The 503,138-nt window shown below is 40.3% G+C and overlaps 22 protein-coding genes across 33 annotated transcripts; 15 read left to right on the top strand and 7 right to left on the bottom strand.

The window, feature by feature from the left end:
• Positions 1 to 4,947: 4,947 nt before the first annotated feature.
• ANKS4B (ankyrin repeat and sterile alpha motif domain containing 4B) lies at positions 4,948 to 9,820 on the top strand (the record flags this gene model as incomplete). The annotated part of the gene is made up of 2 exons (XM_080619889.1): positions 4,948 to 5,207; positions 8,752 to 9,820. The coding sequence occupies exons 1-2, from the start codon at positions 5,044 to 5,046 to the stop codon at positions 9,818 to 9,820; spliced, it is 1,233 nt and encodes a 410-aa protein (XP_080476015.1). The 5' UTR covers positions 4,948 to 5,043.
• Positions 9,821 to 13,843: 4,023 nt separating this feature from the next.
• Positions 13,844 to 23,180, bottom strand: CRYM (crystallin mu; the record flags this gene model as incomplete). The annotated part of the gene is made up of 8 exons (XM_080617904.1): positions 13,844 to 13,908; positions 14,567 to 14,651; positions 15,468 to 15,589; positions 17,868 to 18,051; positions 19,235 to 19,336; positions 21,452 to 21,514; positions 22,569 to 22,719; positions 23,008 to 23,180. The coding sequence occupies 8 exons, from the start codon at positions 23,178 to 23,180 to the stop codon at positions 13,844 to 13,846; spliced, it is 945 nt and encodes a 314-aa protein (XP_080474030.1).
• Positions 23,181 to 23,627: 447 nt separating this feature from the next.
• On the top strand, positions 23,628 to 34,691 carry UQCRC2 (ubiquinol-cytochrome c reductase core protein 2). Of its 2 annotated transcripts, XM_080619876.1 has the most exons (14): positions 23,630 to 23,784; positions 25,309 to 25,401; positions 25,520 to 25,669; positions 26,652 to 26,716; positions 27,700 to 27,756; positions 28,111 to 28,235; positions 28,956 to 29,053; positions 29,375 to 29,432; positions 29,598 to 29,693; positions 30,599 to 30,798; positions 31,073 to 31,153; positions 31,716 to 31,792; positions 33,476 to 33,629; positions 34,482 to 34,691. In XM_080619876.1, exons 1-14 carry the CDS (start codon positions 23,749 to 23,751, stop codon positions 34,563 to 34,565), a joined length of 1,374 nt encoding a protein of 457 aa, XP_080476002.1. In that variant the 5' UTR covers positions 23,630 to 23,748; the 3' UTR covers positions 34,566 to 34,691. The 2 variants fall into 2 exon arrangements, with proteins under 2 accessions (XP_080476003.1, XP_080476002.1); XM_080619877.1 differs by lacking the exons at positions 25,309 to 25,401; positions 25,520 to 25,669 and having other exon boundaries at positions 23,628 to 23,784.
• Positions 34,692 to 45,109: 10,418 nt separating this feature from the next.
• MOSMO (modulator of smoothened) lies at positions 45,110 to 72,482 on the top strand (the record flags this gene model as incomplete). Its single annotated transcript, XM_080617919.1, has 3 exons — positions 45,110 to 45,215; positions 65,391 to 65,603; positions 71,755 to 72,482. The coding sequence occupies 3 exons, from the start codon at positions 45,110 to 45,112 to the stop codon at positions 71,937 to 71,939; spliced, it is 504 nt and encodes a 167-aa protein (XP_080474045.1). The 3' UTR covers positions 71,940 to 72,482.
• Positions 72,483 to 75,965: 3,483 nt separating this feature from the next.
• Positions 75,966 to 103,898, top strand: VWA3A (von Willebrand factor A domain containing 3A; the record flags this gene model as incomplete). The annotated part of the gene is made up of 31 exons (XM_080618132.1): positions 75,966 to 76,737; positions 76,976 to 77,096; positions 77,704 to 77,828; positions 77,906 to 77,980; positions 79,287 to 79,341; positions 80,154 to 80,252; positions 81,073 to 81,179; positions 81,460 to 81,585; positions 82,886 to 82,994; positions 84,206 to 84,271; positions 84,740 to 84,865; positions 86,046 to 86,184; positions 86,274 to 86,377; positions 86,626 to 86,706; positions 88,360 to 88,454; positions 89,449 to 89,568; positions 90,443 to 90,517; positions 91,232 to 91,376; positions 92,331 to 92,529; positions 92,961 to 93,031; positions 94,112 to 94,270; positions 95,860 to 95,950; positions 96,405 to 96,502; positions 96,654 to 96,806; positions 97,405 to 97,513; positions 98,074 to 98,218; positions 98,718 to 98,862; positions 99,867 to 100,018; positions 100,874 to 101,000; positions 101,620 to 101,717; positions 103,844 to 103,898. Exons 1-31 carry the CDS (start codon positions 76,673 to 76,675, stop codon positions 103,896 to 103,898), a joined length of 3,435 nt encoding a protein of 1,144 aa, XP_080474258.1. The 5' UTR covers positions 75,966 to 76,672.
• Positions 103,899 to 114,447: 10,549 nt separating this feature from the next.
• Positions 114,448 to 125,494, top strand: LOC308221714 (putative short-chain dehydrogenase/reductase family 42E member 2; the record flags this gene model as incomplete). The annotated part of the gene is made up of 11 exons (XM_080618901.1): positions 114,448 to 114,678; positions 116,452 to 116,547; positions 117,290 to 117,350; positions 118,629 to 118,747; positions 120,287 to 120,362; positions 121,574 to 121,656; positions 122,156 to 122,293; positions 122,714 to 122,779; positions 123,587 to 123,650; positions 124,015 to 124,088; positions 125,291 to 125,494. The coding sequence occupies 11 exons, from the start codon at positions 114,448 to 114,450 to the stop codon at positions 125,492 to 125,494; spliced, it is 1,212 nt and encodes a 403-aa protein (XP_080475027.1).
• A 4,260-nt stretch (positions 125,495 to 129,754) lies between these two features.
• Positions 129,755 to 139,007, top strand: LOC308221713 (putative short-chain dehydrogenase/reductase family 42E member 2; the record flags this gene model as incomplete). Its single annotated transcript, XM_080618900.1, is given in 13 exon segments — positions 129,755 to 129,797; positions 129,800 to 129,867; positions 129,872 to 130,093; positions 130,612 to 130,707; positions 131,124 to 131,181; positions 131,973 to 132,091; positions 133,054 to 133,129; positions 134,579 to 134,661; positions 135,848 to 135,985; positions 136,589 to 136,654; positions 137,325 to 137,388; positions 138,080 to 138,153; positions 138,759 to 139,007. Coding segments are annotated over 13 exon segments (1,356 nt in total).
• A 12,731-nt stretch (positions 139,008 to 151,738) lies between these two features.
• On the top strand, positions 151,739 to 173,876 carry EEF2K (eukaryotic elongation factor 2 kinase; the record flags this gene model as incomplete). Its single annotated transcript, XM_080617404.1, has 17 exons — positions 151,739 to 151,984; positions 156,024 to 156,124; positions 157,710 to 157,770; positions 158,608 to 158,645; positions 160,923 to 161,094; positions 162,890 to 163,039; positions 164,558 to 164,690; positions 165,558 to 165,685; positions 166,278 to 166,479; positions 166,760 to 166,827; positions 167,558 to 167,635; positions 168,438 to 168,500; positions 169,363 to 169,497; positions 170,704 to 170,892; positions 171,284 to 171,408; positions 172,658 to 172,836; positions 173,455 to 173,876. 17 exons carry the CDS (start codon positions 151,739 to 151,741, stop codon positions 173,562 to 173,564), a joined length of 2,178 nt encoding a protein of 725 aa, XP_080473530.1. The 3' UTR covers positions 173,565 to 173,876.
• Positions 173,877 to 185,471: 11,595 nt separating this feature from the next.
• On the top strand, positions 185,472 to 209,694 carry POLR3E (RNA polymerase III subunit E). The gene is made up of 19 exons (XM_080619384.1): positions 185,472 to 185,626; positions 186,949 to 187,026; positions 188,469 to 188,584; positions 188,911 to 188,993; positions 189,701 to 189,808; positions 190,285 to 190,334; positions 190,633 to 190,752; positions 191,316 to 191,401; positions 192,430 to 192,474; positions 192,559 to 192,650; positions 193,445 to 193,565; positions 195,155 to 195,236; positions 197,631 to 197,690; positions 198,656 to 198,813; positions 199,094 to 199,158; positions 200,726 to 201,219; positions 205,937 to 206,014; positions 206,905 to 207,030; positions 209,129 to 209,694. Exons 2-19 carry the CDS (start codon positions 186,970 to 186,972, stop codon positions 209,183 to 209,185), a joined length of 1,998 nt encoding a protein of 665 aa, XP_080475510.1. The 5' UTR covers positions 185,472 to 185,626; positions 186,949 to 186,969; the 3' UTR covers positions 209,186 to 209,694.
• A 3,247-nt stretch (positions 209,695 to 212,941) lies between these two features.
• Positions 212,942 to 225,216, bottom strand: CDR2 (cerebellar degeneration related protein 2; the record flags this gene model as incomplete). Its single annotated transcript, XM_080618902.1, has 5 exons — positions 212,942 to 213,809; positions 215,032 to 215,196; positions 215,440 to 215,588; positions 219,768 to 219,880; positions 225,138 to 225,216. 5 exons carry the CDS (start codon positions 225,214 to 225,216, stop codon positions 212,942 to 212,944), a joined length of 1,374 nt encoding a protein of 457 aa, XP_080475028.1.
• Positions 225,217 to 229,196: 3,980 nt separating this feature from the next.
• LOC308221168 (transmembrane protein 180-like) lies at positions 229,197 to 249,835 on the top strand (the record flags this gene model as incomplete). The annotated part of the gene is made up of 7 exons (XM_080618131.1): positions 229,197 to 229,349; positions 230,099 to 230,833; positions 233,735 to 233,889; positions 235,197 to 235,280; positions 236,280 to 236,423; positions 243,887 to 244,007; positions 249,686 to 249,835. The coding sequence occupies 7 exons, from the start codon at positions 229,197 to 229,199 to the stop codon at positions 249,833 to 249,835; spliced, it is 1,542 nt and encodes a 513-aa protein (XP_080474257.1).
• A 552-nt stretch (positions 249,836 to 250,387) lies between these two features.
• METTL9 (methyltransferase 9, His-X-His N1(pi)-histidine) lies at positions 250,388 to 269,794 on the top strand (the record flags this gene model as incomplete). Its single annotated transcript, XM_080619875.1, has 5 exons — positions 250,388 to 250,561; positions 254,901 to 255,091; positions 257,438 to 257,647; positions 258,751 to 258,935; positions 269,589 to 269,794. The coding sequence occupies 5 exons, from the start codon at positions 250,388 to 250,390 to the stop codon at positions 269,792 to 269,794; spliced, it is 966 nt and encodes a 321-aa protein (XP_080476001.1).
• Positions 262,498 to 268,764, bottom strand: IGSF6 (immunoglobulin superfamily member 6). The gene is made up of 6 exons (XM_080617398.1): positions 268,682 to 268,764; positions 266,752 to 267,102; positions 265,681 to 265,793; positions 264,485 to 264,541; positions 263,783 to 263,866; positions 262,498 to 262,681 (listed from the first exon to the last, which is right to left on the bottom strand). Exons 1-6 carry the CDS (start codon positions 268,746 to 268,748, stop codon positions 262,643 to 262,645), a joined length of 711 nt encoding a protein of 236 aa, XP_080473524.1. The 5' UTR covers positions 268,749 to 268,764; the 3' UTR covers positions 262,498 to 262,642.
• Positions 269,795 to 275,301: 5,507 nt separating the features above from the next.
• Positions 275,302 to 322,721, top strand: OTOA (otoancorin; the record flags this gene model as incomplete). The annotated part of the gene is made up of 29 exons (XM_080618130.1): positions 275,302 to 275,380; positions 275,667 to 275,695; positions 275,788 to 275,818; positions 275,912 to 275,939; positions 276,849 to 276,936; positions 278,409 to 278,540; positions 279,632 to 279,867; positions 280,087 to 280,190; positions 282,995 to 283,101; positions 286,374 to 286,513; positions 289,013 to 289,136; positions 289,525 to 289,740; positions 290,288 to 290,455; positions 290,767 to 290,907; positions 291,516 to 291,571; positions 291,939 to 292,056; positions 292,551 to 292,624; positions 294,191 to 294,326; positions 295,709 to 295,899; positions 297,634 to 297,727; positions 299,978 to 300,107; positions 303,695 to 303,882; positions 307,669 to 307,824; positions 308,854 to 308,996; positions 309,387 to 309,523; positions 310,524 to 310,621; positions 312,494 to 312,686; positions 321,820 to 321,931; positions 322,463 to 322,721. The coding sequence occupies 29 exons, from the start codon at positions 275,302 to 275,304 to the stop codon at positions 322,719 to 322,721; spliced, it is 3,708 nt and encodes a 1,235-aa protein (XP_080474256.1).
• KDELR2 (KDEL endoplasmic reticulum protein retention receptor 2) lies at positions 322,688 to 337,015 on the top strand. The gene is made up of 5 exons (XM_080617097.1): positions 322,688 to 322,866; positions 329,629 to 329,729; positions 332,670 to 332,828; positions 333,892 to 334,144; positions 334,925 to 337,015. The coding sequence occupies exons 1-5, from the start codon at positions 322,776 to 322,778 to the stop codon at positions 334,957 to 334,959; spliced, it is 639 nt and encodes a 212-aa protein (XP_080473223.1). The 5' UTR covers positions 322,688 to 322,775; the 3' UTR covers positions 334,960 to 337,015.
• Positions 337,016 to 337,041: 26 nt separating this feature from the next.
• Positions 337,042 to 367,116, top strand: DAGLB (diacylglycerol lipase beta). 10 transcript variants are annotated; one of them, XR_013956763.1, is made up of 19 exons: positions 337,045 to 337,301; positions 337,901 to 338,052; positions 340,100 to 340,274; positions 340,915 to 341,176; positions 342,303 to 342,428; positions 343,400 to 343,527; positions 344,449 to 344,575; positions 344,951 to 345,034; positions 345,443 to 345,520; positions 345,916 to 345,996; positions 346,092 to 346,219; positions 346,687 to 346,755; positions 346,854 to 346,926; positions 347,914 to 348,167; positions 349,646 to 349,853; positions 353,001 to 353,059; positions 355,805 to 355,876; positions 359,901 to 362,813; positions 363,475 to 366,882. XR_013956763.1 is itself a non-coding variant. In XM_080617096.1 (16 exons), the coding sequence occupies exons 1-15, from the start codon at positions 337,207 to 337,209 to the stop codon at positions 349,836 to 349,838; spliced, it is 2,025 nt and encodes a 674-aa protein (XP_080473222.1). In that variant the 5' UTR covers positions 337,045 to 337,206; the 3' UTR covers positions 349,839 to 349,853; positions 353,001 to 353,224. The 10 variants fall into 10 exon arrangements, 2 of the variants coding, with proteins under 2 accessions (XP_080473221.1, XP_080473222.1); XR_013956764.1 differs by having other exon boundaries at positions 359,901 to 366,882; XR_013956765.1 differs by lacking the exon at positions 363,475 to 366,882 and having other exon boundaries at positions 362,739 to 362,791.
• Positions 350,349 to 370,043, bottom strand: RAC1 (Rac family small GTPase 1). Its single transcript, XM_080617098.1, has 6 exons — positions 367,610 to 370,043; positions 359,583 to 359,654; positions 358,024 to 358,141; positions 354,086 to 354,148; positions 353,245 to 353,404; positions 350,349 to 353,093 (listed from the first exon to the last, which is right to left on the bottom strand). The coding sequence occupies exons 1-6, from the start codon at positions 367,642 to 367,644 to the stop codon at positions 352,963 to 352,965; spliced, it is 579 nt and encodes a 192-aa protein (XP_080473224.1). The 5' UTR covers positions 367,645 to 370,043; the 3' UTR covers positions 350,349 to 352,962.
• A 7,176-nt stretch (positions 370,044 to 377,219) lies between these two features.
• SMIM10L3 (small integral membrane protein 10 like 3) lies at positions 377,220 to 385,405 on the top strand. The gene is made up of 2 exons (XM_080618899.1): positions 377,220 to 377,467; positions 378,904 to 385,405. Exons 1-2 carry the CDS (start codon positions 377,282 to 377,284, stop codon positions 378,922 to 378,924), a joined length of 207 nt encoding a protein of 68 aa, XP_080475025.1. The 5' UTR covers positions 377,220 to 377,281; the 3' UTR covers positions 378,925 to 385,405.
• Positions 385,406 to 399,624: 14,219 nt separating this feature from the next.
• CYTH3 (cytohesin 3) lies at positions 399,625 to 451,385 on the top strand (the record flags this gene model as incomplete). 2 transcript variants are annotated; one of them, XM_080619481.1, is made up of 13 exons in its annotated part: positions 399,625 to 399,745; positions 428,167 to 428,249; positions 428,801 to 428,865; positions 429,291 to 429,357; positions 433,599 to 433,717; positions 437,403 to 437,483; positions 439,523 to 439,635; positions 441,102 to 441,250; positions 442,043 to 442,154; positions 450,159 to 450,235; positions 450,320 to 450,391; positions 450,539 to 450,693; positions 451,313 to 451,385. In XM_080619481.1, the coding sequence occupies 13 exons, from the start codon at positions 399,715 to 399,717 to the stop codon at positions 451,383 to 451,385; spliced, it is 1,197 nt and encodes a 398-aa protein (XP_080475607.1). The 2 variants fall into 2 exon arrangements, with proteins under 2 accessions (XP_080475607.1, XP_080475608.1); XM_080619482.1 differs by having other exon boundaries at positions 399,715 to 399,760.
• Positions 451,386 to 456,981: 5,596 nt separating this feature from the next.
• On the bottom strand, positions 456,982 to 466,587 carry LOC308221166 (ubiquitin carboxyl-terminal hydrolase 42-like; the record flags this gene model as incomplete). Its single annotated transcript, XM_080618129.1, has 14 exons — positions 456,982 to 458,458; positions 459,127 to 459,215; positions 459,600 to 460,331; positions 461,032 to 461,170; positions 461,631 to 461,731; positions 461,933 to 462,073; positions 462,693 to 462,804; positions 463,452 to 463,534; positions 464,079 to 464,149; positions 464,287 to 464,354; positions 464,515 to 464,617; positions 464,766 to 464,876; positions 465,885 to 466,085; positions 466,542 to 466,587. 14 exons carry the CDS (start codon positions 466,585 to 466,587, stop codon positions 456,982 to 456,984), a joined length of 3,474 nt encoding a protein of 1,157 aa, XP_080474255.1.
• Positions 466,588 to 470,882: 4,295 nt separating this feature from the next.
• LOC308221165 (ubiquitin carboxyl-terminal hydrolase 42-like) lies at positions 470,883 to 480,637 on the bottom strand (the record flags this gene model as incomplete). Its single annotated transcript, XM_080618128.1, has 14 exons — positions 470,883 to 472,359; positions 472,886 to 472,974; positions 473,362 to 474,093; positions 474,794 to 474,932; positions 475,393 to 475,493; positions 475,695 to 475,835; positions 476,455 to 476,566; positions 477,214 to 477,296; positions 477,841 to 477,911; positions 478,049 to 478,116; positions 478,277 to 478,379; positions 478,540 to 478,650; positions 479,873 to 480,073; positions 480,436 to 480,637. The coding sequence occupies 14 exons, from the start codon at positions 480,635 to 480,637 to the stop codon at positions 470,883 to 470,885; spliced, it is 3,630 nt and encodes a 1,209-aa protein (XP_080474254.1).
• Positions 480,638 to 490,766: 10,129 nt separating this feature from the next.
• LOC308221164 (ubiquitin carboxyl-terminal hydrolase 42-like) lies at positions 490,767 to 500,659 on the bottom strand (the record flags this gene model as incomplete). Its single annotated transcript, XM_080618127.1, has 14 exons — positions 490,767 to 492,243; positions 492,912 to 493,000; positions 493,386 to 494,117; positions 494,818 to 494,956; positions 495,416 to 495,516; positions 495,718 to 495,858; positions 496,478 to 496,589; positions 497,237 to 497,319; positions 497,864 to 497,934; positions 498,072 to 498,139; positions 498,300 to 498,402; positions 498,563 to 498,673; positions 499,895 to 500,095; positions 500,458 to 500,659. The coding sequence occupies 14 exons, from the start codon at positions 500,657 to 500,659 to the stop codon at positions 490,767 to 490,769; spliced, it is 3,630 nt and encodes a 1,209-aa protein (XP_080474253.1).
• Positions 500,660 to 503,138: the final 2,479 nt, after the last annotated feature.

Here is a 503,138-nt window from a genome sequence, read left to right as displayed (position 1 = left end):
CTAGTGTAAGTAAATAAAAAGATATACATTCTTTAGGAGCATCTCTTTCACTTTTATCCTTGTGAGAACATGGCAAATGCAGTGTTAAAGCTAGTATGCCAGTGGGGATACCAAGTGTGCACAATGCCGCTCATAGCAATAAGCAGCACTAGCTTGGATCCATAACCACACCAGAGTACACAGCACAAAAAGAAATCACCCTTCTGCTTTTGTCATCAAAAGGATTAGCAGGTGGCTAACCTTTGGCAAGTAATTAACTTCCCAGTGACTTCTGAATTCACAAACATACATCATGTACCTTTTTTCTCTCTTTCTTTACTAAGATTCATTGTTTTCAAAGGCAATGGTTATACAGAAAACTAATGGAACAAAGCCATACACAAGTTTATTGTATCATGTATCTATTATTATTTAGCTTGGGATTAACTAACACAGTAGAGGAAAAAAGTGTTTCAAGTATACATCCTTTAACAAATTCCAAATTCTAAGGCAATCTAATCCAATGTAAAGTTAAATTTACTCGCAATTTCTCTGCCCCTGATTCCCAGCTTCATTAAGTTGATGGGAAAGCTGTAAGTCCCAGGGAGCTTTGGATCATATTCTGAGAGCGTGGCTGACTCTGGGTTGGTCAAATCTCAGTCTTGCATCGCACCAGTGTGATGCTGCTAGCACAGGGGACATCTGTGGAGGCTTAAGCAGCAGCAACACATAGTCCCTGTGCAGAAGGACAGCCTGTCCTCACCTGCTAGAGTTAACTCAGTGTTTTACCAACTCCCAAATGCCCCATAACAGGTTGTGGCTTGTGTAGGTGAAAGGTGACGTTGGGCCAGACAACATTTAACAGTTAAAGCAACACTATTGTGACAGTCACCTCAACTGGGTTAGCCTCCTGGTGCTTTAGCATCTCCTAGTACCAATCTTTGAGTATGTAAGTTTGTTGGATGTAATTCATCAGGGTGTGCTACAGTAATTAGTTGTTGCTTCACTCAACACATCTGAATCCACAGGTTAAGCTACAGAGAAAGCGTGGTCATTCCCACCTCAAATTGTTTAACCTGTAACAATAACTATGTAACAATAACCATGTAACAATAACCTCTATGGCCTGAGTTGTAACATGTGTAACAACTATGGCCTGAATTACAGGTAAACAGGTAATTCGTGCCCTGAAACACACAACTGTCACCATGGCTTGCCTTTTTTTCCCTTCTGCAGCAAAAACCTGCAAGGTTTCCTCTTCCAGTTCTCTGCTTTTCTCTGTTGTTTGATTTTCTAATGTCTGGAAAAAGGGCATTGCCCCAGAGCAGTGCTGAACACCCTCAAGCATCGGGGGTGTTACATACTGTCTCCAAAGAGCATGGATCACCTCAGCATAGATGTACTTTCCTATGGGCTTTGCAGTCCCTGTCCTTCACACACTGGCAGCAGGACAGCATTTGTGACACCAGTTAGCTCAATATGGCTCTCCTTGGGACTGTTTGTACAGCACTGCTGGTGGTATCAGGGGAAAAAGAAAAACCAAACCAACAAAAAGGCTTTAGCAATGCAAAGAGCCCAAGGTTGGGTCAGGGCTTCTATTTTTCAGTAGTCCCAAAACACTCATTGCAAATGTCACTATGATAAAACAGGAAATGTCACTGCTTCTAGTCTTATAGAAACCCCCCAGTCTGCTTTTATGTGCCCAGTATGGCGAGGGATCGAGGTGTGCAGGTGAGAAGAGACAAGGCTTTGGTAGAGTTGGCTTTATTGACTTTCAGTTTTAGTATCTTTCCCTGTTGATTAAACCCTTGCTCCTGAAATGATGTGTGCAGGCAGACTGCAAGGGCTAACCTTGGACTCCTGACTTGGGCACAGATAAACATGAACAATGATTATGTCCGGATGGGTCTCAGGCAGCACTGGTATGGGTCATACTTAACTCCACTGTGGGAATGGGGCTGCTCACAGGACATCCAGCAACAGTGTCCTCAGGCACAGCAGTTTTGCCTCTCTAAGAAGTGAAGAAATAAGCTCTTATTGTTGTTTAGATGTTGTCCTCATCTCTGAATTGTGTAGCCACAATTACCCTGTGTGACTAACTTCATTCTTGTCTAAGCCCATTAGTTCCAGGGATCTCATTAGGCAAGCAAAGACTTACTTGTCTCTTCTCCTATGGCCTTCACCATACCACATTTGGTGCTTATAAAAACTGTAATGAGGAAACGTTGTGCTGGATAATACCTCATGCAAAACAGATGGCACAACATCACTGTTCAGATCGGGCTCTGAATTATCTAGAACAACATAACTAATGATGCTGTAGTCTTTCAATCTAAATAGTTTAACTGGTAATATTTTATTTAAGCTAGTTCTGAAAAAAATAGAGAAATAAGGATACACATAACAAAATCCAATAACAAATCAAATCTGCTAGTTAAAGAATTCATTAGCTTACAACAACACATACTGTCACAACAGAGTTTCTCCTGAGCCTGGTAAGACATTTCAATTGGAAGTGGAATGGTTTTGAAGTTCTTTCCAAACCCCAAAAGAAAAGCTTCATTCTAACTACTCAGGCAATTTAAAAAGTTCACAATTTTGAGCTTTCATCTCAAAACAAAAATCTCCATTCAGGCTGAGAAATTTAGCTCATTTGACATTGCATCACTATTGCATTTTAAATTGAGGTTTTTTGGATGGGCCAAACATGAACAAGTACCAGGAGTTTAGAAACAGATGGAGATTTTGTTTGGTCTTTTCTTTCTTCTTTCTTTATTGTGATGGCCACTTTTGTGACATAAATAATAATAACACTTGCAAAGTGCCAGAACTTCTCTCCAACAGACGTGGGTTTTGCTTTACCTCCTAATTAAAACTTGCCACAACAGTCTCCCACTTAGCATCATACAGATTCTTTCAAAATCAATATTTACAGAGATTTTACGAGATCAACACTGTGTGTGCTGAATTAATGAATAGAAAAGCAAAGGAATGTACTTCTGTAGTAGAAATCAATAATACTGAAAATGAAAAGGACTCTTCTGCCATCAAATCACTTTCATGGGTGTAGCTAACAATGTGAAATACAAGAAATTTATTGTCTCCTTCCTCTCTTTCACTAGGCACTAGTGATATATGCAGTACACACTGTGGTGATCATTTTACACTCTTGAGAGTAAAAAAGCTTATACTACTCAGTAAATGAAATAAAATTTGATGGCATCAAGAAACAGCTAAGTGTACAAACATATACATGTATTAGCTGCCTTTATTCTGCAACAGCTAGTTTTTTCTAGTATCTGTAGATTTAAAACTTGGTGCTGAGCCTGGTTAAATAAAAACATTGAATAAATGACTGCATGTTTATTAGAAAAGTATTAATGGCAGTGCAGGGAACTTGAAAAAGAGCTGAGGGTAAAACTGTCTTCTAATGTGGGGATGGAGATGACCTGGGTGAAGCACAGCCTTTCCTCACTGCCCTGAGACGGCAGGATAGCACTGGAGGTGGTTGCGTCTGTGGATAACATGAAGGAAAAATGGGGCTTTGGTTTACTCCTGCCTAGACTTATTTATTCAAAGGTTCAAACCTTTACAGCATCTAACTGACTCTCCTCGTCCCCATGGAAGAAAAATGTTCGTGCACGTTTTTTCCTGAAGAGTTCTTCAATCCCTCTCTGAGAAAATAATTAAGAAAGAAAGCCCTTTTGGAAAGGTCTCTGGTGTATTGCGTGGGTAGCATTGTGGGAAGTAAATGAGGTGGCACTCCATTCAGTAATTGCACCAGCTCTGGGCAATGAGTTAGTTTGCAATTGCTACTGCTTCTGTAAAGGGGCATAATAAGGGACAAAACCTCACTGCTAATTGCTGAGGTAGGTTCTCCAAGATACAGGTTAATTCAGTTAGTCACAGAAAATAGCTTGACAAAAAGTAACATTCATCTGGCAGCTGTTGTGAATGTGACCAGAATAACAGCTTGCAGCATTTTATTAAGCAGCAGGTAGTCTCTTATTGATTTCTCAGCTATTCTTTTAAAACTGACCTTTTACATGGTTTTCTATTAGTAATTCTTCTGAACCTAAGAATTAGAATTATGGTCTAATTCTATAAGCTTCTACTCACAGAGGTAGCCCTTAATGCCACTGAATCAGGGGATATGATTTCTAAAGCAAATAGTGGTTATATGAGATGGGACCTGGACCTGTATCTTCCTAGGCAAGAACCACAGCGCCCAGGCAGGGGCAGCTGGTGGAGGTCCATCAGGTTCTTGTTTCTTGAATTCCCAGTGCTATCCTGAGGAAATCGTGCACATATTTTTCTATCTAAACTAGAGATTACAATACCTGTTAGATGAATGTATATTTGCCAAATACCTTAAGATCCTCTGACGAAATTCAACTTGTGGTTAAAAGGATCACACTACGCTGTGTTTTTGCCTGCTGTGACTTGCAGACCTGCTGGTGGTTTTATCCCAACACCACCCTGGCCCCGATAGGTCTGTTTCCATCTGCACACCAATCTGTGTTCCCGAAACAGCTTCATGGATGTGCCCGGTTTGGCAGGGAAAAGGCTTGTTTTCAAATGCAGCAAGCCAGTAAATGGCAGGTTACAGAGGACTTCACCAATAGAGGGAACTGCTCATGCGTTTCATCCTATCAAAACTCAGGGATACTTTATTACTTAGAGTGTAACCTGCTCACACTGACATTCATGGCTTTTGAAGGTTGCTTGAAGTTCAAGGTCCTTTTGAAGTTTTCCCAGAACAGTTAGGCAAAGGCACAGAGAAGATGAATTAATTCCCTCTAAGTTTCAGTAGCCAAATATCCAACAAATTGTAAAAAGCAGAGCCACTTTCCAGAAAACGTAAGCATTCACCACACCACCACCTTATTACCTATGCAGAGCTGCAGCTACGTTGCCTGCTAAGATGAACTTTGCCTCCTCATTTCCATCCTCACAGGGACGTCTCAACTTGTAATCATTAATGAACGATCCCTGTAATGGAAGGGTGACTGTACACCCTGGATATAGTTCAGAGCTGCTTTGGGAAACCAGAAGTTACTGAAAATGTCAAGCAGGTATCATAAAGCAGCAGCCGATGGCAATTTGGACCTCTTGAAAGAAGCAACTAGGAAAGACCTCAATACTTCAGATGAGGATGGGATGACACCCACCATTCTGGCAGCATACCATGGATATCTAGAAGCTCTGGAAGTCATATGCCGGAGGGGGTAAGTCAATCAGTCTCCAATGCTTAAAGTTTGTGGTTCAAAAGTATAATGTGTGCCATGTTTCTAATGCCTGATGACCTCAGACCTAAAGGGCTGAAAATCACAGTAGTTCCCTTCAATGCATTGCCAAGAACTGTTTCCCTTAATTCGCAATGCTTTAGCTCCAGAACCTGCAAGCAGGTCTGTACATGCAGTCGGTGAAGCCGCATCAGCGTCAGCAGGACCACCTCGTATATGGAGCCTGCAGGGAGTGGTTGGTAGGAGCAGGGGCCTGGGATCTTGCTTTGCTGTAATGGAGGAGAAGCTGGCCAACAACCTTTGATGATACCGTATCTTTGAAATGGGCTCCATGCAGAAGTGCATTGTTTGAAACATTTTTAGCAAGAAATCTCTCCCATTTGCTTCCAAGGAGCAGGTGGTAGAACCCTGTGAAGATTTAATGCTTTCCAGAGACCAGTCAAAACTAATAGTTTTGAGACAGTAACACCTAAAATTCTTATTTCTCTGCTTTTTACAGTATTAGCAACTACCACAATGCTAAAAATGATAATACTGCCTCAGAAGCTGGGGTAGGATCCTTGTAAAATGAAACAAAACAATTACAAAGAAGAAAGGAAGGTTTTCTACAGGTTTATTTTGTAAAAGTAATATTTCCATTTGGTATCATTTAAATGTACTGCATACTTAAAATGCATTATTGAAAAGGTAATTACCTCCCACCCCTCCATACTCTCTTCCTTGGAGCCTACCTTTTAAGCTGTGATTCTGTAATAAGATCCAATAAAAGAAAATCTGCTCTCATGTAGAGAGACAGTTAATAAAGTGTTACTTCACTGAGATGAAGATTAAGTGGACCTGTATTTTTGATCCTAATAGTTTAAAGAAGAATGGATGGAAAATCTGAATAACTACTCGGATGTATCACTGTTTTATTAAAAATAAGAATTGAAAATATGGAATAAAAATGGTTTTTTTCATAGATTTGCTTTATAGCTCATTGAGCTCAGGTGTGGCTGTAATAACACAATAAAAAAGACCTTTGGACTGAATGGTTACTGCTTTGTCCTCAGGAGAAGCAAAAATAGATTGACATTTTTTCAACTCATATCATTAAAGCAGCTTCACAGAGATATCTGAAGTCGATAAAGGTTTGTCCCGGAACACCTCAAAGACAGACAGCTAAAGAACAATTAACAAAGTAATTTTTGCTTTCAGAATTGGAGAGTGAAATACGTCTTCTACCACATGAGCTGATAGAAGTCACAGTGGACAACACAAAGATCAGAATTTCTGTCACTGTTATTTAATGTATTTCTAGCTCTTTTTCTTGCTAGAAGACAGCTTGGGACAGTGTTGCTCTCAAAATCTTCACACACGCACGCATGCACGCACACACGCACACGTTCACCTCTATTTTAATCCAAGATTTCCTGACACAATCAGCAAGCTGTGCCTGTCAGAGGTATGGCTACAGCCTCACTGGTTTTCCTGAGAGGACCTGAGATTTGGAAGATGTTCAGTCTATTCTGCAGTCAATGTTTTCTTGTGAGAAAGTATTTTAATTATTTTTAACAAATTCATCCTATCCTTGAAGAGGTTTCCTGACAAAGGCACTGAGGTACAGGATGGTTTTCTTTAGAGTGTTTGCAGATTTTAGGACTTTGAAGCTTGCAACATATTCAGCCCTTGGATGATTCAGCAATACTAACAATAACCCCTTTCATCTTGAAATAGTTTATCTTCCCAGGCATCAAGAGATATTTTCTCTGCTGCTTTGCAGGTACATGAATAAAGGCAAGACCAAGTAGCAGATCTGCTCTCTTTTGTGTGAGCCTCTTTCTTGGGAAAGCAGGGAAAATACGAGAATCCAAAGTAAATGTCAAACCTTATCCAAAGTCCCACTGAGCTGGGAACGGGCACTCCAGTTTGACAATTGTCTGAGACTCAAAGGCTGGTAGCCTTCATGGGGAAAAGAGACCACAAACAGCTATGGAGAGACCCAAGGGAGAAGGGATGGCCCAGCACTCCCAAGGCTCAGGATAACACAGCCTGTTTGCTAACATGGGAATTAAGGAATCTGGCATGCTTGGCCGCAGTCAGGCAGCTCTCCAGGGCAGAGCTACAGAAGCAGAACCATGAACACATGGTTCCCACATGTCTAAGTGGAGAAACTTTGATCCTCAGCTGCCACTTCCCTGTAGAAATGCCAGCACTCCCACATCCTGGCATGCTTGGGCTTCCTATTGTTTCTTGATGTGGGCAGCTCTGTGTCTCAGCTCTGCAGGGATGCCTGACCTCTCTTGCCTGTGGCATTTCAGGCTGAAGGATGTTTTCAGATTTGGCCCTTGACAAATATGTTAGTGCTTTTCTTCAGAGATACTCAAAGGCAGAGATCAGTGCCTGAAGGAGATGTGATTGATGGGATGTACAATTTCACTCATAGTTCGGCTGCCATGGAACCAATCTCCAAGACATTGTAATCTTTGAACTCCCAAAAGCAGAAATTCTCCTTGTAAGTTGATCCCTGTCTCTGAAGTTATTAGAAGTTCTGGGCTGCTGTGGCTGCCTTGACCATTGGTCACAAAACGACTCAAGCTTTGTTTTGAATTTTGCTAATGTTGATTATGCCAAATACGTATCAAAAGATTCAAGCCAATTTTTGTCTGCAGGTAGCAGTTCAGTGTGAAGTCAGTGCAAGAGTTAAAAATAAAGCAATATTTCTCACTGGCTCTAAATTTAATTGAAAAGATGTGGTATTTTATTTTCAAATGAGCTTCTGCTTTTCAAACTGCATGAGCAAAAAGCAGCTTAAGGAGAATAAAAGAATTGAAGAAAAACAACAGCATCTATCTGAGCTTAATCTAATAGCAATGGAGACAAATGTGTGATCAGGGCTGTACTCCTAATCATTTACCTATTATCTACCAAAGTAGTTACTCCATAGGCTCATTACATGTGTACCACTGTGGCCAGTGAATAATCTTCCTAATATTGCTCCTCCATTTGATATGTAAAAGGGAAGTGTCACCAAAAAGTCTTTAAAATATTCCACTCAAAAGCTATAGAAACACTTTTGCCATTAATTCCACAAAGTGTAAGTCGAAGCCTGAGCCCATTTTGAGCTGTCAGCAACAAAGCAGTCAGAGCTGCTGCCCCTTGCCTGCACACAGGCATTTGCTGCCCTATTGTAGGTGAGGCAGGTGAGACCAGCAGGGAGCAAAGCAAGCCCTGCCAGTAGCCTGGGATAACATAAAGGAAATACCCTGGCTCTGTTATGGGGAGTTGCACAAGCATTCACACTCAGCCTTAGTGAGCTTGCTTAATTCATAGGCAGGAACTGGAGCTTATGCCATACCCGCAGCTAAACTCAGTGCTTGCATAAGTAGGTGCAGCGCCATTCTCAAGGAAGGAGCTAAGCTGATTCATTTTCATTGGGCTGTAGTACTCACAGCAAAGCAGAGCTAAATGTTTGGTATCTGTTCAATCCCCCTGCAGTGCTATGCTTGGGTACCTCCAGCTCACTCTATGCTGTTTTCCTTCTCAGGGGCGATCCGGACAAATGTGACATCTGGGGGAATACGCCTCTCCACCACGCTGCTTGCAATGGTCACATCCCTTGTGTTTCTTTTTTGATCAACTTTGGTGCCAATATCTTTGCTCTGGACAATGATCTCCGTACCCCCCTGGAGGCAGCTGCCAGCAGAGACCGCAATGAATGTGTCCAAATCCTGGACAAAGCAGCCACCGAGCAGAACATGCTGAATCCAAAGAAGGTCTCCAAACTCAAAGCACAGGCCCAGAGGAACGTGGAGAAGCAAATCAAGGAATGCGAGAAGCGCCAAGAGAAACACCAGCATGAAATGAACAGGAATTACATGAAAGAAAAGGTTGGCACAGTAAACTCTTCCAGAGGGACATATTCCAGAGTAAAGTTGCCCAGTCTCTTTGCTTCAAATACAACAAGTACTTTCTCCAAAAATCTGAAAGATACCTTCAAACTGAAGGCAAAAAAGGTAGATAACAACACAAGAAGCCAGGAAAGCAATGCACAAGAGAATGGTACAGGTACGAGAATGGTGATGCATTTGTTTGATAAGAAAGAAGAGGACGAATTACTGAATGAGTTTGGAGAGAAAAGCTTTTCCGATAATGACAGTGAGCTCTCCATTTTTAAGCGGCCGGGTCTTGGCAAGATTGTGTTCGGAAGGAATTTGGCTGCAGATGTAAATCCTAGAACTGTATCTTCTGAGAAAGAAGACACAAGCTTTAAGATGTCCAGTGAGCTCTTTCAGTTTGAAAATGCTGGAAACGGCAGGGAAGATGATGCTGAAAATAGTGCTGATATCCCTTGGTATGAGGAAGAAGTCATTTGGGATGACGAGGAAGCAGAGGACACGCCCCTTGAGGTATTTCTGGCATCACAGATGCTGGAAGAGTTTCTTCCTGTCTTCATGAGGGAAAAAATTGATTTAGATGCCCTGATGCTATGTTCTGATGAGGATCTACAGAGCATTCAGATGGAACTCGGGCCAAGAAAGAAAGTCCTGAATGCTGTGAATAAAAGAAAACAGGCACTCAAGACCCCTGGAAAGACTGTAGACACTTGCTTATAAACTAAGATACCCACTGCTGTAACACTGATTCATTATCTTTTTCTCTTTCCAAAGAGCATGCAATTCTTTTCAGAAGTCTGCTAAAGCAAAAGGCAGAAAAGTTACCAATTGCTTTAGGAAGTACAGCAAGACAAAGATTTTTCTGTCTGGATAGACGGCTGTGATGAACAGGATATTAATTCAAGCATAATCTGCCAAAAAGAAAGAATGTGAAGATAAAACCCTAAAAGCTACAGATTCAAAGTTTTTCTCCCTGAACTGTTTATGGGGATTGGATTCCTTCTGGTCTGAATAACATAAAACATTAGTGAAGACCAGCCACACTACATTCCTTAGTAAAGCCCTTTCTTTCTTCTCCAAAACCACAATGCAAGGAACATTCTCAAAGCTGAAGAGCTCTGTGTTTTCTCCATTCACTTCTGTTCGATACTTACAAACTGCTTTTACTAGTAGTGATGATATGTTAGAAATAGGATCTGAATCTTGATTAGTGGCTCAAATAACCTCTGAATAAATGTAAATAAGACCAATTTACAGCAAGTTTCATGTTCTTGTCGGTAACATGTTTTGCTATTGTATTGATGCTAATTTAAAAATACATGAAACATCTTGCCAAGAGATATTCAGTCAGAGCTGTATATTCTTGTTTCTTCTTAGACTGGACTGAGTTGCCAGCACCCACCATGTCCTAAATGGTCTCAAGACTGCCATACTTTTAACTACAAGAAGCCGAGATTTTATTTTCAATATTTTTGATCTGTTTTGGTGTATCCTCAGCCTGGTTCCCATAGGGTGCATTTTCCATGTAAAGTCCCAGAAACCAAGATTCTTATCAAACACCATTTTCTGTTGGATGTTGCCAGCCTTAGCCTGAAAACTGCATGTAACTGAGTACACATTCACTCAGCTCATGAAAAGAGAAAGAAAATGAGACTGTGCTTCTATCCCTTGCAGTCTAACTGGAGGCATTCACAGCAGGGTCCTCTTCATCTCTTTCAGGCCTAATCCCTTGGGAAGCCAGCACTATTTGATATGAATTAATTATTCCTATTGAGTTTTATGAATCTAATAAGCTGTTTGCAGCAGCCATGCTATGGCTAAGATGACAGATTTTAGATGCACATGCATTAGCAGGACATTTTCTCTTTAAATCTCTTTTTACAGCTTTCCATTAGTCAGTGACAATCTTTTCCTTAGGGAGTACTGCATTTGCAGACATGAATCCTAGTTAATGATCTATTTTTTCAAGAGTCCTTCTTCCACATCTTCTTGTTACTTTGATTTATATATTGTAATTCATTTGCTTGGCTAGACTTTATACCACATTCTCTCCTCCTTGGATTCCTGTACTTCAGCAGCTTGGTATTTTCTTCTGTTAAGCAGTCACATCACAGTCCTGTTCTGTGCAACCTTAAATAATTGCTGTGCTCAGTGCAGTAACTAAACAAGACAGCGCACCCCCACGCTCTGTGTTATTAACCTGCTGTGTTCTCATTTTGGCTAAGAAACTCCCAAATGTTTAACAAAGCAAGAAGGAACTGATGAATCGTACATATTTGAAGGCATTCGATGAGTGGATTTTGAAGGGTCAAATCCTACCATTCTCAGCCACATAACTGATGTAAAAAAGCAAGGCAGTCTACCACTCCTAACATACAGGGTTGAGACTAGGTCTATACTGCTGCAACGACTTCTCTCTAGTGCAGAACTGAACAAATTTTAAATAACTGGGTTAGATCTATTTATGCAGGAAACGCTTTCAAAATACCTGCTAACCATGCAAGTGCCTGTCACTGAGAGGAGCCAAACGTAGACAAGAGAGAAGGCACCTGCAGTAATTACACCTTGGCGGGGGGGAGGAATCAGGCCCCAAGTATCTCTAAAATGCACCAAAAATCTGCCTCATTGCATACCCTGCAAATCTACCCACTGCTGCCCTTATGTATGTACAGTAACTGCATGGAGCTAGCAAATACCACACATATAGGAATCCCTTGTCCTCTGGAACCACATCTAGAGACTGAAGAAGCAGCCCCAGAGCACCCCACATTTTAGGCAAAGAAATCAACCTGAATATATATACACTTATGAGCAATAATGCTAGCTCTTCTTTGCAGGGTGATCGTGGAAATGGGCCTCTGGCCTAAATCAGCCACATGGAACAATTCAGGGTGGTGGTGGGGAAATGATAAAAAGGAACACTCATGTTTCAGGGAGTTTTCCTCTAATGTGCTTTGCTGTCTTCTAATTTTTTTTTCACCAGCCCCTTTGTGTCTTTTGTAATTTGGAGGTATTTAAATTAGTGAATCCTAGATCTAACTCCTTAGTAACATCTGGATAGTACAGTTTAGTTAGAGAGACTTTTATTCTAGAATGGTTTGGGTCGGAAAGGACTTTAAAGCTCATCCAGTTCCAACTCTTTGCCACAGGCAGGGACACCTTCCACTAGAGCACATTGCTCCAAGCCCTGTCCAACCTGGCCTTGAACACTTGCCACAACTTCTCTAGGCAACCTGTGCCAGAGTCTCACCACCCTCACAGTAAAGAACTTCTTTCTAGTATCTAATCTAAACCTATCCTCTTTCAGTTTAAAGCCATCACCCCTTTTCTGATCACTGATTGCCTTGGTAAACATCCCCTCTCCAGATTTCTTGTCAGTCCCTTTAGGTATTGGAATATTGTTTAAAGATCTTCCTGGAGTCTTCCATCTACAGGCTGAACTCCCTTCAGCCTGCCTTCATATAAGATGTATTCCAGCCCTCTGAGGATCATTGTGGCCCTGTCTAGACTCACTTGATCAGGACAACATCCTTGTTATGTTGGGGGCCTCAGAGCTGGATGCAGGACTGCAGGTGAGGTCTCAGAATCCCCTCCCTCACCCTGCTGGCCATACTCCTTTTGATGCAGCCCAGGACATGGTTGGCATTCTGAGCTGCAAGCACACACAGTCCATATTGACCTTTTCACCAATCAACACCCCCAAGTCCTTCTCCTCAGGGCTGCTCTCCATACCACATGTGCAATCCTATAGCCCAATCCACACCCAAATCATAAGAAAGCACAGTCCTACCAAATTCAAGATTTTCCTTCTTTAAGGACTTAATACTCTGCATTGGACAGACATCAAGAGGAGGGAATGTGCAGCATGGGACAACTACTGCAAAACAGAGTATCACAGTGGAACAGGGCTGTCTCAATTTATTTTGCCCCTTCACATTCAGTGATCATGTTCACTGAGGCAGCAGTCACTGCAACAGTGTGAATGCTTTCTTCCTCATCTTCAAAAAAAAAACCCAACCCAGAAAAGTAATAGACAACAAAATGAAAGTCAAAGAAAACCAGAAGTATCTATTTAATTTTAGCAGAATGAAAGTTACACAATTCTTGAGAATCTAATTTGTAAGAGAAGGAAACATGGAAATTAAGACTATTATTTTTCCCTCAAAAAATTCCAAAGACAGCATTCCAAGCAATTCCCATTGTAGCTGAACCAAATACTCTTCATGAATTCAACCGAAGCCAGGCTCCCAGAACCTCCTGTTGTCAATGAAAGCTGAGAACATTGTGGGTTTTCAAATCCAGGCCTTCGTACTCAGTCAATCTACTTTCTAAAGAGCAGTCAGTAGAAGAGTACGTATTAAACTGGACTTTTTTCCCCAAACACCAAAAGTCTCACTTCAAATACAAATTTTGTTTTACACAAGCACAGAACTGGACAATATTGTCATAATTAGTGAGTGCGAGTTTCCATGCATTTCTTGAATTACGGAACACCAATAACTGTCATTTTTGTCTCAAGCTAGTGAAGTTCTCTATCACCGAATAACAGGCTAAGCCAACACATACATTTTGATCACTTCAGAAATGTAAGAATTAGTCCATTGCTGAAATTTTACCTTGCATTCTTGAATGTTCTAGAAGGGACATATGCAGATAGGGTTGGTGTCTGTCTTGTTAACAAGAGATCTGAGGAAACTAAGTACAAACAATTTTCTTGGCCTCACTGACACTGTAGACTTCTCTCTAGTTACCAGCAGACCATGAGTCATAAACAAATTTTGCTGCTACTGTATCTTCAACCGCCATCCCTGAAAGAGAATTGAAGTCACCTTCAAACAGCTCTTCAGCTGTACAAATAATATAGCTTCAAAAGGGAACAGAAAGACTCAGGAAGTTATCTAATTGGACAAGAATAGGAATCATTCCCCATCCCAAACACCTACAGCAAAGTTTATAGCTATCATGGTATGCTATATGGAGCTAACGTGATAGTATGAATCCAATTTCAGTGTTCATCTTGCAACTTGAGCTTTCAGACATGTCACGCAGTTCAGAGTGTGGTAACCCACTATGACTCCTACTTTTCCCAAACATCAACACCAACCCCACAGTACACTGTCACATTGTCTGTAGGTCAGACAGACTCCATGGGCACAACAATTAAGGACTGGCTTGGAGCTGTATTAACAAATGCTATAGTCATGTGTTCAACAACTATGAAGTAGAAAATGTACTACTTATTGTTTGTTTGCTTTCCAATCATTTTTAATTACATCAGTCCTGCCTGCTAGATAAACAAAGACAGAAATAGAAAGGGAAAATGTAAATCACATTCTAGTTTTTTAGGACAGTGCACTGCCATAGCAGCTTTGAAGATGATCAGCAGCTTTCCCACACATGGAGGCCCTAATAAATAATAGAGCATTGTTCTCTGCCAGACTTGTACACAGAAGGGGTTGTCCTTACCCAGTGATTTAAACACTGTTGTTTTCTCAGGCAGGGCTGGTTTTGTACCCTTCACTACCTCTCCCAGCTCAGCAAAAATCTCTGCCTGTGAAAAGAAATACATATTTATACAAAAGCATACATTCAGAGACAAACTTTTTTTCTCAATCACTTCAAAAGAAGTTCTACTATCCCAGAACAAATTCCTTTCCATGCTGAAGCAGATCAGTATTCAAATAAATACTGAAATTATGCAGAAATCAGGAGAAGAATGGTTTTCAGACAGGAGCAGCTGGCAGACTATCTTCAGCAAGGCTTTTTATTTTTTACAGAAGATAGGTTGTTGCTTATCCAACAAAGCACATGGGATTCCATACACCTTACCATACCTGGACCTCTTATGTTAAACCTCATAAATGGAAGTCATATTTGTTCTACTAAAAGCATTGAAAAAGAAAAATAAAACTCCATTAAACCTAACAGAGTCCCTGCTGCCAAATTTCTGCAGGTCACTAACTGCCTGCTTGGCTTCTGTCATCCATTCTCTAGAGGCCTGATGCAAGTCAGTCACTGACATCTCATGGGAAGAAAGTTACAGATTTTAATACATAGATCTGAAAAATACTGAAAATAAATACCAAACATTGCAGGAAGTGTTGGTCTTTCAAAAATACATTGTTATTGTACACAAAGTCCAATGCTGAACACGTGGCACTTTAATATGGTATCATGTAATGGTTGATACAGAGCTTGCATTGCTTTGGCACAGACATACAGAAGTCTCAACCTGAAACTAGTTTCTCTTTCAGCCTCGAAAGTGTTAACAACTATATCTGATGCTCTAAAGAGTTTCAGTGCAGCACATCATCAGTACCAATTCATTTCAAACACAAGCCAATTGCCAACAAAAAGAAAGTCTTACCCCCGATAATATAACATCTCCTGATTCTGTAAGAGCAGCATCTCTGGAATCCACAAACAGAACAGAATTCTTCATCAGTTCATCGTCCAGTTCTCTCCAGTCTGGTCTGCTTGCTCCAACAGCTAAGACAATAAAACTAATGAACTCAGGAGGAATGTTTAAAACACATTTAAACAACATTCTGTCCAAAAGAAATGTGTGAATTAACAATGGACACTATTGTGGAAATGTAATACAGTCTGATATTAGCACTGGAGACACGCTGATTGATAAAACAACAAGAAAAAATAGGATATGCCTGAGCAACTGGGAAAAAGCCTGGATTTCTCTCAACCTGGTCTCAGCTGTAACGCTGACATATATATGGCCTGTTTCTGTAAGGTGTTAACCCCTTATATTTCCAGTGATACCAACAAAGGATGACATTGTGTCCAACCCTACGAACTACAGCTCATTAAGATGTACAGCATCCTGGATTTTAGCCATGCAGATGCTGCTCCAAGAAAAGCTTGTATTTCCCATAAGCACAGCTAGAACAACTGGAATCAACTGGCCTTCACATTTCAACCTGCTGAGGCATTAAACTGCAACTCTTCAGTAAGCAGAGGTGAGATTCTTTACTGCCACTGTTTCCACCTCTTTTGTACACTGATCAAACTGCTCCTTCCAAATAATGCTGGCCAAGAAGAGAAGGGGAAGCAGCACTGCTTAACCATTCATCACTTCATCATTCCATATCTACACAAAAAAATATGAGGATATGTGTAACCATGCATAGGTATGAAACAAACAAGCCTTTGCTAGCAGCTGTGAAAAATTACACCAGTGATAAGGTGTGACAATTACTCTCTTCTGCTTACAGAGGCCCCTTTAGAATAAACTTTGACCATTTGGTGACAAAAGATAATCTTAAGAGTTATACAAACAACTCTTCTGCAGCCAAATAGTAACCTGTTTCTGCAACTGTTAAATTAACAGATTTCTGTTGCTTTTTATTTTTAAAGAGTTAACTAGCATCTAAAACAGCACCTCTAAAAACATTCAATATCTGATTTGTCAGCAGACTCTGGGTAGTTGAGACACAAGAAAGTAATCTCCCTTTATCTCTAGTACCCTTGTCTTCCATCAGATCATTACCAAGTGATTTTTATAGCCCTTTGATTCCGATTGGGTTTGTTATGTGCCTATACAGAAAAATAAAATTTGAAGAATCCCTTTATTATCCTGAACAGATGAGAACCAAAGTATTGTGCAACAAAGGCTCGCACAAGCAGACAGAGTTCAATGTTACTAATTTGGATTTTTAAACCTGTAATCTTCTATTATTTCCTTCTAACCTTATAAGCAGTACAAATTGAGCAGATTATGGATTTTCACTTATCTGGAGAAACTGAAAACAAATCAAGGAGCTTAAGTTTTTAAATACAGCAAGACAACTAACGACTTCTTGTCTAAAAAATCCAAACCCATCCAGCCATACTGCAGTTAAATGGTTTTTAATAATGTCTGTTATGGAACAATAAATTCCATGTTGCCTGAATGCCTCCTCAAACAGCATAAATGTCACAATAGAGGAAAAAAAAGGAAGCAGAGAAAGGAGAGGGGTCTTTGTGCATGCACTGCCTCAATGACTGTAAAACTTAATGGATTTTGCTTGTACTTCTGGCTTCCTTTTCATGACGTAACACTGACAACACTCAATGACAAAGGACTAAATTGAGTTTGAGAAATTAGTAGGATGCTGCTGGAATGTGGGATGTTGATTTAAATTGTTCCCTCTGACAAGTTTCTTTTGTCTTATTACCATGCTATTTGGAAAGTGCACAGGGTCATCTCAACTAGGCCCACAATTAAAAGAACATGGGCATGTCCAGAGACTCAAAACAAGTGTGACAACATCACTGCAAGGCAGGGAAAAATAAGCCCCCAAACCCTCACGATAATTAGTGGTCAAATGATGAAGTTCTTAACTCAGTTACTGCATCTTTTCAACTCAAGTAAAAAAAAAGTAAATCAGCGTGATCAGCCCCAAAAGGAACAAATAGAGGAGCTTACAAAATTGGTTGAGAAGATGAGTTTCCAGGGAAACATTACAATGAGCAGGAATCACTTTGGAAATAACATGTTTGTATGGATTATTTAAATGGAGAGCAAAGTGAGCATCAAATGACAACAGGGTGTCAAAGATGATGCATCACTAGGGAAAAAAGCATACCCCATGCTCTAGCAAACATCCAGTGCTGGAATACACTGGAATTGTGACTCCAGACAAGCAGGAAAGTGGGCCTGGGAAAAGTGGGCCTTGCTAAAAGGGAAAGTCAAAATGGAAAGCACATTCATTCTGAGAAGCTTTTGAACAGTTCTTGATGCTATCCTTTAGATGATTAGAACATAGCATACCATTGATATGGGCACCTGGTTTTACCCAGTCTCCAAATAAAATTGGTGTTGTTGCCATAGTGACTGTTACAATTACATCAGCCCCAGTAACTGCCTCCTGAGCAGAAGAGCAGACCTGCACTGGACCATTAACTGAATTAGCAAACTTCACCGCCTTCTCTTTGGTGCGATTCCATATTCTGACCTTCAAGGAAAAAAGAAACAAACAGATTAGCTTATAGAACTTCTCCTTGCTGAAACAGAGTATTTTCAGTTGATTGATGCACATATCCTGAAATGGAGTTTTCTTCCCCTTTACTGTTCTCATAGAATCAATTATGTTGGAAAAGACCTTTAAGATCTAGTCCAACTATCAACAGAGCGTTGCATCATACAAGTGACAGTTTCATGTGTGCACCTACATTTGAATGACTGGTCAGTGATGCCAGAATAACAGCTCCTTGTAGAACTGTATTTATAAAATACAAAGATTTCCAATAAATATATTTAGGAAAAACAAAACAAAACAAAGCAAAAACCCACAGAAAGCTTCTCCAGTAGGATTTTATCAAAGACAAGAAGCCATCTGAAACAACTTGGTTTCCAACCATTTCCTTTCTCCCTGCTTTTTTAAAGGCCAACATTTGAGCAAGAAATTTTACAGCTTTTCAGAGTATTCTTGGGTTCTGTAGAAAAAGAATCAAAATACAATTAATACCTTAACTTCTGTTGTGGGTTGACTTTGGTTGGACACCAGGTGCCCACCAAGCTGCTTTATCGTTCCCCACCTCAGCAGGACACCAAGGGGAAGAAAATTAGACAGCAAAACTTGTGGGTCAAGATAAAGGCAGTTTAATAAAGGAAAAGCAAAGGAAATAAAAAGATTTATTTTCTACTTCCCATCAGCAGGCAATGTCCAGCTACTTCATGGGAAGTAAGACTTCAGTGTGCATAGTGGTTGCTTCAGAAGACGAATGTCTGAATAACAAATTCCTTCCTCCCAACCCCCCTTCCCTTTCTCTCAGCTTTTATTGATAAGCAGACACCAAATGGTATGGAATATACATTTGGTCAGTTTGGGTCAGCTGTTCTGGCTCTGTACTCTCCCAACATCTAGCTCCCTACCAGTGTACTGGTAAGGGGGAACGCTGGAGAGACAGCGTTGATGCTGTGCAAGCACTACTCAGCAGTAGCCAAAACACTGGTGTGTTATCAGCACCTGTCTAGCTACCAATACAAAGCAGAGCACTATGAGGGCTGCTACGGGAAAAATAACTCCATCTCAGCCAGACTCAAAAAAACTTCATTGGCTCTACTCTATTTATATAAAGTGCTCCTGAAACATAATAGAGAAAAATAAATGTACCCTGTTAAGATGTGGTCATTACCTCTTTAAATGTGAAGAGTTCTGTGAAAATATCATAATGGCTGTATGCTTGAACACCAGCTCCCAAAATGCACAGCACTTCTGCAAAAGGTGGCATTAACAACTAAACAGCATCAAATACAAAAAAAAAAGTAAGACAATATATTAACAGACATAAAATATATATCAAAATGCCACAGAAGCAGCATCCTTAGTCCTTTTGAAGAAAAAAGTCTGTATGCAAAAGCTAATATTGACTCATATTAACAGAAAACAATATTAAATTACCATTATATATTTTTTTTAGTTTAACTGCAAAATCTATTGTCAATAGCACCAACGTAATCTTGATTTAATTCTGGTTTTGAATTGTCTGACTGCTGAAATTTAGACTTAACATGCAACCGCATGAGCCAATGCTAATTCTGCAGCCTTGGCATGCTCCAGCATTAATACAACGTACTATACCTATCTGACTGATTCAGTGTAAAACCATAGTGCTGGTGTTCTGTGCTGGCTGAAAACAGGGTTTACAATACCAAAAGCTATTAGCACTGAAAGCGGTAGCTGTGCAGGTAAACTGGTCCTGGTAGCCCCACGCTAAACCACCTTTTTCAATTCACTGAAGCCATAAACCATTTCTCAAGCATACTTTGTCATTGCAAGAGCTGTAATATGCATGCACCAAGCATTGTAAAAAGAGAGATGGTTCTGAAGAATGAGTAATACAATTCAGTTCTGTAGCTGGTTTTGGTTTTCTGGTTTAGCTCTTGCCTGTGATTCACCAGTATTTGGCAACAGGGAAGAGAGGGCTGCTGGAGTCCAGCCCTAAGTTACCATTGTGTTTTGTTTACACATTTGCTGTGGCCACTCACTTCTGTATAAAAAGCTTCGGAATTGTCTAGGCTCTCACCCTTTATTCTGCTGCAAATAAATTGAAAAAAAATATCATTGATCCCTTTTTTTTTTTTTTTAATGTTCCTTTCAAAGACTCTAGAGCACTGATTTCAAGGGTTTCTTGCATAAAAACATGGGTCTTTGAGAAGGAAATGCCATAAAAAAGAGAGAACGACAACTATGAGCTAAACTCAAACACTCCTGAAAATCTCCCAAAACAGACAGCAATAAAGGATCTGCTCTTAAAGCTCCTTCAGCAGCCAAGCTCCTTTGAGGCCAGCAGAGCCTTGCCTGTGTTAAAAACTGTCAGAACCGCACAAGTACAGAACAGCCGGAGATGAATGAGGACCTATAACCTCCTGCCCAAGGAATCCATTGTAAATTGTTCTATCCCTTGGTTCAGGGGAAGCTCTCTGGGACAGTTTCTTCAGTTTTATGTCAGTTTGGCTCTACTGCCATGGATAGAGTCACACTGGCATGGATATTGCCACTAAAAAAGTGATGAGATCAGCCTCCATTCTGACACAAAGTAGATGGCTAAAAAACAAGTATTTTTCAGCCCTGGCTCTCTTCATAATGCCTCATCCTTTGAAGTGAAGACTAAAACTCTCGTGAGCAATGCATAGTCACTTGCTCTCACCCCGTATCACCAATCCAAACAAATATAGCTTGAAAAAAGAATTCAAACCCCACTATTTCCAACTGAAATTGAAATTATGTAAAGCAACATACACCTCGCCTGCCTTCAGACACTGAAGTTTCTGACTGTAGTCAGGGATAGCCATCTGGACATCTTCCAGTGACTACAGAGAAAGTGAGAAAGACAGCCACCTCTGGACAAGTCATCCGTCTATCCTGGGCATCACCTATCTTAAGAGTAGCTATACTGCACCCTGGAAATGTGGTCTTTTCCTCTTTCTCCAGGTCAGGTGCAACCCACCTGTCCTAGCCAAACAGCAGGATGCATATACCTAAATAAAACTGAATTTATCAGCACAGCTACACACCTAAAGCCATAAAGGAGCATGTTAAGACAAGCACAAAATCAAGAAAATTACAGAGGAAGACATCTTCATAAATTCCCAGGGAAGTGTGCAGAACAAGCCACAAAAACACAGCTCAGATTCCATCTCCAATCACAGTGTTAAAGCCATACACGACTCAAAACAGAAAACTCCAATTTTAAGTTTTCCTTGAAGGTACATATATTATGATAAATCCAATTTAAGAGCTGTATTTGATGAAAATTCACACACACTGAAAGTCATTTACATCACTCCTTGTAGTTACTTTATATATAACACCATTAAATCTGTCTCAATTTAGCAACTGGAAGACATACCTTGGTAGCAATTGCAGAAACTGCAGCTGTTCGTTTTGCTGTTATGACACTGCCATCCAGCACCTTAAAAAGAAAAAAAAAAAAAAAAAGAGTTCAAGCACACTGAAATGAATACTGAAAATAAGAGTAAATACCAAACATTATCATCCAATTTGTGAATTATGTGATATTACAGGGCACGGATAAAAAACACAGAAGTTGGTAGTTACAATTACAGCAACCAGAAGCCACATAAATTCACATTTAAACCAGGCAGATTCCCTGTCTGTTTCAGTTCTTTCATGTCATTCCACCAGTACAAATGAAGTAAAAACAGGTCACAGCTGAGGCATCCCCAACTCACACAACTCTTGATGCACTGCACTTCCCTGGCCCTCCAATGCAGGGAATAGATCAATAAAACTGCAATACTCTGCAGTCCAGTGAGACTAGTGCAACTGGTTCATAAGCCTGCATTTTCTTGGTCTGCGTAAAGGGATGACAGGGAACCACAGAATTCCTTTAACACGTACCACACGCGGTGGGGCGCTCCTGCCTCAATATGCATTAGTTACTGTGTACAAATGAATTCTAGGACTTAAACTAACACAGTTTTGGAATAAAAGCCCAATACAGTTTTCTTGACCAGTTTTGGTTCTTTAATAATAATTATGACTAAATTGTAATGCAAATGGTCAATAGTCTTAAAAAAAATCTTAAATTATTTAAGCAAAGAAAAAGAAACAAATCAAACTCAATATTATTCCTTGTGATGACAATAACTCCCTTGTGATTTCGACTTCACATGATTCAAGATCAATTCTTTATTCAGTAAGGTTTGGGTTTCTTTCTCCCTTTCAAATGCAAGGAAACTTTTCCTGATCATTCTTCTCTTCCAATCATCCTGTGAGCCATCAGATTCCCTTCAAATCACAGGCAGCAGTAAATACCAGAGTACAGTTCAACAGGTATGAAAGAATAAAGCTTTAGGCTAAATCCTCATTTGGCACAAACCAATTTTCGTTTACAATTAAGGAAAACTCAGGCCAATTTACATCAAGTGCAGCTTCTAAGAATCAGAAGGAAGAACCTACAGGGCATTAACAGAGAAGAACTCAGAAGTATCCGTAAAACTCACAGCTTTTAAAGAACCATTTCTTGGGTCAAACAAGAGGATGGTCGCTTGGTGAGAAGGGACAGAGGAATCTTTCTTGTGCTCATAAAAAGTCACCAACTTGGTTGTCAGAGCATCGTCAGCAGCACTGTAAGCAGGCATGACTCCTAGGAACCTTGGAAGAGATTCACTCGTATTACTTACATACCTACAGACACCGGCGCAATTAACATCGAACCTTCATCTTGCAGTTAATCAGTAACTCGGTACCAATGACCCTTCTTAACGCTTCAAGTTGTTCCACGCCGTCCCTTCCCCCCTGCAAGCCCGGCTCCCCCACTCTCGCTCCGGAAGGGCCGCACGGAACATCCCCCCGCTGTCCTGTCCCACCCCCGGCTCCGCCAGGCCACCCCTCGCAGCGCCCAGTCTGATGCCAGGCAGGTAGCCCCGCAGCCCGCCTCACCCGCCGTGCCGGTGTACCGGCACCACGGTGCGCACGGGCTGCGCGACGCCTCCCGCTGCGCCGGACGAGAAGTTGGCCAAGGCGGCCTCCAGCGCCGGGAGCAGGAGGCTAGCGCGGTGCAGGTGCGTCTCCACCTCCTCGGCGCCGATGAACACAGGCGGAGCAGACCCCATAGCGAACACCGGGTTGACACGACAGGACCACGCTCCGCCGCTATGTACTAGGCGGGGGACCCGCCCCCGCTCCCGGCGGCACCGCCCCGCGCCCTGCCCGCTTCTCCGCGCCGCGCTGCCCTCACGGGCACGGCGGGAATGCCCGCTCAGAACCGCTGAGGGCGGCCCCGCAGTGCGATGCGATGCGCGTCCCCGCCGCGCGCCCCCTGAGGCGCCGCCGGTGTCCACCCCCGGTCAGACACCGCTGCGGGGCAGACAGCTGCTGACACCGCCGCGAAGCGTCCGGCCGCAGCTTGTTTACGGTTCACCACAAAGCGGAGCCATCACGGGGACCCCGAAGGCTGGGACAGCCCCGCTGACCGGGCGGCGGTGGCACTCTGCGCATGCGCAAAAGCCGCGGGAGCCGCGAGGTGTCGCTCTGCCCTCACACCGTGACTGTCGGCGCGAGCAGTAGAGTTTAGGGATTCTTTCGCTAGAAAGTCAAAGCGGCGCAGGGTGTGCCGGGAAGGTCGAGTCCTCCTCCAGGCAGCCATCTTCTCGCCGGGGCTGAGCTGAGGGGCGCGGAAGGATGAAGGGATTCCCGGTGGTCGCGCGTTCCCTCTCGGTGAGGATGACCTGGACACGTTGGGTGTAGCAGGGGAGAGGCATAGCGTCAGTTGACAGCGCTTGCCTGGGTCCCGGCGGCCGTGAGTGGGCCTGACCCCAGACAGCTCCGGGGCGGCGAGCCGGGCGGGCGAGCTGAGGGTCGGCGGGTGAGCGGCTGTGGGGCTGTCAGCGAGGGGCGTAGAGGGGAGGCCAAAGACGGCGGCGAGCCGGATGGGGAGATGGTGGAGTGGGGCGGCAGGGCTGAAGGTCAAACAGGCCGCGGGCCGGGGCCGGGGCGGCCTCCGCGCAGCGCTGTGGCGGGGAGCTGCGGCCGCGGCGGCAGATTTCTTGGGAGCTTCACCCGAGGCCTTTCCCGGGAGCGGCCGGAGAGGCGGGGCTACCTGTGTGGCCAGGGAGAGGGGAGGAGGATCCCTTCTCGCAGCTCGTGGCAAGGTGCCCTTGGCAAGCGGGGCTTTGCAAGTGGCTTGTCCCGTAGCGTGGAAGGGGCAGAGGGCTTGTTCTGCTGCAGAGGATCCCCTGGACCCCGCGGGCAGCTGGAGTATGATTTGTCTCCACTGGAAGCAGGGTGGTGAATGACCTCTGAGTCAGTGTGTTTGCAGGTCAATTCTAGACTCACACTAGTCATTCATAAATAAGTAGGTTTAGTGGTTAAAATTTGTGTTTGGGAAAGAAAGTAATTTTTCCTAGACTCATACATAGACCAGAGTATGTGGCAAAGCGAGCAGAGTTGTGTCATTGGTATCCCAACAACTGACTGCAGTGAGGTGTCTGTCACTCAGGGTTTACTTAGAGATGTATGGGAATTAAGTTGGGTTTTGGTTGTTGTTTGTTTGTTTGTTTTAATGTGAAGAATAATAAATTTGGTGATTTTTTTAATAATCACAAGAAACTTAAGGAAGGACAGAAGGAATAGCATTTCAGATTTGAAATTTAAAGTCTTGTTATTTCTGCTGCCAGCTAGTGAAGGGAAGGCTCTTGCAGTGTGCACTTCCTCAGTTTGAAGGCCTGCTTCTGGTTATTGCTCTGCAGTTTGGGGACTTGCATACACGTACTTTTTGTATGCAGCAGTCAGTGTAGTTCTATTGGCAAGAGAGGTAAGTAATTCTTTAGGAGTCGAACTGCCTACACCTAGTAAGTTGGAAAGTTGTCTCCAAAGTTACATTCTGAGTGTGTGCTGTTTTCTGAGTTAATTGCTACACAGTGGTACTGCAGACTATACAGTATCAGTAGAGATACCCACTGCACAGTAGCAAAGAGAGGGAGGGTGGAAAAGCTTTCTTACAATGCTAATTCTTGAGAATAGCACTGAGGTCCAGGGACCTCATGTAAGTCATTCCCCAGGTTCTAGCAGTGATGTAAAAAAACAACTGTCAGAGGAATTAGAAGGGAATCACTGGTTTTACTCTGGGACTTGAAGTTGTTGATTGTATTTCTACTTCAGAATTAGTTGCTTCTTCAGTATGTAATGGAATGTGCAATGAACTAATTCAGGAAATCCATTTTCTTATGCTTTCTCCTCTAGAAGAGATTTTACTCACTTAAGGTAGCCCCTAAAATTTCAATCTCAAAACCTGCAGAACGAGTGAAATTATCTCGAGAGTCTGAGAATCTTGAGGTCAGTATGAATACTGGTATTTTTTTTCTGTCTCCTTTTTATTTTGTAAAACTCAGAGTCGAGTTGTGACAGTATTTCTAGTGGATAACTAAACCAAATATTTTTCTGTTTAATACAGATCACAAAATTACCAAATGGCTTAGTTATTGCCTCTCTAGAAAACTTTTCTCCAGTTTCAAGAATTGGTGTGTTTATTAAAGCAGGCAGCAGATACGAAACCACTAGTAACTTGGGAACTGCTCACTTGCTTCGTATTGGACCTAATATGGTAGGTGTTTGTTCACTTTGTTATTACGCTGGCAATAAATGAAATGGTGAAAAGTTTATGATGCAAAAGTAAAGGATACAGTAAAATTTAGTGTAAGAGATCTTATAAAGTGGAAAACAATGTACATTGGTTTTTGGTTATCTGGTTCAAGTGCAGGAGAAATGACATTACTTTCTGGAAGACAGGATGTGATGCTTAATTTAGAATTATGCTCTCCAAGTGGCTTCAGTTATACAAGATGCTCTGGAGGAAGATACAATAGGTTCAAAAAAAAGAATTGGTCAAATTCATGGGTAGCAGGTCTTTAAGGAGTTGCTAATAGGAGCAACTCCTGCAGGTACTGCAGGAATACCACTGGGCAGGTTGTGGTATGTTACATTTAAACAGCCTCTTCTGCTGCTGCTGTCAAGTACAGAAAGTTGTGCAAGATATCCTACAGCTTGACCCACTGCAGCCCTTCCCCTTGTTCCTGTTCATCTCAGTTGCTGTCTGGCTGTAGGTGCAGCCAGACTCTGACAATTAATGCTACGCAGCACCACTGACAAGTCTGTGACTGCTGTTGCATGGGTTCAATCCATATAAGCTTCAGGCAGAAAAAAATAGCATCCCAGCTGCTTATTACCCTTCCCAGCTGCTGCCTGAAGTTCCCTCAGACATCTGTCAGTATAATAGCATGTGTAGGTGTTCTTGCCCTGGTTTTGTCAAGTTTATCTAATTCAAGGAATACTAATAAGTGTTCAAGCAAACCTGGATCATTCTAAAATGGGGCTGGGGAGCAAATACGTGACCAAGTAAACTGGGAAATTGGGAGGATGATAGAAATGATTGGGAGTAGGGATGCAGTAAGCTGGCTCAGAATGGCTTCTGTATAAATGAATAAACAGATACTGTTTCAGCATTGCTTGAGCACTGAACAACCTCGGGCAAGTCTGTTCTTAAAATAACTGGAATTCTAAGTTGCCTTTTTTTATTTCTTTAATAGACTACTAAAGGAGTATCTTCTTTCCGGATTACTCGTGGCATTGAAGCTGTTGGGGGCAGCCTGAGGTTTGTAACCACATAGGATCTGTTTTGGTAACATGCAAGCAAGCTACATGATTAAAGGAAACTTAAAACAATAAGCACAACAATACAGAGGCAGATAAGCTCAGTGTGGTAATGCTACTTCATTGGTGAATGTTGACAAAGAACATCTTCTGTCTTTCTTGCTCAGTGAAGGTGCAAAAGTGTACCCATGATTTATATTTTTAAAACACCTTTCAATTAACAAAATATGAATGTTGTGTACCTGGAAGAAACATAATTTGTCCAGAAAGCTTAATGTTCTTTCTGCTTTTTCAGGCTTTGAGATTAAACTTCGTGAAGTCAGTAGATTATTTTTTTTTTCTCCATCTTTTGTGAATAGATACCACTCATCATACTGCAATTCTGGGAACAATTCAGACAGTAGTTGGCTTTCATGATTTGAGAGTTTAAAGCCTAGAAAACAAGCCTAAGAGAAATAAAAGAGGGATCTTGCTGTGCCTGCTTTCTTGCAATGTGTCTTGAAATCATCCAGTAAGATTGTTTTACATAGATTTTGGTTAAACACAATGTTTTATATAACTTGAGGCTCTGACCCTTTATTATATTCCTATATATTCCATATATAGGAATATACGTTCCTATTAGTCACAAATGTGTTGAAGCAAGTGGGGAGTTTTCTGCCCAAAGAGAATAATTTCTAAGTTGCCTTGTTTAATACATACACACATTTGTATTCAAGTTTTGTTATTCAAACTTATTTGTTGTTTTACCTTGAATTAGCATTGTATTTTAAATTCTGATGGTCACAAGACACTTATTATTACTACAATACACAAGACGGGAGTTCTAGTTATGTCTGTTTCTGCTAAGTGTTTATTATCACTCACTTTAAATGGTCATGTCGAGCAGATTTAAGGTTAACTAGATATTGAGGGGAGGAATATGTGTGAAAAAACACTTCTGTATTCTCTGCTGAAATGAGGTTTGTATTTTTTCTCATTTAGCGTGTACTCAACAAGAGAGAAGATGGCTTACTGTATTGAATGCCCACGTGACTACGTGTAGGTATCTAGATGTGCTGTAAATGGCATTGCATGCTTTACAAACTGCTGTGTGGTAGAGACCATTTTACAGGGTAGGAGTAATATGTATTTTCATGTTTGTCTAGTAAATCAAACTATTAATATTAATATTCAGTTTCTGTATCACATTGAGTATATGAATGCTGCAGAACTGAAGTGGAATTTTGGAACTCCCTAGGGTAGTGCTAGTAACTACTCTGGCTCGAGTGATACATTTTGTTGTTAATATGTTGCTTATAGATTAGTTTAACTTGCTTTCAACTTCAAAAGAAATACATGCTACTTCAGTTGTGTTTAATGCCTTTGTAATGCCTTTGTAACTTTTTAATCTAGTGATACAGTTATGGAGTACCTTCTTAATGTCACCACAGCACCAGAGTTCAGACCATGGGAAGTAGCTGACCTTCAGCCACAGTTAAAAGTTGACAAAGCAATTGCCTCTCAGAATCCTCAAGTTGGTAAGTGTACTTTCTGATCTACTACATTGGTTTCAGGGGAGTTTCCTCAGAGTTAAACACTTTTGGAAAAAATAGTTTCCCCTTTTGCTCTGTCATGTGACCATTTAATCTTTCAGCTTTTCCCTATGGATAGGTATGGGTCTTTCTGTTGTTACAGAACCCTTTTTTATAAATGCACAAGTTTTTCTAGCCTGTGCATAGCATTCAGCAAGTAACATGCTGAAGACAGCTTAAACCAGTCCCCACGGCAGCTTCCATGTCACCTTTTTAATTTAATTACAGCTAAAGAATGTGAAAGACATGACTCTTGTTGACAGTATATTTGCAGCAGGTTGTGCTCTGAAAATGATTCTTAGGTATTGCTAACCAGTGCAGAAAAGACATTCTGGAGAAGACCTCCTGAATTTGTATGGTTATCTTGATGGAAAACCAGTGTGGATTTTCATTACACTGAAAATGGATTCCAGCTTTAGGGTTACGAATTTAGGTTTGTGGTTTTGAAAAAAAAACAAAACAAACCTAAACACAAAGCCTCAGCCAAACCAGTGCATTCAGATGAAACTTCCATGTGTATTAGATCATCTAGACCTGCTTTTGCAGATCTTGTGGGTACTTAAAAAGGCCCGCAGCTCTGTTTCAGTGGATTGACATTTCATTCATGATCTTTACTAAAAGTGGCGCTTACATTAATCATCATCATTGAAACATTGTTCCCCTTAGGAGTGCTGGAAAACTTGCATGCTGCAGCCTATAAGAATGCTCTGGCAAACCCCTTATATTGTCCGGACTACAGAGTTGGAAAAATTACTTCTGAGCAGGTAGGATTATTTGTGGTGTTATAAAGCTGTTTCAGTTTGTTTATCAAGGATAGATGATGACACTTGACAAAGTGAACACAGACTATACTTACTATATAAATTTTCTATCTTCTGTGCATAGTAAGGTTGTCAGTGAAATGCAAGTGTTCTTGAATAAGAGGGTTTGTCACTGGAGAATGCTAAAATGCCATTCTATAGACAGCTCCTTTTGGAAACGCTGGAGTTTGCTGCATGAAGAAGTATAAGGGGGGATGTCAGAAACACACTTGCCATTTTTATAATTTATGCAAAATACTCTAAAATATAAATTTACTGTTGCAGCTCCATGATTTCGTACAGAACAATTTCACAAGTGCAAGAATGGCTCTAGTAGGAATAGGTATGTATGTTCTTTAATGGGCATTGCAATTCGTAAGGGAAAACTGCCATGGAAAGTGGAGTTCTCCATAGCAGTAAAAAGTTACAGTACACTTAAAATACTTCTATGTAACTGCTGTAGGTTTTGAATGCAATTACGTTACTTGAAATAACTATTGTGTTGCAGGTGTGAAGCACTCTGAGTTAAAGCAAGTTGCAGAGAACTTTCTAAATATCCGCAGCGGAGCCGGTGTTTCTGGTGCAAAGGCTGTCTATCGAGGGGGTGAGTCTGTGTCTTGTATCTGTTCTGGATGACTCTTTTCTGCTTATTGTAAATGTAATAGTATTCAAAGTTGCAACTGGAAACAATATAGTAGTACTTAATGCTGTACATGGGAAGTGACAGTTCAGACATCTCCCATCTAGCTAAGCAGAGGATTATTCCCTACCATGGGAAGTTCTGGGATAAAACTGAACCCATATTTCCAGTAAAGCTTTACCTATAAGATCATTTATTCCATAAAGTGGGAAACAAACTGGCTTCTGGTTTCTCTTGGCATTTTGGGGAAGATTCCCTGAAGAGTAGATTAAGAGCTGTGTGGAAGTGGTGGCAGGTTTTCTCTCTAGGGAAGATCTATTGAACATTGTAAATCTTTCATAAAAGATAACATAATACTTAACTTTTTCAGAGCAGTATTGTGTACTAGTTAATACCAATACCCAATCTTTACTTGGAGTATCAGGTCACTCTGACCAGATGGGGAAAATATTAAAGTTTTCAACGTTTAATATTTACCTGGAATAACTTCATTTTCTATAAAACAGGATCAATATTGTTATGAACAGAAGACAATGCTTCTTTCCTGGGTATTTGTTATCTGGAGACTCGCTGGGTTTTATTATCTCATACTATGTATGGTTTAGGGTCAGGTTCAAATAAGGCAGAGGAAGGTGCATGGCTTTGTGATTGCAAGAAAATTTTTGAATATTAAGGACTGTTTATAATTACCTATAATTTACTAACAGCTCCTTGCTGTTTTCCTGAGTGGTTATTGCAACTTCACACCCTGCCTTTTCTCTCATGAAATGAACTCCTGGCTAAGAATGTTTCCTTTCAATACCTCTGAATGTATAGTAGTTTCTAACTGAATACTGTATTACTTTTTATTCTGTTGTTGTGTTTTTTAGGAGAAGTCAGAAAACAGAATGGTGAGAGCCTTGTCCATGCTGCTATTGTCACAGAAGGAGCTGCTGTTGGGAGTGCAGAAGCAAACGCGTTCAGTGTTCTTCAGCATGTTTTAGGTGCTGGGCCCCTTATCAAAAGGGGAAGCAATGTTACCAGCAAATTGTGTCAGGGTATTGCTAAAGCGACTACCCGGCCATTTGATGTAAGTTCAAAGGTTTATTGTACTCTGGTGTTATAAGTAAAATGCCTGTTATCCTCTGAGAGTTTACTGGCTCCAGATACAATCATAATTAGTTCAGTCTTGGACAAGTTACAGTATTTCAGAGAAGGACTTCCAGTCTGATCTTTCCTCTGCACAGATGGAGTTTAGTTCCCTGACTTACAGTATTTTAGATCCTGATAGTAATTATTTTTCTATGCTTGATGTTGAGTTGTTCTGATACTTGAAACAGTTGGTGATAATGTTTGTTTTGCAGGCTTCTGCATTTAATGTTAATTACTCTGATTCTGGGCTCTTTGGGATTTATACCATATCCCAGGCTTCAGACACTGGGGAGGTGAGTTGCTGATTAGAATTTAACTATTAGGAACATAATCCTCAAACTGGTTTTCATTTGAGATACAGACTGATTCATCTAAAACACTCAGTTCATCTGGTTTCTTAAATGAGAATGCTGCATGTTCAGTTATAACTTAGCTTTGTAAGCTGGGATTGAGACTTGCTGTCTGGGAAGCACAAATACCTAATACAAATGAGAACTAGTAAAATACCTTGATTGCTGACTGTAATTGCTGACTTACATGTGTAAGCCTAAGTATATCATAAGGAACATGCTGGCTCTTGAAGCTGGTAGGCCTGACTGAACTCTAATGAAGGTGAGACCGTACAAATTAATGTGATGGTGCAGTTTCATTCCGCAGTTGATTTTGTGTCTTGCTTGGGCATCTATTATGTGATTATTATGGTTTTAGTTTTGTTATGAAGCTGTTTAGAATTGAGTTCAGGCAGACAATCCTAACATCATCAGCTGCTCTGAAGTTTATGAGATGTCATGTAATAGAAATAACATGTTGAAATTTAATGCTGGAAGAAGTCTTAACTGATGTATTTTTCCTCAGGTGATTAAAGCTGCTTTGAACCAGGTAAAGGCAGTTGCTCAGGGCAGCGTCACTGATGGTGATGTCACAAGGGCAAAGTAAGTGCATAAAAAGCCCTCTTGTGTGTTGTAAAGAGAAGTTTCTTAACATGTAGCTAATTGTCGAACACTTAAATTATTCTGTACAGCAGAGCTTGCCGTTGTCCTGTAATTATTTCCATGGGGAACTGCTCAATTTTCCTGTGTTAAAACTGAAGCACTGTCAGTAGGTTTTTTTTTCCCAAAGCAGTACTGATCCTCTGCTAGTGGTATTTCCTTATAAAAACTTGGTAGATAAGCGTTAATGGTTTGTGAAAACTGTTTCAGTGTAAGGTATCAGCAAGTATCCACAGATGCTGTCATTTTAATCGTACTCTGTAGTATTAAGATGTATTCAAATTAGATTCCTAAATTGCATTATTTAGGTAATTCCCTTTACAGTTGCACTGCAGCAGTTCCCAAAATAATTACATTAAACAATCTTTTGCCTCTTCAAAGAATAGTAATGATGAGAGTCTGCAAGTGTAAAGCACTGAATTAGCACTTTAGTGTTTGAAATATGTGCCCGTAGGAATATTTGAGATGTGGGGGAAATTACTATTAGAGATGCAGTTAAACCAACAAAGGTCTAGGATTTCTAATTTATAGAGGGCTGTGCACACTAGTTGGGCTTAACATCCAGGTGGTGTTAGACTGCACTGAGCCTTTCGAACTGTAGTTACACAATATGACAATATGGTACAGATTCACTCAAGTAGCAACATTAAGGTATTGCCTATTACACATGCAAAATACTTACAAGACTCCATGTAAAGCCTGCTTACAGGAAACGTATTAACCTAGACATGCTTGGTTGTGCCTTCGTCACTAGTAGCTAAATGGTGAATTCTGGATCTTTATATATGGCAGTATTTGTTTTGTGTGGGGGAATTGTTTTGCTTCGTGGGTTTTTTTGGGTTTGTAACAAAGCTGCCTAGTATTGGGGAGTTACAGTGCTGTGGCTTTCTGGGGGGAAGAGGGGTTCCTTTCTGGAATGGATTCACGTATTTTCTATCTTGCTCTTTTTTCTTTAGTAACAAAAAACAACCAAACAAACAAAAACTAACCCAAAAAACAAACCAAATTCAAGGCCAGCAATATTTGCAGTCTGGCAATCCAGTCTAATCATATTCTATTGGAATGAACCATTTTCAAAGTCATAGAACGACTAGCTTATAAAAATCAGATTTTCATAGGTAGCAGTGAGACTGCATGAAACAGAACAGTGTAAACTTGCTGTCTTTTAACAGAACATGCAACTTTTGCATAAGGAGCCTAACCATTGGCGTCCACTGCTGCTTTGTCACTTCCAACAAAATAGCTCTGCATTGTCTGTTCTTCATAAGAAACTGGAATCCATTTTAAACCTAATTTTTAAACTTGATGGATTAGTTTGTCTGAATCCTGTGGTACCTGCATCAGTTCCTTCAAACAGAAACAAATTCTGAGCTTGAGATCTTCTGACTGCAGGAGGTGGCAGTTGGTGCTGGGGTACCCTGTCATTTTCACACTTGGAGTATTCGTGGTACCTCTTTCCTGAGTATACAGAACCTTTCCATACTTGAAAAGGAAAACCTTCCAAAATGGAGAGGAATCTTGAAAACTTAAAAAGCACCAAAAACTCATTGCACTTACAGGCATGGTAGCTAAAGTAATAACAGGACTTTCGTGTTCACTCATCCTTAATGCTTTATTTGATGGCAGAAATCAGCTGAAAGCCACCTATTTGATGTCAGTGGAGACTGCAGAGGGTTTGCTGAATGAAATAGGCTCGGAGTCTTTGATGTCTGGCACACACACATCGCCATCCGTTGTTGCTCAAAAAATCGACTCTGTAGCCATTGCTGATGTTGTCAATGTAAGTATGTGTAAGCATTACAGATGTTTATTAATCACTGTGTAAGTGGTTTTTATACAAAACCGGTACTTATTTATGTATGTTTATAAACGCACATACACACTATCTTTCAAAAAAGCCAAGGCAACTTATTTACAACTCCCATCTGCCTGTCTTGTTAGGCCTTTACTTACTTTATTAACAGGAGACCCTTTAATCCAATATGCTGCAAAACTAGTGTAGCTGGGAGTGCATGAAATTCTCATCTACTTTATTTGAATTTACCAAAACTGCCAACTAGTATTCAAGAAAAACTTGATGCTAGTTCCACTGCAGACATTTCTATGTCAAAGGTTTTAGGATTCCTGAGTCTAGAATATTTGCTGTGCTTAATAAAACGATTACTCTTTCAGTAATAAACTAATGTAACCACATTGCTATTCCAGTTCACTTTGTTGCTTAACAACTTGAAGCAAACTTCATGCAGAAATCCATCAGAAATTTTAAGAAAACTTGTTTTTTCCACAGTTATCACTATTTTGTGTTGCAGTAGCAACTAGCAGTAGCTTTAGTAGTAAGGAAAGATCCACTGTATCTTGTGGTGTAATAATTATCCTAGGCGTAACTATTTTCTAAGAGTTTATGCCTTTTATATCCAACTGTCATTCTGCCATTCCTGTTTAGATTATAAAGTAAGAAGGAGCTGGAATAGAAACAAGTTTAGGCAGCAAAAAGAAAACTGTTTATTTGATGTACGATGGTAGTGTTGGGATTTGGCTTTTGTTTTAATAATTTGAAGCTGAGGCTGTGAGCAGCAAGATAAACTCTTATAGTGAATATTTCCTTATATCCATCTTTCCGATGTATTTTCAGGCTGCCAAGAAGTTTGTCAGTGGGAAGAAATCGATGGCAGCTAGTGGGGAGTTGGGAAATACTCCTTTTCTTGATGAGCTGTAAAAACAAAGCTGGGATGCAGATTCACAATGGACCTACGATGAGCTCTAAGTCACCTACGCTCTAAATAAATTACTACAAACTTGTTATTTATGCGTTCAGTTATTTCAGCAGATTTCTCTCAAGTAATTGTGGGCTTGCACTTGTCAAATAAAGTGCTGAGTTCATACATTGTGTTGATTTTTTTTCTACTGAAAATGGTATGTAAAATGCTGGTAAGTCTGGCTCTGTACATTGAAGGTAGAACTACAGTGAGCAAATAAGGTGACATTTTAGTCAATGTGAAAAACAGATATATCAAAATGATCGCTGTGATGCAGACAAATACTGTGATTGCCACTAGTTGTCTGTGTATTCTTGTATATTCAGGAAGGGTTTGTGATCAACTGTCTCCACCATCCTTATATCAACAAAATGAAGAAACTTGCCTTCAAAGAAAGATGAATATATTAGACCTTCCTAGAGCTTGCTAAGTGCTACTTGTCAGGGATGATCAGAGGTAGTGTTTCTGAGTGTCTGTTCCACATGTAGTATTGATTGACATCTTTGTGGGGAGGGAAGGCATTGCTAAAATGGCTTTCTATAGCTAATATAGCATTTCAAGTATCTTGGGACATTCAGATTTTTTGAAGGCACATATTAGAAGAAAACCAGAACAATACAACGTCAGAAATTTATATTGGGACAAGTCAGGTTCTGAGGTATTCTGCAACAAAGCAAATTCTTTCAGATAGTATGTATGTGATACAGAAAGGTGGGAGGAAGAGGAACTGGTCTCAAAGTTTTTTGTAGCCCGATATGAAGGAGGTCTAATACCACTAGTACCAAACTCAGGACTGGATGATGCTTCAACATCATTATGAAGAACAGCATCACAAACATGGTCTGTGCCTGCCCCAAGTGTCTGGTCTGTATCAGGTATCTGCCAGATTTTGTACATTGATTGTAACTTAGGAGTGAACTCACAGCAGTATGACTGGGGAGATTTATACTGAGAAATTTACAAGCCTGCATCATCATCATCAGTGCTGGACCCGATGCCATCTTCATCGTAGTCTGTGCTGAAAATACAGAAAACACTGGTGTTACTTCAACATGCAATAATTCCCACAGCCATTTAGTTCACTAATAATGGACTCTTGTTCTAAAGACAAGTTTATTAGTTCTGAAGCTGCTCTAATATCAAACTAATACTATTTTCCATAGTCCTTTGCACGCTATTTCCCTTGCACTCCACAGCTGAGTTGTAATTCGGTCACCAGAAAAGCAAGCTATCCTTTTTCTGCTCCTTCAGAATAGAAATAATTTGATGTATTTAAACATAAGCATACAGGTTTGATCTCTTAGAAAGCCCCTTGCTTCCAAGGAAGCTCCAGCTTCATTTCTGCTGTTCTAGCCCAATTATTCCCTTTAAATACTCAGTTCCTTCCCCTACCTTTTAGGTTTCTTTTCTACTAAAACTTTGTGCCTCAGGAAAACTTGTACCCCATCTACGTTAATCATACTGACCATGAGCCACATTTAGGATTGAGCACAATATATTTTTAGGCAGTGGGTCTCACAAGAAGAGTTTATTTTTTCCTGAAGTTTAATTTCAAAAGTCATACTCATTAGCCACTGTCAGTAGTTAAGACTGATTAAAGAACAGATAAGCTTTTTAGATGGTGGTAGCAAGACCTCCATCTTGGTACCTTCAGCTACTTACAGTTGTCTATATCTTTGGCTATGACAAACTGACATGGCCTCTTGACTTCAGAGGCATTCCTGCCAGCCAGACTTCTGCTTGCTGTGGAGGCAGGAAGGGGCGTATCTAAAAATGCTCATCCTGACCATGTCTCCTCTGTAACTAGAAAAATGAGCTTTTCTTTGGTATATGTTCATTTCAAATCAGAGGTTTCTATTTCAGAAAAAGAAAGTAAATCTTTAACATTTTATACTAAACTGTAAAAGCTATTACACTATTTCTTGTTTCTGGCTGGAATTATAAGCAACATGTGAAATTCTAGTTATGTACAATAGTTATTTCTTACTCTACTGACACCACAGGCAGCTTTACTTCAGGAATTAATTCAACTGCACTTTGCCAGTCTTGGGGTACTTCAATAAAATCTCTGTAAACTCTGATTTGTAGAGTCGTTCCTATAGGAATATTGTGCACAAGTTGCCTAAGCTGTCGCAGGGTCCATCCCAAAATGGTGGCATGTCCAATTTTTATTAGAACATCCCCTGCCATGGAAGAAAACATACAACAATCAGTTTAAGAGACTTTTTCGATTTTTGACTGTTCATATGATAAAATACATAGTCTTAACCACTATACTTTCACATTTTTATTGCATGTGTTAGGCAGTTCTTCACCTGGACGCACTTCTTTTTCTTTCTATTTTAATGAAAATGATTTTAGCTCTGTTAAGAACTAACTGTTGACACCACTAAGGAAAGCTGCAGATTGCTTGTTTACATCAGGATTTTTCTGAGTGAACATGATAAACTTCAGATTGCTTATTCAGTGCTATCTTCCATTTCTGTGGGGTTTGGGGGCCAGATAAAGGTAGAATGGTGAATGCTCCGATCCAGGATCACTACCTGGAACCAGACAGACTCCAGCAAGGTTCAGCTGAGGTTTTACAGCTGCACATGTCACCTTGTGTTTGTCTGGGCCCCTGGAGGCTTCCAGGGTTGGCTCTCCCTGGTGGCTGGTGCCTGTCACTCTGCTGCCAACACATGGGTACATTGCAAGACAATGTCAAGCAGGCCAGAGAGGACATAGGAGGTGCCTGCAAGAGCTAGTGCAGAAGCTGAGCAGTTCAAGCAGAAAGTGGTGGTGATGTTTTTTGTTGGCTGGTTTGTTTCAAGGGATAAGGCTGCAAATAGCATTCTTATTATCTACTGACAGTGGAAAGCATTGAGCTGCAGTTTGGCAAAAAGCAGTACTGCATCCAAGAACAACAGAGTACAGAAGCCCCAACACCTGTATATACCATGGGGTGTAACAAGGTGGGCTTTGAGGGTTTGGGAGAGTTGGAGTTACTGTGTAAACCTGTAATTTTGGAGACTGCAAAAGGCAAGCAGAATCTACCTGCAGCAGACTACAGCTCCATGAGCAGCCTGGCAAAAACGGTTGCACAGCGGAGCAGTATCAGTAAACATGATGCACTGAACTGCAACAGAACAGCATAGGGGATTTAAAAAAGCTGTACAGCTGTCTGCTGCCACATTAGCAGAGCAAGGAGCCTCTCTCCATCTGCTGTTTTCTTTATATACATTTTGGGTTAAAAATGCCTATAGCAAAAAAATTGCAGGCTTTCAAACTGTTTACCTGAACTACTACTATTTTTTCATTCACCTTTTTCCACTGACCACTCCTACTCCATCACCATCACCCCCTCTCTCCACTCTATTTTATCACAAGATACTGGTTCTACTGGGGTGCAAACAAGAAGTTCTAGAACAACTACCAGGGTAGCAGATAACAAAAAAAGCAACAGAAAACATTTTACCAACAGTTTTATGTAAGCTCTCAGCAGCAAACAGGAAGATAAATTACCCAAATTCATGTTTCAAAATGCATAGACATAAATGTACTTATGATTTAAAGTATCTGCAAGACACTCTTGGCTTTGAATAGATTTTTTTAGAATTCATTTTTTTTCTGCCCATCCTGTTCTGATAACACTGCTGTGGTGAGTCAAAGCTGTCTCTGAACTGCAGATGGAGATAATTTTGCTCCTCTGCTCCGGCATCTAGAGTCTGAACCACCCAGCTTTTAAGCTCATCCATCAGTGATTTTGTGATTCATATCCTTCAGTGGTCACTGAAGATTAAGGTGGAGAAAATCTCTTGCACTATGAAGGTATGCTGAGGGAACATGTCCTGAGCAGCCCTGTTTCTTCTTGCTGGCATGGAGAATAGGGTGTGCATATGTACATATGAGTTTGGTAAGTATAACCACAGGATTTTAAGACATTAATGCCTCCCACTACATTTGTTAATTTCTAGTTCCTTCTATTAAAGTCAGCAGAATGGCACCAGCTCTTCCAAGCTAAAAGCAGTTATAAAACTGTTCTTTTAGGTTTCTGTTTGACGTTGTATAGATAACGCTCATCTTAATCAACCGGAAAAAAAGTTAATTAAAGATAAAACCTAATTCACTGCAAGAAAAAATCTTAAGCAATGCATTTGTGTATCGTATTTTTCTCAAGCCCATGCTCTGTACATTGGTATTAATGCCAAAGTAACTGTGTTGCCTGTGGTATCCTTGAGGGATGGAGCTTCTACAAAACACTGTCCTTTCTGCAAAATTTTACAGCTTTGGTCTTAAAGACGAAGGTTTTGTAAGTTCACTCTAAACATGAATTGATCAAATTCAGCTGTTTGCTGGTTTGGGTTTTTTTTGGGTGTGGAATATGCTGAGTTAGATCCAGGTGCTCCATGAAGCATGCTCAAATTGTTTCTTTTGGCTCCAAAACCTAAGATCAGCTACTACAAAGGGACAACTTTTGTTACCAGTCCTTAGGCCCCTTTAAACTGTTCAATACTTCCTGCAGTAAATCAAACACATCACATACTGTAAATAATTTGACTCCTTGTCCTTGTGGGCTTTATTGAAAATGCTTTTGGAGCTTGCCTTTTTCAAACTATTGCAAACAGGACTACTTAGTTTCAGTGACTAATGTTGTGTATGTTTTACTTTATAGATGAAAAAAACCTTAAACAAACCAACAACCAAATCAGTATCATATATACGGTTTTGTATAACATAGAGGTTTTGGATGTTTTAGGGAATAGATAAAAGCTATCGGCTCCTAAGATAATAAAGGTACTTAGTTCAAATCCAAATCCATTCCTGTATTATGTTCAGGATTTTTCCACTGATTTTTATACTGAGATCAAAAATGCAAAGCCTTTTCTAAAATAAGGTTAAGAGCTCCACTCACTGGTTTTTATTTCATCAAACAAGTAGATCTTTCTTCTTCTAATTCTCTCTGAAAGGTGCAAGAAGAAAGAACTGCCCAAATTTTAAAGGCAATGCCGGGAAAATGGTTCTAATTTAAAGACATGCCTTTGCACTGTACAGCAATAAAGTTCTAAATGACCTCATTACACTCAAGTCATAGATTCCTACATTAGAGACAATTTAATATTTAGTAATAACATAGCACACTGACATCCCCAAACTGTAGTTCATGAGTCTAATATAATCAGTCTAGAGACCCATGTAAAGCATTCACGTTTACAGAGCTTTCAATTACAAGCTTAATATAGGTGTCTGATGTTCCACAAAAAACCTTAATAACCAGTAATAGTCTGTTAGTACTGATATGGCACATTTCAGGTTTAAAGCATTTAGCAAATTAACACTTGCATGGATTGTTAGAGCACAGAGATTTATCTATTGCCACTTTGTAACTATTCTGTATATTACAGAGAAATAAAAAGCAAATAATAAGGCAAATTAATTTCAAACCTTTGGGAAGTTTTGTGTTACTTGTAGAGTGAAATTACTTGAACAATAATGCACTGAACAAAGAATGATACTACTCAAGTTTAGCCACTATATAAAGGTAATAGTCGAACTATTTTTTGACAAACCTGATGAATAGAAAGTCTGGTTTTGCTGGAGAAAAGTACACAGGCTTAAATCTTGATCTGATTATGGAACAGTCACCCATATCAGCTATTTTAAGATCACAGGTATTTCCTTACAATGGAATGCTGGCACTGAGCTTTACACGGTTTATGCTAGTTTCTTTTCTCTGTAATTTTAAACTGAGTTTCTTTTGATGTGTGTAAGCATAAATAAATCAGAGACGGGCTCAGAGCAAAAGTGCAGAACATTCTCAATGCTATTAAATTTGAATATCACTGTCTGTTCTTTTTACCTGGTTGTAGCTTTCCATCGTTAGCTGCAGAGCTTTTCTCAACAATGCTTGTTATCTGGAGATACGGCCCATTCTGTATGACTATGAGACCTAATCCATGTTTACCCATCCTAATAGTTGCCTTCAGTACTGCAACCAGTGTGCACCGAAAGATGCTTTCCAGTGATGGCACCTGCCCTTTGAAAAGTGAGAGGAAAATTTTACTGGTTGAAAGTGTGATATAATTCAACAGGTTTAAGGAAGCATTTGAGTAGGTGCTGGACCCAGTTTTAATTGTCAAAACAGTTAAGTCCCTCATCCTTAACTGCTTCTTTAGATAAGCATTGCTACTGAATCACACATTTTACCAAGAGGAAAAGCAATACTGCTGTTATTAAAGTGTTCATTACTAATGGTGATATATTCAGGGAAAGTAGAGAACAGGATACAGGATAACAGAACACAGGAGCTGTCAGCTATTAAAGACTTCAAGAAAAGATTGAATTCCTATAAAAATGGATTTTTCAAATCAATATTTATAAAGGAGATTAATTTCTAAATTTCCAGCAGGCTGGTTCCACACCCTGCTGCTGACATGAGGGAACGGGCTGCACTTGCCATAGTTAGCACCTACAGAAATAAAATACTCTTGAGTGCCTGCTATCCATTAAAACGCAAAGTAATACAATATAAATTACATTTATCCCAGTGTCTCCACCAAGAAATATACTAGGGGTAATAAAGAAACCTCTTCCATCTCTCAAGCCTGTTCTCATTAACAGCCAGGGAGAATTAAGACTGTCACATGAGTGCTTCAGACTCCTAAACCAACCTGTATTCTGTTAAAAATTACTTTCTGTCTCTGCTTTAAGATGTAATCTCTAAATGTAACTTCTGTTGGTAGAGTACCAATAAATTAACTACTTGAGACTGTCTCCAGCAGTCTGAAAACACTTAATGAAAATTCCCACCACTTTACCCTCCTTCTCTAAAATACAGAAACTTAGTCATCTTTCCAATGGCTTTAGTAAAGCTTTGGATCAGGCTGCAAATAGCAACCCAGAATGTCTATAAAAGAATTAAGATGGAAAGTATAGCAATGTGAACATGTCATTTGTCAATTTGGCTGCTGAACTGAAAAACAGAGAAGGAAGCTGGAATGGGTTTATGTTTTTTTTTCCTTTCCAATGAAAAATGCAGGTTTTTTTTTAAATGTTGTTTTAAATTATTTTAAATTTAATTTGGATTAAATACTTAATTTGCATGGTCAAGCAAGAAAAGCAAAGGAAGACTCACCATAGCACACCCTTTAACCTGTTGATAATTCTGACAGGTCAGATATCTGACCCGTGACTTTTTCTCTTGCTCAGGAATTTATGCAAGGTGGAACAGGATCAGTAGAAGTGATTGAAATCTTTCCTGTGGTGTTCTTAGTCACTTTTCAATGTGTGTTTCAATCTATTTCAGCCAGAAAAGGGAACTGAATCCTAGTTTCCTACTTCCAGAGTAAGTACTTAATTCCCAGGCCAATAAACATACACAGATTGTATGAAGTAAGACTATATTGTTTTCTAGCCAAAATTATTCAGCAAATCCCATTAAAATTCATGAGCATTTGTAGGTCACAAATGATCAGCAATGAAATGGCAAACAAAAAATGTTATTATAAATCTAACTTCAGTTATAGATGCCAGAATCCTGATCTTAGGCTGCTTCGTATTACATGACATTATCTTGCTGGACATGAGAGTTTTAAAACCATGAAAACTGTGACAAAACCAAAGCCTACAAAACAATTAGAAGGAATGCTAAAATCCACACTTTTAGCTGAGTCTCTTTGTCTTTTTACTATACCTGATATCAGTCTATATACTGTCCAGGGAAGGTGGATTTTCTCTTTGTTCTGTGCTACAGAAAGTTTAGGTACTTGACAGAACTTACATTACAGTTGCCCTAACGCTCTCCTGATTTTCTCCCAAGTTATCCTCCAATTCTGCAGTTTTGCAGGCAGTACTGTAGGATCTCTCTTCTCATGAAGAAACATCCTTTTCCTCTTGTCACCTGTCTTTAATTCTGTTCCAAATACTTAACCTCAAGAGCAGAAATGCCTCTTGCTACTAAGAAAATTTGGGGCACTGGGGGCTCTGTGAAGAAGATAAAGTGTCTGGTAGCACAACGACTCAAAAAGTTTCAGATACTGAAATGCAGGAGTGGAAGAATAGTGCTGAGGCAGCAGTAGGAAGATGGAAATGAAGAGAGGAAGAAATGACCAAAAGAGATGGAGACTTACTCATAGTTTCATCCCCAGGCTCTTGTGAAGACTGGGTATGTTCCATCAAGTCCTGAGGAAGATCTTTTCCTTTAAAGCCAAAATAGCGCCGGAGTGTCCTAGGTGAGCCTTTTGGAAATATGTTACTGCTCCATGGTGACCTGTGGAGAAGAGTCTACCAGCAGGTGAGGAAGCAACAGTGCCTAGCAACTACTCAGAATGCCAGGGCAGGCAGGTTCCCAGCTCCTCCAGCACCACACAAGCAACACGGGCATAGGGAAGTCTGGCATTGGGCAGAGCATGTGTCTGCATCTAGTCCACTGTTTAAGTCCAAGAGGAGTAATTAGATTTAGGCTGCCTGTCTGTCAATACCACAGTTCTGTCTGAAGCCCCAGAGCTTTCTGGAGAACTTATAGCTGCTGGTGTCCTGCCACACAGCATCCTTAGGCACATACTTATACCCTGATAAAACTGAGAAAGACTAAATCAAATAACTGATCACACAGCCTGCATGGTATGAAGATGATTCTGTCACTATTTCATACTTTCTGTATAACAAAAGCCAATGAAAACCATATTTTCCCTTTCTTTACCCTTTCCACCTCTCCTTCGTTTATTTCTTTCGCTATGAAGCTGAGTTATTTGGAGAGAAACTCATTTTGAGACAGACTTTTCCATAATGCTTGTATTAAAAGCTATTTTAATACCACTTAAAGCCGGTTTATAGGATAGTAGCAGGTGATTCTTAGAAATAACGTATTTTCAAGGCTGCTGTATTGCCACTGTTAGTGCAATATAATTTTTAAGTCTTTTAAATAAAAAAAATCAATTGTCCCATTTATTCCATGCACCAATTGTTCCCTGTTTAAAGGGAATTTCAGCAGGTTTTCATCAAAAGTCTTATTATTTTCTCCACCTTTAAGAAAATCTGTCAAGAATAGGTCATTTCAATAGGACCTAAGTACAGCTCTTGCCCTCCTAATAGTAAGCCCTGCTGATTGCTGTTGAACACTTTACTTTAACAATATGTCCCTTTTGGTTGCATAGCCTTCCATCTACACAAAAGACTTACGTAAATAGTTGAGATAGTTGGCCCCTTGGCTTCTGGAGTGTGATGCTGCTCTGGAAATAAACAAGAGAGTGTTTGCTGTTAGAAGGAAAAAACTATGCAAACGTTAGATATTTTTTTACATTACCTGTAGATGTGAAGCCTGCTAAACTGATTGAGTTCAGCATTCCCATGCCAGAATGACAATGTCAAAGGCACAGAGTTATTGTGGCCAAAATTGGGCTGGTTTCTCACATTTACTGCATAGTTCATTTATTGGCTACAGATTTCCCCATGCTTCAATACATAAATAAATCCATGGACAAGCACGTAACCAAAAATCACCCTATTTGGGTAAGTTTTCTAGCCAAGATTAACTAGGTTTTCTTCCAAGCATACAGCACAGACAGCAATGCAATATAGGGCTGTTGTGGTGCTCCAGAGTTGTGTAAGGCCTGGAGGAACCTCCATGAATCAGGCCTTCCACTTCCCTGGTTTTACAGAAGCAACTCTGAAATTTAAGCCAACGCCCGCTGTTTCAAAGGGACAGCGTCATAGTGACAAGTGAAACAACAAATTTATGATCATTCCTCAACCCTCTATGCAGTGCCCACCAAGTTGCCCATTCTCGAGGGCAGGCCCTCCCGGAGTGCCCTGAGGAGGAGGGCAGGAGGTCTCCTGGCCGGTGCAGGTATAAAGGAGGGATGCCCGTGCGCCTCAGTTGAAAAACACCTTTGGAGACCGGGAAGCGGGTCAACTGCTGGGACCAGATGTGACAAAACGAGGCACCGCCTCAGCGGCTACCGGCCGCCCTCACAACAGACCCGCCCTGAGGCGGTGGCCGCCCCACCCCACCTCACCCACCCCTCCCGGCCCCGCCCCTCCCTCTGCAGCCCCGCGCACAGCGCCCGACGGCAGCGCCCCCTACAGATCTCGCGGGGGCATCATGTCCCGCCCCCTCCCCATGGCCCCGCCCACCTCCGCGCACGGCCACCTGCCCGCCCCCATAGGGCCAGTCCCGTCCCACGCCCCGCCCACCGGGGCAAGCCCCGCCCCGCCGCGCCCCAGGGAATCCCACCGCCCTGTCGAGCGTTCCCCCGCCCCGTTATGGTGGAGGCACCGCCCCCCCCGGGAAGCTCCGCCCCGCCCGGGGTAGAACGCCGGGGACGGTGGGTTTCGCTTCCGGAGTATCCGTCGTCCCCCCCGCCCGGCGGGTTCGCTTCCGGCTCCGTCCGGGGGGCTCGTCCGTGGCGCCGTAGCCGAGGGGAGCGCGGGGCTCATGGAGCCGTGGCTGTGAGGCGCCCCCGGCCCGGGCCCACTGTGGGAGCCGGGCGGAGGCCGGAGCCGGGAGCCGCCGGAGCCGGAGGAGATGGACAAACTGACCATCATCTCAGGATGCCTCTTCCTGGCCGCCGACATCTTCGCCATCGCCAGCCTGGCGAACCCGGACTGGATCAACACCGGCGAATCCGCGGGTGAGCGGGGCCGGCGGCGGGGACCCGCCCGGGGGGCGGCAGGTGGCCGGGGAGGGCTCCGCCGGCAGCCGGGGTGTCGGGGCCGGGCGGGGTGCGGGGCCCGAACCGGCGGCGGGGACCGGGGAGCCTCCTCGTGAGGGGCAGCTCCTCAGGTGGGGCCGAAGGGCCTAGCGCTGCCACGGTGGGGCCGGCGTGACGGAAGCCTGGGGGGCTGGAGCTCCGGAGGGCTCCTGGCTCCGTCCTTAAGGCGAGCTTTCCCGCGATGTGGCCAGGGTCGAGGCCCTGGGTCAGAGCTGGCGGGACCCTCCTGCCCAGTTGGAGCCACCGGTGCCCCGCGCTGCCTACCGGCTGCTGGTCCCAGAGCCGTGTCTCTCAAGGGGTCCTGCACATGCTCCTGAAGCCTCTCCGCTGTCTGTACAGCCTGAGGTCCAGGGCAGCATCCCCGCCTGCGCCTCGGAGGTTCAGTCACCTCGGACAGGGAATGTGGATCAGTGTCTGCACAGTTGTGGCAGGTTTTGACTCTTTCGAACTATACTGATGCTTCTTCCTTTGTTGCAGGGAAGATCTTGCTTTCCTTTGTCTTTTTCTTTTTTTTAGTTCCCCCCAGAATATTTCCTGCATGCTGATTGTTATCAGCTTTTAAGCCTAGATCCTCATGTAGTTTTAGAATGTGACATTGCTTTCTTTTAGAGAAGAAGGATTTGTGTGTCTGTCTTTTTACTAATGATGTACTTGTTTGCATGACCAATTTATTTCAGCCTGTTGATAAGGACCCGCATATTCTGATCAGTGGAGCAGGGAGAGAGAATAGGAAGAGGGCTGCTCTTTCATCTCATGTCCCAGAGAAACCCAAATTTCCATGTCAGGAAAAGAAGCCATCCTTACTACGAACAGATGAAACTATGTTAATCACCTTTTCCCAAACTTACAATTTCCAAGCAAACCACAGGTATAGAATAGAGAAAAGTGCTTTTGGGGTAAAGGCTTCTGTCATACATTCTTGGAGAGGGCTTAAAGAATTTTGTTTGTTTTGTCTTGCATCTTCCATGCCTAGTATTCAGGTGTGTAAGAGGATCAGACTGGTTCAAATGGAGTAATATTTCCTTTATTCTGATGAAGTAGATTACTGGAAATGTCGGCTGTTAGGGACTGATGACTGCTAGGGATTGCTTGATTCCCTTTGACCAGGTTATCCTTATGGTTGTTTGAATTGCTTCTTGTTACCTAGGCTAGAACTTGGCCTTTTATACATGGTCCAGAGGAGAGAAAGAAGTCTCTTTCCTTCCTAAAGTGCAGCATTCAGGAACTCGGGATGACTTTACCATTCCTCCTATAGCTAATTATGATATTTTTCTTGCCTATGGCTGTATAAAACAGTTGGATATTTCCTCTTACAATTCCACCTAGCAGAAGTACTGCAGTAGTGAGATTTTCTTTAGGGGCTTGAAGTCAAATAAAACAATCTTCATTTTAAATATTTAAGTATGACTTTTTTAAGTCCTGCCTCATGTTAACAGATCCTGCAAGGTCTGTGCAATTTGTAAGATGCTGGATTCTTTCTGCCTGTGTCGAGATGAAAGAACAAAAACTATTCTGAGGAAGGTGCTGATGGGAAAAAAAAAAAAAAAGAGGTCTTATGGCAACTAAGCAGAGTCTATTATATTCTTCATTAAAGAAAAACGTTTAGTATCTCTTTATAATGCAAAACTTGTTTTATGAAATATTATACCTGGAAACCATAAATTCTTAGTTACTTGATGGATCATTATTTAAGATTAATCTGCCATTTTGGACCTGTACTCCTTTTAGGGTGCAAATAAGAGTTTTAATTAGGCTGGCAAACATTAAATCTGTGATATTTTGAAGGACTTCACTAGTCAAATAATGTTTTGACAGACCTAAGCATTTTTCTTTGCTCTATTTTGAAGCCAAACAAATTGTTGACTTGGTAAAATCGTAAAGGAGAACTAGCTGTCATCCTTCCTTAATGACTCTCTTGTAGATTTTTATTGGTGTGAGATTTGATGCACTCTGAGATGTCTGGTTGAAAGCAATATAAATGCTATTTATACAAATATAAATTCTAGTATTTAGACCTAAAATGAACCTTTTGCCCAAATTGTAAAGAAAGGAAGTGTGAGGATGCCCATTGAGTCAAGGACTTCCTGTGGCAAATGCTGTAGTATTGAATTATGAGATAAATGCTTTTATGAGTGCCATTCATTACCCAGAGACTGCTGTGGAGAAGTATGGCGCAGAAGGATACAGCCCTCATGGTAAACCCTGTCCCAGCTGCTAGAGAGATTCAGGTGCTCTCAGCAGGCTAATCTGCTTGGACCACATTCAAGCCATCCAACTTCCGTATGTGCCACTAAGAAGTACAGGGTTTTTTGAAGCATCCTGCTCTCAGCTTGCACTATTTGGTGAAAGAAAATGTTTCTTTGCTTTACCTCTGGGTTCTTAAGTTTGTCTCCTGTGGGGATTATTCTAGATTCTCCTTCTACAAGTCAGCCTAATATGAAAGAGAAAAGGGGAGTAATACTGTTTCTCTGCTTGGTTGCTGTCCTCACGGTTCTGAAAGACAGCATGGAACAGCCTGGTCGTCTCAGTATTGCAGCTGTTTGAGAATTGCATAGAGCAGAGGTCTTGGCAAACCTGGGAAGGCAGCACTGCACTGGTTCGTTCAGACCTGTTTACAGCTATTAAGGTTGGGAACCTGGGCTTCAAGGAAAGAAATAAATCTGTTCTGATTTGAATGCTAAACAACATGTACAGCTTACTCCAGAGATAACGATGATTTTCTGCTAAATTGGATAGCAAAATAAATCAGTGGCTTTAATGCTTTTCTGAAAAATCTAGATAGTTTTCAATTTATTTTTTTTAAGGAGCTTATGTTCTGGCGAAATCGATACAGGGGAAGGGCTGATCAGTCTCTGTAAGCTAGCTCTTAAAGATAAGTTTTACAGTTTGAAAAATGTTGGCTATAAAAATTCCTCTCCTCTTCTTATGAGCAAAAGATTACAGCTGAGATCACTGAAGGTTTCAGATGCTTATCTTTTTTAGGCCAGAGGAACTACACATCTGTGGACGTGGGTCCAAGTCTCTATTGGGTGCTTTTTCTTTCTGCAGTTTTGTAAGAATTACTCATTAACTTGGCTTCAGGTAATTGATACATCTTTAAGATGATAAAGGAAAGATGAAAATTAAATTGATTTTTTTCTCTCAGAGAGTTGTCCGTGAGGTTTCTTTATTCGTGTTGTGCAGGTACAGAAGGCGATAACTCCAGTCTGGAAACCAGAGGCTTCTCAGCATTCTTGCACTGACATCTTTTCCTTGTCAAACTGATACTTGATGTGAGAAATAAGGACAGAGTTGCCTTTAATTTAAGCCAATGCCTAAGCTTCCACTGCTTTCAGTAGCAGTGATTTTTGCTCCTGCATCTCTAAGCTTCTTTTGTGATGAACTTTAAAAGCTGATAGTTTTGTCTCTGTATGTTCCTTTTTTGTGTGGGAGGGTCTCTAATGATTTTGATATTTTGTCTTCAATATGAGAGGAGGGGGAATAGAAGTTGCTTTAGCTTCAGCTCTCAGACCTTTTATAGGGAAAAGGGTGTGAGCAGTAAGCACAGTTGAAATTAGACATGTTAAAAGCTGTACATGTAGGGGGGTTGACAATTTGAAATGCTTTTAGGATAGGTCAAATAATTCAAGAGGATAATTTTGTCAAATAAAATCCCCCCTCAGAAAGCTAAGCTTTCACTTTGTTTGTATGACTTAGTCATCCCTTCCTATGTAGCATGATTGTTCATTTGATTCCAATTTAGAGAACAACTTGTACCTTTTTTATAGCAGTCATTAAGCTAATATGGATGTCAGGATTTAAGGCTGCTAAACCCTGATGGGTAACTTCTAAAGCAAGTATTTATCACATCCTCTTATGCTGATACATGCACCAAAACGGGACACACGGTATAATGTTATAGCGAGGCCACTTAGCGTCTGCACACAGTGCTGACTTCGGCAATCCTAGTGTTCAGCAGAGCTTCCAATTTCTTCTCTCATCTGTGACATAAGCATCAAGGTCACTTATGTCAGGAATTATACTTTTAATTTAAACTGCCTTCTGTTCCACGCCATGAAGCAACTGTATGATAGTAAATTGTGAATCTATAACATGTCATTCATTTTAAATTGTCTTTTCTTTTTAACAAATGCTGCCTTTCCGCATATCTTCCAAAGTATTATGTGTAGGTCTTTGTTTTGCATACTCAGTTGCATTTTATGTTTGTGAAGTGTGATTCCAGATTCTGTGTTATCTATAGTTTTACAGAAGAGGAAGCTATACCCAGGAAGCCATCCCTCCTGAAGCAGTTAACTGCCTGCTCCTGTGAAATAAGTTGTCTAGTACTGAGTGGCAAATTACTGTTGTTCAGTGCTATTCTTCTGCGTGTGGTAGTTCTTCCTCAGGAATTTTGCTCCACGGTTCGAATAGGAGCTGTGGCTTTGATGGCATCAGCTTATTGAAGTATCATAAGGTGACAGGACCAAGCAATGATTGCTGGTTCCTGCTGAGCTTGAGACCATATTGCCACAAAAACATTTTTCTGTACTTGGAGCACTGACTATGCAGGGAATAAATCCCCTATACCACATGAAGGTACTTGAATGAACCAGTTTTTCTAAGTAGAATAGATAGAATAGAATAAATAAAGCATAAAAAACTTAAAAGAGAGTGTAAACTTGAGTTCCAGCTAGCATTATTGTTCTAAATGCAGTTGTCTACTCAAAAAGTAGTCGTATGTAAAAATTACTATGGCATATTGCCACTTACTTCTGCCATTTAGGGCTTATGCTGAGAAACTGTTGATGTACAGTGCTCCTCTATGGAGAAATCATGGTATAGAGCAATCTTTTGCTGTCCAGCAAAACAGATAATGTTTAACACTAAACATCGGACTGATAAAATTAGGTTCTGAAACATAATTTTTAGGAGAATACCTTGCTTGTGGTAGATGCCTACAGGTGTGTGAACAAGGAGGGAAAGGTGGTCCATTGCTGATCTGGACCGTGAGGGGATTAGGACCTGTTGTAAGGTGCAGAACCTGCTAACAGTATGTGTGTTTTTGTGTTTCAGAGATGTTGCCAGTGCCTCAAAAACAGCAATACAAAACCTGAGAAAGAACTAGTAAGGACTGACAAAAAAGCTAAACCCCATATAATCTAAATACTCAAAAGAGAGCAGTCTGTCGTAGGTGTGCCTGGACTGGGAGTGTCAGTGCTGTCTTTTAGTAGTTCCATTCCACTTTGTGACTGTTGATGTCTTTTACGTGGGCGTAAAATCTGACAAAGCAAAGTGTTTGAATTGTGCTTGGGTTCTGTCGTTGACCATGCCTTAAGGCACAAGAACAATCAATAGTAAAGGCATTGTTGTCATGAATTAATTTTGTGCTAGCTCAAACACTCAACATTTAAACATATGGAACTATTTTAAGTGTAGGAAGAATCTCATGAAAGAGAGCTGTGTTGGCCTGGTTATTTGAGCCTGCCCAAGCCAAGATGAGAGAGCCATTTGGTTTTGTCCGTAGAGGAACCGATCTTTTACATCTGCTTTTTAACAAAGACAAATTAATACTGCTTCTGTTAGGTGAATGTTTTGGTTTTTCTTTAAGGTGTGTGAAGTTGTAAAACTATTAGTTTGCCTCCTATCAAATCCTGTCAGGTTCCTCATTCTCTTATTACTGTTAAAGAATTACGGAAGAAATACCTGATTATAGAGCACAGATCTGGGAGCCAGTATTTACCTTTCAAATCTAGCATCCAGCACAACTGACTTTGGATGCTGGAAAGTTATTGTGGTAGTACCTCAGTTTCTTCCTCTGTACAATAGAGGTGGTATCTTCGTCACAGAAGCTTCTGTTAGCATTGGCAGCAAAGCTTTAATTTGATTTTTTTTTTTTTTTTTTTTTTTTTTACTTCTTTTTTCTGTCACAGTTTACTGAACAGAGAAAAAAATCTAAGAAAAATGGGTGTTTAATTTGTCTTTTCTGACAGGAGATGTTTTTGCTGAGGTACCTGAGTGTCAGGGATTTGGAATAACTGTTTTTTCTTGAAAGTATTTACAGCAATATGTACAGTTACTATAGAACCAAATTATATTCAGTATGTGCAGATACAGATTTGTTTTCTGCCTATCCTATGCTTTACTCAAGAAGTATGTAGTTGTAAATCTGCTTTATAGACAGTACAAACTGTGGAAAAGGTTGAGACTTCAGCTTTGTGGCTTCAGGAACTGGCTGCATTGTTCTAATAGCGATGAGTTTTTAAATCAAATTAGAGCTAATTTTAAGCATGTATATCACATTTGTTTCCACAATATGATACTGAGATTAACAGAAGAGCGACTTAAATAAATGAATCCTAAAAGTAAGGATTCTGTAGTACGTACTGCAAAACAAAGATTTAAAACTGTCCAAAAAGGAATCCCAGTAATGACCGAGGCTTATTAAAAACATTTGTATCCTTTAGTTTGCAGCCAGCGCTTACATGTGAGCAGCATTATGTAAATTCCATTTGTACTTTTGCCAAAGCAAAAAAGATCAGTAGGTCAAACTTTTAAGCTTGACCTACTTTTTTTTTTTAATAGGTACCTCACAACAGCTCAAATTTTTCCTGCTTGTTTTCTTGCTATTCTTAAAACAAAGTAGAGAGAACGAACTTTTCCCATCTGCCGCAGTAGAGCTGCAAGATGTAGGATTTTCATCTTATGCGGGAGTTTTCAACTTAGTTGTTGAATCCTTTTCCAGCAATGGTTGATACCTGTGTATTTCAGAAGGCAATTGGAGGGACTCATGGCAGAGAAGAAATAGTGACTTCTGAAGAGGTTAAATGCTGCTATTGATTTTAAAATCTAATACATAATTGCATTTGTAATGTGGTGGAACAAATACAATATGGAGGCTGGTTTTATTTCTTGTACAAAGTAATTTGGGGAAATTATAAATGATTATAAATTTATAGTTTATACAATTATAAATTTAAAAGTCCATTTCTTATTACATAATTGTAAGCTCTTTCTGTAATTCACAGTGCTCAAAAATTTAGTGATAGACAAGGTATTTTTTTTATTGGGGGCTATACGCAGGAAAAAATTCTATGGCAATTCTGCAGCAATCCCCTTATGTGTGCTCCAGCTGCTTTGCTCAATCTCACTTTTCTTCCCCAAGCTTCTGACTGATGGAGATACACACAGATCTGAAAAACTGGAGATATGGCCAAGAAGAGGATCTGTGCAGGGTATGTGTCTATTTTAAGGAGAGGGGAAACAAGCTAGAGCATTTGACTGGCAAAGTACTTATATTGGCCTAATTCCACAGGAGTCTATGGAATTAATAGTCATAAGTTATATCCTTTCTCAGGCTGGAGCTCTTGATTTCTTCCTATTATATTTGATTATCTGTTTGATGTATTAACCTGTGGTTTATTTTTTTGTTTTTATTGATTTATTTATTTTAATTTTGTAAATAGAGTTGACTATGAGAGTTTTGTCTCTCTGGTACCTTAGGAAACATAGCTCCTGATTGTGGTGGTTTATCTGTGGGATGAACTAATCCAGTATGAAACACTAGCTGCTAAGAGTTAGAGGTTCAAAATTCCTCAGGGTACATACTAGTTCTCTTTGAGCAAAGCATACTCAGTCTATTACTGGGTCTTTGGTATGAACTAAAATGCTCCCTTATGAAGGCATCAAAAGCCTCTTGGGGATTTACTACAGTATCCGAAGCCGGCATTTCCTATCCACACAACGTAGTGTGATAAGCAACAGTTGGGTGCTACCCAGGAGCTTCATGGTAGCTGCAGTTCTATGCCATAAGTTACAGAGCACTTTGGGATTATTAAGGATGACAGACTCTCAAGGTATAATGATTACTAACACACTTAAATGTTTAAGGATTTGTCCAGTTGAAGGACAGTTCACATTAAGTCTTTAACTTTACCTTGAGCAATTCTTTGTGCAGTTGTTTGGACACTGCATTAGTAGGGCTGACTTGTCTCTGAGCTTGGTACATCCGAGAATTTAGTAATCGGGTAACAGTGTTCATAGGCAGTAAAGTCAAGTAGTTTACTTTTGTAGTGCTCATCACTGAGCTGATGTCCCAGTTTATAGCGTTGCAGTTCTTACTGGATTTCCTGTTCTCTTGCTCACCAATCATTGCCTAAGTTGTTGTTGCCTTATTTCTGCTTCTCTTGCTGTGACTGCTTCCAGTGTAATTTAGTTATAAAGTTCTCTTGCTGTGACTGCAGCATTGTAGTTTAGTTATATTTTAAGGAATAGGTATGGGATCAGAATAAGAGAGAATGGTTTGACTCCGAACTGCTTTGCTGTGAATACTTCAAAAGAGCTGCTTTGAATCTAGATTCTTTCTGCACTTCTCAAATTTGTGCCATATATGCTAATGTTACTAGGATGTCTTGGTGAAACTGCTTGCTTTCTGCAATAAAATCTTTGTATACATCTGAAATGAGATGGATCCTGATTTCTGTGATAGGCAGGGCAAATGTACAAGAGGGAACAGTTCTATTTGTAACTTCATCAGTATGAGCTTAGTGCATGAAACTTACATAGTCTTTGATTGTAATGTCTTTATACCAAAGCAAAGTGAAGGCAATTGACCTTAAAGACAAGGTTTTCATGGACCTCAGGTTTACTAAGGGCTGAATTTTGTATAGAAGGTGACTGGTTTGAGTTGAAAATTTGCTTTAATGTTCAGTCTTTTCTGTACAAAATAGTAATTTCATTAACTGCAGCATTAAGAGATCTCTTTTCTTGAGCACTGACAATGACCAGCAGTATTCCCACAGTCAGTGGAAGTGTCAGCTCCAGAACTACCACAGTGGAATATTCTGATATCTTTTCTTGTAGAGGAGAAAATGCATTGCATCTTCAGTGCCTGTTGATGCGAGGAGCATTGTGAGCATTGCGTGCTGTGGGGGAAGAGAAGTTAAAAGGGTGAAGAAATAATTGTTTTTCTCCTCAGGTTGAATTCCACTCTGAAACTAATCATGCACCTAAATTCATGCATTAATGATGTAGCTCTCCATTGTAGAAACTCATGTGGGAAGAAGCACGTTTCACTTTGGTTTTTTTTTTAAGCCCACACTTAATTCAATTTAAAAACTATGCAACAAGATTGTACAGGAAACCTGAAAAGATTGAATGGCCAAGAATTTCCAGTGTGGTCTCATAAATTCTTTCAGTGGAACATTACTGGGTCACTTGGCAGGTACAAAAGCGCCCTGAAGCTTAATACATGAAAAATGGTGAAGGTGAGAAGTAGTAGTTGCTGTTTTACAATTGGGAGTCTGTTGACTTATGCCCAATGTAATCTGATGTACATGCTCTCTGTAAGAGTATGTTCAGTAAGATGCAGCCAGTTATAAAGACAGAGCATTTCTTGGCTGTTTATATTGAATCTAAAATTAGAGAGCCTCTTGTTTCACAGTGTGAGTATAACAATTGTGTATGTTAACAGATATGCTCTTTGGAGCACTGTATAACATCTGATTGCTTTTTAAGAATAGTCCCACTTGTTCAGAGAGGACTGACCCCTGCTGTTAAGATAAAGTATTTTATTTCAGTGAAGTGCCCATTTAACTGTTCAGGAGTGGTCTGTCTTCTTTTATTCTAGGGGAAAAAAAGAAGTCTCCAGACTCTTACGGTCTATTTTTGTAGATGCTGATTTGTGATAAAGCAGAAAGTGTTATCAGCGCACAGACAGCACCTGTTAATTGCCTAAATAATTCAAGCTTAAATTATGGACGCTTCTAAAACAAGGACTTGCCGTACAAGAAAATAAATCCTGAATATGCTCCCTGCCTTCCCATTCTTCTTTGGTTTTAGTGTTTTGTTGTGATGGGAATAGCAGGCTAATGCCTACATTTTAGAATTATTACTGCAGAAGGTGGTTGGGTTTTTTTTTCCAGTTTGCCTGGAAAGTTTAAGCTGCCTTTTGTACTGGGAGGAGGGGGCTTAAATGTTGTGCTGGCTGTCCCTGAGGACACATTGTATGTAGTTAAGTTATATGTCAGTTGGTCTTTCAGCACTTAAAGCATTACTCCTACAGAATAAATTCTTTGTTGGCTCTGTACCTCATCACTATTTAAAGTGCAGTTTAACCTGTATTTCTGGTTGTTAGAAGCATGTCATACACAGATTTGGCAACAGTTACAAAGTGCCTTTAGGAATAAAAACTAAGGTTAGGTTTTATTCTGACTTGAAATGTTACTCTTGTTGCAATGAAATACATCTTGGGACACTTTAGATGCCATTCTTCAATTGACAAAGATACTTTATAGAATAAAGCAAGTCTAGTAGAGATAGTATCTTTTATATCCCGTTAGTAGGCTTGGGGAAACCTGTGTGTCCAAAGAAGGACCTGCAAGACCAGAAATGTGCTTGATTTTCCAACTATTCCAGTGGTTCTAATAAAAGGTATTACTTCTACCTGTAAACTTCCCCTCTCATGGCTTCATTGCTATAAATACGATCCTGCCATCATTTATGTGATTAAAGAAATTGCCACCAAATTGTTACTACATTTTATTTGCTTTTTGAGCATTTTAATCTTTATTGAGGAAGGTCTGTCATACCTTCTGGCAGTGTGGGCCTAAAATTTGCTCTTAGCAGTGGACCAGGATAAAGTTAGGCTCAGCTTTAAGAAAGCATTATGTGCTTATAAGGTGTATTTAGTTGAGTGTTTGCAGAGCAGACAATCAAAATGTGCAAGTCTGTTTCTAACCATATAAATGCCCAAAGGCATTTAAACACTTCTTTTTTCACCTTACACCACTGGGTGATTCATAAGGCCATGGAGGAGCCAGATCAGTGGGTGTCCTTGGAGCATGTCTGACGCGAGCTGAGATCAGCGCAAAGCTGCAACAGTTACGTCTGACAGAGGAAGATGATCCTCATTCCTCCTGAATTTCATTTGATAAAATGCACAATCTTGAGGGCAGGACTAGAACCTGAATTTTCTCCCTATCTTTGTCGCTAGGCCAGAGAAAATGTTGACACCTATTTTTGTCTCTGTGAATATAGGATATTTTACTTGGTGTGATTTGGGGGTTTGGTGTATCTGTCCTGATCTGCTTGGACATCTTAAGCTTGAAACTGAACTGGCTTGGTGAAATGGTGCAGGAGTTAAAACATGGAGAGCTTTGAAGTCCACTTGTTGCCAGCCTGTGAACAGACCACCTTATAAGACACCCATGTGTAAGATGATCCCCTAAACCACGAGGATCCATAATTTCTGTGTTTTCTGGTTGTGCTGGGTTAGTACCATGTGGCAAACTCTGGTGCTGCCATTACTGACCCAGCCTGGCCACCTCACATCACTGGTTCCTGCAGGTGGTGGCCAGCCTTGAAGAGCCTGTGCATCAACCATAGAACTGTGAAGTCATCAGCAGACCCTTTCTGAGAAGATAGGGTTGTGTGGTGTATTGGATGGAGAGGTATCATTTTACAGCTCTGTCTGAAGCCAAATATAACTCTGTTAAAAAGAACACAAGCTCATCAGATGTTAAATGGCAGAACAGCTGTAGGTGTCATAGCTTCTAGCTTTCAGTTGAACATATGGTATGAAAGTGGTGTAGCTGACTAGAAAACTCACTTTTAAATATTGACACTGCCTTTGATCTTTCAGCTTTTTAGGCAGTGAAATTTGTCAACTTTGAGGAACTGTATTTTGGTTGGGAGAAAATGGAAATAACTGTGGATGTTTTGTTTTTTGGGGTTTTTTTTGGTGTTTTGGGGTTTTTTGGGTTTTGTTTTTTGTTGGATTTTTTTTAGCTAAATAAAACATCAAGTTTTGTTTTGGCTTTTTTTGAAGTTCTCTTTTTCATTTTCCCCCCCAGGCTCTTGCCACTTTAGAAACTGCAAAGATACCAGTCACTGACAACACTATCCTGTTGTGAAAGTGCTTACAGTGTCAGAAAACAAACAGCCAGGAGGATGCAACTTATTCGAGATCCTGTTTACCAACATTTAATTAATGTTGTCTTCTGAAGTAGGAAAGAATACCTTTAGCATAGGCAGATTTCTTGGCTGTGATGCATGAGAACACACAGAGCCTTTGTTATGTCCTCAGGAGAGCTGTTCCTGTGGTGTTGCCTGAGGAGAGATCTTTCAGTGTGTGGTGGTTCAGCTCTTCTAAAAATAATTTAAGAAAAGGGCAAAACAAACCCCAGGCATTCAAAAGCCGCTCCCCAGTACAAAAGCAGCATGGCATTGGAACTCGCATGGTGGAACTCACAAATAAACTTGGATTTTACTGGTCCAAATGCCTGCAATTTAAGCAGTGCTTAAAACTTGTATATCATAATGACTGTCATCTGTAGTAATAAACTTTTCTAATATGTGTAAGTCATAAGGGTCTTTCCCAATAGATGGCCCCTGATTTTTATATTTTTCCTCTTTGGGGGTAGGAGGAGGGAAGGAGAAGTTTGTAGTTTTTGTGGAGGGGGATTTGGTTTGAATTAAACATGATGCAAACACTGAATTGAAAACTTTTGAGACAACTCAGGCACCAGATGGGCAAGGCAGGCTTTTCTGTTCATATACCACAACTCTTTTAACAGTGAGTTTAAGCTTTCAGAATGAGAATTCTTCTGTTTAAAAGCCAGTAAGCTTTGGAGTTTTAAAGAATGCCAAAAATGGTACCTAATAAATTAAATTCTCTGGAAATTAGATTGTTAAATAGCATTCTATTGGTAGGTTCCTCATAGCTAGCATAAGCTGGCTTTTAAGCTAGGGATATTACCTCACCTGTTGTTGTCAATATGAGTATCTTTAAGAAAGATGGTTAGTTCCTGAAACAGAGAATTGCGCTTTATATCTCTAGAGCAAGATGAATGGTCTATTTCAGAGTTGGTTTGAAAGGGAGAGAGCTTTCTGATTTCAGAGAAGGAGATAAATGGAGTAGAAGAGAAATAGCTTATATAATAACATGCTCCGTCTTGCAGTATTGACTTGAATGGCTCTTAAAAGACACATTGCAGATATAGCAAGGACTTTGCAAGTAAATCTAAGTCTTTATTAAAATTGATCTTTTAACATTTTATGAATACTTTTAAGTGTTTGTTTTGTACCATTAAATACCCAGCAGACATATGAATTATCTTGCATCTGGTCTGCTTCGGAGTGAGCAACTCCCAAAGCTTTTCTGTCAGGGTTACAATACCTATTAGATTATTTGAGAGACAAATCAGAGTGAATGCCAAAACCATAAGATCTGGCATACAAAGGATAGGAAAGATAATTTATAATCCTTTTGTTTTGAGCTCCTCTATGTTCTGTGCCTTTGCAGTTAATCCGCTGTTATTCTTTTAAGCCTTTCTCTAGATCATCCTTTAACGTTCATAAATCTTATTTTAGTAAGTCTGAACTTGGTTGCCTTTTAATCTACTAACTGAACAACATACTGGAACATCCGCAGTAAAAGAATCAATATGTCATGCCACATCCTGAATGCTGTACTTGCATGGTAACCTCGAAGTTATTTTAGTGGCATCTAAAGAGCATCTATTCAAACTACCCCCATCCATCACAAAAGAAGTAATTATTTATGCAAGAACAGTAGCAGATATGGTATTCTCATACTTCATTGGAAACTGGCAGTTGATCTTCTTATATTTTGATCCATTTATATACCCTTTATAGTTATTTAGGTATAACCCAGTTTTATATTGTTCTCCAACAATGACCTAAGCAAGAATGTGGAAGAAGGGGTGTTCAACTTAGAGTTTCTTAGCTGCAGTTTATGTGTATATGCTATCTTACAAAATGGTCTGAGGTGACATAATTTGAGGTTATAAACATTTTTAAATTGCTTTACTGGGTCAATGGCTGAAAATTTAGATGAGGACAAATGACTTTTCCATTTAAAATTCTATGAGCTGTGCCAGTTGGCATCACTCAGTGGGACCTTATGTATAGAGAGACCTTATGATTTTAACTATTACAACATGGACCATGCCTTTTGTACTCAAGAGGTCTTCCCCAGCATTATTAATCCTTTTTTCTCCCCAGATTTGCAATGTATCTTTTTCCTCTTCACACCAGAGGTGGTGCATATCCTGCAAAGGCATAGCTTTTTCAGTAACCTTTTGCACTGCTTAGTCTAAACATAACTAATCTCCTCATAAGAGAGGGTTTAGGGCCTGATGTCTGATGGAGTTTTACACTGGAATAAGTAGAATGAACTATATGTAGCCTGAAGTACCTCCTAGGTTGTGGCAGGGAAGGATCAGCAGTGTCAGTTCCTTGGATTTTGGGAAAGGCCGAATGGAGAGTACTCTGTTTCTAAGGAACCAATACCTAGAATATAGAATTAATAGAAATTTTCCCCAAAACAAAATACATATAAGTAAACCTAAAGAAGTCATTCTGTCCTCCCTCTTTGTATAGTAATATCATGTAAAGTGCCCATTGTAGGAAAATAAATTCCATATGTAGGACTGGAAAACATCCCACTTAAACTGCCAAATTCCTTGGATGACTTTGAAAAATTTTCTTCGTAGACATACCTCCTCCTTGTTTGCTGTTACGGGCAGTTGCATTGGACCTATTCTTACCATGCTCTGTTGTTTGTTCCTCTCAGGAATTCCTCGGCTATGCTTCGCTCACTTTGAAAGCGGTCTTCTGTCAGAGAGGCTTGGTTGCAGGCAAGGAGCAGCAGACATGTTAAAGGCAAGGTGGCCGAAATCAACTTGATGGTTATCCTTAACACTGGTACAGGGAATTGGTCTGCCATGACAAAATAACTGCATTCTCTTTAAACCTTTTAAGTCTCTGCTTCGACTGGGTGGCAAACTACAGCAATGCACTGGACAGCTGCAGCCTGTTCTTCCTTAGATAAACCTAGACCTTTTCCCATTCAAGTTTATTAATTTCATAGAACTTAGAAACTTTACAAGAACAACTTGATTTCCTCCTGTCTGTGTCTATGGCCCAACAAGAGCTACAGGGAATCGCTTAACTGAGCTGCCCATGTTTTACATATGTCGTTCTCTGGGATGTGACTGTTACCTAACCAGCAGCAACGAATGTTTTAGTGTGCCCAAATAACACAGCTCCATGTTCTGTGCTCATTACTAAAGCATAAAACTTATCAGTGTCTTTGCCATATTGGTAGTACTCTAAGATATACGTCACCAGCAACTCTGTTAACTGTGCTCTTCACATAGTAAAGATAGTTTAACAAGTCCACAGTACACTAAAGAAAAGGATCTTGTTTGAGCAGAAATTGTCTGGCAGTCACAAGTGGGGTTTCTAGCAGAACCACACCATTTCATCAGGACAGGGAGCGCGAGCAGGCAGGCTGCCTGGAAGCGGTTGGATGTTTTAACTCCTCACTAGGCACATTGGCCTGTAATATTTATTTAATGTTGGTAGTCAGGATTTTGCTAAGGATGTGGTTCATGTATGGAAGGTAAAAGTGAGGAAGCTCTTGTCAAGGAATATGAAGGATTGCAGGGGCATTTAAATGCAAGGAATAACATTTTTCTTTAAAATGAGAGGAAAGAGTAAAGATATTGTCAAGTGGGAACTATATGGGAGGACAGAGGAGGAGCAGGTACCCCAAGCGGTATGAGCAAGAGCAGTTCTGAAGATTTGTGCTTTGGTATGTTCATGCTACAGCATAGCTGTTGAGTTCTGTGACCTTCAAACGTTTGAGCCCCACCTCATTCACTACATCGTTCTTTTACCATATCAGTTGCTTCTTATACTGTGGTAAACTCTTCCTGGCAGTGGCACCTCTCCTGTGTCCATGCTTTATCCTGTGTGTTCCAGCAATGCTGCTTTCCAGCCGTGATCTTGCTGTGCCACTTTTAATAATTCAGAAGTGGTGGAGAGGTGGGAGAGCGAAGGGCTGCAGCAATCTTTGTTTCTCCGTAGTGTGTGATTCCTCCTGGGTGGCTCTGGAGTTACCACAGAAACGGGAGAGGGATGGCACAGCACTATGGGACTCGTGGGTCAGTTGGTGGTGGCGACACTTCGGCACGAAGGGATAATACGAGGGCTTCTCCTTCTCTCGTTTGATGCTGTCTCCCTCTTCCCTCAATGGTTTTGTGAAGCTTAATTGTTAATCAGGTGATGCTCCCAAATATTTGTTAAAGAGACTTTTTTGTTACTGATTCAGGTAAAAATACGCAGTGTCAGAAAATGAGCATTACTGGTGGTCTGGAGGAGCTGGGGTAGCGTAGGAATATGATCATGAAATCTTTCACTGGTATAAACTGGAGTCCTGGTTACAGTCAGACTGTCGCTACTGGAAGGTTGTTTAATGTGTTTGAAATGAACTGGTACTTTGGAAAATAGATCTACTGGAAAAGACTAAGGACCACTTGACTGGCATTTGTTCAGTGCAGCATTCTCTGTTTTGATGAAGGCTGAATCTCATCTCATTACCAGTTTTTAGTAATTAGAATATCTATCCTAATCACCTCTCACACTAGCTATACCGATGTGCATAATACCAGTCTTGAAGCTATGGAGGGAGAGGCATGTAAGAGAAAGGGAGCAGCATCCTGCATCTCAGGTTGTTATAGCTGCCAGTGGCTGTGCAGTACGGGCACTGGGAGGTGGAGGATGGGCAGGCGTGGTTACTCGCTGCACATGGTTTAGGGCTGTATCCATCTTTAAGCTGCCTAATATGCTAGCATTAGCTGTGCTGTTTGCTTTATACCTGTGTTACGGGCTTAGATTTTCAGCTATTATGTTGGAATTGTTCTGAGGGAATGACTAAAAGCCTCTTACCTAGGGATCAGAGTGGAACTTGGTGACTGGCTTGAGATGTACTGTTGGACTTTTCGCTGACTACAGGCAGAAGGAGACTGTTCAGCTTAGTATCTCTGTCCCTCCTTTCAATGATAGGGACAGATATGACTAGACAGGTAATGACTAGAAAAAGGTTAAACAGGATTTTCTGGAAGAAGTTAGTTTGTTGGCAGCTGCCTGGCAACTGTTTGCTTTATTGCTCTGAAATGGGACCAAGACAATAAAACACCGTGTAAACCCACTCTTCTTTTGAATTTTGTAGCAAATAAATACTGGTTTTCCACACCAGAGACTTCTGTTGAAGTCTGCATTCAACAGGAGATTTGTCACTATGGGAGCAGCTATGAGGCTTAATTTCCTTCTGCCCAGTTTATGTACACAAGTGAGGTATCCCTGTCAAGTGAGCCTAAATATGAGCTTTAAATTTATTTACAACCACATAATGAATGTTTTTCTCTCAGTTACGTTTGTGAAACCCTTAGAAATAGTTCACAGAGCTTCTCTTGCTCTCCATTTGCCTCCCTAGATTCTGCAGACTCAGGATTCAAAACCTTGAATGTGGAATAACTACTTCAAATTTGTAATCCACGAAGCAGAGTTCAGAGAAAATACTGAGTATGTGTAGCAAAAGCTTAACCATGAAGTTCAGTATTTTTCCCCCAGAATGGCAGATACTTGAATTTAATTGCTGGTGCTTTAAAACTCTCATTAAAATAGAGTGGAACAACACAATTGGGCACCAGAAGTGATGTTGAGGAACCCTGCCCTGAGTAGTTTCTTGCAACTATCCTTGTGTCTTCAAAAGGGGTGCTACCATGGTATTCACAATTCCGAGATTTGTGTTCTATTCTTTTTCAGTTGTGGGTTTCTTGGGATTTTTTATGTTTTAGAAAATCAGCCTTTGGAGAAGTAGACATTGACAGCAAAAAAATTGCACTGGAAAATAGTAGTTCAAGATGGAGTTATCTTCTGTTTTATCTAAATACGGCACTGCTGGGCTTAGCTTTGGTCCATTCTGGTCCTTTCTGAATCTGACATGTTGAATGTGCTCTTACTAGTTGAAAATGTCTTCAGTATAAACTTCAAATTGCATCTGAAACACAGGTTTGTTGTCTCTTTCTAATACATGCTCATCTATAGCAACTGTTCTTCAGTTTCAGTTAACATACAAAATGGAATGGAGTCCAGCACAGTGGTTCTTAGCACTGTTGCTTTTGCCAAAGTTAAAAATGCACTAAATTATTGCCACTGAATTCAGGAGATGTCTGAACTCAGAAAGCATCTGTTGAGTGTGTGATGTCATTTTTATGAAGTCATTCTCTAGATTAGAATTGCAGCTTAGAAAAAAACCCTGACTTCTATTGCAAGTATAGTAAAATTATCAAATCCCGTTCTTACAGAGTGATTGGGATTAATTTCCCATTCTATGATACTGCAGTGAATAGGCTCTTTATCCCTAAACTACAGGAAACTACTTAGTGTTTTGTATGGGGATCTGCAAAATGCTTGTGTTTCAAGGAGCTTGACTTTTAAGGACACATGTACATCTTCCCTCTGCCCCAGAAGGTGATGTAAAATGCAAACGTGGCAGGCTATGAAAAAGCAACTAAGAAGCTGTTCATGTGAAACTGTGTACTGCACAGGCATGTGAGCTGTGTAGAATTGCTTGTGTAATTCTGGTTCAATTTTGTGTAATCTTGGTGCTGAGCAATGGTGTGATTGCTATATATTTGGAGTAGAAAATGCCAGTTTTGTTGCGTTATAACTGACACTTTTTTAAAGGATTTTACTTCAACTTTTAGCTGAAAAGTAATCTCGGAATCTTTCAGTTGGTAAACACGCAATTAAAAGGATGTATATGATTAGGGCTAAAAATTTGTAATCTAAATAGAGGTTACAGGAATGCTTCAACAGAACTGATTCAGTAATGGTTTTGTTCTTGGTTCTTCTCATCCTCTATGAGTGTATTAGAAGAGCTACATCTAATAAAACATAATATTCTGCCTCCTAACCCAATGACTCTAAGCTCAGAAACTGATTCTGCTGGTACTGATTGCTGAGGTGTAAGCAGACAGGATCTGAACACTTGCAGAAGCTGGCTCCAGGGTGCTAGGGGATGCATGCAAGGACTGGTTACGCTTTTGAGTCTTAGCTTACTTCTTTGTTCCGTGCTCCACACACACCCCCTGCCCCCCCCCAAAAAAAAAAGTTAAAGTAGTATGGTAGTTGTTTCTCCCTCCAAAAGACATGCTATACCTGAGCTTCCAAGTCTTACTGTAATTGTTTCTAAGTTTCCCTCTTTGGATTTTAAACAGGTCAACTAAAATAACATTAACTTATAATAATTTGTGGAGGAATATGTTGACTCTAGTATTATCCACTGTTGGTTTTTTGCTCCTAATTTAGATAAAGGACAATTGTGATTACCTAGCAAAGCTGTTCAGAACAAGGGAAAAAATAAGAAGTATGGGACTTTATGAGATACTGAAAGAAATGGATTTTAATCTTGCATGTTAATTTTGGGTTAAAATTTTCCAAATAAAGATAATATTATTATTAAAGCTTATTAAAAGCTTCTGTATGAGTCTAAAAAGCACTGAATTGGATTTTAAATCTGATATTTTTATTTAATAGAAAATACCTTATTTTATGTAAAACTCTATTGTTCCTGTACCAGCCTCATCCTTTTCCTAGGATCTTTTTGGTAGATCTCTTATGTAGATATCCCAGTTTGTGTGTAGTAACTCGTTAGCTGTCAAAACGATTGACCAGCCTCTTGCATAGAGGGATTCTTGAAGAGTTACTGTAAAGAAAAGGGTTTGGAGTTTTTTTAATGTTCTTAAAATTTTGGCACAAATCAAGTGCAGTTTCTGCTGCAAGACTTTGAGGAGTAAAGCTGTATTTACAGATAAGGGGAAAAGACCTTTGACAGTTAAAGGCATTTTAGGGCTGCAGCTCATTTTGTTAGATGATAAAAGTATTTCATCTTGCAAAGATGAGGGAGTGGTCCTCCATACAACTCTGTTGCCACTTTAGCTGTTATTGGCAGGCTTTATAGGAGAGGAGTGCTTTATCTCTTTGATTACACCTTGATTGCCACTCAAGAACCAGACACAGCTTGCAGCCATCTCGCTTCAACTTGTGCGAGCCTGTGATGAAAGAACATGAAAATAGATGTTTAAAGCATGCCCTCCCCACCATCCTCTGAGTTTGAAAGGCTTACTGAGGTTCATCAGAGAAAAAATCCCTCATTTTTGGAGAATTCTGAGCTTTGGTTTGCAATTGAGCGCCCCTCAGAGAGGATTTTGAAAGTTTACTTGCCTCTCTGCTATGTATTTTCAGGTGCTCTCACAGTTGGCCTTGTGCGACAGTGTCAAACCATCCATGGACGTGACAGGACCTGTATTCCTCCACGGCTGCCTCCTGAGTGGGTCACTACGTTATTTTTCATCATTATGGGAATCATTTCACTAACTGTCACATGTGGTTTGCTGGTGGCTTCCCACTGGCGAAGAGAAGCTACTAAATATGCCCGCTGGATAGCTTTCACTGGAAGTAAGTGACCTCAACCTCACAGTTGACCTGTATACAGGATAAACTGGTGGAGTCTGCAGTAACACTGTAGTATTGTTAAGGAGCACTGCTTAGGGCTGTTACTATACAAACCATTCCTTCTCTTTAAATGTCACATCTGAGGAAAAAATAGTATTCTTCAAAAATCAAGGGGTTTGTGTCTTAAATGGCTGTGATTGAGGGGGAGTAATAGAATGCGGGCCCAAGGTGAGATAAAGAAAGGCCTGATCCTTTTACCTTCCTTGGGCAGTGTATTAACTGACCTAAGAAAATGAGCAGGGATAGAGGAGGTCAGTCCTGAATTGTGCATCTGATAGTCTTTCATTCTTCCCCACTCTCATATATCTAGGGCTTATTCCTAGCAGAGTGGAATGACTAAAGATTCCCTCCCCAAGGAAGAGGCAGCAGTTTGATAGATATGACTTACTGCAGTAAGTCTAAAATCCATCCCTCTTTCAGGTGTCTCATGAATACCTTGTTCAGGGTTGATGCTGGTTCAGTTGTTCATGCTCACAGTAGGTGTTTTATTCAGAGTATCTGCATCCTAATTGGCTATGCAAGAGGATTGCCCACTGCAGAGCATCTGCTGTGCTTCACAGCACTGACACTTTTGCTTCCCTAAGTGACCTGCAGCAGTGCTTTAACTGGAAGGAGGAGTAGCAGTGCTTTACTGCCTCCCTTGATTCTGCTCTGTATGAGCACTAGCATAACTCCTCATAGCTGGGCCTTCTCTAGCAGCCCTATGTTTCTACACAGGGAAACATATCCTATGGCTACTTCAGTGCAAAAGAAAAATACAGTGAGGAAGGGGAATAACTTTCAAACTTCCTTTTCTTGGTGTGTATTACAGGTTTAGCCCAACTGTGAAATAATGTGCCTTAATGGTGGGGATGACTGCATGAAAAAAACTCAAAACCTGAGGGCTTTAAAATTGCCTTGAATTATGACATACCACTAAAGATAGTGTGAATACTAACTAGAAAATGCAAGTTTGTGGTTTCCATAGGCATAAATAACTCTGTGGCATCTGTGACATGTAATGATATCTACTATGAATGAGATTTAACCTTGTTTTGGGGAAGGGAATAATATAAAAAAGCGCTGGGCTTCAAAAAAGGTATTTCACTGAGGCACTTGTACAGTCAAACCCATCCTTCTGACAACTTTGCTACACAGCATATTAAAGTAACAGTGCAGCTCTTGCAGACAATGGAGCTATTGAAATGCTGTATCTGTTGTGATTGACTTCAGTTTATTTTCTGGTGGAAGATGAAAATGGCAGACAAGAGTATTACTGAATATTCCATCCCAAGTTTTCTAGTACCCATTTTTGTATACACATGTTTCATGTATGTCTAATGTATGCAGGGAGGGTTTAAACTCAAAATGTCACATAAAATTAAGATGTTTACAGTAAGCTGAAGTCAAAGCTGTAGAGTAAAATGGGTTTTTGGAGTACTGTACATCAACAGTTAATATCACAATATATTTACGAAGGGTTTTTTTCCTTAATTCAGAGCTTGTATTTTGGGCTTTACATATTTTAATGTTTTAAAATATCTCCAATTGTAACATCCCTGTAACATCTTCAGTTTTCTACAACTGTGATGGTTAGTTCAGCCAAAAAGCCTGGTACTCTAAAGCTGTTTTGGTTTTTTTTCCATAGATCTCTTCAGGCTTGCAACAGATCCATTATTGGAAGACTAAATATAGAAGGACGCTTTTATTTCAGCACTTGCCTTTTTGTTAGAAGATGTTTAATAATGAAACGTACCGATCTGTTCTCTTGCAAGTCAGTTATTCATAATTCTATTAAGATACGATCTCTGCATTGCTGAAATTCTAAAATTCAACATCTTGAGTAGTCAGCTTCAACAAATACAACTGTGACCTCTGTATTCCAGTTAATGACGATGGGAAATACTATTGCTTGACTTGTAAGAGAAGGCACTTAAAAAGACCAAAATGAATGGGAGGAAAAGTTCTGTATTTTTCATTTTTCAAAAAGTTGATGTGACTTCTGTGTTTTATTAGATGGCCACAAAAATTAGTAACCTATTTGTAGATCAGTGTTAGGAAACTGTGTGGAATCTATCTGGAATACTGTGAACAGGTCCCTCCTGTCCCAGCCAGTGCTGTAAGATGAAAACATGTAGAAGGGGGTAGGGAAAACAGTTGTATTACATCTCTTCTGCAAGCAGTTTCAAGACTCACCGGCTTTGCACAGGCTGCTAGCAGAAATTCTTCCCACAGAACTTTCTGAACACAATGTAGGACGTGCTATCCTAGGCAGGTAGGGAAGTCTGCTGGGACTGCCAAAGGCAGCTCTGGGACTGGCAGCTCCATTCCCTTTGAATGCAAGGGGTCTAAAGTAAATCATCTAAAGGCAAAGGAATCCTCTTGCTCAGTCCTTTCCTTGCAACTCTGATAGCAGCAAGGAGAGCCTGGTAAGAGGCTGGAATTCCAGTTCATGCTGGAATTTACATGGCAATGTGTAGTTCATATTTTTCATGGAATTTCTGTTTGTAATCCTGTCATCTTGGGTGACTTCAGATTTTTTTCAACCATGTACTTACAAATATGAATTAGTGCTGAGAGCAGTAGTGTCTGTCTTGGTTAGCTATGGGACAGATGAAGGACAAAGGTTTGATCTGTCAATTCTCTTTCCTGTATACACTTCTAAAGGGAAACATGTGAAAGAGTATTTCCTAGCACAGTGTTTGCATCCTTCCCCAGCTGGGAGATTTTACTGCACAGAAACTTGTCTTTCTGGTTTCTCTGCAAAACAGCTTTGTAGAGAGGAGAGACATTTCCTTCTTCCAGGTAATATTGCATGAGTGACAGAAGCCTTCTAAAGGCTAATGTGAAAGTTTACCTTCAATTTCTGTAGAGTTTTTCAAGAATCACAGTATTCTTTCTGGTGTGTATTGTCACTTTGGGCATAGTTTCATCAAAACTAGCACTGATGTTTGAGTCCTGTTTAGTACCAAATTCATACAATGTAATGGAGATTAGATTCTTTCTTCGTGTTCATTCCTTGGCTGTTGCAGGAATTTACAGAGCTCCCATAAGATCTGTTTACATCTTACACAGATTTTGGTCTCTTACCATCTGCTACAACTAGAAAAGGAGTTAATTCTGTGTTTGCTACCACTGAATGAGATGCTTCTCTGAGATGTGTCAAGGGAGGGGATGCTGGACAGAAAAGTATTTCTACCTTTTTTCGAGCAATTACCATATAGTCTGGTATTCTTTTGCCAGAGGATTTCAGTGTTCATGAGTATGATGGCCTTGGGTTTTGGAATGCAAGTAAAAATGGGGTACAGTAATCACATTTTTAATTAACCACCGCTGTCCTGTAAATGTCTATCCCTGGTGTTCCCCAGTGATAATGTGTTGCTTGAGTTACTAAAGATTTGTGCCAGGTGCTGCTTTCTATGTTACTCATCTCTAAAGAGGCAAGCAGATATTACAATGAGTCCTCTAAAGACTAGACCATAGCTTTTTCCTTCTTTTAATATGCTGTATCTTGGATTTTTGAAGTTGTCGTTGGGTGCTCAAAACAATTTCAAGCTAAAGAATTACAGGAACTAGTTCCTTTTGTGACAGCCACCATCCAGAAGCAGTCTATAAATTATCGTGGTTTGTTACCTAAATATTTTTGTTAATGGAAATTGTAGTCATTAAGTGTCTTTTCTGCAAATTTTCCTACGCAAGGAAGGATTTTAAATCAAAAGCAACTACTCTTGAGGAAGAGGTTCTGTATGGGTTGCTGGGAATGTTGCTGGAAATTCACTGAGTTGGTACTACCAGATATGGAGAGTTATATTTGGGCTACAGCTTGTGTGAGAAATTCCCATCCTCTAGCTTACAAATCTCCTTCTTAAAAAATACACTAAATTAACTGACCACTTCATATATTGGATTTTCTCCTTAGTTTCTTCATTTTTTTTATATTGGATTTTCTCATTATCTGCTGCTTATTAAAATAAATTTATCATTAAGACTTTTCTTAATGACTTGTCAGAACTTTGCCCTAATTCCTTTGCCAGGCTTCCTAATCTGAGAGAGACTTTGATGAATCCATTTTTTATTTGCTATTTCAGTAGACTAAAAATTCAGACCACACTAAGAAAATTGCTTGGACACCCTCATAGCAGAACGTGTGCTGTGAGGATGCACAGTGGAAGAGAAAAGATGGCGGGTTACTTGTATAGTGAACGCGTGAAATATGTGTGCACATCAGCATTCTGCACACACAAGTTATTTTTTGGTCCTGCTGTGAACTGATGGAGAGTTGAGGTGCCTGCACCCTTCTGTCCCCGGACAGAACACAAGGAGACACTGGGCACACACTCCACAGTGCCACTAGCAGACTGCTGACCTGGTGTGCTATGCCCAACACACCTCAAAGAACAGTTGTTTAGTAGAGAGGTTTAAAGATCTGTACTTCAGCCATATCCATGAGTCCATCAGAGCTTTTCCAGCTGTGTGGTTCTTGAATATAATAACAGAGATTTAATCTTGGAAGTGCAGGTTGTTTTCTGAATCCTGAAGCTATTTCCTGTGTTACTGTTCAAATGTTGCAGAAGTTTTGTAAATAACTGGAATGCTTATCAGGGACTGACTGGATGTAATAGGAAGCGTGCTGAGTTACGATAATGTGACTTACCCTCAGAATATTGTTCAGATTGTTACTTATTGTATGTGTGTGGTACTAATTACACATCAACCTCTGTTTTCTGGACCACTCAAGCATGGAGCTCTTCTGTGCTTACACAGATGTGCTCAAGAAACACATACACAAGCTTCCTCTCCTCAGATAGACCAGCTGTTGGTTAAGATACATTTGAAAAAAGGGAAACATTCTTTAAGGATTAGATTGTGTAGTGTGGAATTTCATGGGCCAATAATCATGTAGATTAAAACCTTCCAGATTATTTAATGTTTAATGTCTGGTTGCCAATTCTTTGGTTTTGTTTTAATAGATGGCCTAACGAGGTAGCACTGAGCAAGAGTGTAGTAACTATGCAGTTGCCAGATGTTTTTTGGTTTTGCTCTATTTCTTTCACTTTAACAAATATTCTGCGGTGTTGCTACATTAAAAGCGAGACCGGAGCTCCCTCTCGTGGAACATTTGGGTTTTTCCTTTCCTGGAAGCAAGGAGCAGCTGATGCTCTGGTCGTAGATCATGGTTCATGAAACCGTCCTTTTTTGTTTATGCCCAAGTTCTGCTTGGACACGTTTTGAGTTCAGATTGATCATTCCCAAAACTAGTCTCTTCTATGGAACATGAGTGCTTTTGTCCTCAAAACTGAGGCCTATGCTATGCAAATCATAAGCTTTGAGCATTGAGATACATGGCATAAACTATGCATCTTGGATAAACATGGAGTCCCTTAAAGTTTTTACTATGGGCAGGTAACACTGTAGCTGGATAAAATGGAGCATGTGTGTTTAGTCAGGGAAAGCATTAGTGAAGTTACATTAAAAATATTGGGGCTGCTCCAGCCCATCATTTCCTGGTTTGGAAAGACTAGAGATTTTGTCCTGGTAAGGCCAAAGAGGACAGGTGAGCTCCTGAATCTGTTTTACATACCTTGGAAACAAAAGCAGCTGCAACACTGCTGACTTGCACAGGAACCAGTGTTTAAGGTTGCCAGTGGATTTTACTGTTGCTTGTTTGACTTGTGGGGAAGCTGAAGCAGGGAACAGCATTCCCACTTTGTTCCGTGTCTTAGTGGTGGAGACAAGAAGGGGAAGTAAAGGACAGCATGTGGGTCCCTTACTATCAAACAAAAAGCAGCAATATATGTTACCTGAGGAAAGACTGAAAAAATCAGCATGGAAAAAGTCATGGGCAACCTGATCTAGATGAAGATGGCCCTGCTCATTGCAGGGGGGTTAGACTAGATGACCTTTGGGAGTCCCTTCCAACCCAAACTATTCTATGATTCTATGTTTTAAAAGCAAGATAAAGCCTCAGTCATTTCAAGCAAATTAGGTACTGGAATCAGCTCTTCAGTTTGGTCAGAATGCTTTGCTTGCTTTTCTGGACTGCTCTATGAACAAGTAAATAATTTTACTTTAACACAGCAGTGACCATTTTTTTTCTCTTCTTTTTTCTTTGCAGTGATTCTATTCTGTATGGCAGCCCTAATATTTCCAATAGGATTTTACATCAGTGAAGTTGGAGGTCAACCGTATAAATTACCCAACAACACAGTGGTTGGGTCTTCATATGTACTGTTTGTCTTATCCATTTTCTTTACAATAGTTGGACTTCTATTTGCTGGCAAAGTTTGTTTACCTGGCTGATGAATGTCTGAACTGCGGGACTTTATTTTGGAAAAGAGCAAGACATCAGAATTGCATTCTCAGGAGGATGCCTGGATCAGACTGTCAAACACGTACTGAAAAGAGGAATGCTTTGACTTGTTCTCACTATGCACTTTGGATGAAAAAAAGGAGAGCCTTTCCCATAACCAAATACAGACAACACTGACTAATCTCCTGAGCATATTTTAATGCAGTCAGGTCTGCACTGTGATAGGAACTAGTGAAGAATGCTTTACACTGAGAAGCATAATGCCCCGTGTTACTGTACTGTTCCTGTTTTTAATGTCTAACGATTTGGAAGTCAAAATATTTATGAACTTTGTGGTAGACCAGAGGGTTGCAGAGGAATTCAAGTGAGGCTGGCCTCGCTGTTTAGGAGATTAGTATTTTACATCTTCCTTCTAATGAGCAAAGCCTTTGGCACCAATGTGGATCAATCTTGCATTACTGCACCAAGAAGCCAATAGATCAAAACATGTTCTCTAAATGTATGTAAGAGCAAGAAGACATACATCCCCTGCTCCCCCATAAGCTCTAGGAAAACACTAAGGAACATTTTAGAGGGGGATTTCTTCCTTATATTTATATAAATATATATAAATATATATATATTTTGCTGATGCAGTATACAGTGTGTGTGTGTATGTGTGTGTGTGTGTATATACACATATATGTAATATATGTATATACACACAAATGGTTCCTGGAAAAGAACTCAGAACGCTTTGCTAGCAAAACACTGTGGTGTGCAAAACTAGGACTCAATAGAAAAAAGCCATTTCTCTGAAGGCCACATAGCTGAGAGTCTTCAGTTTACCTCATTCTTTGTAGCAGCCCTTGATTTTAACAGTTTTTGTAATAGGTACAAACGATCCCATGCCTTTTTAGGTGCAATTTTAAGTTAAGCTAAAATTCTTTTTATGGTAATTTATTTGTATATGAGGGAAGAAGGTGAGATCATGTTATACCTTAAAGTTAAAATCCTAATTCTGGGAAACTGACACTATTTAAATTATTAGCAACTGTTGTACAGAGAGTCTCTTTTTCTACTGCATTGTCACATTAGCATTCATACATGTTCAAGCACAGCATTTTACCAGAGGTAAGCATTTCTCTAGCACATGTAAAATGCAATGCTCAAAGTAATGCAAACACTATTCCGCTGAAAGATGAATGAACTTACTGTCACTTAAGTATTAAAATGAGCAATATAATTGTTTAAATAATATATGCCTTGTTTACTGAAGTTATTTTAAATGTGGATTTAAGGGCCACCCAAATTTGGAGTAAATATTCATCACTAAAGGTATTAGTATTTTTCAGCACAAAGATAAACCTTGGAATCCATAGATGTCATAATTCGCTGCTCCATCTAGCCTTGCAGGATGTACAATTTAGTGTCCCAGGAAAGCTGCCCTATTAGTACTGTCTGTATTTTCCAGTTAATACATGGTTTACCTAAGATTCATTATGAAAACAAAAAAATTCTATGTTTCAAGTGCTGTTTCACTGAGCTTATTAGAACTGTGTTACTGAATAGACATTTTCCTAACACATTAGTGAAAGTGTATGGTTGTTGTTAAAATATAATCTGTAGTTTCCAAAGTAATCACTTACCTGATAAGCTTAAGTGTTTGAAAATAAGAGAATTCGCACAATTCTTTTAAACTGTGTGCCATTCACAACCTAGTGGGTCCCTGTCCTCCTCCTCCTCCATCTTGTCCCTCTCTCCCTCCCAAAGGTTATTTGCTGGATTTTTTTCTTTTGATATTTTTTAACAAACTTGTCACTGGAATGGTTTATAAGCAACTTCTTTCCAGTCAGCTCACTCACAGGCAAAAGGGGGTGTTTATGGATCACTAAAGTTTTCTAAAGTGTATTAATGTGTAAATATAGCCAGGTGCCAACTTGGAAGTAATGGCTTAAATATGATTTGGTTCCTAATTTAAGCCTTCATCTGCATGAGCTGCCTGAAGTCCCCAGTGATGTTGATGGAGATACATCCAGCAGCTGAACCCTGTGTTCTGTGTCTAAATTTCTGGTGTTACCACTGCTGTATCCTAAGCTGAAGTATTCACTAAAACTTAGATCAGAAATTATGATTTGGGGGAAAAAAAAAAAACAAACCAACTCTGTCAGAAATAGTTTTAGGAGATTTTTGTTACTGGAACATGGGGAGAGGAGAGTTTCTCAGCTGCTAAGATTCTCCCCCCTCCCCAGCTTTATATTTCAGTTATAGTAACATCATGTATACAGTGGATTTAGGCTTAGATTAAGTGAATCATCGTTTGATTAAAAAAATGTAAACACTTATCTTGGAGCATACCCAGACTGTGGCTGAGTGACTGGAAATATATCTGATCTGCCAATGCTACTGTTATGAATTATTAGATTATAGCAGAGATTTAACAACTAAATTGGTGAAATAAATATTTCACCAGGAGCATCTTAAATCCAGAAACAGATGCAGCCACCTGCATTAAAAAAAACCCCAAACACCTCCACAACCATTATTTGAAGAGACAGCTGTCGACAGTTGCTTTTAATGAGGTCACTAAATACTATATAGTACAGTATTAATTTATAGCAGAAAAAAGTCATATCTTGTAAACTGTATATAAAACACTGTTTTATGGTGCAATCATTTGTCAAACTTATGTCTGTTACTTTTGTTTTAAAGCTGTGTGCATTTTTTCATACCTAAGAGCATCACTGTAAAATCTGCTGAGGACTATTTATAGGTTTTATTTGCACAAGGTTTTGTTTTAAACTACAGGAAGTTCGTATTGAACATGCCTAAACTTCTGTAGACTTTTTCAGTTCATGAAAAGGAAATGTTTCCATGTGAATCTTCTCCAAAGGTAATCCCATATTTGTGTTGAGTGTTTACATAAACTTTTCTGATTCTGCCATTATTTTTCACTTTTAAAGGACAGCTCATTTCATATGTCGCTAGACAGTCTTACTTAATAGTTTGCTTCAAAGTTCCCCCGAAGGTTTAATGTCCCAACATAACGCAATTTATGCACACTTCGTGATGTGTTTAGCTAACAACATGTAAGATTGGAAACTCAAAATACCTTCAGAAGGAAAACTAATTGATTTGTTTGTATAGATCTTATCACTGAGCTCAGCTGAAATCATCGCTTGGAAACTGTTTGTCTCAGACGTGGGGAGATTATGCTTCCCTGACGGCACCAGTCTAACCATTTGACACCATTTTATGTTGTTAATCTTGCTGGTGAGTGATAGCAGTTTTCCAAAGACGCTGGTAGCGTGCAACACCACTGAGCCCCATCCTTTGGCTGAGATAAAGCCGCCGGACTAGGGCTCTCCTGTCAGCCCTGTATTTCAGAGCTGTCGTTTAACCACTTCAGAACACAACCGTAGATGACTGTTCACCCCAACACACAAGAAATGAAAGCTGTCCTTTTAAAATCTTTGTGAAGGATGAAAATAATGAAGGAAATGGTGTCTGCAGGCGGGTTGTCCTGCCTGGGCGGCACGTCGCTCCCTGCCCGAGGCCTGATCGTCTGCATTCCCCTTCCCGGCCTTTACTGAGGATTGTTTTCTAATTGGTTAGAGCATTTTTCAATTAATGATTTCCGAACAAATGTTAATACAAACTGTATAAAATGAACATAATTTTCTTCACTTGTATTTTTGTTATTGAGCAAGTTTATCAAAATAAATTGTCTACGAAAGCGACTGGCCTCGGCTGCTCCGATTGGAACCGGCCTTTCCTCACCCCTCAGGTGTTTCCTCAGCCCCCGCTCCCGCCTACCGCCGCCCTGGGGTGGCAGGAAGCGGCGTCGGCTCCTCCTGCTTGGGGCCGGTCCGTCTCCACCGGCAACGCCGTAACACGCCGAACGCGGACGGCAGCCGGCCCGCTGGGGAGAAAGGGTCGGGTGAGTGCCGGGAGGTGCCTTGACCTGATGAGGCTCAGGAGGCTTGGGGGATCTGTCACTGGCTCGGTGGCCGCCCGTGCTTTCCGGACCTGCCCAAGCAAGGCGGGGGGGAGGAGGGAGGGTGTGTGGGGAATGGGGGAGTCTTTTCCCCCGTGAGGTGAGGAGAGTCTCTGGGGATGGGGAGCCGGTGTAGCTGAGGGGCGCTTCCCCCGTGAGGTGGGGACAGTTTGGAAGGCAGGGGGCTGCTCTGACGCGCTGTGAGCCTGAGGGCACAGGCGGGGTGAGGCGCGGAGCCCAGTGAAGTGAAAAGTGGGGTTTTATCCTAGGTTTTGCTCGGTGTTGGTGCGCCACAACTCGAAGGACAGCTCACTCAAGGCCTCCATCCCCGCATCCCACAGCCCGGGGATGTGCCACAGTCCGGCTGTCTCCGGCTGCCTGCCCCTCACACACCGCCGAGCTCTGGGGTTTGCGTTGGTTAATCTTTTCTTTCAGGTTGAGCCGTGTAGTTAGAATCCTACTTGCTGTGCGTACATAAAATTAACTGCCTAAAATCCCCTAGCAAATAGCTCTTTCAAAGTAGTTCCTAAATGTGTTCTCTGTAGATAGGTAATTGTAATTTCTCTTTGCAGCTGTGTTTTAATTTGCTGTTGTCCCACATGCGACGTAATTATCATATAAGTTGCTGGCAATATTAATACCTTTTTTAATAGTATATACTCCTGAGGATTTAAACTTTCTAATACTTTGAATTTTTTCTTTTTTTTTTTTTTTTTTTTTTTTAACAAGGCTAAGTCCATTTGAATAATGGATACATACATCAAGAAAATGGCACAGTTGTTGGACAGTGATCAGGGTTTGGAAAAAGCTGGGTGAGAATACTGTTACAAAATCATGTTGGGACTTCCTACATAAATACAGAGTAAATAACTAGTTTGTATCAACGATGTACTATGTCCTTGCAAAGCATTTATCATATATCAAATGGAATGTGTAAACAAATGTCAAAGTATAAAACATTTCCTGTAGAAAAAAACTTGTAAAGACTTTATGGCAATACAGGAATATTAGGGGTAATGAAGTAATACAGTAAAATTCATTGTTTTGTAGGTTGCCCAAGAAATCCAGTCTGCAGGGTGTTCATCCACCATGGCATGACTTTACTATGTCACATCCAGGATCAGATAATGGATTGCTGGTCACACATAGCAGCAAGATTCATGATCTGCTGGTAGGAGAGTTTTGTTGCTAAATGGAGCAACTAGTAAACTAACACATACCCAGTATACATACAGAGTGGAGAATAAATGCATTGATAGGCAACTAATATGTTTCCTTACATATATTTGCATATGCACACAGACGGTAGATATAGTCACTGAAGTCATGAAACTACATGCAGAGATGAATCAGTCTGAAAAATCAGGCAAAACAATAAAGGTAGATCAGTTGTTGATACTGGCTTTTTCTTCAGAAGAGGAGAAGACAATATATAGCCCTTTGAACTCTGAGGCAGGTTTTAGAGATACTTGATTTTTTTCTCTGGTAAATCACTGGGGTATTTCTTTTAATTCTTCTACTAAACTGTCCTATTTATTTTCTTTCTTCCTGTCTTCTCCAAACTGAGCCCTCCTTCAGCTTACAATCTGGAGATGTACTGAAAGCTGCTTTTCCTTTGCATCCAGCATCCAAAAGAGTATGCCAGTACTTAAGATTGTGTTGTTCTTAGACATGCACTGCCTACCAGCAACTCTTCTTAGGACATACATTTTTGTCAGGTTTGAGCAGCACATTTCTTTTCTCATATTGCATTTAATTTTTTCTTACTTGATCTGTAGAGAGTACAAATGAACAAAATACAGTCTGAAAAGGTGCAAACCTCTGAAGAATGGCTAAGAAACTACAGTTTAGAATCCTTGCAATTAACATTACAGCATCTGGTAGATAAAGGCAATATTATTTTGTAAGTACAACAGTGCCTTTTCTCTGCTCTGTCATTTTTGTGTGCACCTCTGATGTTAATAATGCATACTGTTCCAGGAATTCAAGAAATGGTGTTGAAGAGATAGGGTTTACAGAAGAGACTGTTACGGATTTTGAGTCCAGACTTTCTGAGTAAGTATCCATCTTGTTTATGATTTTGATGCATAACTGATTCTGTTAACAGTTATCATCACCCATCACCCACAACTACAGGTAGTGCCTTAAAACTTGTTATTTGTGGGAACTTTAGATTATCTCAGCATTAAATCCTTTCTGCTGAGATTTAGGGTAGGTGATAATTCTATGTCATTACAGCTGAGGTTTTACTTTTTTAATGAAGGTGCCAATCAGGCAGGTTTTGAACTGAAGCAGTTAGCTCATTTAAGAAAGTCAGCTAGTGAATGGTTGGGTTTTCACAGGTTAATACTCCATATTTGTGGGTTATGTTTACTGTAACTTGGGTTAGTTTCAAGTCATGGATCTAGTGAGGACAACTGGAAGTTAAAAGTTTTCTAAGTGAATTTCAAATGTATAAAATCAAGGAAACTTAAATTGAGAAAAACATGTAATTAATAGGGTGAATAAGCTGTAGAATAGTCATAAGGTTTTTGCTGGCCTTCACAATATTTGTAAAGACTGTTCTTAGGAGTGCCACTACTTCAGCATACGTGACTGTGTCAAGTCATGAAGGTGCAGAATCTTACAAAGGTCCAACCTCAGTACTTGGGCCCTGAACCATTTAAGCAAACTGTCTGCAGATCTGGTTTAAAAAAGAAGTAGCTTTTGTGTTTTGAAAAAGCAAAACTGTTTTCCCCTTTAAAATGTTGATTTAAACTTTCTGTTAAAATTATAAAAACTATGCATATAAGTTGGTTGAAGTAAAACAATTTTAGAGGGCAGCAAGCATTTCATTTTACCTCAGGTTTTACCTATTTTGAAATGGAAATTGTTGAAAGTTATGCTGCAGTTACTCTGGCACTTCAGTGAGCGTGCTGCCTTTCAACCACAAGGTTCTATTTCATGAGTTTCTTAAGCAATAGTGCAGTTTGTGTTAAATACATCTCCTGACAATAACCTGTGTGTGCTGAACTAAACTCAGTTTTGCCTGAACTTCTGTTGTTCATGCATACACATGGTGAATACCCTTCTCCTGCCTCTGAACAGTATAAGCCAGCACCTGATTAGAAAACGTTCTAGTGTTCTGTTTTTTCAGACAGCCACATATCTAATCAAACAGCTTTAGGAGAGAAGTATTTAAATGGTTACCCTGCAACCACCAGTTGTATGAGAACACTGGAAAGAGTAGTTTTAAATACTGCTTCTCACAGATTTTGCATCTGTGAGAAGAAGGATGTGATGAAGACAAATGGTTGATTGTAACATTGATGTGCAATGCAAGAGATTGCCCTAGCTAAATGTGTGCTATGCCTTTTGTCAGAGTGATTGAACTTTATCAGCAGCGAATTCAGTGGCTGTTGCAGGACAGCAGAAAGGTAACTAACTTTGAAGTATGTTTTCAGAATGGAACTGTATATGGCATTAAAGAATAAATTATTTTTTTAATATTAGTGAAACTTGTCTTCCATAACTTGTATATTTTTGTTATCTACTGTTACACATCATATGCAGTGATACTTACCTTGTCCATTGTTTGTTTTTCTTGATCTTTTACTAGTATGCGGTTTTCTGCTTTCTAGATCTAGTCTTTTTCTTTCTCTTAGAAGTCTTAATCATTAGAACCTCTCGCTGACATTTAAGCTGGAGCAGACAATGCTGAGCTTAACCTCTGAGGGAAGTGGAGCTGTCTTGTAGTCCATTGTGCCCTCTCTTGCACGGCTGGTTAGTTAATCACTTACTGTGCCTAGCAGGGCTGATGCTCAGGAATCAGAAAAGGATATGACTCCCTCTCAAAGGAGAGAGGGATAGAAGCAGCATTCCAAAATCTGACTTCCACAAAGTTGCTTGATTTATCCTGAAGGAGATGCTGTAGACAAAGTTATTTTTTGTCCTTTCAAATAACGAATAGGTTGCTTGGGAAGGAAGAAATACGATTCACTGGTATACTGGTACACTGGTATACTGGTATATATATATAAATGAAGGATAAACTGGGAGCCAGTTTTAGTTCTTCTTCCTAGGCTTTGTCAACTGTGTCATCTTTATGCTAAAACTCTTAATGTGCAAATAAATACCTAATATTTTATTTTAAAATGGTGTTGTACAAAATAAACAGTAAAACTAATAAACAGTAAAATTATTAAGCTATAGATAAGCTTTGTATTTATAATGACTTTTCTCTTTTAAGGTGTTTGGCCTTATAAAAGGAACCAAAGTTGGACTTTTGGTTGATGTGTCTCATATAAGCTGTAGACCTAGACTGCTGGATTTTCAGAAAGATCTTTTTGTAAGTTGTAATAAAGCAGACTTTGGCAATTATACTAGTCAAGCTTTTGTGTAACTGCAAGTCAGGAACTAAGTAGAAAAAAAAACCTGCTTAAATTCATAATATACAGTACATGAAACTTGTCTGTTGTAGGACAGTATGTTTTAAATGTCTTTGAAAGTGTATTCTTTGTTCATGTCTAGATTCAAACTCCAGTATAGACTGTAATAATAATACTTACTAATATTTGGAATTAAACTTGCCAAACAGAAACAGCTGTAAGAGCTGGAACCAAGTTGTACGTAGAGCTGTTTATAGTAAATATGGTTTCTTTATGCCTTATGCTTGTCACAACAAGGCACACTCCACAATTACAGTCAGAACCTTGGTGAGTTAATCACTTTCTCAAGCCCCTGGAGAAGCTTGTACTTTATTGTGCATTTTATTTTTATAAAATTCTCATAATTTGGTTTACTCAGTCTTAATACCTGAACTATTGTTTAGCTCTACCCTTGAATAGGTGTTAAACATTTTTTAGTAATTGCTCTATGGGTGAATAGGCCCATTCTAGATCAATATGTTGTTTCATGTGCTCTTCAGCTGAAGAGAAAAACCTGCTACCAGTTCAACAAATATTCCCTGCCTCTTGCCCCATTAACAAATTTGTGGGATTACCAGAGTATTTGAATTCATATTACTTCTTCCTGGAAGCTTTTCTTTGTGGTACCTGAAAATAGTGCTGTCAGCTATTTTTAGGAAATTACTGTTTTCAGTCTTTTACAAAATAACCCTACTAGAAGCAACATGGATAGTAATGCAAGAACATTTCTTTATTTATTAGTGCTTAATAGATGAGCAGCTATGTTACAAGAAGCAACTGTACTGCCTCTCATTCAGTGCAGAAGTGTCACCTCTATGGGAGAGTCCAAAAAACATCAATGTTCATGTGTAAGTACGTTTCTCTATAAAATAAAAGTTTTCCAAACAGGGTCTCCATTTAATTAGAGCAATCCCTTGTAGGTAATAGTGTTTTTCATCTTGGTCCTGCGGTGATTTTTAAGAAAGAAAAAAAGCAATGAATTTTAAGTGCAGTCAGTGATTTCAAGCTGGTTGTTCATGCATAAAATATCTTAGCAGCTCCTGTGGTTTGTGGTAATCTTCATCATCTATCTTATTTAGCACCTTCATGTTAAGTGTACATGGTCCTTTTTCTGTTTTCCTCCCCCAGGCTACATGAAGTAAGACAGTGGATAAAACAGCTGGAGCCTGGTCGAGGCTGCAATTTACTGAAAGGCTTAAAACATGTCTTTACGATGAAAGAACTCAATTCTCTGGTTCTTATTGTAGGAAGCTGGTAAATTTTTTATCTGTCCTAACAACCGCTTTTAACTTGGATACAGAATTGGTTCAAGAATCTGAACCTGATACAAAAATAAATAGAAAATTTAAGATCCAGGTTTTATGCATAAAGTTTAGTTCGTATCCCTGAACTTCTTTATTCTTCAAATTTTTACTGATTATAAATCTCTTTTTTGGTACAAAGTTACATCTTTTCTTTGCAGATCAGTTATCACACTAATCCACTAGAAGTGTGCTAGCTCTAATTTTACACTAATAAAAGTCCTTCAGCACCATTAAGGATGTCACTGAAAGGGCCCACACTGCTGGGTTAGATCAAATGATGAGCTTGATTTTGCTGTAAAATGGCATTAAGCATTCGAAGGTAGTTTTGAATGTGTTTGTGAGAACACATTCTCTCTGTGATCTCAGTGGTGGTGATGGAAAACTTAAAATATCTGATTTAAATATATGAAAAGAGGCTGAGGTTAGATAAATTATGGACTTAAATTCTGAAGTTCTCCTGTCATGTAAAAATCTGCAGTACTGGAGTCAGGATTACAAGCAAAGGCTACAGTAAGGATTTTGGGAGTGTTACTGTACTCCCTATTTATTATTTGTATTTATTTTAAATGTGCAAAAATGGGATGATGTAACCTTTGGCAAGATTGATATTTAGGGAGATTGAAATTACGTTTACTGAACGCTCAGTGTTCAGTTGAAAGGTTCCAAGTTTTGCTTAGACCTGCTTTGAACAGAAGGCAAAGTTTAGAGTATGTGCACATGAAAACTTCATTAATTTCTATCCCTGGCAAAAGTGTAGCTGGGAGGAAATGATTTTACTAGCCATGATGAACCATGGGTGGCTAAGTTCTGAACACAAAGTAAAGTTTTACTTTCCTTAATGAAGACAATGGGCATCCTTACAGATTGAAGATCTGAGTTGAAAGCTTTTCTATCACAGTTTGTCACAATGGGCAAAACCTAAATTCCCAATTTTTAGCTTCCAGAGCTAGCAAGGAATAACTTGGAACATTTCATCCACAAGCCATTGTGAACTAGAATAGAGCCTTAGTGCTTTTGTTATCCTTCAGGTTTTCAGAACAGAACTAAAACTGTAGTAGTGGTACCTCAGTAATGGTTGAAAGAGGGAGAGGAGGTCAAGCTCTGCTAAAATGACTGGATTACATTCACATGATTTGTTAGTTATTTCCCATTCATTTTCTTCCCTGTCTTCTTCAGTGTGGTCTTTTCCCCCCATTTGATTACTGCCATTGTTAATTTTAATTTTTTTTTTCCTTATTTATTTATATCAGCCCTGATCAGTCTTTGGAAATTCTGTCTGACTATGCTCAGCAGTGTATGCTGGGGAGAAAACTACACCTTCATACCATTACATATGATTGCAGCAGTCCTTCTTCTCTTGTAAGTAATTGTATTAATACTTCTTTGTGTCCTGTCATTTGTTTCGTATTCAGCTGCTGTGTCTTCTCACATAAACTTTTGTGGGCAAGCTAACCTACTCATTAAAGAGTTCTTGATCTAACATTGTATTTGCACACATGAAAAAGTCTGTTTTGGAGTATTTATCATGATTCATACCAAAGCCAGAAGTGGCAACCACGTGGTGTTGACAGGCTTAGCAGCTCAAGGGAAGCAGTTATTTCCAGATAATCATCCTGTGTGTTTCCAGAGAAGACTCTGGGGCTGAGAGCTCTTTTGCAGGTGAAAGCAGAAAGAGGGGACTTCAGGTAGGCAACATTGCAGCAAGGACAAGTGGGTACAGAGAGGGATCATAGGAAAAAGGCTGGAACTTGGGAGTGAGATCATATGAGCATGGCAGTCTCTGGATAGGAATATTTTGGTATGGAATAGCATCAGACCTAGTAGACTTGCTCAAATTATGGTGTTGATCATGAGCAATGGTTTGGATGTTGGCAGTAACTGCCTCAAAGGAAGAGGAGGACAGAAGGATAAGCAGATATTTTTGATTAGCTTCTCCACAGGAACTTGGATTTAGGTGTTGATTGCTTGATTAAGCTCATCCCTAAGGCATGTAGTAACTTCAGTAGAAGGAAGGACATGACTGAAATCCTGGTTTTATAGAGAATCATAGAATAGTTTGGGTTGGAAGGGGCCTTCAAAGGTCATCTAGTCCAACCCCCCTGCAATGAACAGAAGGTTCTTCAGTGAGAAGATTGGATGCAGTAAGGAGATTGCAGTGGTAGATAGTATGAGAGAAGGAGCTGGGAGAGATGAAAAAAGCGGCAAAGTATTTAAGAGGTAATTCTGGGTAGGGGAAGGATAGCCTAGCATTTATACTTGTAGACTTCAGTGATGTGCCTTTGATCTGACTAGCACGAGCCTTCCCTAAAAGGAAGAGAAAGTGACACAAGGTGAATAAGCTTGACCCTTATTTCCTATTTTGTAAATTTTTTACTGAGTTGATTTTTCAGCCATATTAAAATAAGACTGGTAAGAAAACAATGGAAATGTAATTACTTTGGCTTTTTCATTACATATACCTCAAAGCTTCTTTCTTTGTTGCTAATTGAGAATTAAATACCAACACACCACATTATCAAAAGATACTACTGAATCAAAGTAACTGTTTTTCTTCCTATATATATACGTAGGCAGTTCTAAAGAACCTTGCAGAAGCTGTAAGAGGCCGTTATCATTGCTACTCTTCAAAAAGAGAGGTAGGTGACAGCTAGAGAGGCAAAATATTTTTCTCTTTTTGATGGTTCTTCACTTTGAAAGGTAATTTAGTTATAATCTGAGTAGAAGTTTATAGCAAGAACTGGTGCTGAAAGTCTCCATCATGGTAGTGCTAAGGATGTGGTCAATAAACTTGTGGTTAATTCCTTCTGCAACTGAAAATGCTTTCCTAAAAGCACAATAAATTTTGCAGATGTTGTTCACTGACTTAAAGCTGATGAGTAGGGTGAAAGCAGTGGTTTATTGTAGACTGACTCAAAATAATAAAACAATGTCTTGTTTATAACATGATGACTAAATTATCTGTGGTGCATTAGATACATTTACACTCAGTTCTGCGATGCCAGGCAGTCTTGTATAGATGTATGCACATCAAAATAAGAAAGCTGTGTTTGGTTGGTGTTTGAATAGTAGTTAACTTATTTTTCACTTTGTTTTTACATGTACAGAGTCTTGATAGCACTGACTTTCAACTGCTACTTCAGGAATCCCGAAAGGCCAAGGATCTACTCGGGAGCATCAAACAGACTTTCCAAAGAAGAACTGGTGTCTCACTTATTGGTAGAATAGCAGATGTATGTATCTTTCTATTTTCAGATGTACTTCAGATACTTTGAAGTATTTGGGCTAGAAGTTTTTAGTGTTTACTATATGAAAAAAATTATGTGATTAATTGGGTATTTTGGTAAGTGAACTTCGAATATTACATATTGGCCATCCACTGTAAGAGCAAATTAAGGCCCAAACCAGTAAAGAAGACATTTTGCTATACATTCTCTGAAATGCAGCAAATCTTATACATCAACAGAAGTATGATGAAAAGAACATTGTACCATAATCATAATGGAAGTCTAAGAGAGCCACTGGCCTAACTTTTAATCATTTAAATGAAGTTTCAATAGTCGTTTAAATTGGTAAAAAGATACTTCTCCATGATCAAGATGGACAATTACTTGAGTTGCAAAATCATAAGGGCTTGCCTAGATCTATTACTGGTATTGAAGTTAGGAAGCTACAGTCTGCCTGTTACACATCTGTCTCTATGTTGGTCCTAGTTTATCATGAGGATTTGGTGCCATTTGTTCTGTAGCAGTTGTCTTGGTAATGTTTCTATTTTTATGCTCTATTTGATCAGCATACCAGGGGTTGGTTCTTTGTTTGTTTGTCTTTTCTCCAATAATGTAACTTCTAAATACTCTTGATGGAATATGCGTGAGGAAGAAAAAGAAACTCCTGTGACTTTTCTTTTTTTCTATGGGATATTTGGAAATTCTAGTTTTGCTTTGATCTGGTAGAGAGTTGTTTACTCATGTCTGTCTTTTACCTTGTCTTAAGTGGAAATATACATCTCTCTTTTGCCTTATTCTCATCTCTGTACTTTTTAGGGGCCTGGAAGTTTAGGAAGTGGCTAAATCTGCCTATGGTCCCTAAACTTGAAAGCTAAAAATTTGTCAGCACTGCTCCTTTTCATAGTTACTTTTCTTGGAAAAGATGATTTCCTGTATGTTCAGCCATGATCTTTACATTTTCCTGTGGGTTTTTGCATTGTGGCAAGCATAGTGAAGTTAGTGGAACATTGTCCCCCAAACCCATCTTTAGGAGGAGCAGTTATAGCTATTTTCCAAGTGTTCTTATTGAAATCCCAGTACTTTGAAAATAAGTAAAACGTAAGTAAAACGGAGTATTTTGGATTGAGGGTAAAAAAAAAAATAAAATGCTGAAAGTTGCAAGAGTTTTTCTTAAAATCCATTTTAGGTTTCTACAGAATTTACAAGTACAGCACCTTGTAACTTCTTCCCAAAGCCTCCAAAGCATGAAGGACCATTAGTTATTCAAACACCATGCACCCTGGCCGAAACCTCAAAAGAATGGTTAAAGACATATGGATTGAAAGGTAGTGCAGAAAGAAAAGCTTAAAAGGTATGAAACATGAACACAAGGCAGAGCATGTGTTTTACGGCATTTCTTTGTTTCTTGCTATAGCTAAAAAGTTAAACCTTTATCAAGTTCTGGCTCCCAATGCTTTCTCTCCTGTGGAAGAATTTGTACCCATTCTTAGAAAAACAGTGTCATCAACTCTTCATGAGGTATGTAATGAGGACTCTTTCTCATTGTTTTCTTTTTTCTTCCCTTTTTCTTCCTATTGCTACATTTTTTTCTATTTAAAATCAGTACTTTATAAGTCATGAAATTCTACAGGCTTTAAGTGAAATTTGAGTCACTGATTCAGATCAAATACTTATGCATTCTTAAAAATGATTCAGGAAGGAATTCCATGTTAGTGTAGCTTATATAGGCTTCTGTAAACACACAATTGTGTTATTTATCATTCTAGAAAGCAATGATTCAGTTTGAATGGTATGATGGAACTGTGAAAAATATCCATGTTGACCTGCCAGTGTTGTACAACTATCAGGTGAGTTGTCTGTAGTGATGTGGCCTTGTCAGGCCTAGATAATCATCTAGCTAGTTGTGTGCGTTGTGAAATGATGGGGTCCAAATGTAGCAAGTTCTACATGATTGCCAAATGGCATTGTTCTGCAGATGGTCACATTAGAAGTAATGCATCTGAAGTTACTTTTTTTACCAAGAGTAGCATTTTAGCCTTAACAGTGCTCCTACAACACTCTTGCCATGCATTTAGACATGTTTGCTAATGTGAATGTCAAAGACAAGAGATTTCAGCATGTTTTCTGCATAACCAACTGGTTTTTAAGAGTCAAAGCAGAAACTGTTTCTCCTTACTTGATGGAAGGTTGTCACATCTTTGTTTTACTCTGAAGTATCAGTAGAATCTGGGTATTTGTATTTCATGTTTTAGCATATGCTCAAACAGTCTTTATACTTAATGTGAATTCCCAGAATTGTGCCAACATAGTTTTTGAACTGGCTGTACCAGCGTATTATGCTGCTTTGCATTTGCCTTCAGCCCAGTAATTGCCAGAGTTTCTTCAAGAGGGTAGCAAGGCTGCTACTAGAGTTTTGTCAAGCTTGCAGATGAGTTAAGAACACTGTCAGGTGGGAGATGTTAGGATTTTTGGATATTTGCTATGGTGTATTATTATATAGATAATCTTAAAACTACTGGTGCACCAGGACATTTAAACTGGATGGGGTATTGAGGACCTTTGAGGACTTAATTTGCTCTTTTAAGTATAGAAGAAGTAGAGATACATACATACATATGTATAGTATATATGCAGATGACATAATGAAGGCCACTGGAATTCTTACAGACAGTAGCTATTCTTGAAGATTTCCTCATTTGTCAGAATGCAGATGATGAGAGTGTGGCCCAAGTTTAATGAAATAGAAGGTGCTTGTGGATATGTGTAGCCAGGGTGTGTTATATAGTGATCTATTCATTCTTTTTCTTTTCTCACTTCTGTACCACTCCAGTAGCAGCCCTGACAAAGGGCTGTGGGAATGTTTCCAGGTAGGACAAATATTTCTTTAAAATGGAAGAGGGGTGAGAAATCTGTAGAGTTCTATAGTTGGGTCAAAAAGGAGAGTGTAAAATTTAACAAGCTGACATGGAAGCAGCTTCTGGCTCCTTGATCACCATCAGATGCTTGTGTTCTGTGCTCCAAAAGTCTACTATCTTGTAGCTTTATTACTGAATTCAATGTCCTTTTCTAGCTTGATTTGCCCTCATACATAAGCTTCCAAAGGTCATGTTCTGTAGGGTTTGGACAAATTGCCTTAATGTCTTCAAATTGATACTGTGTTAAAGAATGATGTGTTTGAAAATACTGTGTTTATTTTAAATGATGTGTTTAGTTATGAACACTGCCTAAAAATGCTATTGAAGAAATTATAAGCTTGCAAAAAAGACCTTTAGATCCTTTGTTGCTTTTCTATCATTGTATGTTCTTATGGACTGTATTATCTTTGCAAAGAATTAAATGCTTCTGTCAAAATGAATGAAAATCATTTATTTTTTCATTACTATGCTGTCATGTTACATGACATGCTACATGTTATAAGTCAATGCCACATTGCATTTGGTAATAAAAGACTTATTTGAACTTTTTATTTTTATCTTAAATTTTCTGTATTTCATCCGTAGAAACTCCTTGTTAAAATGGTAAGAATCTATGAGAAAAGAATTGACTGGCTATCTGTTGCTAGCAGAAGAATATGGGGAAGTGTTTGTGAAAGGAGGTATCGTACTTTGATAGTCCTTTCTTTGTATATGGTTCTAGTTTGCCAGCCTTTCCTTTATGTGTAAGTCAGCACCAAGGAACACAGGGCAGAAGCCAGTTAAGATGTAAAGACAATGGTTGCAGATATGACCAGTGTAAGCAGTCCACTTCTGAAAACAAATATTGATATTCAGCTTTTGTAATGATCCAGTGAATGTAAAGAATCCAGTGATCATTGGTCAACACAAAATGGCAATTTTCATTTGACAGGTTGAGACTCTCAAGTTTGAGTTATCTAGCAAGTAAGCCCTTGGAGAATGTTCTATCATAAATCACACATGAAGAGAGCCTGTTGGCAAAAGGTAGTGTTTACAGTCAGCTTTTGAAACCCATGGTGTTAGTATTTATGCTAAGAGTTTTTCTGCACTGACAAAGTAGGTAGTTGGTATGCTGGAGCTCATTTTCCAATAAGAACTCATGAGAGTCATCCATGCTTTTCAGGAGTGTTTTGGATATTCCAAGTATAGAGAAGAAAGAAAGAGGACATGTTTAGGGTTCAATAGCCATTATGGCACTACATGTGCTGATACCCTGATTGTTGCATAGCTTAGGAAACATAGAACCATACAATGGTTTGGGTTGGAAGGAACCTTAAAGCTTATTTAGGTCCAGCCCCCTGTCACAGCCTGGAACACCTTCTACTATACCAGGTTGCTCAAAACCCCGTCCAACTTCGCCTTGAACGCTGCCAGGGATGGGGCAGCCACAACTTCTCTGGGCACCCTGTGCCACAGCCTCACCATCCTCAGAATTTTCCATTATTGTTACTATTTTTTTTTAATTCTCACCACATGTTTTGCAGATTTTTTTTCTTTTTAATACAGATTCAGTGCTTATACATTTTGATACATAGCTAAAAGATACTTTCTCTGGCAAGTTAGAGGACAGTGACGTAAGAATGTGTAATTAAGATTTGTTCTTTTTCTTTGATAAATAACATATTTCTTATCTAGGGTAGTTATACTTGTTGATGTATCAGTGACAAACTCCATGTACATCATCCATATCCAACATTCTTTGCGACTGTTACTTGAAGAACAAATGTCAAATAAGGATTGCTTCAATATTATAGCGTAAGCAACTGTTTAAGGTTCTTTTAGAATAATTGTAATACATGGCAATGAAAGAAGTGTGCTGAGAGATTGTAGTTACTAATGGACATATTTTAGATTTTTTAATTGTATTGAACATTTTATGATGAAGAGTCAGTAAGAGTAGCACTGATTTGTCATTACTGGTTAAGTGTATGGATCAGATGTACAGACACCAGATCAGTAATTAAAAATCACTGGTTTGGGTGATGCTCACTGGAACTGATTGTGTCATATGTGTTACAGATTCTTAATCTGCTATATTGTTCATAACAATAGTACTAATTCACATGCTAAGTTTTTATTGGAAGAGGATTTTGGTGTCTCAGGTGCTGTAACTGAGAACACCCTTTACATTTTACAGTAACTGCAATACTTTTTATTATATAATAGTACTAAAATTCCGTACTCAACACTGGGAGTCAGAAACATATGGCATAGTTGCTGAACAGCAGCTGGACAGGTTTATGACTGACAGGTAAAAGGAAGAAACAGCAGCTCATGGAGTTCTAAACCTGGTGGGAGAACAAAGCCCTTACCTCATGAGGGGTACAGGCAGCATCTGAAGGTTGGGGGTTTTTTTTTGTTGCAGTCCTTCTGCTGAGCTTTCACCAGCTCACTTAGGATCCTGTTCTTCAAATAAAAATTTAGTCTGGCCCACTGCCTTGAAAATCTGACAGCCCCTGACTAGTGGATAAACGTGCATAACCGAATGGTTCGAAATAGAAAGTTCGAAATAGAAAGGCAACTTTACATCTGTAATACCCCAAATGAGAGTTTTCTTTTAAAGTGAAGTTCTTTTTGCTTGTTCTAAAACAAAATCTGAAAACTAATTGCTGTTATTTTTCCGTGAAAGATTTGGGAGTGATATTGTGCCTTGGCAGCTGGAACTGGTTCCTTCCCAACTAGAAAACTTACAAAAGGCTTGGAGGTAGGATCAAAGAACTTTCCCATACATCTGAATTAAGTGATCATAGGTATTGTGACACAGGTAGAATCAAGAAAAGGATTTGTGAACAGCTTAGAAAACTGATAGGTTTTCTATACATACTACAAAGATACATTGCTCTGAATTGTTCTACGCTGATTATTCATTATGATTTCTTGTGAAAACAGCATTATAAAGTTTAATATGTCTCAGTGACTTTGTATTCTTTATGTATACAGAATATATGTGTACACAGATAGAGCAGTGTCTGTGTGAGAAATGCACAGGTGACATGATGAATTGAAAACTGATTCAAATTGAACTGGGATGTGAAAGCTAAACTACATTTTTTTCCAACATACACTGGAAACAAATTGCAGGTTGCTTTTTGTGGAGTCAAACCCTCAGTGTTTCATTACGCCTCTGTCATTTCATTTTTATTCCTGTAAATTCTGCTATATTACGATATTTCCACATGAAAATAAGAGAGAATTCTTCCCTCTCTATGCTCCGTGTCTTACCTTACCAATCGAGTTGTCCATGGTGGCAGTACAGAAACTAGAACAAATAATTCGGATCATTCTGTAATCTGGTTTTGCGCTCTGTTAAAAATTTTGTTCTCCAGAGCAGTGGTATTTAAGATTTTTAGTTCTCTTTATCGCTTTAAGCAGAAACAAAAGGTTTTGTTGCTTCATTCTTTGAACATTTGTTTTTTAGGTGGGTGTTAAGCCTGCAGTGCAAAGGGAGCAGAAATCTCATGAGTGCACTGAGGAGAGCTGTGGAAATAGATTTCAAAGACAAGGATAAACACAAATCACAAGGACTTTACCTGCTGACTACTGGAATACCTGATCAGGAAACAGTAAGTATTATCACAGGGTTTGCGACATTTCTGTAAGTTCCCATTTTTTGTTTCTTTTTCTTTTCTAGTCATCATAGCTTATTGGCAAATACTTTTTTACATATCTGAGCTAGCAGAACTGTCAGGATCTTAAACTTCCATTTCTGCAGTTGCTCCCTGAGTGTTGGAGGTAGCAATTCTTAATAATCTGTAAATTATAGCAATTATTAATAATGTGTGAATCATAGAAAATTCAAGAGGTGTTTTTGGGGTTCCCTTCTCACTCCAGTTCTGGCCATCATTTCATTGCAAATTTATGAGTTTAAAAAAAAACAACTTTAATTTTTTTTTTTTTTTTAAATGATATTATTTCCTTATAGCTCATGGAAACAAAGCCACGAATAATTCTACTGTGGAGCTTCATAGTATGCTATGTAAAGCTCCTATTTTTGATAACATTAATCCATTGCTTGGATATATGTTCGTAGTGCGTGTGCTCTGTGGCCTAGAGTTTCTGAACCTATGGAAATCCATCTGCAGTAACTATGTGTAAACAGTAGTGTGTCTCTTGCTTTTGTTACCAAACTTCTGGAAATTCTGGGCAAACCTAAGAAATCATTAAAAGCCTATGTGTATAATAAAAAAACAAAAGATACATACAGAAAGCCAAATGGATAGTTGCATCCCTACTACTTTGCTTCAGTGCATGGGTAACTTGAAGTCCATGGCCTGTGTCTTTGATTTCCATAGGTACCCTGCCTTGGCTGCAGTAGTGCTGTCACTAGTAATAGCGACAGGTTTTGTGTCTATGCATGAATTGAGGAGGCATTCAGCTACTCAGGGTATGTTCATGGACTGAATTGCTCAGGTTGCAAGTTCAGGAGTGAGAGCACATCTCTGTAGGTGGGAGCACATCTGAGGTAGAGGGTCACTACTAATCTGTTAATTTTTTTTCCCTTCTCCTCTGCATTCCAGCACACAATCAGTGCTTATGTGGCTGAGGTTTGCAGAGGTTTTGATTTACAGCTTCATGTCTGTCTGTTCAGTGTAATGGAGGAGGTTGACTCTAATGGGATCATTCCAGCCCGCTATGCTAACCCAACTGAAACTGCAATTGCTTTTAAAGAAATAGTACAGAGAGCCAATGGGAGATTTCATTGGTTTGGAGAAGCAGGTATGTGAAAAGGAAAGTCAGCACATACTTCTTTTTCATTAATTAAATAATATTTATTAATGCCTCCCCCTTACTTTTTTTAGGATGTGGTAGTATTGTACTAGCAGTGGGATATAAACAGGTCCTAGTTTGATGGAAACTTTCAGTTGTGCTGCAGAATATTATAAAAAAGCCTTAATGCAGGAATTTGATTTTTTTTTTTTTACGTTTTAATTCCACTAGATATTTTAGAGATGTGCGTTTAAAATATAGTTGCTCATGTGTTAGGTCCAGACTGCCTGAACCTAACAGGAAAACAAAGGCTTATAGGAAACAAAGGCTTTTTGATTCTTTTCATTGATAATTTGGCATGCTTTACAAATTGATGTATATTTTTAAAAATTATGTATTTTGTACACTTAAAAGCTGATTAGCATATATTTGATTATCAGGTATTTTTGAAAGTGATGATATCACTATTATTGTGTCTGAAATGGAAAAAGCAAACAAGTACTCCCAAAAGGTATGAATTATATATGTCTCTTCAAGTTCTCTGTTTCTTCAGAAAAAAATTCACCAATGTTTGTTCGGCTGACAGTGCAGAAGATTGGACAAAATGAAAATCCTTGTAAGATGGGCAGGAATGCTTGAGAGTGTGAGAATAGTCACCACAGAGTAAATATGGCCTAGAAAGCAGTTGTACAATGGCACTGAAGTGATGGGTGTTGAAGTGGCCATGATTCCCTATCAAATACAAGGAGTTTACAGTTGAAGTGATTCTCCTTTTTGTTGCCAATCCTAAGATGAATTCTTCTCAAATAGAATTGTTCTTTATAACTATAGCTATCTATAAAATATATAAAGATGTATATATATATAATGAAATACGTTAAAAAGTTATATATATTCTATAACAAACATAAAATGTTATGTTCCTGTAAGTCACACTTCAGGGAGGGTTCATTAGTGGCACAATACCTTTGTTCAATTCCAAAACAATTGCTTTCTTAAGTGTACTAGGAGTGTCAAACTAGACCATCTCTCTCTATATTATATGCCTATATATATTATATTTATATCCTATATAAAGCTATCTGAGAAAGTGACTGAGGCAGTGTACCCAGCCTGGCCGTATGGTGGTTGTGTGTTACAAAAGTATGGTTAGAAAGGTATATGCAGTGAGATCTATATCCAGAGGTCTGTGTAGCTTGTTGCATGGAAGTCTGAGTCACAAAAATCTTTTGTTTAAAAAGAAGAATTGGTGGATATTTAATAGAATCTCAAAATATTTTGTTGCCATGTAATAATTGCATATTCTTGGTTCATCATCTTCCCGTTTGTTCTGGTCTTTGGTATGCAAACCATTGCCTTTTCTTTTAGAATGTTTGCTCAGAGCAGGAAGGATTTCCCTCCTGTGTATAAAAGGAACCACAGCACAAAGGGTTTTCTATTCAGTTAGAGGTGTTAAGCATTGCCAGATTAATAAATTTGCTGTGAATTTTATTTTTATTAAAGTAATAAATACAGAATGTCTGGCTTTGAAATGTCATTTACTTATATTTCATGTATATGAATTACTAAATGCTGTGAACTTCCATTTCAGTGTGTATTCCTAGTGGAATCCTTAAAGCAACGTTCAGTAAATCAGTCTGTTAATACATTTATACCAGAAGGAGACCCAAATGTGCTTGCAAAGAAAGAGAAAAGAAGGCCACAGAAGTTGCTATCTCCTAAACCCACAGCCCTCAGTCTGGCTAGAATGGTTTGAAATGGTCCTATTTTTAATATGCTGTGTGTTTTAATTAGAGATCTTACCTGGCTGTCAGATGCTGCTCTTTGTGAAAGAAGCGCTCAGGCTGAAAATTTGCAGGAATTAAAACAGCACTGTGAGAGTACCCCGAATTGACATTGTAATTTGAATTCAAAATGCTACATAAACAAAAAAATACATCTTATTAATTCCCGCTAAATAATTAATTATAGTGGAACAGCATTGCAGTGTCTAAAATTGTCTAAATAATCACTCCTCTGACTTTAAATATTTAGTGTTTAATGAAAACAAAGACAAAGCAGAAATGTGCTTTACTAAATTACATCTATTTTTCAAGTCCTTCTAGAAAGTACTGCATTTTATGATATTCTGCTCATTTCCAGATAAGACAGCTGCAGCTGAGTAGCATATCTTTGGCCACAGAGAGAGCCAGCATGAAAACTAGAAATAGGATTCAGGATGTTTCCTGCCTGCTGTGCTGATTGCCATGGAGTTCCGTTACTGAGTCCTTAGGGATTTTGCTGATGTTTTCCTTGTTAATTTTGGCTGTGCATGCATCTGTTCTGAGTGCGTTTGCATATCTGTAATATATACAAATGGCCAGTGCCAGTGCATACCACTTCAGTATAGAAACTACTAGATAAGAACTTCCTATTACAGAGAATGTAGTTAACTTTTGACCTGGATTTTTCTGGTCTCATTTTTGAAATGGGAATGGCACTTTAAATGTAGGCATGTTCATGTGTCAAAGACCTGGTAGGTAAGCTCAAACAGGTCTTCCATGCTATTTTATCAAGACCAGTCTGTGCTCAATACTTCTTCACAAATGCAGGAGAAAAGTAATCACTGAGAGATGTGACAACGTAGCATAGTTTTACAGGGATTAAACTTGTAGGAAACTGATAGAGGATTGTCTGTAGATGTTTGGGTATATTTATAGTTTGTTATGTTTTATAGTATGTTATGTTGGGAGTTGGAGTAGATGACCTTTGAAGGTCCCTTCCAACCCAAACATTTGTATGATTCTGTTACATATAGTATGTTATAGTATGTTATTTTACATTAGATGTCAGTTACTTGAAGTCTCTGTATCACAGAAAAAGTCTGAACCTAAAAGGGTTAAACAAGTGTTCATGTTGTTTAGCAGACTGCTTATCCCCTAGAGGGTTGATCCTAGAAATTTCCATACCTAGAGGAAATACAAGTGTTGTCAGCACTATATTCCAAATATTCAATAAAACTGTGCAGAAAATACTATATACTTTATTTTATGAAACAGTGCCATTACCATATTAGACTGCCCCTTCAAGTTGCAAAAATGGTCCAGACTCATCTGCCTGGAGATGTTTATCTTTAGTTTTAGGGCAGGAGATTAAATTGGTAAGAGCAATTAGAGTTACTTAACTTAGCAAGATATTACAAAGTAACAGGTCATCATGGCAGGTGCTGACTTGTGGGGAGAGCCAAACAGGAATTAGAGAACAGTGAAGGGTAGTTGTAGTTTTGAGTAATGAAGTTCCAACTGAAACACTTTTTAATTGCCTTTTTAAAAAAATTATTATTACTATATGTGCTTATAGTATATTAAAGACAACCATGATGCAGAGAGAAATGCTTCCAGAAGAGTACAGACATGGCATTCTACTAGTGCCAGAGCAGAAGTTCCACCAGGTCTGTATAGATTAGGAGCTTTTTGTCTTCAATTTGTTTTGGGGTTTGCTTAAAAGACAGCATTAAATTAGGGATTTAATTGAAGTTTTTAGAAACACTTGCAATTGTAAAGCTGGGGATGTGTTGGGGAATTTTGTTTTGTTTTTGTAAAGTCCTTTGAGAACTTGTGGTCAAAGCTGCTCTAATGCTCAAAAAATGAGGATGTAGATGATTATGGAGTATTTGGCTTGGAATTTTTTGCAGGTGACTTTTTAAAAATCAGGGGTTTTTTTTAAGTACTTTGATATATAGAAATTTTGCATTTGTGTTCAAAGGTGGAACTCTGTATGAAATGCTTGTCCGTGGGGCTGGGGTTGGTTGATTGGTTTGTTTTAATCCATAGTCACATGTGACTCAAAGGCCTGTGATTTAAACCTCAGGCTCTCAATATTGCTTGCTTTGTTTTCTTAACTAGGTCCAGTATATCAAAAGTATCCAAAGGTAATGTGCATAGGAAAGTCTGTTCCCTCTGTTACATTGCCAAACAAAGAGGAAATCTGTTCAAGCAGAGAGGTACTTTGCCCCTTACTAATGAAATGCCATTTGAGAATTATCCATATGAATTAATGTGAACACGTTAATTGTGATTCCTTACAATGTATTGTTACTCAATCTGTTCTACTGTTTACTAGCAACCAGTTGCTTCATTTGTTTGTCTTACCAGTGGCTATCCAAGTACAGTATTAAAAAGCTTAAACTGGAGTTGCCCCGACTGCTGTTTGGTCCAGGCTGTACTCACCAACGGAAAACTGTGGCGTCGCTGCACAAGAAAGTGTCAGCAAAATACTGCACAGTCTTCCCTAGCGTGGAAATTGATGTAAGCATTTGCAGACTTCATCTGCCTACATCATTGAGAGGTTTTGTGTTTAAGACAATGCATGTTGATCAGCATTTGTGGCTTGCTAGTGTGATATTCCCTTCACTCTTCCCTGGTCTTTTTTCTGAATCATGTTTCTGTTAGAAAGCTAGAGAAAGTTTCTTGTGGTGAATAAAAGATCATTTAGTATGTTTGAAGTGGAAAATTCATGGAATCTGGAGAATGCATCTCATCTGCTCATACAGTGTGGAAAACAATTTTTGAATTTTAAGTAAAGCTTTTAAAAATTATATATGAGTAAAAACGGGAAAAATGTTGGATCTTGATTGTTTGGGTTTGTGCAATACCTGGGGAGAAGCGCAGAAAATTAAGTCCAGGATACTATTGCTCTATTATGTCTATAAAAATGTCAGAGATAATGCAGCTGGTTCTCCTCTCTAGTCAAATTTTGTTGTTCAGCTCAACTGGTTGAGATGAGAACAAGGCTTTCCTCATTTGGGTAAACCAGTTATTTAGTAGCAACAGAGTCACAGAACTTTTCTTACACTATTTCATAGAAGTGAAGACAAACCCCCCTAAATCTTGATTTTTTTTCCAGGGAGTTGTGAAACATCTGCAGTTCCAACCTAAAGAACTGGAAATCTACACTGAGCAACTGGAGAAAGTGTTGCGGCGATATATAGAAAGAATACAGTGGCTTCTGTCAGGTACTGGTGTGCATCTGGTCGATAAAGCACAGTTGAAACATACATAAAATGTTATTGTCTACTGCTTATCATACAATAAATCTGAATATAAATCTGGACCTCAAATATAAATAAAATTGGTTTTGCATTTCATTGACTTCCAAAAATGTATTTTTATGAATACAAGAACACAAGAGAATTCAGTGTCTATGTAGCTGAAACATTGAGCTTGCTGTGAAATAATTAGGGCTATGATGTAAATTTCTCCTTTTTGTATGTTGTGTTCAGAAACTTAAGGTTCCTGGTGTCAGAAGCTTTGTATCCATGGAATATATACAATAACATCAACAAACAAAATTAGCTTTAAAGTTTCTTTTGCTAAGAATATGCCCTGCTGGTGAAAAGTGTTTTGATCCCTCTGTTGCTTGTTGAACTACCTAGCTGCACACAGATTAGAATTTATTATGTAGAAATATGCCCAGAATAACCACTAAAGACTAAAGATTTTACAGTATGCTCAATAAAATAATATGTTCAATAAAATAAGCCTATGTAATGACAGTTTTGATGTTCTGGCCCAGGAAGCCGAAGATTGTTTGGTACCATTTTAGAAGCAAATGTCTGTATTTTGATTGATACATCTGGTTCCATGGACCCATACTTGCCACATATCATGAAAGAACTTACCTCCCTTATCTGGGAACAGCTGAGAAAAAATAAAGTCAGGTATGATGAACTGCTGATAAAGACTGAAATTTACACTACTTATTATGTCATAAGATTACTTAATAACAAATAATACAGTACTGAAAAAATACAAGTAACTAAGATATGTTGATGCATAATACACATGTGACATGAACTGCTTTTTCTGTTTTTTAACCAACTTTCAGTTCTGAGCTCTTTAAGATTTGAGCCTCATTTGCCCAATGCTGTTCGTCCTTTGGGCTCAGAATACCCATAGATATTCTGTTCATGCAGAGTGAGATATGCTTTCTGACTCTCCTAAAGCTGAAGACTTTAATCTAATATTAGGCTCTTGGGTTTTGTGAGGAAGAGAAGTTGGTTGGGTTTTGTGTTTGGTTTTGTTTTGTTTTTTACTATTGGGTTTTGTTTTGTGTTTGGAATTTTTTTTTGTTTGTTTTATTTATTTCAAAACTGGCTTATCTGAAGTGGCTGATAATATTGATTAGGGTTTAATGTTGTGGGCCATCTTTCTCCTCAGGTTTAACTTGCTGAGATTTGCAGAAAATACAGAGACTTGGAAGGAGTGTCTTGTAGAGGCAACTGATGAAACATGTCACAATGCTGTGCAGTGGGTGTCTACATTCCATGCTCATGGTAATACATGCACCCTTATGGCTTTACAGGTTAGTAAATTGTGTACTACATTTTGAAGAAGACACTGTGTCTTGGTGATATAACATTTTCATCTGACTCGTCACGGTTTGGGAAAGTTATTTAGTCAAAACATACAGCATTTTTACATGCAAAACATGAACAGATCTGGAATCAAGCCACTGTTTCTGTCCTCAAGGCTAGTAGATACTAGAATTCATCACTTATACTGAGTTTAAGAAAAATTTGAAATAACAGTAGTTGCATTAGCATTTGTTTTCAAATACTAGAGAGAGAAAATAGCCCAAAGTGATGCTAATGCACAGCTGTGGCAGGGAGATGCTTGGCTGTGAGCCAAATGGAGATTTTAAAGAAGTGGTGTTTGCTGGAATTGCATGAACATTGAGTACACAATCCTTGAACTTCAGTAACAGGCGAATAAACTTTTCTCCTGTAGAAATTTAGTAGTAGTAATAATTTAAAACAGAGACTGAAATAACTTCAAATTTCATGAAATTTAAATGCTAATAAAAAAAATGTTGCCTTAAATGCATGGTTCTTCTTTCAGACACCTTTGCAGTGAATTTTATGGAATTCATCATGAATCAAATCGAGTAGAACTGTAAGGCATGTCTGTATTAAAAAAATGTCCACAGAGGCAATTAGTGTAGCAGTTTTCAGTAATATAAAAAGGCCAAGTCCCAGTGAGCCTGATTTGCAGACACTGAGCACCTTTAATTCTTACAAAATGTGATGCAAAAACCTTCTGTTAGCAGTTCTCCAAAACCAGTTAATTTGCTTATTTCAAGTTTTTGGTGATGTTCTTCTTAGGAATATGTTGCGTTATGCTACAGATTATCTACTTGTTTATTTTTCAAATTTATATCCTTATTTTTTCATACTAAGTGAAAAGACAACATTCATTTGATTAATGAGTGGTAAATATGAAACAATACTAAATCATTGGAATAGTGTTTTCATTCTTAACTTTTCATATAAATGTACTCATTATTTAAGCTTATTTTCTACTTTTCAGAAGGCTCTCAGTTTCCATGGTATAGAGGCACTATATGTATTGACTGATGGAAAACCAGACACCAGTTACAGTCTGATTTTGACAGAAGTTGAAAGATTGAGAAAGAAACAAGATATTAAAATCCACACCATTTCTTTTCACTGTGCAGACAGGTATGTGATAGTTTGCAAGAACAATAAAAACTTTAGAATTATTAGTTTATTGTCACACTGCTGGGCCACATGCTCAGTTCACTGAACAACAGCATGGTTGTCATTTTTCAAGGCATTAAAGAGGGACGTAGTAGAGTGCTTGATACATACAATTATTGGACCTAAGTTGAAAAAAATCAACTTAAAAGTATTGCAATTATGAATATTTTGAGTTTCTTTATTTGCATATCATGTGATTAACTGGTCAGTGGCCAGTAACTATCTGTTCAGGTTATCTGCTAGTGAGGGAGAAACATGTCACTTCTGACTACAAGTTACTCTTCTGCTGTTTCTTTCCAAAGAAATCTGCTAGTTAATTGTGGGTATTTTAGTGTCCAGTTTTAGGATGGAATCAATCCTTGCAGCTTACTTGAAATTAATGGCTGTATGACTATTTTTGACTTTGCAGTGCTAGTGCTTGGGAGGCAGGACTCTAAAATAATGATGTATAAATGGCAGTACAAGTGTGTGACTCCTTAAGGAGTCTCCTGGCTTTCAGTTTTCTCCCCGTATGTAAAATATGAATTGCCCTTCACCTGCCAGCCTGGCTTCTGGATTTCTTGGTTTACTTTAAATTTTGGTTCCATTACTACACTGAACGTTGTGTCCAAAAGTAGCCTGTTATGACAGCTAAGCAGTGGATATTCCACATTAACAACTGTTAATGAGAAATGATACAGTGGTTTATAGTCATGTCCTCCAAACCACTTGTTTTGATGTAATATTTTTTGAGGAATTCTTAGAAATTCTTCTGCTATTGCTGTTGCTTTCAAAGAAATAATTTTCCTAAGTAACTCCCTTCTTTGTTGTTAACAGAGGAGCTAATGAATTTCTGAAGAAGCTTGCTTCCCAAACAGGAGGGCGCTACCACTGCAGTTTTGGAGATGTGGATGGACAGCTAGCAGCACACAGAATGTTGACAGAGGGGTTTGATGATGAAGATGTATGTTAAATGGATTGGTTTTGTTTGGTTTGATTTTGTTTCATTTCAGCTTAGTTCTTTACTAATAGTCACACTTCATTTAAAAAAGAAAAATCATGAGAAAAATAAATAGACGATTCATAAGATACTTCACATTGAAACTGAAAGGAGACTTCTGAATATCTGGCTTTGCCTCTCTGCCAGCTGCTTTGGCCAGGTGATGAAACCCATGAAAGAATTACACAATGCAGCATAATTTTTGAAAGAGAAGCAAAAAACCCTAATAATAATCTTGCATTTGGACACTGTGGGTTTTAAGTTAGCTTTAGCTTTTACTATGCCTTCTTAGTCTTGCTATCTTGTATTTCATTTATGTAACTGTAAAATCCTTACACAGTTTGTAGCACTTCAGTGCTGCAGAAGGAAACCTCAGGGATTGCCAGAGCAGAAGAATATGTTAGTGAACAGAACCATGTTCAATCCAGAGTTGCTCTACACTCCCCTTTCAAGACCAAGACTTTCTCTGCAAGTAGATAGAAAGAGGGAGATTTACAGTTTAGGCTCAGGTAATTAAGGTGGTAGAAATTGAAAATAATAAATAGGTGCAAATTAAAGTAGAATATTTTAATTCTGTTTTCAGGACCCGGTTTTGCCTTACTTTGAAGGAGATGATTTAAAGACGCTTACTCAAGAAATAGCAAAAGCTAGAGGTTTCTTAAAGCAGGCAAAATCTTTGAGGTGAGTATTAAGAATTTTTCAGTAATTGCTTTTGTATTTCATGAAAGGAAGACAAGAATGTCTGACTTAGTGTCTGATATTTAAAAAGGAATCACTGTTTCCTTCCTTGTGCTGTCAATTTTAGTGGGATTTTTGAGGCTTAGAAATGATACGCAAGCAAGTGGGATTTAGTTTTAAGGTTTTACACAATCAGCTACAATCATAGTAAAGGATCTGATCAGATTCTAATGTGTTAAAGTTCAGGGCTGTTCTTTTCTCAGTTGTTGCTCCATTTCTTATGTCAAAGTGAAATTACGTTAAGTTGTTCCTCTCCTTGCTTAGTTCTCTCATCTGCCAAATCAAGGTGTTTCTCTTTGTATAGATTATTAAAAGAGGAAATTGTCTCTTGTGAATGTGATGTAATGTTCTTTTTAGTACCTTTTCCTTTTTTTTATGACTTCTTACTTAGAAATACAAATTACTTTCATTCTCCAAAATCTTTTGGGGCTCCTTCTATCCCACCTCATCCTGATTTATCTAACTGCATCATCATCTGTTCTCTGTCTGCAAGAACCATATTCTTTGCATGGAATAATGTGAGATCTTTCTTCTATTCTCAGACAATCCCTTCTCAAACCATTTACTTTTCAAGTTACCATCAGTCTCCCTTTCTTTTTGCCCCTAAAGACCTGTAAATTTTCTACTAGCCTTTTTCCTGGGAAGATTCCCTAAATCTTCCACTTCTCTTATATTTCCTGAAGCATCTGACAAATTAATTTTTCTCAGAAAGATCTCATCTTTCAATCTCAGACTTTTTCTGCTTTCCTAAATAATTTGGCTCTATCTTTGTCCTTTCCCTGTTAAGTCTCAAGCCTACCAGAAGAATTTGTTCTGTGTTACAGAATCATAGAATAGTTTGGGTTGGAAAGGACCTTAAGATCATCTAGTTCCAATCCCCCTGACATGGGCAGGGACACTTCACACTAGACCATTTCACCCAAGGTCCCATCCAGCCTGGCCCTGAACATTGCCATGGATGAAGCATTTACCACTTCTCTGGGCAGCCTGTTCCAGTGCCTCACCACCCTCACAGGAAAGAACTTCTTCCTTATAACTAGTCTGAACTTCCCTTGTTTAAGTTTAAACCCATTACCCCTTGTCCTATCACAACAGTCCCTGATGAAGAATCCCTCTCTGGCATCCTTGTTGGCCCCCTTCAGATCCTGGAAGGCTGCTCTGAGGTCTCCACGCAGCCTTCTCTTCTCCGTGCTGTGAACAGCCCCAATTTTCTCAACCTGTCTTCATATGGGAGGTGCTCGAGCCCCCTGATCATCCTCGTGGCCCTCGACTGGACTTGCTCCAACAGTTCCATATCCTTCATATGTTGAGGACACCAGGGCTACACACAGCACTCCAAGTGGGGTCTCACGATAGCAAAGGGGCAGGATCACCTCCTTTGACCTGCTGGTCATGCTTTGTTTGATGCAGCCAAGGATACAGTTGACTTTCCGGGCTGTGAGTGCACAATGTGTCTTCCCCTCTTTCCTTCTTTACTGTAATTTTTAATTCCCGTCTTTCTGCATAGAATAAGAACGTGGTGCCAATACTCCTTAGGTTTGTCTCTCTTTCTTTTCTCTTCCTCATCTTCTCTTCAGCATCCACCCTCAACATGAAGTTTCCTTTTCCCTTTTCTGTTAGCAGTCATATAACAGGTAACAGTACAATGTGATGCCAGGCAGAGGTATGCCAGTGGACTCTAATGGGCTAGTTTCCTGGAAGCAGCATAGCCCTGCTGGCACTGCATGCCATCTGTATCTCAGCAGTCTGAATTAGCTCGGGTTGCCCACCATTCCCTGCTGCTTCTGGTATAATTCAGAGTTAGTTTTGATACCTGCCTAGAACTGGAGTAAAGGACAGTTAAATTGCATGATCTTTCCATTCATTGTTACACTTTCTAACTGCTAATCCAAAACCAGAAAGTACCATTTCAATAGTTATAGCAGGCAAAAAGTTTGAAAATGCAATATATCTCCTTAATGAAAAGATTTTCTGTCACACAAGAACATGGCTGAACAAAGATACGAAGGCACTATATGTCTCTGTGAAAAGCTGCGTAATTCTTTAGATTTTGTTTTTCTTTCAAACAGGTTATTACTTCAAAAATGGAATATAAACCAAAAGGACAATTCTGGCTTTTTTTAAAATGCTCAGGTAAATACCACAAATAGATGATAATTTATGTATTTCAGTAGAAGGTTAATATCTCATAACCCTAATGTAAAATGTATTAATTTCCAGCAGTGACTTTTTGCAAAGTTGAAAATATTTGTAATGATTTTAGCTCTTAGCTGAGGTAGCCCACAGTATAACTTAGTACACAAAGAACAGTTCAAAGGGAACTATATCGTAAAAGTAAGAAGGCAAATGCGTATTTGTAGTTATTAATGGTTTAGCTCTTTCAAAGAGCAAACAGCTAAGCACATGAGAGGGTTAGGACCAGATGTAATGGCTTTAATAACTGTTGTTACATGGGCTGCATGATTTATCAGTTAAATGAACAAGGCTGATTGAAAAAAGCCCCCACAAATAGTAAAGACAGTCTCAGCAAACACAGGACTATTGTTACAAAGCTGTGGGAGAAGCGGCTGGACAAACTAAACCTCTGGCAGAGCCAACTTGCTTTAAAAATTACAGGAAAAGAGATACTGCTGGATGGAAGTACTTTTCTCAGCATTAAGCAAGACAGAAGCATTTGTCACAGAGCAGTTTGGGAGGAAAAAGTAGACATGCAGACAACTACAGAGAGTTGCTCTAGAAAACTTAGACCTGCCAAGATATTCATCAAAGAACTGGGTAAGGCAGATATGTAGTGAGACTGTTTTTTAAATTCTTATTTCTATAGCTGAGGTTTGTATTTTGGTTTATAAACATTGCCCAGTCATTCAAAGAGAAGGGAAAAAAGACCTAGTCAGACCCACTGGTTAAGAATGCTTTCTTCCTGGAGAATGGAATCTGGAGTCTGGTCAGGAATGTGCAGAATTCAGCATATAAAGGCTGTTCACTAAAGAGAGGTGCTTGGAGAGGATACAGGTATATAATACCCTGTAGTAGCAAGAAAGTTGTTAGAGGCATATAGAGACAGAGGCTGCTGTTCCATGGCCATCTCTGTCTTTCAACCTTCCAAGGTAAACTATTGCTTGTAGAGTGTATAGAAAGACATACCTGTAGAATGATTAAATTAAGTATTTCCTTACATGTAAGTAAGGAAAACTGAAAGTTAATCAAGTTAATTTATACTAGTTCTCCATTACCATTTTGCCAAGGGTGATGGTGAGCCTATGCAGTTTATGTAATTTGAATTGTATTTTTAAAGCTATTCATATGCTTGACTTGCAGAATTAAATTTTAGATGAAGAAAAGATGGAAGATGTTTGGAGTGGTACCACTAGCCTGCTTCCTTTCAGAGTGTGCTTAAAGCTTACAGCTTCAAGGAGAAAGAGGGAAGATGTATTCTTTGTTGTCTCAACTTCTGGAAAAAGTTACAGATAAGTGCTGCTGAGTTTGTAGGACTCAAAGTAAATCAAGCCCTGAACACTAAGAGCTTATGTTTAAACATATGTAGAGGGTATTTTTCAATATAACTAATGCAAATTTTAAAAGTGTATGTGTATTTCTAATATAATTAGTAGTTATACAGGGTCACAACTTTTGTTTCTCTTCTATTCTGCTGCATCATACTAATAATTGCTTCAATCAGTTGGTGGTATGGCCAGGATAACTTTTTTGGCAGTTGCTTTGAGACTTCTTTGATGGTGCTCATTATCCCTAACAGATGGGACAGGTGGCTGTGATACTAGAAAGCGAATTCTTTGTGCCAGTTTTGCATCAGAAGTCTAAGAAATAACCTTAGTGCAGAAAAAAGGCTTGGAATGAATGTTCTTGCCAAAGAAGTTTGCTAATAATTATGTCAACACATTGTTCCTTGTGTTGGCAGTAGAGAAAGATTTAGAGTTGGTAACTGAGAAATCATCAGACATGCAAATAAGTAATGTCTTGTTGCTGATAAAGCCTGGTTATGTTTGTATAACCAGACACTGCCAGTCTTCTAAGCAATTTTGTTAGGTTCTTACATGTTTCCTGTCCTAAAAAGATTAAAAATGTTTCCTAGTACCATATAAGAAAATCAAGTTTAAGCTAACTACAGTGATAAAGCGTATATTTTTCTAGTTGATTTATGAATATTGAATATACTTTGGTTTTTTACTGAGAAACTCTGCAATGACAGCTCATTGGTATTTTGTAGATGTTTACTGTTGTCTTTTAGAGGGTTAAGAGTTCATCGCAGGTGTTTAATGTATGTAATATTTAATAAAAATGGATTCAGACTGCAAAATTCAGATACTTGAGCTGAATTTGTTCAGGAGCCATTTGCATATCTGAGTGCCAGCTGATGGGAATGACTGGATATACCTTCATTTGGGAGATATCTTTTCTGTCCTTCCATCTGTTTTGTCTCCATAAGGAATTAAAATTTTTTTACCATAAAAGCCTCTTTTTAGTCTTGTATGCTCTGCAGCAGCTGACTCCCACATTCCATGTTAGTACCAGCCTACTGTGGACTACTGCGGTTAAAATGGTGTTTCGTGCTATGCATCACCACTTCTTGTGGTTTTATTAGCATGTATGTTGGTACATGTGTAACTATTGAGATGCTTTGATATGAAAATGTTAATTGTAAATAGGATCAGTTACATTTTCTTTTGGGGTATGTAAATATTAAATGATAAAATATACTTGTGAAGGTATGTTAAATTATATCAGAGACTTCTTGTGAAATAAGATAATGCACGTTAGATTTTGCAAATGTGGATAAGCATCAGAATCTCTCAGTGTGGTGGTTTAGACTGCATTCTGCCAAACCTCTCGTTTACAGCCTTTTGCTTTTCCCTGTGTAGTATTTGGTGTTCAGAGATTTTACTCATTCAAAACAATTCAATTTACACAGTGTCTCTGTAGACTGATTGTCAGTGGGTTTATCCTAAATTCATGGCAACCAACACTAATGCTTACCCCATCACTCAGCTGTTTTGGTGTAGACTGGTCATTTGTTTCTGCGGGCAGAGAATAGCAAGTTTCTGTGGTTCCCTTCAGCATGCTCCCAGACTTGCAGAAGGTGTTAAGAATTCAGGAGTCTTCTCTTTGCTGGTGGTGTGAGCTCAAGGGGTTTTTAAGTTCAAGAAAAATGCAACTGAAAACCAAGGAACAAATGCTGATGTTAGAATTTGTGTAACCACAGAAGCTATGAAATAATTGGATGTTACAGTATTTAGCCATTACATCCTGTCCAGCTTAACTTCTTTTGTGTTTCCAGGCTGTGCAGCCTCTTTCTGTGCTTCTGAAGCCTTCATCTTGGCAGGCTGCTGAGTCCTGCTGTCTATTCAGAGGAGCTCCTTCCTTTAAAATATAGTTTCTGTCTCCTGGAAGCTCCCATCCTACCTGCTCCCATCAGTTTTAAGGAAATGGTTCAGTTGTGATGACCTGACTAGTTGAGTGCTCTGTTAATGACTTTTTGATGTTGGTCTGTCAGGTGTATGTCATTTGCTTCCTGGAATGCAATTCACCGTATTCATGGCATAATAAAAGAGGAGTTTTACAATTAACAAAGATATATATTTCTTCTGGCAGGTTGTTCGTAAGTCATGTCATTGCCATGACCCACTGAGTATGTTGATTTGCATGCAACGAATTAAACAGCTAAACCAGTTGCCCTTGAAGTATGTGTTCTGCCACGTATCAGGAGAGTGCTGTTTTTGCAGCAAGAATGGGTAACTGTGAATAGCTTTCAGTTAGAATCATAAATTCTGCCCAGAATTTGGTAGGTAGATGAGGCTGACCTTGCAAGCCACAGGTTTATATGCTTTCAGTGATTTGGGCTGCCTTTGTCATTGTGACCACAGTTTATCTGGTACCAAAGCTCTTTCTTAATAGAGAAATAACTAGCAAACAACAAATTTGTCTTAGAAGCTTTTTACTTTTTCCTACTTGGAAAGTTCTGCAGCTTATGTTAACAATTTCTGGGTTAATAATAACAATAGAGGTGAATGGAACTTTGTAAATTAAACTTGGTGGCAATTATGACAAATTTTTAAATGGTATCTGACTGGTATAGTGCAAAACGGATCCTTGTCTTCCATCCATCCTTAGCTGTCTCCCATGCTTTTGTAACTCCTCCAATGTATTTTAGGTGTGAAAACAAACCATGTAGTAGTAGTCATCATGATTTGTACTTCTCTCTTCCCATGCAGTAACTGTTAGAAAACCTTTAAGTTAAAATGAAACCTATTAGGATTGGTCTTCAATAATCTTTTTAAAACCCTTGTATATATATAGCTCCTGTGGCTTTCTTGTTTCCTCTGTGTTTCCTATATGTAAGAAGCCAAGCTGTCATCCCTGCTCATTATATAGAAACATGCCTTTATTCAATACAAGTTAATGCAGTATTTTTATTTATGAAGCATTTGTTTTCCTTCCCTTCAAGTATTGCATAAACTGACTCCTTTTCTAACCAGACCTGAGAGAGCTGATAAAGGGCATATTCATTGTTGCTAATAGAAGTTGCTTTGTTTCTTCCTGTGATTCCACCCTGACGTGGCAATGCAGTCTCACAGTTATCATTTCATTTGACCTGTAAATCAGTCTGTGCAGCATGCAAAGCAACCAGGAATGCAGAGTAAATGAGAACAACATAACTTGAAAAGCATTTTAGATGACACATTCCAAGGCTGTGCTTTGAAGTGTTTGTGTGTACTTTATTCCTTCCATAAGGAAATGATGAAATATGCAGAATCCTTACACAAATAAATACACAAAGACATAGGAAAAGGGAAAGAATAGATTGAGGATGTTTATATATGTTAATGAAGAACTGAGGGATTTAAGGAGAAAAGGAAAAACACATCTAAAGTGCTAGATACTTTTGGTTTTAGAAACACTGTATCTTGTAGTATTAAAAAGAAAAAGCCATTAACTGATGACAGGATATGAGAAAAACAGAAAAAGAAAAATATCTTCTCTCCTAAATGTACTTTTGGAACTTTGTTATTATTATATTAAACAGAAATGTATAATTACATTGTTATACAGAGAAGAATTCTTTACAAAAGACAAGCTACTGAAATGCATGGTGATGAATGCTTAATATCTTTCTGTAATGAAAAAATGAGAGGGAGCTTACTGCCCAAAGGATCTTAACTTAGTCCTAGCATACAGTTGTTGTTTTGCTGTATTAAGCATCGAAAATAAGCCTTTTGTCCAATAACAGGAATAAGGATCTGCATCTTCTTTTCCCTTCTGGCATGCACTTACAGTGTGACATGGGTAAGTTGTTTTTGCCTCTGTATCTTACTTTTCTAATTTAGCAAGGAATGTGAAGAACATTGTGTTATCATAAAGTATTTAATGTTGCATTTGAGCAATGCGTACTTTGGGTGTGTAAATTAAATCTGTTGTTGCATTAATATTGTGTTGGGGAAATCTTTTAAGGACAACTTCATTCCTTAGAAATATATATGCCAATGTTTAGCATTTGATTATATGAAAAATAAATATTCTTAAGTTTCCTTTCCCAAATTCAGATCCCATGATTTCTCTTTTTAAAGCAAAAATTCTAAGCACAGTGAGGTATGATGTTTAGAAGAGAGTTCCATTATTTTCCATTAACATTGCAAGGCCTTCTGATTAAAATGTTTTTTAACATTTCCTGTTATCTCTCACTTAAAATGTGAATATCTCACTATTGTGACTTCACTTCTCTCAGCTCTCTGGTTTAGACTCAGTCCTTGTTATGAGGATGATTTTTTTTGTAGTCACAAAGAGCTAAATACTTTTAGTCAAAAGTACTTATACCCTACAACAGATCTGTTCAGACTTCTTTGGGGTTGCAGAGAGCATCAGCTCTCTGGTACGCTGTCCAGACGAGTCTCACCACTATGAGTTCATATGATTGCATCAGTACATATGATTGGGCATCTGGATGTGAACAAGTGCATAAGGAGATCTACAAACACATGATGAGCTTAGACAACTCTACTAATTTACAGCTTAGATACAGAATTTTTAATAAGTCAAATGAGATGATATTTTTATGCTACACTTATTTCAGCAAAATCCTATCTTTGAGATAGCTTTACAAGAGAGCTTAGACTCTTAAGCTTTTCTGCTATTCTTGTGCCCTTGGGCATTGTAGAACATCCCATCCTGCCTATGACTCATGCCAAACATCCAGCTGACATTTTAACTCAGACCTCTGGCTAGCTCTTCATGCTTTGGCTAAGGCTTCTTTCTACATAGTGTCTTCCACAAAATTAAAACCCCTCATGCAGGTTCCCATTACCTCGCAGCTGGAACGTTGCTCCTGTTCTGTGACCTGAAGTGCACACCTATGAAGTTAATGGGACCTGCTGAATGAAAGGGACAAAGATCCACTCTCCACCCATCTGTCTTCTTGTCCATGATCTGGACCTCCTCTCTGTGGTCCAGTACCCAGCACTGATGCCCACAGAATTAGCATAGGAATGAGTCTTTTCCTTTGTATGTTGGAGACAGGTAGTGTCTTCTCTTTCTTATGCCAAGTTCTTCTTACTCAGTTCAGATTTATCAGTGCATCTATCAGCTTGTGATTTCAAATTAACTCATGTAGGCTTATTAGATTCCTCTGTGAAACAGTGCAATGACATTTCAACATGGCTTTACAGTCTGGATGTGAGTAACATTTTGATAAGCTGACGTAACATTTCAGAAATGTGGGCCTTCTCCATGTAAATAAAGAGGTAAACTCGCTGACACCTTCCTGTTGTATTTTATGTAGTCATCTCCTAGAAGCACTGGATGTTTTGTTTGTTTCAGTGTACCTATGTGGACTGAGTGATTATAGGAGAAAAAGTAGAAAAGGGCTATATAGAGTTGTGATTCAAGACCAAAAGCAAGTTTAAATCCTGATTTAACAGCTTTTCTTGTAACTTCAGCTTCTGTTTCTTTCAAATGGACTTAGGGGGATACAGTGAATGACATAAGGCTACCTCTCTTCTTCATTAAATATAGGAGAATAAGTTTAACAGGAGAGGTACAAAATACCAGTTCTGAAAGCTCTTCTGAGGTGTTTCCTCTTGGCTAAAGTGGAACCCAAAGCCAACTTAAAATGCTGATTTTCACTGAGCAATGAGGTATCAATACGCTATGAATAAGCTGACCAACAGCTTTGACTTGTGGAGGAGTTCTGTAGTAGTCCAGAGATAGAACAGCTACTTTCTTTCTCCGATTCAATAGTAAAAGCTATCAGTGCTGTGGACAGCTCAAAACGAAGAATTTGGTATTCTTGGGGTTTTACTCAGCTGGGTTTTCACTCACCTGGCAATCTGAGAAGTGCAGATTAACTTGACAGGTTCAAAGATTCTAGTCCTAATGCAGACTACAGGCACTTAAATACATAATATGTTACGCTAAAATATATTTGCCTAAGTGTCAGTTTGAGTTCTTGTCAGCACATGAACATTAAATTGCATTTAAATAGCAAAGTCACCTGTGAACTTGAGATATTTCTAACATGCAAACACTTAAAATTGTAGTCACTTAGATTTGGGAGTGTTTCTTTAGCATCTTAACTACTGCTTTGAGACCTAATTTTAGACACACCCACTTTATAATGTTGGCTTTGATTTCTCATTGTTTAGTTTGCAAATGAATATGTGTTTTAAACATTTTAGGATTACAGAACTTCCATAATTATTAATCATTTAATTCATTATTCATTTTAAATGCATTATTTAATAGTAAATCACCTTTTCCTGTTCTGTTGTGCAACAGTTAGTTTGCTGCCTGTGCTTCATCAATCTTGGAGCCAGAGAACAACTCTTGTACCTACAGTTAAGTCTCTTTGCAAATACATAATTGGGTTGGGGATGAAGATAGAAAACTCAGGGTGAAAGTGCTAAGTACCACTGCCAAACAAGATTTTATGTTTCTTCTCTTTATTCAAATTTAGATTGAAAACTGCAGGTAAAAGGAGACTGTGCTCTTAGGTAAGATGTATCCCACCAAAGTTTCACACAACTGCGAGAGAGTCTTACTTTTAAGCATTAGTGTTAAGAATTTCTTTCCCGTTTTCTTTAGTTAAGAACCCTTTTCTCTGTGCTTTGTAAAAACAGTGTGAGATGTTTCAGTAATCTAGTAAAATATATCTACAGAATGATCGCACCAATAGTATATTTGTGTTGTCTAGCATCTTATCAATACTTTTACAAGGTAAGAGATACTATCCTACTTAGAAGGGTCTCATGTGGAGAAAACATTTCCTTTTTCCTGAAAAGGAACATAAATTATGTACACATTAAGCCCTGCCCTCTTTTGGCTCCCAGCCCATCCACCAGCTACAAAGGAGCAGGAACAGCAAAAGGGCCTGAGCACATGTGAACATCTCTGTTTGTCTGAGAGTACTGGATGTCCTTGTGTTACTAATTGTCCAGCAAAGAGAAATCTCACCATCATACTTGAACAGGAAGGACTGGGAGAACGCTGACATCCAGGATTCTACGAAGGGTACTTACCTACTTCTTTAGCTGTTTTTAAAAACCTGAAATGTTTGACTCTAACTCTTTATGGAAGTAACTTGTGCATATCTTATATTTGAAATGACAGTAGGGGAGCTAAGAGCAGCACACACTGCATGCACTGTGTAACTATGCTTATCATGCAGAATACATTAATAAATCAGAATAGCTCCATAAATTTAGAGAAACAAGGAAGTTAGTGATTCTGGAAAGAAGTATTTTCTTACAGTAAATTATTTACATTCAAAATTTGATTATAATTTTCAAATTCCATGAAGCAGATTAATATGTTAATGCTATTAGTGCTTTCTAAGAAAGAAATTTCTAGTAAAATCTTTAAACTTTTTAATACAACTCCTATCTTACTTAAAATTTAAGGAGCTATTAATAACAAGTATTCAAATATATGCCATTTTTCAAATATATGTTTTTATGATGTATGTCACAAGCTTGACCTTGGTATATAAAAACGTGCATTTTCACAGAAGACAAGGCAAAATACTTTGTATGGCTTAACTACTATGTAGCATAATCCAGAGATGCCAGTTTAAATTTCATTGACTAAAGAAGAAAGCTTACTTGTTTTAGTTTTATTATGTTATTTCTAGTTTAAACTTTGTTTGGAAATGTGGATTACTTTTCACTTTTGAAATGTCAGGATGTTTTTCAACATAAGGAGCTCATATCTTTTACACTGTATTATGCCATTTGGTTCACTGAATCTAGTGAGCTGACATTGGTGTTAAAACTGCCTCAGTCTGGCGGATCTGGTACTTACTTCCCTGTGTCTGAAAGCTAAAAAATGTATAAAATAAGAAATATATCACAAACTAAACTATATTTTAAAAAAACCTAACTAAGCAATGGCAAAACCAGTCTGCAGTCTTGTGTACTGTAGGCTGCATTTTCTGTTGCTTTTCCAGTATATTTTAATCACCTTGGAAGTGGTGCAGCTGTCAGTTACCAGTCAGGCCCTGTTTCTGCATAATCTCTGTTGAAGCCTGGTATAAAAGACTTGAGAGCTAACTATGCTTATCTACCTAAGCTAAGCAGCCCAACTGGTGGAAAATGGTGTACTCTCATGTGTGGGGATGTTGCTATAAGGACCCACTCCAACTATGAGAAAACCACAATAATCTGGCAAAATTGGGTTTATATTCCTATATTAGACTGGCAGGCACCCAGTTTGGCTCCCACTTTAAAGTGGCTTAATTTAACAGATTTCAAATTTATTTATTTTGGATTTCTGTCTGAGGACCTAAGAACCTAGATCCTAACGTGCAAAGGCCGTACAAGTTATCAGGACAGAGAGGCTGCCTTTGAGGGAAAATATGCTGGGCTAATTTCTAGGAGTATATTGTGATCTGAAATACCAGTCACATTAAATGCAGAATGTGAGTGAATTTCTGAAGTGATTACTGTAGAACGAATTCATTTTTAATACAGAACAAAGTGTACAGATGGGTAACTCCTGTTGAATGGCTTATCACTGAATTATATTCTAATCGGTTTGCCCAAGTAGATGAACCCCCAGGGCAGATGGCTTCTGTTCCTTGTCAGTATAGCTGTATATGAATGCTCCAATGAGAAGAATATGGACAAAGGTTAGTAAGAACTGGGCAGAAGACTAACCAGAAAGGTTTAAAATGGTAACTGTGACCCAAATGTGATATAAAGTGGATTTAAAAAGCAGAATAAATCCTTTCTTATATTCCTTACCTATTTTTTTCCCCTGACTAATAGGCTAATCTCTCTTTGGCATTAATATATCAGAAGTCATAAGTTTTCAAGGATAAAATATTTTATATACCAAGCATTCAAAAAGGTAGTTGTACTTGTTAAGGTTACGTAACTATAACGTCTCCAAAATCCTGCAATTTCTCTTTGTTTCTATATAATATGAAACTTGTGAGTATGAGGAAAAGACTAGATCTTGGGCTATAAAAGTATTCAGACTCATTAGTCATTGTACATAGAAAGCCCATCACCAAAATCATTAATTTATACATTTTAAACATGTTAAGATAATAAAAATATACAAATATTATAGTCAAGAAAGGAGCATTGTAACATGAAGGCTACTGAAATTACCTAGATCTTAAAGTATTATGCAGAATTTTCAAAAGATCTTCTGTCTTGCAGTCGTGATGCAAGAAGGATCCACAGAAGAGCTCCACAGCAGTCGACCGTGTGAGCGCAACCTAACCGAGCATGCTGGACTACTGGTTAACAGAAGTAGAAAAACAATAGTGACAGGAGGTGGAGGCTACCTGGGATACAATCTGGGATGTGCTCTTGTTAGGTCAGGAACTGCTGTTGTTCTGTTTGACGTACGGAAACCTAAATGGGAAATCCCAAAGGGGGCAGATTTTTTCAAGGTATGTTGCAATTACATAATTAACAGCAGTGAATTAAGTTCTACTACTTTTATGCCCATTAGCAAGGCTTCCTCTTAAGGATTTGTGATAAAAGCATTTACTGAAAAGCCTTTAAGGACAATAAGAAGTCATGGTGAAAGGTCCTCATGTGCATAAGTAAGAGACAGCAGAGTCAAGGTGGTCAGTTCTCAGTGTCACCAGTGAGGTTCCAGAGTCCTCCCACTGGTGGGAGGTGCCATTCAACACATTTGTAGCTCACGTAGGTGAAGAAGTTTACTACTCAGGGAGATTATTTGGAGTAAAAAGGTGAGAGCAAGACAGGGCAATTAAAGTGATCACAAGTTTAGAATGACTGCTGTGCACAGAATGATTGAGGAAACAAAGACTTTCCAGGCTAGGAAAAAGATGACTTGGGAATAGGAGAGGTCTGCAAACTGTGAGTGACACTGAGACAGATACACATTGACTGTTCACTGTCCTTTCCAGTATACAAAGGAAGAGCCATCAGGTAAAATGAGGAGTCAACAGAAACAAAAAGAGGTTGTTATTTTCATATACATCCAATTTGATTTAAGTTGATGAATTGGTGGCAGTTTACATCTTCTAAAGGAGAACAACAGTTTTGAGGATTTTAAATTCAATTTTTAAGAGAGTATTTTATAATAATAGATATTAGAAAGTATAGGTGAATTACCTAGGAAATGGAACTGTGGAGTCCTGGTAAATAATAAGTCACTTCAGAGATCTTGAACAGTGATTCAAAGATTGCTAATATTGTTTATACTGATTAGCTATTTTAGCAGTTGACTGAAGTTGGAAGGGTGTAAGTCAACCATTTTTGTGAAATTTTTTGGCAACCTCAGAAGAAAAATGTTGAGAGGTAAAGACTGAGTAGGTTACTTCTTAAAATTAGGTTGCCTCTTAAGATTACCTCCAGCCATTTCTTTTGTGATTATTCTTTCAATTTCATTACAGTACAGTAAAGAATATCTAATATTCAGAAGTATCACAATTCTGTGAACGCATGTGTTGTATTTTTACTCATATCTGTATGTATGTGGATTATTATTCATATAGTACTACCTGGTATACAAAAATGTAATACAATATCCTAAGCATAGCATAACACTTGATACTAGATATAGTGTGTGTATTTAATACAGTACAGTGTTCAGTAGTATATAGCATTTCAAATAACATGATTATAATACACTAATGTATACTAATACAATATTAGATGCATACAGTGTGCATTTTTTTGTTTTAATCTTGTACAAAACTGTAATTAAATTTATCATTCAGGGCACCTAAAATCAAGCTTAAATCAGCAGAGCCATTTGTCCAGATTGCACAAGTTAGACCTTAAGGTGCTAACAGAAAAGGAGTTCTTTTATTTGGCAAACAGCTGAACCACCAAATCCTGCTGTGATTTTTTCATCCTTGAGGCTTGATTCTCCAGCCCTCAAGCATATGCTGCTCCCATTCAAGTCAAACAAGTTTTGTCAGCCTGCAGGATGCAGGACTAAGTGTGAAAATACGCGTTATAATTGAAGTCAACAACAGTCATATTTGTTTTGCAACAAAAAACTGACAAAATTCTTAGTCATGGATTTTTCTCCATGTTTATAATGTCTTATTTAAGTCTAGTTAAGTATTGTGAAAAATAGATCAGAATTACTTTAAATTTTCCTTGGTAGCTGTAGTTAATACTAATTCTATAGAGAACGTAATGAGCTCTACCAGTCAAAAATCCATTCTTTTCTCATTTTACAGGGTGATGTGAGGGATTATGATGCAGTGTTCACAGCATGTGAAGGGGTTGACTGTGTTTTTCATGTGGCTGCATGCGGAATGTCAGGATTAGAACAAGCAAGTACAATTTTCCTAACATTTTCTTTCATTATTCTCGTGAAAGCAAAAATTTGTCTGCATGTAGCAAAGAATGTAATTATATATTTATGTCAGACAGGAATTAGTCATAAAGGTCAGATCATCCCTACATAATAAGAGTCAAAGCATGAAACTAATGTACTACATGAACTACTCTAGAAAAAAGAAAAGTATCTAGGATATGAAGGCATATCCTTTTCCTCTAATCTGAAGAAGTTTGACAATATTGCTGTAGAAATAATACGGATGAATTTTCTTCTTCTGAGCTCATGAGGAAACAGACCAGCAATTCAGTATAGATATGCTAAATAACAGTGGTTTCACAGAGCATGTTATCAAAAAAGTCATGAAACTACTAATTTATTTCTAGGAACAGGACAGATTGCCACTGGAACAAGAATTTTTGAAAGGTTTCAGGAAGCATAACCCCTGCCTGTAATTCCTGTTTCTATATCATGGATTATCTGTGGTGTGACAAAAAAATGAAGTATTATAATTTCCTTTCAGATGCATTTTATTTTTCAGTTTTCAACTTTATTCATGCACAGATCAAGACAATAAAAATGAGAACTGCTAGAAATCAGTGTATGTCAGAAGGACACAGAAATGTAACACATACATCCCAAAAAGGCCACAGCTGTTCTAGGTCTGGCAATTGTAACAATCGTACTGTGAAAGTGACTTGTCCAATTAACTGATCTTGTGCAAACTCTGTTTCCAGCTTCAAAAGAAAGATCAGATTGAATCCATAAATGTGGGAGGCACAAAAATAATAATCGATGGTATGTACCTAGATTTTCTTTCTTTGCATCTGCACCAAACCATGAATTAAAAAAACTTCTAATTGAATGTGTTTTGTATTGATTTGGCAATAAAATGAGGCTCTTATCTCCCTCATTTCAGAGTATGATGTAAAGCTAGGTGTGCAGGTCCCATTAAAACTCATAGATTTGCTGCTGGTTTGAACTGGGGATAGGTTTTCAACCTGGACTTCATTCCTTGGCAGACCAGCTTAAACTGTCCTCCATGAATTGGTTATGTTTTCTCTTTACTCCATGTAATGGAGACATATTATCATCTTCCCTCATAGAATGACATGAGAAAAATTGTACTGTTTGTTGTGTTGTAAACATTTTGTAACAGGAGCCATAGATGTGCTAAGTATATTTAGCTATTATTTTATCACATTAATATAGAAAATTTTCTATTCGTTCCAATCATCTATCTAAATATGATCACTTTTTATTATATTCTGATTTATAAATGCTGTCTCTGGAAAATATTAATATATTTCTTTCTGTGTATTCAATTCCAGAGAAAATATTTCAAGTGTACTGTAAATAGCAAAATGACTTTCTCTTTGCTTTTTACTTAAAAGCCAAATGGCAAAAATATAAAAAAGCAAAATGGCAAAAGCAGTTTTTATTTAGACCCATTTTTATGGGTTATCACTGAAAAAAAGCAGAAATAATTAGAGTGAAGTGGTAGGCGACTAAAACTCTAAATGAGTTAGAGGGAAGAAGTTCCCACATATTCCCTTCTTCTCACCCCAACCTCTGAACCCACAGAAACATTTCACGTCAAATTTCTGTAGGCTCCCAGCAAAGCAAGAATCTGGGAGGAGCTTGAACCTGTTAATTTACATTTAGTGATAGATTTTATTATCATATTTTGTTCCAAATATTTACAACACAGTAATATATTGTTTTCAAAATCAGCCAACTGGATTGACTGCTCTGTAGATTCTAAAATTTCCTGATTTTGCATATTAATTCACTTAAACTTCAGTAGTAAAGTTCAAGTAATAAAACATTTGGTGAACACAGTATGTAATATTTACATAGCAGATATTTGGATGAAAAATTCCAGCTGAATGAAAGGTAATACCATATTAAATTATAAGCTAATGTTAAAATTAAAATATTCTTCTTCTATAAACATAATGTTTGTTTTCAAAAAGAGAAGCTGCCAGTTCGTGTGTTGTTTCTCACTCTTTATTTTTTTTTTAAATTGTTTCTTTTAAATAATTTATTTAAATAATTTACAATTTACCATTGTAGTCTGCAAACAAAGAAATATCCCTAGACTGATATATACCAGTACAGTGAGCGTGGTATTTGGAGGGAATCCTATTGAAGAAGGAGATGAAGAAACTGTGCCGTATTTTCCACTGGAAAAGGTACTTGGTTCATGTGATGACATGGCATTTACTGTGCTCTAATGGATAGAATATGTGAAGGATGTTCTGAGAGCAGAAGCTGGTTTACTGTAGATCACATCACATTCCGTGAAATTATTTTTTATTAATAAAAATGGACCTATGATCAATGAAGAAATACTCAAATCATTGTGGTTTTGATATGCTATAACTAGACAGATCTGAGATGATAAAATACCTGAGAAAAGTGGAACGTGACATTTATCAAGAACATTTGAAGAGAAAGGGCTTTCAGGGGACCGTCAGCTGTGTAAATACTGAATATTATCATATTCAGCATAATATGAATATTATGAACTGTGAGCCTTTGCATTGAAGAATATTGTTAAATAGCAAATTTTACATCTTTATCACACACATTTTTGCTTCTTTGAAGTTCCCAAACCTTGCTTTCTTGCTGCAGGCCAGGCAGTAGTTACAGTCACTTCTGGCCTGCTCAGAAATACCGTTTCCTTCTTTACTATGATCATTTAGGAAATATTTTCTAGCTGAAATGTGAAGCTAAGTGCATTCTGGCCACTCTTTCCATTTGTTCTTTCCTGCTCCCAGCACACTGCCTGCTGTTAAAAGCTATAATTTCAGAATGTACATCCTGTGTCCAGGAATCTTAAATGGGCCTGACTGCTACTCTGCTGCTGCCTCCTTAGTCACTTAGTTGTATGTGTGAGTTTGTGCACAGCTTGCACGGCACCTCAGACTTTGGAGGAAGCATTTCAGGAATTTGCAATTAGTTGCATGTGTCTGAGTCCTGCTGGTATGTTCTCTCTAATGGTGATCATGTAATAGTGTACACAAGAGAGGTGGGGCATGGAGGGAGGTGAAGCAGGTGGATCAAGCCACCTGAGAGTAGAGAAATTTTCCACGGTGGGACTTTTAGGTATATTTTTCAACGTCAAGTATGACAATACAAAATTCAACATATGATACATAAATAACCTTTTGTGGATAAGTAATCACTAAGTCAGCACATGCTAACTGTGTCCAGAATCCTATTGTCTAAATACACTTGGTGCAATTGTTAATGGTAAAAGATGCTGCTAGGAGAGAAGTATTTATAACTTCCCAAATAGCTTCAATACAAAATGGAAGCATTTTTAGGAAAGTCTGAATTTTTAATTTCAGATTTAATTTACTGTTTTAAAAAACTTTTCCCAGCTAAAAATAGATTTTTTTCAAAATCAAATTACCTGACCCACCAGAACGTTTAGCTTTATATTATTTTTCTTTTCAGTATATCCAGCACAAAAAGCGAGTTAAGTAAATACTAGTGGACTTAAATTCACTCTGAAGCTAAACTTGTGTATGTAAGTCAGATAAGTTTCTTTCTCATTAAAAAAGTATGTATTTGCTAAATCTTGTTGTTACTTCTAGTTTGGTTTTACTAAGCTGATTTCTACAAGATGGCTAGATTTAAATGGTATCAGACATAAACAGCAAATCTACCTTTACAGGTGCAATAATGTGATTAAAATGTTGATCATATTCTGCCTTTCTTTATAGCAATTTAATCATTATTCTAGAACAAAGGCAATTGCAGACCAAATGGTTCTTGCTGCTAATGGAACTTTACTCAAAGGTACATATAAAACGTTTGGGTTTTTCCTATTGTTAGTAGTGCTAATGGGTATTCCATTTTCTGGATGCTCATTTATCAATAAATAGTATACTTTAACTGAAATAAGGATTTATTTTGTTTGTTTCTACTCCTCTCTTTGGTGAGTGATTAATTTTTTTAATGTGTATACCTAGACAGATAAGAGATTATATTCAAACAAAAATGGCAGAATTCAGAAAATTTACCCTTACTTCTTCGAATCATCTTAAAAGTTAACCAGTTTTACAGTAGATCCAGGAATTGTGTGTTTATTCCCCATTCATTCTATCACTTCAACCTTCTCTGATAATACCAAACTCTAAGCACTATCCAATAGGCCACTCTCATAATCCCCAAAGGCTTCCAGGTGTCTGGCAAGAATAGCTGCAGTTTCTTAAAGAGATCAGCAATATCAGGGTTATGTCAACTTCTAAAGTCAGACATGCATGAAGAGCTGAGGCTAAAAATCTGTCTGTACATGGCAAGGAAACTATTTTTATCTTTGTTTTTATAAAAGATAAAAATATTTTGCTATTCCTACTGATTTCTTTGAAAAGTTGACATTAAAAAATTAGGTGGGGTTTCAATTTTAGCATCCTTGATTAACTCCTGAGCAAATCCTACCACCTCTTGCCCACAGAAAAGATGTAATTGTGCCTGTTCTCAGTAGTCAGAGGAGTCTGGTTACTGATTCACATGTAAAGCTTAAAGTATTCATTTTGAGTTAAAATATTGTAACTCACTTGGAAGCCTCTGTTTAAGAAACTTCTTCCATTCCTTTGTGATGCCATTGAGCTGCAAGCAAGCAAGGTTTCTAAATAAAGCAAATTGAATTATCTTCTTCTAGTTTTGCATGTGTATACAATGATGGATGAATACGTACGTTACAAACTATATTTACAATAAATAGCAAAAGTCAATCAAGCAGGAGGCATAGATGAAGGAAGTTTTGATTTGTCCTGTCCCTGTCCATTTGTGGTCTGAGAGATGAGGTTTTCAGGCTGCTAAGCTAGGATCTTTCACTATTATTGCATTCAATTCTATACAGAAATGAAAACAAGTTACTAGGAAGCCAAATCACATAGAATGGTCAGACTGATCCTTTTCTTCATAATGTAAAATTCAGACAATATATGTCAGCCACATGTTGATATTAAAGCTATCTGAAAATCATGTTTTGTTCTCTCTCCAAGGAGGGGATAAGCTCCATACTTGTGTGCTTCGTCCACCAGGCATATATGGACCAGACGAGCAGCGCCATCTGCCACGAGTAGCCGTACGTGTTAAGTAGTCAGTTCTGGAGGACACTGCAGCTGGTTGTAAGGGCATAGTATAAGTGGAAGTACCTTGAATGTAGTTCTTACTAAAGCTTGGTGACAGGTCATTTGATGCAAGATAACAAATAGCATGATATGAGCATTGCAGAAATGGCAAGGATCAAGTAGTACCTTTAAGTGAAAAGAAAAAAAAGCCAGGCTGAAATGACGTGGTAGAACTTAAACCCCTGATCATTTAATGGCAATAACATCATTTAAATATGCACTTTAGTTGCAGCCAAACACTATATCACAAGGTTTTACCACTGTATATCAGTGCAACAGTCCTTGATTTATAAAACCACCACCTGGTTGTTTTTTTCCCCTGTGACACATTTCTTGTGCTGTAATTGTACACAAATACAGCAAATTCTAAGCATTCAGGCTGAGCCAAAATGAATGTGTTACACTGCATAATAAAGGAATAAAGCAGTTACTGCTTGTTTTCTGTTTCTACAGGTAAATATCCAGCGGAGATTATTTAACTTCAAGTTTGGGAATCACAAAGTTCAGATGAACTGGGTTCACATAGGAAATTTAGTACAAGCTCACTTACTAGCTGCTGAGGCTCTCACCTCTGAGAAGGGGTATATAGCTGTAAGTAAACAATATAAACATTGTGTCCCAGTAGTTTTAGCTCTCAAATAGGTTTAATTTTTGATGGTTTGTTGCTACTTCTGTTGGATTCATGAAGATAATTCTGGCTCCTGCACATCACGAAGAACTTAATGCTCTAACAGTTGGGTTACTACGTAGTGAAATCAAGCTCTGATCTACATTATTCTTATTTACATCATTAATCATGATTAGCTCTACTACCACCATGGGTCTACCCAAAAGTATGAGACATGTTGAGATCACAGTAAAGTCTGGTGATGGTAGTTTGCTGATCTGATCTGTATACATTCACTGCTGGTATATTGTCCACAAAATCAAGATGGGTAGGCTTGAGAAAGAAAGAAAATGTGATCCTGTGTTTAGTGTTGTTCTAATTGTTTTTCTCTGCTTCTTTAACAGAGTGGCCAGGCATATTACGTACATGATGGTGAAAATGTGATATTTTCTGAATGGATAGTCCCTTTAGTACGTATTGCACGCACATTCAGCTCTAATGCACTGTATGGGCACTATTCACATTGTTAGCTAGAAGACCATACTAACTAAATGAAGTTCAGTGCACGTTAATTACTGAATTACTTAACATTAGAGTCAGTCCTGTTCTCCCTGCGTATCCCAAAGTTCCACTGGCTCGAAGGGAAGTTTTGGGTTTGCAACTGTGGAGTTTGGCCCTTATAGTTTTGAGAGAATGTAGCTGAGAGGCATAGAACCTACTATGGAACAGCAGCATTTCTGTAAAGCAAGCTCACAGTGTGTGAGAATTCCACTATTAGCCTCTGGCAGGCCTTCTATAACTGTTGTTTATTTCTTTGTTCTGCCATCAACTACAGCACAAAAGGAAAAGCTATTTAGAATCATATCTTACAAGCTAAAAAGAGGCAACATGATATTTTCATAAACATCAGGCTGGATTTTGGGACCATGCTGGACTTTTGATCCTGCAATGCCAACGTGGAAAAGCCTTCCAGGAAACACATTGCAGTAGATGGGCCTATATGCAACTGTAGTGAAGTATTCCAGTCTCGGTCACTTGCTCCTTGGAAATAACATTTTTTCCCCTTTACTATCCAGTAGCATTCAACAGGTGGGAGGGAGGTGAGCACCAGAGATTGAGTAGTGGGTTTCAATCGCATTTCTTACTAACGGTGTTGAGGGGAAGATGAGCTGGAAAAGTTTAGGTACATGTTTTATCAACAGTCATTTTCATGCTTCATTGACACCCACAATTTGGTACAAATTCTCAGATTTTCTTTCCTTTTATACCCCTTCTAGTTTGAAAAATTAGGCTACAGGAAACCCTGGATACATATTCCCGTTCTCCTCATTCATATAGCAGGTAAAAATAATAAAATACCTAATTATTGTGCTTTTTATTCGTATTCTTATTCCTATAAAGCTATATAATGGTTTTATAAAATGCAGGGACCCAAATTGTAGGAATTGTATAACTTAACATTATTCTAATTAATAATAATCGCTTATGCCATTTAGCATTAATTATACCAGATAAAGTTTAAATAAGCTGAGTCCATCATGTACTTTATAAATTAAATACTGCCTTCTACCACCTTAATTGCCTCCTCTGATATCAGTAGGAATTATAGGATGTGCAGTGTCAGCATTTGCTGACACTCATTCTATTTGCTGTCATCTCATTTTATTGTTATCCAGCTGTCTCATTAAGTAACTTTGTCTCACAGCCACTGTGATGGAGTATCTGCACGTGATACTAAAGCCTGTTTTTAGCTTTACACCTTTCTTGACAAGGAATGAGGTAAATATATAAAAATAGAGAATGTTTCTATGCCTCTGACAAAAATTCTCGTGAAGTTATGTGATACACCCTTTGGATGCAGACAGGATTGTCTGCAGTAGAGCTCTGGTTTTCTGCTCAGGGCACAGTCCATCCAGGGCTTACACAGTCCATTCATAGCCTGATTTTTCCATGGCCACCCCTTATAAAATCATCAGAAATTAATCCTTACTTGATGATCCAGAGAAACACCCTAAAGGTGCAAGACAGAGCGACTGACACGGAGCTGGCACAAAGATGAAAACAGACACTACATCACTGTTTCCAACAAGCTGTCCTATGCTGTAGAACTACTTATTAAAGGAAAGTGGTCCAAGAGCACAGAGCAAGAGCCTCAGGTCAAAGTGGTAGCAGTTATCATAGTACCAGGCTAGCCAACAATTAGAAAGTCCACTAAAAATAATTCTAAATTGGAATGAAAAGTCACTTTTCTAAAAAACAAACAACTTCTGGACAAATTAATTTTGATCTAGCTTACATTTTTGTACAATATTATGATTTATAATATAAGCCAAAATGCTTTAATCCATCATCTAGTCTCTTCCTGTATTATATAACATGATAGGACACTGAAGGGACCTCATTAACTTCTGCTGTAGATTTTCAGTTATTCCACAATGTATCTGGTTTTGCACTTACTTCTATATTAGTTGTACATCTGAAGCAGAAATCATTAAGACAATGCAACTTAAGCATTTTCACAGGTACCAGGCATTCAGAGGTGGAGGATGTAACTCCCCAAAGTGTGTGCTTTCCACTCATAGATAATGCATTTCTGCAGAGCTGAGAAGACACACCACTCTCCTGCGATCATTCATCCAGTTCCATTGCACATTTCTCTGTGCAGAAGAGACAGGTTGAGGAAAGGGTGCTGATATGTTGCACAGGATTTCCTTAGTCCTTTATCTCACATTCACAAGTGAGAAGTCAGTACCATAAACTCCTCCTGCGCTCCATCTACTGAGCTTTGTCTCTTTACCTGTCAGCTGCATCAACTCACTCTGTTAGCTCCAAACAGAATCCAGCTCCAAAATGCATACATTTTTGCATGTCTATATTTTTGGGTTTAATTCCATTGTAATATCATTGTTGATGTATTTTCATCCAAGTTCTAGAAAATCAGATATTAAAGTCACTTCAATTACTGTTCTTTTTGATTTTAGGTGTGGAACGTTACTGTAACTCATACTTTCCGAATAGACAAGGCACGAAATCAGCTTGGCTACAAACCAAAGAAATTCTCATTTGCTGATTCTGTGGATCATTATATTAAAACAAGACCTACTTGCCAGGGAGATCACTTGTGCCTTAAAATGCTGTTTGCTTTTGGCATTTTGTTAAGTGTGATCATTCTTTCTTTCTTCTAAAATCAAATAACCTGTTCCAAAAAACCTAATTTTGTTTCTGACTATTAATGATCTGGTCATAGTACATTCCTCAGTTGTTATGGCCTTTATCATTCTTAAGATGACATCTCTCTGATCTCATTAAAGCCAAACCAACCCCACAGAAGTGAAAACACAGGACACATCAGGAACTGTTCCCAAAGAACAACAGTGTCACAAAATACAAGGAGCTCACCACTAATGGGTGGAGGAATTGTTTTAATGGATTTTCATTAATTGATTGCTTTATGCTGAGAATGATTCTTCTGAAAATGATAATTCTGAGGGTAAGAAATTGGAAGAAGAGGAACCATTGTGGGACAGCAGTGCTGGAACAAGTCCAGTAGCTCCAATGAAGAGAAGGTTGACTAAACTCCTCTAACGAAGTCACTGCTACAGCTACTGTCTGTTAGTATGAGGAATTATGAAGACCTGGGAAATAGTACAAACAATATGAGAAGTAAAGATTTATAAATGACAAGTGGTGAGATGATGAAAGTCATATTTATGTAAAATAGTTTTATTGTTCAAAAGCTTTGTAAAAATGTAATAAATAACATTATATATGTTTGTAAATCAACTAATGTCCTTTTCAATGCAATAATAAATAATCACTGAACCAAATACTTGTTTTAAGGAGCCTGTGGGAAGGGGGAGGGAGGACACGTAAGAGCTTGGAGTCCAGCAGAGTGTCACTGCTACCTTGCCATGTAAATGAAGCCAGGTCTGACTATCCATAACCCTGCACCAGTGCTAGCACACTCTGTTCGATCAGGAAATCTCCACTTCAGGATGAGGAGGCAAGCCAAGCACTAAGACCTGAGTGAGGATCCAGCCTCTCTCTTTTCCCCTTTCTTAAGACTTAGGTTAGTTACTACTTGGGTGGATTGTCCTACGTGAGCTACATGTGCACCCCATGCACATATACTGTGTGTAGCCCAGATGGATTTCCATAAGGTTACCTGTCACAAGGAGTTTCTCAGTGACCAGCTTTGATCTCACCCAGGAGCAGCTGTTCCTTGTCTTGCACCCCACAGGGATCAGGAGCGGGGGACTTGCTGGGGTGGGTCACAGAAGAGAGCGATGAAAAAGCTCTGCCATCTGGTTATCTCCACTCTGTATTTATTTTGTCTTTCTGTTTGCATTTTACAGGATTTTTAAGACCAATAAGTTTATGGAGACTCTCTCATTGTATCTTTATATTTACAGGAAACCTAACAGCAACCTTACAAGAATAAAACATTATAGGTGAAAGATGATACACATTGACAGGAAAATGTGTGAGCAACCACAATTACCACTGCAGCTTATGTGAGCAAAGATTTGTTTTACTCTCATTTTCTTTAAACAAATAGTTCTGTGTGCAGAGAAAGCAGTACAGCCTGGTCTATTGTGGATGAGCATTTGGAGATTGTCCTCATCCATACAAATTAAGCTTACATCTTCCCTTAGCAGGGGCACTGCTCAGCCCTCTCCTATTCCTTGCTACCTATTGTCAGGAACCTTAAAGAAACTCGCTATATATGAGACCTTTATCCAAGTTTAATCAAAACCAGGTTGAGTTCACAATTTATCAGTACAGAGGTGCAGCTGACTGACAGACAAGTGAGCACTGCAGGAGGCAATGCATAAGCCTATGTTCCCTAGAAATGCAGAATAGAAAATCCCAAGTGTAAAGTTACATCCCAGCATGAGCATTTAAACTGTATGCGAACATACAACTTGCTTTTAAATTAGTTATGAATCTTTCATATATTGCTTTTATTAGACTAATAGCTCAAGCCTGCCTCCCAGATTACACCAACAGCTTTCAGCAGAGACATCAGGCAGTTGGCTGCAGCCCAGTGGGAAGTGCAGGCTGTGGCCTTTTTGTGGGTGCTGCTCAGTAAGGACTAACCAAGGAACTCTCTGGCTTTGTGGCTGCAAGGCCCACACCATTCCAGTCCTGCAATACCAAATCTCTGATGTGTTATTTCAGGTAAGGTGTATTTTATATCACTGTTACAACAATACTGATTATTACGGGCTTCATTCAATTGATTTATCAATTACAAATCCAGCATTTGAAGTTTTAAGACAGCTTTTAGTACCTGTTTGGAACAGCCAGTTGTCTAATTTCTGACAGTCTTTCCTGAGTGTTTAAGCTGGATGTTGTTCAAGTTACTTTTGCTCTAACATAATTGCAAATGTGTCTTTAAGTGATTAAAATTTAATATGAACATTCAGACACAGCACAGCTATAACAGAGGAGGTAAACATGTTCAAGGTTTAATTTTTGCCTGGAACGGGTAACTCTGAAGTTCTGCAGCTCCTGACCCTTTTTGCATCCTCCCAGGCACGAGCGACCACAGAACCGAACAGAGACCCACCACCGGCTGGGGAGGGCAGGGACCTTCGTGCCTACTTGTTCATGATCATGTTTCCTCTTTGGGAATTCCTGCTGGTTTGGAGAAGTTTCTGATGCTCTGCACCTCTCCGAGCTATGTCCTGCCGACTATCCAACCGGCAATCAAGACGTGGTGGTTATTCTCCTGAACAACCTGTTCAACAGGTATCTCAGTTGGATGGAGCCCCAGTTACTGCCAGGATGCTTTAGTGCAGCGGTCGCAGCTGTATGAAGACGCATGGAGGTAAGAGCCACCAGGTAATTCTGTGGGATCCCAGAGATGCTCTGGGAAGCCAGGAATGCTATGGAATCCCAGGGATCCCACGGGTTCTGTGGGATAGGCCATATCCCAGGAACAGTTTGGGGTCCCAAAGACGCTGCAGGATGAGTGGGACACGGGGGTGCCGCGGTACCGCTGCCTGCGAGCACAGTGGGATGCCGGCGGTGCTGCGGCTGAGTGGGCTCCGGGTGCTGCGGGAGCCCGGCGCGGCCCGTGTGCGGGAGGAGCCCCGCGGGCAGCACCCGCTCCCCGAGGCGGCGGGTGAGCAGCAGGGGGTGGCGGCGGAGGTGAGCGCCCGGCCCGGCCCCTCTCCTGCGGGGTGGGGGTCCGGGGGCAGCCGCCCGCGCCCCGGCCGGGCCCGGGCAAGCCCCGCAGCCCCAGCGGGGGTTGGGCAACAGGCCCAACGGCCGGTCGCCGCCGGGGAGAGGAACCGGTCCCGGGCCGGAGCTCCGTCGGCGGCGCGCTTCCCTGGGGCATTTGCAAGTGAGATGCAGAGAATAGCTGGAGGAGCTCGGGTGACACTTAATGTTTTATTGCGGCACGGGGAAGGGTGAGGGGACATCGGTATCTGCAGCCTCTGAATGCCTCCTCTCTCAGCGATGAACCCTTGACCATTGCGGAGGGAAAGAAGTTCCATGCTCAAGAAATAAATGGTTCACTATTACCTTTTTCTTGCTGTACTCATTGACCCTCTCTCTCACGTAGCAGTTATTTCACTCTAGATCCCCCCAAAAGCTGTGTTCTCAAGTTCTAAGCATCAGGCACTCCCCTTTCCTTCTGAAATCCTCATGCACCTCAATTCCACCACTGCCAATGATAAAACCACTGGGTGTTCTCAATTTACATTTAGCTGCTGCTACTTAGGAGCTGAAAATACCACTTTTCTCAGATGTCTTTGTGACAGGTGTCTTTGGGACCAGTGGAAGAAGCATTGAAGGTTTCTTTTGCTCTTGGGGACATTCTGCTCTGCTCAGCCCTGCTTGCTTGATTTTTAAGCACAGAAGCTTAAATGCAATTTGTTCATCTTTAGAGTTTTCCTGACAGTTCAGGATTTCAAGCTCAGGTGTGGCCCTCTATCACATCTGACCCCTAAAGGCCGTCTCAGAGCTTGTGATACAAAGCAGAATGAACTAGGACAAGCAGACACATTTCACGTAGGCAGCAATTTCTTTTCTGCTAATAAAAAGTTATGGTCTGTACCATTATTCTCATTTTGACCCATCTGTAGGAAATATTTGGATTCATGTTCTCTGCATTAGGACCTTTTGTTAATTATTTTTAGTTTATTATTCTGGATTCCATTTGCAAATAAATATTTAGTCTAAAACATGCAACCTTTGCTTGGCAGCCTCAGGATGCTGTCTTTAATATCTGGTAAACAGACATTTTAAGTGTTTGTAAAATGTAAAAATTACTGTTAAGCAAACTCTCAAACCATCGAAGCAGAACATTGAAATGGGGCTTTTAAAAGAAATCTTTGAAATCTGGACATGTTGCAGCTATTGTTTTGCTCATCTTTGTCTTAAACAGGGTGCGTTAAAATAAAACTTTGCTGCTGTGAACAGAGCTTCTTAACATGAAACTCACTGGGATTGTCTGCATCCACGAGCACTATGGAGCAGTTTCAACATGGAGGAGAAATTGCTACACGTGTCTGCTAATAGCAGACAGCATTTCACTGAGGGCAAATGTACTGAGTGGAGTAGCAACACCCTGGCACCAAGCCTTTAACTCCGAAGTGAATGGATATGCTGGAGCACTGAATGAAAACAGGATGAGAGCAGTGGTGACAGGAGGCGGAGGCTATGTTGGGTGCAAGCTGGGATGTATTCTTGCCAGCCGAGGAGCTTCTGTTGTTCTGTACGACCTACAAAAGCCTATCTGGGAAATGCCCAGTGGAGTAGTGTTTATCCAGGTATGATCAATTACATTTCCATAACAGTCAAAGTTAGTTCATCTGCCTTTTCCATAATGTCTCACTAGTTTTCCCAGAACCCAAATACCCAATTGTAAATAATTGCAAATTTCAATAACCCTTTTAATTGTGTGAATATCCCACATGATTCTTGGTCAACTGATTTTCGTGTATGTGAAATAAGCAAAACAATGAAACTGGTAACGTGTAGCACAAAGTACCCGCTCCACCTCCTGACTCTGAAGTACTGCCCTTAGTTCTTAGTTTAAGCACTTGTAGAATGAAAACAAGTGGAAGATTGTCAGGCTTAATGAATGTTTTTAAAGTTTCATAGAACTCAACTCCTTTGAGTTCTACGAAAGAAAAGTATAATTATCAGCAAGAACTGAAATGGGCCTGGTTTTCAGTCCCAGGATGTACAATACGTGCAATTACACATACACATTCCCTCTGTGTATGACAAACACTAACCTGCAGCTTTGATTTCAAGTCCAAATATCTTTTCTTATGTATTACAGGCAGATGTCAGGGACTATGATGCCCTATTTGCAGCCTTTGAAGGGGCTGACTGCGTGTTTCATGTAGCATCATACGGAATGTCAGGAAGAGAGCAAGTGAGTCCAAACAGTTCGGGGGTTTTTATTTGTGTGTGACTGCCCACACTGAGGATGAGAGACTTGAAGCTGTAACACTGCATGTTAGATTTCATCTCCTCAGATTATCCTGAGAGCCTGAATCCATATCATGCTGTTTCAGTAAATTGGTCAGTGCAAACTGGTGTGCCAGCTGCCAGCAGTCTGCTTACAGGACTGTTTTCCTAGTTGTGAAATCATTTCCTCCCCATTAGATGCTCCATCAGCACCCTGGGAGGGTTTTTGAGTTGGAAATGGCATTGAAGGGTTCTGAAATAGTGTGAAGACAAAAGGAAAGACAGGCGAGGCTGGTTCCCTCCAAAACCCTAAAGCTGCCACATGGAACTCCTAGGTGTAAGGTCACAGTGTGTAAATGCACAATTTCTTTACTTTCCTAGTTGCACAGAGAAGAGATTGAAACTGTAAATATCCATGGAACAAGATTCGTCATCGATGGTATGTATCTAACTCTGCCACTGGGTGTTAGTATAGCACATCAAAATACTGCAGCACTTAGAAAAAGCCAGTTGGCTTTTTTTGGCACATGCTGTTCTTTACCAAATGCTTCACATTTTTGGCAGAAGATGAGGAAAAATGTTATGGGGGTGGGGAGGTTCTGCTTGATTCTTTGATGGGGTGTGATAGGGGGGCCAGCACTGTGTAGTTTAACTAGTTCAGCTTTTCATAACAGTGCTTGCCCTGATGTCAGAATCTGTATCCATGTAAGGAGTTAACTACTGCCATGTGTATTTTGTAGCAGTAAACCTCCTTGCTGTCTAGCAGCTTGTGCACAGGATGTGGGCAGCCGTTGCAGTGGGTGGACTCCAGCCACCTGCCTGGCTGGAGCTGAAGCCCATCTCAGTGGGCTGGCAGCAGCCCTCCCTGAAGCACAAAGTTGGCTTACAACATCCAAATGGGGATGTGCCAGATCACAAAGCACTTGGTTCTACTTCCCTGGCAGGGTTCAAGGCCAGGTTGGATGGGGCTTTGAGCAACCTGGTCTAATGGAAGGTGTCCCTGACCATGGCTGGGAGGTGGAACTAGATGATCTTTAAGGTCCCTTCCAACCCTAATCATTCTACACTGGTGTCTTTGCTTTAAATATGCTTCACATTTTAAATAACGCAATTATAAAATGGAAGGATTTGCCCTTTTAAGATTTGTCAGTTTCTCAAAAAAAGGTCATGCAAACTTTTTCCATATTGTTTGATTTTCCACTAAACTAATTTACCTATACACTGCTGCAGCCTGCAAGCAAAGGAACATCGCTAGATTGGTATACACCAGTACAGTAAATGTGGTGTTCGGAGGGCTTCCTATTGAAGATGGTGATGAGGAAACCGTGCCATATTTTCCAACTGAAAAGGTATTTTGGATGTATTATATTTTTAAGTTTCCTCTTCATTTACTTTCTTGTTTCTGAAGAAGCCTGGAGTTTTCATGACCATGTTTTGCCTGATGCCAGAATCCAGGCACCAGAAAGAAGAAAGAAAACTCTTGACACTGTCTGTGGATTGACACACCACAGCCTTGACACATCAGTTTTATGTACATTGCAAGTATATATTTATTTGTTTCCCATCAAGGCCTTGATTTTGGAAAATAACTCATGCAGTGTCCCATTAACATCAATGAAATTCCACCTTGACATGGGGATTGTGTTATATGGCTTGGTGCCTCTTTAGCCATTGATTATTTATATTATTTTTATGTTTCTCCTTTATTGAACATGATGTATATTCAATGTAGGACTAATATGGAAAACCAGACTATTTTTATATGGTTTTATTGCATTTCATTAAAAAGGAGAAAGTACTTTTGGATGCTCTGCAGACACACTTGTTTTTTGTGTCCCAACTCTCTTCACAGTCTTTCAAGAAGTAGAGATGGATATAGAAAATGTTGAATAATATTTTCAGTAATATATCAAATAATATCTTCTCTGGGACAGTGCCACAAGAAAGAGGCAACAACAGGATAATTCAGACCAATCATAATGTCTTCAAAACTTGGCTTTTGACTTTTCCGTTACCTGAAAAGAAATCCAGATTACAAAGTAGTGATCAGTTACATTCTTGGCAGCATTCAAAGCATACATATATTAATTGCTTCTCAAATGTGCTGAAATTAATTAACTGGATTTGCATAAACAAAAATGCTTGCTTACCTTAGCAATATGCATCTGTTTTATCCTAAACTAATACCCCATGGCTTCTGTATTTTGAGCTATTTGTTGCCGTCTGCTAAGTAAAAACTAGTGGGGAAGAGATGTCCCTCTGCCCTGTCATTTCAAGAACAGATAAAAACATATTTGCTTTTTCTCTGTAGCATGTTGATCATTATTCCAGAACCAAATCAATTGCAGAACAAATGGTACTAGCAGCTAATGGAACTCCACTGGCAGGTACTTTTGTCTTTGCATGAATTCATAGTAGAACTTACTCCTCCTCCTCTTGTTCTTCACTAACATCCTGTATCCTGTATCAATCCTTAGTGGACAAGACTGTCCAGCAAATATGAAATCAAGTTACCTACCCCTCTCACAAACTGAAATATTTTCATTTAAAAATCACTTTTAATTGGTTTTAAGTTCACACAGTGTCCCTAAAAGGTTTTAGCATGGTAGCAATGAGTTCAGTACGTTAACTGACAAGATTAAGACAGCTATAAATTAAACAAGAATGAGTGGTTAATGTCCCTGTATTATGCACCATCAGTAAAACATGAATGCTGATTAAATTGTTACCCCCCTACTCCCAGAGTTATATATTAGAATCTGAGGAAGCCACCTGATACTACAGCCTGGAATTATTTATTAGTGCTTCCCAAAGTTTTCCGTGTCGAGGAAGCCAGTTATACACTTGAATACTTAAGTTCTCCTGTGAGATACTATAACTGCCAGTGAAAAACAAATTAATGTAAAGTGCAACATGATTCTATGCGACCAAGTGATACTGAGCTAAATTTAGCTGTAGACAACTTAGAGACTTTCTTCACATGATACTTGCAGAGGGCTATAAAGAGATAAAGCCATTGATGGGCATTCCATCCCAACGGAATCATTTTGTTTAAAAAATAAAGTGGGTTGGGCTTTTCCCCCCTATTTCCTCAGTAGCTCTTCACATCAAAGACTCTATTAATTTTAGGAGCAATACTCAGTTATGCATTTGTCAATGAAATTAGAACCAGTCAGTGTTCCAAATATTCCATTTTGATCCTGTGCCATAGCAGGATTGAGTATGTTGCTTTTTTACAAGGACTATGAGGAACAGTTCTTGGTAGATGATGAACCAGCCAACTGATACACTTGGGAAGTGATGGGATTTTTAGGACTCTCCGTCCTTTCTCCCACTGAAATTATCAAGAGCTTCTGCAGCAGCTTTAGTGGGAGGTGGCTGTGCCTACTGTTGAGAGAACCTTTCACTTCTGCCTTGTACTCCTTTCAAGTCACTGTCTCCCATCAGGAATTCTGTATGAAATTAGATTGTTTCATTCCACTTTCCTGCCAACAACTTGCTCACTGCAGCAAACTCATCATCATAGTCGGCATGTTCATTCACTGCTGGGTGCAGAGACAAAGGACTGGCCAGAAAGAGGTTTTGAAATTTCTGGCAATTTCTGGGAATCAGACTATGCTGGCAGGACTTCTCTGAAGCTTCTCTCGCTGTTTTGCATGTTCTGATTCTGCCAACTTCACATCAAGTACTAACGCAACACCTTTTGGTATGTATTATTTTTTAAGATGGTGAAGTTAATTTATTTCAGAGTAAGTTCTGCACAGTCTCTGGTTCATACAAAGATATAACGCAGTCATGTGAAAGTCACTTAAGAATGGTCTTATCAATTCTTCTAGGAGGTGGAATACTCTATACATGTGCTCTTCGCCCACCAGGAATCTATGGACCAGAAGAGCAAAGACACTTGCCAAGGCTAGCAGTATGTATTTAAATCAGTAGAATTTTCTATGATCTACAACAGCACCTCTTATTTTTGTTATAAATTGACTGAACTTACTGGGCAGCAACTCAACAGTTCAGTTACCTGCTGAGGATATTACAGCTTTTGTTAACAGGCACTACATTTTATCTGTAAAGAATGTATAATACATTAAAAAAGCCTTTTTTTTTTTTTTTTTTTAAGACAAACACAGGTAAATCCAGCTTTATAATTTAATGTCTACTATAATTGTAAGATTGAGGCCAATCTATGATATTACAAATGTCTGTCTGCATGCAACTTACACCAAATGGTTCATAATGTTCATGAAAACTGATACTGTAAAATACCTTCTTTCCAGTCTCAACTATTAACAGCTTTCACTGTCCAATGAGACAAGTTAAGCAGTCAAAAGCACCTTCTGGTACTGAAGGGCAAACAGTGGAGGTGCTCACATTCTACTCTTTTTCATTTGCTCGCTCTTAAATTGTAGGACTGGTAGAGTGTTCAGGATGTGACCCCTGTACAATTGTATGAGTTGGCTATTTTAAAAGCATCAGTACAATACAAAGTTATGCAGAGCTTTTAGGGAAGAATAGATTCAAGCTTATCACATAATAAATATTTTTTATTTACATACAAAATATACTTTATAGCCTTCTAAATAAAATATTTTTTAAGAAAGGCAAATGTCATTTTAGTTAAACTGAGATATTTGCGTTTGTAAATTTCCTGTCAATATTTTAAGCCTATTTGTTATGAGCCCATTTTAAGGCATTATGCAACTGTCGCAGCTTGCAGTTTCTAAAGTGTATCTGTCAAAGGAAAACTGTGACACTGAGCATCACCTTCTGTTATTTCCCAGCCAAAGTGATTTGTTAAATATGATCCAATTCTGTGAACACTTCTGATCCAGTCAGAATTTGTTCTTACCTTTCCATACAGTATTTTATTTATCCTTAGAACAGACCTGGTTTTTTTGTAAATTCAGGACACGGTATGTTGTTTGATCCTTCCTCATGGGACGTATTTTTAGACCTCTCTGCACTTCTCTTGATTCTTTTTAATCAATTAGTGGGGGAGGTTTAGAGTAGAGACAAACCTACATTTAGCTGGACAAGAAAGTGCACTGTATCTCATTTTAAAACCTATTTTGCTTTGGTTTCATGTTTGTTTATTTCTATAGAAGAATATCAAGAGAGGGCTACTTAACTTCAAGTTTGGGGATCCTTCTGCTAAAATGAACTGGGTGCATGCAGAGAATCTCATACAAGCTCAAATTCTAGCTGCTGATGCTCTCACTCCTGGAAAGAGCTACATTGCTGTAAGTGAACAATAAGAGCACCACAGTTTTCGTTTGACAGTGGATCCTGCCACTGTATCCTATACTGGAGTAACTGCTGTAGTAGCAGTAATTAGCTTATCTTATTGTCCTTTAGCTTATGTTGTTGTCTGTGCGTTTAGTTGAAATGTGCTATGAACAGTGTGAGACCTGGCAGCACTGGCTGTGCAGAGTGTTAAGAGTTGGAATATTCTGTTCTGTGAGAGTATCTCCACCTTTGCATTTCTGTAATACAGTGCTTGCCATTTCTAGAAGATGAGCAAAGAATCTTTGCTGTGTTGGAAATGAAACTGGAAGTTCAGGTGTATTTATACACCATTCCCCTGTATATAGAATGAGACTTAATGTTTTGAACTACGATAATCAGACATTTGTAATAATTTACACCGTGTTAATTGCATAAACCACTCACTCACCCATTTCATTGCACGCATCAGTGCAACTGATTGAAATGCCTATAGTTTGTCGACTTGTATGTATAGCCATGCATATCTTATATTGCTGTACATAAGGAGTGAGATGAAGAAGTCAATACACATGCAGTGTGATTTTTACTAACTTGTCTCTTCTCTGTCTCTTTAACAGAGTGGCCAGGCATATTTCATCAATGATGGCGAAAACTTCAACCTTTTTGAATGGTTAACTCCACTTGTACGTGCAATATACACTTAATCTCCAAATATGTTGATTTCTCTGCCTGTATACAACTCCAGCTCTTGTGTGCAGGTCATATCTGGTGTGTTTGCTTCATGTGTAAGAGTCCCATTCTGAATGGAGCTTTAATGCCTGCTTTGTGGCTCGGTGTGATTAGGGTTGTAACAAAGCCTACTGAAAATACTACATTAAGGCAACTGCCTTCTCTGAGACAAAAGGACCACCTAAACCAGCATCTTCTTTTCAGTTGCCATTATCTTCAGTTCTGGGGCACACATCTCTTAAGAGTGGCAATTTTGGGTGGACATAAAATATAAATCCTAATCTGTAATATCCATTCTTTTCAAAAGATCATGTTATTGTTAATGATGGGCTCAAACCCATATGTAGCTCACAGTGTTGAATTAGGTACCAGCACACCATGACATTTCAATCAATTATTATTAGCTTTTTCCCCCCTTTTTTAAGACTTCCACTTGAAAATGACAGTGTCTGTGCATGTGGCACTGAACTGAAATCCCCTGACAAATGCAAACTCAAGTAGTAACAGCAATGATGAATTTTTCTGTTTTATCAGTAAATATTGCCACAACTATTTTCTGTGTTGGAACTTTAAAACTTGCTTGAGGTTTTTGATTTTTTTCACTGTTCTTCAAATCTCTTTCAGTTTGAAAGATTAGGCTACAGTACACCATGGATACGTATTCCTACTTCCTTAGTTTATGCATCAGGTAACAACATTTTCTCAACATTACTCTTTTCTGTCCACACTACCCCTGTTTGTAAGTGTAATAAAATGTTGAGTTTTCTTAATTTGCCCACAATTTTCATGTATAAAAATACTATGCTGTGGGCTCGCCTAGCGTGCAGCAGTTAGGTGTGAAGTTCAGCTCTGTGCAGTGTGTCGAAACCAGAATGATCTCTTATTTAAGCCCCACAAAACCAGTGCAGAACTTAACAGAGGTGTAACTTCGTGGAGTTAATGGTATAGCAGTTAAATGTAAAAATCGTGACCTCATGAAATACACTGAAGAGTATCTGCTTTGCTGCTTCAGTAGGTTTCTTGTTCTTCTGTGTCCCGTGCTCCCTCCAGAATCAACCCCATGTGCAGCCAAGATAGAATCCAACTCTGAGTATTTTGTTGTTACCACATTTTTTATGAAGCCTCATGATCATTTCAGTGGAGCTGTCACCAACTCTCCAACCCCTTTTCACACAAGCACCCTCATTCAGGCTGGGCAAAGTACTAAGATTAAATCCAGCCCCTTGTGAGCAAGTAGCCCCACTGATGTTAGTACTGGTGCCCCGAGCTCTTGGGTATGTGATTGTCCCTCACTATCATATGCAGCGCAAGATAGGCATAATCATAACTGCATAGCAATTTACTATTCTTACCTCAAGTAGAAATCTTTTGTTTTGCAGCCTTGGTAATGGAATACCTTTATCTGCTGCTGAAACCCTGTGTTGAACTGTCCCCACTGCTGACCAGAAATGAGGTGAAGTCTTTAAACTCTGCTTAATTCTCACAGGACACTCACATACATGCTAATGCTGAGGTACAATTTAAGATTAAGCCAGTAGAAAGTAAAATCCACCCACTAGTACTACAGCCTCCAGTGTCCAGGGCAAATGTATGCGTCATGTATGTTTTAGGCAATATATTATGCTCCTTACCATGAAAGAGAAGAGCTTATGGCTACTATCTGGGAGAGGCTGCTTCAGTTCTTCCTTATGAGGCCCAATATCCTGTATGGCTGTGGCTGGTCAGTTGAGCCCAAATTACTGAAGATACTTACACATCTCAGAGATGGCTTTTAGCTGCCTCCATAGGTACATAAGCAAGAGTGCAGAACATTTCTTGTGGATGCTTTCAGGACTAGAAGATCCTGCTTTGCAGCTTTTACTGGCAATCTGGGTCTTTGAGATTGTCCTGTTGTGAACCATTTTAAAAGGATGTGACACAAGTCAACAGGACACTGATATAATGTTGGGGAAGGTTATTTTACATTTCCCTTAACTCTGTCTTTGCTGTCACTTATGGACTTTGTTCTAATTTCCTGTGTATTCATCTCTTTGTACATTGACTCTTTTTGCCTTGTAGGTACTGAACATTTCTACAACTCACACGTTTCGGATAGATAAGGCGCGGACTCAGCTGGGGTACAGCCCAGAGAAGTTCACGTTTGCCGATTCCGTGGACCATTACCTTAAAACCAGACCAGAAGCCCAGAATCATCACATTTTCTTCAAAGTTTTGCTTTCTTTCCTTGTTAGTTTAAGCTTGATCTTCTTTTCTTTGAGGTTTGATGGCCTTTCAGTTCTGCATTTTTTTAAAGAAACTCAACATTGACTTGCACAAACCACATGAACTCGCTCCCCACATGATTCTGAACTGCACAAGTTACTGGCCCCAATGCAATAAACAGGCAGCTGTTTTCAGATTTAAACCCAGTAACAAGTAGCTGTACTTGAGAAATTAAACTACAGTGAATAATTACAGCCAAGTCTCTGAAACCCACTGGAGTCAAGACTGTTGCCCCTGTTTATTTCACACCAAAACCCTTCAACTTTCCAAGTTGATTGATGAAGGAGAACCTGCAGGAAGAACAAGAGCTACAGTCAGCCTACAGTGCTTCAGTGGTGAAGAAACACAGCTAAAATAAGGAGAAAGACTGACCACGGCTGCTGCCGTGGCTCACTACCTTGGGGAACTATGAACAAGCAAAGGGACTGACAGAACAGATTACTGTAAATACCAGCCGTACAGAGAGAGTTCAGTGTGAAGTTCCTTTGTGAATTAGCTGTACCACTGCATATGAGGACAAATAAAGGTGTACTTGAACTGTTGCTGAAGTGAGCCCTGTGCCTCTGTGAACACACAAAGACTGTTCCAAAACCGCTCCCTGCTTACTCGGGAGTGCAAAGCCACCCGTGGCAACACCTCCCTGCAGCTGGAGGCCTGGCGGGCTCATGCAGGTATAGTTTTACATGAGTCACCCCTCTATGTCCTGTAGTCATTGAGGACAACAACTAACAATAAAGTTTAGTTGCGAATCAGCTGAACTTGAGGCGCAACTATGTTTTTGCACCTGATTTCTAAAGCAGGTGTACAACAGCAATCCCTGCAGTAGCTAAAGTGAACAGTGTGCTTTCGGAGTTAAGTGTTCAGCTAAAACGGGCCTAAACTACAGGCAACCTGAAGGCCCAGATCCCATCATCCACCACTCCTGCTGCTGATTTACCACAAATTCCACCCCAGCTGCAACCTTTTCCAGCCTGTGTCATGGCGGGGGGGCAATCAGGAGCATAATGTGAGCAGAGATAGCCTAGGAAAAGAGACAGCACTAGAGATGACACAAGTAAGAGGAATCAACGTCTGGAAATGGACTTGAGAACTCTGGAGAAAGTGAGAGCACCCAGAGCTCACCTCGGTGCAGGGCAGGCCGCAGAGGCCAGCACCACCCTGCTGGCTGAGGGTGCAGTTACCCAACCACAGCAGGGGACGGCAGAGCTGTCCAAATGGGTATTTCTGACTGTATTTGCGCACAAGACTTGCACGGATCAGAACACGCTGCACGCCCCACGTACATAACTTCCTACAGTTTGATTTCGAGGCGCCTGGCAGGAATCCCCCCGCATCCCCCATCCCGAGCGGCCGCGGGCACCGTGCCGTGCCAGACCGGACCGGGACATCCTCGCGGCCACGCTGCTCGGCCGGCGAAAAGGAGCCGCAACCGCGGTGGGACAAAACAAGCTTGGCAGCGGTGGGATTCGAACCCACGCCATCGAAATGACTGGAGCCTAAATCCAGCGCCTTAGACCACTCGGCCACGCTACCGCCTGGCTGCTCAGCCGCCCGCCAGGCCTCTTTCAGGGGGCGGCGCCGGCGCTCTCCCCACCCACCGGTACACACCGCCCACCTGGGCCCGCGATACCGCAATGGCCCCGGCGCAACCGGCCGGGGCGCTCCGTGGCCGGGAAGCGCAGCCGCGCGACCGGGGGCGGCCTCCCCGCTGCCCGGCGGGGGCTCCAAGCCCGGGCTGCAGGGTGCACCGCACCGCCCTTGGCCCGCCCCAGGCCCTGCCCCTGCCCCGGCTCCACGCGGCAGACAGGTGGCGCCGCTGCTGCGCACCCGGCGTAGGCTGTACACGTGACCTGGGCGCCGGCCGCGTGACCCCGGCCCGCGGCCGCCGCGTGGGGAGGCGGGATCGTGGCTCGGTCGGTGCCCGGCTACCCGCGGCGCTCTTCTCCGCTGTACGGGGCCGTACGCGTTGTCCGTGGCAGGCACAGGCCGGCACCTCGGCAAGGCGCTGCCCCGTGGCCTGTTCCCACAGCAGAGCTGGCGCAGCGCCAGCTTGTCCTCAGGACGGCTTTGCCCCTCGGCGCAGACCTGTCGCCGCATGGGTGGCCGTGCCGTGGCCAGGCAGGGGCGAGGGCAGCCCCTTACCGTTAGCACAGGAGTGGGTCTGCATACACCGCCGTGGCAGGAAGACAGTCCAACCACACCCAGCCCCACAAACAGGAGTCCCCCGCCTTCTCCCCCAGCTTCTCTCGGTGGGTACTGTACCCTCTCGGCCCACCACCACCCGAGTGCTGCCGCCCTGGCACCGCAGCGTGCTTCCAGCTGAATCATTCCCACCCAAAAGGGGACGGCTCTTTGGGGTGCGGCTCAACGTGGTGCGGCAGAGGCCAGTACCAAACACAGCTGTGGTCAGGGCTGCCCACACGCCGCTTTCCGTCCTGCCGTGTTGGTGCGTTGCTTGCCGGCTGCTGCTGAGCTCACCACGGTGTAGGCAGGGGCTTGTCCTCTGAAGGAGCTGGGTTTGGCAACCAGAGCCAGATTCAAGCTGACACTGGGGAATAGAAAGATGAATTCTCTTATTCTGGAAGGCCTGCAGGAGGAATCTCTGTAATTACTGTGTGGACAAAGCTAAAAAACATCAGGGCTAAATGTTGTGCGATTACAATAATACATAGAAATTATGTCTGCCATTGCTTTTCTTCCCGTAGGAAGTCCTGCACTGGTGCTCCAGGAAGTTCTGTGCAGGTATATTGTATGCACCTACCATAGTCTTGCGGTGGGGCTTGGAGATAATGAAATTTACTGTGCAAGAACGGACTGTCACAGGAGTATGTAGGCACAAATTATCAGACAATTAATTGATTTACAGGCAATTTTTCATCTGGATTTTCAGTGGAAGTTCAGTGTTGTCAGGGGCATGCTTTCCTTTTTCGTTTCAAAACCAACAGCTCCCTAGGACCTCATTTAACACAAGCATACTGCAACTTTGCAAGCTTCAGTCCATTGCTGAGCATACCAAATGACAGAATGACATACTGCACTTGCAGGTCACCAATTTCCTAAGTTGCCGTTTTTAATTCATTTTTCAGTATTTTCAGACAATAACAGTGACTCAAACTCAAGCATTAAGGATATAATAGGTGACATCTAAACAGGAAACTAAAACTGGAAGATGCAGGGCATCTGGGCTAACATCTCATTTCAGTATTAGATGCTTTCAATATTAGTTGAAATCTTTAGTACTTCATCCAACACTGTTTCATCATCACTGATTGTTCTTTTAAGAAAACTTAAAAGGCTTAAACTTGAAAATTAGTACACCCTTGCATCAGGGTGCCAAAGCTGGCTTATTTAAAAGCATGAGGAGTATGTAGCTTGAGATGGTATAACCTACGTTCCTAATGTAGCAGAACCCTCCCCATGAGGAAGTACAGCATGATACAGTCATCCTTTTAATCCAGAACAGTGCTGTGTGTTTGCATGAGTTTAAAGCCAGTTTCTCTCGTGACTCTTCAGTTGTGCTCATGTATCACATGTATTCCACCGTTAATCAGTAGCCTAAGATAGCAGATGGTGATGTTATTTTTTTAACCATTATCAACACATTTTCATGCAGTGGGAACCAGACATCTGGCTTCCACCAGGCCTTCAGAATCCATTTGTTGAGCCTGTCCCCTTCCCAGGCCCTGGGGTGCTGCTTTTCCCAGGGTGCTCAGCTGGGCTGCCTGCAGAATGGAAAATGGGGAGACTCATATCCTGGTGCTGCTGGGGCAAAAGCACTTAGTTTTCAATAGCTGTTAATAACCCACAAACATTGTAAATGTGTTTAATTGGAGCTTAAACTCCGCAGGAATTTCAGGCTACCCAGAAATGTCTCTCTGGGAGGCAGCATTAAATGGGGGTTCAGTCATGTCTCCGCTTTACATTCTCACACGAGGGCTTCCACCCTCAGCACAGGGCTGGGAATTGCTGCCAGAATTACAGGCACCCTCCAGTCGCAGGCAGCGTTCCTGTGCAGGCATGCTGCTCCCTCCAGTCCCCCAGCTAAGATGATTTATCTGTGTAAGTAATGGTGGTGGCAGGCGGGTGTTGCTGGCAGAGGCTCAGAGCATCTGTTCTGGGTGGTTTTAATTAAATACTGGTAATCCTCCTCCTGAAGATGATTGCAGCTCTGGTGTTGCAGCAGCGTTTCTGTGTTGCCTCCCTCTTTGGAGCACAGGGATTGTGCGTTCTTGTCTGTGATGCTGCAAGAGATCACTCGTCTGTCACGAAGGACATATATCGTCCAGGCTCTGTTTTGTAACCCCTGCTCAGGGTAGAAGGCACTAATGAGGGTTATTTACATGAGTAAGAGATTTAACAACAGTAAAAGTGGCAAACTTCTTCCAGGCTGACACATAATACAATTAAGGCAGAACCTATTTACATTCATTTCCATGTAACCCCTGAAAGGATAAAGAGTTTTGTTTAGATTTGCCACAGAGCCGAGCTTGAGGAAAAGTTAAACATGGGCATTTTCAACCCAGAAACCCAGCATTTTAGGAAAAATGAGAACGTGGGCTTTTGAACTTGAAATCTGGTGCACGATTCTACCATTTCTCATGGGGAAATGGAGCACTGCAATTTAAGGTGAAAAAGCCAACCTGAAACACACGGAGCCCCCCCAGTCTCCATGGTCACTGCCCACCTCTGCTCCGCCTCCCCACAGGGCCGGTGCTGTGCAGTGCTCCCTTCCCATGGGCGCTCCAGCCACGGGCAATTCCTCTTTGAGCTCCAAACCCAACGGAAATAGAAATTAAAAGTAAACTCGGGCACGGCTCCTGCGAGGAGGTCTCTGGACACCTGGTTTCGCGTGGCGTTCCAGGTTCTGCTCCCTCTGCCCCGGGGTTTCCCTCTCTCACACACCAAACGGTGCTAATCGCGGGGTTTCGCCTCAAATTTTAATCGATTTTCTCACAGGAATAACGCTTGTGAGACTACGAGCAGGTCCAGGTACGGACGCGCGGTTCCTGAGGCGAGGGGCTGCTCCCCTTCCCGCCTCGCTCCCCCTCACAGGACGGCCCCGCTTCCTGCCTTTCCTCCTCTCACAGGGCGGCCTCGGTGCCCGCCTCCTTCCCTTTCCCTTCCCCTTCGCGAACTGGCTGCTTGCCCGCTTGCCGTGAGCCGGGCGGCGACGGCTGTAGCGGGAGCGACCAGCACCGCCGGGGCGGTGGTTCCGGGCTGCGATCACCCGGTAAGGTGCCTTCGCGGTGCGGGGCTGGTGCTGGCGGGAGTCGGGCCCGCGGAGGCCGTCGCCAGGCTGCTCGTGGTGTGGAGGGAGAGGGCGAAATGTGCGGGTTTGGTTACAGAAATGAACAACCTGAAGGTTACAGGCTGTAAAAGGCCGGCGGCCAAGCCCTGAGCTTGTGCAGTGTCCTAAAAATAACCTGATACATTTGTATTGGGCAACATTCCTGCACTTATGCCTGGAGATAGCAGTTGTATCCGCGTATGTGTCCGGGACAGTGGAAAAACTCGGTGATAGTTAATTGTTCCGTGTGGAAATAACACGGCCTTTAATGGAAAAAGAAAGGTATTTTAAAGTTAAATTGAAAGTACATTTTCTGTACTTCGGTATCCTCGTGTTTTGGCTACCACCGACGTAATATTTGTGTGTTTGACAGAAGCGTGGACTTGATTCAGAAGGGTCGTTTCTGTGCTTTAGGTGCTCACAGCTCTAAAAGCCATTTGTGTATTTGAAGCCTCAGTGTGTTTCCTCGCACAGGGTTTTGAGTCTCAATGCTTTGTGCTCTGAGCTGGCGCAGATGGACTCTCCCATTGCCATCATGAATTTTGCATTGCTGCTCTCCCAGCACTGGGGCTAAATGCAGTGTGTTATCCCAGCTGTGTTTGCAGGCAAACTGAACGTGATTTGTGCCATCATGCTTGCAGCAGTGACTTGCTGAGAGGGAACTGAAGTAAAGGCTTCTCATTAGAAGATCTGTACTTGGTAAGCCCAAGTTTATGTGTCGAAGGTAGGCAGTGAGTTGTGACATCTCTGTGATTTTAATCTTCTTATCGCAGCTCTTACCTTGACTCACTAAACCTGTTTTCTTGCCAGTGTGTGGAGCAGATGAGAACAGTTTACAAGAGTCAGTTTGGTGTTTGGAAACCACAAGTTGTTCTGTAACATGCTGCAAGACTTTAACATTGCTAGTGGGGTTGTTATGGACCGTGTAATATAGCTTTGTGTCTGTAGTTCATAAAGATTATAACAATACTTTGTAAGGTGCACAGCCCATATAGTTACTTAGATTAACAGTCTTTTAAAATACAGATCTAAAATTTAATCTTGTTAAATACGAATTCACTCCTCTAAATGAGATAACAAGGTTTCATTGAGGGACAAAGTCAATAAAGCAAAAGCGACAGTGCTGGGAGCATGACTGTACCCAGAGGCGCAAGTGATTAGTGTTTGTTACAGGTTTATATACTTTAAGTCTCCTCCTCTTGGCATCTGCGCACTGCTCTCTGGTGATTGTGGGTAGGGGTCTTGAGAATGAAGTAAGTAGTCTTCCTCTTGTGAGTAGGGGTTTTCAAGATGAAGTAAGCTGTCTTCCTTGCGGTGTACTTTCACTTTTAGCACAGTTGGACGCCCCAGTAACCAACCATATCTGTAATTCTTCTGTTAACTAGCAAAGATTTAGAGCAGGGTGACCTTCCTGCAAAATTTATTGCAGGATGGGCAGGCAAGGAGTATGCCAAGCTAGCAGATGTTTGGGAGGCTCTGTCTTTGAACTAACTGATAAGTAGAAGGATGGTGTGAAATAACTCATTCAGGTTTAGTGGGGCCACTAAATCCTGTTATCTCACCACAGACCTACAACATAAACATTGTTCTCTTTGTAGAACCTAAGTTAAGCTAAAAAGTGCTTTATATTTTCCAGGCCCTAGCTTTTCTTATATCAAGCCTCCCCCTTCTTTTTTTTACCTTTAAAATTTCTTTTGCTATGTGACTCCGTTTTGCTCAAGAGTTCCAGCCCTTCTTTAACTCGTCTAATCTTGTGTCTTTAGCGAGCTTTGTTTCTGTTATTGTAAACTCATACAGTTATATCCACATAACCACACTTATGATTTGCGAAAGCTAATACATTTATGTGTTTATCATGATCTGAAAAGCACTTTCTTGGAAGAAAAAACTGCCTGTTACAGGTATCCTGCTAGATGGCTTTAGCTGATGTGGTGTTCAACCAAAAGGGATGTAGTATTATACTGGAGAGAACTGGCTCATTCTTGCTTTAATGCTTGTGTACAAGAGATGAGACTTCCTCTGTTCTAGAGGAGTTCCCCTGTCCTGTGCTGAAGAGGCGCAGAGGGTAATGTCTGAGCTGAAACAGCTGCTAAGAAGTAGCTGAAGGTGCTCTGGTTGTCCCTTCTTTTGTTGGCTAGAGCATTCATATCACTTGGCTCTAAGGGATGAATTAAGGCAGGTTTCGATGCTGAGGCAGCTGTGGGGCCTTGCTCAAGGGTCCCACCGAACCCAGCAGAGTTTTGTAGCAGCAGACAGCCTGCAAGAAACAAGACATGTTTTAGCAGCTCTGTGATGTGAATTTCCCCCTCTGTTTATCTATGTTTGCATTGGCACTGTGCTGGGCAACACAGTGGATTGTCCTTACAACTCACCTGCCCCTCCTGGTGGTGTGGTTCCCGGATATAAAGGGAAGAGAAAGGAAAATACTGGGAAACTCCCAAAATTGATGAGGACTTGAGCAGATTTAGAAAGTGACAGTATTTTAAATTGTCTTCATTTTTAATCACACAATACAAGGTTGATTAAAAAAAAAAAAAGGAATGAATTTTCAAAGTGAGTTGGAGAGAGTAGTTTAAATTACAGGTTGTGTGTGATTATGCAGTATTGCAGGCTAGGTTCAGTGCAGTTCCTCTTTGCTGCTAAACCCTTGGAAAGCTTCTGTAATGGATATTAAAGATTAAGAGATTAAAACGTAGCAGCAATAGTAACAGGAATTCCTAGATGGTACAGCTTTATGCTGTAATGCAAAAGCAGAGATTATAAGCCTTGGGATGAAGCTAGGGCTTTTTAATAGGACTTTTATGAAATAAACTGTGAGGTTTAGAGCATTGTTTGTGTAGGTTAAAGTTTGGTTGTCAAATTCTGATTTAAAGAGCATGTTATGTGAGGATGGTTTTTAGTAAAAACTCTTCAAAGTAAACACAAGTCCTTTAAAAGAAGTATGGTTCCAAGAAAAACTGAGAGCTCTACAAACACAATTAGGTTTACAGACAGATTTGTGTGGTGATGTTCCATTTACACAGCAAGTCAGAAACCATGAATGTTTGCTGCATAAATCTGCATTCCTCCTGCTGCTGCTTCTCAGGGTGTCTTGGACCTGGTGGATGGATCTGCTTATGTGTGTGTGACTGCAGTAGTGGAAATGAGTGCAGGATGGCAGTTGTGGTTAAGGAAGCTACAGTATATCCTGGAGTTAGTCCCATACTTGAACATCATTTTACACCTGCTGTTTTTAAGTAGAAGTTAATGTTCTCAGGTACTTGTTAGACTCTAGTAAGCCAATCACAGTAAAAATGGTAGTGCAGCTAAGAATCCTTTCCTCTTCCAGTTGTGCACTACTGCCTCTTTCCAGAAATAGCAGCTCTTGTGTGGTCTTTGCTAAAAGAGCTGATTATATGAATGCTCCAAAGCTGCTTCAGTGCAAAGTCAGATGAGTTGGCTCAGACTTCCTCCAGCAGTGGTTTACTGTAGCTGATGCTGCCTGATGCAGGAGTTCTGGCGTTACCCGTGTTACTTGCTGAGCTGTGGGAATGCCGCCTCTATCAGAAAGGCAGTAACCGACAGCATGATGTTGCTGGTGAAAGGTGCTGTACATTAAGGCACTGTCTCTGTGGTGACTGTCTTCTCAGTAGCTGTGGTGTAAGTCTGCAGCTGTGAATACTGCTCTAGAAGTGTATTTATCTGGTACTGTTCCATGGACTAAGAAGGTTCAGTATGCACTGGATTGAAGAATAACAGTGAAGCAAAGCTGAAAACCTTGTTTTATGATTGTCTTTTTAGGCTAGTTGTGTGAAAATCTCAGATTTGGCTGGTTGGCTGAGGTTGCTATAGAGCTACACAATTGATGGGAAGCTTAGAAGTTAAGTTGCTTTAAATTGCACAGCCAGTGTTAGGGCCAAATCTTGAAATTCTACCTAATCCTGTTTTGTAGGTGCAGGTATCTTCAAAGTATATAGACTTACATCTCTTCCAAGGGCTTTGATCATTCCTACATCTCATTTTTCTAGCTTGTGAAACAGCTGATACTTCCATTAGATGGATGTTGGAAGGAAAAGTAATATGTGATACTGAGAACAAATTAATAAATTAAGTGCAATATTCTGTAAGCTCAAATCTTTGCTTTTAGGGCTCCAGGATCAAAAGGATTTTAAGCCGTAAGTTGTGTGAAACAAATCAAGGTTTGCTGCTTTGTGTGGTCTATTTCTGCCCTCTAAATAAGAACAAAACAGGCAGACCTAACATCAGTACACTCACAGGACCCATCTGAACAGCCAGAATCCACTGTGGCAGACTTCCCAGCAAGTATTTGTTTAGACTCAGCTAAATCAGCCTGAAGATTTGGACGATTACTTTGCATTCATCTAACCCCTTCCTGTTTTTCATGCAGCAGAGCAATGTGAATAGTCAAAACTAAAATGGAGAGAAAATAGTTCCATTAATTTGAATGGGCCTAGAAGTTTGTATTACTGTTTTCTGGTTGCTTCAAGTAAAACACCTGTAAGTGGTTTAAGAGCCATGGTGTAGTTTGTAAATCTGCTTTATTATTTTTAAGGAAGAGAAGAAAGTACAGTAAAATCAAACAGTAGCCCAGTCCTCTGTGTGTCTGCCCCTTTCCAGTCTTCCTGTGTGTGAGTCTACGCTGGCTTTTTGTTCTGATCAGAAAAGCACTTCTGAAGCAAGTCGCCTGATCATCTCTGCTCATTGCACCTTGATTCATATTGAAAAGCAGTCTCAGTGCTTGCAAACTAAAATCCTTGTGCATGAAAATTAACTGGAGAACACAGCGTAGCCACTGATAGTATCCACTCCCTGAGACCTGACTAGAGTTAGTGTGAAGTAAATCCTTAAGAGGTAGATGGTGAGGATATCACAACCTCAGCACAGCTGTCCTCTGCAGACTCTGCTCTCTGTTCACTGCAGTGCTTGTGGTGATGCCCACTAGGTTCTTCTCCAGGAGCTGGATTCTCCTGGTTTTAATGAATCATGTTGTTCATTGCTGTCAGCTTGGTTGTGATCAGATTTACTGATTGACGTCAGCATTGAATAAAAACGCAATGGGAAACAGTACAGTGACATGGAAAGCTCCGAGCAGGATATGGTCATAGGGGAATCAGTTGTATATTGTGGTACTCCCAGTAGAAGAAACAATCAACAAAAGTATATGGCAGAAAGGTCATTTCACCTCAATCTGTGTTCTCTTTAGCGTGGTCTGAGCTTTTGATGCAATTGGGTATTAAAGTCATTACAGAAAGTCATTAAATTTGGCAAAGACAGATATTAGAGACTTCAGGAAATGACTCTGAAACCCCGAGTTAGTGCAGTTAATGAAAATAGGATTTCAGAAAAGATGAACTATCAGCAATTAGAAGAACATGTGGGTAGGGATGGGATACTGTTCTGTGCAGGTTTCTTTGCTCTTTGAAGCAGCTGGTATCACATGAATCATGGACCTGCTCCGCTGTGGCTATTGTCATGGTCTTGACTGAGATGGAGTTAATTTTCTTCCTCCTGGCTGCTGCAGTGCTGTGGTGTTGGATTTAGTATGAGAATAATGTTGATAACAAACTGATGTTTTAGTTGTTGCTAAGTAATAAAATATTTCTCAGTTTCCCATGCTCTGACAATGAGGAGGTACACGAGAAGCTGGGAGGGAGCACAGCCAGGACAACTGATCCAGACTAGCCAAAGGGATATTCCAATACTCCATAATATAGAAGGGCATGCTCAGGATATAAACTGGGTGGTTGGCTGCAGGGTGATGGAGTGGTGATTGCTGCTTGGGGACAGGCTGGAGATCAGTCAGTGGGTGCTGAGCAGTTGTACTGTGCATTGCCTGTCTGTCTTGGGTTTTATTCCTCTCTCTTTTTGTTGCCTCCTTTTCCATTACAATTATATTATTATTTTATGCCAATTATTAAACTGTTCTTATGTCGACCCATGGGTTTTACCTTTTTTCTGATTCTCCTCCTGTCCCACTGTGGTTGGGGTAGGTGAGTGGCTGTGTGGTCCTTAGTTGCCAGCTGGAGTTAAACCATGATGCTGTTCATATTTTCCTTGATAGCTAGAAACCTGGTGGTGTGGAAAGGGAGCCTGAGCTACAGAGAAGCACTTCTTGATTCACCTGCCTCTTTCTATAACACATACCTATTGCAGCAGTTGGGCTGTGCAATATCTGTACTCTGCCTCCCAAAAACTGGTGTCGCTGATTTGGAAAAACTACGGTACAATGGGAGACTTTGCAGAGCTGCAATTTTGGTACCCATATGAAACTTCCAATATTGTTCGCTTCTAATGTTGTTTAATGTGTTAGAAGGCCTCAGTGAAATATTTACCGAGAGTGTCACCTGAGCTTAGAAATAGTTGAGCAGATTTTAATGAAAATCCTTGACCTGTCTGCCTCACACTTGCGTTTACTTTCAGTTTGCTTAGTTTATTTTGGAGCTAGGACCCAGGAGAAGCCAAACCCTACGTATTCTGTTCTCTTAGGATCCAGGAAGCTACTACAAAGTTGAAATAACCAGTGACAAAATCAAGCTTTCTAGCCTCTTTCTAAAAGAACTATTAACCAGGGAGAATAAGCTCTTTGCTTAAAGTGAACACAGCTCAGCACGCTGCCAAATCTGCTATATTTGGAGCTGGAATAGCATTGTTCAGATTGCACAAGGCTGGCCCAAACAATCCCTTCACAGAGAGTAAAACACAGAAGGACTGAGGTACTCCTTACACATACCTCCTCTTGCCTCTGAGATCTGCTAGTGAGAGACTGGGGCAGGCTTCTTTTCTTGGCCTTTTTTGTACTTTGTCTCTTCAAGGACATCCTGGGTAGCCTGGATAGTGTACTGCACATTCAGCAGCACACTTTCCACTGTGGACTGTTGGCTGTATGTGAGCTAAAAGCTAATTTAAATCTCAGCAGCTGTGGGACAATTTTCTGTGTTGTCTTAGTGATAACTCTTGGCTAATCTGGCTATTAACTTATACGCAGTGTCCTTGAAAAGACTTATCCTGAAAAAATCTGAAAACCTGACTGTGGTTTGAGGTAAAACTCCTTCAGGTTTCTAAGACCAGTGTTGTGAAACTCAGCATTTTAGGTAGGGAAGAATAAAAACATTCAGAGGAGGACATGTTGCCAGCCAGAGGCAACAGATGGTGTTTGCAGTCCTCAGATGTCATAGTTTTGTTCTGTACTTGGTTATCTTCTTTTTCTCAATCCTGCAGCAAGTTAAAAAGTGCCTTCTGGATGGCCAAATTTAACACTGAGGTGTTCAAAACCACGTGTGTACTTGGGGATCACTATTATGGAGCCAGATGCAAATGATTTTTTTTCTGCCAGCAGTTTTCTGACATCAGTTTCATGCATCATTTGTTCTTTTAATAACAACCTTTTTGTTTTTTTTCTCTCCCACCCAGCTTCTTCCCTTCATTTGCATGTGCATTGGAATGGTGGTTGTTTTAATCATTGCAGGAGTTAAACCGACCTCCCACAGTCATGGCAGACGAGGACCTTATTTTTCGTATGGAAGGGATTGATAATGCCAGATCAACTACAGCCAACTCTGGGAATTATCTTGATGCTGATAGTGATGATGAAGACAATTATTTTATCTGCCCAATAACGGATGATCCAGTTGCTAACAAGTCTGCCAGTATCAAAGTCGACAATTTTTATAGCAACTTAGCAAAAACTGAACAGTACAGTTCAAGCTCTTCTCCTAGAAACTCATTTAGCTTTAAGGTAAGTGTTTGCTCTAGTTTCAAGAAGGTTTTGGTTTTACTTAGTTGGCATGAGAGATTCTCTTAACTGCTTCATGTCTTGCAACTAACACTTTTCAATGAAAAAATAATCTATTTTTTCCAGACTTGCAGTTAATTCCGTTAAGCCAATAGTCTGGCACTGCCATTGAATTGCTTACTGTCCCTTTTAGTTCACTGAGAGGTCTTAATCTACAAAGATAGCAGAACCCAGGTGAACAATTAACTGCCGTTATGATCAAACCATTTAAAAAGCAATACATTAATTGGGAGATTTAAAAGATTATACTTCTTGTAAGCCAAATTGGGGCCTGACAGAAGATACTTTATTGCCTCTGCTTGCAAAATCCGTAATAATGCATAATATTTTTATTTGGACATATTCAATTGTAATGGTAGATTTTTAGGTTATGGTTACTGCCCAGGGAGCTTTTTGTAATGGGCATGAAGTGTCACGCTGGCAGTAGTTCCTGACAGTGTGCTCAAGCAGCAGCTGCCCTTTTTGAAGTGAACAGTCATCAAAACATTGCAGAGAGGTCAAAGGGGCTGTAGTTGGTGCTTCCTTGGCAGTGTGTCCTGTTCCACTTGGCTCCATTTGCACAGATCAGGCCAGGCAATGGAGCCTCAAGAATGCAAGTGACATTTACTCTATAGGTTAGATATTTCAAATATGTACCCTTTGTGATAAAGAAGCATGTTTCTTAGATTTTGCCTAGACTAGGATTTAATGTGTTGTATTAACACATTTCTTCGTGTAAACATTAACATCTATTTAGTAGGTACTGTAAAACCTTGGTTATGCCTAATGCATGCTTTATTCCTGGAAAGATACCTAAGGGTTTATTTCAGGACATAAACCTGGAACAAGTCCAGAGGAGACCACAAAGATGCTCAGAGGGCTAGAGGACCTCTGCTATGAAGACAGGCTGAGAGAGGTGGGATTGTTCAGCCTGAAGAAGAGAAGGCTCCATGGAGACCTTAGATCAGCTTCCAGTGGCTAAAGAGGCTGAGAAGAAAGCTGGAGAGGGACTGTTACTGTTTATAAGGGCAAGTAGTGATAGGACAAGATTTTAAACTGAAAGAGGATAGATTTAGATTAGATATTAGGAACAAATTCTTCCCTGTGAGGGTGGTGAGGTGCTGGCACAGGTTGCCCAGAGAAGCTGTGGCTGCCCCATTCCTGGCAGTGTTCAAAGCCAGCTTGATGGGGATTGGGGCAACCTGGTCTAGTGGAAAGTGTCCCTGCCTGTGGCAGGTGGTTTTAACTGGATGATCTTTAAGGTCCCTTCCAGCTCAAGCCATTCTATGATTCAGTCAGCTAGCATTAAGTAGCACATTAAAAGTGAATCTGCCCTGTCTGCAGTAAGATCTTTGCCAAGGCTAGTTAATAGAGACATTAAAAGGAACATATTCCTAAGAAAGGTGAAGAGTAAAAGTTTAGATAGAGACAAGGGGGCAGATTTTAGTGTATCCTATGCTAAGCAAGTTAAGACCTGATAAGAAGCTTAGTCTTCACTTATGTGTGTTTAAGCATGTACTAAACACTTGCGTTTGAGTTTGCAGTGTGAGTTCTGAGTCATGTGGCCTGAAATAAAACTGGTAAGGACTTAAGATATTGCAGTTATTTACTCCTTCCTAAGATACCATGTTGTTTTTGCAGAATATATGTGCCCATGCTTTGGTCTAGTTGGGCATTTTAGCTCCTATCACAGGTAAGATGCATGGGGTTGAGATGGGGAGCAAGCAAGGCTTCATCTGCTGCTTAAGCTGCAGAAATGGTGACTTCCAACACAGTGAAGCAGCCAGGACTAGTAACATCTTAAACCACCACAGCCTGATCTGATCAGAGTCTACCTGTTAGACCCCAAAGCTAACAGCAGTATGGACCACTGATAATGAGATGGATACAAGAGTTGCTACTAATTCTGCCTCTGAGCAGAACTCAGTAATTAATATAGTAATTAAACTCAGTAATTCATAGGCAAGACCCTTTTAACATATTAAAATGAAAAAAGGATGTTTCAAATTAAAACAGTGCCAACTTACCTCCATAGGTTTGTTCCCAGATGTAAACAATCTATGAATACGTGAATATAAATTGAAGAGTGGCTTTTCAGTTGAAGAACTTTTTCTTTTCCTTATTTTGCTTTAATTAACGAAGAGAACAGAGGCTCTTTGTCAATCATTTGTCTTACCACCTGTGTTTTCCTACTTCTATGTTTCTCATGCGTCCTTTAGAATGACACACAGCATCGTTCTAAGCATGGCTCTGTGGTTGACCATAGTCGGGTAGGTTAAAAAAAAAATGTGAACATGTATCTATCTAATAGATGCATTAAGGTTTTTTGGCTTGCTTTTCTTTTTATGTCCTTTTTTAGTTCATTATTTTGTTGTCTGGGAGAACTGCTGGTCGCAGCCTGTAAAAGTCATCAAGTCAAAACTAAAAAAGATATCTGTTAAATGAAATAATACTCATCTTTTGTTCTGTACCCTGAAAGATCACTTTGAAAGTGCGTATCTGTAGTTGCTTATGCACAGTATTTCCTACTGTGGACAAAAATGAATGCAAGACATCAACTTAATATGGCAGCCATATGCCTTACAGCAGGAGAAAATTGCATTGTTAGCCCCATGTCCATGAAGTCCATCTTCTGTTTGAAGATTAAAATACAGCTTTTGTACAAAGCACCTCGCAAGATCAAGGAGAAGTAATTAATTTATTTAAATCGTTCCCTAGCATGGACACAGATCACCCTTGGAGCGGGACCCTACTCAAGAATGATTTGACATAGATAATGGACCAAGCAATTCTACTTGTTTCTCTCCCTATTTCACATATATTCAAGTATGGAAGTTCCCAGATACTTATGAAATGTGAATCATCACATGCTCTGAGGCAACTTCGTTTTCTCATGGAACATGTAGGAAATCTTTCTCAGCATGTCTTGTTAAAATTTTATTGTAGTGTTGTATTCATTTTCTGGCTTCATTGTCAGAAAGGGGAGCATTTAAATTGTTTGCAAGGTATACAAAGTTACAGCTGAAATAAAAATAAATGAACAGTTTAAAAGTTCAGCTGCTTCAAAAACTTCCTTGATGTAATTGCTGACACCAATTTATACTGTACTTTTCTAGTTTTGAATGAGATATAAATAAAAAAATATTAAAGACTGTTTCTGCATACTTGAAACTCAGAGGCAGTAATAAGGCGTCAGAGCTCAGTATTTCTTTACTGGTAGAGGTGCAGAGTGGCCTTTTCTCCTGCTCACCTTTGCAAAAGGCATTTGGCACATCACAGGATCATATCTCTTGTTCTCTTGGAACAGTCCAATGTAAAAAAAGGAAGATCAAGATGTTAACAGAAAAGGATCTAAATTGGCTGGTAGAGAAAGACTATTTATATTCCAGAAGACTACTTTGATTATTTACTGCTGACTTGGTGGACATTGAAATACCAACTTGTCTGGAATTGCTATAATAATCCAATATTACAGCATTCTTATTTCTTCTTTCTTATGCTGAGCACAGTCTGGGGGCCTTGGGGTTTACAGAACTTTGTCCATATTGCTATGTTGCTGATGGACATTCTATGCTTACACATATGTGTCACATACACCATCTACCCAACAGCATATGCTGTTAGTTACAATAAGGTTAAAAATCAAACCAGCAAAAGTGAATTAATATCATCTAGATGTGCCTTTTCACTGCTTATAGTGCATGTTAGAGATATTTGCAAATTATATTTGGTGTATACTAGATCAGATTCTCTTCACAGTAACTTTACAGCAGTGCAAATTGAACTGAAACCTGATGCTTTGGATTTTTGAACTGCTTCATTATATTTGAAGCTATAAAATGGCAGTGGTTTCTGTACCACTTGGTCCCCATCTGAGTAGTGCTTTGGGGGCTCATGTAGTTGCACATCTCTGTAGCATTGGGATCCTGATGTGTTGTAGAAAATGTATTTGTTGTGAGTTGCTGCTGATTATCAATAACCTGCCAGTTTGTAACTTCTTCAGGAAGCCTGGAAACATGCTATTGAGAAAGCTAAGCATATGCCTGATCCGTGGGCAGAATTTCATCTTGAGGACATTGAGACAGAACATGCCACTCGTTACAGGTCTGTGGTTCTTTCTGCTTTTAGTGCTGATGTTAAACAGAATGTGCTGGTTTATGCAAGGGCTGTGTTTGTGTAGTGCAGAATATGTGTAATTACGTGGCTGGAGAACTTGTGGTAACACCCAGAGTAAGTGTATCTCAACTGAATCTCCCAGGAAAATGTAAATACTGCACATCATAAAAAAATAAACCTTTCAGCAAACCAGAGTCACACTGTCTTACTCTCCTACCTAAGTAATATCTGAGTTGCCACAATGTAGACAGGAAACAAGGCTGAGAAGTATTTTCTAGTTGACTTATTATTGCTGTAAACTTAATCTAATAAGGAAATGAATCGCAATGAAAAAGCAGCATACTTAGTTTAAATAGTTTAGAAAAAAAAACCAACCTAACACTCTGTGCCTTTCCTAAAATAGCAGTTTCACTGTTGCCTGTCCGTGCAGTATTGCTGCATGTGGCTGGAATTTAAATTCTTATAAAGCCCAGAATAGCTCAGTATGGTGTACGTGCTGAAACTGAGTTTGGCCCTGAAACTATGCTTAGTGCTTTAGCACAGGCTTTGCCAAAACGTTCACCCTGCTGACACAGGTTTCTGGTGGAAGGGGTAGGAGTTAGAGGCTAGTTAATTACCACTTAGTGTCAGTGTTTGGGAAGGCCTCCCTTCCAATCATGTAACACTGTCACACAGTGCTCCTCTTCCCCATAGGCTGTATCTGTCCCTGGTCAGTCACACAGTCCTGAAATAGTTTGCATATTTTAAAATACAAGTAAGTGATAATACTAGTTTAGGGCTACTCAAATAATCTATTAAAATGGCTCTGATATTCCTATTTCATGTCTTTTATCTGCTGCAAACTGGGGTGATACAGAATATATAAAGGGGGTATATGGGGTGTCTGCATGTGTGAAGTACTTGATACAGGTTGGGAGAATCAGTCTGGAAACAGTCGTGTTGGTGAGTCAGCCACTGTGGTTCTCAATTTGGCTTTTACTGTGTTGGGAGTTAAGGGGGTGAGGAGAAACCAGAGTCATACTCTTTGTATTATCATAGGGTTGTGCAGAGACTTACTCCTCCCTTGGTGCAGTGGTGGGTAGTTCTTGGCCCCAATGCTTTTGACAGCCACAGCTGGTGCTGAGTTCTGCTCACACCTTCCATAGTCCTGCAGCAGATCCCCAGCCAGAACCAGGTTTATGCAAGCTCAGGGTTGGGGGGCACAACCTGTCCAGTTTGTAGGGCTTGGTAAGGCTCTTTCTGTCCCCAGAGTACTGCTGAGGCATCACGGAGGAGGTTTAACATCGAAGCAGATAAAGTCTAATTTGCAGTGTTGCAAAAGTTTAGCTTCTGTAGTGGAGTCTGTTCATTGTCAGTAGGATTTGGTATCTCTTCAAAGAGCTATATATATTTCTTCTTTCCCATACTAAATAAGGAGGGCAAGAGTGTGGTGGGAAGACTAGACGTTTTTGTGTTGGAATGGCAGCAGCACTTTTTAGCAGCCAGCTGGAGATAAGGAGGGATAGGCACTGCAGATGGGAGGATTTGGGTTCTCTCTGCATTTTTCTAAAAGGCACATCTCCTGATTTTGCAGGTACAATGCGGTTACTGGGGACTGGGTTGAAGATGAAGTCCTCATCAAGATGGCTTCACAAGTAAGATCACACAGTCCTTCATATTTATTAGCAGCCAATATGTCATCTCCTTTCTGTTTCTGGATGGTGGTAGCGAGATGTTTTCTTCATATAGAAGTTTTTAAGTCCCAGTGTCATTCTTTTCTCCTACCTCTCTTTTTCCTTGGCTTAGCCATTATGTTTTGGTGTCCCAACAGAGGACACCAAAACACTTTCTCCCCAGTGTAGGGTATAACATAGAGGCAGCCCTTCCCTGTCGGCATCATGAGGCATTTGTTCCTTTCCTGGTCATCTCCCTCGCATTTCCTGCTGGCCGCATCTCACTGCCTGGCAATAGTCCTGCTATTTTGCGTGCTTCCAGATAATTTCTGCTTTTAGGATGAAAACTGATTGAATTTTCTGGATGGGAGGGTAAAAGCTACTGGTTGCTTCCTAGTTAAATTGTGAAGCTGGTGGTATGTTGGAGTCACCTTGCTGCTGATGGAGTATCTGGCATCTGTGGAGGTGATGCTCTTCTGGGCACATCCTGCATGGAAGCCTAAATACAGAGAATGCGAGGTCTGCAAAGCTAGCTTCTCTAGGCAGTCACAGCAGAGCTGACTCCAAACTGGAGAGAGAATTTAAACAGCTTCTTTAAAAGACATGTCTCTTCCATGCGATACTGTCTTTTCCACAGATTCCTACCTACACTGCCAGTGGGTTTTCACTTTTCTTTGAGGAGATAGATATTGTATAGAGCCTGTTTTGAGAACTGCTTTCTACAGGATATAAAGGGGAAAACATGGTTGTGTGTCTTACTGGTAGAAATTAAATCTGTGGAAATGGCAATGATCTGTTTTTGTTTGTTCTTTTCTCTAGCCTTTTGGCCGTGGAGCAATGCGGGAGTGTTTCAGAACGTAAGTATCTGCTGGCTTTATCTTTGTTGGTCTCTGTGCAGTATTTTCTTCTGTGGTGACTGGAATTTCATTGAGGTGTGGTGGAAACTGTAAAGTTTGCCTGCCCATTAGGTTTCTTAAAGGTGTAGCTGATGGGTTCATTCGTGTTTGTGTGACTCCAGCAGCAGCACAGGGAGTGGGCTTCAGAAAGCAGAACATTCTTTTAAGGGAAGAACAAGCAAGCATGATGCAGCATCCAGTGAGCTTGCTTTGGGAAGTCAGGCCGTTGCCTGTAGTGGAACTGCAGTTGGGACAGCTAACATGCAGTCATATCCAGTTTCAGCAAGTATAATCACCCTGAAAATTAACAATTAATAAATTTATGCTATTTCCACAATCTCTTGGAGGCAATATACTCGTAAAAGTACAGAAGCAGCTACTTCATTTCTGTGTTCCTGGTGTGCTAAAATATGTTTGAATTTGATATGAGGCCAGAGGTGTGTGCAGCCTGAAGGCTAACTTGTAGGCTTATGGTTAGGCAGAGAAAAGGGGAGGGAATAGTTGGATGATGCAATCTCAACTTGGAAAACCTTCTTCACCAAGGGAGGCAATCCCTCCAGAATTTACTTCAAGATCACATGTTGCAGAGTAATCTTGTTCTGAGTAAGGCACAGCTTGAACACTAACAGTTACACTCCCTGGAAGGGTAAAGTGTGGGGGAAGGCAGAGGAGGAGCTTTTCTTTCCTCAGGGTGTGTTAGCAAATATGGTTGCAGGCATGAGCATTATATAGCTATAAATCAGTTCATGCTGGAAGAGTACCCTGCCTTTCCAGGCTCTGGAAATGAATGTTTCCTGGACAATGTTCATGTGCATGTTTAAGGTTGTTCCCCTTCTTTCCAGTTGTGGTATCCAGAGAAACTGCATTTCACATCTGATGTCATGTCCAGAAAGAGAGAAGCTTCTGATTGACAGAAACATGATGTTTTTTACTTGAGCAAAAAAGAGGAAAAGTAACCCTCAGTCTTCCAGTTTGGCATTGTTTCAGTATCAGTTCACGCTGGAGGCTCTGTTCTTGCCAAACCAGATAGATAACAGCATGGAATGAAGTGTAGGAAGTAACAAATCTTAGTCTGCTGACATTGCTTTTAGCTGTTATTTACCAAATTCCCCTTTACATGGTATCTTGAGTAGTGCCATAAACAAAAATTTTTCTTTGCAGCTTTGGTTTAACCTTTTGTACAAAGCAAGCAGAACTTGTGTATCAGCTTCCTGCTGCTGGCTTTTTCATAGCTCTCCATGGTGCACTGATATTTCCCATCTGGAGCTCTTTCTTCTAAATTTTTGCAACTCTGCAAGTCTTTAGTCATGACAGCAACAGCATTAGCTGCACTTGGCTCAATGAACTTCAGAGAGTATTTGCTTTAGGAAGAGCACATGAGCTGGCTTGTTTTATGCAGAGAACTGGAAAGGTTTCGAGTCCTCCGTTAAATTCTTTCCTCACTTGCTTGTTCCTTCTTTCCAAGGCCTCTGTTCTAGCGACTGCCCATCCATGCTGGAGGACAGGCAGTCTGAAGTTGCTTTGTCTTTATAGTGTCCCCTGTGCTAAGACTTCACCAAGGTCTTGGGAGGGAGAGAGGAAAGGAAGGAGGGGAAGGTTGAGAGTTTGAGTGATGCTACCAACTTCTCAAAATGTAGTTTGCCATGGCACCAAGAGAACCGTGGTTTGTTACTGAGCAGTGCATGAGAACTGCTTAGTAGCCAGACATGCCTTACTCTAGATACTCTTCATACTCCTCCTCTGCCTTCAGTTCTCCTTCTGGAAGCATGGGGGATACTGAGTAGTCACCCCTGCGTGCTGAGAAGTCAGCAGGACTTCTGTTATCATAGAAGATGTTTCTCTCCTCTCAGTTCATGTTTGAAAGGCCACTCCCTGTTAATTTCTGCAGAAGATAATTGTTGACACTAGAACAGGGCATTGAGGTGGCACCGACCCTTTATACTCCATGTTTGAGGGGAGGAGGGTGGGAAAGGACATGAGAAAAGGAGGAAATTCAGAGTAGAAGTAGCTGAAGTCAAACTGACCAGGCGCTCTGGCACATCCCAGCTATATTCATATGGGATGTTGCTTTTCCCCTTGCTCCCTACCTGTGCTGCACTTTGCAGCTAGAATATCTGATAAATGACTGAGGGTTATGCTGGTTGGAGGGCCTGGCTTTGTCCAAGCAGGCAAAGACATGGGAAGGAGTGAATTAAAATTCTGGGTTTTCCTTTCACCAACAATTGATTTGTCTTTCAGGAAAAAGCTGTCTAACTTCTTACACACACAGAACTGGAAAGGTGCCTATAACTATGTTGCCAAGCAATACATAGAGAGTGTGGGCAGGGATGTGTATTTTGAGGATGTCCGACTTCAGATGGAAGCAAAACTCTGGGGAGAAGAGTACAACCGTCACAAGCCACCAAAACAGGTACATTCAAAGATCTTGCTAGGCAAAAGGTGCAGTCTTGCTCTCCTGTTAGATTAGTTTTCAAGTGAATTTAGAGGGAATTACTTGTTTGCATTCCATTAAATTTAATTGTTTAGACAGATTCTTCTGCCCTACTGTGTTTTCCATTAAATGATAGCTGATTTTTAATGAAGTAAATACAGAAATTGCTTTATATTTCCAGGATTAGGGGCTGTGTGTTTGTGAATGTCTGACTGTTCTCAGCTGTTGACTGAAGACCCAAATAAAATGGTGCTTGTATTGCTCTTTTAGATATTTGCCCAGCTGCTTTTGAGATAAGCAGAGATGTCACAGAATTTATTGCCAGCAGCAGTCTTAGCAAGCACTTAACTGTTAGTGTTCCAAGAATGTAGATGCTTAAATCTTGAAAACCTATCTAAGCACCTAAACTAGCACTGATTTTTAAGAAGACCTGGAAACCTGAGTAACTTTATGAAGCCATTCAAATATAGATTTCTGAGGAATGATCAGTAATTTTACAAAAAATGAAGATACTGTGGCTTTGCTTCCTTCAGATGTCTCGGTAACAATATGAGTACATTGTGTTAAGTGCAAAGCATGAAGGAAGATGTATGAAACTCTCATGTGGATGGAATGTCAGACTAGGCTCACTGTATCTAGAGAAGTTCCCATCCTCTGTGCTAGGAATGTGCATAAACACATAGGATTCAGGGAGAGGTGGTTCTATTGCTTCGTTAGCTGTATTTCTGGTCCTGGAATCTGTGCTAAACATTATGTACAGCCAGCATAGCTTTGTCCTTTTCCATGGTGGTAGGCTGGATAGCTGCTGGTCAAAGCTGTCATTGCATCCTGGACAAAAGCACCTCCAGCAGAAAATAGCTTGTTAAAAATCAAGAAACTAAAGTGCAGGGATGAAGGACTGTTAACTGTCACTCCCATACTCACTCTTAGTTGAGTGTGTCCTGCTGTATATCAATCAAGTGTCAAGTCCCTTTAATCCGCAGCTGGTACTGTCTGAATGGAACTATGACTTAAAGTAAGTGGAAAAGGCAGCTTGAAGGGCACTGTGGTATCTTGGTACCTGCTTTTGGCTCTACCACTGACTTGAGTGTGACATGTGACAAGATGCTTGGGTCAAGAAGAATGCCTTGGTATGGAGGCCTTAAAAACTAAATAGCCAAAATGAGTAGTTTTGTGAAGTATGTGCATTGCCTCCCATGTGAGGTTTAGCTAATAACTATCAATTTCACAACAGCAAGGTGAGGTATAGAGTGGAGTGTACAGAGAGGACTCTAGAAATCTAGAAGTTTTAAATGCCATATTGGAAAAGATGTAAACAAAATGAGAGTTGTGATGGTTTCTCCTTTAGGACTGTGTCTGGGACAGGAAGGAGGTGAGGCAGGATACAGAAATACCTGAATGATAGATGTCTTCAGTCCATCTCTGAAAACACATTTATTGAAGTTGTGGTATTGATATTGGTATAGACTTTTTGCAGGGCACTCTTAAAGTACCCACAAACATAAAATAGAAAGCCAACCTTACTAAGAATTTTTGAGAAGGATGTGTGGTAGAAGTTCTGCAGAGCTGTTTTGAAGTGACTTCTAATTTATGGAATCTCTCCAATAACCTAAGCAGCACATGACTCTTCCCCACTCGCTTATAACACCCAGATCTTTGCAATTGTTCAGCTTCTTTCACTGGGAAAGTTTTCACAGCTGGCGGATTCACACACACTTTGATCTGAACACAGTATTATTCTATTAGTCATTGTTTATCTTCTTTCCCTCCCCAGGTGGATATAGTACAGATGTGTATTATCGAAATGAAGAACAGACCTGGAAAGCCTCTTTTTCACCTGGAACATTACATTGAGGGCAAATACATAAAATACAACTCAAATTCTGGATTTGTGCGAGACGACAACGTTCGTCTTACTCCGCAAGTAGGGCTTTGTTTAATGCTTCCCAGAGAGTCTGCTACAGGAAATTTTTTGGCTCCATCTAGAGGTCCTGCTTTGCTGCCAGGGAAGGAAACTGCAGGCTTGCCAGTACATTGCCAAATTATTTTCTCTTTTTGCAGTATGTCTGCCCCTTATTTGGGGCCTGCTCTTTCAAGTGCTAAGCGCTGCTTCATTGCATTTCAGTGTCTGTTGATTTTAGTAGAGTTGAACATGGATAACACTCTTTGGAAACATTAAGCGCTTTCACTCTACTTGTAATTGCAGGAATCAGTGTATTTCAAACTCTCTTCAGATTAAGGCAGGGAGAAAAACTTGTCATGTACTGTATACTAAATAGTCTTCTGGTGCCTCATGTAATATACAAAAGGAGGTGGCAGATATCCAACTTATATAAATAAAAAAAACTAGTCCATTTGCATATAGAATCTGTTTTGGGGTGGGTTTTTTTCAGCTACAATCTCTGAATAGGTGAATCTGAGATTACATATGGAAATAAAAGTACAGATTTCAAGTGTTTCTTGGATCTCATAAAAGAACTTTACTGGCGAATGAATGCAAAGTGGACAGCGTAGCAGAAGAGTGTTTTACTGGGGCTTGAGGGGTATTTGTTGTGATGCTTAATGTAAGCAGAGAGTTTATGTTCTGGCCTGTCTTTTGTACACTGAATCAGTGCATTGCTTTCACAGGTTGGGAACAAAATGTTCCGTGGGATTTGCTGCAGTTAAAATGTTTGTCTATCACCACTAGTCACCCCCCCCCAGTCTTGGCAGTGCTTTTTTGGAGGCCTTCCCAGAAGATTCCTAATGTCTCAGCTTTATGCCAAAGAGAAGGGCTTTTTATACCTGATTCTTGAAATGCTGCATTTAAAGAGTACAAATGTGCATTTCATTATCTGACACACAAATGTAGTGCCAGATCAGCTGTTCAGAGGACCTCTGAAAGGGCATAGTAGGGGAAGGAGAACACATGGGGATGCGCAGTGTTTTGATTTTGTTTGTTGGTGCTTTGTTGTTTGGTTTTTCTTTTTCCTCTCAAAATGTGGCAGAGCTTTGCTTGTTGGCAGAAGGAAGCAGAATGCCAGGGCTGCAGAGCTTGGAGATCCACAAGCACGGCCAGGAATTTTATGCAGAAGTTATTCTGCACTTGCTTCAGAGCCTACTATTGTTCGCTCTGCCAGGCAGCTCCCCACTTAAGGTGAAGACTGTAGCAGAAAACAGAATCTCAGGAAGGAGGAATACAGCAATCTCCTCTCCCCTGCATGTTTCCACTGCTGCTTTTCACCCTGACTCTTTTAGCCCATCTCCAAGTGGGCACAGGTTGAAGAAGCAATCTACTATATGCTTTTAGTCTCTCATTGCTTTCATCATGATGTTATACCAGTTATATTTCACTAATGCAGTTATCAGACCTCTTTGCCCATTCATAAGTGGTCAATAGGTGTTGCTGTTTTCAGTAGATCAAAGGAGAGTTTTCTCAAATGTCTTCTATGGTTCTTCCCAGGCCTTCAGTCACTTCACCTTTGAGCGCTCAGGACACCAACTCATTATTGTTGACATCCAGGGCGTTGGAGATCTTTACACGGACCCTCAGATCCATACAGAGAGTGGTACAGATTTTGGAGATGGCAATCTAGGTAAACCCAATAATCCTGTTTCACATGCTCATGGATGCTTATTTTCTCTTCCCAGCTGTCTGCTCAGTAGCCACCACATGGCTGAGTGAGCAGGCACATTTCTGAGGGTCTTGCAAACAGCTGGGGAAAGTCTGTTGTAAGGAGTGCCTGAACAGGGTAGCTGTCACACAAGGGCAGATTTAAAATAAGAGTTGATCTTTGCTCATGTCTCTTGGCCTACTCTTAAACAAAACAAGGAACGAAATTAACAAGCTTCCTGCAGTGTGTGAGCATTAATCATGGCCTTTAATTTTGTGGAGGCATAAGCATATTTTTAAAGCTCCAGGTGTGCATACAGGAAGTTGTTCATAGGAAACAGCCAGTTTTGTAAGCAGAATCTAATTTAGGTACATTTCTCAATGATGCACCCAAATTAATTTTTTATTCCATCGTAGAATCATAGAATGGTTAGAGTTGGAAAGGATCTTAAGATGATCTAGTTCCAGCCCCCCTGCCAGGGACAGGGATGCCTCGCACTATACCATGTTGCCCAAGACACTGTCCAACCTGGCCTGGAACACTGCCAGTGACGGAGCATTCACCACTTCTTTGGGCAACCTGTTCTAGTGCCTCACCACCCTATGTCCTGCGCATACATAGCTGTTGAAGATATTGCAAACTTCTGTTAACCCTCTTCAGAGAGAGTGAAAAGTTCTTACAGGTGTTAAAATAAAATGGAAGTCGGTTGAGCTGTGTGCTACAAAGCACTTCCTTTCTCTTTTGACTTTTTAGAACATGCTTTGGGACTTCTAGCTTTTAAGTAAGTAAACTGTTGTGTAAACTTTGAATAAACCCTTTCTTCACTTCTGTTTCTTTTTAATGCTGTAGGTGTTCGAGGTATGGCCTTGTTCTTCCATTCTCATTCCTGCAACAAGATTTGCAAAAGTATGGGGCTTGCACCATTTGATCTTTCATCCAAAGAGAAAGATGCCTTGGATTGTAATAGAAAATTGCTTGTAAGTGCTTGATGCAAAAAGTGTAGCTAAGCAATATAACTGGTTTATTCTGACATTAAAAGCACTGTAGATAAAACTGAAATGTGCTATTTGCATGGCAAATAAAACCACCTGAATCACTAATATTGCAGTTTAAAGCTGACTTATCCATTGTTGTTTCTGAATTAACGCTGTAGTTTTAATTAATAGGGAACCTTATAGCACATGTAATTTAGGACCAAATATATCTTTGAATGCAGAAATCATTAAAAAGTTTGGTATCTCGCAAACCTAATTTGGAGAGAATAGAAAGAAAAGAACTGCTCATCTTTAACTGATGTCGGTTTCAACTGGTGTTAGTGGGAACGGGACTTGACAAAATGCTTTGAATGACATTCAGTCCTAAACAGAACTCTCTCTAACTGTAACAGTGCCACGACTTGGTGTTTTGTTAGGGTGTAGAACTTCTCAAAGCAAATAGTTATGTATACATGTGTGTATTTATACACCCTCTTTTGTAGAGGACTCCTAATAAGCATTCACATTGTCTTATGTAGCATGCTTAGAGTACAGAGAAGCATCATTCATGGGACTTTCTTGTTAATTTGCCAAGGAATCCGCTCAAACAATTCTCCGTGGCACAGAGGAAAAATGTGGCAGCAGCCAGGTGAGGACACTCTCTGGTAGCAGACCCCCTCTGCTCTTCCGCCTATCTGAGAACTCTGGAGATGAAAGCATGAGCGATGTGGCATTTGACTCTCTGCCCTGCTCTCCTTCCTCAGCAACCCCTCACAGCCAAAAGATGGACATGCTTTGTGAGTGAGCCTCATACATAATTTGCTTGGGGTGGTCCTGAACATACGACAGTGACTTGTTTTGTTTTATTGCTTCTAAACACAACAACATGTGGTGTCTAGTCCAGAATACTTGTCTCTGGCATTCCTCTTGGAGCAGAAAAAAGCCAAAAGTACTTTTGTGTAGATAATTAATGCACAGATGCTTCTGTGCAAAGACTGTGGTAAAATGATGGTGTCCAGAGTTTTCTCCTCAAGCATGTTATCCTTACAATAAGAAACAATTATTTTTTTTTTCTAGGTTGGCCTGTGTTCAATGAAGTAGATAACCTTGTTCACAAAGACTGTGATCAGCTTGATAACCAAAGGGTGAGTATGTGTCCAGCAGAGAATGAAATTGCAGTTCTTCAATGAATGTGTCTTTAAAGGACTGCCTGAAGACTTTGTTCAGTTAGAGCACATAAAGGTGCTTTGCCTGTTTTCACTGCTGCAGGTCACGTTATCTGCATTTGCTGTTTCTAATAAAGGAAGAACATGTTATTTTAAAATAGTACTCATTATTTTTTTCCCTCCAGGTATTTATTTACATCTGATGTATTTTGACAGATAATTAAAGTGTCTGTTCCCTTGCCAGCATGTTGTGTCTTTGGCGCTTGTGCCAAAGCTAAACAGAATCCCCATTGATTAACTCTCCGCAAATACTGGTACTGTAGGATACTAAAGAACCTCACTGAGGAGACTGCAATAAGTTTGCAATGGGAATTTTCCAACACTAGAGCCTTAGTACCAGGGGCTGTCAGTTAGTGTTTTATCTTTTAATTGGCTGCCACTGAAGACTGAAAACTATATGAAGTGAAATCTTGATTTGGTAAGGTACATGAGTCCTTGATTTTTTTTTTTTTTCTATGTTTCTAAGAACACAGAATTGGCAGTACCTTCGGGGCTATAAAGTCCTGTTCTGTCTGTCAGAGGTAGGGCACTATACAATCATCCAGTATATCTTTCCAACGAGCAGCAGGTTTTCTCTGGGAAATGTCAAGCTGAGATCCTTACAAAGGGTAATGCTAATGCTGTGATGTTTTATTCCATTCTTCTGTAGGATTGTGAAAATGGTGGAGACAGTGGATATCCCAGTGAAAAGAGAAGTGAGTTAGAAGATCTGGATCATAGAGAGAGGGTAAGAACCTGACTCTGGGTTTAGCAGAGTTGGGCCTGTTCATACCTGAATTGTTTCCGTAGAAGAATCTTATCTTTTTATCCTTCTTGATCTAAACTTTGTAGAAAAAGGAAACAATTGTAAAGAAATTCCCACATGTTGTGGAATTACTTATCTTGAGAATGTTAGTAATACTTTAAGAGGAAAAAGACCATTTGTGATGAGGAGACATTCCATTTGATTGCATATTGTTGTGAGGGTTTTTAAGTGTTCTGTATTACATTTGAGAAATGTAGCCAGCTGCTTGTCATATGGAATCCATAAATACATTCTGTATTCAGACTCTTCTACCCTCTCTACTTTCTGTGACTTTATATGGCTTGAGATATTACAGAACTTAATATTGCTGTCTGTTAATAATATATGCAACTTTAGAATTCCTGTGGGTTTAACGGTTACTCCTTTAAAATACGTACTTTTAAGTAAATGCTTTTTTGACCTGAAGATCTTAATCACATCTTTAATTAGAAGATAGGAAAGAGAATGCTGCTTCCAAAGATACCACTGCTTTTGTTACCTTTGAAGCAGAAAGGTGTTTGTCATGGAATACCCAGTTTCCAGGATTGAAAACTGGGTGTACCGTATTCACACCATTTTAGTATGCTTCTTTATATGTTGTGGTATCACTGAGAGAAAAGGATTCAGTGGAAGCCGTTTTGGTCGTTGTCACTATGAATTTTGCTGGCTAGGAATAGTCTAGAGGGGTAAGTGGCACACATCAGTTGCTGCAAATTAAACGATGCAAATCTTTACATTAATGTAGGGCCATTCAAACAACAACCGAAGACATGAATCTGATGAAGACAGTTTGGGAAGCTCTGCAAGGGTAAATAAAGCAGAAATGTTCATAGACTATGAGTTTGCCACTCTGCTTGTCCTTTTTCTCCACTGCCATCTGACTTCACATCACTAATTCAGATGTCATTTTTCCTTCCTTTTCAGCTACATAATGTTTATTAATATTAACTTACCACTCTGTTGTTTCCTATTTTTGTTTTGTCTGTTATATTCCATTTAAAGAAGTACCATTACAAACCAATCGTCACCTCTGTAACTGATCCCTGACATAAATCAGTTAAAAAAAAATCACTTAAAAAAATAATTATAGTTCTGTACCTAGTATCTAGATTGTATTTCCTTTCTGCCCTTTATGTTTGGAACTGTATCCCATACGTGGTTGGATGATTCTATAAAAACATCTAGTGTTTGAGATACAAGACAGTATCTCTCTCTACTGTATATCTAACTCAGCTAGGGAAAACCAGGCCTTCTTGTGTGTTTTACAAAGTGACTGCTTCTGTGGCTATAAACTTAAGTAACTCTATTAAATGCTATGGGTTTAAATGTTTTGTGCGTGGATAAAACTCAGTGCTTGCAGTATGGTTGGTTTGGGTGTTTATTTTTGTGAGTACCTTTTTTTCTGATTCAGAACTTCAAGATTGTCTTTGCTTCACTGCTGTCATTTACGGAAGATGATTGATGTAGAGATTAAATAGAGCAAAGCCCTCTATTTCTAATGAAGAATATTAACCATTTTTTCAGCTACTAACATGACTTTTGAAAGCCATGTCTTGAATTAGAGTATTTACTAATAACATTAATGGTAGTTTTGATTTCTGGATGGTAATCCATTTGAATAGTATGGAAGTTTTAATTATGGTTAAAATAACAGTATATTCCTATTTCAGATCAGTGTGGAGAAATTAAATCTGTACAACTCTAGAAGAGTCCACATCCACAGACCATCCTGTGTTGCCCAAGAAATTCAGAGGCTCAATGCACTAGAACTTGAAAAGAAAATTGGGAAGTCAATCCTTGGGAAGGTAAGATGGGTCTAGTAATCTTGCTCTTTCCAATTGGAAAGAGGTATCTTGTATGTATTATTTATATGGAGGTGTTGCTCTGCATGAGTTATTTGTGCAGGTGAAAATAAATAACATGTCTATAGCTTTTTGGCACCTAATCATATTTTTATAAGGGACATCTAAGCCTAGGAACCCATGAATTCCATCTGGTTTTGGACTTGCAACATCTGGGTGCCTTTGGGAAGGACCCTGCTGTTGGTTCGTCTGCCTTTCCCAAGGCATCATGCAGAGAAGATACAGTGGGACAGATATGATGTGCATGACCCACATATCTTGCAAATAGGCAGGGTTGGGCTTCTGAAAAATGATAGCATGGACCAAGACTTTTTTTTTTTATTCTAGACTGTTCCAGAAAATGCAAATGTGAATTAAGTTTGGGTTTATGTATGGGCGTAAGCCCACACTCAAAGCACACAGTGTAGATCTTCCTGAACATTGTGAGAGCCTCAGATGTTCTCAAACCTTTTGGTTTGAGAAGAAACCTGTCTTTCCTTGAGGAGGGAAGATTAAAAAAGCCCTCAAAGTCCTATGGTATGTTTGGAATGAAATCCTTCCCCAGTGGCAATAATGACTTCAGTGGTATGAGGATTTTTCCCTGGATATCCTTGATTTTCTTATGCTTCAGGTCAATTCCTTTCTTGTGATGGCCATTGCTGTACATAAAGCCTGTGACCTATGTTCACTGCCGTTTGCCCTGCTGGCTGGTGTGTTTTAGACAATTGCAGGCTGGGTGCCTTTAACTACGACTCCCTTCCAAAGGTCTCCAAGTCCCAAGTAGATATGCTGGGCCATGCCCCTGAGATCTGGTGCTCTGGTGTGGCAGCCTGCTGGGATGCTGTTTACGGCACATTGATACGGGAAGATGTGGCAGTCTTGCTGAATTAGGTCTTTCTTCTCTTAGTAGTCAGGTTTATAAAGCTGTATGTGTCTAAACTTACAGAACTGGAGAGGCAGCTGCACTGCATGTAATCATCACTTTTTGCCTGTTTAATCTTTCAGGCACAAGTCAGGATCCAAGTCTGTGTTATCAAACTAGTCCTCTGCTCAGTCAGAGGTACATGATTAAAGTAGACACCTCGGATAACTGTTTTTGTGCCTAAGTAGGGCTCCTGAAGAATCAGGTCTATACTTAATACTTGTGTCTCCTTTACAATTGTGTTCTAGGTTCATTTGGCCATGGTTCGCTATCATGAAGCTGGGCGTTTCTGTGAGAAAGACAAGGAATGGGATCGGGAGTCAGCCCTGTTTCACCTGGAACATGCTGCAGACTGCGGAGAGCTGGAAGCCATTGTTGGGTTAGGACTCATGTGTGCTCAGCTGCCACATCACATTCTTTCTGAGGTCACTCTTGAGGTAAATCAAAGAAAATGCCAAAATGTAGAATTATGGTCCATTGTAGAAATAATATAACAATAGCAGGAAATAGACAAAATAATAACCACGGTTAGGTATTCTGTAGCCTCTTCAGAGAAAACACATGATGTTGTAATTAAGGTCTTGGGCAAAGCAGCAAAAAAATGCCGCCTGTTTCTGCTTTTGCCAGCAGATTACTGCATACCTTTGGGAAGTTTCTGAAGTGATCTTTACTATTCAGCTTCAGTTTCTTTTGGCTGGGCCTGTTTCTCAGACATACTAAATACTTACAGCCATTACGGACTTGGAGAAACTGCATTTAGTGTTTGAAGAAGGAAGAGGTAGTTTTATTTAGAAACATGCATTTTAAAGGTTTTATTTGTTTTACTAGGACACAAAGGAAAACAGGAATAAAGGATTTGATTACTTGCTGAGAGCAGCAGAAGCTGGAGACCGACCTTCCATGATTCTGGTAGCAAGAGCATATGATACAGGTGTAAATCTTGGTTCAGACAGGTACTGTGCATGACTAACTTGGTGGAAACTCCACTGAGGGAGGAGGGCAGTGAGAGAAGCACTTGCTGTATGTCTTTCATTCACATAAAGAACTGTTATGTCAAAAGTAATGCTATGAAGTAGTGTGTTGGAGTTACTTCAAACTTGAATTGCCCAGGTGTGAATAAAATACTGAGCGTACTTAAAAATCCTGGGATCAGTGGAAAAAAATGAACACAGGAGTTCTTTTTGGAGATGTAGTACCCTAAAAGTAAGTTAAAAGTGTTTACAACTGCTATGTGTCCTCCTTCATGATTTTTTGAAACCACTTTTTTTTGCTGTGAAAGAAGCTGTGGTACAGGAGAAATAGGTGCAGCCATAAAGTGACTACAGATGAGACGCAGTCAGATGAATGAAGTACCTGTCACAGTTGTAGTCTTTCACTGCTGCTCGTAATAGAAGTAGGAATGGAAATTTCACAGGAACGTGGTCTTAATGCTGAGGATGTTACTTTTAATTAAGAATGATCCTAAGTTTTAAAAAGTTTGAAAATGCTTTTATATCATTAAGGCGCTTTTGATTTGGCCAGCACTCCTACCTTGACAGGAGCAGTATTGTGACTCAGAACTAGATTGTGACTTGCTGAAAGGCTATGCAATATGTTGGTTTGATAATTTATTTTGTTCTAGCATTTTAGGTGAGTTTCTAAAAGTGGACATGTATTAATTTTGTTAAGTACCAAATATACCAGGTAATGATAATGATTTTTCTGCTTTTGCAGTGTAACAAGTCTTTGTTATTTACACGAGAGTGTTCTGGTTTGCACAACAGTGAAACTCTTAGCAGTGGTGAAATTTAAAATGACATTAAATTTCTCACTGAAGTGCACTGAGCATTCTCAAGTGCTGGTTTTAAAATATTTATAAAACAAGACTCTTTGCAACTTCGGATTATTTCTAAATCAGTTATCTTCACAAATACAAATGTCAGACCAAAACCATAGAACTGGTAAGGAAGCTCAGACTGGAGTTCAGCAAGGCACTTAGGTCTGACACTTTCTTCTCTCTAATTACTGCAGAGAGTGGCCCCAGCCTTGTTTCCATATAGTGACCCAATGCTGCTGTGCAGTTAGTGAGCCTGCATGAAAATATTTGTGTTCTTTGAGAGTTTAAGGCTCAGAGAAGCTAGTGCAAAACTAGCACTGACTCTCCAGTGCAAAATACGTTTGATTCCTACTGTACTGGTCTTCAAAATGTGTTTTTAACTTCAGAGTACAAGATTGGAAGGAGGCGCTGTACTGGTACAATGCTGCACTGAACATGACTGACTATGATGAGGGAGGTGAATATGATGGCACTCAGGATGAGCCCCGGTATCTGCTCCTGGCCAGGGAAGCAGAGATGTTAATGACAGGAGGGTTTCACCTGAATAAGGATCCACAGAGATCAGGTGAGGCCCTATTTTGTTTCTGTAATCAGTAATCTTGCTTTTCATTTCCTTTCCCCCCAGCATGTACCCCAAAAATACGTTAACTGTTTCAGCTGTTAGAAAACACATTGAGGATCAGTATCCCCAGATGTGTGGCTGAAGCTGTAATGATGCTGGGTGATGCAAGGCTGGAAGGAGATCTTGCCAGTGATAGTAGTAAGGCGGTGCCAAGTCCAAACCTGTGACACACTGAGTCACTAGCAAGCAAACTTCACTCTGTGTCAGGCCACTGAACTGCAGGTTGCTGCTTGTATTTTGAGTTACACCCATGACTCCCAGGCCCCACACAACATCGGCTTAGTTGTGTAATCTACATGTCGTGTATCTAAGTCCTAGAGTCGTCTTGGGGGACCCTACAGGCCAGTCATATTTCCAGACCTTCCAAATACATTGAAGAGCTGTCAGCAGCCACTCATATAAGAAAAGCCAGATTTCCAGCTAATGTAACTCTACTGACACTATTAAAATAGACCGTGTAGTTTGACTTTAAATTTCTGGTTTTGTCCTCTAATTACTTCAGGATAAAGAGATGTTTTTTCTTTACCCTGTCAACACAACTGATACTATTTCCTCTTCTAGGTGAGCTGTACACCGAAGCAGCAGAAGCAGCAATGGAAGCCATGAAAGGCAGATTGGCAAATCAGTACTACCAAAAAGCAGAAGAGGCTTGGACGATGATGGAAGAATAACAACACAATTAAGCGGTTCTTGTATATAATTATTTTATAGACTTGCTGCATTTGCAACTAAAAGGATGTATTTTTATGTGGTGTTACCAGTTTCTTTTTTGGTATTTTAGTTTTCTAGTTTTTATTTTTGAGGGGGAAAATCCAATTGTAGGGGGTATGTACAGTGCCATAGCGTAGCTAGTGTTTGAAAGCTGTAATGCAGGCACACTTGACCTTTTGTATTTTTTTAACTGTTAGAACTGAGGGGCCTGATTGTTCTGTTTAGGTTTCACATGTCATTTTTACACAGCAAATGCTCAGTATGTTTACATTTTTCTCCTGCTCCTCACACACAGAAAAACCATTTTCCTAAATTCTCAGCATTTCTTCTTCATTTTTGGTGTCTCTCACTAAATTTGCATGTGAGTGTAAATTTTCAATTCGAGCATGCAGCTGTTCATTTTAATAAGTAGTCCCACTCTTTTCCACTGGTGGTGTGGGCACTTCTGTTACTCTTCTCAAATTAATTCCAGGTAGAATCCTTACAGTGTGGGGAGGGGCAGGGAAGGTGCTTCTGATTGGCAGTGAGGATATTCAGGGTAGAATATGTTTTATTCACTACCAACGTTACATATTTTACCATCAGAAAATGGCTGATGTTCCTGATGAGGTGACTCTGATCATTTACCTTTCTCATTTTCATATTTTGCACCAAATAATAACCTAGTTTCATAAAATTCCACTGATCTTACGTGATACTTGTCCAGTGATACACAGTAGCAAGATCTGCAATATGTGGATAACTTGAAGTTATTTTTACAGTGACATCTCAATTCTCAGTGAAGCTAGATCATCTCAAAGTGAGAATACACCTTCCACCATTTCTAGAGGGAGTTTTGAAAAGGTTAGAGGCTGTTGATTTACCTGTTTTTATGTATAGAAAATAATTTGTTTCAAATAGCTTTTAAAATAGTGTTTTATCTGTGAATGGTTTCAAATGACAGAGAAAATTGCTGGTTAAAAAGAGAAAACGGTATTATCCCCATACACTTGATTTTCTGTGTCCTGTTTGCATAACCCTAATCACTAATAGGAAGACAAATAAATGGTGGTAATTGAATTATCACTGTATAGAGATCAATTTCTTCCAAATCCAGTGTTTTATTCTAAAGCTGTTGTCCCATCTCTACAGTTGGTACAGAAGCTGTTCCTATTCTTGGTCATGGTTTACACTCATTTTGCAGGAGATTAAGATGGAAGCTTCTCAGCCTTACAGCCTCCTGAGGGTGTAAATTGATATGAATAAGGAGCAGCCCCTCTGAAGTGCTGAATGACAAGTAATGCTCACCAGCCTCACTTAGCCAAGCTTTTAAAAGCATACTTAAACTAAGCAGGGTGCTAGATGATGCAGTTGATTTCATTGGGATTTCTTGCATACATAGCCAAGTAATACTAATTTCTTGGAAAATGTGGAAACCAATGGAGGAACAGAAATCAGTTTGTCCTTTCCTGTGCGAGCGCCTGTCTCTGGGCTCCAAAGTTGCAGTCCCCATTTACTCTCTCTTTCAAATAGATCATAGAATCACAGAATGGCTTCAGTTGGAAGGGACATTAAAGATCGTCTAGTTTCAAACCCCAGCCACCAGCTGGGACACCTTCTTTTGGACACCTTTGGACTTGATGATCTTAAAGGTCTTTTCCAATCAAATCAATTCTATGATTCCACCAGACCAGGTTATTCAAAGCCCCGTCCAACCTGGCCTTGAACTGCCAGGGATGGGGCAGGCACAGCTTTTCTAGGAACCTGTGCCAGTGCCTCACCACCCTCATAGTAAAGAACTTCTTCCTAATGTCTAATCTAAATCTAACATCTTCCACTTTAAATCTTCCATTCCCCCAAGTCCTGTCACTACATGCCCTTGTAAAAAGTCCCTCTCTGTATTTCTCGTATACTTGAATTATCGTTTAAACAATATTCAAGCATGATGTTAGTGTCTTGAGGCGATATTCTGGTGGTTAAGGAAGTGAGATGGGAAGATTTGAATCCTTTATAGGAGAGAAGGAAAAGTAATCCTTGGATGTTGTACTTCTGGGTGAATGCTGTAACCCCAGGCAATTGTAGCTGTGAGTAGCGTTGCAACACATGGCCATATTTTCTTGCTTATGGTCTTTTTATTTTGATTTTGTTTTATTGTAAAGGTGATGCTCTTCACCCATTAATGGAGGAATGTTTAATTTCTAGATTTCAGTTTGACTTGGGTAGATAGCAAGCTAGGTACTAAAATAACCAGATTTTTGGACCTAATAAGCTGAAATAGAGCCAGAGCTTGTAGGATCTCAAGTCAAATGGATGTTCTAAGTGCCTAGCCAAAGGTCTGCTTTAGGTGCCTAAAGCCTCTTTTGGATGTGGCCTTTTTGCTCTTCAGTTCATAGCATGAAAATACCAGCTGTTAATGAAAGGTGAAAGTGCCATTTGCCTCTGAAGACAGCTGGATAGTCAGTGTTTTGTGCAGAACTGATACAGTGTAGGCACTATAACAAATTCAGACAGAAGGATTTGTTTTCCTCATAAGGTGTTGCTGCCAAGTCTTTGAGATCTTGTTTGAGAAGGAAGCATGTGTTACACCAACAACCGTCATGTAGGGAACAGAGGAGATTGAGTGTGCCCATCCAAAACGTGTACATAAAGGGCATAGAGTGTAATTATTGACACTTTTTGATGTAGTTTAATTTGCTAAATTCAGTAGTTGTTGACAGTTCTCTGTAGATGTTATGTAAATGTGGACACAGCTCAGTGAAAATATTATGATGATTAATTCTTTGTGGCAAATACTACCTTTTTAGTGATGTAGACTACCTTCTGCCCTAAGGTGGTATCATATTTTTTAGCTGTACAATAAATAGAATTGACAAATAATTTGCAAATGGCAAATGTTTACAAAAATGTGCACAACTTCTTCTGTGACATTCTTTGGAAGAGAAAAACTATATATTTGACAGCCTCTTGGAATGATATTGCTATAATGCTGTATTTTTAATCTATTCACAATGAATAAATAAAAATCTTGTATTTTTAAAAAATGTGAAAATAAATCTGAGGCTCAGCCTGCCAGAACTTACCCGGGTTCAGTGTTTCCAGATGGCAGTGGATATATTGCCTGGGTAAGGAAAGGGAGATGGAAGCCTTTGTTTGTATGTCAGACATGCAAATACCAATCGCCTCCATCACTTAGTCCTCTCATTGACTTTGTCTGGTTTCATTCTGGCTGGTCAATAAAGCTGTTCTTTTTGTCACTATTCTCAGTAGAGTTTTGGTTACTGCATGCAGGGAGCTGTTTTTGTGTTTTCCTTTATAATCTGCCGAAGTTCAACCCTACTATTGCAAGCTTCCAGAAACCCTCTGTGGAGTTTTAATTCTTTCATCTCTGATTTCATTTGCTTTTAACAGTCAAAAGTAACTAACTGGCAATAACTAGATGTATACCTGCAAAACCTGTTTTCCTCAAGAAATGGTTGATGTGCTGTTTTGTTTGCATTCAATTACACATGCATGTCTGTAAGTGATATGGCAGATGTAAGACCTTAAGTGTTCATTTGCAGGACTGCTGTAGAGGCATCCTTGCGCCTTCAGTCTTTGGTTGGTCCTGATGTAAGAATGGAAATACCTGGCCTCTTACAACTGGAGGTGAGGGAGTTTTTGTCACAGCTACAATATCTAATATCACCCTGTTATCTTCGTTGTGATCTATTCCCCTTTCTGTTCAAGAATAAACTGTCTGATACTGGCCTTTTTAAGCTGTTAAAAATTGAGCTCTTAATGTTGCTTTTTTATTGCTTTATTTAGGCAGGTATAATTTGTTGTACTTGTGTAGATTGAACAATGTGAAATTGTTCTGTAGCAAAGGCACTTTGAAATAGCAGAATCTCCTAACAAAAAAGGAGTGCCACTCTAGTGTCACAAAGGTGAAAAATGGTGACATTTGGTACTTGTCTTTAGCTATAGCTGCTATAACTGAAGAGATGGACTGTTTGGGAAGTGTAACAAAGGAAGTGGAATAGCATCCATCAGACAGCATAGGGATGGCCAGCACTTACAGCTCATAAAGTGTAAATAAGAATATTGCCTGTTTCTTCATTATTGGTTTATGGGACTGATTTGAATCTCTCCTCCCCACGGGTTGGGATGCTTTCACTTCTGAGAGCAAAATGACTGCTGACAGACACAAGTGTAGTTTAGGTAGGCCAAATCAGGCTTTCTCATCTTAATTTTAAAAGGGAGGATTTCAATGGAACCTCGGGTTGGATTCAGGGCCAGTGCTCCTGGTGGTGAGTCAGGCTGTGCGCAGGTTTAAGTTCCAGGCAGCTCTCATGTGCCTCCTACTACTGGGGACCTGAACACTCCATGGGGACAGCTCATGGGTTTTTAACTATTGGGCCTGGTTCTTGATCTGGACACAGTTGATACAGATGTTGGCTCTTCAGTGTTCTCTGGCAAACTCTAGAGAAGCAATACATTGAGGCTGATAGTTCACTTTTAATTTGGAAAAGGGCCCGTAATTATCTTACTTTGCACTGATAAAATGAGAACCCTGGTAACCCAACTGCCAGCCCCAAGGGGCAGCCTGTGCTCTTATCCCCTGTAAGTGCCACTCATGGCTGACTTGAATAATCTCGGGTGCACAGGCTTCCTCCAGCGGTGAGGAGAAGCATCTCTGTGGCCAGGCACAAACATTCCTGGGACACAGGCTGAGCTCATCCGTGGTGGGGCACGCATCACTTCTCTGGGAGGGTGTTGGTACTTCTCACTGCCTGGGCAAAAGGACCTGTGGGGCTGAGCAGCCTTTGTGATAAGTGAACCACTTTTAAGATGTGTACCATGCAGCTTCTCAGATGTATTATCACCCCCCCATCGAAAGTGCAGTGCTGCGGATGGTACCCCATGTCCACTGCTGCCTGGGCAAGAGCTTGGAGACTGCTAAGTCAGACTCTTTCCCTGAACTTTTCTGTCTGAACAGGAGTTTGCTGTGTGAAGCCAGTTGAGGTCTGCTCCTCCCAAACCTCTCCTGCTTTTCTGCAAAGCCAGGGCTGCGCGAGGAGTCAGTTCCCTTCTGTTCTTAGAAAACCCTGCATCCTTCTGAAAAGGCAGTGAACTGGGAGTGTGAAACTGCAGCAGTGCTGAAGGATCCCATTCACACATGTGTGCGTGCTGTTATTTCTCAGTGCTTGTAGGCAGTGAATGAAATTTTTAGGAAGACTCTGCAAAACTGCAGCCTCTTACAATGGTGAGGGTGCTGAGGCCCTGGCACAGGGTGCCCAGAGAAGCTGTGGCTGCCCCATCCCTGGCAGCGTTCAGGGTCAGGTTGGACGGAGCTTGGAGCTACCTCGTCTAGTGAGAGGTGCCCCTGGCGACGGTGGAGCATTCGAACTGCTTTGAGGTCCCTGCCAACCCAAACCAGGCTATAGTTCTGTGCTTTATGACCTCAGCTGCCTGGTGCCCCTTGGGAGTCTCTGTCCGCATTTTGCCTGAAAGTCCGATAAGTTTTCTTGAGGAATAAAAAGTTACTGTCTTGGTTTAAATCACGGCACCAGCCCAGCCTGGCCTCGAACGCGGCCACGGACATGTTCCACACCCCTTTTCACAACAGCTGTACTGACTGCTGCTGCTACTGCAGCCTGCTCTGCTGGTCCCTGTGCTGCAAGCAAAACACCACCACGTCAACGATGACGTTTGCTGATTTTTGCCTCTGCCGATTCAGCGAGTTGTAGCTTTGCAGCAAAAAATTAAAGACATCGGGTTTAGTGTTTGTTTAGGCGTTCAGAGGGGCTGCACAGGCGGTGCCCCCGCGCACCGCAAAGGCGGGTGCGCTGCGCCCCGGCATCCACGTGGCAGTGGGGCCGTCGGATCGGCCCCGGCCCAGCCTGGCCCTCAGCTGCGCCGCATCCCCGGGTCGCCGCGGGGCGCTGCCCCCTCACAGCCCGTTCCCGATCGCAGGGCACCGCTGCAGTTACTCCTGGTTGTAGGCAGGGGTTGAAGTACCCGCCGTGTTTTAGTTTTGAGGTGGAAGCGGTGTGCGGCAAGAGCGGCTGCCCGGGCCGGACGTGACCGAAGGGTAAAAGGCGGGAAAAGGCTTTGTTGCAGTATAACTGGTGGCGAAGAAACCGCTAATACAGTGGTAGCGTGGCCGAGCGGTCTAAGGCGCTGGATTAAGGCTCCAGTCTCTTCGGGGGCGTGGGTTCGAATCCCACCGCTGCCAGTAGCTGTTTTGCTGTTGCCGCCAGATGCAGCGCCCCCTCGCGGCCGCGCCGCCCGTGAGAGCATTGTGGGTAGGAGGAGGGCCGCGTCCCCACGTGCCGGCCGGAGTGACGCCAACATGGCCGCTGCCTGAGAGCTGCCCGCCGCGCCGCGCACCGCCACCGGGGAGCCGGCGCCGCGCACCGCCACCGGGGAGCCGGCGCCGCGCACCGCCACCGGGGAGCCGGCGCCGCGCACCGCCACCGGGGAGCCGGCGCCGCGCTGCCCGTGCCGGCCCAACGCTAGGTAGGCGGCTACGGCGCCGATTATGCGCCAACCCTGGGTCGCGTGGGCCACGGGGACCCTGAGGGCGGTAGAGGGGGAGGAGCGTGTCTTGGGCTGAGGTGGGCTTTGCCTGCCCGGAGTGGGCTGTGGAGAGAGGACCCTCTGAGGGCTTGGCAGCGCAGGGAGTACCGGCGGCGTGGGGCCGCCGCCGTGCGGGAGGAGCCCTCACAGGAGCCGGCGCGGAGTGGAGCCGCCGTGGCGGCGCCCCTGAGGGGAGCGGGCCGGGGGTCCGCTCCCAGGCCGCGGCTTTTCGACTCCCCCCGCCGCCCGGATCTTCCGGGGCTGTGGAGCGGCGGCACCGGTCGGGCCGGGGCCCGCTGTTCTGCGCCTCTCGACTTGGAAGGGCGCAGCTCACACCTCAAAAATGCGGCTGAGCATCGGCTCTGCGGGGATGGTAGCACTGCCCTGCTGTGCTGGGGGCCGTTTGCCTCACCCCCTGCTAGGTGTGCTTTTGGGCAGCCGGCCGTGGCCTCTCCTCCCTGCTCTCCCCCCTTGCTGCCGAGTGCTGTGTCTGGGGCGGCGGGCTCGCAGGTTGGCAGAAATGAAGAAGCCGCAGTGGGCGAGAGCGCTGGGGTGCGCCGGGCCGCCGACGTGGAGGGAAGATGGGGCTTGGTACCGCGACAGGGGCTGCCCCTGCGAGAGTTACCACGCAGCAGTGAGCAGCTTAATCCCTGCCCCTGACAGAACAGGCCTAGCACTTGGGTACGTAAACGTTGAGGTGTTAAAGAGAGGTTCATGCTTAGTGCACAATCTCTTAATTCCTGAAGATGTGGTTCAGTGACATCCCCTCCAAAGAGAGGTCCTGGTGGAGAGGAGCCCTCTTGGGGTTCACTACCAGAAGATGACTGTGCAAAGCTGCTTGCAGATAAGCAGAGCAGGGAGAGAGCTAAGCAAATAGTTAGGTCAGAATGGTAATTATCATTCAATGTTTGGAAGGTGCCTCAGCTTTTTTTGCAGCTTCCATTTTACAGTATGCTATGGGCCACCTTGGGCTAGAGGATTGCTGCTAGGGCTGGGCTGAGAGAAGCCTACAGAAGAAAGGCCAGGTGCCAAAGGAAATTACGGTAGTGATTCAGGAGATGGCACTTTTCCTACTTTGCTGGTTCCTTATCTGTACTTTAGGGCACTGATGCAGCAGGAGTTCCTGGCCTTTCCTGCACTGCATAATTATACACAGAGACTGTTTCAAGTTTCAGTGTTGGGACTTCGGGGGTCCATTATTACTGACAAATTCGGGTCATGCTGAGACCTGAATTTGCTGGAGCATTTATTGCAAGCCTGGCTAAACATCTGTGTGTGTCAGCAGACATGCAGATTGGCAGTTTTCCTTCTTACAGTTGTATTAAAGTCTGTGGTAATAAACGTTTTAAAAAGACAGCTCTAGTACTCAGATGCCCTTCTGAGCTCCAACTTAGAGGTAGGATTCAGTTGCTGCATCACTGATTTTTACAGTTCTTTAACCACAATATTTTTCTTCATTGGTTCTCAATTGATGATGTTGCAGGCAGCTAATAAGTGGTTTCCTTGGTCCTATAGTTGGTCACATTGCAGGAGAAAGATTTGCCCTCCTGCAACCAGTTCTAAAGTATAATGATTCATACTAATAAGTTGCATTCTATTTTGATTTGCACCTTGAAGGAAAGCCCTTTTTAAAAGAAAACAGTTATGCCAGAAGGAAATTTGAAACTGATGATGACCATATTTGCTATCTCCTAGTGTTTAATTCTGTTCTGTCAATTTTATGGTGTCATATATGAAAAATGTAGAAATGAACTCCACCATGTACATATATATACACTATAGATGTAGAAAGCTTCATTCTGATTCAGAAGATTCCTTCACGTTGCATGAGTATTACGAATGGTGCTGGGACACACTCCTTCCTATTTATAGAGCTGTCATTGTCAGGCTCCAATAAAAGGAGCTGTAGTCATTCTTTATCCTTGCCTGAATAAGAAAAAATGTAATCTCTGTAATACAACATTTTCCTTGAGTACTGACAGCTGCATTCATAAAGATTTTGTCTATAATTGTTGAAGCAGATGACAGACCAGAGACCAGGCCCTTCAGGCTGTTTCCCTTTCTCTCCTTAGCTCAGGAAATCTTTATTTCTCTTCTGGAAAGTGGAATAGCTTTCTCAGGAGAGAGGAAAAGCTAGCACATACTTGGCACAGGCTGTCCAGAAGGGAAGGGTGGTTCCCAGTCCTCTCAGGGGGGTGAGGAAGGAGGGTTTGGACCCAAGTCTCCCACCTTCTGGTGTTCACATGTTCTCACACATCTTGGGCATGCTCCACTCATCAGCTCTGTTCTGAATGAAAACTGCAGTTGTTCCACTTCATGCAGTGCTGTCGAGCTGGCTTTGCAGGAGCCTGTTGTACCAGGCCACTCAGGGGATATGAGCAGAGCAAGCAAAATTGGAACTGGCAGATCTAATTTCTTCAAAGCAACATACTCATGAATGTATTTCTGAGAAGAACTGAGTGCCTGACTGCAGGAAACACTGATCTCTGTCAGGTATCACACAGTTGTGCAGTAACAGCCTCAGTCTGTGCTTAAGACACTGGTTTTTTACTGTGAAGGTTTTGCATTTCTACAGAATTATTTCAAATATGAGTCTGAAATATTATGAAGGGGTAAATTCTAAATACAGATATATGATGGGAAGAGGCAGGGATATGCTGGTGCCTAAAGAAATGGAAATTCCAGTTCAGTACTGGGAGGGAGGGGTGCTTTTTTTGGTAGTGGAAAACCTGTAAGTGAAAAATATGGAATCATATTTCCAGGCGAAGTGGCAGAAACAATGTAAATAAACCAGAGGTGTTGCCTGAATGGAGATCTGCCCGTGTAGTGATGTTGATAACACTCATACCCAGAATATCTGTCCAGCGTCTCTGAAAGGTTTCTTAGATAACTGCATGTATATTAACATCATGTTTTGAAAAGCCTGAAGGTCTGTTGAAATATCCTGAGCTGCTCAGATTGTGGTGGCTTGTGTATTTCAATTAAAAACCCACCACCATCTTGGATGTAACATGGATGCTGGCTGCTTTCTTTCCCAACCTCTCTGGTGCCTGCTCATCCTGGATGCTGCCTCTTTCTCTTCCTCTATGGGAGGTCCAGCAAAGAAGCAAGCTGTCATTGAGAGTAGAAGGCAGTGAAGGAAAGTTCCTCAACACAGATCTCATTTCTTTGCCAGATTATCTTTGTTGTTAGAACTTTCCTTGATCAGTTTGTGAGAGGTCTTATTTTTGTATGGCTATCTTGACCAGTACCAGCTGAGTAACAGTGTCTTAAGTGATCTGAACTGATTTATGTTGTTGCAATGGCATCCCAAATAAGTTGTAGATCATTTTGTTAGATTTCTGCAGGGGAAAACTATTGTTGCTTTAGCTGAGGGATCATTTTTTATTCAAAGATCTGAACCAGACAAGACACTGACCTCAGCACTGGATTGAACATGAAGATTCTTTGCTCTAGAGCACCCAGCACCCAATTAATATAAGAGTCTTATTTTCTTTGGAGTTGGTTTAGTTATGAAGTAAAATCTGTTGTTCTGATGATTTCAGAGGACTTCAAGAGAGGCTGAGGAGCAATGCAGTCTGAAGCATGGTAGGTCAGGAGACAAGGCTGCAACATGACAGGTAGATGAAATCAAGGTCAGCGTATTCACGGATGGGAGTATTGTTTGGTCCCAAGCACAGGGTTTACACAGGCTTTTTTCTTCTCTCACCTCTTTAGGTGGGAGCTTTCTCTGTTGCCTTCTTTCAGGGATTTTTTCCTGAGCAGGGAAGCTACTGACCCGTGTGCCACTGTCCATAAGGACAGTGACAACTGCAGTGGCAGTTTCAGAGCTCATATATGCTGACTGACCAACCAATGCACTTCCAGATGTGCTGGCTGGAAAATCACCTGCTGCCTATGTGTTATAGTTATGCAGTATATAAAAGATACACTTTCTGCAGGTATAAAAGGCCTGTCTTTCTCTCTGTAGAACACTGATTTAGTGGTTTCTTCCATACAGAACAGGCTTTCAGAAAAGTTACGTGAACTTACCTGTTTTTGAGACGCTTGTTTCTTAAATTCGATGGCAGTCAAGATTGTGAAGTATTAGGGACCTGATCATTCAAACACATACATTCCGTTAAAAACCAGACTGAGTATGTTGCCACTGAAAGGAACCAAGTTAACTTGAACAAATACTCTAGGCATGTGGTACATGGCACAGATGTATTGACTCATGTGACGTTTCTGTTTTCTTTCAGGTTGTGCCAAGGAATAAGACAAGAAAAAGCTTTTTGTATCTTAGCATGGCAAATAAAGAAGATGATCCAATTATACAAGAGGTAAAAGTGCTATGTGGCAGCAGTGCTTGTACATGAGGTGCTTTTTCTTTATTATTCCTGGTGTTCTTACATTGCTGAAACAATGTGTCATCTGCGTCAGTGGTTGTCTTATAACCAATGCCTTGCTCTGTGCAAGGAAATATGTTGTGTGGGCCAAGTATATGGCCCATGGAATCTAATTTGCCAAAATAGTGGTATATATGTTGACAGATTCAGCTTAGGTTTTTCACCCTTCATAATCATTCCATGTCAGAAGAGGAAAACAGGTGGGGAACTTGCTTCTACCACTGTGTATTTCCCATGACTCTATTGTATGTCTCTGAGAGCTGTAAAAAATCAGAATGACTTTGATGAGTTAATACTGTTAAATATGAAGCTAAGATGGTTCATGCCTTCTGTTAAAATAAGCAGTTGTGTTCTGATTCTGGACTTATGTAAAGGAATTCTGTGCCCCAAAGAACAGTCACAGTGTTCTGTTCACTTTTATGTCTGAATTTACATACCAGAAGTGCAAGGAAGATAAAAAGCCATGAGGAGTGGGAATTGTCAGGAGTGTATCTAAAGGTATCTAAAATGGCAGCTTCCATATGTGAATATTCATGAAACATCCATGGATTTTTCTGTGCTGGTGGCAAAATGCTAATACGGAATCAGATTTGGGTAGTGGTTGTCTTTTGTCTTGATTTAGAAAGACTTTATGACAAAATACTAGTACTGAAGTTACTCTTCAGTCGTACTGCCAAAAAGAGAACTTCATCTTTCTATAATTGTGGTAACAGATTCCCTTCAGCCCTTTGGAAAAACATTTTCCTCTTTCATTTCAGATTTGTTTGCCAGGTTTCCTTAGAGAGGTAAAACACAGCTAAAGCCACTGTCTGCTGCCTCCTCATAGTGGGTTTTTTTGTTTGTTTGTTTTTTAAAAAAGCCAACTGCAGAATTCATGTTGAAATCAGCAGAGAGGAGACCTTTCACGAGAGAGTCATAAATGTGTTTTATGTTAGAGTTTGTAATGAAAAGCCAGAAGTTAAAACTGTGAGCATTTGAGCTCTAGGGATGGTACTTTTATCAATTACAGCTGGCATCTGATGAAAGTTGTTTGGTTTGCTTTTTAGATTGACGTGTTCCTGGCCAGAAGTCTGCTGGAGAAGCTGTATCTATTTCAGGTATTTCAGTTAACTTGTGTGCAGTGATAGTTTGTTTAAAATACATTTAAACAAACAGAGCAGTAACTTTCCTTACTGCTTCAGCCTGCCAAGATCTTTGATATAGGCAAGCCTGTTTGGGTCTCAGTCAGTTTTGAAATACTTAGTATTAAATCATTGCCAAGAGAGAAGTTGTCATTTATGGCACAGGCTTGTCATTAAATCACTCCCTTTAACCACCCTAGGGGAGTGCTTTTAGTAGATGATGTCTTTTTATCATGGTTTGGGTAAATCTGCAGTCTGTCAGCCATCTTCTGTCATCACTGATTTTTGCCATCTTTACTAAACATGTTTCTTTAGGACTGGCCCTATTTAGAACGTCATCAGTATTCATAAATTAATATGAGACATCAGAAGAGCCCCCTTACGCTGTGGAGATAAAATCAGCTAGTGGTTAAGTGGAAGGTGGAAATGTGTTAGGAAGGTAGAGGTCTGTTTTCCATTCTGCCACTGAATTTCTCTAATAATTTTATCCTTGTGATTCACTTTTCCCATCTGCAAAATGGGAAGCATGTTGAAGCTGTTGGATGAAATGTTCAGCATAAACCAGTGATGCCCACTGGCAAGCCCAGTGCCTGCTGTCCAGATCCTCTCTGCATGGCATGTGCCAGCAGAAGCAGACACGTTGGACCAGGCCATGCAGCTTTGCCCCTGGGACACCTACCCGCAGTTGCTGTATGTCAGGAGGGAGCATTGGTTAGTGGTGGGGCTTGTGGGTGTTTTGGAGAAATGGCAGCTCTGAGCAGGATGCTGCTGTGGCTGGAAAATTTCATGTGGGTACCACACTGTCCCCTCAGCATTCCCACATGGTTCAGAAGAGAGGCTCACATGGCTAAACCTGGGTTTGGTGTCCTGACTACATGTGGCCTATATCCTGTAAGCTAACACTACTTGTGCAAACCCACAGATACTTTACTTTTAGATAATAATTCTCCAAAGAGTTAATGCTGAGGGATAGGTTTTTAATTGCTTTTAACACTTCCTTTTTCAGCTGGACTAATGTGAGATTAATGTAACACATTTTCCTGTGTTGCAGTTCATTGAGGGACAGGAAGGGGGTTGTGTAGCGATAAAAACAGAGGACTGAGGGGAAAGCAACAGGCTTTCTAGGTCATACTCTGAAATACCCTGATGACTCACAAATCAGTCAAGTAATTTCTTTTCTTGATTCCTTGTATCCATCTGGCAAGTGGGATGAAGGGACAGGAAAGATTGAGTTAATTTCTGTGAAGTTCTTCAGTCTTTAAATGAAGAGGGGTTTATGAAATGGATTTGTTTTCCAGTATCCTATTCGTCCAGCTTCCATGACCTACGATGATGTTACACATCTATCAGCAAAGATAAAGCCAAAGCAGCAAAAGGTTGGTCATTGTTTGAGTCCAGTCTATAAAATTTTTTCTATGTTGTGCAGAATGTACTTCGGAAACGCACAATGTGCTGTTAAGCTGTTACAACTATGCAGCTACTTGTAGGACCAGATCTCTGTGCTTGGACGTATGGGGGAGTCCTTCATTGTGCCTGTAAAGTAGAGTTTAGAATAAGAGCAGTTTATAAAGAGAGGAATTAAAGTCATGATGGAAAAGCCACTCTTAATATAGAATCACGCAGGGAAACATAGTTCCTAATGCTGTTTCTTGATTTGTAAGGTCTTTACAATAGTCAGAGAAGAGTTGAGGTTTTGAGGCATACTCTGTCTTTTAGTGTCAATGTGGGTCTTAATTTCTCTCTTGCCTGACCATGAATCTTTTTGAAGTCAGTGAGATTGTGTAGGTAGTGAATAATATAGCCAAAGCCAGAATGATTGCACTTGCTTGCAAATGTATCCCAAGACTGTGGCTGTGATTTAAAATGCCTTATTTAAAAAATGCAGAAATAGATGTCTGTGATATCTTTTAATCTGGGAAATATTTAGAAGAGTGCTTATGTGAACCTTGGAGCTAGGATGCATGTTGTGTTCAGGAAGTATGCTGTTAAAATTAGCAAACATTTGCATTGTAAGTCCTCTGGAGACTTGCAAAGCTGCCGTCTCATCCAGGAACTTGTAACTACTTCAGTTTGCAAGTAAAGTAAAGGGGAAAAAATGAGGCAATAGCTGTGTTATTCAGCACGTCCTGATGAAGAATGTATACTGTATTGTTACAGTATGTAAATAGAAATGCTGTGCAGGAAAATGCTTATTTTTGAACATTTGTCTGAAGTTGAAATTTTGAGGGGGGGGAATAGTTCTTCCTGTAACTAAAAGCTTGGAGCTTGTTTCCATGCTTCAGCCAGTGTAAATCAAGAATAACTGTAAGTCAGCTGCAACCGCAGACTGACCTGAATCGAGGCCTTTGCCTCTGAGGAAGACATAGTTACTTTATACTGCTTGGTACCCAAACTAGAAGGAAACATACCATAAATTTGAGAGATTCTGAATGGATCCTCAGCCATGGGGAGGCTTGAAGGATATTGCTTATGCACTTGATCTGTACTTGATAGTATAGAAGTAAAGCAGACTGATAATGTAGTAGGGGGTATCCAACTAAGTGAAAGTGTATTTTAAGGCTGCATAAAGAGCTCATTTTTCTGCTCTCATTTGTTTCTATGGGAGTTGATATATCTCCAGCTTGTTTTTAAAACGTCCCTATCTTACAAAACCCCATATATAGGCTTAACTTTATGTATTGCCCTGTGGATTTGAGTGATGCCACTTATGTATTTAAATTTGCTGTAAACCTATGGAAATGTTAGCAAGTGTGGGATTGAAATTTAATTCATGTTTGGGATCCTGCCATGGTAATTACCTGTCTTTCCTATTGTTTAGGTTGAACTTGAAATGGCCATTGATACTTTGAATCCTAACTACTGTCGCAGCAAGGGAGAACAGATTGCTCTCAACGTAGATGGCACGTGTACAGATGAAACAAGTACATATTCCTCGTAGGTGTCCTCTTTGTCTTCATTTCCTTTATATCGTGGGCATAGACATATGTATGGCCACTAGGGCTTCAGGGAAAGGTAAGAACAAGGGGCTGGACAGTTTCAGGAGGTGCTCTGGACACTGTTATGTAGCAAGTATTCTTGGAAATAACCTACATTTTTTGTGTGCTTCATGAATTCTGAATTGCAAACAGAAGAGTTTATATATATATATATTTGCTGCAGTTGTTGATAGTCCATTTTGGGAATTGGTGATTTCAGACCTTCAACATCTGTATGCCACATTGTCTGTGGAATACAGTCTCACAGCATTCATCTGTCTGCAGGAAGCTGATGGACAAGCAGACTTTCTGCTCTTCACAAGCTGCCAGTAATGTTTCCCGCTATGCAGCTGCTGTGTATAAAAAAGGTAAGTTTCTTTCAAGAGTGAAACACTATAATTTCAGGGGCAAAGTCAGACCTATTTGTTCCTTTTATTTTCAGCTGGTTTAGTTGAGTAATGTGTCTTTAAAGAAAGGAAAATCTTTCCTTATCAATGTCCTCAAGAGTCCTTGAGAACATCTAGCAAAGCTGTAAATACTACATAATGACACTGGGTTTGTAGATGCCTCCAGGATCTTAACAGTGCTTGGTGGCCTGAAATAATATACATTTGTAGCATAAGTTTAAAATTGTTATTGTTATCTCTATCTAATTGTGTCTGTGTCACTTTCCTGTTCAACACTTTTTGCCCTCTTGTCTCCTAATGCCATCCCAGAGTTTTGATCTGATGATTGTTTGAGGTGAAAATATGTAGATTGTCTTCAGTAATGACTGTTTTACCAGGAGTCTCCTGAACTATAGCTCAGGTCTGAGCCAGAATCTGGCTTTCTACAGGATCTGGTTTCAACACAGAAAGGAAAGTAGCAGAAATAGGTGTTGGTCTTTCATACTCCTCTGAAGTCCTGAGCACTGGATGAATTTTTCATACACTTCCTTTTTACGCTCTACTGTATGAAATATTTATGTTCAATTGAAGCTGTGCCTTTACAGAGATAGGGAGATGATGAAAAGTGCTGTCCTTGTGCGGGGAGGGGAAGCAAACAGTTTTAACCAACATTAATTCTGTTTTTGCAGGTGAACTTCACCTGACTCCACTACATGGAATTCTTCAGCTGAGGCCAAGCTTCACCTACCTGGACAAAGCTGATGCAAAACACCGTGAAAGAGAAGCTGCTAATGAAGGTAAATGCTCCATGAGTTGTGTTTTCTTTTGGGAGGTGAGATACAAGTTCTCTCTATAATTTCACTGATAGAGGCCATTATATTCTGAAGGTGTTTATTATAACATTAATTATAAGGCCATTTTTCAGATTGTTTCACTGATACTGTTTTCAGTGTAGGTGTATATATGCTTTTGAGGACACAATGTGGGGGATTGGCAAAGAGGTAGGAGGTGGTGGGTAGTGTCAAAGGGCAGCAGTAGGGAGTGTCAACACTGCCACTGAAATGTTGCCCTGCAAACTTGTGGGAGCAGTATCTCCTGTCACAGAAGCAGTGTGGTGCTGTTATACACTGCATACTTTGGCAAGCTGGGGTTGAACCCATGATTATGTAGTTCCTGGTACCACTTTCTTCCTGCACGGGCCCTCAAACAGTTACAGATTTGGTTTGGCTTTTTTACTGCAGTGGTATCTTTATTCTGATGTATTTTTTGGCAGGTGGTGATTCATCCCAGGATGAAGCTGAAGATGATGTTAAGCAAATTACTGTATGTCCAGACTTCCTTTTTATGGTGGTTCAGGCAACAGTTCACAAGATAGCATGACAATTCACACCCAAATAAAAGGGCAGGAAACCCCAGCTAGTCCTGGTGACCCTGGGCTAGGGAGAGGGGAAGCAAGATGGCCTTGCTGTTGTTGCAGAAGCATAAAGATTGCACTGACAGCAATGGGTGATTCATTTGAGCTAGGGCCCCTAGCTGCTGTTACTTAGGTACCAAATAAATAATGTAGGTGTTTTGTTTTGCAAGTTTTGGGGTTGTATTTAATGATGCCCAAATCTTCCAGGTACGATTCTCCCGCCCTGAAACTGAACAAGCTCGTCAACGGCGTGTTCAGTCTTACGAATTCCTGCAGAAGAGACAAGCAGAAGAGCATTGGGTTCATCTACATTATTATGGCTTGAAGGTAGGTGTATTCTGGCTGCTGAAGAGGCTGCCTAGGCCTGAAGGCTCAGCCAAATGTAGAACTGTTTTTAAGTTTGGGCCCACGGGAATCAGGGAATCATCAAAAGATAATGAACAAAAGTAGGTCTGTAGGCTTGAACAGCCCCTGCAGTGCTCTGTATCTCCTCCACTGGATAATGCTTTGGAGTATCCACAATGGAAAAGGTTTAAAACTGAGAGTTGGACAAAGGGGAGGTCTGGATTCAAGAATCACTTAGGTCTTGTATTATGAACTGGAATTTGTGGAAAAACATGAAGAATCCAGTCAGTTGAGTGTCAGAAATCCTGTTTGTCTGACCCACATGCATGTCCATCAGGAGGTTTTGAAGTCATAGCAACAGAAATGTTGCCACATCATGGGAGCATCTTTCAAGAAAGTGAAAGCAAACACCAGTTAGTGAGGTGGATGCTTAAGTGGCGCAGTACTGGCAGTGTGGTCACAGTTTGGAATGAGGAAGCCATCTCTCTGGTGTTTTCTATGTTTTCAGTATGTGGTGGTGACTCTTGTTCTTTCCGTATCTCCAGGATAGCCGTTCGGAACACGAGCGCCAGTATTTATTTAGTCAAGGTCATGGCCTTGCTGAAAACACGGAATTAATTAAATCTCCCAGGTAAATGGTTGGATGGTTTCCTACAGAAATTGCAGTAATTTGTTGGGGCTGTTTTCAGAGTAGGTAAGCAGGTGTATTCTTTAAAAGTCTGTTCTGTGAGGACTGTAGTCATGATAAAAATTGTTTAAAAAATACAGAAACAAACTAGCCCTTGACCTATTCAGGTTGCTTTCTTTGTTTCCCTATACTCTGAGATTGAAAGTGGCTGTTTTCATTTTGGATTGTAGCCTCTTGTACATTATCACAACCCTGTGTTATTGAGAGTGCAAATACTGTAAGGGAAAAGTAAAAGCTCCTTCTGGTTAAAACAAATTTAAATTCTGAAGCCAGTAACTTCCTGTGTTTGCAAATCTTATAAAACATTTGTGATTTGTGAGAGACACCTGAAACTACTTGAAATGTGTTTGGTTTTGTTTCTTGGTGACTGCAGCTACACGGGAACCTTCCCATGATGCAGTCAGTACTAATTCTTCACTGTAGTCTGATACAACCTTGTGCCAAGTAGTAGTAAAGTGGCAGACTCTCTCTGTTTAATGGTCTGGGTGTATTGTTCTTAACATTCAACATGTCACTGCAACAGTGCTGGGTATTCTGAGAGGACTTTTGAATCTGATTCTTTCCTTACAGACGCTGGTAATTTTATGGGTGGAAAAGACTTTCTGTAGCTAGCCTGATTCTCTGTCTGCAGGAGCTCACATGACCCCTCTTACTGCTCTGTCAGAGCACCTGTGTTTAATGCATTTACTCTTGCAGTTCCTCTGTTTGGACACCTCTTGTGTAGAGAAGAGTCAGGATTCTGACTCACATTTATTTAATGCTTACTCTTTGGTCAGATGAATGTCAATAGTTTTTACTAGTACTGAATTTACAGAGGAAGATGGGAGAAGAAAGGGGAGAGCTCTTTTTTCAGGCTAATGTTTGTTTTGTAGATTCACACAGGTAGTATTGCTCTAAGCAAGAAATAACTGTATTTAAACCTGGGAAGTCCCAAGACAAGCATTTTAAGGATGTGTTTTCTTTTCTCCTAGTGAATATTTAATGATGTTGATGCCTCCAAGCGTAGAGGAAGAGAGGTAAGTGTTTATGCAGAATGTTCAAAGTCCATATTGGTTGGGTGCTTGTTTTCATGGGCTGCAAATCTGTTTGTTTATCTGCAGTGAGAAACCAATGGCTCCAAGCAATGTGCTTTCTATGGCCCAACTGAGAACTTTACCCCTTGCTGATCAGATCAAGATCCTGATGAAGAATGGTTTGTAGCTTTTGTAATACGTTTGCACTTTGTGACTTCTAATTGCCTCAGATAAGTTACCTTTTCTAGTAGTACCACTCTTGCCACCCCACCAGACAGTCTGTCTGGCTCTCTTGATTCTGTGAAGAATCCAAATCCTGAGCCTTTTCCTTTAAGAAGTCCTGCTGTGCACAGAAGAGCAGTAACAGCAGATCTGATTGCTCATCTGTATGTTTGCAGGCAGTTTAGTCTTAAAATAATTTCTAATCTGACGATAGCTTTCTGGATACATCTGTTTCAGCAGGTAGCTTCTGGAATGTGGGGTCTGAGTGTAAATTGTAAGTCAAAGGCTCACACAACAAGCTGCACTTTGGGATTTTCTGGGAAGTTTTCAGTAACATGCACTTCATGAGTGTCATCTAGGAATTTTACTTTGTCTCTTCAGATTTACTAACTGATGAGAGCAAATTCTGAGAACTTTGCATCAGAACCTTCCTGTCTTGTCAGGTGTCTGTTTTGCCAAAGGCACAGCTTATTTTTATTTATTTACTTTATTAATGCATTAATTTGGGACCAGTTCATCTAATCAACTGGGACCATTTAAGCCAATCAACTTTGCAACACTAGCAGATAACTGTCAGAACAAATGATGGCTGTAGTGCAGGGGGGAACTTAGTAGAGCTTAGGTTTTGGGTTTTTTCTAAGATGCAGCTTTGACCACGAACTTCAACATAAATAATCCTAGGTTTATAAATCTAAGTCTGTATCATATGCATTGAAGAAACCCTTAATCTAGTTTGTATTTTGCTTTTCAGTGAAGGTCATGCCATTTGCAAATCTGATGAGTTTGCTAGGCTCTGGGACTGACTCTACTGCAGTTCTCCGCTGTATACAGCAGGTGGCAATGCTGGTCCAGGGAAACTGGGTGGTGAAGAGGTATGGTTCGTCTTTGTTACTGGGACTTGGTTTTCTGCTTTAAGGAGAGGATCAGAACAATGGATCTTATATGCTCATCTCCCTTGTGTCCCAAAGTAGCCATGTTCTTAATTCACAGCACGGTAAAATCTTGATTTAATGTTTGGTGCTTTTTAGGGCCGTCAGATACTCAAAATTCAAATGATTGATATTAAAGGATAATACCTTAATATCTATCCTAGCTAAAATTATGGCTGGGCAGTGATGTAATCTGTATTTGCATTTGAGTTATGTCAGGGTTTTGATGTTTTTGCTCGTGTTCTTTTGTGAGAGGACTGCCGTGAATTCTTCCAGAGATTAGTGTCAAATATAAACACAGAAAATGAAGTCAATGGCAGCTATAGTATTTCTTAGCTAAATTCAGCTAAAGAAAGATCTTTGTGCAGTCACCTTGTTCTTCATCAGTGGATGCTGCTCTTGTCAGCTGAAAGCTACCCTCTGGAAGGCATTACCCGCTTAATAAATCAAGCGTGGAGTGCTGAGTGTACCATATGAAATGGATTCTGTATCATCCTCCTGTTTATTAGGATAAAGCATCCCACTGGGAATTGAAGTGTAAAGTGCAGCATGATTTTTTGTTTGTGGGTTGGTTGTTTTTTTTTCACCTGGGTGGAGCACTGCATGCAGAGAATTACAATCTCTTGAATAGCTCTCTGTGTTTGAGTGGCACCACCTAGCAATCTGGGTCTGTTAGCAGGATGTGTTTCAGCTGTTGTGATACAGGCCTGTATTAGCAACAGCAGCCCTTACTGTTCCTCCAGCTATTCCAGAAGGAACCTGGAAACATGTTAAAAGATTGTATATTAGCATTCAGATTGCTTTTATGTTACAGCTCATTCTTTCCTACTAGTCTGAGGTGGATGTATGTATCTCTAGTAGATGGGGTGTGTTTGGGATGGTTGGGCACAGAGCAGCCCATGTGCACATCAGAGCTTTAGATGGAGAGAGGATCCATTTCTTTGACCTGGGTAGGATCAAGATCATGAACCTGGGCTGCCTTGAGGCTTTGGTTAACATGCTTACAAATGTCATCCAGTTGGTCTTGCAAGCAGACAAGAACACACGTTAATCTTGGTCTCGGGGCTGTTAGGTTTGAGCATGACATTTTGTAGTGCTGTTGTCTTAAGCCTGTGATTACTGGGAAAGACTTTATTAAAAACCCCTTATGCCCATCCGTCAGCATTTTGGTTAAATGCTGCCTTCAAGGCTGTGTACTAGGTTAGCCTAAGCATTTCTTAGGATCACTCTTTTCTTGTTTACACCAACCCATAGGGGGATAGGCTTTGCAAGAACAAAGCAGAGCTTTTACCTGTGTTGCACGCATCTGCTAGCCACAAGGCTATGCTTAGCTGGTGTAAGGCTTTTTGCACTAGTGTAATTGCAGTGGTGTAATTACACCAATATTAATTCCTTTAATGAAAACTAGGCTTTGGCTAAAGGTATAATTTAACTGCAGAACAAGGAGGACATGTTTGTTACGTTAATCTTCACCGATGCCATTTTTTCTGGAGTACCTAGTAACTAATGTGTCTTTTTTTTTTAATTAACAGTGATGTCCTCTACCCGAAAGATACTTCTAGTCCACATAGTGGAGTCCCTGCAGAAGTGCTCTGTAGAGGGAGAGATTTTGTTGTAAGTATAACATATTCCTTAAAGGAAAACACAGGTGAAGTTTGCCTGAGATGCCATGGCATTGCAAAACTGCTGCTCTACTGCAATAAGGTGTTTCTTCCAAAGAAATCATTCATGCTTTAATCCTAAAGTCTGTCGTGGGAGCGTTGGTGTAGATTGGCATTGTGCCTGGTTGGCAGGCTCAGATCATCTGTCATTAACAGTATTCGTCCATTCCTAATACATGCTGTAGAGCCCCTATCACATAGCCCCACAATGCAGGGCTTACAGAAAAGCCAGGACTGGATAATAAAGTACTTGTTTCCCCAGATCTATTTCCTTGGGCTCAGGACTGTGAGGTCTCATAAGGGCAGTGTGGGTAAGCCTTATGCTCCCTGAGCATGCAGTATTGATCTTTAAAAAGGACTTTATTCCCCAGAGGCGCTAATCAGTGAAAGGACTTTGTTCCAGGCGCCTTTTGTGAGCAGTAGCTGCACATGGAAGTGAAATGAATACAGGTCTTCTAAGCACACGTAACCACAGCAGAAAGGAACAACCTCTGCATTGTGTTTATTTTTGCTAACTGTGGAAAGAATTAAGTTCCTAAGTGGTTCCTAAGTTCATAATCAGTTTATGGCTTCCGCCATCAGAGAAGCTGACAGGTGCATTGCCCTGATTTCTTTCAGTTAGACCTGACTGTTCCCTTTGTTTGCAGTTTGTTTCTGAGATTTAGCTCTGCATAGCAGCATGCTGTGTATGAGACTTTAAGGAAGTTACAGTACTAGTATGATATAAAACTGATGGTGATTGAAACTGACTTTTGATTGTGCCTTGATGTCTGCCCAGGACACTGCCATATGAAGACCTGGGTTCAGGTGTGACCCAGTGACATAAGTCTTCAGGACACAGCAGATTAGGTGATACGCCATGTGTAAAGTCCTAAGTACCAGAAATTATTATGCTCAGTTAAGTAAGCATCAGTGGTTTAGTGATTAAGATGTAAAGATAAATTATTTTTGTTTGAATTATGTCGAATATACTACATGAAAAAATGGATCTGCATTGATCTCAAAGTAAATTGCTGATTAGCTCTAAACAGGGAAAAAGTTAAAATGCTAGAAAATAGAAACATACTTTTGGCTTTCAGACAAAGTATAATGTTTGATCATAAGGCTCAGCAATAGTATGTAATGCTGTGGTGCATCTGTGGAGAAAATGTGGTCTAGCTTAAAAAGTGAGCTTTATTTCTCTGTATGTATTTGTATAAAGTAATAATGCTAAAAAATATTTATGGCCAGTAGTGACTTTCATTGTCCACCTGGTCCTCACTGTGCTTTGGGGAGGAGGAAAAGTAATTTGTCTTTTTCTGAAAGCTTCTGTTTGTTCCCTAGATTCTCACATAAATAAATTGAGGACATGAGTACCGTTGGCTCTAGCTGAGGGTAAAGGTCTACCTCAGAGTTGCGTGCAAGGAGAGCTGATAGATCTACTCCCTTAGGACAGCAGTGTCTTGTGCTTTAAAACAAATGCCCTGTGCCCTAGAGTAAGCGTTGTGGTTTTGTGTGCTTGTGGGCAGAGAGAAACTGAATCAGAGAAGGATGCAGAGATGACGTCGTAGGGCAGGAAGAAATTGGCAGTAATGAGATTTTGAATTCTTCACAACATTATTAATACACACAGACTAAAAGAGGTTGCAGTCTATTTAAATGGAGACAGGAAGAAATCAAGGTCATGTTCAGTGTTCTGCCCAAGTCCTCATGTATCCTGTTAGCCTGCTCTCAGCAGCTGCCTCTCAAGATACTAGAACGTAGGAGCTGCTTTCCAGAGCACCTGGCTTTCCATTAGCTGGGGGCAAGCATGAGTGACAGGCCATCTCTGCATAACTGTAACTCAATGTGATGTGCACTGAAGACAGAAACAGGCATTTTCTAGGGGCTGTGTGCTGCAGAAAAGCAAGTCATCAGCCTCTACAGGCCCCTACATTGACAGAAGTGGCTGAACAGTTTCTTTAGGTTGATCAGGTATGTGAGAAGCTGAGCCTCAGTTGTAACTTCTGGAGTCCCAGCATCACTGCGGTGAATCTTCCTTTTTTGTTTCTTGGAAACTAACTGAAGTTTGAGTTAAGAAATTCTTCATTTTGTATTTTGTAGTATTTTGGCTTTTGTAGTCACAGGTTCACCAAGGCAAGCCATGGATTCTCAAAGCTTTTGATACTGCGTTCATGGCCATTTGAGGCCAGAAGAGGCCAGAAAGCGTTGTGCCAGTAGCTGGCGACAAATATTACTTCCATAATACTTCCATGTTCTCAAAAGGAACGGGGTTTCAATCTTTCTGATAACATCATTGAACAGGGTTATTACTACAGCTTCATAAAGCAACTGCTGAATAGATTTTCCTCCTTTGTTCCCTTCCTAGATGTGGAAGTTCACACGGGACCGCTGGGTTGTGAGAAAGGAAGTGGCAGCAGTTACAAAAGTGAGTGATGGTTTTTTCTCCCTAAATCAGAAGCTGGTGATGAGTGCTGGGCTTTGTCTGTAGGTTGGTAATGGATGCTGCAGCCTTCTCTCAGGTTCATAGTGTCTGCATTACTGCTGACATGCGGTGTTGCTCTCCAGGCATGACTTCACTTTGGAACAGGTATAAATGCATACTTTTGTTTAGAAATGTTTCAAGCAGCTCCCACAGTTACCGCTGCCTCACAGGATATGACTGGTCCTGTAGCTGAGCCACTGGAATGCATCTTGTCCTCTCATCTGTTTCAGTGGAAAGCTGGACACTTTGAATTAAGCTGCCTGATCGTGCACCAAAACAGATGGTGCTTGTGCAGTCCGCACTAGCTGCTGTTCTTCGGGTGTGTTATAAAAAAGCAACTCTTGTTGGCAATTGCCACTTGTTAGCATTGCATAAAAGCTTTAAAGCATCTCAGGCACCTGAATATTTTGTTAAAACTGGCGAATGAATGAGAAACATAAAGAGAAGAAAAAATAATTTCCTTAAAATAAAGTAAAACTATAAAACACAAATCCATTTATGCACAGACCATCTACTTTTGGAATGTAAGATCCAGTGCTGCTTAAAAGCTGTTCGTGTGTAGATGGAGCATGTCTGACCTGCAGCTCTAAAATAAGATTAACAAGATTAACATTGTAGAATATGCTTCTCTTGACAATAGTCTTTTCATCTCAGCTTGGAAACTCCCTTTTCTTCACAAAACATGCCAGGAGCTATTTGACTCTCAGGTGATTCATCACCACTGCTCTCTGAAGTCCTGTGCTTTTAACATTGTGTGAAAGTGTTGGTGCTGCAGAGAAGGATGAGTATCTCTGACTTAGCTGGGTCTATATTCATGGAGGTGCCCCATACATACCAGATCAGCATAACTGCATATGTTTTGTGTAAATTGACTTCCTTATTATGTATGCTTTTGTTTTTTCTTTTAGCTCTGCCCAGAAGACGTGAAAGACTTCCTAGAGCACATGTCTGTGGCCAGAATAAACAAAGGTTGGGAGTTCATGCTCCCTTATGATGAAGACTTTGTTAAGAAGCATCCAGATATAGTTCAGAGGCAGCATATGCTGTGGATGGGCATTCAGGCTAAGTAAATGACTTGTTTTATTTTGGGGAATATGCCACAAGCAGAGAACTATCTTGTACAAAGTTTCTGTAGAGATTGATGGATACTTTCATCTGCATTGCCTTGAAGGTTTTCCCCTCACAGTCACCAGGCAGTGGTGTGGTGGGGGGTGGCACTGCATCGCTCAAGTAATTCCTGTTCCTTGCCTCCCTGGAGAAATCTAAGTGTTCTAGCTAATGGCTAAAGGTGGTGTGGCTGCATGCAAGCACAACTGAAACTGGTATATTTTATCTTTGTCTTTCAGATTAGAAAAGGTCTATAATCTCTTAAAGGAGCACTTGACACCAAAGAATCAAGAGGCACAATCAGGTAAATGGAGTTGTGCTTGGATCATCCTGAAGCACATTCATCCCTCTGTATTCCTGGGTGATGTTCTGGAGTTCCTCTCTTGTTTTGAACGTGGCTGTGACTGGTTTTGTTTAGCATTTTTCCTTTCTTGTGATTTCCTCTGGATTATTTGAGGCAGATCTTGGTCTGTACTAACATCACTGATGTTGGGGTAACACAAACTTACTGTAGCATCCTTGCAGCAGAGCAGGGAGGATTCTTGGCACTGGGGACTCTCTATTTGTTAGTGTAAGATCAGCTGGTTCTGTTATCCACCACTTCATTTAAGGCAGCTTGTGTAGTGTAGGGGTGTAAACAGCTCATGAAGAGAGGGCAGGGCCAGTGCACAAGGAATTCTCACCTCTCAGTTTGCAAGCTAATGTGCATGAGGTGATTTTTTTTTTTTTTTCATTTCCTCTGATTTGCACTGTGCCCTCTGTGGTGTGATTGAGGGCTGAGCAATTAATGAAGAATGTTTGGCAGGGGGCTGTAAGGAGGTGTGAAGCTGTCTCTTTGACATCCTTCTCCATCACTGATGCTAGTGACAATATTAAAGTAGCTGCTCATAATTCTAAAATTGTGAGAACTTGAGATTCCAGAGAGTTTTAACTAGGCACTGGGCTCATTGCCAGACACTGGAGCCAGTGCAGAGTGTAAGCAGAATTGACAAATGAGCATATGAATCCATTTCAATACCCTGTGTCTGATCTGCTTGGAAGGATTAGGTGTTGGGTTATTTGAAGAGGATTAGCAAGCCTAACAGCAGAGGAGATAACGGCATGTGTGCTGTGCATGCTTTTGCCTTAAAGACAGCACTCCTTCCTTTGGCTTTGAGACTGGTTTCCTCTGCCGCCGACACACTCCCCTTCCTTTCACATTTGGATAGCTGGGTGTGGAGAGGACACAGGTGGAGAGGTGCAGGATAGCATGGGAAAGGACTCTCTCTTGTCCCTTTCTCCCTATCACTGGGTGATAATACTCGGAAGATGGTCTCACTTTGATACTGTGCACCTCATGCTAAAAGGGTATTCATGTTCACTGTTAACCCCTTCGCTCTACTCACTGTACCATCTTTATGCTGGCTCTGGCAGTAGCTGCAGCAGGGCCCACCAGCCACTAGATACTCTAAAACACACACACACACACACACACACACACACACACACACACACACACAAAAAGGAAATCTGTTGGGCAAGGAAGCATTTGGGTCACAAATGAAGATGTGTAAACAGCCTTCTGTAGGCCCTAGTGATGGAATAAGTGCTGCACTTTGTCTTTGCTTCAGATTCTTTAACTGGAATACCCTTCTCCAAGCATCTGGCTTTACAACTGTCAGCATGTTTAACATTCCCCCCTCCCTGCAACAAACTACAGAAAAAAACCCAAAACTAAAGTAAAATGAATAAACATACTGGTTTTATGCAATAGATTTCACAAGCACATGATGCTTCCTCATTTTATTTCACTATGAGTTCTTCAAGAAACATTCTGCAAGAATGGAACTCTGGTTATGGTGAGATTTATGGTATGTTTTGTTCCTTGGTAGGTCATCCGTTGCTGGTTCCTGGGGAGCAAAGGGTCAACATGGCTAAAGCAAAAGTCAAGCAGAACTACGGGCAGCTGGAGAAGGAGTTCCAGAAGCAAAAAGCAGAGATGAAATCAAATGACACCTTGGCTAAGATGGATGTTTCCAGTATCCGCATTAAAGAGGAGCCTGTGAGTGATGAGGAGCCAATGGATACCTCAGCTTATGAGGGCATGAACAATGGCATCGTCAATGGCCTCCATAGGGAGGACTCCATGGACTCTCTAAATGGCCACTTGCCTGGAGGCTGCATTGACAGGGTAACCCAAGAACTGAAGGCATTTGTGTCATCAACATTTAAGAAACAGTTTGTACTCACCCTGAGTGAGCTTAAACGGTTATTTAACCTTCACTTAGCCAGTCTGCCTCCAGGACATACGTTGTTCAGTGGCATTTCGGACAAAATGTTACAGGACATGGTGTTGGACACTGGCTGCAAACAGATTTTGGTGCCTGTAAGTATGTTTTTTCACTTGGTATGCTTTGGAGAGGAGGGTTGGGGGGCAGTCAAATGTATGAGCTGAGAAATGTGTTCAGTGCTGGTGGACTGGAAGGACAGAAATGCTCTGAGTAACTGTCCAATATTGGATATGTTGAAGCTGCTGGAGGTTTGTCTGGCATCCTGCTTCTGGCAGGCCCTGCACTCTGCTTTCTTAGCTCTGTGGTATGCTGCATAGCTGAACCGTCTTTGGGGCACTGTTTCCATGTCCAAGCTGTTGAGCTGCACTGACTCACTGTCCCAACTCGCTCCTGTTAACAGGATCTAAGGCAGTCCCAGATTCCCATCAGCTTCTCCTGGAGTTTCACAAGCTCCTTCTGTCACGGACAGGGACACAACTGGGGGAGGAAATGTGGCATTGACAGCCTGGGAGCAGCAAGGCACACCCAGCAGATTGCTCTGGGAAGCTACAAACTCTCTGTGTAGCAGGTTTCTTTGGTCAGGCCTTTTCCTCCTAGGCTGTGCAGAGGTGTCTTTGTTTCTCTGTCTTTATGGAAATGACATGTGTGATTGTGAGAGACAGAGCAGGTTTGTGTGACAGTCCATTGCTTAGGAAAGGAAAGTGAATTTGGCATCATGGGAAAGAGCCTAAAAGGAAATTCATTTTACAAGACATCTGGCAGTGCTGATTGGGTTGCAACCAGAAAGAGCTTGGGAGTCAGCTGCCTTGGGGAGAGGGGAAGAGACGTGTGAACTGCTTGAAAGAGCAGGCCGGGAAGAAAGAGCAGGAAGCAGGTAGGCTGATGAGAGAGTCTGAAGCATGGGAGTTGATACCCAGCTAAGGAGTAAGGGTTGCTACTGAGGGGGGTGCAGAAATAACATGTTCAGTCATGTGCAAAGTACATGTTGTGGCACCTTGGAACCGAGTAACAGACTTGAAATGCCATGAGGGAGACGATGGATTTCAGTGCTTTCTGTCCTGACACCTTCCAAGTCCTGGGGTAATGTTTGCCTGGAACTGCCTCTTAGTGCTGGCTAGGTTCTCCTTTGTACAGGGTGTAATGCGTGCACTTGCCATGCTGATGGTAAATAGCTGAGGTCATTGCTGCCCTATTACTTGAGACTGGGACTTGCTTGCATTGGAAATTCTGGGATTTTGGAAGTGATGCCATCCACTCATGGCTTAAAGGCTGTGAGCAGTGAAAGTGGGATAGTTTTTTTTCAAAAGTCAACCAAAATAAAATCCTGAAGAGAAGTAGTTGGAAACTTCCTTCTGTCTGGAAAACCCTGTCACAGGAGATCTGCAGAGGTACAGAACTCGCCACTGAAATGTCTCTTGCTGGAGGTCTGCTCTGAGTTCTAGTTCTGCCAACCCAGAATTTACTGCAAAACTTGAGATCTGGTGCAGGAGCCTATATAAGCCTGTGCTGTTATCTGCAATGTAAATCATTACCCCCAAGCCTCCCTCTGATGCTCTGTGTAGTTGGCAAAGGTGCTTGGGCTGGTTTTGCTCCTTGCATGGGCTCATACGCTTGGGTTTTTCTTGACTGTTCCCTAGACAGTTTTGTCAGAAGCCGTGAGGGTGCCCGAGCTCAGGGAAAGCCTGCAGGGTTGCAGCGAGGGATTGCAGAGTTGCTCGTTAGTTTTCTGTAATTGAAAGTGCTTTGGTGATAAAAATCAATGATCTGAGGTAATTAAAATGATGTTCTGTGGGGGGTGAAGAGACTCTTGGCTTGCATCCTGCCCTATTATAGAACACATGTTGCTGAAAATGGCAATTGAAACCTTACCAGGGTAATGCAGGATTTAGTAAAAATACTGCATTTAATAAAAAGCTGACCAACTGCACCCAAGCAAATATACAGTATTTGTGGGGAGCCAGAAGAAATGCCACTCCAGCTGCAGATGAGGCTGTGGGTCACCTGCAAGATGCTGTGCTTTGTAGCGTCCTCACGTTGTGGAGAAATAGTGAATCCTGGGCAGATGCACCAAAGTGTAGGGGGCTGCTGCTGCCATCGAGAGAGGGTGAGTAGAGACATCCTCAGCAGACACTGCTCACTGTGTCCGTGCATGCATGTGTCCAGAGCTTGCCTGTGTCCAGCCCCATGGGAAACATTCGTGCAGGAATCTGGCTCCTGAGTACCTATACACGTTCCTGCAGCCTGGTGGAGTGTATGGGAGTGACTGGCTCCTGCCGGCTCTGTCCCATGATCAGTGCAGTGGCAAGGTTCTGCCCAAATCTTGAGGATATCTTTGAAGCATCCGGAAATGATGCAACCGTGGCCGGCATCCTGCCTGGCCAGGATAACAGGAGAGGAATGCAGCCCTGTGCTCACGGTGAGCCTTGTGGGCTAGTGCTGATGCCAGGCTCCTGGCAAGGAAACCTCCACAGTTTACCTTCAGGATTAATCCAGCTGATAAGTCTTTTCTGGCAGACTCACCCTCTTTCTGTCTGGTTTAGCTGCCTGGCAGTGGCTGTTTTTAGTGTGTGCTCAGTGCGTGAGTGAGACACATCCCAAAGCCAAGGGCTCCACCCTGAGAGCTTCCGTTTGAACGTGGCAGCCCTGTGGACCTGGGACAGCAGTTTGTCTCCCAAAAGCCCTGCACTTGCTCCGGGGCTCAGAGCAGGAAGGGGCATGGGGCAAGTATTTTAGAGAAGGATTATAAGGCAGTGGAGAGCTTTTTCAGGGTGAGACTGGAGGAATTAAGATAATGAACATGAAATGGCAAAGGGACAGTGGATGGCAAGACAGTAAAGCTGTTTGGACAGAATAGCATGCCTCTTCAGAGTTGCTGTTGGCATGTCCCACTTCTGTGCTCAGGCTGTGTGACAGCAGCAAAGAGTGGGACATGTGTGATTGTGAGAGACAGAGCAGGTTTGTGTGACAGTCGATTACTGTTGGCAGCAGGGTTTGCAGTTTGCAGAGTGAGGCTGGGCAGGAGGAGGAGATTCTGTGGGGTTTTCTTCCCAAATAATTATTGTGTTGGTTTGGAAGCTGTTTCCTCACCGAATGGCCAGATAAACACAGCTGCGTTTCAGATGTGTGGCTGAAGCAGGAGTTTGCACTCCAGGTCTGTGCTCTGTAACTTTCTCAGACGAAGCAGCTCATGGTTGAGTGCTCCTGATGCCCTGCACTCTGCCTTTCCTGCTGCAGCTGTTTTCTGGAGGGGAGACCAAGTATTCCATTTTATCTGTGCTGGAAGCTTACAAGAGATACTGTTCCCCAAAAGCAAACATCCTTACAGGAAAAGAATCATGTCAGGTGTTCGAAGCCCAATAAACCTGAATCCTGTCTCTAAACCAAGTATAAAACCTTGTTATATTCCAGCCATTTGGACCAACATGAGAGCCAAAGCTGCTAATCCCACCAGGCAGTTCCTGCTGGACTGAACTCTTTCTCTTTGCAATAAGATTTGAGGCAGAGCGTGAAAGGAAGGGCTTATCTTTTACTCTGTGAGGCACAAGTCTGTTGGTGTGGTGTGTGAAGCTGGGAAAAAAGGTTTGGTTTGTCCCAGCAGCCAGGATTGAGGAATACTGGAACAATCAGGGCTGGCTTGTTAGCTTTTCATTGATGATTGATTTTAGGTCATCTGGATGCAAGGAAGCAATTGTTAGTGACCGATGAGAGATGTGTCAGGAATGAAAGCATATTCAGCATTGTTCCGTTAGTAACTGCTCCAAGGGGAAATGCTAAGGCAAATGGATGGCATTTTATTTTTCAGGGGTTTGGGGTATGCAGAGGAGGCAGTTGTGTTCCTTCCTGTGTGCAGGGATGTGAGGCCTCTGCATCAGAAAAAACAAATGTATTTCGCTATAGCTTGGCACATGTTGGAGGAGGAACAAACAAGCAAAACCAAAACCACTTCAGTTTTAGAGCCTGAAATGAGCAAGTGTCTCCTTCACTGTCCACCAGCGTTCAGTCTTCTGGAGTCATGTAGTCTGCCCCAAACCAGACGACAAACGCAGCAGAAGCACAGTGACACCAACTTGGGATTAGTGAAGCAGTCTGAATCTCTAAAACCTGCCACTGTAAATGTAAAAACCTCTAGAAAGACCCTGCAATGCACTTGGTACTCTCAGTTTGACCACTGCTCTGGATGGTCTGGAAGCAAATGCTGGTGGACAGGAAAAATCTAGATGTCTTGCCATGAGATACTGGCTAAGGTCCAGGCCCTGGGATTGTTCTGGTACTGGTAGTTGACCCTCCACCAGTGGGAAGCAGTCCTCCTGCAAAAACCATGGGATTCCAGTGTGCCCAGCAGCTCCTTTTAAAGCTCTGAAAAGACTGGTTGTGTGCCAGACATGGCAGTGGTGTGGGTTACTCCACCAGGAGCATCAGTTAAACATGGCTTGGATATATCAAGTGGTGCATGCTCATACCATTCTCTATGCCATAGCTAGTCCTCATTAATTCGGGGTCTGTGCGCTTCAGGATCACCAGCAGGACAGGTTTGACACAGATAATGTCTCTGCTGAAGTCACTGGGCCTGTGAAGTGTCTGCCCCATGACTGCAGGACAGGCCATGCCTGAGGAGGCATGGGGGCTGCCAGAGCAAGGTTACCCCTTCTAATGTGGAATGGGAGAGAAGAAGCTTATGTTATTTCAGCAGTTCTCGTTACATGGCAATGACATTTTTGATTCAGTAATAAGTGTCCAGGGATACTGTATCATAGAATCATTAAGTGGAACTCATTAAATAGGTGGTTATTTTTAACAGGCTCTTGTTCTCAGTTTCCTCCACAGACTGCTGCTTCACCAGATGAATTAAAGGTCTATGCACTTTGGGAAGCTGGTGACACTTATGATCAGGTAAAGATAGAAAGAAGTGACATTCCCAAATACAAGTTTGTTGAGCATTTGGCATTGTTTGAATTTGTGTTTCTGGGACTGGTACAGCAGGTAGTTTTCCTCTTTTCCTACTGAAGTGTCCAGTTTCCCATACCAACCTATTTCCAGCTGAGAGGAAGCTCTTAGCTCACAGGGTGATCATTGCCGTGTCAAGGCAAGGCGGTGTGGGTAGAAACAACATAATATGTTGGCAATACATGTCAGCAACTAGCTCAGTGGAATAAAAGTAATTTAGAAGCTGCGAAGAGAAAGTATTCACTGACCCAGGCCTCACACCAGGATCCGGTCCAATTTTCTTGTCTGATGGTAATGCAACATTAAGCAGAGATGAAATGATGTTGTTACCTGATGTATCTGTTTATACTTGTAATAGGAAATTACTGCAGCATATGTGAGCATCTCCTGAGTTTTAATTGCTATCAGAGTCAATGAAGCGGAAGGGAAGGTGCCTAACAAAATGTGGATGGACAACGTAACTTCTGTGTCCATGATCTAAATAAATCCTTATAGGGAAGGGTCAAGGAGTATCCAACCTCCTGGCTGGAGTGGACCACGTGAACTCCCAGTAGCATTTGAGAGGAGTATGTAGCAGCTCCTTCTTCATCATATTCTTGTACCTTTGGAGGTGCCCCAGGTCACAGGACAGTGTGGGTCGGGGTATGGAGAGATCCCTGTAGAGCCCTCGGAGGCTAGAGCACTGCTGGAGAGCAGATGGATGTGGGACGGTTTCGGGATTATGAAACAAGAATCCACTAATGTAGTTCCGTGAATGTTTTGTACAGTTGTGATATGTAGATGGGTTAGGGTAGGTGTTTGTTCTCTTTGTATTTATGAGACATTTTCCTTTAAAGCATCGCCAAGTTTTGCTTGAAATCTTTTCAAAAAATTATCGAGTGCGCAGGAATGTGATCCAGAACCAGCTGAGTCAAGAATGTGGGGAAGATCTAAACAAGCAGGAGGTGGATAGAGTGTTAAAGGTACGTTTCTGTTCTGTTGTGGGTTTGATCCAATTAATACATGAATTTTTAATGCTCAGTTTGAGCAAAGGATCATATTCTACCTTGGATTGACAAATGCTGAGGATGATAGAACAATTGGTGTTGGAGTGTGGAAAAAGCCTGGTTTTCAGCTTGCTTTCTGAAAAATACACTTGTCTCATTCTACCTTCTTTCCCTCCAAGGAGTAGTGGTTTTGACTCACATGTTATTTTGTATTATTGCAACAGATCTTTATTTGTCATCTTGGACCAGCAGAGAATAGAATGTAGTAAATGTGATACTTCGGAGTTATTTTCCAATAGAGTGGAGTTAAACAGGAAGGAGGTGGGAGGGTGCTGCACAGTGCTCCAAGTTTAACAGCTGAGTGCTGGTAAATGAATGCTGAAGGGCACAAGTGCCACATATTGAGAAGGAAATGCATTTCATCCTGTAGTAGGACATGCAGCAGTGTACAGAGCAAAACCTTAGCCAAAACAAGCAGGCTAAGTAATAGTTAACACATTGTGAATGTTTATTTGAATCCTTTCATCTCTGTCTTTGAAGATGCACCATTTACTTGCTAAAAGAAGTTGCAGGTATAAAGTACAGACCATACAGGGCAAGATTGACAAGCTTTAAAAGCAATGCAGGATGGCTAAGTAGAAAGGTGCCAAATGAAGTAATACTTTAATCATTGTCGCTGGGCCTTTGCTTACTGTCACCCACTTCAATGAGAGAAGTGCTTAAGTTCTTTATTACATTGGGATTTGCAAACAGAATAATAGCATATTTGAAAAATTACAGATCTGTTGCTGTGATAAATAAGCAAACTGGTCTTGCTTGAAAGAGCCCAGTTGTCTTAGCATTAAAATAAGCTCAGATGTTTCTGCCTGCTCGAGAGTATTTCATGTGGCTTGCCTGTGCTAGGGAGATCTCTCAAGCAACTAGATGGGCTCAAATATCAGCTCTCCTGGAACATCTGGACAATGTATTGGCATTAGTTTTTCGTGGTGCTGTTGCTATTTAACCTACTTCTAGAAAAAATACCTTCTTCTGTAAGTCACTGAACGGTTGTGCAGCCAGCCTTGTGTTGTGCCAAGCTGCTTTGCCACAAATACGTTTGTCACAGAACTATGTGAAATTATCTTTATTTATGAAATAAAATGTAGAAGTATGATTTAATGGAACAGGAAGATTCTCCGGCTTCTTTAAGCCACAAGAGAGTGGATTCCTCTTTGAATGTAATTGGATTTGTTGACTTCTATTTCCCCATCTGTGTGTGCTCCTTTTTTATACACAGAGGAACAGACTAACAGGGTTTGTATTCTTGCATCTGCAGATCAAGTCTGCAAACCCTCTTTCTACCCTCCACACTTAATTTTTATATTTGTTTTTGCAATGTGCAAGTCTCAAGACTTCACAAAAAAAGGTACCTTTTCCCCTTTAAGCTCTGCAGCATCAGTCTGGTACCAGTACTTAAGCCTGTGTCCAATTACCTAAATGGGAGGGTGGGAACAAAAGAAAGAGAAGGCATTAGCTTAGAACTGGAGAGACTTGGTGCTCATCTAATAGAAGAAATAAGAAAATGAGCCACAAGAAAACCCACTTAGTGAAGTCCTTTGCTCTGGTGCTTACCTGCTGTAAGCATGGCAGGCATGTGGTCAGAATACCAAAGCACGGGTCTGAGGTGCAACAGTTCATTATTGTAGAAAGTTGTTTCTTAAGAAAGACCTGGTGACTGCTTTTACATTTCAACCCCTTCCATTGCTCCCTTTAGCCTCTCCATCTGAGCTTCAGCCTGCATATCCCTCAGTGCCCTTTGTCCTCACCTTCTGCCAAGCTGGCTGCTGTGCAGTCCCCATCCTCTCCCCCTGAAAGCCTGCTTTCTTGCTGCCACTGCATTGTTTGTCCTTGTGTCCTCTCAACCTTCCCCCTCTCATGTCTGTTATCTTCATTTAAGCTATATGGTCTTAGGGTGGAGATAACCTGTTGCTTCTGATTCGTGCTGTTGTGCACTGGACAGGAGACACTTGTCATAAGTTGTCCCAAAGCCAGACCGTGGCTCCCAGCACCTTACACACTTTCCCTGTCTCCCCAGGACTGCTGTGTGAGCTACGGTGGAATGTGGTATCTTAAGGGGACGGTGCAGTCCTGACAGTGGTGGTAGTGGTTTCAAGTGATCTCCAGGACGAAAGAGGAAACCTGCAGCATGCGGCACAGAGTAATGCTGTGACCTCGGGAGTGTGGGGCAGGACCTGACCTACTTTGGGGGACCCGGGCGTTGCAGGCAAGACAGTCACTGACATCCCAACATGCTCACACCCGTGTCTGCATGGCCACCTAGGCGCAAGAGCTACTGGGAGAACATGGGACCTTGTTTGCAGCTTGATTAATCGTGGACTTCTAATGTGTTTCAATTCTCGTTCTGTTTCGTTATAAAGAAATAAAACTATACTGACACAGACATGATGGAAAATCATGATCTAATACTTTATAAGTAATACCAATAAATTAAATTTGTTTACAAACATCCCAGTTTTTTTTAAATACCTGGATGCTCATCCTTCAGGCTGAGCATTGTAACAGCCCGTGCAGCCCCTCTCTGTATAAAAAAGAGAAGACAGTCATGTTCATGGAAATGCTGGGGAGGGGGGGGACAAAATCTTTGAGCTCTGTACTCCATAGTGACTGTTCTTGCCTGTTGTCTGTGAAATGAGTCGTTTGGAAGAGCACCTGCATTTAGAAGAGATGCAGAACTACTGGATTGCTTTTAGTGGTGCAGGTTTTGTTTGGGGGACTTTTTTGCATTACTGAGTGCAAATGCAGTGAGGTAAGTAGGTAAGTAGCTGAGTGCACCCTCTGGAAGGCATCCAGCTGTAGTTGTCACAGGGCAACAATGTAAAACCTCTATTTTGTGTAATTTTTTTAAATAAAATTTTATCTCAAAGGTCAGTTCTACCCAGCCTTGTATTTGTCCAAGAAGAAACGGAAGGTGCACCCGCTCCTTTTGTGGCCTGAAGGCTTACAGAGGAAGGAAAGGTCAGGAATTATTTCAGTAGAGGTTAGAGGTAGATAGTGAACTGCTTTACATCATTCTGCTTGCACCATGGGCTGCAGGGTGTAGCCAGAGGTAGCTGCTGAGCTAAGGGTCTGCTGTGCAGGATGTGATAACCACTCTCTGTTGCAGGTTTGTCATGGAAGCCTAGCTGAGATATGGTTAAGGAATATCCTACTGTGCAAGCCCGGTACAAGACGGTTACTTTACTGGTCATGTTCTTTGCAATGCTTTCCATCACATGAGAAGCTCAAGGAGATTCTATTAATTTCAAGTTGAGTTGTTGACTAAAATAAGCAGATTAAGGTAGTTAATCCAGGTAAGCTTGGCTAAGAATATTGTTACCATATTTACAGCATTTCACATTTCTATGGAAAGTATCTATTTTAAAACTGCTAAAACTATCTTAATTAATATGCTAGTGTACTTTATTAACTACATCAATATATCAGGGAGGTGTTTTAAGTTCAGGAACCTTCTATAGCCTTTGTCTTGGTTGGTGTCATGCACCCAGCACAGCCCTGTTGCCAGAGCAATACCTGTGGCTGCATCTTAAAGCTGCCCTTGAGGAAGGCCAAAGTCTGAGAGAGGTTATGAAAGCAGAGCCCAGCCTTGGAGTTTTTTATTGCATAATATGTACAGTTAAGATTAAAGTACAGTACAGCCAGAGCCAAGCACTGGCACAGGTAGCCAAGGGGAAGTTACACTGCACAAGAATCAAGTAGTTCTGTGGAAAGCTGAGGATGTTTTTGGTATTTTTTAAGCATAAAAAATGGTGTATACAAAGTACGCAAAATTAGCCAACAGTAACAAGCCACTGGAGATCACCCATTTCACCAAAATGTGAATTTTACATGTCCTCTGGTCCAGCAGGTGTGGACCCCCCTTCCCCTAAAGCAGTGAGGAGGGAGCAGTAAAGGGGTTTTGAGTAACATGCCATACCTTTCTCATGTAGGGTTACTGCTTCCCTATACCTGAATCAGGGCAGACCATCTTCAGGGCACGTGATACAGATCCAAGTGTTAAGGAAACAGTGACAATACAGTTAACCTGATGGCAGAAACAGCAGCTTTTCTGCTGTTTTGGGGTTTTCTCCTCCTTTTTGAACAGCACTGACAAACACCACAACACTGAGGAGAAACTACTTCAATCCCCCCAGATTTCTATCCTAGATAGGCCTATCCTTTTCCATGTGACATAACCTTTTTAAAAATACAACTGTAATGGGAACTCCATTTGAGCCACATGGGAAAGATGCAAGACTAGATAACACAGGTGCCATCCGCAACAAGTTTACTGGTTCCCTACTGGCACGCATGAGTGTAATTACTAGCCACACATGTGGCTTGACAGAATTATTTCTACACTTAGAAAAATACAAGAGTCAGATTCCCATTTTTAAATAATCCTCAAAATGCAATACATGTTTTAGAGAAACTCCCACAAAACGAAGTCTTAATACTGCAGCTGAAGGACAGCTATCCACAAGCTCAGGAGGGTACAACATAAGGCAAACTGCAACAGCAGCAGTTGAACCAACACTGAGAAATTGTCGACATTCTTTGTCACTGGTTTGGTGTATCACAGCAACTCAGGCAGAAAGTTGATCCCAAGAACCTTTAATAAGGAAAAGGATGTCACCTTTCATTGTGCCTTCCCCCTTTTAATCTCTTAACCTTTGTTTTCTTAGGACTTTGAAGCAGTTTTAAAGAACATACTTCATGGTCTTTGCTTTTCAGAATTTCAGTACATATAGATTAATATTAGGGAGTGGAGAAGGGGAGGAAGAACAAGAGCATGGTCCCCTGTTTTCAGCAGGAGGTGTTCTGGCAGAGTTGTGTCCATCCTCCCACCCCCAGGCAGCGTAGAATCATCCACAGAAGCTGACACTGATGGCAAGAGACAAAACAATGTGTTAAGTTTTCGCCTGGCCTGTCTCCTTCAAGCACTTGGAGTTTGTGGTATGTAAGATTAAAAGCTATCCCACTACATCAATACTACTCCTAAAGTTAAACAGCTAAATTGCAACTTTCTATCTTACCAAATACACATAAAAATGTACTTTGCAGACATTCCACCAAAGAACAGTAGGTCCCAAATAACATACATCATCAATTCACAGTATCTTGCCTTCAGACAAAGTGCCCTACATAAGAAACCATACCTAAAAAGCCACGCAAACTTTACATCAAATCCTTTCTTAATAGGAAGACATTTATACTAATTGGGGGAGAGCTTAGTGCATGTGAAAATACAGTACTAGCTTAAACCAAGCACAGCTGAGGCTGCTGTGCCAGCTCTCCACCTCCCTGCCAAAGCAAGCTCAGCTAGACTGCTACCTTCATTCTCAAGAACTGAGGAGAGGCTGCCCAGGACACTGGTCATGGGCTTTGGTTTTACTTATTTTCCACAGAGATACAGTTACAGGGCTAGATCCATCAGTGTAAACCAAAGCAAAGCTTTAGTTTGGCTCCTTGTGAGAGTACAGATTTCTTAGCTCTGTTACTTTTTAACTGGACTAAGGAAACTAGAGTCAGTTAACTGCTCTGGCCAGAGATTAAGTGTAGTATGAAGTAGTAGTGTAGTATTAAGCTATGATGTTTGCTTGCTTTACAACCACTAGTTTGTGTGACAGTGCTAAACAACATTTAACCTATTGCTACGTAGGTATAGGGATACTAGCTGTTAACTAACTAGATTGTTAACTACAGGCCTAGAAGCCAATTCAAAACATTCATTTTGAGTCCTCAAGAAATACATTGTATAAGGGGTCTTCTGACATCAGTGTAAAGTTTTTCCCCTTCTTGACTAACAGATCAGTCGTCAATAGAAAACACGTCATCAGCATGTCCAATGTTACGGCTGAGAGGAGAGGGACTTGTACTTAGCTCTGTGTTCATCTATTTCTTCCTTTGTTTTTTTGATACAGCTGAAAATTTCCTTGAAGAGTGCTTTATATTCAGGAAGAGCATTTGTGGGAGAGTCACTTAACTCCACATTTGTGAATTCTTGGTTGCTAGTTGGAAGATCATACTGGGTATTCCCCACAGTTAGGTCTTTGGAATACTGCTTCAGTGTTTGTACAGCCTTGTTTTTCAAAGAATCTTCAGCCATTTGACACCTCTTCAAAAGTTCCTCATACTTCACTTTCAGAGCATTATACTGAGCATCAACTTCATTAAGTACAGAGACTCCTCGCTGCTTCACAGCTTCAGCTCTCCTAATACATGTCTCTTCATGGTCCCTTAGAATGTCTCCTCCTGCAGCACTGCTCAGGAAGGTTTCGCTGCTGCTCCGTTTCAGCGCCTTCTTCTCAAACTCTGATACAGTCAGAAGCCCATCATCTGCTGGGCTCTGACCAAGCTCCCTTTCTAAAGGCTCCTTGAATGAAATGAAAAAGGATTCTGGCACCAATTTCTCTGTTTTATGTAATGTGTTTTCAGACTGAAGTATTTGTCGCATTTCAGCTACTTCCACTTCCAACTCCTCTGCACGAGCCCTATACAAGTCTATATCAGCAAGCCTCTGTTCAAGGTCACAATTTTCTTTTACCATAAGACTATATTCCTCTTCCATTGTTACCCTCTTCTCTTTTTCTAGGTTCAGTTGGGCTTGCAGAACTGTAACCGCCTTTTTTAAGTTCTCATTTTCTTCTTCTAGAGGACTTAGCTGATTATCCATGGAAGTAATCTTTTCTGCAAACACATGGTCATAAACAAAATACCTGCAGAAACAAAATAAGCATTATCAAATGTAGGAAGTACAGCTGACCACACCTCCTAAAGTTTTCCTGTGCTGGGTAACTAATGACACATTTAAACTAATCTGATTTTAACAGATTTTAACTAGGTGCTAACACACCTCAAAGTACACACAGTAGTCATTTTACTAACCTATCTGTCCATTTAATCATCAGAGCAGACTTTGTAAATACTGATATGCCATCAAATCAAGCCTCCCATCTTAAACCGAATGGCAGCTTAGGAACAGTTTCAGGTTACAGACAAGTTTACTGAATAATTAGACCTATAATTTAAGTTTATTTAAACATTGCCTCCATGTCATGCAGTACTCTGAAACTCAGATTTTCTTCCACAGCACTCTTGTAACTTTTGTCACTGTTGATTGTGGAAACAAGCATGGAAATTTGACAAGGCAATTCTGCAGCCTGGTACTTCCACAAGCCTTGGGCAATTTGAAAGAATCCACTTATTTAAATTATCAAGAAATAACTTCCTTTTGGATGTACAGATTTATTTGACAGTCCTACCTCCATGTTGTGCTGGAGGCTTTTGTGTCTATGGAAGTGCTTCACTTGTGAAATTACCTTTCATTTCATATGTGAACCTTCTAGGACTGAAGCTAGTCTGAGCTTTTACCCCAGGTGGTTGTCCTGATGAGCATACTAATGCAGTTCAGCTGGGGAAAACTGCTCTAAATTAAAAAAGCAGCCCAGAGCTCCAGGCACCATTTTACCAGTCTAAGCATCATTTTAACCAGTTTAAATTCAAGTCGGCTATTGCAGGAATCCTGCCTTCCTTGAAAAGAAAATATCCACAGACATCCAAGGAAAAGGTAAGTTACAGAAAATATTTTGCATGTAGAATGTTTGTTTTTCAGATTATCTGTCTGGTTTTATTTGACTAAAAAAAAGCAGGGTGCAAATTGCTGTAAACTTTCTGGGCTGCAATTTGATATGGCTGGAGATTTTGGGAGAGAACCCTTCAAGGCAGTTCCTCTCACACAAATACTAATGTGGTCTAGAAGTATGCCAGAAGCAGTGGCACCACCACATAGAGCAGGACTGTGCAGGTGCTTTGATAAGTTGTGAACATCAGAGGTTTTCCTGCTAGTTTGTTTGACCCCTGTGCTTGTGTCTTAGTTTTTAGAGCTTTGCCTAAAATAATTTCAGTATTATCTTTGCTACGCAAGGTAAAAAGTCTTACTGGCGAAGATCATACAGCTCCTTCAAACATGAGAAACTATGCATTGATCTTGGCTGGTCAGATCTCTCATGGTTCATCCGGCCTCGCCCAGGCTTTTTCAGTTCTTCTACTTGTCTCTGCAGGTCATCTATGTGTGTTTGCAGGTATTCAATGGTCTCTGTCAAACTGAAAGGTGAAAGACATTTGAGTGTTTAATCAAGTAGATGTGAATTTCCCACCCCCTTATAGTGTGTTTTCTTCTCTGAAGGCTGTTCTTTGGCCCCAAAAGACCTTTAAAAAACACTATCCTTCCCATTTAACAGTACTGTAGAACACCACTAGACAGAGATGGCCACCCAATAACTACACAAACATACACTTGGAGTGCTTTTTTTCATATTATCTAGGAAGTATCTAGTAAAAGTTTACCTTAATATCTTTTGTTGGGAAGCTCTACTGTCTGCAACTAGTTTTTGATTAGTGTCTTCCAGCTCTCTTGCTGTCACATCCAGCTGCTCATAGACTTTGGCATGCTGATCATTCATCTGACGCAAGAGCTCCACTTGCTTTGTGAGGTACTGCAAGACAGTATTACTGTTATTAGTTTACACTTGAAACACAGAGATAGAACTACTATTCTGCAATTCTATTCGTATTCATAGGGAAACTTCTAAGTTTCAGAAATGTAGATTCCAGCAGTTGCTTTGATAAACGTTTAGTTGCAAAGAGCTACTACCAGTAACTCAGCTTGCCTTTATCATGGAGATCAACCCCAGTGGATCAACCAGCCTTTTATCCCAAGGAACTGGGTTTGGTTGTGCCAGCTGTGTTTAGACCTGCTGTAGCTAGGCTTTGGCCTGGAGCCTTCTGGATTGGGTTTGTCCCTACTGCAGTATTCACTGATACAGCCTTGAATCCAGATTTCAACATAGCCCTTAACTATCCTCTGAGTCCTTCCAGAAGTTGCAGTGAGCACCAACAGAAATTTCCTAACAGTGTTGACCCAACAATTTTCTTAGCATTACATCTGAAATACTGGGTACCACCATCCATAATTAAATTTCTTTTCAGCTAACCTATGTTTTTCCAGTCTGAAGCAGCATTAGGTTCAGCAGAAGAGAATTTAGGTTGTGGTCACACTTAAGACAGTATATGGGCTACTATGCATCAGGAAGTACAATCAAACTATTGAGTTCAATCTTTAATTACTCACAGGGAACTATTCCAGTTACTGTAATCCCAAACAAAGGTCTCCTGCCTTCTAAAAAAATAGAATTCCACATGAAGTACTCATTTTAATCCTCTTTAGTTTTACAATGAGCAACATAGACTTAAGTTACTTGAGTAATGTCAGAAAGCTTGGAATTCTCAGTCTAAGAGCAATTAACTATCACTTAAAGCTTTTAATACAACTGTCTTTAATTGTCCCACCCAGGATAGGACTGACCCAATTCTAAAAATCTACACAAGAATTTGCATGATGCAAATGAACAAAAAAACCCCTAACCCTGTAAATCTGAAGTACTTTGTTCTTACATAGAATTTATTTCTTACAATATATTCTGTATTATTACATGCTACCTACTGAAAAGTAAACTTCAAGTAGGAACATCCAGACTTGTAGGCAGAGTTACTTCTCTTTATATATACCTGTACATACTCAAAACCTCTAATATTCTACTTAACCTGTTACCTCATTAGAAGATTGATGAGTTTACATTTCAGGCGATTTAAGAACAGATAATAAGTTAATCTAGGACTAGTAACTACTACATACAGACTTCTAGAAGATCAACATGATAGCAGTTGGCTAGATCCTTTTGTAGCCTGTGTGCACATGACTGAGGATTTACACAAAAATAGTACATGGATTAGCAGCAGAATCTCAATGTGACCCATTTCAGATTAACTTTCCCCACTGGTTGTTCTCAGAAGGCACTGGAGATCTTCAGCCTTTCTTCAGCAATTTAAGCACGGCTGAGCACAGAAGCCTTTGGTGGCTTTGGTGCCAGAATTGATTTTACTACTTGTTACAATGGGCTTTTGCAGAAGTTTTAGCTTACTAGAAGTGAAGCACCATTTTCTCCACTTTGTGTCTCCAATATCTTCAGTGCTGGTGTCAAGTTGGCTTGGTGTAACAAGGCCACAAGAACAAAGTACAGATGTGGTGATCAATACTTTAGAAGTTCACATTTATTCCACCTCCCCTGCAACTAAGCACCTAACATGAAGCAGCAGCTGAGACTTTGTTCTACAACATGATAAAAGGAGAGTGTCAGTATTTCTGAAGTCGAGTGCTGAGAACAGATTGAGACAGGAATGAAGTTGCCCTTTCAATCCAGCATTTATTAAATCTACTGTGATTAGTTAGTGGTACATGTGTCAGTACAGAGGTCAGATATAATGATCCAAGGCTGTAAAATGTTGTGTTTAATATATTAGATGTAGTCTTAAGCATTTCAAAGCCTTTGACCCTTCTTTTTCAGTGCAGACAAGTACTGTATTTCACAATGATTTCTTAGACAGTTCTAGACTTTGCTACCCATAAGATGTGAATTAATAGGGGGGAAAAAAACACCCCAAAAATTAACACTGACACATTGCACTGAAAAAGCAGGTAAAAAAATGCAGCGGAGTAACTACAGAACAGAAGAAAGATCAACTTAAGTTACAGAGACAAGCACTTGCAAGTAAGGAAAAAATCAAGCATAGAGACTGGTTATGCCACTTGCGCATGTATCCTGAGCAGTGGGGTAAGCTATGTTCCCACCAAAGACAGAACGCTAGATATGAAAATAACTGACTGAACTGCTTTTACCAGCTAGAGCGTACTGCACCTTGCATATGCTAACTTTATCCCCATTTGTTTTGGTGGATTCCTGTAGCAATCCCTTGTGCAAGTAATCTGACATATTCAGTTCCTCCATCTTGAGGCTCTCTCTCGTTATTTCAAGAAAGGGCTCATTTTGCTTTTTCCTTTGCAACACAGCAACTATAGACCACTGCTGGAGGGACACTTCTGACCACTTCCTGGTGCTGAAGCTGTCTTACATAGTCAGTAACCCACCAAAACACCTGAAGCAAACTTGCTTAAACCAACAGGATATTTTATCCTTAATGGCACTGGGCTATTTCTATAAATGAACACAGCTTAGCAATAATATATTTTCTATATTTCATGAGCTACACTCAATGAGCCAAGTTAGTTATCTGTCACAAAGTTACACTGTTACTTCAAAAGGTGTGTTGTAACTGTGTTAAACACTTCCTTAAACATGGTTGTTCCTCCAGGTGTTGAACCTTAAGGAGAACAGTGTTTGCATAACACCTTGAAGTGTTTGTCCTCTCTAGATCTTAAGAATTAATCTTTCTATAAAAACCATTCATGGCAATGAGTTATTTTAAGTCGCTGCATAAGTAAATACATTTTCTGTAATACTGTGGCACTAATACAAATAGCAGCCATTCCAACCATTGTATTACAGAATGAACAAGCATAACAAAGATGACGTTTGGCACATAATAAAGAGCCAAAGAATGAGGTACAAACCAAAAGTATCTTAGGAAAACAAAAAAAAACCCAAAACCCACAACAACCTGCACCCAGGTATTGTGCATCACCTAATAAAAGCACTGCATTTGGGTTAACATGACTAAAGACACCTATATATGTATAAGTACTAAGTTTAGGATTCTTGAAGTTACCTATTACCAAATGATAAGTGTTTTAAGTTGAAGTTGCAGCTGTACAAAATCCACACCCCATCTGTAACTGCACATGTACTGCTTACACAAAGGGACTTGGATTTGTAAAAATCCAGTGTATACCAGTCACAGCCTGTTCCCTGGGATTCGTACCAGAACCAGACTGAAACACTGACTGCATTTCCAATATGCTGTCAGTCAAGGTACTGAATATTTAATAATTTAATTAGAGACCATGAACTGCTCTGTAATAGATGGAGAAAAAAATCATTATGCTGATAAATGCTAGGTCTGCATGAACACAGCCAATGTAAAAAAGCTAGTTGCCAAAAATGGCCAGTTTTTTTCCACCAAGTAACACAAAGATGAGTGGTTTTGAAAAGGTAGTAATGAAATTTTCCCCCTCTGGAAAACAGAAAAATACAGAATAGATCTATTATGTCCTGTATTTAGATACTATTTCAGTGTTTGGTTTTGTAGTTGTTTTGTTGGGTTTGTTTTGGGGGGGTAGGGATGAGGGGTGTGGGTTTCATTTTTTTAAATTGAAATAAGCTGGCTCCATCTATCACAGCTCCATTTAGTGGAAGTACCTATCCTCAAACTTTACTTAAGTCTCTCTCCTGCACTTACCAGCATTTACATTTAAGTGCTGTAACCACTAATATTTTCATATACTAATTTAAATTATTTATCATATAATTTAATGGTATTTTACTTGGAAAGATCAGCAAAGTTTAGCAACAGAATAACTGAAGTAACTTTTCTGTACAAAAAGAAAAATGCTAGTCACTTGTTACTAAAACAAGCCAAATTCAGCATGAAGACACAAAGCTTCTGGTAATCAGAAAACAGTTACAACTATGATCAAGTATAATCTAGCTGTGATTTGAAAGCACAGACTCTCAAATTCTCAAAGTAGCTGAAGTGGTTAAAGGTTGTTCAGTATTTTTTCTTAAAGTATCCATCAGATGTCAAGAAAGTCAGATCCAAACTTATGTGCTATTGTGTTGCAGGTCTAGATGCTTTAACACTTGGATCCCTTAAATATTTACCTCAATCTCCTGGAGTTGTTCTTGATTTGTGGCATACATTTGCTGTAAAGATTCTTCTAGTTCAGTGTTACGGTCCAGGAGTGTCTTACCAAGCTCAGCAGCAAGGTGAAGATCTAAACAAAGAAATCACGTGTGCATGTAAGTTATAGAGCCAATAACCATCTAATTTTAAAGCATTTTAATAAAATACATGTAGTGGGGTTTTATTGCTGTTATAACTGCTCCATGTTATTTGCCATATTCAAAAAGAAATTTAGCTTAAGTGGAACATTCATATACCATCTATAATGCAAGTCTAAGTCAGTCCTAAAACCTGATGCTCTGATTTCATTAAGCTTCCTTAGTTTCCCCCTTGGTCCTTGTTCCACAGGTCAGACACATGAAGTCATCTTCACTTCCCCCTATCTGCCTAGTACAGCACCACCATCACTACCTGAGGTGTCCATTAGTTAACTACACTTCACCATGTTTATAGCACTCATATTTTAGAAGAATAAACATAAAAGACCCTGTAAATGTTTGTCAGACCAGACTCAGGCCACAGCTGTCTGCACGCTTACTTACTTTGCCATTTTCCACCTTTACCCCTTCACCGAGTTGCTCAGATTATATAGGATCAAAGTGCTAAATCAAAGTTTCAGATGCTTCTTATCATGAAATATTAATATCAAAAGAAAAACTGATAAATAAATGTAGCTATTCTGCTTTTCAAGCTCATAAACCTAGGAGACAAGCATTGTTTCGTGTGCTCCAAAACATTAATTTTACATGTCAGTTGTTCTCTGGCACTCAATCTGAATTTCACTTCAGTCATTTCCAGGGTGCAGTGACTATGGTTGTTTCAAATTAAGAAATAAGTCATCTGAACACTCAGTTCCTTTCTAGAGGGAAGCTTGATATCTGTTCAACAGCATCAGTAGTGCTAGATATCCTACATTATTACCTACATGTGTAGAAACACATGTAATTTAAAAGCCAACATAATGCGACAGAAATAAATCTTAGTGATACTGCTAAAATTGTAATGACTGGGTGCAGGGTATTACATGTTAAGAATCCAACAGATCTCTAAAAATCTCTAATTTTCCACATCCTTCCGATCACCTGGTCCACAACCAGGTTGTCTTCTGCATGAGTACAAAACAACCTGGGTAGTTTTCACATAGAACTAGCATCACTAATGGGAAAGAAACAGAAGAAACTTCAACAAAATTTAGATTCACTTCAAGAAGACTTAATACACAAGAGATATATACTACACCATCAGTAGTTGCAGCTAGATGAGGAAACAAATTCCATTTTCACTTGATTTAGGTGCCCTTGTTTTAACATGTTATTTTCCTGCCTTTTTAATTTATCTTATCAACTAGACATTGTAATAGATAGAACACTGTTCCAAGATTGTTTTGTGCTAACCTTCAGTTTGGCAGCCTGGCCAAAATGATTACTCCATCTACATATGTAAGCCAAAGACCAAATTCAGACTTACAAGGACAAGTGAGTAGGAGCATTTGTCTGCTAAGTTGTAGATGTCCAATTCTGGCCAAACAACAGCTCTGGTATTCTCTATGCATTCTTTACAGCTACAGTGCATTGTTTCCCACCTTAAGGTCATATTCTTAGAATAAATGCCACAAAAAAAAAACATTTTAAACAAATCACACTGCTTGGGAGTTCTTCGCAGTTTCAAAAGCTGTATGACTAGGAGCCACATGGCATACTGATCTATACTTAGGAGTTTATCCTCACATAGCTTTTTCATTATAACATCACTTGTTAAGAAACATAGCCTATTCCACAGCTGGAGTTCAAAGTATTTGGATAAGGAAACCTCAAGGCATCCTGCTTAAATTTTTTCCCATTTTTAAACAGAGATTGTGCATTGTTTAGCCATGGACAGCATAACTCCCAGTCAAACACCAAGCTGTTTGTTCTATCACATTACAGAATAATGCAGTCTTCAAATCCAGTGAATCTATCACCCTATATTTAATGAAGTACCAATTCATGAGTGTTCACACTACACAAATCTTTACTAGGAGGCACAGTCTTTAAAGCTGGACAACAATACTGGCATCATTCAAGGCAAAGACTAAATAGTCCATTCTTTTATTTTAATAGACAAGAATAAGAGCTTTAGAGAGGGTTTAGGATTATGGTAAAGATGTAATGCATATGGAATTACTTGCTGCCATTTCCCTTCCCAAAGTGAAAGTTTTGTTTGATGTTTAAGTATATTTAGGAGTTGATGGTTTCATTTTTAAATGCCCCCTCATCTACTAAATCAAGTAGCACACACCACACAGTACTTTGAATACAATATGAATAATGGAATTCATGACATTGTATTTACACACCCATTCTGTTCATTAGAATGGGAGAAGCACAAATGAGTTACTATGGGAGAAGCATGCTATTTTGTAATTAAGGCAATTTGTTTCTGAGTGGGAGAATACAAATGGAAGAGCTCAGGAGCATGCAATGAAACCCTAACTCCTACCCCTACAGAAAGCAAGAACTGAAACAATTTCACCTCTTCTAAAAATAAGCACTTCCTTTGTGTTCATTTGTCTACATTGTTAAGTACCTATAAGCCCCATAACAAGCAAATTTTAAGAGGGAGATGTGCAATATATGTGTTCTCCAGCTACAGAAGGAAAACATTTAATTTACATTTCTCAGAGTTACTGTACAATAGTAGAAGCACACTGCATTTGCTGTTGTAAATTTACATAAAGGAACAGCTAAGTGCCACCACAGGCACTCATTTTTCCTTTTCACCAAGATGTAAGCAGAAAGGTTCTTAATAATGCAAACTGCGTACGTGCAGATCTTCAGATCTTCATTTTAGTAAATCTGATCAGTTGTACTCGTGTTTAAAAGCTCCTTCAGAAATCTCTAAACCAAAAACAAGACTTCAGAGATAGGCCTGTGATGTTAAACAGTCCTCACCAGCATTTTGCCACCATCTCTTCTGACAGTGTTACTATAATTGAGGAAAAGATAAAAGCACCAAAATCCTTCTCTTCTACTTTTTCATAACCCACCTGACAAAAAGATACAGAGATTTTTTCAGTCTAAAATTAAGCCTGTTCTTTTCGACAGCAAAGTGTAGGATATACGAGAGTGGTTGAAGTTTACCTAACCGTAAAATTAAACCCTTAGTTTTTCTACTTAGCTTCCTATTTCCTACTCCATGTTTAGTCTACCCTTGGTTCTGTTAAACAGCTTAACAGCAACATGCAAAAAGAGCAGTCATATCAAACAATTCTTTTTCAAAAATCAGCATACTGCAGCAAAACATGGATGTTGCAGAAGAAGGATGACTGTTCCCTTCCTTGAAAGAATTCCATGAGCATTCTGTTCTCATGAACAGCATGCCAGAAAAGCCCACCTCCATTGTTGAGGCAAAAGCTTTTGATGCATACAAAGACCATCAAAGTTTTTCCAACAAGAACTACAAGCTTGTTTCAAGATGCATCCTAGTGTTTTACAACCTAGGTTTTCTCATAAACCTACTCCTCAGGTTTTTAATGTGCACTGATTGTTTGGGTTGTGACAAGTTTCAAGAGACCTTGATAAGCAGTCTTACTACCCTGTTTACATACATTGGTATTCCTTAGTCTTTGGAAAAGCTGTCTTTCAGACTTAAGGAATAAAGTATAACAGAATGTTTAAAAAACCCATTCCTCTGAGGAATTTATTCTTTGCATTTCAATTTGCCCATCAGTTTATTTTCCTCCTTTCCCTTTTGGTAAGTCACTTCTGTTTAGGCTTATAAAAAGATAATCCCCAGAAAAAGACTGGTCAAATGTTGAAATAACATTAACCAACCCTCAAAATGCACTAACCTCATAAAGGGAATAATGTTTCTTGAAAGCTCACACCAGAGAGCAAAACGGTGATTATTTCACTCATTTTAATTAAAAGATTAATTTAAAGAAACTTCAGTAAGCCAACAACTCTGTTGCTATTACTTTGTGAAGTCTCCTTCTAGGTCTTCTGCCCCTTAAACACTCACATAATAAAAACATTGCTAAATCAAGTCTTCAAACTTTCAACTCTCTTCCCTTTGACAGCAAACAATGGTTTCAGGATCTGATTTAAATTGATTGGTTTGTATTATAGAACCATGAAAACATCTATTTCGAGCAAAGAGTTCCTAAATAGAGCTCTTAGATGTTAGCTATTTTATAGTCAAAGCATACAATTAGAAAGACCTACTCCAGCCTCAAAACCAAGTTTCTGCTGTCAGATGCCTGATCTCAGTGTGAAAACTGCTTAGCTTAGGAAGAGCTTTCAAAAGTGTCTTTCTACATTGTTTATAATATCGTAGCACCTAACAATCCCAAGAATTAATGTACTTCAATGTAAAACCCAAGAGCATAAGGCTGGAACAGGTTGACAGGAAGCAACTTCACAGCTCTGAGCTGGCCTTTTAAAAAGAACACGGGATTAGTAGCAAAAAGTAGAACTACATAAATACCAGTCTGAAATGTCATTCAGCTCTTAAGGAAATGGCACATTCTTTCCATATCATGTCTGTAGGAGAGTTTTAGTGCAATTATACTTGGTGTATTCCTCATCTGTGAAACGACAATAGCATTTATTTACCTATGGCATGTAGTGTTTTAAAACCTATTGACAGAATAACACACAGGACGTACATGCCTGTAATTCTGATTCATAGTGGAGTTATTAGTATATTTTAAGAAAACCTATAAAGTTTTCAGTAATGGACCTGCCACTAACCGAGCACAGCCACCTTTACAGCTTCATCGCCTGGAAGCCCTTACAAAAAGGCTCGACAGGGCGCAGTATCGCAGCCCAGCCCGATGCTTCCAGCGCCCGCTATTCCGAGCGCTGCGCTGCCCTGGACAGCTGCTTTACCTCCTGCCCAAGGTGCAACTTTCCGAACAGCCGCTCCCCCCCGCCGTGCAGGCGGAGGGGGCCCGGGCACGATTCTACTGCAGCAGCCCCTCCCGTCAAACAAAGACGGCCGCGATCTCCACCGGCATCAGCGGCCCCTCTGCCTACGCGCCCACGGCGCCAGGACACGCGGCCGTGAGCGGAGACCGGGCTCCCGGCGGCCACAGCCTCGGGCCGGCACAAGCACCACTCCCGCCCCGCGACCCTCGGCGGCGGCTTCTCCCCCGAGCGCCCTTCCCGCCGCCGCGCCCGGCGCCCCCCGTGCTCCGCGCTGCCGTTGTGACGGTTCCTGCCCTCTCCTCACCGCTCCCTTCCTCACACGCCCTCCTTCTCGCCGCCCCTCGCGGCAGCTCCCCATGGCTCCTTCCCTCCTCACACGCCCCCCTCGCCGCAGCCCTGCTCTCACCCGCCGGCCGCTCCCACTCCCCGGTCCCGGCTCACCTTGCTGCAAGTCCTGCTGGTCGTACCAGGGCTCATCCTCGCGGATCTCGAATTCCTCCACCAGGCTATCGGTCAGCATCGCGGCCGCAGCGCTCACGCCACCGAGTTTCCCCACGCCGAGCGGCGGCGGGGCAGGGCAAGCCGGCTGCCGCTCCTCTCCTTAAAAGCCGCCTCCGGCCATTGCCGAGCGTTTCCGGACTTTGCCGAACCTCTCCCCCTTCTGGTCGGGCTGCGCGAGGCTGCCGGCGGCAACGTGGCAAGCTACAACCGCCCACCCACCGTCCCCCCGCGATTCAAACACAACGCCCTCACCTCCTCCGCGGGGAGCCAATGGGAAGCCGCTCTCCGAACAGATCGAAAGGGGCCTACGCCAATCACAAAACGAATTAGTATCAATCTGCCAATGAGAATGAAGGGAAGGTTGGTCTGGGCTAATTACGCCCCGCCCCGGCAGCCGGCTGCGCTGCCTCCCGTCGGTGGAGGTGGGTTAGTGGCGGTGAGGTGGGCGGTGGTTGTTGAGGCGCTGAAGGGTTAATGGTGGTTGTCGTGGGGTGTGCCGGTGGGTTTGCGCTGGAGCAGAGCTGGCACAGCCCGGGGCTGGGCAGCGCGGCCAGGTGCAGGGCAGCTGTGGCTCCTGGTCGCCCCGTGTCGGGAGCCCCCGGGGAGAGCTGAGGAAGAGCGTGTGAGGAGGGGCTCGGCCCCGCGCCGCGGTTACCTCAGCGGCATCACGCCCAGGTGCGGGCCGCGGTCCCGCCACTTCCCGGGGGAGCCTCGGCGCCCGAGCGCGGCAGAGGAGGGCAGAGCCGAGTGTGGTCCCGCTGGGGCGTGCAGCTGCGGAGCTGCTGTCACGGCTGGAAACGGCCGTCTCCATCCCCGCGTGGTGCTCGGGCGGTCACCGCTCGCTCCCGCTTCTTTCCCTCAGAGGGGAGAGGAGCCGTGTCCCATATCTGTGGAACTGCTGAGGGAAAGCTGGGTTGATTTGACCAGTTTTAACAGATGAGCATCTCCAAACTTCCAGCCCTGCAAGTTTCTGGAGCCCCGTGCCTGCCAGTAGCCGCAGCTGGCCAGCCACAGCATCGCGGGCCGGGAGGGTGGCGACATCCGAACAGCTTCTCCGCCCCTCCTGCTCAAAGTGCTTTGTGTTTGCATCCGCCCTCTGCTTCAGAAGCATTTCCCCTAAGTGTTACTGCTCGGGACTAGGAAAGCCTTTATTCTTATTTCTGCCTTAATGTGGTTCAAGTCATGGTAGAAAGATGAGGAAGATGCTTGTGTCCGACCAGTTTTTCAGGACTGTGGGCATTGCGCTGCAGTTTGGGATCCATCACAGCAGACCATGATGTCAGCTAGTGTGCTTCAGTCAAAATCTGCTATTGCTTGGGAACCCACTTTTCTTTAGACTCATGCTGTAGTTTCTTCTAGTGATTGTCATCTAGCTCTGGGAGAAATGCAAGTAATGTCATGCAGTGTCTCACTGGTTTAAACAGTCTGTTCTTCTGGCTCAGCTGTACTAACACGGTTGTAACCACTAGACTGATCTGCCTTCTGTGAGTCACAAAATGTCAACACCTGTGCTCTAACCTACTCAATATAAAGGCTGACAATTAAGAAGAGAGAGGGGGTAGTCATGTGTGATTTCACTGTTGTACCATTAAAGAGTACCTCTTTGGGGGAGGAAGTGTGGTACCTCAACTTCTAATTGAACTTATTTCGTACACAAGTTACAGGGCCAGATGTACCAATTAGAGTAAAGAGTTGTGTCAGATCCTGTGTATTACAATTAGTCATAATACCAGAGACCTATTTGTGCATTGTTAAAAGGTTTTTATTGAAGAAATTTCAAATTTCTTTTTACTTTCAAATATTCTGAAGTTCAGGGGATTTATTTCTTTTTTTCATGTGTGTGTAGGAAGGAATCGAGTCAAACATGATTTGAGAAATGACTGCTAATTTGCTGGCAGTGTCTTAATGTGAAGCACTTTATTCTTGGTACTTCTGGAACTGGAGGAAAAGGAGAGCTCCCAGTTCTCCATTTGAAGACCTAAGCAAAGATCTCCAGGGAGAAATAGAGATGAAAAATCTACCTTTCCAAAATCACTTCATTAAGTACATTTGTGGAGGCTTGAACATGCATGTCTTAAAATACCTAAGTGACACTTGGTCAGTAACACACTTACTGTAATGACTTTCTCAGTAATATCAAACTTACTTTAAAATATAAACATTTCAAATGGGCATCTTTTCAGCAGCTTTATCTTCACTTTAGGTTTCTCAGTAAAAGTTTACAAAACAAAACTTGCTACAAATAATTAAAAAAAAGGCAAAATTTCATCACTTGAAAATGGAATTTTCTCTATAGCTTGAAAATACACATTACAATCATCCTCAAGTATCTAAAAATTCAGTTATGTTCTTACAAATAAATTGGCTTTAGAAATGCTTTGGATCAAGTTGTCAGCTTGATTTTTGTTTTTGTTTTTTTTTACATGTAGTGTGAAGTTATCTCCTCTGTGCATCTTGTTTCATGTTGGAGTATCTTAAATATATATGCAAAGATGCATCCACATTTTATTTGCTCTTCAAGAGGTCATTTTCTGTATCAGGGGTGGAAAACCTGCTGTTCCGTCACGTGCCAGAACAGACACGTGTTCAGTCCCTACCTGGCTTGTGGCCTTTGTCTGGCCCTTGCCTGGCGATTAGGATTTTACCATCTTCCCTTGCAGCAGCCTGTCTTCAGCCACTTTGTAAGCCACAGGAATGCTGGAAACAGCCTTGGTTTTCATTTCCTGTTTCTTCCATGGTCATTTTCATGAGGTGTTTGGGGATTTGGTTATAGATCTGCTTATTGAGCTGAACAAGCAGATATTCGAAGTAGGTGTTTTGATGGATATTTGAAAATTTCATTTAGGATAACCTTATTAACATGCAGAGGAGCAAAGTGTGGGCTATTGACAAAAAGTAGGTTGTAAAGCTCTGGAGTTGGAGTTATAGTAAGGCCTCAGTTTGAACCTGAAATATCTCTAAATTAATGACAGACAGCTTCCTTCAAACAGGTGCTCAGATGAATAAAACCTCAGTTAAAACCAGCTACCTGGGAGAAGTATTTTTGTATTGGGCTTACAGAATCAAATGTGGTCAATGACTACCTTTATGTAATCATTACTGAGCTTTAAAAGGTAGAGGTTTCCTGGAACTAGCTATTTTCATGGAATAGTTTATTCCAAATATGCTGAAGTGAATTGCTACATAGATGGAAAAGGTTAGCATCTTAAAAAATTGTTGGCTGAAGATTTGCTTGATATATTAAAGAACTCTATATTCTTGGGCTGAATCTTTGTTATTTGGACATGCTTAAAATGCTATACATGTGTTACTTGCTAGATTTTATTTACATGCAAATCAAATCAAAATGTTTAAACTCTTGAAAGTTTATGGTTTCCATTCATATCTCATTAATTTATTAGGTTAAAGTTGTTTTCATGGCTTGTTAACAGTTAACATTTAAAAATACAAGGACAAGATTTGCTATTTGTTTTGAAAGAAATACTCATCTAGGTGCATACTGCATTTGACATTCATAGCAATGGAATACGTAAGGGGATGAATTGAGCCACTTCATTCCTACACAGTCCATAATTTTAAAACTATGTAGCTAGTAAGACAGATCTAAAATGTATGCAATTATTTGAACTCTACACCAAGACTAGTGTCAGCAATAGTAGATTTTTCTATTGAGTCTGTGCACCAGTTAGGAAGGGATTCTTTTACATTTTTGTCTACTTGTTCCATTGAGTTTTAAGCACTGGTTATACTTAGAAATATCACTGACTTCTTAGTATTTCCATCTATTCAGTTTGGCGCTCAGTGTCTTATAACTCAGGAAAGTGTTTCTCATTAAAAAAAAAAAAAGGAAATAAGAATGGGGAAATTTCGCCCTAAGAATCCATTTCCACATGTCTGAAAAAGCAAATTTCCCATGTCATTTAATTTGGAGAATTATAGTATCAAATGCTGTAATTCTTTTTTGTAACTTGAGGAAGAAGAGAATTGTTCCTGCAGACGATGAAGTTTGTTCTGAGAATTCATCCTAATGCGCTGGCGTATTCCATGACTACATTAGGTGCTGGAATGATGAACAGTATGTTTAACTTCTACTATGTTAAGCTTTTCCTAAACCGATACAAGATTTCAGAATCAGCATTTCATCAAGCACAGGTATGGTACAATGGATTACCATGTTGTGCTATGTGTCTGTGTTACCACAACACAATAAGGTTGGGGTTTTTTTACTTACAAATTAACTTTTGGGTGCAGAGCAAATAGTTATACAGTAAATTAATTTTACATTTAGTTAATCCATAAGCAAGTGAAGGTACATGTAAAGCACATCATTTACAGTCTTTAGACTAAGAATCTCCAGACTTTAACTGATGAAAAGATTTTTGCCTTTGATAGCTTGAAGTAATTTTGTAAACTAATCTTGTACCTCAGCTCCATCAATGTGTGTGACATTAGTGCTTTCCCATGGGCTGTTTAAGTACTTAAATACTGCCTTTACACTGCAAGTAATTATTTGTGTGAGCAACTCTTATTGTAAATGGTCTCCTGAAAGTAATGGGCCGGCTCATGTTTTGAATTACTTGCTGTGAGAGTAATATTTGGGCTTTGCAACATGAAAGCTGAGATAAATAAGCTTTTGAAAGAGTTAAAGTCTTAGAGACAGGGGTTTAGTGTAGTTGGGCACCTGCCTACTTTTTCATCTTGTTTTTCAAAATTACTATAAATCTAAATACACTTAAGAATTAGTTCTGGAGACTGTTTTGACCTGAGCTTTCATCTTTATTCTTTCAATAGAGATTTATTTTAAATAAATGTGGTGTGTATTGCTTTTGTATTTGTATAACCTCTGCAGAAAAATCACACTGATGATAAATTCTGTTGTGTTTCTTGCTTGTTTGTGCCAGGTTGTATTTATGATATGGAATGCCATTAATGATCCTCTTTTGGGGTATATTCAAGATAACTCCACATTCACATGCTGCTCAAGACGCCAGTTCTCAATCTTATATGGAGCTCCTTTATATGCATTAGCCTTTTTGCTTCCTTGGTTTCCTTGGAAACATTATGAAGAAGGGGACTGGCAAAGTGGTCTTCACCTCATCATTGCGTTATGTGCTTTTGATGGTTTGCTGACATTTGTGCTTCTAGCGCAGTGTGCGCTCTTTGCAGAGATTTCAACACAACATGAAAGTAGGCTTCAGCTTATTAAATACAACCAAGTAGCAACATTACTTGGCTCAATGAGCATTCTGTTTTGTGGTCTCATATCAGATAATATGGAAAATTTTGCCTATTTTCAGGCTTTCACTGTTTTGGTCGCAGCATTAGCAACAGCCTGTATGTGTTACACGGGCAAATACAGTACTAGTCAGTATGAGCAGAGAGAAATCTGTATGGAGAATGCTAATCTGAAAAATGGTGAGGGAACTCTCTCCTGGTCCTCAGTAATTTCATTGACCAAACAGATAATGACAGAGAAAAACTTCCTACTTTTTGTAGCAATGAACTTCTTCCAAGTCTTCCACCTAGCCTTCTGCAACAATTTTATGATGATCTTTGCAGATAATCTTATTCCTAAGGATGTCCTCTCTTCCTCATTAAGAAGCATCATGTATGGGGCAGGCTTTATTTGTCCTCAGGTAAGCAGTTACACTTTTTTTATTCCAAAATATGAAAACATGGTGTTTTACTAGTTTTCGTTAGTTTAAGGTGTCCATTTACACTGTGTTGGAACCATGCTGTCTAATAAACCATTATTAATTACTAAACCATAAACCATTGGCCATACCAAGAGACAAATCTAGGTCACCAATGCTCTAAAAGAAGAAAATTTCTGTGTATACAGGCTACCTAAATGTAAGGGTAGGGTAGTGAGAAGAGGCAGGCTGGTAGAGTATATGTTTACAAGAACATAAGATTTAAGCATGCAAGAAGTGAATGTTTTGGATCCCACAGGGTTCATAATACCCAAGTATAAAGGAATGAAAAACATCGTCAAGATAAAAAGCTTCTAAAAGCAAAATCTCTAGAATTCTGGATTCTTTTCTCTTTGTTTTTGATTTTTAATACAGGATGAAAAAATAATCTCTTCTTCAGGAAGTTTCTGAGATAAACTGCACAAAACACCAGGAAAAATTATTAGGTATTGAAAGCATTGTTGAAATATGTGGTATCTCAGTCATGAGAACCAAACAAAACTCCAAATAGCTGCTCTTGGAGAATAATACATTCCTATTTATTTTGTTGTTTGCTGTCTTGGTCAGCTATATTTACTTGGGAGAGAGAGACACACTTTCAAAACCTTGGTCAGGGATGGGGGGAGGAGTAATGAACTGGAAAAGAGAACCCTAACGAGTAATGTGTGAGATCAAGAAAAGCATCAAAAATAAGTCCCTCAGAATGTAAACTTACTTGTCTGCAGTGGAGAGGGTTCATTCCCTTCTAACTTCTTTCACTGCACCTGTTAAAACTTTAACTTTCAAAGCTGAGTACCTGAATTTTGTCTTAGGTGTGGTGGTGCTCAGAATTCTGACGATCGGGCTGTTGCATTTGTTAAATGATAGTGGGTTTCAGTAGGTAATATGAAAAAAAGATGCATGCAAATGTAACTGGAATTCACAACTCAACTTCAGTTACTGTTTTAGCTTTTGCATATATAACATACAAATCCTAAACATATCTTCTTTTTTCCATAACTCCTAAATGTCTGCAGTTTAAACTCTTATCCTTACCACAGGTTTGGGTCTTCTTTTTTTTTTTTTCTGTAACTCAAACAACTAGCTGATGAACTTTGGAAATAAATCAGAAGGTATAGATGTTAGGAAAGCTTAAATATTTTTACAGTCAATATATAGCAATCACTTTTGTTGATAAAATCAATGTGACAGTGTGAAACCAATGGTCTTTCAGAAAACACATCTGTCTCTGCTCCCCAGAGACTCTTGTCTAGAAGGTCACTGAACCATGGAGTGTTTGCTGTGACTTTATTTTGCTCAAGTTTTGTCCCTTTGAACTCAAGATATAAGAGAATTCTCTTGTGGCAACATCCCAAACTTAGCTTACTGGAAAAGCACCCAGCCCTTGTAAACTAAAGCCCCTTCTTATGAACTTGTGCTTCGGTGGCCTGTACTCTGTCTCTGGTTCCTTTTAGTAGTGGTTGTGACGAATAAAACCTGCCTACAAGGGAACTTTGTTGCTGAAACACAGGCAAACAATCTAAATTTGCATCATTAAGTTAGTTTGCTTAGAAATATGCAGTCTTGGAAACATGCAGGTATTAAGGAATTGTCAAAGTCATAAGTACTTCCTGAGACAGGGTTATTTCTCAATTACAGGGAGACAAGGTCATAGTTTTTACAATAAACAGGCATTAAATAATCCTGTACCATTTCTAGTGTAGGCACTTTTCTGTAAATTGCCTGAAAACAGCCAGGGGAGAAGGATGTTTAAGTTTCTTAAAACCAGTTTTTTTTCTTATACCAACTTTCCAGACTTTTTATACCTCCCTGATCGTTGGTTAAGCAGAAAAGTTGAGCTTCTTTATGATAGTATTTGCCACAGTAATCTTTGTAGCATCCTGGTTTTATTCATTGTGTTAAAGCATTTAAATGTGTGAACAAATGTACAAAGAGAATTCTTTCCTGTTCTTAATATTACACTATTCATCTCTGTAACACAGAGGGAGGAGAAAATGTGTATCTTTATAGAGCTGGTGAGTATTTTTTGTGATAGTGATGAGGACCACATACATACAGATGGTGACATAGGCTCGTACAATAAAAAGAGCATAATGCATTACAAAATATCCTACTTAAAGTGTAAAGTGAGGAACAATGGAGAAGAGCTTACACTTTGTTTATACTATAATCGGCACTTAATACCATTTTCATGAGGTTAGCCATCACTAGCTTCTTGTGTGGATCACTGCTTGCTATGATTGACGGAATTAAGATATAGCCATATGTGCTATCCACTGGCATCTGCCTTTACTTGCTAGTAAAGTCTCTAACTTGCTTACATCAGCTGTCTTGGTGAGCTTGCTTTATCAACTTAAAAGTCGTGCTTAATTTCTACAAATTTCAGTGAACGTAGTAATATTGATGAGAAAAACAATTATTGAAAATATTTTCAGCAGTTAAAATGGCAAATGCTTGGTTTACAATATTACTGCAAATTTAACTATTTAAGGGATATCAGACATAAAGATCATGAGCATTAAATAATCGTTAGGCAATGTGAGAAACAGTATCTTCCTCAGGATATTGTAGTTCTCAGCTGGCTGGTTTTGAGTGAAAGATTCTTACCTGGTAGAGGTATCACAGAATGAACCAGTAGATAGTTCTCTTTTTCAATTGCTAGTTTTTACTTGGGTTGAACTTTTTACAAAGGGTTGATTTGTGCTTTGGTTTGGGTGGTTGTTTGGGTTTTTTTCCTTAATGGTTAGTAATAAATTACATCTGGTCTGTGCTTTATAGCTCTCCTGATCCTGAGATACTGTACTCTATCTTTTAATCATATATGTGTATATATTATCTTTTCAGTGCCTTGTTCTTCTCAGTCATACTTCACTGAAGAAGTTTGGTTATTACAGAATCATCTTGTTTTCCTTCTACTTTGAAGGAGTAGCTGCTGCTGTCATGTTTATTCTAGGGTCAGAACACTATTATCTGTTGGCATTTTATCTCACGACAAACATGTAAGTAAATACACTTCCCTTTTCATAGATACAGCTTAAATAATTCTAACAGAGTGGACACTTGCTTTTAATAGCATTAAGATTTTGCCACTGCTTTTATGGTTTTCTTTCTGTTCTGTTTCTCTTGTTAAAAAAGTTGAAACTCCAGTTACAGTTTTTCAGCTTTCATTTTATTCTGCTTCAGCTTTTAATTTCTGCTTAAAAAAAAAAAAGCCTGACGTATGAACAGTGATTAAGGTTTGCAGCCCCATGCTTCCAGCCACTTACCTGCTATAACATGAGATTCAAGGGAAGCAGAATCTCTTCTCATCCACGTAGACAGAGGAGATCTCAGCAGAGAAACTTTTATTTAAAAATAAAGACTTGTTTGTATTAGAATATTGTTACAGTGGTTTGTTTTTATTTTTTTAATTTTCTATTTTAATGCTTTCTTTCTACATGTTCTTTCCTACCATCCTTTTCTTCATCTTCTTTTTTCTTCTTTTCCCTGTTTTCAATCTCATTTTCAGTATTTCAGTCATGGGCTACTGTTAACACTGAATTGGGTGAACAATAAATTGAATTTCATTACCTGCATGCTTTAAATGGTGAAGATATATGTTGATTTCCCCAGGAAAAAAAACCCTCTAAGGTACCTAAAGACTCTATGTTTAAAGTGCTAATTGTTCAAAGCCTCTTCTAAATAAAAGCTAATCACACCCAAAATGTACTAAGACATAGGAATCTCAATATTTGAGTTTATAGTTTCTCTTCATAGTTTAAGAGTTGTTTTTTGTGTGTGTGTGTTTAAAGGCACAGATGTACACACATATGCATATATGAATACAATGTAAGTAAATATATAGGAATGCATGTAAAATCTTTTTATTGTTCTAATTCTCTCACTTGGAAGTTTGTCTTCCATATGGTCTTTCCAGTAATGCTCATGTCCTTTTCAGATTTCAAGAAGAAATTTTCAGTCACACTTTCTTCTCAGGTGCTTCTCTTCTCCATGTCATTTTAAATGACATTAACTGATAACCTCAAGTAAATATTTATGACGTTTTGCACCAGTGTCCAGGAAAAAAAGAAAAAAACCCTCTACCACTTAGGTTTGCATATTGCTTTGTAATTCTCAGTCAAGAACAGATCTAATAATGCTTTCAGAACTGCTGTTTAAACAGATAAATTACCTAGTTTTAAAGAAAGTCTCTGTGTGTTTGTGGAAAGGTCAGTGTTGGGGTATGTACGTTAGAGTGTCAGTTACGATTTCATTATGAAAGTGTATATAAGAACTGTGATCATCTTAAATATTTTGTCCTTTTTAGGGTAATTGTGCAAGCTTCATTTAGTTTGTTCAATTTGCCTTTGGCAGATATTGTTGATGCAGATTTAATAAAGCACAAGCGGAGGTATGTCCATCAGAACTGTTTTTCTGTAAATATGCTATCTCCTTGCCATGTTACTCTTTCATAAGTTAGATCATGTCAAAGTAAAGACAGTAAATGGTCTTCTATCCTTGACACAGAAGTAGTTTTTGTAAGAGCAACTTAGCATAAATAAAGATATGAACTTTATTCAAGTTTCCTGCAGTTAATTCAGTAGAGTCACTGCAACAGATTATTAAGTAATTTCTAGTTTTAATTTTACATAGTATAAGCCAAGTCTCTAATTTTTTTGTGTTTCTATTTTTGTTAGCTTCAGTTGAATTATTCTGTAACCATATACATTTATTGTAATTTACAAAATTTTCTGAATAAGGCCTTTCTAACATGGAAAAGGTGCTTATAAAGCTTTGCCTGTGCTACTTCAAGTGTAAATTTCAAAGTCTAACTGGTTGCTGTTATCTCTCTGAAATAAAAATTGATAAAACCTGCTTTGAGGTAGCATATTACAACTACTGGATCTTCTGGATTTTTACTGAAGTGCAGGTAACTTCCTGTTGCTTCCATCAATGTTTATTTAAGTGCAGATTCAGTCCTGGTTATTGTATGAAAGAACTTGCCCCTCAAAGGTGAGAGCTATTGCTTTGATGAAGAAAAAAAATGCCTCCTTTTCTGGCCTCATGCATGTAAATTCTGAAGTAATTAATTCTCCATGCACTGTTCAGTCTAACTTCACTTCAGTTATTACTCTGTGTGCGCAAAGTTGAATTTGAGTGCAAGTCATTTCAGAATCGGGGCCATGCTGTAGATATACACCAGAGGTTTATTACCTTTCGTTTCCAAAGAAATTTAAATTTCATTATGATAATTGATCTGTTTGCTATAATGGGTGAACTATATAAAGCCAAGTATCATAACAGTTATCTTCTGCATATTAAAAGGAGTTTAAAAATCACTGTTGTAATTAATATACTAACAAGTTTGTGTTGTGCATTCATTTGGGTTTTTTTTCCTTAACTATTTTAGATCACCACTTTCCTCTATGGTTTTTGGCACCAATGCTTTATTTACGAAGCCTGCCCAATCTTTGGCTCCAATGCTTGTGGTTACAATACTAAATCAATTTGGATATGAGAACCTGAATAACGAAGTTGCTCAACCTGATCCAAGGTGAGTTCAAAAGGGATACTTTAAATCATAGAAATTAACATGAAATAATCTAAAAAGCAAATTAATCTGCAATTAGTTTGCATGAACTGCACTTCAAAAGCATGAGTGCTTTAAAAATATTTTCCAGTTGTTTTTTATCTGTGTAGGAATAGAAATAGTTTTTAAAGGAATCATTTCCTAAGCAATACACATGAGGGTATCTACCTGATTTTGAAACACAAAGGATACATTTCGGTAGTTGACCGCCTCCTGTTCTATTGGAAAAAGAAAAGAAATCTTTGAGATCACCTCAAGATAGATGTTGTCCTGGCTTTTGTGTTTTGTTTATCTCATAAACCTACTTCCATAAATACATAATTCTAACAGTGTTGCATTTAAGATACACTTTTGTCTGAGAGAAAGCAGTATAATCACTGGAGGAAGGGAATTTGCCCCAAGTGGGAGTATAATTTTGGCTTTGATACTACTTACCATTCTAATGCTAATGATTTCATTGCAGTACCTGGATACCTTAATACACAGGTTGCTAGTTAGCACATTGGAAATGCGTGGGCTTTTATAAAAAACAAATCAAAAGGGAATCAGTACACTGAAAGGGTCAAAGGCTGTTTATTTATGACCAACAAGAGGAAGTGGCAACATAAGGAATGACTGAAGTCAGGGCTAAAAGGCAAAAATCAGTCTTGGTAAGGATTTGCTTGAGAAAACAACCTTAAGAAATACATAGAAGACAATTGTATGTGAACTTTTGTGGAGGGAGCTCTTGAAGGAGAAAAGACTGGTCACGTGTCACCCGAGGCTGGGAGAATGTGTTGTATTTGAGGAATTTTCTGAACAAATCTATGATTAAAAACATGGCATGAAAAGACAACAGGTGGTTTTCAGAAAAGCATCCTAACACAAGCAAAGAAGGCTTAACTTTGAGGCTGTGTGTGAGAACAGTTGATTTTATTTTAATGCATTCTGTCGATAGCCAGCCAGTGAGATGATGTGAAGAGGACATGAACCTCATTATAATGTCAAATAAGATGGGTGATCTTTTCTTTTGCAGAAGAGTGATAAGTTGAACTGGATGTGGATATGAGAGGGCTGAATATATTAATCTTGATGATTCAGAGAAAATCAGATTTAAAACATAAAACCTGCAGTTCTGATCCATTTCAGTCAGAGAAATGATACCTTTGTGGATGGATTTTAAATCACAGTAATTACAAATCTTTTTTTTCCCAGTAAGTAGACTCTGGACTATAGCAACAATATATTTCTTATATAGAGAGCTGAAATACTTTGAATGCTCAGTCTCTAAACCTGTATTTTCACTTGAGTCATGCTGAAATTTGATTTAACTAGGGCAAGTAAGAGCATAAAGGTACAAAGCTGAGATCAGTTAATCAAGGAGCACCTGAATTATATTTCTTTTGCCCATCCCTTCAAAAATAATTTCTTAAATCTGAAGCAGTCTGCACCTGTTTTCTGTATATATATATATGTGTGTGTGAATGTGCATGGCCTTTGCTTTGCAATTGGACTACGGTGTGGGCATACAGTCCACAAAGACCAGACTACTCAGGATTGTTTCTAGGGAGTCAGTTTGCCTATGGCAATGTACTCAGACCATTGGCTGAGCTAAGATTACTTACACATATTAAAACCCTTTCAGATCTATCTCAGATTTCAGCCATAGGCAGATAGCTAGAATACACTTGCCTCAGGACAAAGCTGGTTGGGGTCAAAGAGAAACTGAATACAGGAGGTTGCTTAAAATATGATCATGCTGTTTGGGAAAAAAGAAAAAATCACATATGTGAATTACATGTAATGAAGTGTTCTCATCCATTCCAATACAATCTTAGCTCCACTGTCCTTCCTCCTTCTCCAAAGCTGGCAGCATCTATTAAGTGTTCTAGGAAGCATTTACTTAATTAGGTATAATGTTAGTGAATTGTGAAGATGGCACAGAGAACCCTTATTCTGCATTAACAAAATGTTTGGGCCCTGAATAAATATGTCTTAAAGAGTTTCCAGCAATGTTGTTTCCTGGGAGGAGAGAGAAGGTGCAGTTCAAAACCATAAGCTATTTGCTGAATCTAAATTACTTAGTTTTTCTTAATATACAATTAAAATTCTTAATGTGGGAAGTTAAATCACAGCAACAATGAGGGAGCAGCTAAGCCTGGAAACCATTTGCAGGCATGTTAGGTCAATAAAATCATCAGCAGTAGTTAGCACGGCTTCACCAAGGGGAAGTCATAATTGGCCAACTTGATAAACTTCTAGAATTACATGACTGGCCCAATAAACGAGGTAAAAGTTGTGGATATTGTCTACTTGGTCTTCAGTAAGACCTTTGAAACTGTCTCCCATAAGATCCTCATAAAAAAGCATTTGATATACAGGTTGGAGGAGCAGACAGTGAGATGGGTTGAAAACTGGCTGAATGGCCAGGCGCAGAGGGTTGTTATCAGGGGCATGAGGTCTAGTTGCAGGCCAGTAACTAGTAGTTACACTAGTGGTGTATCCTTAGGGTCTATACTGGCTCCAGTCCTGTTTAACATCTTTACTAATGATCTGGATGATTGGGCAGGATGTACCCTCAGGGAGTTTGTTGATGACACAAAACTGGGAGGTGTGGCTGATACATCAGAGGTCATGCTGCCATCCAGAGGGATCTTGAGAGGCTGGAGAAATGGGCTGACAGGATCCTCATGGTTCAACAAAATGAAATGCAAGTCCTGCACCTAGGGAGGAACAGGCCCAGGCACCAGTATATGATGGGACCACCCAGCTGGAAGGCAGCTTGGCAGAAAAGGACCTGGGGCCCCTGGTGGACACCAAACTGAACATGAGCCAGCAATGTGCTCTTCTGGTAAAGGCAGGGAATAGCATTATCTTGGGCTGCCTTAGACAAAGTATTGCCAGCAGGTCAAAGTTCCCCTCTGCTCAGCACTGATGAGGCCACATCTGGAGCACTTTGTCCAAATGCAGCCTCCTCAGTACCAGAGAAACATGGACATACTTGACAGGACCCAGCAAAGGACCACAAGTTATTAGGGGACTGGAGTATCTATGAGGAAAGGCTGAGAGAATTGGAATTGTTCAGTCTGGTGAAGAATCATGAGGGGGATCTTCTTAATGTGTATAAATATTTTAAGGAACGGTGCAAAGAGGATGGATTCAGGCTTTCTCCGGTGGTGCCCAGTGACAGGACCGGATCAGTGGGCATAAACTGAAAAACAGGAGATTCCCTCTGAACATCAGGTAACACTGTTTTGTTGTGAGGGCAACTGAGCAGTGGAACAGGTTGCTCAGGGAGGTTGTGGACTCTCCATTCTTAGAAATATTCAGAAGCTGTCTAGACACAGTCCTGGGCAGCTGGCTTTATGTGGCCCTGCTTGAGCAGGGGTCTGCAGCAGGCAACCTCCAAAGGTCCCTTCCAACCTCAGTAATTCCATGGGTCTAAGTTTGTGAACAAAGTTCCAGTATTTAATGATAGTGCAAATATGAATATGTTACAGATAAGCAGTTGCTTTTTATATACAGATCCTGTCTGTCACATTAGGGTTTTTTTCACAGTTATTTCACAGATGCTCTTACAAAGCAAAAGAATCTTAATAAGAAATATCTTATTATCTGTGTTTAGCTTAGGGGATGTTGTATGTTTTATATATTAATGTTCTGTGGAGTGAGTGGAGAAAGTGTGGTTTTGTATTCTCAGCAACTTTCCAGGCTTTTGCTGTAGTAAAACACATTTTCCAGCAACAAGTTTACTGTTGCAAATGATAGAACATCATTATTCACACTTATTTTTGTGTAATATTGTCATTTAATTTCCTCATTCCTGCTTTCTTGATGTATTGCTTACTCAAGACCATATGGAATGCTGGAGCTCAGAAACTTTCTGAATTACTTCTACTAGCATATAAAAAAAAGGTCACAGCTTCCAAGGGAAGGGTATGTCTTTTTCTCCCCTACTTCATTTATCTTACACATTTTATAGCATTTTATTAATAGCATACTGCCTTTAGAAGTCATCTTCATAAATATGCTCTTTGGTGCTCATCTTACCCTGTATCAAAAAAAGATAAATATGTCTATCAAAAGTTGTCTGCTGAGACCAATCATATATCTTCTGATTCTTATGCCTCCAGCAAAAAGTCTGTAAGATGACACGACCTCATCTACACTTCTTCATCATTCCAGTGACCTCATTTTGATTCTTCAGCTGTGTGATGGCTCCTTGACAGCCCCCGTGATAAAGATATTTCATTATTTCTTCATTAGAGCACCAGAATTCCATTAAGACTACCAACCAACTATAAGTTGCTGGGTTTTAAGGTTTGCCTGTCTTCTGTTGCTATCATGCTGTTGAGCAATTCACACATGCATATTTTCTGCTTCAGTAAAGACCACATTCCCAAGCAGCTTATTAGGGCAACTGGCATGTTATGAGTGAAATTCTTACCCCAGAAGACCTTTTGAGACAGTAGTTCATCATTTTCTTGGTGCCTCTCTTACAGTTGTACCCTGCAGCACACCCAAGCTGGTTAGACAGTGAAGAGGTTTTATACAAAGAGTAAGATTCCAGAAGAAAGGAAAATTCGGTCCCCTTTGTCTTTTATCTGTGAGGTATCATAACACTTTCAGGTAGATTGTTAAGATTCATCAGAAGTGAGAAAATTATTATTGCTGAACAGTGATTCCAGTACTGGATTAAGCCAGGCGTTCTGCAGACCTGGACTGTCTTTCTCTTCCTCTGTACGAAAGCCTTTGAACTGACCATTCACATCATCAGGTCCTTACTTACCAGTATTTTCTTCTGCCTCAGTGTGGTTTCTTAGTCACAGTGATGTCTTCTTCCTTAGGAGCAATCCAGTACCTCTTGGTTTCACATCTGGTATCATAATTCTGAAGTGTGACTTCTGCTATGAATACTGTGTATCTCTTCCAGAAGTTGTCTTCCTTTTTGGTGTAACCTTATTCACACATGAGGTTGGCCAATATATTGTACAAATTTCCATATGTGTACACATGGTTCTGTATACAGTAATATACACATTATACCACATTCTCAGGGAACTTGGTCACTATACATCAGGTAAGCATTTTGTAGTGGAAGCCAGTTTAATGAGTATTTTTAAATATCCCTAAAATTTGAGCAGTAGCTTGCAGAATTGAGTAGTCCTATTGGGACCCAAATCCAAAAAATCCCAAAATTGTTGGGATTTTTTTTCTTTTTGTCCATTATCATAGCAAAGCATTACCTGCTCTTATGGCTTGCGGGTTTTCTGTTTGGTTTTGGCTATGGAAAAGATACCTAGTTTAAAATCTCCCTCTTCTGGACAGCCTCTACAACTGCAACTAACTTCTCGTGAAAGTGTGCTTTTCAAATTCATTCTTCAGAACTCAGAAATTTGACAGGAACTCTTCATTATTTATTGGAGGCACTTTCAACTGTTAATACTTTCATACTGAATTACTGGAGTACATGACATTCTATTCAGAGTGTTATTAGGGCTGTTTATGAAAGATTTTATTCCTGTGTGTGCAAAAAAATGTAGACATGGAAATTTCTGAAGTTACTGGTTCAGCTGCTACTATAATGAAATCTGAGCTCTGCTCTTGATTTATCCCAGTCCCTTAATGAAATATTTTCCCATTCCTTGTTCTGTGTACCAAAGATATTTTTCATAATTCCTGCAGTAAATTAGGCTTTTACAGCACAATGAATAATATTATTTTCTTAAACCAATATTGTTCCAGTGAAACCAAATCAGGATTGCACCGGTGCGAGCGATTTCACAGATGTTCTTTCTTTTTTTCATCCTTCCTGAAGTCCATGTATAAACGGAATAATTTTACTAATGAAAACTGTTCTTTAGCGTGCAGAACAGGCTAAGTACAACCCCAACATCCTGTTAACCATGTCTTAGTCCTGTTTTCATCTTTAGCTAGGTACGTAACTTGTTGGTGGCCTCCCTGCTGACACTGCTCATACAGTTAAGTATTGGCAGATGTGTGCATGATGTAGGCGCTTGTTTACTTGTAGGTGGACTGAAGATGCAATTGAATACAGGCCAGTAAGCAACATCCAAATGGTAAATTACTGTTACTGCCAATAAGCATTGGCTATGGACCAGTGACCTGCTAGCGAACATTTCCAGTCTTATATGCAGTTGCCCAAGTGATTTAGTAATTCACATATGAGCCTGTGTTTTTTTGGTTTTTTTATGTAGCATTAGCATATACATGCCTTGAGATCAACCATGAGCATTGTATGACTGTGTATATGTACTAAGGAAGAAATCTGGCCTATGATGGAGGTTGCAAGCATTTTTTCTGTTAAATGTAGTGATATATGAGTTGATTCTTTTATGATTCAGAGAAACCTAGGTTTTATTCAAAGGCCTGCTCAAGTTTTTTTTCACAGATCTCAATTTTTTTTGATCACATCCATAGCTGTTCTGTGAGTCTCCTATCTCATCCCTTAATGATAAAGAAAATAATATAAACTGCCTCATGGAGAGAAAGTTCATTTAGAGGCTGTTTCTCAGCTTGAGTTGACTTTCCTGATATTTAGTAATTAGAATCCAATAATTAACAGAATGCCAGCTGGTAGATAATGATTTTAGCTACTAGATAAATGCCAAAATGTATGCTTTAAGCTGTCAGAAACCATACTGTTCATAAAAGGGAACTCATTTTAAGTCCAATATTTTACTTTTCTTATTCATATGTGTTGATGCTTTTATCTCTTATTCCTTAGAGATTTAGGTGAGGAGGTAGTATGCATCCATGTGAATAAATGAGAATGAATGTTAACTTCACATGTATTCCTTTTATGGCTTTTATTATCTGTAATAATTTATTTTAAACAAAATAAAACAATGCTTGCTATTTCACATAGCCCTTTACACCATACCTGAATTCTATGCATTAATCAAAACTTCCATCTAGCACTCAGCAACTATAACAACACACTATGTGGATAGCTAGAAGCACAGATTTTAACTTAAATAAAATAATTTCATACTAAAATGTTTGTTTCCATTTTCTGCTTTTATTTCTCTTCCAGATTTTTCAGTCCTCCTAAAGCTCTTCAGATGCTCTGTTCTATAACTGGATTATATTGCTTAAATTGATTTCTGCATTACATAATACAGATGTATACTAGTGAACAGGATTTCATAGGTTGCCTACAGTGTATTGAAATTAACTCTTTGTGTGCTAATTATATCATTTCCTCCCAGCTATTATGAAAGGAGCAAACAACATAAAATGCATATTTGTATGTAGAATTAGAAAATATAATTGAAGTGCATTTGATATCTGTGATATTTGTTTTTAGGATTGATTGTACACAGTAATGTGTGTACATGTATATAATGTGAGTCCTTTTGTTGTGAATTGACCATCAAAGTTAATCTTCTTCACCTTGAAAGCTATGTTTCCGTCTTCTTCACCAGCTTGTTTTTAGGTCTTCATGATGCCATGTTCTCTTTGATCTGTCTGGTTCCACTCTGCATTGCAGTCATCCAGATCCTGGCGTGGGCTCCCTTTTCAATCCAGAATAGTCATGTAACAGCTGTATGCTAAATTTGTAACAGTTGGTCAGTAAATCAGACAGTATGTTCTAAATGTGAAAAAACAAAATTGCATTAAATGGACTATTAGACCAAACACAGTTTGAGCCATTTCAGTGCAGATGCATTCTTCAGCCTATGAAGGCTATAACACAGATCACATTAAGCCTTACTGCTGAGCCTGCACAGAGACTTTTCTAGTTCAGTTGTTTTTCTTTAATGGGATTTATCCTTAATTACTAAACAAAGCCGTTTCTGGCATATACTGGTCACTGTTAACTCCTTTGAAGAATGGAGATCAGTTAAAGGAATCCCAGCCCAGCACCTGGAATTCAAGGGAACTGCATTTTCTTCAGCTTCCTGAAAGATGGTGGATTAATTCTGCCATACTGATAGAATGGCAGATCTCTGAAGTTTGTCTGGAAGAGCCTGGTGGATACCCCTCATGGATGGCAAAGAGATGAAGAGAAAAATTTAGATGGTGTGTACCTGACCAGTATCAAGGCAAATCCGACAACTACCACAGGAAGAGCCAAGAGTAGTTAACTATCCCACAAAAGTCTGTGTAAGGCTAAAGAAGAAAAAGATGAAAATGCTGTTCAGAAAAAGCTCCATACATCTTCACTGGCTTTCCGAGTGTCTCTAGTTGTGGTAGGTAGACGCAGTTTTCTGGGTTTAAATGGGAAGATTATTTTGAAGGTACCATATTGTTAGTACTTCATATAGAATGTCATTGTGGTAAGGAAAACATTAGTGTATGGATATAGTGGTGTTCAGCTGGCTGGACAACTCTAAGCCTATTCATACTGAATCAAACTCTACCTGCTTAGTAGTGTGACACTGGAAAACTCACTTGGTGTGCTGACAGTTGAAGTTAATTAATTTCTGATTAATTATTGCTAACATCTTTTCAGTTACGCTTTTAAATGGATCCTATGACTTTTATAAAAGTTTATTTTGCAGAACTTCAGGAACATTGAATCCTCTTTTTCATTTTACACAGATTGCAATGATAAGTTACTATGTTTTTTCCTCCAGTATATCCATCATATAATTTTGTAATGATAGATAGCTAAGTATAAAATAATAATTTAATTTTTGTTCTTTATCTTGCCCGGGTAAACAATTTTAGAAGCACCTTTCTTACAGAGTGCCAGTCACTTGAAAGTACAAGATGCATTGTATGTATCCTGATTTTGAAGCGCTGAGCCAGTTTATTTCTAAGGCTTTACATTTATTGCAATAGGTAACTTGAATAAAAGGGAGTGTAAGAGTGCATTTTGGTAGACACCAGTATAATTTAATGAAGAGGTCTGAGACTGGAAATGCCAGTGTTGAAAAAAAGTATTTTGTGCCTCTGTTTTTCCACTTGCAGCATAGAAACAATGTTGTTTCCTTGCCTTTTTTGAAGTGCAAAGTGCTTTCAAGGTGATGAGTGAAAAAGTGGGATAGCAGTTTTAAATATTTAGATATTCCAAATGAACACTTTGATAGCAATATGAAAATTTACGCTAAAATGTAAGAAGGCAGAAGTGTGATGGCATTTTAAGTTGCATTATTGTTTTTTTATCTCTGTCTTGTCACAGATACTATTATTCATTTGCATTGTACGTGCTAATAGCATTATGTACACATTCTAGCATCACTTGTATTTACAAATATAAAGAATATTTACACAAATACGAGAGCAGATAGACATAGGTTGTGTGCTTAGATTCTGAATTTTAAAAAGACCTACTGCACTCTATGTATGAATTTTGTGCTTGAAAAGCAGGAGGAGCAAAAGCCCAAGGAATCTTTGATTCATTCTATGAAACAGTCTTCTCCCTGATAATTCTTTTAAAATGGTGATGGTAATAAATGGTAATAAATAACTTAAAATACTTTTCTTTTTCTTTACTGTTTCTGTATTTCCTGAATTTCCTATATTCATCCCATCCTCATAGAATATATATTTTGATAGGTGAAAATGTTATTGTTCCACAAATAGGGTTTCTTAGATGGCTATTTATTACTTGGTTCTAATATTAAATTATTAGAACATAGTGTACAATTGAGAGAGTGTTGTGCTATACAACAGGAAAACTAGTAAGTGATATGAAGAGTCAAAATTATACCAAGAATTCTTTGAAATGATCAGAATTATTATTTTTTTCTGGAAAATGTTTGGCAAAGATACCATTTTATTTGCTGAAACAAGAAAGGAGGAAGGGGTGATATGACTGCAGGCACAGTTTGAATAGCCTCTATAAACTTCCGCATCTTTAAGGAAGAGAAAATAATGGAAGATTTCTAAGCAAGACAGCCTTAAGATATGAGAGATTAACTGTGTGGAATAAACTGGTTTAGAAAACAAATCTGAGAAATATAGAACAAATTATTTAATATGTAAAATATTAATAATTTTTCAAATTTATTATCTATTATTCTCCCATTTGTCTGTCCTATTTCTCTTGCTACAAGGGCAGGAAAAAAGTGTCTTTCGTCACACCAATAGTCAATCCAGAAGAGGACTGGAAAACAGCTTTAAATTCCGGCAGTAGTCTTATTACAATAATAGAAGGTTGGCAGTATGTTATGATTGATGTCACTTACTCTCCATTTCTCTGTCACCCGCTAAACTTTGTTATCCTCTGCTAAACCTACATGATTGTTTTTGGCGATGAATCAAGTAACAGGATGATCAAAGGCAAAAGTTCAGTGTCCAGCAACAGCTGCTTTGTCTGCTTTCTCTCCTTATTAGCTAACAGTATCTGAGTTTGAAGTCCTGCTGCTGGAAAAATGCCCCAATTTAATCTTGATAATTTAAGAGTGTCTAAGATAGTCTCATAACTGATAAAAAGGATTTAAATGTGTATAATATAAAATATGAAATGCTGTGATAACTTCAGAGAATTAGAAATGTGATGTTTAAATCCCATTCTTGGAGTTTCTGTATAAATTCTGAGAGTTTGGATCTTAATACACCAATTTAATTTTTTCTAATTGAAAAAAAAAAGTGTCTTCTAGATTCAAAAGGATGTTATCTAATAGACACTATAGAATGCTAGTCTAATATAGTACTAATACAGTATATGACTAGTGATAGAGTGAAAACACTGACTAAATGACAATAAAAACATATTTAATTTTAAGTAAGAAAAAATTAGTTTTCTTTTATGTGGAGCTTACAGGCCTCTGTTCTGTTTTGTACAAAATTACCTTCACAGTCTTGTGCTGTACTGTGAGTTTGGAACTGCTCAGTAATTCATGAATATACTATGTTGACATGACTAGTAGGGTGTTTACATTTGAATATGGTTGTGAAGCCTAATGGGTGCTGTCAGGAAAGACAAGCAGGAAGGGAAGGAACAGTTAAGATAAGCCACATTTCCACAATACTTCTGCACTCTTTCTTATAAAATTAAGCCAGCTTAGCCAAAAGCTCGGTAGTACATGCAGTCAAAAGAATTCTAGCTGCTTTTGTAAAGGAACATACAATAGACTTGGGAGGAGTTTTCTTAGAGAACTGGACAGACCCACAACTGGGCTTCCTGGATTACCCTTGCGGGAGAGGATTTTAGATAGCTGTCTCTGTTTGTTCCTCTTAAAGACCTTTTTCATAATCACTTTCTTACTATTGTTTAAATAATAGACGGGAAAGTTGTTCTATTGCTGAACTCGATCAGGAAAATTGCAGATTTACATCTTAGAATATGTGAGGCTGTGTAGCCAGCCCTGTCACTGTGAGTCCTGCTCCAGAAGGCCAGGCTCCTTGTGATCACCACAACCCAAATGGTGTATTAAAACCGTTGGGTATGTTTGGGATGGTTTTGGCCTTTAGGTATTCAATTGATTAAGGAATTTTCCATCAAGACAAAAAAGAAACACTAACTAAATAGTTGCAGAGAAAGTACAAACAAAGTGATCCCTTTTTTTTCTGTGAATACTCTCCCAGCACACCGATTGCTTTGAATGACATACGCAAATGCTCACAAATAAGTTTTCTGAGATTGTACAGCAATTGGCTACAATTCCACCAGCCTGTATACAAATGACAATACATAAAAATTATTACCTAAATATGCATGAATAGTGTGTCCTTTATAGCCTGTCAAGAGAAAAATATGCTTCTTATACAGCTACCATAGCAGAATATTAATGACAAATGCAACACTGGGTAGGAACTTTGGAAAATCTCATTAAAACATACCCTGGTTGTATAACTACAATGCAAAGACAAAAGCTAGCATATTTCTTAATTTATTTGGTGTGTAATTCGTTATCTGTATTTTACACCTGATAGAATTAAGCTGTGTTTCCCTGTGAACAGCATGTAACTAACCTGAAGCAGTTTTATTTATTGGTTTACACACTGTGCACAGATGTCTATTTAAAAAGCAGCAAATTTAGCTTTTGTCAGTTTGGATTTTGATTACAAAGTTGATTTATTCCTAGAGGGAAAAAAACCCGTACATTGAAAGCAGAGAAATCCCAAACCAAATAAAAAGAAATAGACTAAAATGGCATCTTAGCCTATCTAGCTAGTGGAGAGAAAAAATCTTTATTTGGAAAACTGTCTCAAGCTCTTATGTCGGAAACTTTCCTCGAGGAGGTTAAACATCAGGGAAAATAAACTAAGCAGAAAAATCCTCTGGCAATATTCTGCTACAGCTCCAATTTTGCTCATTTCCCAGGATAATCACATCCAAGGTTGGATGCGATGAGTGCTTGATCAGAGGATCTTCCAGGTAGAAGCCAGGATCAGTGACATGGTTTAGTGGTGGTCTTGGCAGTCCTAGGTAATGGTTGGACTTGCTGGTCTTACAGGTCTTTTCCAACCTAGTTGGTTCTATGATCCCATGGTGATCTGACTGCCAGGAAATTAAGGGGCTCAACTCCAGCCTTTGAAATCTGATCAAAAGGAAAGATACCAATTGCTTGTGGTTGTTAAGAAACATTTTTTAGGAATTAGAGATGGTAGCCCTGATGCCGTACTCCACTGGAATTTGATTAATGAGATAGACTGTCTAGATTTTCTTGCAGTTTCAGTTGTATACCGATTTCCTCACTTCCTATGTTATTACCACAAACAACCTATACTTCTGAGAATGTAAGTGAGAACAGTGGTGCCTCACCCAAACCCGCAGTGACTATGGCTTTTGTTCTGGCAAAGGCACCTGCTGCAGTGCGAAAAGCCAGAACATGTTTTTCCATATTGACCTGTCCCATTTTCTCCATAGGGTCCCAGTTGCATCTCCACTGATCTCCACCATGCCCCACTGCATCCCCATGCACAGAAACGGGGTGCAGGAGTCTCTCAAGTTCTTGTTCTCTTGCCTACACAATGGCTTCTCCGCCCTCTACATGCACATCCCAGTATCCAGAAAAAAATTCCTGGATCAAGGGCCTTAGATCCTACTGTGCAGTGACCCGTGCTTGTGCTGCGCAGACCAGGCTGTGAGTTTTGTGAAAACAGCTTTATAAAACAAAATGTTGCACAAGTTCTACATGAGCATAATGTTTCCTCTGAGCCACTTCAAAATAGTTATTGAGAGGAAAAACTGAGATGTCTGAGGACATTGAGTTTCGTGTATCAAGCAGTTGTGGTCTTCCATCTGAAAACACAAGTTCCTTTTGAAGAGCAAACCCTGTAATGACATGATTTATCTTTAAATGCTTGTGGTTTGGGGTTTTTTTAAGGAATCTCATCACCTCCATGCGTATCGACCTCTGTACAGGAAGAACCTGGAGCTGATGAAAGCCAAGCGCAGCTTTGTGCAAAGCCCCACTTCCATCTTTCAGCATTTACTGCTGTGGCAGCCAAGAACTGAACTCGGCCCCGAGGTGTAAACCGTAATTAACAGTTGGTTCTCATTCCAGGGGCTCCACACGGCAGTACCCGCGCAGGGTGCAACTCCCCATTAACGCCCAGCCCGCTCCCCCTCAGCTGCCTCCGCAAAGGTTGCTCTGCGCACGCGCAGCCACGGGTGACAGGGCGGTGACAAGCACGTGCTCTCCTGAGGGAGGTGGCGTGAGCCCTGCGGGAGGGGGAGCGGGTCGTTCGCCGCCGGTGACCGGTGCATGGGGAAGGAGCGGCGGGAAGGGGCGGTACGGACGGGCTGCACGGAGCCTGCCCCGCTCCGGGTTGAACGCAGCGCGCCGCAGCCCCGCCCGCGCTGTGATTGGCGAGAGAAAGGGAGGGAGCGGGTGCGCGCCAGGCCGCGGCGTGTCGCAGCGAAGGCGTCCGGCTGGCCCCCTCTGCCGCGGCGCCGCGCGTTCCGGCCTGAGCGTGTGTGCGGGCCCCGGAGCGGAGCCGAGCCGGGCTGGCTGTGAGCTGCCGGCGCCGCCACTGCCATGGAAAGGGGAGGCGGTGGCAGCGGGTGATTCCGCGCCCCTTCCCCGATGAGACTGTGGCTGATCTGGCTGGGCTGCTACACCCTGTTCCTGTGGGTGCTGAGGAGGAAGATGTGGGCTGGCCCTGCCAGGTACCTGAGGAGCCCTTTATCCAGGTCCATCTACGTGAATATGATGGGCAGCCACAGCCACCCAGCCCCGGGCGCCAGAGAGAACCACCAGGTACAGCCCCATGGCAGCTGTCCTTCCCTTCCCGCGTCTCCCCCTATCCCTGTTCCCGGCGGGGCTGGGGGAGGCTCCCGGGTGGGCACGGCGGCCTCCCCCCACCCTCCCGGGGAGCTCCGCGGGGGACAGCGGGAGGAGGGTGCGAGGGGAGTCTTCGTCCTCCGGGGCGTCCTAAGTACCGGCCGCTGCGGGAGCGGGGCGGGAGGAGCGGATACCCTGGGGCAGGCTGAGGGGGCACCGGGCCGGGCAGCGCCAGACAAAGAGAGGGAACAGCTCGGTCCTGCCGGAGAGAAAGTTGACGTGTGGAATGCGTCCGGGAGCCTGCTGTGAGGAGAGGCGAGGTGCTGGTGCTGGAGCTGCTGTGGACTGGGGTGTTCGCCGCGGGGGTTCTTCGGAGCCCGGCGGTAACGGCGGGGTGGGAAGCCAGCGCTGTGTCCCCTTACTCAGGTGAGGCGTCGGGTTGGGTGTCAGGGCTGCCTCAGAGATGTAAACCGTCTGCCAGGTGGGCTCTGTGAGTGCACTTGAGTGAAGTTTGCAGGTGGTGTTGAATGGGGTGGGTTTGTAATCACAGAGACGCTTTTAATTAATACTAGAGGAAAATAGGAAAAAGTGAGCAACTGGGAAACTGTGAAGCTCACGGTGGTCTTGGAACAGTAGTAGATGGCAAGCTGGAAATGAGTTTGCAATGTGATATGACTGCAATAAAAGGTTAGTGCTATACTTGGGCAGTACAGGCACGTGAATCAGTACTTTGTGGGAAATGAGGGGCTATACCCTTGCAGTGCAATGGCTATGTGACATAATTGCGTTTGGAATATATTCAGATCTGCACTATATTTTACCAAAGTGCCACTGAAAATCTGGCAGGAATTCAGAATGGCTAATAAAAACTCTTAGTGTTGAAGGAATATACTAACTTATTCTAAGTAAAATATACAGAGCTGAGCTAATGAAGATGATGTAGCATAAATACTTGAAGACTGCTGTCTAAGGTAGAACAGAATTATGCACTGTAATTCTTCAAGCTTGCCTGTTACTGAAGCGTCTTTAGTGCTCTGGGTGGGCACTGACACCCAGAATCTTGCTACGGAGTTATTGGGGTTTAATGAATATGGTCTGCAGTTTGGATCACTCAGTGCGTAAGTACAAAGAGAAGCAGAATTCAGATTTACAGAAAAGACTTCCTTCTGGTGAACAAAGAAAATCTGAAAGTCTTTTGTGTTGTGAAAAACTTACTTGAATGACAAAGTCAGCGAAGGAAATGTGTTATGGAGATGATTTTGTCATCCACTGGTAGATGGTCTGCATTGAATAATTTCAATTTCTCATTTATTGGATCTAGATTTTAAACATAAAGTATGGATTATTTAGGGAGTTTAGTAAGATTTATGGTTACAGAGCTGGTGAGGTTACTCATAAGTAAGGATTGCATGTTGAGGCCCCAGGTACTTTGACTGCGGTTTTACTGACTTCATTAGTTTTACGTAAGTTATCTGAAAGAACATTTTCTTCCTTTCACTAATATTAGGCAAGAGTTGTCAATACTTATAATTTTTACTATAACAAAGGTCTTAACATATCTTTTCAGATCTTTGTGCTGTAGTTTTTCTGCTGTTGTGCTACAAGAGATTGATTCCTGTCATTAAACTTGTGTCCTGAAAAGGGCTCTTCATGTATTGTACATGAAGGAAAACAAAAGTAGTTTCTGTTCTGAGAAAGTGATTCCAGAATTAAGGTGTTTTTCACCAGTTTTGTCATTTGAAATTTGGATTGGTTTTATCCTGTGTTGCCTTTGGTTTGTTTTGCTTGGGTTTGTTGTGGGTTTTTTTTTTTCCCTTCTATAATTTGCTATCGTATCTATTGTTTACTAGCGTTACCTAGGTAGCTGCCAGTAAACCTTATTGGCAAGATTAACCATGTGGAAGAAATTAGAGAAGGTCTATGAACAATGCCTTATTTCTGGAAACAAGTTTCTCTTCTCACAATTGTTGCCATCATCATCCTGCCAATAGTTATGTCAATATAGATCAATGTTTAGAAGTCTTAAAGACAAGAATTGTAGGACTGTTGATTTCCATGGCCAGATGCTGGAACTACAGGTGACAGTTCAGCGCAGAACCAAGGTGTATGAGCTCAGGTATAGTGTATATGGCATCATATTGCTTATGGAACAAAGCCTGTGTTTCCCAAAGCTTTGATGGTTGGATGCTTTTTTTCTGGATTGAAAATGGCGACATATGGAAAAAGGCATCTGAGCCGCTCTAGACATGTCCAGTCTGGATAAATGAACTAGACACACAGCCCAGCCTGCTCCTTGGGTTTGTTCACTTCTGCCAGGCTCCTGAAATTGGCTTCTGAAGATGGATGGACAAAGTACACAGGCTGCTGCTTTAGTGGTTTTTCATGACTCAATAGGGATTCCTTTTGGGAATCACTGGACTATGCTGATTCATTTAACTAGCACTATGCTGCAATGAGAAAAGACTTAAACTGGTAAATCGGCTGCCTCGGGGCTCTCTGTGCCACGCTCCATCATGTGGCACAAACTTGCTCAAGATCTGGTTTTTAAAGGAATCATTTACTTCTGCTGCCTGCAAGTGTGTTTGAAAGTACAGTTAAGAGCCTGATTCTGCCGGAAATGTACCCATTACACAAGTGGTTTTCAAAGTAAACCTAAGCAGGCTTATGTTTGCTCTTTGGCTGGAGGCTCTTGACATCCCTTGCTGCTTTGGGTCAGTGTTTGATGGAACCCCTGTTTATGAATCTGGCATAATGATCTTGGTGCAGCTGTCTGCTGCCCTCTGCTTGCTGGCACTATTATTGTGAAGCAGCAGGATGCTAGAATAATAATCTTGTCCCATTATTATTTACTTTATAGTAGAGACTGGAAGTTTCATTGTGCTGAATGCTGTGTAAACATGCACTAAGTGACTGTTCCCCTCCCAACTAGGTACAACAGATGTGAAGGGATCAGGATAAGAGCACACCTTTTGCATTATATGGCTATAGATGCAATCTTAGATGTTAAAACATTGTGGAGTTACCCCAGCTGACCATTTACTGTCCTTCCACATGCATTTTTACAAAATTCTGTTAAAACTCTCAATCTCTCTTTAAGATACTTATAACTCCCTATCTGCACAATAAACACATGCAGCCAGATTAAGGAACATTATTGCAAGAAGTAAAGGGGAGATAAGAGAGTGTTTGCTGGGAGGAATAACTCTTGATGTTAGAAAACAAACACAATGACATTAGAGATTCTATTAGCAGGGCTGACAATAACTGCATACGTGTAGGAGAGTGGAAAAATAGGAGCAACATTCTGAATTAAAATTACATTTAAAACTTTTTTTTGTAACTTCTGCATATTGAGCAAAGGGGGTTTTAGCTTGGCATTGCACCCTAGCAGTGAATAACCTTTTGAAGTTTATTGTCAGTGCTGACGTTCCAGAATGCTGCAGCATTACAGGTATTTGCTGGAGGTGCAGAAGATGGCCATGAGGGTCCTAAAATTTCAGGATTTATGTTTGCCTTGTTTTGCACAGGGTTTTTTTCTGCATATAAGTAATGTAAAACAGCTTTTAAAGGAGTTTAGATATGCCTTACATGGGGATAATAAAATAGTAGAATATTTTACAGCTTATTACTTTTCCAAATAGAAAATCATTGACTCATTTTACCTTGGGCTTTAGATTTTACCAATATGAAGTGTAGAAGTGCCTTTCAGCTGGTACTGATGAATTCCTAGATGTGGGAACCTGCTCCTATTTTTTAGTAGAGATGCTGGGAGGCAGCAGGTCATAGACATAATGACCTGCCCTTTGGTAGTGGTAAGTGGAGAAACATAGTTCAACACACAGGCAAGCTCTGGTCAAAAGTATTGATTGGATTCTTTATCTCCTTTCCTGGAAAAATACTGCAGATGCACTTGCTGATTGGGTTTCAGGGGATGCCTAGGGAAAAGGTGAGAATGAGTTGGAAGATAGAAAATAATGTTATCCCACTTAATACTATTTTGTCAGTGTGGTGCTGTTGCATAGAGAACCTGCGTTTGCTTTCTGGGGAATTTACTTTGTAGAATTCCTCAAAAGTGCCAGGTAATAAATAAAGCAAAAAGTAAAAGCATTATTTCTTAGAAAGCAATTGGTCATTACTTGATTACAGTTCAAATCTAAGTGAAATTAATCCTGAAGCTTGTTGAAAAGTCTGTAGGAAAACCTCAATTTTTATATTTACAAAAATTGTTAACAGCCTTCCGTGTATTCAGTTTGTTTTAACTACTTCTGGTTTTATATTCCTGAATTTTTTAATGATCCTTTATTTCTTTCTCTAGTGGTATGTCTGCAACACAGAACAGTTATCTGAATCCCTTCAGCCTATTTTTGTCCAGAGTTACCTTGACCAAGGAACACAAATCTTCTTAAACAACAGCATTGAGAAATCAGGCTGGCTGTTTATCCAGCTCTATCACTCTTTTGTGTCCTCAATTTTTAGCCTGTTTATGTCTAGAACATCTATCAATGGGTAAGTGAAAAGTCAATCTTAGATAAAATAAATACAGTTTGGATTTAGAGTTTTCAGGTGTTCAGCCATACCCCTTGGTCTGTCAGCTTTTAAATTTGTAGTTTTCCCTTTGCTAGTCTAACAGATCTGAAATGCCCTACTGTGCTCTTTGTGCCCAGCCCTCTTAATTGAAGAACACCATTTCCTGTACAGGGGGACACAGGAGGTAATTGCAATTAATAAGAGACAGTTGGAGAACTCTAATTGTATTTTATAACAATTATATTAATTTCCTTCTGAATAAGAGTGTTCTCTTTGTATCTCTTCCCTCTGTTTTCTCCCTGCCCCAGCCTTGCCCTTTACCTACAGCCATATCTGTATCAGTTATTGTTGTGATTGTCCTTGTTGAAGGTGGCTGTACCCAGCCAGTTCTGTATTGCATCTAGAACTGTTTCTACCATAGAGTGTGTTCACACCCACTGCACACATGAGCAAATCACTAAATAGTCAGAAGTGGGACATGGTTTAGTGTGTGATGTTCCTGTCCATGGCACGGGGGTTGGAACTAAATGACCTTAAGGTCCTTTCCAGCCCTAACTACTCTGTGATTCTATGAAGTTGGCAAAGTGTTGTCTGGTAACACAAATTTGGAACAGAGTTCTGTCTTACTCTGTAAAACTTAATTTCACCTCCATTTGTCTGTTAGCTGTACTTGACGAGATAACTTCTGACACAGCGTGTTTGACTGGTGAAACATCAGGAATGCAGGGAAAGAGTTTATAAAACCCTATTTTCCTGGTTTTACTGCATCCCTCGCTTGTGTGGCTGCAGGGGCAGGTAGCAGATTGCAGGGACTTTAGTATTTTTTCCGAAAGAGTCAGTGCCTTGTTTTGCTCATGTCACCCCATTCAGACTTATTTTTAACAGCTTGTCAGTTTTGACCTTATGAAGAATGCAATTTGTTACATCTAACTGATTTTTCCACCATCCCCATCTCTGCATCTACTACATGCTTCTGTACAGTCTGATATGAGGATAGTAGCTGCCTACCAAGGCTAGAAAAATAATCTTTTCCCTTATTTTCTAACCAGATGACTTGATGAGCCTCCCTGTGGTGTTCTTAGTTACTTGTAGCTTTATATAAAGGTTTCTTTGGTCTCGTCTTCTTCCTTTCTTTTCCTCTTTTTTTTTTTTTCTTTTTTTTCAAAGGCCCTCCAGTGCTTTGAATACCACCTCATCGTGCTGTTAGGAATAATAGCTATGAGCCAATTACCAGTGTGGACTGACTCAAGTGTACTGCAAGGGGGCTCTACTTAAATTGTCTGTGTTCTGTTTACTTTTATACATTTATTATCCTGCTTTAGTTTCTTCTGCATGACTTTGTATACTCTATCCTTTTTGTTTGTTTCTTTGTGCTTTAGTACAGTCAATCTTTCCTTGGCTGCCTCCTTTTCGCAGGATTGTCTGATTATCTTTGTTTAGCATTTTTCCCACCTTGGACAGAAAAGATTTCTGTTCATTGTCTTTGTTTAACCTGCTATCCAAGGTATTTGTCTACTTTCAGACTATTACTGACCAGTTCTTTTTCCTCTGCTTGTTCTCCTAACTGTTTCATCTTGTGAATTCTGTTATGACAACTGAAATCTGTCACTGTGTAGTCTTCAAACAGTTACAGGCGGATATGTCATTGACTTGATCCATGAGGAATCCAACTGTCACCTCTACCCAATTCCTTAATGAGTTCCCCATTTTCTATTCCACAGCTCTTCATGTTGAATGCAGGATCTGCAGACAGCAGCAAAAGCCATTGTAACATACAATTAAAAAAAAAATCCCTTTTGTTACCCCAGCAGTGTTAGCTCCATCCCTTCTTTAAATCTGTTTCCTGGCTTCTCTCCTAGTTCCATATTCTATTCCTCATTCACTGTTCCCACTTCTGTGTTGCAGCCATTTTATTTCCTCTGTTATTTCATTTATTATTATTATTATTTTCCTAAGGTAGGTGGCAGAGATCCAAATCTGCAAACACGACAAATAAGGTCCAGCCTTTATCTTTTCCAGTCTTTCTCCCCTCCTCCTTTTTTTTCTTTTTTTCTAATGTGATCATTTTCTTGAGCTGCACCCCGTGAACTCTTCCTCACCTAATCAAATTCCTTCTGAAGTCTTAACCACTGTAACTGCATGTGGCTATGTGTTTGATCTCTGACAAGTGCAAGGCAAGTTGAACTGGATTTAGAATTTATCTGAGCAGTGACCTTGCCTACTATGTATGTAACTGGTTGCTGCCAAAGCACATTCTAAATTACTTCATTGTTCTTCCTGTTAAAGTTCCTACAAAATGGGTCATTTCTTATTTTTACATTTCAGGCTGCTGGGAAGGGGCTCAATGTTTGTGTTTTCTCCAGAACAGTTTCAAAGACTGCTTAAAATAAATCCAGAATGGAAATCCCACAGGCTTCTTGATTTAGGGGCTGGGGATGGAGAAGTCACTAAAGTCATGAGTCCTCATTTTGAAGAAATCTATGCCACTGAATTGTCTGAAACGATGATATGGCAGCTTCAGAAGAAGAAATACAGGTATTGTACTGAATACTTCCTACATTGTGTTTATCGGACATTACTGCGGGGTAATCTTTTGTAGTATTTAATGAATGTTCACTATTTTCAGTCAATTCCTGTGTTGCTTAATCCTTATGGAAAAGTTTAACCTGTACGAAAGCAGGAAAACAAACATATCTGATGTTCCTTCTTACCAGTGCTTTTGTTACACAGAAGTTCCCTGCAATTACTTAAGACTATGATTCTAAGACAAAATAGGCAGCAACCATTTTGAATTCTCTTTCTTCATAGCTTGCATAAATTGCTTTAATCAAGGGAGTCAGAGATGAAAATCAGGCAAACAGCCTAACTGAACAGTCCAGAATTGGAAGAGGAAGGCAGATACTGCAGAGAAAGCAGAGTTTTGATAATAGGGATACCTCAGTAATCTGTGTCTATCTAGTCCTAAAATGTAGACATCTGTGTAAAGATCCTTTTATTCTTGCTCTGCTTAGCTCCTGCTGTTAGATGGAGTAACATTTAGTAACTAAACCCTCGCACTTTCAGAACTTTGTTCATGCATTCATCACAGCTCCTGCAGGTTCTTGCAGGCAGCAGATCCAGTCTTGTTGAGTATTTCAGGCACTTTTTCCCTAGACTTCAACCCAAAGAATGAAGAAACTGGATTTCTTTTCTTTAACCTGTGTTTTGAGAGGAAACATAATGGCTAATTTTGAGTCTGGGTTTTCACACTGGCAAAGCAGAGTGGATAGATTGCAGCAAGCCATTCATCATATTTCAACTTTGTTGTTTCTTGAGAAGTATCTTCAGTTTTATTCTAGGACAGCACTTTTTTTTTCTTCTAATACCTGGGGGTTTGGGGTTTGTTTCCTATATTGCCGGGTGGCTATAAGGCAATACACAGGTTCTTATAGCTGGATATATAGCCATGCCCACTTTTGATTGTTGATTTAGTTTTCTTTTCTGAAAGATCAGAAGCATCATATCTGTCTCTTCTCATTGCCTAGGTGGCTGACCTTACCTGCATTATAAACACATTCATAGGGAATTTTTGTCTTCAGTGGCTCTCTTTGAACTCAGCTTGTGTTTGTTTAACAGACTGTATCGTTTTCTCCTTTTAGAGTGCTTGGTATAAATGAATGGCAAAACACAGGATTTCAGTATGATGTCATCAGCTGTTTGAATTTGCTGGATCGCTGTGATCAACCACTGACTGTATTAAAAGATATTAGAAGTGTACTGGAGCCAACTAGAGGCAGAGTCATTCTAGCATTAGTTCTGCCATTTCACCCATATGTGGAAAATGGTAAGTACACAGATTAATAGCTATTTAGGCAGGTAAAGAAAACATTTGTAGGTTACAGTATCCCAAATTAAATGTTTAATTGGCATGTTTGTATTTAATTTTTACGAATAACTTGTACGGTGCACATTCAGAAGTGAATCATAGGTAAATAGGGCATATGATGTAAGCTGTTTTCTTAATTCCTAAACATGTGTTGTTGACACCAACAAAAAGCTCAAATATTGAAGTCACATATCCTGTTCTGCAGGTTGCCACCTTTGAGCTATGTTGGAGCAACATGGGAAAACAGATCTCTGATTAGGGCCTTCTGCTGCTATCATATAGGTCACCCCAGTTGTCTCTAGTGACCACCTGAGCAAAGCCATCAGAACTGCCTGTAATGTTGGATAGAGCAGTTCAGGTCAAACTGTTTCAGATGAACTGCACCTAAAAATTCCCAAGGAGATAAGGTTCACTTTCCAACATGGGCTCTCAAAGTAAAATAGGGACCCCTACTGATACAAAGTATCAAGCACTGTTTATGTTGTATCAGTAATGGAAGTTGAAAAGTAAAATTCAGTGCCAAACCCCCATTATTTCCCCTAGTTGCATTTTGAAGAAATACATGAGAGATTTTTGGGTTAATCTGTCCCTATGATTAAACTTCAAAAAAGACTGGAAACTGTTTTTTTACATGCCTATGATTGTGGATTGAGGCACCCTAAAGCTGGTTTGAATTTGAGGAGGCTGGTGTTCATCAGTTATCATTGGAATACTGGTTGTCCTTGAGTATTAAGACTTGTCTGTGGATAGGCGTGTAGCTCCAGCAAATACACAACCGACAGCCTGAACATTCTGTCAATGAATATGATGAAATGTAATCAAAATTAATTTTTAAGTATAAAAAATAATTCCCTCAGGTGAAGAATTGCTTAAAATACAGTATTTAAGCAAATAATTTTGTAACTATTTTGAAAAGTAGCATATCTTAAATGAGATGGGAGATGTTGACACGTGTCTGTACAGTATTTCAAGTGTATTTGGTTACAACTTATTGTTCCTATAATGTGGAACAATACAGCTTCCTCTTCTAAAAATTCCTTAAAGTTCCAAATAATAACAGCAGTGTCTTTCTAGTCTTTCATTGGCATACTGGAAGCAGAAATCGGGAAATCATTTGAGTAGCTTTTTTGTTTGTGTACCTTCAAAACTATGTGCCATTGTGTTTTGCAATCGCTATTGCACCTGTCATCTACTTTTCTGAGTGCTGTTGGGTAGCCATGTGACAGAACACATGCAACTTCTGGTTCAACAGGCGGTAGATGAATTAAGGAAGAAACTACTCTGAAGTCCACTTATATCGCTCATCATTAATCTCCCACAAGGTACTGAGAGGAGAACAAAAACTTAAGTTTATAAATCCCAAGGGACTAGAAATCTGCTCTGTGACTCTTGAACTCAGTCATTCTTTCTTGTTGAAAATTGGAATCTGTTGTAAGAAGTCTTGTAAACCTAAGTCATAAAAAAGTGGTGGGGACTTATAGGAGATTAGTCACTTTCCTTAAGGCAGTTTTGTTTCCTTAATATGTTGTGAAACTTAAAAACATACTCAGTTTTTGTTTATCACTATTATGGATATGGATCCATATAAACTTTAGACAATGCAAATTAACACACACAAAAGTTACTGTCATTTCACTGGAGCTTTCCTACTCATCTATTTAACTGTAGCCTAAAGAAATAGATGATGAACTGCTCGTCTTCATGATAATAAATTGATTTTAGAATTTCATTATTTTCATTTAGCTGTTCTAAAAGATGATGCATTTTAAAAAGTATTAGATAAGTACATATGCTTTATATTTAACAAAAATATATACTTGCAACATTCAAAGAAGAGAACATTTAATGGCTCAAGTAAGTTCTTTTAGAAGCTAATTAAAACCAGTTTGGACTCGTCTGGAGAAACTTCTGAATTTTAGATGGGAAACAAATAGAGAAGACATGAGGCAGGAAAAGTGTTTGCTCCTAGAAATAGAGACACAATTTTGATCAAAATAAGATATTTGGATTATTGTATGTAACGTAATGGGAGGCTAATTGCAGAAACTGTTTATCCGAATAACATAAAACTTGGTTTAAGAGAACAAAGCAAGGTGGAGGAGGAGATTAAAATACATTTCTGTGCTTACTGTTTCTGGAATTACAGTGACACCTAGAGTCCAGACAAAGTAGCTTAATCATAAATTCTTTCTGGGGCTTTACAGAGTTTTATTTTCAACATAACAAAAAATAATACAATTTTGCACATCTAGGTTTGGCAAGTAAGCCAGATGAATCGTAAGGTGTTAGACTAGTCACATAAGAACATCTATTAAATGTAACTTCATGTTTTAATAGGTGCCCCATAGGGTCATAAAAAATCCATTGTATTTCCTAATATAGAAACCATATTTCTATAAAGGCATTATTAGACAGTATGTGACTAGACTAGTTTAAATTTCTCTAAAATAAAAATGTCACAGGCTCCATACTTCAGAAGTAGTAAACACTAGCTGCCTGTGATTGTGCAATTTTCCTGTTGAACACAGTAATTCCTTGTGATTGATTGACAGGGATAAGAAGACAAGGTGGATTTTCTATCTTCCTTGCTACTAAATTGAGCTGTAAACAGTACTGTGCTAGGTGGACCCTTGCTTTGTCTCAGTTGTCAGTGCTCATCTCACTGAAGTGAGAAATGCCATTTCATCTGTTAAACAAAGCTTGGCTTTATTTAAATGGTGATAAAAGATGCAGCTGTTCTTATGTAGGGAGAATCCCTGATACTAAGAGATCTTTTGTTAAAGTGCTGAATTTGTGGATTGGCTACATAATAACTGCTAAAAGAACAGGTACTTTTAAAAAAATACACTCAATGTACTCCCTTGGCTAGCTAGCATACTTCTGTGTTCATGCTTGCCTCCATGTTGAACAGGCATGTAAAGGCAAAACTTTGTGCTCCAGGTAATCCTGACTTTGCCTGGTAAGAGTGGAAAATGAGAGTTATCTGTCTAGCAAGTGATTTTTTAATACTGCAGGAGCAACCTTCTCACTATGACTGCTACTTTCCTTTCCTAAGTAGCCTAGGAAGAAGCTCCTATTCCAATTGAGCTCTACTATGATATTACATGCATTTATATTGTCTGTTATTTCTGCTTGCCTACCTACAGAATACAGAAGTTTTGCTCTGTTTAAGCTGTTATTAAGACTCAGTAACTGTTGTTTTGTAGTTCTGTATATCTGTTATGTTGATAACTATCACATTAACATGACTAAAATCAAAATTTCACATGTGAAACAAGTTTATTTTCTGTTGCTGTCAATTATACATCTTTCACAAATTCACATAAAAGGAATACATGTAAACTTACGTAAAAATTAAAAAATGCACAGGGTTAAATCTAAACTGATAGGAAACTTAGGAAGGTTAGCAGTTACCTGATGAAGTCTTTTCCCATGGTTCTTATTCTTAAAGAATGGAAAATGGAAGTAAAATGTAATATAAATGCACAACGCACTTGGGTTTGGTGACCTGTTTAGAAAATACTCATCAAGAACACTGCCCTGCAAGGTCTCCTGTCTCCTCTCTTTTTAAAGCAGAGGAAGTATGTGAAGAAGCTTAACTTCTTTATCTGTCCCTTCTTCATCTGTGTGAGAAATACTGAAGAAATCTGAACAGCAGCACGGGCTTATCTGTTCTGATAAACAGTGTCATCTTCCAAATCTTCCTAAGGGAAAAATGGAGAAGTATTTTATTATTGCTGTGAACTTTTTACTTTTTAAATAACACAAAATTTCCTTTTCCAGGCAAACTCCATTCCTTTATTGTTTCAGTAAACTCCTTTCTCCCCTCTATCCAATTGGTTTTGGTCATGTGACATCTATGGGATTCAAAGCGTATTTCCCTTCCTCTCGGCTTTTCCTAATCTCCAGGGAGCACAGAGGCAGTAAAACATATCCCTTGTTTTCACTGTGTTTGTATCTGATGCTCAAACCAAGGACCAGGTCATGTCAGCAGAGACTTGAAGTCTTTAAAGGGGTAATCACAGAGGGAAACAATTGGGGCCAGGTGGAAATAATGAAGTAAAAATGCATAGAGGAGATTCATGCATTTGTTATATGTTTCTTTGGTTTCTTCTTGAAGTAGTGCAGTCTATGGTCAGAATAGGAAAGAATTTATACCATTTCTCAAGAGCAGCATTTTCAAAGCAGGATTTTGAAGCCATTTGTTTGCAAATACACGTGACTTCTAAAGTTGGGGTTTGTTGGGTTTTTTTTTTTGTAACTTAACATGGCATGTGCACAATTACGGTCATTATATAAGACATATTGGCATGAATTTGGAATGCTGAAAGAAGTTGTGTGGCTTTACCCAGTGATGTTGAATACTTAGTTTAGGCTGTGGATGTTGAAGGAAGGGGAAGTATCTGGAAGAATGTTGTACAGCTTTTATAACAGCTCTGTAATGTTCCTGTCTAGCTATCATTTTTTCAAAAATGGACTCTTAATAGCTCTATGCATTTCACCAAAAGTCCAGAGGCCCTTGTTGGGACCTCTTCTTGGCAAATACAGATTTATGGAAGCTTCATTTTTAAATGTTCACACATACATTCTATAAAGTATATGCTATCATGTGTATATATATAAATGTATATGTATTATCATTTAGAATGCTTTATATTGTCTTTGTAGTGCAGAATACTTTTTTTTTGAGATCTTTATCAACTTTTAGAAGTCCATTTCCAGAGGATATGGGAATAATACACTCTTAAAAAGTACCAGTTCCTGGTTTTCTCCATAAATGTCAGTATTGGTATATAGATACTCACAGGCTGTTGGCAGTGCTCGGTGTATCTCTGATTTTGAAGTTCCTGGGCAATTGCTTGAAAAATTTTTCGTCCACTGGTGATTTTCTGCAAGTTATTCAAACACTTGATGTCAGTGCTATGTATGGTTGAGGGAGCATCTTTTTCTACCTTTTATGATTCTGATTTTTCCCCTCTATATGTCTTTGGGAATCTTACTAAATAACACTTTAAGAACTTACAGTTTGACAGGTAGAAGGGTTATTACATTAGCATTATATCTCTTAACTTACATGACTTTTTTAATGGATATTTAAATGTATGGCTTCTACTTTTTTTCAAAGATACATGGTGATGGAGGTTCTAAATAGACTTGTTTTAAATCCATTAGGGGTTACCTGAATGCAGCATTTAAACAAATAATTAATAGCAAAACATATTACTTTCAGAAGGTTGAACAAAATTTACTTAAAACTTAAAGGAAGCTGTGTACTAGAGGTGGCCTTTACATAAATTGACATCCTGTATCCAACTTGTTAAATTTAAATTAGTGAAATGTAAGTTCATTTACTAGTTTTGTACAAATCTGAAGTAAAGCCTTAGCAGCTCTGAATGTTTCTTTAACCACATAATCTGTTAATCACAAAATGAATGCCCAGTATACTTTAAAAAGATGGGGAAAAAAAGCTCTAAATCAGCGACAAAGCAAATGAACTGATAACATACACAGTTTTCTGTTCTTTGGTCTTCATTCCTGCTTTTCTTTAGCAGCTTTGGTTTTAACTAGAGAGAGATAATAAAGAACAATTAAAATGTGAGATGCCAACTGCTAAGGTAGCAGAATAGTTAAAGGTGTTGCTCTTTTACAGTGTCAAACAGTTTGTAGAGAAAAGTCCTTAGATCAGCTTGTACCATTGAGAAATCAGAGACCTTTTCAGCCATGTAAGGCCTTTTTTAGCTTCTGGTAGTAGACACTGCAAGTAATTTTGCTTTGAGTACAGTGGAACCTGCCTGAAACACTGCCTAGTTCTCAAAAGTAAACCAGTAGCATCACAGATAACCTATATTCCCCTGAAAAAGGCTTAGTTAATGTTTCCCACTATACTACTTCACCTAGTTTAAAGAAAAACAAAACTAAAAAAGTCTGTCCTGTCTTTACGCTTACACAGTGATCACTGCAGCAAAGAACCATTTTAGCATATCATACCACTTAGGGCTGTGAAGTCCTTATTCTCATGTCAAAGTCTCATTATTATGTAAAGATTTCACTTGCAGGTTTGCGTGTTTATTTTAACTAAACACAAATTTTCCTCTAGCTTAAAAAAAAAACAACAACCAAACAACCCCTACAACAATAACTGTGTGACTTTTAACCAGGTGCATTCTGATGCATTTGTTTCCTATAAGCATAAAACTTCTTCAAAGTCTCTGATGTGTTTAAATTTTACCAAGGTCTCTCTTCCACGTATGATGTATGAGTATGATGTGTGAATAGAATTTCATTACACAAGTAAAGTCAGTCTGTGGTCACGAATACTTTGACATGAAATCATTTTAAAGGAAACTAATCCAGAGAGTTGATGATTTACAGTGGTAGTTTCTAGTTTTTGCTTTTTTGAGTGAGCCTCAACAGATAATCTCCAACTTCCTGATTAATACTCTCAGGATAATTTTAACTTCAGGATACCTTTTCTTTTAGACACTTTACTGAAAAAGAAAACTGGGGTTGCTATTGAGAGTACAGGTATGTGCCACACAAGAGTTTGCAGATCTGTGAAGCGTATGAACTTCAACCAACTGCCTCTTTGAAACTTAAGCATGAAAGTTAGGGAATCTAGGAATGTCTTTTTGTTCTCCTAATGGAGATGATAAAACTGCTTCATTTTACAAAATTAACAAAATTAGAAAAATCACTTTCTTACCTTGTAGACTAAAAAGAATGCGAATATGGTAGCACTATATAGAAACAGTGAGGTTGAGGTGATGATCATGAAGATGAAGCCAAGTCTTCTGTTGCTGTGCTGCTTCTCTGCTCCTTTATTGAAAGTGAGTGTTAGAATAAAGGACAGGTCTTCTGATACACATAATTTTCTTCAGATTCTGCATTTCATCACCGTTCCTCTGAGGAATTAAAAGCCCCTTACACCACTCAATATTTGTCAAGTTCATTTTCAGTCTAAAATATTTAGTGTGATCACTTTTGTTTTGTTTCCCTGAATGTTCATGAGGACAATGGAGACTTGTTATTTTTATTATGAACCCTTCCTTTGGGGTAGACAGAGAATAGAATCCAGTTTTCTGGATATCTTAATACAGCTCATAGGCATTTGTTCGGAAATGCAATTAGAGGAAAGAAGGAATATAGGAAAGTAATAATCCAGCTAGGTTGTTTGTTTTGTTTTGGGGGTTTTTGGTGGGTTTGGTTTTGGGTTAGTTTTGAGTTTTTTGTTGTTTTTCTTTTTTCTATATTTTAGGCATGCAAAACTGAAATGCAGATAATGAGGTCTCATCACTTTCTTAATTAGAAGGCAAATGATGCAGAAGTTCAGAACTAAGCCTTTTTTCTTAAGCTGGCACAGTGAATTCCCAGTTCTGAGACCCTGTACTCTGTTGCATGTATTTCCACTAAGTGTCAGTTTCTCTACTTCTCATTTTTCTGTTGTACTTCCTTTCTGATAGCCATTAAAATCTTTTATCTAGGAGGATGTAGAGTATTGTTAGATAACACAAGTGCAAAACTTCTTTCTTTTATAGAATTCAGGAGTCATTTGCATCATATGACAATAGTCTAATTAGCAAGCAAGGTTAAAATGCTTATTCATAAAATCCCTCCATGGTTTTACTGTTAATATTTTAATACAGTTATACTACTAGCAGTTCTGTTGGTATTTCCATCTTAAATGCCATCCTTGAAAGTGTAAATTAAGAGAATATTTAGGAAAGATAATGTATTTATTTTAAAATGCTTCATTAAGAAGGAATGATCAACTGACCTGCTTTTGTTAGTACTGTTCCATCTCCTGTTTGTTTAGAATGGGGTGAACTTGAATCTGAAAATGCTACTCCACAGATATAGACAGCATTGTCATCTACAGTCAGGTTACTGATTTGAAGTAAAATGTTATTCTTAGATAAATGTACTTTGTACTTCTGCTGATCTATGCATCCTGGAGTACACAAATCCTCATGCTTTTTAGTTAAAAAGCGAAACCATAGAACTTGAGGTGGAAACGAAGAACATCCAAAAGCTGAGAAAGTACATGTCAGGAACACAGTGTGCATGGAATAGTCAACTTCCTGAAATTTGGGTTGTGTTACAGTGACTTGGCAGGTATCTGTAGCACCTGTTGAGAATAAACAACGGTAATGTGAGGGACAGTTAAAAGCCAGGCACAATCTAAAAAGAAAATAAGAGACTTCTGGCTCATTTGAGAAAAGGTGGGAGGAAAGGAGGAAAACCAACTGTGTTTTGAACTTGAAAGTTTTAAGGTTGTTTCCAGCAAACTTTTCTTTTAGGTAATTCCTGCAGCTTGCCTGTATGTTCATTTAACAGCTTTACCTTGGTGGTAATGTGCTTAGCTTTCTGTTTTTCTGAAAAAGTAAAGGGAAGAATAATCTATCTGAAATACCATGAATGTCTCCTTTGGCCCTGGAGAAGACCAAAAGAATTCCTTGTGTAGTTCCCCACCTCAGATTTAGTCCTGAGTGTTTTGGGGGTTGATGGGTGGTGATGGGGTAGTATGACATAGCTGTAGATGCTCAGTGCAGTAGTTCTGCAAGGTTTTCTCTCTCTACTGTTCCTGTTCTGAGTCAAGTGAGACAGCCAATGGCAGGCAGTGGAAATGTCATAGATGCAGTCATTTATAATTTAGCATTTTCATAACATTGATTAGAATTTATAGTAGTTCCTAGATATTCTTTCACTTTGTCACACATATTGACTCTGGGTTTCTAAGGATAATAATATTGCTTGTTAGTTCTGACATTTAAGAATGTGTGCAGAGAAAACAGGAAGGTTAATCAGAGAATAGAATTCTAATAAAGGAACTGAAATGTGAAGTTTAATATGACTGGTCTGGGAGATTTTTTCTAAGTCCTTGAAACCCATAATTTAAATATTGTTTTAGTCTATTTAATTTTACTCAAACAATGGAATTGAGATATTGCAGTGAAAATGAAGGTTGTTGCTTAACAGCATCATTTTCTACTTCCTAGAAAATAACAAGTGAAGAATAAAAATAAACTGAAGTCTCTTAATCCGCTGCTGATACACAATTTATAAGCCTGTCCATGGTGGACAGTCAGCATTGTCCCTTCATAATTTTTCTCACTGAGTGTTTTATGGACAGATCCAAGCAGATTCAGTGTCTGTGACTTCTACAGGAATAAAATGAAACTACTTCTGTGTCAGATCACCATCAGAATGGCTCCATAGCAGCTACGGCAATCTGAAGATTGTAGTAATATGAGTTGTTGGTGTACTTGCACCCTGTGTGGTGAAAGGCAGTAGCTTGTGCTTCTGTAGCTGATCCCCTACTCTTTCCATGTTAATCTGGGGGTCACAGTGGCTTTGCAGGGCAGAGCTCCATGGCTGCAGTTTATGTAGATACTGTCTGCTGAGCTCCTCTGAAACAAGCACAGCTGCACTGAAATGCTGACATACTGCTGCTGTGAAGTTCTTTGCAGGGAAGCACAGTAGGATTTGACCCAGAAATCTTAGGTTACAGGAGCATTTCAGGCTTTTGGAAGTAAAAGCTAACAGTTGTTTAATTTGGAAGTTGTATGAGGATAGCAGAAACTAGCTTGATTCTCAGTAAAACTTTTCACTGCTCTGATTTCATAGCTATTTGCAAATCATAACATTTTTCAATCTTGACTGTTATTACATGGGAAAATACAAGAAGTTAAAAAAAAATGTCTTACCAGCTCCGTGCAGAATCCAATGTAACGCCAGCATGAGCACGTTTTTTAATTTGTTGAAAGATGCCATTTCTTCTACCTCTCTGGACATGATTCTGCTTGAAGGAAGAGGAACTTAGGAAACATTTGGAGTTGCAGAACCATCTGAATCACAAGATTTAGAGCTTCCTGTTTAGAAGAGTGTTTACTGTTGCATTTAGCAAGCTGGTTAAAGGTACAGACCAAACCAGAAAACATTTGTTATTTGTGCATGGTATTACTTGGAAAATGAGTGAACAGTTTTAAATTTTGAACTTCTGAGAGCTGTACCTGTAATCCTTCAGATTATTTCATTGGTTATAACAAATGACAACATGTTTTCCACTATGCTACAAATGTTTGGCTTTGTAATTTCATGTGACCCTAAGCAGTCTTTACCATCTCAGCTAGTAGGTGGCCACTGGAGGAACAAAGATTCCGTAGCCAGCCATTGTAATGTTGTGGTCTACAGATGGAAGCTTCACAGCAAACCATCATTTTCAGCTTGCCGGCTCTGTTTACTGTAACTATGTGAAGACAGCTTTGGCCAGGCAGTGGGCAGAAAGAAAGAATTTTATAATGCTGGAAAACATCTTCATTAAATAGCCTGTCTGACCATGTCTGCTGAACACCAGCCTCACTAGTGGAAGCATCTTTTCAGCCAGTCTTGGAATTGCTAGTTAAAAATGTAACAAAGATAATCTTAAAAAGGAGCTGCTTCTGAACAATCAGCAAAACTTGAGCTGATCTTGCAACATCTCCACAAATGGCTAGTCAGCCTCCTCTTAGAAGTGGAGTGGAATACAATCTGTGTAATATGCTCTCTGTAAGAAAACACATCACACAATAAAGTTTTCTTTCTAATTTAAACAAACTTATTTTGTTTTCTCAGTAGGTGGCAAGTGGGAAAAGCCCTCAGAAGTTTTGGAAATCAAAGGGCACACTTGGGAAGAACAGGTGAATAGCCTGCCAGAAGTTTTCAGTAAAGCTGGTTTTGCCATAGAGGCTTTCACCAGACTGCCATACCTATGTGAAGGTGATATGTATAATGACTACTATGTACTAGATGATGCTGTCTTCGTCCTCAAGCCAGTGTAAGCACGTATGAAGTAAATCCTCAGAACCTTAACCCAAGATGCAGCCTCTGAAAGAGGAGTTTGATTTACGGTTACTTAAAGGGAGGGAATTTGGGATTGCCATGCTAAATAAATACCATGTGAGAAGTTTAAAGGCCAAAATACTAATGTATTTCTTTGTAGTGTGATTAGGAGAAAAGTTGTTTTTTAAACAGACTCTTAAGTTGAGATTGTCTTTTTTTACCAGCTCTTAAATCAACAATACATTCTGCAATCCAGCAGTAATGAGGGATATTTTTTTATACATACCTGCAACAGGGGTCAGATCCAAACTAAAGCAATAGTTCTGCTAATGATGAAACTGATACAATGTGAACTGTTGTTAAAGAAATCAAGTGAAATCTGGCAATAAAGGTACCCATTCAGTTGAAGCTTTGGTGAATACAAACTGTTGAAATGGATATTCTTCCATGCTGAGTTACGTCCTTTCTTACTGTCGTTCTTCCCGTGTTTTTAATCATGCTAATAAACTTTTTTTGAGATTACTTTTTGCATCAACTTTTGTGTTCATTTTTGTAACCATGGCCGCACTTCTCTGCAGCAGCTGCTCTTTGTGTTGAGAATCAAGCTTTCAGAAGCAGCCTAACCTTGTGGAGTTTTTTTTAACAGCATTTAAATACTGTTTAAAAGAATAACAGTCCACAAAAGATGCATAATTTTGGATGGATTTCCTTCATGTTGCTCTCAAAGCCTCATAAATCCTCATTGCTTTTGCATATGCTATTTTCCAGCTGAAGAGGTGATGGCAGAACTTGACAAAATTGCACTTTAAACTGATGGTTTCAATAACAAACTTTCTAAGCAAGTTGTTCCCAAAAGTTTTCAGCTTAAAAAATTTGCAGGCAGTTTCTAGCAAATGTTGTGGGTCAAACTGCCTCTGAGGATGAGGTTATAGGGACCTGATGGTGAAGGTTTTGCTAGCTTGGGACATTATCTTCAGGGGCAATAAATAAATGCCATTTATTTTTAACATGTTTTTAAAAGTCTGTTTGAAATAGCTGATTTCTGGCAGTTGGGATATAACCTTCCTCTAAAAGAGCAAGCAGCATCATAAGTAGTACAGAAGTGGCAGGTGTACATCTTGTGTTGCTCAGGATGTAGATTGTGAGAGCAGAGAAACCTCAGCTTGTGTATCAGCTGGTAAGTAAAGTAAGAACTGACTGACCTTTTGCTTTTGAAGCCTAAAAACATCATGTGTTGTGTTTGGTTTATTGTTTTTGTGGGGGGGTTTATAATGATTGGTGATCTTATGCCAGGTGGGATGGTTCAGCATGTCTTTAGGTTTACCTTGGACTTCCTTTCCTTTATGGTTAGTGATTTCTCTTGCTAATTTAATAGCCTTTGGTCTCAGTCATCCTTGTGGAGTAGTAAATATTCTATAGTATAGGGTGAGGGAGTTGATTGGTGGGGTTTTTTTCAACAGTAATTCAGGCTCAGTATTATTCTCAGTATTATAATGAGTTTTGGCACAATCAGACTTGTCTGTTGGAAAAATGAGCTATGTATGCTCTGGAGCGAATCTATTCATTTTGTCTTTTGTTATCTTCATTTGTACTCATCAGTAGTGGGAAAATGTTTCTGAATGTGTAATGAATTAAACTTCATGGGGCAAATACCTATTAAGACAGACTTCTTCAAAGGTACTTCAGTGTTTTAATCCCACAGGTTGAAAATCACATGAGAGACTGTGTTTCACATCTGATATCTTTTAGTCCTGCCACTTTGGACTTTGGTTTGCAATAGCTTTGAGAGGTTTTGGGTGAGAAGGTGCCATGTAAGTAATAATTGGTTTTGTTGTTTGTTTGGTTGGGTTTTTTTAATGATGATTTAATTGTGAATTTTTGTTCCCTCTAGTTAAACAACTATTCTTACACTTGAGATAGAGAATTAAAATGTTTATTAAAACATGAGCAATAACAGGGAAAAACTATGAACAAAGTAAGCTTAAATTCAGCAGGGTTGCAAACCTGCTGAGTTCTGCTGAACGTACAGAGTAGCCTTAAGGAACTGTACCTACACCTGTACTTATAAAATCAGAGTTCCTTGCAAAGGAAGGGGTGCAGCGTGTCTCAAGGAAGGGGCTTCTTTCTCTTTCCAGGCCTTGAAAGTGCATTTGTGTGCAATTAATGTCATATAGCCCATGTAAAAAAACTCTTGTGTCCAGTAGTCAGTTAAATTGCCTGAAATACTAAAACATATCATCCAAGGGAACAAATATTTGTTGCAAGTTCAGTGTCCAAATTCATTACTGCCAGGCTTGGGGAACCCGCCTTGTCCCTCTGCTGTCCCTGCCCTGCTGTGGGTGATGGTACAATTTGCACTTCAGTGGTCTCACCAATGTGCCATATTTTACCCTGGAGATTAACGAAGCTATCTGTTCTGTTAAGGTGTCACTGGGTGTGTTGCATCGCAGGAAGAAGATGCAAAGGCATGATTTAGTCGGAAACTTTCAACACAAAGTTGGAACAACTTCGTCTCGCAGAAACTGCAGCCCCTTTTTGCTGGGTGATCCCAGGTACGGTCAGTTCGTATTCCACTCCGAGGAGCCCAGGGCCATCTACCCATGACTGGGGTAGGAGATGGGAGGAACAGGGTCGTGGGAAGCACCAGCCCGGCCCTCTGTTCCCCTCCCCTCCACCCCCCCAACTTGTTGAGCTCTCTGTCTCAGGAGGGGAAGCCTCCTCTTCTGCCTGCCTCTGAGCACCCCAGCAGAGACTTCCCCCTCCAGGCTGGCTGAAGGTTGGGTGCTGCCGTGCAGATACCTGAGGCTGTGAGGCGGTGCTGGCCCAGTCCCTGCCCCCTGCTCTCGGGGTCTGGCTGGAGCCGCCCAGCTCATTGCACTGCCAGCACAGGGAAGGAGGTGAGCACAGCACAGGTAGGTGAAGTGCTGTGGGGTCCTGGCTCTCCCCAAGAACCCACCAGCTCACTTTTCTCTTCTGCCTGGGTTTTACTTCCCTCTATCCCTTTCCAGCCTGAACCCCTTGAGGGTTCACTCACTGTATATAGTGCTTTTTTCCAGAGGTGCTGGTAGCTTGGCTGCAAGGGGGAGGATGGGCACTGGCTGTGCAAGGGCTTATCAGCAAGACTTCTGGTTATGAGGTTAGCTTTCTGGTTATCGAGCCTCAGATAAGGCAGCAGCTACACTGGAGTGAGTGATAAAATGTCTAGGATTTCTTTACATGGCAGAGCAGCTGTTCAGGGAGCAAGAGGAGAAGGCGGTCTGGAAGCTCCTCAACTGGAGAGTCCTGCAAGGGTGGCATCTCAGAGATCTGATCATAGCATGTGCTGCCATGGTGCAAGGAACTCTCTCTGGGGAAATACTGGATGTAATCTGCAAGAGATCCCCACAGTGTGATTTGGGATTGTCTAAAAGCTGCAGTGAACTTCAGCAAACAGACTTGTTTCACTGCCAGAGGAACTGTTTCATCCCGCAGATTGCGTTACTAAGCAGGGCTATTCCACAGCAGACTTCTTCTGCACCTGCCAATTGTTCACTGAAGTTAGTCAGGATAAAAAAGCACTTTCTTGACATTTAATCTCCTTATATGTTAATTTAGCATGCTTTAATTAAAATATACTCCCTGATCAAAGTGAATGAATTAGAATAAACCAGGATTGACATTTGTAGCATAATTTAAACTATGCGAAGTAATCAAACCTTACTGCAAAATTAACAGGGCAAAGGCAGAAACAAACACAAGAAAGTTCATTGTCTGGGAAACCAGATACTTCTGAATGAGAGATGTACTGTGGTGCTCCCAAAAGAATGGCTGAAAAGGGTTTCAGTGTGTGCAAGAACAGGACGGAGGCGATAGCTTCTTGAAGTCTTAATGTTTAAATTTTTCCCTATCTCTCAGTTTGAGTCACTCCTGTTTAAAGACTGAGACTAAGTATTTGCACTAGACTGAAGTATTGCTAGAGGCTGTTGAAAGGCGTTTTCACAAAAAAGTACCTTGCTGAAACATGAGATTAAACAATCTGTAAAAGGCATTCATATTTATCAGATGTTCAGATCTGTAACTCAAGCTGTGGCAGAGAACTTTTAATTAAAAAAGAGAGAATGGATCCAAATTCAACAGCAAAAGGAAATGCAGAAATTAAGTCTGTTCAGATATAGTCTTAAAATAAAGGAAAGGGAGAGAAACCCTAACAAAGTCATCTCAGTGTCAGAGTGCAGTTGGCCAACAGGGATCTCCGTGTAATTTGTTAAAACTGGGGACTAATCCCAGTGTAAGAAGCTGCAATCTGCAGAGCAGGGCATCATCTAATACCTCACAGTCACCAGTCTCACGGCTGGGTAGAGAGCCAGGCTGAGGGTGCAAAGGCAGAAGATCCTCTCTGCAGTAAACTTAGTGCAGTGTGGATTAAAGCAGCTTGTGGTCCTCGGCGCTGTGGAGGGCATGTGGCTGCAGAAATACCTGCAGCAAGATCCATTCAGTCTCTGCTTCCTTTCCATCCCATTGCATTATTGCAATCTGCATTCTTGTCCTTCAGGAACTAGACTGAAAGCAACAAATTCATTTCATGTAGGACAACTGTGACACAATCAGTCTTTTCTGATGAAAATCAGACAGACCTTGATGAAGAGCTCCAGGTATCCTGTTACTGCTCTTCCAGCTAATTTATCTTTCAATGATCTTTATAGCAGCGATAGCAAGAACTACTAAAACATGTATTTCCATAGAAACTATGTCCTAGCTGATGGTGAAAAATTGATCATATGTTTGTGAGTGGAGCTTTCATCCATCTAAATAAAGTGGCATGGTCTTGAACTCCAACTTTCCCACATGTGTCACTTTCCCTCTGCTTCAGAAGGGCATAAGGATATTGCCCTCTTTATAGAGTAGCAGCGGTAGGGAAGAGGAGCACTCCTTCACCTTCTGTGCCTGGAGCACCCTGCAATGCCGTGGGGTGAGCGAGAGGGCCGGACCCTCCAGCCATTTGAGTTCAGAGACCTGCAAATGGAGGGTTCCAGACCTGTTCTGCAGTAATTGTGCAGGCAACTTAACAAGCTAGAGAAAGCTTAGGGTTTGTTTGGAGCTTGTTTACTATTTCCTTTTTTGCTCCCCCAATTTCTTTTCTGTTTTATCTGAATTTAAAAGGATTTGTTCACTTTAACAAAACTGCATTTAAGTCATACTGAAGTGTAAAGTGGGTTAGTAAGTAAGCAGTGCTTCTAGGAAGGAAATTAAAAGAGCTGCTTTGTAAAAGGGAAATAAATCTGTCTGCACATGCACACTTGACAGACGTGTATTTGCATAAAATGTATCTCTATCTTGGGAAAAGACCTAAATTAAAAACTTGGGAGCAAACACTTTTAGATCATTCTGATCTCTATCTGTACTCCATAGCTTAGTCTGTCTCTGGTTTATAGCTATGAAAGTTTTGTGTGAATATTGCCTTTTGACTGTCCTGTATGTTTTCCTTTTCAATTTAAGTATCTTCTGATTTTAATAAGCACTAGGAGAAATGTGCAGACTTTTGAAGATATGTTTCTTACTGATGTCAGTGAATCATGCTGAGATCATACACAGTCGAAACTCTGAAGGTAAGACCAGAACTCCTGTGTGAGGGATGTATTTTGTGTGGATGGAAAAAGCTATGTGTAGTAAAATAGATGCAGTACTATTTAGTAACTAGGACCATATTCTCTGCTCTCTTGACTTCATGGAGCTCTGTCAGCAAAGAATTTAACCAAGATTGCTTATTATGTAGCCTTTTTTTCACTGTTTTTATGTAAATGCCTTTAATCAAAACTGCATTAAATACTTATAAATAAATTAGATGTGTATATATAGTTTCGATCACTGCAGTAACAGGATAATCTTTTACAGATTTGCCTCCATTATTACACAAAGCTGTGGTTAGTATTTTTATTTGCTCTCTCTACTAACATTTTATATTATAATTTATAAATAATAATTTATTACATATATTTATGGTTTTTTTCCTTAGGAGGAAATAATAACTGGGAAATATCTGAATGGTAATATACAAAATTATTCCCACTTATATTTCTAAAAGGAATTAAAACTCAATATCTCACCATAACTTTTTATGTTCAATTTTTCATGTGCAGCCCTCCTTGATATACTTCATTTTCAAAGGTAATGTGTTATTCTCACCATCTTTATTTTTTGGTATTATCTTGCACTTCAGATATGATCTGTTTCATTTACATTGAAACTGAAACATTATGGGTAGAATAAAAATGGCACATATGATTACTTTGGTTTAGATCTCCTGTGAGGAGTATTTCCTCTTAACAAGGGAAAAAGATGGTTTTCATGATGAAGAAAAAAACATACACAGAATGAGACTAAGAATAAACACTAGCTACAGTTTTCAAATGTTCTGACAATTAACTTTGTTCATATGTTTCAGAATGGCTTCTTAAGGAAATCAGGTGCAGTTCCAGCTTTCTGTCCATCTCCCTCTTTCAGTCCTGCTCCATCCCCCCTCTATCCCACTTCCAGCTCCTGGTGACTTTTGAATTATTTGCTAATTTTGTCTAAATTTGAAAGAGCACGATAAGCCTCAAAGGCAATTTCTGCTCCTACATTCTTTGAGAAAATCAATGGCTGTGTAAAGAAGACACACTGAAATGAATGACTCTGCTGGGGAAAAGGAAGCAGACATTAGTCACTGTACTTTCTTCCGAGAAGCACATCAGAAGAGGTATAATGGGGTGCCAGGAAGCACACCTATAGCTCCGGACTAGCCACAGCACAGCTTGTCTCATGTCTGGAGATGATACTAATGGCAGCACATTGGAAAGCAGAGATCATTGTGGGTGCTTGTGGCATTAGATAAAATAACCTCATTCCCTTCCTCACTGAACTGTGTGTTTTCTTTGCATTAAATCAGTTGGCTATTAGCCTGGTTAGGCCAGAAAGCTAAGTACTCGTGCCATTATTGTATTAGTAGCAGTGGGGTTTTTTTGTTTTGTCTTGTAATCTGCTATTTTACGTGTTATGTTACTTTGCTGGTATTTCTGGTCCTGTTTTGTGTTACAGTTCTAATGTCTGGACAGCAGATATGTTTACAAAAGTCATGGCATATTTTCATGCGCAGGAAGTTATGTTCACTCTTAGCAGCCTACAGGTTTGTGCTATTTAAAAATGTTATTTAAAAAAACAACCTATCTCTGTAGCCAAAATTGCATTATCAGTAATAGAGGTAACTAACAGATCTACAGTGTAGCAGGTAAGTAGGAAATAGGAATAGGGGCCTTGGTTGTTTTTTTTCTCCTAAGATTGCAGGGGTATGCAAGGCAGAAATAATAGTAAGATTTTTTGCTTTTGCTCTGACAGAAAGCAGATGTTAGGAATTTTCAGATTCAGCTATTGTTTCTAAACTGTAAATGAGTGTATATACATGCTCTTCTCCCCAAAATGGCAGGTCTCTCCCAAATTTTGACTATGGAGGTAGTTTGCACTGCTTTGGATGGAATGAGAGGCTCCAGAGCATCCTATAAAACACATTCACCTTTTAAAGCTCCTCTGATCTCTGTTTCTGTAAATTGTCAGTGTGGAAGTGATGTAGGAAAGAGTCATTGTTCTTCATCCCTGGTCATTATGATTAGCTATGAGCTGGTTTAAGTGGAGCTGTAGCCTGCTAATCAAAGCCTGAACCCCTCCATCCTCCCTACCTGTGCACACTCACGCCCTGAAAAAGGAAGGTATCAAATGTGTGCCCTCTGAGCCTCGGGTATTCCCAGAAGCCCACTGCCATGTAGCTCCACAGCACTTGAACCATTTCCCAAGTTCCATTTCACTGTCACAGCTCAGCCAAAGCTACATGAGACTACCATTGCTTCTTCTCATTTGATTACATTTATTAACAGTTTAAGGCTGTAAGCATGCAGCAAGGACCTATCTGTGTTAATATTTTTGGTGGCAATGCAAGCTAAGCAAAACCAACAAACAACAGTTTCAACTCAAATTCCAAATTAATTCTGAAATAATTCTGTCAGGAATTAGAAGGGATTTTACTCCAGTCTGATGCTAATGAGCCTTCCAGTGTTTTCTGTTCCAGTGTTAGAATTCCCCTTAGATATTCAAAACAGGAATGAGATTGTTACCTGGTAATGCAATTTGATGTGAGAGAATTTTTTGCCTTACACCTAGTACAGACTTTTCCTCCCATCTAATTGCACATTTCCTTCCTTTTTTTAAGTAATAATTTTATGCACACAGTACCTGATTTTTTTGTATTTTTTTTTTGCTCTTTAAAAGTTTCATTTTCACAGCCTTGCTGTGTGAAGCATAAAAGTATTATTACTCTTGGTTTATGAAGTGAGAACCTGAGGCATCTGTGTTAAATGGTTCACTTCAGAGGACTTGCTCGTGCCACTTGGCTCAATCCAAGAATAGGACTTAAAAACTACTGTCTTTCAGAATTACATTTAGATTATTTTGTTTACTGCTTGTGTTTATAGTTGTTCTAGTTGTTGACAACAATACAGGAGCTAAACACTTAACCCTCCTTAAGCAGAGATTTTCAGGGAGTAAAAGAAGCCCCTAGTACAATAGTATGACTTTTGTGTATATTATGCATATTTTTCTATACTTCAGATGTCCATAGAAAGTTACCTGAAGAACCTTTTATACCAGCCTAGGCAACTACTGTCTGAATTTCAACAGCTTGATCAGCAGCAGTTCCAAACTGCAATGAAGTATCTCTTCAACAGCAGAAAGGACCATCTTGTAAGTTACTCTGCACTTGTGGAAAAGAAAAGCTGCTGTCAATGGTTCGAATAAATGGGAGAGGGCCAGACTTGGGGTATTGCAGTTACTGAGTCGGTTTGGATAAGGTTCCAGGGGCCTCACTCCTAAGGCTGGACTTACTTTATTCTTCTTGTCTAAAAGTTTGATGCCAAGTCCAAGTTGGATATATGGATTTTCTCTGCAATCAGTGGAGAGAAACACATCTCCAGGGAATGATTTACCTTCCCACACAGTATCTAAAAGAGGTAGGACCAATTGTTCTCAGAGAGTGTCTGCTTCTCTTCAGTGGCTAGAAAGAGAGCCATAATGACTAAAGAAGATGAAATTACTTATCTTATTAATTAGTTATGGGAGCATGCAAGCAAATTGTTAGACAATTTGGAGGAGAGGCAGTATAACATCATTCGTTGCCTCTGTGATGTGTCCCTGTGTGACCCATCTTGAAAGTCTCGCTCAAAATCAGTAAGTGCCACCCAGGGAGGATTAACCCTGCAGAAGGGATCTCACTGCAGGGGTGGGATCACAGCCTGGTGTGGGGAGCACTTGGCATCTCCTCTGCCAGGAGGAGGAGCCTCCAGCGTGGGTATCGCTGAGGGGGGAGATTAATCTGGGACAACTGTAGTGTGTTTCGCCAAACACGAGGTGACTGCCCAGAACAAACACTGTATAATCCAGTATTCAACATACTCAAATTAGTGTTGTTATTATTATTAAACATATTAATAAACATAATAATTATTCAAACAAAAATAATAATGAGATAATACTCATTCAATTCTGATATTCTTTCATTTTCCAAGTAACTATTTCTTTCATGAGAGCACACACCATAACTTCAGCCATTTGGATTATTTTTATGTTTTTCGTTTTGATTTTGTCAAAAAATTCAAGCTGCTGTTTGGTCAATGCCAGAAACAAATCATCTGAAGGAATGCACTAAACAGTTTTTTGCAACTATTTTTCGTGAGAACAGCACCATATTTTTATAGAATGCTTTCTGTCAGGCCTCAAAATGAACAATATACTGAATTAGTCATAGAGTTGTTCTGTTAACCTTTTGTTGCTTGCAGGAAATGGGAAATATTATTCTTGATTGGGACAAAACTAGAGAGAGAATATTTCAGAGCCCAGGAGTAAACAGGACCTTGTTCCTTATAACACTGGATAAATGCTTTCTGGCTCTGAGTGCTCTGGACTGTGTGGATATCATAAGCCAGGTTTTGCGTGTGTCAGCAGTGAACTATCTCCAGCCTGATGTCATTGGGAGCCTTCCAAACATTCTGCTGGAGGATGCTTTCAGAAACTTGTAAGCCATTTATTTTCCAGACACAATTAAAACTATGTAGTATTTGCTGGCTATATATACTTTTAAAAAGAGGTTACTATATGGTCTCAGTCTATTGTTCAGATACTGCTTTCTGCTTATGTGTGGCTGTTTCTAAAAGCATTTGCCCATGTTTGTGATTTAAAAAGACACCTAGATAGTTAACTCATTAGTGAACTAACATGCTCTTGTATCACTTAGATCAGCAGTATTCAAGGACCTCTATGACAAAACCTCAGCAAATACACAGAAAGCTCTGTATGGCTGGATGAAGCGGATTCTACAAAAGTCCTATAACATGAGTGGTATGTTATGTACAAAGTGCTTTCTACTTTCTTATCGTAAAACAGTCAGCAAAAGACCTATCCATTGTATTGAATGGTTTCCCAAATTTAACACAGGTCTGTATAAGAGTAGCTGTCTTGAATACAGTAAACAATATAGTTGGTATTCATAGCAAATAGTTCTCTAAAGATGTTTGCTCTTCATCTCTTGTGCGCAGAGCTATACATAAAGTCTCTGTACTCAGGTCCTTTTTCTAAGACTTAAATAGGATACAGTTGTCAGGTACTCTGCACAGCTGTGTTATTAACTTCTGAACTCCAATTTAGAGTAGAAAATTAGATCTGTCTCAGAATACATTAGCCACTGCACTGTTTAAAATACGACAGAAATGCAGGATGTTGTGAAAGTTCTATTGCATATGGCACTGACTCATTCTGAAAAGGGATGAGACGAAGACAGAGTTAATTAGTTCTGATTTTATGCATTTTACCACATCTGTTTGCCTTGCTAATGTTAATGTGTCTTAAACAAATGTGCCACAGCTGGAACAGTGCAGGACAGGCTCCATGAGGGGCTGTTATGCAGCAGCAGCACTAATGCATCAGAGCCAGTACTTGGGTTTCACTGAACATCCCAGCAGTGCTGTTGTGGAACTGGTTTAGACTTTTAGATGTGTAGGCTCTTCCTCTTTCCCTGGAAATCAAATGCAAAATGCCTGTTTCGCTCAGTGCAGCTAAATTTGGCTCCTGGGGTTTTTGCTGTTTCAAAATAGCAGAGTAACCTATTAAGTCGTAGAGAGGAACTTCCTGATGCTGCTAGGAGATGGTATGGTCAGTGCATTACTGGGGAAGCAAAGATGCAGAACTTGCCTCAGCAGTCCTGGGAAATCCCCACAGCACTGGACATCTTGGGTTGTGTTTGAAACATTGGTGAAACCTTCATCTGTAAAAGATCACCCAGCTCAGGAGGGACTGAGAATTACCACGCCTTTCTTACGTCTTTGTTGCTGCATCAAATGCAAAGCAGTGCAGATACAGTGAATCCTCTCCTGAAGGAACTGTGTGATTGCCAGCTGATTGTGATAGTATGAACTGCAAAACCCATCAGCCCTGAGCAGGCACAGTTGGACTGCTACCAACATCCAGGTTGGCAAGTCTAAAGCTCATTAAAGTATATCTGCACACCAGTCATCACAGCAAGGAGTGCAGGACAACAGAGGAGGCCTGCAATAGTCTGATTCATTAACTTTTTACGTGGATACCACTGGGACCACATGGGAAGGGAATCAACCCTCTGCACAAGCAGCATCTTCCTCACTGTAGTTCAGCAGAAAAGAAACTTGAAAGAAGCCTCATATTTGTAGTGCTTACAGGCCTACCTTCCAGGCATTTTTGCTGGTTTTGGAGGCAAAGGACTCATCACCCTATCTCTTGTGCAGTATGCAGAGGGCTTCCCCATCACGCTGCATCTCCCCACTGTGCCAGGCAGTCCCTGCAGCTGGATCACTGGGCTGGCAGGAGATGACGTGTCTTAAGAGTCAAACCTTCTAAGAAATTTCTTTGTCACTCAGTTACCACATTTCATATATTAAACCCACAGGGGTGTTCAGAGGTGAGGCGTGCTGTGATAGCCTTGCAAAATCAGAAGACAGTAACTGCTGAATTTTGTACCTTATTTAAAAATAAAAAAAACAGTTTTCAGGGATGATTGTTACAGTGGTTGGTAGCTGTAGGTTTGTTCTACTAAAGACCACAGTTAACAGCCTTAAACTGTGCTAGTTTTTGCTTGACTTTTCTATCATATCTTTCAACTCTCTTAATGTTCCTGGCAATGGTAGGTAATTGCACTTAAAAAACCCAGAGGCATGCCAGGTCTGCTGGGAGCATCATCTCGTCTCAGCTGAGGAGCTTACTTAGATCTGTGTTTTCAAAAAAAATCACTTTCTAAATGGGGTCCTTCAGCTTCTGATATTTATAGGCTGGCTTTTGTAGCCCATTAATACCAGAACTCTTCAAAGTGCACCGATTTTTATTTTAGCAGAGTTGTACCAGCACTGCTAAGGAATGTGTTCAGAGGTGTCACATGCTGAGCCATCCCGATTATGACACCTTGGAGAAAACATTGTCTTTGTGGCTCAGAGTGCCCACCTAGTCCCTATATACTTTTTTCTCTGGGATATCTTTATTTCTTTATAGATTTTTTTATATATTTCTTTATAGATTTCTTTATATATTTATATCTTTATTTCATTTTCATTCCTTGAGAGAATATTACTGAATGAATGACATTTTTTAGCTGTTATGTGATATTCTGTATTTTCTGCCAACTTATTTTCAGATAGGTGTATGAATGATTTTTCATTTTCTCCATTATTGCTATTGCCTGTTGATGAAATAAGTGGGATCATCAGTAGTAATACATAAGATGCATAAAGTGTTACAAAGCATCATGCCTTCCTGGTGTTCTTAATTGATAGATTTGGTTAGGAAAACTGAATTTTAAAAATGCTGCTCCATATTTAATACTAATGGTTTCATTTTTTCTGCCCCATACTTTATCCGTTTTGTACTTTGATGACATAAACCCTTAATGGCTTTCATAAGAGAAAATTTGAGACATTGGAACCAGTATTTCATTTAAATTCAAAAATGTATGGGCTTATAAAAATGTGGTGCTAAAATCTAGCTAATGGAGGGAACCTGGCTCTGTGCTAAGGAGTTTTCTGATTTGCAGATTTCTTTTAATTATTTACCAATAATAATATGCTGGGTACGATGTATTTGAAAAATAATTACTTTGTTAACTATTTATTCGTATGAAACAGAGTTCAATGAATCAACTTCTTGGGTCACAGCAGAAAGCTTATGGATTTTGGGAAGATACATGGTCCATCTCCCACTGGAAGAAATTCTGAAAATTAGTCTCAATGAAGTAAGTAATAAAACATGGTTGGATATATCATTGTCAAATGATGTCAGCTACAAACATTTGTAGGATGAAACAAGAGGAGCTGGAAGCCATGGTGCAACAATATAGCTATGATGTAGTTGCCATCACAGAAACGTGGTGGGACGAGTCAAATAGCTGGAACATCGTATTGGATGGCTACAAGCTCTTCAGAAGAGACAGAAAAGGGAGAAGGGGTGGAGGGGTGGCTCTTTATATTAGGGAGGTCTTAGATGTTACAGGTATTGAAATTAATGATGATGAAGTTGAATGTTTATGGGTAAGAATTAAGGGGAAGGCCGGTAAGGCTGATATCCTATTGGGGGTCTGTTATCGTCCACCCAATCAGAAAGAAGAAGTGGACAACTTGTTTTATAAGCAACTGGAGAATGTTTCTGGATCTTCAGCCCTTGTTCTTGTAGGCGACTTCAACCTACCGGATATATGTTGGGAATTTCATACAGCTCAAAAAAGGCAGTCCAGAAAGTTTTTAGAGTGTGTGGAGGATAACTTTCTGTCACAGCTGGTGAGCGAGACTACCAGGGGAGGGTCTATGTTAGACCTGTTGTTCACTAATAGAGATGGACTGGTGGGTGAGGTGAAGGTTGAAGGTTGCCTGGGGCACAGTGATCATGAAATTGTAGAATTTTCAATACTTAGGGAAATCAGGAAGAACATTAATAAGACCTATACCTTGGACTTCCGGAGGGCAGATTTTGGCCTGTTTAAGAGACTCATTCAGAGAGTTCCTTGGGAAACTGCCCTTGAAAATAAAGGAGTTCAGGAAAGCTGGGTGTGCCTCAAAACAGAGATCTTGAGGGCACAGGAAAAGTCTGTTCCTGTGTGCCGTAAGATGAGTCGACGAGGCAAGCGTCCAGCCTGGATGGGTACTGAGGTTATGAAGGAACTTAGAAATAAAAAGAAGGTGTATTATCTTTGGAAGGAGGGTAGGGTTTCTCAGGGAGTGTTTAAGGAGGCTGCTGGGGCATGTAGAAAGAAAATCAGGGAGGCCAAAGCTCAGTTTGAACTTAAATTGGCAACTTCTGTAAAGAATAATAAAAAAAGTTTTTATAAATATATTAATGGTAAAAGGAAGGGTAGGACTGATCTTTGCTACTTATTGGATGAGGCAGGAAACTTAGTAACTAAAGATGAGGAGAAAGCAGAAGTGCTTAATGCCTTTTTTGCCTCAGTTTTCAGTAGGAAGACACCTTGCCCTCAAGATAACTGTACTTTGGGGTTGGTAGGTGGTGTTAGGGAGCAGAATGGTCCTCTTGTTATTCAAGAAGAGGAAGTTAAAGAATTGTTGAGGCATCTGAACATTTATAAATCAATGGGACCAGATGGGATCCATCCCAGGGTGATGAGGGAGATGGCGGATGAGCTTGCAAAGCCACTCTCCATCGTTTACCAACAGTCGTGGCTCACTGGTGAGGTTCCAGATGATTGGAAGTTGGCCAATGTGATGCCCATTTATAAAAAGGGTAGGAGGGAAGATCCTGGTAATTACAGGCCAGTTAGTCTGACCTCAGTGCCGGGAAAGTTAATGGAAAAGTTCATACTGAGTGTTATTAAGCAGCACTTAAGAAATGGCCAGGGTATTAGACCCAGCCAGCATGGGTTTATGAAGGGCAGGTCATGCTTGACTAACTTGATTTCCTTTTATGATCAGGTGACCCGCCTGGTGGATGTGGGAAGGGCTGTGGATGTTTTCTATTTGGATTTCAGCAAGGCTTTTGACACTGTCCCCCATAACATACTTCTGGAGAAGTTAGTAGCTCATGGCTTGGACAGGAGCACTCTTTGCTGGGTCAGTAACTGGCTGGATGGCCGGGCCCAGAGGGTGATGGTGAACGGTGTTGCATCCAGCTGGCAACCAGTCACCAGTGGTGTCCCTCAGGGGTCTGTGCTGGGACCGGTGTTGTTCAATATTTTTATTGATGACATGGATGAGGGTATTGAGTCTTTCATCAGTAAGTTTGCAGATGACACTAAGCTGGGAGCTTGTGTCGATCTTTTGGAAGGAAGGAGGGCTCTGCAGAGAGACCTGGATAGGTTGGATAGATGGGCAGAATCCAATAAGATGAAATTTAATAAGTCTAAGTGCCGAGTCCTACATTTTGGCCGTAAAAACCCCTTGCAATGTTACAAGCTGGGGACAGTGTGGCTGGATAGTGTCCAGGTAGAAAGGGACCTGGGGGTATTGGTGGATGGCCAGTTGAATATGAGCCAGCAGTGTGCCCTGGTGGCCAAGAAGGCCAATGGTATCCTAGCCTGCATTAGGAATGGTGTGGCCAGCAGAAACAGGGAGGTTATTCTTCCCCTGTATTTAGCACTGGTGAGGCCGCACCTTGAGTACTGTGTCCAGTTCTGGGCTCCTCAGTTTAAGAAGGACGTAGAAATGATTGAGTGCGTCCAAAGGAGGGCTACGAGGTTGGTGAGGGGCTTGGACCACAAGCCCTACGAGGAGCGACTGAGAGAGTTGGAGTTGTTTAGCCTGGAGAAAAGGAGACTTAGAGGTGACCTTATCACTCTCTACAACCTCCTTTCAGGAGGTTGTAGACAGGTGGGGGTTGGTCTCTTTTTTCAGGCAACAACTGATAGAACGAGAGGACACAGTCTCAAACTGCGCCAAGGAAGGTACAGGTTGGATATTAGGAAGAAATTTTTCACAGAAAGAATAATAAAATATTGGAACGGTCTGCCCAGGGTGGTGGTGGAGTCTCCATCCCTGGATGTGTTTAAAAAGAGATTGGATGTGGTACTTGGTGATATGGTTTAGTCGAGGTGTAAGGCATGGGTTGGACTCGATGATCTTGAAGGTCCCTTCCAACCTGGTAATTCTGATTCTGATTCTGATTCAAACAATATGAACACAGATGTAAATTTAAACATGAGGAAAGTTTATATATTTTAATTATTTAAATATAAAGAGAATCCAAATTCATTGCCATGCAAATATTCTTCCCTTTCTGGGATTTGAAAATGCCTATCATTAATATGTAATTATTTATCTGGATCAGGTTTCTGTGACTTGTACTGAGAGATACTGAGGGACCAGTGATGAAGACCTTCATGCAATTTGACAGTTTGACAGAGACTTGCTTAGTCATCTTTGCCTTCAAAAATACTGCATTATCCAAATGCAGCTTCTTTCTTTGTTACATGAATAAAGTCGATTAATTTAGTGTGTCAGACATTTTATTGGATGTAATTTTTTCATAATCCTGACTCATAATTTTATTTGTACTGGTCAGATAAGACTATTCATTAGCTATGACAATGCAACAAAGCAGTTGGACACAGTGTATGATATCACACCAGAACTCGCACAAGGCTTCCTGGAAAGAATAAACTCATCAGGATTTGATATGAGAAACACTTCAACTATCTACAGGCAAGATTGCTTTTCCTTTTCTTTTATGGCTCTGTATGGAGACAATGAATAAGTAAGGAGGAGAGATAGGAGCAATAAATAGCTGATGAAACTGTTGATGTGGCATAGCTTTTTCCTTCCAGCAGAAAAATCTAGGCTGAAATCCAACCCTGTTTAGCAACAGTGAAGAATTGCTACTTTATGAAAATTTGGCAGTGTGCCTAATTAGCTAATGCTTTGTCTCCTGCTTCACTGTGAGGAGTTGCCTGTAGTATTCATAGGAGGACTACAGCAGTATCTGGGGGACCCAATCAGAGTTCCATCACATTGTACAGTACAGCAATAAAATAATTTGGGATGGAGGGACATGAATTGACTTGGCTGTTTGAAACACAGAAGATGGAGGTGTTTTGTGGAAATCATGTTACAGTTAAGATTGAAAGAGAAAATCTTAGTTCATGCCAGCCAGAACTGCAGGTGCGTTTTAAATTACATGGGTGTCACCAGAAAGGTTGCAGAGTGAAGAGATCTACAGCCTGTCCTGAAGGGTAGAGATGAACCATGTTTAAATGCATATAATTGTTATGTGTCTAAGCAGGAAACTGGATTTTCAGGGCTGTCAAATCAGCACTGAACTTACTTTAACAATAACAAAAACCCAAAATAAACTGCTCTTACTAATAAATACGCAGTGAGCATGAGCTATCTGTGAGGAAGTGCTGTACTCCACATTTGCATTTATGCTGTCCTATCAGTGGATGTATTTAGTCCCAAGACACCACTGTCTGTGAAGTTACTTGTAGTCTCCTTGGGGGATACCTTGGAGTTTTAAACTAATGGAGAATATGCTTTATGGCTTCAGAGCTCCTATCATTATTGCAATGTAATTCACACACTTCCATGAAATAGTGCTGGTTGTTGGAGGTGTAAGCGAGAGAAGAATTATGCCCACACTCTAAATTCCAATGTCAGAAATCTTAAAGATTATTCTACCACTCACAAGAGGTGCCACATTCTTGCAGATGAGAGAAATGTCGTGCTCCATAATCCTTAATATATTCCATTTTTACAACACACTTATTTTATATTACTCATTTTAACCATACTGATCATTTAAATGCACTTTTACTTTTATGAAGTAGTATTATTCATTGCTGCTAGTCCCAAAGGAGATGAAGAGCTCTTGGTGGCTATGCAATAGTGCATCAGAAGGTAATTATTTCTTATAAAAATGCTGTTATAGATGTTTTTTTGATTTGTATGTTAGTTTGATGATGTCCCATGAATTCTGATGGGCTGCTGAAGCAGTGTTTTATTATATCACTGAGCAGGCTGTTGTTGAGGGACTAAGGGAACTAAAAGCTAAGCCTTTCTGCAGAATTTTACTGAGCTTGTGATAGTGCTGCAACATTGTCCACTGTTGATTTAGTTCACATCTGGACATTATTGACTAGACTCTGCCTATACCTGCATTACTGAACTGCTGAAAAACAGACTGTAGCAGGAAAGCTGGCCTTTGGCCATGTCTTTATAGGTTCTAGTTCTGAGTAAATTCTGAAAGTAAAGGCTAAGATTTTTCAGGGATGTAGGGATTGATTTAGGCTTCCTACAAACAAATTCATCACCATCGCTATGAAGTTTTAAGTCCAGAAAAAGAGATACACACTTCAGACCTCTTTCTTTGCAGGGCTGCAGGTAATGGCAGTAAATAAGCAGCAGGCCTAAGTCAGAAGGCCACCTACAGTAGGCACTTACCCTTGGTGGCATGACTTCTTCTCTCCACCAAGTATGGCTGTGGTTGTGTATTACAGAGGGTAATGGAAATGCTGACTTAAAGAATACAGCATTAATACTGTGAAGAAAAATGAGCTCCACATCTAGTTCATAACACTGCCTTCCAAACTGCTGTGCTGGCACAACTGAGAGAGTGAACCTCAGCGCAGGTTCTCCAAACCAGTGTTGAATTGGACAGGTCTCCATGCACTGGCCAGTCATATTTTTGATGTGTAATACTGCAGATTTTGTTTAAATGTGAAGTGCTAGGGGCTGTCTAATGCTCTAGCTGCTACTCTGGCACATGAATGAGTTATGTTGCATGTGAAATCCAAGCAGGATTTGGAGTTCAAAACATGCCGTCAATCCAGGTAAGAACTCAGCAAGCCAATTCTAGTGACTTACTAAATAGCCCTCCATCCCTTTCAAAGTAGAGATTACACTGCAAATTCTGCCAATGGAAGGGGAGTCTTTAGCTGGAAGAATCCAGCCGTGGACTCTGGAACTAGGAAAGTTAAATTTTTGACAGCACGAGCAATCTTAGGTAGAGTTCAGCTGAATACAGAGGATAGTGCATATGTCTCCCAATTTCAGGCTATGTGGAGTTTTAAGGATTGCAGTTTAACGCACAACAAACAGAAATGACTCAAGTTTTGAGCACAAGTGGGGTGTACCACACTGTATTTCAGTTTCTTAAGAGTGACATCTTTTATGTCAGAAGTTAGCTAAAGTATTTCTTCTATATAGGCTAGGTTTATTGGTTTGCTTTTATGATGACATGGAACAGATGGATGCAGCTGTGGCCCGGGCTCTACTTCATCAAATGATTAAGTGTAATCAACTGAGAGGTTTCCAGGCCGAGGTTCAGAAGGTGGGTACAGTACTTGTTCTTCTTGCCTAATCTAATCTTGAAAAGAGAGGAGAAGGGACTTTCTTCTTGATTATAGAAGGAAAAGAGTGAAAAACTACTGGCATCTCAAAGATAAGTAGAAATAGTTCTTGAGCATATAATGCGAAGAATGAAAGCCCTTCCTTTTTTTAAACACTGCTCATTCTTTTTTTCATTCTGCTTCCTCCTGTTCCATATTCCTTTCAGAACTGTGGCTCTGTTTTTGAATTTTTATGAAGTGTGGTCAGTATATGGTTGCCAATGCCTATTCCAGAAACTCCACTTAAATGTTTGGGTGATAATGGAAATTGGTTCTTGGAAATCTTTTATTTCCCATCTGCTTTTTTGTTTGTTTGTTTGTTTGCTTTAGCTCAAATCTCAACTCCTGGACATTGCCATGCAAAACCAGACACTGAATGATATCCTTGGATCTCTGTCAGATGCTGTAGTTGGACTAACTTCAAGTCAGCTGGAATCTTTGTCACCTGAAGCAGTGCATAATGCTATTGCAACATTAAACCAAGTATCTGGGTGGACAAAAAGCCAAGTTATGATTTTATCCAGTAAATATCTCTCTTATGAAAAGGTACCTCTGATAACAGCTTTCCTACCTTTTATTTTTAAAAGTGAAATGGCTTTTTCTCAACAGTAACTGTAGATCTTGAAAAGTTTAGTACAAGCCTTCTTTTTAGTACTATTAGTGGTGTGAAAAATTTGTTTAAATCAAATAAAAACATCCAAGAGTGTACCTCCCAGAGTAATTCTCTAGTAACAGAGAGAGTAACTATTTGTATTTGGCAATTGTATATATTGTTTTGTCTCTGTCACTGCCCTAAGCAGAATTTGCATGAGCAGAGATCCCAGGCTATATATTCAAATATGCTGTAATGGAAGCAGTCCCGGTCCTCTCTGAAGTGTCAAAAAAAGGACCGTCTGGGAAAATTGTTGCATTTGTTTCCTGGACAGATTTGTCTGAATTGGAAGAAATCTAAGAAAAGTGCATCCTCAGGCAAGAAATGTTTTAAGTATCCAACAATAATAGTTTTGATTTATTAACTTTTGCTTTAAAATATATCTATCTGCTGTTCACTAGCCAGAAAATTTTCTGTTTGTTTGTGCTGTTATCTTTGCAGATTTTATCGTTTTATAATGTTAGTCAAATGGGCGCATTGGTAACTGGTATCAGTACCCAGTCATTCTACAGCATGAACCCAAAAGAGCTTTCTCACATTATTCGAGGCACAACATCCCAATACTTACCTGACTTATCACCTGCACAGCAACAAGGGATCCTCAGGAAGGTGATTATAAACTTGACAGTGCAGCAGGTTCTCACTGCACATGAGCAAAATAACCAGAAACGCAGGGCATGATTTAAAATGTTGTCACCGAGATACGTGTTTTAGCTCAATGGTTAATATTTCTAATGTATTTTTCTGAACACCAAGTATATTTTGAAGGCTCTCTTTTGCTTAGTTCCATGCTGTTTTTAATGCTAGCATGTTTTACTTTTATCCTCTTAAGACAAATATTACACAGAATACAAAGGACAAATCCTGTAAGTCTAAGCATCAGTTCTGAAATGCCATGTATTATCTGTTATTCTTTTTAGATAGCTGCATCTGGAGATTTTTCTTCATCAGTCAAAGATATACCAGGAGCTTTCTTTAAAGAAATATCTCTTCCTGATTTATGGAAGCAGACTGGATATAATTCTTCAATGATGAAAGAAAAAGAACTAAGGAGAAGCCAGGTAAAAATTATTTTGCAGTTCCCATTTCAATGCAATTTAGTATGATAGAAGAGTAGAAGAAGTGTTGTAACACATATGTGTTCAAGGAACATTGGGAAAAGGAAGGAACTGTCCTGTATATATATCTTGATGTAAACAACCAGAGGTCATTTAGGGCCTAAGCAGCAATTATGAGACAACACTATGGAAAGGGAAGCATTAATATGCTGAGTTTAAATGTCTTCAAGATTCTGCCACATGCATTTTCTCTTTCCAGTACTCTATACTAGACATTTGCATGTACACTCAGCCCTTTGACTCTGTCCAGAAAGATGAAAGGTTGAACCAGATGATCTCCAGAGGTCCCTTCAAACCTAAATTATTCGGTGGTTGTGTGCCATGGACATGTTTAACACCATCTTATAATGCCAGTCAGAAATATCCTGTCTTGTGAAGAAGAAATTCAGCACTGGGTGACAAATGTTTTGGTTGGCCAAGCTGGACCATAGAAATATCTTTAGACTACATAAGAGAGTTAAGCATACAAAAACCTTGCAGTAGTTATTGTTATTGTATCTTACAACTGGAGTACCTAACCTTAACTTTAAATATGGTGGGTTTTATTTCAGGCTTTATATCTGTATGAATTACTGTCTAAGAAAAACTACCCTGTTGATCTTCTAAGGTATGGATGACAGTCTATCTTGAAATGGCGTTTAAGTCTAGTTTTGCGATGGGAGCATTTTTGAGGTAAACAATATGTAGTTATTTTGTACTATCTTATGTTTATTCATTCCTTGATGCTACAGGATAATTAACCTTCCTCATTAAAAAAGGTCTCCAAATCCAAAATCAGGATTGCAGAGGTTTTGGTGTAAGGCCCAGTCCATATTTTTTCAATTTGATTATGTTTTTAATTTCAATAGCCTTTCAGTTACAAGAAATGGGAAAGAGAGGCGGTCAAGAAACTGTGTTTTAGGACATGGCTGTGGGAAGTAAGGACTAGATCCTGCTTAAACATTCAAAAGACTGAACTTTGCTTTTCCTATCAGCACAGGACAGCTTGTGAAAGGAGTAACTTGTCAACACATTGAAAGTATGGGTACAGACATTTTTTTCAACGCTTTTAAATTCTTTGAAATGAATCTTCATCTACTTTCTCCATATCAGGTAAAACCAAAGGAAGACTTTGTGTACATAAACATACTACCTAATAGCCAAGCTGTAGGTAAATTAGAATTCAGTTAATTCTTTTCTTTTTTTTTTAATCTTGTATGTGTGAGCTTGTCTGTTAACATATTTCATTTAAATCTTTTGTGTGTGAATTTGTCTGTTGTTATGCTTCGTTTTGACGATTTCATTTGTTACAAAGTGTAAGAAATTCCTACAGTCATTCTACTTGCTAGTTTGTGAGTAATCTGTTTGGAAATGTGTGTAGATTTTGAAAACATATAAATGCTCTCATGCACCCAAATACAGGATGTTTCTTCTCTGATGTTTACAAAAAGAAAACTCTAACCTACTATAAAAAAGCCAAAGAAAAATGCTTTTTGAAGATAATATGCAGTTTTATATATGCTAAATTATAAACTGTAGTAAACCATAATTTCCTTCTTTCTCCGTATTTCCACATGTTCAAGATATTAAATTTTTGTTGCTTTTAGATTAATTGTTTGGCGTGGAAGTTTTGGAAAGTCTCCAATGTATCTATTCCTCCATTCCTCTTACTGGTGCTTCCGTGAGTTACATCTTACTACATCTTAAGTTATTTCATCTGTAGCACCACATTCAGACTAGTACTTCTGAGCACTTTTAAACTAATCTCTTCAGTCCTAAGAAAACTGATGATTCAAAGAAATGGTAGCTTATAAAAAGTGGTCACTGATTGTAGCTGAAATCTGTCTCAAATGCAAGTTGGTAATACTTGGTGTCTTTTAGTATAGCCCGGTTTTGTCACAGTTGTGGATTCCTTTGCATCCTTGAAATCAGACCCCCCTGAAGCTCTCTGTGCCCAGACTAAATCATGGCACAGTGGTGTGGCAGTGATGAAGATTAAAAAGCTTGTAATGTTGCTGCTTATACTGTTGCTGATGTCTGCTAAAAGAAAGGGGCTCATTTGCTGGGCTTTCTTGAACATACTTGTTTAGAATCACAAAAGTAACATAAATACAGCTTATGCTGGGTTTTGTTTTCTTTGGGTTTTGGTTTGGGGTTTTGGTGAGGTTTTTTTCTTTTTTTTCCCCTCGGTTGTGAGAGTTGGTTTGCTTATTTGTTCAGGGCTTTTTTTGAGAGTGAATATCTTACAACAAAGCCATTGGGCTCTGCCCAAACGTATCACTTCATGTGGTTAAAATCATTTCAGTGTGTTTAAAGGCATTTTTGTAAGTTAGCAAAACTTTGCTTTATGTAAATAGCCAAGTGATATTCAGTGACAGCTTTTCTCCTTAAGAAAAAAAAATAATTGTACGTTGATGGGAACTCCTGAATTGTACAACTTGTTAATTCCCCTCTTTCTTTCTTGCTTTCTTCCTACAAGCTTAAAGGGATAAAAGGCAATGAGAACTATTCTTTTCCTGGAATAATTTCAATTGAAAAAGAGTAAGGAAAGAAAAGCATTCTGTTTAGGAAGGCATTATTATCTTTAAAAATAATAAAATAATAATAGAAAGACTTTAATACAAGGCTTTCTATAAGCTGCAGCACCAAGTTATTTGGCCAACAGTTGCATGTTGCTTGTTCAGGGCCATCAAAAATCACTAGTACTCTTGCCTACAAACCCTGATAATGCTGGACTTGTGCAGCTCCAGGATATAGCTTTATTTACAAGGGCTGCTGGGCACTCTAGATGGTAAAGGGCATCATTTTGTTAATTTGGCAGGCCTCTTGGACTTTGATAAGAAGGAAGCCTAGTCTAAAATTACTTGCTGTCCTTAGTCCACCCACCACATCTTCATTCATTAGAGAATTATTCCTAATAAAAAGAAGAAAGGGGAAAAGTTTAAGAATTGCAGACAGTCTCGTTTCATATAGTGTTAAAGCACCTCAGAGCACTTTCATCCACTTGCAGCTATTTACAACCCTTAGCCTTTTTTTGAAGTGAGGCACATGTGCTCATGAACTGGAAGAAGATGTAAGTTAAAGTAAGGTGTGGATTAATTTCAACTTTTTGGGTCTGGCCTATTTATAGTATTTCAAGTCCAGTTTTTCAAGTATAATTTCTCCATCATCGCAGATTTTATGGGTGCGGTTATGGGTGTATGAAGGTCAGGTTTATATTATGAGATAATTTGAATTCTTTCTGCAGGATTGAGTACCTGGAGCATGTTTCAGGCCCCTTGTGTGTGCCTTTTGTTGCAAGTCTGGGGAAGACTGACATGAGCCTTTTGAATCCAAGCCTTCACAAAAAGAATGCTGTCCTACAAAAAGTACAGGAGTGCTTGGTAGGTGTGGCTAGGAGGGGTCAGCAGTGGAGGGGATCTGCAAAATACATAATCTGTACTTAGCCACTGACAGTTCCAGACTAAGTGAGAGTGATTGATTAGTTTTCTTTCCGTTTATTGTTATGTAGTGCTTCACAAAGTTATTCTGCCTACGTTAACTCTCCAGCCTGCATGCACATGCTCATGATCTCCTGTGTACAGAGGGCAGCCCGAGACACAGGCTTTCCTGCTCTATGTTTGTGCAGTGAAACCATAGCTGTTGGTATCTGAGAGCCCAAAAAGTAATAGCAAGGCATGCTAATTTCTTCGTTGTCACAAGCAAGAGCAGCTTAGACTGTTGCTGAGCTCAGAGAAGCTCTTAGTGCCAAGGCCCCAAGCAACCTACTGTAGCTGACCTGCTTTGAGCAGGAGGCGTGGACCTGGTGACCTCCAGAGGTCCAAACTCCCTTCTGCGGTTCTGTTTGCACAGGTTATTGCACTGCATTTCATGCAGTAATGTCAGTCACCATCTACATAAATTCTTGACTTACCCATCTGTAGTCTGCATTATGTTTTATTATATATCTGTATTATGTTTTTCTCATGTACAGTTTGTTTTATTGTTCACTGCCTAAAGAAACCTTTTTGTAGCTTCCTTAACAATTTTCCTTGACTCAATGTATCTTACAAAATGTTCTCATGAAATGTCATTGCTGACCACAGTGAACAGGCTGGGACAGGCTGGAGCTGACCCATTTGCATCTGGAGCTGTTCCCCCTTGCTCCAAGCAGTGCTAGTCCTGTAGAGCTGTGCACAGGAAGCTTCATGGGAGAGGAGGTGGTACCAGGGGGATTTTGTGAATTCTGCTCTCTGGGAAGTTCAGCAGTCGCTAGTTCTTAGGGGAAACTAATTTTTTGATGTAGTTGTGAATATTTGCATCCTTATACATACTAACCAGCTGTACAATCCCTAGAGCTTTCACATCAGCTATAGAAACCCCTTAGAGTTAAGCCACCTGACAGCAAGAACTTCTCTCCCTTTTGTCATAAGGGGCCATGTGAGGGCTCTGCTGCCAGGCAGAACAGCACCACCTCTGCAAGTAGTCACCTGGATAGACTATGGCAGGAGATTTAGTTTAATTATTTTTTTTATGTGTGCTTCAATATGGGGTAAAGAATACACTGAAAGCTCTAAGTGCTTATTAAATATCACCAGTTGCATTGGTAAAAGCAAAAAGTATAAAGCAGTCTCGGCAGAAATTGTAGATTAAGTTGCCAGTGCAAACTGTTGTGTCTTTGTTCCTTAAAGGGTCATGGAGCTTAAATGTGTTGTGATGGAGTTCAGTGATACAGGGCAAGAGCTAAGATTAGCTCTACCAACAAGGTGAATGCTTCTTGTTTCAGAACGGCTCCATTGCTGATGAATATGATGTTGACCTACTTGGAAATTTAATCTGCCACTTACCTCCAGCCTTTCTACATGGCAGAATGTCCCTGAAGGCAATGGCAACAGCCCTTCATCCCTTCAAGCTCTGCCAACTGCTCAGCCCCGAGCAGAAGACTGAAATTAAATACAAACTACTTGAGTTATACGGGTAAGGTATTAAATATACCACCTTGCTTATGCTGATGGTTAAGCCATGCAAATACCAACCATTTTCTTTGTCCAGATAGAACTGCAGTGAAAACAACACAAAGAACTTCTGTCACTGAATGAGCTTGGGGTCTCTGTCCACTAGAATGACATTTCTGTTCTTGTGTGGAACAAAATACAACCCCAGGGACACCCTGCATGACTTAATTCCCAGAGGAAAAGGAGAGAAAGTGTAATGTTTGAGGAGGGTCAGGCAAAGAGGGTCTCTGATATGGCAAGAGAAAGGGTGTTACAGACAAAGAATGGTGCAGGAATGCAAAGAATGGGAAAATTGAGGTGAGATACTCAGTGTGCTGGTGTGAGAAGAGAAATAAAGATGACTGCAAGCACCTGTGGCAGTGGGAAAGAGCTAAAGAAGCAGAGAGATATAAAGTTCAACCACCTGAAGCAACAAAGCAGACAGCATGTTAGGTATCACTAATGACTCAGATTTGGAGGCTGATTGGAACACTGCTGTATCAGTCCTGGGAAAAAAAAAAAAGCCATCCCCTGTCTGGCAAGAATATACTGTTTCTCTTTTGCATTGTCTCTTAGAAGTATCTTGCATTTGGAAAGACTGAATGTATAGTTTCTAACCACCCCTTCAGCTCTAAAGACTGTCACCTAATTTTAGTTGCTCATTCAGCTTCCTTCTAGTCAGCATTTTTTCCAGTAATGGAATAGCTACCTTTTCCACCAGATCCCACCCCTGCATTAATCTTGATACAGATCCATTTTATTGAATGATGACTCACTGTGCTAAATAGTTTAGTTTATTACTTGTCTAGTCAAACATCCTCACAGTAGAGCAACAAACCAAAGAAAGTTTTCTGTGAGAATATGTACCAGCAACAGGTTTGTTACTACCACCTTCTTCAGGCTCTTTTAGGCTGAAAATTGTTTATCTAAGTGCTTTCTAAGGTCAACCACCAACTGGGTTGGTTAACTTTTGTCAGATTTGTATCAGACAAACAGGCCAAACCTGCATGGTGGTAAGGTACATACATTTTGAAACACCCGTCACCACTCAGAACTGAATCTGAATTTGATTTTAAGACCTGAAATTCCTACCAAAAAAATTAGCATGTTATTTCAAGAGCTATGGTAATTGATCTTATACAGAAATGGCATAGGTGTCATTAGATGTGGCTCTCCAAGGTGTTAGATCTGCTTTCTATAACTCCTGACATTGCAGATGAATGAAATAAGAGACAGTAAAAATACAGAGCTAATAAGGTATGGATTTAAATCCTCTGTTCCATCACCTGTGTTTCACGTTTCCCTCAGTTTTAAAAAGGTAGCATTGGCAGCAGACTGGTGCCACACTGAGTTACTTTCCTGAGTTGTTCAGTGAACTCGATCTATTCAGAATGAGGGGAAAACTGTCCACTTCTTCTAGGTGTGCACAGACCTCTCCTTCAGAAATGCTGAGAATACTGTGACTACTGAGGGAGGGAGAGAGCTCCGTTACCACAGTATTTGAAGGCTTTATCTGGATATATTGAGAATTCTGCTAACGCCACTAATGCTCTGTATATCAGAGAGATGACAAAATGCAATCTGTTGCTAATAAGCAATTGGCATAGAATGTCTGTGTTTCTGATATGATACAGAATAAAAAAAACCTGTGAAATTTTAGTATAATTTTGATTGAAAACATTATTCATTAATATAATTTTCCAAAACATTTCTTCAGTTTCCCAAACAACTGGACAGTGGAAATGACATTAGATGTTGGACCGTTCATAGCTCTGCTGTCAAAAGGGGAATTAAACATCCTTGCTGAAAAGGTATGTTTTTAATATACTTTTTAAATTTGTAAAAGATAACGCTAGAATTTTGATTTATGAATGTCATGGAATCATTTAGGTTGGAAAAGACCTTTAAGATCATTGAGTCCAATCATTAACATAGTACTGCCAAGTTCACCAAAGTTCATGGCTTAACCATGTCCCTAAGTGCCACGTCTACACGTCTTTTAAGTACCTTCGTAGCTGGTGACTTAACACTTCTCTGGGCAGCCTGTTCCAATGCTTTACAACCATTTTGGTGAAGAAATTTTTCTGAATGTCTAACCTAAACCTCCCCTGGTGCAACTTGAGGCTTTTACCTCTTGTCCTATCACTTGTTACTTGGGAGAAGAGACTGACACCCACTTCGCTACAACCTCCTACAAGCTATCAGGTAGTTGTAGAGAGAAATAAGGTCATAATGCAGTCTATGTGACCTGAACGCTAAACTAGGTAAATAATTCTTGTGGCAAGGAACTGTGTGTATTTCTTTCACACATTCTTGACTCCATCAAAATTGCTTCCTCAAAGTAATGGTAGTATAACCAATTATAGAATCATAGAATAGTTAGGGTTGGAAAGGACCTTAAGATCATCTAGTTCCAACCCCCCTGCCATGGGCAGGGACACCACACACTAAATTACATCACCCAAGACTCCGTCCAACCTGACCTTGAACAGTCAGGGATGGAGCATTCACAAATTCTTTGGGCAACCCATTTCAGTGCCTCACAGTAAAGAACGTCTTCCTTTTATCTAACCTAAACTTCCCCTGTTTACGTTTGAACCTTGTCCTATCACTACAGTCGCTAACAAAGAGTCCCTCCCCAGAATCCTTGTGGGCCCCCTTCAGATACTGGAAGGCTGCTATGAGGTCTCCACGCAGCCTTTTCTTCTCCAGGCTGAACAGCCCCAACTTTCTCAGCCTATCTTCATACGGGAGGTGCTTCAGTCCCCTGATCATCCTCGTGGCCCTCCTCTGGACTTGTTCCAACAGTTCCATGTCCTTTTTATGTTGAGGACACCAGACCTGCACACAATACTCCAAGTGAGGTCTCACAAGAGCAGAGCAGAGGGGCAGGATCACCTCCTTTGACCTGCTGGTCACGCTCCTTTTGATGCATCCCAGGATACAGTTGGCTTTCTGGGCTGCGAGTGCACTAAAGCTGGCTCACATTAAGTTTCTCATCAATCAACACCCCCAGGTCCTTCTCCACAGGGCTGCTCTGAATCTCTTCTTTGCCCGACCTGTAGCTGTGCCTGGGATTGCCCTGACCCAGGTGTAGGATCTTGCACTTGACTTAGTTGAACTTCATGAAGTTGGCATTATTTTCATGTATACGATAATAGTTATATATTGTCATGTAGGAAAAAAACCCAGTGCATTTATAGTGACAGAGACTCTAACATTTTAGTGCTTTACACCTTGCAGTGTTGTTTCCTCCCTTCCCCTACCTTCCAACCATAAAAGTTGTGTCTCTTATCCTATTAATGAGATCATACTGATCAAATTAGCATTTACTCATGTGGCCCTTTGCCCTAGGGCCAGTGCAGCATACGTAACAATAACTGAGCCTCAGCATTGCACTTTGTAGTTTCTTTGCCCTTTTTAGTTCTTCTAATCTTATAATTTTTATGTATAGGACTAAACTATACTGGAATGAGGAATTAATTCTTCAACAGTAATATGTGAGCACAGTCAGCAAATATTCCTCAGAAGATAATGCTTATAATTGACCAAATAGAACAGGACTCTTCCATGGAAAGGAAGTTGTCTAGCACAGTGAAGGAGAGAGGTCAAAAAAGCCCAAAACACATGAATAAGTTGAAGGTATTTCTCTTAATTTAATTGGGTCCCTATCCTCAATTCTTATACTTATCTGACAAATTTAAGACAAAGTACTTTCTGTACTACACACACTGAAATGGTTAAACTCACTGTTACGGGAGGGTCTGGACACAGATTGCAATCAGACAGTGCTCAGGTGTTGCCAGGAGCTGAGAGGGCATACAAGAGGGAGAATCATTCAGAATTTGCTTTGTTTCCTCTTTTTTTTTTCCCCTCAGATGTATGCTGTTGACCTTTCGAGTAGCAGCAAATTTACTTTCCTTTTCTAAACATCTGCACATATAGGAAGGAGGCCGATCTGTTACTAAGCCCTACTTTGCTGAGGTCTGCACAATCTTTCTCTGCAAATTGATTTGTTTTAAAAGGGAAAAGTCTTACTTATTCTTTCTTTCCTTTTGAAGTACCCAGATATCATTTTACAAATAGCAAAGACAAGTGGACCAATTTCTTCAGGTGAAGAGCTTCTATCAACTGTATTTGAATCTGTCTCCAATGCCACTGCCAACATCAAATCATCTGTCACCAGACCTGGTCAGTATTTCATATGGTATTTGTGCAAAGTTACAGATTTACAATGGTGCCGTTTTGGTCTGTGCTGGTGCAGTTCAAACAGACTTTTTTGTTTCACTTTATCATCAAATACATTCTGAGAAGCCAAGCAACAAAAAGCAAAGCCTCAAATAACATAAAGAGGTTCAGATTTACAGCAAAACCAGTTAGTCTTTGTTCTCTTGCCCATGGTTGTCTGATACATTGACCAATTGCTGAAACACTTAATTTCATTACAGGATTGCACAGTTAAGCATCTTCTGGAATTTATCTGACTGCACAAAGGAGGAAGATGAATTATTTGAGTTAGAAGGTTTTGTTTATTTTTACTTTTTTGTTTATTTTAACTTTCCTGTGTAATCTAAGTGAAAATCCTTGAATTAAAAACCTATGAAGGTGATAAGTTACCGTTGTGCCAAAAGATTGCACATAGTTAATCTTTTGCCAGACATGGGCATATGTTGACTCGGCTGTTCTTAAATCTACATTGATGGCACCATGTTTTGTCTGTCCAAATGGACAAAGTTTGTTATAATCTAAAAAGTATTTTAATTAGCAACCAATCTAATCTATTAGTGACGTTATCTCTAGTGACAAATGGATCATTTTCTTTGTATAAGGTACATTCTTTGACTATATTCTGTTACTACAATAACTTTATTCTTTCTCTTACTTGAAATTCACCCAGGCAGAATTTTTAAGCTATGCCATCTTATGCCATGGATAACAGCCCTACTGGGGGGGAAGGCTTTGGAAAGCGCTAATGGGAATTTAGACCCCAACAATTTCAAGGAGTTTGTTACTGTTTGCGTTTATGTCTGAAAGTTTTCCCGTTGGTTCTCTGCCCAAGAGAATACAGGTCCAAGCTCTCAGCAAGCCCTTGAGGCACCATGGAAATCCATCTGCATGTATGATGATAACTATGTATCTCTGGGGAAGAATTTGTTCCTGATACTGCTGTATTTGTACACAGAGAGAGACAGAGGGTGTTCTACAGAGTTGTATTTTTACATAGCCTGAAAAAAAACACATGACCTTTGTTGATCAGAGGAGTCATTACACAACTAACATGCTCTAAAAAGTGCAGAATCTATCTGGTGGAATGTTAGTCCATCTGTGTGAATGAAATTCACTCTTCCTTTAACAAGTAAACCATCAGATCACCAATCATGTTTCTTTAAACGTGGGACACAGGACTAGAGGTTCAGCATCAGGCAGTTCTCTATGTTTGTGTCCTTACATGTGCTTTATTAGGCCAAGATCACAACATGAATCCCAAAGACTTCTTTAAGCACACTAACTCACGTACAGTGCTGTTGCAGAGCACTCTCATCTGCATTGCAAGGACCAATATAAACCTCCCAGTGAAGCTAATGATCTTTGTCAAAGGGTAACTTGTCTCCAGGGCTATGAGGACTTGTCATTCACTTGGAGTGCACGAGCTCAGCTGAGGGGGGAATCTGGAAGATGAAAAATTAAAGGATTTTTCATGCTAGTCTAAGAAATATTTCCACAGTTCAAGTGTGGTACTGAAGTTCTGTTACCAAACATCAACTCCACGCAACTCACACAGTGGTTTCAATAAGGAATTAAATTTTATGGCTGATTTGGCTCTTATCTCATATTATGATATGGCTATAACTCACTAGAAAATTGTGTGTTATGAAAACGGCTCTGGAATAACACTGATGCTCTTCATGGTACCAACCTGCTACTTTACATTTCTCACAGTCCCATTGTAAGCTAATGTTAATAACAGTAACAATTAGCAGTGTCAGAGTTCTTACATCTATGTCTGCATCAAGAAAAAACAAAGGTAGTGCTTAGCGCAAAATGGAAAATAGGAGGTAAAACTTGGAAATCATGTGTCTGGGGTGCTACGGGAAAGCAGTGGCAATGCTGGAAAAAGAATTCAAGTTACTTACTTCAAGCACTGAGATATTATACTATATATAGTATATGTTCTTCATCAAACTAAATGCAATTATATAGCAAAAGGAAGAGTGAAGTAGCATCAGATATAGGAAGCAAAGCCAGGAGTCTAATTGGTATTTCCCTCTGTAATTGCACCAGTGTATCTGGTGTGTTACAAATAATAAAATCAATGGTTTTTTTGTCAGAACACAAAATATTAGGTTTACTTGACTTGGGGAAGGGAACTGCATTGTGTCTTGATGGGTAGCATTTACATGATAAAAGCTGACCTTTTGCAGCAGGGGAAAGTGAAACAATGCAGCTTCACAAGAGGGTGGTGTAAAAGGAGAGCAGAATGTCAGCTGGTACAGTGGAAGCTGAACAACATTTTCGTTTGCTCAACAGATTCAATCTTTTCTGTGTTCTACCCACTACTGCAGCTTCCTTTGATGCAAATAAATCCCTCCTCTGCCTCCTTTCAATGTACAAATCTACTTTGTACATCCTCACTTTAACTTGTCTATCTGGGGGAGCTTAGCTCAGGCACAGCATCTGTGAAGTTCTTGCTTTTTACTGGTAACAACTGTATCCGAAGACATGTAGGAATTATTTGGTTAGGTAATTATTTAATAAGGTTTTCCTAAATTAGTGACAGGAGAGAGAGCAGTAAGCCGCTACATTAGGATTCTAATTTCTGCTTTCCATCAATATTAGAGGTAGATTCTGACAACAGAGACCAGGATTTGTTAAAACACAGAATGGAAACTGTCTCATTTGATCATGCATAGCACCAGAACCTGACCATAAATAAGATTTTTTTAAATGGAGTTGTTCTGTCCATACAGTTCTGTTGTAAGTGAACAGCCCTCTCTAGATCCTGACATTTTAACAACATGCTTGACATAAAGAACAAGCACCATGCTTCTCTGACACATCCAGCTTCTGTCTTCACCTCGTTTAAATGTCAGGCAAGTCTTGCAAGGCATACATCTTTGTCAGGGTATTTCAGAGTAAAAGGACCTCTCATGTCTGTTATTTTTCCTGTTGAACTGGAATCACATACGTGCTATTTGAATGTGAAGTTTATTCAGCTGCAACATTTTTCTGTGAACAATGACATAGCTGTATGGAGACTTCCACCAAGGTCATCCCAAAGATTTGCATTTCATTCTTACTTAAAGCGAGGCTCCCAGAGAACAATGGTTTTACCTCAGAATAAGCTCTTGCCTGGGTTTTGATGCCTTTAGGGAATTAGACTTGAAAGAAACTTGCAAGATACTGGTTGTTCTTATTGCACACATCCAGATTTTAATTTTATTGTGCCATCCTGTATTGTAACTGTTCTGAAATATGTCTGCTCTTGTTTTCTTTTCCAGCATGCACTACCTTTGGAGGACAAAGAATATATCTAATTTCTTACAAGTTAGGCAAATTCTAGTTTTATATCCAGGACAATGTAAATATTTAACAATGTTAATATTTAACAATGTAACTATTTAAAGAAATTATTTAATTGCACGATAATTAATTTATCGATATTACATCAGCTGCAGTTAATTCACAAACTGTCACCGTCTTGAATCTCTATATATTGCTTTGATTTCCTTTTTTCAGTCTCCTTGAAGAAAACTCTTGCTCTTTGACTTTTTTTCCAGATTGCCTGGGAACCAGAGCTCCTTCTTCAGATGAAATCATTAAATTAGCAGAAGCAAATGTCTTTTGGTCAGTTCAGGAACTGAAATGCATGGACGCAGGGACTTTTGACAAAAATGTGGAACTTCTTGGGACTGTCTCTGGTTTTAACAGTTCTCAGCTTATTGCCTTGAAGGAAAAAGCCAAGCAGGTAACTATCCTGTCTGTGAAAGAAAATTAAATCCATAATTTGATTTGCTGTCATTGAACTATGCAGTTCTAAAACAACTGTGCTATGGCAATGTCACTACTGCTGCAAGAATATCTATTGTTTATTGGAAAAATAATATGAGATGGTGATAGAAGAACATTGCCCTTGCTTTAGAGTCAACAAGCAAGTAGTTCTGAGCTATTGGCAGCTGAAAAACGTAAGTGCTTTTAATTTCTTTTCAGTTGTTTGCTTCTCGCTTTTCTTTCATAATTAAAAAATCAGCAAGCAGTACTATAGGCTGTTGATTGGTCTGCTGAGAATTAAATTTGGCGCATTAAACTGTCTACATCAGTGTTAAATATAGTTTACAGTGGTGTAAAACCAAACTGACTGAGAGATACTGTTATTAGCTGAATAAAGCTTGTTCTCCCTACTTGTCACAGGCAGGGACAAACCCATTGGTGGGAGAGAGGTACCTGCCCTGGCTTCATTCTGTACGTGATGCCCATACTGCAGCAGCAGTGCGGGACTAAAACCTCTCCTCATCTGGCACTGCAATGCAAGATCTGTGTCAGAGTATTCAGGGCAGAGGGGGTGCAGTTCAGCACCCTGTGTCTGGCACAGAGCATCAGCAAGGTGTCTGGGCTCTGAGCAGTGCTGCCTTGGCCAGCTGTGGGCTGGAGAGAAGTCAGACCTCGCTCCATCCCTGTTGTTGGTGTTGCACTTCTCCCTGGGGGTGACCTCTTGCTGCTTTGTGGTTGCCTGCACTGCCAGGGAACCCAAACACACTTGTGTTTCAGCAAGGAAAAGCCTTAGGGTGCAGTAAAACAAGTTGTTTTGGCTGCAGAAAACCCAGAGGTGAAGAGGTTACCATCTCCAGCTGATCTTCAGCTTCCTGTCACCAGCATCTGCTGGAAGTTATCTGCTCTGTTTCCATCTCTGCGTGGCTAGCTGCTCTGTAAACCTGTTCTGTCAAAATGATCCAACATTTAGAAAGTCATTTTAGGGTCCATCTGATCATTTTGACAGAATGAGGTTAGGAAGCATCTACAAATGCAGTTGGTTGTGAGTAGGACAAGTGCAGATGCTTGGAGATCTGAGGCTGTGACCTCTGGAGGAAAGCAGAGCAGGGGACAAGGTGGGCCTGGGCAGCATCTCCTTAAACCACCAGCTGCAGCCAAAACAGGGGAGCTGATCATGACTTTTGGGTAGATAAGACCAACAGTGCAGTTCTTAGCAATGAAGCTCCACTTCTAAAACTCTCTACTGCAACTGCTCAAAGAGAAGTGGCACTAACCAGATTCCCAAAGGCAGATGGTGACTCCCTGCAATTCTGTCTCTGCTGCCTTGTTGCAGCAGAACAACAGCCCACTGTGTGGAATGCATTCTTCCCAAAACATCTTTCTTCTGTCAGCATGGAGACATGTGGGTTGGAAAAGGGAGAGAGGAAAAAAAACCACAATCCTGGAAGAAAGTAAAGCCAGTGCTTATCCAAGATAGTGGGAACTAAAACATTTTACAGCAGTGCAACATAATCATATACCTACAGAGTGATACCTGCTGTAGAGAAATTGCCAACAAGTTTAATACACTCATATCCCAGCTATATGCAATTCAAAGATACACAGATCTGTAGTGCACTGCATGAAGGTATACTCTGTCTATATGAGTGTTTGAGGACAGATTGCTGCTAGACAAAGACAGACTTCCTATATATTAGTTGGCAAAATGCAAAGGGCTGTTACAGTGAAAGTCAAGCATGAGAAATCAGTACAGGGAAAGCTCTTTGTAATTATGTGCATATGATGCTGTTATGTTATTAACTAAAGGGCATCTTTGATTAAAGGTTTGATTAAGCCAGCTTTAACTTCTCCTAAATCGATTGAATTTCCCTAAAAGAAACTGCGTACTGCTTATTGTTCCAAACTAATTCAAAAAGTCTAGTTATCAGATTGTGTCTAATGAAAGTAAGAAGCTTAGCTATCTCGTAAGTGGAAGGTCTCCAAGCTCTGTGATAGTAACAGATGTATGGATCTGCAGTCTCTAGGTGAATGAGGACGAAGGAGTGTTTCAGTTTCATGTGTTGTGTTATTTATATCATTATATCTGAGATTTCATCCAGCACTGTCAGATAATACTATTTATGAAGTACTTCAAATTCTGTAGTTTATGACCTAGATCAAGAAATAGACACACAACGTTTATAACTGCATGTGTTTCATGTATCTCTTAAGCTAGAGAATTAAGAGCTTTAAAATTGGGCTAATGCTTTTTACTATCTATTTTCTTTGGAAAAGATTGAAATTTCCCAGGCTTAGACTCTTTCTCTGTTCTTTATGACATTGTAAAACCAGCATAAAAGATCTGGTGGAAACTCAGGCCCAGCAAAGCATCTTTTAAACAAATCCTTAACCCCAGGGTCATAGTTGAGAAAAGCGCCTCAGCAGTCCTGAGGCTGCTCTGTGTCGGATATGCACACTGCTACGGACAGCAGATAGTCTGCAGCTCTGTGTAAGGAATATCTTATTCCAGAGATCCAGCCCTTTATTTTATGCAGGTTGTGCAGTTTCATATGTATCTGAAGGTGCAAACACTATTTAGTAGGCAGCCATAGAGGTTCTCCTTCAGCAAGTCCTTACTAGCTTTGGCCTTTCTTTTCTTTTTTTTTTTTTAATGTTCTATTGTAGCTATCCTGAAAATGGAATAAATATTTCCACAAATCAGAGAGCATGAATGATCAACTAAGCCTAGGACTGGGCTTTTAGTTTTGTTTTTCTATGTGGAGTTAGCAGCACAATCATGTGCTAGAAAACTGTCATGTATTGACTGACATAAGCTAAAATTGCTGGAATACAGGAAACCTTTACAGGGAGCTTTATGTAAAACCTGTCTTTTGCAAGTCACTTCCTCCAGCTAAAAACCAGTGTCTTTTTTCTGTAAAGACAACTGGCCACATCCTAAGAGATACTGACCACTGATCACTGTGTTCTGTCATTTCCAACTAAACATAATTGGCAGTTCTACCCTCTGCAAATTCAGCTCTTGATGGACTTTCATTGTTCCTTATTCTGACAGACTTTTTCCTGAAATCAAAATCTTCTGATCTGTGACAGGTTTTGAATCACTGTAACTGTATCACAGATAAGGTTAAAAACACTGGAACTTGTCAGTTTAGATACATTGGTACTAGTTTAGAAGAGCTCCTGCTTATTTCTTTGTTTTTACAGATTTAACTGTATCAATATGTACAAACACATTTAAATTATTAATTTTTTCATATTGCATGCACACAAGCTAGAAATAAGAACTTTAGTAACTGTATTACCTGATTCTCTACTTTGATTTCTGCTTTTCTGGTCAATGACTGAGCCAGAATAACTGATCACAGAGGCAATTTAAAGTCACTCAATCAGAGTAATTGCAGCTACTGTGGAAGCCTGGGTTGTTCAGGTGCTGCTTTCATGGTAGTCGTGTAGCAATGTGGATCTCAGCACAGACTTGCATTTTCAGTGGTTTTAGTAGTACTTGCTCCTACAGCAACACTTCCAGGAGTCCCTGTGCTGACTTATCAACAAGCTCAAGCTGTACAAATTACAGCATTTTTAGATAAACTAACCATTATTAGTGTAGAACCTCAAAAACCTTCACAGTACACAAGCTCTGCCTTTGGTGTGCAAAGAGGCATGCTGCTGGTATTGGGTCTTTATAAATCAAGGGGGTTGAGAACGGTGTATATAAAGGAAGATACATAATGATCTATTAGACATTAATGAATCTCTTCTCAAGGTTTGGGGATTGCTGCCAGACTGGAAGAGTTATCATATAGTTTCCCTGGGCCGCATTGCTCTGGCACTCACTGAACATGAAATTGAAGAGCTGGATTTGCATTCTATTGACACCATTTCTGTACTTAGTCAGCAAACAGGATGGACTCTTACCCAGGTAAGTATGTTACTGAAAGTACTCCTGGTGAAAGGTGCTGGATTCACACCCATTGGGAGTGAAGTCCTAGAAACAGATACAGCAATCCACACTACTCCCTGCTGCTTTTCTGCAGCTGTGACCCCAGTGAAAGTGGGCAGATAGGTCAGCACTGATGTCTGCCTGGCTGCTGGCTTCCCTGATGAGATGGCCCAGAGGACATCAATCACTTTTAGTTGTGATGGTGACGAGTGTATTCTTTAGCACTTGCTCACTAAATAGTAGAAAGAGGTCAGCAGTTCATCTCACCCTAGCCCTAGAATAGATACTACTGCTAGGAGATACTAACCCTTCCTAAGAGTAATCACTGAAGAGGTAGTGTGCCCCCAACCCCAGCATCCACTGCCATAGAAGCCTAAGTTATTAGCAGATATGCCCCTCACATCTTCATTTCCTTGAATAATTACTAGTTATGTCAATGGGACTTTCATAAAAAGCATTAAAAGCTTTTATTGTATATGCAATTGGCAGCATATTTCTGACTTCAGGACCCATACCATCAGGGCTCCTCAGTTGCACAGATGCTGTGTGGTGGCAGGCAGCTTTGGCAAAATATCACAAATCCATGTAATAGATTCTCATTCTGAAAAGCACCATCAGAAAGAAGCACTTAGGGGGGAATTTATACAATATTAATTGGCTTTTGAGGTTTCCTGCTGTCAGTAAGAACAGCTAGTTAAGAGGCTTATCCTACCTAACTTCAGCTGTCTAGAAGTTAGGTAGCTAGTTTGACCTGGGTCACAAACAGAGGTACAAAGTGCTTTCAAATCACTTGCACTTGGGAAGTGGTTGTGTAACAGTGCCTTGTTTAAAAGTCACATACAGGTGGTGACAATGCTGCTCTTGAACATGGCAAAGTTCCAATTAATTATATCAGGGAGCCTCAGGATTACATACGGTACATGGCTTCTGGTAAGATTTTGAGCTTTAGTAACAAAGCCTTCAATTATATGTACTCTGTTCATGCATAATATTTTACTGCTTTTGTAGGCAAGATCTATTTTGCAAGGTTTTCTAGAAGACTCTGGCCAGACAATCAGTACACTAAAAAGCTTTGATTTAGTTGGATTAGGAGCTATTCTCTGTGCTTTGAACTCCACAGAAATCATGTCCATAAGGACTGCTGAATTCAGGTAATGTATTTAATACTTAATGAAATATTTATTAGTACCTCTGTTGATAACATTTATTATGCAATTTTTTCCTTCAAGATTTCCAGAGCCTAAAGGATGCTATTTACATTTTAAATGCTTTTAGAAAGGTAATAACTGTTACAGAAGGTGTACACTAGATACTTAAAATATATTCTGTTTTAGGTTTCCTCTGCCATTTATATCTCACCTTTTAAGTATTGCATTGAGAAACCCAGGTTTTTGCTCAAAGCGTTAAACATTTGTATGCAATTTGTGTACATATGTTTTGACTGGAAAATGGGTTTACAAACTACTTACAGCAGACTAAGTGTATTCCAGGCAGATTTAAGTAATTGCAGCATGTAATGTTAACTTTGTTGCCTTTTACAGTGCTGCTGTGGCAAGAATTGGCCTGTTGTTTTGTAGTACCCCTGTTCTGAGGCAGTTTAAGAAGATAACACTATCTGTGTTTGGTACTGCTACCAGCTGGAACAGCTCTGTTTTACAGGAAATTGGTACTATAGCAGGTAACAAAAATCAGACTCCAGATGGTGATGGTCCTGAAGCATTGTTACTGAAGCATAAAGAAACAGGTTCACAGAGCAGGGCTTTTTTCTAGGCTGGAAAAAGGCATTTCTTCTAGAGAGCAGTCACCTGCAGGGATGGATATCCAGCAATTTCATTAACACTAAGGAAAAGTTGTGTTATCTCAGTCCATAATATTCTGTCAGTCCACTCAAACCGACTTTGGGGAGCATAGCCTTGAAGTCATCTGCATCCTGTAAGCTAGAAGGGGTGAATCAAGGAGGGTGAAACCAGTCAGGTTTTCAAACCCACTCACTGTTTGTGAACCATGCTGCCACAAGAGTGGCTGTGTTGGGTCAGAGCAGTGCTGTAGCTGACCGAGCATCCTGCCTCCAACAGTGGAAAAGAATGGGCTGCCTGGGGAAGAGTGAAAGAGCAGCAGGGTTGTCGGCCTGGAGAGATACTTCTCCAGAGTGTCCTCACAGTCTCTGAGACTTCCTGAGCCAGAGGTCCCACACAATTTTGTTCATGGATTTTTTTTTTCCCTGTTATCGCTTAACTGCTCACTGAAATCATAAATTTTAGCATCTCTGATGCCTGCAGCAATGATTCCACACTGTAAGTACCTAATGAGTGAAGAAGTAATTCCCATTGCATGCTTACACTCCCTAATCTTGTATGAGAAGAGGCTGTGAACAAGCATTCTCTAATAATGCTGCTTATGATTTTATTGATTTTTATCACTCTCTTGTTTCCAAAAGTAACTCAGGTAGAGTACATTCCATACCATAGCGTACATTCCAATGGCTAAAGTCAAATGATTTATAATGTTGGAATATAATGAAAGAAAGCAAAAAAAAAGAACCAGTATCTCTCTCCATAACACACTGAAGTAAACCATTTATTAGATGGTTTGTATGAATGCTTAAAATTTGTATTTTCCTAAAAATAATAAAAACAGCATTAACTGAGCTTTGTTCCTGTTGTGTTTTGGTTTTTTAGGTGGTTTGAATGAGGATGAATTAAAAGCTTTTGATAAAAACTTGATGCCGTATTTCCAGCCAGTGGCAATAAGACTTATACCTCCTGAAATTTTCCAAGTAAGAGCTTGGTTACTGAAGATGTAACCAAATTTCTATCATTTTTACTCTAGTATAAATAAACTGCAGCACTGATTTATAGTTTGGTTTTGGGTTTTAGTAAGAATCTTTCTACGCTGTGTTAAGTGAGAGGCAGTCAAGGATCTGAAACATTAACTTTCAGCTGTGTCATCTTTATTTGTGATGCCCATAAAATATGCTAGATAAGCTTTATTTATTCTTCAGAATGCATCCCAAGGAAAAAGCAAAGATCTAGGGTTGGAAAGGAGGGAACAAACTCTCTTTCTTCAAACCCTATATTCAGATGTGAGTTCTCTTCTCTGTTTATTAACATTAGCAAGGATGCTAGCATAGCTACTCTCTGCTGACTATGTAAGAGCTTTTCCATTATCCTAAAATTTGGCAACATTCTCCCAGGTTAGCTCTAAAAAACAGATTGTACAGCAGATACAGATGGAAAGGAATTTCACCTAATTACATCAGATCTGAATGTGGACCAGAAATAAGAACATGAATCTTGAGATCTCTGCCCCAGACTTTATTTGACCTAGTGACAAGATTAATATTCTGCCTATGCTGGTCTCTTTCAGATGCTCAGGCAAGCAATGTACCTATGGACAGATGAGCTAGACAGATAGTTAAATGTGTCAGCTTCCATAAAAGAGAAAAAAACCCTTGCACAGTATCAGTGACAGTTTAGATGAGCCTGAATTGTCCTTTGTGCAACTGTTTCTTTGAAAAACAGGCAAAACTGAAGATCTATAGCATCTTGTAGAATTTCCTTCAAATAGCACGTTTTGTTAGTAAGAATGGTAACAATGCTACAAAATGTGCTTAATGAATAACAGGGCACCTTCTTGGAAGAAGTTTTCAGTATTTGAAACATTCAAAGCAGAATTTGATTTTACACAAGTTTTGTGTAACTTCATTTTATGGCTGAATACATTATTCAGTTTCTGATTTATGAAACATTATGGACATTAATTGAGTTAAGAAGAGGCTCAATTCAGAATTTCTGGACCCACAGGCATCTACATGTGTTTATTCAGTTTAAAAAAGCACATCATTTGGCAGACAAAGAAAAATCAGGAAGGGTTTGCTCTGTTGTCTGACCTACTTGGAAGGGGAATTTAGTCTTTCTAAAGTAGAACCTGGATACAGAATTACTGCAGCAAAGTAGGCTTGCTGTGTAGGAGGGCTAAAATTCTTGTGACTGCAGAATGTTAACTAGAATCAAAGCAATCCAGCATACCCAATACATGCGGGCTTTACAAACTGGTTAATTGCTATGTGATATAATTACTGTAAGATTATGATTGCCATCTTTCATTTTTAAACTCAAGTTTTAATGTGACCAAATTTGGAAGATTTTCAATCTAAATGAGAAAATTAAACAATGGAATTAAAGCACAGGTTTTTTTCATCTCCTTACTTAACTGCTAACTATAATCAAAGGTCAAACATAGGTTCAAGTGAGGTTGCCTGGGAGCAGATGTAAGAGGAAATAGATGACAAAAATGGGAGGATACACAGCGTCTTCAGTGTTTGAACAGATCAGAAAAGAAACGGCTGGAAAATTAAACTCCAGCAATATATTGAAGAAGTGTTCAATATAGTGTTGGCATAGAAAGCTTTTTCAAACTGTCAGATCCCAGCAACAAAGAGAAGGGTGAAAGACAGGTGAATGGTCAGTAAAGTAAATGAATGCAGAGGGTTTTTTTAAGCTCTATTGAGCTTTTTTTTTTATAGCAACACAATGTTGAAAGCTACGTCCTCTTGCTCCAAATGCAAGGCAATGCTGACTTCTGATTCCTTACCTGCCTTATGTAATTGACAGCCTAAACCAATTTCTCTGGCTTTTATTTCTCTTAGGCATTGTCCCCAGAACAAATAGCAAACCTGGGCCCTGAAAATGCCGCCATGGTTACCAGGTCACAGCGTGAGCATCTGAATACATCACAGCTCCAGAGCCTTCAGCTGGCACTGGATGGAGCCAGGACAAGCACCCCAGAGACACAGAACACTGCAAGCACTACCCAAGAGGTGAAAACTGCAGCTCCAAGCGGTGAGTATAGTCGCTCCCTTCTGCAGAGAGGGGAAGGACACACACACCAGTGGGGTGTGTAGTCCTGCATCATTCACCAGGATCACACCTGTATTTTGAAGGTGGGTTACACTGAATTTCCTAATCAACTATTTAACTCACACCTTAAATCTCATGCCTCGAAACGTTTGTTTGACCAAGACAAATAATGTGTGTTGTTGGATTTACCCACAACAAGAGATAATGGAGAATGACGGTTAGAAGGCATTAGTAGCTATATGTTGCTAGTAGCGTTACACTATGCTAAGTACTAGTTTGTGTAAAATGCAGTCTGAAACAGTGATCTTTCCCCTCTCCTTTCCTGTGTTTTTGGCTAAATTTAAGGTAGGGCTCTCCATCTCTGGACCTTCAGATCACAAGCATTATCTGCAGCAGAACCTTGCTTTGCAAAGCTGAAAGGAGGTAGCACTGGGTTGGATTAGTATCTTTACCGACGCTGTAGGACCTCGAAGTTTTTTATGCTGTTCCCATCCTATTTGGAATTAAAGCTTATTAGTACCTACGTTTTAGTGGTTTAACATGTTCAGTGGTTTTTACTTCTCCATATTGCACTTTATACAAGTTGTGTTGGCAAGTATGTTAGTGGATGTTTACAATGAGTGAGAGTTTGGATTCAGTCAAGCCAACATTGAGAATTTATCACTATCAGACAGCAAATACTGTTGCTTCCAGTGATACCAGCAAGACATAAGCTGTTGAAGAAGAGAGAGGAATGTTGAGGTGCTAAAAAAGGAGTAAGGGGGACTGAATTGATAAGATGCCCTTGCTGGAAATTAGAGCAGACCTTTCCCAGAAACAGTCCAGATCCCTCATGTTTGACTCGTCTCTCTGTAGATATGCCGAAGTAAGGAGTTTTCTGGGTAAAGATCACCTGAATTCTTGAGCTTCTTGATCATTTTTCCTGTCTCTAGTGAGTACCACCCCTCGGTAAAGCTGCTCTTCAGAGCTGTGTATGTTAAACTGGAAGTGAGTATTCTGACCAGTGTCATCTTTTGAGCAGCTGAATGTAATTAGGATTCAGATGTTGGAATTTGCTGCACCTCTGTGGGGTCATGCAGGTAAGACTGTACTAGTGACACTAAGACGTAATGCTTTCTGCTTTTCAGATGCTCCTTGTTTGAGTGGCTTCAGCATCTGGTTGTATGCTGTGATTACACTACATCTGCCTTTCTGAATCCACATTTGTTAAGCTTGAGGTAAGTTATATTTTCAGTAAGAAGTAGCTTTATAACAGAAGCAGGGAACAACACAGGGTGAAGGACTGTAGGACCTTCTTCTTGCTTTAAATATAGAGACAACAATTTTGAATATTTTTCTGTATTACAAAGGTGTCTTGTACCTCTGTTAGACTATCTTTGAATGTAATCAAGGGGAAAGCCCTTTATCTTTACTGTAAGGCCAACATTAACAAGAGTTTAAAATTCCATGTACCAGTACTCCATTACTGCATTGTTATTTGGAGTATATTGTTGGTATTAATCTGTATTGTGCCTGTTCCAGTCTAAGATTTTACTCCACAACTGCTTTGATAATCTCCAGTTAAAAGAATGTTGCCATTAACTTTTATTGGATTTTACCATTTTGACAGACTAAAATTTAATGACAGCCCTGGGCTTAAGGTATAAATTCCATTTAAGCAGACTAAATGCTAAAGTGTTCTACTTAGTCTTTAAGACTGCAAATCAAACTAAGTCAAATGACTTAATTTTCTTTGCTTTTTGATTTTCAGTGTCCTGGAGCTTACAAAGGAGATGCTAAAGAGTTGCAGCTCAGCATGAATAGTAGAATCAAGAAGCTCTGAGATTCCTGAGTGCAGAGTGGTTAATTTCTTAAAAGCAACACCTTCGTCTGCCGTCATGAAGTATTCCCTTTCCCTATCTTTAGGATTAACAAGTGACACAGTATCCCTCAAAATACTTGAGACAAATTTCAAAACTGAAAATGGCTTATCTGTCTCATGAGACAATGAGTAAAAGATATGCTTCTGTGTTAGGTAGGAGCCTAAACTATCTAGGGGACAGGTAGCAGGTGACTGTTATTTGGAAGCTGGTGTATTGTACCCAGTGCTTTTTATATTGGCTAATTTGATCACACTATTGTATCCTCCCATTGGGTTTTCTTCTCGTAGTCTGAGCATACTTTCCCCTGGACAGAGGCTATCCTTCTGTGTGACCTAGAAGAAACCATACTAAAAATTAGTGCTGCTGCGATAAAATAACTTCATCTTTGGGCTGGTGGTTTAAATCCTGCTCAGATAAGAAGTGATGATGTGTTCTTATAATATAAGCACCTGTGCGAAATGCAGTTCCTCATGGGTGTTTGTATTCAACACAGAGGGCATTGGCAATACTACTTCATGCAACAAAATGCACCATGGAAATATGCTTATGTTCATCATAAGCTCCCTCCACTTCAGGTGGGGTTGAAGCATACACCGAGGAATAATAGGGAAAACTGTTCACTGGGTCTACATACTACTAGGACTGTCAATCCAGTGCTTTCCACAAGTTCTATACTATCTAATTTATCATAATTATAAACCACAAATATTCTCATGTGTTTTATCAACATATGGCTTGTGTGTCTAATGTTTCTCATGCAACACCTCAGTATTTTAAACAATAGAGAAAACATTAAAAACCCTCTGCATGTGAACACACTTTCTGATGTTGTTTAACTTGATTTAATACCAAGAAAGCATGGTACAGTTCTCCATTTTGCCACTGCAGAAGTCTTTAGATTTTCTAGACTAAGAAAGGCAATGCATAAACTTAAAAGTTTAGCTCTTTCATTTAGGACTGTGCTCTAGTAAATGCCTTTCAAATATTTATTTGTATCTCTTTATGGCAAACGTTACATCTAGCTCTCAGCACTGAAAGAAGAATTTAAATTTTACTACAGGTGGGAAAGCAGTAGGAGTGGGGCTGAGAAAGAGGCAGAGGGAAGAGGCTTGCTGCTTCTGCTGCTGCTAGGGAGCGGGTGAACTTAGCTGTTGCTGCTGTTGGGAGTAACAGCTCCCACCACAGTCCCATATTCTCTGTAATTCCTGCAACAGCAGGAGGCAACCTGATTTTCAGGGCTTTGTTATTGGGAAAGTAGGCAGTGAGAGCATGGCCGTTTTTGACACCCTCCTGATCCCTCTCCCTCTTTAGCAACCTGCTGCTCTAGGAGCTGCCTGTGCCTGTAACTAACCCTGGCAAGTGTGACATGATGTTACAGGTAGTACTATGTGCTCTAGTTTTGCATTTTATGAGCAAAGAACTAATATTGCTGCAAACTGCCTTGCACCTTTTTCTCTAATGCTCACAATTTGGGGCCTATAAGGATGCTGGAGTGGGACTCTTCACTAGGGACTGTATTGATAGGACAAGGGGTAATGGGTTAAAACTTAAACAGAGGAAGTTTAGATTGGATATAAGGAAGAAATTCTTTACTGTTAGGGTGGTGAGGCACTGGCATGGGTTGCCCAGGGAGGCTATGAATGCTCCATCCCTGGTGGTGTTCAAGGCCAGGTTGGATGAGGCGTTGGGTGGCATGGTTTAGTGGGAGGTGTCCCTTCCCATGGCAGGGGGATTGGAACTTGATGATCTTAAGGTCCTTTCCAACCCTAACTATTCTATGATTCTATGAACAATAAGATTCCAGCTCTTCCTGCTGTGTTTCCTTTACTGTATGTAAACAATAGATTGCAGCATTTATTTTAAAAGAAAAGAAAAGTTATATTAATCCCAGCGAATAAAATGCCCACTAAAACAAAAAAGTGCTTCAGTGGATCAAATTCGTTATAAAGATTTAGCTGTTTTTTTATATTAAAAAGTTCTGCCTCATTTAGATGTGTAAGTACCAAGAAGTTGTTTGATTTCTAGAAATTGCATGACTTGAATTCTGAATTTTTTGTGCACTTCAGTGAAGATGCAGGAGAATATTTTCAGTCAAGGATACAGTCAGCATTTCCAGTTGAACTGTTTAAGTCAGATACATGACTTAGCTATACCAAGCACTTCAAAAATCTGTATGAGCTGAAAACTCTCTTCTTCTGTCAATGTACCTGGGAGTGATTCCATCTGCAATTATGTGAGTCAGAGTTTAGCTTTTAATTGGAGCAGGAGTGAACTCTTTGTTTGGTGCCATCTGTGCTGTAATTTCTTTAAACACAAGTGCTTTCAAGTAGCTGAACTCCTCGATTATTTTTTTATTAAATTAATAATTATGTGAATAATTTTGGCATTGCATTTACATTTGGCCAAATACATGTCTATTTCTTACAAGAGTGCTGTAGGAAGGGTAAACATGGAGCACCCACTTAATGTACTTATTTCATGGTGAGATTACAAATCCTGTTTGGTTTGTAAGATGGTGTGAGTGTCTTGGATGGCGAGTATTGTAGAAAAGCAATTACACTTTTGCCAATGTAGCTCTTTTAAAGGTTGCTGATTGAAAAACCCATTCTACAAAAACTGTGATTCATGAGATACCTCCCTCAAAACTGTTGAAACTGAATTTCTGGGAAGAATAGATGGAAAGGAGAGAAAGAAATGGAGAGTGCTAGTGTACATGGTATGTAACCCGTATATGTAATCTATCTGTTCACTTCCAGTAGCAAAGAGAAAACCGAAACAGAAACCTTATTTTTCACTCTTATGAAACAAAGCAGAGTTAATGCAGGCATCCATGCCACAGGATACCACTAGTCATACAGATCTGTGCATATGTGTAGTACATACAAAATGTATGTACTTTCACTGGAATACATTAATGGGAAAAATATCTCACAGTCCTTCTTCATACCAAAAAGATTTTGGGGAAGAATATATTACAGAGAACTGTTGTGTAAAGATTTCTTTGATCCTTAAAAAAATGTTGTTCTTTATTGTCAATGTGGGTAACACTTGTCTAAACCAAGCTTGATTTTTCCAATATCCTTTTAGTTCTAACATTCATATTTGAGAATGGGAAAGAAAATCAGATTAATGCATAAATCTGCTGTTCAATATATAGCATGGCAATCATTTTCTTATCTGGGTATTGTGAGAATTGCAGCTCTCCTCTCCACTTATGACTACTCTGATGGTTGCTAGGCACTGCTGTACATACTGCAGGATATACATCTGGCTGTCAATTGTCTGACATAACTCTGGTGTAGTCCACCTCTTCTGAGTGTGGTGACCATGTGGCAGGTGGCGCTGTCCAGCAGTATGTAGGAGGAGGTGTTTCGTTTAATTAATTTCATTAAATGTAGGATTCTTAAAGGGTTAACAGATGGGAAAAAATATTTTGCTGGCTTATTATTTCAGTGCCTGACACCTTTATATACAGAATTGTGTTTCAAAAAGAGAAAGGGGCTACTAGTTGTAGATCATCAATAAAGAAGACATCCCTACCACCTGGTACTGGGGAAATGCTGCATCTATGGTACCCTTAAATCCCTGAAGATAAGAAAATAACTACCCATCCACAGTATCTGAAAACTGTCCTTGTTAAAGCTGGCATTATGGCTGTTGTCAGGTTTTGTATAGTATGTGGAATGTTTGACTCCCAGTGATCTCAATCTGTCACATCAGAGCTAACCAACTCCTATCAGTGTCAGGCTCTAAAGATACTGCTTTTAAAAAAAAAGAAGGCATCCTTCTTCAATTTTAAGAAGCCCCTTATGCCTCTGCATAATCTCCTCAAATATTCCAGAGGCAATTATGTACTGCATTATAGCAGATTTAGCTTATCACTTGACTGCTGTGCCTCCCTTAGGATCACCACCACCTGATTTATTTTCCCCTAACACAGATTGCAGCCCTGTCATATAGACTAGGACCTTGTTACAGTCCCATTGTTTGCCCATGTGGAAGCAGAGGTGAGACACGCCTGCCAGGGATACTGGGAGAAATGCACCCAGGGTATTGGGAGAGGTCTGACTAACCCTGATGACACTCAAAAACAAGTAATGAATTGTATAATCAGCTGGAATTTGTCACATACATGAGCAGGTAATCCTATAGCATTGGCTGTAGTGCACTTGCTGGTGTTCTGGCTCTTACTGTGTTGTAGTTATAGAAACCACACGCTGCTTCTGAGCATGCACACAGACAATTACAGCATATAAGTTGAGAAGCGAGACCTCATTAAACTGTGGTACCTTGTTCCCTTGTGATAGACCATCTTCCTTGGACAGAAGTAGAAAGAAAACTTCAAATAATCTCTTCCTCTCTCCCCCCATCCAAAAAGGCTGGTATTCTCGGTTGGTACACAGCTTCAAGCAATGTGATCTCTTTATCTCAGTGAAAATGTTTTTGGTAAGTGTGTGGGTTTGTTGTTTATTTGCTGGTTGGCTTTTTTAAAGGAAGATCTGTAGGCATGGGCCTAAGGGGGGCTAAGAACCTTATTTTACTACCTTATAGTCCTGGTTAGTGAAATATTCTTTCCTGTGTCATATGATGTGGGAAAGCCTTGTGCACTGCTTACTCCACTGCTGTTCAGATGAGGAATCTGACTTCCCTTTCTAGTAAGGCAGGAGGAAAACTGGATAGAAAAGACTGGTCTATGAAGAATGAACACAAACTCCAGTGTAAGTTAGATTTCTTTTATCAGTACTCCAGAACATTTGAAACTGCTGCTGAGAAACAGTATTTTATGCATTGTTATAGAGCATGCTTTTAGAAGTGTAGGTAAGTGACGAGCTTTTCAGAGAACAAACTAAACCTGTGTACCATCCAGGTATCCAGAACTTCATATTTTAGTAAAGTGCCTGATTCATTATTGGACTTCATTTTCACACCTACCTACTCAATCCCTAAACACAGAAATTAAGAGACTAGCGCATACACCCCACCTGACTTTGTTTGGGATCTGGACCTGTAGCATTTTTTTACCGTGGGATATTTTAGCAAAATTCACATCTGGTTCTTTAGTTGTACCCAGAAATAGATAGTCTAGAAATGCATTACATTTTTTGTGCAATGAGTAGCAAGCAGCCAATGTCCATCTGTCTCTTCTGCCGCTTTCTTTTCAGCATCAGTCTGCTTTTCCAATCCAGATTAATATGAGGATTTTCTTGCCCTCATGACGCAGGAGAACAAGGCATGTTCAAAGCTTACAATCCAAGTGACTGTACACTGGAGTATTAAAAGAAGGAATTATGATTGCTGGATTTCTTGCTTTGCTAGCAACAGTATAACATTTACCATCTAATGTTTTAGTTGGTATTAATTAAAATATTTTAAGTATTTAACAGCATCTCACTTAGTATCTGTGGTCTCTTTGGAGAACATGGAGAAAAGAAGAGAGACCAGGAGTAAATTCGTAGCAGAGAAACACAAAAATAATGTAAAATACTCTCAGAAATACAGCAGGATAATATTTTCTGATACTCCTTTCCCTGATAATTTTTAACTGTTGTATAGACAAGAACTATATTGATTTAGCAAAGAATAGCCATGGCTATAGTTAAAATCATGTGCTGGTTTGATCTGCAAGCTAAAGCTGCCCTAGGTCGTCTGTAACTGGGACCTGCCATGTTTCAATATGTAATCAGATGTCAGAAAACAACTTAGATCGCAAGTTTGAATAAATCCTGCAGGAACTGAGAGAGGAGGTGAGAGAGAAAGGATGTCAGCTCTCTGACTTTAATGTGTCTATTAAAATAGATTCCAGATATGCATCTGCCAGTGTTTTTATTAGCTACTTTTATTTCAGCATTCATCCTTTTAGAAGTGTTTACGTCTAACATATTAAATGTACCTATTTCAATCAAGCCTGTGTCAAACAGCTACTCTGGCTAGTTCAGCCAGTACTCTAAGACATAAACTGTAGTTTCAGACCTTACTGTTACACCTGGATATAGCAATGGAAGTGCCACAGTAGTGCAGCTACAGAGGTTGTACTACATATTTGCACTTCCTCCCCACTGTTGTAGTCTGTACCATGGACCTGGGGAGTTCTGTCAAACACTGTCATCTTCAGTACAAATTCTCCAAGCACTGGATTTGGATTCCTAACATGTGTCCTCAAATCGGCAGCTTTACTGGTAATTACATCACACATTAGCTGATGCTGAAAGTTATTTAATATCTGTTTAAAGTAAGTAGTAATTAGAGTGTAAATTTATTAAACTTTCTGCATGTGACATGTAGCATCTTGAGGCATTGTAAGTGTAAGATAAGAGATACTCTGTGAAGGAGTTGTATTGCTGTACTTACACGTACAATTTACAAACACAGTGATTTAAGAGGATAGGCTTTGATTCCTAATCTCTGAAAATAAGTAAGTTTGCTTTTGTCACACTGTGAGTACTTATTAAAAAAAGATAAACTCAAGCAGAGGGTACTAATCACTTCTCTTTTCTTTCAGGGAGCCCTTTAAAAATGTCAGTGTTTATGCTACATTTTAGACAAGAAAATGACAGATTGCAGTTAGGATCCTTTTCATAAATCTTCAAACAATACATAACTTTCTGCTGTGGGAAATTCTCTGTACATGGTTCTGTACTCATTGTTCTCTATCAGTAAATTCCTCACACTGTTTCCTCAAACACGGCATGAAATAATGTAAACCAAGACATTACAAATAATGTAAAAAACCAAGACATTACAAATAATATAAACCAAGAAATAACTTACCTTTCTGAAGTGCTATAAAAAAAGAAAAGCACCACCGTTCAGCTGGGATCACCTCTTACCTGCTTTCCACGGTCACTGGAAATCCTGTTCCTGTAGGGCTATTCCCAGCTTGCTTTGTTGCTGGTTTGATTGTTTGGTTTGGGTTGTTTTGTTTTTTTTTTTTTTTTTCCAAGAGAACACTAGAAGTTACTGGAATGCTGCTCAAGAGCAGATACCTCTTTGAGCTGCATGCTGGACAACGATGACAGTGATGCTCTTGTTCAGGTATAGGGATTCAGGGCTGCGAACAGGCACCACTGTAACTCACAAAGCCTTACCGCTTCAAGGAATAATGGCTATGTTATCCCATGGAAGATGTGCATACTCTAGTGGGCTACTAACCACGAATCAAGTCAATAGCTCGTTGTCACCAAACATGACAACAACTGTTAAATACCGATTGCTCAGCTGGGTTATGCAACCCTTTTCTCCCCATTCACTGACAGGTCCCTGCCAGAGCCAGGAGCTGTTCCCGACCACAGGGCGGCACTCTGCTTACTGCCAGTTAACAAAGCAGCTCCAGTTCATTCACCTAAGCGGACTTCTGAAGAGTTGGAGGTAAAAAAGAGGCCGAGGCCCACTCCCTGCTCCATGCAGGGCTCATGAGATGAGATATACGATACTGGAGCAGGTCCAGAAAAGGAAAGCGAAGCTGGTGAAGGGTCTGGAGCACAAGTCTGATGTGGAACGGCTGAGGGAACTGGCGTTTAGTCTCGAAAAGGCTCAGGAATGACCTTATAGCTCTCTACAACTACCTGAAAGGAGATTGTAGTGAGGTGGGGGTCGTTGTTCCTCTTCTCCCAAGTAATAAGCAATGGGGTAAGAGCAAACAGCCTCAAAGCTGCACCAGGGCAGATTTAGACTGCATATTAGGAACAATTTCTTCACCAAAAGGATGAGTAGGCGTTGGAACAGGCTGCTCAGGGCAGTGATGGAATAACTGTCCCTGGAAGAGTTCACAAATCGTGTAGATAAGGCCCTTAGTGACATGGTTTAGGAGTGGACTTGGCAGTGCTAGGGAACAGTTGGACTTGATGATCCTAAAGGTCTTTTCCAACCTAGCTGACTCTATGATTCTATGACCTGCAGCAGGGACTCGAGCCCGACAGGGAGCCGGGTCGCTACCTCGCAGCGCCGGGAAGGGGTCTGCGGGAAGCCACCCCCTCCCTGGTCGTTGGTGTCCCGGTCGGGCGGTACAGTGCCCGCCTCCAGCCCTACCACTCCGCACCGCGGTGGGGAACGACCCCGCCCCTCCGCCGCCGGAGCCGCCCCTCCCGTTTCCCAGGGTGCACCGGGCGCGGCGGCTGTCTGGCCACGTCCCCGGGCCACGTCGCTCGGTGCCCGCTGAGCACGCCATCTTCACTCCCCGGCTCCGGGCTGCGCTGCCGCCTCTGCCGCCGCCATGAACATCTTCCGCCTCACCGGGGACCTGTCCCACCTGGCGGCCATCATCATCCTGCTGCTCAAGATATGGAAGAGCCGCTCCTGCGCGGGTGCGTGCGGCAGGCCGCGGGGCGGGCCGGGCAGCTCCGGGCCGCGGTGCCTGAAGGGAGCCTCGCTGGGGACTGGGTGCGATCCCCCCCGCCTCTCCGAGGCGGGTGTGTGTGTGTGTGCTTCGATTGCCTCTGCCGCCCTTTAGGGACGGCTCCGAAAGGGCTGCGGGTCGGCGGGGGGCTGGGTCCCGCCTGTCCTACTTGCTTGGCAAGCGGCTGTGGTAAAACGGGGAGAGGAGGGCGAGGGGGGAGCGTTTCCCACTTGACGGTTCCCAGGGCGGGAGGGTAGAATTAGCTCCGGGCAGGGCAGAGGGGGCTTCAGCCGTCGTCCTGACCGACCTCCCTCCTAACCCGGCCCCCTTCGAGCCACGGATGAAGAAAGCGGGTCGGCCGTCGGGGGGGGAGGGAGAGAGAGCCGCATTCCGCCCTCCGGCGTGGGGGTGCACTGGAGGGGGCTGCGATGCCGTTATAGTTTTAGCGGTTGCTGTTATTTGTACTTTAAACCCTGGGCACCACCATCTCGGCTGTGCCCGGGAGGGTCGCTTCTTCCTTATGTAACTGCCCGGCGGCGAGCGAATGAATGGGGAAGCAGGTTGGGGGGGAGGGAAGAGGAATGCATCCCCCGCGGGGCGGGCAGCCTGCCTGCCTCCCTGGCTGCCTCCTCTCCCCGCGCCGGCAGCTATAGCGAAGGGAGACGGAGCTTATTTTCTCGCCTTTTCTGACAGTGCACAGCCTTCCGTCTACCTGCTTGCTCGGCAGTTCTAAGCGCCACTTCGGTGCGTGAAGGCTGGTTTTGGTGCAGCGTTGGGAGTAGCTGACTTGCAGTTTACAGATCCTGAAGTTTTCCTCGCCCTTTCCGCTTCCCTCCGTGCACTAGTTTGCGTTCGCTGCTGACTAACGCGCTCTCTTCTTCCCTTTTGTTTCCCGCTGTCGCTGTGGTGAGAGTTAAACTGAGATTCATGCGGTTGTTTAAGGCTTCTGGAGTGTTTCCTGGCTCGTATCACCGGCTGCAGCGGGAAGCTGTAGGAGAGAGGCTCCAGGCTGGAGGGAGCAGGCTCCCAGTCGAGATCCCGGCCTGGTCTGACGTGGCAGCAGCGGCAGAGGTGTGGCGGGGAGGGAGCTGGGTCCCGGCCGCCCTCCGGGCCGGTTGCCGGGGGGAAGCTCCCCTCCCGCGGCTCCTCCGTCAGCACGCCCGGGTGAGGAACGCTTGTTCTTCCTGCTGGGTTCTGTACCTGCTTGCTCCAAGTCCGTGTGATGTGGTTTTCGCTTCTAGTGTACGTACGGTGTGGTGGTTGGAGGGAATTGCAGGCAATTCTGACTGCAGCATAGGTGGTTTCTATCAGAAAACTAGGAGTTGTTGTAATTAAAAATGGGTATTTCGGTGCTCTGTGTGATACGTGGATAAGGCCATCGATCCTGAAAATGCTGGTTTTGCAGTGGACTGGGGTGTGACTGAGCTTGGCTTTGAAGAAATGAGCATCTCCTTCATTAGTAAGAGTGATTATTCTTGAAATCAGTTTGCCATGTATTGATGTGAAATGCTGTTCAGATACCGAGTTAACACTGCTGAACAGATGTACCTGTAAAGTCTTAAAACCGTGAAGAATTAGTATAAGCTGCAACCTGAGAGAACTGAGAATGGGGAAGTGAAAGAGGTTTGTACTACAGGTAAGAGGAAGAACAGGCCCTGTATGTTTTCATGTCAAATCTCTTTCTGTTAATCACTTGATAGTGCAAAAGAAAAATTAGTAAATGAATAGCTCTGGCTTTAAATACAAAGTAAAAATTCTTGTTAACCTTGCAAAAGAGCTCTAGCTTTGCAGTAGTGCAGAACTGTTGTTTCTGAGGTTATGGAGTGCAAGAGCTCCTTCTTAATGAACTTTGCAGGCTCAAGTTCTGGTGGAGTTTCTGCCTGGATCTGGCAGGAGTGGACCTGGCCTTCCTCAACTCTTCTGTGGAATTTTGTCCTCCACTTTACTTGAGATATATAGTCAAAATTACAATCAACAGAGTTAGTGATCTAAAAACTAAGTATCTCTTGCTGCCTAAAGAAGGGAAATGAGAAATTCTAATTAAAGGGTGAATTTCAAATAGGATTTTAGCTAAGAGATTCTTAGGTGGCCATGAGATTAAGTGACCTTTGGACAGTGGCTTATTTACACAGTATCATACAGTGTAACATAGTCCCATCTTTCTGTTTTAAAAGTGATCTGATGTTTTCCTTAAGTCAACTGTGATTGAGGGTCTCTATTACTAGGGATTTATTAATAAGAAAGTAGATTCAGACCAGTCATTTTCTTCGGACTGCTTTCTCCAACACATGAAAGTAAATGGGCCTCTATTACATAGCCACCTGAACTCCTCCTTTTGCCAAATTAGCCAGAACCCATGTATACAAACTTACGTGCATGGGCTCCTTCAGTAGGAAACGTCTCATTCATTCGTTTTCCTGGGAGAAAAAAGAGGCAGGGGTGTGTTTGTCTGGAATTGGTTTTTTGGTGTCTACCGGAGTCTTTAGGACTAAATCCAGATCCATGTTACTTCTAAGAGGCCTAACAAGTTTGTCTAGAAGAAGAGCGCCTCAAAGGAGAATGGAATTTTATTTTTAGGGCTCTGTCGTCTTCCTTGTAGTGGTTTTTGTCAGTTGTGGTTTCTACCAATAAAAATTTTGTAAATGTATATTTGCATAAAATACGGTTTTATGCAACAATAAACCCTAAATAGTTACCAGTTAATGTTGAGCAGCTGCTAAATGCCTCCTATTAGAGGGCTTTCTGTGATCCCTTTACATTGCATGTATATTGGAACAGTTTATAAATTAAATAAACTTATACCTCATGGTCACTGGGGACTAAGGAAACATGGACAAACCAGCTGCTACTTTAAGTGTGTGCTTCTGAGGCAGTGGAAGCTTAGAGCATAAATAAAGGCTTCTGACTGATTGCTAAACTGCAGGCTGTGATCCATGAAGAGCTGGCAAACCACATGGTGCTGACTCCTCTCTTCTGGTTGCATCTGTGTCTGAGGCCTTTGTTCCAAGAGGAGCTCAGAGGCCTGTAAAAGCAGCTGGAAATGAGAGGGAGACAGCCTGTGTACCTCTGCTGCAACCTGCTGTTTTCTGAAGACACCAGCCCCCATTTTCTTCCCTAAGAAGTGACTCCTCTAAGCGAGGAAGATAGGGGAGGCCAGAAAAATCTGCAATATGAAGCAGTCTGTGTTTTCAGTGCTTGACAAACTTAACAATTTTTTTCCCTAATTTAGTCGATATGTTAAAAAGAGAACAAGGGGAAAGCAAATCAAGTCGTGATTTCAGAGCTGGCAGGGAAACAATTTTTTGCATGACTGGTTATTTATGTTTCCAAATTTAGAATTTGGAAAAATGTTTGCCACTCCAAATAACAGCTCAGAAGTAATTACTAGGAGCCGTGGAGAATGTAGCAGGTAACTCCATTATTGACTTCATGTCCTAATTAGGAAATTCATGAGACTTGAAGAATCTTGTGCTTTCACACATCGTCATGTTCAGGCTGTATTTTCTAATTCATTCCAAGTCAAATTAGATTGTTTGCAGTGTGAATTACTGCCTGAAAATTGATCTGCTTTTCTCAGTGTCAGTTGTCAAATGTTAAAGCAAGTGTTAAAGGTGACCTGCAAGTTGCAAGGCTGTCAAATCAGGTGCTGAATACTCAAACAGTAGCATATATAGTACATATGTAATGCTTTTGCTTAGTAGTGTAGCTGTCTCATAGTTTTGTTTGTGGTAGGCCAGATCATATGCTATGTTGAAGACTTTATATAGGACCTTGAATAGGCTGCTGCCAGTTTGTCTGTATTTTCTCAAAAAATGCTGCTATAGGTAGGTTTGGAATCTTCTTTCTCTTTGAAGGAGAATTTTGCCTTTCTAATTGACAAATTTGTGTTTAGAAAACACAGATATTTGTGGGGTTTTTTAATTGAAATTACAGGATTCTCAATGTTAGTATTTTATTAGAACCAAAGAAGTTGTGGTTCTGTGGCTGATATGGACTTCATATTGAACAAAGCTACTTTTTTTTTTTTTTAAGTTAAATAATCCAAAAGTCTGTGAAGTTTCCATGACAAAAGTATGGACTGGCTTTCCTTAGGAAAACTTTTGTTTCTGGATTTTATGGTTGCGATATGCACATACTGTGGTATGCAGTTCATAGTTGGTAAGTAGTGTGCACAGTACTGGCTGTGCGCCAGGCTGACTGAATGCCTCTGCTGCTGCCTGTTGCTCTTTCCCTAACTCACAATAGCAAAATGAAGTTGATGAGAAAGTAGCAAAATTTCAGCTCTGCTGTCCTCCTTGGCTGGGGAAACCAGCTGAGCTTTTGAATTCAAGTTTCAGGCTGTTGCTTATAGCCAAGCCAGGGTGCAGAGGTTGAAGGACTTTTTTCCATGTGTGAGAACTGAGAGGTTTGGCTTTTCAGCATTTGAGCCCAGAGCTTGAGAAGACGAAATAAAAATGTGTTTGTTTAGCTCAAGGACTATGTTTGTGGGACTAAAAGGAAAGGGAGAAGGATGAGAATAACAGCAGTGTAGTCTCTGTATAATGCAGTTGCTAGCCATGAGCCAAAGTCAGCACTGTGGCGCATATGCTAATGTAATTCCTAAAGTTTCATAAATTCATAAAACAGAGTGTTTACCTGTTCCCTCCCCCTGTTTTTGTTAGTGGTATAGATCTTACTTTCTCCCAGTTTGCCTGTCTCTCCATTGGTCTTTGGTTTAAACTTTGAACCTCTCCTCGTCTAGCCTTCTTAACTTGAAAATTAGTTGAAACTTGGCTTGAGGATGTGTTTCAGGATCATTTGAAAGTTCAGTGAAAATACTGAAAACCATAATAAAATCCACAACTTTTGGGTTGGTGGGGAGGCAAGGCTGGCAGTGGCTTAGAGGAATTTGTCTGGTATGCTGTGTGTATTTATTTATGTGAGAGTACATCCAGATCCAGATTTATAGCCATAATCAAGAATTAATGTATCTTACTTTTTTTTCCTGTTCAGTTATTTACTAAAAGAATATAGCATGCTAAAGTATATAACATCTATTTTAACTATATAATTTTTATACATAACATATATAATTTAACATGTAACTTAACTATACACTTATGTGTGATGCTGTACTGTAATCTGTCCGACGGATTTCTTTGTCCTGTAGGTCTTGGCCTTAGGACAGCGTTGGTTACTTGCTGAGAGGTTTTATTGGCGTGAGAGCAGGGCACTGTCAGGAGCTGTAACGTCAGCAAGTGCAGCTGGGATGCAGTGGAGAGTGCTGCTTCAGCTGTCTTTGCTGGTAGTTCTGGTTCCAGAAATGTCTTTGGTTTTTAATTTTTATTTTTTCTAAACATTGGGAAGTGGTTTGTTTGTGTCTGTTGTTGGTTTTATTTAATACTTACAACTTCTGTTTGACAATTTTAGTCTATAACTATAGGTTCTGAGGCATTTGTTGTTCCCTGTACTTCAGTTGCTTACGGGCAGTTGCGTGGTTCTGGAGGTAGTACATTAGGCTCACCATGCAGACAGTTCACATATGGAAATTGCAAACAAAACCTCTTTTTAATTGTTACTGCTTCAGCCATTCGTGTGCTTTATGTATAAAGATGAAGTCCCTTCCTCTGGGCAGCTTATTCAGTGTTTCTTAAGCTGGGGTGAAAAAGGAGTTCAGTAACCATAGCAGAGAGCCTTTTTGCTAATTGCTTTATGGCACTGTTAATAAAAGCCAATCTCAGAAATACTCGTATAAAGGGACAAGGATTTTCAGCCTTGCATCAGAACCCTCTCTCACAGGATATTTCCCCCTCTTGTTTTTTGAACAATATCTGCATGCCTAGCTGAACAGATTCAAATATTTTCACCCTGGATGACTGAAACCAAGAATAATTGGAATAACAAGATAGAGATACAGGCTAGGTTGTTTGTCTCCCTGCTGTGAGGCACGACCACATCAGTGTTATGGAGCGATGTGTTATGGGGCGATGCTTCACCTCTGTTTTCAGCTGCTTTTAGTGACTGATTGTGCAAAGCTTTCATGCTTCTAACTGCTGTAATGGCTGAAGTTAAGTACAAACAGATGTTTTGACATGTGGGCCTTTGCCTAAAATTGAAAGTTGCTTTGGAGATGCAATGTAGATGTCTGTCACTTCAGCTCATTACTTGTTTTTCGTTTTGTAATAGTACGTAGTAATATCTGGGTTTGACTGATAGTATTTTTTTCCCCACTGTGTGGTCAGTTAAGTTTCTGAATTGAATTGCCTTATGTATTAAAATAGGTTTATTTCTTTAAAATCAAGTAATTGGTGCTAGCATACTTTCTGATTATCACTGCATCTGTAGTATGTGTTGCTCTTGTACATTTCCAGCTATTCAGTATCTAGCGAATGTACTGAGACGTGATAGCACTCTGTGAGAATTGCAAGCTAATGCAGCCTTGCTGCATTGTGCCCAGTGATAATGCAGAACAGGTAGTGTAATCTCCAGAAATATTACCTGCAAGCTATCTGCTGTAAATTCTAAATCTTGTGTAGTTTTAGCACCTCTTTCAGTACAAGGTAACTTATATTCACACTATGGAGAGATAAGAACAGTTCCATTTCTCCTTCTTGGAAGCCTGGATTTTATCCTAATTTTGTAATCAATGTGCTTAGAAATAAAGGATATAGCCTTTCTCATCCTGGGCATTAAGGGTTTTGAAGCACATCATTACTTTTTGAATAATTAATTATTTCCTTTATCACTTTAGGTATTTCTGGGAAAAGCCAGCTTCTGTTTGCACTGGTCTTCACTACCCGTTATCTGGACCTCTTCACTTCATTCATTTCATTGTATAACACATCTATGAAGGTAGAGTATACTGAAGAGCTAGAAAAGCTAGTAATGTTGCATGCAGACTGCATAATTTCATGAATAACAGACTCTTTAAATGGCCCACTTTATAGTTATTACAGAATAAGTTCTAGATGGGCTTGGGATAAAGAATGGGGCAGAGTAAAACCCCTACTTTTTCTCTACAGTACATGCAATTTTAAAAAACTGTTTGTATGGGGACTGTGACATCTTGAACAAATGCCATTTCTGTTATTGAACGTAAAAACTTTTGGAAAAAGGGTTCAAATAAATTGTATTACTCAATTGAGATGTTAGAGATTAAGTAAATCTCTTTTTATCCACTACAAGGTAAATTGGTATTCCAAATGCATTGCCAGAATTGCAGCTAGTGTCTGGTCAGAGGCTGATTAAAAGTTGTCAGGAGCACACTTTTAGGAATGTAGCTGCCATCAGATTATACCCTGTTCACTTGCCCACTGAATGTGAGTGAGCCTAAAGTTGGTTTTATTTATTCCTGCAATTTCTGATGCTGAGTACAAGAAAGTAAAGCCGTTGACTGGGAGGGTGCAGTGTGTTTGTGGCACCAGTACAGAATGGTGCATTTGTGGCACCAGAGCAGACACCTCTTTAATCTGGTTCCCTTATTCTTGGATTTTCCTGATGTTCCTCAAGTTTAGTTCAGAGCATAGCATACTTTGCAAAGAGCAAAGACTAGATACTCAATAATGCAAAATGTACTGAAGAATTAGGGGAGTAATGCTGTGTAATAAAATTTTAGATCTTAAACATGCTGTTGTCATCTAACAAGTTAAACGTGTATGCTTAAGTTTTAATATTAACAGTCTAGATGAAGAACTGTGGATTAATTAGTCTTAAAACACAAACATATTTTCCCAGGAATCTGAGAATATTGAAAATGTGTTGGGTGCACCAGAGGAACAGCCTGGAGTTTTTGCAGTTTATTTACTGATTGTGATTTAGGGTCATGACCGTGTCCTTTTTCTGCAGCACTCCTATCCGGAAAAGGAATGAATATCGGAACTTATACTTGTGGTACTCAACTTCATGCTAAACTGAGTTTTTCCTGTAATGAACGAGTGGTCCTCTGTTCAAATCCAGCATTAACTGGCAAAATGGAAGCCTCTATTACAGTTTCAAAGATCTCTGTTTAGAGAGACCGTTAGTTTTTAGCCCATTATTGTAGTGTCAAAACAAAGCTGCTTGAGTGTTCCAATGCAGCTTCTTGTTCTATCTGCATATGTTTAAGAGTATATAACATTACACAGTTGTAGAGAACAGGAACTACTACACAAATAAGTTTACCCAGAGAACACCTAATGTACTTTTCTAATTTGAGGAAAATGCTGTAATTTGCAGCAAGAAAATTTGTTAATTTCTGTAGGATTTTATTCAGGTCTTTTAGAGAAATATTGAACTACAGGTGCCAACTTGCTATATTTGTCTGGCTGTGATGTGTTCCAGGAATATATATAGAAATACCCTGGTTGGCACTGACTGACCTTTTTAATGGCCTGCAGATTAAGTTTTGTGATTTGTAGTAGTCCATATGTTACAGTTTCTTTTTCAAGGTACCTGTATCTGAGTGGATACATTTTTGCTGGTGCACTCTCTACTCCTTTTTCTACCATTCTTTTGTTATAGTATCTTTACAAATGAAAACTTTCTGAGAGTCCCAAACCATGCTGTAATTCTTGTGAAGAACTCTTCAGTAAAAAGTTGGGGTTCATTCAAGCTTTATTAGTGTCATCTCTGCCCATATCAATTATCATTAGTTTACACCTGTAGAGGGGGTTCCCTCTATCTGATTTCCTGTTCTATGGTCCTTTATCTCCAGTCAGCCAGGGTGCTAGCATAGGAAAGAGTCATTGGATTCTGAGCTTCTTAGTGTAGCATTTTATATCTGTGAGCAGTGCTTTATGTGATCAGTAACATCTACAAACTGAGGAGGTTTTAATCTTTTATTTTTCACTTGTAAAGAACCTATATTTAATGCGATGAATGGTTTGGAATATTTGATCTTTGTGATGAAACAGAGGCAGGAACTAAACTGTTTGTCTAGTCTACTGTACTATATTGTCTCCAGGACGATGTCAGCTCTGTCGTGATGATGACAGTTTGACCTTCAGAAAGTCATGTATTTTCTCTGATCGTGTTTTCTCATCTGTAAAATAAGGCTATTTGCCTATTCCACGGGGAATAACTATGAAGTCTGCTGTACCATAACAGTTAAAAATGATAACATCAGACAACAGCTGAAATGGAAACCGAATTCTGGTTTGATGCTTCTAGCAGTCTGTTAGTTTTGCAGGTTTTGTGGCCTGCTGTTTGGTGGAGAACAGTGTCTACTTGCCCCTCTTCAGATTTTAGAGATGTTTAAAGGTCTAGATCAAATCAGCTAATTTGTGATACATTAAATGCCTGAATCTAAATGGGGCTTATTAAATGGGTTTTTAATTGCCACACAGGAGCCACAGCACTCCCAAGCTTTTTGAATGGGAGTCAAAAGAAAGGAGTCAAAAGACCTCTTTTATCATTATTGCATGTATGCACATGCATATTTTTAACATAAAGGTTTGGGCAGTGCTTCTCCTGCAGTAGAAGGAGGGATATTCCTTCTCCAGTCAGTTCCTTAGTTCTGTCTACTCAGGAAATGGTCTTTAAAGAAGCTTTGGACAGTCACTTCAGCCAGAGGCAAGTTGATGATTTTAAAGCAACAACATCAGTAGAACCCGGAATCGTTGGTTTTGAATTATTACTCTGCTGAGAAAAGTTAAATACCACCACGTAGCCTGGAACTGCAAAAGCATGTAAACAAGCAGTACAACAAACCAAAGAAGACAGTGTTTAGTCCTCTTAGTGCCTGGGAATATCTTTATCTGATCTAATCCTAGAACCTCTCTGGATTGTTTTGTTTTTTCTTTCCTTCCTCTTTAGCTTATCTACATTGCTTGCTCGTACGCCACTGTGTATCTGATCTACATGAAATTTAAGGCCACCTATGATGGAAATCATGACACATTCAGAGTGGAGTTTCTGATAGTTCCTGTTGGTGGACTCTCATTTCTTGTCAATCATGACTTCTCTCCTCTGGAGGTAAGTTGATTGTGGGTGGGAGGTTATACAGTTTTCTCTGAAGAATTTAGAACATTAACATTTTTAGGCTGATTGAGGAATGCTTAAAAGATGTCTACATGAAGTAGGTTCAGGCTACTCCTGTTACCTTAATGCATCTTTACAGCGTGGGTTTCTGTGAAGTTTTAAGGCACTTCAGGTGACTGGCATTATTACCAACATTGATCATTTCATTAAGCAGAGAACTGTCTTTTTCCCAGTGCACTGATGGTTATATTAATACAAAAGTATCCTTCTTTTGTTTGGTAAAGAAACGCCCAAGGCTGCAGTTTATGGATAGTTGGTGCCATCTGGTGAAAACAAAAGGAATTATTACACTTAAAATTTGTAGAATTGAAATAGTCTGGAGTGTTAGAATTGTGTTGTATTTGAAATGCAGCTATGTGTTTTCCTGTCAGAAAAATTACATTAAAAATGTAATGCCATAGAGTTCAAAAAGGTAATTTTCCCCACAGAATAGAGAATAACTTCAGATGCTTCTTTTAAGTGGGCTGAGCTGCATTTTTATATATATTAGAGTTAAATGATTTTATTGGGAAGTAAAAGAATTCTAATTGCAACACTTGGAGACATTATTTTAAATTTTGTTCTGTATTAACTTGTTCTTTAAACCAATAGATTAAAAAAGTTAGAAGAACATGGTGGGGAGGGGAACGTCATTATCTTCACTGTGGCATTTCACAGCACCAGCTCTGTAAGCTGTATTTGATGGTACTGTGAATCCTGAACTGATGGATGCACATAAGTTTCCTCCTGAGTAAAACCATACCTGCCAGCTTAATAGACAGCTGGTATGGAGAGTGTTGTCTGCCAGGAGAGTTGTTCCCTAGTACCATCCCAAGGTTGATTATGAAGCTTTCACTTAGTTTTTCCTGTACCAGGAAGGATAGTTTGCCAAAATACTGTACCTGTTTGTAATATTGTTAGAGAGTGAAGAGTCAAGCCAAGTCAAATATCTTCTGTGCTTCTGTTATCAGTGAGACAGTTGAATATACCTGTGATTTTTTTTTTGTTTTCTTTTCAGATACTGTGGACCTTCTCCATCTATCTTGAATCGGTTGCTATTCTCCCTCAACTTTTTATGATCAGCAAAACTGGGGAAGCAGAGACCATCACTACTCACTATCTTTTCTTCTTGGGTCTGTACCGTGCCTTGTACTTAGTCAACTGGATTTGGCGCTACTATTTTGAGGGATTTTTTGACCTCATAGCTGTTGTTGCTGGTGTGGTCCAGACCGTTCTTTACTGTGACTTCTTCTATTTGTATGTTACAAAAGGTAAGTAGTGCAATAACTTCTAGCTTCAGGTTGTGGAATGTAGCAGTTAACATGTTTGTAGAGATCTGATGTATCAACATTACTAGGATGGTAATTCTGTGTGCAAATTACTGCTGAAATCTCCTTGATAAGTACACTTTCTGCTAGCGTAGGGCATTTCTGAGGGCCATATGTGAATATGGGTAGAATATAAATGTACAAATGTTCTGATGAACTTAATTGACAAGTTTAAGTATGGCCAAATACATGTTGCTGTTGTCTTCCATCAATAAGCATTATCCTCATCCTTCTCCAGGGGACGTTTACTGTTTTGTGCAGATTTCCATGCTTATAGAATCCTTGCTTGGGGTTTTAAATACGTTAAAGAGCTCTAAAGGGCTTGAATGTTTTGTTTAAGTGTAGAAGCAGTCATTTCTGCTGGATGTGTTAATTATCCTGCCCTTACTCGCGTTCCAACTTCCATCATATAACTGCAAAACTGTATGGGGCTGTGTTACTTCAGTTGTAACTCTTAAGAAACCAGGGTCATAGGCTAGCATGTGCTCTGGGGATGAAAAGTGACAGTTCAGGGTGCCACAAGAGAGCAGGATTGAAATATTTTGCCAGTATGTATTGAAGAGGGAGAGGTAAGCTTGGGAGGACTGTCTGCAGTGTACCCAATTTGTAATGAAGTGAGTCTGTGTGACAGGTTTTGGTCCCTTTGAAGTTTTAACATTGTGTCCTTCTCCTAGATCACATCTTTGGTTTGCTAACTCTTTCCTTTCCTACTTTTCATTACAGTACTCAAGGGAAAGAAGCTCAGTTTGCCAGCGTAAGTGCCAAAAAAAACATCACCAGCATCTGTCCTTTTGGATGCTTGGACAGAACAATCCTTATCACAAGCAAAGGCGAAGATGCTTGAGACAGAAAGTCAGAAACACAGCTCTTTCTAGTGCAGGTAGTCATCAGCGGCTCTGTAAGAACGGAGGAAAAACAACCAGCAGATTTCTGTTTGATGCATCTTGCCTTTATCTTTTTTATTACTATGTATAAAGATTTTTTACATAAAGAAACTTATACTGTATTAATAAATTCAGTGTATGGTTTCAATTGGAATAGTTCCAAAAGTGAGATTTTTTTGTGAGATTGTTTATGACCAGGAACAAGTGCAAACTTTTTTTTCTTCTTTTTTTTTTTCTTTTTTTTTTTAATTTTCAAGTATTTCTTTGAAATGACTGGGGGTTTATTCTTTTTTTTTTGTCTCCATTGCACAGGTGTGTGCATCCTTGATGGATGGTAGTCATTTGTTCTTTCCCTTTGATTCAGTTTTCATTCCACTATATTTATTTTTTTCCAAAAGGTGAATATATGTCAACTCTAAATCTGAAACCACCGATGTTGATGTGATGTGCTGGTGCCCAGTCTTTGTGCCATCTGCTGACATGGGGTTCCTTATTTAAGATAAATGTTGGTGCCAGAAGGGGAGCAGTCCCATTTTCTAGTTGTTCCCCTCCTGAAACAGGCTGATGGCAAGAGGGCAGTAAGGAAATCTCTGGATACCAGAAGGATGGACCCGTTCCTGTTTTGCCATGATCTTTGGGAAGGCAATCCCAATAATGAATGCACTTCGCAGCACAGGTCATGAAGATGGGGTTGTGTTGCTCAGTGGCAAATGTGTGTGACTGTGCTCTTTATTCAGGAACAGAAGGTTAAATATCTGAGACGCGCAGCCCAGCCACACCATTACAGCTATACAAACAGGAGACGTGTAAGTTGCTGATTACAGTAATCTGTAGGTGATCATTTTAAACAGTATCTACATTTTCTTTTTAATGAATGCTTTATAAACAACTTCCATGTTCAGCTTCACATGGTTTTTGATGTCACTTTTGGACAATTAATAATTTTTTTTATAAACTTCTCAAAATCAGCAGCACCAGTTTCCATTCTTTATCCTTTAAATGATTCCCTTTTTTTACTGAGCTGTTGCATGATTTATCCTGTGTTACCATCCTCAATAAACACTTTATGAAATGGTGAAAATGTTTTGGAGTCTTTTTTTTTTTTTTTTTTTATGCATATATTTGTGAATTAAAGTTTTATATGGGACTGAGACGAGAAGTTGCAGCAAGGATGAGCTGCTTAATGTCAGTGTTTGCTGTATTGAAATATGAATTCTTTAAGGCCGTGAGGGGCATTGTCATGGGATGAAGCAATGGTCACTGTTCTCCAGCCTTGTGCAGGTGAAGTGGATATTTTTTGTGAATGTTTTTATTTTCAATAAATCATTTATCTTCTGTAACTTGTTTACCATCACTATCCCCATAATTAGTGATGGTTATCCTAACCCCACATTTGAATAGTGGTTTTTATTTGTAGACTGTGTGCGCCAAGGTGCTGCAGCTCCTTGTAGCTTGGAGATGGATACCAGCGTTGTTGCTGTTTGGAGTTGCTTGAAACCAAGGTCTGTCCCTGTGATGAAATACAAGAGCCTGATCTGAGCTGTAGCCAGAGGGCTATACGAGATAAGTGCCTGTTAGTGTGAGAGAACCCTTCAGAATCGCGGTAGGTTATTTTCTTGCACACTGTTGTCTTTGTGCTTTAATTCAGCTGCGCTGTGCTCACCACTGTGCGGAGGAAGTTTAAAGGAGAAGGCAGCAGGGCCTCTAAGGCCGCCCCACTCCCTGACCTCCCCCCTGCAGGGGCTGTGGTGCTTGGGCCCCGCGGTGGTGAAGGTGCAGCCTGCGTGTTGGAGCTCGGCACGGGGTTAATCCCTCACCGCCGAACGCTCCTGCTCCCGCCCCTTCCATCGCCTGCCTGCGCAGCGCCGCACTCGGCCGCGCCCTCCGGGCGCTCTGCACATGCGCCGCTGGCGGGGCTGGCGGCGGGAAATGAGGGTCCGCCCAGAGCGCGTGCGCGGCCTGGCCCAATCGAGTTTGAGGTGGGATACGTCCGGCGGTCAACGTGACGCGCTGCGCGGTGCGTCATGACGTCACTCGTGAAGTCGCGCTTGCCCCGAGGGGGCGGTGTGGCCTGCGGGAGGGCCGGTGCAGGTGTTCGGGTGCCCCTGACGCGTTGGCGGGATGCCGGGGCTGGTGGTGTTCGGCAGGCGCTGGGCTATCGGCAGCGACGACTTCGTCCTCCCGGGGGCCTTCGAGCTCTTCGTCAGGCTGCTGTGGTAAGGCGGCGCGCGCGGCCGCTATCTCCGCCCGCGGGGCCGGGACAGCCTCGGTGGCCGCTTGGGGGCCGCTTCTCCGCTGCAGGTTCCTCCGCCTGAGGCCCAGTGGTGGCGGCGCTGGGCCCTCAGCTGCAGCGTTGTCTCTGTCACCTGCGGCGTGGGTCGGCGCGGAGGACGCGGCGGCTGGGGGTAGAGCCCCTGGGCTGACGTAACGGCCCAGCGCGGCGTTACCGCGTATGTGCTGTGCGGGGAACCGTAACTGCTGGGTTGTGTTTAACCCGTGACTGGTGTGAACGTGGTTTCGTCCTGCCAGAGTTAATACGGCCATTCCTTTGTTGAGATCAGCCCAGGTTCTCTGGGACCTGCGGCAGTGAGTAGCGCACCACAGAGAGACTGTTTCTCGGTCTGCAGCGACTTCTGCTCAGTTGTAATTACTGCTGAGCATCCCTTTAGGCCTTTCATCCCGACAGATTCCTAATATAACAACTCCCTTTCTGTTAATCTTTGTGGGATGATGTCATCAAGATGAAGACTTTATCAGGTGATCGCTGTGCAGTGTGTACGGTTCCAACTATAACTGTTATCTCCCTTTCCTGTAGGTGGATTGGAATTCTTGCTCTTTATGCGGTTCACAAGGGGCGATTTAACTGTCCCGGGGGAGGATTGCTGCACAGCTACTTGCTTGTCCTCCTCATTCTCCTGGCCGCTATAATATGTGCGTTATCTGCTCTTGTATACGTCAGTATGCAAGGTAAATAGTTAATAATAATAGTTTATATTAATCTAGTAGGATTGTAACATATATGCTTTTTTAATCTGGGGTGACATGAAAAATGAAATAAAATTCAAGTGCTTTAATGGTAGTCAAACTTGAGAAACTGTCAGTATTAATGTATTTGCTGTAATAGTTTTGCCTCTGTTAGTCAGGAATCTAACATAAGTGGACACAACAGGTTAGTGCAGCTAATGGTGATACGTCCACTGTCATCAAAGCACCTTGAAACCTTCCTTTGCATTCACCATTAATACATGACCTCAGACGGAACACTGTTCAGCCTCTCCAACAGGAATTCAGGGGAAATTATCCAAAATAATTTTCTCATCCAAAATGTCATGTTAGCTTTGCCTTGCATAGGCAGATATTGTCATGACTTGTTAAAGATCAGTAGCTGCAGTGAAGCCTGTGGGAAAACACACATAGGAAAGTAATTCTGTGTAAATGCCACAGTACAAGTAACTGGGTAAGTACTGTTAAATAGAACATGACTTACAGCTTGAAGTAAATGGCTAAACATTCACTTCAAGTAAGTGAAGAGTAAGGACTGCAGTGCAACTTTAGTCATTTGTAGAAATGGTTCATTTTGAGCTAAAAAATGGTAGGGAGCTTTTTTTCCTGGTAAGGCAGCTCATTATCAAAGTAATGTGAGATTAATTCAGTAACAGACAGGACCCCACAATTTCTAATATATTGGTTCTCACAACACACTGTAAATAAAAGTATTTATATTATTTAAGTGGGAAGAAGCATGAAGAGAAGCTGTGGCAGAGCAGAGATGTGGATGATAATCCTGGCCTTGAATCTAACCACTGGTTTTCCTATAGTTTCCAGAAGAGGGAAGGGCGGATTAGCCAAGCTATGGTACTTATATTTATATCAAAGTTGAGGAGGCGGGAGAAGTAACTGTAAATAGCAGTGAGAAAAGAGCCTCGTTTGGTATATAAATACAGCTACAAAGCCATTAGAACTAAGACATGGAAGAATTCTGAGGCTGAATTTCCAAGAAAATTAATGGTGAGATGTCTTGCCCTGGTTATAATGTGGGGGTTTGGAAGCAGTGGTTCTTGCATGGCCCCTTGCACTGCACTGATGTGGGCATTAGTGATGGAAGTGGTGAACCTGACTGGAGAACTCATATACTGGGTTGTGGTGCTGGGAAAGGAAAGAAGTTGTTTGCAGGAATCGCAGTTCTGTCTGATTGTGTCTCTGTAAGCAACCATGCTGCTGCAGTATGGGCAACAATCTGGGAATGGGAATAAGTTACGACTGAATCAAGGGATTTTTAAACAGCTTTGTCACTGGATGTGAACCACAGCTTTACAATTGGTCGCTTTTGTTCTGCTCTGGTTTAAGCCTTTACAAATTATCCTGCCTACACATGAGCACACATACCCACCATCTCATTACCCTGTGATCAACAAACTGGTTTAAGGAGCTGAGCTGGCCAAAAATGACTCCTTTTCTCATTGCCTAAGAGTACTAAAAGGAAGAGGTTATTAGTAAGCTGCCAATACAGAAAATAGTCTAAGAAGTATTTCTGCTGGTAATGGTCCTACTTTCATTCTGCTAAATAAAAATGTAAATTAATTTATTATTTAGTGACCTGGCAGAAGTATATTGTGGCCCAGCAAAACAGCATCTGAAAATGAAACACTCAGGCAACTGAAAGCTAAATAGAATAATAATAAAAGCAGACGCCAGAAGTCAAAAGGAACACTCCAAGCGTGCCACTTTGGTGTATGCTGGGCACAGCGCTGCTGCCTCACATTTGCTGCAGAACTGGTTCTGCCTAGAGAGTAATTTTTAGGCGTTAGTAGAGGAAATTGAAAGAACCACATAGATAAACCCATTGTTTTTCTTTTCTCAGCTTCAGTAATAACTTTGCATTGACTATGAAAATACTTTGTATTTTCAGTTAAATTTCTTACTTTCTGGAAAGCTCGGATATTCAGGTAGGATTTTGTGTACTTAAGATGTGGTCATAAACAGTTTTTGTTTTAAATTCTCCCTGTGATTTCAGGAACAATTTCTAATCCAGGCCCAAGAAAATCACTTCCCAAGCTACTTTATACTCGCCTGCTTCTCTATTTTCCTGAATTCATCTGGGCTGTTGTAGGAGCTGTATGGGTGTCAGACAGCAGTGTGCAGTGTGAGAAGACTGTGATAAATGTCATCATGGGGACAGTTATTGCAAGGTAAAGGTTCCTTCCCCCAGATCCAAGCTTGATAGTGTATATGAAATGGAAAATACTGCTGATGTGGGTTTTGTACATGTTTATTGAAGGCATTTCCAGCAGTGGGAGACTTTGATATCTTGTAAATTATTGTGGTTTCTCATAGAAGAGTTTGCATTATAAAAGGAGAAGAATTTTTAAATCTGGACAGCTAGAATGAGTTGGTACCCTTCCCTAAACAAGCTTTAGCTACTTGCCTTGAGAGCATGGGCTAGAATAAAGGAAAGGAGTTGAAGATCAGAAAGAGTAAGAGGGATAGATGAGAATGTAGAAAACTGGATAAATGTGAAGAGGGTAGTAGCTAGATCACTTCACTGGTAGTGAAAAATGGAGCCTTCACACCTCTGGGTTGCTGTTTCCAAAGCACAGGGCTGTGGTTTAGAGTTTGGTGCCCTGTGTGAAATAAACTGACAGCCTTGTTCATGTGCCTGGTGGATTGAAAACCTGATAACAAAGCATGCACCCTTAAGACAGTAGCAGATGGTGTTCATACAATATTTCATACCCAAATTAGTTTTCTGTCTGTCAGCATTTACAGTTGTGTTTTCTTGTCTTTATCTGGTTTCACAGCCTTTTTATCCCACTTCCTTCTGTTTTGCAGCTGGGTTATCATCATCTTTACAATCATTGGAGTTGTAATTGTCTTTGATCCGCTTGGGGGGAAAAAGACATTTTACCTCACCAATACTGTCAGTCGGAACCTGGAGAGCAGTCAATCAGGGCAGTTGCTGTACAATGTGAAGAACACTGCCACCAGGGTCTGGGAAAAAAGAATCAGGTTACTGTGCTGCTGCATTGTGCAAGATGATGACCATCGAGTGGCTTTTACAAGTATCGCTGAGCTCTTCCGCACCTACTTTTCAGTAAGATGGAAAGCTTTATTTATGTTCTCTTTTGACTAACTGAATTTGCAGATCTTGCAGCACACATGTGCCTTTGGTCAGCCAGAGGTCCCTGTGCCTTCAAATCAGGTTTTGAATACGTCAGTTTCAAAATTAAAAGTGATTTTCATACAATGTGTACAACATCGATTTTTCCCTCCCTTTAACAAAGGTTTCTCTCACTTCACAAGCATGAAGGGCTGTGGGAAAAGAGTATTCTTTCTTCTTAGGTATCTATCTAGTCAGGAGAACAAGGGTGAGTTTATTTTCCTCAATCTGTGAAGATCCAGGCGTTTTTCCTATTGATGATGAGTAAGGAGTCATATTTACAACAAATAATCTGACTACTTTTTGACTGTTAAAGAATGAGTCCCACAGTATGTTTTGGCAGTCTTCCCATTCTAAGCTACTCTGAGCACGTGCCAGACTACAGCGTGCACATGCAGGAAGCTGCTTTTTGGCAACAGCATCTGCCAAATTGGAGTCTGCATCATCTTGATGATTTGTGTCACTTACTGCTTGGGCAGTCATAGTTCAGTGTTGACTTTGAAATCTGTCCATGATTTCAAGACTAGTAGTTCTTGTTTATTAAGCAGTACTTGGGCATGTGGATTATAGCAACAGCCTACTCAGTGGCTTATAGGGTAAAGGGTGTGAGTACTGTGGCGAGATGTCTGCCCCAGGTAGTTCGATACAAACGCTTCAGCCTTCTGTGTAAAATCCCTCTCAGTTGTTCTCAGTGGAGAGGACTTTTCATGCAGTGTGTTCAGTTCTACACAGTGATGTAGAACAGTGATCAGTAACACTTGCTATATGGCTGAGCATGTCCTCAGCTGAAAAAAATACCTTTTATTTAGTATTTTGTTAAGTGACGAAAATCAAGGGTAGAATTGTCATCAGTCTTACAGAAGAAAATATCCAGTATGTACAGAAGGGGTGAGAGACTGGATGCTGCTGTGACTTGTGTTTTCAGTGCACATTGCCTCTGAGTGAATTGTACTGATTTATAAACTGAAGAAATACAATTCCATGTGCATTTTCCTGTGAGGTGGTTTTGCCATGTTGAGGTGTGGGATGGTTTTAAGCGCTCTTTCCTTTCTTTGTACAGGACACTGATCTGGTGCCAAGTGACATAGCAGCTGGTTTGACTCTGCTCCACCAAGAGCAGGATAAAATGGAAAGTTGCCCAAAAGAGCCTGAAGAAGTCTTGTGTCATTCTCCATCATCTCTTGTGGTGAGATAGGGTTTTTGCAGCCTCTGGTAATTACTCTAGGAGGTGGTGCCAGATCAAATTGAAATGCAGTTCTTGGTGGAAGGGTTTTTATGGTTTTTGGGGGTTTTTTTAACAAAATTAAACACTACTATAAAAATTCACAATTTAAATTATTAATAAATGCAGTGAAAACATCTTGATGAGTATGCAATCAAAATATGTCTGCTTTTGCATAACTAATGGGGAATTAAGAGCAAAAAAGAACCATTTAGGACATTTGATCATTGTTGAAGAGCCAGGAGAGAAAGGGAACAGAGAAAATTTCATATTTAGTACTGTTTGCATAGAACTGAAAAGTTAGTCTTTTAGTATTATGGTCTGTTTTAATTATGCCTGCTGCAAATAACAAGACAAAGTAAGAAACAAAAGTAGCATCTTTAAAATGCCTGCAGATGATGGGTTACAGTTTGCTGATTGATTTTTGCTAGTCTTCTATAGTAGAATGCCTTTGTAAATTATTTTACCTTCTTTTGGCCTGTGTTTCATAGAAGTATATAATTTTACTTCAAGCAATGCATTACTGTCAACTTCCCTTTGAATCCAGCCAGTATGATGGGATCATGCTGTAAATGTCTTTGGCAAAGAGATCTGCTACAGACTCTGTAGTTGTTCTTTTGACATCCTTAAGTAACATACTTGGAGTGAATGTTGTTTTCAGTATTGAGCTTATCAATGTGTAAGTACTGGAAGAAACAGATTTAATGTGAGCATTTCAAGATTCCTGAGCTCTATAGTCATGTAAACAAACACAGACCTTTTCCTGGAATATGAGTGGCTATTTTTAGTTCCTCTTAGACCTCGAGGTTTTCCTTTTGTATAGTATTTCACTGGGGCTTCATTTCCATTAGTCTGTGTTCAGGTTTTATTCTGGGGCTGCCTAACACACCTTTCTTCCTCTCTCTGCTTCCTTTTCTTTCCCTGTGTTCTTTCAGACAGATGATTTGGATGTTGAACTGGAGAATGCTGCTCACTATATGCTGTTTGCTGCAGCTGCTTATGGCTGGCCCTACTACATATACACCAACCCATTTACTGCACTCTGTAAGCTCAATGGTGACTGGTAGGTTTGATCAAGAGCTTAAAACACATAGCTTCCTTTTATTTAGCTAGCATTAGCAGAAATAAAATAGTTTCAATAGCAGTATTTTTGTGGCATGAAATTATATTGCTCTTGGGAGTACATGAGCTTGACTGGTAGAGTTATCTTTCACAAATTCCATAGAAACAAAATTCCAGCATCTTTCTACCCTCAGAAACAGGTTAGCTTATTTTTTTAATGAGAATTAAACCAGACAGGTTTTAAAATGCAGCTTTTTAGAGCTGCCTTTTGGACGCGTATGTGTATGTATACATATGTATGTATAGAAATAAAAGTGTATCAACAGTTCTTCCTGTCTTGAAGGCATTAGCAGAAGTTGCCTGTCCCTCCAGCCTCCATTTTATACACATATTGAAGTATGTGTAATGCTGTGTAGGATTACTGTATATTTAAGTGACCACTGACAAATGTGACTATAACCATGATTCTCTTAATTAGTAATGTGAAATAGAAATACAACATACTGAAATATAAATGACTTGGAAAAAAAATCACCACATAGTAAGATGGATACAAGAGATAAGCCTGATGTACAGAACTTGTTTTGAATTTCCTTTTTGCTTGCTTGTATTTTCTGTCATTGGCCTGTAGTCTTAAGAATTCTTTGCTTATTGCATTGTTTGCTCTGCTGATAGTCTTGTAGCAATGGTGTGTTTACCAGTCCTTGAACTGAAAATGTGCGGCATGCTGCTCAGGCAAAACCAGGCTGGTGGTCAGAGGTAACATCTTGTATCAGGTTAATGATACTATTGCAAAACCAAACCAAAAAGAGCTTTTGATTCCTGGCAGAAATCCTTCTGCAAAAGTAACTAAGTTTGATTCCTTGAAAGGATGCATAAAAAACTGGAGCATGAAAGTTTTTCTCTTCTGTGTGTTTGTTAGTTGCAGAAATAGAACAACAGATTCTGATATAAGTGGCAGTGATCGTCATAACTTTCACTTTGGATCCATCCTAAGAATAACAGGACTGCAGTACAGAGACTTCATTCATATCAGTTTTCATAACAAGGTAAACAGTCTGGACAGGCATTCAGCAAAAACACTAGTGATTAATTCAGGGAAAGCAATGGGTGAAGTTTCTAGTTTGCCTTTAGCATTTTTAAGGTGTGAGAATCAAAGCCAAATGAAAACAGGCCCTGAAACTTTTGGTTCTGGTTTTGGGTTTGTTTGTTTTTCTAATCTAAAGGAACAGCCACAAAATCATTGACATAAATCTCTGTCAGTATTGCAAAAAAGGCACTTACGGTAACTGGATAAGAAAGTAATTCAGCTTCTTTCCATAGCATAATGGAGAACTCAGAAAGAGAGCTTTCAGAAGGTGAGAACAAATGCTTACTCTTAGAAAAACTTGGCGTTTTTAATGATTACATTTTTTCATCTCCAGATCTATGAGATTCCATTTTTTGTTGCTTTGGATCACAAAAAAGAAGCTATTGTGGTTGCAGTGAGAGGAACCTTGTCTTTTGAGGTATCATCCATTTGATAAAAATAATCAGCTTTATAGAAATGGGTGAACTCCCAGTAATGAGAGGAAATTGTCTTACACTGGCACATTTAAGAACAACTCACAGGTGTGAGTCTTCCAGGCTTAAGTTGTAAGCTCTCCTGTCCTTGGATGGGTAATATTCATGTGCCACTGGAAGAGAGTGTGAAGGGTGGGGGGTGGTAATTCCTCTGTAAGCAGAGGTGCATTTGTAATGCTTGTGTTTGCAGCTTGGAAATAGTTGCTGAAATCAGGACCATGATGGCTGTCTTTGCTTGGGTAGTGCTTTATGGTGGACTGTGTTCTGTTGATGTCTCTGTGACAGTGCTGGCAAGCAGAGCATGAGCCACGAAGCCCTGCAGTGAGGTCTGACAAAAGCTGTCTTGTTCACAGGACATTCTCACTGATCTGTCAGCAGATTGTGAAGACTTGACACTGGAGGATGTTCTAGAGAATGGCTTTGTGCATAAGGTGTGTGCAGTCTGTGGCTATGGATAGATCATCTCAGCAGTGAGGAATCTGTGAGCACCTGGGATCCTTTAGTTAAACACAGGAATAATCTTGTGAGCTGCGTTGCAAAATTATTTCAGTGACTTGATTGTGGCATCACATACTGCCTGTGGAACTGCAAGGGAGAATTTGTAATCCTCTTGTCAGACTCCATGTCCTTATTAAATATTCTAAAAACTTTTTAGCCGTTACATATAAGATCATTTGGTTGTAATTAGACCTTTGTCAGGAGCATGAGAAAGAGAAGATCAGCTTTGCAAAAGGGAAGTTGCTTTGTGGTGGTGTTGTATTTGAAGTATGTATGTCTCACACTTCAGATTAGATATATCCTTCTAACTTTGAATGCTGTCTTGTAGGGAATAACTCAAGCTGCAAACTACATCTATCAAAAGCTAATAAATGATGGAATTTTAAACCAGGCTTTCACAATTGCTCCGGTAAGTTATCTTCTAAATAATTTTGTTTGACAGAAAAATTACACATAGCTTTTTCTGTGTCTGTTTATGCTTCAGTCTTCTCTCTCTGTCTGTAGGAATATAAACTTGTGATAGTTGGTCACAGTTTGGGTGGTGGAACAGCTTCTATACTGGCAATCATGCTCAGGAACTCTTTCCCAACGTTAAGGTGTTATGCCTTTTCTCCCCCAGGAGGACTGTTAAGGTAAGAGACTTTCATGACTTGGTTCTGTGTCTCAGATATAAAAATGTTCAAGGTAGTTGACAAACACGTTAGATGATAACTCTCTGTGTTCAGAGTTTGTTTATATATTCTCCACTAGAACTAGATTTGGTCCATCCTGAGTTACAGTTGAGTTCTTGGGGGAATATTACAGAATGAAATGTATCTAGTGAATTTTGTGTACTATCAGGTAGTATAACTAGAGTTTAAATTAAAAGTTTGGGAAATAAAATGATCACCTGACTCATCTACCTTGGCCTGTAACATCTACACATCCCATTATAATCAGCACTGAAGTTACTCTGTCATCTGTAGCAGGTAGATCTGAAAGGTTATTGAAGAACTGGCTGCAAATGCTGCTGCTGTTGCTTCACAGTTGTTTTTATCATCATAAAACTAAAGTGTGCATATCTTTAGTGTATCTAAAATGTGTCTCTTTTTTGTTAAAGCAAATCACTTGCAGATTACACAAAGCGCTTCATTGTTTCAGTCATTGTTGGAAAGGACCTTGTGGCAAGGTGAGATGGAAATACTTCTAAATTGCTCTTTCAGGCATGTGTTAGATTGCAGAGGATGGCAGGCTTGGCTTTATCTTGTTCTCTTTGTGTTTAAACAGGTTAAGTATGCCCAACATGGAGGATTTAAAGAGGAGAATAGTGAGAATTGTGGCAAACTGCAACAGACCCAAGGTAACTAAATGTAGTTCTGGTTGAAGTCAGGGGAATTGCTACTTCGGTTCAGCCCCACCATTAATGAAGTGACAATTGGTGTGTATATTTTTGATCTTAATGATGAGAGTTACAATTGTGTTTTGGAACAGAAGTGGTTTTCTTAATTCAGTGACATTTGTTTTAGTTTCTTATACTATAAAGCTGTCTTGTCGGAAATTAAGATTCAACAGGACCTGGAAGATATCTGTGCACAACTTCCAAGGCCCAAAATCACCTGTTTGCTAGTTATGCTGATAAGGAAACCCAACAAAATGAAAATGGGGAGAAAAAAACAAACCAGCTAAAATGATTCAAAATAAGTAAGATTATTTACTCTAATAACCATTTAGTATCAGTAGTGGGTTTACCTAAATTTTACTTTCAGAATTCATTTGGAAAGCAAATATTTCTCTGTCACAGTGTTAATTGCTTACCTCTTCGCTGTTAGTAAGAAACAGAAGAAGGTGCTGAATCATTGTGGTGTGAGGCAGGTGATAGTGGAGATATAAAGGAGCGGCTTAAAGATTCTAAACTGCCACTTCTGAACATCTAAAGCTAAACCTGCTGTACCCAGGGGATGTCCATGTAATCCCAGGATGAGGAGTCATGTAAAGGACCTGGATGTTGTTGTAAATACAGAATAAGATAATGGACAGTTAGAAGTTATAGGTACAAGAAAACCTACATCTGCAGAGCTGAATCCACACTCAGTAATTCGACTGGTGAAGAATGTCACGTTTTTGGTCGTGTTACTAGTGGCTTGGGTTAGCTATTGCTGAAATAGATGTTACTGTGGGGAAAATCCAGTAAGAAGGTTTTATCAATCAGGAAGTTAGGGGAGCATGTGCATGCAGTCATTTTTAATCTTCTGACTAGTTTCAGGTGATGCGTGTGCAAGCGCCCAACCGGAGTAAGTTAGTTGAAGAGTTGCCAAGCCTCAATTTGACTGTTTCTGTCTGAATTCAGTACCAGATCTTGCTGCATGGGTGTTGGTATGAAGTCTTTGGAGGAGACCCAGATAACTTTCCAACTGAGCTGGATGGTAGAAACCAAGATGCCCTCACCCAGCCACTTCTAGCTGAGGAGAGCTTAATGGTTCATCGGTCACCTTCATACAATACCCTTGAGGATGAACCGCACCTCAATTCACCACCACAGTATCCTCGTCTGTATCTTCCTGGCAAGATTATCCATATTGTAGAAGAATCCAGCTCTAGGAGGTAAGTAGAGTAACAAATGCCACTGTCCTGTTTGCCTAAAATCTACTTACAGCTGCTTCTCACATTCAAAGTGCATGTTTCCAGCTCTGCGTCTCATCTGCATCTCCGGTACCCATCTTTGGTTATCAGGCATTAGCCATCCATTCAGTTTTCATTCTGTGCCTCCCTGCTGCTTTCAGTTTCACTTCAAGCCCTGGAAACTGTTCCTCTTTGTGCTCATGTGCCTTTCTTTGCCTGTATATTGCACATGCTCAGGTGGTGATTTTAAACAGACTGTTCAGCTCAGCTTTGGCATGCTGCAGTTCCTGCCCCAGGCTGCAGATCTTGCAGTCCTATGTCCTGGTAGTAGTAATGAAGTGATCACAGAATACCTTGTTGCTGAGTAGTCATTGGAATATTGGTGATGAGAAGGAGGCAAAATACTGCCCATAATACTGGCCCAGCCAGATAGAAGAGGTGCAGCCCCCCAGTAACCGGTGTGCCCATGCAGCCTCTGATTTCCTGTTTTTGCCTGCTCTTTTGTGGATGCAGGAAGGTGGGACAAAGCAGGAAAGCTGAAACTGCTGGGAGGGTGAGGATTGTGGTGTTGGGGCAGTGGTGTGTTTAGCAGGTTTATTTGAGATTTGTTGATGTTAGGTTTTTTTAGACAAAGCAATATGAACCAGCCCACAAGCTAGACTGCACTCGATATCCTCTCCTGTTTCACTCTGAAACAGAAATAAGAGCATCTGTAACTTGCGCAAAACCATCCTACCAAAGGGAAAGAAGAGAAAAGGGCTGGAGAAGAAATCCACCTTTTTTTCCTCCCGTTCAGCAGATTAGTATTTTATTTATGTTGTTTCATGTCTTTCTTTGCTGTTGAACAATTTTAGTACTGGTTTTACAAGTTAGATACCTTAACACCTGTGACCTGGCAGGTTTCCTCCATGGCTGCTCTTCTGATTTACTTTGAGTTCATTCCCTATCCTTTATTTACTCCACAGCACAGCGGTTGGTCATGTTTTTTTCTCAATTGGACTAGCACACAAGAGCCCCTATCTTATTGTTCTGTAAGAACAATCTTATTGTTCTGTAAGATAAAATCCTAAATACATCATATGTGCAGCATTAAATCCAGTGTTCAGTCTCCTACTGGTACATCTGTGACTTACTCCCTACATTTGACATTAATTATGAGGCTGTGCAGTGCTTAACTGCTCACACTTTTTGCTTAGGCTGTAGCCTGTGTTTCTGTGGGTGGAATGATTTGCTCAGTTCTTTCCCTGTTAAGGCACTAATTTGGTGGTGTTCTGCCTTCAGGACAGGTAATGGCAGCATTTCCAGCTGTGTGCTGGAGGGCTGAACGGTGGCTCTTTGGGAAAAGATTCTGGTTCCTCCCCAAGCAAAGGCAGAAGCCTTGAGGTTGTCAGTTCCAGGCCTGGCACTGGCACCAGATCCAACAGGCTGAGCTGTTTTATTTGTGGTGTGTTTTGTTTTAGGTGGTGCTCTTCAGATATTAAATACACAGCGAGATGGTCAAACGAAGCAGTCTTCAGCAGCATTTTAATAAGTCCCAAGATGATAACAGACCACATGCCAGATGTTGTGCTCAAAGCACTGAACAGTTTGTCTCAGGAACACAGATCATGTATTTCTTGTCAGACACGAGAATGTAACACCAATGTGGTGTAGCCACAGTTCACCAAGGTGAGTTTTCACTGCAGGCTTCAGGTATTCAGGGACCATTCCACTTTCATACCCATGTGGATTTCAGAACTTTTTTCTCACATTGCATAAAATAAACAAGGGTCTTCATGCCCTTGGCTGTGCAGCGACCTTGCATGGCAGGAGGCTGGTTAAAGCAGTCTCCACTTGCGTTGAAGGTTGAGCTTTTACAAACCGTGATGGTCTGACGCATCCCAGCTGAGCCTGTGGATGCTGGAGCACGAGAGCCAAGGTGCCAGCTGAGTACTCAACCGAAGCAAGCATGTGTGTGCGGACGGCTCGGCCTGTGGGTGAGCGCAGAGCCCTGCCAGACCTTAAAAATGGTAAAAAATCCAGTTCTGCTTCAGTCACATCCTGCCACTGCCCGAGACCAGCCTGTGGGGAGCCTGGAGGTGCGGTATGGAGGGAGCTCAGTGACAGCAGTCCCATGGGGCATGAGCAGCTGCCCCAGCGCAGCAGCTGGCAAGCAGTAAGTGGGCAGGTCTGAAGCAGGTTGGGGTGCACAGGTTGTGGTGAGACGGGCAGCCCCGCTGGGTGGTTCTCATTGATTGCACTATTTTTCTTACTGATTGTGGTAGCACCCAGGGGCTGGGGGTGTCGTGGTTAAACGCTGCTTGGACATACGTGTGCAATATTCTTTTATCTGTTGTATTTGTTGAGCCACATAACTACTTTTATTGATTTTAAACTAACCCCTATTAGAACTACTTAATGAGAAGATTTTAAATAGCCCAACCCTTTATTCATCTTAGCTAGTGGTATCGTCTTAGTCACTAGCTCTGACTACTGAGAGCACTGATCCCAATTCTGCCAAAAATACATAACCAGTTATACTAATTTAAAGTGGATTCCTTGTTTCTAGTGTGCAACCATTTTAACCCTTTTTTAAGGCTCAGCAGTAGTTCTTATTTAAAAGAAAAAAATTAACATGATGTGTTTGAGAAAACTGCGTGGCTGTTCTTGCTGTGATACTTGATATGGAGACTAAATAAAATGCACTCTAAAACGTTGTCTTATTACATTCGGGTATGCTGGTGTGAAAGTTACTAGTTTAGAGCTGTCCAGAGAGCTAGAGGCTGTGCAGCAAGGTAAGGCACTACCGCTAGTGAAGGCCAAGCACATGATTCCTCCTCGAGCAGGGTACTGCAGTGACTCCCAGTGCCCCTGGAGTGAGCAGGAGCACAGCAGGCTCCTGCCCTGACATGCAACAGCACAGCTGTAACTTTAAAAGGTTAAAATGCAAGGCTTTTAAATACAAACAGAGCCATCATTTTACCAACTGTTAAAAGCAAGTCCCAGTTTTAGAGGAAAAGCGCTCTTCTTTGTACACAACATGGTGAAATGGGTGTTTTTTCCGCTGGGTGGCAGCAGCTTTAAAACACTGCACAAGCAGATGGAGGCGTCACTAACACCTCGACTGATAATGCATGGCCTCCAAAGAAATGGTGCCGAGTGCTGTATTTAATTCTGGTTTTTCACATCAGGGCACTCCTCATACCCCCAGTGCAGAGCAGTGCACCAGCTTGCTGGTAGCAGCAAAGAAACAACCCTGAAACAGAGTGGTGCAAGAATGAGAACACTTGCTGAGAAACTCAAACATTACCGCACATGTGATTCAAGGATTTATTAAGTCATACATGCAAAACATACTGCTAATTGCATTAGCAAAAGATCAATGTAAAAACTTCACAATTTTGCAACTTTTACTTGTAAATTTTGCTTTAGTGGTTGAAAGGGTGTAGTTCAACATCGTATTCCTGCCCGCTTAGAATGTACAGAACATGAGCACTAGTTTACAGAACCTCACAGACCCAGGTTACCATTACTCAGCCTATGCTGCACACGTACATGTAGTGACATAAAGAACACTTGTCTGCATTAGTAACATTACAGTGGTGGGGAGAGCTTGCAAAGAGGGATAGGTGAGAAAGTTCGTAGTTTATAGAGGTTTAAAATACAAAACTTACTAAAATGTGTAAAGCTGCTTCACATGATTTTTACACCTAGTTAATAGAGTAAAAGCTCCTCAGAAAGCATATAACTTACTGGGTCAGAAATAACAGGAAAATGAGGAGGATATGCTTCAACATTCTACTCTACAAAGAAAAAAAAGAAAAGCAAATGTCTATCATCAGAAAGGTTTTAAAATACAAGTTATATTGCTCAGTAAGAAGAGATCCTACAAGAAAAGCATTTACTACACAACAGTTGTGGGAATGACTGGTTCAGAGTTGTACCTAAACAAATGCCCTACTTGAAATTCAACGGAATTTACCTGTGAACACCAACCTCTCTTCCACTGCTGCACCTCTGGGACAGCAGGCTCTGGTGTTAACCTGCACTAAGAGTCAGTTCAGTTTCAACTACCCTGGCAGTGTAGTGTAAGTCAGCTGTACGGCATCGAAATACTGTCTGGCACTATCATTTGATCCAACCCACTATTTCCTTTATCCATCACAAGACAAAGCTGTCAAAAGGACTAGATACACTTCAGTACGAATAGTTATTTATTCTTTAGATCACAGCAGCAAGAACTAGATTGCAACCAAGCCCTTACCCACAATAAAGCATTTTACACTGTGACTCACAGGTGTCAGTCATTGCCAGCAACTTGGGTCTGATCTACTACGCTGCACAATGACTGTGGGTTGAGGAACCATTTAGTAATAGCCACATTCAAGTGCAGTGTTTCGCTAATGACCCGGTACTGCTACTTACGGTGAAAAACTAGAAAGTGTTTTTGCGTTTCCTACCAGAAATTAGAGTCATCTTCAAGAATCTTTAAAAAACAGTTTAGTGCTTAGTGTTCGTAGCACAACAACACAACTTAGTTCAGCAGATAGTTTGGCAACACTTAATTGAGCGAAAATAGGATTTTAAAAATAAGGCTTTACATATGTTTGTCTTTTCAGGAGTTTGCTTTTAGAAGGTAACTGTCATTCTTGAAACAAAAGGAAACTGACATTGTTGATTGGTTCAAGAATTTATGGAAAAGAACTAATTTATAACAGAAAAACTTGGCATTGAGTGTGAATGCTCCATTGTTCCGAGCAAAGCACAGGGTTTGGAGTGGGGTGGGGGAGGGTAATGTTTACAGCAGCAGACATTTTCTCTTCCTCTTCTTTACAGGCGGGGGGCACAGAACTGCTCGGATGGCTTCATCAAACACTGTCTTGAGGCCTCGCTGCGTAAGTGCTGAGCATTCGAGGTATTTCACTGCACCTGTGGAAGCAGAAAGGCTGTTACAAAGCAGCTTTCCCCAGTCACAGCAGCACTGCTGCAAGCTAATTGCAGCAAAAGCCAGGCACTTATTTTTGAGGTACATCTAACATAAACCAAGTGTAGCTCAACAATAACCCCACTGTCATCCTACCGATCTCTTTTGCCATTGCAAGGCCCTGTGGGTAGGTGATGGGAGTCAGCTTCTTCTCCTTCAGTTTTTCAATAGTGTCCTTATCATCCCGGAGATCGAGTTTGGTGCCCACTAAAATGATGGGAGTGTTGGGACAGTGGTGCCGCACCTCAGGATACCACTGCAAAGAAACAGCATGGGTTGGGGGGGATAGATTCCCACAAGGGCTTCCAGCCCTTCATGACACTTTCAAGAGTCAAAGAGGAAAGGGAGAATGTGACACCTCATCAAGGCAGTATCAGGAAAGAGCAGACAACTGCAAAACACTTTAAATGAAGCCAATGGGTATTTCCATATATTTTAAAAGCTCACCCTACCAAGGGCTGGATTTTCTCCACACACCAAGAGAGCCCTGATCTGCACTTCCCTCACCCACAGAAACCACCTCTCCTTTGTGAGGTTTCCCCAGTGCCATAAAGCTGAGTTGTCCACAGACATGAATGGGCTGCAACAGCAACAGCACACAAGTGGTATCAACCTCATTATTATATGCATTTGGTTTTTAATATTTTTCTGTAAATTCCATTAAAAAGGAAGTTCCTGTTTGTGATCTCAGCACCTTGTCAGCTGAACACTCTTTAAACTACTGTTATCCTATCACTGTATCAGAGAACAATTCATAGCATTTCATGTGCCCTGAACTACCATGGCTGACTTGGGCAAACGGATTTCTGACTTTTCAGACTATAGTTCACAAATTTTGCCTGCCAAAAATAAATCACCTCCCATTTTCCAGCCACTGCTGCAAAGTGAGCAGTATGCTGAACACTTAAGAAATAAAATGATATCAGCTTGTACTCACCTTAGCACGGACATTTTCAAAGGAAGCAGGACTCACAAGGGAAAAGCAGATTAAGAAGACATCCTACAAAACAAGTTGATAGAAGGTAGCACATCAGAACAACTATTGTAAAAGCTCATGAAGAGGCCAATACCAGCCACACCTGTACCACCCTGTCAGCTGCATCACTCTTGCAAAAGGCAAGGTCAATAGTACACTTGCACATAACAGTTGGAGGCAGCTGTCCCAGTGGGAAATCCATTCCCAGGCAGTTACAAGCAGACACAAAGAGGGGGAAAACCAACAACAAATACACTGTAGTCAGGTTTACAACCAGCTATTGCAAGAGCCAGCAACTACAACTCTAGCAGCATTGCACTGCAAGTTTCTTTTCCCTCCTAAATGTCCCTTCTCCTTCACTGACACTGAGAAAAAAACCCCAAAACCACACAAACACAGGAAGCATCAAGACTGCCTTCTAACCTGGGGTTGGATACTCTCTGCAGGTCTCTGAGTTAACCCTTGACATCTCATTTTTAAGTATTAATATACTATTAATACACTACTCTAAAGTCTTTCATTGCAAGGGCAAAGTATACAGTAAGGAATAACAGAGTCATACAATAACTTTTACAATTATTATTTCTGTGTCCAAATCAGAAGAATCTTGTACAACTGTCACTTCTACTGACTGCCAATATAAAAAGATCTCAGAATTTCTCTATAACAAGATTAGGATTAAGAGCATTGAAAATTTCAGAAGTGGGTGTTTTTAGGGATCTTGCACATCTCATTTTTCAACTGAAGGCAAAAGAAAGAGCATAAGACCTGGTAAAAATGGTTTAGAGCAGATTTATACCAACCCCCTTCAAAAACCCAATGAGCTTCATATACGCTGTTGTCTGGAAGCATTCAGAATAACCACAAAAATTATTTTCTCTAAGCTGATGAAGACTGTAATCTTGCTGAATGACCCCAAACTCAATCAGCATCTCTCAAACAAGACCAACTTTCCCCAACCTACCTCTGCATCCATACTTATCCCGGTATCAAATGTGTTACAGAATCAGGCATTTCAGAATGTTAGTTGATTGTGCTGCATTTCAAGGCATTTTGTTAGGTCAGCAGCTGACATCTGCACTGCTAAGCACTTGCAACCCGGTTGGTTCATGCATCACCCCAACAAGTTTCCGTAGCAGCATCCCAGAAAAAGAAAGAAACAACATCAAATAACGTGATACTATGGCCACTACTTCTGTTTTCCAATCTGCAGGTTTGTGGTGACTGAAGTTCTGCACATTATGCAGACTCTCTTTTACTAGCTTCAGTGTAATCATTATTTCTTGTGTCTTGCACACTATCAGTCTTAAGCAGGAAGAAAAGCTATTTATTTCCAAGTAAAGGTTTGGTCTTAGCAACTCATATAGACAGATTTGGTAATGGAGTTCTCAGTTGCAGCAATGCAATAGTTCCAAGAAAAGTAGTTGTTTAAAAAATAGGGGCCAATTTATCACTATCATAAGCAAGACAAGATGACAGAACTTGGAACTGAAGTTTATTTAAAGTTTTACATACGGCAATAGGTTGATCTGTCAGACTGGAAGATAGATTCTTACCATTGGTTCCTCCAACCTAATAACAGTAGGAGATAAAGTTACTCCTAAAATGGATTTAAGGGGAAATGTTCTCAGTCAGCAATTTGTGCTCACAAATACTCACAAAATGGCTTTTCTTCTCAAGGGAGACACTGCCCTGTGATTCAGCACAACCAACTGCCTCCATCCAGAACAAGGCACCAGACTTCCCCACAAAGTAAGTGTCTGTCTTCATTGTCAGAGGTCACTCACAAGAGGAAACCTCTCACAAAAAAGCATCCTCCTAACTGAATTTGCTTTTAGGTTTGGTCTCCCAAGGAAGCCACCTTTTCTGTCCCAACTTCCTTGCCCAAATATTTTGAAATACTGGTAGATTTCAAATACAATCAGGAGAAGGTATTGAATTCCTGAATATTTTAAGGGAGGAAAAAAAAAATAATAAAGGAAAAAGACCCAAATTAAAACCTCCACTACAGTAAAGTCCTTACTGTGAAGTCGACAGCTGCTTAACTGCTAGGAGGCTAATGGAGATATACACACTGGCCAAGTCCTCAGCAAAACCTGCTTTCACCTCACCCAGAACGTAGCTCAGGTGGAGATACAGGGAAATGGAGAGCCACCAAAATGTGAGGGGTAGGTTTTAAGTAGCACACTGAAGGAAGAAGGAGGCTGAACACAGATCTTAAAAAAAGTCAGGCTTCATTGGCTCTACTGCTCTGCTCCCCTGTACTTTTTGTTAGTATTTTGAGGGTTCTGTCACTTAAGTGATGTTTGCCTTGCGCAATATGCAAGAATCATCATCTGAAGGCTGCTTCATAAGGAGTTCCAAGACTTACCACCCTGTTCCATTTTCTGCTGTAAGAAACAATCCAAACAACTGGAAGTACTTCAGACCTTTACTTAACAGTTACCCATGCTTGTACAGGAGAGATTTTTTTTTTCCCCAAAAGTATGCTTAGATTGACATGGAATTCTTTTGCAGTGTATCAGAAAGCCACTGTTATTTTAGGAGGGTGAAGACAGGCACATGCATTCTGTCTCTTTGTCATAGGGCAGGAACAGCTCTGCTTTCTCACACTATTCTGTGATCTTTCATCATAACTTTCTCTATGCTGAGATGTATTTTAGATATCCTGTAAAGATCTACTAGGTATTAGAGAAAAACAGCTTTCCATTGTCTCACTTCCTAGGAAAGGCAGGTATTTCTGGCATTTCTACTAGAGCTGCCTACAACTGGCAAGTTCACATCTATCCTGAGTATTGTAATGGAGTGGAAAGCCTAACTGTGAGAGTTAGTGATCAGTGAGTTAAAGAAAACTGTGAATTAAGACAGTTTCCTTAAAAAAAAAAAAAAAATCCCAAACCAAAAAATCACCAGAGTTTCTTAAATAAGAGTCACGTTATTCAAGAGAGCAGTTACTCAGTTATTCTGCAGAGTAACTGGAACAATTCTGCTTTATACACTATTCGCATTGATTATATATTTGACAGTTAGCAACAACAATAATCAATGCCAAACCCCCTGAAAATTACCGTCTTTCTTATAGCACAGCTCCACCATATAAAAGTAACTGCTCTAAAGAGACTAGAAAACCAGCTTCTGCACACATTAACTGTAGCTGGAGTCACACTGAAAAGCAACGAGCAGATTACTTCAGTATTTTCCTTATACACGGAAGGATGCAGCCTGCAGACAGGACTTAACCATTTGCAAGCATGGAAGACAGAAGCACATTTGTATTGATGTTATAGCACAAGCTACAGTAAGTAATAAAATAGCCATGGTCTTAAGTACATTTGGAAGCTCCAATGCAGCCGCTGTCAATCCCAATAATATCTTCATTCATTCTGCCTCTCACATTTAGAACATCTTCACAGACTAACAATATCAAGTGCTTAGCAGTGACAGTGTCAGGTTGCAGCCAAACATGTGCCTAAAACCAAAAACAAACCCTGCTTTTGGCAGGCATGCTAACCTTAAAATCAATGGACTAACTGATGAGACTATTCACTGAGGGGTTTTTGGTTTTGTTTTGGGGCTTGGTTTGGGGTTTTTTTTTGTTTTTTTCCTGTTTTAAATCAAGCATTCTAGCCAAGTCTGAGGCTGCAACTACAAAAAAGCCAACAAGTATTGGTGCACGCAAATACACAAGCATGCAAAATTTAACATTTGTACAACTGTACAAAGATTGTAACATTACAGCTACAGCAGGTAGATGAAGAAAGGTAGCTTGCTGCAAGTCACTGTTACTAAAAAAATACAGCTCCAGAAGTGATAACTTTTGCCTAATGTTCAAAAAGAGAAAAGCTTTAGGTTAGACAAAGCTGTATAGATTGTTTCTAGTTTCACATTGTAGTTCTTACTGTTTGCGGATAGGAGAGTGGACGTAGTCTGTCATAGTCCTCTTGACCAGCTGTATCCCACAAACCCAGATTCACTGGTTTTCCATCGACCATTACATTAGCAGAGTAGTTGTCAAAACTAAAAAATAAAAGAAGAGTTAGCTGCATTTGCTTGCAGTACACAGGGCATGGAGCACTTTTTCCCTACAGAGTCCTAATTGGGAGCACTAGGAAAAGGAACATTTTTATTGCATCCTTCTGCTCCCCAGAAACAGTAAAGTTGTTCTTTAAATACTGAGCCTGGTATTGAGTAATGGAAGAAAAAGACGTGTGGAACAGACTTGGTCCAGTCCGAAGAGAAGTCATCTTTTTCATTGCTCTTCCAAAGGAAGTGTTAATCTCAGTAAGTGCGGGAAAGCAGATGGTATACTCAGCAAGTACCTTCCAGTCTTTGTGGGACAGTCAGCAAGTTAATGTCTCATTTTGTAAGAGATAGAAGATAGATGTGCAACAACCAAGGAATCCTTCCTAACAACAGTAGGTAAGAAAAGAAAAAGCACAACAAAACACTTGGTAATGCTGCTAACCAAAGCCCCCTCCAATAAAATATCAAAGTTAATAACCAGGGGCCAGTAGAGGCACCATTTTTACCTCATTACCACTGTGAGCACAAAGGTCTTAATGACTTGTTGAGGCTAAATTAAGCTCACTGGGAACACAAGCATATTGTAATGCAAAAATCTGAATTAATCTGACAAAAAAAAAGGAAAAAAAAAAAAAGGAAATGGGAGTAATCAAGACAACACTTCCTTGGAAGGCTAACAAAAATCATCTGTAAATCTCATTAGAATGTATTCTGTTGTCTGAAAAACTCATCCATACTCACAGAGAACAATATGGCCAGATAGAGGGAGAAACAGAAAAGGGCAAAGAAGCTGCTTGTGTATAAAATGCCTCCTTCACACAGGCCCCCAAAAACAGAACTACACTAATACTGATACTGACAAATAATTACTTGCAAGAAAAGGGGAAGTACCAAAATAAATGAGTCCCCACAATCTTGCCTGTGGAACTCTAGAGCTGTGGCTGGCTCAGCACAAGACTGGCAGTAGCACAGAAAGTAGAAGGAACAAACGGAAAAAAATTAGTCATGTAAACCAACTACTTCTGGCTATGATACAACATTTTACAAGCTGCACAGCCTTGGGACTACTTATTATGGATGATACTAAAGACAGAAATAATATGTTAGTTTAAAAGAGAACAGCATCTGATAAAATGTTAGTCCCTAATAAGCTAGGGCTAGAGGGCAGATGGAAGCAAAACTGACAGGACATGAAGCAGCCCTGGTATGACTGTGCTGAGCAGTAAAAGCTCAAAGTGCTGCTCCTTACAGCACACACCTAGATACTCAGTTAAACATTTAAGATGAAACTAAGGGGTGTTTGCAGCCAATGATCTTAAGGTCCTTTCCAACCCTAACTATTCTATGATTCTGTAATTCAAATAAGGAATCTGGGCTGGCAGTAAGCACAGAGAATGTGACATAAATGAGTTCTTAGGATTTTGTTAGTACTTACACAGTGGGTATATATTCTCCAGGAAATGCATTGGTTGTGTAACTGATGAGTAGGCATGTTTTACCTACAGCACTGTAAAAAGAGAAAGTTCACATGTAAAACAAATTCATCTTGAATACTGAGAAATAATATTCCTTTTAGGGAAAAAGACTAATTACATCCAGTCAGCTAAGGAACAACTGAGTGTCAGTAGTCACTTTTGTACAGGAGAACAGTCAATAAACTGTAGCCTTAAGATTACAGGTAGTGAAAACACACCTCATATAAAACCCACTTTGTGAAATGGTAAATTACCATTTTTTTTTTTTCAATCTTTAGGCAAAAAAATCCCACAAGTATTAAGACTACCAACATCTGCTAGACACATGAGTGAATATGCGTCAAGACCACCTTACTCCAAACCCCTGAAATTGAAAACGAACCTGAGAAGTATTTCCAGATACCCTTTACACAATTCCAAACCCACCATTTTTCCCAGGAAATGGTATGCTTTCACATTAAGTCCAAAAAAGCTTGAAAAGTAGAGTTCCTCAACACATCATTACTTCTGAGTACCTGAATGACTCCCCATATCCATTCATCAACTATTCAAACATTTCATAAACTGATTTATAGATACATTCCAATATTGGAAAACTTGGAATACTGAACCTTTCCCCACTGCTCTAATTCTGAACAGCCTCAAATGGGGGTAGAGCAAGGTTCTGTTCAACGTTTCTTTCAAAACTCTGGCAGCCAGCTCCTTCCCTCTCCACCCTCCTCCCCACATCTTATCTAGAGTCAAACATTAGATTAACGACACCATTGAGGTTTTGTTACAGTTTCAATTAAAGGATTGGAAAACTTGAAATTGAACCATATTTCTTTTTTTAAAATAGACTGCAGAGTGTTTCTGATGCTGCAGACTGGCTCCCATGCTGCCTTCTCACTTGGAAGGCACAATCCTTTAACAGCATGAGAGATTCCAGACATGCATGTGCAGCTTGCTCCTCAAAAGCGCTAATGCCCAGCCAGGCTTGCAGCCTTCCCATCAGTCCCTTCAAGCTCCCATGCAACGAAAACTGCCTTGTCTTGCAGATGGTATAACTACAGTTAATATAAAAAACACCAAACAAAAAGAACAAAACACTCAAACAAACCCAACCCAAGAACCAAATACCAAATGCTATTGCTAAAATTATCCTATTATCCTTTAGCTTCTGCAGAAGAAAAAAAAAAAAACACCTTACAAAGTTTTTGTCAAGGGCTTGCTGGCTCTCCAGCTGCAAATGCTCCAAGGCAGTCATATCTGAATTTTACTGAGTATCTTCCACTTAAATCACTGCATTTCTTCTCTTGCTTTGGAAGTATGGGGACTGCCCCTTCAAATATCAAAATTTTATTTAAAAGGATGTAACACTCAGCATTATTAGCCAGCCAGCCATAGCTAGTGACTCACAATTTAAGGCAGGTTAAGGAAATCTGAGCTTTGTCACAACCATAAGTGTATTGCTGCATATGTTGTACCTCAATCTGTAACAAGTCTCTCCACTGAATTTTATGCAGTTCCATACTTCCTTAGCCCAAGAAGTTATTAGCAGCACCTGACATTACCTTAAATGCCTGAGCTATGAGAGTTGCTCCAGTGTGCAAAATTATCTAGGATTTTATCCTACCTATTTTTTAGTTTTCATTTTATGCTCCTGAGCTGACAGCCAGCACAACATCCCATCTACTGCAACCCTCTGACCATACCCTGCAGTTTCCATGCTACTTTTCACACCTGCTTCTATGTAAGGAAGATGCCAGCTCCTTGCACAGATTATTGTTTTGTCCTTTCAGCATGCATTCTCTTTTACCAAGCTGTAACAACAACAAAAGGGGGCCATTTAATTCTGTTCTTGGTACATACAACCTCTGAACATTTTCCTGTAATAACAGGCTTGGGATGTTGTCACTTTAAGGGGGTCTTTACCCCAGTAAGCGGTTTACACACACACACACTCCTCCCCATAAGGGGGAAGATTTCACCCCTTCACCTGTGTGACAGGTTTGTTACCGCCCCAGGAAAGAGGCCCTTGAGCCCCATCAGCCCTCAGAGCCCTCTGGAGACACTCCCCAGGACAGCACACTGTGTCAGAGGGGGATTCCACTGTCCTATTCAGGGTACGAAGGAGCAGATTCACCCACCAAGTTAACATTTTCGAAGTTTTTAAGCCAATTGTAAGTCAATTTAAGTCTCGAGAAACTCACACATAGATCTTAACTGAGAATTTTTATTATATAATTTTACAATAGCTTTAAGGTTTGAAGATTGAGTGACAATATAAAATACTGTGAGAACAAGTGTGAAAATAATAGATAAAGCCAGCTAAAAATTGATCATGAAACGAGCATAGACCAACCAACAGGTGACCTTATGGGGGAGAGAAGATGGGTTCAGCCTGTCAGTGATCCCACCAGTGATGATGGAGTCTTCCCTCCCATTCCCCCCCTCCAATTTCAGATTTATAGTATCTAGTTGGAATAATAACTCCCCATAACACTCCCATCTTTTACCAACTGGTCAACTAACTTGTATAAGGATCACATAATTAAATGCTTAACTACACATGTTTATGCAGGGTCTCCCAACCCAGGCAGGGGTCTTTCAACCTGTGGATGTGATTTTTAGTATTAAAATAAGATTACAATGAAGATAGTTCACCACAGGATACCCAATAATGTTTTTCTCACTCATGAATAACATATTTTGACAATTGCCCAAGTGTTGTCAGAATATAGCAGATCTCAAGAATAGTCTTTCTTGATTACAGGTTTCTTAGTCTTGTTTTTCCTCAGTCTATTTTCCTCAATTCTGTTTTCCCTCAGTCTGGCTTTTCTCAGTCTGCCTACTCTAGCTATCAGTTCTCATCATAAATCACTGCCGTTTCTCAGGTCTCCTGACACTTTTAAGAGGCCCTTGTATCTGTTCAGGCTCTTTCACAGTAATACAAGTTTCAATTTCTTAACTAAATAACTATGGAATTTTAACAAAATACGATTTTGAGTTTAAATATATGCCTATGGAGCTTTAACTGAACACCTATGGTGCCTGAGTATGTACCTATGGAGCTTGAGTGGCTCTAGTCATACCTATTTTGGTGTGACACTCACTTTACAATCCTTGTTTGTCAGTTGCTAGATGGTTTACCAGTACATGGCCTCTCCACATCCCCACACCTGTGAGGAGTGTAACAGAGACTCGCCATGGTGAGTTCACTCTCAGTTTATCTTGGCATAAGCTAAGGTCACAGGGGTGCCTGGGGAACTGTTGTAGGGTACATTTGGTGCGTGTTTACCACGTTCCATCCCAGAATTAGCAGCTACATTTTACCCTAAAGTTTCTTTAATACTGTAACATAATTGAGGATTTGGGGGGTGGCCTCCAAATTCCCCTATTACTCCACAGATGTACTTGTGCTCAGAAGTAGAAAAGGTATTTACCATTCAAAAACTTCTGTGGGAAAGCATAAGGTAGCAGTATGACAATGCAGCTCATTTAACAGCTGTCAGAAGAAGGGATCCCATCTTATCTCTTGCACTGGCATTCACTGACTCTGTGACAAGCCAGGACAAGAACTTCAGGAAAGCTCCTTGAGCTATCAGTTAGATCAGTTTGAATATATTACTGAATTGCACTCACAACACTATAAAGCAGGATCTGCTGGTCCAGCTTACAAAGGACAAACATGAAACCCTTCAAAATACTAAGAGGAGCAAAAGCTGGCTTCTTTGGGAAATTTCTGGAAGTGCAAAGGCTATGTGTTCTCATGCTTCTAGACTCTGTTTGGTCTGATGCTTCATTTTCCAGTGGGTTCATTACAGATAATTTCAGCTTATAACAAATTAATGTCAAACTCTACATTTTCAGCAGTGGATCATTTTCTCTGCATCCTGGCTCCTTTGCTCATCTTGCATTGAAACTGGTGAGTCTGCTCTGGCTAATCAAAACAGCACAGGAAGGAGGTGGCAAGAGATTTCATTCCAAGCTTAGAAGTGGCTGCAGTGTGTTTCTGCAATACCAATCAGCCAGAGTCATTTAAACAAGAAAAAACACGTTCAACAACCCTGTTTCAGACTTGCTCCATCCAGGTTTCCTGCTTTCCTCGCCTTTTGGCTCCCTGCCCTACAAATCATATCATTATGGTCACCAGTCTTAAAAATAAACACTACTGCCTACCTTTATTTATAAAGTACCTCCTCTAGGTACTTTACCAACTTTTGAGACTTCTCTTTAGAGAGAGTTGCTTTAATACAGAAGTCAAACTGTTTGGCAAAATATAAATCCTCGTACATAAAGGCTGAGACTAAGAAGCAAAAATAACACCAAACCAAGATTAGTCATAACAAGATTTCTAACAATTACTTAATCATAGCTCTGTCCACCCACTATTACATAAATGAAACCAGTAACATTTGACTGTAATTAAAAATATGGCTTACAGAAATCCGGCATTTTAACCACTTAACAATAAGTGAAAGACTTACAAAAGGCAGCACTGAGACCCTTATTGCTTCTGGGTCCCATCCAGGAATCAATGTATTTATATAACCACACATGTATTAATTCCTGAAAACAAACCATGTCATCTCTTTCCTGGCCTTACTGACACTAACAAGCTTTATAAAGTTTCCCCACTGTGTTAGAGCCACTTGGAGCCATGGTATGTGACATGCACTGAAAATGCCATTGGAGGACCCGACCAGCATTAATTCACTCTAAAGGCATCAGAGCTGCACAGATGGTTGAGAGCTTTCCTGCAACTAAAAACTAATTGTGAGAATTTAGCTCTCATTTGCAGCCATGGTAATGGACGCCAGCTGAAGTACTTGTGGTTTAATTCCAGAAACGCTGGTATCTGCAAACAGGTGGCAGCCTTCATAAAAAGCTTTGATTACATCATTTCTTTCTTTGATCCACATGAACTACCTCCCTAGCAGACACGATGCACAGCAATAAAGGTTTTCACTCAAAACAGTAGCTGAAGTTTCTCTAGGACCATCCTGAGATACAAGGTTCCATATTTTTACTAGAGCAGGTTTAGTTACATCTGGCTCGGCCAGATAAGCTGTTTTACTCACTGTGACACACCCTCTCCCAAATATGCTGGTCAGTACCCACAACACTACTACATTTTTTAAACGTTAAAAGTTCATTAACACAAGTTACTATATTTCAGGCCACCACATGCTACATATTGCATGGGAGGGACCTCAAGTGTTCCGCATCTTGTACAAACACGACATTGCTCTAGCGAATAAGGCCTCCAATTAAGCAGAATTCCAAGGAGGGACTGCTCTTGTTCTTACAGTATTTCTACAACCAGAAAATGCCTACAAAAGAGCATGAAATATGACAAATCCTGTAGCATCTAGTAATCACTCCTCCAAAACACAGAACTTCCCCTAACTTCCCTTACATGACATCACTGGAGATGTCATACCACTTAACAGCTGCCTTTATAGAGTGAAAACAAAACCTGCTAAAAATAACTTACACCGATGCTTTTTCTCAAGTGTCAATCAACAGCAACTCCTGCAGTTATTCAAGTGGAGTGCTCTTCATCTGTCCCGCACATTCCCACTGCTCTGTCTCATCAAAAAGCAACATTTACCATTTATTTTCCATCAAACAAGTGTCACAGAGGGAAAAAAAACAAGCGCAAAATACGATAGCACAGCTAGCATATATGCCAGGTTTTGCTAGCTCAATTAGTTGCCTAAACAGGTACTAAACAAAGGTCTAAGAACAAACATGAGTTACTTATGAGAATCAGCCCACTTGCTTACTAACTTAGAAACTAATAATCACACAGGTACTTCTACAGCTTTGTATACTTTGTTTCCAGCAGACCTTTGGGGAGGGTACGTAAAACAATACCTAAGTTTCATATCACATAAGCAAATCTTTAACTCGCACTGTTTCACAAAAGCATAAAGCCTTATCTAAGGCAAACATTGCACTAGAATACATGTAAAGCTTGAAGTTTTGAAGCAGCAGCAGCAACACAGGGAAACACAAATAGTTAAATACTTAAAAAAAAAATATATTAAAAAAAACCTGGAGAATGATACAAAGCTACCAAAAAAGAGCAATATTACCTGAATGGAACCCAAAGAAATACTTGTTTCTAACTAAGGAAGAAGGAAAACCAACTACTGTATCTTGTTCACACATGTACAGAACTCAGGTAGAATTACACCACTGTCACTTCCAAGACAAAGAACAATAAACACATTACAAAGTGGGATGGTTTGCAAAGGAAATGACCAAAACAACTGTACTGTTGAATGAATTACTGAATATTATAGTTTTTCTGTGCTGAGTTCTCAAATCTAGTGAAGGAAGTAGACTGAACTTTTTTCCCCACCCAGACATGATGCATTGCATTTATTTACAGCATTGTCATGGACAACATAATCAGCTGAATTAAAAAATATAATAGAAAAGCCAATGTGTTGAGTTCAAAATCAATATAACCAGAAGCACAGTCCATGGTTATCCCACCTAGCATCAAAGAACTATATTACTATGAACAGTCTTCATTTGTCAGGATATCACTTTCATGTTCATATTGCTCAAAATCTTACACAGCAAGTCAAAACAAATTTGTCACACAGAGTATATTTATCTCTCAACCATATTTAGCCGCCTTTTCAGGGTTTCTACCTCTTAAAAAGCATAGCAACAAAAAAAAAAATCCAGACAAATAAACTGAAGATGAGCCCACGACATGAAATTAGACAGTAGCAAGACCATTTAGCTACACTTCACTTCGCCATCTACAGAAGTTTGCTGTGATACCAATTATGCTCAGCCTACACTTTTTTTTTGTTTCTTCTAAGGAAACTGGAACTGGGATTTTTGTTTCTCCTAAGAGAGGAAAAAACCCTCTCCATAACAGAAGTCTTGTTTTCCTGCTGGCCTATGATGTTCCCCTGAGCTCTGACATCCAGTAAGAGAATGAATGCCTCCAAGTTGATGGGAATAGCATCATGGAGACTATTCAAAGTAGCAAACACACAGACTCTTTCCCCACAATTCCACTATTCCTCACACTGAAATCCAACAGTTAAAGTTAAGAGTTAACTTGATTATAAAAAGCATCCGCAAGTGGTTTCACTTACAAGTAACACCATATTCAAAAGCTGTAGGAGTAACAGTTCTTTACAGACAAGTATACTGCTTTAGCAGTATAGAATACTTGTATTCTACATGCTTTATCAGTCTCCTTTAGGTAGGAACCTTACAGAACTAGATGCACTCATCCAGAAAAACAGTCCCTGCCCACAAGTATTTATGATCTGCTTAGAGTCTGGCACATTTCACTTGGTTTTACTGCAAGAATCTGATGTCAAAAGTCAAGCTATAAGCAGGAATAAGAAATAACTTTGCTACTTTCACAAAATATATTTCAGATCAGTATTTAATTTCTCGTATCATTAAAGGTATGGTATCTTTTTTTAATACCCTTTGATTACTTCGGTATTTCTAGTGATATGAAGATCACCAGACGCAAGGGGCAGCTCCTGGGCGATCCGGGGAAGGGGCGCACCCCTTAAAGCACCCCTCCCGCATCACGGCCGGCGAAAGCCACTTCTGTCAGCACGAGTATGAATTAATCTGCAAACCAGCAGCAATCCGGAGCTCGGGGAGGAAGCCAGCACCGGAGCCACCCCCCGCTCACGGACACCCCCGCGGCAGCCTCGCTTCTCGCTCCCGCGGAAGGCAGCCACCATTTGCTCGCAGCAGTCACCGCCTTGCCCCACGCTTCCCTCCCCTCCCCCGCCACCAGCAGGAAGCCGCGGCCGCCACCCCACACCCATCGCACCCCGCCTCGGCGCGGACACCCCCAGCCCCGCGGAGCCCCGCGCCCCTCAGGGCGGCGGGGCCCATGCACCTCGCGGCGCTCCCCGCTCCACGGGCAGACACTCTCCCCTTTCCCCGCGGAGCCGGCAGAGCTCCTCGCCGCGAGGGCCCGGCCGAGGGATCGCCGCCGACTTACCCGTCGCCCACCACCACACACTTAATGGCCTGCATCGGGCCTACGCCGCGGGTCCTGTTGCTGAACGGGGAAGGCTGCGCAAGAAGCGAGCCGGCGGCGGTCTCCGCACCAGGTCCCGGCCGCCTCCGCCGTGTGCCTGGGAGCGGCGACTAGCAGCGGCCACCACCCAAGGCGGAGAGGGCGGGCTGCGGGGAACAGGAAGCGACCGCTCCACTCACTCACATCCGGCCGGGCTGCGCTCGGCCCCGCGGTCCCGCCCTCACAGGGGCCGCTTCAGCGCTGCCGCTTCGGGCCTCTTCGGTCAGACAGCGCATGGCGCCGAGCAGGCTTCGGACGGCTTCGGCAGCGCTCGGGTTTCTCCGTCACGCCGGAGGGCTTCGGGCGCGTTCGGCAGCGCTCGGCCCCGCTCACCGCCGAGCAGAAGAAGCTGCCATGCTTCTGCTACGAACCCGGTCAAGGGAATGAGGTGGCTTTCCCCTGGCTCCTTTGGCCTCAGGACCAGGGAAGCCTCCAGGGTCATCCCTTGGTTTTTGTTTAATCCTTGAGAGCCCTGCTGAAATGTGATGGCATGCGCTGAGAAACGAGGGTCGTGTCTTGCTCCTGACAAGAGTCTTGCACAATCCTTGCGACCATCCACTGCCAGGACACCATGCAGCAATCTCATTCTTCATCTTGTGAAGCATGTTAACGTGAAGTTAACGTTTGCCCTGCAGATGTACTGTGCGGATGAAACTCAAGTTACCAGAGGCAACCCACAATGCTCCTGAAGTGCTGCAGTGGGTAGCTGTCATTTTCCTCATCCAGCCACCCGCTATGGGACGGTCCCCTTCACTCAGCATGCCAGCACTGTGGAGCCAGAACATCTCCCTCATCGAGGGATCCACATGCTACCCTTCCTCCTCCTGATGTGTTAGGACGTTAGATAACTGTTGGCAAGTTTGAGACCAGATCAATGCCCAGTCTTCAGAGCACAGTCTTACGCACTGTGATCACTGCATAAGTTGGGGCAGCCCAGAGACTCTGAGGCTATACAGAGCCTTTGGTTTCCTTTTTCCTTAAGCAAAACAGTTATTTTCATTAATAAGTAAAAGTCAAGCAGAGCAGGTCCAATGATCTCATCAGTCCTTTAATTTCTACAGTTAGTTCTTGCTATAATTCTACTTTGCAGAGAAGCTTCTGGTCAAACTAATGCACGTGACTACTATTCCTTTGTTTGCATTGCTATCCACTGCAGAGACTAAGTGTGAGGAAAGGGCACATGCTGCTTCTGCAGAGTGATGATGGATTCAGTGAAATCGATGCAGTGCACCATCATGGGTGGTTTTCTAGGGATTTTATCTATTAATTTCAGAAAATTTCTAAATTATTCTGGTACCACACAAAGCAACCTCACCAGTAGACAGAGCATTCCATGGTATTTACTGGTTTCCATTTTTCTTCTGCTGCACAAAGATAATTTTACATCAGTGAGGAACACATCATAACTATCACTGTGAACTGAAAGGCTATTTTTGCAACACTTCTATGTCCATGTTACCTCATACAGATGGAAGCTGAAATGACTTGTCATTCAAGCTAAATATCCTTAAAGCCAAGACTCAGCTGCTGCCAGTGACCTGGCAACTGTTCTCTACAGAGCAGCTGGGAGCTGTGGAAGAGAGGTGGGTAGTATCAAAGTGCTCATGCTGTTCCTGGCTGCTACAGCAGCTTTTGGGGCCTTTGAGATACCACACAGAAATAGAGCAGACGTGAAGACTGTCTTAATTTATGTTGTGGTCCTAGGGAGACGCAGAACATGGGAAGATTAAAGGGAAGTGTAAAACTGCTTCTTATTTTCCTACCACCTGCCTGTTTCTCCACTGGTTCTTTTTCATCCAGTGTAAAACAGATGGATGATCAGAGGGTTTTATATTAAAAAGAGGTTTAACAAATTTATGATATTATTACAAAATAGTATACAAAGACAAGGATGAAGGCTGTAATAGAGAAAAAACATTAGCACAAATTGCTTTTATGATCCTGTCAGGAGACAAGCAATATCTCTTTATATATGTTCGTTTTAGTGCTCCTCCATCCTATTCTTTTGGAATCAATTGGTTTTTTGCATTGTCAAAAAAACAAGGGGTTAAAACACAGGGTATGCTTTGAGTATGTTTTAAATTTAGAATCCTATACCAAACTGGGTATAAATTGCCAACATTAGAAAATTCCTAGATAAATATTTATTTAGTCATTAAAAACAACCTTAGAGTTTGGATAGACAATGATGGTAACAGATAAATACGATTTTTTTCCCACACATTTGTAAATATTTATTTCCTCATGTGATAAAAAGGAGCCTTTTGGAACTGTTCAAAATTTTCCATTTGAAATCCTAGTTGATATCTCTCTTAAGGTAACTTTCCTTATTTGCCCTGGAAGACAAATTGTTACTTGTGTGTATGCTCCTTAGAAGACATGCTGTACTAATTATTGTATTATTAAACTTTACTATATTTCAGCTACATTTTACTTTATTCTTGCATCTTTTTTGTTTCACTAGTATGTAGTGTATTTGTTTCTAAAGGCTAATATGGTGCTACAAATGCTTAACACTCTTTGCTGGTATTTTTTTTTTCAGTGAGAATGACAGAAGAGATCAACACAGAGAACATACTGAAACATTAGAAAAGAAACTTAGAGAACAATAATATGAAAGATAGGGCAAAGGAGTGAGAAGTTTGCAATAAACAATAGGAAAAATATTAGTTTGATAGACATGACTGCAGTGTTGAGTTGTATATAGAATAGTTACAATATGCACTACACCGTGGAGTATGTAAAAATAAAATAATGAATGGCAGTAACAATAACCAATTATAAATCTTTCCAGAATTCTGATAAGATCATGAATTATAAAGCTGAGGCTTAGATCAGTCCTAATATTGTTCCACAATCTAATACTTCATCTTCTCTCATCCCTTACAATTCTTGTCTAAAGTCTTTTTCTTAGAAATCGAGAGGAAATCATTATTTAAAATGGTTTTGGATACTGTCTGTGTATTGTGTATGTGCTGGCACTGAAGGAGGATTATTCTCCTTTGTGGATGGGGAGTGGCAGGGTAATCATGCTGATGCAATACTGGAAACTTCTGCTCACCATGACACAGACTATCAGCATTACAGAGACAGTAATTATTTGCACGGTTATAGTATCTTTCATCCCAGACTATTACTATGTTCTTTAACATGTTAGCACATTAATGAAGCCACAGAGAAATAGAGAAGGCCCAGTATACACACTGTATATACAGGGAAGCATGTCACTGAAACAAACAACACCAAAGAGTGATTCATAGGTGTATTCTCCTACTCCTAAATGACACTTCCTGCTGACACCAGTCAGTTCAGTTGCCTTCAGGAAACACCATGCTACAATATCTAGGTCAAAAGTAAAAGTCTGTTTCAGGGGAAAAAAAGTCTTTTTTAGGGGCAAATAATTCACAGCCACTTCAAACTAGGGGTTGGACTGAAGTGCAAAAGCCAATTTTAAAGGAAGCAAAGGTGTATCACAAAGTGTGGGAGGGCAAATTATGGTTTTCAGCATATTGCACTCTTCTCTCATTAGGTATTTGTATTAGAATCAGAAGCAAAAAGACCCCAAACAACTGAAGAGAGATTTCTTTTACTGGAGAAAAACAAGGTTTACAGATGCTTTTCATCTTAAAATAGGTAAAAGAATTGCCTTTAAAATTTTACTTAATGCTTGATTTTATCCTAATCTGAGTTGGTGGTAAAAGTCAGGTGATTAATGATGTAGTAATAGGGATATAGTGATGGTAGAAAGAAATCTTAATGCGCAACACTAGGCATCCAAAATTCTTCTGTGGCCTCTATTTCCACCTGTGTGTTGCCTTTGTGGCCTGTCTCTCACTGACCCCTGTGCCTTCCCACTTTTAAATAAGTATTACTTATTCAAGCTGTTTGGATAGTAGCTAGCACAAAGGTTCACACCCAACACTCAGTTGCCTGAGATTCTGAAGTTTTTCCCTTAATGATCTTTCAATTCTTCAGTTACATGTCTTTATCAAGCTAATAAAGCACATAGTTTTAATTAGGAAAGTGACACAATTGCTGTGGAGGAAATCCAGAGTATCTTCACTAAAGTTGGGGAGATACTGTGACATAAAATTCACGTTAGAAAATATTATAATCCACAAGTAACAGTCTGCAGTTTCTGGATATTCCTGGCAGACATTTCTGGTATGATGAGTTTCCTGAGTGTTGAAAAAATACCCCTGTACTGCCATGTGATATGTGTGCTGTTCAAATATAGTGCTCAGTCTGCTTTAGAGGAACCAAAGGCAGCAATAGAAAGGGAACCACAACTTCTAAATGTCAGCATTGCTTCGTCAGAGAGAACAGATTAAAGGAGCATAAACATAAAATGTTAGTACCTAAATCTCTACATTAATAATAAAGCATTGTAAAATAAATGCAGCACATTCATGTGATATTAGCATGGATGGTTCAGCTGGCATACATATACAACAGAAACAAGTCCTGTATTTTATTTAGGTAGCTTCTGATAAGTATCTCTTCTGTCAAGTATTTCAGTCATAAAAACTGCATAAGGCTTTGCATTCACTTATGTCTACCCTCAGGTTTAGCAAGCAGTAACAGACAGTGCTTACTACAGTGAGAGCTGTTGTTGAAGGCAGTGGGACTATGTACAGTAATCCCTGTATATGGCTGTAAGATTTTTGGAATAGAGACATCATTATGTATTTATAAACAAGGACCTGAGACTTCTCTGAGTCGGTTCAGTTTTTTACTGCTGTAACTCCCTCAGCAGAAATATGGGAATAAGCCTTTTTATAACTATAAATCATTTTTATAATGATTTTATAGTCATGCCCTGAAGTGAGGCATTGCTGAAGTATGCAGATGTACACAGATGTGTAAGCTGCAAGTTCCTTTCAACTTCCACATCTCTTGATATCAAACATTTCAAAGAAATTGAGCCTTCAAATATTAAGACAAAGGAGAAAGGTTTGACCATTATATAAGCCTATTCAACATTACTAGTTTTACTGCCTTCCGCTGTCCAGTCATTTTTCACATGAGTAAAGACGGAAGGCTACAAGCTTTGACCTGGCCACTTGGTTTGCTTAGAAAGATTTAGTGTTTCTTTTGCTACAGGCTTGCAGACATGCTTATGGACTTTAAGAGAGCTGAAGCCTAAAAGAACCAAGTCTTTTGTGGTCAGTTTTCCCGGGGACAGATAGAGTGTTGTGGAGCCACTTCTTGCTGTCATGTTGCAAGCCAATAACCAGACAGCTTCAAAAATCATGTTAGATCAAAGCCAGAAATTAAAATGATAGAATCATATAAATCAGTGGCTTCTCATGTAGCACGGTCAGCATTTAGCAAAGAAATGTCCATCTATTATGGAAATAAGACAATTGTCAAAAAGTGATGATATATTCGGGAATCGGTTCCTCACTGGAACTATTGTAGAAATTCTGAAGAACCTGTAAGAGGACTAAATATCATAAATTAGTACAAAATAGCTTAGCACAGATTACTTTCCCCCTTAACTGACTGTATACTGATAAGCTGCTAACTATTTCTGTGAAGAGAAAGACTTAGCAAAACAAGATGTTTGATTTATTCTCCATTTCCTAAATACAGAGATGTCCTGTTTGCAAAACAGTCTAGGTTAGTGGTGACATTGGTCAATCACCTATCTCTGTTTTACCAAGAGATGCAGTTGGGTGACTGTTATTTCTGCTTACTTTTGGCAGCTTGGTACTTTGGTTTAATGTTAGATCCTGCCTTTATTAAACAGACAAAAAAATACTGGTTCCAGTGAGGTCTTGTGCCTTTTTAATATGGCCTGTGTTAGGGTACCAACGCTTCTCAGTGCAACCTGTGTTCAATAGCTTCTGCAAGAGTTGTTCATATTGTCAATAGCCTTCCATGTATCTACCCGTAACTTGCCAAAACCTTGTTGTTAGAATCAAAAGTATGTCATATAGTTAATTTTCTGAAAGATTTTGGGGAGAGGAGGCTCTAAGCTTGACATCATCCCAAACCAAGAGTAAACTGAACACTTTTGTCACCAGGGACAATACATTCTCTGAAGGGTGCCTGGGATTCCAGAGTGCCAAGGCAGATCACTGCTGGGGAAGGCAAGCATGGCATCAGCAGACAGCCTGCTATAGCTAGTGACAAATTTCCTTGCAGTCCTAAAAAAACCACTCACAAGAAGGGGTTTGTTAGGAACCATCTGGCTTTTTTTAAACTGATCTTCGAGTCCAAAAAAGTACAGAAGATCATAGGAACTGAAGGGAACAAAATGTTTTATTGTTTAAAGTATTTGGCTTTTCCCCTTTTTCAAGTTACTGTTACAATCTCAGTCTTTTGCAATCATTTTATCAATCATTTTTTGCAAACATAGCAATGAATATAAAAAGGCAGCAGAAAAAGAGGCGTAAGCATAAATAACCCCAAGCTCTGTCTCATTTAAATACAAAATGCTCATAGTTTATCTGTGTTGTCATTAGTCCTTACAAAGAGCCCTGGAGACCTGATTGCAAGTGTAAGAATTGTTCTGTGTCACGCTCCAGAGCAAAAAGAGGTTCCCTCCCAAAATAAGTCTATCCCAAGTGGAGAGCAGACAGGGGAGCACAATTAGATAATAGTGGTCTATGTGGTAGGCACATCAAGGGCGTAATTTTTTATTCTTTTGGAAGTATGGTAAGTTAAGAGCTGTGAAGGAGAACAGAGGAATCTTTGCATAAACCTCCAAGGAGCTACTTTGAAATATAATGGATATATGTTGAAAAAGCTTACAAAGACATTTTAAAATGTAACAACTCAGCAATATTGACTCATTTTTTATTAATTGATATTTTTTTTCTTTGACTAGAGAAATTTTTGAATGCCTGAGAAGAAATTTTAGGTAAAATAAAATAAAACATGAAAAGACTTGAAAATGTGCTTGTCTGATACAACAGAGACAGACAATTCAGGGTTAGGAAGCAAAAATGGGATGATGGCATTAAAGTGATGGAAAATGATCTCTGCAGCCATCAGCCACAAAAGGCATGTCAGTAGTTTTGAACTTCTGCAACTTCTGGCTAAATTGTAAATTGATTTACCACCATTACATAGCTGAAACCAAAGGAGGAAGTGTGGGATGGTTTTGAAGTTTACACTGTCAAAATAATTAGCTAATTTCCAGATCTGGATGTGATAAAATCTGGTGAATCTTTTCAGTTGGTATTCAGTTGCATTAACCTCTACTTTCTTTGTTAGAAAGCTAAAGAGTGTTTTCTCAATCTCACTATTTAATTAAATAATTAGATCCAAATCAATACCAAAGCTAACCCGTTATTATGACCTAATTTATTAATTGTATTGCCTATTCAAGTGTAAAAAGTAATTAATGGTTATGAAGATTTTAAAGTTGATACTGTGTCACATCTGTTTCAATGTGCAACATGAGCCAGAACTGATGAGCATCTGGCAGACATCTACTGATACAAGTTAATCAGCTTCCTGATGTAACCTTTGTATATCAGATTGCATTCCAATTTAATCATCGAAAGCTGCTAAATGTCCTGAGGCAGCTAAATCACATTTGTACTTAGCTGTTGAGGAGATGGTCTCAGTACTCACAGAGGGAGGGAACTGAACCTGAGAATTTGAATACGGAATATTGAATTACCGTGGGAGCTCCAAAATAGGGAATTCCCAAATAGGGAATTTGAATTACCTTGGAATTCCAGTGTAGGGCCTGGACATACCTCAGTTCCTATGCCTCCAGTACTAACAGGGTTATTAAAAACTTAAGATGAGGAGAAAAAAGATCTCCACTGTCTTCACAAACCAGACGTGCTGAGCTGATGTAGAAGGGAGGATGGGGACACCACACAGTAGTAAAACGACTGCTGTGTATGTTACTTTTCCACTGGCAGAAGCACTATACCTGTTTTTTGGGAAACTGTGACAGAGATTAGGACACTGTGGAATTAGGAGTTTATGGAAAATGTTCATAGCTTCTGGCTTTTTTTTTTTTTTTTTTTCTGTAACTTGCTGTAACATTAACCCAAGGGATACTTTTTGAATGAACTCATGGGGACAGTGAGAGCTGTTATTTCAAGTTCTCCATAATGAAAACAGTACAGATAACATGTCCTCTGACATTTTTCCTCTTTGGAATAGTACAGGTAGGCTCAAGACACCAAGGCACACGGAAGATGGGAAATCATGAACAGATCAATCCTGGTGTCAGAGAGGATCTTTCGTCTGTGACTAGAAGAACTGACAGAAATCTGTGGCTAAAGAGGAGTCTGAAGAGTTTTGCTTCTTCTAGAACACCCTGTGGAAGATGGACAAGTTCTTGAGAAACCAGGTTTGGAGATACTTCTCTTTTTGAAACCTTTTTAATCTGAATGATTGGTGCTTTGTTTTGTAAGAATCAGTAGGATAATCTTAGCTCCAAGAGAACATTTAAGTCCACAGCCTGAAATTCAGTCAGCCCTACTTGACCTTACAGCAATGACCTGCAATATCTGGAGAACTGGGCCTGAAGGAAGTAGATCAGGGATTTTCATGCTAAGGAGCTATCTAAAGGCCTGAGATCCAGATGTGTTCCTTCAAGTCTGTCCAGAGACTTGGTGGGGTTAAAAACTGTATTAGGGATAGCTTCACTGGCTGGTTCTGCCATGTAAAACCATGCTTTACCCCTTCTGACACCAGGCAGGGGCAAGTTCTGGAAACACCCTCTATCCTTAAAATAGTCCCATTCCCAAGAGCACAAGGTAGTGTCTGTAGTTTCCTTAACTGAACTATTTACAGTTTCCAGACACACACAGGGCTTTCCAGAATTTTCCACTCTATTATGCTACTAATGGATTATAGGCAAAAGGATCACAGAAAAAATCTGGGCAAGTGCCCAGTTTTGTTCTGGAATTCTTCTTTCTCTGTGCTCCTACTTGATTCTGTGGCAGTAAGATGGAATTTCACAAGGAGTTTAGAGCAACGTATTTCATTTTCTGCTTTACTGTAGTTATTAAAAGTTGGTTGAGTGGAAACTGTATAGAACAGTTTGGGGAAGAGGGAGGGAGATGAAACTTTTCATGTAATCTGTACTTGACCAGTGTATTTTAAATTCACTTTAGCCTTTGTAAAAAACATTATAAACCCCCTCCCAAACCCAGAAATCATTATCAGTATCGATGGGCCATTGTTTTGTTGTTCAGGTTATAGCACACACCCGGGTCAAGCCCTCGGGCTTCCCCTCCCCCTCTGAGGTGCTACCTCAACTGGAAGCGGACCTCAGGTCTCCCACAACGTCTTTCCACGGACGACTGCAACACTACAGGGCCGGGCCCCACAGCGCAGGAGCCACCCGGGGCCGCGCTGCTCGGCTGACAGCCCTGAGGGAGGAGCCCCTTCCCGCGCTCCGCCTCAGAGCGATCCCCACTCTCCAGAGGGCGCAGCCTTCTGTCCCCCCCTTCCCCTCTGGGCATGCGCAGCGGGGCGGGGCGTCAGCACGTCCGCCCCTGTGCGGCGGGCACGCACGGCAGCACGTCACCGGGCTCCGCCCCGCTAGCGACACCCAGCGCCGGGCGCGGGCAGGGGGCCGCGGGGCCCGGGCGGCGCGGCCGCGGGAGGGGGTATATGGCGGCGGTTTTGTCAGCTCTGGCTGCAAGGCTCTCCCAGTCGGCCGCGGCCCGGTCCTACGGGGTGTTCTGCAAGGGGCTGACCAGGACCCTGCTCATTTTCTTCGACCTGGCCTGGAAGCTCCGCATCAACTTCCCCTACCTCTACATCGTCGCCTCCATGATGCTCAACGTGCGGCTGCAGGTGGGTGGGGGCTGGGGGGGGCTCGATCCCGGGCCTTAACTGGTGGCGCCGCCTCCGGCAGCGCTCCCCCCTCCCAGCGGCCGCTGTTGCTTCCCTCGGGTAACGGCCAAGTGCCGTGGGACGTGTCCCCTCACCCGGGCGGGCGGTGTATGTGCGAGTGTCTCGCTGCACCGCCTGCTCCAGGCGCCAGCACCAAACGGGCAGCATTCCGAGATCGCTCGTATTGCTAACTCAGCGTTAACTTGCAGACCGGCAGTAACCTGTGAGTGTGTGCCCCTCGAAAGCACATCCCTGACACCCTGTAAGGAGCAAAGAAAATAATTTCCTTCATCAGCTTGTTTGTTTTTAAGCCAAGAACAATTGTAGCAGGGAAGAAATAGAGGTAGATTTAAATAATAATATAATTGCTTGAAAATGACAGTTCAGATTTAATTTGTGTCTCCTGCCTTGAGCCTGTCTCTACAAGACATTGAACTCCCTAAACCAGCTTTGACCTAAAGGCATTAGGAGCTCATGCTGTTTGTAGGGTTTGAAGTTTCATTGGTTTCATGATGAAATGAAAAGCTTTACTTTTTAACTGGTAACAGAACCAGACTATGGGCTGTCACAGCAAACATCTGTTCCAGCCAAAGACTGGATGCTTTATTTCTCCTTATAAACGTAGCTGTAATGAAAGGTTTGACATGTGGCCAGTGGCCAAGTGCTGAAAGACAAGTCAGCCTTTTAAAAGGTAAGTTGAAATAGGAAAAGGTCAAAATGTGGTGTCTCGTATTTTTATTTTTGGGACTCATCCTACAGTGCTGAAGCCTGAAATGGAGCCAGGCTGCTGAGTTGTACATGTAGCTTAGTAACCTGGATGGCTGAAAATGCTTTGCCTTTGCTTGTTATCTGGTACCTAATAGTTCTCCTGTAAGGACATTGGCTTGGCATTTGTCTACAATAGAGGCAATACCCTCTGACTGTGCTGGTCCAGCCAGTCTGACCAGTTCCTTTGGTAAGCTGTGCATGGTGTGTTGTTTGGTTCCAGTGTTGTGTGTCTGATTGCAGCTTGCAGAAAGATTGCTTTAATATTGGCCTTTAATGTTACTCCTCTAATTAGTTACAGTCTGCCTTTCTGCTGGTGGAGGAAAGTGGTACTGTTACAGAGCGAATCTCTCCAGCTGCTCATTTGCTGACTCACTTAGATGCCTGTCACCAAACGAGAGTTTGTAGCAGATAAAACTGGAACTACAGAATAAAGTTTGTATTTGGGTATGCTTCCCAGCCCTCTGGATGTGCCCAAGCAGCATGGAGGAAGACTCCTGTTTGGGCTACTGTTACTTTGTAGCTGCTATTTTCTTTATGTTAAAGTTTTTTGTTGTTGTTGTTTTTCCATGTACTGGGCACCAAAAAACTGGGATATTGGTGTAATAACTTCCTGCATTCTTTCTCTTTAGGTCCATATTGAGATCCACTGACTTATGACTTGGTGTGCTGCTTGCACTGTATGCTGCAACTAGAGACAGTCACGCTCTTCTTCAAGTCCAGCCTGTTGTGAGACAGCAAAGCTGTGCTCATCTTCTTTAGGACTATGAAGAAAGAAGACTTACACCAGAAACGAGTTCATGACAGTGGCCCAGGTCATCACGAGGCAGCGCTTCACCTGACACATGTGCATTCCGTGTTGAACAGTTCTCAAAATCCCAGTAGCAGTTTACAGGAGTTATTTTATTTTAACACCAGGAATTGTTCTCTCTTCAACACTATACCTCTGCTTTCTATTGGCAAGGAAATGCCTCTGGGTTGGAGTGAATCAGCAGGGAGGAACTCAAGTGCAGCTGCTCCTTGGAAGGATTCATTTCATCTGTGTTTTTCTTCTGGGAAAGACAGTCTTGATATTAACAATATTTCAATACCAGGCTGGTTTGAGGAAGCTTGTAGTTTTGCTGGAGACTTCAGGTCATGCTGTCCAGGAGACAACTTTGTATGTTTTGCACACTTCTGGCTGGGAAGTTTGCAGTCTAATAAAAATGTGCAGTTTCTGGAATTAGAAATGAGCAGTAGCAAAGAGAATGAATTGCAGCTTGCATTTCTTAAAGAGTTCGGTCTTGGTGGAATTCCTGATCTCTGTTCTATCCCACTTGCCCCACTGAATGAGTATGCTATGGGACTTCTAAACAACCAGAAGCCATTTTTTTTCGTTTGTTACTTAAACCTTGTATCTTCAGAGCAAACACTTGGATACAAGCAAATGCTTTCAAATATACAATATGTGACTAACAATCTTCACATCATACAGCTAGTAATTTGGGTGCTAGCTTTTGCACTAGCAGGTCTCTGGTATGCAGTAGTGAAGGTAAAAAAGTGTTAGATTTTAATAGTTACTATATTTAACATTAATAGAAACTTAACTAAAGGAGACAAGGTTACAGTGAGTTTCAGTGAGAAGTAGCTAAAGTAAAAATTATACTTGTGTAATTGCTAGTAAAACTGGCTGTTGTAAAAATAGCGACTTTTTTTTTTTGTCAGGAATATCTGCATCTGAGTGGAAAGAATTTGTTAATCTCAAAACTCTCTGTGACTTCTGCAGGTCTGCCATTAACACTAGACTAGAACCCAATCTGATTGTTTACCACAGATCCTTTGTTTTCTGTAGGGTTTGTATTAGCAGAGTATTCTGGCTGCTATTTACAACCATTTCCACTGAAACTGTTTCTGGTAGAACTGAATTTCCTTCTCTGAATCCAGCAATAAATAATGTACCAGTCCTTAAAACACTTTAAACTGGAAAGCTGTTGGGGGGGTGGGGGGTGTGATGGTCTCTGACACAGCATAATTCTCATCAGTGTTCCTTTTCAAGGATGATACTGCCCTAATTTAAACTATCTCATGAGTTTTATTGTGTGACAATAGACGCTATAAACAACTTTTTAAAAGAATGTTTTCTTTCCTTGAAAAAGTGATTGTTATCACTGAAGCACAGTAATAATTTCTGGGCCTGTTGACTTTGGCTTTCGGACAAACTTCTGACAACGGGGTTTGGCAAAGAATGGAGAAAGAACGTTGGAATCAGTAGAGCAGCTTGTGAAAAAGAATTGCAGGAATAGGCTTCCATCAGCATGTAGTTGGAGAAGCTCATTGTGCAGTAGGTCAGAGTTTGAACTCGGTTTCCAAAATTCTCAACAAAAGAGTTGGTGTAGGTGGGCTTATCTAAAGAGGGAGGGCTTGATACGGTTAGGATGCATTTTCAGTTCACCCTTCACTCTTGAGTTAAAAGTAAGGACTTAATGCAGGCTAAAGTCATGCCAGTGATTCACACACCAAGTATCTTTTTTGCTAGCTAGTTCGCTTCCTTTTGGAAAGAGAGTAAGTGACGTTGCATTTAGTTTGAACTGAATTCACCTGGAAAGCCAGTAGAGTTTCTAATGTGGTGTTTGCACACTGAGTCCTTCATGATGAAGATGAGATGCTGGTTATGAGTGTTATGGAGAGAAATGTTGGAATTTTTTAACCTTATTTGAGTCCTGAAAGTAAGATATGCTACTTCTTATGTTAAGTGATATGTTGTGTTTTAATTGTCACCATCAGTTGGCTTTTCTTCTGGATGTTAGTAGAGATAAAAAGCTATTTATCTTAATTTAAAAATAACTTTTTCCCTGGTGTGTACTTTTATTAATTGTTTAACTTCTAGACTTAACCTCATCATTACCTGTTGCAAAATTACCAAAAACCTCAAAATAATAATGGGTTACATTTTGTAAGTAATTATTTTGACAGCAAGTTTCCTGTTAGTCAAGCCATTCATACTATTCACTCCCATCTCCACTGCTGCAACTTATCATCCTTGCAGTGGTATTAACATGAGTGTTTGTGGATCAGGATTGCTGAAGCAACGTGGATCTGAAACCCCAGAAACAAAAACATTTCTCCAAAAGTCTGGCTTATTTGATTTACAGTGTTAAGCTGTTGTCTGCATACAACAGACATCAAAAAAACACTTGGCAGAGCTGAGAGTAGAGGAATGAAGGTGGTGAGGGGAGGAGCCTATTTACTGTGGGTTGATTGCTAAAGAAAACATTGTGCAATTGCATCCTGATCTCTAGAACTAGCTATACAGGTAAAGAAATATCATTTTCCTGTATAGTCAGCTTTTTTAAGTTGCATATAAACACAGTCCTGGATCCACAACTGAATGCTGTTCTATATAAAGAACTGACGAGCATGGCTGTACCTGTAACTGTTACCCGAGACCTTACTTGTTCAGCTGAATGGTTTGGCCTGGAAGATTCTCTGCTGTACTGTACATAAACTTGGTGGTGATATTGTCAGGTTAACAGGCAAGAGGAGTAGCTAAAGGTGTGAAAGCATGAATCCAGTGTTTAATGCCCCTATTCTTTGTGCTGATTTTAAAGGGGGGCTGGAACAAAACCATATGTAAATGAGAACTTAAACACATATACAGCAGGGTTGTCTCTATTGATGACAAGCCTGTGCAAGAGAGGATCTTGGAATGTTGACTCATGTTGCGTTATCACAGTCCAACTAATACAGCCCTGTTTTAAGCAAAATTTGCTTTGAGTGGCCTTTAATCACTTACTACAGGGCTACTTTAATACAGATACAGTACAGCTAAGCAAAATGATGGCTATTTTTTTGGATGTATTGTATGTATATTAAACATAAGGTACAAAGAATACGCCTTAGATGAGTGGATTTAATCCATTTTAAGATAGTTTATGTACTTTGCCTTGAATTTTATTGCTTAAAACCTAAAAGGTAGCTTTTGAACTTGAACATTCCTTCTGAAATTCAAGTAAAGGATAGTTTGGTATGTTAAAATCTCACATAATATACTGCACTTTAAGCTTTGGGAGGCCATAAATTGAAAGCACTGTTCTTGCACTAATAGAGCTGTTGAACTGGTGATGACAACACTCAAATGGATTTTACTGTCTTGGGGGAGAATAGTGAACCAGCAGGATGGCAGTCCTTTGAAACTATACATAAGTCAAACGCTGTATGGTTTAGGCCACTGTTCTCTTCCTAGAAGTGTTTTAATATTAACTCATCTCAAAAGATGGAAGGTGTCTCAGTTAAGAGCCAGTTTGTATGGAGTGTCATAGCTTCAGTTAGTGAGATGTGGAAAGCTTTCTGAGGAAGTGTGCTGTTAGACTGTCTTGGATGATTGTTACAGTACAGAAGAATAACATTTTTAGGAGGGGTAAAGGACCTTCATACTGAACCAGGAGTTGCCTTCATATTTCCAGTTTCCCTCTCGTCTTGCCCTACTGTTGGTGTTGGAAAGAGGTATTTCTAAGCAAAATGTCAGGGTTCTACTAAACAACTCATGCTTTCTAAAATACCATGCATCAGTGTCCAGATTCTTCCTGCACTACATAGCAGAGAGTTCTATTTCTGCCATTAGAAAATAAATTAAGAAAATATCCAGTATTTAGAGAATTGCCTAGTAGTTTCCCATAAATGTACACTTGCGTGACAATTTACTATATGGTGTACTGCTTTGAAAAAGAAAATACACTTTTAAACGTGCACACAGAGCTCTGCATGTAGATAAAAAGTGTTTGATTTATCAGAGTATGATGTTGGAATGCTTATGCGAATGCTTTTTTACTTTCTGACATTACAATGCAAAATGCAGTAGAGATGGTGGTGTACTTAGTGTGATATTAGCTAGTGCAATCTTAGAAATCATAGTGTGCATTGTCATGCACTATGGGACAGTTTTATCTGTAGATGGTTTTTAGCCTTTTGCTTTTTCAGTGTTGGGTTTTTGTTGTTGTTTGGGGGTTTGTTGTTTGGGGGTTTTTGGGGGTATTTTTCTAGGTTTTAAGGACTGTAAAAACTGCACTTTCTTAAACTCTGCCAAAGTTTGCTTTCTTTCTCCTTTGCTCCTCCCTCGCCCCTCATTCTAGACATGCACACTGAATTTTTGGAAGAAGCAAGCATGTATGTACTCTCCTAATATACCATCTTACTGTCAAGTTTTTCATTTTGTCTTTATGGTCTGTTCTTATGTGTATTTTCCTTCTCTTCCTCCCCCATAATTTCTCAGCATAAGCATATACCAATATGCTATTCCATTGCAGAAACACTTCCCTATAATTAATTATGCATAACAAATTGACAGAAATCACATAGAGATGTAAGCACCCCTGGTCTGTCATTAGGGTGTATGACAAGTGGTACATTGGGCAGAGCAATAGGTGGTCAGTGTGACATTTCTGCTTTTTCCCTTCCAAACTGCTTCTTTGATTAAAATCTAATATTTAATTTGAATTTGTAGTACCTCTGTCAGCTGAAAACTGCAGCTAGAATTTGGGGCTTATCAAATACATTGAGGTCAAAGCTTAAACAGTTACACTAGCTTCAGTACTCCTTGTTTTTTAATTATTGGTGTATCTTTCTGCAAAATTCACAAATATTCTTAGTATTTTGAAACTTTTTTTCCTAAGAGTGCATAGAATAAAATGTGTTCTGACACTTGTTTCTGTGATGCACAGTCAGTAACTGGGAAAAATAAACTATTGGGGGTTTTATAAATGTTTGTGATTAATCCACTTTTGGTATCTCAAATTGCAAAGCCTCCAATCCTCAAAGAAAAGCTGCATTCAATAGTATTCAATGTCAAATAAACAACTTGCTGCATAGGAAAATACTGATATTTATGATCAGCTCACATATACTAGGACATAGATATCAATCTGCTGATACTGTGAAATCAAGAATAATACAGAAGTGCTAGAATAATGCTATCCTTTACCACCCTGCACTAAGTAAATCCTGCTGTTTTGTACTTTGAAATTAGTCCTGTATTGCATTCCAAAATCTCAATTATCTTAGTCTTTCTGGAACTGGTGATAAAAGATGCAGACCAAGCAGACGGTTATTTCATTGTTCACAATGAACTAAATTTAAAAGCTAAAAAATCAGAAAATGGCCAGAGGGACTTCCAGAAATAATATCTGCCTTGAGAAGATGAAGTTTATTTATGTGATCTCAATATTATAGTCTGTTTCACAAATCTTGCTTTTTCCTTCTTTGTGGAAGATTGTATAAACCCGATAGCAAAAATGGTTAAACCCCAAACTTGTGACAGTATTGGTGTTAAGTTTCTGTCTGTAGTCAATTCTCCGTATTATCCAACATAAAAATACCTAGATGTAATTTAAGCTTTTGTTCTTAAAAGTAGGTAAATCTAATGTTTAGTGCCTGATTCATCACTTTGAGTGTTCCATGAACTTCCTTGAAAATGGGTTTTGCTACCTGCTGGTGACTAACACTAATTTTAAATGCTGACCCTTAATTCTTCCTGTAAGCTATGATGTTACCCATGCACAACAATTTTAGCCTATGGCCTTGGTCTTTGGCCCTGTTTTTTTTTTTTATGGCAGTGTGGGAGATGGAGGAGGCTGGCACAAACCATTTTTGTTTGTTCCAGAGAAAGATGTTTACAACTTTGTATGTATTTTAGAAATTTATTGTAACACTTTTTAACTTGTGAGAGGAGTTTCCGTAGTAAACTTGAAATCTGTTCTAATGAGGTGAATACAGACTTCTGAATAGTATAGAGAGCTACCTAAGCTTCCAGAAGCTGTTAATGGTGATGCTGCTTGCTTACACCACAGGAGGGAGTCAAACATCAGTCTTTTACATATTTTCAGTTAAAGGCATTGTTTTTTCTTAGCACAGTGCATTTCAGTTTATAAATATGCTGACTTTGACTTGTCTTATGGATTGTCACTGCAAATAGGTTAATGTACAAAATCTATACACAGTGGTATTGTAACTGTTTACAGTTGAACTCTTGAGTACCAATTGATGAGTTTTATCAAGCTATTTAAAAACAGAAATAAAAGTATTTTTAAAAATGATCTTTTGTCTGTGGTCAACAACAGAGCTAGTTTTGCTGCTTCTCATTGCGTTTTTTCACTTTATAAATTCTAGATTCTACTTAAAGAGATCATGTTTCTGACAATATGATGTCAGTGAGTGGCTTTTTCAGAGATACAATTTGGGAGATGTGTGTTTACTGAATACCAAACAAATTTAAAACGTGGCTGAGAATAAAAGGGCTAAATGCCTTTTGCTTGGCCTTGGAAATGCATCATCTGAGCTCTAGGCTAGCTTAATCATGTTAGCCACCAATATTCATTCATAGGCATTCTTCTTGCATGTTTTTTAGTTACACACCTTAACAATCCATACACATTCAATCTAACTCCAAAGTATTTCCTAACTAACTAGCTCTGATTTTGTAACCGAGTTTCATTTTAGAAAGGGAAAGCAAACCATGCTAAATACATACAATTGCAACTCTCTTGGATAAGTGAGGGTAACATCCTGGGTGTTTCTCTTCAGGGCTAAAACCACCTTAGTATTAACAGATAGGCCAGGCCTTGTTTTTGCTGAACAGAATATTCAAATTAAAGGAGTAGAATATACATGTATCCTCTGCTTAATGCTGAGCATTAAAAAACATACTAAAACCAAAACTGAAACCCTTCACTTTTCAGATTTTTCTTCTGAAAATTGCTGTCAGATGACTTTTGGATTTTAGACTCAAAAGACATAATAAACTTGCAGTTTGTGTTCGATCTCAGCATCCCTTGATGCTGCGTTATGTTTTGAGGAAGTATGTTATTGATATATGCTGGATTTATTCTGAAAAGAAGTGGTATTGACAATCCTGAAGAGAAGGCTGATAGGTACCTTGAGTACAAAATGAACATGTCTACTTTTCCTACCGATGAATACCGAGAGCATCTTTCCCTCAAAATAAGCATTTGAAAGGAAAAAAGGGGGGGGGGAGGGACAGGAGAAAAAAGAATGTAATCATCCAGTAAGGTCTGTGAAGTTTCAGCATGAGGTTAGACATTCACAGTTAAGAAAGTGCTATCAATGCTCTCTCTGCCGTAGATTCTGTAGGTTCTCACTTTAGATTCCTCATTGCTTCTGGAATTTGCAGGGTACATACTGAAGTAATGGTTTCTAATCTCCTTGGCTGCCCACGATGTTCCAGCCACCCTACACTGACAGCAATGTGATCTAGTCTTAATCACTCATGTCACCACTTTCAGATGGTTTATCAGTAGTTTTATGTGTATGTATATAAATGGACATGATGCCTGTAGTACATAGGGAGCTTCAAGGAACTCAGAATACTTCTGTAAAGTAAGTCAGGAATAGGCAGCCTGTGATGTGCATATCCAAATCTCTTCTGCTTAGGATTTGAAGCATTTTGAAGTCAGATTCAAGGTGGTGGCCTATGACTTTGTGGTAGTCTCTCTTTGTTTATCTCATACTACTGGATTCTATGAGAGCAACTCATCTGTATAGGAGTCCAAATTTCCTCTATGCAAGTCTGAGATTGCCAGAGGAACCTTTTAGCAGTTTAGACCCATCGCAACATTCTCCTCTTCAGTGTGTTTCTTAGCTCTTGCCTTTTCTGGCAGATAAAGGGGCAGCTTAAAAGTTAAAAAAAAAAAAAACAACACAACAAAATAATCCTCTAGCCAAACACAAATATCAAAGATTCTGCTGAAGATGATCACATTTCACATTTTCTAAGGAGATGATTTTTTAAAAGTAGGTGCAGTGCTTCACCTTCAATTAAAAAATAAAATATTAGGTGGGGTTCTTGTTATCAAGGACTGTGGTGTGCTTGTAAAAATCACATTGTAAGTCTCTTGACCATTAGGAAGCCCTACATCTGTTATCACAAATATTTTCTAGACATACCAAAATACTCCTTTATTTATCTTTAAGTTCAAAAGGAAAAAGAAAAAGCCCACACGTTTTGGAATTCTTTCAAGTATTATCCATTGTTAAAAGTATTGCCAAGGGCAGAGGACCAAAACCAACACAAGACGAATGCTCACCTCATTGAACAAAAAGCCAGCAGCAATGACAAGCAGGATGTTTTTGATGTGCTTTTTTTTTTTTGGCTAGTGGCTGGAGCCCTTAATCACTTTAGCTGGAAGTTATTCACAAATAACCCTTCTGAGCTCAGTAATCCTGTCTTGCTTTCTATAATAATAAAAAAAAATGTTTTCTACAGGAGAGATTCCTGAATCGCCTTTCAGATCTTAGCCTTGCATTCCAAGTATTGCATGGTGCCTGCAAGCATGTATGACCTGCTCCAGAGTTAGAATACTAACAACGTTTCCAAATTCTGGTCTTTGCTCCCCTCCTTTGACATAAAAGCATTTAAGATTAAAACAAAAAATATTTTTATGATATTGTATAGCACCTTTCTAAGGTCTTGCTTGTACATTTTCAGGTATCTGTCATTTTAGGTCAGGTCTGTAGATGTTGAATTTTCTATCAGGCTGAAAATCAGACTACCACAAAAACTGGATTTACTTATCAAGACAGAATGAAAATCCGAACCTTTTTCAAAGTCAGATAGCCTTCGTTTATCTTCTGGTCCCTTTAGCTGCTTTCTGAGTGAGAACATCTGTACAGACTGGAGCATGTTTCAAGTCCTTCACTTTGATCCACAGTTTGTGTTCCCAACAACCTGTTGGCCAAAATAAAAGCTGTCTGGTCTGTGTTGTCACTGTCAAACATCATTTTCAGAGATCTTCCTCACATTTTCTCACTGGTTTATAATCATTGGTTCACAGTTTGTAACTGTATCTTCTGATTTCCTTCTGTTTAGCTGAACTACTTTCTTGCCAATGCCAGCAACCTATTAGGCTGTTGAGATTTTCATCACTGGATGTTTTGTTACAGACAGTTCATCAATCTTCTTCGCTACTTTACAGTTAATTCTAATATATTTTCATAAAGTATCCATAAGGCATTGTTGCTGTTCCTGAATGGATTATTTAGCAGTTTCTCTTTCCTAACATAGGAAGTGCTTTTTCTGAAGGCTCTTATTGAAACAGCACTGTCCAAAGGTTTGACTCCGTTTTGTATATTGCTATTGTTACTATAGTTACTATAAAAGAATGCTTTTATCAGTGAAAATACCTCTGGTAAATCTTTGTTACTCATGTTAAATCCAGCAGTTGATCTGCGTCAGAGGGAACCGCACTTCTGCTTAGATCTCTTAGATATTTTCAAATGAACTGCAAAAAGTCTTTGTTAACAAGGTGGTTATAGCTTTTTCTGCAAAGTAAGTGTAACTGTTTTGTCCTGGAGTATTAAGTTTCTTTTTTCTCTCTTTGTTTCTGGAGTACACACTGTTCACCTGCAGTATGCTAGTTTTTGTATTACTGTGTTTAAATTCACATGCTTGACATTGGCGCTGCAGTTAAAGAAATAGAAGTTTAGTATTTTTATCTACTACTACTAACCAGGAAAAAACATTGGACTATCTACTTGAAATGGTGAGTTAATGAAGTCACACCAGATTACATTGATTAGAAAGTCCTTCCAAGAAATTAGGCTGTTAGAAGAAAAGGGTATAAGGAAGTATTTTCAGAACTCATTTTCTTTTCACAGTTTAAATCACAACAAATTCTGCTTTCAAATTAATCTGACAAACATTGTTATGTTGTAATAATTTCTTGTTATTGTACAGAAGAATCCGCAGTCAATTTCTCCCCGTTTTTCTAAAGGGTGTTGTGACTGACATACACATTACCAGGGAACTAATAGGGTGTCTCCTTGCAATTTCCACTTAAAACAGAAGACACCCCAAGTAACAGTAAATTTAATAATTCAGGGAAAATTTTATATTAATCTTTTGGTAAATTTGCTGTTATTACCAGTGGCTTTATTAAAGAAGTACTACAGCAGTGTTAAACAATTGCGGGTTGTTAGCAGAAATTGATTGAGAAATTATTTTAATCAGGCAGACTCCAAACTCAGAGGTGGAGCCTGCATCTAAATTTTTTGCTAATGGGCTCTGTAAGGAAATAAAAAAAAGAGTTCTCATTATTTAACCAGTTATTGAATGTGAGGGGACAGTTTTGCCTCTGTGCAAAGCTGACTGAAACCAATGCAGTATATCCACACCAGCTTTGTAGCAGCCTTCATTCAGAGAGTCCTTTGCTAAGCATACTCCTTGCATACATCTAATCCTGTGATCTAGAGATAAAAGACCATTTTGTTAACATAAAATATGAAATTGTAGTTTTCTGGTTGCCTGTATATAGCCACATATAAATATTTACATATATATATATATACACATGCATGAATATCTTTGCTTGCTTAGAATAACTTTCTGCTTAAGTGCTTTCTCTAGATGATTAAAAGTCTGGTAGCAATGAATGGAAACACATCTCCAAGTGCTACATTAAGCATGGTAAAAGCATACCTTTCTTTTCTGTTCTATTATTCTAGAATTAATAGAATCAATCAAAATCCCAGTGTGATAAACATACCGCTTTACTTGTTCCCACTGCCTAAGATGAGCATTCTAGAATAACATCTTTATTGATTACCAGTTAGAATTTCTAAGATGACTGCTTTATCTGCATTTATCTGTCATTACTTGCAGTTTCGTAATTTAATAAAGGCAATATTCTCTCCTTTCTAGTAGTTTCAAGACAGGCTCTCATTATTTTAGCTGAAGAACATGAAGAATTTCTCTCTTAACTCACATCTGTATATCTCAGCTTTACTAAAACAGAATTAAATACCACGTTTATAGAAAGGAGAGCTTTGTACAAATTATGCAGAAAGTCCAGACTGTTTCAGAAAAAAGCAGCAGCTAGAAAAACAACTGTCAGGATCCCGTTCTTCATGAAGAGCAAATCTAGAAATTCTGTAGAAGCAGAAGGGACACAAAAAAAATTGAAATATAAGAAATGCCTAAAAATACTTCATGAAGGCGTCCCTGCCCATCGCAGGGGGGGTTGGAACTAGATAACCTTAAGGTCTTTTCCAACCCTAACTGTTCTATGATTCTATAATGACTTAATCTGTGGAGGAGACAACCATTCTTGTCAACAAGTTGGAAAAGGTTTTCACCGTGAGAGAAGGAGACATTATTTAAGAATATAGATAGTACTCAGATAACAGTCTACATATCTTGCAAATGTGATGAGGATGTTGAAAAAATTATGTTTGTTTAATTGTAGTTATCAGCCATCTTGTTTTTCAGGTTTGGAGTTTTCCATACATGCTGAGTTCTGGAAAAGTCTTACAGATGGGAATAAAGAGCAAGGGCATGATTTTGTTAATCGTGAGAATTTGGCTGTGCTCATCATCCACCTTCTACTGAAATGGTTTCTCTTCTAGCAGGAATACCAGAATGCAGGTCTTACCAGGCCAGAGAGGAGGAATCATCCTTACAGGTAAGAATTCATTCATTCTCAGCTGGTACAATAACTGAACTAAATATCCCACATTGTCATGCTTTTGCAGTGTTCTCAGTCAACAGCAGGTTTCAAAAACTTTTATGTGAAAAGTCTTTCAGATGTAAATGTACTGTACTTCCTAAGGCTTTCAATTTTTCCCCACAAACAAAGGAAATGGAGAAGATAATTCTATTTAAATATTGAGCAATCCACACTTACTTGAGTAGCTTTGTGGATTAAAATTGTGCAGTATGTGAATCATTTTTATATAAAACATGCTTTAATAGTTTTGATTTCAAAATTATCTCCACCATCTTTGCTTAATTATGGGTATTTGGAAATTTTCTACAGCCTGCTGAATGGCACACCTGATTCAGACATCCTTAGAGGACAGCACGCATCTGTACAACTGAGATTTCTGCTATTTGAAAATATAATGAAGCTTTTAAAGATACACATAAAAGAAAGGAAACAAAAAATGTTTAACTAAATTACTTTCTAGGACATTAGTTTTTCAAATGCGTCCATTGTATTTTGTACACTAAGTATATTTTTTTTCTTTTACATTACATTGCTTGCTTTATCCCAAGCATGGCAATTTGCCAACATCAGCTTTCAGTGATAAATTTTGCTATACAAAGCAAAAGTTTTTATATCTGAGGCCACTTCCTTCTGCTATTTTATCATCTTCCTGGTTTTGTCTGTTTTAAATAAATACCTTTGTATTTTCACATCTTTTATATGCACGTATACACAGATCCTTTCCTCAGTATTAAAACTGATAGTTGCAAGTTAGCAAAGATAAAAAAGTCTGACTGCTGACTTCAATTTCATTGAAATAATATACTATATGGATGCTTTTATATTACAGTATTAAAAGATCTTAACATATTGATATAAAAGCATTTCGTGAATTTGGGAGTGGGGTGAGGAGGCAGGGGTTGATGTTTCGTTAACAACATCAAAATGGAAATAATCTCTGGGTACAGCTATATTTGAGTACTACAGATTGACACATGGAGGCTGGGTTCTCAAAGTGAAAAACGTTATTTTAAAGCATCTTAAATTTAAGCATACTGAAATTTAAAATCTAAAAAGAAATCATGGTGGAAGCCAAACATCTCTCCTTTATTCGTCTCAAGAGGTTGAATATTTCTGCCTGAGAAGAAAAAACCTAGAAAACTCAGCAGGGAGGAGAAGCTAGAGAGATCCCTGCATATGCAGCAGAACCCAAAGAAAATTAAGGAAAAGGAGCACTGAATTAGGAGTGGTCAGGGAGGAGAATGAGATCAGAGGAAAAAAGTTGAAGTTGATTCAGCAAACTGGAGAAAAGCTTTTGGAACTTACAAGAAAAAGAAGCTGTCCCTGATGTCACTGCCCATCTTAGCAGTCTCTCATGAATTCTTCTTTCCCACAAAAAACCTGTTACTAAGGATGTAAGCTGCAAATCATCATGTACTAATCTTTTTATGAAGACGTTTTTGTCATTGTTCTGTAGACCTATTGTTCTTTTACAACTATTTAATGGTCTAAAAATAGCAAGGGCAGTTCTATCATACTTAAATTACAATTTTGTTTCTTGAGAATGATTATTTTATACTTGCTGATTAAGATCACAGAAATCCTTTTCTGACCACAGAGGCTAAGGTACCAAGTTCATCCTTCATGTAACTGCACTGAGGTAAATGGAGTTACATAAGGAATTAATTTGACCTGTCTCCTCCATTTCCTTGAAAAATTTCTTTGTTTTAGTGCTTGCCAAGTTTTAACTTTGCCTCTCTCTTGCTTAACATATTCTCCTGCTTAGAGACAGTTTTTCTTTCTTTAAGACTATAAGGGGAAACAGAGCAGGAGAAAGACAATAAAGGTGAAGATCTGCTTTTTAAATTGAAAGTACACTTCAATTATCTCAAGAAAATACCAAGAGCTTTTTGTTTTGGTAGAGAAATGTAGGGGATTATACTTACATCCATGAGGATATGAAAGGAGTAAAATAGTATGTGTAGCCATAAAAGGGGAAGGATTTAAGTGATGTTTTTCTGCCTCATGTTTGTTTCTAACTGCAGCAGTTGAAATAAATAGGATCCTTTCTTGGTTAGGGACAATCAGAATTTAAAATGTGACACATCATCTTCTAACAAAGAATCACCTCCCCTTTTCATCTGAACTCAACAGGAGCTATGTATTCATAAGTAACCTACAAGAGAAGCTGAAGGCATACTCTCACCAGTATACAGCTGCTATATTTAATGGTAGAATAAATTTAGGTCTTGGATGGTAACATGGCACAAAATTCTTTGTACAAACTCAACCCACCAGTATAGAGTTACTTAAAGCCCAAAACCCTCACAAAACAAGGAGTGGATATAGGTTTACTCCTGATGATTTCATATTAGAGTTGGTAAGATTTGTCTTCATGTTGCAGGTATAAAGCCAGGATAAAGCTTTGTCTAAACACTGTAACTCATAGCTGGCTAATCTTCACAGAAATGCAACTACATGCTCATATTTGATCTTGATCAATTTATTACATTAGATGTTCTAGCATTGCAGATGAGACATTAACAAGCATGTAAGTTTGACTATAGGCATAGTTTGAGAAGGGCTGAGCATCAGGGGTCAAAAATTGAAATTGATGGTGAGTCAGTGGTTCACAATAAGGTTAGAATTATGCAGGGATATTGTCCTCACTGGCAGCATAACTATCCAGCAGCCCGCCCTCCTTCTTTCCACGCCATCTGGGTGTCCCAGTCTATCAATGCTGTAATTGTGCCAATGCAACTGTTCGTGGTACCAGAGCTTGAACTTAATCAATGGAATAATTCTGGTTAAAAATGACTGGTTTAGGCAGAACTTTTAAAATCTGGACTGAGTAATCTGATTTACAGCATGGCTTCACAAATGGTTGCATGAACAGATGAGAAGGCATTGAAAGTCACAATCATTAGTTGTCAGTTCCTGCTCCTGTCTAAATTTATGGTTCCATATTTATTAAACTCAGATTTGTGCACTGCTGACTAGCCCGCAGCAAGATCTGAGCCAGTTCATGTGGAGATATGCAATTGCATTTCAGATGCTCACTGGTGAATCAACAAGAGCACCTGGTTTAACCCTTCTAACACTGTATGTCACAAGCAAGTCCAGCTTGTCACTTGGCTGCCACATGTACCATGGGATGCCAGCCCTCTTACGCTGTGGAATTGTTTAAGAATTCTTATCGGGGCAGGGAGGAGGAGGGAACTGTAGAGGCCTCCCCTGTTATTAGCCCTACTACAATAAATCCTTCAACTGCTATATGCATGCATCTAGAGCAGGACTTGTGTATGGTTTGCAGCCCTGCTACAGTTCCCAGTATAGGATGAATGAGGAATTTCAAATACCCAGGTCTTGGTGAGACTGGGAAGTAGGAAGTGGTAATACATTTAACCATGCCAAGCTGGAGTTAGCCACCAGAGATGAATTCACAGATTGTGGCTACTTCTCAGGCTGGGAACAGAATCTGGCCTTAATCAGGGCACCCTCCTTTGAGAATTACTTTGTATCAAGTTCTATCATTTTCCTGAGATAGAAAAACCCTCTCAAGCTTCATGCAAAATTCCACTCATGATCTTTTTCAGCTTATGTCCTTTGAATCCATGTCCTCCTTTTCTGTTATTTTAGGCACAGCTTTCATGCTAGAAAGCATCCTGTTTGTGTCTAGTACTATGTATGCATAATTAATACAGGTAAAACAAGTTCTAATGCAAAGTATGTTTCAGATCATAAGCATTACAGAGTTGGTGGACCTCCACAATTTTTAATGCATTTGGTTTTTCTCAGTGGGGCATTCTGGTGTTCATTACTCAATGACTCATCAGTGGCCCTATCAGTGTTACACAATGGAAACAAGCACTGACTTCCAAAACCAGTAATATTTGATGTTAGGAATAGATTAAGCTTATTTAGAAGTCTTAAAAAACCCAGCAACCTCAAAATAAGTCAAGAATTAGAATCTGAAATAAGCTGCAAATAAAATTCAGGATATGATTTAGAAGTTCATGTGGAGAAAAACTCATGCAAAATTCTTAGGGGCATCTTTAACTTTGGGAGGTTTGAATATTTTAAGGGAATGAGCTTCCTATGCATACAAAAAAGCACCATTCATAAAAGGTGTTTGAGTTGCTAAGCTTCAGCTTTGATGTCTCTGACAGCAATATAAAATACCTGCATGTAATTTTTTCTTGGATTAAATTAAAAGTGCAAACACTTTTGAAACCGTTAAGACAACCAGCAAACAGGATTTTTCCAGCTGAGACAAATACAGTATGTGTGACAGCATAAACATTTTAATAAACAATACATGGCTAAAACCCGTCTGCCAGACAGAGGAAGTCAAAGAGTTTGCCTTAGGGGCTTAAGAATACCAGGCTTTCAAGTACTGATAAATTAAAAATTAAAAAATAGGGATGAAAAAAAGACATAATGATGGACTAAGACCTTCCTGCCTGGAAACTATTAGGCATTGCTTCTTAAAAAATAAACAGAAGTATTCTTTAATACAGTGGCCTAGTACTGATGACAGTGATTCTAACTATCAAGAAGATACTGTCTTAGGAAATGTCATGCACAATTTTTCTACAAACATGAGCATCTAAGTGAGCAAGTAGTAAAATCATAATAATAAACCCACATAATTCTAGCTTACAAAACATTGCACCTCATCTGTATTCTTTAAGATGTATCTATATTGCTTGAGATATACATCTATTCTTTAAGATAGATCTATATTCTTTAAGAATGTATTCTTAAGACTGTACAGATGTTCATGTCTTTGAGATTAACTGTTCTCCTTAAGCGTAACTTCTTGCCAAATCTAACAGAAGTTACAATAAGCCAGACTTCCAAATTAGTGATGTTTTGACTGAATGCATGAAATGGGAATACCTGCATGCAGGATGACTACCTCCTCAAATAAGATTTCAAAGATTCTTTCTTCCTTCTGACAGTAAGGTGCATTATTCCATCTCCCTGTATTGGATACTGACATCTGGTCTGATGGCACAATGGCAGTTAGTTTACTTCTTTCTGGATTAATAAAAAATTCAGAATTGTATTTCTGGTCTTTGAATACAATGTTAGTATATACATCGCTAGTCATGTAATGAACATCATCACAACTCATCCTTTTGATTTATGAAATCTATCATCATACAACGGAATTTTACATCACTGAAACATTTACATTTCTGAAAGAGGAAACTTAACAAAGTAAGACTAGGTTTTTTTATTTCTACAAGTAAACTAAAGATGAACAATGAAGATTACTTTTTTTTCCCTCCATAATTTCCATTAACAAATAAAGAGCAATCCAGAAAAAAGGAAGTCCACTTTTGCTGAGGAAAGGATGTGGTAACCTTTCTTACTCTTGAATTCTTTGATTATTAAAAAAAAGAAGAAAAAGGAAGGGCAAAGAGTAATTTTTATTTTCAGCCAGTATTGTTTGGAATCTGGTTCAAAAAATCCATAGAAATAGCTTAATATTCAATGAGCCTTTCAGACCACACAAATGTGATAATGTGATGTAAGGGATTCAGTTGTCTTCACTGACTCTCTGTGTAAGGACAAATGTCATAACAGATGTGCTCCTGACCCCTGAAAATGAAAAATGACATGCTAAATTACTGCTTAGTGGAAGCTGAACCAAAACAGATACTAAACTATCCAAAGAGAGGGAAAAAAAAAACAAACCCAAAAACCACCAAAAAACACGGACAAAGCGTATTACCTGAAAATTCAGCAAATAACCACATTTATCATTAAAGGATCAACCTTGCCAACAGCAGGTTTTGGAGAAAGCCCAATTTTCTCCTAGAAATAATTTAGACAGACCAGCTATTAGACTATTATTTGCACAAATGACAGACTATGAAGTTCTCCCAACACAGAAGGCTAGATTTGTGGATACAAAGCTGGCAAAGCATACTTGTGGTAAAAACAGATCTATGACTACAGAATGGACTACAAGAAAGAAAAACAAAACAAAATAAGATCAAGCAATCTTTAGGAAACTGCTGATTGAAACCCTTATTCATATACACAGAAAAATAAAATTCATATGTATTTCAAAACAGAAGAATGATCAAAGTTTCAGAAAACAGAGTAGATGTGACAGACTTAGTCACATGAGTAGGAAACAGCTTATTGGAGTGTATCCTAAAGTTTGCTGAGATTGTAACCTGTCTTGCTGCCTGTCATTTTTGTTGGTAAGGAACTACCCAGTATTTAATGATAACGCCATTGTTACTTGTGAATTATCCAAAACTATAGAGTAGTTCTGCTATGGTAGAACTACTATAGCTACGATGTAGAAATATGACTGTAATTCTTTAGTTGATATTGTACATTTTCAAAAAAATCTATTCCTGACCTAGTTAGGTTTATAGCCAGACATGAGACCTGTTTTATACACAGGAAAATGAGACAACAAGGTAAAAGGTTTGATCTTCAAAGTTTCTATTGCACACCTCACTTGAAGATTAAACATCTTTGACCAGTAACCACCTTGTACTCAGAACTAATAGTTTTATGACTAGAACACTTGCAGATCAGGCCCATGCAAAAGTAAGTCTCTTCATAATATACACAATATGTATGAAAGTTTCAAGCTTTAAGGCACATCTGCCATCATTTCAGAGAAATACAGCCTTGAGAAGACACTGTAACGTCAATACTCTTTTGTCCTATGTATCATTAATAAATCTTCCTACTAAAATGGAACTGTAAAGCACAGACTTTCCTTGAGAGGGTATTTAATGACACATATTTCAAAGCTACAGAGTCAGCTGCATTTTCAATAATGCAAAATACTGATAATTGAACTGTTTGGTCAAGTTAGTGCAGTTATAATAAAGAACATTTTGCTTATCTCACAAGTTTGGAATTGTCTGATTTTACCATGAAGTTTATATAAAATCTTTGCTATTAATTTGAGGAATTTTATAATCATGTATTGCTTCCATGAAGTCAACAGGAATTTTAAACTGAATTAGTGGGAGATGGACTGTTACCAGCAGCTCACCCTTCTCTTCTACTAGATTTAGTGATCAGGCTATCTTTCATTTTGCACTAGAATCTTCTGTCTAACAAAAGTATATTAACTTATACTGAAATATAGGAAGGGGAAAAAAATTATATTGACAAACAAAAACAACAAAAGAAAGGAATATATTTTATATAAAGGTGGAAAACAACAGATGAAATGAAAGCAAACAATCTGTGATCAATTATGAAATCAGTATTTTTCTCATGAACTAGATTCCCCTTTAATGTAAATTAAGTTTTCTCAATGTGCAAAAATATTCAGTCCACTGTCAGTTCATCTGCATTCAGACTTATTTTAAAAACATCCCATAATTGCACTTTATAGACACACATTTCAAAATAAATCCCTCACCTAGGTAATGCTTCTGTTTTATGTAATCATATCCTTTTTATACACTTACTAAACTTATAACAATATTTAACATAAGAAATACAGAAGAGTATTTTAAAGGTTTGTGATATTTATGGTTTCTAGATGAGGTAAAATGCTTTATCACCAGAGCAGCTGCCAGAGCCCAACCTCAGCTCTCAGCAAAATGGGCTGTAATAACCACCTATTAGCAGCAGTGTCAAGAGGTGAGCGCCTCCGACACAGCTTCCTAGATCGTGCTCTGTCCCATGCCAGCCTACAAGAGGAAAATGAAAAACCCGATATTTTCCTGTTGGCTGACCCTTTCCCCTCACAGCTTCCTTTCTGAGTAAGATTTTGACACCAAAGGTTTAAAAAAAAATAAAGAGGGGTGCTGCCTAAGAAGGAAGGAAGGAAGGAAGGAAGTGTGGCCTGTGCCAGCACACTTCTGCTTACCTTTACACAGACTTTGGAGGCTGCTGATATCCGAACTCCCATGATATCTCACTGACGATCTTTACTGAGAACTTAAGAAATCTCACAGATCCTTTGAATCCTAGGGCAGTAAGCAGGCAAATCCTTTCTGTTACCAACACAGATAACACAAACCAATGCAAACCCCTGTGCCACACATGGGGAAATAGTCTCTACACAAGGTTCTTCATGACCCCTGTTGCAGTGGATGCACCCAGCACCCCTCCAGCACCAGACCGGACCCAAGAACAAGGAGAAAGCAATAACTGTATGAAAACATGCAGAAAAATCATATGCCTCAGGTCAGAGACTCGACCCACCTTGTCCCAATTCACGACACGGCTTCAAGCCAGTTTGACCCTCACCTTCCTGTCACTCTCTGCTCTTTGCCCCCTTTAGACCCCTCTAAAAGAGTCAACAGCTCTGCAGACATTTTCTGGCCACCGCAGACCCCAAGAGACAACCCCAACCGACATGAAACCCAACTGACTCGACGGCTCCCCTCAGCCCCTCCTGATATCGCCCTCAGGCTGCTAGCCAGCCGCTGCCCCGCAGGCCGGGCTCCTCCCGCTGCCCTCGCCCCCTGCCCACCCTGACAGCCCATGGGGAAGTCGGCTCAGGCGCCTCAACGCTGCCAGGCCGCATCATGCGAAACCTGCCGGGAGGGAGCAACGAAAACGAGAGACAGGAAGGCGAAAAGGAGGCAACCCCCGCCCCCGGGGCCCGCTCCGCCGCAGGGCACGGCCAGGGAGCTGCCGCCCCCTGGGGGGAGGAGGCAGCACGGCGGTGGCCTGTGGCCAGCGACCCTGTAGCGGCGGGGGCGGTGGTGCAGGCCGGCCGGGCCTGCCTTTCCCCCCCTTGCTCCTCCGCGGGTCACATGAGAGGGGCGGGCGGCTGGGCCGAGGCGGCGGGTGCCGCTGGGGCTGAGGCAGGACTGGGCGGAGAGGGAAGGGGCAGAGCCGCGCGGCGGAGGAGAAGGAGAAGCGCCTGCGAGGCGCCGAGTGCTGAGGCGCGGGCCTTGAGCGAGTGGTGCGAGCTCCCGGCCTCCCTCAGCCGCGGCCGTTGCGGAGCGCGCTGCTTGCGGCCCCAACATGGACGAAGAGGGCGGTGGAGGTGGCGGCGGTGAGTGGAGGGGTTGTGCCGGGAGACGCTGCCTCTCACCTGGCCAACGCTGGCGCGGGGAAGGCGACCGAGGCGCCCCGCTCCTGGGAAGAGGGGTTGCTGCTCGCCTGCCCGAGGCCGTGACACTCGCCGCGCCCTTCCGTCTGCGCGGAGCTGCCCGCCGTTGTTGTGTCCCCGTCCTGCCCGGCGCTGAGGGACTGTTAACAGCGAGCACGGAGCAGCTCTCGGCGGAGCGTCGTGGAGGGGCTGGCCCTGTCGCCGGCGGGCACAATGGGGGCTCTGTGCCCCGCGGCAGGCGCCCCCGCTGCCGGGAAGGGTCAGGCGGAGGTTGGGGGGGGAGGCGGGTTTGCTGTGGCTCGGCGGGGTTCTTGCACAGAGGGGTGACCGGGCCGGGCAGGGGGGTCCCGGTGCCCCCGCCGCGGTGACAGCCCCGCGGCATCGCCGCGCTCGTGCGGGCAGTTACTCGTCTGCTGGAAGAGGGGAAGGGGGGAAAAGAAGAGAAAAAAAGTGTGTGTCTTGCAGTGTGCGAGCAGCGAACAGAGTAATTGAGCTCTGCTAGGGCTCTGTTTGTGTGTGTCATCTTAATGGAGGCTCGGTGATAATCACGGAGTGGTTCATCCAGTTTAAACAAGGTGAACTGTTTGCAGAGGCGTTCATGTTGCCAGATACTACTTTTAGAAAATCCGACTCGCATCTTGGGGGAGTTTCTATCCTTCATTTTTATCTCTCGGAGACCGGCTTGAGCACCGTCCCAGTTAAGGCGCTGCAGACGTGCAACACGTTCCCCTCCTTTAATTTATAATGTGTTTTGTGAGTGCGTGTGTAAAGCTGCTGCCCGAAATAACCAGTTCTTGCGTATCATCAGCGATAATGGTGGCTGAGGAGTAGCTGATCCTGCCTTGGGGCGGAGGGATTGACTTGGGTGAGCTGCCCTGTATTCTCTGTGACTGTGGCGGTGGTACAGAATGAAGTGATGAGGCTTTATCTTAAACAAATGCTAAACAGACTGCGTTTGAATGCATTGGCTGATTTCTGAATAAGTAAAGTGAGGGCTAAAACTTGTATGATTAATAGTTGCACGGTGCTTGCTAATTCTAAATATAATTACCCAGAACTCGGAAATCAAGTGGGTGTGGTGTTTGTTTTGACAACTTGAAAAAAAAAAATGCTATGATGAATCAGAAAAATCATTCTTCAAGCAGTTGTCTGGAAAAGTGGCCATTTCTCAGCAGCATTTCTGCTCATTTTGTCAGTGACAGACTTACCTCTTAAAACAAATCTGAAAAGACAAAACAAGACAGCCCTGAAAAGTTATTATTCAAAACAGTTAAACACTGTAATTGTAAAGAGCAGAAAGCTCATTCAACTCAAAATATGTAATTTTCATGGTATTATGGACTTGCATCTGTAGTTAAGGGAGATGAACACACTTGTTGTTGGCACTAACCCTGTGTAATATGGTATTTAATCACATGCAAGATGTAAACTAGAAGGTGGACGTATTGCTGAATCAATCTTTGATCAGGTGTTAAGCATTTCAAAGTTGGATTTTCATGGGAGGGAGAACACTCAGGACCTTGGAGGAGACGGTTTATATTTAGCTGAAGGCTGATTCTATAGGTGAAGCTGGATTTTTACCTAGCATGAGAGTGAAAGTATTATTTATAACTTCATATCTCATTAATACACATGTTGTTTCTATGGGGTCAAATTAGAGTACAGTTTATGTTTCTCCCTACTTAACTTCATTGTAAGACAACTATGGACTAGTAAGACTGGAAATTTTTTTGCAGTCAGTGTATTTGGTGTTTTACGTTGTAGTGTTGTTGAGTATTGCATTTTTTTCTAGAGTAGGGATCCGGTCTGGCATTTTCTTATGGACCACTGTCAGAGGTTGGAACATCAGCATTAGTTATGTCATTTCCAGCTAATGAATTGGTATTTTGAACTAAAAGTTTGCTGGTTTGTTTTTTTTTATTGATTTATTTTCTAACGATAGAGAGCATGTGGGAAGTGTAGATTTGACAGTCCATTTTAAAATCCTTTATTGCTGCTGAGTAGTGAGGCTCACGGGCTAGGAGTCTGACTAGGGCAGTACAGTGTTTTGAACCTCTGCAGGACATTTGCAATCCTCAAATCAGATGTTACTGAGTAGGAAACTTGGAGATAAGCATATCTCTGTGCACAAGTACATTAGGAAGTATGCAAAATTATTTGAGGACTGCACAGAAAATCACCCTAATTAGAGACTTGAACTAGATAAGCATCTAAATATCTAGGACATTAAACTGTGATTCAGAAGGTAAACTGCTATTCCCAGCTCAGTTCTGCATGCTGCCCCTGCTCTTCAGTTTAATTTGTGTCCTATGCTTCAGTTCCTGTATTTGTCAAATGGGGTCAGTTGTTTTACCACAGTGATAAAAACTTTGAATGAAAACAGAGCTGTGTAAAGGATTTAGTATTTTAGAAGCACTTGATGGAAGAGAAATGTTAATTAAGAGAATTGTTCTTAGTAGCTCTTTCTCTTTTGTATGTGGAGCCTTAAATAGGGGCATGCGTTTATATTATACAATCCACTTATGCACAAGCCTCCCATTGATTTCAGCAGAGGCTCTGTGCATGGATTATTGATGTGATATGATCCGAGTCAGTTGGTGTCTGTCTCAACCTTCTTTTGTGTTCTGATTAAAATATCTCTGTGGTTTGCTTAAGCCAGGAATTTTTTCCTCCCTCTCCTCACTTGGTTTAAACCCACATCTTTTGTGTTTTGACTGGGGCTTTTCTTACATGCTTACTGTTACTTGGTGGTGGTACCACTGCACTATGATCCTCGTATTGAATAGTGCTGTTGGCAGCAGGTGCTTTGGCTGCATACTGCTAAACAGTAAGTGATCTTCTGTATAGCATCAAAAAACAGTCAGTGCTGGAAGCACAGAATAGTACTTCTCTTTGTTTTTCTGAATTTGAGTCTAGTTATGCAGTAGCTTTGTAGTCTCCCAGATTCAACTCTTTGCCATTCCTGTTGGAAAAGACTGTAAGATTGAGTGCTTACCAGCTTCGTATATGTTTGTTTTAAACTGTCTCTATGACGGGTTCTAAACAGACATGCCAAAAAGTTAAAATCCTGCTTCTACTTGACAAATAGGCCAAATTACAGCACTAATTGTGGTATTGAGGTTTCCCTGCTGTGCCCCAAACTCTGTGCTTTATTTCTGAATTTTGAAGCTTTTTTTTTGGGAAGAGAGCAGTTCCAATTGCCAAGCTATGTTAGTAGTTGGCTGTACTTGCCAGGGATGGTGCCAGGTAGAACGTTGATTCTGTTATGTAGGCAGACGTTCATGAGGAACTAGGCCGAGAGACCAGATCGTCTTGCAGAAGACTCAGAAGAATAGATTTGCTGCCAAAACAAATTTAGCAAGATGACTTCTGTTCCTTTGCAGAACAAAGTATTTATCCATTTATAGGTAAAGCTGTTAAATGTAACACACACACCCAGATTTTTCCTAGGAACAAAAGTTTCGAAATTGATTTAAAATAAAATATCTCACTTTTAGATATGAGCAGCCTGATCTTTTCTGTTCTTTTCACATTGCAGTTATCTTTCAAAAGTAGATGTTAAAGATAGAAGAGTGCCTGTGGCTTCCTCATGGTTATAGACATTTGCTCTGCATTTAAGACAAATCTGGATAGTTTGTTTATAATAAAAGAAACTAATAAGAAATGTATTTTAACACAGAAGAATGTTAAATCTTTCACTCCATACTTATCAAAATAGATAACTTGTACTGATAGTTTTAAAAAGTTGTGCCAAGAGGTATTCAGTGGAGGGCTTGTAGTTCTAAATAGCACTCTGGGGGGATGCCAAGAACATAAAAATGCACCTGTGTGTTAGACTAGCCACATAGATTGATTCTAAGGAAGGAAAAAGAGCAGATACAGAATAGGAACACAAAAAAATAAACAACATAAGTACAACTTTTATCAGACAGTAGAGCTTTATGCTGCCTCTTATTGCTAAATAAATACTTCTTCATGCTAAACTAATCTCATATTTGTATAGATTACCTGTCAGCTCAGTAGTATCTTAACCTTTAGTTCCCAAGCAATTTAATCTGGTATCATGTTAATAAAAAATATGCCGTAATAAAATATTAAGAATTATGTTGTGAATATTAGTTGTTCTGGTGGAATCAGAAAATGGGCTTGTTAATGGCACTAACACATTAAAGGTTTTTTTTGCCTAATGTTCAATATTTTTAGCTCGATGTGGAAGAAAACATGAAATTTTTGCTGATACAATTTCCTGAGGTTGTCAGTTGCCAAACTTGATGTTTTCTTATATAATGGTATTTGGTGACTTGGGCTCAGCAATGTAAGTATGCCATGGGTTTAGGGGAGCATTGCTGCTGTAACATAACATCTCTGTTATAGAAAGAAAGCTGTAGGATTTACTCACAGGAAGAGAGTGCACTTTGCAGAATAATGTCTAGGAGTCATGGTAATAGCCATGTGAAAGTAGGCTCTCCATATGCTACTGTTACCAAGTGGACATTGCAATCTTTTAGTATCACTGAGGTTATAAGAGCTTTTACCAGTTGAGTGGCTGCAGATAATGAAGCAACAAGCTGTTTTCAGGGTAGTCTGCAGTTCACATCAAATTTATCAGTCTCATCATATTTTTTGCCTCCCCTCCTTTCTTTATAGGATTTTGAACATTTTTTCAAGGGAAGACAAATGAAACACATTGTGGCTTTCCTCTGGTTTCTTCTGCTTGCCATTTTTTTTGTCCTTTAAGTCTCTCTTCCTAGTACAACAGAAACTTTTTAAAAGCTTTAAACTGTTTTGCTTATACTATAGCTGCATCTTACGTGCTTCTATCTTTTATCCCTTCTTTTCTCTCCCAGTGCAAACATGCTTTAGGCTGTTTCTTTTCACACCCTGTCTTTGGCCCCAGTTACTTTTTGAACTACCTCTACCACTCAGTTTCCTTTTCATGTTGAAAGTCGTTGAAAGAGCTGATTGTAGTCACTGGCTGAAGAGTATCTTTTCCAGGTTCATCTTGGGCCCTTTCCATACTTGTCCTGATCCCTTGTACTCAGTACATTCTCTTCCTCTTCTTTGTCCTGCCAGCTGCCTCTAGTACTGTTTACTATACTTTTCTTTTTGAAATCTTCTCTTTTTTGGCTACTTTGACTGTTCTCTCCTTATTCCTTTCCTATCTTGTTAATTCTTTTTCATTTGGAAGATAATCTTTCTGCTTCCAACTTTTTTTTTTGGTGAAGATTTACCGGACCCTGTGTTTGGTTTTATGCTCTCTTCTTCTCTATATCTTGTTTCTGGATAATCAAATTTGCAAATAAAAATGGAACTATCATATTTAAACTGATGACTTGCAGCATATACTGTGTGCTCTGGATCCAGTACCATCTGTCCCAGCTGACATGTTGGCTTGTGTGACATCTTAAGATTGCGTAATTGTCATCTTAAGTTTAATGAGTCTAAACCAAAGCTCCTAATGTTGTTTCCACCCACTTCCTGTTTTTTGTTGGGTTTTTTTTTTGATGTCTGTGGATGCTGACATCCCAAGTGGCTATTGACAAGTAAAGAGAGAAATGTTCTAATTTATTCTTTCTCAAAAAGTAGTCTCTGGAAAAGTTATAATAAAAATGGCAGTAAACGGAACACTTTTGCAATCTCAAACTTATGAAATAAGTTACATTCTCCTATGCAATATTCATTTTCCTGTTTGAACACACATATAGACTAAATATGGCTATGGAATGACATGTGACATTTTCTGTAGGCTTCTGCATTGGTCTAGCCAGCATGCAGGATAGTGTTTTGTGACAACTGAGTGAATCTATATGAATTTTTCCCTCTTTTTTAAAGTAAAGTGCTAATTAACGATGTCTGCTTCATTTTGTCTCCTTATAGTTCATGAGTACTTCAGCACGTACGGAAGAATTGCACTTAGTGAAAAGTTTGGACATATTGACTGTGTGTTTCATTCACAGAGTATAAAAATAAGTACTTGGCATCTGGTTTATTAGAAAAACCTGTCAATTTATAGAATTGTAAGGCAGAAATCCCATGGCAGTGAAGAACATGTGCTATTTTACTTTTAAGATTTACAGGAGCAAAGGAAACATTTCTGACTCCTTCACTGTCCGTTCTGTTGAAGCAAAATGTTGTAGAGAAAAGGTACGTGACTTAGGTAGTAAAGCATATTTAATTATGCCATTTGTATAAATTTAACATCTAGCAAATTGTTTTTAATTGCATATGACTTCCTTCTTTTAATTCCAGCAATTTCATGGGAAAACTTAGTATTGCAAATTTTTTGGACAGCAGTATTTCCTCTTAGTGGGATAGACACACAAAATCCACTAGAATACCATGTGTTTTGTGGTCCTCTGAGATTTGCCTGGAGAAGGAAATGGCTTGACCTATTTGGTTGCTATGAAGTAAAAACATTCTTGTTCTCTTTTTTTTTTTTTTTTTTTTTTGTGAACATCTGTGTCACATTTATTTCGTTACTTTCTGAGGTTCTTTAAACCCATTATTTAGTAATACAAAGTTTTATTTAAGGAAAATAAGTGATGCATAACTGCCTCCACAATTACATTGAACTTCTGATATCTGCTTATACATGGGTATGATAAAAGTGGGTAGATTTCACAATAGAGATGACATGTTAAAAGGCAGATACAAACATTATCTACTATTTCCTAGGAAAAAAGTGTTTGACATATTCAGTCTTATGGAGTTAACAGGAAATGTTGTGTGCTAGAAACTTGTGAAATTTAGATCAGAATCTCATCTAGGATATGGAGTACTGAAGATCTTTGATCTAATTTTTCAGCAGGTTGGGCTTCTTGGTGTGGTTTTACTAATTAGCCTCATTTTCAGATGTTCTGTTTAGAATAAAAAGAAATAGTCACCTTATGCTATTATATGCAAGGTGATACTGTTATTTAGTAACCCAATGGAAATTGTACCAGCAAGGATAGATTTTGCTGGAAGACTATTAACTTCTGAATTCCAATAATTCTTCTGAATTCCATTAGAAAATTCTTCAAAAGAATAAAAGATCAGTTCATTTGTGAAAGTGAAATCTGAATTCAGCTCTGCCTTTTGCTATCACATCCAAGGGCTCACTTGGATTTTAAGGAACTGCTGCTGTTCTTTGCAGATGTGGGTCCTTAATACAAAAGGAGAAAGTTGTTGATTTTTTTAGATGAAATGCCTTGAGTTTCTTAACAAAACAAAAAAGCTGTGTGAGAATGATTAACCGTAAATCTGCTACTCAGGGTATGGAGAGGGTTGAACAATAACTGTGGGAATTAATTTTAGTGATTTTTCTACCCAGCTACAGGTTCTCACACAGCTTGTAGGAATACCTACTCCTCAGTCAAATTATATTGAAATTGGGTACTACCCTAGGTGTACTTTGGAAGGAGGAGTTGATCAGTAGGAAAAGAAATATGTCCAGTCTCTGTTGTACTCACTCTCATTCTCACACACATGCATGCACAAAAAAAGGCTGAAAAAATTGGCATCTGCAAGTAAGGGAACTGCCTCTTACTGTTTTATCTGAGAGGAACTGTGAGATGTAATCATTTAATGAGTCACCTCTGCGTTTTTATACAACCGCCTTGTTAATAACTTCTCACATGGAGATGTGTGGTATGGGTTTTATCTATTTATATTTTTTACTATCTGATTCATATTGCAAAATACCAGGTTGTTTTCTTGTTTAATTTCAAGTATTCAAGAGTCTTTATTTGCTGTTACATTTTTGCTTTCATGTACTGTAGGTAATCATGTTCCTTAAGATCCTTGTTTGGTTCATAAAAACTGTTGTCTGTAGGTTTAAATTCGGACATAAACAGATCCTGTTGCCTTAATACAAGAGATGGGTAGTTGTCAAAAGGGACATTCGTAATTGCATTGGATATTATAAGATAAAGAATTACTGTTACTTGAAGGAGTATTTCTTAACATTCAGTAGTCAGATTCCCAAATAGGTTTTTTTTTTCTTGCTCATGTAAGTTTGGATTAATGAACTTCCTGCCTAGTCATTCTAATACACAAAGGAGGAATTTTCCCACCAGGCTGTGTACTCTGTCTGAGTACAACTTTGACCACTTGCAAATGCAGTTTTTGAATTTGTAAAGCTGCTGCATGTTTTTGTTTCAGTATCTCATAACTGGCTAGCTAGGGGATGTGGAGCGAAGTTTTCCCAGAAAGTTGAGGTTAAAGTGGCTGCAAGAAGAGATGGTGGCCCTGTTATGGAGAAACTCTGTTGGGAAGACCCTTTCAAGTTAAATGTGTTCTCTTACAATGAAACTGCTAATGTGTACAAGCTAGGGGCTTGGTCCTTCATAGGACTGCTCCGAGTCCTTCTTGAGAAGACCAAAGGGACCTAACCCCTTTCTTGTACCTATAAAGTGCTCAGCTGTTTTGGATTGCCCACACAGGAGCTACTGTGTACAAACTGTGCAGGCTGATGAGCCATTATGATAGATATATGGACTTTATTTTGTGGGGTAGGTGAATGTGCATCTATATATTGTTTTGACGTTCTCCCTTTACTATTTTCTTATTTTTGGTTCTGATTTTTAAAATGCCCTGTCTTTTTTTTTTTTTTTTTTTCTTTCTTTTAACTGAAAGGATTCTACTTGGGACCCACCCACAACAAACAATATTTCAGGAGCATACCTTCAAGAGCCTTTATGAGGTTGAAGTAATCTTTGGTTTAGTCTTGCATTTTAAAACTTGCATTTAAAATTGTTAGGTTAGCTATAAGGAAGATAGATATAAAGAAGAAGTTCCTTACTGTGAGGGTGGTGAGGCACTGGAACAAGTTGCCTAAAGAAGTGGTAAATGCTCCATCCCTGGCATTGTTCAAGGACAGGTTGGACAGAGCCTTGGGTGACATGGTCCAGTGTGAGGCATCCCTGCCCATGGCAGGGGGTTTGGAACTAGATGATCTTAAGGTCCTTTCTAACCCTAACTATTCTATGATTCTATGGTAATTCTATGTTAATTGGGGAAAACTCATTCTGCATGTGGTATCAGTCACATGAATGCCTAAGTGGGTAGCCTGTGTTATGGAAGTCTATGTTTATAGTCTGAAAAGTAACTTTTCAACATAGCTTTATTTTTATCTAACTTGCTCTTCCACAAGTCAGTTTTGACCTAGTGTACCACTCTTTTATTTATTAAAATTGTCGTTATCACATACTTGCAACATTTTTAGGCAGCATCCAACATTTATCTAGGGGTGAGGAGAATATCTATGCTTGTTTTCCCACCATCTCTTATCATTTGTGCTGCTATTCCTGAATTGCAGTTTGTATAGATGCTGTTTCCTGAGTGGAAGTTGAACTGGTAAGCCAAGGTTAGAGGCAAAGTATAGAGAAATGGCTGTTGTGTCGATGAAAATGTTTGCAGTCACAGAAGGGAGATACTAAAAGGTTTCAGGTATGTGTCTAGTTTGTTCTTTGTGTAGGTGTTGCTGATTAATTCTGTAATCTGGGAATCTCAGATAGGGTTTTGAGCCTATCTCCTATGTATTACATGAAGTCAGCCTTTCTAGGCAGCTTGTGACATTTCAGTTTGCTGTAGATGTTTTAGAAAGGACTGATAAATGGTGCATATGGAGTTGATTATTTTTTGGCTATAGGAAGTGGAGTTTTGTGCATTAAATATAGTAACTTTCTTGTTTTAAATATCTGAGAGGAAGCTTCCCAACCCCCACTGATTATTTTTTGTTGTTGTTGTTTTAAATCAAAATACGTGTAACTCTCTTCATTCTCGTTTTGTGCAATGTAAGTTGGAAAGACTGCAATGTTTAGTCTTGGTCTTGTACTAGTAAATGACACAGTATCACATGAATGTTTTAGAAGATTAAGTTTTATTTTAAAAGAGCAAACATTAAAAGAAGACTAGTTTAAGTCTGTCCGATGTGACTTCTAATATTCAAGGTAAAGACAGTGTAAGTTGTTACTGTTCTCTTGCTGAAAACTTGCTTCCCTTTTGTATCTTCTACCGGTGTTGTAGGCCTGAAAAAGTAATGTGTTATGAAGGGGAAAGGTTGGGTGAAATTGGTAATCCAAATTAAATACAAATAATACTCTAAAGTTTATGGAGCCTGTGGGTGGGTGGACTTGGCAGATACAGCCACTGTGGTATGTTAGACTTGAAAGACCATATGGAGCTGATTATTTTCTGGCATTTTGTAGTAAAGGTTTTTGAAGAAGGACTTTTTCTTTTAATTTATTCTTTTTAAATTTTTTTTATTATTTTTTTAGAAAAGGGGTGAAAAATAGTAAGACTAACTTCAGTTTGCATCAAGTAGTAAAATAGCTTGTTGTAGTAGCATATGGAAACCCAGTTTATTCAAAGGTAAGCTGCTAAAAGAAGTTATCCTACTGTTTTCCTATTGGCTCTCCTGTTTTCTGAAGGCAGCCAAAGATCTTGTGCAGCTGGGAGTAATACAGGATCCAGCTGTAGCTTTTTTTATTGTTGTTCAGATGTCCGGTGATGGTCGAATCTGAGTTATTGTGTGGAAATTCAGTAAAGGAAAAGGGTAGGGTGGGAAAAAAGTGACTCTCTATAAAAATATTCCAGTAAAAGCAACAGGAACTAGGAGTATTCATTTCAGAACTCTGCCATAAATCCCATCCTGAAATACTTAAAACGCCTTCAGATTTTGCTGTAGACTTTAAGTCATCTCAGAGTTCTTGGTTTATTTTTTAAACAGAAATGAAGTTAGCTGATTGGAGTGGGAAGGTGGCTGTTCTTTTAGGTTACTTATGGAAGAAGATACCTGTTTCTCATTTGCAGGATGAGGTTTTAGTTAGAACAGAATTCTTTACTCTTTTTAAGTAATGTTACACTGTGTAATGCCAGAGTGTGAGTATATCAAACTAATTTGATTTATGCTGTGTTTTGCTCGTCTTTGTTTTGCAAAGTCTGAGTATGCAAGGAGGGGAGAAGCCTAATATTTTCCTGGAGAGTTTGGTTTACCTTTGGTGTATTTGGTGCTTCCAACTCTGTAGACAATGCCTTGGTTTGAGATTAAATGAAGTAAGTGAGCAATATAGCAGGTATATGGAACGGTGAGAATACTTCATGATGATCAAAAGAATGCATCCTTTTTTCTTTCAAAACAGTTGTTTTTTCTCATTGTTAAAAAGGTCATAGTTCCGAAGTTTCTGTATAATTGTAGCCAGTCATCCTCTTTCATAGTTACCTGTGACTAGGGATGCCGGTGTAGAAATGCACTGTCCTTTAGGTATCTACTTCCTTTCCAGATTTTCCTTCTGAACTTAACTTGCTGATGGAGTCCAAGGGGCTACCTGTATTTCAGAATTCTTGTACTATTACTCCGAGTCTTTAATTTTGAATGTTGTTGCTCAATCAGTTTGTAATTATGCTAGTCTAATTTAATAAGCTTAACGATAGTATACAAATTGTAACTCCTAATTGACTGGAAGAGCTAGCTTGAAACACAAGGAGTTATTTCCATTACTAGTGAATTCTTCTGCAGTCTTAACTACTGTCTCGAGCATAATCCTGGATAGTATTAGTGCATTCATTTCCATGTGCCTTAATTGGTTGTCAATAACAATTTTTTTATTGGGAGGGAATAAAAAAGGAGCAGTGTTTGTGGTTGGTCTGTTGACTGCTGGACAGCCTGGCATTTTGCCCCACAGTGCTAGAAGGTAACAGCAACAACAGTTTATTTTCCTTCTTGAGCTAGTAGGAATTGCTCTGTGCCATTAAAGGGGAAGTAAAATGTGGAGAGAACACTGTGCTTTGAAGGCAAAACACTTCCAACAAAAAACTATTGCAATGCAAAAATATCTATGATATCGACATAGCAGTGTAAAATCGTTTTTGGAGTTCAACATGGTCACTGATACAGATTGTAAGAATGAGGATTTTGTTTCAGTGGCAGAACTGCTGCAGTCTATGGATGAGTGACAATAACAGTTGATACTATTTGCATGGTGACTGAAATAATTCACACTGTTCAGTGTGTTTTGTAAATCTGCAGCTCTTTTTTTAATTGGCCTGTATTTTTCTGTTTAAGCAAATGATGACACTTACTTTGTTCTATTACTGCATCGGGTGATGTATGTGGTGGCTATATTTGAGCTTTGGTCAGATTGTTTTCCAAAGACTCTTATAGTTTATCTTCTTTGTATTTAAAATTATTACAAGGCAAATAATTTGCTTTCCCTCTTTTTTGTTTTTTGTTTTTTTTTTTTTAACATTGCAGTGATTAAATAAGCACTGATACTTCATTTTATCCTTGTTTTGCAAGAATGGTAATCAGAATTATTTTCTCCGAGTTTTTCAGGATCATGATCTTTATTTGAATTGTGAAGAGCCTAAAGGACTCTCTTTTGGTTTAATTGTTTTCTTGAAGTGCAGGTCAACTTACAGTGCATTTTGCTAAACTAGTTGTATGTAGACTCTGCCAATGTCAAAGACCATTGACATACAGCAACTAGAATAAGAAACTTTGCTTACAGATTTGCTTTGAGATGTTTTGGCTATATTCATGATGTATTATAAATAAGGTCAGAAAATATTTGTGGCCTGAGAATAAAATCTGCCACCTGAATTGAAGAAAGTGGTATGATAATGTCTTTCATCTTTGAGAGACGCAACACTGCATTTCAACTGTTACTGCATTGTATTTTTCTCTGTAACTCATGTGGACTTAGATGTTTTTCTAATGTGATGGAAGAACATCAAAAGGTTCTTCTCATATTTGAGGAATAACAGTATAACAATTCTAGCAAAGTTTTGGCTTTTCGGTACTTCATTTTACATTTTGAAGAAAGGGTTTCCTGGTGAGCAAAGATATGTTAGCTTGACAGCGTTTTCCTGTATTTGAATTGTGAACAGTCAAATGACTCAAAAGAATTTATGTTATAGTAGATACAGGGTTTTAACATAGAATATGGCATACAATAAATCTATTCAACTAATCGGTCTGCTTCCTTTCCCTCCCACCCCCTTGCAGCTGAAAGTTCATCAGTTTCTGCTACTATATCTAGCTTCCTCTTGAGACTTTCTGGAATAGAGTTAACAGTGGTGGCAGGCATTAATGAACAATGTTGTGATTATATTCTGCGGGTCTGTCTAAGTTGTCGTTTTTCCATTGCTAATAATTCTCATGGAAACTACGTCAGTCTATTTAGTATGAGCACATTATGTGTGCCATGCAGAGCTGCATGTTGCAGTGTTTAGTGAAAGCATGTACATCATCATTAAATCAGTAGAAAATATTTTTTTGATTTCATCAGTGACCAATCTGGCCATTTTCCATTTAAAATGGAAAATTTATGATAAGATTTTCTGTTCATAACGTCTTAGCTGGAATAATGCAGGACTTCCACTGATAGTTTGAAATATTTATACTTTGAGGTTCTTTGGTGTATGATAAGATGTAATAAGGCCAGAAAGATGCTGAGAGGACTGGAGCACCTCTCCTGTGAAGACAGGCTGAGAAGACTGGACTTCAGCCTGGAGAAGGCTCTGTGAAGACCTTAGAGCAGCTTTCAGTGCCTAAAGGGGCTAAAAGAAAGATGAAGAGGGGCTTTTTACAAGGACAGGTAGTGCTAGGACAAAGGGGAATGGCTTGAAACTGACAAAGGGGAGATTTTGATTGGATATTAGGAAAAAATTATTCATTCTGAGGGTGGTGAGGCCCTGGCACAGGGTGCCCAGAGAAGCTGTGGCTGCCCCTTCCCCGGCAGTGTTCAAGGCCAGGTTGGAAGGGGCTTGGAGCAACCTGGTCTAGTGGGAGGTGTCCCTTCCTGTGACAGGGGGTTGGAACTGGATTATCTTCAAGGTCTCTTCCAACCCAAACCATTCTATGAGTCTGGTTTTGTTTGTTTTTTTTTTTTTTAAGGTACAACTGTGGAAGAATTCAGGAAAAATAAAAACTAGTTGCTTTCATTTGTCTTAACATTTGTAATCTTTCATGATAAAATATTTGTCATACCTAATGACATCTAACAGCCTGATTAACAACTTGTAGAGCAGTGATTTTTGTTGGCCTTCTTTCTTTAAAGGATCAAGATATAACCTTTCAGAACTTTCTGGACATGTAGAAATACTGGCAGAACATCTGCAGCTTCAGTTGGTATGGCACTTGGGTGTTCTGATTGAATTTCAAGTATCACACAGTATCACAGTATGTTAGAGATTGGAAGGGACCTCAAAAGATCATCTAGTCCAATCCCCCTGCCGGAGCAGGAACACCTAGATAAGGTCACACAGGAATGTGTCCAGGCGGGTTTTGAATGTCTCCAGAGAAGGAGAATGCACAACCCCCCTGGGCAGCCTCTTCCAGTGTTCTGTCACCCTCACTGAGAAGAAGTTTCTTCTCAAGTTTAAGTGGAACCTCTTGTGTTCCAGTTTGTACCCATTACCCCTTGTCCTATCATTGTTTGCCACTGAGAAGAGCCCGGCTCCATCCTCGTGACACTCCCCCTTTATATATTTATATACACTAATAAGGTCACCCCTCAGTCTCCTCTTCTCCAAACTATAGAGACCCAGCTCCCTCAGCCTTTCCTCATAAGGGAGATGCTCCACTCCCTTAATCATCTTAGTTGCCCTGCGCTGGACTCTCTCCAGCAGGTCCCTGTCCTTCTTGAACTGAGGGGCCCAGAACTGGACACAATATTCCAGATGCGGTCTCACCAGGGCAGAGTAGAGGGGAAGGAGGACCTCTCTCGACCTACTGACCACCCCCCTTCTAATACACCCCAGGATGCCATTGGCCTTCTTGGCCACAAGGGCACAGTGTTGGCTCATGGTCATCCTGCCGTCCACTAGGACCCCCAGGTCCCTCTCCCCTACACTACTCTCTAACAGGTCATTCCCCAACCTATACTGGAACCTGGGGTTGTTCCTGCCCAGATGCAGGACTCTACACTTTCCTTTGTTATATTTCATCAAGTTACTCCCTGCCCAACTCTCCAGCCTGTCCAGGTCACGCTGGATGGCAGCACAGCCTTCTGGGGTGTCAGCCACTCCTCCCAGCTCAGTGTCATCAGCAAACTTGCTGACAGTACACTCAATTCCCTCATCTAAATCATTGATGAATATATTAAATAATACTGGTCCCAATACTGACCCTTGAGGCACTCCACTAGATACAGGCCTCCAACTAGACTCCGCCCCATAGACTACAACTCTCTGGCTTCTGTCCTTCAGCCAGTTTGCAGTCCACCTCACCACCTGATCATCCAGACCACACTTCCTCAGTTTAGCTATGAGGATGCTGTGGGAGACTGTGTCAAATGCTTTGCTGAAGTCAAGGTAGACCACATCCACCGCTGTGCCATCATCCATCCACCGTGTTATTTCCTCATAAAAGGCTATAAGGTTGGTCAAGCATGACTTCCCCTTGGTAAAGCCATGTTGACTGCCCCTCATAACCCTCTTATCCTTGACATGCCTTACGATGGCATCAAGGATAAGGTGTTCCATCACTTTCCCAGGGATGGAAGTGAGGCTGACCGGTCTATAGTTACACGGGTCCTCCTCCTTGCCCTTTTTGAAGACTGGAGTGACATTTGCTTTCCTCCAGTCCTCAGGCACCTCTCCCGTTTCCCAAGACTTGGTAAAGATGATGGAGAGTGGTCTAGCAATGACTTCCGCCAGTTCCCTCAGCACTCGCGGGTGCATCCCATCTGGACCCATGGATTTATGGATTTACTTCAGCAAAGTTTTGAGGTCAGATTTATTAAGACATTGAAGAGATGGTAGGACAGGTGCTGTAAGTGAAGAACCTTGGAGAAACAATTTGTGTAGGGTCTTGAAGTGGACTGTAGATTGGCCTGTTATCTGTAGATGTATGCTGTCAGGATTGTTGGTAACAAAAATCTATGCTTAATAATGTCATTACTTTTATTAGCAACTGTTTTTCCTAGTGGACGAGAAATACTTAAAACAATGAAGACTTTATTTGTGAATGGTATTGTGCAGGTGTTACGTACTCATTGCTGTGTTGTCCATGTTTGTGAAATATGGAAGAAACTCTAAACTGCATTAACAAGTTTTCTCACTACTTATTGCATGAGCTGTGTCGGCAGAATTGCAGACACTGTTGCTACAGACTGCTTAACAGAAGTTACAACTTGGTGTTTCTGGTTGCCCTAAAGCAAATTTGATTGCAAGTATGTTAATATGAGTCAGATATTTTCAGCCTTACACAAAGTTTGTATAGTTAAAGCTCGTGCCAGGTGGAGCAGTACTCTGAAGAAGAGACGTACCTCTTTGGAAATATGCTTAGAAGAGGCTACATTTAATCACATTGACTATGAAGCTGGTTGACTATGAAGCTGGTTGACTATGAAGCTGGTATCTGTGGGTGAAAAGCCAATTACTTTCTGTAGGTTTTATTCATTTAGGAAGTGGTATCTTTTATTGTTACCTTCTGTGTCATGTTGTGGGATAGCAGAACTAAAGCATTTGGTCCTATTCAATTGTTTTCCAGTCAATAAAAATGTTTCCTATTTGAGCATGGCAGGATGAAGTGGAAATCTGAGAAAGAATGTTTATTAATAGGAGCAGCAGGAGCTGGTGGATTTAAAAAGAGGTTGAGGGTCGAATGCCAGTTAGTTGCTTAAAGTTTTTAAATCTATTTATTTTCAGGGAAAATTATGAATTTTACATGCTCTTAATCAGAGACATCAAGAGTAATAAACTAAACTGCTATGGTCTTTGAAGTTGAGGGGTATGATTTTTTTTCTTGTTAAGTACTTAGCTTAAAATGATTAAATTATCTGAAAGTAAAATGTTCAGATTATTTTTCACTGATCTCTGGAAGGAATGCAGTGATTTTGCCAGTATCAGGCAGAAAACAACAGCTTGGAAAGGGCAGCAGACCTGGCTGAAACTGTTAGGGAAAATTTAAATAGGAAGAATGTATTTATTTAAGTGAGGTTTTGATCAGAATGCCGGAAAATCTGCTTGGAGTATGAAAAAACCTTTCTCTAACATGGAACTTACGTCTGTATTTATAAGGATTCTAGCATTTGCTGAATGTGCTCCATTTTGGAAGTACAGTGAGCTAGATTTGATATGAACTGCTGATGGTCTTTTGCCAAGCAAAGAACAGGAGACCAGGGGTTTGATGTTACAGTAAGTGGATCCATCCAGCAAACTTGTCAGTGGACCAGATAAAAAGCTCTTTTATATCTGGATTAGTGACCTGTCAACCTAATTGTTTCATGGTGTGATAGCAACCTGACAGTTCACAACAGTTAGTTGTACTCTTTTCTGAGTAATCTGAAAATGGTTTACCGTCTTAAACTAAATCTTATGTTTCCTTTACTAACAGATCTATGAATAAATTCCTTACTTCTCTTAGTGCCATTGTAGGCCACAGGGCACATGGCCAATGGGCCTGTTGATGTAATTGCAAGAAACTGGAGCAATTCAAGCCTAAGACAGCCAAGAAGAAAATATTGTGCTACCTGTAGTGCATTTCTCTCCATGTACTGCAGCTCAGTGTTTTCCATAGCAGGTATCAGGGTTACTTTTTTGGAGGAGACTGCAGGATTGTTGAAAGCTTAACACAACATCAGGCCTCACGTTGTGCACAATGTTGTACGTCCTGGAATTTGTCTGTTTTGGGGGGAAAGTAATTGCTACTTGAGCAGTTATTTGATGGGTGAGCAGTCCTGTATGGCACTCTGTACCTGCCTTTTGGAGGCAGTCTTTCAACTCCAGCAGTTGCTCTACCTCTTTCAGTGTGTGTTTCTTGGAAAATGAGTAAATAGAAAGCTTCTGCAATAAATAACTGCTTCTGAAATTTAACTCTGAGGCTGTGTGAGGCAGGGATGATGGAAAGGAAAAGATGAACTTTGCCTTGCTTTTTCTGAAAATTGGATTTGTGTGCTTTAGAAACTGCCAGCAGTCCTGCGTAACTGGCTAATGCACTCCACTAATGAGCAAAGTACAGTGAGCAGCTCCCTTATTGCCAAGAGTAGATGTTACTGGAAATTTGTAACAGAAAGACTGTCTGAACCCCAACTGTTATGCTGGGAACACAGTAGGTCTGATGAGCTGTGCCTGGATCTTGAGCAGGATTTGAGGGTATTGCTGGCGGGCCGTTGCAGGGACTGGGCTCTGGGACCCCCCTGCAGCTGCTCAGCGACATTCCTGTCAATTTTCCATGCTGCTACTCGAAATGGATCTGACAGGAATGTCTGCTACTACTCTGGTGTGTTTGCTTTTCAAGTATTTTTTTCCAGGGTTTATCCTAGGAAAAAATATAGGTGCCGGCCAGCCAACCATTTCCTCTTCCCAGAAATGGGGGTACTGTGGGAAATGGAGCCATTTTGTAAGGGCAAAGCTGAAACACATTGTTACAATTTGATTTTAGTTTCTTCTCATAACATTTCAAAAGCTGAGGGGAACAGCATGTTCTTGTTTGCCTCTTCCTTTTCTGAGAGTTGAAATGATCTCTGCTTTCAGGAGTTGTCCCATTCTTGGTCCAGATGCTTGGATCCTGGAGCTGAAAGCAGTCCAGATTGGCAGCAGGACATCTGCGGTTAGTCCAGTTGTTACAAGGACTAGTGGGAGTTGTGTGCCAGTGGGAGATGCAGTATCACTGCTTTCCTTTTCATCCACACATATCCCTTGGGATTGTTGGGGAGAGTGAGTGTCCTGACCTAGTTGACAAGGAAAAGGAGTCAATAGAGGGGGATTTGCTCTCCTGTCAGTAGTTTAAATGTTGCCTCGTACTCAGCAAAGTTGCTAGAAATCATCCCAAACCCTCTGAAGTGAACACAGAGCCAAATCCTGGTCAGTAGTAACAATAGTTCAAGCAGCTCAGCTTCTCTGTCCATATGAGTTTCCACTTTTTTGACCTGTTTTCCACCAGCAGTGTGCTGATAGCTCTCCCATGCTGATCAGCTTTAGGGTACATACAGGACCACTTTTGTTCCCTTGGAGGAGAGCGCCTTCAGTGACGTTGGTGGACTGGAGGTAGTCCAGTGTTAACCATTTCCTATTTTACACGAAAAGGGAATGTTGTATAACTCACAAAGGTGGATATTCTTTGCTAATTTTCTGATCTGGATTTCAACTAGATAATGGCTTGATATTATACAGCTTAATGTGAGTCTATTAAGACTTAGTGGAAATCTGCTGAAGCTTGCTTACCTGAAGTTTATAATTTTGCAGTTGGTTAAAACAGGTTTTAAAGTGGTTTTTAATTGCTGTCAGCATTGCCTGTATGCTCGGCTCCATCAGAAGTGAACTGTGCTGTCGTAGAAACCGGTCATGGATCCATCCAGTCCCTTTCCATCCCATTCTTTGTATAATTCTATGTAGTAATACACTGCACTTTTATCGAGGGGGAAAATAATACAAATTAAAAGGCACATGCTGCTTCTGTTCAATGGCTTAAAAGATCTTACTCTTGGAAAGCAGCTACACTTCTTAATTTTTCAGAATTTTCCCTTCCTGCTGCAGGCAAGCAAAATCCACTGCTCTTTTGCTGCCCTTTGCACTGTAATGAATGAAGGGTTTCAATTAAATATGTCACATCTTAATATGTCACTTAGCTATGCTGTGCATACTTGGCATGCTGATCTGTTCCTTTCACCTCGTACATAATGCTGGAGGGTGGGGGAACCCTGGTTTCCTTCCCAAGACTCCCACTTAAAGAGTGGCTCTTCTGCATTGCAAGTGGATGCATTATGTGCTGTCAACCCATGGTTTCTACAGGCATTATTAATGTATCACTAAAACAGCAAGACAGTGCCAAGTCTGTGCATCTTTACTGATGGTGCTTAGCACTGTGAAGTATTACATTCATCCCCCATTACTTTGATGTTACTGTTTTCCCTATTGAAAGAGGAGTATGATGATTAGGTGATAGTATAAGTGACAGTGTATATAGCTGGAACACTGTAATCAAAATGGTGGTTCATCCCATTCTTGAACGGTAATTGGTAACTGATGCTAATGAAGGCACATGTTATCTTGGATAGTATTTCCTGCATCTGTGCTGATCTGTTCATACCCCTCTCCAAAATGCGTACCACCACAGTGTGCCCAACATTTCCCTTTATAATTTCCATGTTAGCTAGCATAGTTTTTTTTCTGCACTTCTTAAATATGCATGGTCATGCATATTTTAACACTTTATATTATTAATGAAAGTATTAATGTATTTGGGTAGGAGACTTAGAATGCTAAGTTAAACTCTGCTTTCTTTTCATATTCAGTAATTTGTATTTACATATTTTAGAAAGAAAAGTTGGCCTAGAAGCATCTTCTGATCTTGAAGCAAGAATAGAGTGACTTCAAAAGAAAAATGCTTCTAAAGGGGAATCCACACATATCTATTTTTAATATCAGGTTGAACTACTTTTAGGATTTAGAGAATACAGCCTGTAAGGGTGGGAATTTGGGGCTGAGCTAAGCTGGTTTTAGGGCTGGCTGACATCGAGGGAGTTGCTGTTCCCTGTACTCCCTGCTGCCAGGTGCTTCTGTTGCGTTGGCTTGGGCGATACTGTGATCCTTCAGTGAAACCATTTGGGCTGCTAAATGGAGAAAAAACAAACCCAGAAAAAAAGGGATCCAGGCAGGATTATATATCCAGGACCAGCAAGTGGCAAAGTGATGCAGGACCATACAGGAACCAACTTGCTAGCTGTGAAATCTTGCTCAGAGCTGGCCCCCGTGTGGTTTTCCTTCTTTCTCTTCAAGTGATGCTCCTTTATGTGCTTAAAGGCGGTTCTTTTACTTTGTTGTTGCAAAACACTTGGTTTCCTAATGGAAATACACCAGAATGTTGAAATAAGATACATTATTGAATGTAAGATGTAAAGGAGGTAAATATATAATAGTGGTCTTCAGTACTGCCTGTTCATAAAATAACAGAGCATGGACAGTAAAAAATTAAATACTCAATAACTTAGACACACACTGCTTTCAAATGGCAAATATCTGTGTCAACGGTGTAATTAGGAACTAAAAATCAAGGTGGGTGTCTCTCCAGCTCTTTCTATTGGCAAATCTATGTAGCAAGGTAAAGACGTAAAGATTTGACAGTTGTTGTAAGGTACCTATTGGTGCTTCAGTGCCATTAAGAAGGGCAACTAATAGCTAGCAGCAAGGGTTAGCAGATCATGCGAGAGCTATGAAAAGCCTTTATACTCTCTTCTTCCGCTTCACAGCTGTTGTTGCTCATGTTATCTGCATACAGTTTGTAAAGGTACGTATGCTGCAGTTGTTTGCTGCAAAATCCTGGTCCGTCAAGTTCAAGAAATGCATTTACTGTGGTTTGTACTTTATAGACAGAAGCATATTTGCCGCAATTGCAAGCTTTGCCTGGCAAGGCAGCACTCTTCTGTATGTGACAGCTCAAACTAAATGGGTTTTGGTAAAATATGTGTGTTGGATTTATTTTTTTTCCCTTTTTTCCTCGAGACCAGTTGTTACCTGGACCTTGATTTTGTACAATTTTGGAACTGCCTACTTTCTGCTTGACTAGGCATCTGGGCACTAATTAAATTACATATAGCTGTTTCTGACCAGGACAGAACAGTCTTGCCTTATTTGAAGTAATTCTTGTGGGTTATAATAAATGCTGTTTGTTTTTTACAAGATTTATTTCACACTTGGCAATGCAATTACCCTGCTGTCTCTTTTTTATTTTTTTGTATAGAGTAAAAATGTATTCCGTATTTCCAATTTTTTTATGCTTTTGTTTGTTCTTTCAAGAATGCCTGGGTGTGAATCACTGGTATCATTAAACCTGCCTTGCAGTAGAAGTAAAGAGAAAAAAAAAATCCTAAAGATTTACTGGATCATGTCAGAGGGAAACAGTTTCCCCTAAACTCCTGAAAACATATTTTCATGTAGTAATAGGATTAATAGTGTTAGGGATCCTTCCTAGCCATATTATTAGAAGCCCAAAAGAACAATATCTTAACAATAACTTGCCGGTAAAGTATGTCCTTATCCTAGAGTGGAAAAATATTTGCAGGACTGTCTTGTGATGGTGTGATTTCTAGCAGCTAAACAATGACAGCGATGGATGCAAGTTTGAGGTTCTCTTCTGGGTTTGGCCTCTAATGTGTTTTCTGCCCACAGTGTCCCTTGTGACTGAAAACTCTCAGAATAACTCTGTGAGCCATGGACTCAACCCTAAATTCCTCATACCACTGACTGCTCTTTTTCTGTATGTGAAAGGATACTGTGTACAGGATTATTGCCCTTCTTAATGGAAGTGTGATTGCTCCTACGTTAGAACATGATCAGCAGTGACTAAGTAGCAAAGATAAATGCAGAAAGGTAGTTGAAAGAAGGAAGCAATCATATGCAACTAGTTTTACTGATTGGATTTAATGCAGCTATAGTTTGATTTTGCACTGTGAAATAAATCTGTTCAAGAGGATGTCCTCCTACAAAAACTTCTGTGGAATTTTTAATAGCCACAAGTGGTCACAGCTTTGTTTATATATCTCATCTGAAAGCTGGAAAATGTTCCTATAATTAAGTTGAAAAAAAAGGGAGCGTGTAGGGGGAAAGGAAGAGGGAATAGCCTGAGAATATCCTTTGAGAAAAATGTCCTGAGACAATCAGATTTGTTCTGAGATGCATGTGTATTATTTTAAAGGCCAGAAGAAACATGTCTACCCATTCTGTGTGTGGGTGAAGATAGGTTTGTTTAGTTTTCAGCCTTGCGATGTGTAAATATCTTTACACATGCAAGATATTTCAATTGCAGCAAAATTAAATTCAGTCTAATTGTGATCTTTGCTTGGAATGGAAGTACTTAAGACCACCAGTTTGGGGCTGACACGCAAGAAGGAAAATATTTATCTGTATGAAACCAGAAAGTTAATTGAGCAATAGGAGTTAGGGAGTTGTGTTGCTTCATAAGTGGAGTTAACCGAATTAGTATTTTATCTATCATTAGATATTGTAGATGATTGCTTTCTGCTGGCTCTAGATTATTTTACTGTGTCCTCCTGAGAGACTGAACTCTGAAGTCAGCTGAAGTGGTGAAGTGGCTTTATCTTTACACCTTGACTGGTGACTGGTGATCCAAAGGCTATTAAGTAGGAAAAAAAAAAGGCAGGAGTTTTGGTCTATATAATATCATTGAGGAGGTGGAAAGGATTTAATTTTCAGTGCTGAAAATGATTAATGTATATGGGGTAAGGACTTGGAAATGACTAGATTTTTGTCCTTTATTATTTGTGTTCCTAATTTTTACTAACCTGTGCAACTTTCTTTGCAAGTTGGTCTGTTGCAGTTCTTTCTCAGTCTGGAAAAGATCTTTATGTCTTTTGGTGCCTGCTTGTTCAAAAATGCTTCTTCTGTGTTTGTAAATGTCAGAGTTGTGGGCTGATGCTCTTGTTTGGATACTGTACTTGGGTTGTCAGCAGTGGAAAATCGTTTAACGTGTTTAATTGTTTGAAGTGACATCACAACTGCAGGGCAATACACTGATTTCTGTGGCAAGCTACAGTTGGGTTTTGGTTGGGTTTTTTTCTAACGCATTTGGAGTAAACAAACCTGCATTGAAAGCATATTCCAATAAGTACTAGTTTACAGGAAATTCATCTATGTCTAGGTCAGTTACGGTAATTGAAGAGAGATAGGCCAAGTTGGTATGTATTAATTTTTTTTTTCCTTCGGGGTTTTTTTTCCTGTTGGGAGGAGGAGGAGGAGTAGCAACACTGCTTGGCCAAGAATATAATTTGTATTTTCGACAACTTTGTTCCTCTTACATAAAATATCACTAGGTATGTTGACTTCCAATTTAGTAGCAGCTAAAACTCTGAAGTTTTAGGAAAAGGAAACATGTTCCCTGTAAACTAAATAGTTTTCACACAAACGAGTTAGATTAGAACATTGTCTTTATTTAAAGATTAGAAGATAGCATGAAAGCATACTGCAGCTGCAGTTTGTTCACTGTACTGAAATGCTTTTGTTCTTTTTCAGTATTTAAATGTTCATGTTAACTCCTCCCATCCTGTCTACTTTGTGTTTAGATTGGTGAAAGACAAAAAAACTTGAAATGACTCAGAGAGGATAGCTAGAAAATTTGTCTTACAGCACAAACATGGAATACATGCTCTATGAGCTCTTCTGCATGGGGAATTACGTGAACACAAGGTTAGAAAAAGCAGAAATGTTCAAGCTGCTGAGGTCATAAAGGTGGTTTATGGAAGGTTCCCTGCCAGGGCAGAGTATCACTTGTCATATATCTGCTGTATTTGCTTAGGACTATAAAGATGTTTTAATGCACTGTTGTTATTCATTGGCCATTTTCCATCTCCCATTTGCTTGCCATGAGTCTAACATCAGCTTTGACACAAAACATCTCAACTGTGTTTTTCAATTTTTTTAAGTCAATAAAATTAGTATTTTTCTTTTCAAACTGTAGCTATTAGAAGTGCTTATTCCACTTTCTAAGAACACCTGGGTACCACAGCTTTACAGGTTTGCTTTCTGAAGAAAATTATTTTCAGGCTCTCACTGTGGTCCCTGTGTTACGAGATTGCGTAAGGCACCTCATGCTCAAGTCAGAAGAACTGATTGCCATATGAGGCTATCATTGAGGAAACGTATCTATTTAGAAGTGGAATGTAGGAATTTTTTTTATATTTTCTAGACGTTCATTAGGAATCAATAAAAAGCAAAGAACAATTGACATGAAAAAGAGTAGATCCTCACTTCTTAGTTGTAAGGAAAAGGTTTAACTAGTGGTGGGTGCCCTTTTGTGTTAGTGTGGGGGTTGTTTTGGTTTTGTTTGGTTTTAGCTGCAATTGAGTATCTTCCACTCTTCCTTTCATTTCAGGTAAGGTAGGCACATCCTCCAATATTACTATTTCAAAAACCTTTATTGAAATTGAGAAATATTGTTAAATTTTGGTTTAAGGCAGAGAATCAAAACAGGGACAATAGACAAAGTCGTGTCGCCTCCTGGAGAAGATTACCTTCAGCCTCTGAAGCTGCTGTAATGCCACATATAGTCTCTTTAAGAACCATTTTTTTCCTGGTGAGTTCGTTTTTCCACTGTTCATTTCTCACTAGCGTGAACAGCAGCACTGAAGAAGGGAGTGATGAAGCACAACCAATAGAAGGATGAGAATAAGGCAGACATCTTCAGTGTCTTACGCTCATGCCAGTTTATGGTGAGGATAGGATAGTGCACTTAGGAATCATCCTGTCAAGTCAGTCATCCCTTCTCTGTGCTGGGAGTGTGAGTGAAAGTAAAATATTGAGTATATCAATAGTTTCTGGAAGCTGAACAGTACTGTAACCCCCACTCAGCTGCATCCTGGTTCTTTTATTCTTATCAGGGATACCAAAATCTTTTGGCTCTGGTATTAATACCGTTATTTAAAGATGTTGCATTGTTATGTAGCTTTCTCTTTAATACTGTTTTCTAAGTGCTCTCCAAGTGCAGAATTTTCTTTTCCAGCAGACTTTCCTTGTCTTGTATCTGGCAGATAAATACTTGATGTTATTTCCTAATGCAAAAGGCAGTCTGATTCCATTTAGTTTATTTCCTTCTTGTCTAACAGCATCATTAATTATACTGTGAGGGTTGTGTCTCTGCTGCGGCTGTGATCAGAGCAAAGGAAAAAAACACAACAGTCTTTGGGTGCTGGAGGGAAAGGATTGAGGTGTTTGATTTCTTTTCTTTGGTGGGTTTCCTGAGCATAGAAAAGTGAATGAAATCAACATGAATTTTGACAGCAATTTCACTTGTTCTGTATAGTCCAAACCTGTTCTGTCAAGGATTTGTAATAGCAGCTAATCCAGAGATTTGGTACCTCAGCTTGAAGAAAAATCAAATACCGCCTGTTAATTCTATTTAATTCTTCAAGATTAGTTTCTGTTTGGGTTCTGATTAGTATTTCCAGCTGCCAGCAAAGGTGAGAGTTGCCAAAACATCTGCTGTGGCAAAAAGTTGAAAAATTAAAAGCTTTTACTAATGCTAGTACTGCAAAATTTTAATCTAACTTCATCTACTGAAGTAAGACTGCAGAAATGCTTTAAGTACACTTCAGCATGCTTCCCAGCAAAGAGAGTGATTGATTATACACAATTTGCGTTTTTAATAATCAACATTGGATAACAGCCATAATTTTTTGTTTTAGTCAGTCCTTAGTTAACTAGTTGGAGTATTTGTGGTATGTGTATGTACATAGTGTTCATGTAGTCAAAAAATCTCCTGAGTTTTGGAGTTTTAAAATCTTAAAGTATACACATAGACAAAGACATGATGTAGGCACGTATATTTATAAAGTTTGATGTGAAAAGAATCTTATCAGTATTTGCATCAAAGAACATTTTAGGAATGAATGGATTGGGTGGATTTCTGATGAGATGAAGAGAAAAAGCAGGTAAACATATTGAAACCTGGTATTCATTCAACAGAAGACTGTTATTTCCTAAACTGGAAGTAATTTAATCATGTTTGTATCTGGAGTAGTTAAATGAGATCATTTGCCGTAATTACTTCATGTCTAACAAGGCCTGTTGCCATTTGGATTTTATGTTATGATTTGAATCCTGAAAGGAAAGGAGCTTAACCACTGGATGTTGAAAATAACCAATATATTTCATTATTAACATTTGAACAAAGACTGTGTTTCAAATGTGGCTTTAAAAATCTCCTATCAAGCCAAACCTTTGCTTGTGATCCTGTTACTACAGTCTGTGACATGTGTATGACACAAACAGCTTTAGCCATCCCAAATGACGGTATTTGTTGTGTGTTGCTGCTGGGACAGAACTGCTTAAATATCTTAATAATTATTTTTGTCATTCCATCTTACTGAGGGATAAAAGGAGAAGCTGTTCTATAATTAAGTAGCTATTTCCAACAAAAGTGGGTAGCATTAAAACTGCTGTTACAGGATCATCGCAAAGGAGGTGAATATTTGTGGCTAATATCTACTGCTGTACAAGTGAGCAGGAGTAATCTCTGTCCAGAGAAATTTCTTGTTAGGGAAAACCTAATGTCTCAAGAAAAGCAGAGGGTCTGTGTAAATAACTTTTCACATTTGCTGGTTGTCAGGGAGAGCCTGCGGGATACAGGGCTGATGCTAGAGTGGGTGATGGCCATAGGGGTGTAGAGAAACGTGTTTGCACCTTCAGTAGCAATAAATTTTTATCAACAGGATAACGTTTGTTTTAGCACAGCCAAGGAGAGACCTAAAATGGACTTAAATACTTCAGACTCACTTAAATGATGTTAAACAAAAAACACAAGTTTATGAAGCCCTGTGGTAAATAGTTGATTCTGACTGTGTGTTTATTTGTATATCCTATGGGTGGAAAGGATTTACTGTTAAGAATGTTAGTAGTATTGTACTTACGTGCTTCTCTGCCCTTCAAAGCGAGTGAATGAAGGGGTACTGCTAAAATTATGATGTTGTCTGAAGTCAGCACCAGGATATACCTCTTATATAGAGCTTTGGCTGTTCTTTGGCTTTTCTCCATGAAAGTTAATCATGTCTTTTGAATCATAATTAATTTACATAAATTTTGGTTTGTTATAGAGATAATCGGAATGAATTAGACTTGAATTTAACAATTAAGGTCTAGAGCCAAATCTTCCCGCAGTTTCCTTTGTGCCACTTAAATGATAGATTCTGTCCATAGTCATTCGTTCAATTACCTTACTTACAATTTTATAAAGTAGAATTCCAATAAATTAGGGTTGTTGGTGTCGGGGGGTTTTTTTTGTTTTTTTGTTTGTTTTTTTTAGGTTTTTTTGTTAGTTTTTTTTTTTTTTTGGGGGGGGGGGGATTTTTGTTTGTCAGTGTTTTTCCCCTTCCATGCACCCTGAAAATGATCAGAGCTTAAAAAAAAAACCCCACATGCCCTGATGTTTCATGTAAACTTACTTTTCTTAACCAGGTTTATTCAGTTTTCTGTGATGACATATATTTGGAATAGTTAGGGTTGGAAAGGACCTTAAGATCATCCAGTTCCAACCCCCCTGCCATGGGCAGGGACACCTCCCACTAAACCATGCCACCCAAGGCTCTGTCCAACCTGGCCTTGAACACCGCCAGGGATGGAGCATTCACAACCTCCCTGGGCAACCCATTCCAGTGCCTCACCACTCTAACAGTAAAGAATTTCTTCCTTATATCCAATCTAAACTTCCCCTGTTTAAGTTTTAACCCATTACAAAAAACAAAGAAATTTAAGTCTGAAGTGTGCTTAGAGATGAATGCCTGTGCAGCACTGCAAGTTTGGCGAAAACTTTCCAGAATAGAGGCGGTTTGGAAATGAGGACTGTGCAGAAATTATTTGTTCCATTTTCATGTGGGATCATCTGTCATATTTGGAAATGCTTAACGACTCTACATTTTGCTTTATTCCAGTGCCTGATGACCTCTCCATAGAAGAAAGAGAAGAGCTTTTAAATATTCGTCGCAGGAAAAAAGAATTGATTGATGATATTGAGGTAATTGATTCATCTGTAAAGATCCTTACAGGGCTGCTTCAGTAGATTAAGTTACAGTAAACTGCTACCTAGGTATGAATTTCATATGATGGTTTTAAACGCATATAAATGGCTTAAGCCAAATTCTAATAATATATAGGATTTACACATCATTTGTGTGCTTTTGAAAAAGGTAACTTTTGTATTTAATGTAGTATGTGCATATGTATGCAATTGATCTGTGTCATCAAGAACTCATTAAACAGCAGATTTGCATACAGGGTATAAGTAAGTAAAAAATCTACATAAAGAAATCTTACACTGAAATTGGTTTGGTCTCAATGCTCTGACATGAGCACACACTGGGAGTTCAGATCCATGTTTAACAGTCAAATCAGTTGTGGTAAAATCTCTAAGCTAAATATCTAAGGAAGCCACAAAATTCATCACTTTTTTCAAGTGACTAGCAATTATTAGAAAATAAAACCTAATTGATCATTTTAATGTATGATAGATGATTTCAAAGAGTGTCTTAATGTAGATTAACATATTGTTCTTCCTTCTTTTGGCAGAGATTAAAATTTGAAATTGCTGAGGTTATGACAGAAATTGATAATCTGACTAGTGTAGAAGAAAGGTAAGTAATGGTAACATGGACATGATTCAGTAAAACCTTGGAACAGGTCTTCCAGGAATAGCAAATGAAAATAGCTATATCACACTAAGTAAACATTGGATCACCTTTATTCGGTCTGCTATAAAGTCTCTAAAGCCTGACTTTATCCTGTTCAGGTGTGCCATTCATTTGGATAGAGAATATATTGGATAGAACATGAAATGTTTCTGATTGATAATCATACAGTTCTCTGAATTTGCAATTACTTGAAGGAATTGAAAATAGCAACATAATTTTCTGCTTTATAAAAAGTGAATGTCTCCGTTTTGTAATAGAAAATACAAAGTAGCCAAAATACGATTCAAATAAGCTCACCCAAAAGTTGTCGTTTTTGTAAAAGAGCAACTGATAACTGCTTATTGTTTCTTCTTTTTCTCCATGTGTAGCAAAACTACTCAAAGAAATAAGCAAATAGCCATGGGAAGGAAGAAATTCAACATGGACCCTAAGAAGGTAGAGAATGTTTGGTTTGGGCTTGGTTTTGTTTGTTTTGTTGTGGTTTTGTGGAGGTTTTTTGTTTTGTGGGGTTTTTTGGTGGTTTTGGTTTTGGGGTTTGGGGTTTTTTTTTCTTCCTTTTCAGGAATCAAGTTCCTGCTTGTAATATGATCGATAGTAAATAGAGTTTTCTTGAGAAAACATTTCTGATAATGTAAGTTCATAGGCCTTATTTGTATATCCTGTAACACACTGAGCAGAGGGTTAAATTAGAAGCAGTCATCTAGTTTGCCAGTTGTGTGCTTTTTTTCACTTAAGCAAACCTTTTTTGATAATGGAGACTATTTATCAACAATCAAATATGCCAATATTGATTGAGCTGTGTTGCAGAAAGATTACTTGCACCTGGTAGAGGTGTTCTATGTTGATATGTCAAATACCATTCTAAAGATATTTTGATGTTTGGCTATTAGTGAGGCCACACGTTTTTTATTCTTTTTTTATGCCCTCTTTTTTTTTTCCTTCCAAAATACCTGTCACAAGTTTTTTAATTTGTTCTCCTCCAGGCTTTTATATTTGCATATCTAAATTCTGTTTGTGGAAAAGGCATGTATGAATATCTCTGTTTCTATAAATATATAGGTGCACCTATATGACTTGTACAAACACCTGCAGGCAGAAGTTTGGTTACCAGGTTGAAGAAGCCTGCTGTGCGTTTAGTCAAGAAATAGTTCATTTCTCTGAAGTACCTCTACTTTTTATAAGTAATTGTTAATTTTCAGGAAAATTCAGGGACATTCTCTTACAGACCTCTCCTGATAGATTTAAAAGAGGTGCTTTGACATACTTGACCTTTAGCCTTGTCTTTACTTTTCATTTTCCTTGTTTTGTTTTACTGTTTTGTTTTGTTTGTGGTTAATATTCCATTTTGAATTTGTGAAGAGTCTTCTTGGAGGTCTTCTTGGAAATTGTTTAGCATTTGGTTTTCTGTGTGTGTTCTTGACATGCTTTCTTCCAAATTGTATTAAATTCAGTTACATTTTGGTGGCTTTTCTGTAATGTTCTGTACAGGGATAGCTACTATTCTCCAGGCTGTTTTCAATTTACCAGAAACACTCAAGTACTTTGAGATATAAAACTGTTTTTCAAGCTACTGACCATGTCTTGTATTTTTCTTTTCCATTTGGTGACTGTCTAACTTCTGTTCTGTTGAGGGCAGAATGCCCCCAAATATCCTGATAGTTTGCTGTTGTTCTCCAGCTCTTTCCCATCCTAGAAGTTTGTGGCAAAGTCACAGGATGATGTCAGATGCTTTCATTCCAGTGTTAACTATTTTTGCTACTGTGCTTGCTGGGTGAAATTATTTCTATAAATAGATGCTGTGGCCACATTACTACTGTAGCATAATCTAAATGTGGTAGACTTACAGTAGTAAGTCTACTACTTACTTAATGTCTGTGAATCAGTGGTGGCCTGCAGTAGCTGCCTGCTCTAAAGCTAGGTCATCTTGTTTGCAGCTGCTACTTTAAATTACAGGCAGCCAAAATGTATGTCCTTGTAGTGTTGAGAGAATTAACTTGGGGTCATTGTGAGAAGAGTGTTTTTCATTCATAAATGGAAGGGAAGATGGTCTCCAGAGTTAGGAATGTGAAAGAACTGGGATGATAATACATGCACTGAATCGTCCAAGTTCTCTTCTTTAAAACCAAGTAACAGAGGTCTAATGTTTTCAATTAGCAGGAGCACAGTGAGGTAATTTTCTTTTACCACTTTTATTTGAAGACCTTTACATGTTCTAGTGTGTACGGAGAGAAATTCTCCCTCTTCCCCTCACCCAGAAAATCCTCATTCGACATCGCTGTGCTTAATACAGTTATGTGATGTAGTGTCACATACCTTGCTGTTTGGATTTGGTTAGCCAACTGCAGGAAGGGCTGTAATGGTAAAGTTTGTAAAACATTTCAAGAATCCCTGCACAGAGGACATAAAGCTGTGCTTGTAATTCACAGCACTGGAAATCATTTATTCCTGCTTTGGGCCCAGAAACTGGAATCCCTGTGACAAAAGTAGGGTTTAAATAACTGCAAAATTTGTAATTAAGTTACTGTAAACCCTACAAAATTCAAAGCAGATTTCATTGAAATCTGACTTTAAAAAAGCAGTGTAATATTTGTGGTGAATGTTGAATATTTCTGTAGCCATGAATTTTGTGTGGGGAGATCAAACTAGTGCAGCTGTCTTCAGTCTCCTGTCAGTCTACAGAAAGAAAATTTGCATCAAGATGAAAGATAGCGTAGGAGTTGATGGGGGTTTGGCTGGCCTATTTTACTGTTTATTCCAGACGCTGGAGTTGTTGTCCCAGACAGATTCCTTTTCCTGTCTATTTGACTTCTGGTTCTTTAACATCCTAAGCATTAAAAAAAAAAAAAATCCAGAAAATGGAAGATTATGTTGATTTTTTTGATTGTTTGATTTTTTTTTTTTTTTTTTTTGGTAGTATGTTAAAGTGCTTCTGTGCACAGAATTTTTATTTTCCATGCTTCTAGTCATCTCCATTCCAGTAATTTGTACAACGTTTTTAAAACTACTTTAATCAGTCTACGCATTAATAATATGGTCCAGGTGTTGAAAGTGGGAATCTGCAACTGCTATTTCTGGTATTTCTTCAGGAAGTTTCTCTGTTGGTGACAGAGCTGAGAGCTTAATGAATAACTTGGTATGGGAAAAAACATAATGTTTCATAGTCAGATGATTTTTCTGTACAAATATTTAGTTATCAAATAAGCTTTGAAGGGGTCATTTCTGAGGGAAGCTCGGGTATTTCTGCTTTAAGATAAAATGGATGTACTCTTTGAAACAAAATCATGTCTGTTCTGAAATGACTTATCAAAATACTAAGTTCTCAGAGTATTGGCCTGTCACTGAAATTAAGTTTTCAGATGGTGATAAAATTATTTTGAGAAAATTGTGTTCCAGAATTATTTTTTTTTTTCTTAAAAGCTTTGAGCCTTGTAACATCACAGTGCATTTTCTTTGTTAAATTAGGTCAGCAAATTGACTTTATTTTCTCAGGCAGGTAATAATTCCATTATAAAAAACCTAGAATCAACCAAATAGAGGGATGTTTTTTGAATGTTACTGCAGGGTCTCCTGTGCTATATCAAAAAATAATGGGAGTTTTCCCAGTTGTAATGAGATAAATCTATTCAATTTGCAGAAATTGAGAAACTTCTAGTATTTCTGAAATTATGAAATATTCTAGTAGAAAATATTTGGAATAATTTGTTCAGCTCTTCTGTACATATTTGGAATCCAAGGCATTAAGATTACTTACAGATGCCATTTCTACTTTTCACTAGCATGTCATTAACAGTTTTAAGAAGCCCACAGGAATATCTTTGTTGGGGCGTGTGGTGGGGAAGAAAAGAGCACTATCTTTATGACCTGCTGAGTGTTGGAATAACATCCCTTCCATCCTTTACCTAACCTTTATGTAACTTTTAGTCTCCTTTCTTTACCACTTTGCAGTTCTCGGGGCATCCCTAAAATGTACCAGTTATAGGGCCAGTAATTTATGGAGGCATAGGAGTCCAGGGGCTTGATCGAGTGCCCACTGAGGGACAGGGTAAGATTCTCCTCCTGGCTGTGGTAGAAGCTCCATGGTAGAAGCTTGACTGGTTTGTGAATAGCCTAGTTCAAGCTCTCTGTGAATAGTTTAGCTCCAGCACAACCAGAAGTCGCTTACAAACAAACAGTTTTAAACTGTTTTCAGTATCTTCAACCGCAACTTCTACTGCAAGAAATGGCTTGATGTACTGGGTTGCAGTTTGTAGATTATAAAAGATGCTTTATTTTGTGTCATGGTGGTAATTAGGTTATTATCTCTTCATTATGTGATTTTACAGATTATGTCTCTGCAGACATTTATGCAATATTGTGAACAGGCCAACTCAAGCAATAACTCCGAAGAGCTACATGGAATCATTATTCAGTTAATGTTTGATATTTCTATTGTTGAGGGATTCAAACTGCCACCTAGTACTTCTAGCCTTTTTAAAATGAGTACTTACCTAACTGCTTATCTTAACTGAAAAACATTTACCATTTCATTAAAAAAGTCTGTAGGCTAATGTAATTCTTAATGTGCTATATATTTGTCTGTGTCAGTATATTAATACCAAATGTTCTGAATGGTATTTACACAAATGCTTGTAGAAGAAAACATAACATTCCTTTTCCTCTGGAATTGCTCTTCCTAGGGAATACAGTTTCTGATAGAAAATGACCTCCTGCAGAACACTGCAGAAGACATTGCACAGTTCCTTTATAAAGGAGAAGGACTAAATAAAACGGTAATTGGAGATTACCTCGGTGAAAGGTAAAATAGAAATATTGAAAATTTTGTTCTTGAGTTTACAAAGCATACTTACAGATTTTGGTAGTTACCTTCCCCTTCACAGGCTGCATGAGAGCGCTACTGTACTACTCTGTGATCTATAAAAGGTACTGGGGGAAGTAAAACTGCTACAGTATTGTGACAGGGTTTTTTCCTGTTAGGTTGTTCTTTTTAAATGGATACATTGTGGAATGATACTGAATTCATCGTAACTTACTATTTTGAGAAAATACCGTTAAGTTTGGCTGTAATGCAGAATTTAATACCGTAAGCTTTTGGAATGTCGAGAGCTGCAACAGTTCCGGTAACTCTTGATGCTGTACCCAGACAAGGAGTGATTTACAATTGCTAATAATTGGGACAGTGGTGATATGCAGGCTTTAGTGCTGTCATCTTCTGTGCACACAGACTTCCCATTAGTAAGGAGGCATCACAAATGGCAGCCGCACTGTATCCTTGTCAATCCTAGTACAATAGACATGCAACATGCATATTTATGCACACTATTGCAAAACAGAGTCAAAATGCAAATTGCTCCCATTGCTGTGCTACCCAGGAACTGATTTTGAAAAAGGTAGCAGAAAGAGATGGAAGTGAGGAGCGGGTTGCAGTATGTGTATCTATATGCTTGCACATGTTCCAGGTCAGATACCAGTTACAGAGGTTTAAAAGTTGACTCATTTGGGATATACTCCTGTAGTGATATGTTCTGGCAGATCTCTTTTGAGGCACCTGTAATCTTGTTAACAGCATCAACAGCTTAGCTTGTGCTCAGCAATTTCCTCCTTACTTTAATGGTGTCAATGAAAGTTTTTACTGTAACATGTAGATTTTGAAAATAGATCTTGTCTATGAAGTTTCTGTATAATACATGTAGACATTTCAATAATTTTTATACAACAGCAGTATGTTTCTCTTGAATATTTGGACTATCAGGATTATAAAATCACTTATATGTTAATGTCCATAATTGCAAAACTGTAACAAAGCCTTGTATAAAGGAGTCTGTGTTTGTTTTTGAGAGCTGCATTCTATCTTGGTATTGTCGTCTGAAATGCTTCCAGTTTTTCTAGCCTTGTTCCCAGAACCCCTGTACCAAGCAGAAAGGTTTTACCGGTATGTCCAAGCCCACTGGAGTGATCAGTGATATTTTTGTGACTATTCATGGGTTCACATTGAAAATTTAAAAAAATATTGCTCGTTCTTCAGCATCCCTGGCAGCGATGCTGCTGAGCAGCACTGTGGTCTAATCTGAAAATGCAGTGGTTTTTAGTATTGAGTATATATACAGATAAATATGCAGTTCAGTTATATCTTCTAGATTTTTCAAGGCTTAAATAAAAATGTAGTGGATTTGATCAGGAAATTTTGTATAAATCAGCTGGATAATAAAATTAACCTACTGCTGCTATTTTGCCACAAGGCAGAAGCAGCATATCCACTTTAAGGAACAGTTGAAGTAAAATTTAAATTTTTTTTTTTTTTTTTGCTTTAAAGTAAGCTTTCATTCAATCTGTCCAGTCAGTCTTAATTGTTTTGGGTTTGTTTTTTACATGTTTCTTCATTTCTGTGAAGGGTGTAATCTTAATATGGTAATGGGAAAGCAAATGGTATTTCTCTCTATTGTTCACTTACATGAATTAGTAAGGGGGGCTGGAGGTGAAGAGATGACAGTCTGATTTTCAGGAATGTGTATAGAAATTTCAAGGTAGTCAGGTTTAGAATGGGGATTTGGTTCATGATAATCCTTTGAACTGCAACATTAATTTCCTAGCATCCTAGTAATTTTTATTTATGTTCCTCTGAAAAGAATGCAGTAGACCTTTAGGTCCTGAGATAAAATAAATACCCTGGAATAAAACAAAATGTGACAATTGAGGTGGTCTTAAGCTGCTAGTTTTGCTTTTGTGACTACCTCAGAAACAGGCTATTAAGTGATTTATGCTATACAAATGGCAGTGCATATTATTGATGAGTTTTTGCTGAGTTACTTTCTATTTTTTTATCAAGGCACTTGGAGTCTGAGGACATTCTCTTTTACTTTGCCACTCCCTCTTGGGGGCTCATCATGAATTCTGCATTCTAGCTCAATGTAGCTGAAGAGAACACCAAGATAGTCAACAGAATGAAATATTTGTTTAACATTCTGCCATAAAGAGAGATATTTTAAATTACTGACTTGTATAGTGTTATGGCACTGAGCAGCCTGAAAAAAAGTGAATGGTAAAACAGAATGGGATAATACCTAAAAACAAATAAGGGATTAATTACATCCTATAAAAGATTAGAGAGTTCTTTGTATGTTTGTACGCCTTCATTTATTCTTTTTAAGTGGCTTCCTAGACCTTTCATGATATTTCGTTTGTGTCTTTGGAGCTGTACCCAGCACAAGTATCACTATTAATCTAGTCTATGTTAAAACCTAGAAGAGCAAAATTTAGAGTATAAGGCTAATATTTGTTCTGAATTACTGCAGCTTTCCGTACACATAAGCAAAATCAATATTTGGCTTGAAGTAACAAAGTACCCCCATTGAATGGTTTCTTTCATTATACTGTTATAACATTTTACTGCACTGAAAACTAGTGAAGTAAAGTTGAACTTTAAATGCACTTGAAAGTGCATTACTAAATCTGATGAGAATTGCCTCATTTTGCTTGACAGAGGTGATGTGTTTTTCTGTTTACAAAATGGGGACATCTCAATGAATGAATAATTTGTGTTAAGGTACTTACTTGTGAGTGTTACCGAGCAGTCTGGCTATGCAGTTAGTCAGAAATGCAACACAAGTTCTGGTGGGTGCACACCTTTCTAATTTTGGGTGGAGGCTGATATGCAGCATTCTGTCTTGGTGATGTATTTAAAGCACACCCTGAGGATTATAAACCTTTATTCTTCCAGCATATGAACTGAGTGATGGCATAGGCTAAATACTGTCTGCATCCAAACAGTTTTGGGTTCATTAATGTTTAAATGTTACTGTTTCATTTCAAAATCTTTGTATCAAAGCAAAATTTGTCTCATGATTTACATAGCAATATAAAAGCTAGGTGAGAAGAAGCCTGTTCAAACCCTATTCTGACTCTAATAAACTTCCACTGTAACAATTTTTGAGAATGGAGTAAGAATATAGTATGTACTAAGTAGTTCTTTTAAAAAGCTGGTTTTAGGTACAATCAGTACCCAAAGTATTCATCTTTGTACATAAATTAATATATTGCTTTAATATTTTCTGTTCTTAGAGGAAGAAACAGGATAGTTTGATTTTCATGTGTTGAATGGCTAAAGAAATTAATCTCGCTTTGGCTACTAGTTTAAGAGTTCATGACACAATTTATGCAAAAGACATTTTACTGGATAAATTTATTTGGTGTCATCCCATATCAAAGCAGGTGCAGTAATAATAAATGGGAAGCGGGAAAGGCCAGGCCATTTTGAGTCATTTAAATAAGTGGTGCTAAAATCGGTTCAAGTGTACTGGCTCTTGCTAACCTACCTAGCAATAATGGGCAGAATGCCTCTCAAATTTGTAAACTATTTCTGATGACTTGATTTGGTCAGTATGATCATTTATTTCCTTGCTTATTCTTGGAAGCAAATAGAGATAACTAAGAATTCTTTGAAGTTCAGAATCGTAATCGTCTATTTGCATTTTTGTCTTTCATAGAGATGAATTTAATATTAAAGTTCTTCAGGCTTTTGTTGAACTCCATGAGTTCGCTGATCTCAATCTTGTACAAGCCTTAAGGTGAGTAAATTCTCTCTTTTGACCTGAGCTTTCTTTCTTGAACTGCACGTTCATATTAGTCCCCGTGTTGATTTATTCATCAGAAAGTTGATCTACAGCTTGGCACGATTATACGCATTGCTGTGGAAGTTAGCAGAGACAGCTCTTTTTTAACCCTTCCAATTGCTTGTGTGTGTGCTGCCTTTGAAGGTGAAAACTTCTTAATTATTTCAGTCCAATACAAATGACTAAACAAACACAAACAAATAACTTTTTGGTGTGCCTGCCATATGTGGACATTTGAGGATCTGCTTCATATCTTAGCACTGAGATAGGTAAAAACCAAACTCCTAACCCAAACAAATAATTTTCTTTGCCGCCCTCTTCTTTCTTCTTTCCTTCCACCTCAGTTTGTTCCTCTGGGCAAGGAAGGGGTGGAATTCTGCTGACCATAATCTGATTATGTTCAATTTCAAAGAGGTAAACTTTGAACCAAGTTATTTTTACTTCCCTCAGAGTTTCCCACTTGTCATGTGAAAGAAAGTATAGTATTTTAGTATACTTTTTTCCCTTGCTAAATGAACAGTTTACTTGACTTCTCTTGGATGCTAGCATGCAGTGACCTTGTGAAGTCCCTTCTTGTCTTAGTGGAAATTCATTATAGGTCTAACAACTTAAGTTGATTTAGATAGTTCTGCCAATTTCATTGTCACTAGTGACGCCATCCTGACACCAGATAAATTGAAATGTCCATGTGATCTTTGTCTCTGGTGCAGTCTTGTGATGTGGAGTCAGAACAGCTTTGCTATGGTTGAGTGATGGTAACTTGAGCTGCCTGAGGCTGGAGCTAAGGAAGCCTTTTCTCTGTCTGCTGAAGCTTTTCTGGGAGGCTTCCTATTTCTCTCTCTTTTTCCCAGTTTAACAGTAGGTTTAACTTTATTCTTCTTAGCAGCTGCTACTATTAAATGTTTGTATTTTGGTAGCTTACAAAATTCGTGATCTGGGTTGGAACCTTGCACAAGGTGAGTAAAAGACAGTATATAGAGATGACAAACTAAAGATGGCCTGTGACACTTTAATGTCCTAAAATGAAAACTGATGAAGACAGGAATAAACGGTTACTATATTGGCAACCAGTGTACAGGGAATATCAAGAACTTGTTTTGCATGGCAGAGCATGTAACTTTGCTGGTTTAGATCCTGTTTTAATTTAGATAATTCCCTAAGAAATTAAAAAATGTTAAATTCATTGGAGCTTTTTAGTGCCACAGTGTGCCAAAAGTAAATTTGTGAAGACTTCTGTCCTGTATGCATTCCAGTGTACCTATATATAGAAATAGTAAGTTATGAAAGTAAAAACTTTATTCCAGTTCATGTTGCCAAACAGGAGCACAGATCTCCTGTGTTCATTACAAAATTACTGAGACAATATCGTGAATGTTTCTTTTTAAGATCTAGGTCTGATTCTTGCAGGGTGAGCTTACACTAGACAGGCAGCACCTCTCTAAGCACTGGGGGTTTTCTTGTTACTATTTTTAAAATGTTTTTGATGAGTTCAAGTAAAGATGTTAAGTGCTTTTTATATTCCTTGCTTCTCTTCCCTACCAGAAATATTTTCTGTAATGTGTCTTTTTACATTGTAAGTAAAGTCTAGCTGAGTGTGTATTGCTTTTAGTAGCCAGGAAACACAGGAAGGATTAATCTGATTGTTTCCCCGTAGCAGCCTTACAGCAAAAATGGGATGCATACAGAAAATTGTTTACTAATCTGGAAAAAAGAGTCTCAGAATATGAACTGCTATATTATCTTGCCTGATAGCATGCAGTGTTGCTGGCTGAACTACTGGGTTAGCCATCTGTGCATGTTGCTTTATAATAGCTCCTGACTTGTGTGTTGAGAGATTGAGAACATATTTCTAGGACGTTTTATATAGACATTGCTGTTTGGTTGGTTTTGTGGTTGCTTTTTTTTTTTGTTGTTGTTAGTTTCTGATTATTGGTCATATATGCTGAGTATATAAATCTTGGAGTGAGTCTAAAGACTATTCTTCCCTTCTGTAGGCAGTTTCTGTGGAGCTTCAGACTCCCAGGAGAGGCTCAAAAAATTGATCGTATGATGGAAGCTTTTGCTTCACGCTATTGCCTTTGTAACCCAGGAGTCTTCCAGTCTACAGGTGAGTCACAGGAAATAAGAGGAGTTCTTAAGTGTGTGTATATGTATTTTATTTTAATTTTTAATCATATATGTTCTTCTGCATCTGATGCAAGGAAATGATGTTTAGTTTGGAAGTTCAGGATAAAATAACATGTGAAATGAGAAATTTCTCAGAATTGAGAAAATGTAACTGTCTAATTCTACGCTTTGTTTCCACGAGGTGCAAGCTTATGGGCAGAATGCAGTTCCATTTATAAAACTTCAACATTAATATATGTATCTGAACCAATTAAAGTATGAAACATATTTTAGAAATTTCACTAAAGATTCTGGCTAGGAATCGGAAAAGTAAGTTTCTCAGAGGCTTAAAGGCAGAAGAGACCAATAGATTGAGTAGTCTTGTCTGTCAGTTATAAGGACTTTACACCTCATTAACTTTCTATCAAGTACCCCCATATGTAGCTATTATATATTATCTAGAAAATCATCCATTTTTGTCAAGAGGACCAAATCCTCTCTTTAGCAGTCTGCTCAGCAATAATTTATCTCAGTTAGAAATGCGTCTCAGTCTTCTATTGAATTATTTGGTTTGCAGTTAATCAAGTCATAAAAGCTAATAGAACTTTGAAATACTGCACGGAACACCCTAGCATTCTGGCATTGTTGGTCTGTTTAGTTATATATGATCATAGCTCGCTGTTGATCACTTAGTTTGAGAGCATACAGGCTAGGAAAGGGTTGATGTAAAGCAGGTCTGCAACAGCTACAGAGGAAAATACATATTGAAAACAACGTGCTGAAGATGCAAACACATTTTTCCTCTATGTAGCAGAGAGGTTTCCATCCTGCTTTTTCTTAAACAGGACCTTGTACTTGAATTCTGGGAGAATTTACTATAATCATAACTGTGTCAAGAGGCATGATAAGATCGCTGTTGTCATCTTGCATGCCAAGAAATTGAGTCAGCGTCATTTTCAGCCTGTTTAAATATAGTTCAACTATTTTGAAGAGACTATTCTTTGGAGAAAGCTTCGTAAGTACTTTTAGTAGGAGTCCGATTGACCAAGATCTACCAGTATGATCTGGGCAAAATCTGTGTGCAGCAGATGTTTTGCACAACAGCACTTCAGTGTTTCAAGTGAAATGTTAATTTAGGGTGATAGCAAAACAGATTTCAAGATAGCAAGATAGATTTCAAAGAGGGGGGTTTTTTTGTGGGTTTTTGTTTGTTTGTTTGTTTTTTAATTCTCTTGTACTGTTTTTCACTTACTGGCTTTTAAGTTGAATGGTTCCATATTTTTCTTCTTTTTAGGCTTACTTCAGCAGTTTAAAGAAAGATTTGAGACTTTGCTTCCATGTATAGTTTTTCATGTTCAAGATTTTTTGACTACCTTTGTCTTTATCAGTCAGGGTGAGCTTATATATTCATTTCACAGGTTTGTACTTCAACACATAGAAAGATAACTCCTTGAAATTTTATTTCAGATACATGCTATGTACTTTCATTTGCAATCATTATGCTGAATACCAGTCTGCACAACCACAATGTAAGAGATAAACCAACAGTAGAGAGGTTTATTTCTATGAATCGTGGAATTAATGAAGGTGGAGACCTTCCAGAAGAATTACTACGGGTAAGTTCGACTGAGTAAGACAAGACATAGTTTTGTGTTTTTAATAGGAAACTTAGAAGCATGTGCAAAAATTCTCAGGCAAATTTGTTAAGGGAAAGTAAGAAGAACGTTTTCTAGCATGCATAACCATTTGAGTAGCTGAAAGAAGCATTTTATGATATTAACAGCTGCTTTGAGCTAGTTCTCCCTATGTTCAATCTTTTGTTGAAGAGAGGAGATTCCAGGGAAGACACTGTATATCTCTCAGTAGTTTGCTAATGGCAAAATTCTTGTGGGATTGGCTCCTTATGGAAAAAAAAAAAAAGGAAAAAGCATTTCTGGGTAAGTCAGGAAAAGCTGGAAAAAAATAGTAAAAATCATTGTTTCATCATTGCCTCCCCATGTGTCTTGTGGAGCTTCCTCCTGTCTCTTGACGTATTAGTAAAAATACTTATTTCTCTAAGACACTGTGGTGGTCTAAACCATTTTCTGAAAACCCACATTCAGTTGGCAAAACTTGTACTAAATGAGAGCTGAAGCCTCTGAAATACTGAATACTGAAGTTAAAGATGTCTTTGCAAAGAGTGCTTAGAAAATCTGTAAAAAAGAGACACTTGTTTATAGATGCAGTCATTTTAAATCAAACTTAGTCAAAGTTGTAAACAGAGATTGAGAAGGGATGGTCCAGAATGTTACGGATATTGTTTACTGTGCTTTTTATAGAGTCTGAGAAGCAATAAGATGTCTTGGTTGCATTTGCTGTTAGACATTTATTAATGAGGTTTTATTCCTCTTTTTTTTTTATTCTTCTAGAATTTATATGAAAGTATTAAGAATGAGCCATTTAAGATTCCAGAGGATGATGGAAATGATCTAACGCATACATTTTTCAATCCAGATAGAGAAGGCTGGCTGCTGAAACTAGGTTAGTTATACGGGCAGTTTTGCTGCGATGTGTTTGTTCATTGTTAGCGTGTTTGCTGCTTTTTGTCTGTCTTCTTTCTTGTGAAGATAATAGGATTAACTTTGTAATTCGTATTTAAAAATGGATGAGCCAAAATAAGTAACCCCTTCACATCTGAATGTTGTTACTTCTTATTTTACATATGCAAATTGATCTTGTTTCAAACTTTGGAGTTCTATTTCTGATATATGAGAAGTAAAACTGAGTGACAAAAGGGAAACGCTGTATGGTATTTACCACATGCTATGACTGATAAATAGCAACTAAGTCTCTGTAAGGTCATTTCAGAAAACTCTGTGATATTTCAACTCAGTTTTCTGTGTACAAAAAAGGATTTCTCTTCAAACAGTTATTTTTGTATGTCTTTATTTTTCCATATTATTTGTGAGTTTCTCTTGGTTTGGTTTTGGCTATGATTTTTTAATGAGTGGTTTAAATGTGCCTTCTTGTTTTCCTTATGGCCTATGACCTATCACCTTTCTGTTCTGTGACTGGCTGTCTCTGCTTATTCTGCATTAGGAGGTACGTATCTGATTGCTTTCCAGTCCCATCCTTTTCAGTTGCTCATTCTTTTATTTACCTCCTCCTTCGTCCTGTTTTCTTTTCTTCTTTTTTTTTTTCTTTTTTCTTTTTTTTAAAATCAAATTTATAGTAGCATTTGACTTTTTTGTTCAGTGTCACTAACAGTATCATCAGTGGTACTCTGACTGGCATGTCAGTGTCTGGCTTACGTGCAAGCGTGTTATGGAAAAGAAGAAAGTGCTTACATGTAAAGGAGAAAAATAAAGATGACTATTCTTGTTCTTTTCTTGTTCAATGAATAACATAAGAGGGAAAGAATTATTTCTACCAAGAGAAAACAACATCTTACTCTTGTAATGAAGTTCCAGGGTGTTTTGTTCCTTGTATGTCAATTGGCTTATTGAAAGATTCATTACATTTGAACTATGCATTTATAAAAACTGTTATTTTGCTTTTTTATTTTCCTTTGTAAATACAACCTTTAGTTTACTTACCAAAATCTTGAATGAGTACCAAATTTAGGGTTGTGGAAAGCTCTTGTAATTTGCAGTCTCCTGGCACTGCAAGATGCCTTTTTTCACAGACTTTTTTTAGAGTTGATGGGATTCATGTTCTCACTTGGGCTTAGGGAATTTTTTTTCATTTATAAAGGAGGCTGAAATTTCGTTTTCACATTTGTTTTTCAATGAAATAAGCCTCATTATATAAAAACACTCGTACACACTCCAGTAGAGCTAATTGTTGGCCATTTTAATGTGTAACTGCCTGTTAAAGTAGAAGGAACTTTGCACTTGGAGAACAGTGACTAAAGTGTGAAAAGGGATGTGTGCTGTGTGGTGCACATGGGGTGAGTATGGTGAAAGTAGAGCCCGGGTAGAGCCATGGGCCCACTCTACTGATTGCACCTGAAAAGTGGTGGTCATGCTAGTGCTGGAAGGAAATAGATGTGAAAAGGAAGCATTTGGCATTTGTCCATGTGCTCTCTGATGTCTTATTTTGGCCTCTGCACTACAGATGTTACAGAGCTCTTTGTCTTTCTAACTACAAAAAAGCAAAGCTCTTGCTTTTTGATATGTGTTGACTCAGCTGGCACAATTTCAAAGATGACTTCGCAGATCTTCTCCATTTTGTAGCATGAGGCGATAGCTATCTGAACAGCAAAAGCTTTCAAAATTATGTAGATAATGTGCTTTCTGGAGGAGAGGCTGGGTATAAGCCCATGCTGTGCATATTTCTATTGCTAGTGCCCTTTCATATACACATACTGAGAGCGCAAGCAAGAGTGAGAGAGTGTGTAGAGGAATGACAGTTTCGGAAGAAGCTGTCAATAAAAGTTCTAATAAAGATCAATAAGAGATCTAATAAAAAATAGAGGAACAAAGAAATTGAAAAAAAAATGACTGAAAGCGAGAGCTGCCAGCTACTTCTGCACAATCCATCTCTGGCTCTGGCACAAGGTCAATAAAGTCAGCTTTTTATTATGTACGGGGTAGATGAGACAGCATACAGAAAACCCAATAGTAAAAGCGTGTGTGAAACAGTAGGGTGTGGCACATAACACTCCCATGACATGAGGGTTATTTGAATAAAGAAATTAAACATATCCACAAGCCTCTGGTGAATCAGCCTCTAAATGCGTGAAGCTGCGCTTCTGTGAAAGACAGCTCACACAGGCTGGGGCAGACAAATACATTTTACTAGTTTAGGTGCGCTGACCAGAAATAAGCCTGGCAGTCTTTCTTTTTTCATTTTCATTTCTTTCTTTGTGTTTTGTGGGTTTTTTTTTTTTCTGTTCTTTCCTTTCTTCTTTCTTTTCTTTTTTCTTTTGTTCTTTCTTTTCTTTCTTTCCCTTGGGTTTCCTATTTGCTAGGAGGCTTAAACTGTATGTTGAGAGTGCTGTCTCAATCCACATTGTTTGCATTTTTACAGTACTTTCTGTTGGGAAACACTTCTTGTGAAATGGGTAGGGTTTCCTTCAGTTCTGGAAAATGGTGATATGAAAAGTTTCAGTATTGTTGAAATGCAAAGGAGGCTCTACTGCTGTGTGAGAGTTTAAGTGCTTAGCTGTTACAATACTTAAAGAGCTGAAACAGAAAGTTCATCTAAAACTACAAATATGACTAAGACATCTTGGAAACCTTGAGTATATTATGACAGTACTTTGTATTTGGTATTTCTTTTAGTCAACTCTTCCCATTTATCTACTTGTGCCCCTCTGTTTAGTACTGCAGCTCCCCATATTGATTATCCTCTGAGCAGGAGATGGATATCACGAAACTTCCATGTACTATAAGATTCAATTATCCTAAAGACCACCCTAGCTTTCCAGGCTGGCACTGGGTTGTAGAAAGCTGAGAGGGTGCAAAATCCTTTTGGAGAGTTTGCTGCTCTAAATTGTTCAGAGGTGACTTTGTGTAAGTCCTGCCTAAACCTGGCAGCCAGACAGCAGTTCTAGTTTTATCTATGTAGACTCAGCTGGTTCCTTTATATAGACATCTTTATCGTGGTAAACCTAAATTATCATTCAGTTCTACGTCGTCTGAAGCATGGTGTAATGAAAATGAGTGCTATTAAGTAAAAAACTGAAAGCTGCTGAGTGCTCATGAATCCTTGCTTAGGGCAGCTTGAGACGTGAGCTTTTAGATTTTTCTGCATTATAATTATTAGTGGTGTTGACACCATGTAGTTTTCTGCCATCCACTTCAAGGTATTTTGAAGCTGTAGGCTGTGCTCTTTCTCAGTGTCCAAGTTACAGTCGTTTTGCACAGGGAGCCATTTCCTTGCCTAAAACAGCCTCTCCTGGCAAACAGCTTGGTTTACGTAATATTTTTGTCTAGTTTGAGGGAAACTATGACATTATTCCACCAAACTGGACAGGAAATGATTCAAGCCAGACACATGATCGCATTATTTTCTTCTGCCAGTCAGGCAGTTACTGAGAACTTGGAGATTGTCCAAAAGCTTCACATCTGGGCCCATCCCGCCAGGGGTGGGCCTTGAGAGGATGCCCTCTCTCTCTTCCCTAATCTGGGGTAAGAGAATAATGGTGGTTGATCAGGAAACTGGTGCCTTCTGGTACCTGCCTTGTTCTTGCAGTAACTGATGCTCTTCCAGGTTGAGGCAGTCGATGTGGTCAAGGGAAACTTCTTTTTCAAAGAAATCCAAGCTTTGATGCAAATCACCTGTATAACTATACAGTTTGTGAGTCCATTCTGCCTAGTTGTATCAACATGAGAAATAAACATTCTTGATGAGAAGAAAAATCAGTCTTGATGGTGCATCTCTCTCTTTCCCCTTTAAAACTTCATATAAAGGTGCTGAAGATTTGGGTAGAATTTTCTAACTTCAGACATGTTGCTGCCTTTAGTCCTAAGACCATTTTTAATGTTTAAATGTGTGTTTCCTGAGTTATTGCCAATTGTTTTTCCCTTTAGTTATAGGCTTCTTTTACCTTTGTTCTCTAGTTTGTACTTTGCCCACAGTTGGGGGAAAAAATCCTATGTTGGGTTACGTAGATGAAGAGAGTTTCTGTTCCTCTTTCTGTACCTTGTGCCTTGTTGTGGCCTTTTCTTGTGGTTTCCTTAGATTTCCATCTACAAGATATAATGCTGCATTATTTTCTTGAGAAGTCTTTGCATTTTAATTAGCTAGATCTTTCAGAAGTACATCACTTATATCTCTCCATTGCTATAAATGTTTATGGATTCATACTTTGATTTTCTTGATCCTCTTCTGCTAACTTAATTCCTTCCAGTTTTAATCTTTAAAAGTCTGGAAGCTGGAGTAAGATACAAAGTATGGTACTAAACCCTTTGTTGTTTTGTGAGCCTACAGCAATCTTGGCCAAAGAAAAGAATGTTTTGTTATCACGAGTTCTTACCCATTAATCTTGCCTACAGTGTTTATGGGCCACAAAGGCTTATCAACCAGCTTCTTGGGTTTCAGCCCATTGTAAAGGCATATTAAATGCTTGTTATATGGTGACCCCTGCAAACTTGGTGAGTACAGATTAGATTGCCTTTCAAGCTTTATTAGCATTTCTGTGCTGTTGACAGCTGCAGCAAAGCAGTGGAGTGGGGACACAGAGACTTACATTTGAGAATAGTTTCTTATCCTGCCAAAAACTCCTGCCTTGCTGCTTTTTTTACCTGGAAAAGTAACTGAGAGTTTAGTGGAGCAGAGACTTAAGGGCTATTTTCATAACTCACATGAGTGTTGTAACCCCATGAGCTACTTCCTGGCTCTTTTAGGGAGAAAGGAGCAGTAAGAGGGATGCCTTTGGAAATACTTGATCTTCTTTCTGGCTTCAACATCAATAATACCTTGGAGCTGGGAAATGTTTCATGACAAAAGCTTCATCAAAGCTGCAGCATGATTTTACAAAAGGTTTCAGGTTTGAGAAATACAGCTTTTCCCAAGGGGCAGGGATGTGTTGTCAGGAAAAACTTCAGCAAACTCAACTGTAATTTACTACTTGGCATTTCATATTGTTGTAGGAGGTGTTTGTTTTAAGTCCGTTGTTCCTGCTTTAAATTATAAGCAGGTCTTCATTTTAACTATATGGTTATTACTTGCGTATTTTTTTATTGTGTTTTGACATGGAAAAAGTTTGAGGAAAACCTTTGCTCAGTTTAAGCTGCCTCTGTGATAGTTACCTATTTGCCTGTTCGTTTCATCTTCTCTCCTGCTGAATGGTTTTTCTACTAGAACTAGGCAAGCCATGACATTTGATGCAAGCTCATGTTGCCTGTTAGCCTGATGAGTTTGTGCCCTAAAAATGTTAAACGATGTTAACCTTAGAGAGCAGACTGTGACTTAAAAGTCCTGGCAATGAACATTGGGTTGTATGCAAAGATGTCATGTTATTGTGATAGCAAGGACTGCCTTGGCAGTCACCTTGACTCAGCTGCTGCTTATTCATTGATCTGGAAGTGAGTCAAGCTGAAGTAAAGTACTTCCTGATAGTTGAACCAGCTCTCAGTCAAGGTGATGGGAATTTTTCTAGTGACTTACGTGCCAGTTTGAATGTTTCTACAGTGCTTCACTACAGGATCTGTCACAGTGGTTGCACTGAAATGCTACCCAGTTCTTCCCTCACTGTTTCCAGTTCACTCAACCATTCATTCTGTCACGGCTTCTGCATCTTGCACTATTTTGCCTTCTCTTATTTCACCACACCTGCTTGCAGATTAAATTTTCCTTAAAATATGTGTGTGTGTATGTAGTAGAAACATAAAAGTTTATTGAGTATGTTGAGCATTGCAGTATGTTAGCACTGGGGTAATTGTGTAGGTCGTGAAACCAAGCAAAAGGAAGATACAAGGTGCAACATACTTGGTCTGCAATGCGAACATGTAGTACACTGGTATCAAGAAATTTCATGAGATTCCTAGAATTGTTCTTTAATTTAATATTATTTGGATTTCTGTATTAAGAAAAATCCCAGCTATCTCAAGTAGAACAAAAAGATTAAAAAATTATGCTTATGTCTTAGATTTAGTTATATGACTTGGACTGAATGGGGGGGGTTGTGTGTATTAATGGTACTCCTTTATGTCTGGTATTCGACAGCAAGATCAACTGTTCTGAAATGTTGGATTAATGAGGTTAAATCACTGCTGAATGGATGATGCACAGGTGGTGACATAATCCTGAAGTCAGATAACTATGGTGGAGCTAAGCCCGGATGTTAAGAACTCATGAATGCTTTATCTGCAGTTGTCTTTCCTGGAAATGAGTTTGAAAAATAATGTGCTTGTGGACTGCTAGACATGTTCTGAAGTAGCCAGTGGCAGAAAACCAGCTGAAAGCTCCAAGACAGTAATGTGTGTTTCTAAAAGAAACTGTTCCTTACAATGTGACATTAGTGGGTGTAAGAAAGAGAAGCTCTATGGTCATTGTTTCTACCCTGTTAATGCAGGAAAAATTGGCATTTTTTGGGCAGTAGCTATTTCTTCTGTCAGGTGAACTCAGTGATATATTAACCCATACGGAGAACATGCTTTTAAAATAGTAAATTACGACAGGTGACTAAAAATGGTACATTTTGGCATAGGATTTGCTCTTTATTCATGGTACATGGACAGCAGGATGACCATGAGCCAACACTGTGCCCTTGTGGCCAAGAAGGCCAATGGCATCCTGGGGTGTATTAGAAGGGGGGTGGTCAGTAGGTCGAGAGAGGTCCTCCTTCCCCTCTACTCGGCCCTGGTGAGACCGCATCTGGAATATTGTGTCCAGTTCTGGGCCCCTCAGTTCAAGAAGGACAGGGACCTGCTGGAGAGAGTCCAGCGCAGGGCGACAAAGATGATTAAGGGAGTGGAGCATCTCCCTTATGAGGAAAGGCTGAGGGAGCTGGGTCTCTATAGTTTGGAGAAGAGGAGACTGCGGGGGGACCTTATTAGTGTATATAAATATATAAAGGGGCAGTGTCATGAGGATGGAGCCAGGCTCTTCTCAATGGCAAACTATGATAGGACAAGGGGTAATGGGTATAAACTGGAACACAAGAGGTTCCACTTAAACTTGAGAAGAAACTTCTTCTCAGTGAGGGTGACAGAACACTGGAAGAGGCTGCCCAGGGAGGTTGTGGAGTCTCCTTCTCTGGAGACATTCAAAACCCGCCTGGACACATTCCTGTGTAATCTTATCTAGGTGTTCCTGCTCCGGCAGGGGGATTGGACTAGATGATCTTTTGAGGTCCCTTCCAATCTCTAACATACTGTGATACTGTGATACTGTGATACATATTTGTTCTGCTAGTAATATTTATAAGAATCTTCTGCACTTGATGTTAAATTTGAAAGTAGAGATAGTTTCTTAACCACATGTATGCTCACAAGTTAAAGGAAGGTGATAAAATGCCCTTGATTTTACTGATGGGACCCTTTTCGTGTACGGTATGTGCTGTGGATAGGGTTGGTCCTGTTCCTGGAAACCAGTTACTGGTTTTGCAACCAGGTATTTACACAACTGGTCCTGGAGCAAGTGTGTAAGTGATGTGTTTAGCTGCTTGCCAGCTTAAACCAGACACTGGTGATGGGCCTCCCTTTGCTGTAGCAGCACTGAATGCATTTCTGAGGGCTCTATAGTATTAATATTTTTGATGCAGTAAACGTGTGATGGCATGGACAGAGGGAGCGGGCCTGACTGCTGAACTGTTGCATTCATTCCCTGTAAGAGACGAGACACTTGCAGCTTTAGAGCATCCAGCTTTTGTGGCTGGTCAGCAACACCATAGTTAATGCTGCCTTGAGCATTTGAACTTAGCATGAGAGTTACGGTAACATGTTCCTCTAACCTCAGCTCATCTGTGCCTGATCCATTTAGGATGAAGTAATCAAGCTACATTTTGAATACCAAGCAAAACTAAATCACTGTGATACCCACTGTTGAAGTCTTGATGGTGACACAGGTTTAATTCAGCCATACTTTTGATTGTAGGGGGAAGAGTAAAAACATGGAAACGGAGATGGTTTATTCTGACTGATAATTGCCTGTATTACTTTGAATACACAACAGTGAGTATATATTACAGTGAACTTTGTTTGTAGTAAAGATATTTAAGTGGCTAATAACATGATATTATCTTCTTTTTTTTTTAGGACAAAGAACCAAGAGGAATTATTCCATTAGAAAATCTTAGCATAAGAGAAGTTGAAGACCCTAGAAAACCAGTGAGATCTTGATCTTTTCCTCCTCTCCTCCCTTCCCCTTCTCCTTTTCTTTTTTGAACTAAACCACATAGAAATTAGTGTTAAATGAGGATGTTTGTCAGTTTTGTTTTGGTTTGTAAATCGATTTCTTCCATTTCTACCCTCCAGAACTGCTTTGAGCTCTACAACCCTAGTCATAAAGGTCAAGTAATTAAAGCGTGTAAAACCGAAGCTGATGGTAGAGTGGTGGAAGGCAACCATGTAGTGTACAGAATATCTGCTCCCACCCCAGAGGAAAAGGAAGAGTGGATTAAATCTATCAAGTGAGTTTCAAGTCTTAAATGTCTTTCAGAAATGAAGTGTAAGTTCTTTTTGGAGTAAGATACTAAGAGAATTTGTACTCTAACTTTTTTGAAGAATTCTGCTGTGACAATATGGTCAAGGATTAAAGACAAACTACGTGGGGTTGACGGATCAAGAAACAAGTGTCCTGTTACTGACTGGTCCTCAAGAAATAGTGCTGCTAACTCAGAGAGGAAAATACAGATTAATTACTTATTAAGCAACTATAAAAGCCTTGTGTCTTTAACCCTAATTTTATTAGGTTTTTACTTCACCTGATAATTAACTTCAGTGACATTTATCTTAAGCATGTTCACAGTGCAGCTTTAAACTTTCACAGCTTGACTTTATCTGGAAGGTTTGTAAAGCATACCCACACATAAAGAAATAAGAAATAGTCAAGATGAAGGTACAAACTCTTAGCAAATGACAGCTGAGTAACTCTTTTTCTAAAGAAATATTCATGATGCTTAGAATTCAGTGGTCTGTGATCTCATTAAGAGTGTGGAGTCATGCACAGGGAAGAGAGCAAAATAGGTTTAGTTTTCAAAAACAGGTATCTGTTAACCGAACTGATGATTCCTTTTTTTTCTCTTCTAGAGCAAGTATTAGCAGGGATCCCTTTTATGATATGCTGGCAACAAGGAAACGAAGAATTGCAAATAAGAAATAGAACATGATCAGCAGCTTTTATACCTGCCTCAACCTATAAGTCAGCATACAGTTGAATGATAATGTAAAAATTGGACAAACTAAATGAAGACAAGAACTGTAATTTTTTATATATATATATGTACACTTTATTATAACATAAAAAACTTGGCAAGACCTTTCAGGGTAAACAGTTATTGGCATATGATTTCAAGTACACTTTAAATCTCAGAGGATAATTGTACTGGAACTTAATTCAACTGAAAACATGGAAGCCTTGTTTTTACTTATATTAGCTACAGTTCCAGTTTACTTGGGTTGGGAGGGAAGGGATTTGAGCCTAATAGTAAAATGTACTATAGCTGTTATTTGAGCATGTGTCCCATAAAAGGAGGAGCAATTGTAAGACTTTCATCTCTCATTAAAATGCAGCACAGAAAGTGGAGTATGGTGTGATTTAGCACTTAATTTTTATGACAGCAGAAAACCCCACAATGTCAGTATTGGTTCTCATTCTTGTGTGTTTTGCAGTGAATGAACAACTGCATACAGCTTTCATTTAGGATTCGCTCTCCTACCTTTACGGAAATAGCTTTTCTTCGTCAGAAATGCAACTCTGTGGTAGACTGGCAGCTACAGCGTTAACTAGTTGTGCCAAAGGGTTTGGTTGATAAACACTAAAATATACAGAGGTCCCTGCAGCAAAGGTTTGAGTCGGTACACATAACACTAAGTACAGATGTGGTCTGATATTTGCCAGTAGGCTAATTCTTATTCCTGTCTTCTGCTCATAAGCTTACTATAAGCAGTGAGATTTTAATGACTGATATAATCTGCTTTTTATATAGTAACATTCTTATGTTTTAGATATGTTGTAGTTTAATTAACGCTAAGTCACTATTAAAGGAGACAGATGACAGGGCTTGCATAAGTTTAGGCTTTACATGTGGAAATATACAAAATAATTTCAGATGCATTTAGTGTTTTTAAAGGAGAAAACCAGGAAGGTGAAATCCTTCTGTAAGATAACACCCCGTGATAAATAATCAAGCAGGATTCATTCCTCTGCTTGTTAAAAAACTTTGAACATACAGAAAAAGTCACTATTTTTATTGCGTTCTTTAAGGTGATTTTTCAGATCTGTGCTTCAGCAGTTGAGGTTGAAAAAAGAAATAGACATCCTTATTTTACTTGAAAACTAATAACTTATACACTGATTACGGAGTGCACCTAAACTCCCCACATGCACATCTCTTTTTGGTAATTTGTGGAAGACCTCTCAGTGGTTCTACTAATAGTCTTGCAGATTTTACCACGATGCTTTTCTACTCCGAGTGCGCCTTCTGTTCTTAAGGGAAAGCCCCTAATTCCATGATGGAGGCACAGGGTGGCTTTTTTGGACTGCTGCTGGTAGCAGGCAGGGTTTCACAAACTTGTTCAACCTGAGCCGTGCCTACTGTGCCAGTGACCGCTTGGGAGACCCAGTGCTTTATCAAAGCAATTTTGCTTGTTGGAGTTGCAGAGCAGCTCGGGATACAGCACAGGGAAACGTGCCGTCCTGGCAAAGCCACAGACTGACCAAGGTGATGTGTTTCAAATCCCCTTTTGACTGTCAAGGAGAGGCCGTTTGCTTGTTCCAGCCTTGCTGATGTGCCTTGTTTTGCATGAGGTGTCATGCTGCCAGTGTTCTGCTTTATTGCATGTTTGCGATAAAGGCTGAGAGGAAAAGAACAAAGTAAACTTTTCTACACCTTAGATTTTCCCCAGAGTGTGTGCAATTGTGGTCTGCTTGGATGCCTGTTCAGATACAAGTACTTTCAAGGGACTGAAACTCAACCAAAGGAGGTAACAATCCTCGAACAAGTGTCCGTGGGGAGATACCTTTGCTTAATGGAACACATTTAAACTCTTTCTAGAAAGGATTTTGAGTCGTACGCCCTGCGTTTGCAGAGCAGCGTGATCTCAGAGCTGCTCACATCACCTGTTTCGAGTCTTCTGGTCCGCAACTTCAGGTTTTGTTCTTCAGCAATGCATGCATCAGTTTGAGCTCTGTACAAGTACAGTTGTAATGCAGATAAGCCAGATCAGTGGTACCAATGAGTGCAAGGCTGTGAAAAGCAGCCAATAAAGTATTTCTGGAGAAATGTGAGATTACAAAAGCACTAATAAGCCGTGAAGCACTTTTGTATCAGTTCTTCCCTTCTGAAAATCTATTTATTCAACCAGGTGAGGATGCCTGCCTAGAAGCAGGAAGGAAATGCCTTGGGAGTTAATTTGCTGTATTTAGTTGAAGTTCTTCTATCCAGCAGGAATAACTATTTGAGAGTAATGTGTAACTAAGGCGATTGTAGCAGGAAATGCAGTATTTCGTAGCATTAAAATGCGACATCTTAAACAGCTATTAGTGGTGCTCAATATATCTCTTTAATTTACCAAAGCTAATGGAATAGTGTTCTTGTGTGTGATGATACTTCATTCTGAAGGTTTTTTGTAAGAGAATTCAGAAGGAGTGAAACTGGCCCGAAATTTCCACTGGCCAGGAGGCCAGAAAAACAAAGTGGCTTGTGAAAATGTCAGGCAATTTGGTACTACCCATGCAGGTGAAGAAAAAACTCTCAACTTGTTTTCCCCTTTTTCTATTGGGCTTTAAGTCCAGGGCTGGCTACTCAGACAGACTGGCTGCTCGGTGGCCTAAAGCATCACCTGTTAGAGGTTGGCCATGCTGAGGAAAAGCCCTCTGGGGATGACAAACTTCTCCCTTCCTGTTGCACTGCAACTCGTGTAATTCTTCTGCTGCTTGCTTTCAGTGCTGCCCTTTGCGGCTGCAGGAGCCAGCCAGAGCCAGGCAGGTGGCTCCGCTCAGCAGCTGAGCTGTGTGGCCACTTCCATCAGCCGCGGTGCCAGTGCAGTGCAGGCAGAGAAATGTACAGGAAACTTCGGCTCAGCCGGACTGGCTTAAAATTGACGCTATTCTGACAAAATAAGCTCTACGTTACTGAAACATTTTGAACCGCTTTAAACTGGTACAAAACTGAACCTCTGCCAACTGAGCAGCAACTAGAATGCTTTCTAGGTGAAAACAATGCATATTTTTCAGATTTAGTACATCCCTATGTAGATATGCTGGCTGGAAAAGCTAGGTCTCTTGTAGACCAAATCCTACAAGCTAAGACCTGTGGCTTACCAGTTCCATTTCTAGATTTTCTTAGAAAATGTTTCTAGCTACAGTTTGAATATAAAATGTAAACGCCGCACAGATAGGGACTGATCTAAGTAGTAACTTGGCGTACACAAGTGATTTGCATGACATACTCTGTATCAATCATTGTTTACAATGTGACGTTCTATGTAAATCCACTGCAATCGTAACGTTTTCATTTATCAGGAGGACCTGTTGCTTCAGCCTGGAGCCTTTCTCTAAAATAAAGTGTGAAACCCTACTGTTGCATAGCTCCTCATTTACCAAGAATACATGGGAGGTGCGTGCTGATTTACTGGTTTCAGAGGTTAAGATCTGATTTTGCAACTGCTCTTGTAAGTCAAAGGCCTCTTTGCCTACCTTTAGGCACACTGATTTAAATTGACAGGTTTACTTTTTCAGAGAGAAAATTCCTCACCTGCAAAATAGATTGTTCTTGTAAAGCTGAACACTCATAGCTGTGTTGCTGTGAATGTTACTCCATTAAGAGCTGGTTTCCCACCCTGAATTAAAGAGGGATTTTGTCCGTTCCCTTCCATGAGCTTCAGTCAAATATAAGGCAAGAACAACTCAGATCTCCTGTCCTCAAGTCGATTAATCAGACCAGACAGATAAGTCAGAGGAACTGTATTTCATTGAGGTTCCCAATCACTGCTCTCCTGATGCAGGACCAGTGAATATGAAGTGCATCACAGTTTGATAGCATTTAATAATAAAAATTAAAATCACCCTATGAATTTGTCTTGAGCTAGCCACTTTAGAGAGACAAAGACAACTGAGACTTCAGGCAAGTGACAGTATATTCAGAGAACGGAATTAAAATGTATGGATTTTGTCTTGATGGTAAATGTTTCAATCAGAAATTCTAAGTTTTGATGGTCCACATCGATAAAGTCCAGTTTGAAGATAAAGAGTCGTTGTTTTTGAAGGTAAAGATTCATCTTTTTTGATGGCAAATCCAGGTTCGATGATAAACAGTCAGGTTTGGTGCAAACAGTCAGGTTTGGTGGTAAAAAGTCACATTTGATGGTAGAGAGTCAGTTCTGATGGTAAAAGCAGGTTCAATGGAAAACAGGTTTGGTGCTAAAGCGTCAGGTTTGATGGCAAAGCCAGGCTTGATGGTAAACAGTCAGTTTTGATGGTAGAGTCATTCTTGATGGTAAACAGCCAGGTTTCAGGGTAAACCATCAGCCTTGATTGTACACAGTTTTGATGGTAAAGAGTCAGGTTTGACGATGAGACGTAGCTGGTTTTGTCAGTAGGTTTAGTTTAGGTAGCGAAGGATTCCATCAGTGAGCTTTGCATCTGAAAGACAAAAGAAGCCAAAGTCACTCCATGTCATGACATTCAATGTCAAACCCTGTCTCAGTGGTTTGGTTTCTGAAAGAGAAGTCTCAAGCCTGCACACAGCTCCACCTGCTCTGTGACTATATTATCCGACGGACTTGAGAAGGCAGCTTCCCCACTTCCAAACTGACTGCAGTTTGGATCTATGCTAAGGTGAAAATTCCTACTTGAGACCCATTCATTTAATATTTTTAAAGACAGACCTTCCACAACAGGAAGTTCGTTAACATCTATGGACCTGAGGAAATACTCAAATTCTGCAGACTTAACAAATTGCTTTTCACAGCCCTCATATCCCACCTGTGTTGCAAGCAGTGGATCAAAGTGGGGTTCTAGCACTGTGTTTATCGGTTAACATCTCTTACGCCTACACAGATAGTGCACTAATCTTAATGCCCCTGACCTGTGTAGTGGGGTGCAAGACATTGAATTTCTTCCTATACTTTTGACTGGTTTAGAAAGAACCAGATTTGGCCACCTGCTGGCAAAAGCATTCACTAAAGCCAAACCAGTCCCAGTCATTGCAAATGCGGAAGGCTGAAGGAAACTCGCAGCTTAAAAATAGGAAAACGGATGCAGCGTTTGATGCGTGTATGGAATGTTATTTCTTTTACCACAGGTGATGACTTGCTGTGTGTCACCTATTTTGTAGTAATTTCTGCACATCTGACTTTGGATGCAGCAAACATAAGCCCTCAGATTAAGGACCAGTAAGTCTTGGTTTGTACACAAATCCTGACAGGGGCTATTTGTGGAATATGTGGAATTAAAAATACATAATTGTTGTAACCTAATCAAGAACAGTGCGCAGATCTGGCTCTGCCCTGGGTTCAGCAGGCTGGGCTTAAACCACGACAGGTTCTTAACTTTGTGCTCCAGGTCTAGCGTTCTAACGCTATTCAGCAACATCCTTCCTATGTTGGCTTGACCAACCTAATGACCAGCCTGATGACCAACACCTAGTCAGATTATCCTACATAAATCACTTAGAAACAATGGGGAAAAGGCAGGCATGAGAAACACAGAGAAAAGTGTTAGGAAAAAAAATGGCAGATTATGCTGGAATCCCTGCTTACTTGTAATCCTTCTCTCGATATTTATCTTTGGACTTCTTTTTCTTCTTGACCTTCTCATCTTTTTTCATTCTTTGGTCATCTGTCTTGCGGCATTTCTTTCCCATTTCACTTTCCCTTCCTTCTCTGTCACTGTATTTCCTCTTGCCAAGTCTAAGTTTTTCATTTTCCCAGAAAGCGTTGTCAAAATGTGCACGAGCTGAGGCAGGTGGAGGTGCGTGCCTTTCCCGAGAGTGTTTTTCAGACTGCCGCTGAGGTACTGAACCATGACGGAAGTTCTCTCTGTGGCTGCTCAAGTGATGGGCTCCTTCCTCTCTGCCGTGAGCGGTGTGAGCCCATCTGCTCTGGCAGTAATGATCCCTACGTGATTTGTAGAACTGACTCAATTTGTCAAAGTCCTTATCAAAATGAGAGGACTTCCTCTCTCTACCATCTCCTGTTCCATGAACAGAGTAATAACCCTTGTAACACCTGCGTTTTTCCCATCTCCGTGCTTCATCTTGATAGTATCTTTCCCTGCTCCAAGTTCTCTCTCCTTTGGAATGGGAATACCTATTTCTGTCTTGTTCTGTTCTTTCTCTGCTTCGTGATCTATAACGAGAGTATTTTCCTGAGCTTTTGCCGTTATTTGGACTGCTTCTTTCATTATGGGAAGGTCTGTACTTCCTTTCATTGTAATAGTCCTGCTTATGATGATATTGCTTATTTGTTTCCATGCTGCAAGAGCGCCTCCTTTTGTAGGAACGATCATCCGCTTTGCTCCTGCTTTGCTTCTGCTCTTTAATCTCAGAGTATTGTCTCTTCTTTCGGTAGTGTTCTTTGTCAGGTTTTTTGGAGTCGTGTATCTTCTCCTCGTATTTTTGCCTATTATCCTCTTCGCATTTTTTATTATTCAGCCCCTCATTTTGCCTGGAGAACTGACTCTCCAGAACTTTATCCAGCTTTGCAATAGAAGAGTCATTAACAGGTGGTACCTCTACATAGTTATTAGAAATGTCCTCCGTATCTTGGCATTTATCTGTAATACCTAGAGATGCAAGTTTTTTAGGACTACATTCAATGTCAGACTTCACAGAGGAAGTTTGCCCTAATTTCTCTTCACTCTCAGGAGACCCTTTGATATACGAAGGATCTCCTTTTGCAATGAGTGCAGGTTCTTTTGGTCTTCTTGGTTTGTCTTTGTCTCTGCTGTCTTCGGACTCACACTGCCCAACGTATTCCCATTCAGTACCCAAGGATTTTTTCCTGACCTTGTGCTGACCGTTGATACTGGGTTGTACGTTATCAGCTTTTGTTATAATACTTTCAGCAACTTCTTTGGTAGCAATGGTTTCAGAGTCTGATACAGTAAAAGGACTCTCAATCTCACAGCCAAGGTCGGAAAGAGGCGTCCCGGATTGTTCATAGACAGACACTGTTTCCGTCACTACGGTTTCCATAAGACGATCACCCTCAGACTTCTGAGGTGCAGGGACACTGCACAAAATAAAAACACATTTTTCACTTGGAAAAGTTCACCTAAAAGATAAATGTTGGGAGCAAAAATCCCCTTAAGTAAAAGATTTGCTGGCTACTGGTAAACTCTGTCTGTTTCTAAACTCCCTTACACGGTTTGGAAACTGTAGCTTTCTAAAGAGACTCTGTAAGGCAGTCCCCTTTAGAAACCGATTCTTATACATTCAGCAGCGCCCAGAGAAGGTGTTTTTCTTCTCGAGTCTGCAAGGAGTACATTAAAAACCCACACCCAGCACATTTGTCTCCCTCTGCTCACTGCTCTACATCACATCAGTAGCCAGCACCACTAGGTTCGCTCTCCCCTAACTAGAAAAAAGTCAACTCATTAATGTCAGTCCCCCCCCCCAAAATGGGAGGGCAGGAGGTGGGGAATTTACATTGGAAAAAGAAATCCAATCGTTAAAAAAGGGAAAATAATTCCGTGAAGAAACAGAACTATTCTGAGAGGCATCTGCTCGTATTTAATATCAGAATAATACATCTTCAGTGCTGATGTCTGCAACCCTACATGTACAGTGTGGAATTTGCTGTACTGGTTCAAAGCTTTCTACTAAATAGAATTAGCAAAGGGGTAAAACAATGATAAACTTGGATGAAATCTTGTTTTCATCAGAGTATACCCGGTTTACCTTGTTTGCGCTGACAGCCTGTTCAGGTGGCTGTAGGCCAGGGATTCTAAGATTATTTCTTGAGGAATCGGTGACTCAGCTTCAGGTACCTACAATTAAAATGCAGACGTTAACAGACAAAAATATACTACCTTTAGCTGAAAACTGTTTGCAAAATTTCCTCATTAGTTATTAAGCAAGATCACTTTGCCTTACGTGCACTATTGCCATTTCACACATCACCCCTTCGCCACCCCCAATATATTTATGAAACTTATCAAGTACTATCTCAGCTGAACTTTTCTGAAGCTGACATGTTCTCACATGCCAGTTCAGCTCTGCAAATTCTAAGGGGACAACAGCACAAAGTGTTAACGATGAAATTTGTGCTGTGTGTTTTCACAGTATTTCACATGAATTAGGAACATTTTAATGCTCCTGAATACTAAGGACACCATAGGTGAGAAGTTCTAGATGGAACAAACATAACTCACTGGTTCAAGCAATCCATTTGTTTCAGGGAAGAAAATCTCAGAAGGTTTAGCAGGTTGGACTTCACAAGTAAAATCATCAAGTTTCAGTCCATTTTGTTTAGATCCAGTATCTAAACTAACAGCACCATTTAGTAAATCATTTTTTGGCAGCTCATGATGGGAACTCTCTTTTTCAGCCCTCTCACAGAAAGAATGGGAATTCTGCAATGTGCCGACCGCCTCCCAAATCACAATTCCTTTGGAAGATACGCTGAAATTCATTTTAAACACGCCATTCGACGCCTCAGATTTTCCTGAAGACTCTGCACTGGAAGGAACCGTAGCATCGGAGCCGAGTGTAGGACTTCCATTAACTGCTGGCTCTACAAACATTTCATCAGGAACTTCCTGTCTGGAAATGTCAGCAGCAACTGCCACTGTAGAGGCATCTGAGGTAGACTCTGCTCTGAAAGAGTTTGTAATTGTGGAGGAAGGAACGGCCTTGCTGAGATCCTCATTCTCCAAAGCACTGGTAAGATGGCCAGCCTGTGACACGGTCTGCCGCTCAGGCAATTTGTTATTAATACTTCTAGTGATCTTCTGGGCTTTTGATGGATCCGTAGCTGAAGGCCTGGTAATTGCCCAGTTTTGAATGCAAGCTGTTGGTAGAGCTGAAGATAGCCTTTTTATGGAGATACCAACAGGATTTGTATCCTCTTCTAGGGGTCCATTTCCATTTAAATGACTTGAATTCTGTATTTAAAAAGAAAAGATTGCAAGATGAATATGTGCAATCACACAGCACTTATGAAAACATTAAATTCTCCTACTAAATATTTCTACAAATTGCCTCACCACCTAAGAAGAAAAAACACCCCACTTCCAATATCGACCTAAGTCCAACAAGTGTGTTTAATTCCTGCTGCTTTTGGTTTACTGCATATTGGTATCAAATGAGCCTCATTTTTGAAACCCACACAAACAACTTAACATTGACTAAAGCTCTTCCCAAATGTATTTATTTTCCCCTTTAAACATTCCTCGAAAACACTGCAATAATTGCTCTGGTACGCAGGACCAAGAAAAATCGTTTTCACTGACTCAGCTAAATGAACACTGGCGGAGTGATATTGAATTATTACTACTACTATTGTTCTTATCATCATCATCATCATCAGGAATTAATAGGCTCCTTCAAGCGTCTGAAAAGCGTAGCTCCCAGTGCTTTAGAAAGCACTTTGAGTTGGAAGTATAATGAAGTAGCATGGCTGCACAATTTAGGATTAGCCACTGTTGGAATAATTCTGGCTGTTGCTGACGGTTGTGAAGAAAGCTGCAGTGTGGGAGGGAAAATAAAACTCAGACGCTACAAAACAACAACACACCCCCCACCCCCAGTCAAAAGAAAACAACATTATCAATTTGGTGCCATTATCTGCTCCCTGCAAATTACCTTCATCATATGAGGAGGAAGCTGCGGTCCCATAAATCCATCCTGCTTACTATTAGGCCCCCACTGACCAAGGAATGAGCAGGGGTCAGACGGTGCTGGTAAGTAAAAACCACGTTCTCCAAGTGTCAAATCATAGCGCCTTGGGAAAAAAAGCAGTGATCTCAGTTTAGAGTTTTTCTTTCAGCCTGGTCTTGGATTAAACCCCCTTCTAAAATTTGAAAAGAACAGATGATGTGACACACAAGACATGTACAAAAGGCTCAACCAAGACTACAAACTAAAAAACAGACAATGGTCTCCCTACAATGACTATCCTTGCCAGAGCGACAGCTCACCCTTACATCATCTATGGCGTAATTTCTCCTCTTCTACATTAGCCAGCTACAAAGACCAGATAGACAGCAATGTACACAAGCGCACCAGTTTAACGCCAAGCAATGAAAGGCAGTAAATGCTGTGGGCAAGTTCAGGTTAGACAGAACCAAATTCCAGAAATTGTAATCTTTTCCTAGCACAGAAATAACAACACCTGAAAAAAAGACAAGTATCAGTAACAGGAAAGTAAACATATTCTGAACAGGTTCAGGAGTTGGTATTACCTGACATAAAAAAGTAAATAAGCTTGCTGATTGAGAACTGTTTGGATATCAGAAGGCTCCACTACGGCATCATTCATTCGATACCAAAATCCATTGCCCGCCTGCAAATAAAAGACAGTGACATCTTTAGACAAAATGCATGTTGCTCAAATGCCGTCACAGGTAGAACTCTTCAGCACAAACCATCCAAACCAAATCAAATGGAACACACCATCCAACTTTTCCCCATCAAAACGGTGGTTACCAGTAACATTGATTTTCTTTGTTTATTTCACCCTGGGAGAAATCAAGCTGGTACCCACCTTTATGAAGCAGATATAGTGTCCTGCACTGCAGCCAAACCCCAAATGAACAAGAACTGCATATAAAGAATAGATGAGTGGTTCCCCCATCGACTGGGACATATAGGCTCGAAGATCCAAATATTCAGGGTATTTTACATCCTAAACACAAAACAGGAAGATTCAAAAATTACCCGGAATCACTTGGTGGAACAGCCTGAGAAAAACCCTTCTGAAAACACAGGCTAGGATCACACAAATATATTCTTGATTCTTATAAAAATACCTCTTCTCAGAAACAACATTTAGTCATTTAAGCTGCAGAGAACTCTTTTCTGCAGAATTAGCTCTAAGAGTGAGGTATACCCCTATGGTTACCGTAAGCCACAGTTGTTAGATGGACTTTTCTTAGACTATTGTTATTAGTCTGTAGTTACAGCCTGCAAGCATTAACAACTTTGAAATCATAGAATCACAGAATCATAGAATAGTTAGGCTTGGAAAGGACCTTAAGATCATCTAGATCCAGCCCCCCTGCCATGGGCAGGGACACCTCCCACTAAACCATGCCACCCAAGGCTCTGTCCAACCCGACTTTGAACACCGCCAGGGATGGAGCAGTCACAGCTTCCCCGGGCAACCCATTCCAGTGCCTCACCACCCTAACAGTAAAGAATTTCTTCCTTATACCCAATCTAAACTTCCCCTGTTTAAAATGATATTTTCTTGGGGAAATCTCCCATTCCAAGAAGATAAAGCTGCTTTACAGCTGCAAATATACCTTGTTGATCTTGCCACCAGTAAAATCTGCAAATCTTTTCAGCGATATGACAAGAACTTTGGAGGAGCGATGTATTGTGTACCTCTTGGAGGCAGAAACCATGTTTTTGCACCTTAAAAACCAGCACAGACAAACGGTTAACGGCAAATTCTTCCCCCTCCCAAAACTCAAACAAGTGTTCATCTCTCGCACAGGCTTATGAACCCATACGCTGCACTTCAGGCTTGTTAACAGACAGAAGGTAACAGGATGTAAGCGGACAGCTCTACAAAACAAAGGATTTAGAACATTATCTTTCGATAGCCAAGCAAACATCTGAGCATCTATCCTAATGACAAAAAGGAAAGGCTTCCCAACAATTCAGCATGAGAACCCTGCAAGACATTTTTTAGTGAGCCATTAGAGGCTGCTGACGTTAACGACCACCGTTCACACGCACTGAGACCCAATCCCACTTTGTTCCACAGGGAACACTAGGACCTTCAGCAAGCTGATTGTTGCCTCCCACCCCAAATCCTTGTCCTTAGCTCCATGCTTCAGCTCACCACTACTTAGCAGACATCCCCTGTAACTTCTGGCCAGACAAATATTTCTGTGTGCAACCTCACTCTTACGAAGGCTAATAAACACCAGTAGAGGCAGCAGTAAGGAATAGAAGTCTAATACGAGCTAATGGCCAGAATTCTTCTATTTCCAGATATTCATGTGATACATGAAACGCGTTCTCTTGTATTCAGATGGAATTAGTAAGAATCTTACTTGCTGCACTTATAGCTGTTTTCTCCGCCCAGTTGTTCAGGTTTCACAAATTGTTCTAGAGCCTCGGTGACAGACGTAACGGCCTGGATGAATAAGAAAGTAGAGCACTAAGTCACTGGAAATGCAAAACTTCATACGCTTCCTGGTAGTTTGCGAGAGAACCTTGCTAGTTCATCCTCAAGCGACCTACTGCCAACCGGCAACCACTGTGAAGGAGGCAGAAACCTCAGAGTACGCTGAGCATTTACCTCCTGTGGAAACGATTCTACTCTGAAACAAAACAATAAAGTTTGCAGTGCCACAGACAGCACCTGTGCTATGCTATGGCATCAAGAATGAGAACAGTCAAACCCATCAGCCTAAGGACAGACGTATGCTGAAGCAGAATAATGGAGAAGTGTGAGAGTATAGGTGTTTGTGTAGACATAATTACTGTTTTTACAGCTTAAACCCACTGCAAACATGGAGAGCATCTAGATGCCTTCCACACAAGACCAAAGGATTGCCGCTCCCATCCAGCATCAAGCTCTTTCCTTTTAGCAGTGTATCTTTTTCAGTAAAATGCCTTTCTTTGGAAGGCTCTACAGGTCCCCATACAGCTCAACCCATATTCACAAAACACCTTACCTCTATATCCAAAGTAATATCGAGGAATGGTTCGTACGTATCAGAAACGGCTTGGCAGTTCAAGCATTTCACTGGAATCAAAATACAAATGCTTAACACTGACTGGACAAATTTAAAGTCTTCACACGTATTACTTTAGTCAAAGTCCTTTACTACAGACAAACAGACACAGACCACTTCAAAGGAGAGGCAGATTTTTAACAAGTACCTTGGGATCTTAGGTATCCTCCAAATATTTGATAAATAAGTGTGGTGGCTTGAGAAGATATGTCCAACCTGGAAAGAAATGATAAATCAGACCTCAGATAATGCGAGGCTCAGAGTTAACTCTTCAAACAGTTTTTACCAAGGACATTCATTTTAATATAGCATAGTAAAGAAAGGAGTAAAAGGGGCTAGAGAACATTTAAAGTTTAAATAAGTGGTTTATGCGTACGTGGTGCTTCCATTCAAGCAAGCTTTCTGCAAAGCATCAACAGTGAAGGACAAGAATTCATGTGCATCCTCTTGACTGCCGTAACAGAAATGTTTTCCTATTCCTAATAAATAAGAAGGAGGTTATATTTATTTCCTAGAAAATGAAAGAAAACTCACGTTTCTAAAAGTATCAAAATCATTTCTACGCATCAAATAGTGCTTTGAAAAGTTACCAAATATATCAAAATAAAACCATCTGAAATTACTTACTTATAAGGCCATTGATAACAGACATAGGTGGGATAGCATTATTAGAGAAACACAGGGCCTGGTTAATGTGAGCTTCCAATGTACACATCATACAGAAGCCTTTTTCATGACCTGAAGAGTGAAAGAAGCAACACAGTCGAGTCAAATAAGCATTGCCACCAAAAAAGAACAAAACCAAAAAACAATATCCATGAAAAACGCTATAGATATTGATGACACAGCGCTGAGAGGGAATGCCTGTTATTTTCAGCATACTGCTGTTAGGTGAGCTACGTGACACAGAGATAAGAATCCTCTGGGAGAAAGGAAAGATTAAAGGAAGTATGTACGAGTATTTCTGCCCTCCCTTTTGTAACAGGGTTCTTAACTGGAAACATTTTTACCTATGTTAAAACAACACAGTTAAATTTCTAGGAATAAACATTAAGATGCCAAACCAAAAAGCATCCATGTACCTTTGTCAAAATAGACCTAGAAGGATACGAAAAGAGGCTCTTACGCCTAAATCAGTTCAACCGTAGAATGGAAATACGAAGAACACAAATTCCAAGGTTCAAAAAATACGAACTTTTAACTAGAATAAAACCAGTCTACATTTTAATACTGCCCCACACAAATTTCCATTTCAGGACAGCAGAAATTGGCTCGTAGTGCTTTCTAGGGTGTGGGCCTTTTTAATGGGTCAAGAGTGAACGTGTCATTTATTGCAGTATTAACACACTACGGTATCTAGGCTGCAGACACAAAGAAGCTATGATGCCAACATCCTAAATTTTACCTCCTTTCTACCAGCAGGAAACCCAAATCCCAAATGTTCATCAAATGCCTTCCTTTGCAACGTACTTCTTTATTCACACAAAGCAAGAAATGGTCCTTACTTGCAACTTTACCATTGTGCATTAAATGAACAAATGAACTTTATATGCCATTCCGAGCTCCCTGCTAAATAACCATGGAATCACAGAATCATTTAGGCTGGAAAAGACCGCGAAGATCGCATTCAAAGCCGGCTTCTACAGGTAAAACGGGAAAGCCGCGAGTTTTCTCCACAGAATCCCTGTTGTTCTTCCACCTTTGCAGCTGCCCAACATATTTATAATAATGCTAGAAAGCACTCACATGACTTGCTGTGTTCAAGAGACAGCATGTAATTGGCCAGAGGAGGTGTGTACGTCAAACACTGCAGAGTAGCATTAAGGTAACACGTATTGCCCAGATTCTGCAGTCCAACTCCAACATTCAGTGGCTGTTGCCAATCCATGCAGATTTTCTCAGGTGGAAAAAGAATTTCACGTGGTGGGGCAATTCCATCGTTAACAACTGCAAGAAAATTAGATTTCCAAAACTATTTACGGTTTCTGTTTGAAAAAGGCTGTTTAAAAGGCAGCATTCTGCAGGAGCGCCCAGAAGAACCAGGTCTACTCCACAACCCAAAAACACATGATGGAACAGCTGAAACACTGCCACTTGAATTTGCAGGTCAACACACTGCTTTGAACCATCATTTTCCAGCACCAGTCCCTTCAGTTGCCTTAGGGGACTCACAAAATTGCAGCCTAGCGCTGAAGGCTTTATTCATCACAACCCTGTTTTATATCAGTGCAACAAATGAGAACTGCGTTTTCTAACTTTTGGGGTTTTTGTTCTGAAGAAAAGGGGGGAAGGACAGAAGGCACACTTACTTAGTTCTCCCTGGCCAAAAGGCTTGGGTTTTTCCGTGTTTCTACAATAAATAGAACCTCCTGGTCCCTTCTTTGGCTCTTCTGCAGGTTGTACCCAGCCAAAGTTTGCGGTGCATGCTGTTACTTTCTTGGCACGCCATTTGTTGGCCCACCTGAATGACAGCTTTTTAAATATTGAAGGTATTCTCCTCTTTATAGTCATCGTTCATATCTGTATCAAAGATAAAAGTTCTGGTTGACTTAAAAATATCACAAAGCATTCCAGAAGGAGATCCTGTCACTCAGTCGCAAAGAAATAACTTGAAGGACTAAATAGCTGGTAACAAATATTAAAAAAACCCCAAACGACAACAACCAAACTAAAAACCCCACTCACAACACTGTGTTTAAGTGGGGAGCAGCAATTACGCATTTGTCTCATGACAAAACAAACATTTGCAGCAGTGACTGTAAAACAACAACATACACAAAAATGCCTAAGTAGAAATAAGGAGCAACAGGAAACTACTACAGGTGGACATGAAGACATGAAGGCACTTCTATGTCTCTAAATTGCAAACTATACTTCCACAAAGCAACACTACAGGAAGACAAAAAAGCCCAAACCAAACCAACAACAGAAAAGTAAAACCAAACCCCCGAAAAAAACCAAAAACCAAACACACACACACAAATTCGAAATAAGGAACATCCCGAACACACACACACACACACACACACACACACACCCCCACACCCCCAGAGGCCACACTTGTTTGCTTTCATAAAAAATAATCCATCTGCCAACCCAGGAAACCCGCAGTCAATTATCACTTTAACCTTACCTGGAAGCGAAGGGCTCCGAGTTTGTCAGCTCCGGGGTCGTGACCGTGGTCTCCGTCCGCCCAGGGGTTTCTCTGCTCTCCCAAGGCGCGTCTGCCCAGTGTTTCACCGGGGTCTGAGGGTCTGCTTCTCCCGGGTCGCAAGATAAGCTCTCAAAGTCGGTTAACGTCATAGTACCAGTTCCAAATGGAACTGCCCGGCCTTCCGTCACCAGCGCTGAGCCTGAGGCACCTACCCGCTCACCCTCCGCTCTGCCTTTCCGAGGCGTTTTGGTCCCTAAAAGCATTTTGGCACCGCTGCTCTCACGGACCGGCGCGGCACGCAGCACGTCCGCTGTCGGGAGCGGCAAGAGCCCAAACACAGCCAAACCAACCCGACCCTGACGCGGCAGGCGAGGGCAGAGCACGGCTCCGAGGGATCCCTCGCTTCCCCTCGCCTCGCCCTTCTCCCTCCACCTCACGCTCCGACCCAGCCCCACCGGGCACCTCCGGCCCGCGGCAACCGGTGCTGCGGGGGCAGGCGCAGCGCCGCCTCGCCTCAGCGCTCTCCCGCCCCGCCCAGCCCCGCCCCGGTCCTGCCGGGCCAGGCGGTGGTGGCCGTGGCGGCGGTGGCGGCGTCGGCGTCGGCGGGGCTGGGTCCGTCCGCCCCATACTGGGGACGTCGCCCAGCCCCGCCCCGACGGGGAGTCCCACCCCTCCGCTGCCCGGCAGGCAGGAGGACAGCGGCCGGGTGCCCGACCGGCGCCACAGCGGCCGCCAGAGCTGAGAAGAGCCCAGCCGAGCCGAGCCGAGCCGAGCCGGGCCGAGCCGGCTGCTCCCGCCGCTCTCTTTCCCTTCTTTTTGCCGTGCCGGCTCCGCTCAGCAGCTGAGCTGTGTGGCCACTTCCATCAGCCGCGGTGCCAGTGCAGTGCAGGCAGAGAAATGTACAGGAAACTTCGGCTCAGCCGGACTGGCTTAAAATTGACGCTATTCTGACAAAATAAGCTCTACGTTACTGAAACATTTTGAACCGCTTTAAACTGGTACAAAACTGAACCTCTGCCAACTGAGCAGCAACTAGAATGCTTTCTAGATGAAAACAATGCATATTTTTCAGATTTAGTACATCCCTATGTAGATATGCTGGCTGGAAAAGCTAGGTCTCTTGTAGACCAAATCCTACAAGCTAAGACTTGTGGCTTACCAGTTCCATTTCTAGATTTTCTTAGAAAATGTTTCTAGCTACAGTTTGAATATAAAATGTAAACGCCGCACAGATAGGGACTGATCTAAGTAGTAACTTGGCGTACACAAGTGATTTGCATGACATACTCTGTATCAATCATTGTTTAAAATGTGACGTTCTATGTAAATCCACTGCAATCGTAACGTTTTCATTTATCAGGAGGACCTGTTGCTTCAGCCTGGAGACTGTCTCTAAAATAAAGTGTGAAACTCTACTGTTGCATAGCTCCTCATTTACCAAGAATACATGGGAGGTGCGTGCTGATTTACTGGTTTCAGAGGTTAAGATCTGATTTTGCAACTGCTCTTGTAAGTCAAAGGCCTCTTTGCCCACCTTTAGGCACACTGATTTAAATTGACAGGTTTACTTTTTCAGAGAGAAAATTCCTCACCTGCAAAATAGATTGTTCTTGTAAAGCTGAACACTCATAGCTGTGTTGCTGTGAATGTTACTCCATTAAGAGCTGGTTTCCCACCCTGAATTAAAGAGGGATTTTGTCCGTTCCCTTCCATGAGCTTCAGTCAAATATAAGGCAAGAACAACTCAGATCTCTTGTCCTCAAGTCGATTAATCAGACCAGACAGATAAGTCAGAGGAACTGTATTTCATTGAGGTTCCCAATCACTGCTCTCCTGATGCAGGACCAGTGAATATGAAGTGCATCACAGTTTGATAGCATTTAATAATAAAAATTAAAATCACCCTATGAATTTGTCTTGAGCTAGCCACTTTAGAGAGACAAAGACAACTGAGACTTCAGGCAAGTGACAGTATATTAAGAGAACGGAATTAAAACGTATGGATTTTGTCTTGATGGTAAATGTTTCAATCAGAAATTCTAAGTTTTGATGGTCCACATCGATAAAGTCCAGTTTGAAGATAAAGAGTCGTTGTTTTTGAAGGTAAAGATTCATCTTTTTTGATGGCAAATCCAGGTTCGATGATAAACAGTCAGGTTTGATGCAAACAGTCAGGTTTGGTGGTAAAAAGTCACATTTGATGGTAGAGAGTCAGTTCTGATGGTAAAGGCAGGTTCAATGGAAAACAGGTTTGGTGCTAAAGCGTCAGGTTTGATGGCAAAGCCAGGCTTGATGGTAAACAGTCAGTTTTGATGGTAGAGTCATTCTTGATGGTAAACAGCCAGATTTCAGGGTAAACCATCAGCCTTGATTGTACAGTTTTGATGGTAAAGAGTCAGGTTTGACGATGAGACGTAGCTGGTTTTGTCAGTAGGTTTAGTTTAGGTAGCGAAGGATTCCATCAGTGAGCTTTGCATCTGAAAGACAAAAGAAGCCAAAGTCACTCCATGTCATGACATTCAATGTCAAACCCTGTCTCAGTGGTTTGGTTTCTGAAAGAGAAGTCTCAAGCCTGCACACAGCTCCACCTGCTCTGTGACTATATTATCCGACGGACTTGAGAAGGTAGCTTCCCCACTTCCAAACTGACTGCAGTTTGGATCTATGCTAAGGTGAAAATTCCTACTTGAGACCCATTCATTTAATATTTTTAAAGACAGACCTTCCACAACAGGAAGTTCGTTAACATCTATGGACCTGAGGAAATACTCAAATTCTGCAGACTTAACAAATTGCTTTTCACAGCCCTCATATCCCACTTGTGTTGCAAGCAGTGGATCAAAGTGGGGTTCTAGCACTGTGTTTATCGGTTAACATCTCTTACGCCTACACAGATAGTGCACTAATCTTAATGTCCCTGACCTGTGTAGTGGGGTGCAAGACATTGAATTTCTTCCTATACTTTTGACTGGTTTAGAAAGAACCAGATTTGGCCACCTGCTGGCAAAACCATTCACTAAAGCCAAACCAGTCCCAGTCATTGCAAATGCGGAAGGCTGAAGGAAACTCGCAGCTTAAAAATAGGAAAACGGATGCAGCGTTTGATGCGTGTATGGAATGTTATTTCTTTTACCACAGGTGATGACTTGCTGTGTGTCACCTATTTTGTAGTAATTTCTGCACATCTGACTTTGGATGCAGCAAACATAAGCCCTCAGATTAAGGACCAGTAAGTCTTGGTTTGTACACAAATCCTGACAGGGGCTAATTGTGGAATATGTGGAATTAAAAATACATAATTGTTGTAACCTAATCAAGAACAGTGCGCAGATCTGGCTCTGCCCTGGGTTCAGCAGGCTGGGCTTAAGCCACGACAGGGTCTTAAATTTGTGCTCCAGGTCTAGCGTTCTAACGCTATTCAGCAACATCTTTCCTATGTTGGATTGACCAACCTAATGACCAGCCTGATGACCAACACCTAGTCAGATTATCCTACATAAATCACTTAGAAACAATGGGGAAAAGGCAGGCATGAGAAACACAGAGAAAAGTGTTAGGAAAAAAATGGCAGATTATGCTGGAATCCCTGCTTACTTGTAATCCTTCTCTCGATATTTATCTTTGGACTTCTTTTTCTTCTTGACCTTCTCATCTTTTTTCATTCTTTGGTCATCTGTCTTGCGGCATTTCTTTCCCATTTCACTTTCCCTTCCTTCTCTGTCACTGTATTTCCTCTTGCCAAGTCTAAGTTTTTCATTTTCCCAGAAAGCGTTGTCAAAATGTGCACGAGCTGAGGCAGGTGGAGGTGCGTGCCTTTCCCGAGAGTGTTTTTCAGACTGCCGCTGAGGTACTGAACCATGACGGAAGTTCTCTCTGTGGCTGCTCAAGTGATGGGCTCCTTCCTCTCTGCCGTGAGCGGTGTGAGCCCATCTGCTCTGGCAGTGATGATCCCTACGTGATTTGTAGAACTGACTCAATTTGTCAAAGTCCTTATCAAAATGAGAGGACTTCCTCTCTCTACCATCTCCTGTTCCATGAACAGAGTAATAACCCTTGTAACACCTGCGTTTTTCCCATCTCCGTGCTTCATCTTGATAGTATCTTTCCCTGCTCCAAGTTCTCTCTCCTTTGGAATGGGAATACCTATTCCTGTCTTGTTCTGTTCTTTCTCTGCTTCGCGATCTATAACGAGAGTATTTTCCTGAGCTTCTGCTGTTGTTTGGACTGCTTCTTTCATTATGGGAAGGTCTGTACTTCCTTTCATTGTAATAGTCCTGCTTATGATGATATTGCTTATTTGTTTCCATGCTGCAAGAGCGCCTCCTTTTGTAGGAACGATCATCCGCTTTGCTCCTGCTTTGCTTCTGCTCTTTAATCTCAGAGTATTGTCTCTTCTTTCGGTAGTGTTCTTTGTCAGGTTTTTTGGAGTCGTGTATCTTCTCCTCGTATTTTTGCCTATTATCCTCTTCGCATTTTTTATTATTCAGCCCTTCATTTTGTCTGGAGAACTGACTCTCCAGAACTTTATCCAGCTTTGCAATAGAAGAGTCATTAACAGGTGGTACCTCTACATAGTTATTAGAAATGTCCTCCGTATCTTGGCATTTATCTGTAATACCTAGAGATGCAAGTTTTTTAGGACTACATTCAATGTCAGACTTCACAGAGGAAGTTTGCCCTAATTTCTCTTCACTCTCAGGAGACCCTTTGATATACGAAGGATCTCCTTTTCCAATGAGTGCAGGTTCTTTTGGTCTTCTTGGTTTGTCTTTGTCTCTGCTGTCTTCGGACTCACACTGCCCAACGTATTCCCATTCAGTACCCAAGGATTTTTTCCTGACCTTGTGCTGACCGTTGATACTGGGTTGTACGTTATCAGCTTTTGTTATAATACTTTCAGCAACTTCTTTGGTAGCAATGGTTTCACAGTCTGATACAGTAAAAGGACTCTCAATCTCACAGCCAAGGTTGGAAAGAGGCGTCCTGGATTGTTCATAGACAGACACTGTTTCCCTCACTACGGTTTCCATAAGACGATCGCCCTCAGACTTCTGAGGTGCAGGGACACTGCACAAAATAAAACCACATTTTTCACTTGGAAAAGTTCACCTAAAAGATAAATGTTAGGAGCAAAAATCCCCTTAAGTAAAAGATTTGCTGGCTACTGGTAAACTCTGTCTGTTTCTAAACTCCCTTACACGGTTTGGAAACTGTAGCTTTCTAAAGAGACTCTGTAAGGCAGTCCCCTTTAGAAACCGATTCTTATACATTCAGCAGCGCCCAGAGAAGGTGTTTTTCTTCTCTTGAGCCTGCAAGGAGTACATTAAAAACCCACACCCAGCACATTTGTCTCCCTCTGCTCACTGCTCTACATCACATCAGTAGCCAGCACCACTAGGTTCGCTCTCCCCTAACTAGAAAAAAGTCAACTCATTAATGTCCGTCCCTCCCCCCAAAATGGGAGGGCAGGAGGTGGGGAATTTACATTGGAAAAAGAAATCCAATCGTTAAAAAAAGGAAAATAATTCCGTGAAGAAACAGAACTATTCTGAGAGGCATCTGCTCGTATTTAATATCAGAATAATACATTTACCTTGTTTGCGCTGACAGCCTGTTCAGGTGGCTGTAGGCCAGGGATTCTAAGATTATTTCTTGAGGAATCGGTGACTCAGCTTCAGGTACCTACAATTAAAATGCAGACGTTAACAGACAAAAATATACTACCTTTAGCTGAAAACTGTTTGCAAAATTTCCTCATTAGTTATTAAGCAAGATCACTTTGCCTTACGTGCACTATTGCCATTTCACACATCACCCCTTCCCCACCCTCCCAAATATATTTATGAAACTTATCAAGTACTATCTCAGCTGAACTTTTCTGAAGCTGACATGTTCTCACATGCCAGTTCAGCTCTGCAAATTCTAAGGGGACAATAGCACAAAGTGTTAACGATGAAATTTGTGCTGTGTGTGTTAACAGTATTTCACATGAATTAGGAACATTTTAATGCTCCTGAATACTAAGGACACCATAGGTGAGAAGTTCTAGATGGAACAAACATAACTCACTGGTTCAAGCAATCCATTTGTTTCAGGGAAGAAAATCTCAGAAGTTTTAGCAGGTTGGACTTCGCAAGTAAAATCATCAAGTTTCAGTCCATTTTGTTTAGATCCAATATCTAAACTAACAGCACCATTTAGTGAATCATTTTTTGGCAGCTCATGATGGGAACTCTCTTTTTCAGCCCTCTCACAGAAAGAATGGGAATTCTGCAATGTGCCGACCGCCTCCCAAATCACAATTCCGTTGGAAGATACGCTGAAATTCATTTTAAACACGCCATTCGACGCCTCAGATTTTCCTGAAGACTCTGCACTGGAAGGAACCGTAGCATCGGAGCCGAGTGTAGGACTTCCATTCACTGCTGGCTCTACAAACATTTCATCAGGAACTTCCTGTCTGGAAATGTCAGCAGCAACTGCCACTGTAGAGGCATTTGAGGTAGACTCTGCTCTGAAAGAGTTTGTAATTGTGGAGGAAGGAACGGCCTTGCTGAGATCCTCATTCTCCAAAGCACTGGTAAGATGGCCAGCCTGTGACACAGTTTGCTGCTCAGGCAATTTGTTATTAATACTTCTAGTGATCTTCTGGGCTTTCGATGGATCCGTAGCTGAAGGCCTGGTAATTGCCCAGTTTTGAATGCAAGCTGTTGGTAGAGCTGAAGATAGCCTTTTTATGGAGATACCAACAGGATTTGTATCCTCTTCTAGGGGTCCATTTCCATTTAAATGACTTGAATTCTGTATTTAAAAAGAAAAGATTGCCAGATGAATATGTGCAATCACACAGCACTTATGAAAACATTAAATTCTCCTACTAAATATTTCTACAAATTGCCTCACTACCTAAGAAGAAAAAACACCCCACTTCCAATATCGACCTAAGTCCAACAAGTGTGTTTAATTCCTGCTGCTTTTGGTTTACTGCATATTGGTATCAAATGAGCCTCATTTTTGAAACCCACACAAACAACTTAACATTGACTAAAGCTCTTCCCAAATGTATTTACTTTCCCCTTTAAACATTCCCCGAAAACACTGCAATAATTGCTCTGGTACGCAGGACCAAGAAAAATCGTTTTCACTGACTCAGCTAAATGAACACTGGCGGAGTGATATTGAATTATTACTACTACTATTGTTCTTATCATCATCATCATCATCAGGAATTAATAGGCTCCTTCAAGCGTCTGAAAAGCGTAGCTCCCAGTGCTTTAGAAAGCACTTTCAGTTGGAAGTATAATGAAGTAGCATGGCTGCACAATTTAGGATTAGCCACTGTTGGAATAATTCTGGCTGTTGCTGACGGTTGTGAAGAAAGCTGCAGTGTGGGAGGGAAAATAAAACTCAGACGCTACAAAACAACAACACACCCCCCACCCCCAGTCAAAAGAAAACAACATTATCAATTTGGTGCCATTATCTGCTCCCTGCAAATTACCTTAATCATATGAGGAGGAAGTTGCGGTCCCATAAATCCGTCCTGCTTACTATTAGGCCCCCACTGACCAAGGAATGAGCAGGGGTCAGACGGTGCTGGTAAGTAAAAACCACGTTCTCCAAGTGTCAAATCATAGCGCCTTGGGAAAAAAAGCAGTGATCTCAGTTTAGAGTTTTTCTTTCAGCCTGGTCTTGGATTAAACCCCCTTCTAAAATTTGAAAAGAACAGATGATGTGACACACAAGACATGTACAAAAGGCTCAACCAAGACTACAAACTAAAAAACAGACAATGGTCTCCCTACAATGACTATCCTTGCCAGAGCGACAGCTCACCCTTACATCATCTATGGCGTAATTTCTCCTCTTCTACATTAGCCAGCTACAAAGACCAGATAGACAGCAATGTACACAAGCGCACCAGTTTAACGCCAAGCAATGAAAGGCAGTAAACGCTGTGGGCAAGTTCAGGTTAGACAGAACCAAATTCCAGAAATTGTAATCTTTTCCTAGCACAGAAATAACAACACCTGAAAAAAAGACAAGTATCAGTAACAGGAAAGTAAATATATTCTGAACAGGTTCAGGAGTTGGTATTACCTGACATAAAAAAGTAAATAAGCTTGCTGATTGAGAACTGTTTGGATATCAGAAGGCTCCACTACGGCATCATTCATTCGATACCAAAATCCATTGCCCGCCTGCAAATAAAAGACAGTGACATCTTTAGACAAAATGCATGTTGCTCAAATGCCGTCACAGGTAGAACTCTTCAGCACAAACCATCCAAACCAAATCAAATGGAACACACCATCCAACTTTTCCCCATCAAAACGGTGGTTACCAGTAACATTGATTTTCTTTGTTTATTTCACCCTGGGAGAAATCAAGCTGGTACCCACCTTTATGAAGCAGATATAGTGTCCTGCACTGCAGCCAAACCCCAAATGAACAAGAACTGCATATAAAGAATAGATGAGTGGTTCTCCCATCGATTGGGACATATAGGCTCGAAGATCCAAATATTCAGGGTATTTTACATCCTAAACACAAAACAGGAAGATTCAAAAATTACCCGGAATCACTTGGTGGAACAGCCTGAGAAAAACCCTTCTGAAAACACAGGCTAGGATCACACAAATATATTCTTGATTCATTGAAAAATACCTCTTCTCAGAAACAACATTTAGTCATTTAAGCTGCAGAGAACTCTTTTCTGCAGAATTAGCTCTAAGAGTGAGGTATACCCCTATGGTTACCGTAAGCCACAGTTGTTAGATGGACTTTTCTTAGACTATTGTTATTAGTCTGTAGTTACAGCCTGCAAGCATTAACAACTTTGAAATCATAGAATCACAGAATCATAGAATAGTTAGGCTTGGAAAGGACCTTAAGATCATCTAGATCCAGCCCCCCTGCCATGGGCAGGGACACCTCCCACTAAACCATGCCACCCAAGGCTCTGTCCAACCCGACTTTGAACACCGCCAGGGATGGAGCAGTCACAGCTTCCCCGGGCAACCCATTCCAGTGCCTCACCACCCTAACAGTAAAGAATTTCTTCCTTATACCCAATCTAAACTTCCCCTGTTTAAAATGATATTTTCTTGGGGAAATCTCCCATTCCAAGAAGATAAAGCTGCTTTACAGCTGCAAATATACCTTGTTGATCTTGCCACCAGTAAAATCTGCAAATCTTTTCAGCGATATGACGAGAACTTTGGAGGAGCGATGTATTGTGTACCTCTTGGAGGCAGAAACCATGTTTTCGCACCTTAAAAACCAGCACAGACAAACGGTTAACGGCAAATTTTTCCCCCTCCCAAAACTCAAACAAGTGTTCATCTCTCGCACAGGCTTATGAACCCATACGCTGCACTTCAGGCTTGTTAACAGACAGAAGGTAACAGGATGTAAGCGGACAGCTCTACAAAACAAAGGATTTAGAACATTATCTTTCGATAGCCAAGCAAACATCTGAGCATCTATCCTAATGACAAAAAGGAAAGGCTTCCCAACAATTCAGCATGAGAACCCTGCAAGACATTTTTTAGTGAGCCATTAGAGGCTGCTCATGTTAACGACCACCGTTCACACGCACTGAGACCCAATCCCACTTTGTTCCACAGGGAACACTAGGACCTTCAGCAAGCTGATTGTTGCCTCCCACCCCAAATCCTTGTCCTTAGCTCCATGCTTCAGCTCACCACTACTTAGCAGACATCCCCTGTAACTTCTGGCCAGACAAATATTTCTGTGTGCAACCTCACTCTTACGAAGGCTAATAAACACCAGTAGAGGCAGCAGTAAGGAATAAAAGTCTAATGTGAGCTAATGGCCAGAATTCTTCTATTTCCAGATATTCATGTGATACATGAAACGCGTTCTCTTGTGTTCAGATGGAATTAGTAAGAATCTTACTTGCTACACTTATAGCTGTTTTCTCCGCCCAGTTGTTCAGGTTTCACAAATTGTTCTAGAGCCTCGGTGACAGACGTAACGGCCTGGATGAATAAGAAAGTAGAGCACTAAGTCACTGGAAAAGCAAAACTTCAAACACTTCCTGGTAGTTTGCGAGAGAACCTTGCTAGTTCATCCTCAAGCAACCTACTGCCAACCGGCAACCACTGTGAAGGAGGCAGAAACCTCAGAGTACGCTGAGCATTTACCTCCTGTGGAAACGATTCTACTCTGAAACAAAACAATAAAGTTTGCAGTGCCACAGACAGCACCTGTGCTATGCTATGGCATCAAGAATGAGAACAGTCAAACCCATCAGCCTAAGGACAGACGTATGCTGAAGCAGAATAATGGAGAAGTGTGAGAGTATAGGTGTTTGTGTAGACATAATTACTGCTTTTACAGCTTAAACCCACTGCAAACATGGAGAGCATCTAGATGCCTTCCACACAAGACCAAAGGATTGCCGCTCCCATCCAGCATCAAGCTCTTTCCTTTTAGCAGTGTATCTTTTTCAGTAAAATGCCTTTCTTTGGAAGGCTCTACAGGTCCCCATACAGCTCAACCCATATTCACAAAACACCTTACCTCTATATCCAAAGTAATATCGAGGAATGGTTCGTACGTATCAGAAACAGCTTGGCAGTTCAAGCATTTCACTGGAATCAAAATACAAATGCTTAACACTGACTGGACAAATTTAAAGTCTTCACACGTATTACTTTAGTCAAAGTCCTTTACTACAGACAAACAGACACAGACCAGTTCAAAGGAGAGGAAGATTTTTAACAAGTACCTTGGGATCTTAGGTATCCTCCAAATATTTGATAAATAAGTGTGGTGGCTTGAGAAGATATGTCCAACCTGGAAAGAAATGATAAATCAGACCTCAGATGATGCGAGGCTCAGATTTAACTCTTCAAACAGTTTTTACCAAGGACACGGATTTTAATGCAGTATAGTAAAGAAAGGAGTAAAAGGGGCTAGAGAACAATCAAAAGTTAAATAATTTGTTTATGCTTACTTGGTGCTTCCATTCAAGCAAGTTTTCTGCAAAGCATCAACAGTGAAGGACAAGAATTCATGTGCATCCTCTTGACTGCCGTAACGGAAATGCTTTCCTATTCCTAATAAATAAGAAGGTGGTCATATTTATCTCGTAGAAATTGAAAGAAAACTTGTATTTCTAATATCTTCCTTCCAAGTATCAAAATCATTTCTATGCATCAAATAGTTCTTTGAAAAGTTACCAAATATATCAAAATAAAACCATCTGAAATTACTTACTTTTAAGGCCATGGATAACAGATGTAGGTTTGATAGCATTATTAGAGCAACACAGGACTTGGTTAATGTGAGCTTCCAATGTACACATCATACAGAAGCCTTTTTCATGACCTGAAGAGTGAAAGAAGCAACAGTCGAGCCAAATATGCATTGCTACAAAAAAACCAAAACCCAGCCTTATGAATTAATACTCTTTAAGCTAAAGGTACAATGTGCATTCTTCATGTGCATCCTCTTCTCCTAAGGCGTCAATATCCCGACAGTTTTGTGGCATTTTAAGACGCAATCCTGTACAGAATTTAAATGATGACTGAGTTTGCATTAAAATGCATTTTCTGATGAGCAATCTAAGTCACTATTGCAATGACTTTTTTTTTTTTTGCAGGCTGACACGAATGTGAACTCCACAGGCTGCCGAATATATGACAAAACACTACTGACATTGATGACACAGCACTAAGAGAGAATGCCTGTTATTTTCAGCATACTGCTGTGAGGTGAGCTACGTGACACAGAGCTAAGAAACCTCCGGGAGAAAGGAAAGATTAAATTATTTCTGCCCTCCCTTTTGCAACAGGGTTCTTAACTGGAAACATTTTTATCTATGTTAAAAAAACACACTTACATTTCTAGGAATAAACACTAAGATGCCAAACCAAAAAGCATGCATGTACCTTTGTCAAAATAGACCTAGATGGAGATGAAAAGAGGCTCCTATGCCTAAATCAATTCAAGCATAGAAGTGCAAAGAACACAAATTCCAACGTTCAAAAAATACGAACTTTTAACTAGAATAAAACCAGTCTACATTTTAATACTGCCCCACACAGATTTCCATTTCAGGACAGCAGAAATTGGCTCGTAGTGCTTTCTAGGGTGTGGGCCTTTTTAATGGGTCAAGAGTGAACGTGTCATTTATTGCAATATTAATACACTACGGTATCTAGGCTGCAGACACAAAGAAGCTATGATGCCAACATCCTAAATTTTACCTCCTTTCTACCAGCAGGAAACCCAAATCCCAAATGTTCATCAAATGCCTTCCTTTGCAACATACTTCTTTATTCACACAAAGCAAGAAATGGTCTTTACTTGCAACTTTACCATTGTGCATTAAATGAACAAATGAACTTTATATGCCATTCTGAGCTCCCTGCTAAATAACCATGGAATCACAGAATCATTTAGGCTGGAAAAGACCGCGAAGATCGCATTCAAAGCCGGCTTCTACAGGTAAAACGGGAAAGCCGCGAGTTTTCTCCACAGAATCCCTGTTGTTCTTCCACCTTTGCAGCTGCCCAACATATTTATAATAATACTAGAAAGTACTCACATGACTTGCTGTGTTCAAGAGACAGCATGTAATTGGCCAGAGGAGGTGTGTATGTCAAACACTGCAGAGTAGCATTAAGGTAACACGTATTGCCCAGATTCTGCAGTCCAACTCCAACATTCAGTGGCTGTTGCCAATCCATGCAGATTTTCTCAGGTGGAAAAAGAATTTCACGTGGTGGGGCAATTCCATCATTAACAACTGCAAGAAAATTAGATTTCCAAAACTATTTACGGTTTCTGTTTGAAAAAGGCTGTTTAAAAGGCAGCATTCTGCAGGAGCACCCAGAAGAACCAGGTCTACTCCACAACCCAAAAACACATGATGGAACAGCTGAAACACTGCCACTTGAATTTGCAGGTCAACACACTGCTTTGAACCATCATTTTCCAGCACCAGTCCCTTCAGTTGCCTTAGGGGACTCACAAAATTGCAGCCTAGCGCTGAAGGCTTTATTCATCACAACCCTGTTTTATATCAGTGCAACAAATGAGAACTGCGTTTTCTAACTTTTGGGGTTTTTGTTCTGAAGAAAAGGGGGGAAGGACAGAAGGCACACTTACTTAGTTCTCCCTGGCCAAAAGGCTTGGGTTTTTCCGTGCTTCTACAATAAATAGAACCTCCTGGTCCCTTCTTTGGCTCTTCTGCAGGTTGTACCCAGCCAAAGTTTGCGGTGCATGCTGTTACTTTCTTGGCACGCCATTTGTTGGCCCACCTGAATGACAGCTTTTTAAATATTGAAGGTATTCTCCTCTTTATAGTCATCGTTCATATCTGTATCAAAGATAAAAGTTCTGGTTGACTTAAAAATATCACAAAGCATTCCAGAAGGAGATCCTGTCACTCAGTTGCAAAGAAATAACTTGAAGGACTAAGTAGCTGGTAACAAATATTAAAAAAACCCCAAACGACAACAACCAAACTAAAAACCCCACTCACAACACTGTGTTTAAGTGGGGAGTAGCGATTACGCATTTGTCTCATGACAAAACAAACATTTGCAGCAGTGACTGTAAAACAACAACATACACAAAAATGCCTAAGTAGAAACAAGGAGCAACAGGAAACTACTACAGGTGGACATGAAGACATGAAGGCACTTCTATGTCTCTAAATTGCAAACTATACTTCCACAAAGCAACACTACAGGAAGACAAAAAAGGCCAAACCAAACTAACAACAGAAAAGTAAAACCAACCCCCCGAAAAAATCCAAAAACCAAACACACACACACACACACAAATTCGAAATAAGGAACATCCCGAACGGACACACACACACACACACACACACACACACACCCCCACACCCCCAGAGGCCACACTTGTTTGCTTTCATAAAAAATAATCCATCTGCCAACCCAGGAAACCCGCAGTCAATTATCACTTTAACCTTACCTGGAAGCGAAGGGCTCCGAGTTTGTCAGCTCCGGGGTCGTGACCGTGGTCTCCGTCCGCCCAGGGGTTTCTCTGCTCTCCCAAGGCGCGTCTGCCCAGTGTTTCACCGGGGTCTGAGGGTCTGCTTCTCCCGGGTCGCAAGATAAGCTCTCAAAGTCGGTTAACGTCATAGTACCAGTTCCAAATGGAACTGCCCGGCCTTCCGTCACCAGCGCTGAGCCTGAGGCACCTACCCGCTCACCCTCCGCTCTGCCTTTCCGAGGCGTTTTGGTCCCTAAAAGCATTTTGGCACCGCTGCTCTCACGGACCGGCGCGGCACGCAGCACGTCCGCTGTCGGGAGCGGCAAGAGCCCAAACACAGCCAAACCAACCCGACCCTGACGCGGCAGGCGAGGGCAGAGCACGGCTCCGAGGGATCCCTCGCTTCCCCTCGCCTCGCCCTTCTCCCTCCACCTCACGCTCCGACCCAGCCCCGCCCCGCCCCTCCCCGCCCCGGGTGTCCCTTTCCGCGCTCGCAGCTCGAGGACCGTCCGGAAGCAGGACCGCAGCAGCGAGCAGCCTAGGGCGGCTCCGTGCTCATGGCAACTAACGGACGGGACGCGAGGGCGGCGAGAAGTGGAACCCTTCGAAGCGCTCGATTCCCCGGGGGGGGGCGGCAGGCCCCGCGAGGAGCCGCCGCCTCCTCGCCAAGCAAGGAACAACGCCGCTCACGCCTCGGGATCTGGGGTTTTTACCACGATGCTTTTCTACTCCGAGTGCGCCTTCTGTTCTTAAGGGAAAGCCCCTAATTCCATGATGGAGGCACAGGGTGGCTTTTTTGGACTGCTGCTGGTAGCAGGCAGGGTTTCACAAACTTGTTCAACCTGAGCCGTGCCTACTGTGCCAGTGACCGCTTGGGAGACCCAGTGCTTTATCAAAGCAATTTTGCTTGTTGGAGTTGCAGAGCAGCTCGGGATACAGCACAGGGAAACGTGCCGTCCTGGCAAAGCCACAGACTGACCAAGGTGATGTGTTTCAAATCCCCTTTTGACTGTCAAGGAGAGGCCGTTTGCTTGTTCCAGCCTTGCTGATGTGCCTTGTTTTGCATGAGGTGTCATGCTGCCAGTGTTCTGCTTTATTGCATGTTTGCGATAAAGGCTGAGAGGAAAAGAACAAAGTAAACTTTTCTACACCTTAGATTTTCCCCAGAGTGTGTGCAATTGTGGTCTGCTTGGATGCCTGTTCAGATACAAGTACTTTCAAGGGACTGAAACTCAACCAAAGGAGGTACAATCCTCGAACAAGTGTCCGTGGGGAGATACCTTTGCTTAATGGAACACATTTAAACTCTTTCTAGAAAGGATTTTGAGTCGTACGCCCTGCGTTTGCAGAGCAGCGTGATCTCAGAGCTGCTCACATCACCTGTTTCGAGTCTTCTGGTCCGCAACTTCAGGTTTTGTTCTTCAGCAATGCATGCATCAGTTTGAGCTCTGTACAAGTACAGTTGTAATGCAAATAAGCCAGATCAGTGGTACCAATGAGTGCAAGGCTGTGAAAAGCAGCCAATAAAGTATTTCTGGAGAAATGTGAGATTACAAAAGCACTAATAAGCCGTGAAGCACTTTTGTATCAGTTCTTCCCTTCTGAAAATCTATTTATTCAACCAGGTGAGGATGCCTGCCTAGAAGCAGGAAGGAAATGCCTTGGGAGTTAATTTGCTGTATTTAGTTGAAGTTCTTCTACCCAGCAGGAATAACTATTTGAGAGTAATGTGTAACTAAGGCGATTGTAGCAGGAAATGTAGTATTTCTTAGCATTAAAATCTCCGAACAACACAGCTTAGATAAATCAGAAAGATTATTCAGATGCCCTGTGTTTCCTACAGGTTCTCCACTCACTGGTCTCCTGATGCAGGACCAGTGAAGAAGAAGTGTGTCACAGTCTGATAGCATTTAATAATAAAAATTAAAATCACCCTATGAATTTGTCTTCAGCTGGCCACTTTAGAGAGACAAAACCAGGCAACTGAGAGTTTTTCCTAACTCACTCACTCCCAACCAAGGGAGAAACCATCTAACAAAATTGTGCAATCCTCTGAAATCCTGCAGGACAATGGGCAAAAGCATTATGAGTTGAGTTCTCTATGAGGTTGTACAAAACATACGAAGCAAGTGAAAAATGTGGCACCAGATCAGGTCCCACAAAACAAGTTATTTGCCTTAACTGTCTTCAGTGAGCTGTCGAATATATTTTCACCCTCCACCCTTCTGCTCACACTCATGGGGTGGAGCTGGTTTGTGCTGGGGACACTGGGGCCTTCCACATTTTTCCTTTTCTTTAGGGCCCATGGGGTTTCTTTCAGGCCACTCTAGCCCCAGCTTTTCCAATTTATCACTGGGTAATCCATCCATTCAATCTTTAGGAATAGCCTGTCATCACCCCAATGTCCACAACCCTTGCCTCTTCTCAGGACTATTTCTAGCTCCTGGGCAAATACTTTCTTCTCTGTCTTTCGATCAGGTGAACGCAGTCCTTCCAGGGCAGCAACGGCCCTTTCACTTTGGGATGTTGCTCTTATCTTTCCCTGTAACTGGATCCCCATGGCTTCCAAGGAGTCGGGAAGAGCCCGAATGAGGGAAGTCCTGTGTTTTCGGGATCGACCGCTATCATCATCGGGGCCTCCTGTTTAAGTTCCCGATCGTACATCCTTTGCAGACATGCTGCTTTCTGCACATTTGCTACCCACTGGTCGACTGCCCCTGTGATGGCGAGGGGATCTCCCCTCTCCAAAGGGTCAAGTCCTCCAGCCCACTAAGCTGCTCTTGGAGTTAAGGACCAGGGTGCGCAGTGGTCGCCGGTGGTTAAAAATACTGCTGGCCCCAAATATCCCTCAGCTTCCTTCTCACTCCGTAAAAATCCACCTCCCCCAGACAGCGATACTCTCCAAACAGATTCTGTTTCTGATTCCTTTGGAGTACGACCCGATTGCTTTTGAAGTTTAGCTCACTCCGGAGCAGGATAACGGAACCTCTCTGGTGGCAAGCGGTGGGAATTGGTTCTCTCCGCCTTCTTAAGCAGATTCCCTATTTATCAAGGGGCGGAGAGAAGCGGCAGGAACGTTTCACTTTTCTACGCTTAGTCCCGCCTCTCCCAGGGCCCTGTGGGGATATTCAGTTGTTTTCTCCGCCCTGTGCAGGGGCGCTTTTCTCTGCAAGGAGTTGCTCTTTCAGGGCACATTGCAAGCAGTTAGCCTGATTTTTCTCATTGTCTAACGGTTCTTTTAAGTTAACTACCTGGTCCTGCAGGGCTCGGACCAGGTCTGGTGAAGTTTGTATGAACTGAGATTCAGCTGTTTGTTGTTCTGCGCCAGCCTCCGGTGCAGCAGTCAAGATGGCGCCCAGTACGGCGCAGACAACGGAGTTACCCTCTCCGGGCCGTAGTTTTGCGTCCTTTTGCAGGGCGCTTATTCGGTCTGTTACACTTTGCAAATTATGCCGATTTTTCTCGGCCCATTCTGCCCCTGGCAGAGAGAGGCGAGCCTTCTGTTTCTCTAAAAGACCACACAACACATCTCTGCCCTCAGGGGCAGCTTCACTGCTATCCATTTCTGAACGGGACGATCGCCTCAGGGAGGCAGCACGTTTTGCTTCAACGAAACCCACCTCTGAAGTCCCTGAGAGGCCCGCACCTCACGCAAACCAAGTTAAATACAGCAATAGGTTGGGGTTGTCACCTCAGGGGGGCAGCAGGTCTGTTTCAACAGAATCCACCCCTTACGTCCCCGAGAGGCACACACGTAATACCTTTTTACTTTCATAAAAAAGAATCCAGCTGCCAAGCTAGGAAACTCGCAGTTCTTTGATCACTTTAACCGTAACTGGAAGCCAGGTAGGTACACGAAGTAGAGAGGCACTCGAAGCTCCCGCTGCCCCGCTGTCGGAGCCCAGTTCCGCTTCCTGCTACTGCTGGCGACCCCGAGCCCCGGGACCGCGATTAGTACGGAGCAGCCAGAGCGGCCCCGGGGTTGCGTCTGTCCGAACGGGGGTTCGGGTTTGTCAGCTGCGGGGTCTGCTGCTCTGTCCGCCCCGGGGTCGGGCTCTGTGTCAGGGACTTGTTGTGTGCCAGAGAAAGCACGTAATTGGCGGGAGGAGGTGCATAAGTTAAACACTGCAGAGTAGCATTAAGGTAACACGTATTGCCCAGATTCTGCAGTCCAACTCCAACATTCAGTGGCTGTTGCCAATCCATGCAGATTTTCTCAGGTGGAAAAAGAATTTCACGTGGTGGGGCAATTCCATCGTTAACAACTGCAAGAAAATTAGATTTCCAAAACTATTTACGGTTTCTGTTTGACAAAGGATGTTTAAAAGGTAGCACTCTGCAGCAGCACCCAAACCCACCAGGTCTACTCCACAACGCAAAAAACCGTGATGGAACAGCTTAAACACTGCCACTTGAATTTGCAGGTCAACAGACTCTTTTGAACTATGGTTTATTTATCCGTTTCAATTCTTCCAGTACAAGACAAACTACCACTCTGGCCTTTTTCCTTATTGTAACTTAAACCACAAATTTACATTTGTAATTCTATGCTAATAAATACAAGAACTAAGATGGAAAAACATGCGAGTAACTAGCAGAGCAGGTAGCCCTACAGATGCCAGACCTCCTCGGGAGCAGGGTTAGCATTCAGAGACTTGTGAATAATGGAAGCCATAAACACAAAGGTAAAATGTATTTTTCTCTGCACAACACAGAAGACCTGGGTAAGTCTGTGTATTCTAAAAAGCTCCTCAAAACCGATTGTTACAAGTGGATTTTTAAATCGATAAAACCGTAGGTTTTCCAGCACCAGTCCCTTCAGTTGCCTTAGGCGACTCACAAATTTACAGCCTAGCGCTGAAGGCTTTATTCATCACAACCCTGTTTTATATCAGCGCAACAAATGAGAACTGCGTTTTCTACTTTTCGTTTTGGTTTTTTTTTGGTTTTTTTTTGAAGGGGGGAAGGACAGAAGGCACACTTACTTAGCTCTCCCTGGCCAAAAGGCTTGGGTTTTTCAGAGGTTCTGCAATAAACAGAACCTCCCGGTCCCTTCTTTGGCTCTTCTGCAGGAGGTACTTGGCCCAAGTTTGTGGTGGATGGTGTTGTTTTCCTCGCGTGACATTTGTTGGCCCGCCTGAATGACAGGTTTTTAAATATTGCAGATATTCTCCTCATTATAGTCATTGTTCGTATCTGGAACAGAGGTAAAAGTCCTGGTTGACTTAAGAATATCACGGAGCATTCCAGAAGGAGATCCTGTCACGCAGTCTCAAAGAAATAACTTGAAGAACTAAGTAACTGGTAAAAATTATTATAAAACCCCAAACAACAACCAAACTAAAAACCCCACTCACAAAACTGCGTTTAAGTGGGCAGTAGCGATTACGCATTTGTCTCATGACAAAACAAACATTTGCAGCAGTGACTGTAAAAAAACCAGTAACATACACAAAAATGCCTAAGTAGAAATAAGGAGCAATACAAAACTACTACAGGTAGACATGAAGACATGAAGGCACTTTTATGTCTCTTAATGGCAAACTCCATTTCCACAAAGCAACGCTACCGGCAGAAAAAAGTCCAAAGCGAGTGAAAAAAAAAAAAAAAGAGGAACATCCCGAACACAAACACGCCGCACTCGTTTACTGTCATAAAAAAGAATGCAGCTGCCAAGCTGGGAAACTCGCAGTTATTCCAGTTAAGGAAGATATTAACTGGAAGCCAGTTAGGTACACGAAGTAGAGAAGCATTCGAAGCTCTCATTCCTCGCTGTCGGAGCCCAGCAAGGCTTCCTGCCACTACTGGCGCCTCCGAGATCGGGGACCGCGAGTTGTACGGAGCAGAGAGCGGCCTGAGGGTCTGCGTCTCTCCGCACAGGGGTGCCCTCTTTGTCCGCACAGGGGCCGCAGTTTGTGACCCCCCAGGGGTCTCGCTGTCCTCCCAGGGGTGCGTGCCCAGTGTTTCACCGGGGTCTGAGGGTCTGCTTCTCCCGGGTCGCAAGATAAGCTCTCAAAGTCGGTTAACGTCATAGTACCAGTTCCAAATGGAACTGCCCGGCCTTCCGTCACCAGCGCTGAGCCTGAGGCACCTACCCGCTCACCCTCCGCTCTGCCTTTCCGAGGCGTTTTGGTCCCTAAAAGCATTTTGGCACCGCTGCTCTCACGGACCGGCGCGGCACGCAGCACGTCCGCTGTCGGGAGCGGCAAGAGCCCAAACACAGCCAAACCAACCCGACCCTGACGCGGCAGGCGAGGGCAGAGCACGGCTCCGAGGGATCCCTCGCTTCCCCTCGCCTCGCCCTTCTCCCTCCACCTCAGGCTCCGACCCAGCCCCACCGGGCACCTCCGGCCCGCGGCAACCGGTGCTGCGGGGGCAGGCGCAGCGCCGCCCCGCCTCAGCGCTCTCCCGCCCCGTCCCGCCCCGCCCCGGTCCTGCCGGGCCAGGCGGTGGTGGCCGTGGCGGCGGTGGCGGCGTCGGCGTCGGCGGGGCTGGGTCCGTCCGCCCCATACTGGGGACGTCGCCCAGCCCCTCCCCGACAGGGAGTCCCACCCCTCCGCTGCCCGGCAGGCAGGAGGACAGCGGCCGGGTGCCCGACCGGCGCCACAGCGGCCGCCAGAGCTGAGAAGAGCCCAGCCGAGCCGAGCCGGGCCGAGCCGGGCCGAGCCGGCTGCTCCCGCCGCTCTCTTTCCCTTCTTTTTGCCGTGCCGGCTCCGCTCAGCAGCTGAGCTGTGTGGCCACTTCCATCAGCCGCGGTGCCAGTGCAGTGCAGGCAGAGAAATGTACAGGAAACTTCGGCTCAGCCGGACTGGCTTAAAATTGACGCTATTCTGACAAAATAAGCTCTCCGTTACTGAAACATTTTGAACCGCTTTAAACTGGTACAAAACTGAACCTCTGCCAACTGAGCAGCAACTAGAATGCTTTCTAGGTGAAAACAATGCATATTTTTCAGATTTAGTACATCCCTATGTAGATATGCTGGCTGGAAAAGCTAGGTCTCTTGTAGACCAAATCCTACAAGCTAAGACTTGTGGCTTACCAGTTCCATTTCTAGATTTTCTTAGAAAATGTTTCTAGCTACAGTTTGAATATAAAATGTAAACGCCGCACAGATAGGGACTGATCTAAGTAGTAACTTGGCGTACACAAGTGATTTGCATGACATACTCTGTATCAATCATTGTTTAAAATGTGACGTTCTATGTAAATCCACTGCAATCGTAACGTTTTCATTTATCAGGAGGACCTGTTGCTTCAGCCTGGAGCCTTTCTCTAAAATAAAATGTGAAACCCTACTGTTGCATAGCTCCTCATTTACCAAGAATACATGGGAGGTGCGTGCTGATTTACTGGTTTCAGAGGTTAAGATCTGATTTTGCAACTGCTCTTGTAAGTCAAAGGCCTCTTTGCCTACCTTTAGGCACACTGATTTAAATTGACAGGTTTACTTTTTCAGAGAGAAAATTCCTCACCTGCAAAATAGATTGTTCTTGTAAAGCTGAACACTCATAGCTGTGTTGCTGTGAATGTTACTCCATTAAGAGCTGGTTTCCCACCCTGAATTAAAGAGGGATTTTGTCCGTTCCCTTCCATGAGCTTCAGTCAAATATAAGGCAAGAACAACTCAGATCTCTTGTCCTCAAGTCGATTAATCAGACCAGACAGATAAGTCAGAGGAACTGTATTTCATTGAGGTTCCCAATCACTGCTCTCCTGATGCAGGACCAGTGAATATGAAGTGCATCACAGTTTGATAGCATTTAATAATAAAAATTAAAATCACCCTATGAATTTGTCTTGAGCTAGCCACTTTAGAGAGACAAAGACAACTGAGACTTCAGGCAAGTGACAGTATATTCAGAGAACGGAATTAAAACGTATGGATTTTGTCTTGATGGTAAATGTTTCAATCAGAAATTCTAAGTTTTGATGGTCCACATCGATAAAGTCCAGTTTGAAGATAAAGAGTCGTCGTTTTTGAAGGCAAAGATTCATCTTTTTTGATGGCAAATCCAGGTTCGATGATAAACAGTCAGGTTTGGTGCAAACAGTCAGGTTTGGTGGTAAAAAGTCACATTTGATGGTAGAGAGTCAGTTCTGATGGTAAAGGCAGGTTCAATGGAAAACAGGTTTGGTGCTAAAGCGTCAGGTTTGATGGCAAAGCCAGGCTTGATGGTAAACAGTCAGTTTTGATGGTAGAGTCATTCTTGATGGTAAACAGCCAGGTTTCAGGGTAAACCCTCAGCCTTGATTGTACACAGTTTTGATGGTAAAGAGTCAGGTTTGACGATGAGACGTAGCTGGTTTTGTCAGTAGGTTTAGTTTAGGTAGCGAAGGATTCCATCAGTGAGCTTTGCATCTGAAAGACAAAAGAAGCCAATGTCACTCCATGTCATGACATTCAATGTCAAACCCTGTCTCAGTGGTTTGGTTTCTGAAAGAGAAGTCTCAAGCCTGCACACAGCTCCACCTGCTCTGTGACTATATTATCCGACGGACTTGAGAAGGCAGCTTCCCCACTTCCAAACTGACTGCAGTTTGGATCTATGCTAAGGTGAAAATTCCTACTTGAGACCCATTCATTTAATATTTTTAAAGACAGACCTTCCACAACAGGAAGTTCGTTAACATCTATGGACCTGAGGAAATACTCAAATTCTGCAGACTTAACAAATTGCTTTTCACAGCCCTCATATCCCACTTGTGTTGCAAGCAGTGGATCAAAGTGGGGTTCTAGCACTGTGTTTATCGGTTAACATCTCTTACGCCTACACAGATAGTGCACTAATCTTAATGCCCCTGACCTGTGTAGTGGGGTGCAAGACATTGAATTTCTTCCTATACTTTTGACTGGTTTAGAAAGAACCAGATTTGGCCACCTGCTGGCAAAAGCATTCACTAAAGCCAAACCAGTCCCAGTCATTGCAAATGCGGAAGGCTGAGGGAAACACGCAGCTTAAAAATAGGAAAACGGATGCAGCGTTTGATGCGTGTATGGAATGTTATTTCTTTTACCACAGGTGATGACTTGCTGTGTGTCACCTATTTTGTAGTAATTTCTGCACATCTGACTTTGGATGCAGCAAACATAAGCCCTCAGATTAAGGACCAGTAAGTCTTGGTTTGTACACAAATCCTGACAGGGGCTATTTGTGGAATATGTGGAATTAAAAATACATAATTGTTGTAACCTAATCAAGAACAGTGCGCAGATCTGGCTCTGCCCTGGGTTCAGCAGGCTGGGCTTAAACCACGACAGGTTCTTAACTTTGTGCTCCAGGTCTAGCGTTCTAACGCTATTCAGCAACATCCTTCCTATGTTGGCTTGACCAACCTAATGACCAGCCTGATGACCAACACCTAGTCAGATTATCCTACATAAATCACTTAGAAACAATGGGGAAAAGGCAGGCATGAGAAACACAGAGAAAAGTGTTAGGAAAAAAAATGGCAGATTATGCTGGAATCCCTGCTTACTTGTAATCCTTCTCTCGATATTTATCTTTGGACTTCTTTTTCTTCTTGACCTTCTCATCTTTTTTCATTCTTTGGTCATCTGTCTTGCGGCATTTCTTTCCCATTTCACTTTCCCTTCCTTCTCTGTCACTGTATTTCCTCTTGCCAAGTCTAAGTTTTTCATTTTCCCAGAAAGCGTTGTCAAAATGTGCACGAGCTGAGGCAGGTGGAGGTGCGTGCCTTTCCCGAGAGTGTTTTTCAGACTGCCGCTGAGGTACTGAACCATGACGGAAGTTCTCTCTGTGGCTACTGAAGTGATGGGCTCCTTCCTCCCTGGAGTGACTGGTGCGAGCCCATCTGCTCTGGCAGTGATGATCCCTACGTGATTTGTAGAACTGACTCAATTTGTCAAAGTCCTTATCAAAATGAGAGGACTTCCTCTCTCTACCATCTCCTGTTCCATGAACAGAGTAATAACCCTTGTAACACCTGCATTTTTCCCATCTCCGTGCTTCATCTTGATAGTATCTTTCCCTGCTCCAAGTTCTCTCTCCTTTGGAATGGGAATACCTATTCCTGTCTTGTTCTGTTCTTTCTCTGCTTCGCGATCTATAACGAGAGTATTTTCCTGACCTTCTGCTGTTATTTGGACTGCTTCTTTCATTATGGGAAGGTCTGTACTTCCTTTCATTGTAATAGTCCTGCTTATGATGATATTGCTTATTTGTTTCCATGCTGCAAGAGCGCCTCCTTTTGTAGGAACGATCATCCGCTTTGCTCCTGCTTTGCTTCTGCTCTTTAATGTCAGAGTATTGTCTCTTCTTTCGGTAGTGTTCTTTGTCAGGTTTTTTGGAGTCGTGTATCTTCTCCTCGTATTTTTGCCTATTATCCTCTTCGCATTTTTTATTATTCAGCCCCTCATTTTGCCTGGAGAACTGACTCTCCAGAACTTTATCCAGCTTTGCAATAGAAGAGTCATTAACAGGTGGTACCTCTACATAGTTATTAGAAATGTCCTCTGTATCTTGGCATTTATCTGTAATACCTAGAGATGCAAGTTTTTTAGGACTACATTCAATGTCAGACTTCACAGAGGAAGTTTGCCCTAATTTCTCTTCACTCTCAGGAGACCCTTTGATATACGAAGGATCTCCTTTTGCAATGAGTGCAGGTTCTTTTGGTCTTCTTGGTTTGTCTTTGTCTCTGCTGTCTTCGGACTCACACTGCCCAACGTATTCCCATTCAGTACCCAAGGATTTTTTCCTGACCTTGTGCTGACCGTTGATACTGGGTTGTACGTTATCAGCTTTTGTTATAATACTTTCAGCAACTTCTCTGGTAGCAATGGTTTCAGAGTCTGATACAGTAAAAGGACTCTCAATCTCACAGCCAAGGTCGGAAAGAGGCGTCCCGGATTGTTCATAGACAGACACTGTTTCCGTCACTACGGTTTCCATAAGATGATCGCCCTCAGACTTCTGAGGTGCAGGGACACTGCACAAAATAAAAACACATTTTTCACTTGGAAAAGTTCACCTAAAAGATAAATGTTGGGAGCAAAAATCCCCTTAAGTAAAAGATTTGCTGGCTACTGGTAAACTCTGTCTGTTTCTAAACTCCCTTACACGGTTTGGAAACTGTAGCTTTCTAAAGAGACTCTGTAAGGCAGTCCCCTTTAGAAACCGATTCTTATACATTCAGCAGCGCCCAGAGAAGGTGTTTTTCTTCTCGAGTCTGCAAGGAGTACATTAAAAACCCACACCCAGCACATTTGTCTCCCTCTGCTCACTGCTCTACATCACATCAGTAGCCAGCACCACTAGGTTCGCTCTCCCCTAACTAGAAAAAAGTCAACTCATTAATGTCAGTCCCCCCCCCCAAAATGGGAGGGCAGGAGGTGGGGAATTTACATTGGAAAAAGAAATCCAATCGTTAAAAAAGGGAAAATAATTCCGTGAAGAAACAGAACTACTCTGAGAGGCATCTGCTCGTATTTAATATCAGAATAATACATCTTCAGTGCTGATGTCTGCAACCCTACATGTACAGTGTGGAATTTGCTGTACTGGTTCAAAGCTTTCTACTAAATAGAATTAGCAAAGGGGTAAAACAATGATAAACTTGGATGAAATCTTGTTTTCATCAGAGTATACCCGGTTTACCTTGTTTGCGCTGACAGCCTGTTCAGGTGGCTGTAGGCCAGGGATTCTAAGATTATTTCTTGAGGAATTGGTGACTCAGCTTCAGGTACCTACAATTAAAATGCAGACGTTAACAGACAAAAATATACTACCTTTAGCTGAAAACTGTTTGCAAAATTTCCTCATTAGTTATTAAGCAAGATCACTTTGCCTTACGTGCACTATTGCCATTTCAAACATCACCCCTTCCCCACCCCCAAATATGTTTATGAAACTTATCAAGTACTATCTCAGCTGAACTTTTCTGAAGCTGACATGTTCTCACATGCCAGTTGAGCTCTGCAAATTCTAAGGGGACAATAGCACAAAGTGTTAACGATGAAATTTGTGCTGTGTGTGTTAACAGTATTTCACATGAATTAGGAACATTTTAACGCTCCTGAATACTAAGGACACCATAGGTGAGAAGTTCTAGATGGAACAAACATAACTCACTGGTTCAAGCAATCCATTTGTTTCAGGAAAGAAAATCTCAGAAGTTTTAGCAGGTTGGACTTCGCAAGTAAAATCATCAAGTTTCAGTCCATTTTGTTTAGATCCAGTATCTAAACTAACAGCACCATTTAGTGAATCATTTTTTGGCAGCTCATGATGGGAACTCTCTTTTTCAGCCCTCTCACAGAAAGAATGGGAATTCTGCAATGTGCCGACCGCCTCCCAAATCACAATTCCTTTGGAAGATACGCTGAAATTCATTTTAAACACGCCATTCGACGCCTCAGATTTTCCTGAAGACTCTGCACTGGAAGGAACCGTAGCATCGGAGCCGAGTGTAGGACTTCCATTCACTGCTGGCTCTACAAACATTTCATCAGGAACTTCCTGTCTGGAAATGTCAGCAGCAACTGCCACTGTAGAGGCATCTGAGGTAGACTCTGCTCTGAAAGAGTTTGTAATTGTGGAGGAAGGAACGGCCTTGCTGAGATCCTCATTCTCCAAAGCACTGGTAAGATGGCCAGCCTGTGACACGGTCTGCCGCTCAGGCAATTTGTTATTAATACTTCTAGTGATCTTCTGGGCTTTCGATGGATCCGTAGCTGAAGGCCTGGTAATTGCCCAGTTTTGAATGCAAGCTGTTGGTAGAGCTGAAGATAGCCTTTTTATGGAGATACCAACAGGATTTGTATCCTCTTCTAGGGGTCCATTTCCATTTAAATGACTTGAATTCTGTATTTAAAAAGAAAAGATTGCAAGATGAATATGTGCAATCACACAGCACTTATGAAAACATTAAATTCTCCTACTAAATATTTCTACAAATTGCCTCACCACCTAAGAAGAAAAAACACCCCACTTCCAATATCAACCTAAGTCCAACAAGTGTGTTTAATTCCTGCTGCTTTTGATTTACTGCATATTGGTATCAAATGAGCCTCATTTTTGAAACCCACACAAACAACTTAACATTGACTAAAGCTCTTCCCAAATGTATTTACTTTCCCCTTTAAACATTCCTCGAAAACACTGCAATAATTGCTCTGGTACTCAGGAACAAGAAAAATCGTTTTCACTGACTCAGCTAAAGTAACACTGGCGGAGTGATATTGAATTATTACTACTACTATTGTTCTTATCATCATCATCATCATCAGGAATTAATAGGCTCCTTCAAGCGTCTGAAAAGCATAGCTCCCAGTGCTTTAGAAAGCACTTTGAGTTGGAAGTATAATGAAGTAGCATGGCTGCACAATTTAGGATTAGCCACTGTTGGAATAATTCTGGCTGTTGCTGACGGTTGTGAAGAAAGCTGCAGTGTGGGAGGGAAAATAAAACTCAGACGCTACAAAACAACAACACACCCCCCACCCCCAGTCAAAAGAAAACAACATTATCAATTTGGTGCCATTATCTGCTCCCTGCAAATTACCTTAATCATATGAGGAGGAAGCTGCGGTCCCATAAATCCGTCCTGCTTACTATTAGGCCCCCACTGACCAAGGAATGAGCAGGGGTCAGACGGTGCTGGTAAGTAAAAACCACGTTCTCCAAGTGTCAAATCATAGCGCCTTGGGAAAAAAGCAGTGATCTCAGTTTAGAGTTTTTCTTTCAGCCTGGTCTTGGATTAAACCCCCTTCTAAAATTTGAAAAGAACAGATGATGTGACACACAAGACATGTACAAAAGGCTCAACCAAGACTACAAACTAAAAAACAGACAATGGTCTCCCTACAATGACTATCCTTGCCAGAGCGACAGCTCACCCTTACATCATCTATGGCGTAATTTCTCCTCTTCTACATTAGCCAGCTACAAAGACCAGATAGACAGCAATGTACACAAGCGCACCAGTTTAACGCCAAGCAATGAAAGGCAGTAAATGCTGTGGGCAAGTTCAGGTTAGACAGAACCAAATTCCAGAAATTGTAATCTTTTCCTAGCACAGAAATAACAACACCGGAAAAAAAGACAAGTATCAGTAACAGGAAAGTAAATATATTCTGAACAGGTTCAGGAGTTGGTATTACCTGACATAAAAAAGTAAATAAGCTTGCTGATTGAGAACTGTTTGGATATCAGAAGGCTCCACTACGGCATCATTCATTCGATACCAAAATCCATTGCCCGCCTGCAAATAAAAGACAGTGACATCTTTAGACAAAATGCATGTTGCTCAAATGCCATCACAGGTAGAACTCTTCAGCACAAACCATCCAAACCAAATCAAACAGAACACACCATCCAACTTTTCCCCATCAAAACAGTGGTTACCAGTAACATTGATTTTCTTTGTTTATTTTACCCTGGGAGAAATCAAGCTGGTACCCACCTTTATGAAGCAGATATAGTGTCCTGCACTGCAGCCAAACCCCAAATGAACAAGAACTGCATATAAAGAATAGATGAGTGGCTCTCCCATCGATTGGGACATATAGGCTCGAAGATCCAAATATTCAGGGTATTTTACATCCTAAACACAAAACAGGAAGATTCAAAAATTACCCGGAATCACTTGGTGGAACAGCCTGAGAAAAACCCTTCTGAAAACACAGGCTAGGATCACACAAATATATTCTTGATTCTTATAAAAATACCTCTTCTCAGAAACAACATTTAGTCATTTAAGCTGCAGAGAACTCTTTTCTGCAGAATTAGCTCTAAGAGTGAGGTATACCCCTATGGTTACCGTAAGCCACAGTTGTTAGATGGACTTTTCTTAGACTATTGTTATTAGTCTGTAGTTACAGCCTGCAAGCATTAACAACTTTTAAATCATAGAATCACAGAATCATAGAATAGTTAGGCTTGGAAAGGACCTTAAGATCATCTAGATCCAGCCCCCCTGCCATGGGAAGGGACACCTCCCACTAAACCATGCCACCCAAGGCTCTGTCCAACCCGACTTTGAACACCGCCAGGGATGGAGCAGTCACAGCTTCCCCGGGCAACCCATTCCAGTGCCTCACCACCCTAACAGTAAAGAATTTCTTCCTTATACCCAATCTAAACTTCCCCTGTTTAAAATGATATTTTCTTGGGGAAATCTCCCATTCCAAGAAGATAAAGCTGCTTTACGGCTGCAAATATACCTTGTTGATCTTGCCACCAGTAAAATCTGCAAATCTTTTCAGCGATATGACAAGAACTTTGGAGGAGCGATGTATTGTGTACCTCTTGGAGGCAGAAACCATGTTTTCGCACCTTAAAAACCAGCACAGACAAACGGTTAACGGCAAATTCTTCCCCCTCCCAAAACTCAAACAAGTGTTCATCTCTCGCACAGGCTTATGAACCCATACGCTGCACTTCAGGCTTGTTAACAGACAGAAGGTAACAGGATGTAAGCGGACAGCTCTACAAAACAAAGGATTTAGAACATTATCTTTCGATAGCCAAGCAAACATCTGAGCATCTATCCTAATGACAAAAAGAAAAGGCTTCCCAACAATTCAGCATGAGAACCCTGCAAGACATTTTTTAGTGAGCCATTAGAGGCTGCTCACGTTAACGACCACCGTTCACACACACTGAGACCCAATCCCACTTTGTTCCACAGGGAACACTAGGACCTTCAGCAAGCTGATTGTTGCCTCCCACCCCAAATCCTTGTCCTTAGCTCCATGCTTCAGCTCACCACTACTTAGCAGACATCCCCTGTAACTTCTGGCCAGACAAATATTTCTGTGTGCAACCTCACTCTTACGAAGGCTAATAAACACCAGTAGAGGCAGCAGTAAGGAATAAAAGTCTAATATGAGCTAATGGCCAGAATTCTTCTATTTCCAGATATTCATGTGATACATGAAACGCGTTCTCTTGTGTTCAGATGGAATTAGTAAGAATCTTACTTGCTACACTTATAGCTGTTTTCTCCGCCCAGTTGTTCAGGTTTCACAAATTGTTCTAGAGCCTCGGTGACAGACGTAACGGCCTGGATGAATAAGAAAGTAGAGCACTAAGTCACTGGAAATGCAAAACTTCAAACGCTTCCTGGTAGTTTGCGAGAGAACCTTGCTAGTTCATCCTCAAGCAACCTACTGCCAACCGGCAACCACTGTGAAGGAGGCAGAAACCTCAGAGTACGCTGAGCATTTACCTCCTGTGGAAACGATTCTACTCTGAAACAAAACAATAAAGTTTGCAGTGCCACAGACAGCTCCTGTGCTATGCTATGGCATCAAGAATGAGAACAGTCAAACCCATCAGCCTAAGGACAGACGTATGCTGAAGCAGAATAATGGAGAAGTGTGAGAGTATAGGTGTTTGTGTAGACATAATTACTGTTTTTACAGCTTAAACCCACTGCAAACATGGAGAGCATCTAGATGCCTTCCACACAAGACCAAAGGATTGCCGCTCCCATCCAGCATCAAGCTCTTTCCTTTTAGCAGTGTATCTTTTTCAGTAAAATGCCTTTCTTTGGAAGGCTCTACAGGTCCCCATACAGCTCAACCCATATTCACAAAACACCTTACCTCTATATCCAAAGTAATATCGAGGAATGGTTCGTACGTATCAGAAACGGCTTGGCAGTTCAAGCATTTCACTGGAATCAAAATACAAATGCTTAACACTGACTGGACAAATTTAAAGTCTTCACACGTATTACTTTAGTCAAAGTCCTTTACTACAGACAAACAGACACAGACCAGTTCAAAGGAGAGGAAGATTTTTAACAAGTACCTTGGGATCTTAGGTATCCTCCAAATATTTGATAAATAAGTGTGGTGGCTTGAGAAGATATGTCCAACCTGGAAAGAAATGATAAATCAGACCTCAGATGATGCGAGGCTCAGATTTAACTCTTCAAACAGTTTTTACCAAGGACACGGATTTTAATGCAGTATAGTAAAGAAAGGAGTAAAAGGGGCTAGAGAACAATCAAAAGTTAAATAATTTGTTTATGCTTACTTGGTGCTTCCATTCAAGCAAGTTTTCTGCAAAGCATCAACAGTGAAGGACAAGAATTCATGTGCATCCTCTTGACTGCCGTAACGGAAATGCTTTCCTATTCCTAATAAATAAGAAGGTGGTCATATTTATCTCGTAGAAATTGAAAGAAAACTTGTATTTCTAATATCTTCCTTCCAAGTATCAAAATCATTTCTATGCATCAAATAGTTCTTTGAAAAGTTACCAAATATATCAAAATAAAACCATCTGAAATTACTTACTTTTAAGGCCATGGATAACAGATGTAGGTTTGATAGCATTATTAGAGCAACACAGGACTTGGTTAATGTGAGCTTCCAATGTACACATCATACAGAAGCCTTTTTCATGACCTGAAGAGTGAAAGAAGCAACAGTCTAGCCAAATATGCATTGCTACAAAAAAACCAAAACCCAGCCTTATGAATTAATACTCTTTAAGCTAAAGGTACAATGTGCATTCTTCATGTGCATCCTCTTCTCCTAAGGCGTCAATATCCCGACAGTTTTGTGGCATTTTAAGACACAATCCTGTACAGAATTTAAATGATGACTGAGTTTGCATTAAAATGCATTTTCTGATGAGCAATCTAAGTCACTATTGCAATGACTTTTTTTTTTTTGCAGGCTGACACAAATGTGAACTCCACAGGCTGCCGAATATATGACAAAACACTACTGACATTGATGACACAGCACTAAGAGAGAATGTCTGTTATTTTCAGCATACTGCTGTGAGGTGAGCTACGTGACACAGAGCTAAGAAACCTCCGGGAGAAAGGAAAGATTAAATTATTTCTGCCCTCCCTTTTGCAACAGGGTTCTTAACTGGAAACATTTTTATCTATGTTAAAAAAACACACTTACATTTCTAGGAATAAACACTAAGATGCCAAACCAAAAAGCATGCATGTACCTTTGTCAAAATAGACCTAGATGGAGATGAAAAGAGGCTCCTATGCCTAAATCAATTCAAGCATAGAAGTGCAAAGAACACAAATTCCAACGTTCAAAAAACACGAACTTTTAACTAGAATAAAACCAGTCTACATTTTAATACTGCCCCACACAGATTTCCATTTCAGGACAGCAGAAATTGGCTCGTAGTGCTTTCTAGGGTGTGGGCCTTTTTAATGGGTCAAGAGTGAACGTGTCATTTATTGCAATATTAACACACTACGGTATCTAGGCTGCAGACACAAAGAAGCTATGATGCCAACATCCTAAATTTTACCTCCTTTCTACCAGCAGGAAACCCAAATCCCAAATGTTCATCAAATGCCTTCCTTTGCAACATACTTCTTTATTCACACAAAGCAAGAAATGGTCTTTACTTGCAAGTTTACCATTGTGCATTAAATGAACAAATGAACTTTATATGCCATTCTGAGCTCCCTGCTAAATAACCATGGAATCACAGAATCATTTAGGCTGGAAAACACCGCGAAGATCGCATTCAAAGCCGGCTTCTACAGGTAAAACGGGAAAGCCGCGAGTTTTCTCCACAGAATCCCTGTTCTTCTTCCACCTTTGCAGCTGCCCAACATATTTATAATAATACTAGAAAGTACTCACATGACTTGCTGTGTTCAAGAGACAGCATGTAATTGGCCAGAGGAGGTGTGTATGTCAAACACTGCAGCGTAGCATTAAGGTAACACGTATTGCCCAGATTCTGCAGTCCAACTCCAACATTCAGTGGCTGTTGCCAATCCATGCAGATTTTCTCAGGTGGAAAAAGAATTTCACGTGGTGGGGCAATTCCATCGTTAACAACTGCAAGAAAATTAGATTTCCAAAACTATTTACGGTTTCTGATTGAAAAAGGCTGTTTAAAAGGCAGCATTCTGCAGGAGCGCCCAGAAGAACCAGGTCTACTCCACAACCCAAAAACACATGATGGAACAGCTGAAACACTGCCACTTGAATTTGCAGGTCAACACACTGCTTTGAACCATCATTTTCCAGCACCAGTCCCTTCAGTTGCCTTAGGGGACTCACAAAATTGCAGCCTAGCGCTGAAGGCTTTATTCATCACAACCCTGTTTTATATCAGTGCAACAAATGAGAACTGCGTTTTCTAACTTTTGGGGTTTTTGTTCTGAAGAAAAGGGGGGAAGGACAGAAGGCACACTTACTTAGTTCTCCCTGGCCAAAAGGCTTGGGTTTTTCCGTGCTTCTACAATAAATAGAACCTCCCGGTCCCTTCTTTGGCTCTTCTGCAGGTTGTACCCAGCCAAAGTTTGCGGTGCATGCTGTTACTTTCTTGGCAGGCCATTTGTTGGCCCACCTGAATGACAGCTTTTTAAATATTGAAGGTATTCTCCTCTTTATAGTCATCGTTCATATCTGTATCAAAGATAAAAGTTCTGGTTGACTTCAAAATATCACAAAGCATTCCAGAAGGAGATCCTGTCACTCAGTCGCAAAGAAATAACTTGAAGGACTAAATAGCTGGTAACAAATATTAAAAAAACCCCAAACGACAACAACCAAACTAAAAACCCCACTCACAACACTGTGTTTAAGTGGGGAGCAGCGATTACGCATTTGTCTCATGACAAAACAAACATTTGCAGCAGTGACTGTAAAACAACAACATACACAAAAATGCCTAAGTAGAAACAAGGAGCAACAGGAAACTACTACAGGTAGACATGAAGACATGAAGGCACTTTTATGTCTCTAAATTGCAAACTATACTTCCACAAAGCAACACTACAGGAAGACAAAAAAGCCCAAACCAAACCAACAACAGAAAAGTAAAACCAAACCCCCGAAAAAAACCAAAAACCAAACACACACACACAAATTCGAAATAAGGAACATCCCGAACGGACACACACACACACACACACACACACACACACACCCACACACACCCCCAGAGGCCACACTTGTTTGCTTTCATAAAAAATAATCCATCTGCCAACCCAGGAAACCCGCAGTCAGTTATCACTTTAACCTTACCTGGAAGCGAAGGGCTCCGAGTTTGTCAGCTCCGGGGTCGTGACCGTGGTCTCCGTCCGCCCAGGGGTTTCTCTGCTCTCCCAAGGCGCGTCTGCCCAGTGTTTCACCGGGGTCTGAGGGTCTGCTTCTCCCGGGTCGCAAAATAAGCTCTCAAAGTCGGTTAACGTCATAGTACCAGTTCCAAATGGAACTGCCCGGCCTTCCATCACCAGCGCTGAGCCTGACGCACCTACCCGCTCACCCTCCGCTCTGCCTTTCCGAGGCGTTTTGGTCCCTAAAAGCATTTTGGCACCGCTGCTCTCACGGACCGGCGCGGCACGCAGCACGTCCGCTGTCGGGAGCGGCAAGAGCCCAAACACAGCCAAACCAACCCGACCCTGACGCGGCAGGCGAGGGCAGAGCACGGCTCCGAGGGATCCCTCGCTTCCCCTCGCCTCGCCCTTCTCCCTCCACCTCACGCTCCGACCCAGCCCCACCGGGCACCTCCGGCCCGCGGCAACCGGTGCTGCGGGGGCAGGCGCAGCGCCGCCCCGCCTCAGCGCTCTCCCGCGCCGCCCCGCCCCGCCCCGGTCCTGCCGGGCCAGGCGGTGGTGGCCGTGGCGGCGGTGGCGGCGGTGGCGGCGTCGGCGGGGCTGGGTCCGTCCGCCCCATACTGGGGACGTCGCCCAGCCCCGCCCCGACGGGGAGTCCCACCCCTCCGCTGCCCGGCAGGCAGGAGGACAGCGGCCGGGTGCCCGACCGGCGCCACAGCGGCCGCCAGAGCTGAGAAGAGCCCAGCCGAGCCGAGCCGAGCCGAGCCGGGCCGAGCCGGCTGCTCCCGCCGCTCTCTTTCCCTTCTTTTTGCCGTGCCGGCTCCGCTCAGCAGCTGAGCTGTGTGGCCACTTCCATCAGCCGCGGTGCCAGTGCAGTGCAGGCAGAGAAATGTACAGGAAACTTCGGCTCAGCCGGACTGGCTTAAAATTGACGCTATTCTGACAAAATAAGCTCTACGTTACTGAAACATTTTGAACCGCTTTAAACTGGTACAAAACTGAACCTCTGCCAACTGAGCAGCAACTAGAATGCTTTCTAGGTGAAAACAATGCATATTTTTCAGATTTAGTACATCCCTATGTAGATATGCTGGCTGGAAAAGCTAGGTCTCTTGTAGACCAAATCCTACAAGCTAAGACTTGTGGCTTACCAGTTCCATTTCTAGATTTTCTTAGAAAATGTTTCTAGCTACAGTTTGAATATAAAATGTAAACGCTGCACAGATAGGGACTGATCTAAGTAGTAACTTGGCGTACACAAGTGATTTGCATGACATACTCTGTATCAATCATTGTTTAAAATGTGACGTTCTATGTAAATCCACTGCAATCGTAACGTTTTCATTTATCAGGAGGACCTGTTGCTTCAGCCTGGAGACTGTCTCTAAAATAAAGTGTGAAACCCTACTGTTGCATAGCTCCTCATTTACCAAGAATACATGGGAGGTGCGTGCTGATTTACTGGTTTCAGAGGTTAAGATCTGATTTTGCAACTGCTCTTGTAAGTCAAAGGGGCCTCTTTGCCTACCTTTAGGCACACTGATTTAAATTGACAGGTTTACTTTTTCAGAGAGAAAATTCCTCACCTGCAAAATAGATTGTTCTTGTAAAGCTGAACACTCATAGCTGTGTTGCTGTGAATGTTACTCCATTAAGAGCTGGTTTCCCACCCTGAATTAAAGAGGGATTTTGTCCGTTCCCTTCCATGAGCTTCAGTCAAATATAAGGCAAGAACAACTCAGATCTCTTGTCCTCAAGTCGATTAATCAGACCAGACAGATAAGTCAGAGGAACTGTATTTCACTGAGGTTCCCAAT

This window comes from Psittacula echo (assembly GCF_963264785.1).
Source record: "Psittacula echo genome assembly, chromosome: 5".
NCBI classification, from domain to species: domain Eukaryota; kingdom Metazoa; phylum Chordata; class Aves; order Psittaciformes; family Psittacidae; genus Psittacula; species Psittacula echo.
Note: the sequence above shows the minus strand (reverse complement) of the source record. Positions and strands in the feature narration are given on the sequence as shown.

Bases quoted from the DNA above. Each gene is read 5' to 3' on its own strand.
- DAGLB (XM_080617096.1), top strand. From the start codon at position 337,207: ATGCCGGGGCTGGTGGTGTTCGGCAGGCGCTGGGCTATCGGCAGCGAC. The intron at 345,997-346,091 runs GTAAGTTATCTT...CTCTGTCTGTAG, and splicing joins AGGCTTTCACAATTGCTCCG to GAATATAAACTTGTGATAGT. The intron at 346,220-346,686 runs GTAAGAGACTTT...TTTTTGTTAAAG, and splicing joins CCCCCAGGAGGACTGTTAAG to CAAATCACTTGCAGATTACA.
- IGSF6 (XM_080617398.1), bottom strand. From the start codon at position 268,748: ATGGCATCTTTCAACAAATTAAAAAACGTGCTCATGCTGGCGTTACAT. The intron at 264,542-265,680 runs GTAAGAAAGTGA...ATCTCTCTCTAG, and splicing joins CATTCTTTTTAGTCTACAAG to TTAAAACCAAAGCTGCTAAA. The intron at 262,682-263,782 runs GTGAGTATCTAT...TTTTTCCCTTAG, and splicing joins CCGAGCACTGCCAACAGCCT to GAAGATTTGGAAGATGACAC.
- KDELR2 (XM_080617097.1), top strand. From the start codon at position 322,776: ATGAACATCTTCCGCCTCACCGGGGACCTGTCCCACCTGGCGGCCATC. The intron at 322,867-329,628 runs GTGCGTGCGGCA...TTATCACTTTAG, and splicing joins GAAGAGCCGCTCCTGCGCGG to GTATTTCTGGGAAAAGCCAG. The intron at 332,829-333,891 runs GTAAGTTGATTG...TTTTCTTTTCAG, and splicing joins ATGACTTCTCTCCTCTGGAG to ATACTGTGGACCTTCTCCAT.
- POLR3E (XM_080619384.1), top strand. From the start codon at position 186,970: ATGACCTACGATGATGTTACACATCTATCAGCAAAGATAAAGCCAAAG. The intron at 189,809-190,284 runs GTAAATGCTCCA...ATTTTTTGGCAG, and splicing joins AAGAGAAGCTGCTAATGAAG to GTGGTGATTCATCCCAGGAT. The intron at 190,335-190,632 runs GTATGTCCAGAC...CAAATCTTCCAG, and splicing joins ATGATGTTAAGCAAATTACT to GTACGATTCTCCCGCCCTGA.
- RAC1 (XM_080617098.1), bottom strand. From the start codon at position 367,644: ATGCAGGCCATTAAGTGTGTGGTGGTGGGCGACGG. The intron at 359,655-367,609 runs GTAAGTCGGCGG...CTCTTTTTACAG, and splicing joins TGTGTGGTGGTGGGCGACGG to TGCTGTAGGTAAAACATGCC. The intron at 354,149-358,023 runs GTAAGAACTACA...CTTGTTTTGTAG, and splicing joins CACTCTCCTATCCGCAAACA to GATGTCTTCTTAATCTGCTT.
- UQCRC2 (XM_080619876.1), top strand. From the start codon at position 23,749: ATGAAGGGATTCCCGGTGGTCGCGCGTTCCCTCTCG. The intron at 27,757-28,110 runs GTAGGTATCTAG...TTTTTAATCTAG, and splicing joins GAATGCCCACGTGACTACGT to TGATACAGTTATGGAGTACC. The intron at 33,630-34,481 runs GTAAGTATGTGT...ATGTATTTTCAG, and splicing joins CCATTGCTGATGTTGTCAAT to GCTGCCAAGAAGTTTGTCAG.
- SMIM10L3 (XM_080618899.1), top strand. From the start codon at position 377,282: ATGGCGGCGGTTTTGTCAGCTCTGGCTGCAAGGCTCTCCCAGTCGGCC. The intron at 377,468-378,903 runs GTGGGTGGGGGC...CTTTCTCTTTAG, and splicing joins TGCTCAACGTGCGGCTGCAG to GTCCATATTGAGATCCACTG.